Source organism: Brugia malayi, assembly GCF_000002995.4.
Source record: "Brugia malayi strain FR3 genome assembly, contig: Bm_v4_Chr2_contig_001, whole genome shotgun sequence".
In the NCBI taxonomy this organism is placed as follows: Eukaryota; Metazoa; Nematoda; class Chromadorea; order Rhabditida; family Onchocercidae; genus Brugia; species Brugia malayi.
In genome coordinates this window covers 11,118,334-11,645,231 of record NW_025062476.1, presented here as the reverse complement: position 1 = coordinate 11,645,231, position 526,898 = coordinate 11,118,334, and the positions used below count along the sequence as shown (strand labels likewise).

Here is a 526,898-nt window from a genome sequence, read left to right as displayed (position 1 = left end):
AAGGAAAAAATATTTAAAAATTGAAATTTTTTTTTGAAAGTAAGGAAAATATTAACAAAAATATCTCAACAAAAAAAAAAAAAAAAAAAATATTCAAAGGAAAGGAAACGAATAAAAATATATTTCCTTTATCAGTTCATATGCTCTGATAATGGTTAACATTTTATCCAATTTGCAATCTCGAAAACAAAGAAAACAAAGCCGAATCAAATTATCACTTCGATTATCTCTGTCATATATGAAATATAATTTGCATAAACATTTTACACCGATATTTTCCTCCATAACACTATCATATGTATCAATCAAAGAATTATAATGTGAAATTTAAAAAGTTTAAATTTTACAAAGTTGAATATTTTTCTTTTTTGCTGAAAAGTTTAAGTGCTTCATAGCATATAAATGATGTGAAGTGGAAATTAGACGAATAATAAAAAAATTATCATTTCAGTATAATAATAAAATTAACAATAATGTCATATAATAATAAGTGATATAATAAAAATAATGATAATAATGACAGCAATAATTATAATAACCTGATAGCAGCAATAATAATATTAATATAGTAGTATTAAATGCAATAATAATTAATAATAATAATAGCAATAAGTAAACAATAATAACAACAACAATAATAGTAAATATGAAAATAACAATAATAATGATATTAATAATAATCAATGATAAAATAAATCAGACAAGTAAAGATGTGCATATTATAAAAAACAATTAAAGAATATTTTCTACTTTCAACTTTAAAATCAAAAATGAAATACAAATGCTAAAAAGAATTACTTTTTTCTCCTGAAAAAAAAAAAAAAAAAATTAGATTTCGAGAAAATTTTGTAAAGCATTAAAAGATACAGCAATAGATAATTTTTTATTTCACTAACTTTTTAAGTTACACTTCAAATAAAAAAAAAAAAAAAGCAAAAAATAGTCGTTTAATTTGAATTTTGTTGATTTTATTGCACTTTTTGTTGTAAGTTACAACAAAAAAAAAAAAAACGATAAAATTTGAATTCGTTTCTAACAAATATAAAAAAAAATAGTGAAATTGAGAAAACTCGAATTTTTTTTTTTATAACATTAAAGCAGATTTCACTTAAAATAAACAGATGGAATAATTTAAAATGACACAATAATATGTAAAAATTGATTTTATATTTTCTTATTGATCGTTTTAAAATGAAAATGATTGGAAAATGATCGTTGATGAATAATATCACATTATTTTTTTCCTATTTTACGACTTTTATCAGATTATAAGATATAAAATTTTAGGTAAATAATTAAGTCCATTAATCAGTTTGATTAATTTAATAGAATTGAGAAGAACGATGATCATAAGATCTAACGATGATAAAAAAGAGATAAGTGTAGAATTTAAACTTTTAATTTATAATTTCGTTTTTTCTTTTTGTATCAAAATAATATGATATTGCGACCATTTTTAATTCTATAAATTTAATAAGCTAATAAAAGGATTATTTATTATTTTTTATCCAACTTAAATTATTTCAAAATAATCGTCTTTTTTTTTTTTTAAAAATTAATTAATACAATTAAAATGTTCATTCCGGTTTTCTTACCTAATAAATGAGTGGGAGTAAATAAAAAAAGAGCAAAACAAAACAAAAAAAAAAAAAAGAGAAAATTAAGACATAAAAGTAATTTTCGGAAATTTTTTAATTAAATAATCGGAATTAAAAAAGAACACAAAACAAACATCAAATGATAATATCATTATTTCAGTTGAAGTTTAAAGAAATGGTAAACCAAAAATTTGCCATTTTTTTCCTAACAAAGAGATGTAGAAGAAGAAAGGGAGAGAGAGAGAGAGAAGGAGAGAGAGAGAAGGAGAGAGAGAGAAGGAGAGAGAGAATGTCTTTTCAACTAGTTGTTTCTGTAAAAAAAAAAACAAAAAAACGAAAAGCAAAAAACAAAAACAAAAAAAAAAAAAAAAGGTCATATAGGAATATGAAGTAAAGTTGACATATTGTATTAGTATCAGTAACAGAAATTATATCAACAATAAACAGGTAAGTATCTTTCAATTTTATTTATTTAAAAATAAAAAAAAAAAAAGTGTATCAAATTTTTAATATCATTAATGATAATCATTTAGTGATAAATATATTCCACTAAATTCTTCATGAATAATTTTCATAATTTCTTTCCTTTTTTCTTTCGAAATTTTTGTTGTTAATTATTTATTATTCAGATTATTATTATTATTGCAATGAGAAGAAAAAATTTTTTGAAAAAATTAAATTATCAATTTTAGAGCACAAAAAAAAAAAAAAGCATAAAATTTGTAAAAAGTTTTGAGAAAATTTTTTATGAATTTATGATGAAAAAAGGAAAAAAAAAAACATCAAAATTTACAAATCTTTTTTAAAATTTTGTCATTTTTTATAATAATTTCAATTTAAAGTAAATTTATTTTTATTTTTTTGTTAAGTTCTATCAAGTATATTTGAAGTAATATAATTTATGAAAAAGTGAAAAAAAAGAAAAAATGAAAAAAAAAAAAACAAAAAATTATCATTGAAAGAAAATGAGTAAAAGTGCAATGATTAATGTAAGTGTAATTATTTTTATCACAGAAAAAGTAAAAAAAGTTTTACTAACTTTCATTCATTGATTTCAAATTAATTTTTTTTTTTTTTTGTTAATCGATTTTTTGTCATATATACGTATTTTTGATAATTGTAAATTTAAAAAAAAGTATGCTAAAATGATCACTGATACTATTATCATTATTATCACATAGTTATATAAATAAGAGTAACTCTATGAATTTAAGTATAACTCTTGAATTACCACAATAATTTATCTTATTTGTTTTTTTTTTTTTGTTTTAGTTTTTGTCTAAATTCAATGCAAATTTTTAAATTTATTCGAGCAATGACTTTATTTTAAATGAATTAAAATAAGATTTTTATAAAACATTTATCATCATTTTTGATTTTAGTTAAGTCATTTAATTAATTATATCACATTCATAAAAAAAAATATATTTTTATGCAAATCATTAATTTCCTTTTATTACACATTCATTTGTATTTGTTTTGTTTTATTTTAACTTTTTATCCTCATTTTTTTATAAATGTGTGGAAAATACAAACGTTAGCAAAATTTAATTAACACATTTTTGAAATTATTCATTCAAATAACATTCCTCGAACAATAAGTTTCGTTTTTTTTTTTTTTTTTTTTTTTTGCTCTCACAATTAAGTAGAACTTATTGTTAGCTTTAACAATATGAACTTCCATTTATTTTTTAAAATAATTCTCTTTTTTTTCCCATTTCTTTGCTCTATAATTATTTGTATGCTCACTTATGTTTACTTGTTTACATTTTCATTTATATTTATTTATTTATATATTTACTTGTCTATTTCTTTATTTGTGAACTCATTTATTTATACATTCACATTTAGTAATTTGATAAAATTTTAAAAAAACTAAAATTTAAAATTACCAAAAATTCACCTTTTTATCCTTTCATTTCAAATACTTAGAATATCTTTCAAATTCAACATCAAAAAGAATCGTATATCTTATCAAATGATATCAATAACTATTATTAATAACTATTAAAATGGCTATTGTTATCAGATGTTAAGATTAAATACTGATAAAATCTTAGTATCATTAAAATAACTTACCTTGGTATTTTTTTTAAATCCTAAACCCTATAAGATATTACTATTATTATCTGCTAATTAACGGCATGTGAACAATTAGTTTTTGCTTAATGTATTTGTAAATTAAATTCATTATTTGATAATTAAATTTATTATTTGATAATTAATATTAACAATTTCCCTATTTTTTTTTAAATGTTGACATAAGTTATAGTTTTTATTTTGTGGAATCAGTAAATAATGAGGAAATTTATTCAAGAAATCCTAGAGAAATTGCAAAATTTTCAACATTTATTTGTTGCTATCATTTCAACGCGTTATATTTTTGCTCAGATTTAATTTAATTTTAATTTCATTTATTAGATTTTAATTATTAATGCTAACAATTCTAACTGAATGCTAAACTAATGTTTAGCAATAAATATTTGCTACTTTTTTTTTTGTTTATTTAAGAAGTATAATCTTTTAAAAAAAGAAATTTTTTTCTCTAATTACAATTTTATTAAATGTTTGTTTATAGCAATTATTTTTTTTAAAAGAAAAATAATAACTTTTTTTGTTAAATTTTAATGTTTATAAAAAAAAAAAAATCATCAAAATCATTGTAGGCAAAGATTAAATGCATTTGTATCATTTTTTTAAAGCTATAAAAAAACTAATTTTAATTTTCAAAATCATTACAGAAAAAGGTTACTTGCAAATGTCGTCTTTAATTCTTTTTAATAGCTATAAAATTAATTTTTAAATTCAATTTTTAAATGAGTCATAATAAAAGACAAATATATTTGTACCATCTTTTGTCATCCTTTCAAGGATATGATGACCTTGTCATCAATGTGAAAAAATAATAGTATTTACTGGGTTTTTATTTCAATTTGAACACAAGAAGAAAGGAATAAGTCTATTCTGTGTTTTTTTTTTTTTTTTTTAATAATTTGACCTCTAAAACTTTATTCATCTAAATGATTGATGTAGAAAACTGTTTTAATAATTTGACCTTTAAATAAAATGACTAATTAATTTTTCACATTAAAAATTTTCCTTTCATTTATTAACTGTTTTAACACTTAGTAATTGTTGATAAGTAAGCTTTGACATCTGTTAAATAAGTGATAAATTAATTTTGGCATCTGCTGATTAGGTGATAAGCAAGCAAGTTTTACCACCTGTTAAATAGATGATGTGCAAGTTAGAATTTCAAAAATAACATTGCAAAGTATTATTGATAGTGTTGGCAAAATGTTGAAAAAGAAATTAACTTAAAACTTTAAAAAACTCAAAGAAAAGTTTTTTTTTTTTTTTTTTTATTTTGCAATTATCAACAATTTTATCAACAATTTAATACTGAAATCAATTGTATATGTAATTTTTTACAATTAATATTTATAGAAAAAAAGGAAAAAAAGAAGAAAATTAATTGTGTTCAAATATCAATAATTATTATTGGATAAAATTGCTTACAACTTTTAACTTATGTAACTTTCGTCAAATATTTTAACTATTTTTTTTTTTTCATCGCTAAAAATTTTTAACTTTTTATTAGCATTAATTTTTTCTACATTAGTTATATTCAACAAATATAAGTATTCCAGTAAGTACCCACATTTGTTAAACTTTAAAGATAATATAACATTAAGTAACTTTAATTAGGTGAATAGGCGCTTTTGTCCTATAATATAAAGCAAATAAATGTATTTTGTATGTAAAATGAAACAAATTAATAATTAATTAATTTCAAATATTTGAAAAATTGTTTAGGTTTTTTAATGCAGATGCAATAATTATTCATAACTTAAATATATTTTCGGTTGATAATTATATTTTTATTCTCCCTCAATCTAATTATATAATCATTTAAATAAATGGTTTATTTTTTAGCAATAAGAATTTATTTAAATCTTTAGATAGTATTTTTTTTTATGAAATTCAAATGAATAATACATTTGATGAATAATTCTCATTTATAAAATTAAAGAATTTAATATCGAGTAAATGATAAATTTGTTTTTAATATGTCAATATTTGACTTAAATTAAATAAATAGTCAATTTTAATTTTTAGCAACGTCGCTATGAACGTTTGGCTACCACAAGCCAGTTATCCCTGTGGTAACTTTTCTGACACCTCTTGCTAGAAACCTTCTAAAAAATTCAAACGGATCGATAGGCCACGCTTTCGCGGTCTGTATTCGTACTGGAAATCAAGATGAAGCTAGCTTTTGCCCTTTTACTCTACGAGAGGTTTCCGTCCTCTCTGAGCTAGCCTTAGGACACCTGCGTTACGTTTTTGACAGATGTACCGCCCCAGTCAAACTCCCCGCCTGACACTGTCTTCGGTGCGAGTCGTTAAATCACCGAGTGATTTAACTTAAATCAAAAATTTCGAAACACATATAATATTTCAATTCTCGTTTTACCGAATAAGTAAAGAATCGATGAAAGTAGTGGTATTTCACTGTTATGCTACACCTCTCATGACTCTTCACAGGGTCGGACTAGAGTCAAGTCCAACAGGGTCTTCTTTGCCAAGTCCGTTCCCTTGGCTGTGGTTTAGCTAGGTAGTAGATAGGGACAGTGGAAATCTCGTTAATCTTTTACCATATCAATTTAATAATTAATAGAAACTAATGATGAGAGATTAGTTTTTAATTGTTAGTATAAATTACTAATCTATTTGAGATTTTGATAAAAACTTTGTTTTCTTTTTTTTTTTTTTAATATTTTCTTGCTAATAATAATATTTAATATTTTATTAATGAGAAGACAACGAATGTGTTCCATTTAGCTTTCAAAGAATAATTATGAAAATTTTAAAAATTAAAACTTTAACTTTTTTTTGTCAATTATTTTTGATGCATTTGAAAATTTTGAATATTTGTGCTAAAATCATTAATTCGACTGATTTTCGATATGTTTTTTTTTTTCTTTTTTTTTTTCTTTTCATTGTCACAACATATTTTTGTTAATGAATTTGAAAAATTTGGTATAGATGATATAAACTTTCATTGTCAGTAATGTTAAACTAAAATATTCATATTATTTTCTCTTATTTTCTTCTCGTCCCTCTCTCTCTCTCTCTCTCTTTCACCCTTTTCTCATATTTTCATTTTACCTTCTTGTTTTTTTTATTGAAGGAAAATAAAATTGAAAATAACTGTCAACCTTAAATGACTGATTTCCTTTTTCATTCAATGAAAAAGTTAATTCTATAGTGATTTTAAAATGAAGTAAAAATAATTTTTAAATGAAATATGACTTTCATTTCTTAAAAATGGAATATAAAATAATTTGTGGGCGAAATTTTTTTTCCTCTGAATACAAAATACAAATAATCTTTTAATGATAACTCTAAAATTGATTTATAAACTTTTTTTTTTTTTTTTATTTCTCTAAATGAAATATATAAGTAATTTTGCAGTGAATAAAATAATCAAAAATTAAAATGAAGTATGAATAAGTTTTCAATGAAAAATAAATGCATCGTAATAATTAGTGAATTTAAAAAAGTAAAAGCATTCACTAAAAATTTTTCATTCTCATAAAATTTCCTAATTATATTGTTTGATTATATTTGAACAACAAAAAAAAAAAAAACAAATGATAAGATCGCAAACATACAAAGATATCATTTTGATAGAAAAGTAAACAATTTAATTACATAAATAAATCAGAAAATAAAAAGAAGAAAAAAGAAAAACCGAGAAAACTTAAATTTTCCATTCTCATAAAAAAATTAATACTATAAAAGGTAAAAAAAAAAAAAAAAAACAGAGAACTTTTTAAAATCTCTGTATTAACGCTTTGAAAACAAAATATTTGACTATAATTATTAAAAAAAATTAATAAAAAAATTTTAAATTATTGCTTAAAAGCTAAGACAATTTAAATTATTGATAAGAAATTGCTAAGACTATCCAAAATTATTTGGCAAATTTTTGAAATTTTATTACCAAAAAAATATCAAATTTATGACATTTCAAAAATTAATCATATTTTAAAATTATATTACTCGAATACTCAAATATAGCTGTTCAAATTTGTTGCACAAATTTATTGCAATTTTTTTTTTTTTTTGTACAAAAAAAAAATAAACATGTCAACAAAAATGAAATCGAAAAAAGAAATAAAATATACAAATTTCATAATTATATCAATAATTAATATCGCTAACTAATAATTAGTTTATTTTCTTAACTTTTTTAAGTCTCTTCTATTAACGATTAAATAGATTTTAATTTCCATGCAATTAATTTTAATTAATTTTTCTTTTGAAAATTTTTCTTCTCATCAATACCAACAGTTTTTCTTTTTCTTTTTCTTTTTTTTTTTTTTTTTTTTTGAAATTAATTTAGTGTAAATTTTTTAATTAGCATTTCGTGATTATCAAATTTTTTTTTTTCTTTTTTGCGATAAAAATGTAATCAACTTAGGGGCAATTTCATTTGGCGTCTTTCTGGCGCCCTAAAAAGTAAAAACCGATCTTTTTTCTTAAATTTCTTCTATTTTTTCTTTTTCAAATACTAGTAGACATTTTGTTTTTATTATGAGGAATAAATAATTTTATGAAATTGAAAAATGAATTTTAAGAAGAAATTATCTATGAAAAAAAAAAAAATACAAACAAAATTTACTGCAAAGATTTAGAAAACTTGAATTAAAAACAATAATATTTAATTCAAAATTTTTTATTTTCCATATAATTCAATTTTTCAGAAGTATTTTAATTTAGTTTCTCTTTTTTTTTTTTTTTTTTTTTTTTTAGAATTCAGAATCTGAACAAACAGAGATGATAAATGAAAAAGTGAAAAAAAAAAAAAGAAACAAAAACAAAATGATCAAAAATGAAAAAGGATAAACAACTATTTGATATGAACAAATTACTTTTACTTTGTTGAAAAGTAACAATCAAACATCTCCTTATCACTGTAGTAAAATTATTTTTTTCACAAAAAAAAAAATGGTACATTTGTATTTTACTGATTAAGTCATATCATTTTCCAAATAATGCTGTGATAAGTTCTTTTTTCAAAAAATATTTTAATTCAAAAGTTTTGTTTCTGAAATTTCGTAAGAATTTCAAAGTAAAAATGATAAATAAGTCATATTATAACTAAAATATTTCACTTACTTATAACTTTTCGACAAAAGGAAATTATTTGTTTGAGTATATATGTATATTTTATAATAAGAACAAAATTTTTTAAGGTAATAAAAGTACATTTTGTAAATATTTTATAATAAAATCAAAAATTTTAAAATAATAAAAGTATGATTCTTTGATAATTCTCATTGAATGTAACAAAGAACATTGAAAGATATTTAAGTTCTTATCACTTTCTTTAAAATTCTTATCAAACATAAACAACAAAAATGATATATCAAAAAGTTTAATTTATGCAATAAATCATTTATTATCAACTGATAACTATCGTACTGATAAAATAGATAAAATAAGCAACAAACACTATGAATATTAAATAATTATCTCAAAGAAATATTATATTTGTACTTATGAATGATAAAGCAATGGCATACAATGATAAGCAATGATTAGATTAGATGATAAATTGCAATGATAGTATCTTCTTAATTTTTTTTTTTATCACATTGAATTGAAGCTTATTTCAAAATTTTTGTAATTTTAGTTTCTACTGTTATTATTATTATCATTATCAGTATTGTTATAATTATTAACCATTATTTTTATCAATTATTAGTTATTAACACAAGAAAAACTGATAAAAATTTGAAAAAAAAAAGTCACCAGCAGCTAATAAATAGAAATTAAAAGAAGAAAGAAAAGGAAATGAACCGGAAATATATAATAGCAAAACTTGTTAGTAATCAAAAAAATTTTTGAAACAAAAAAAAAAAAGAAAGGAAAAACGGAACTTTTATTATTTTGCAATGTTAAAAGTATGAAATTTTGCTAATTTATCACAAAATTTCGTTTCATATTTTTTACAAAAATATTACAGCAATGTTGCATAATAAGAAAATATTACAATTTTTATTAAGAATAAACAAAAGATAAAAAACTTTAATAATATACATATTGCTTTTTCGTTGCATCTCTTTTTAAATTTTATTTTTTCAGAATTTAAATTTTACTTTTCACAGCACAAAATGGTATAAATCATTTCTTATTGGTATTATTGCTTGCATAACGATTTGATAGATTATTGTAATTATGTTTGTGAAATCTTAACCTATGATTAAGATTAAAAGCAAAAAAAAAAAGACAATAATGTAATGTGAACTTGAATTTTCAGTTAATTTTCTTAAAAAAAGTTTCAGAAAATTTACCTGCTTTAATTTTACAACGTTAATGTTTTGTAGCAAAACGATAAAAATAGCAATCAATCATTTCTATTTATCTTTTTATGAAATTATTAAATATATCGCAGGAAATCGATGAAATGATTAAATTGTATGTGATTAATAATCGAATGGCATGGAATCATTTTTTTTTTTTTTTTCTTTACATCAAATTTCCTCGAAAATAAAATTTATTTAATCATAATAAATACTTAGTAATTAATAATAAATAATAATTTGTGCAATGTAAGCTGTACTCTATTCATTGCATATTTTTGTATTATTTAAAAATTTCTTTTTTTTTTTTCTTTCATTCCTTTCAACTTTATTTTATTATCTTTTTGAATGAATTTATTATTTACTTGAAAAGATATTGAAATGAACGAAGAAATATATACGAATGACCAGAAATGAAATGGTAATTTTGAAAAATAAAGGAAGAAAATGCAATTAATAAAGCTGATTAAGCTTAATTTTTTTTCTAAAAGATGAATTTGTCTCTTTTAATACCAATATTTAAAATTATATTATAAAAAATAAAAAGATTAGAAATGAAAAGAAGCAAACTATTATTTTTAATGAAACATAAAAATGCTATAATAAAAGCAATGATTGAATTAAGCTTGTTGCTGTTGTCATATTAAGAATCAACAGATAAACAGTCTATAGTTTTCTCCAAAATAAACAAAAAAAAAAGAAATGATTTGACCCTTCTCAATTAAAAAACTAATTTATAACTTCTTCCTGTCTTCCAAAATTCTTTGTAATTTTTTTTTTGTTCAATGTGGATAAAGTAAAGAACTGAAATATAAAACTAGAATCGATGGATGAAAGTAAAAAAGTTTCGGTCTTTTTTGCTCATTACAAATTGACTCTTTTTTTTCTTTTCATTTTCAAAGAATTATGAAGATCGTCAGACCTAATTGACAGATTTGCTTTGTAAACCTCGTCATTTTAGTTTTTCCTTTTCTTTTTTTTTTATAGAAACATACAAGTTTTTACTCCGCTACGAGGTATTAAAATTAAAAGCAAGAAATAAAAATTTAACAAACTTAAAGGATATAAAATGAAGGCTCTATCCATTATATCAATTTATGAATTAAGATTGAAGATAACTCTAAGCTTCGAAAAAAATACTTTTTATTATCGTGCAAGTATGAGAACGAAAAAGCTATGATTACTTCTTTGCCGTATATGATTTACAAAAAAAAAAAAAAAAAAAGTTGTATACGGAAATTAATTTTAAAATATTTAAAAGCATAACCATATCATGATCTCTTTTAATCAGTCAGAATCCACACAACGCTCGCTCTATTTCAAATTTTTTCATATGATATTATTACATCAAGTGTTCATATCACTTTATTTCACTCTCATCCTTCTTTCGATACATTTATGCATGAAATGTTTTAATAAAACAAAAATAAAAAGAAAATTAAAGAAAACAGTGAGGCCAAATATTTTCACTTCATATTTGCCAATTATAAACCCATTTCCTAGCTAAATAAAACCTAGTGAATTTGTGTATTATATACTGGAGCGATTAAGTGGAAATATTATGAAATATCAAGAATTTCAAACACATAAAATTAAATTTATATTATCTCACTTCAAAACACTACTTTCTTCCTATTAAAGAGAATCTGTAACAAAAACGTCCAAAAATAATTCCAGGAACTTTGAAGGTTTTCCAAATTTATCTTTCATTTCATATATTAAGTACCGAAATAACCCGTAATACCAACCACACAGTATCAAAGATGAACGGCTATAAATGCTGTATCATCGCTCATAATATTCAACTAAATTTAATATAAAACACTAAGCAACTGAATGGAATCCCCTTTTTAAGTTGATAGCTGCGAAAAACCTATGAAATCAGCTGCTAAATTCATTATATCTACATGCACATATAAAATCAAGAACAAGTTAACACAGCAATGGAACCAAATTTTTTGTACTAGGATTGGTTAGACGAAGAACATGAAAAGATCTAGCTTTGAAAATACCCATTCGATCTACCATAGAAAATCATCGGAATGATGAAGGAGATTAATCACTGAATAAATAAATAAATAAATTCCGAAAACTAAATACACACATCACTTCTAATCACTTTTTAGACTATTTCATACCAATAAATTATTAAATTAAAACAAAAGATAAACTGTACAGCTTCTGTGCATTTTTATAAAACTGAAATATGATTTAGAAATTGGCTGGTGCAGCTACAGGAGCTGGTTTTTTATCGAAACCAGTAAGGAGTTTCTTGATTTCTCCAATTGCTTTTGCTGGATTCAAATGCTGAAATCAAATAAATTTGTAAAATTGCCATATAAATAAAATTTATTTGGACAACGTACATTTATTTGATCCTCTACTCCTCTACGTGATCTACTTCATAGCGTAAGTAAGAAATAAAAAACATAAAATATTTAACAAGCAGTTAGAAAAACGTTAGCATGTAGAAAATGTAAAAAGCCTTGCAACATCTCTAATTAACTTACATCGAATAAAATAGATAATGAAATTCAAAAGCAAATGATTAACACTTCCACTACTAAATTTGGAAATAAAATGTTTTTAATTTTTAAATTAATTTTAAAAGGAACAATCAAAGTATACCTTCGGACAAGTTTTTGTGCAGTTCAGGATAGTGTGACATTTGAAAACACTGAAATGATCGTGTATTTTCGACAGTCGCTCTTCAGCATAATCATCTCTCGAATCAATCATCCATCTAAAAAGTTATGTACTACACAAATAGAAAAAGAGAAGAAATATGATAGTTCTCATCAATCAATATCAAAAAAAAGAATGCTTAATTTTTAGACGCACAAGTGACATTCAGTTATAGATCAAATATCAATATAGCAGTCATTTGTTAAATAACCTTCAAATACATGTCTGAGAAGTATGATCAATCGCTTATAGTCATATTTATAAGCATAATGCTTGTCTATATGCCATTTTTAATCTATTGCTTCCTTCTTATTTACTAATGGTTATTCCATATTTTTGACAAAATATATGATGGTCGAAGATAACAAAATAATATTATCATAAATCTACACTGTACTACAGTTAAGAACAGCAAAACTAATCCAAATTTATTCTAAAACTTGCTTTAAAAAATAACTGAAAATGTTCTTATGACCACTGTTAATTGTTAAAATGTGGACTACGATCGAGCTCGATTGATTTAGAAATCTCCAAAAGAAAAACACTCAAATATTTAGAAAGAAGCGAATCTTGCAGAAAAAGCAGACCTATAAGACTGCAGAAGAATAGCTGGTCCCAGATACTTGTCAGCATTCCACCAATACGACGGACAGCTCGTGCTGCAGCAAGCACAAAGAATGCATTCATATAATCCATTCTAAACAAAGTGGTTGATAAAAGAAAATGAACAACAACATTTCTAATTGCACTACTGATTTAGTAGTAACTAGCAATACGAAGTAACCAAAATTTTAAATTTGCAATTAAATTCTCATCTGCTAACCAGTTTCTCGCGTTCTTTCTCTGTTTGGAACATTTGCTTCTCGCCAAGTACCAATTTGTTTTTCTTCTTCAGCCATGGTTCAATCGAAGCGTACTGTGCGTAAAACAAGTTCATATCCGGGACCAAATCCTGCAAACTGACAAACAACATCATTGACTATTTGACTATTAAAAATATGAATCATAGAATACACCTGAGCTTCACTTGAAGACTATACTTCAACAACTTATGCGGAAAAGTTTATAATATAAATTTACAACATTTACAATAAAAGACATGTCATTAACGAGACACAGTTCAGCTTATCATCAACCAATTTGATCAATATTCCATACCTTATATAAAGAGAAATAGCAATTTTTAATTCTCAAAAACGGTTCTGAAAGATCCGATTGCGTTCTGTAAAGATAGAAATATCGAAACACTACACATATGGGGCCATAAAGTTAAAGATGATGAAGCAAAGTAGTGCCTTTGGTCTTACGTGGAAACATGTCACTTTGCTCCGACATTCGGATCCAACATATTACATCACTAATTTCTACAAATACTCCTCGCTCTGATCAATGATCCATGTTATGATTACAAATTGTTCTTAACAAACAGCTACAAGCTACGTCTAAAACTTACTTTAATGACAAACATATGTGGCAACGGATAGATTTTAGTGCTCTTGCTCGTATTTTCATCAATTTTACAAATGCATGCTAAGGTGTTTTCACCATTGATATTCATAGCACATGAGCCACAAATGCCTAAAAAATTTACAGTTCATTTAAACTCCACCTTTTTTTGAAAATTGTTTCCCTTATTTTGAGAATTACCTCAGTGAACAACGAAATATGAAACCAGCAACATTATCTTATTTTTCATCAATTTTACAAATGCATGCTAAAATTCTATTTTTTTTGAGACGACGAGTTTATTTTTTTTTTTGAGACAGTTTATTCTTAAAAGTACATGCAACATACCTTCACGACAGGAACGACGAAAAGTAAGAGTTGGATCGATTTCATTTTTAATTTTAATCAGTGCATCCAGAATCATCGCACCACAATCATCCAAATCGATATCATATTTCTGAAGTAAAAATTACAAAAATACATGCAAAGTATACAACTGCAATTATGTTATTATCAATTATTACGCAAGTGAAGACCACCTTACCAAATCCTTATATTTGTTAGCGCTAATAAAATTTTGGTTTTAAATTTAGTTAATTCGAATGAGCATTTACCTCTTCTAAAACTTTTGTATGCTGCCGATATAATTTGACACTAATATTTATTTATGATGAAGCCTGGATAATATTTTTTTATATTTTGCAAATATCGAACAGCATATGCTAAATTTATAAACGTTTGCGGATACAACATGATAGAATGGCAGGGCTGACTAATCATTTCGAAGCATCTGCAAAAATGCAGTATCCCACGGAATCTCATCATTTTAGTCACTCTCAAAAGTGCTATCCCCGATTACTTCCGATTTAGTTCAGTAAAACAGTTCAGTCTTACTTGTAACTGCGGTTGTGATCCGGGCTTCTCCGGATTGTAACGATATATTTCGAATGTTTTAACACGTTTCCCTGTTGGTGGTGTTGATGATGCGCAACGTGCAATTTGGTTTACAAGATTTCCAGTACGACAGAAATTGGATGCACACCGAATCATCACTTTTTATAGACTTAAAATAATTTTGTCGTTACATGTACTAGATTAAATGATTGCAATATAATAATGAAGAAATGAAAGAGCGAAACATTCAACTTCATATCTAGCAACTACTGACTGGAATACAGAACACGTAAAACAGCGTATTACATTGTTATGTCGACTGAAGTAAAGTTACAGGCATTTTACAGGAAGCAAAAAACATCTTAAAACATAGGATTTGAACGCATAATTTGGAAGCATCGATGTTTTGCTTCAAGTATACTTTAGAAGACCATGATATTAGGAGGTTCATTAACGAGGAATAATCGAATAACAAGAATCTTTCACTAGCGATAACATGAACAAATCTGTTATAATCTCATATAGCTAAGATTCAGACTATCAGATTTATATATGATTGCATGTAAGGTAATACCTTGATACGTATGACATGCGCAAATGTCTGAACGCATAAAAACAACAAAATGAACCGAAAAACACTGGAATATCATATGAAATATTTTCGAAAACAAAAGATCACTTGAAGTAACTAATTGAAAGAAGTGAAGAGGAGATGTGACAGAGGAAGTGCTCTATGGACGGAAGAGTAGGCACGCTAGCGCGAACAAATATAACGAAAGAGAAGGACAAGTGCACTCAAATGCACGCACGCGCGCAAACAGACGCACAGACATAGAGAATCACTCTCACCTTTTACTCTTCATTACAAGACTGCACTTTAAAGTACATAACGTGCATGCAGATGTGCGTAGACAGACCCACAAACATACATACATGCATGCCTGCAGAAAGCATGCATTATTATGCATATTCTCTTATAATATACAAACCACTATTCAATGCATCCTATATTATGTTTATAAAGGATTTGAGGAATTAACTAGGGGATATAATATAGATTGGCATCAGCGTGTCATTTCAGGTTATGGCGTGTAACGCAACTGGTCCGCTTACAATGTTTCTTTCTTTCCAGCTAAACTGATATTCGTATATATGCATGAGGTACCATTTCAAGATTTCAATCATCTTTCCACCGAAAAATAATTTAATATCAAATGACATGAACTTTTTCATGGACACGTAAATAGCTTAATAACAAATAGAGTGAACTTTTCCGTGGACTAACGAAAGTAATTTAATAGCAAATGAAATGTCATTTTTCCCGTAAACGGAAAAGTCTTTTTTCCGGAAATTATACGTAATGTATTATTACACGAAAGACCGGGAAAATCATATTAATTCGATAGTTAGTACAAACTAATGATTTCATGGAAAAGTTATGATTGTATAGACTGGTTACCAGTCTTCAGTGTATTCCGGGACAAATCCACCGCGGCAACCATTCCCGCGCACATTAACGTAAGTCATCCGGTTACTACCTGACGAAATTTGACGGCTGAGTCTGTTTCGTTATGTGGTGTACGGTTATAATGAATATATCAAATTATGTAATTATCAGTTGTACTGCTTAGAATGCTCAACTTATGAATAGCATTAAATAATGACTATACTTGATTTCCGGAAAATTTTCTGGAAAATTAAACACTACTGAATACAGCTTTCTAAAGATTTGTATTCTCAGTTTAAATTAAGTGAAATGTAGGTGAAATGAGAAAGATTAAAAATTTTGCTAGATTAATTGTTAAATTCTAATTGCAGTGCTGTAGTGCTAGTATGTGTAGTAATGTTAGTAGCGTAAAATGGAATATTTTATTAGCGGAATGTTCCATATAGCTCTTTTAAAAAAAAGCACTGATTTGTTATTTATGAAGTCAGCTTTTTTAAAAAAAACGGTATTTCATCCTCTTCTAGAATATTCGTATGTTTTGTTGGGGTAATATTTAGAGGAAGAAATGTATACGTAAAGAGATGGTATGGTTTTTGAAGAGAGATTATTCATATGATTATGTACTTAATATTTGTTATTTTGTGCAATTAACGTTTGGTTTCATATTTAACCATCAGATATTTTTATAGTTTACGAAATTGCTTCCCTGTTAAGCGCTATAGTTCTCAAATTTATGAACTTTGATTTGTTCATTCTTTTAATTGCTAGATGTTATTCCTAATTGTAACTTCATGCCATTATAGTAATAAATTATACTAACGACAATTTCAGGTACATTGGCCTGTAATTAGTGGTTATTTATATTGATGACATCCCATGATAATTCGGTAATCATTCCGGAAGCTGATAATTTAGACAGAAGTTCAGTGGAACTTGTCACAGCTGATGGAATTGATGATCATCATGAACCAGTACAACAACATCAAGATATTGATGCTTCAGGAATGAGTTATACTGCAGTACGTCCTCTTATTGTAAGCAACAAATTTAAAAAAAAATTATAGTACTTTATTTATGGTAACACATCTCTATATGCGTTATGGAGCGTTGCCTGCGATAATTAATGTACTTTTATTAGTTCTATATATTCTTAAGTCATTCCTTGAAATTCGTAATTAATATGACGTGTCTCAGCAATTCATCTAACAAGCTCTAAGTGAAATTAGAGCTTGTTAGATTCAAAATTTAAATTGAAATTTTTGAGCTTAAGAAAATTTCAGCATATTTCAGGTTCCATTGGAAGTGTTGGAGGTAGCCGGTATAGATATAGAGAATTCAGGTGAATTAACAGAAGATCAAATAAATACAATTATGTCTCTGATTGAACCAAATGGTGCAACTCAACAGAATGAGTTAAAACATGAACATATTGATATACCGCATTCTTCTTATTCTAATGGTATGCCCAGTTCTTCATCCGATGCTGGAGATCGTTTAACATTGTATATTCTGGATGATGGCTCATTGAAACTTACGGATGCTACACTTCAGAAGGAATATTTTGTATGTTCTTCAGTTCCATTATTCATTAAATAATTATTTTTAACTAACTTTACCAAGACTTTAATCCACTTAATTGATTTTGCGTAATGCTTCAATAGTTTAAGATCTAATGATTGAGAAATATCACAAAATTAATGTTTATTTTGAATCTTATCGCTATTATTTATTAACATCTTACGGTACATTTGAAATTTCAGTTTACACCGAGGGACTTAGCGTTGCACAATATTGATGTTGACAATTTAACTGACGAAACTTTGCAACGAATCATTCAGATGGCCATGGAATCGTAAACTTTTATATATCTGTTTGCTGTGTTTTATATCGGTCTGCTGTGATAAACCCTATTGCTTAAGGATTTAAATGTATAATTAAAAAAAAAAAAAACCGAAGTATACAGTTTAAGAAATAAATTCTATTGTGAGGGAAGGGTTTACTATTTTCAAAGGTGCATTTTTGCTTTTTGAATCGGAGATTGAAGTGAAAATATGTCATTTGCAGAAATGAAGTGGTGACAACAAAAAAGCGAAGAATGGAAGATGTTGGCTGTGTGGAATTTTCACCAAATTTTTTACCTGTATTTTTTTATTCTCAAAAAATATTTCCTTAGGATTTGTATTCACATTTAACTAAGAAATTAAATAATCAGTCATTTCAGAATACTTCAGTGGAACCGCCAACATCTAGTGCTTCAAAAACAGTTCTTGTCAGTGGTAAAATTTTAGTATTTTTATTTATTGGATTTTATTGAGTTTACTTTATTGCTGTGTTATCGAAATTGGTTTCACCAATCGTCTGAATTTGTTTTTTCCTGCATTTTAGTTTAAAAAAAAAAAAAAAAAAATTTTGTTTTATTTGAAAAATAAGGGTGCTAATGATAATTGTTTCAGAAGATCACCATGCTGAATCACAACTATCTTTAATAGGCACTGAAGTTGAAATTAAACGAGATGGTAAAATATATTCGGCTACAATTAAGTACTGTAGGCAAAGTGGAGGATATAAAGTGCAGTTCAGTGATGGCCATTTCGAGTGGGTTAGTGAAGATGAAATGCGATTGCTTCATGGTAAGCTTCCATAATTTTAACACAATTCTTATTTTCAATATCTTCTGTTTTATTAAAGTTGGAGATCACCTATGGTAAATTGCTTTTTTAGACGAAGGTCCTGGGAAACGTAATGATCATGAATCATATAGTGAAAGAGCTAGAACTTTATCTTCTGAAGGTGTTGGTGAAGATACTATATCAAAAACTATTAATGGCCGAAGATGCATTTCCCAGATTCCAGGTGTGTATCTTCTATTTGATGCTCATTTTTTTGTCTTTTAAATTTGAAATTGATGGTTAGTTCCAGGTATTAAAGTTACTCCAGCGAATGGTTGTCATAAGCAGGAAGAGCCAAATTTTTGCTGTGTTGTATGCGATCGGAAAGTTTATCAGAAGGTTTTTTTCTTTCCTGATATTATTATCATAATTCTAAAATTCGCTGATTTCTTTAATTCCTAAATGTAATTATGTTAAAGCTATGAAAAGTAACTGTTCGTAATTGAAAAAGTAACTAACTGAACTCCATATAAGTAATAATTCTACATGATGAATAGGCAAATCATAAATGGAGAAAAGTAATCCAAAAACGAAGTGGTATAATTTTGTAAGAGTTGTGGTTACATTGCAGCAGCATAATAAACATCATGCAGATTCTCATCTCTTACTTTAGTTTTTTATGTTTTTTGAACGTTAGATTTCAAACGATTTTTTAAAAATTCATTTACAAACATTCCAGGAACCACAATACATTGTGATACGAATTCCTGCTTGCGATAAATGTGCTGATCAAAAAATGATTTTGCTAGATGGTGCCACAAAAGATTGTGAAACACAGACGTGTATCAATCTTCTAAAAAATGATCGTATTGCTACTGCTACAAATGATGCAGAAAGGAGAAGCTAGTTCAGAATGATCGATTTTGGCAGTTCCTATAAACATTCAGAGAAACGTTCTCGTCAAACATTAGGTGATGTAAGGAACATATTTATTAAGCACAAAATATTTATTGGAACGAGCATTTTTGACGTTGAGTTGCTAAAATTGTTTATGATTATCCTTCCTAATGCATTTCTTTTACAAAACATTCTTTTAGATTATAATATCTGGTAAAAAAATATTACAAAAATTCTGGTAAAAAAAATAAAAAATATTACAAAAAAAAAACGAAAAAAAATTTGATCGAAAGATGGATTCTATTATAAAATCAGATTTTTTTAAAGGAATATACAGAATCTTTTGGAAATTTGAGAAAAACACGGATCGCCTTGTTTTTTGTAAATAATTTACCAGAATAGAGTAGGGAAACTGTTTTATATATTTAGTTGTTTCATTTTTTTTCTTCATTTCTTACATTCGGGAAAGTTATGCCGATGCTTATTCATGTTGAAGTTATGCCGAAGTTTGGCCAGATTTTCTATTTCTGATTCTTTCGTAAGGAACTGTCCCAGAAAAACTGTATTAAATATGCTTGCTTCAGATAAACATTCAAATCCCTTATTTACTTTAATTTTTAAGCTATAAATTTGAAATAAGATTCGTATTCTGAAAAAAAAATCTTAAAAATATCATTTTTTTCTCATCAGAAATTGTTGTATTGCATTCATACATTCCCCACTTTGAAAACGCTGCATAAGAAGAGAAACTTCACGTTCGTTTTGTGCAAGAAGTGCCTCACGATGTATGTTTCGAAGTAATTCTTTGTTACAGATTAGTGATTCAGGTGGCAATTGGGATATCTTTCGCACATAAATTTCTGCCTCTTCTCGAAAGGTGAATGATGGCATCACTTGACATACCAGGTTTCGCTCATATGCTTCTTGGGCGGTTAATTTTTTATCAAAAATTAAAAGTTCTGATGCCTGAAATAATTTGAGGATAAAAAATATGTGGTGAATTTACTTCAATTTATATCATTTATTGTGAGGCAAAAGTTTGTAGTTTTGTCATATAGTTATTTGATAATAATCTTGAGTTATGATATAATTTGAAATGAATTTACTTCAATTTATATCATTTATTGTGAGGCAAAAGTTTGTAGTTTTGTCATATAGTTATTTGATAATATAGTTATTTGATAATAATCTTGAGTTATGATATAATTTGAAATCATTTTTCATTCATGTTTGTTGTAAAATCACTTATTTATTGGCTTATTAACTTATTGTTTATATCATTACCAACCTTACTGTGTCCCATTATCATTGGGAATGTATACGATGAACAACCTTCCGGAGATTGTCCCAAAATTGTGAACGGTGTACTGAATATTGCCTAAAATTTTGATTTATATTCAGGTGAAAATTTCCTTAAATAATAATGGTAGTAATAAAAAAAAAAAAAAAAAAAGAAAGAAAAACAGTTGTTAAAATGAAAAAGAAGGTTAATTTTCAACAAACCTTATCAGAAGCAAGAACTAAGTCAAATAAAGGTAATACAGTAACAGCAATACCAATTGCAGGACCATTTATCAGTGCGACTAAGGCTTTTTTATGGTTAATATAAGCAGCAACGTATGAACTGAGTATTTGACTTGTTTTAGAAATCATACGTGGTATGTCCTCGAGACCAGTGACTTCAGTGAAATTTGATAAATCGTTACCGCTACAAAAATACTGGCCTGATCCTGTCAATTAAAACTTTTAGTTCCTAGAATGCAGCAATTTCTAACAAAATAAAATTGACAAAGATGTTTGAAATTTGAGGAATGCTTGGAGATGAAAATAGTGCTATGTTGAATGCTACATGGCAAAATTACCTACCGATAAATGCAGTCACCATCGTATCAGTTTCATTTGCATAATTCAGGGCATTCGTAATACCATCATACATCTAAATTTTATTTTTTAAATTCGAAATCAAATCATTAATATCAATAATCTTTTTCGATATTTAACTAATTTTTTATGCACTGTTATAATATTTAAAATGCGTTGATTTTACATACATCTTTGCACTATTTATCAACTTTACTTAATTGTTTAAACTTAATTAATTTCATAATCAATTTACCAAATTATTCAAAATATACATAGGATGATTGCTTACCTCTAAAGTTAACGCATTGTGTTTATTTGGTCTGTTAAGTTTTATCCATAAAATTTTATCTTCAATAATGATATCAAGACCAGGTATAGATTTTAGATCATCAAAAACTATTTTAGATGAAGTTTTCGTTGCAATTGTATATAGTTTATTGACTAAATCGATGTACATCTTTTTTGCTTCATCCTAAATATTTACAATTTTATTTATGATAAAAAATTACAAATTTCAAATATATATAGCTTATTCGAAATGCAAAAAAGGAAATAATTGAGAAAGTATAGAATTTAATAAATATTTAAAAAGAAATACCATTGATCTTCCTTTCAGTTCTCTCCAACTATCATATTTTGCTTGTGACGATGATAATAATAGTGGTCGTTTACTGTCAATGTCACCAATTGTTGCCTTTCAAATATGACATTGTTATATGAATATTTGAAATTAAAGAATTAATAAATTTTAATTAAAAAAATAAAAATAATATTTTTATAATGATAAAATATTATTACGAACAGAATTACTTGTTTATAAAGGCCATAAAGTTTCAGTTTCGTTGATACATCTTGTTTTTCCGCTAATTGTTTCACTTTTTCGACGGCTTGTTGAAATTCCGCTTCCCATGATTTCAATCTATATTTCAATTTCAAATTAACAGAAGAAGTTCATGAATTTAATTTAAAGAAATGTCACATTTTAAAATGAAAAAAAAAAAACAAAAGAAATTGGGAAAAAATTATTTAGCAACTTTTCATGAAATATTCTTCCATCAAGAAAAATTAATTATAAATAATCTACAAAAAAAGAGTAAAAAAAGAATAGAAAATAGAAAAAGTTATTGTAAGTTATCAATTCAAATATTCTTAAGAATAACTTAAGAAATCCTTAAGAAAATATATGATTTTATTACTTTTACTACCTAATTAAGATATTTTGTCACTTTCTTGACAATATTGACAACATTTTAAATGAAAGTCAAAATGTCTTTTTTTTAAAAATAAAAAACTCTCAAATATATTTCGAGAATATTTACATGAGACTTAAATCATTTTTTTCCCCTAGCGATTGATAAATTTAATAATTTAATTGATCGCTTATTTATGACATATATCGTAATTTAACAAATAATTTAGCGTAAGAAATATCTCAGAAAAAAGAAAAAAAAAATGAAAAAAAAACTTACCGAAAAAAATTTTTATGTAGTGCAAAGAATTTTGTTGATTGTAAATGCAATGATAATAACGAAGAACAATTCATAAACATAGTAAAATAATTTTTTGTTCGAAGAGAAAAATAAAAGAAAATCTTTTTTAAATGATAGAATTAACCAAAATGTATTATTGATTGCATTGAAAATGTTCATTACGGTACAAAGATCACATTGTTCTGCGATACAATTAAATTTTTTCAAATGAACATTGAACATTGATTGCTGAAAGAATGAACGATTGATAATTACGATGATAATTTCATGAAATAAAATTTCTTCACTGATAAATTATCATTAATGGAGAAAATTTTCTTGCTATAAATTATCATTTTATTAAAAATTTAATTATTGAAATGAAATATCATTAAAATTCATTCCCTTGTCCTAAAGTACTTAAAAATTGGATTTGTTAGTTCGCAAAAGTAATGCACAAATATTTTTTAGATGTCATAAGATTAAAATAGGTTAATTTTAAATTGCACTTTCCGTTTAGTTGGTAAATTTGTAGAAATATGTGACTGTCTGGTTTTTTTAATCTTTTTCTCGTACAGTTAATCTTTCGAAATAATTAATTTCAAATGTTTGAAACTGATAATGCTTGAAAGAGAAGATAACTGATTATGATAGTTCAAAAACTATGTTTGATTATTCAATTCGTATTAGAACTATATCTGATTACTAGATATAAAATAGAAAATATTTGATAAAATTTATTTAACACAATGATTATTTCATTATACACAGCTGAGAATAATGCATTGGATTAATTTGCATATTAGATTAGAAAGAAGAAAACAAATGTGATCATGTATATAATCATGCAATGCATTTTCAGTATGCAAATTCAAATTCAAAGTGCTCAAAAAAGATGACATAGATGGGGAGGGAGAGATCTTAAACAAAATAAAGTTTAACTTTAACAGAAACAAATTTGTTTCATGTACATTATATAGTTGAAAAACTTTATGCACAGAAGTACAGATTAGAAGAGAAAGAAAATTACATAATTATGCAACAAGTTTCTTCCATTAATATCATCGTATATTCACAAAAATACAAAGATTTCTATCTTCTATTAATATAATCATCAAATATTCACAAAGTAACATATGCAATACAATTTAACAAAGGACAATGAAGTATAAAACGGCGAAATATAATTCCATAGTAAAAGAAGGAAAGAACTTAGACATTTATATTTAAATGTTTTTACATAAAGGTATTTTAATATTCTTACAAGGTGACTCTTTTCATTTTTTTTTTTAAAAAAAAGGAATAACAAAGTATTAGAGCACTATTCACAAAATCAAGATAAGCAGCCTTCAGAAGTGAATTTATTGAAGTCGAATGACAATTTCGGCAAAATTTTCCTCCTGTTCGACCTTAACTTTTTGCTTTGCCAACAACTCTAAAATTGTTATTATTTTTTAAAAGAAATAAAAAAATATGAAAGCAAATCTTTTAATCTCTGACGCTATCAGCAAAAACCAACATATAAATAATGTAGACAAAATTCAGGACAATGTTATAATATTATCTTTGAAATGATATTATTAATCATTCAGAATCTTTCAGTTCAATAATTATAATTTGTAAAGCAAAAATTAAATAAATAAAAACACACCCAACAAATTTGTAAAAGCTTTAGCTGCAAATACCGCAGTGTGACCACGAATTAATTCCGAAAAACATAGAGATGAAGCCTCGTGAGAATTGAGAAATTCAGTTATCAATCTGCAAAACATTATATCTAAAATGTAGTTTCAATTTATATTTATTAAAAATAGCTTTGAGTTCAGAAATGAAATCCTAGATAATTGAGAGAATATCTGAGGAATGTTAATGTAATTCATTCTAAAACCGAAATTCATTTTAGCTGATTATCAATGATATTATAATTAACTGAACTAAAAGTATCCTTAAGCCATTATGTATTAACAAATAAAAATAATACCCAAAAAGATCATGAGCGCTCTGTGTTTGATAGTAATTTGGAAGGGAACTATCATCTGTCTCCAACGTACTTTTCCTCTTACTAACTTTCAACTGAAATCGATCCTGCATCACTGAGATCTTTGGAATATTCCGCTCATTTTGATATTCTTCTTGACGTATTTCACATTCAGAATATCTCTCATCTATAATAACTCTTTTCTTTTTAATTCATAAATATGTACATTTAATGCTTTTAAGTCATAATAATCTAGAATAAAACCATAACTAATATAACTAGAATAAATCCATAACTAACACATGTGGTTTACTTCAATTATGAGAAAACATACCAACAAGAATATTTTCAGTGCTACTTTCCAGTTTCGTCCCACGTAATTCAGATTCTAAAAATTATAAATTAAAGTCGAAAAAAAAAAAAAAACTGACTAATTTGTGACTTATTATAAATATGAAGCAGAAAAATCTACTATAATGATCAACATTAAAGATTCTGTTACACTTACCAATCGTCAAATTTGAAAATAAATCTGTCACTCGAGGTTTTTCCGCTAACAAAGTGAAACTGTCATCCATACGCTACAAATTAAAAAGTGATATTATCAATTATAAATTATGCAGATGAGATATCTAGGATAATTCCTACACTTAGATTGAACTTTAGTAAAACTTTTCTTTCCGAAAAGGACTTGCTTTTCCAAAAGTTCTATAATTTATTAGCGATTGCTATCAATTTGAGTAGCATATTGTAATATGAAAGTAGCAATAATTGGATATTAGAATACTACAGAATGCTTATTTTAGAAGATCTAAGCATGCGCAAAAAAAATCGTTGAATATTGACCAGTTCATTGCGGTCAGAATTTAGTGTAATCTTAGGTACGAATAAATTAATCGAAATAGAATAGCCATAAACAGAGAAATATCTAACGTCTAATTATATGATTATCAGATGATATGTTTGAAATAATTGGGTAGTTTTTGAAACATAATAATTGATAGCAATTACTTAGATATTCGCAATTTTTTTTTCTTTCTTCCTTTAATTTTTTGAATTTATACCTCCTCTTCAGCAGTTCTTTCAAAAATGGTAGCCACGGATATTTTCATTTTCTCATCAACTAGTCGATTTTCGCTAGAGGCAACAGGTAATCCACCATCTGATCTAAGCTGTGATGAAGGATCGGTAGTGGTACGCTGAAATGATTCGACATTTGAAACAATTCATATGATAACAGTTGCAATCAACAAATAAGAAATATTTAAAGCAAAATCTTTGGAGGTATTTGGAATATTGTACTAAAAAAATGCTCTTGAAATGTCTAATTCTAACGTATTACAATTTTTTGTTCTTTTTTTTTTCTCAGAAGATACTGTCAAAAAAAAAAAACAGTTCTGGCATAAAATTATTAAATTAATCTGACGGGAAATGTTGAGAACTGATTGTTGAAATAATGCTGATATCCTACATGAGTAATTTAGAAATTATGTAATATAATTAATTATTACTACATACTGTGCTACCAAAAGGTGCCGTGGAAGTGGTATTTCGTCGTCCTTGCTCAATATTCTCCATCACTGGTGTAACAGTTTGTCGTTCCAGATCTTGCAGATTAATTTTTACGGATTCATGTGATGTAGAGTCGGTTAATGTTTCTCTTCCATCTGAAAAATGATGTAACGTTCGCATTGGTGGCGCCTGCATTGGTTCTAACTGCATTGCATCTTTATACTGAAGTGGTGGCTCATCATATTCCGGTGCTGATATCCATGCATCCAAATTTGACATAGGATTTTTCGCAAATTCTGCAACAAATTCTTATGAAATGTTTTTTTCTTTTTTTCAATTTGGAAGATTAAATGAATCGCGTAAATTCTTATTAAAAGATTTTTCAAATTTCATAATTCTACATAAAACCAATGTTTGAACCTTAATTAATTTTTAATTTTTTGCTTATAGCAATGAATATTGTCTAATAATGAGTTCTAAAGTACAATAAGTTATGGCTTCTTTTAGTAAATCATAACATTATAACATTTCATGAATATGTTTTAAGGAATACAATAAATAATTACAAAAACATTATCACTCAAAAAAGAGAAACTGTCAAGTTAAAGAGAATCACATTAAATTAAAACAACAGAATCAGTGACAAAAATTTCACCACGTAATGTCATTGGACGAACATCAAATAAATCTTGAACTGTTACCGCTCCACGTTTTGATATTTGAGGAATCATTTCATCACGTGTATGCAACAGGTCATCAATACAATCAATCTGGGCTTGAAGTTGTGCCTGAAACATTTGAGAAATATTTAATTTGTTAAAGTAATTTTTTCGATTTTATTGGAAAATATAATAAAATCAACCTTATTGAACATTGTTAATTCATCAATAATGATGCCATGCTTGCGGCGTTTCTTTTTTGGAATTATGATTTGTGAATCATGAACATCACTCAATTCAAGTATCTAAAAAAACAAAGTTGAATTAAGGTAACGAATTCTGAAATGATATTTCAAAAATTATCCCTTAAATATTACTACTAAAGAAAATAAACACTTATATGATATTGCAGTAGTCGAAATGAATTGTATCATAATTTAAAGTATATTTTCCTTATTTTTTTTTTCCTTCGTAACTATGTTGAATGAAATTCTTGGCAAGGAAAGCTAAAACTAAAAGATTCATATGTCTATAAATTAAATCGTTAAACAAAAAATGAAGCATAATTATCATATAAATTTACTGATAAGCATGGTGGATGCTTGATTTCTGGTTCTTGTAAAGCTTCATCAGATGTTAAATCGTATTGCCTCTCTTTACGAATCTCGTTTTCGTCGCTTACTTCCATCATTTCAAATGCCTATTTTATAACAAAATTAATAATTTTACATCATAAGCAAATCTTACTTTTTCATCTATAATAAAAAGAGATTTTTACAAGAATAGAACTTTTTTTAATTTTTCTGCATTAGATCATCTCGATCTATTAGCATAGAAAACTTTTACTTCATGTGTCGCTTTATTAATATCTGCCTCATTCGCTAATGTTTCAGGAATTATATTCACAATTTCTTTGGATTCATTTATGCTTTTTGATTTTCTTTCAATATGCTCGCTATCGTCTTTCAAAAGAGCTTCCCTGATAAATAAAATAAAATTTGCAATTAGAAAAAAGCTTACTGAAATATCTTATTAATTAATTAAATATCTTATTAATTAATTTTACTGAAATATCTTATTAATTAATTAAATATCTTATCAATTAATTTTACTGAAATATCTTATTAATTAATTTTACTGAAATATCTTATTAATTAATTATTAATTAATTGATTAAAAATAAAAAAAGAGTTACAATTATAGAAATAAATAAACTGATAGTTTAATTCTTTACAAGATCTGAAAGCTGATAATATTCTTACAATTAATTAAAAATGATCTAATTATGAATGGAATTTTTAGACAGTTAATTACATTTGTTGAGCTTCAGCTTCAGTTAGCGGTCCAAAATCATCATTAAACAGAGTGTCAATTTCTGGAAGTGGTATATCTTCATGTAATGTAATTGCGCTGTAATCGAGTACGATCTTCAAATGTTCACTTTCCTTTAAAATATAAAATCATTTTAAAGTGAAATAAAAAAGTTTATATGTATACATCATATTTTAAATAAAGTTAATGAGATGATATTACTAGAAAAATTAAAAAAAATTTTGCATTATACTTCATAAAGACTAAATTCTTAGAAATGACCAATGACAGAAATAAAATCATAAAAATGGAAGAAGTTCTTACAATAGTCTCAAATGAAGAATCCAAAATAAGAAAATCATTTCGTTTTGGTGCACGTTTCTTCCGATCTTTCTTACCTTTCATAGTAGATCTGCAACAGTTCAAAATTTATATTTCTAAAGAAAAAAAAAAGAAAGAAAAACGCAATATTTAATTTTATTTCCTAAACATTATAACAGAAAATAACGGCCTAAATCAGAACCAAAAAAGATAAGAAAATTATTTAAAATAAAAGAAAAAAAAACACACTCATCTTCATTCTCATATTGATAGCGGCGTATAATTGGAATAAATGTTTCCATATCTCCTGAATTATAAAATATTTTCAAACTAATATTCATTAATCACTTTATGCAAAAAAAAAAAGTGATATTTTCCAAAAATCTAATTGCACAAACTTACTGCATAGAATATCTCCGCGTTTTTGTACAATTAATGCAATGCCATAAGAAAGTTGTGCAAGTAGATAGAGAGAAAATTTAATTTCACCCGGATTACCATTTGGTATTTTTCCAATAAGAAGTTCGCTGAAGAAAAAAAAAAAAACCAATCAATTACTATTCACAAAACCAAACAATAAAAAAAGTTACTGAAATACATTCGTATCTTCCAGCTCTTTGTACCATAAATTCAAATTCATATGATTTTTGATAATATTAATAAACAAGAATAAAATAATAATAATGATTATAACCTAACCAAGCCCTTTCTATATTTATCTCTAAAATAATTTTTCGTGGTGGTCGCCATTTCTCATCAAATACAATTCGCCTGAAAATATGTGAAACTATTGATTTAAATGTGTCACATCTCTTACCAGTTGTAAGAATTCGCTAATAAAGTAAGAATTCATTGAATCATAAATTCATATGATATAATTAAGCTAATATCAATTGAAAAATAAATTCATATGATATAATTAAGCTAATATCAATTGAAAAATAATTCGTTTAAAGATGAAATTAATCATATATAGTTGAAATTTTATGGATTACTAAACCATAAATTCATATTTAACTTTGATAATACAATTAGTATAAAATTTTAACAAATATTATTAATTTGCTTTCATAACAGTATTATCATTCTTATATTACTACTAATTATTGCTTTTCTAAAACTAAACTCTGATCCAAAAATTTTAATGAATTTTAATTTTCAAGTATTATTATCGTTTTGAAATTAAATTCTTCACAAAATATATTTACAAAATTATTGTGAAATCAAAAACCAATTAAGCATTAATTAAAGATCAAGTATTTCAAATTAGTTTTAACTATAACTATAAATGTTATCATTTACAAATAAAAATTCAATAACAGTACAATATACTACAATACGTAACTTTGTTTAGAATAAAATTATTAAATGAACTAACCAAATGACAGATAATGGTTCATTCCTTTTCATCAATATGGAAGGTATAAAGAACATTTTATTTGAAATATCCCGTAGTTCTGTTGATAATTAACTGTAGATTATTAATAATGATAGATTATTAGTAAGAATTATATCTAGAAAGAAATCATTTTTATTATAATTAGTAATTCCTATGACAAATAATTAAAATATGAAGAAATAATACAGTAAAATAATTTAATTTATTGAATATATCTCATATATCTCATCTGATTCATATAATCGATTATTTCATCAGAATTAAATAATAAAACTTATAATTAAACTTAATGTGTAAGTATTAAGTTGAGAGAACATTATAGACTGAAGTAAAAGTAAAGGCAGAGTTAAAAATCAATAATATATATAATAATAATAACAAAGAAATTAAGTGAAGCAATATTTAGTTCAAAAAATTAGTTTAAGTATTTCATTTCAATTTAATCCCAGTCATTTATTTCATCTCAACAGCTAATCAGTAATGAGTTTAATTTATTAAGTTTCAAAGAACCAAATAAAAAAAGAAAAAAAAAAAAAACTCAATTAAGATTGTAATTAACTGTATTAAATTTCAAATAAATTGCATTAAATTTTAATTCAATTAATAATTCAACTAAATCAGTGGTATAAGTAATAAGTAATATTGTAATACAAATAATTAATATGTTACAAAATCTATTATTATTATTATTATTATTAAATTTGTTTCGTTTTTTTTTTTTTTGTTGAAATTGCAAAGAAAAAAGAAAACTACAAATTAATAATTACAGTTCTTTAATTAAATTTCGAATATGTAAGTAAAATATGTTAAAAATTTTAAATTTCAAATCAAACAAAAAGACTCAATGAAGAAACCAATTGCAGTGAATTTGAAAAAAAAAATTGCAACAAATTTTGATTTAATTAATAACTCAATTAATTAATATGAATTAAACTAAAGATTGGAATGTAAAAGATACAAATAAATTAGAAAGGAAAAAAATGGGAATAGTTACCGTCCCTCTCTCTCTCCCTCTCTCTCTCTCTCTCTCTCTCTCGATAAGCAATGAGTATTCATACTTGGTTGTAACCGCCTCCATTATTACTGTATTATTTTTAACACCATCCTTTCGTTTATAATTAAGCAATCAGTATGTGTTTATTATTAGATTATATGGGAAGGGAAATCTTTAACATGATCGAGAATCCTCGAGAATGAGTTGTTACAGTAAGAAATGAGTAAAGGATGAGATGATTACTGTAACCTGTAAAGAATGAAGAAATTATCAGGTGGCAATCATTGATAGTAATAATTTATATGCTATTTACAATACGTAATTAATGAATAGAAGTAAAGGTGATAATAATTACTGTAACCTGCGGAAGGTAAGGAAATTATCATGTAGTAGTAGTGATGGAATAGGTAATAAATAAATGAATGGATGATGATGACTATTGTAACCTGTAAAAGGTAAGGAAATTATCATATAGTAGTAGTGATGGAATAGGTAATAAATAAATGAATGGATGATGATGACTACTGTAACCTGTAAAAGGTAAGGAAATTATCATATAGTAGTAGTGATGGAATAGGTAATAAATAAATGAATGGATGATGATGACTACTGTAACCTGTAAAAGGTAAGGAAATTATCATATAGTAGTAGTGATGGAATAGGTAATAAATAAATGAATGGATGATGATGACTACTGTAACCTGTAAAAGGTAAGGAAATTATCATATAGTAGTAGTGATGGAATAGGTAATAAATAAATGAATGGATGATGATGACTACTGTAACCTGTAAAAGGTAAGGAAATTATCATATAGTAGTAGTGATGGAATAGGTAATAAATAAATGAATGGATGATGATGACTACTGTAACCTGTAAAAGGTAAGGAAATTATCATATAGTAGTAGTGATGGAATAGGTAATAAATAAATGAATGGATGATGATGACTACTGTAACCTGTAAAAGGTAAGGAAATTATCATATAGTAGTAGTGATGGAATAGGTAATAAATAAATGAATGGATGATGATGACTACTGTAACCTGTAAAAGGTAAGGAAATTATCATATAGTAGTAGTGATGGAATAGGTAATAAATAAATGAATGGATGATGATGACTACTGTAACCTGTAAAAGGTAAGGAAATTATCATATAATAATCACTAATAGTAGAATAAGTAATAAATGAACAGATGATAACGATTACTGCAACCTGCAAAAAGTAAGCATGCATTTTTTTTAACAATAATAATAATCCATTAATAAATAGCAACAATAATTTTAATTCTCAATCATATAACACTAATTTTTAAGTCAAAAATTAGTAAAATTAATTGCTTAATTACATTCACCATTAGATCACCATGAATTTCTTTCTGTAAATTGATTTTGCACTTATTTTAGCAAATTAATAAAATTGAAATTAATTTTAAGTAGAAAAAAAATTACCTTCACGTAAATGTATATTGTTGATTTCCTGAGTTGTTGAATTATTACTAAGAATATAACATTAAGTAAATTGTTTCACGGATGCCCGGAATAGTACTGTGATATGATAAGAAAATAGTAACATATCACAATTCAATTCAGGTGATCCGAAAACCAATATTTTAAGTTGTTGAAATTAGAAAATGAAAAATATTTGATAGAAACAAATAATATATAAATAATATTTATACAAATAAAAAAATAATATTTATACAAATAATATAAATAATATTTATATGGGATGAAATATGATGATGATTAGGGCGTAAAAATACAAAGAAATGGCGGTTTATGTCATGATTAAATGGACATTAATATAAAAAGATAGGAATAGAAAGAGAGAGAGAGAGAGAGAGACTCTTTCTCTTTCTGTTCCTTCAAATGCAATCAAATTACTTTTCTTCGATTCTCTCAGCAATGGACTGCTTCTATTGCTATTGAACAATGAGCGGGGCGGTCTAGTCGCACTGCTCGAACGTGCAATTTTTAAAAATGACAATTTTCCGCTTACAGTAACCCAAGGGACTGACATGTATTTTAATAAAATGAACGTATAACCTTTAAGAGGGAACGAGTAAATATGTCAGCAAAAAAATATGTATTAATTTCTTCATCTTGCTTCCGCCAAAATAAGTATTTGCCTGAGCAATATACGATAATGTGACATTAATGTAGTTTTGAGAAAGATTTAAAAAACTTTAATGAAATACTTCATCTCAATAAAGCATATCCGATGTAACTTGATAAGTGATAGCTAATGATTCTGACATCACTTGATAAGGATAGCTAGTGATTCTGATATCATTTGATAAGGATAGCTAATGATAAAAATTAGAATGGGATAGTACTATGAGTAACTGTAATTAAAATAGTTGAAAAAGAATTCTTCCTCAGTATTTAAAATGGTTTATTTCAGATTGATTAATGGTTTTTTTTTTTTTTCAAAAATTTTTTTTTGCTACTTCTAGTAATTATTTCTATTATATTTTTCAAATCAGTCAATTCCGCAAGAATATTTGTAGCATAGATAACATAGTCGGGAAATTTTCCAAGAGTGATAAGTTAGTTAGCAATTAGCTACTGGGATGATACTATTTCACATTAACACAATGGAAGTAGTACAAAAATGATGGAAATTTATTGATAATTTGTTTCAGGGATTGTTTAAGTGATATGTACGACTAGCTGTGGCTTAATTCTTAACTTTTAGTATATACAGTGATAAGTTAGAAGTTACTATGTGATTGTAGCACTTCTTTTTCCAATTTTTTCAAAATGTTAAATAATAAAAAAGAGGATATTTTATGAATGAATATAACATACTTGATAAGATTTATCATCCTGAAATGGATGATATTGAATATCTGAAATTAGTTAATTTTAATTTAAACTAGTCTCTTGATAGGATGACATCATTGGAGAAACAGTTGAATAATCTGCGTACAGCAGTTAGTGGACAACTTGGAGTGGAACGACCACATGTATCATTGCTTTTTGATAAGAAAGAAGCGAGCTCATTATATGTGGAAAATGCATTACAAATCGGTAAGACATTTTTTCTCTGCACATTTTTCAAAATTTTTATTTAAGTTTAAAGTTGACTGTGAACTACAGAAAATTCAAATATTTCTACTGTGGTCAATTTTTTTCATTGACTTCTCAAATTGTACATCTGTATGCCAAATATGTCTTTTAAGTGGCACGGTAAAGGAAGGAAAAAATGAACTTTTATTTGTTTATTTTTATTTTACTGTTCAAAGACTTTGAAAGTAGTCCACTGGTAATGCTACTAGCAGTTTAGAATTTCCTATTATTAGTTGATACGATACGACAAGTTTTTGCATTTCTTTGAAGCTTTGCAGGCTCTATTTTCTTATATTTCAACATTATTCAACTATTAAGACCGGATAGGATATTGTTCTAGTTAGATATGATTTTTTGCAATCAGAATTCCAGTGTTTTTTTTCTAGTTTTTCTTGTTTTTAATCTCTCTCTTTCAATCTCTTTTTTTTTCTGATTAGAGTAAATTGCAGGGCGTGTCGGACTAGCAGGACTACGAAAAGTTGATCCGAAAATTGCCCTCAAAGAAGAGGACCTATTTGACGATGCAGCGGTTAACGTGCAACGTGTACTTCTGACAAAAGAAGAGAATATGGTGCTTGACGAGAAACTTGAAAGAATGATCATACAGCTTTCTGCTTACTTGCATCATCTATCAGCTAAGCAGATCCTGGAGTGGTTGATATTTCAATTTCATGTAAGTGTTATTCCTGATGTTACTTCTCTTTAACGCGTTATTTCGTGAATTCTTGAGCTATGCCATGTTTTCAATCAAAAATTTGAAGAAACTGTAATTGTTAATTTAGTTTATCTTAAGAATAGTTCATATCTTTAAAAGGAACAATACGATCATTTTGGAAGGAAAAAATCGTTCCCATAGAAAGCAATAAATATTATGTGTCACTAATTAATCTTCAAAATTAAAAATTAAAGCGTCTATTTGATGAAAATGCGATCCAAAATGATTTACGATTTGCTTATGTCTCTCTGGAGGTTAAAAGATGAAATTGCTTGCAGAATATTTGATCTTTAAAAAGTACAAAACGTGAAAGTTGTCTCAAAAGATATTAAACGAAACTAGAAAATAAGGATTCTTTGGGAGAAAGTTATGGATTCAGTGTCTTGTTGAAATTCTTAATATTCAGTAATACTTTGTACAAAGGCAATCTTATAAACGTAAACAAAAGTTTCATTTAGTATCTTGAGTGATTCAGCAAATAAAAACTTTTTTTACGATTTGCTTATGTTTCGATTTTCAGCAGTTTGTTTTAGAAAATTCATTTTAAATTTAGGTGCAAAGTTTCAATGCCGAAACATTATTTATTGCTTTCTTACCATATCACAATTCGAATATCTTTGGGCGATTACTCTCAATACTCGATTTAAAAGGATTGGAATATGACTGGGTTAAGGGTTATGCCAGCTCAGAAGCACCTATTCCAATGACAAAATTGGTCGTCATTTGTACTTCAAGAAATCACTCGTTGCTCAGTCTTATACATAACCATATTGAGCGTGTCAGAGAGGCTAGATTTTCATTTATTTTCTTTATAATTTTTATGGTTTATGCAACTCTTTTTTGCTGTGTAAGTGGTTCAGTTAGGTTGATTGAGATTTGATCAATTTTAAAGTATTTCAAATACGAATAAAATTAATTGAGAAATTAATTAAAAAATATCTGTTACAGAAATCTAATTTGATACTGGTGCAGTTAACATAAGGTGGGAGAGATAGATCTACATAATTGAATAATCTCTTTTAGTTTTCTTCCTGTCTGTTACACTGTTAAAAATGATCAGAAGTCTTACCAGCAATGTTTGACGTCCACTGTGGAACTCTTTACATACAGATTAAACGATCTAATTAATGAGAGTTTCAAGAGTTTAATTCTTAAAAATAATTCTTGGAACAGTGTTCTATAAAGGTTATCAGTTTGTTATGGAAAATATAAAGGAATTTAAGGAATCTATTTTATCTGCATTTTACTTCAGCTATTCAATGCGAAGTTTGTTGAAACAAAATTGCCACATTTATTCACTTTTTATGCTTCAATCTGTGTACATCTTTTGGCAAAATCCGATGTAACGGATGCTTTAGTTTCGAAAATGTTGCCTTTCCTAGCCAGAGGCTTAACGTAAGTTCATATATTTTGATTCATTTTTATTGGCAAAATCATGTATGTTTTATAGTAATTGAACCGCTAATTAAAAGTTATTTTTGTGGTTTGAATTATATTCTAAGTTTTTACGATATGGGATTGATCAATAATTTCATTACATTTAGTAGCTTCCCGAATTATATCTATATTTTTAAAAATTTTTTAAGATAAGTTACTTCTAGGTCAGATTTAGTTTCTCTGCGGTTGGCATGTCTTACTGTAATAAGCCAGCTTTGCACAAATGTAAAATTGGTCTCCAACAAGCTCGATCCAATGATTAAACTTATCTTACTAAAAATGGACAATTATACGATGAAGGAATCAATTGACACTTTGGTAGTCATTTATCAGCGTCAAGAAATAACCACTTTTCCACTGACGTGAGTTTCTTTATCTTTTCCGTGTTATTACATTTGAGATAGTTTGGGATTTTAGTGTATTAAGGCAGTTAAATTGGTGTGTTAGAATTCAGCGAACTCTCAGTGTATCTCATAATACTGTCACTTTTTCATGTTTTTCTTATAATAAAAATTTTTTAAACTTTCAGATTGAAGACCGCTTTAAAAATTGCCAGAAAGGATGGATCCCTACATATTTCAGAATACATAAATTCCTTATTTTCTATTACGGATATGCGGAAATTTATTGGAGCATTTGCACATACTTTTATTCCATTGCTTTCAGAATGTGGTAATTTCTTACTGTTTAATTTTTCTTCCATTTTATAGTTCTTATTGACTCACTCAAGCCTGTATTTGCATAGGTATACAATCTTCAGAGTCTGTGTTATTCGAATAAAAGAAAAGTGAAATTTTTTTTTTTCAAGTGAATTTTCTTTTTTGATATTTAGAATGTGAGCTTTGGAGCGTTTTATTATTTATTCATAGATAAGGAAGAAAAAGTGATGGAATTGTGCAATTTCTGCATCAATTGCTTGGATTTAACCGCACTGAACGATTGCATGTCCGAAATAATCCTGAGTTTGGTATTGGAATTACTATCAGAAGTGAATAATACTGAGAAAATTTCGGATACTTTTTACAAGCATATACGTGCTTTGGTATTTAGGTTTGTTTCTTTTGCTTGATTTGGATGAAATATTCTCATTTTTTGTAATGTTTTAAAATCCGATTTTCACTTTTCTCTTTTATCTCTTTTTTCTTTTCTGTATTAATATTAGTTAAAAAGATACATATTAATGCAGTACCGTCATTTAGTGAAAAATAATGGAACCATTATTTTTCGCTTTTAGCCAAAGAATGGTTTTAAGATGATTTGCAGTTAATTTAAAAATATTATTTAAATTGTCAATATGGTGTTATGTATTGTTAGAAGATATATTACTCTAAAATTAATAATCTTTAAATCAAGTTTCAGAATACATAAATACTTTCTGGCATAGATTCCAACTGTTTTAGTTCAATAGTGTTGTGTAGCATAGGCTTGTATAGTGCGTATTATAGTATGATTTTAGATTTCCGAATGCTTTTGCAACAGTCAGCTCGGAGTGGAAAGTGCGCGATCAGAGCGTTTATAATATGTTGCTGAAAGCCTGTAAATTTGAACAGTATGAGGTATTACTGTTAATTTGTAAAGCATTTATGTGTTTAATTTTTCTTATTTCTCCCTGATTTCGTTGTCTTCATTATTTCAAAATTATTGATTAACTAATTCACTTTTTCACCTAACGGGTGAGATTGTAATTTACTTTTTTAGATAAAAGCATTCGAAGTGGTTCCAATAGAAAAAAAAAGGCGACGTCGACGCCGTAGCAGCAATAAAAGTAGTACAGGTGAAGAAAGTAGTCAATCTTCATCTCATATTTCCAAACCTGCATTGAAAAGAAAACGGCCAGAAGAAATTAAGGTAATAATCGGGATTTATACTTGCTTTGATTATTATTTATCGTTAACTAGACACTTGCAGTCTAAAATTTTGTAAGTGACTGCTAAAATATTTTTATTGATAGTGATTTTTAGCAAGAGCAATTGAATTCAGTTCGTGAACCGCCCAAAATCATATTCAAAGGTGATCCAGTAGATAAATTGATTGATATAATTAAAGCTGAAGACTGGCCTCTTGCTGAAGCAGGTCTAGAGGTAGGTATTTTGTTTTCGTTTTATAGTTCATGTGAGCTCTAAAATTTGCTGAAGATAGTGTCGTTGTAGAAGTTCAATATTATTGGATATAGGAATGTAACTTAAAAGCATTTTCTAACACCAAACTAAAAAAAATGAGAGAAATCCATGTTATAATCAGTGAATCGTGAAATCTATCTCAACATCCGAATTGTTACGCTGCTAACAAGTATATGATATGTCTTTTAAGTCCATTGTTCTTTTAGTGGCATTGGAGCAGTTAGATGAGAAATTAAAATTATGACAAAATGATAGCTCTGTATTATTTTTATGCAATTCAGGTTTTTGTTTCAGAAATTAACTACTCCTTCTTACTTGAGAAACCGGATACCGTCTGACTTTGAAATTTTTTTCTCAAAAATGGTCGCTATTGTACTAGCAGAAGGAGCGCGTCTGAAAACTGCAATAAAAAAGGCTTTATCACAAGTAAGTCGAAGAATTTGTCAACAATTTAAAATTAAGGACTGGCTAATTCACGGTTAGGAGAATTAGGATTGTTTTTGAGAGTTCTCATTAATCTTACTCAAATTCTGATAATGTTGTCGAATAATGGCCCTCAAGAAGTGTGAAAATGTTTTCACTTTTCACCAATCTAGAATTTTCGAACTCAGCTGTTTTTGTACTGTTTTCAATTTTTTATAGCTGCCGATGGATTCTGATTTTGCACTTTCTTTACTGAAACCTTATACGGAATCGAAGAATGCTAGGCGAAATCGTGATATATGTCATTGGTCTTGCTTTAAAGACGAAGATACTGAAAAATTTGAAAATAGACGTCTTTTTGTATTGGAGTTATTGCTCATAAATCATAATCTGCAAGCATCGGCTAAACTATTCCATCAACTCTATGAAATTTTGAAGGGGTGAGTCATATTTTCAACATCAAACTTCTTTAAAAATACTCAGTATCGAAAAATACTTTTAAAAGTGATTTTCTGAATTTTCTGAAATGTCATTTGTGCTCAATATTAGGTGACCTTAGTTTCATTTTTGATAACTAGAATGATTTTCTTGGAATAACTATGAGATACATAATGATCGATTATGAAGTAGCGGAAGGCATTATTGGCCCATTTTTTGGTAGGAAAAGAAAGTTGTGCTCAAATTTGATTTATAGAGTTATGCAGAAAACTGACGAAGACAGTCACTATTTGGAGCAGCTTATTATCAATTTCATCGTATCCTTGGTAAAAAATCCTCGTCAGTTTTATTTTATTTTTTTTTTCGTTTTTTATGAATATCTTCACAACATAAGCCGAACAAGTAAAAGCTTGTGGACAATATTATGTAAAAGTAATGTTTTAACTTCAATACGAAATTATATCTGATTTCTGATGATCTTTTCAGCTCTATTTTCATTTATCTTTGTAATATTTCTTATCGTTTCAGCTTAACAAAACATCATTATGCTATTTCATGTAATTTCTGATTATCATTTCTCTTTCTATCAAGTATCAACTTACAACACCGTTTTATTTTTATATAAATCGAATTGTACTTTTAGGTGGTTATAAGGTGTTAGCTGATGATTTACAACTAGATACAATTGTTGATATTGTTCGTCACACTCACAATCATCGAATTCTTCGAGATTGCTTGCAGCTGCTTACATGTGCTGTGACTGTTTCGCCTGTAGGTTTCCAAAGTTTATTATCAAAACTCTCTCTCAAAAAAGAGAAATTTCAAAGGTTAATATTGAAGGGTTAAACCAATAGGGATTTTTGGTGTAATTCTGTTTTGCAGAAAAAAGTGTTGGCACATCTGATGTCTGTTTATACATTTATGGGTGATGGAGTACTAAAGAAGGATAACGATTTAACATTGAGTGTAATTGAGGAGACGCTGAATGTGTTATTTTCGACTGTTATGAACGAAAAGGTTGTGTTCCTGAAGTTTTTATATTATGGGAGAAACCTTCCAACGAGAAACTTGCATAGAAAAAAAATTCCCTAGTAAAAAATTAAGAGTTTGATTCTATATTCATGTATTGAATTTTTTTGAAAATTTCAGGAATCTAATCAGGATTATTTCCAGGATCAGTCATTTCGCGAACAACTAGTAACAATTTCTCGGCTATTTGCAGCATCGATTACTGATATTCCAGCACACCGACGTGATAGAATTTTACGTGCTGTAGCTCGATCTGCAGGAACGCATTATCTTTGGGCAGTGATTGCCGTTCTTTTTGAGCGGTACTGTCTGAATTGGGCTAAAAAACCAGAAGGTTTGTTACAAGTAAAATATATCTTTGATAAAAAAGTGTGAGTTCGTATTTCTTGAATTTATATTGGATGATATTGCAAACATCCAAAGTGGAATATAACATATATCTTTTCATATATTTTATATATAAATATATCTTTATATATGTATCAGTCATTTTAGATTTGTCACTTTAGATTTAAACTGTTCAGTTCAACCTCGTAAATATTAAACGTGTAGTTTGCTCATCAGCTTGTTCCATTTCGCAGTAGATAGCAGATTTCAGGTCGAACTTCAACTGAATTATATGAGGAAATGTCAACTATAATGGTATCGGAATATGATGCTGTGGAACAACTTTCATGCACAGCAAATATGATAAAATATATTATCAAATTAGGAGGTGATTTCTCAGTTTATGAAAGCTCAGCTGCAACCGTTACTCAGAAGGAGAATTTTTTGTTGAAAATCTTCGATCGAACGAAACATTCAGTTCAAAAATTGCGACATTATCGTTTTGCAATATTGGGTTGGATTGCTAGGCTTTTAGAAAGTGATGAATTTAAAACAAAGGTAATACATCTCTTGCTTAAGTAATTTTTTTTTTTTTTTGTTTTATTTTTTTTTTATTTTGAGAATTTCATGAGTTATTTATGCGAAAAAATAAAGCTTTTGCAGGTCACAAAAATCTGTTTTCTTTATTGTTCGGAATGAAATAATTGAAAGTAACTGTTTCTTTTTTTTTCAATTTCAGTTAGTAGCTGTTGGTGATAACTCATATAACAGACTTCTTGAAACTGCTAAAGTTCTTCTGTTTTGTTCCGTTGAACTTGACGATTTCATCACTGTGGAGGCATCAGATGCTGAGAAAGGTAATGCACAAGGAAGTTCAGGCCAGCAGAACGCAAATAATTGCAAATATTGGATTGCTGTTTCATCACGTGCAGATATCGTCATTGAAAAGGTTCATCCAGACATTATGAATTTAATGTATGTGAATAAATGAAAAAAAAAAAACCGATTTTCTAAAGAAATTCTTGTAGTTAGTAATCAAAAATTCCATTTCAGTTTCAAAATTTGCTGCCGAGTAATGTTTGTGGGCATATTGTCGCGGATGTTTTGGAGCAAACTGCAACCATTCCAAAATTAAGGGATCGAGCGTTACAGTTTCTGAACGCTAAACTGCTACAAGATGGTTCATATATACGTACGGTGAAAGTGGATCACTTGAATAGCTTGATTACAAAATTTAACTCTTGGTTAAAACCAATTGAAGAAGGATTTGATGTAAGTTTATTTTGATATTAGAAATTTGATATTGTGTCATTTTCATATCATTGCTTTCTATTCGTTATTATAATAATGATAACTACAGAGAACTGAGTAGGATGGATTCTGTAATTATACTGCTAATTTTATTTCAGGTTGATCTTTGCCAGAAAGCAGCTCATACATTGAAACTGGTGGCACGTAATATGACACCTTCAGCAGGTTTCATGTTGTTATCTGAAACACTAGAATTAACTGTGGAATTGGTAAGTTCCATTTTGTGCTTCGAAAATTTTTCTATGACACAAAATTTTGAAGTTAGAAGACTGCTTAATAGTTTGAATAGAAAATAAGCTCAATCTGGAACTTCTGAGTACCGTAGAATTTAAATTTAGAACTACTTAACTGTTAAATTTTTTTTTTTCATTTGCATTTAAGTCTTTCTGTTTTTAACATATATTTGCAGCTCACTAATCGTGATATGCACGATGAAGCGGTGATAGGTAGCTTACTTTTATTAGCTGGTGAATTAATGCGCTTTCAACGTGTAAAAAATTCCATTCTATATGCAAATGCTCTGACGACAGTCTGCACTGAAATTCTTTTTGCTGTACTTGAAACACAAAATGTGATTAGAGCTAGTAGTCAACAGCAGGCTAATCTGTCAAAAGATGGTATTTTATCCGGGCGAAGACGTCGCATCCAACACTCAATGAGTGGACGCTATGTTTGTAAGTTATAGTTTCAGTTTTGATTAATATTTGCAGACAGTTTCAAATGTAAATTTAGTGATTTGAAGAGAGAAAAGAAACAGATTTTAGTTTTCATTTTTTCTTTCATTATATTTTTTATTATTTTTATTGGATACTTTTTTTTTTTAAATTAATACTTATTTAAAAACTCAATCTTCAAAATGCTGCGCTTTAAATTTTCAGCAAGCACTGACGCACTATTAATTTGTTCACTGGTGTGTTTACAGCGGATTTTAGAAAATTTCGCTCAATTTATTTTCAAGCATTTATCACCCATTCTTATCATTATTTCACGGTTATGTTGCATCTGTGATTACATACCCTTAACGGTAAGCTTGACTGTAAACTTATATAAACTTAACTGTACCGATATATTTATCAGCTAATAATATGGTTTATCAGAATTCTGTACACTACTTAGAAATGAATCGGTTCGTTAAGTTAAATCTCAAGTGTGATCATACAGGTATGACCTGATTCGAGATTTTATGGTTTTTGAAAGTTGTGAGATCACAAAAATACACTTTAATGGATGCTAAAAATTTTGTCTTTTTTGGATGAAATATAATTTACAGCGAGCAGTAGGTCTAATTGGCTTGAAAAATGATTTTGATGTTCATTCTAAGATCATTATCCATGATCATACTAGTTATTTTAGCGATTGAAAAAAGAAAATAGGCAAATTTGTTATTGGTGGATTGGCTTAATTTTCGTTCATTTTAAGGGACAAATACCTTATGTTACAAGATTTATTCAAATTACTTCAAAGCAGGGCAAAAGAATAAAAATGATCTGAAATATAAAAATAGGAATTAGGGAGAGCGAAGTTATTTTACTGAGCATTGTCCTTTATTTGTATTATATCACTTTCGTTTTATTCACCAGTATAATTTTTTTGGAGAAAGAGTTTTTTTTTTTTTTTTCATATGAATTTATGTTTCAGGATTGTTCCACTCAGCCAAATCAACCGGCGAATAAATTTTCAGCTGTGCAACAACGAATTTCCTACATATGTCGCTCATTGTCGAAAATGGAGCTAAGAGTTGTTTTAGATGCTTTTGATGAAGCCTGCAATACTTTGATAGTTGAACCGGCAAGTTTCTGTTTTTATTTCATCTAACATTTTTTTCGTCCTGAAGGCTTATAAAGTCGAATCTGATAAAAAAAAAAATGATATCTTTGAAAAATGTATTATATCAGTATGTATTTTCTATCCTGCTTTGCTTTTTCCAGTTTGCTGCTAATCCATCTTCAATCATGGGATATTTTAATTGAAAATTTTACTATTTCAATAAATGTCTTTCAAACCTTTTAATTCGTTGATGAAATTTTATAGAAGCAATATGGGCAGTAATTTATGTATGGATGGTAAGGTTGAAATTATTATCATGAAATTAAATGAAAAAATTGCTAGACAGAGAACATTCGAAGTTATTTTAGAAATTTACTTCAACTTCGTCTTTTATTTTGTTATATTTCTAGGCAGCTGTGGGTATACTTTTCAAGATATTTTCGTTGCTTAATGATATTAAAAATAGAGAAATATTGCTAAAATTCGTCGTTCATGTGTGCGATATATATTTCCATGGCCTTGATATACGCCCAAATAATGCGAAATTAGGAGTAAGTTATTTGAATTTATGGATGATTTCCAAATAAAGACTTTTTTCATTGCTTGGAACGTTGCAATTTCATACAAATAGGAAGTTAAGCTAGCAGTTTACAAGAGCTTTCATTTTGCAGAAAAGTGATGCCATCGATAGTGCTGAACTAATGATTATCGACAGCTTTTTGGAGGTTATTGATAATTTGTCTGAAAATGAATTCCGGACGGTGACCAAATCCATCCATACGCGTTTACAGGATGCCCTATCACCTAACGCCAAAATAGAAATGCGTTATCGTTCGATCACGACATTTAGATTTTTAAATCGGTAGGTTATTCCTCGAAATATTCCGGAAAAAGAATGCTTTGAAGATGTTTGTGATCATATACTTCTAAACAACTGTATGATGCTATTAGCACTGCATTTCTTATTAAAATTTGAAGTTTGAAGTTTAACATTCTAAATCATTGTTCTCAAGAAGCAGTTGGTATAGTTATTTTACTGATGGAACTTTTTTGCTTCTTACCCTTTATTTTAATTCATATTATTCATTAAATCTTTAATACGCGCAGTTTTGCTTAGCAAAAATTTGTTTTCATATATTAATTCAGCTTCTATGAATCGTATAAGAATTTATCATTACCACATTTTGGCCGATTTTTTGGTTTCTTGCCGGATATCTTTTCGCGATGCAATTCTTATACAACAGGTATCTTTCTCAGATGTATATGTCATTGTGAGTTTCTCAGATTTGAAATTTTAAAACCGTAGAATTCTAATTGGCATGCTTCTTTACAGATTCTCAGTCACTGATATTCTACGATGGCGAAGATTCAGCTAATATTGCTGCTATTTCAGTTGATTATTTGTTGACCGTTGTCATTGATTTTATAACGAATTGTGCTCGTCATCCAGCATTTTTCACTTCGTTAGTTTATACTGAACTTTTCTTTCATCTTACCGAAATATCAATAACTGAGAGCTTTCTTACGGATATCATAAATGACTACTTCCATATTTCCTAGAACTATATTTTCATGAATGAGACAGTAGGTATAGGTTTTGATTTTCTCTAAATCAAATTTCACTATAAATTTTCAGAGAACGTGCAAACATCGTGCTAGATTTATTGGTGAATGAATTAGAAAATAAAGATATACCGGGTCATGAGCTTCGTTGCGTACCACATCTAGCTGAATGCTTCTATAATATTATCGATTGCCAAAATGAAGTTCTTATGGATGTAATTAATAAAATCATGTTGAAAACGCGGAGTCGAAGTTCGAAGGTATTGTTTTTGCAGAAAAAAGAAGTAATAAATCATAAGGGTTTCAAAAATCTGCTGCATTTATTGATCTTCAGGTGCTGAAATGCTAACATTAGCCATTTGAAGGGAGGGTGGGATTTGCTGGACATTTGTTTCTAATGCTTCTGTTTTACTTTGATTCTGATTTACTTTGAAGGTATATAATAGCTTGTAATTTATTTATCGTAGTGTAATTTATTTATCGCCTTATTAATGCTGTTCCAAATCGTTTTGTCTGTAATGAATGAAATACGATTATTTTAGATTCGTTATCGTACGTTATTAGTTTTGGAATGGTTATTCGAGCATATGGGTGATGCGGTTGCACCAACGTTACCATCAGTGCTACCATTCTTAAGTGAACTTCTTGAAGGTATATTTTTTAAAAGACATTTAGTAGTAGTAGTGGTGGTGAAGTGAAATTCCTTTCCATGATTATATTCTCGATAGATGAGTGTTAATCTTGGGCAACAGTTTTCTATTTTTGCTGTTGCTTATTTTTTCCGTTCTCCAAATTGTATGTCATATTTTCAGATGACAATCGAAAAGTTGAAATGCAATGTGATGCAGTAATTAGCGTTTTGCGAAAGAGCTTTGGCGAAGAAATCACGGAGGGATACGCTTAATTCTATGATTTATATGTTGTTATGTTGTTTTTGTTTATATTTCATTGATGAATTTCGTCTGGGAACGACAGTATTGTAAGTTACAGCTTTAGGTTTTATTGTCAAAGCATTCTTTCACATTTAATGAATGAAAAGGCAATAATATTTTATTAGAAAACAAATGATAACAGCACAAAATTTTCCAAAAATAGAATACTTCTAAATGATATCAAGCGAGTTAGTTGCATATATTGCTGTAAATTCAAAGAGAAAAAAATCACTGATTATTCCCTCTCTCACTTTGTTTCATATCATTGTTGATTGTTGTACCATTGTTGATTATGTTGTTTTAAGCTTGAAGTTTTGAAATTACAAAATCATTAAAACTGGTGAACTCTCATTTGAATTTTTGTGTTCCTCTTTTTTCTTTCTTTTTGAACGTAATTCTGTTCATTTCACAATTTTTTGTGGAGAAAAGATTTCGAACATTCATGAAGACTATAGCATATGAAAATTTTGCATATTCATTCATATCTCTAATTGTCAGCCGGTGAGGGCATTTAATAAAAAATGAGATTTTTTTATTGAAAAATAAACAAGTGATAACAACATAAATTTTTCCGAAATAAAAAATACTTCTAAATAATAATATCAAGTGAGCTGCAAATAATACCAAGGTTGCTTTCAAATGATATTAAACGAAGTATTGCGGAAGATCACCTCATGAATTTCTTAAATTTATCAAAACTTTAAACATGTTTGTCAACTTGCAATATAACGTGTAATTGATACAATAATAAGTGGTGCAATTATTATTAGCAAAATTTGCTATTTTCTTCAGTTCGTTGTTACCAAATATTTAGTTGTTTATACGATCGATCCTTCATGATCAGTCAATGTAAAAACTAGAAATTATTAATGGAATATGGTTGATCTTTGACTTACACATAATCTCTAAAATTTTTTGCTAAATGACATGGTCACATTATCTACCAGTACTGACGCAATTCAATTTTTTTTTTTTGGATTGTTAAGTGAAAATGAATTTTGTCCATGTGTCTTTTCACGACATATGGCCTTAGTCCGCATGTGAAAAGACAAAAGCAGATCATTTACTTGAACATTATTCATTACCTGAGCATAATTATTCAACAGGTAAATACCATTTATCCTCCATCTAATTATATTGATCGCTTTTTAGTCCAATTAAAGGGATAATTGCACCATTTTTTTTGTCTCTAGGTATATTTTGTAGACATAACAAATTTATTTAGTAATGAACTAAAAAACATAATTGTCTATTGATATGATATGAAGAGTATCAAATGGATCTCTGTTTCATTATACTGAATTAGTATTCGAGAAAAGAAAAATTTGTTCAACGTGTTAAAGATTAGAGCTGCTTTCTTATGATAAATGAAAAACAACTTTTTGCATATTGAATTTAAGTAAATTAATAATGAACAATTATGATAACTAAGTTAAAAATGCATCATCTCTCTTTCTTATAATAGCATTTCCTTGTCTGAAACCACTTTGTGATGTCAACTTTTGTTATAAATTATTAGGTGAATACTTTTCGCTCACTTAGGATGCTTTTTAATATTAGCTCTTTGCATCACAAATTGTTCATTTCAGTTGTGTACGCATTTTTTACTACTTCATGGGATAATAAATAAAGATAAAATAGGAAAAATTCCAATGATAAAATTAAATTATAAATTCGTCTCTGCATTCTGGTGCTTCGAAAACGTTCGATTGCTACGCTCCTTTTCTTATGTTTCCCGAAGAATGCCCAAATTGTGTCTCATTTTCTGGAATGAGAATTTTTACTTGTTTTGTAACGTCAAAAGAGCAATTCGTCGCAGCCGGCTGAAATGATATGCTTTTCTGCATACTTTCCACTAATTAGAAAAACAAAGCAATTTGGCCAAGAGTGGATGGAGTATTCATTACTTTGCTAATATTTTCAGTGTTTGTTGATGTATATTGAAGCGTCACTGTCACCATTGTCAACACCTTTTTAAGCAGTTGGTTCTTAGGTCATGGACAGTTACTACATGTTGAGTAGGCGATATGGAAAGAAAGACACAGCATCTAATGAGCGCAAATATTGTATTGTAACCCTGTGGTCACAAATGTTTCGCACAAATTTCATACACATTATATTTCAGACTGAGATATCTGTTAAAATTCTGCTAAATATGCAAACTAACGAGATTTTATTTGACAGCTCTTCTTATGATAACGCAGCATCTTCCTGGTATTGAAGAATTTGCCGCAGCACTCGCATTGAGAATGAGGTTGATGCGTCTGCATGTGATCGTAAAATGATGATTTTTGGCCAAATGTTCGCCCACAACCAGGCACTTTGCATTCATAGATGAAGGGTTGACCGTGTGTTTTCCTGTGTGTTACATATTCTTTGTAATTTTTCGTGGTAACAGTACACCCGAGGCAATGACAAGTATAATTTTTCTTATCTGAAAAATTCTTGTCAAAGCATTTCAAACAGTTTTTGATCTGCATTGTGAATAATTAAAGACCAAAGGTGAATAATCCTAGTGCGAGGCATTCTGCATAGAATAACCTTATCATATTCCATTTCAAATAATTTAGACCACAATAAATTGCTTAATTATTTTCGAGTATAGTAACAACAAAAAGCACAATTGTGAATTTTCTGTTGTGTTGTTAATCAGCACTCACAAATGTTTTGTAGCATATTTCACACGCATTTCATTTCAGGTTGATATATGTGTTTGAAATTCTGCTAAATTTACAAACTAACGAGATTTTATTTGGCAGCTCTTCTTATGATAATTCAGTCCATTCTTGGTGGTGAAGAATTGGCCACAGTACCCGCACTGCGGATGAGGTTCATGCGTTTGCTTATGGTTGCGAAATGATGAATCATAGTCGAATGTTCGCCCACAACCAGGCACTTTGCATTCATAGATGAAGGGTTGACCGTGTGTTTTCCTGTGTGTTACATATTCTTTGTAATTTTTCATGGTCACAGTACATCCCGGGTAATGACAAGTATAGTTTTTCTTATCTGAAAAATTCTTATCAAAGCATTTTTTTTTTTTTGCAATCAGTAGTCTATTACACCATTTGGTACCTAAGTAATGTGAGAAATCATAAAAATTTCAGCTCTATAAAATGATATCACATTATATTTTAAATGGCTTAGGTAACTAGTAGTTGTTTACTTATCTTCTCACATATTCGCTGTGATGAAATCATTTTCGATTCGTTATTACTTCTATCTTCAATTTCATGCTGCTGATGAAAATAAAGAACTATAAGAGCAAAGAGCTGTTATGCAATTTGCCATTACCTGTTTTTGCTCCTTTATAGGCATTTCCCCTGTAATCGAGGATGTTCAAGTTATCCGAGAAGTGCTTATTGTCGATGTTGCTCTGTTCAGCAATTGCACTTTGATTGGAAGTGTCATCTGAGGAAAGAGTAAGTTGGTGAAAATAAATCGGAATGGCACTTTGTTGTGAACCAGGTAAGTGCATATATGTGATAATATCATCGCTGTTGAGATTAAGTGAGGAAGAAGTTTCATTCTGAGCATCTAAATAACTCAAATTACAAGAAGTTGTATTTATTTTTTCATATATCTAAAGCAAAAGTCTCACCACTAATGGAAGCATATCGCACATTATCATCACCCGTTTTTAATTCTTCATTAGCATCTCTCCACAAATTCCTATATGAGTCCATATCTGAGTTAAGTGATAACTCCAAATTAGTGTGACCGAAGGGATCATAAATATCGGAGAAGCCAGGATGAGGATCATTTACGATCTGATTAGTTTCAGATTTCCATTCTTCATTGCTTATATCCTCAGTTTCACTCAACTGAGCGAAATCAATAAACTGAGAAGGATCGGATGGAAATTCTGAGCTAGACAATGGCTCAAAATTGTTGTAATCGAGGATATCAAGACCATCTGAGATGCCAGAAGAAGAGTCCAAATTAGGTAGGTGGGAAGTTTCATTATCAGAAGCGATGCAAAGTAGAAGATTTAACCAAATGATGGGTGTCATAAATATATTGAAGAACATAGTGATACACATAATTTTGTGAGATGACAGAAATGCTCAAATGGAAGCTTTTTATTTCAGATTGCTTGGAATTAAAGGCCAAAGGATCAAACAGTTTTTAATCTGCATTGTGAAAAATTAAAAACCAAAGGTGAAACAGTTTTAAATCCGCATTGTAAAGTTTATAAATGTTCTTTTGAAAACCGAAAGAAGGGCTACAGTAGCGTGTTCTACCATTTCAATAATACGTGTAAACTGAGTGACAACGTAAGAAATGGGATTCTGATGCATTTAATAAAATGGTTTGTTATACATACCACTAATAATATCACTGATAGAACATCATCGGATCACTTGAAATTTGATAATTATTGGTTTTTGAGATACATTTCACATACTGTTAAGAGAGAATTTCAACATAAGCTGAAGCGGTGTTTGATGTTTGAAAAGGTGGGACAAATTTCAAAAGTTTGGTTGATAAAATGGAGTAACATTTGCATAAAAGAAATTGGTGAATAGCTGGAATTAAATGTCATTGCATGGTGAAATATTTGATCTGTGCAGTATTTAACAATCCTGTCTACTTTATTTAATATTGTATATTGTGCTAAATGATATCAAGCGAGTTAGTTGCATATATTGCTGTAAATTCAAAGAGAAAAAAACCACTGATTATTCCCTCTCTCACTTTGTTTCATATCATTGTTGATTGTTGTACTATTGTTGATTATGTTGTTTTAAGCTTGAAGTTTTGAAATTACAAAATCATTAAAACTGGTGAACTCTCATTTGAATTTTTGTGTTCCTCTTTTTTCTTTCTTTTTGAACGTAATTCTGTTCATTTCACAATTTTTTGTGGAGAAAAGATTTCGAACATTCATGAAGACTATAGCATATGAAAATTTTGCATATTCATTCATATCTCTAATTGTCAGTCGGTGAGGACATTTAATGAAAAATGAGATTTTTTTATTGAAAAATAGACAAGTGATAACAACATAAATTTTTCCGAAATAAAAAATACTTCTAAATAATAATATCAAGTGAGCTGCAAATAATACCGAGGTTGCTTTCAAATGATATTAAAACCTAGCAGAGATTTTCTGTCATTTGTTACAAAATGGTTAGTCTTACTTATCGAATGAACATAATTTGGTGCAAGATACTTCATGACGATATAAGCTAATGAAATAAAGTGAAATATGGATAAAAAGGGAATATGACAACATGTGTACGTTATTAGTGTTCATTCTTCTGGAGCCGAAAGGATGTAATCAACGCTGAATCCAGGAATTTTTGGTGAAACCAATTTCATATCTAAGCGAATGTGTTGGACATCAGTCTCATCTAGCGAAAGTTTCACCGTAATACGTTGGAAATTCCTCACTTCTACACCTTCCGCCATTAACAAATCATCTGTTACTTGATAATTCGATCCACACGGAAAAACAACGATCGATTCAAAACCATATGCTGGTACAAATACCTATAAAAAAAAAGCCTTTGTGAAAGTAAAACAATTAATTATATTCTTTTCTTCAGTAATAAAATACTTAAAGTGGCTGATATTTAAGAAGATTAGTTTAAGTTGAAAAATACAGGATCTAAAAGAATTTGGGATTATAAAAAATCGATTTTATAAAAACTATTAATTACCTGAATGCCATTTTTGCGGATACCCATCACAAAACCATCATGTAATTCGGTACGACCTTTGAAGTAAAGCAATGTATTGAGCGAAACCGATGCCCTACCCGCATACTGCGCTTGTTTATGTCTGAAAAGAGAAAACTTTACGCATATTAAACAGTAAAAATAAAAAAAGTAAAATTTGGAATAAAAGTTAAAGAAAAACTATTTAAAGAGAAAAGTACAGTTTGATATTTCAAAGTTCTATTTTACACATCATTTTTTTATTATAATTGAAAAACTACAATAACTTTCTTTACTTTGCTCTAACTACGATATATCGAATAACTTCCTAATCAAATGAATTTTAAAACGGATAGATTTTTTTTCACTGCTAACCTGTAATTCAGATTGCTTGCAATTTTGCTGACCAAATCACCTTTTAACATTTCGGGAAAAGTGGAATCAGCACAAATTGAAGCAGAAAGCAATCGATGAACCATTATATCTGCATATCTTCGTATTGGTGATGTAAAATGAGTGTAGATTGGAGCGGCAAGCCCAAAATGAACATATTGCTCGGTTGGCAATGATCCTAGAATAAACTCTATCAGAGCTAATAAAAGTGACAAAAATTTGTGGTGATGTCAGAATTCAGTACATTTAAGATAAAAAAAATTTTTTAAAAAATAAAAATCAAAAAAAAAAAAAACTAAAATAAAGTTTGGACAAAGACAAATGTTACAGGCTCAACATAATAACCTGCATAAGATGCTAAAAATTAAAAAAAATTAAACTAAAAAAATTAAAAACAAAAAAAAAGAACCTGATGAGAAATATACAGCTTGTGTCATACAACGTGTTGTTAACATTCGAAAGAGTGTGTTAAGCATTGCGTTATTCGGATCCACAGCTTCATCTAAGCTTTCCGAAAGAGCTTTTCCACTTTCAACATTCATTTTAAAGCCTTTCGCCTTTGCCATCTAAATTTACAACTCGACATTTTTTCAATATATCTGAACAAAGAGAAGGTAAAGAATGAATATATAAGAAAATCTTTTTACTTACGTCAACCACTGGCTTGTAATTTTCTTCCGGTGGAACTGGATGTCGTCGAAGTAAAGCACAATCAGGAAAATCTGCTGTTATGCGTTCTGCAACTGAGATATTTGCAAGCAGCATAAATTCTTCAACCTATAACAAAAATATAGTTGAAAAAAATAGATGTAAACAAACTAAAAATGCATACATTAAATAGAGAATACTTATATTAATGGACAGACTAATAAGTACATAGTAAATAGATCACTTAATAAACTACGTAATAATAAATCTGACCATACTATTCGTGGCTAGCATCTTCTTCTCTTGTATACTGATCGGATCTTTAGTTTCGGAATCTATGCTAAATCGAATTTCAGAAGATGCTAAGGTTAAAGCACCATTAGCATGCCTTTTTGCTTTTAGCTTCTTTGATAGCTTCAATAATGTTCGCAATCCCATAGTTATAGAATCTGACTGAAAAAAAAAAAAATTAAAATAAAGAAAGAATACTATGTTCACTGATCCATCGAATATTTATGCAAAAATCCAAATGAATCCCTCCGAAATTAGCTTAATCAAATTATTCACAACTTCTTTACAATACAATAAAATTAAGTGATAAAAGAATTATAACATGAACAAACATGATTCACCACATCTCTTATTGCAATATCAGTGTTTATTATTTTGTCTTATTCTCCTTGATTTGATACTTTTAAAGTCTATAGTATGCGACATACACCATCCAATAATACTAAAGACAGTGTATTAATACGTATCTATTGCATTAAGCATTCAGAAATAAAATACAGAACACACTAACCATAGAAGGATCATCGATCCTATTCTGAGCTTGCTCATATGTAAGTGCACCACTGGAACGTATAAGAGATTTATGAAATTTAATATCAATGATATCAGCATCGGATGTCAATGTCCAAATTACTGAAAAAGCCAAACGATCGACATTTTCACGAAGTGAACATAAATCACTTGAAAGTAGTTCTGGCAACATATCGATACGTCTAAAATATATCAAAAAAAAAAAAAATCAGAAAAGATATGGAACATCATTCGAATATATTTATTTGCTAGTTAATTATATAATCTTAATAGCGATTTATCAATTTCTTTTACTTCTAAATGTTATCATTACAAAACAATGTAATCATCAAGAGCTAGGTTAACGATTTAATCGAATCATTCACCTTTTCGAATAATATAATAATTCGTTATTCAAGCTAATAATAACTGGGGTTCAATCTGGAGTAAGCATCTATTCTTTTTTTTTTATTTTTTTTTATTAACATTTTAGAGTAACGAGACACTTACTTATCACAAAGATAAACAGTTGTTCCTCGATGAGCTGCTTCAGCGTCCATTGCTGTATCTGGCCTAACAAAATGTGAAACATCCGCAATATGAACACCAACCGGAAATAATGATTATTAGATAAGTTAAGATCAAAATAAAACTGAGAAATGAAAAATTAAAAAAAAAAAAGATGAAATAATAACCTCATAGCGATCTGATGCAGTTTGAATGCAATGAAAAGCATCATCAATATCGGTACAACCGGGCGGATCAACTGAACAAATTGTCAATGAACGAAGGTCTTTTCGATGACTTTCATTAGGTACATGCCAAGGAACTTCAGGTAAGCATGCGTAAACTGCATCCGAAAATGGTCCATGTGGTACATCATGCTCCAGTAATAATACCTTCAAAATTAAGTCTACTATTGTTTAAAGATCCAAAATAAATGAACCGAAAAGTCAAAATAAACCGGGAGATAAAAGATTAAAAATAAATCTAGAAATATAGTTAAAACTGTAGAGTATAGGGTTTTATCCAAAAATATTTTGAAGTAAAAAATAGTAATAATAATAATAAAAAACAAGTGTTGCTGTCAAAGTCATACTTCATTTTCCGTTTCACGATCACCTGCTATGCCAATACTTCTCACATAATGTCCAATTGGATAGCGTGAATCTCTAGGCCAGCTATCAATCGCAACAATAATCCGTTTTCCTTTCAAATGCTCAGCTTGGCGTGTTTCAATTCGTATACGAGGTATAAGTCGTTCCGCTGCAGCGAATAGTACACGTGTTGAATCTGCAAATGAATTTTGCGAACAGAATAATATGATAGCATTTGCTGTATATAAATGTTTATCCAATAGCTGCACACATGATGATTACACCTAGCAATAATATTATCTTCGCTTATTGTCTTATCCATTCTACAAATATAAAAATAAACACCTCGTCTGTTTTACAAAATAAAGGAAATGTAAATGATTACTTACATCTCAAAAATATTAGATTAAATTCAGTAACTCATTAGTGTACTGATGTTTACCAAAATAAAGAAGAGAAAGAAGAAATGATGTTGAAGAAACAATCTGGAAATGCAATGAGTAATTTGTAGAAATTACAAATGTTGCATCATATCAAAGAAGAGAACTTTCATATTAGGTATTAAATCAATCATATTAAGGAGAACCTTTCACAGCGGGCTGCAAAATCATTCCACAATATTGACGCCAATTTCGCTTAATAACTCCAACTACTCTAGCAGAAGGAATTTTATCCTCCATTCGTGGCTTTTTCCGCTGGATTTCATCCTCATCTTTGTCTTCCTCTTTATCAACTGCATCTTTCATTTCAATTTCTTCCACATCTCGTAACTTAGAAAAAAGAAACTCGCTAATTTTGTTTACATGCAAGTTTTCAATGGGACTGCAATCATCGTATCGACAAAAGGAAGGTTTTCCAAAAATGAAAAAGAAAAGTTAAAAGTTAAATAAAAGCATAACTATATTTACTCGAATAACTTTTTGCGGGCAAGTCCACTCAGATTCTGGCAATAGTTCCACAGCAACTGTATCACCATTAACAGCACGATTCATATTGATACGACCCTGAATAAACCACGTAGTTCCTTCGTCAACATGAACATATGCTTCTGTGTAATTTTCACGAGAGACCTGAAATCAAATATTTGTTAATGCATAATTATATGAATTTTTGCAGAGCTGTAAGATAAATTATTGAATTTGGAGGTCTGTAAGATAAATCTTGAAAAATTTGCGGCCTGAAAGGTAAACTGTTGGAATTTTTGCAGAACAAAATCCCTGAAATTTTTGAGAAAACTAAAATATATTTTCAAAAACTTGAAGATAGTTTTCGTTCAAAACAGTTTCACCAGACCACATGACAAGCTGAGTAAAATTATGTGACAGAGATAGTATATATATATGAAATATGAAGTAACCAATGCAAACCTGAAATGTTGCTTTTTTAAATTTTCCACTTCGAATTCCATTTTGTATCATATCGTGAGCCAAGTACTCTGGGAACAAAATACGTCCTCGAGCATCGCACTCTGCATTGTAGACGGCCAGTTTATCGAGCAAATCAGTATTATCTTCCATGCCTGAAAATTCTTGAAATGTGCTAATGATGAAAGTAACAAATAAATATTCACGGTATTGAACTGTAATAGCTCTCTATATGATAAAAATTAATAATAAAAAATTTAAACCTTCAATGTATTCCTGTAAAGTGAAAACATTTTCAAATTGTTTCTTCAACTGTTCTTTGGTTACATTGGTACCACATACAATAATAGGAATTATAGACAATTGTTTCCAGTGATTTTCATAGAATTTGGCACATGTTATAAGCGATCTAGTTAACCTCAAAAATTAGTCTCTAATCAATGACATAAAAATTACCAATTCAGTATCAAGAAAAATAGTGTATCAACAAGAGAAAATACAAAATCAACCAAAATCTTTAAAGCAAAATGTGATTTTCTTTTTTCCACAGAAAAATTATTGAAAATACCAAAATTGCCTCAAATTCACCTACCTCTCTTCTTCGCTTTCACCTGCAATACGATCAAGATGAGTTTCATAATGAAAATCATCCATGAAAACGTAAATTTTCCTGTCCGGACTGTCATAGCACAATGTATACATTGATTTGTAAGATGGTGGACTTGATCTTTTCACATCTCCCCAAACAGTCTGTGTAATGATGATGTTCCTGAAAAGGAAACGAAAACGTCTGAAAGAGATAATATATCAAAAAATCAAACATTTCGACATCTCATAAAAAAATAAGATACTGACGTGAATTTCAAATTATCGAACAAATGATGAAAACGGATTAATGCCGAAGAATCAAGAATGATAGCATGATTGGTAGGTACTGTAGATGAAATTTGAACAACCAAATTGGTAAGTGAGTGACCCTCAACCGGTTGACAATTTTTACATGAATCCAATCCACAACCGATATCATTTCTTAGATATTGTTCATGTACTCGCTGTAAAAATAAAAATCAATCCACTTAGTGTAATATATCTGCTATCCAATTAAAAATTCTTGATATCAAAAATAAATATTAAGAAACTAACAATATTTTCAGAAAGAAAAATGAAACGAAATCACAGAAAACTAAACCTTACTTTCACAATTTTACCACTTTTTGTCTTCCTGTAGAGTACATTCAGGACGCGTTTACTTATTCCACTTTGCTTTACATTAAGTTCAAGCATATCACTGCAAAATAGAAATTACAAAATGAATTACCATTCATTTCAAAAATGCGACAAATACAATACTACCCTTGTCATTTCTTGCTAAAAAAAAAAAAAAAAAAATTGAATTCACAATGAAGAAAATTTCTTGAAAAAAAAAAAATTCACAATGAAATAAGTGGAGGAAATTTGCTCGAAGATGATTTTGAAAATTTTTCAAAGATAAAAGTAAGTTTATGAAATAAACTGAACAACAGAGAAAAGACAAGCTGATTAACTTCATTTATACAATAAACAAGTTAAACATGAAATATGTTCAATGAGATCACAATATACGTACAAATGACTATTTTTGCTAATGCAAAATATGAATATTAAGACGAATTTCCACCGTCAAAGCACAACACATGATACATTAAGCATTTTTTTTGACCTCGACTGGATAAATAATCATACGCGACTATCCTGAAAAATTTTTTAACCACAAAAACTTTATCTAACTTTTACTGTTTTACTATAATCCAGCAATTTTTGCTACAGTTATAAAATGTTGCACAATACTTTAAAGTGTAGAAACATTGTCATTTTATATGAGTTTTATATAAATATATATAAAATATAAAAGACATTGGGAATTAAATTACCATATATAAATTATATTGGGAAATTACCATATTACACTAAAGTGTAAAAAATATTTACTGTTGCGACTGTCGGATCATCGTCACTTGTTGGTGAAGAGCCAGCTCCTTGAGTGCCAGTTTTAATCGGCAGATACAGCTTGAATTCAGCAGGAAGTTCATCTTCCGAATACAGTCGATCCGCAAAGTAAATTCGTCGAATACGACAGTTCGCATGGATCTAAATTTATCGAAAAAATTATATGAAGAAGTAAGTAAACAAACTGAAAGAAACATCCATATTCAATAAAAATATTTAATAGATGAATCCATATTTCGTATAAAATTAAACCAGTTTATCATAAGCGATGATTATAAATGATAAACAAGATGAACCTGTATACGAAGAGTTTCCACATAAGCTGTACCGTATGCTCGTTTAGTAAAATCAGCCAAATTGAACTGAATCTGATTCCATCCTTCATCTAATCTCATAGGCATTGTACAAATGAATGGTTTAACTCGAGTATTGGATTGAAAATTAGATGCTCGAAAACGTCGCTTCACGCCTTTATCATCAAGTATCTGCAAAATTATACACACTTAAAGGTACTACTGGTTTACATTTCGCTGTTGATATAATAGATGAAAAATTTTTCGTGCTAAAGTTTTACAAGAAGGACAGAATTAGTAGATATCAGGAAAACACATTAACAAATCAAACTAATGAATGAAGAAATCGATTTAATATTTGAAACCTATCATGTTTTTAGCCATTAAAAAAAAAAAAAAAAAACTTGCATACTATGAAAACAAAGAAGAGAAAAGTCTTAAATATTTATTAAACTAAATAAGCTTAGAAATATTACCATTATTACTTTCCTTCTTCGGTAATAATATCAATTAGAATTTGTATCAAGGAAAGAAATTACAATGTATCTGATGACAAAATAAAATCGTTTTCTTTATATGTTTTTATAAATTTGAGAAAAACTATCAAAGAGTTAATAGGTTGTAATTAAAATAAATGAAATGCAAACCTGGACTTCAAATGTGAAATATTTTTTCATATTTTTAACAATCATTACCAAATATGGTAATTTAATTCCCAATGTCTTCTTTGGATCCAATGGGCATGAAATATATGTAGTGCTAAAAAAATTTCAGTTATATAACATACATTTTAAACACATTTATTTGAAAATGGTGCTCAAAGTAATGGTCATTATAAGAATGTTTAGCAGTTTATAATTTATAACATTTCATTATCAAACTTACAAACTTCCAATCATACTATTTCACGTAATCCGTAAATAAGCATTCGGGATTTAAGAAATACATATTTAAATGTCAAATGTAGATTCTCACCTTACATTTGTGCCCAATATTTCGATTATTAGTGATTGTATATCTTCATCGTTAATCCGTTTTATATGCCCATTTCGAACCTAAAATCGGATGAAATATGCCGGAAACCGCTTTTGTTTCTATTTAATTTAAACTAAATCTTGAAAGTATTCTGTTACGGCTTGAAAAAATAAACAGTAATAAGTCTGAAAATTTTGAGAAATTAATATTAACCTTTTTATCCCAAATTTGTAGTGGTTTACTTCCAATACTGTATAATACAGAAAGTAATCCACTTTGGAATGTATTATGAAACATTTGCACTGAAAATACAAAAATTAATTGGACATTTCACACTTATTCAGTTGGAGCTGATAAATATGAAAATACGGAATAAAATTATGTGCAATAAACATTAAAAATTTGTCATTTTGGGTGAATAAAATTAAAAATGAAAATTGACTGAGTGATAAATCAAAAATTTCAGTACAATGCAATATTTCAATTCCATTGAACGAAACTAAAATTGAAAATTGCTTATAGTATTTCAATAACAATTATGAAATTTCACTTTGCGCAAATGTCATCTGATCATTTCAAGTATGCAACTGCAATGCTACATTATGAGCCAACCAGGTTTTCCTTTTATTTTTCTTTCGCTTTCTTTTTTCTTTTTAAGTAAGTTAATTAATTAGATTAGATTAGATTTTTTTTTTTAAAAAAAAAAGAGGAGATGAAAGTGAAGAGTGTAAGTGAGAAAAGAGAAAAGCATTTGAATTTTTAGACAAAACAATTAAAAGTATACAATTAAGAATAGCAAAAGATTCGTAGCTTTTCAGTGATATAAAAATAGTATATGGTAAGAGATTATGAGAAATATATTAATCGATTATAATTTCTCGTAATAGAGAATAAAGAATAATTGAATGTTAATAAATTGTAGTAAATAAATGCTAGAATAGAAATTTTTATGTTAATGATAATTATAATTAGTTTGCATGACATAAATAATTATTGATTAATCATTGATTTATTAGCAACTTTTTTTTCTAGTTTGAATGCTCAATTAAAAGTGATATTATTTTATGCTCGTACACTTCTTAATTTAGCATAATTTATTATAACATTACGATAGTATTAATGGCAATTATCATTTTTAAATATTTAGTAATAAATTTTAAATAATCTATAATGTATTAAGCATAATGAGTGAATGAATAACAGATTAATATTACTGATAGTTTTGACGAATTTTTTTGCTGTTTATTACTTTTATTTTTTTCTCATTTTTAGCTATTATTTATTATTGAAAAATGGATGAGAAGTGATATGGATGTTATAATACCATCAACTTCAACATTACTCTTCCCAGATTTGATGACACGAGATGAACTTCTTACTCTTTTAAAGTATAAATTCAAACGAATTGGTATCAATACGAGTAAGTTAGTTAAACTTACAGATGTTCAATTATTGGAACAGTTCAAAAAATTTGCAATGCCAAAACCACAGCGGAAGGTTTCCTTTTCTTATTATAGCTAACAAACATTTAATTTTTACATTTTACTTATATTCCATATTCAATTTTTCATATATCAAATGAAATATTTGAGCTATTTATATTTATTAAGATATTAGTAGTAAACAAACTTAAGATATTATTTTTCATATATTAAGAAATAATATTTTTAAAACAGAATTGTCATTAACATTAAATTGTGTCATCGAAATATGTATTATTTGCTAATTTTATGCGTTATAGTTTAAGCATGAATTAATTTAGGATGTAGTAAATAATAATAAAAAAATCAGTGATTATTTATTAATTTATAATTTAGGTGTATTGGTTATGCGATTTTTTGACTTTTTTTTTTGACCTGAACTTTTTTTTAAATTTATTTTTTTTTAATTTTTTTAAATTTTGTCTTAAAGTTTTTATTCCAAATAATGAAATTATTCAGTAAATTCTCCATATTTTTTTCTTTTTTTTTTCAATGCTTGAAACGAATGTATTTTTCAGGAATGTATTCCTGAAAATTCTCAGAATAAGATGAGTAATATTAAAGATTCAGATGATTCGAGAAAAATATCAATGAATGAATTAATGGTTCAGTTTTCTTTTGTTTTCTGATATCTTTTATTATCGAATTTATACGAAATAATGCTATAAATACATAAGTTTAGCTACAGTAAAATTTTTACTTTTATTTTATCTCTCTAATGAGTAGTAGTTTAAAATAAAATTACTTACTAGCTTTACTAAGAGTAACTTTACATAATCTTTTTGTTGTTTTCGAAGTAATTTTAGTACCTACATGTTTCTTTTTAATTTTAAATGCAATTTTAATATTTTTTCGGATGAGCAGAAGTAAAATTTTTCATTTTTCCTCATATGAATACTTTGCTAATATTGCAGATTTCGGAATCAGTGTGCAATAGAGCTAAGTCGATTAACGGATGGCGAACAACTGCTTACGGAAAACGATGTAATGATAATAGTAGTAGTAGTAGTATAGAGCATCATAATATGGCGAAAAATGCTCGGAAGCATTCACCTATACGTTTTCCATAAATTAGAAATAATTTGGTAAAAAGTATATTTTGATTATACACTTTGCTAATATTGCAGAATTCAGAATTAATGTCAAATGTAAGTGAGAAATTCTATTGATTTTCTAATGTTTTTTTTTTTGTTTTCTTTTTTTTTTTTTTTCATATTTCTTTGACAGAAGTAATGAAATAGAATGCTTTCATGTCATATTAGATTTGTTTTTATATTTGAAATTGTTACCTTTAAAAAATTTCTATTTTAATTTTTTTTTTCAATTTTGTAATTTTTTATTTTGTATATTTCCAATAAAATAATTGATAGATTTCGCGATGTGACAATCATTTGAAGATTAATGGCATTGTTTATGATATAAGCCTCATTTCATATTTTCATAAATTATGATATAATTCTTAGAAAGTAAGAATTTCTTTTTTTTCTTTTTTATGTGTTGTTATTACAAGCAATGATAAATAAGGCTTGCATTGGAAGTGTTATATATTTTTCGAAATTTTTTTAATTACTACATTATATTTTTGAATTTTTTTTCAAATTTACATTATTTTAACATAAATTAGAAATTTATGCATTATCAGCTTTTCAGTCCAGTTGATGTAATTCTCTAATCTTTTTCTTATATTTTATATCCCAATTTTTTTTCTTCCATCAATTTTTAGTAATATTACTTATTAATTGCTGTTACTAAGAAATAAATAGTAATATCTTTTTAAAATGAAAAAAAAAAATCAATCTGTAGTTTTGTTTTTGTGAAAGTTACAAATTGTTGAATTTTGTTTGGAATTGTTATTCTCTATAAAATTTCAAATGCTAAAACATTCATCATTCGGTTGATTGGCTCTGACAAGAAATCAGTGATCTTATTTGATTAGATATATTGTATTCACAAAGTTTGAAATTTCTTTGTATACATCTCATGACCTCTTATTGTGCTATTGTATTTTTCTCTTCTTCTCTTTTCAGTTTTTTTTTTTTAATTTCTCCTTTTAATATCATCCTGTAAATCTTGCTCTTAGATTTGCGACCCAGTATATTCTGTGGAATTATCTGTGATTTTACATAATTGAATTCTTTAATGAAATAAGACCACCGGAATATTCAAACTGTTAACTTCAACAAGTTCATTAGTTTTTCAGTGGATAAGATTAAGTAATAATGAAAAAGAAAATCATTTGTCCTTAAATTACTATTTACTGTATTCTAATCTAAATACTTTCTTCACTTATCCTATGCATTTATTTGTGTTGTTATCTTATTTGCATTATTTACATATTTCAAATGTCACGCATTCAGCAATATTTCTACGTGTGCGTAAGCTAATTAACAACGTTACGGTTATACGTTTGAGTAAACTCGAATATACAAGTGTTTTGTTTTTTTTTTTTTGTAATGAAATATGATTATCATTAGTTTTATGCACATACCTGTAACAAGAATTTTAAGCCAGTCTCAATTGATCTCGTAATTATAGGATAAGTTATTATTATTTATAAAAATATTTGCTATAATCTATTGTTGAATCTCAATAAACAATTCCAACTTAAATTTAATTTCTGAGGAATTTTTACTGAGAGAAAATTTTTTTTAGAAGTTTCGATTTAGCTTTGCTTATTTATTAAAATGATTTCTGATTTAAAATTTTCTGGCTTTTCCTAAATGTAATAAGTAATTAGATATTTTAAAATAAGATTACAAAAATGATTGAATAAAATACAATTAGATGGTAGTAGAAACAATGAGACAGATGACAAAAAAAAAAAAAGAAAATAGCATATCCCCGTAATTAATGTAGTGAATTGAACGAGTAAGCGAATTAATGAAGCAATAGTATTGAATAAACATTAACTGATGATGGAATTTGCATTAAGTTAATGCGATAATTTCCTAAAATCTTATAGCATCACAATGACATCATTTCATAAAGTTTTAAGGCTAAAACAATTGAATTAGAGCCTAGCATTTATGTTTACATTTTTATAAAAAAAGAAGGAAAATTTTGCTTAATTTTCGAATTTATTTCAATCATTAAAAATTTTCAATCGTTATTAAATTTGTTAATAAATAAATATTTAATTATGTAAAACGGAGTTAATGAATGAAAGATTTATAAATGAAATATGAGATAAATTTCAATGAACCAAAAAAAAAAAAAAAAAAAAAAAAAAAAGAAGAAAAACAATTATCACTTATTTTATCGCTAATTTATTTATTAGATCAAAAGTATTATTCAAAACTAATAGTAATAGTAATAATAATAATAATAATAATAATAATAATAATAGTGATAGTAATAATATTATTCTTAATTACAAGAAGCAATCACCATCCATAAAATGTGTATTAGCAATTGTTATCGAATCATACTGAACATTTTTTGATTCATTTTTCATCCACATTTTTCTCAATGCTCGTCGATATGGTCGCAGTAAAATTAAATTAATTAAAGCATTTGAAAGTGGATGAATGCCAATAATTGCTTCACCAACGGTAAACCATATCATATTAATATCAATTGAACACATCAAAAAAACATCTGAAATGTTATTTAAAATTTCAAAGTTATAATATTATTTGTTAAATAATTATTTCTACTAATTAATTATCAATTATATTAATTTGGCAATTCGCAAATATTCACAATTAGTTCATAATAATTTAACAAAAACAACAAATCTTTCATTAATTCAAATTAGTGTCAACATAAAAATAAAATTGTTATGTGCAAAAATATTTGACACAAATATGTAATAATATTTAATTTAAAATGTTAATTATTTAATTAAAGCTGTATTATATAAATTAATCAATTTCAATTATGAATTCAAATTTCCAGAATAATTTTAATCATTAAGAAGTGATAATTTCTTCATTTTTTTTTTTTCTAGTGAATATCAAATATTAATAAATTCTAATCAATCATTCATTAAATAAATGAATATTAATTAATAATATATATTATATAGCATTCTTAAAAATTGTTTCTTACAGTTTATTAACTTTTTTTTCTTATCATTTTAAAATATTTTAATGATAAAAATTTTTTAATCTTATTAAAAAATTAAAAAAAAAAAAAAACAAAAGACAAACTTGCAATATAATATGGTGTAGCTAAGACAAGTGGCATAAATGCTTGTAAAATATATGTGTAAACAATCGCTTTTTGTTGTTGCAAATGTCTCGGATTTAAACTTCGCCCACTTTGCTTCCTAGCTGCTTTGGACTGTCGTCGAACAATGGATGAAAGCACTAATAGATTGCAAATGAATGAGAAAATGAAAAATGATGGCGATAAGACGAAGAAAACAAACTGAAAAATATTATAATTATTAATTAAACAATTAATTTAGCAATACATTTTGAAAATAAATGATATAAAATATTAATTTTGTCATAGTTTGTTTTAATTTAATGTACTTTTTTGAGCTTACAAATTAGTTAATTAATATATTTTGAACAAAAAAAAAAAAAAAAAAACGTGTTGAGATATTAGGAATGAAAATTTATTATTATCAAATGCGTATATTTTAAAGCTTTTGTGTGAATTTTTGATAAGAATAGTAAATGAAAAAAATAAATTAGCATTTTATAATAGTAAATAACACTAATTAGCTTATTACTTATTAACATTAGTTAGTATTTAATTGGTAATGCACTAATTAACATTTGTTGAAATTAGTTAATTAATGAAGTATTGTTAATAAGTTATCAATTAGCTAATTACTGGAAATAATTCATAATGACACGGTCTTTCAATTGTGCTAATATTAAAAAAAAAATATTTAAATGGATTAAATGTAATATTATTTAACAATCTATCATTTAAAAATAGGAAAAATTTAAGAAATGAAATGCTAATATTATAACTTTATGATTTTAATTCTAAGTATAATTTTAATTTTCAATTCGACAACATTCGAACGATAAAAGAAAAAAAAAAAGATTTTTTGTTTTTAAAGAGTTAACTTTAACATTAATTACTGTTTATTAAAAATTTTAGAAAAAAAATGAGTTAGTTATGATATTTGCATTTTAATGCTTCTCTTATGAATGTAGAATAAATTTTTTTTTTCAATTTAAATGTTAAATCTTTCATGAAATTTTGTTAAATGAACATTTTATAAAAATTTTTTTACTACAATTTTAATTTAAAATAAAGTATTTTTTTTAAAAAAAAAAAAACAACGCTAAAAATTTATAGCTATTTTTTAATTGCAAAATTATCTCGCAAGTCATTATTAGGCTGTTTTCACTAAAATTATTTTTTTTTATGAAGACAAAAAAAAAAAGAAAAAATTAAAAAGTGAAATAAGATGAAATATTTGCAGAAATTTTATTCTACCTTAATGGATCTATTAAAATGATGAAAAAATTGATCGATTATTGGATAAGTGATAATAATAATAATAATAATTATTATTATTATTATATTGTACTGTCTTATTTTTTAGTTTTCATTTTTATTTGCATTTGTTAATTTTATAAAATTACACTAATTTCAACTAATCTATTGAAAATCGCAAATGAGTTATTTAAATATTTCACATTTAATTATTTAGAATTTATTAATTCGTAGCAGTTTTATTTATAAAATTCATTATAAAATTTCATTATTTATTTTGCAAATAAATTAGTAAAATTTTACTTTTTTATTTTCTACATTTTCTCTTTTTTTTTTTTTTTTTTTTTTTAACTTTACTAACATTTTTTTAGCGCTCATATTATTCTTAATATTTAAAAAATAATTCAATTATATAAAATGAAATATACTTTATTCCTTTCTGGAATTTAAAATTTCTTTTCCTCTCATCAATAATTCACAATTAATTCATTTTATCTCATTCATTCATTCCTTCCTTTCTTCTCTTACAGTAATTTCAAGTGTATAAATGTAATTTTGCAATGTTCAGCAATTAATATAATTAATTAATTAATTAATTCTTTTCCACTTTTTATCCATTTTCTTGAAACATTTTCAAAAATTTAAATTTTAATTATTTTAAAAATAAAAAAAAAAAAAAAAGAAAAACTTACAACATTTGTATAGGGTGACATTCGTATATATGCAAATATGTAATCATAGAGGAGCACATCCTGAAGGCAAAGATCGTAGATTGCAATTAACATTGGAATTATAAAACAAGTGAGAATGATTACTGTTAATGTTTTAATACTTAAATCACAGTTATGACATACTAGTAGCCATTGATCGATGGCTAATACAGGAAAGAGGAAATAGATGACGTACGTGGTATTGTAAATAACCGTACGTAAAAAGCTACAGAGGAATAGACTGAGTTTAATATTACCAAAGAGCATAATTAAATAGACTGAATTAAGCATCAAAAATCCAAAAAGACCATACAAATTGGCAATTGTCATGCCTAATGTTGGATATTTGACACGTGCCGAAATTAGACGTTTTTTAAGGCCCATATAAGCTAGTAGAATATTTGGTGGTACAGCTAAGCAATACAGTGTAATATAAATGATTGAATTAGGCAGATATGATTCCAATACAGGCACTTGATCATTTAGGTCTGATGTATTCTCAACTTTTTTGTAAAATGACATCCTGAAAATTTTGAGAATTTTTATCAAATAAATGATTCATTTATGAATTAAACAAATACATTAAGCATATTTACAAAAATTTAGTGCTAATGAAATATGCAAAAAAAAAAAAAAAAAAAAGAAAAATGATTATTTCTACTTTTACTCATTTGCAATAAGCTTAATTAAATTGTTTCAGCGAGTAGCAAAGAAATTGTTAACAAAATGGAAAAAGAAATAATTAATATTACTAATTTAATATAATTGAATTTAAGTTAAGTATATTATATACGTTTCAATTCTTCATGCAATGCAAAAAGGATTAAGCAAATTAGTGAATTAATTAAAGATTCAATTTATGATTATAACTATTAAAGTAACAAAATATAATGAATGAATTAACAAATTAAAAATTCAAAGATTCGTATGAAAGGAGAATGTTTTGTTTAAATGCTAATTATCACAATAATTTAATTATTATTATGCTTAACATTTATGCTTAAATTACTTTCTTAATTAGTTAATTAAAATATAGCAAAATTATTGTTCGAGAATTTTCAAATAATTTATAAAATTACTTAAAATTATAATTTTTATTTCACTATGTTCTTATTGCTTAAATGATAAATTTTTACTTGACAATATTTTTTTCATAGATATATGCAAGTTTTTTATTTTGTGATAAATTTAGAATGATAAATTCTACCATAATTTATCACTAATTATCTGTTTCTAATTAATTATTTAAGTTCATAATTCATAGTTCTGAGCTTTAACAAATAGCTATAATTCATATAAACAATGTCATATTTAAATGGACTGATAACAATAGCAATCAATTAGCAATTAATATTATTGTAATATCGTATAATTACTCTTTCTGCCATAGAGTAATTAATTTTATAAAATTTTATAATGAAAAAATGAAATGGTTGTATACTTGAAGAATGGAATGATAAGCACTGATTGATTGATTGATTGATTGATTAATCAGAAAAATTCAATAATATCTTAATATAATAACTATTCACAGTTTAATAGTATTCTTAGAATAATACTGAGCTATTTTATGATTCCATCACTCTAAATTTACAGAAAAATTCTATGATTATACGATTATGGAAAACTTTCATGATATCACGATTATGATATGATTCCATGATTCTACAGCTTTGCAATTATGGATAATAAGAGAAGATATTATGACTATGAGAAGATACTATTAGCTTATGATTATGGATAGAGTTTATGATACTACAATTGTGAGAAGATTCTACAATTCTACGATTCTAGGATTATGGTTGATGATAAGATTTTACCAGCATGGAAAACTACGATTATATAATACGACGAATTATAAGAATAATACATGATACTATGATTATGAAAAAATTCCATGATACTGCGATTATGAGAAGATTCCATTATAATTATAAAATGATTCAATGATATTACAATTACGAGAAGATTCTATGATATTATGATTGTAAGAACAGAACAATCTATGATATTGCGATTATGATTTGATTGTTACGATTTCATGATTATAAAATGATTATAAAATGAAAGTAAATGACAGTCAGTAAAATATCTATCAATTGCTAATGTTTACCATAAGATTTTTTTTTTTTTTTTGAAGCTTATTGCTTAAAATTTGCTCAGTCATGCAAAAGACTTTATTTTTTTTTTTTACTATGAAATTTAATAAAATCAATGTATTTGTATTCATGGCGCAAATAACATAAATGTGCATTGAACAGGAAATGCAGATAGCGCCCAGCATAAAGCATCATGTTGATAATAGTGAATTTATGACATTAAGCTTAGTTGTTAGCATTATTAGCATTATTTTTTAATCCATAAAAAATCAAATTCATGGTACCAAATAAGCCCATCGTTTGGTTTTATTTGCAAAAGTTCTCTTTTTTTTTTTTACAAATTTTAACAAATATTCAATAATTTATATCTTATAGAAATTTTTTTTAAAAAAAAAACACGAAGTATTTTAATATTTTAAAGAACAAAAAAAAAAAAAAAAAAAACATTTTATCAAAATGTTTTTTAACTCTCTATTGAAAACATTTGATTTAATTTTAATTATTATCACTAACTAATATATTAACAACAAACGCTTTTACTCGTTGTCAAAGAAAGAAGAAAAAAATAGAAATTGAATTTCTTATCAAAAATAGTTAACAAAAACTTAAATATAAAAAAAAAAAAAAAAAAACAAAAAAGGAAACACAAAAAAAGACTTTAAAACTTATTTATTTTTTTTTTTACAATTAATAATTGATATTTCATTCAAATATTCTTATTCTTTCTTCAAATGACAACAATGATAGCATTATATTATCATATTATATAATTATATTTTATAAAAAATTGTAATTTTGATTAATTAAATAGTTTTCATTTTCAATAAGTTCGTGCGTTTTTTTCATTTATTAAATTGAAATAGAAATTTCTTAATGATTTCTTTTAAATTTTTCTTTCGTTTCTTTAATAAAAATAGTCACTGATGTTTGAAAGTGATATCAAATATATTTGGTGACAAATGAAAAATATCATTTGCAATGATGTCAGCATAATCGTATCATTTAAAGTGATTTAAGCTTATTTAATCAAATAACTAGGCTTATTAGACGTCATCATTACTAGGCTAATAAGCTTAGCATACTTAAGCAAATGATTACATATAATACCGATTGATGCATGCAGTTATATTTGATTAAATAAGCTTAAATCAATAAAAAATGCTAGATTTTTGAAAAAATTCAAATTTGAAAAAAAACTCAAAATAAGCCAAAAAAAAAACAAAATAAAAACTAATAATTTAATATTTTTTTAATACAAAATGATGAATCAAATAGATTTACATATCTATTACTTATCTATAAAATGCATAAATAAAATTTTTATAAATAAAATTAATGCTATTTAAGTTGCTAACTAGTTTATTAATTTATCAAAAATACTTTTAAAATTGTGTAACATTTGAATAGCTTCGACAAATTAATTAAGCAATAATTAATTTTATTTTATTTCAACAATTTAATTGACATTTAATTTAAAAAGTAAGCGATTTTTTTTTCTTTCCTTATTTTTTCCTTTTCCTTTCTGTCCATAAATTTTTAAACGATTTTATTTGCTTATTTATTTGTTTGTTTTTTTTTTTTTTTTTTGTTTTTGAAATCTATTTAATAAAGCATTAAAATATTGGCACTTATGAACTAGAATGAGTGCATGGTGAAATTTTTATTACTGAAAGTTTTTATGACTAAAAGTTTTTATTACTAAAAAAACAAAATTTTTATTTTTAACCAATTTTTTGTTTATTATTGAAAAATGTTGAAAATTATAAAATTTTGGCTTATTTTCAGCGTAATTTATGAAAATTCAGGGTGGTAATTTTAGCTTCCAAAGTAAGCAACAAAAAGAAAAAAAAAATATGTGAATGTGCCATATTTAATAGTACAAATATTTTAATAAATAAGCAATAATTAAGAGTTAGAATTATTGGCATTTTTGAAGTGATTAGAATAAAAAAAAAAAAAAAACGATTGAAATGATAATAAAATACTGTTAAATGATTTGATAAATTTCAGAAGTAAAAGTATAATTAGCCAATTAATTTTAGAAATAATTACAATTTGTTGTCAAAAGAAACAGATGCAAAGATAAAGTTAAATTGATATCAAATTATTGAAAGAAATTAATTTAAGGTTAAATGAGGGTTAAATATTTGATTGCAAAAATTTGTTTGATAATAACAAAAAATAAGAAATTTGATGCAAATTAGAACGGTTAAACAAAACAAATGCATTTTATTTGTTCAAAATTTTATTACAAAATTTTATACTTTTAACTTTTGCATAAGAAAATTATTACATTTGAAATTTGATATTAGCATTCTAAATGTTATCAGATGCTAGTCAATAAAATTTTTATTGACTGACCAATGATCAATTTAAATTAATTGATCACAAATTTGGATAAAAAATTAATGGAAAAAGTTTTTCTATTGTTTTAAAATGAAAGGAAAAAGATTTTTACTGAAATATTATTTCAGAAAATTTCATACTGTTCTAATGATTTACAGTCATAACTTTAAGCACTTCAATAAATTGCAGTCATTTTGTTGAAATTCAATAATTTACTTGAAAAATGAAATAATAAAATAAAATTTTTATTATCATTTTTTGAAAATATTAGCAAAAAAAATATTTCTTGCATAGCTTAAATCAATTATTGAATACAAATAAACAACAAAAATTTACATTTTAATGATTTCATCAAAATTTACTTAATTTTAATTGCAAATTTTAATTTTAACTTTGCAAACTTTTAATATAATAGTGATTGTTATTGATAGAACTGATAAATCTTAGATAAGTTTATCAAATATTATCAAAAAAAAAAAAAATACTATTAAATGTTTCTTAATTTATCTGTCTAATAGCACTAATAAATGAAGTTGAAATAACAGTTACCATTTTGAAAAACGATCAAATGGCAAAGTTTGAATTAAATATGGAAAAGTTATATTTCTCTTTCTGTCTCTTTCTTTTTCTGCTTTTAAATTTGAATTTGATCTCTCTCTCTCTCTCTCTCTCTCGAGAGAGAGAGAGAGAGAGAAAGGAAGAAAAAAAAAGATGTTACAATATTTGAATCGATAGCTAATTAAATTTAAACAATACATTTGCTAATTTTCAATCAATTATCATTAATTAAATTTTAACACTACATTTACTTTTTATTTTTTATTTGTTTGATAAAAGTATTTAAAAAAAAAAAAACAAAAAAACAAAAAAAAAAACAAAAAAAAAAGGAAAACGAATGGTTTATGTAAATGTAACAAAAAAAGTAAAACTCAAATGACATTTTAAAACATTTTTGTTAAGCAAAAGGGATTAAATTCAAATGACAGCAATATAAACAGATCAAATTAAAACACAAACAAATTAAATTAAATCTTAAAATATATATATATAAACCAATATATGAATTTCACTTGTTTATATGAAATGAAAAATTTTTGAAAATTTCATATGCTGTTGAAATTTAAATTAATCAAAATTTTTCATTATAATTCCATTATAATGAAATGGTAAAATGGATTAAAAATATAAATTAATTTTTTTATTCTGATTAATTTGAAATAACAAAAAAAAAAAAAAAAAAAAAAACGAAAAAGAATAATAATAATTATCTAATCAAATAATAATTAGTAATAAGAAATTTAATTAATACTTAACATTTCATTACCATAATTTTTCTTTTTCAAACATAAACAATTCTTTTTTAAATAATATATGATAAATTCAATTGCGCAAAATAAAATTATGATTTTATATTTCATTTGAAATTATTTGAAGTATTTATATATGTCATTTAGCAAATTGTTCACTTACAATTTTCGGTTATTATTTAAAATTCTAATTAGGTTTTTTTTTTTTGAAAAAAATGAAGGTTTTTTAATTTTATTAATGATAATTAAGCCTGAAATAACAAAATTCGAGTGAATTCATTTTTTTTTTTCTTTTTTGCTATAATTAAAATTTTCTTACTTTTATTTCAGGTTGTATGCAAAATGTTCAATGAAATTTTTAGAATAAATTATATCAAATTTCTTTTTTTTTATTTCAAATTACTACGCAATTTATTTGCAATGATTTCCCTAATTAGAAATCAAAACAATTATCGTAATTACTTAATTATCGTATAATTTTATTTCAAACTTTTTTTTCCTTTATCTGATTAATTTATCTGATAAGCATAAGATAGATAAGTTTACTAGGCTCTTTATTAGCTTGAAGTGTTATTTTTCTTTTTTTCTCGATCATAAAAATTATCATTGATTATTTTACTGTTCATTATTTAATAATAATTCCATCCAGAAAAAAAAAAAAAGAGCCCAATTAGTTTACTGTCTTTTTAAATATATGAATTTTACTTGGCCAATATGCTTGTGATAGTATTTTTAGTAATTGAAATCGTTATGCAAATTTAAAAATGTACTTAAAAATGTACGTAAGCGTAAAAAAAAAAAAAAAAATTACGTTTCACGTTTACGTATTAAGGTCAAAATATTTTCATTTATTTGAAAAAGAAATTGAAATAAAAGAAGCAAATATTGAAGTGAAATAATCATTGTACAATTGAATATATTAGCTCAAAAAAAAATAAATAAATAAATAAATAGAATAAACAAACAAATTTTAATTAGTAAAATAATTTATTGTTTACAGTGTGACAAGAACGTTTTATTGCAAATTATTTATTATTAAATTTTACAAATAATTTTAATTGTTTAATCAAAATTTATTGGCAAGATGATAGATGAAAATTTGGATTTTAGTAAAAAAAAAATTTTGACTCTATTTGAATGATTAATTATTTGTTTATTTATTTAATTATTTTTTTAACAACGTTATTAGTATGTTATTGAGAAAACAATGAAATTACACTTCAGAAATTGCTAAAGCGTTAAATTATTGCAAAATTTCAAAAAAAAAAAAAAAAAATAAATAAATTGAGTTTTTGTATTAATTTTCAAACTTTACTTTGGATTTTATTGAAGATTTTTAACTTAAAAATTTATACTTTGATTTCCACCTGCAATAATTTACCATTTTACTATTTTGATAGTTTAATAATTTACTACTTTATAATTAAAAAAAAATTTTTTTTTATTGTGTGTGTTGTATAAAAATTTGTTATTCATTCTAGTAAAATATTATTTATTTTGGTCATTCAATTAATAAATTAATCATTAGCAACTTAATAAGTGATAAAACAAATGACAAAATTAATCACTGACGAATTAACAGCTGATAATATTATGATAAGTTAAGTTAGAGAGAAGTGTATATATTATTATAATTTTTTAAAATGAAGTAAAATTTTGAAAAATCTCTTTTTCTTATATTTTTTATTCTAAAAAATTTTCCTCCTTCATCAATTTCCTCAAATCATTTAAGTCAGCTCGATAAATATGAAAAAAAAAAAGTGATAATATTTCAAAGAGTAATAAAAATTGCTTGAAATAAAAAAAAAAATGATAGTTTAAATTTATGATCAAATCGCTTTTTCATTTTTTTTACTAAAGTCATAATGATTATGATTATAATAATAATAATAATAATATCATCAATGATTATTTTAATCAATGACAAAATAATGTAAAATATTATTATCGATTATTTTAATTATAATTATAAATGAAATCAATGATAAAATTCAATGAAATAGATATAATTATCGATGATTGTTTTTAGTATAAATGAATTATTATAATTGGAAATAATATTAATTATAGAATGAAATAAGATGAAACAAAATTTAAATAATTTTATAATCTTAAATTAATTTAAAACATATTTTACTAGTGAATATTAGAAAATAAAAAGTTAGATAAAATATAATTATATGCAAATATACACAAATAAAATGACAATAATGAAAGATAAGAAATGATAGAGTAAATTCAATTCAATCTATGCATTCAGAGAATTTACATTGTAAATAATTTTTTAACTCATTTCCTATCTTAAGCCAATTCAGGCTGAAAGAAATCATTTAGCTTTGGAAATATTACTTTTACCGAGAGAAAACCGGAAAAATGGAATGTTAATTTGTTTACTTCTAAATACACATGAATAAACACATTCATACAAGATGGAGAGAGGGAGTGAGAGAGAAAGGAAGGGAGAAAGAAAGAAAGAAAGAATGAAACTAATTTTCTGATAATTTAGAATTGATATATTCTCATTTTGTAAACAATAGATTAAAAGAGAAGTGAAATAATGCATGAATCATTATTCAGTAAGTAGATTTTTGTAATATTTTTTATTTTTTTCTTTAAAAAATTCGTACTTTTTAACTATAATTAATTAATTTTTAAATTTTAAATTCAGAAAAAAAAAGGAAAAAGAAACTTTTAGAATAATATAATTGTATTGATAAAAACTAATATCTATTAAATTGATTATTTTTTCTTTTTTTTTCTCTTTTTTTTTTGAATTTGTATTTGGAATAATTTTCTTTCCTTAAAATGATATTTCAAATTTTAAATCATATATATATATGTGCTGAAATGAACTTGAAATCATTTTGAAAAACTTTTGAATGTTTCAAAAAGAGTATTTTAACATTTATCAATAAAACAACGTATTTTTAAAACAATTCTTTTTTTCTCGAATGATAAATTAAAGGATAATTTATGTCATTTAAGTGAATTATAAATGTCAATCTTGTATGAAATTCAATATCAAATAGAGTTTTGACTCAGAGCTTTGTATTAAAATGTTGAAAAAAATGTTTAAAATAAAATTTTTAATTATATTAAAAAAAAAATCTTACATTGTAGCACTAATTGAGAATAATATGGTTTAAAATTTAATTCTGTAAATGATTAACATTGTAAAATAATTCTATTTCAAAAAAAAAAAAACAGAAATATTAATGATCAATTCAATCAAATTTCACTAATTTATTGTTAGAATGCTTTTTTTTTTTTTAATGCTCTTTTATAATAAAATGAACTTTCGAAAAAAAAATTTATTTCAATCGATTATTCTCGAAAAAATTATTAAATATTTAATAAAAATTATCAAGAAAAAATTAGATATTGTAAACAAAAAAAAAAAGTTATCGATATAAGGAAATGCATAATTATGCAAATAAATTTGTATTATTTTTTTTTTTTTATTTCAGCAACATTTATGGTAATATTGCAAAAAAAGAAAAAAAAAAAGACAAACTAATAAAAGAAATAAATCAAAATTTTTGTTTGACAAAATTATATAAAATAATTTTTTATACAAATTATATGTACTATAAATTAAACTGTAAAAGAAAAAATATTAAAAAAAAGAAAAAAAAAAACGACAAATTTTATAAAATATTATTTTAATACTAACTGTATGAGTTATAAATTAGATTGTAAAAATATTCCTTTTTTATTTTTTGCAATTATATTTATAATATTTTTAAATTAAATTAAAAAAAAAAATGTCACATATACATAGCATAGAAAAAAAAAAAAAAAAAAAAGAAAGAAAATGAGAGAATTTCGTAAAATAGCATTTTATAATTGACAAATTTCATAAATTAATATCTTATAATTTTTTTAAAATATTATTTTTTGTACAAAAATCCTACAAGTTATGAATTTAAAAATATTTCTTCTTTTTTTTTGTAATTAAATTTATAATATGTTTAAATTAAATTAAAAAGGAAACTATAATATAAAGCATTTCTTGATATTATCAATTGTATGTTTAAAATGAAAAGAAATGATTGTGACAAATTCAATCTTTCTCAAAAAAGGTTTCAATATTAGTAGTGTTTTGGATTATTTATTTCTAAATGAAGAAGAATTCAACCAAAGTTTTACTATCACCAGGGAATTAATAGCAATTTTCAAAAACATAAATATATTCGTTTCTTTTGCAGTTCATTCATCCATCAACTATTAAATTATCCTCAAGGGCAACCGCAACAATCATTTCTTATAAAATATACTGGGAGGAAAAAAAAAAAAAAAAGGAGAAAAAAACGAGAAAAAATAGAAAAAAAAAAAATGATATTTTAATAATTGTAAAAAAATACTTTGAAATTTACAAAGATTATTTTTCAAATTTCTAAAATTTATAAAATTTGTCAAAAAAAAAAATCAATGAATTACTTTTCGTTTTTTTCTTTTCTTTTTTTTAAAATCATCATTTAATGTTTGATTGATTTGTTGAAAAATTAAGAAAAGAAAAATGAATGAAATGAAAGTTATGCATTTGATTATTTTATTGATAAACAATTAACAATAATAAATGAGCAATTATAATTGATAATTAAATTGTTTAAAGTAAATTAGAAGTTTGATAATATATATACAAATATGCAACTCACTGGAATAAAGGCTTTAAAATTTAGCCATAAATTGAAGTCAAAGTTTAATCTGAAGTGTCTTTTAATTGTTGTTGTTCATTGTTAATTATTATTTTTTCGTTGTTTATTTGTTCTTTGCTCGTTGTTGTTTTTGTTGTTCCTTGCTCAATATTGTTTGTTGTTGTTGTTTATTGTTTAATATCAGAAAGTGAATAATTTCAACAATAATAACAGCAACGCTCTAAATTGTAAGATTCCATAATATTTATTGCAATCTAATAAATTGAAATTTTTTGTCGCAAAAATTTTCAATTCTTTTATTTCAAAGATTAATTTCTGCTTTTTTGACTGAATAAAAATTATCACTGAAAAGCTATTACAATTTTGCAGGAGGTTATCATTGAATGGTTATCACTATTTTTTTAACAGTTATCACAACCAAAAATCATTGAATATTTTTTAGAAAAATACAATGATTTGTAATTCCATTTTTTAAATGAATTTTTGTTTAAAATTTCATACAAATATCTATTTTAATTTAAAGGGAATATTTACAAATGTTACATTAATTTAAATCTAAAAAAAAAATTACTAATAATGATAGGTTAAAAATTAAAAAATGCGAAATATTTGAAATGACCAAATTTTTGTCATCTGTTACTTGTCATTATATTTTTTCACTAAAAGAAAAACGAAATTTAACTTTCTTTTTTCAGTTATTTTGTTAATGAAATTTTACTTTATTAAGTTTTAATTATTTCGAAAGTAGTGTAATAAAATAAAAAGCAGAAGATATAAGTTATTTTTATTTCATCAATGATTTTGGTAATGAAAGTTACAGAATTAACTTTTATCATATATTGTTGATTTGTTTACCCTCTAATAATTCTAAAGTAGTATAATCTTTCTAAACAACAAATATACTTTATTTATTTACTAAACAAAAAAAAAGAAATTAGTGTAATAAAAGGAATAACACTCTAAAAATACTCCACATTTTCATCAAAGAAAAAAATTTCATTCTTCAAGAAAATAGTATTTTTCTAAAATAGTATCTTTTTCAATGTAAAAAAGAAAAGGAAAAAAAAAAAAAACTTCAATTTTATTGATTTAAAATACTTTGCTAATATATTTAGCATACCTTTCTTTTCTTTTTTTTTTTTTTTTTTTTTTGCTTAAAATTTCAATTTTATTGATTTGTAAGAATTAAAAGATTTTGATAAATATCTTTTAGCTTACATTTTACTTATACTTATTTTGTATGCAAAAAAAGAAAAAAAAATGCATTAGCTTTTTTTTTTTATTATTTGCTAAGAAATCATAATATTAAGATTTATTTTTTCAAGCAGAAAATAGCTTTTGACCAGTTGCAACTTCTTTTAAGCCTTAGTTTTCTTTTTTTTTTTTTGTTTTGTTTTTTTCTGCTTAGAATAAAAGGAAGAAAAAAAAAAAGATGAATTAGCGATAATGGAAGTACATTACTGCACAATATTGCGCATTTTTTTTTGTTTTTAGCTCATTTATTTTTTATTTTTTCTAAATATTCTCATTATTATCATTATCATTAATCATTATTATTGTTATTATTATTATTATTATTATTATTATTATTATTATTATGAATAAAGGCGTCCAAATAAAATTATTCATTACTAAATTTTTCAAAAAACAAATTTCTCATGTATGTACTTTAAATGGAAAAAAATTAAATGAAATAAAAAAAAAAAAAAATTCGAAATTATTCAAATCAATATTTTAAATGTTTCTAATTATAATATTGATATATATTTTTATTTTTTATTTATTCATTATTTTGACTAATAAATTAGAAAATTAATAAATATAAGCAAATAGCTATTTATTTTATTTTCTTTTTTTTTTTTCTAAGAATGCTTTCATGATAATTAATGAGATACCTCAGGCATATTTACTAAATCTATTATTTATTCTTCTCCTTGTTTCCATCTCAATTTCCATTTGATGATTCGTTGTCACTCAAAATTAAATTATATCGTACTAATAGAGAGAAATAAATGTAACAAAATGTTAATAATTTTGGCAAAAATTTTACTAAGAATAAAAATCTAATAAATAAACAAAAATTTGAATGAAATTTAAAATATGTATTTATTAAATATGTATTAAAAATTTAACTAATTTCTAATTATAATGTAACAATTGAGAATAAACTTTTGCACTTCATTACTGTCAGTTTTTTGTTAGCAATGAAATCAATTCAAGCTTAAATAATTCAACTAATTAAACAAATCTTCAACAATTTTAATAAAACAACTGAAATTTCATTACTAAAGCATCATAAAAAAAATTTTTTTTTGTATAATTATAAAAAATAATTCATCCATTTGAATTATTCGATATCTAATTATATAGCAAATTTTTAATTCCTATTTTGCTATTTAATCTTAGCCCAAATAACAATTACTTAACTTTAAATTACTTACTTAGCTCCAATTACAATCAAATTAATCAATGTGGCATATTTTATCATAAAATATTTGTTCATTAGTTATTGCAAAATATCAAATCAAAAAGTAATTTTATTGAATTTATCGCTTCATCTACGTTAACAACAAATGAATAGAATAATGCTTAAAATGTAAACATGAATGCAATATAAATATTTAAAATGAAATAATAAATGATAATATATTGATTAGAGAAGGAAAAGAAAATGGTTGGAATAATATTTTTGAAATAATATAAAATTTCAATCGAATTTCCTTTTATTTTTAACATAAACTTTAACCATTCCTTTTCATGCTAAAAGTTTTCACTGTTTTTGTTTAATATTTGTTAACAATTTTATTTATTGAAATGATGAACTAGTATCAATAATTATCATGCAGCAATTAAATGATTGCTAATTAAATAAATGTTAAATTGATCAAAAGTTATGATCACAAAAAAAAAAAAAAAAAAAAAAATCATTTAAAAATGTTTAATATTATTTTAATAGAATTAAATAAAAATATGACATTTGAAAAATTTCTCTTTAAATCATTGCATATTTTTATTTTTTCCCCACTAATGTTTAATTTATTAAACTAAAAATTTTTTATAAACGCTTTTTATAAAAGGCTTTCATATTCAATTTTATCAAAATATTTTGATTAATTTAACTAATTGATGCATATTTATATACATATGTGCACACGTGTGTGTGTGTGTGTGGATGTATGTTTGTGTTGCATGCTGCATGCTGCATGTTGCATGTTACATAGTATTTTTCATCTATCTCACTACTTTGGTTATTAAAATTATATGAAATATTATTATCAAATCATTGAAAATTATTAAATGAAAGATTAAGATTTCACTTAAACCTTATTAATTAACAATCAATGGAACATAATATGCATGAATGTAGAGTTAAATGAAAATGTCAACGTATTTTTATATGCATATGACATTTTGATCATTTAGTTTATTTCACTTTTTTAAAATATTACTTTAAAAAAATGATATAAAATTTATAATGTCTGCGTTAATTTTCTAATACCATTAGAAAAACGAAAGAAATAATTGTAAACACTAATTTAAACGTTTTAGTTAAAAATGTAAAAAAATTTTTTTTTTTTTGAACAATAGGATATTTAACTTAGAAAACATTAATTTCTATCATTTTATTTCTAAAATATCATATCGAAAAGATAAAACAATTCTAATTATCTTAAATCCCAGAGATGACTGAATTATCATGGGAGACATTATGATTTTCTTTTTTACTCTTTTAAAATTATTGGTTTTCATTTGAGATATTTTAATGCATCTTTTCTATATTTTATTTTACTTATATTTTTTGAGAAATTTTTATAGTGATAATTTGCAAATAAGCAAAACCATTGAATTATAATCAAATCAATAAATAAGAAATAAAAATATATAAATAAAACCTAAATTATATAAATCTGATTTATTCAAGCAAATAAGCAAAGTTATTGCTCGAATTAGTACATATATGTTGATAATAAGTAATTAAATTCTAAATTAGTGAATAAAATACTTAATTTTAATTATATTTTAAGGTAAAATTAAGTTTGTAAATAAATAAAACGTGGTTAATAACTTTATAAATGATTAATTAAATGAATAGATGAAATACCCATATATAAATATAATTTCAATACAACATTTTTTTGGTATTTTTGTAACACAAAAATAAATGTGTGACAACTGAATGAATAAAATTAGAAAAATAAATGACTGTTATAAAAGGATTATAAATAAATCAGTACAGATTATTACTAATACTACTAATATCATTACAAATGAATTTTTCAAAATAATTACCACTAAAAGTTATACAGTTGAATTTGTCAAAACTTCGATTTATTTATGATAAACTGTAATACACAATTAAACTATACAATTTTATTAAAATACATTTGTTTGTTTCGTCAAAATTACAAATTAAAATTTGCCATGAAGTGAAGCAAAGAGGAAAAAAGATAGATATTAACATTACTTCTAATTTTATTGCACTTAAATAGTTTCATTCCTGTTGCTATTTCAATTATTAATTATCACTTACTTGAATTACTAATGTTATTGATGAATTCATGTTAATGAAAAATTTATATGTTGAAGAGAAGAAATACTTCATTAAAATTACTTACTACTATGAAGTAAACATTTTTCTACAATCATTTTTTTTTTTTTTTTGAATCTGATAAGCTTCTTAAAAAGCAACATTTAATTTTGAATAAAAGTTTTTAAATTTTCTTCAAAAAAAAAATTTTTTTTTTCTTAACTGAAATGTTGATAGAAAACATTAAAAATTTTTTAATTGCATTATCTTTTAATAATTAGTGCCAAAATTAATGCAAAACTAAAAGTTAGTAAAAAAAGTTTTTTTAAAAATTCTATTCCTTCATAAACAAATCAAAAAATGACACTTTTTAAGAGACTATATACGATCGCTTCCTAATATATCTGACACATTTTTTTTTTAATACTTACAAATTTCATCCAGTTTCATTTCTCCCCTCTCTCTCCCTCTCTCTCTCCCTCTCTCTCTCTCTTGATGTGGAGCCTTTTGTTATGTTAACTATTTACAGTTTGGAAGATTAGCTAGGATGTCAGAAGAAAAAGAATTGGTGAAAAAAATTTTGTTTTAAAATTTACAAACAAATCAAAAACATGGAAAATAATATTCCAATTTCTCTACCGTTTTTCATTTTACCACCAAAAGATTGATCATACTTTCCGGTTTAGAATATTTCTGGAAAACAAAGGAAACTATGAAATACAATATGAATATATTAATGTGTGCAAATATTTTGCGCACTCATGTGCTTATGCATACAATTTAATCACATTCTGTTTATAGTATAAATTTACCGGATCAAAGAAGATCATTTTCATTTTTTTCTTCATACTCATTTCGTTTCTTTCAATGGGTATTATTTTATCACTTTTTTTAAAAAAAAAAAAAATATCTTTAAAATTATCTATTTACTATGACTAAAATCTATTGGCATTAGCGATCAAAAGGAAATGAAGTAATATTTAAGAATGAGAAATGTCAATCATTCGTATGATAACAAATGGCGCAATTAAAAGTGTGAAATGATAATGTAAATGTTAAAGTTTTGAAGTAGGCGGAAAAAATGTCAAAGAAATTATTAGCTTAGTATAATAATTACTTAATCAGTTGCTTAATGAATTTGAAGTAAAATGAAAGCTCTCAAAAAAGATGGAATATTTATGCGAAAACAGATGCGGAAGAAAAGCTTTAACAGACTAGTAGTGATATTAAATAACTTCATGGGTGTGTCATTTTTGTTAAAGATTTTTTTTTTTCCTTTTCTTTTTAAGTCTATCTGGAAGTTGTCTTATTTTATTAGCTATTTCGATTTCATTCCTTTCTAAATGACGAACCCACATTTGAGAACGAGAAAATGCGGATCATATGATATTTTTTATCATCAATAGATCTTCCTATCTCGAAAAATAAAATGTTTTTTTATCTTTGCTTTAAAAAAAGAAATAAACTACCTAAAGCCATTGAATACTTTAAAAAAAAAAAAAAAAAAGAAACGAAGTTACTCTAACTGTACTTTGCCTTACAAATGCTGCCAGTAATTTTGTTCGTAATTTAAAATAATTTGAAACAAGGATAGTATTGCTAGTTTTCCATGTAGTTTTCCTTGATTGGTCGCATATGGTAGCTAGCAAGTTTACCTTGAAAGTAACATTCATGAAAAAAAATGAAAAGTCTTATTGTGATCCATGAGAAGTTATGGCTTATTACTGAATTCAGTATTTCTCCATTTATTTCTCAGCATAGGTTATGTTGCGCCAAAAAAAGTTGGAGATTGTAGCTGAAAGGAAACAGTTATCTGTATACAGTAATGGGGAATACAGTAATGCTTACTGTAACAAACTACTTTTGAATTATTGAATACAGTAACAGTTGTTGTAATATTCTCAAGGCCCAAAATATTTGCTACATAGTTAGTTATTGTAATGAGTCTATGACCCTGTCGGATACCGTAACGTTTGACTCAAAATACTGAATACAGTAGTGGTTACTACTGTATCACTCTAACTCAAAATATTGAACACAGCAAGAACTACCGTAATATCTTTACTCAGAATACTGGTTACTGTAATGGCCATGTAACAAATTTAAGGCTTAACATAGTGCAGAAATGCTGTCAGACTATTCAGCTGAGATACTTTAGAAAGTGCTACATTCTTTTTTTTTTTAATTTTTTATGTCGTTGGTAATAGAAAAGTGCAGAAGAAAATTTCAAGTCTGTTCCGCCGTTAAATTTCAACTTAAAATTTTTAGCTGAAAAATTTTTCCAGTCTTCAAAATTTTTTTTTAGTATGACATATGAAAAATAGATATTTTATAGATAAAGTAATTGCTAAATGATATAGATATGGAGAAATATTTCAATCATCTGTCTTAAGAAACCAGATAAGTAAATAGATAAGTAAGCATGCAACTGAAGTTAAAAAAATAATGTACAATTTAATGCAGACAAAAATTTGTATGAAAATAATAATTGGGAAGTACTGGATAAATTTTTAAATATCTCATTCATTTATTCATTCAACATATTGCAATTATTTGGTAAAAAATCCTAAAAATTTTTGTGATTACATGACTTCAATTTATGTAGAAAATTAAACTAACTCAACAAGCTTGCTTATAAAATTATCTGTCTAATTGATTATTTCTTAATAAAAATCACAAAAATTGCTTTAATTTCAAATTCTTCTTTGATGAATTATATCTAGGAACAATATCAGATACAATAAATGGGATAGAATAAATGGCAAAATAATTTGTGATAAATATTATCAAAATTAAAACGAATCAAGTGTTAATATGATAATTACGATCGAAAGTAAGACAGGTAGTAACTGATATTATTATAATTATTATTAAAACTTAGATAATTACTAAATGATAATAAGACAATTGCTATCAAATATAAAACAATTATCAAATGATAATGCGACAGTTATTATGAAAAGTAAAAAAAAAAAAAAAAATTATTTCAGTTAGGAAATATTGAAGATGAGAACGAAGATAGAATAAACAGAGATGAGATATGTTTCAAAATCTTATTGCCATGAATTTCCTCTTTATAATGATGTAAACTAATCAATTGCAGGATTCCCAGTTGCTTTCGTTTTGCTTCTTTACAAATTTCTGAAATGTTACTTTCTCCATAATTGGTTAAAGTAAAAAGATTGTAAACGAAATGATGTAAGAATTAGAAAATAAATATGAAAGGCATATATTCGTGCGTGACGCATGTTTGCGTGTATATGTTTTAGCATAGAATTGCAGATATTTATTTCAAAATGGAATGAAGTTATTTACATCTTTGTGTTGTGGAAGAGTAAACTTATCAAGAGTTGATTTATTTGAAACTCAAAGATCTTTCCTATTTGTCTTTGTATCTTTTTCCTTTTTCCGTGTTCATTGCTTCTTTGTATTCTTTTCCTACAATCGGTAAAGTCTTCAAGAAAAGTGCTCCCAGGAGATCGTCCTCATTATCCTAATTTTATTTATATCCAATGGATAGAAGATATGTCTCTGGCAACAAAGATGTTTTCAATCCATATATATATATCGTAAATTTTTAGTTTTAATAATGGATCGGTTCCGGATCATTCATTCCATACCATCACTCCATTTATCCGTCCATCATTCTTTTATACACATTGTTCCGTCCACACAACCATCCGTCCCATCCGTCCATCCATCCGCTCAGCCATCTATTCATCCATCATCTATCCGATCATCTGTTCATCCATGCATACATCATTCATACACTCGTCATCCGTTCACGTGTCCATTTATCCGTACATCCGTTCATCCATCCGTCATATTTATCTATCTATCCACTCTTCAATACAACCTTCATGTTGATAAAATCATTATTAAAATATTTACATATCACAGAATCATTTTGTACTGTGCAAATTAGCCTGACAAAAAATTTGTTCAAATTTAAAATTTTCCATTTCAATTATCTTATAATTATAAATTAATTTTTATGAAAAAAAAATCATTGATTGAATCAAAGATAAAATGAAAAGAGAAGGAAAAATTAAATTTGAAATGGAAAACGAAAATGGAAGGAAGGAAGGAAGAAGAAAATACTTCTATTAGATATGAAATACAAATGATACAATTCATTTATCACTGCAATATTTAAATGATATAAATGTGCAGAAAATGCGTAATTGATAAAAATAAAATAATTTATTTCATTTTATGTTTTTAATAATACAATAAATGAAAGTTTTTTTTCTCGTTTTTTATCTTTTCAAATTTAACAATATTTGGTTGATAAATGCAAATATGTGAAATTATTGACATTAAAAGAAAAAAAATGCGAATTATTCCTTAAATTAATGAGAAAATTAAAATTGCTAAAATTACATTCAAATATTTCATATAATTTAGCACATTGAAAAGGAAAATTAGCAAATAATTCGTTCTTTAAGATAAAATTATTTTTTTTTATGATATATTTTTCAAATATTTCTCGAATATTTATGCAAATTTATTCGAAAAAATTCACTCTATTAGAAAAAAAAAAAAGAATTTATATAAATATCAAAAGGATTTTCTTTTCATCACTATTATTTTTTGATGCTTTTTTCCATATTAGGCATTTCATAAATGGGACATTTTGCTGTCACATTAAGATAAATCAGTTATTTCAAATGGATTAAGTTATAAGTGACAGAAAGATTTAAAAAACTGAAATAAAATGAAATGAGAAAAGTGGTGGAAAAAAGAAGAGATAAGAAGATAACTTTTTTACTTATTTGCTTACCACAAATGATAAATCAGATATACAATAATAACTTAAACAACAAGAAAGAAAAAAATATGAATTAAAGAAAGTAGTTAAATGTCTAGCAAATAAAAGGAAGCAATTAGATGAATGACAAATTAAAGGAAACAATTAAATGACTAGCAAATTATAGGAAACAACTAGACGGTTGATAAATTGAAAGAAGCTTGCAAAATTAAAGAAAGGAAGCAGTTAAATGACTAGCAAATTAATGGAAAGTATTAAATTAAAGGAAGCCGTTAAACGATCAGCAAATTAAAGGAAATAGTTAGCTGATTGACAAATTTTGAGGAAGCCGCTAAATGACAAGCTAATGCTATGTGTCCTTTTAAAAACTAAAATGAAACAGTCAGAAGGACTATAAACTAAATTATCGCTGATGATTTGTTGTCACATTTTTTTTTAAAGATTAAAAAAAGAAAGCGAAAGTTCTAGAAATGATTTGGCTTATTTGTATGAGAAAAGTGTAATATATAATTTATGAAAATATACAATAGCATAATTTCATATTAAAAATTATAGTTACAAAAAAAGAAATATTTTCTGAGCGAAAATTTTAAATTATTAAGAAACAAATGAATTTCACTTTGTTTTATAAGAAAATAGCTATTTGACAATCAAAATTTGAAAGAAAATATTAACAGTGCAGCAAAATAAAAAAAAAAAAAATTTTCCTACTTTAAATAAAAAAAAAAAAATTTAAATTTCATAAAGTGAAAATCAAACGATGCTAAAATTTCATCATTTCTTTCTTCATTTTAGCTTTTCGAAATTATGAAAACAAAAAAAAAAAAAATTTATTGTAAAATCAATAAAAATTTAGCTACAAAAAGAAAAAGAAAAACAATAAAATAAAATAAAATGAGCTAAAGGAAATAATTTTATTTCATTCACATTATATTTCGTCATAATTTAATAAAATTAAATTTTTCATTTTTGAGAAAAATATCTAATATAATGTTTAAATTGTGATTACTTTAACAATATGATAATAAATTTAAACAATATATGATTTAAATTTAGGTATTATATCATTTCTATGATAACTTGAATTGATGCAATACTGCAATATTATATTATGCGATGAGTAAATTGAAATAAGTTCTAAAATTTTTTATTCAATTTTTTTTTTTTTTTTTTTTTGTACGGAATTTTGAAAATTTCATTGCAGATACCAGCAGATGTGATATAATTTCACAGATGAAATGAAATGAATGCTTACAGAAGCATTTTTTTTTTTTTTTTATTTAATTTTTTTAAATTTGCAATTTGCATGAAACCGTCAAATGGGATATTATTATTCCATACAAAAATAGCTTAGCAATTTAATTTTATAAAAAAAATTCGACAATGAAAATGTCAATATGAAGAACTATGGATTTTATTTGAATAAAAAATATGGTATATTTATTGGTTGAGAATTTTTTCGTTTTTTTTTTTTTTTTTTTTTCTTATTTTTTTGTTAAGAAAAAATAAATTGATAGAATAAAACTAAGAAAATGCAAAAAATAATCTAAAAATTTTGGTATGAATAATTTTGCAGAGAAAAAAATGAATCCTAATTTTTTCTTTGTTTTAATTAAAATAAATTTTTTAATTGGGCATTTATTTTAATTCAAAATATTTTTGTAACTAGAATAAATCCCTTCTAGAATATTTTATTTTTTTTTTTTTGTGTAAATAAGTGCAAAATTTTCACATAGGAATTGCGTATTAAATCTATTAGGCAATTAAAAAACGTAAAAACTTGGCGTGAAAAACGTGAAAATTTAGCATTACAATTAAGCATTGGAATTATGAAGCATTTGAATCTCGAAAAAAAAAAAAGCAAAGAGGAAGGAAAATAAAACTAAATCTTCAGCTATAGTATTTAGCTTTCCTTTTTCTTTTTTTATTTTCACTAATGAAATAAGATGGAAAATGCATTGGATTAGAAAAAGTGCAAGATTAAAATTAATGACGCTAATAAAAACTAAAGCTAGAACAAAAATAAAATAAAACGAAAATTAAAAAAAAAAAAAAAGGCAAAGAAAATGAGATCAATCCAATCATAAAAATGAAAAATTACAAAAAAAAAAAAAAGAAAAAATGAAATCAATGAAATCATAAAAATTCTGTATCATAAAAAAAAAAATATGGAAATTCACTTTTCTTAGATGAAATCAATGAAATCATAAAAATAATAAATCTGTATCATAAAAAAAAAAATATGGAAAATTCACTTTTCTTTTTTTAAGTATAAAGTACAATTTAGTCAAATTCAGTTTTGATTTTTTTTTTCACAGAAAAGTTCATTTTCTGTTTTTTAATACAAAAAAAAAAAAAAAAAAATTTAATTAAAAATGAAATGCATTACATTTTTGCAAAAGTTTGTATTTTTTGCATATTCGTTTTTCTTTTTTTTTTTTTTCAAATTTTCTTTTTTATATTATTAATGTTTTTTAATACAAAAACTTACTAGTAACTATTTACTTTTGTATAATTATTCCAGAATTAAAGTTAACAGTTTCATTTTTTTCTTTTATGTAAATTTTTATGAGATATTTGCGCTTCTAATTTCATTCAAACTATTTCTGCTTCGATTTTTCATCATTTCTAATATCATTTAATGCATTTTCTCAGCATTCTCTTCTTCATACTTTTTTCTGTTTTTGTTGAATGTTAAAATTTTATTCTTATTTTATCAAATCAACAATAAATAATTTTTTAATTGGAAAAAATTTTCAAAAACATTATTAGATTAAGATGAGAATGAAAAAAATTTTCTTTCTTTTTTATCTCACTAACAATCATAAGGAAAAAGAAAAAATTAACAAATAATAAATTAATATTACTATGAGTGTAAGAAAAAAAAAAAGTAATTTTTAATTTTTCAAAAGTTTTTTATAAGTTTTTCCTAAATGATTAATTTTATTTTAGATTAAAGCTAATGATAAATGATAAGTGGCGAAGAGGGAAAGCAAAAAAAAAAAAGAAAACAACAATAGATTGAAAAACACTGATAAGGTTCTCGTCATCATATCATATCATTCATTCACTCATTGCTTTTTTTTTGGTCCCATTAAACATTTATGACATCCGTCAACGACAACTCAAAGCCATTATCATTTATTATCATTGTTGAAGAAAATTTTTTTTTTTAATATGAAATCAAAAAAGTTTAATTAAGAATATATTACTACAAAATGTGAAACAATTATATTTTATAACTTTTTCACATTCTGCAAAAAACATAGTTTCAAATAGTTTATTTTTTGAATTTTTTTAGAAAAAAGTAAAAAAAAAAAAACCAATCAAAAAAGAAATAATTGCAAATCATTTTCTTTATATCGTTTTTTTTTTTTTTGATAATATTAGTTAAATTTTATCAGAAACACTTTTAAATTTTTAGATAAAAATATGAAAGCAAAAGCTAATAAATTATAAGTAATTATTTGCTGTTTTTTTCTATTTTATTGATTAAAAATGGAACATTGATAAAACATATGAATGAAATAATAATGTAATGATGACTCAGTGAATATAATACTTCTCCAATCGCTATACATCGCAATTCTTATCACTCCTCTCTATTCTCCAATCGCTATACATCGCAATTCTTATCACTCCTCTCTATTCTCCAATCGCTATACATCGCAATTCTTATCACTCCTCTCTATTCTCCAATCGCTATACATCGCAATTCTTATCACTCCTCTCTATTCTCCAATCGTTATACATCGCAATTCTTATCACTCCTCTCTATTCTCCAATCGCTATACATCGCAATTCTTATCACTCCTCTCTATTCTCCAATCGCTATACATCGCAATTCTTATCACTCCTCTCTATTCTCCAATCGCTATACATCGCAATTCTTATCACTCCTCTCTATTCTCCAATCGCTATACATCGCAATTCTTATCACTCCTCTCTATTCTCCAATCGTTATACATCGCAATTCTTATCACTCCTCTCTATTCTCCAATCGCTATACATCGCAATTCTTATCACTCCTCTCTATTCTCCAATCGCTATACATCGTAATTCTTATCACTCCCCGCTCCTACTATCAAATCTTTTCAATTATCTCCGCACAAAATCTAATTTCGGATTGTGATAAATAATATAATGAAATAAATACATTCAATAATTTATTCCTCTTATTTATTCATTCATTCATGGAATTTATACATTTTTAATTAAAATATCTGAAAAAAATTTATGCATTTTCTTAAAGAAAACATCGATTATTCAGAAAAAAAGAAGAAATTAAATAATGTAATTGATTATTATCGATTAAAAATACTAAAATACTTATTTTATTATATAGATTTTCTCTTCTTAAAAAAAAAGAATTTATAAATAAGTGTTACTTATTTTAATTTCATTTTACTGGAAGAAAAAAACTTTTTTACTTTTATTTCAATTGTATTTTATGAATTAAATATATTCATTTGTAATTTAATAAATTATAAGTATTTTCAAATTTAATATAAAATCATTTAATCTCCTTTTTTTTTTTTTGTTTTTTGTTTCTTTTTTCCTGCTTCTTTCAAAAAAAAATTTTAATTCATAACTTTGTTTTTTTTTTCCTTTGTTAACTCATAGTTAAAAAATGAGGAAAAAATAACTTCCATTATATAAATATTTGAGATCATTTTTCATAGCTTTAAATTGCATAACATACAAATATTTTTTTTTAAAAAAAAAAGTGAAAAAAATTGGTGAATGAAATGTTATAAGCATCGATGTGCTACATATAATCATATTGTTTACAATATTTTTAGTGCTATCACTCTTTTCTATTTCAATAGTATTTTAAATTTAAAAAAAAAAAAATTGTCCCACTGCCAGAAAAAAAAAAAAAAATTTGACTGATTTTTTATAAGAAATACACTTTTAGTCTCGCCATGAAATATATATTATTTACATTATCTTTTTTAGCTATTGTTGTTTTCTTTCCTTTTTTCTTTTAGTCATTTTGAAAAGTTTTATTAATTTTAATCTTTGCCTCTCTCTCTCTCTCTCTCTCTCTCCCTCTTTTTCATCATTTTGTTTTATTCGATGAAATTTAAATTAAAAAAATGATTGATTTGAAATTTTTATTGTGATACCATTATTTCATATTTAGCAATATGGTCATTATTATCATTAAAATATTAGTATATATTTGTAAATTTTATGCGAAAAATTTTTCTTTAATAAAATTAATTTTTTCTTTCTTTTTTTTTTTTTTTACAAATCAAAGAAAAAATGAGAAAATAAAGAGGAAAAAGCGTTTTAAGAATGCACCTGCAAAAATCAACAAAAATGCATTTTATGTATTTAATTTATAAAACAGCTGCGTAAAAAAATGAAAGGAAAATAAAGAAGAAAAAGCGAAGGAAATCTTTAAAGAATGCTAACAACTACTATTTAAAAAAAAAAACAAAAAAGAAAAGTTAAAAAAGAAAATTGTTCACAGCAAATATAATCATTATTTTCTATTAAATCAAATCATATTATCAATTTTAGGATAGTATTGTAGATAAACATACAATGTATTTATAATGAAAGTTAGCTTCAGTTTTAATTGAAATGGAATACCTAAAAATTAAATTTAACAATGAAGTGTATAAATTAAAAAAAAAAGCATTTAAAGACAAAAATTTAAATTGAATTTAATTTGTTATCATAAATGATTGCACATGAGGCGAATAGCTTCAATATTTCATTTTTTATTTTAAAATCAGACAATTTAATTGCAATAACAATTCATAAAAGTATCCATCAGTTATGGAGGAAATTTTTTTCAAATAATATTAAATAAGTATAATTTTTTTATGGAACGAAAAAAATTCATTTCAATTTATCAAAAAATAAATTTTATTTCAGTTTTCAATTTTTCTTTTTTTCGTTTTTTTTATACTTTTTTTTTTTTTTTGTAGTATAACTTTTTTTTAATATTAAATAACAATATTTCATTCAAAAAATTTTTGCTTATCATTCTTTAATCAACAATTTTTACCAGATTTTGTTATCAGAAATAAAATACGTCACACTAAAATAAATTTTATTTTTTGTGATCACAAATTTTTTGTATGTAAAAGATTAAAATGAAAGAAAAAAAAAATTGTTTTTACAATTGCTTTTAAAGATATTAAGCATATTATACATCATTATATCAAAAAATACTCAAATTATCAGTTTTAATTATCAATTAATACTGTTAATTTCACTGACTAATAAAAAAAAACGATGGCGTGGAAAAAAAAAGAAAAAAAAAAAAAACATACTGATAAAATGCACTGTTAACAAGTGCCCTGTCTTATCAATGGTTCAAAAACAAATAGTTTTTTTTTTCAAAAAAAAAAAAAAAAAACAGAAGAAGAAATTGAAAGTATAAATAAACACATATAATTTCCGAATTTTTTTTTTTTTTAAATTCAACTGATATCAAAATTTCTGAATTACTTTTTTTTTAAAATTCAAATGATATCGGTTGGTTGTTTCATAAGTGAATTATTTATTATTTTGCTCATTTTTTCATTACTCACAAATTGAATAACAAATAAACATTTCCTTTTCATCTAATCAATTTAGCTGAAAAAGGAAAAAAAAATTTTTTTATAAAACTTACAATAAATTTTATAGCAATATAATGAAAGTACTATTGAAAGTAAAAAAAAAAAAAATTAATAAATAAGTAAACTTACTTTTTCAATGATTTTTTTAATAAACTTAAATTAAATTAAAAATATTTATAGCAAATCTAATTAGTAAAAGGCAAAGTTATAAAAAAAAAATTGTAATTATTAAACATTTCAATTTAAAAAATTAAAAAAAAAAAAAAAAAACACAAACACAAACACACATATAAATTACGTAGATGTGTTTACATACAAAAGAAACAACACAATGGGATGTGTCGAAGACATGCAATGATGAGAGGAAAATTTCAATTGAAAATATTAAAATATCAAAGGATGAGAAAGATAAAAAGATAAACTCACGAAAGGTTATATATTATTATTTACTTTTTAAATATTTTAAATAATTATCAATGCAAATGGATTAAAACTATTAATTAGTAAATGAAATTTATCAGAAAGTAATAATCATTCATAGGTAACTTACCACTTAATTTCTTATTTTGCTTTGTAAATAATTATTTACACAAGCAAACTTTATCATTTATCATTTTACAGTACTGATCAGTTAATCATTTAATAAATTAATCAATCATTATTTAACAGTTTATCTATTAGTTGTCATTTGTAAACAAAACATTCTTATTTTGTTAGCCATATACAATAAATTATTCTATACTTTTTTTCATACTACAATTGCTAATTAATTTGAATATATTGCAAATTGAAATACTTAATTGGAAATTATATAATCATTTCATTATCATCAGTCAATCAATCAATCATTCGATCTACTCTTTAATACTTCACCAAGTAGTTGTCGTGTGTAAAATTTGGAAATTATACAACTATTTCATATTACCAATCAGTTAATTTATATTAAATCACTGAACACCTTGAAAACAAGCAGTGAAATTATTTTGCGTAAGTAATCAATCATTGATATTGTAAATAATTGATTACTTATGCAATATAATTTTGAATATCACGAGAATTATTCGTTTTTTTTTTTTTTTTTTTTTTGCAAGCAAGAAATAAACTTCAGTTTTTTATAGAGTTAAAATTGATTTGATATGTACAATTAATTTAAATAATAACATTTAAAAAATAAAATGTCTAAAATTTATTAAAAAAAAAAAAAAAAGCAGAAGATCATTTAATTAAATGATTTAAGCATGATGCTGATGATGATAATGAGATGAAGAAGAGGGAAAAATCCATTACAAAATTAGCAACTAATGGAATGCAAAAAAGTAGATCCAATGAAAAATGTGATAACAATGAACAAAAACTAAAGTGAATTTATTCAATTTTAGATTTATTTTTAATATAACTTTTTTGTTTTGTTTGAAAATTGGAGAAGTAGAAATATCAGCTACAATTTTTTTTTTTTTTTTTGAATATTTTAGGAAAGTGAACCACAACGAAAAGAAAATTCTAAAACAAAACGAAGTAAGAATACAGCAGAATTCCTTTCATTGCAAAGAACGAAAGTTTTTTATTTTAATTTTTTTTTTTTTTTTTGCACTCTATCACATATCAATTTAATGGACTGAACGAAAGCTAGCCATATTGTATAATTGACTAGACATCTTTGTACAACAAACATTTGCAATAATTTTGTAATGACTGCAAATAATTCTAATAGCAGTTAACCTTGGATAAAAAAAAGACCATATGTCCCGTAGTGTAGTCATTATTTAATTTAAAGGAAATAAAAAAGAAAAACGATAACGTACAATCCTCATTAAAATTACCATTTAGGTAAATGACCAGTTAGTGAACTCATTCATTGCGGAATTTACTCAAAAAAGTGTGTCGAAAAGTGGGAAAGAATCATCTACTTCTGTAAAGAAGGAATCAGTGATACGTGACAACACACTTGAAGAAATACCACGTGATATGCCAAAATATAATTCATCATAATTTTATAAATATGTTTTTTCCAGTTCTATTTTCAAGCCACATGTAAATTGAAAATGGAAATATTTCTTCAGCTAATTTTTCGAGTGATAATAATTTGATTGCATTATACGGCACAAATAATTATAAAAATGTACAACTTCTCAATTTTTAATTCAAGAAAAAGTTTACTGCGCTGAATGATTCATTATCATTAAAACAATATATCGTCGAACGGCTTTTTACTTACAACCATCGTAATTTTGCTTATTGGGAAACAGATATAAAACAAAGACATGATGGAGGTGAGCAAGCAATGCAAAAAATCAATTAACGCACAGTAGCACTTGATCCTGAACTATCTTCTAAATGTCGATGAACCATTTCTTCTTTGGAAATCAAATGAGACACCTGAAAACTAGAAAATTTAAAAAAAAAAAAATAGCGTTTAGCACAATTAACACTTAATCTTCAATTCAAATTTAAGCACACAAAGTGAAATATATTTTCTGATGCCAAAAAAATCAATTTTTTTCGTATTTATAAATACGGGAGTTAGGGAAAAAGAAAGAATATTTTGTTTATGACTATTGTAATTATACAAAAAAGAAAGAAAAAAAGAAAAAGAAAAAACTGGAACCTTATTAAGTATATCAGTAAGCTTTCGTACAGAACTAGCCCATTGATCTAATTGCTCAATATTAGCTTTTCGAGCTCGAAGGTTGACAACCTTTGCTGGACGATGAATTTTTGCATCAGGAATTGCACCCGTAACAATGAGATTACATAAAAAACCTTCCATTTCCTTAAATTATAGAAAAAATTTCAAAACACACAAAATTTAATTCGAATTTATTAGCGAAATGCATAACTGTATGCCGAAACTTCTTTATACAATGTCATTTTAAAATTTATAAATTACAGAGCAGTAATATTTTTCAATACCACACCACATATTTTTATATTGTTACAGAATGTTTGGTAGTGAATGAATCAAACAAACTTTTTATTCGCATAATGTACTTACCTCAATAGGATAATCGAGTAATTCAGCCATACGCGCAAATGTTATTTTAGTGTAGTATTTCGCAATCATACGCATATTCTGTAGCAAATGAAAAATTTACATAAAAATAAAAAATATTTTTATAAAATTTGTTTCAAAAGGATTTAGATCAATCTCTTTGCGATCAAGACAAATAACAGATAAAATAATGACGTGTAAATAACAGTGAATATGAAAGTTTCTGCATGATAAGTCCAATAATGAGTCGTAAAACCTAATTTGTAAAAATTTTATTGCAAACATGACTATCCGCAATTATTACCCCTTTATACCGATCTATTTATTATCTATAATAAAAAGGTATTTCAACAAAATAACTGAAGAAAAAAAAAATAAAAAAGTAGAAGACTCTCACATGTTCACCAACACGCGTATGCAAATCGGACCAACGCTTATTTCCATTTTCACTACGATCGAGGACATCAGTCGCTTTGCTTGTCGAAATACCATCACGTAAGAGCTTTTCATATTTGCTTATTGTTTTCTGCAAGCATTTAACACATCGATAATATTTACAGTAACAAAATATAGTACGAAATTCAAACGTTACTACTTATTATTTCGCAAATACTACAAAGAATTCTTAACTAATGAGAAATTTCCTTATCTACAATTACAAATACAGGATCTGGCAAAGAAACCAATATTTTTTCTCAATAAAGTTTCGATAAGTAAAGTATGAAAAAATTATTATCATTATTTTTAGATAGATTTCGCACACACTTTCCATGAAATCAGTTCCTGATTAATGAACAGTTCAAGAAATGAATTGTATTCCGGAATAAGTTCTAACTGTCGTCCTTCATGAATACGATGTAATAAATCCCACTGTTCATTGTTATGAGAAGAAAGCAACACATACAAGACAATACATTTGAGAATCTGAAAAAAAAATACAGTGTTTATCAACTTCAAAAAAAAATGTACATTTCTAATGTTTTAAGGGACCAAAATTGACCTGTTTTGATTTTTCTTGATCAGCTTGCACACAAGGTGAATCTAATACTGCCCGATAATATCGGCATACATCCAGATAAGCGCTTTCGTGCAACCCAATTTTGATCATTAGATCATAGTACTTCAGTTTTAATTCTTGAACCTGAAAATAAAACCTTAAACTTCTTAAACAAGAAGAAACATGTGGTGTGAAAATAAAATATGCACAACTGCGGAAAAGCGATCTGAAAAAGATTTATGCAGAATAGCATTCCAGTTGATTAGATCATTGATAACGATGACTTAAATACGCTCAATGGTTGAAATCTGATAATTTCATGACACAAATGAAACCTCAAAATATTACATTCTGGAAAAGACAGACAATAAAGGTTACCAAAATAGACAAGAAAAGTTAAATGCAATATGTGGTTCTGATAAAAAAATTTACCTTTTCCGATTTGTTTTCGAAAAAACGAGTGGAGATCTTTTTGCATAAAATTGATGCACGAATAAAATCGTTTTTCAACACGCACAGACGCATTTGCTCTAAGATGAATTCCACCTAAAAAAATACAAATAAGATAAGAAAGAACATGCCACAAAAAAGACCAAAATCAAACTTCTAATCTAAGAGAAAGAAACTTGCCTTTTCTTTCAATTCCATAGAACCATAAGTCTCCACTTGCAGTTCTAAAAGCATTGTCGTTGCTTCATCAAGTTTACCTTCTGATTCTAGTTTCTTGACAAGACGACTAGTCAGCCGAGCTCTCTCAACTTCGACATATATCTACAATTAGTTAAAAAAAATTATTGCATAACCGCTATCGCAAAAACGACTTTCATCACAAATTGACCAGTGCTTTATAGAAAATGAAAGTACTGAAGGAAACCTTTCCAGCAGTAACATTCCTTAAAGTTTCGATCAGTTTGTCACGAGTATGGTCATTTGGTGTTTTTTCGATCATTTCACAACAGTCGCGTACCTGAAATAACACAATAAAAAACTGTTAATCTTCTAGATTCTGGACCAAAATAGTGAGAGCCACTTCCAATCTTCTTAATAACCATGCAATTGAAATAACAACTCGAAAATGATAGCTTACTGAAACAGATGAAGATATAAATGCAAACCATTTTAGCTATTGCTTGTTTAATTATGGAACGTTTTTTAGACAACACCAGAATAGTGTCATTTAACAATGTCCAGTCGCCTCCGTCAAAGCAGAGTTTAACCATATGTTGAACAATACGTGTGTTAGATTTCATATCTGATCCAAGTCTTGTTGATTTCTCCAAACCTGATAATGAATCTAGCGCTGCTGGCACATCACCACTCTGTAATTTATTTTTGTTATATTCGTTTCCTCAGCTTTATACGGATCTCACAAATCCTTTTTGATCAACTCTACAACTCAAACCATTTATCAGCAAATTCCGCAATTATTAATAATCCGACTCTCGTATCAACTTAGGAAGTTGCTGCTAGCCTTAATCGCAATAAAATTTTGTGGATACCATTACTATACTTATATTTGATAATCAGCAGATGACCATTAAAAAATGGGACAAGATAACCACTGAGAATGGTCAATAATTTAAATTAACAATTAAAATTACAAACAACCTTCGCAATAGCATCTGCTTTAGCCAAAGCCTCATCGGTTTGTGCACTATAATCCACTTCCATTTTGAAAAGCCGTCCATCTCCTTCCTGCAATCATTTTATTTAATAAATAGTGGAAATCTTTTCAAATAAAATTTCTCTTTAATACAATCTTCACATTTAAATATTTTAATCAAATAATATTAATTTTTAAAACTAAAAAGCAATATTCAATCCCAGAAATTTTGATTTCCTAATTACACAAAAATCTTGCTAAACACAAACATACATCATCTTGCTAAACTTATTAACCTGAACAGCTAAATTAGCGTAATAATTAGTAGATTGGGATGATAACAACTTCGAGTTATCTGAACGTACTGGAGAAACTTTTCGTCCTTCCATACCTACAAAAAAGAAAGCATATTGATTGTTAAGCAGCCACGAATTAATATATGAATTAATACGAGAAATTAATTACGTGACAATAAATATGTCAATTTGCGTAGAAAATTGACGTGTAAGCTTATTCACGAAAATATAAAACATCATTTGCACCGACATGATGTAACATTCAACTGATATAATACTCCTATCTCTCAATCATTTCTCATCCATAAAAATCCAAACGTAAACGACCACGCTATAATTACGCCACCTGAATCTCTCAGACGTGAACGGCCAGACCACAGCTGTGCTACTCCAATCTCTCAAACGTAAACGACCACGCTACAACTATCTTACTTCAATCTCTAATCTCTGATGCAAATAGCAATCTAAAATCTTTTATAACTTTCTAAATCATACACAGAAATATTTCTCTAAAATGTCTTACTAATCCTAACCGAATCTTCAAATCACACACTTCTCTTATATCCTGTTTCTCTGCGAACAGAATTTACTACAATCACTTGTTAATTTTTTCAATGTCTCATTCTAAACTTGTTTTCCTAATCCTTCAACATTCTTACTTTGTCCTGCACTCTCCTAATATACCAAGCTTTATAATAGCCGCATTTCGAATTTTTATCCCACACTCTCTCCAACTGTTACGATTTCTAACTTATCTCTTTTAAACCAATACTTTCTCATTCGTACCACTATATGCTACGATGATACACAGTGGATTGTATGAATTGTGGATGCTATGATTTTTTAATATCTCAGAGCTTAATGTTCCTTCAGTACTTTCATTATTGAACCAAGTTTTATGAGTGGATTCATTTAGCAAATTTTTACTGTTTAGCAATTTTTGATTTTTAATTTAGCAAATTGAAACTATTTAGCATTTTTTAATGCTTGCAATACTTTGTCCAATCTTAACGATTCAAAATATTTATGAAGTTAGTGAATGTTTAACCATTTATTTCATTTGGTTTTTCTTTTGTCTGCATTTAATTGTGCTATATTAGAAATTGCATTTGCGTCATTTTATATATTTTTTTTTTTTAAATTGTCCATAAATTTTGTTTCATGTACGTTTTTTTGATTGAATGTAAACAGTATGTAATTTTTTCCACGTAATTGTAGGTAATGGTACCAAATCCAGGTGATTCATCAACTGAGTCAACATGTCAGTCGAAACGTGGGGGCAGACTTGACGAGAGAATGGATGAAGATGACTGGGTAATTTTTTTTTTTTTTTTGATTGTATTAGAGCAATTAAACATTGGAAAAGATCTTTAATATTCATTTTCCTTTACTTAATGCCATATAATATTGATATGTGGCACATAATTTTGTTATTGAATATTGTTTAAAAACAAGAAAAAGAATAAGGCCTAAGAAAAAGTTTTGGTTAAATAAATGATATGAGCTGAAAGAAATTGTTTAGAATGAGGAAAGAGTTTCGATCCATATTCTTTATAATTTGATAAATATCGTCCACAGATTTCCAGGAGGAAGAAAAAATGAATGAGGCAAAGCATTTGAAATTAATCAGTGATGAACTAAGAGCAAAAGGATGCCCTCTATTCGGTGGCAAATACTGCGATAGATTGCCCAAAGATATTAGGTAAAAAGAGTTTTCTGACACACTTGAGACAAATTCTTGTTCTGACATTTAAGGACAAATGTATTAATTACAGTTGACAGTTTTTACACATTGGTGTGCATTATGATGCACATTTGAAAAAAAAAAAAGTTAAAATTGAAGAAAAAGAATTAAAAATTAAAAGATTAAAAGGATGCACTTTAAATTAAGGGAGAAAGCAGGTGCATTAGAAGCGCGACTCGATAGTCTCATTAGTGGATCAGTTGCTAGCCCGTTCAAGAGTGATACTCGTGATGAACTGCGCTTGTTGATTGCTCAGGGTTTAACAACGGCCGCTTTCAAAGACAAAAGTATGAGCTAGTTTCTATTTTCAGATATAGCATTTGAGAACTGATAGTAAAAAGCGAAACTTTGATGGCTGTTTGGAAAGCATGCAATTTACGAATGGTTTTATTATTTTAAGGAAATCATTAAGCCATGTAATAGAAATTGATCATTCACTTTGGCGTTAAGTTCTACCATAAGGAATTATTTGGCTGTTGTATTTAAGTTCTTCACTTATCATTTCATTATTACACGAAAAGACATGCTACACTGATAGTTGTGCAATCAAGCCCACGAGATGCAATAGGATTTGCTTTAAAAAATGTAGTGGAAGCAAGAGCTGATGAATTTTAGGATACGACAAGATGTATTCGATATTCCCATATTTTATTTTATTTTTTGCAGTGAAAAAATACGACTTCTCCTTGAAATGTAACGCAGTTTGGTCAGCTGATGCTATTGCATATCGATGCAACACATGTGCATTCAGTCCATGTATCATTTGTTTGCTTTTGAAAACTGATTATTGGTTGTGTAATTAAATAGTGAATTTAATAGCTTAGATTCAGGCATGTAACTTGGTGAAATATACTCAGCAATCATTTATTTTTACTACGCATATACTGATTGATCAAATAATTTCGAAAAAAAAAAATTTTTTTCTTTATGTGCTTTCATTGAGTTAGAGTGCAAAAAAAAAGAGTTTAAGAACGGTTTTCAGGCATGTCTTTATGTAGTAGTTGCTTCAAGAATTCAAATCATGATGGGCATGATTTCAATCGTTTCTTTTCACAAGCTGGTGGAGCCTGTGATTGCGGAGATGTGGACGTCTTAAACGAATCTGGGTACTTCTTCAGCTAATTTTCTTCACTTTGAAAATAACTGATTTCAAAGATCTAATTTAATTTATTATAGGTTCTGCTTTCGACATGGACCAAATGCACGCCGTCCACCTGTTCCCTCTCCTGATATTGTTTCACTGGGAGAATTTATTATCCCGAAACTCTTTGTTCGATTATTTCTGTGTTTTCGAGGTTGGGTAGGTTAACTTCTATTTTCTATCCACTTTAATTTATAGGATATCATCAGTGATAATTGATGTAAAATACGAATGTTGAAATTTGAAATGTTGGGCTTTTATCCCTCCTATGGGTATGGAACATTTTTTTCTTTTTCTGAGCCATAATTTTGTTTTTCTTTTATGCGCGCAAAAGTTGGTAAGAAATTTAGCGAAGAAGGAAACAAAAAAGTCTGATATGGGCCAGTTTTTTACAGGTATTTTGTTTTACCTTAATTTTATTTCTAGACGAGGCAGTATAACGCTTGTAAAGATGGTTCTAGCAGAGAAAGTTTCAGTAATCACCTTGTTAATCGAGCACATATTTTGATCGAACTAATTCAGGTTATTCGATTGTTAGAATTCTAAAATCTCTGATTTAATTTCAAATTTCTAAATTCCCTTATTGAAATCATTCATACAATTATTCCTCCAACATCTAGTGTTGTGAAATGAGCAAAATGTAGTCATTAATAGCGAAATCGAGAGTGTGATTTTTTCAAATAGTTTAAAAACGAACTCTTGCAGTGGCAAATAATAAAATTATTTTCTGGCTAACACAAATAATCTTGGTAACCCTTGATAGTCCTATTGGTACTGTTGAACAAACTTGTAAAAAAAATTTGATTTACATTTAGGAGCTGGTTGATTGTGGCGGTCCTATTCGCGACGTCATCATCGGAAACTTGCTAGATCGTCAATTATATCATGATTTGAACAAGCGCAGTTCTGATGATGATATGAGAGGTGGAGATTTGTTATCTTAAAAATGGTTTTGAATTTGAGTTTTTGAAGGAACTTTTAAACTTTGTCGTTACTTCGTTAAATCTCGCTTCATGTCTCGCCAGAAATGCATATTTGCCTGAACTATTTAAGCCACTGATTTGAATTGTCTTCTTATAAAGAAAGGGAAATGCAGCATATATAAAAAATGTGTTTTTCTATCGAGTGGCATTTATTTATAGCATCATTTATTTACAGATCATGATCGGAGCCCCGATTTTTCCTTAGATTGGCGGACACGTGACCTGTTTCTGGAAGATCTGCAGTCCTTGAAGCCGATTGTCGATTCAGATCAGACTAATGCCTGTTATGATCCGGAATGTTTATTAGACGAGTTGATATTTTGGATGGTTCGACTCATTTTTCCACAAATAATAATCAATCTATGTCTGAGTTTGCTATCGGATGTACAATACAGGGTTGGCTAGTTTCTTAGTTTTTTTTAAATGCTTTTTTTTTTTTTTTTTTTTTTTTTTTTTTCGTGAAAAAACGAAATTACGGAATGCAAAACTTCAAATTTTGGAATAATTTTCAAATATTATTTAATTAAAACTTTGCAATCTGTATAGAATTTCAGGATGTTTTTGCGAAACGATTTTTCTCGTTATATCTTTGTATTGCTGATATTTTAGTTGATTTTTCCAAAAGTGAAGGCGATAGTGCTATATATGCCATTGGTAGCCGTATTATACATATTTCTGTACAGGTAGTTGTGCTTTTTTTTTAATTATGAAAAAGTTCAATGCTGTAGCGTGCATTTAAGATTTTACAAAAAAAAAGAAATAAAGTTCAACTTTAGCTCTTCTCTACCAGATTTTAGTATAGTACACTGCAATTTCATTAAACTTTTGTTTTACAGATTCTTTCGAGTGAAGCTCAATGTCTGAAATTGGATGATGAAATTAACCTCAAAGATAAAATAATTTTAAGTGCTTACGGTGTTTTGAAGACGGGTGTTCAAAAATCTACTGTAACGCAAGGTTCAGTTTTATCATGTTTGGCGAATATACATATATTTTGGACGATTTAACTGGGAGATTTAGCTTAGTTTATTTTATTCTTTTATATTTTATAGTGTACGTTTTGAGAGAAACTATCTAAGCATTGCAGTGTTCGATTTAAGTGCTGAATGTCTAAATCAATCGATCACTTATCGAATTTCACATTTTTAGCACTTGAATATTTCTATGAAAATACGCCACCTCCAACAAACGACGATAAGCTCTTCAAATGGTTTGTATATTCCGTGGGTGATGCTAATAATCCGCTACGTAAAGCTTCTTACTGGACGCTCGTTAATGATTTGCAAAATTTGTTAACACATGGAGAAATTGCGCGAAGATTTTTTCGTGACAAGAAAAGCATGGGAAATTATGTGGCTTTAATAGCACCTATGCAAGGTATTCATCTAGAATCATTTTACCTTCATGAAAAATCAGTGAATCTGAACGAAATAAGTGAAAAATATGGACAGGAAAGTGGAAAATATATGGTGGCATTGAAAAATCATCTTGAAAGATAAGTTGGACATGTTTTGACTAATTTTTGTGATGCTGTATTGGTTGTAAAATAATGTGAAAACTGCCTAAATTTAGGGATGAATTTGAATTATCGAGTAATCGCTGGTAATCATCTGGAATATGATGCCGCTCATCCATATCAGGTACTTCTATTATATATGCTTCTCATCTGTAATTATGATTCTAGATAACATTGCTTTGTGAGTTAAGAGTTTTATTTAGATCTTTATCAGGCTTATTCCAGTTAGCATTTCATCTTGAATGGGAAGTATCGGCTGTGAATATGTTCAATACTTTAGCTGCATTAACCGTGGAAACTGAATGCATGAACACTTATCTTCTTCACTGGAAAACCATTTTAGAGGTTTATTAGTTTATTCTTTCTATGGTTATGGTTATCATGGTTTCTATGGTTATCATGCATTAATTATCTTCCGAACTTAAGTGAGCATTAATTTAAACATTTGTTGGATTAAAGGAATGGTTCAATGCTATTGGTTTGACAAAAAACGATGTATGCATTCAACCGTATTGCGTAAGTTATCATATCCCGTTACACAGGCATTTGTCTGCTGGTATTTTGCGTTGCATTGAATTACCTGCATTCATTTCTTGTTTGAATATCCTTATTGAAGATGAAGACTTTCTTCGAAAAGCTGTTTTTCATCCACTGAGAATACATGTTAGTTTTTCGTGTCTTTATTTTTTTGTGATACTAGCATAACTTTCATATCTAAGTTCTATAAATCGGCCTATTAAACTTGAGAAAATTCCTCATAGTTAAAAGATGGAAAAAGTTAGTTTGTCTACTTATTAACATTAGTTTGAATGATAATTTCCAAATGTATATTATTTTTTGTTGAATTTTTTTAGGTATGTCGTGCGGAAGCATCAGCTGGTATGTGGGCAAGAAATGGTAATGCGGTTCGAAATCAGGCATTTTACTATGCACTAACCAATTATAACATTGCTTTTTTGGATTGCGATATAACACTTATCAAGTTAGCATTCTCGATAGAATGGAAGTAGTCTTGATTTTTTCTTTAAAGTAGTCTTGATGTAGATAGCTTTCTTGTATCAAAATTCTTCCTATTTCTTTTTTTTTACTTGTTTTTATTTAGCTCTCTGCAGAGAATGTAATTTGCTCCTTCATTCTCATCAGCTGAAATAAACACTACTGCTTTTTCAATATCATTAACTGGTTTTGGTTAAATCAAGTAGAAAATTAATTTTGCATTAGGCATTTTTTATATTCATTTAATATTCTTATAAGGTCTTATAACATATGTGAGCATGTTCTTGAATATGAAGTAAATTTTGGATATAGGAATGATAAACAGATTCACTGACATCAAATTTGCACCTGTATTTCATATTAAATATTTCAGATTTATAGCGTGCTTTGTGGACACGGAATGGTTTATAGAAATTGTTAGCACAGCTTTTTATGTCGATGACTGCTTAGTACTTTGTGGTTTCCTTTTAGATGACATTGTTCTTCTTCCACAGAAAAGACGAATAGTTACACGAAAAGAATGGGTAGATTTTTTGATCGATGGTATTCTGAGGTTAGTTTCTGCAATTTTTAATTATTTTTTTCTTTTTTTCATTTCAGTATGGTCGGAATTTTAATTCTTCTCTGTTACTGAAAAATTTTTGGGAAAATTGTAAAGTCAACTTTATGTAGCCACTGCAGCAGAAATAAAGTATTCGGGATATCTATATTCAAGATTCTTTCTTCCTCCTATTATTTAAGATTCAATATGTTTAAAATATCAAATCTTCTAATATACTTTTTCTGCAAGATTTCTGCTGGATATTATGGTTATAAAATGGAATATGGATGGGAATGTTTCGAACAGTCTAGAGAACGAAATTGTCGCCGCGCTTGCAGTTAGCGATCTGACACATTCGAAATTGAAAGCAGCAATTCCTGAGAGAGGTAGTCGACCGTTTGTTGATGACAAAGTATTTGACAGTACATTGGAAAAGGTTTGTATTTTTGGTAGGATTTGGGATTTGCTATAGTATTGCTGTGATCTTGTCAGATATTCTCTTTTTTTTGAAAAGTTGTTTCCGTTAGCTAATACTTCAACAAAAATTCGGCAAAATTTCACAAAACCGTTCTTTGCACATTTTCAAGTTTAAAATGTTTCGTTTCTATTTTGTTGCTTTGTAATTTATAATTCATTTTTTTTTTTTTTTTTTTCATGTTAAACGTATGTTTTTCGAAATGTTTCTCTTTTAGAGACATTCTAGATTATGTGTGTTTTTTTAATCGTTTCAGCTGGCAGTATATTGTGAGCCTGATCAGGGGAGTCATATTGAACAGGGGGTTTACATGTTGACAGTAGAGTCATGGCAAACTCTTTTCGATCCTGTATTCTGCAGGATGCGAACATCTACTCCGCGAGAATACAACGATGCATTAATGCGCTCTGAAAATATGTAATTTATATGATTTAGCATCAGAAATTATTGGAAGTTGCTTTAGTAGACAAATTAAAAAATAAAAATAGTTTGACATCAATGTGTTTGACTTCATTTATGAGATTCATCCGACCGCTGCATTTTCCAGATTATGTATAACACTTTAACTTCCAGAGTGAGATTTAAGATGTTGACTGTTACACCTCATTTTTGATTCATTTATTAATAAATTATTAATAAAGCTGTTAAACAATAACTTTTATGCTTGCTAAGAAAATAAATTCTCATTTTTCGGTTTTTTTTTTTTTTTTTTTAATTGCTAATAATATGTGGCAAAACTTTTTTAGCTTTAAATTGAATTGTTTCACTCAACTTAACTGAGATTTGCTTGAAATTTTCTTCAGCGAACGCAATTTACCAAAGCATTCAACAGTTACAACAGTTACTCGTTCTGGTGATCATCTGTGGATTCCTTATCGTCTTTATTCATTTGATAACATCTGGATAGCGCGTAGTGCGAGATTTCTCGTAACACCGTCGTTTTTCAACCTATTGCATAGGATTTTGTATACTGTAAGTTGATTTTTCAGCTTTTCATCTTTATATAGCAGCTAATCATATTAGTGTTTTAAATTGAATACGCAAAAGATAAATGGATACTGTCAGTAGAAGGTTGAAGTTAATGAAGATAAATGATACTGTAGAAGGTTGAAGTTATGATAATACTTTAATGTCTAACAAATACATAATGAAGAGATTAGAAAATAATTCTAGCTATTATGTAGCATATATATTTCAGTATGTTGAGCATCAGCAATTAAACGAAGCAATTTTTCAAACAACTGTTTATTTCTTAACGTTAATGGTCAAATTTGTTACGTCAAAACAATTTTCATGCTTTGCTGAGGAAAAATCAAAATTACCATCGTCTGTGCAAGAAATATTAAGTGGTCAGAGAAATCCTGTTTCTGCTATTCTGTCAGTGTTCACTGATTTTGCAGACTTTGGAGGGAGGTAATTATTATCCAGTTTATTTCAATGGAATGTCATTGGATTCTAGGTTGATTATTACTTAGATGTGTGTATTTACAATGTATCACAAGTAGTAAATTTCATTTCCACTTAGAATCCAGTAATTTTAAAAGTCGAAAATTTTTAATATGAAAGGAGAGACATAAAGTCTGATTCATTTTTTAGTCACTAAATGAGAAAATGCAACGCTTGAAGAATTTTCTATTTTTCGATATATCTTTTATTATTTTCCAGGCAAATGCCATCAGTTATTACACTTCTTTTGGAATATTTGCGCAAAATGAACAACGAAAATGCTATTAGTGCAGAACATGACCATTTCATGGCTCACTGTATTTCTAAACAACTTAGTCTAGTTCCTGTGTCGCTGGATTTCATTTCGGGTTATGCTATTGATTATATCGGGCGTCTTTTCTGTTTACTCCATCACAAGTTCGTCTATTAATTCTTTTGTGTTCACCGTCGCTTTCTTTTCCAGTTCAGTTGACCTTACTTTCTGTGTTTTCATAGTTTCAGAAATATTTTACTAATAATTTGGAAGCTTTACCATAAGTTGAAATCCTACCATAATACTTTTATTTAAAAAAAAAAATGAAGGTTCATGAACATTCTGGCTTTCAAATTTTTACATATTTCAACTTTCATCAATCTTTTCTAGTTGTGAAAAAATACGGGACGTTTTGGATAAATTCATTGCTGAACATCAAGTGGAAATGTTAAAATCAGATAAGCTCGAGAAAAAGCATTGTGGTGATTCTCCTTCAAAATTGGCTCATCGGTCAGCTGCAAAACGTCGTCAAGAGGTTTATTTTAAGTTAATAAGAAAAATAAAAAATTGCTGTTTACATTTAATAGTCCTTATACAGACTTGTATATTTCCATTTTTGATTTTATAGTTCAAAAATTGTTGGAATCAAAAAGAGATTGCTATCGTTGTGATCTTGATAATACGTAATACTTTCACTTCTAGGCCTTAATGATAGCTCATAAGAAGAAAAACGCTATATTAATGAAGAAGTTGATGGCAAAGGAAGGATTGACGCAGACTCAAATGGATGCAATGGATACTACAGAGGTTACTGCTAACTTATTTTACTTTTTGATCAAAGTTTTTAAGATTTTAGGTAAATTAGTTTGTCGAATTATTTGCAGCAAAGTAGCGTACACTGAAAGTAGTTTTTGAAAAAAAATTTTTTTCAGAGTTCTTTAACTTTAAAGATGCTTCTTATTTTTTTTTTTTCCTTTTTTCATAGATTTTAACTTATTTTAACTTATTTTCTTATTGAGTTTTGTATAAAAAGAGATTTTAACTTATTTTCTTAGATTTTAACTTATTTTCTTAAATTTTGAGTTTTGTATAAAAATATCTTTCTTGCATGCTTTTTTTTTTCCTTTTTTCAGAATTCGCCAGTAAGATATTACAGATGCCCTATTTGCAATGATACAACAGCAAGTACTTTGGCTGATCCGATCGGATTGATGTCTCGTATAGTTGTTAATTACGGCTGGTTTTCTTTTAATTGCACAGTAACTTTTTCCCTTAAAGTCGGTTTGTTGTCAGATGGTTTCTGAACTTTAACGTCATTTTAAAATAAGTAATTCTTCAGTTGCTGATCGGTTTTGTTCTTAGGTGTGTAATTCTTCTTTCTTTAAATTTTATGATATCTTTATGATGATATAATTTTATGATAAGGTTTACTTCCTGTCGTGTATAATTTTAATGACATTTCTACATGTACACATTATCTTATTCCTTATCTGAAGCAAATCCAATTCTTCAGCCATAATATTGTTGAAAATTTAAACAAATAATTAATTTGTCTTTTAGCTGTTGAGCACTCTTTACCTGAAGATTGTCCATCGTTGTCACTCATGGAAATAGGAGAAAAAGGTGTACATACGAATCGCATGATGTTGAAGATTTTCAGCGCTTCACGTCGTTCTCTTCTTCAAACGGTGAGTTCTGTTAATTTTATATTCATAAAATTTGAATGTATAACGACAATATGCAGTTAGTTTAATTAGTTCTATGAAAATACATAGGCTTGAGATTGATTTGTATGATATTCTAAATTTCCTTATTCTTTTTCAGCGTTTTCCGAAATATGCAGATCTCATTCAAGCTCCAACTGGTATTGAAGTTCGCACATGTGGTCATTATGCGCATGTTGGATGCTACAAAGCTTATGTTCAAACACTTCTTGTTTGTTTTTATTTCATTCAAATTATCAAATACTGCTTGTTTACTTTCTGTTCATAATTCCATAATTGCAACAACGAAGTGAAATTTTGTTTCAGGAAAGTCCACCACCATCACTTGACCCATTGGAAGCGCGAATGGAAATTTCATGCCCTTTATGCCGTGCACCAGTTCACACTTTACTTCCTTTGGCTCCAGATACCGGTGTTGAAAGAATACGGTTTGTTTAAACTGTGATGTGATTGTTCACTTTATTTCAGTTAAATTTTTTTTTCTTTTTTTGTTATTTTTTTCTAAAATTGTTGTAGACCTGGTGTATCCTATCAAGAAAATAATTATGCTGAGTTAGCGAAGGAAGTGGAAAGGCTTATAAATACTGACAGCTCCCATATGCAGGTGAGTTGATAATATATGATCATTTGGCGTATTATTATATGACTGTATCTCATATGTTTTGGAATAAATTAATAGCTAGCGACAGATTAATACATTAGCGATCTCATTTGGTTAATCGATCGCCTAATATGTGAAGCCTTGTTTCACTTTACTTTTCTGATGCTCTTTTGTATTTGTTTTTTTGTTTTCTTTTTTTTTTCATATTTTGCTTTTTTCCCTCTGAGATGCCTTTCATTCAATAAAAGTACTATTTAGTTTTTTCACAAATCCGACAGATCACTCATTGTTAACTTTCCTTTCATTTTTTAACTATTTTATAATTGGATAATTGGTTTAATATTAAACAGTTTTTTCTTTGCCTATCGAGTCCTAAATTTTGAATTTATAGGGAAATGAAGAGTCGAAATTTTTGGCATATCAGCAATTGTTTTTAAATTTTACCTCGTTATGTCATAAATGGACAATTTACCGTGGTAATTTCAGCGAAAGTACACCAAGGAGAGGGCAAATTTTTGCTTTCGGACTTGCAAAGTGATATTTTGTTTGTTGATTTTTTTTTCTAACTAATTGCTTACGTTGATTTAACGTTATTTTTTCAGTGAAACTAGTCAATTTTTGCATCCGTTTCAGAGGCAATTTGGAACGAAATCTTTTATTATCTGAGTCAAATTTTTCTGATCGCTATTGCCGTGAATTACCGGCAGGTATATTAGTTTGATTACTTTATTTTAAAACACATCTTCATTTAATTTGATATTCATGCTCTTAGTGTTAAAGTTTGGTACAGCATCAAGTTGGGAGTTTCAAATATATGGAGAAAATATTATGGCAAACTGATTGATAAAAAAAAAAAAAAAAAAAAACTAAAAAATGACATAAGTAAAACATCTGGTATAGTTATATTATCCATCTATATGTATAGGTACAAAAATACATTGAGGAATGTACTCTCCAAACGTGATATAGGTTTATATATGCTTGAAAATTCTGTAACATTATTTACAAATGCATAATTTATTATTTCTTAAAAAAGTAAAATGTATTATTTTTGTTATAGAACATATCATATATGGAGCACGTCATCAGGGGATCAAACGTGATATAAGTTTTATAATCTATCAATGGAGGCAACTAGTTTTCGGATTTCACCAGAAACAGCCATCAGTAGAAAATGCTTTAGAAGAACAGTATGCTGAACATTTAACGCCAAATGATTCGGATATTCTGGCATCAGTATGAATTTTCTTTATGTTTTTTCTTTTCGTTTTTCATTTTTTTTATTTAGGAGATAAAGAAATCAAATGAAAAAACGCAAATCTTTGTCAATCAATTAGTGAGAAAATTTAATTTTGAAGTAAGGTATTACTTCTGATACAAACTTCTTTCTTTTTTGTGTTTTGATTTAAACTAATTTCAGTCTACAGTTGAGGCGAAAGTAGCAAAAATGCGTATGAATCAGGAAATAGAACTAGAGACAGGCACTCCAATGGTGATGTTTGATTTGAAAACAACGTTGATTCGGATCAGTAGTTACATCATCACGAGTGATTCTTTGACCAATGAAGATAAGAAAAGTTTGTTATTTCAACAGTTACTGTAAACAAAATAAATATACTGAATATTTAACGCCAAATGATTCGGATATTTTTTCTCTTTTTTCATTTGCATTTTTTTTTTTTTATTGGTCATGTCTAAATTCAACATTTTGAATTGTTCTCTTTCTTAATTTATGACAGAATCTTCCGGTTGATTTTATTCTTCGAAAACTTATTTTTTAATTTATTAAAAAATTGATTTGAGCCTAAAATTAGATTGTAAAATTCTTCCAGACTTCATTTTGTTTCAAGCTTTGTTTATTTTCTGCTTTTCAGGTTTATTGTCATTTGTTTACCAGGTAATTCTGTATGCGGGAATTGTTCGTACAGCGATTGTGGCAGCCTTGCATATGCCGTTATCACAGCTGGGGAGAACAGAAAGTTTGAAATTGAGTAATGAGGTATTAGTTTACATAAAATCCTTGTAACACTCAATTCCATTTATTTCATGCTAATTACAATGATGCATTACTGTCAGCTTGCTTCACTTTTTTTTTCTGATTTTTGAATTCTTAGTTGAATTTTAAGTGTTTAACATCGAAATTATTCTTTCAGGTATTTACACTTGCTGTTAAAAATGTTATAAACAGACTTTTTTCTCGTCATCTGAAAGCAGAAAATATCTTATTAGAAGATGGAGTGAGTTTGATAACAAACTTGGTTGAATTTCATTATAGTGCAAAATTGTGAATGTAGAATTCTTCAGTAATTCCTGATGAAATATTTTTGGAGTAGATAAGCTTCTGAATACTAGAGATTTCTCAGAATAAATTTTTAAAATTAAAAAATTTAAGGATGAAGTGGATTTTGAAAAAGCTTTACATTATACCTGTGCAGATTTATCTCGTCTTACTGCACAATTATGGCATGAATGTGGTATATATAAATGTGATCAGGATTATTGCATTAGTCGTGCAACGTTCATGGAAATTTATAAATTGCTGACAAGTACTCGTTTTATATAAATTTTTATAAGTTGCTGATAATACTAATTATCTTCAATTTTACTATCTTTTAAATCGAAGTAGTTATTTGACAATATTAATTATGCTGACAATACTAATTATTTTTAAACCTTGTATTTTTTAAATAGAAATGGTTATCATCTTGTATATTGCCTATTGATGATCGGTATTTCTTTCATATTACTGCAGCTACCATTTAGCTGATTGTTATAATATTTAAATTTACCATTAAAGTGATAATTGAAAACAGAAGACAAATAATTTAGGAAATATTGTGCTAATTGAGCCATGTTTATTAAATGCATTAAAAGCATACATTGGTAATTGAGCATTACTAGTGATAATTAATTTATTAGATAATCGATCTCGTAATATTCTCAAATATTTTCACTGACTATGAATTAGGAATTCCTGGTTATCACTGAATATTTTCACATTTATCTTTTATTTAATATAATTAATTACAGATAATGACGAACTTTCTCTTAAATTCTTACCTTATGCTCATATTGAAAAATGGGTCGATGCAGTACTGCGATGGATTAGCTGCAAAAATTTCATAGAGGTATGAATTGTTGCATAATTTTATAATCATTGAATGAACCATTGTAGATTTTTCCGTTCTTTTATAACATATATTTTTTTGCAATTTATATTATGTCAAAATGTATTAATTTTTTTTTTTTAAATAAAGGAATTTAATAATTTCAAGTGATAATGTACGCATTTATCAAATTATACTTTTTTACTCCTTCTTTCTACAGTATGTTATAGGATTTACATAAGGAACCACTAGGATGGCGTAGATTCACGCTTCTTACATTGCCAAAAAGTTACGATGACTTATTTGCTCGATTTTTCGGAGTTCCTTGCATAGCATGTGGATTAGTCCCTCGAATGCCATTTATTTGTCTTCTTTGTGGTCAACTCTCATGCTTGGATAGTTGTTGCACAACATCAGCCACTGAAACTATTTCTGCAAATGAAGTGGAACGAGTAATCATTTTACATTTTTAAATGAATAATTTTAAAATCGTAATCTATAGATTGATTTATAAGCAAATTTTAATTATATGAAGAGAGTTTTCTTTGAGAAAAAAGAATGTTGTTTTGCAAAGAAATACTTTATCCGTTGTTGTAAGGAAAAAAAGAAGCACTAATCATTATATATCTTATTATTTTCTTTTTTTATCAAAAGTATATAAATACTATGAATAGGATAATATTTTATGTCATTTATACACTATTAGAAACTTCCAAGAGAAAATCAATTTTTCTGTTGGAAATTAGAATAATATCTGTATAATAATATAAAATATTTGTGGCAGATTTCTTGTTCAACAATAATTTCACTCAATTTTAGCACGCACTAATTTGTAGTAGCGGTGTGGGATGTTTTCTATCATTGAATACCTCACTGATTGTGATAGTTTGTAATCGAAAGGCAGCACTTTGGGGTTCGGTTTATTTGGATGCTCATGGAGAGGAAGACCGTAATTTAAGGTTCTTTTCTATTATGAAACTTTAATATTTTTTTTCATTCTTTTTAAAAAATACAGAAATTCTTATTTTCTCTTTTTTTTTTAGACGAGGTAAACCGCTATTTTTATCGAAACGTCGTATTGAAAAGTTAACTGCAGATTGGATGATGCAGTCATTTGAACATTTAATCGTGAATTTTTTCAATTTTGATGATCTAATATCTTATCTTCGTGATGCTCATTACATGCTTCAATAGAAAGTGATTAGCACTGCATCATTTATGTTCGAGTTAATGATGATTTATCATGAGAATTTTAGGCAGTCTTTGAGATAATCCTTGGAATTCTATTTCTTCAGTATGACCATTTATTCCTCTTGATTGCTTTGTAATTGTGTTATTTTAACTCATAAGTATTAAATAATGTTAGAAAATCCTGAATCGCTTCCTAAAAGATTTTATTTTTTGCTTTTTGAATTAGTTGTTGAAGAAATTTTAAGCGTTTGGAAATGAGAAACGATTGTAAGATTTGCAATCGTATGTTCGTTTTTTGTGTTTCTATTTTAAAAGCTGAATATATTAAATATAAGTCTCACATAAATCATGGAAATAAACATATTGAATAAACTGATATACTTTCAGTTGGAACATAACTTCAATCTTTGGCTTCGGGATTACTATAAAACATTTTGCCTTTCCATATACAAATTGTATTTATTCAACTTTAAATGCATAAAGGTATTAATTTATAAATTAGCGTTCAACCATAATGTTTTGTTTTTTAATTTATTTTCCAAACCATGGCTAGCTGATTTCCTTTTTTCTGCTTAGTATTTGGATTTTATGAGTTTTTATTATTTTGAAATTTTTTTTATCCGGTGTTCCTTGTTCTTTTTATTGGTTAGCTTCATTGAATATTTTTTATCTTTGTGTAGAAAAAGATAAATGTTCTTATAATCTAAATATGTCGCTACGTCGCAATATTTTAAGGAATAGAGAAATTTGCTAAATGTTTTAAGAAGTTTGCTTAATTGATAAACATTTGATTTGCATGGAGTTATGCAATAAATAAATCTCAAGCAAATAAGGAAAAACAATAATTTCATTGCTGAGCTGTATATTACATAAAAACAATCTATAATTTATATATATTATATTTGTTAGTGATAAATTTCCATAGTTCTTACCTGCACGCAAAAAAAAAAAAATTCCTAATTTATACTACAAAAATTCGTTTTTAGAAGGACCAATGTTTACCTGTATATTTTATTAGATTATGATGTAAATTGGTGGAAGAATTTTTATTGAAATTTTTATTTTGCTATGAAAATTTGATTAACGCAGTAGTAATAATGCCTAATACAGAAATATTTTATATTTTCTTTGTAAACTATTATGCTTAAAATGATCTAAAAAATGTTTCATCAGTGATTTTTTTGCACAGTTATTTGATTATAACATAAATATCTTTTAGGTTTAGTTTTAATGCTATTATTTAAACTGTTTATGATGCACTACTTAATTAGATAATTGATTATTTTAACATTTTTTTTTTTAAAAATAATTAGTATTTAAACCTATTTTGACAGTTAGTACCTAAAGAGATATTTTAAATTGTTTTTCTTCTTTACTGCTATTAATTAGCTATAAATTATAATCAATTGACTGATCAATTCATCAGCTAATTAAAATGCTGCATGGGATTAGACTTGTTTAACTCTTCTCCTTCTTGCGGAGCATAAAATAAAAGGTAATTTTGATGTGAGTACCTGTAATGTAACGAGGGTTATTTCAGAAATTTAAGTGTTTTCGAAAATGATTAAATGAAAAATTTAGACAGCATTTTATTTGATGACTGAGATTTCAGCTTAAATTTCTAATTTAGCTGCAAACTTGTTTCGTACTTGAAGAAAATATTCAAGTAAATTATCGTAAATTCCATCATGTACTTTTTTAAAATACAGAATTAGGAGAAAAGCAAACACAGGTAATGGAAACGGAAAATATTAGACTATCTCAATTAGCAAATTTCAAAGTTCATACAAATGTAATTTTAAAATGTTTTCCTTGAAATTGTAATCCAGCATTTTCTATTGTATTATTCTAAAATGAACTATGCAAATGCTATCGCTTTTCTCAAATACTCCAAAAAATAGTCATTTGATGTGGGATATTTAAGCGAATTCATTCTAGAATTTAACCTTTTAACCTTTAGTGCCAGAATTTCAGAGAATTTAACGAAAGCCTTTGAAAAGATTTGTATTGTTATTGCTTCAATTAAATTCTAAAAATTTCTTTGATTGTTTCAAAGTTTTATTTTGATATATTCTGTGGTATACTTTTACTATTTGCATTGTATGTCAGTGGCATTAATAGCTCTGAATAAAAGACAACAAAGTATTTTTGTTTTAATTACAGCCTTATTTACCGAACATTTAAGTGTTTGCTTATTTGTCTAGCATACAGACTTATTTGTGGCAGAAACAGAAATACAAATTGTAAAATAAATATTTGAAGAAATTTGTTTTTGACTGCAAAATTAATTTAATATTTATTCACATTAACAGCCAACGGATGGATGCCTTCAAATTTTGGCCAAGTTCTTTAGTTCGATGTTAACAACTATGCTTGGCTCAAGTGAATATGAGCCTGAAATACGAGCCTAGCTATTGTTCAGTACACAAAATATGTGCTGAACATTAATGCTTCTATTAATTTGCATATCTAATTCTTATTAAACTAGCAATTTTGAGTTTATATTACAAAAATCCATTCATTGTCCATCTTATCAGTAATCAGTAATGATTCGATCAAGCATACAGTAGCGTCGAGCATATCCAAAAATACTTTTTAGAGATCAAAGAATATGGCGGAAAATGAAATGTACGATGCAAATATAGATAATACAAATGTCTTAAATGCATTGTAACAAATACTACGACAATGTCTTAGATGGAAATACCGTTCTTTTCATGTTGAGTGCTTTCAGGTTTTGCAAGCAGTTCAGAGGAAAATTGATTAGTAATGGAATCTGCGGAGGAAATGATAGAATCTACAGAAGAAGCAATGGAATCCGCGGAAGAAATGACAGAATCCACGGAAGAAGCAATGGAGTCTGCGGAAGAAGAATCTGGATCTGTAGAAGGAGCAGGGGGAGGATCTATGGAAATATCAGGATCAGCGGAAGAAGAAGGAGGATCTATGGAAGCATCGCTGCCGGGACCTGCGGAAATAGAATCGAGGTCTGAGGCAAGAATTGGAGTATCTGCGGAAAGGGCATCGAGATCTGAGGTAAGAATGCCAGGATCTGCGGGAAGAAGGTCGAGATCTACACGAAGTGTATCGATATCTGCAAGAGTAGTAAGTATAATTAGACTTATCTTCTATTAGGTAAGACTTAAATTAATTAGATTAATTATCATTGTTATGACAATTGCCAAATTAATTAAGACAATAGTTTCTGAAAAATTTTTAATTAGGCAAATTGATCTGTTTGCTGCTTGTTCATTAAAATGTGTACTTATTCGCATTCAAATTGTCATTACTTTAAACTTATTTTGAAATATCATTTCATTTTTTTAATTTCACCAATATGTATTAGAATTATCAACTCATTTATTATCAAAATTTAACAAAAATTTTGGTTTATAATTAAAAATAATTTTAAGAAATTAGAATTTATCATTGTAAATGTTTTATAAAAATATTTTCTTGTTTTCTTTTTCAGTTGCCATCGATACCATCAGAATATCTCTGTTCAATTTGCAATAATATAACATTGAACTCATCGATGTATCCTATTGGACTTTTGTGTCGCGTAACTGTTAATTATGGTCTGTTCTGTTTGTTTTATTTAACAAATAGTAATTAATGATGAATTTTTCTTTCTCTTCCTTCTATTATCTTTTATCATTGGCTATTTTATCATATTGATAAACATATTGAAAAGTCATTAACCCACAATTTACTTTACACTTTTTGTCAAATTTATCTAAACAAATGAATGCTTTATACAAATGTTTGCTTCATTCTACTCATAAAACTCATGATAATCTTAACTGATCAAATTAATTAATTAATTAATTAACTAATTAATCGTGAATCATATTTCATATTCATGTTTTACTTCACTTTGCTCTATCAAATTATTCATAATAATATTTATCTAATTTATTTATTTTTAATATAAAACAACTAAAAAAGTTTAAAAAATGTTACAATATGTGTTAGATAAATTAGATTAACTTATTTAGCTATTGAACGTAGTTTATCAGCTGATTACTCATTATCACCTAATGATTACTCATCATTAATGGATATGAATGGTAAAGCAGGCATTTGTGTAACTGAGATGATGAAGCAAAAATTTGAATTTGCCCTATGGAGATACCTAACTGTTGTTAGCTTTTTTTTTTTATTTTTATTTATTAATTTCTTCTTTTTTTTTTTTTTTTTTTTTTTTTTGCTAAATTTTGATGCAAAAAAAGAGTATTTTTTTAAAAAAAAAGTGCGAAGATTTAAACTAAAACTGTATTAATTACAAAGAATCTCGATAATAGAAAATTAATAATGAATGATTTTAATTTCATTAAATCCAATATTTTATTAAAATGGATAAATTAAAAAAATGAAAAAAATTAATCAAATCATTTGTTTAACTAATTAGCATAAAGTTTTAATTCCAATATTATTTCATTCGTTCATTTTCTTTTTATTTTACAGGTTTCACCAAAATATGCAAATTTAGTTTATGTTCCTAGTGGTATTGATGTCAAAACATGTGGACATTATGCGCACTTTAAATGTTTTCGAAATTATATTGGACCATTATATGTTCGTAATTTGATTGAAAATTTTTGAATTTTTAGAAATTATTAACGTACTATTATCTGACAAAAAAAAAAAAATGATAAAAAATAATTACTTAAAGAGTAAAAGAAAATAAATTATATTTATCATTTCTATCGCTTTTTATTCTTAAAATATGACCTGATCTGCAATTGGTATATAAGAAATCTATTAATTCTAATTTTGACTTATTATTAATTAATCTGTTGAATAATATTTGAATCATTTTTTTTTTTTTTTTTTTTTAATTTCTTAATATTATTTTAATTATTGGACTAAAATAAACATATATAAATTAGATAGTAATCTTTATGAATAAAAAAGATTTATGCCTTTTTAAAATTATATACTTTTTATATATGTCAAAATTTATTATTTTTAGCACAATAACTTAATTTTAAAATTATAAAAAAACAAATGAAATCAAAAGTAATTTAATGTTAATATTTTGAGATAGAAATAATTTCAAAATTTCTGTAATTTCCTTAATTAATGCCTAATAGCTACAAATATTACACAGGTGTATTTCAAAAGGAAAAAAAAAAAACTTTATTTAAATTATTTAAATGAAATGAAATTATTGTTATTGCATTATATGAAATATCTTTCTTCCTTTTATTTTATTTTCTCAAATAAAAACATTAATTACTTTTACTTTTACTTTTAGCTATTTATATTTTATTACTGATTAGCAAAATTTACATTTTGAAAAAAAAAGTTTTTTTTTTCTTTTTTTTTTTAGCGTGATCCCTATTCACTGACCATTCCACTGTTATGGTCAGTGAAACTTCCATGTCCAGCATGTTATGAAATTGCTCATTGCCTTTTACCTATTATTCCCAAACGTAGATTTCAACGAAAACGGTTATTTTTTATTTATTTTTTTTTTTTAAAGAAAAAATATTTTAATTTAATTTAATCGCTTTTTTTTTTCATTATTTTTACTTATTATAATTTGTGAAGTTATTGTTCATTATTATTTTATCGCCCTATTAATGCAGAAAATTAATTTTCAATAAAAGATGGTTGATTTCTGCTCTTTTTTCCTTCACTTTTTTTTCTTCTGATAAAAAAATTTAATTTAATTTGATTTTGCCTTTTGTTTTTTTTTGTTTTTTTTTAATTTAATTTATTACAATTGTTTAATTTTTAATAATAGTAAAAATATTTACACAGATTGCATATGCTTAATGATGATACAAGTAAAGTATTACTTACTACAACAATCGATAATTTAATATGCTCTGGTGCTGATCAAATAAGTGAAGAGGTATGCAATTAGGTATATCATTTATTTTAAAACAAATTAGATTACAATTACATATAATGCTGATTGCTTGATCGACTGATTGAATGATCGACTGACTGATTGATTGATTAGCTGATTGATTGATTGATTGATTGATTGACCATTTAATGCTTTTTTTTTTATGTTCTTTTTGGACTGATGAAGAGTGTGGAAGTACGATATATGGTGATTTATTTTCAAATTTTATTGCTGTATGTCATAAGTGGACAGATAATTGGCGTGACAGACATTGCGACGATGGTATGAGAATTCAACCTTCTGTAATTGGCATTGTAAAGTAAAAATTTTTTTTTATTTGTAATCATAAAAATAAAAATTGAAGTATTATCATCGTTTATTTGTTCATGTATATCTTCATTTTTTTTAAAAAAAAAATAAATTTTTAAAAATTTTGAGAAAGGTGGTTTATATATTGTCTATTTCTAAAAGTGAAATTTGGAAATTGTACAGGTTGTCGTACAGGTTGATGTACTGTTCTTTTTGAATGTAAAATTTAAAAATTAAAATTGCCAAACAAGTTTATGTAATGTTAACTTTTAAAATTAAGATTTAAGAATCATAATAATAAAGTATTATCATATAATTCTAAATATTGTTCATTTATAATAATAAAATTTTAAAATTGTAATATTAAGGTTGTATTCTTTATTATTTTTATACAATAAGCAATGATCTGAAATGTAATCAATAAACGGAAATTCTATACCGAAATAAGAAAACAGTTAAACTAAATTGAACAATTATTGTTTTTGATTACTTCATAACAATTAAACAAAATAATATATTTATGAATAATTATCATTTGTGATTCCATTTTTGATTATTAAAATTATTTTTAGGATTCTCAAACTATTGTTAGTATTAATTAATTGCTTATTTTGCAGAGGTAAATGTGAGAGGAATATTTTATCGTCAGAATTAAACTTTTCACAATTACCTAATGCTGAACTACCTACGAGTATGCATTTTTTTTTCTCCTATTCATAAAAACAATTTAATTTTTAATGAAATTTTCATTACAAATGTTATTATCACATTATTAAATCAGCATGGCAATATTTATTGGTAGAAATTAAACTATCATTAATGCATAGATAAGTAATAGAAGTGATAACACTAATTATTATCATCACAAATTATCACTTATTATTGTCATAAATTACTAATTGTTATTGAAAAATTACTAATCATATAATATTTCTAATTATTATCATTTGTTATAGCCATTGTTATCATATCTACAATACTAATTGTTATCATATCTATAATTGTTGTCACTTATTATTATCATAAATTACTAAATGTTATCAAATATTACTATTGTAATATCTTTAATTATTATCATTATTGTTATAAATTATTATTATCATGTCTTTAACTATTATCACTTATTACGAGCAATTACTAATTATTATCAAATCGTAATAATTATCGAAAACTATCAATTATTGTAATATCTCCAATTATTATAGTTTATTATCATAAATTAGTAATTATTATCGTATCTTTAATTGTTGACTTATTGTTATTATAAATTAGTAAATAATTATTAAAAAATTATTAACCATTATCACATTATAATTATTATTATTATTATTATCATTATTTTTATTATTATCATTATTATTATTATCATAGTATTAGAATTAGTATTTGATGTAACAAATTATTTGTACATCTATTATATCATTTTTATGTTCAAATTAAAAAGTTTAAAAAAAGATTGCTTATTTCTAGAATTCGTAATTTATGGCGGACGATATTATAGTGATGCGATTGATCTTGAATTTGCAAAATATGAATGGAAAGAGCTAACATTTGGTTTTGATCCTACAGCATCGGATGAATCCATTCAATCTGATTCTAATTTTATGGAATCTCTTGAATCAAATGTATATAATTTTATTTTTCTCCTAAAATTATTTTGTTTATTTGTTTTTGTTTTTTTCAAAGTTTGTTCACAAAATAGTCATTTACTGATTTATTGTATGAATGACAAAAATTTCGATTTTTTTTTTATTGATTGATTAACTATTAAAAGAACATATTAATAGTTTGAAGAATTGATCTCAAATATATCTCAAAATTATACTAAAATATTAATAACAGCATCAAGTTGCTGATATTTTTTGTAATAATTATAAACATCATCGAATAATTATTAATTATTTTAATTAAAGTATTAAGCTCTGCTTAAATTCAATTTCATTTATATTAGTGGAATTAAAAAATAAATGCAATTAGCTTAAACAGTTGCAATTAGCATAAATTTTATTGTAATTAAGATAAAATTTGCTACACTTAGTTGCAATTAGACTTCAATTAGCTCAAATTTTATTAATTGTTCTTGAAAATTACAGAAAAAAGTACTTTAATAGAAAAAGTAGACTCTTATAAATTTTAATTTATTTGTCTTTTTGCAAAAATATTTTATTTTTATTCTTTAAATTTCTTTTTCCTTCTTATATGTACATATTTCTTTTTTGAATATGTTAAAAATATTGAAAAATAAATAGCATAGAAATTAAGAAAAAAAAAAATATCTAAACGTTAAATGATTTATTATTATTACTGATACTATTATTATTCTCATTTGAACTTGAAATTTTTCTTTTTTTAAATTATTGATGTCATTTATTAATTTTTAGCTAATTACTGAAGCAAGCAGAACGGAGCAAGAAAACATGAATATGCCAATGGTATTATTCGATTTGAAAACAACCTTAATTCGTCTTAGCATTTATATTATCACAAGTGATTGTTCAGTGATTAACGAAAAGAGAGGTTTTATTTTAATTATTTAAAAATTTGTAAATAAATTTTTACTCATAAAAATAATTTTCATTTTTAAAAAATTTTAGTTATGCTTCGTTTCATCTATCAAATGATCTTAGCTGCAGTAATGATTCGTACAGCAATTTTATCAGTGATACGTATGCCATTACCACAAGCATTATCAGTATTAAATTTAACATCTAGCGATAATGTAATAATTTATTTAATGTAATTGTAAATTTCATAAAATTTATTTTTTAATTTTTTTCAAAACTTTTGCAAATAGCATTGTCATCATTCTACATTCTGAAATTGTTAATTATTTACAGTTTTGTGATTTTGATTGTTTATTTATAATAAATACATATGTAGTAAAATTGTAAAATTTTATTATTTATTCAAATGCAAACAATTATCTTTCATATTGTAAAAATAAGAGGAAATTTTTTAAAACAATAGTTGATAACATATTGATTATTTTAATAATCAAATTTTGTTATAAGAACTTATTAAAAGTTTTGCTTAATATTTAAATGATTTTTTTGAAAAGCACAGAAAATATGAATTTAATAACGAATATCAATTTAATCAATTTAAATATTTATTTCTTGCATATGTACTGATTAACAATTTTAATATTTTAATTATCCCAAGCATATTTAAAAAATAGTAACAACTAAACGAAAATTTTACTGTTTTAATCTTTTCTTTTTTTTTTTTTTTCTTCAATTATATATCAATCGTTTATTATCTATGTAGATATTTATTTATGTGATGAAAAATGTTGCTAAAAGAATCATTTCAAAAAATTGGATACCACCTGTAGATGTTATCAGGATTTTATCACGTAATTTGGTGTGTTTTCTTTTTTTGAATTTTTTTAATTATTGAAATTTAGGAATAAATTTAAGAATTTATTTGTTTTTTCTTCTTTTATTTCCTTTATTTTTTTGAATAATTTCAAATATATATTGAAAAAAATAAAAAATATTTTTTTGTAATCATTGCATTTTTTTTTTTTTTTTTGCAAAATAACTTTTAGCTTAAAAAGGGTTTAAAAACATTTTTTTTAAATAAAATTGATACCTTTTACATAGTTTTGTATAGTTTCATATGAGTTTTAAACTTGAACAAAATTCAAAATTTGAAAATTAATTTTCTTTTGAAGGTTGAATTTGATTATGAAGAAGCAATGAGATATGCTTGTACAGATTTATCACGTCTTACGGCACAATTATGGCATGAATGTGATATATTAGTTTATAATAATGGTTATCATATTGGCCACGAAACATTTATGAATATTTACAAGCAGCTAACAGGTATACCTTTATTAATTACCTAAGTTTACATATAATTATATTAATTATTGCTAACAATAAATATTTTAACTAATCATACAGGCCAAAAATGAAAAAAAAAAAAGTTTTTTTTTTTTTAAAATTTAATAAGTTGAAAAAATTTTGTTGTAAATTTTTTGTACTCTATTTTAGTAGCAATAATTTCAAATAATCAAAAATCAAAAAAAAAAAATATATATATATATAATGAAAAAAGATAAAAAAGGAGCGAAAATAAACACAAAATTTTATATTTAATTGTAAAATTGGTTAGATTGAATGTAGTATGATTAATGATAATTTTACTATTCTGCTATTTTTGATGACTTTTTAAATCTATCGAAATATTTAAATAAAATTTACAGGTCAAAATGATTTTCATTTTTCACCTCAATTAATACCAGAAGTTCGCATTGATAAATGGACCAAAGAAGTAATGCAATGGATTAATGACGAATATTTTCATATGGTATATTATGATTGTACATATGTGTTTTGTTATTCAAAATTATCTCAATTCTGATACAATTATTTAAATTTTGATTAAAAGTTACAAATGTCATTAAAATTTCATTTTTTATTTTTTCGAATAACTTCTAATTATATATTGAAAAAAATAAAAAATATTTTTTTAATCATTTCATTTTTTTTTTTAGCAAAATAACTTTTAGCTTAAAACGGTTCATTAAAATTTCATCATTTACGTTATTCAAATTTGTTGTATGTGGATGCAAATCATTTATAATTAATTAATTATTTAATTAATCTTTGTAATATGTAATTATAAATAACGCTGCTAATTAACATTTGAAAAAAAAAAACAAAAGCAAATAAACAAAAAAAAACTTTTTCCGAATTGTTCTTCTTATTATTATTATCATTATTATTATTATTATTATTATTATTATTATTACTGCTCTATTTTCATTTGTTAATGATTGTTTCATATTTAAATTTTTAAAGCGTTTATGCATGGAACCATTAATATGGCGTCGATTTACACTTATAAAACCATCACAAAATTACTGTGAAATATTTTTACTATCTTGCTTTCAACAATGTCGTCTATGCGCCAGAAAATCAACACATCAATACTTGTGTCTTCTTTGTGGACGATTGTTAAACCTTGATCGAATCTGCTATGATATATCAAAATGTTTATCTTTTGTTAGTTTTTTTTTTTTTCGTTTATTTTTTTTTTAGTTTTAAAATTATTAATAGTTTTATTCAACTAATAACAATAATTTTATCACACTGTTCAATGATGAAAAAAATGAAATAAAAACTTATCACTTATCACTGTTAACATTTTTCTTCCTTTCAGTAACTATTTTTTATTAAACAAGCTAATTTAATCAAATTTAAGCATGCAAATGAATGTGGCAATAGTGCGGCATGCTTTTTGTCAATTTCAAATAGATTAATTTTAATCGTTTTGGGTCAATTAGGAGCATTTTGGGGTCATTTGTATTTAGATGCAAACGGGCATGAAGTTGATGATTTAACGTTAGTTTTGATTGTGATTAACCTTTTTTTTTTTTTTTTTTTTTTTTTTAAACAGTCATTTTGTGTATTTTAAAACATTTTAAATTTTCAAAAAAAATGCTTAAATATGACCAGAAATGATCTGTATAATTATTAACCATTATTCATTTTGAAAAATAACTGCATTTCAGGTAGTTTTCAAAACTATATAAAATATCTTTGTTGGAAATATTAATTGGCTATTACTGCTGTTACTATTATTAATTTTATAAATAAAAAAGCGAAAAAAAATAAAATATTATGTTAGTTTATAATAGCTCTAAGACATGGCTTATAAATTTATTTTTGTTTAAAATAGAATAAATTTCTTCTCGAATGATGTTAGACTGTTAAAAATTGTATTCTGCTTTTATCTTTTTTTTTTTTTTTTTTTTTTTTTACTTTCTTTTTATTTGTAAACATTTTTAGAAGTTCTGTACCGCTGTATCTATCAGAAGAACAATTCCGCAAATTGATCGAAGATTGGATACTTCAATCATTTCAAATAGTATTCAGAGATCTTACAGAATTGATTGTTGATTGAAGAGGAATAAAAATTTTTTTTCTAATTTATAGTCAAATATTATATTTAAATTCGCTTCTGAATAATGAATTATCACATTGACTTACTGTGATTTTTGATTTTCAATTTTTTGCTTGAAATTTTGCATTTTATATTTGATTTCGGCTCTATGTTTGTTAAATTCTTCAATGATTTGCGACAAAATATTTTAAAATAGAGGACAAAATTGAAGTGAAAAGCAAACACAGGTAATGGAAACGGTAAATATTAGATTATCTCAATTAGCAAATTTCAAAGTTCATACAAATGTAATTTTAAAATGTTTTCCTTGAAATTGTAATCCAGCATTTTCTATTGTATTATTCTAAAATGAACTATGCAAATGCTATCGCTTTTCTCAAATACTCCAAAAAATAGTCATTTGATGTGGGATATTTAAGCGAATTCATTCTAGAATTTAACCTTTTAACCTTTAGTGCCAGAATTTCAGAGAATTTAACGAAAGCAACAAAAATGCCTTTGAAAAGATTTGTATTGTTATTGCTTCAATTAAATTCTAAAAATTTCATTGATTGTTTCAAAGTTTTATTTTGATATATTCTGTGGTATACTTTTACTATTTGCATTGTATGTCAGTGGCATTAATAGCTCTGAATAAAAGACAACAAAGTATTTTTGTTTTAATTACAGCCTTATTTACTGCAAAATTAATTTAATATTTATTCACATTAACAACCAACGGATGGATGCCTTCAAATTTTGGCCAAGCTCTTTAGTTCGATGTTAACAACTATGCTTGGCTCAAATGTATGAATATGAGCTTAGAGAAAATATGTACTGAGCAATAATATTTCTGTTAATTTGCATACTTAATTCTTATTAAACTAGCAATTACAAATATAAATGATTCGGACGCCTTAAATGCGTTATAACAATTGCTAAAACAATGTATTGGATAGATCAAAAAAGATTTAAATCTTACCGACTTAAAATCTCTTATTCCTGCAATGTTTCTCGAAAATAATGCGTCAAACTTTTAGTAAACTTTTTCCTTAGCGTTTCTTCCTAATAATTTACTAAGTAAATATTTAACATTATTTCGTTAGAAATTAAAACTTAAATTAATTGAAAACAAACTTCGATTGTTGCAAGTTTTTGTCTATATTTTTTATAATTATCAATTCCAGTTATCTGTTTGATATTTATTTTGAAAATAGTGTGAAAAATATTTATCATTGAGCATCGTTCACTTTAAAAATACTTACAAATCATGAATTACTGATTGTTATTTAGTATTAATGGAGAATATATTTTTAATATTATTATCTTTGATTTGATTTTTTTTTTTTTTTTTATTTAAATTTTCTGAGGCAGATTTTGAAAAAAGTTTTGAGTTAACAAATTTAAATTTGAAAATTTAAAAAAAAAACTTGAAAAATATTATTTAGAAAAAATTGTGAACAGAATCATATAAATTGAATCAAATTTAAATTTCACAATTGTTAAACATTTATAAAAAGCAATTGAACAATTATAGGAAGTCAACATTATACAATTCAATTAAGATAACAAAAAAAGAAAAAACAATAAACAAAAAAATGATTGAGAAAATGTTGATTACTAGAAACTCATTTAATGTTCAATTCCATTAGTTCTGAAAATTTTTTATTATTTTTTATTTAATCTCTCTAGTATTTTAGATTTTAATAGTTTTTACTAGCTTCAAATATTTCAATTTTACCAATTTTCCTGTTTTCTTTTAAATTCTCTTTCTAATTTGAAACAAATGCGTACAAAATGGGATTCAAAATATTTTTTCAACAAATAATGATAATAATAACAACAACAATAATAAAAATTATTTAATAAAACATAAAATATATTAATGTTTGAAGATTTTTCCATACAAAACAATTTGTTTCTTTGATTTTTTTCTTTTTCTTTTTGGCTTTACATTAACGAAATAACAGAAGAATTGAGAGCAAATTAATCGTAATGGAAATGGCTATTTTATTTGATAGAAAGCTAATTCACATATGCTAATAATATCTGAATTCAAATTAAATATCTAAATCAGATCCAAAAACATGATCAAAGATATGCATCACATTGACGATGTCTTGTCGAGATTAGTTTTGTATATACAAATGATTCTGCATAAATTCAAAATCAAAAAAAAAAAAAATGTTAATTTGAAATTAAAAATTTGTATGAAAAACAGAAATTGATAACAGTTGGTCTTTTGTAGTGAGAAAGAGAATGTAATAAACTTAATGCCTTAACGATCTTGATTAGATTAAATTGCAGATGCGAAAATGTTTGCTGATTGATTGATCAACCATTTGACGAAGTTATCCTTCGTCCAATCCTTCGTCAAATGTTTGATCAAAAACAAACAAACAAAAACATCAAACATGAATATTATGATTGATTGATCAAACATAATTTGTACTCTTTTTTACGACAGACACTTAATTGTCTCACAATAAAAATGAGAAAATTAAGTTACTCTCCTTTTGATTGATTGAGTTTGTCCTTTTGTATTGCTTCTATTTCGCATTGCAATGAGTTCCTGGAGTTCCCTTGTGTTCTGTCCGGTTTTTAGAACTTTCATATTTTCCTTGTTATTAAGTTCAAGATGATTTTCTTCGTCATTAACTTCGATACAGGATATTTATTGGACGATCGAGAAGTTTTCCAGTAGGAGTTTCTACTTGAACGTTCCTAACTTCACCACCTTTATCAGTTTTGATATCCTTGATCCTTAATAATTTCCACATTCTTCTTGGAATGTGCGATTCATTTAGGAGTACAATCTCTCCTTTCCTTGGAGTCCTTCTTTGTGCTCTTTTGAATGAGATAATTTTCCTTCGTGTCGTTCTCGATGGCTTGTTAAATATTCGACTCTCCAGTTTTCTCGAGAATTTTAAGAATGCATTCCCAGTATTTGACGAGGCTTTTCTGGTCTCTAATCTATGAAGGATGAGTTCTTCCTGTTTATCATCATCCTTAATCATGATGACGCAGTCTTCAAAGTTGGCATAAGTTAGTGGTCGGATATTAAATCTGCCCTCAACATCCGCAATTAGTGTTACAAATTCCCTTTCCGTTAGGGATTTCCTGTTAAATGCCCTTTTTCATGCATTCTTCGTTAATTCAGTTAATCTCTCTTAGATTCCTCCTTGCCATTGATTCAATTATTCAAGTTTGAGGCAAAATAAAATATCTGGCAGTCAAATTTCAAAGTCGTTGAAAATTCACTGCAATAAATGCTAACCAAGTGAAACTGTGATTTACATAGAAAATGATTGAACTATAAATTAAAAAACCAGCTCCCCAAGAAATAAATTCTAGGATGTTAATAACATTCAGGCATTAAACAAGTACGTAGCAAAAAAAAAAAAAAATGTTTGGGACAACTAAATCGGTATTTTCAGAAAAAGAAAAAAAAGAACTAAATCTCTGTTGACATTATCAATATATCCTTTAATGACAAGTCTGTCATCTATTTATATATTAGCCATCAAGTACATATCTATTATAAAATTATCCATGATCCGATTATATAAGTCTTCATCAACTATAAAATCTCAAAAATGGTATGCAATTACCATGGTAAATTGTTGTTAGCAAAAATGCTTAACTTTAAGATTTCACGTAGTATTAAAAGGAAAATAATTTGATTTCTGATTGTTGCGCGAGCAAAGTAAATGATTTTTATGATTAAAAAAATTCAGACCACTTGAAAATATAAACAATACAATGCAATTTAAAACAAATGATAAAATATGAAATAGAAATTATCACAGTTCAAATCATTACCAGAATTCTTGGTTTCTTGCTTATAATTTTTCTGAAATTCAAACAAAAGTTATTCAGTACTAAATTAAGCAAAAAGGCTTCAACAATTTTCGTATAATATTTCTCAAAACAAACAAACAAACAAACGAACAAACTTGCATGACTTTTTATAAGCAGAATGAATATTGATTCATAAAATGAATATTGTGCCGCTTTATGTTTCTGATATCTGCTGATTATACTTGTTTTTTCAAGATTTTCCAGATCACTGAAGTATCCGATTCATCTGAAATCGAAGAAAAAAAAAGCTTTAAAAAAAATCTTAATAGCCATTACTGCACTGCAAGGTAGTCCTACTACTTTAAGATGCGCACCTGCAAATCAGAATATCCACTGGTAACCGCAGCACCAGAATTCGGCAAACCATCAACAGGAAACTGTCGTATTGAAACTGATCCAACATCCGCGTCTCTCTCCTGAAACAAGTTGATGGTGTTAAATATAGATAATGACAAAATATAATAAGCATTTCTGATACTTATATTTGCAATAAAAATGAATTCACATTTCTATATCGCTCTATTATCTCAAAAATAAACTGCCGAAGAAATCCAATTATTTCTTCATCCAAACCTTATTCCGAGTTTGTGACTGAATTAAATGACTATAAAAAGCAGTTTGATTCTGAGTCCGATCTTTCGATTTTGCAACTACTTCTTTGAGCTCCGCAAATAGTTTACTTTTTGCTTCATCTAATTCAATTTTCCTTGCATTTAGACATTGAATCTAAAATTAATAATAAAAATCGACAAGTTTAATCATAATACACTTATACTAGTAGTTAAGCTCACAGATGTATGAAAAATTTTTTGATATCTTATAATGGATTTCGGAACATTTCAAATATTAAGTAAAATTTAGCAATTCAATCCGCATCATTTTTCACTAAATGACAAACATGTAGAACTCCAAAGAACTGAAAAATATAGCAGTTAATTTTACTAAATTGACAAATAAAAAGTACGAAGTAACTAGTTTACTTTTTTTTCACATTCGCTTATCTCTTCTTTGTACCAAGCATGTTTCTCTTCCTCATTCTTACGCTCTTCAGCACGTGCTGCACGAGCCGCACGATCTGCAACAACTTGAGTTAATCAAACAAAAAAAAAAAAAAATTAATTGATGATCAGATATTTACCGAAATCATAAGTAGATGAATTACAGATTTAGATTATAAATAACCATATTGCAATATTTATATGGAAAACAACGAATTAATAAGCTGAGTTGGTATATTTGTAACAATAAATTTGCTTTAGCCAATATTTTATTTGGTTATAATTCATGACTGAAAGAAACATTCATGACAATCAGTGAAGCATTAAATATAATCAGTTATCCAAAAAATCACTAAAAAAGCATTCATCAGCATGTCACATCAGTTCTGATTACTTATTGTCGATGTAAGGATGTAAGGCAAATAAATGAAGCAATCAGATAGATAATAAAATTAATTCAAAAACAATTAAATCCAGAATAAACTAGACTATAGTAATTTTTAATCTGATCAAATTAAGCCTTTTCTGAATCTCTAAAAATTTCAATTCAAAAAAACGAAACCTCTTTCCTCTTCTTTACGTCGTGTCATAATTTGATCTAATATTTTCTGACGTACAGCATTCGTAGGTGGTAACAATGGTTTCCAACCAACGGGTAATGTTTTTCCTATTCCACGTCTTCGTGATAAGAATTCTGCGATTCGATTATCAGTAATTGATGTAGAAACTGTTGTTGTAGCTGCTACTGATACAGTTGTTGTTACGTTATCGGGCATTCATATAACAGAAAAATGTATAGTTTAAAAAAAAAAAAAAAAAAAAACGTATTAGGAACGATTAATTAAAATCTAACTATAAATCTTGCAAATATTTTAAAACTATAATCAATTTTAAGTCAAAAAAAAAAAAATGTTAAAGCGTAACCAAATGTACAAGATTCAATTGACTTCATTTATTGTTTATCTTTCCTATATACTTCTCTTTTTTTATTTATCCACTTTACTTTTACTTATCTAATAGTTGGTAAAGAAATTATGAAAAAACGTTAGTCTAAACAGTAGTAAATGGATTTAGGTTTAAACTATAAATTTAAAAGTTAAAAATTCAACATAATTAATTTTGAATGATTCAATTTAAAATGAAAAAATCATTGGTTTAAATTCATAATTTAAAATTTTTTTAATAAATTTGGATGATTTAATAGAGAAATTTAAATTAAATTTAATGTCAATTTAAAATAGTTAAATTAAAAAGTTAAATATTATATCAGTTTCGTGTGATAAAACTGACATTTAGTTCTAAATTTATCAGTGAAATGCTACAAAGGATCAAGGAAAATGTCCTTTTAACGAAACCTAATTCCGAAGAATAAATTAAGCGCCCAAAAATCACAGCTGGGAAAAGACGGCCCAGCTTGTGGCCTCTTTTCTGTGATCGTTGTGACGGGCAAATAGTAGCAGTTGCTTTGTGTTGTGTCAGTTTTGATTGTAAGTAAGTTGTAAAGGATGAGTGATAGTTCAACAGGTACATGTAAAAATGGAACGAAGATCCGGAAATTCGGATACATCTAAGAGCGCAATAACCGGTAAACTTTCCTGAAATTCAAACTTGTCAAATAAGTTTTTATTTCTGTAGGATATGTGATTATATGCATGACATATATCAAATTCTGTCTTTGAATTGATGAACTTATCGAAAACAACAATTAAATTATTCAGACATTTCCAACGATTATTGCTCGGATCATTTCAAAAAGGTAACTTAACTTTTCTTTTATCAGTAGTCGATTTTAGTTATTAGTTAATTGACGCTGTCAGATTCTCTCCATAAGAATGTAGAATTCATCCTTTAAAAGAAAAGAAACGGAACATCGGAAAAACTATATTGTTTGTATGCCAAATTACAAATTTATTTGTTAAATGTGTGTTAGTTGTTCAGATAGTTTGCAAAATTGAGAGTAGTAATAATGAAATCAAAAAAGAAAAATTATAATATTTCAAACAATTCAACTGAATTCAATATATGTGCCTTGTAAAAGTTATAAAACGATTTGATTATAATGATTTTGAATAAATTATAAAATAAATTGTTTTGAATTGTTAGAATGGATTGAGAAATTGAAGCTTGCAAAAGCAAGTAGAAATAACTGTAATTTGCAGATAATTTACCGATCATTCTATCAATGAATTTTCCGTTGTTCGTTCCAACATATGAAATTGATGGTCGCATTTATAGGCGTAATATTCAAAAAACACGAAGGTTGAGAGAAATTTATGTCACCATTCGCTTTATAAATTTTAAATGTATTATTTGGTACTTATTAATATCACTATTTGCATATTTAATTATGTAAATATTACCAGCGTTGCATGCAAGAGATATATAATTAATAAAATATACAGCAGTTTGTTATATTATGTTCTAAATAATTATTGCATGGAATTCGTTCAGTAGGCATGGAAGTTGTAATGAAGCTAAAAATTTAAATATAGAAAGGTATAATTGAATTTGAGATGCTGGGCATATTTATCTCATTAAGCTGACAGATTTGTTGAAATTCGAGTACTCATTGTAATGTTATACAAAGTTCTTACCTATCACTTATATCTGTCATACTTCATAATTATATAAAATAGTCGAATGATAGAATGACAGATTGATTCTGCATTCTTATCCTGATTATGTGCGGTTTTTTTATTTGGATTTTGCTATATGAGGAAAGAAGATAATGTTTATCGTATCCCTTTTAGTTATTCTAATTTTTCCTTCATTTCTTGACTCATTCTTCTTTCCCTTTTTATTTGCTAATTGAAGTATCAATTTATGGATTTCTTTGAACTAAATTATTTAATCGTTCATTCGCATTTTTTACTAATCAATAAAAATTGGATATAGTGTTGAATAACTAAGTTCGCCGTTGTTCTTTTTTTAGAAATGAATATGAGGTAAATTTTGGAACCAGTGATACAGCTGATTTATACGGTGAAAGCGATTCTTGTGGTTCAGCTGGTTTGTTGCACTATGATTGACTTTCTTTCTCTTAAACAGAAACAGTAAATGCGTTGTTAAAATTTTAAGCTCGAAAAATGAGGAAAGAGTTAAAATGATTATTTAATTGTTCTAATAGGGAGGAATTAGAGGTGTAAATATCGGTGATATGAGTTGTTTTAGTACAATGAATATTGGTTATTTTAATTTAATGGGATGATTAATGTCAGCAGTGTGTTGTTTGTTATCATCTGATTATTACTTGTTATTAGATAAAATTTTTGGTGTTTAAAAAATGATGAAATAGTGAATGTGTTTTAGTGCATTCTAGCTAAATTTCGAGTTGTGTCGCTTGAATTCGTTAAACGAAATTTTTTTTTTCTTTTTTTAAAAATTAGAATAAATATAAACAAATATTGCAGTGAATGCGTCAAATAGCTCTGATGAGACCAGAACGATGACTAGTGAATCGAGTGATCTCTTAACAACAGATATGACTGATGAAACAGATGAAGATCAATTAGAACAGAACGAAGAATTTATTGTAAATTACAATAAAAAAACAAAAAAGTGGACAGCCAAGTAATTTTTACTTTTACTGCTACTGCTATTATTCTTATTTTCAAAAATTTAAAATAAAAAAGAAAGACTTTATATTTATACTTTATATCTATATTGTTCAGGCAACATAGGCGATAAAAAGTTGTTAGAGATTACTGAGATTAACTTCTTGGTGTCACTAAGAACAAGCGATAATAATCTTGGTGATTTTTGCTTTGCTTTTTTTTCCTTAGTTTAATGTCATATTTTTATGTCATATTTTGTTTCATTTATTGGATTTTATCTTGTTATTTGATATTATTTTATTGAGCTTCATGCTATTACTGATTAAGAAATTTAACTTGTTTAAGGATTAAAATCCCTGTTCTTCTACGGCGTTTTGTAATTGGACCGAAAGGGTCTATGAAAAGAAAAATTGAAGAAGAGACAAGTTGTCGGTTGAATTTTCCGACAAAGAAAAAAAAGAAACATCCTGTTGGTATGTAACTTTTCCTTAATCTTTTTTTTATTATGTCAATTTTCATGCCAAGAATGTTTGTAAAATCTCACTTTTATGGACTTTTGCTTTTCCTATCTTCTATGCTATCGCAAAAATGGGATCATTGTTGATAGAATATGGCGTAACGTTCTAAATTTATTATTTACTTTTTTTTTTTTTTTTTTGATATTGCATTGTTATAAGCAAAAATCTTTACGCATTCGCTTGCTACACTTGACAAAATTTGTGCATACGCTCTTCTGATTTCAAATAAAGTTTTAACCCAACAAACAAACAAGGAAGTAATCATGTACATATTGCTCAATCATTGTTATCTGTGCTTCCTTATTTATCTTATTTATTTCTTTTCTGCGTGAAAATTTTCATATTTTTACATGTTTTATTATTATTCGTTTTACAGAAATTGTATCAATGACATCAGAAGAAAGTGTGATGCGTTGTCGTGATCGAATTCACTTAATAATTCATGGAGCACGTGATAGAGCCTCATATACACATTTTATCTCAATTCCTATGACGCACGAAACTATTAAAGATAATTTTCTCAAATTTATGAATACAGTTAAAAATGATGAGGAATTATCGGTAAATATTTTGTTTTGCTATTTTCGAACAAGATTCTTTTCGTTGTTATTGTTTCTTTTTTACTTATTAATGATAAATTAGTCTGACTATTTTGAAAATTCTGCCAAAAAAAAAAAAAATATTTTTTAGTGCATTCTGACTGTTATGGAATAATAGCTTATATGATAGGAAGAAATTTGTTAATGTGTGAAAAATTAATAATTTTTTATGTGTATTTCTAAAATTTTTAGTAATTTTTCTTGCAGGATTCATGTAGAGAAGAAACCGTTTTTCAAGAACCAAGAAAGTTACATTTGACGATAACAATGTTGTCATTGTTGGATATTAGCGAAGAAAAGTCTATATCAGATTCATTAGAAAAAATAATCAATACGCGCGTGAGGTACTTATTTCATCGCATTTTACTTACATTTATTTTAAGCAATTTGATAATTGTTACTTTCTATTTTAACTATTATAACCACCAAAAACAGTTTGCAAACAGTACAATTTGTGAAAATCAAACATATGTATGAGTGAAAGTTAAGATGTAAATGTTCTCATAGAGAAGTTATTATTAGAAAGTGTATTAAATACCTCATTTAATTTAAATAGTTTCAGTTAGTTTAATTAGTTAGTTCAACATTCAGTCATGTATAGGTTATTCATTTATTCACATTAATGATGGTTACTAATTCAGTAGAACTTGATGTTTCGGAATATTTTCACTCTGTAAATGTTTAAGTGAAATCTTGAATGGTAAGCCATTGGAAGTGGAAATTAAAGGATTGGAAATCATGAACGATGATCCAACTCGTGTTAATGTATTATACGCATTAACTTCATCAGATAAGTTCGTTTTTTATCCAAATTTCGATTATTATTTGAATTAATTTTTGCTGCTACAAAATTTCATTTTTTTTTCAGATTAGCCAATGTCGTTGATACAATAGCACATGCAATGAGTGATACAGGTTTTGCTCCACAACAGGATTCAGTAAAGATACATCTGACCCTTATGAATACCAGATATATGGTTAGTACTGCAATGTCTAAAGGATTTTTGTCCGTTTCCATGATCTTTATAGGTTCAAATTATTCGTTTTCATCATTTAAGATTATTTCATCAAGAATTAAAATATTGTTTTGCAGTGGGAAAAAAAGAAGAAGAGAGGACGAATGGATGTGGCGAAGTTGTTGGAGAAATATCGAAATTATGATTTTGGGAAAGTAACAGTAACTGAAGTATGTTGATTCATTTTTGAAAAGACTGTCTTTTTTTTTTTTTTAATTTTTAAATGATAATTTTAAGATGCCAATTTGTAAGAGCTATGAAGAAGAAAGTACCGAAAAACTGCACATATTTCTCATCTAAGAATCAGTTGAGCATATTTTCTTGTATTCATATGTATGTACAAAGTAAAGTGCACCTTATACAGCAATCTCTTATGAAATTCATCTAAATATTCTACATAGTTTATACAAATAACTAATCATCAATCCAGAAGACTGTTTAAGTTAGAGATTAGATTGATGAAAATCTTGTTTATCTTGTTTAGAGTATTAGCTTTGAAGTGATATCGACAGCGACAAATCTTATAGAACGGTAAATTCAATAAATCGGTTATACATCAATTTGACAAATAACGTTAATTACCTAGATGATTCACTGGATATCTTCGATATTTATTTATTTTGTTTCTCAGGTCCATATATCGATTTTAAATGGATCAGCAGATGAGCACGGATACTACTCTTCGATTGGAACATTTAAATTGAACGGAATAATTGATGGTACATAGAACATGATACTAACTCCAAAACACTTTAAGAAATTCTTTTTGTACAAAATTCATTTCCACTCATATATTACCTCCAATTCTCTGGTTTGGTTTATCAGAATTTCATACAAAACTGATATCATCACCATTCTTTAAAAATCAAAACAACTTTTTATGATTATAGTGTATGTAGCAAAATCAATTTGGAATAAGATCGATAGGTGTAGTTTTGTTTTTCTTTTTATTTAAAAAAAGGACAAAAGTTATAAATGGTTGATTTTGCAAAGTGTATTGAATGTGGACTTTTGTATGTACTTTTTTGCATAAATTTAAGTTTTTGTTTAAAATAACTTTTTAAAAAAATCTCACTACTTTATTTAGAATTTCTAAACAGTTACTTTGGAATTTTGAATTGGGGTTTTTTCCACAAGCTATTCTATCACTCACATAAATGATTATTTTCAAAAGGTTTTTTATTTCTATCAAATATAATGTGGACGCACTACAAGTTCCATTGATTCATGGAGTAAATTTTTTTAATTGTATTTTTTTTTTCGTTTTTGTTAATTTATATTTGCCTAATTCATCTTATTTTTCTTTCATCGAGCAAAGTTTTTTTTTTTTTTTTTTTGTCATTTCTTTCGTTCAAATCTTAAGAAATTCTATGTTAAGTGAGGAACTTTACCTCCTTTTCACTGAACTACTCATCATTTATTTCTGAAGTGAATACGTCATTCGTCAATTTTTTACTTTTTTTTTTAAAGCCTTCAATAGCACTTTTTGGTTCGTTGACATTTGATGAATTGGTGCTGTAATTTTGTTTTTAGAATATTTTCTTTTTTTACGTTTGAAATTCCCAAAGCTATATTGGTAAGAGAAAGAACGTTACAGAAATATCTTAAGATGCAACTTTTACATTATTTTTATTGAAAACATTAGCAATACAGCTTTTAACTTAAATTTTTGCACTCTGAACATATATATATATATATATATATATATATATATATATCCTCCTAAAAGCATTCAAATGTTTATGAGACATTTACTCATATGTAATCTGTTTTTATTAACTTTTTTTTTACTCTGTCATTACATATTGCTCTGTTTATGTTAAGCCTAAATTAAACAAATGAATGGTTTTGAGCATTTTAGATAGAAGCTACTAACGATAACTTTTATCAGTAAGAACCTTACCATTTTCAATTAGTGCACTACTTTACTATTATAATGAAATTTGTAGTAAAATCATTACTTATTATCTTACCTGTACATATGGGCAAAGTTAGCTAAATAATTGTTCTCTGTCTACTCTCTTTCCCCCATATTCACACATATTCATAATTAAGTTATGTCAATAATTTTCGCTACTACTCAAATCTCCGTGAATAATAAACCTCGATTATCTAGATGATTTATTTTACGTTTATTTTTCTTTCTCTGTATTGCTTAGTTTTAGATTAAAAAGAAAAAAAAATAAAATAAAAACTGTAATTATTCTGTCATAGCATATTGAAATGTAAGAAAAAAAAAAGACTTAATAATTCGAATTCTTTCAAAAATCTTTATAAAGCAAAAGTATATTCAGGCATTATAGATGAATCTTGAATCGTGCAGTGAGTAGTGAATGTTAATCAAGTAAAACACAAACAATGCATCTTAATAATCCATTGAAATAAAAAGTTTTAACCTTTTAAAAATTCTCTTTTTTTTTTTTTTTTTTTTTTTTTTTTTGGCAGCAAAAGTAGGATGAATAAACGAAAGAGAATTTTGAGCTGATAAATTAATTAACTTGTCCATTTAAATTGGTTTACCAGAAATAATTTTTTCATTTTTTGCCAAATTTATTTTTATTCACAAGATATAACTCGTAAAACAGAGACGAAGAAAAACGATAAATAGTAACAAACGAACATAATAAAAGAGAAGAAATGTAGAGGAAAGGGAAAGAAAAGGAAAAAAAAAAAATGCAACCATTTTGGCTGAATATATAGAAATAGAAAAACATCAATTATCACCGCCAATATCACCACCAATCGACTATATCAAAAAAAAAAAAAAAAATGCATTTTTTGGGGAGGAGAAAAAAAAAAAAGAAGTCAGAAGCTATATAAGATTTCGACCATGAGGACAATGACACTTCAGAAAGGATACAGAAAAAGATGATTGTTAAATTTGGAATTATCCAATACCATAATGTTTCTTTAGCAAATCCTGTGTTGCTCTTCCACGCTGCTTATAGAATAGCAAGTAAGCATCATCGTTTTGAACACGTGAAAGTTGGGCACGTGTAACAATCGAATCGTCAAAATTACGCCAATCTATAAAATGTAATATACTCATTCAAAATATGTAAAAATACATCAAAAATTTAATATTCAAAATGAAAAACAAGATTTGTATTTGATTAAATTAATACGAATTGTTTTTTATTATATGTGTATATATTAGAAATTAAAATGAAAAAGTTACCAATTTCAATCGTTTTCCCATCAATACTTAGCAGTCTACCTAACGATATGTAATGTCCAAAATAGCTACTCCCAGAATGACATACTACACCTGTCAAATCATATTTCGTTTCCTGGAAAGAGGAAAAAAAAAGTGAATTACATACTTTTTTATTAACAGTACATCGAATAAAGCTTATTCATACACTATAATATTCTTTTAAAGAAATCAGAACTCAGAAATCTTTCAAATATGTATATATAAATTGTCCTGATGAAGCAATATTAAACAAAAATTGAGCCAAGTCCAGATTATGGCAAGATATTGGACAAGATGATCACATGAAATTAAAATGAAATTAGAAAGAAAAATCAATGTAGCGCATTGATATTACGTAACATGTTATTGAGAATTCTAATTTAAATATATAACCTGTCCTGATGGAGCAGTGTCGGATAAAAACTGAGCCAAATCAAGATTATCAAGTGGATATCGAACAGGACGATCATCCTTGGAACGACGATGTACTGTCATCAGCGATGTTGTATAAATGAAACGTTTCAACTGAATGATCAAAATAGGAGGTAAGCGATACAAAACAAGCTGTTTAGTTGCTTCTACATGTTCTTTACATTTACTGCAGTACCTGAAGTTGGAAAAAGAAAGCATTAAAATGTAGCTTACATTTTATAAGCATAATAATTTCACTATCTATTATTTTATCACTTTAAATAAAACAAATAAGCAAATGGTACTAAAAGTTTCTTCCACGAAGCTCATCCGTTATTAATAAGTCATTATTTTAACATTACATTTAGTGAAAATGATAATTTTCATAGTAATTTCAATTATTGCTCATTTTGAAAGTTCCGAATTCTAATGAAATTAAAAATATATAAAACACACCAGGATTCTTCCGGTTTAAGACGTTCCGTTTCCGAAAACATTGCTAACATATCATACAACGATGGATTTGAAGCAATGCTACTGGAACTTGCCATTGATGATGACATTTTCTGATAGTAAGCGGTTTTTTCGATATCGACATCCTGTAGCAAGACAATTTAATTTTTGTATGAATCTTTTATTTAGAATTCTTTAAAGCTACTGAAATTTAACTGAAAAGATGAAAACAAATAAAACAACGATATGATATTAATATATTTAATAACTTACCACATCTCTTTTTGTTTCAACTGTTAAATATTCTTTACCACATTTCAAATTCCACCAATTAATTGAAAGAAAAGTTCCATTTGGCAAATCCAAAGCTGCTAAAAATTAGATATAAAGTTCCGTTTTTGAAAACATTCTGCATAAATATGTAATCAAACAACATTTTATATAAAATCCAACTTCATCCATTTCAAATTTATTTATACAATCGAAAAAAAAAAAAACATGTCATGCTTTGATAACAATTTGATTGCGTTAACTTTAATTAATGTAATACTAAATCAAAACTAAAGTGATGTATAAAATCAAAAAATTTATATCACTTTTTAACAAACCAGTAATAGCTTTCACTTATACGATAGTTAATATAAAAATATTAAAAAAATGAAACTGTGACTAAATTTTTTGCAAATCCAAGACAGCAAATTATAAAACTGGCTTTCATCTAAGAAACCTTCACCTGCTAGAAATAAAAAAAAAAAAAAAAAAACATCAATTCTTACTATCAGAGCGTGAATCAACCAATGTATCACCAAATACAGCATCCGATTGTTGCAGTTTACGTACTAAGAATAATTTTGATTCCGTTCGTGATTTATTTCGTGGCTCACCAAGAACCATCTGTCTTTTCGCCGCAACAGGAACTACCTTCATTTGAAATGAATGAAAAAAATTTTTTAGTATTTCTTAAACTTCATACTTACAGCCATACTATCAATTTGACCTGCTCATTCATTTTTATCCATAAAATTTTTGGGAAAAGTTTCATTTTTAGTAGCATAGTAACACTAAAATATGCAATCATACCGGTAAATCATCAATATTCCCATTAATAGCAGATGCTGAAAAGCATGAGCTTGAACCCACATATGATTCACGAGAAGATTCTAATGGATCAACCACTGCATCGTTATTGTTTTCAACTGGTGGTTGAAATACATTAACCGAATGTCTAAAAAAAATTATATAACGAGCAAATTTATTTGGAAAAAAAGATTCCTAAGTAAAGAAGAAAAAGAACGCCGTAAAATTCACCATAATAATTATTCATTAATTATATGAGTTTTATCAGATTTATAACGCTATCTTCACTGAATACTGTGTATTTATCGTTACAGGTAAAAAAAAAGTGCTTTCATAAGTATGATTACCATAAGTATAAAAAAAAATCTATCTCTGTAAGAATAAAGACAACAAAATATGCCATAAACCTTTTATATTTTATTTCAACTAAATCAATGTTTATTAAATTTCACTGATAAACAATTCCTCATATGAATGGAAAGATAGAAGAAAGAACTAACTTGCAACGACTTTCCAAATTCCTCATAATATTCGAATAAGTAGCTCGTTTTTTAGGTAACGAAATGATGAACGGTTGCCCAACAGCTTCCGCTTGAGTACGTGATCTACAGCCGATTTTATGATCTGGCCAATTCTTCACTTGACATTCGCTAAAAAAAAATTTCTTCGGATCACTTAACAGTAAAACAAACAAAGTTTTACTACTAAAAATATTTCTTTATAAGTATTAAAATTATATTTTTTATATTCACGTATGTAATATGAAACTTAAATTAATTATAAGTATTTTCATATAATGTTTATATGAAATGTAAAAATAAATCTTTTTGAAAAGGACATCGAAATAATGAATGAATAAAAAATAACTCTCACAAAATTAAGTAAAAACAAACCGATTGCAATAGAAAGCATCGTAACACCGCTCGCACGTTTTTAGTTTTACATCTGTTGCATGACAGAAAGCACAAGCACGACCGATACCCTTACGATAAAGAAGACGCTGAACAACAGCAAATTCAACAATATCATCATTGCAATCATAAGGATCATGTACTTGAAAACTGAAATAAAATTTAAGGTGATTATAATTTGTCTCAATATAATGAGTGAAATAAATTTCAATCAAATAATCTGGAATTTTTTGAAACAAAAATCTTAGGTAATTGTAAAAAATCTCAATTTTCTAAATTCGACACATCGTAATCAGATACATCGTCAAACAATATTTTGTGAACTGACTTATTCATAAGAATTACACTTTTTTAAATGATATCTTTTTAATGTCAACATCCAATTCTCCAAGTAATAAAAGTAATACTGTGGGAATTTCATTATCTATCAACAAATTTATTAAATCAAAAGAATTCAAATTACTGATTACATTTCACTTAGAATAACTTGTAGATACAAATGTTAGACCAAAAAAAAAAAAATCTTACACATAAATAATATCCGTGGTAAGTATGTTGTTAACGCTGTCATCCGGATTATATACGCGAACAATACGATGGTTATTTACTTCAATTATGCGCATCTAAAAATTTTCTATCGTTTATACAAATTTTAATTAAGCCTCTACAAAGAGACAGACCGTCAACAGCATATGTTATATCACTTACTACATTGTTAATTTGTTTTTTGTTAAAACTTACAGATTTTGGATTTACATTAACCAATCGCGATAATGCATCTAGTACCTCTGAAATTTTCCCATCTGCATTATATCGCACTATAATCTGCAAACAGAATTGCAATAATAAATGTAATTCACAGAAAATTCTTAATGGTCAATAAATTTTTAGAGTTTGTGCAACTTGGAATTACGAAACAAATATGAAAATGATTGAAAATTTTTGTTCCATATAATTTTGTTGAAAAAAAACGAAAAACATACACGAACTGGCTTGAGACATGGATCAAGAGGCCAAAAATACACCGTAGAAGAACGTTTCTCTTTTGGAAATGGTACAGCAAGATAAGCAAACGGATCGAAAGTAATTGATATCTAAAAGCTAAGTTAAAGTACTAAACAACAAGGAGGAAGAAATAAAACCAGATATTTGGAAATAAACCGCATGAAAATAAACCTCAAAATGTAAATGATAAGTTTAAATTATCAACATCTGTATTTACAAAAACTTTAGTTGAACTCAGGACAATTTGTTATAAAATGATTCTGTACTGGTTCCAGGTAATTTCACCTGATTACATTTCGGACACTGAAGTCTGGATTTCAATTGGCCATGAAAGAGATCCACAAAAATGGAGTCATTACGCAACAAGTGGTTATGCCATGCTTCACGTGAAACCTTAACGAATAATTATAACGCAAATTTATCAGATATAAATCAACATTTTAAACTTTGAAATAATTTATACCTCAATATCTGGTCGTCCTTCAGCTTCAATCGTATTTGTTGTAGGCTTTACTCGAACTCGATTAAGATCTTCGTGCAATCCATCCAATACGAAACTCAAAAATTCATGGGCATCATGTTGGGCAAAATTTGCAAACTGTGTAGCCTTTTCAGCCACTAGTTCCTGTAAAACAAGTTATACATAATTTTTCGTTATCAATAACTATACAAATTATGAATTGTGATAAACTACTTAGAATTTAATTAATGTATTCTAATTTCAAATCTATATGATTACATGATTAGAGGGATATGAATGATTTGGCTTTAATTTTCTAGTAATCATTAATAATAATGTCAGATAATTACATACCTTTATTTTTGTTGGTTCATAAGCACGATTCATACCATTCCACATCTGCTTCATAAATTCTGCAAAAACTTCTGCCAAACGTCCACCAAAACCAAGTGGATTCATTATATTGATATCTCTCTTGTAGTAACCACCTAAACATTATGAAAGATTTTTAGAATAATAATTATCTATATTCGATAATAGATATCATCAGATTACAATCTCAAATTTTAAAACTAGATTTTTAAAAATACATTAACTGAAATTCCTCATTATTTATTCTACCAATTAAATAGCCGTTTGGTCGTTTGATCGATAATAAATATCTCAAATTTTAAATATCAAGTGAAAAGCAAAGTACATAGTAGTAAATTACATATAATAATATATTCTATAAAAAAGTCAAAAATAACATATGCAATCACAAAAAAAGAACTGTTCAGAAGAAAGAACCAGTAATTACAAATGTAAGGAAGCAGGAAAATAATAATAGAATTAATAAATATTCAAATCAGTATAACATTTATTTACCGCTAAAGTAAACTTGAAGTTCCTTGCAGTTAACAAGCATTTGCAAAGTAGAATTCATGAAACATGTATTTCCAATATTCCTCAGACCAGTAAAACCACAATCGACTACTGTCCCTTGCTCATCATATGGTAATACCTGTAGGTTATGGTTTGAGGTTGATTTTTTAGAACAATTTTCCATAAGAATACCAGAAAAATTTTAATTTGTGGATTTAAAAACGAATAACTTTTGGGTGTATTTTCATTTATTAGTTACAGAATGTTGAAACACCGCTTGACTATTTTCATATAATTACAATGCATTTTAAACTTTTTAATTTAACAATTATATACAATTTTATTTTTCATACAAAAACATAAACCTTTGCTGTTGGACGACTTGTTGGAGATGATGAAGGAGGGATAGTTTGTTTCAATGCACTACCTGTTGAATGTTGCGAATCATTTAGTGAGTTTTGAGCAATATTTGAAGAAGCTGAAGAAGCTGACGAAAATAACGACGATGAGGAAGATCTGAAAAAAAAAACAGGTAATCACTCTATACTGCTCAATTTAAGAATACATATATAATACAAATATAACGATTGCAACCCGAATTAATATTACGAATTCGATTTCATTTAGAAGCAACATAAATGCATTAAGCAAAATTATTTTAGCTAGTATATATTTAATTAATTTATAATGAATATGTTTAAAAAAAAAAATCTTTCTTTTCCTCAACTTGTAAATATAATATTACTTATGAAAAACATAGAAAAGTCGATAGAAATAAACAAAAAAAAAAAAAAAAAACCACAACCTTCGCAAAACTGAACTTGTTGACTGTGATCGTAGCGTTGTTGATGGATAATTTCCATATGTATTAAAATTGAAATTTTGCGCTGAATATGCAATTCGACTAGTAGGATAATAAGAGGTACGCTGATATTTAGAACCATGCGAAGAAATCCAATTTGAAGATTGTCCTGTGGGAGGTAAACCTGATCGATCAGCTGTGGAACCAATATAACGATATGAAATGCTTGGCCGTCTAAAAAATTTAAAACTATCAAAGAAAGAAATTGAAAATTTTCAAATCTAGCAAATTATACAGAGTTTTAATAAATTGTAAAAAATTATATTCTGAACTATAAAAATTTATTTAACATCAATAACATGACAAATCTACCTGTTAAAAAAAAGAACAAAAGAAATTAACTTGGAGGAAAACTAACGATGTATGAGGGGATGTAGTAGTAGATGAGGAACGTAAAGCCGATAAGGCACTAGATGAATTACATTGCAGCAAGCCTGAAGTCCACTGATTTGGATCTCGTTTTTTTAGCACATATTCTCGATCATCAGAACGCATCTGGCACTCTTCTGGTATTATGTCATGTGCAAGCTCTGCATGCCAAATGAGTTGCACTGATTTATCCACTTCATATTTTAATAAAATAGGATCTGAATCCAACCTAGAATAAAAAAAAAAAAAAAACTATTCAATAAGAAGATAAAATAACTGAATAAATTATACGAATATCATTTATCAATTCTTCCACCTTTCTCTTATCTTTAAATAATATTTTCAAGTATTCTATTAAAACTCTATGATTATGAAATTGAATTTTCCATTCATTAGTAATAATAAATTCACTTTTCTCTTTCTTTCTTATTAATAGCAATAAATTTCGCATGTCTTATTTATTAATAAACTTTTGCTCACTTTTCAAATATAATTAAATTGTCACCATTCATCTACTTAACTGTTTCATTGATTTTTATCTACCATATCTATTAAGCATTACAAAGCACAATTTTCCCATTAATGCTCATAAAAATTACAAAAAAAAAAAGTTTATATCTAATCCTATTCCTAAAAAAAAAAAAAAAAAAAACGAAAAAAACGAAAAAAAAAAAAGTAAAACAGCTCATTATCTTCTATTATATTTAAAAAAAAAAAAAAGAAAAAAAGATCATATATTACTAAAATATTTTAAAAACAAATTTATTTTGACAAATGTACTTACAGGCAATGAAAATCAATTTGCAGGGAACGTTCATGAAAAGTGACAGCATCGATAAGAATTTCCTTTTGAGTTACACGAACAACATGTAGATCTGGGGATTGTTTATATTCACCATATTTCAAAGAATCTATAATATTTCTAGTAATTAATTATATTAAATCATAATAATTGAATCAAATATCGTTTTAACCTGTTCGTTGCATTACCTGTTTATCCGCTTCATTTATCTTAACAAGAGAACTTTTCTAACAGTAGCGTATGGGTGATAAGAATAGAAAGATATGATAAGGATAATGCTGAAATCAGAGATAATTGATGAAGAAAATTTTAAAAATAATGTGCAAGAAAATATTTGTTGTATGAAATGAGAAAAAAATTTTTATTAGTATTTCTTCTCAAAGCACTAACAAAGTGTGAAATGTGCATCAAAATGTTAACATCATAATATTAAGATAAATATTAGACAGAAGGTTAAAGATTGATCAGAAAGGATTTTTACGATTTGTCAAAAGTCAATTATAAATTAATCCCCTAAATAAAAACCAAAATAAAGCAACTCAAACTTTGGTCATTTTAGAATCTTCAGCAATAACTGTTTGAAAATCTGAGACAAGCAATCAAATTCTGTTAAAATACACCAAATGAAAGTAAATTTTATTTTCATCGCTATAGTTGCTAGCTTATAAAAGCATTTCACTAATTTTTTTCGTTTTATTTTTATGAAAGAAAGGAAGGAAAAATATTAAAAGATTATAAATTTTGAAGTCTAAAATCAATCTTTTAACAATTCAAAAGAAAAAGCAAAAAAAAAAAATGTGAGGTAACAGATACGCGAATATATGTTATCCTAAATCTTCCCAGGAGATTCATTACAAGTATTCAAAAGCTAAATTAAAGTAACAACTATAACTTTGTTTTCGTAATCACTGATCGCATATATTTAAGCGAAAATAGAAGACAGAGAAGGGAATTTTCAAAAATTACATCTCATTACAGATATAATCTTAATCAAACTTATTCTTCTCATAGTTCTCTTAGTTTGATGTGACAAATTTCAGATATATTTAATGTCACATGTCAATTTCAGTCTTCTTCAAACTACTTTGAAACACACTAAATACAGAAAACAATGTTCAGTGATTTGTTTTCATTTCTATACGTAGCTTTTCCTATCAAATATCCAAATTATTATGCTTGAAAATATCTAGCTACACCTGTGGCAATATTCTTGACTTGTCAAAAGAAAAGAAAAATTAAATCAAACTTAGAAAAATAATCGAAATGAAAGTTTGAGTTTTCCTAGATTTCTAAATGTTCAACTGAGCGAGCTTTTCTTTACCAACTGAAACAGATGTTTATCCTAGAATAAAAAAAATGAACTTTGTATGCTATTATCCATCAGAAGTTATAGAATCAATTCATTTTAGCAAGTGCAAAGTATGCCAATAATTAAAGATATGAAAAGAAAAAAAAAAAAAAAAAGAAAGTAGATGAGAATAATAGAAATTAGTAAACTGTTACCCTATTCAAATAAAAATGATTACCACATAAATTTCAATTAAAATATATGGGAAGTGTGATTTGTTAAACCTATTAAAGTGATTATATAAAAATCAGTAAAAACATGGTTTATTTATTCATTTTTTTCTTCCACATTTCTTCCTTCTTATCATCATAACTCAATGCATATAAATTTACAAAGATTTTTTTTTTTTTGTTGGGAACAACTCCATTTTAATTTCAATTGTTTAAATTAGTTAAGAGCAACAATGCTCAGTACTTGAACTTTCAAATTTGTCATTTTTAATTATTTGAAAGTGCACAAGTGGAAAATAAGACGAAATTAAAGTACTAATATAATGACTTTATAGTGTTATTTTGTTGATCATCAAGGAAAAGTAGTAAAAGAGAAGTGAAGCTGAGTGAGCCACTTATTTTAATAATGTCTTAAATAATTAGCGAAAAGATAGTTATGGAAGAAGATTAAGTATAAAAAGTTCCATGAAATCTATTTCGAAGAACTTAATTTAATCAAACTGATAAACCGTGATACATTCAAGCCAGCAATTTCTTAAAAAAAAAAGCGAACACAACTTTTAATTAAACGTAATTCTATAGTAAAGTTGTATTTACACTTTGCGTGTAATTTGCGTGAAATTTTCATCATCTATAAGTCTAAGAAGTAGATGTATTTTCTTGACAATCTAAACATATAAATCCAAATTACATATAGATCTCGAAAATTGTGGACAAAATAAATTCGCTGGTGATACTCTAAAAATTTCCACGTACTAAACATAAAGACACTAAACTATCCGTATCAGATAACGTAAACTAATTGAGATAAAAAATGCCATAATTTAAGGAGTCGATTTTAATTTTCATTTCAATATACATCAAAAAATAAAGAGACATTTTTACCACTCTGGATTCAAAATGACAAACAAACAATTCGGAAAAGAGAAATATTATACAAAAACAAAAAAGGAAAAAAAAAAGACGAAAGAAAAGAATGAAACCATATGAGTAAATTAGTAAACAGATGTGAAATTGAAATTTTAAACATTACGCGAACAAAACAACTCATTTTTCTATTATACTGAAATCTCTAAAAGATATGAAAACTAGTTAAAATCATATGAGAGTACATTTAAATGAATATAGTGTATAAACGAGGAAGAAAGTAATTAATTGAGAAAAAGTGATCATTTACGCTTGTTTATATATTAACAATTACATCAAAACGAACACATTAAATTATGCAAAGATGAGAAAAGTAAGAAAAAAAAAAAAAAAAAAAAAAAAAAAAAAAAAACCAAAAAGAAAAATTTTGAAGTGATGTTAAAAAGTAAAAATGTTTCTTTTTTGGTGCAAAAAGATGTGAAAAATTATTATGAAAAGCATGAAATGCAGAGAAGTGAAGTAGTGAAAAAATAGAATGCTATGAAGTTATCCCTCTCCCTCTTTTCTCTCTCTCTTTCTTTCTCTCCCCCTCTCTCTCTCTTTCTAAATGAAACAAAAAGAGAAATGAAAAGTGGAAGCAATAAAGATAGCTAAGAAGTGCAACCTTTAAGCCATCCTATATGTTTAATAAGCATAGCTCGAGTTCTAAAAGCTTAGATTTGAGTTTGAGTTGTTTTATAAAGCATCCACCATCCTCTAACATTCTTCCTTTCTTTCAATTATTCCTGTCAACCACTCTTCCAATGCTTCAATAATATCTTCCTCTCAACATTCCCAGTATATTCTCTATTCACTTCCTGTAAACTAAACACAACACTCTCTGTTTTACTCATCTATCTGAAAGTTTAAATGAGCAAACATCTTATTAGTGTGAAAGAACTTCGACCATTCTATCATTAAAATTGCTCACTCATTTATAGCACAAAAAAGGATCAAAACAACACTGAAATTCGTATTTACATAATTGAAAAATTGCATTCCTAAAAGCAAAGATTAATTATTTAAGACCATTAAATGCTTCCAATTTTCTATAAATAATATGAAACAGCTATTCCTATTACATTCCAACGATATCCTAGTGTAAAATTATTATGCAACAGTAACGGAAATTTAATAGCAATAGAAAATAATAGACTGAAATTTTAAATGGGAAAAATATGAACTTGAAAAAGACAAAATGTAACCAAACATGTAAATTAAAAAAATGAAGAAAGACTGATTAAAGTGCAACTATAGTAAATCCCTTCTTTTCTAGCATGTATATATATATACATATATGTGCTATAAAAGTGCAATACTAAATAGATTTGCATCAAACTTTCACTTTAATATACATTAAATAAGTTATGCTAGACTATCACCTCTAATCTATGAAAACATACTTATTCAATATTTAAAATTTCATTACTAATAGAAATACAACAAATGTTCAATTAGACATTAGGGCATTTTCTATTCGCTATGACATTGCGCCTTCACGAGATGATGATGTCTGACCTCTACAGCATTGAAAGATAACTTTTCGTTCAGAGCTAGATAAATTCAGGGAAAGTTATCTGCTCTGATATGGTTAAGATTACTACCTTTGTAATATCTAACTTTTTTTTTACATATATCTAATTTTAAGCAAATAAGCAGCATACAGAAAAAACTTTCTGAAATTTTGAATTATTTCAAATCTGAAAATGTGTCGTCCATGACAAAGATTTCAAGGATTAAAGTGCAAAGAAAGTAAAAATTTAAAAATTACGCCAGTCCAACTCATTCAACCGATAAATTAAGAACAAAACACTAATTCGCAAATATAGTATCCATACCGATCGATATGATACAAACTTCCGGATTTGTATTATATTCGAAATCCATCACACCTAAAATTCCAGTATATAAATTATGGAGAGTTTAGCACAGGCACATAGAGCTGCTGATAAAACAAGAAGGTTAAACAACATACATAGGTTTTTATTGCCTTAGCTACTTCACTTCCAAGTGTTTATTCTAAATTTCTGAGTATTAGAGAGAAAATACTAAATATGTAATAAGTATGAAATTCAAACCATCATCATTTTCATTGCCATTAGAATTTGTTCCCATTCCATCATCTGTTTTAAGTATAGTACTACTAATATTCTTACTAATATTACAATCTTCATCCTCTATCGTTTCTTCCATATCGAGCGGATCATCACACTTCATTGTTTCACTTCACGTCCTTCTTCACAATTCTCCCAAGCAAAACTTCTACAAAAACAGTTTAGCTTAAGTAAATTAATCAAATTTGTGGAATATATATACGATTGTGATGACGATAATCGTTCTTAGAAAATCTCTATAATGTTAATAAACTAATGATAAGGAATCGAGCATGTTAAATCCATGCTTTTTTTATAATTTATTAACCGTATAATCATATAAAACTTGTCATAACAGTTCTATATAATTCCTGGTTAAATAATAAATGTTGTAAATGATCGAATTTTGTTCGCACATATTATATGAAATTTTTTTGAAAGTGTATTTTTGATTGTGAAGACAATAATCGAAAACATCAAAACTTCAAAACTATTATGTAATAATGAGAATTAGCATACATTTTACTTTTTACGCAACTTTCGTTAATTAACTTACATTTTCATTCTATTTAATGACAACCAATCTACGTCATATAAAACTACACTCCTAATTATGCTAAATTATTCAACGCAAATATAAAAGTATCACATCAATCAATAGTAAAATTAGTATGACATTTTTGCAAGCAGAAAATTATCATAAGGCAAGAAATAAATAATCATAATAGGCATGCAAAGATATGGCATGCGACAATGACTACAATTTTAATATTGAAAAAAAAAAAAAAAAAAAAAAAAAACGATGACATCAGTGATATCAACATGAAAAATAACAATTAATTTCATATTGAGAAACTTACAATAACAATGACAATAATATTCACTATTCTTTGATAAATTATCAATTAATTTTTAACCTAAAATTATTAGAATCAAATCTAATGCTTTCTTAGTTCATCCACAACTTTTTTTTCTTAATATTTGAGTAGGTTTTAGGTTAAATCATCATATGATAATAATCTACTCTATATATATAATTAATAAAAAAAAAATCTCCAAGTTCCATTTTAATTAGAATTGGAATAAAATTAAAATAAAAAAAAAATTATATTACACAACACAACAAATGAATACAATCAAAATGTATAATAAAATATTTTATCATTGGCATTGTAAGAGTAAAAAAATAATAATATATGAAAGAATATAAAAATGCATCTATTACTATCCCAACAAAATGGTCAACTTTAACTTTCTTTAATGTTCTACCAGCAATGCTACTATACTTCTTCCTTTCTCGTCTTTTTTTATGCATAATTATTCGTTCAACTTTTTTTTTTTTTGTTCTGTCTTCTCTATTCCAATGGGAAAGTTTGACAAATAAATATGCAAGCATGACAGAAATATATTTACTTATTAAATGATAAGTAAATGAAGGATAAGAAGGATGAAAAACTGAACTTTTCCAATAACTTTAAACTTTAAAAAAGAAAAAAAAATCACTAACATTTTCATATATACTTTTTTTTCCATAAAAATTTCATACATTTTACCATATTTAACCAAAATTCATTAATATTTCATGTGTTTTACCTATTTTCTTACCTTTTCTTTTTTTTTCACTCATACCAACAACACATATGCAACAAAATCCATTAATGGATATTAGCATAGCATGTGAATATGACGACTACAAACAATAACAGCAAACAAGAAAAATTAAGTAATCCACGTCAATCAATATTTATTTTTCAGTTCTTTTCGTTTTTCGCTTTAAATTACATAAAGCTAAAGTAATTCATGATAAAGTAAGGTCAATTTAAGATAAAACAAACAAACACAAGATCTAAATGATACGTAATTAAGACACGTGTAATACGTTTGAATAAGACACGCATTATTCATACCTACATACATACATACATGTACATATATATCAGTCATAAAACACGTACATAGACATACGCGTAACACACATACACACATACACGCACACACATATATATATATATATATATATATATATATATACAAATATACATACAAAGAGGAATCGATTTGTCCGAACTTTTCTAGAAAACATGGTAATGCTTGCTGGGTAGTGATGGTGACGCGAATTTGACTTTTATCATAAGATTAAAATTATCTGTTATGTTCAACGTATGAAATCGGTCAGTATGATAAGAAAGAAAAAGGAGAGGGAGAGAGAGGAAAGGGGGAGAGAGAAAGAGAATAAAATTAACTGATATATCTAATATGCCCGTTTACATTATTGATTCCTTAAAGCTAATTTATTTAAATCTAATTAAATGGAAAATCTTTTTAACGTTCATAATTCTAAATAATCATAACAACTACCACTCTCTTCCCCCTTCTTTTCTTTCAAAGGATTTCAAAATTTACATAATGCTTTATTAGATCAAACCTAACAAAAAATTGATGCCCGAATAGTAATTTGTGGATGGACGGAGACATTTTTTCGTATATTAATTGAAGAATGCTAATTTCAGATTGTGTTTACATTTCTTATCGTAAACATAAATTTCTTCATTAAATTGATATTACCATTGAGGAAACATATTCATTTGATCAAAATTCAATTGATAACTGTATAATATAGTGATGATATATTGATAATTTGGTTTTATATAAGGAAAGTTGAAAAAAAAAAGATATTAAATAAGCAAATAAATATTAATTAAAGATAAACATTATAACAAATATCAAATAAACATTAGATATATTTCAGACATATTTAAAAGTACGTGAAACGCTTATAATGTCATCAAAATTTGGACTTGATTATGCTAAACGAGTTGCCAAATGTAAGAAATGTCAACAACAGCTATTAAAAGGAGTCGGTTATACGTTTGTTTGGATTAATACTAAATGATAAAAACGAATGAAACATGTATTTTTAATCTTAGATTATTATTTTGTAATGTATAGCGGCATATAATAATGAGCAAAATACAATTCTTCTCATTCCAAGTATGACATTTGTATGTTTGTTGTCATATTTGTCATATTCTTTATGGATTTGTTGTCATATTTCTATTTTTTTTCATATCCATACATTCTTCTAATAACACATTTTTTTTTTTTTTTTTTATATGAAAAGCACTAAAATTTGAAGTTCATAACTAAAATTGCTATTTCGACTATTAGTTAGATGATATTATTTTTGATATTTAATGCTAGTGATTATAAATCATTTTTCTCTTTCAGGTTAGAAGGCTTAAAGAAAGGTGCATATGAAATGTTTCAAAATTCACGAAATCTGCAAGGTGTCATTGAAAAATGTCAGTATGCTGATAAAGAAAAGTTATTGGAAAGTGGTATAGTTTTGAATATACCAATTAAGCCTATGCTTGTAAGTTTTTGCGTAACAAACACTACAACTTGAATAACATACATCGTTCTATTACTTAAATTTACTATTAAAAGATCACATAACGATGAATAGACATGAAAAAAGTATAATAAAAAAGTTGAACAAATGAACAAAATTCAGAATTCTTTCACATTCTTCTTTTTTCTGCAAAGTCAAAATGAAGACTCTATTTTAATAATTTTTATACCAAAATCTTTCCTAAAGAATGTTTTTTGGATTAAGTTAGTATTATAAGTTAACTGACCAAATTTATTAAGGCTGAACCATGCCGAAGTATTAAACAAGCAATGGAAAAATGTAACAAAGAAATGTATGCTGAAATCAAATATGACGGAGAAAGATTGCAATTGCATAAAGATGGTAGCAAATTCATGTTTTTCTCACGGTCATTGAAACCAACATTAGACCACAAGGTTTTCCTATGAATTTTGATAAGGATTGCTTTCAGGTTCAACATTTGTATATAAAATTGTAAGAAGGAAGTATTTTATTAGAAAGCAACACTAAATGTTTGTAAATTTTCTCTCATATTTGTACTTTATTAACTTCAATCTTGATCGTTTGAATGTTCGATGTTAAAAATTTCATAATTTTTTCGTTTTTCAGGTGGTCGATCTGAATAAAATAATCTCAGAGGCATTTCCAACAAGTAGAGATTTAATTGTTGATGCAGAAATGCTACTGATTGATACAAATACTGGAAAACCGTTACCTTTTGGAACATTAGGTATCCATAAAAAGAAGCAATTCAAGGATGCAGCAGTTTGTTTATTTGTTTTCGATTGCATATATTACGATAGCAATTCGTTAATAGAAAAGTTAGTGTCAAATACTTTTGTTGGGAATGATATAACTTCAATTGTTAAGCATCATTTTTTAATATACTTCAATATTCAGAACATTGGAAAAATGTTTTCTATGTTAAATGCAAGTTATTAAGATGATGTAGTTATCAGAAAAAAAAGTTGTGATCAAAAAGTTACAAGTCAAATGTTCTTTTTTAGGTCATTAAGGGAAAGGCGAAAATTTTTGGAGGACAATATGAAGGAAATTCCAAATCGTATATTATTATCCAGTTGTCATCTTATTAAAAAAGGAGTAAGCTGTATTTGTTTTTCTTTTGCTAATCATCATCATACTTGACTTTATAACATTTGAATCATGTTTTATATAATTACAGGAAAATGATAAGTTAGAAATTTTGATCTCGAAAACCATTGATGAGGGTCTAGAAGGTTTGGTCTTAAAAGATTTGGATTCAATTTATGAACCTGGAAAAAGGCATTGGTTGAAGGTATATTCTATAATTTTTGAGAGAATATTATGATCTTTTTCCACAATGAGTTTAGTTTTAGAAATTTTGAAGATTTTTTGCAGATAAAGAAAGATTACCTGCAAGGAGGTGATATGGCAGATACAGCTGATCTCATTTTGCTTGGTGCTTTTTATGGGACAGGAAATAAAGGTACTTATTTCTTTCTCCTTTCTTTAACTTTGTTCATCTTAAATGAATACTTATTTTTATCATAAGATTAATTTTTCATAATATAGTGGTAATTACAATACTACTCTTTTATAAATAAATATTTTATATACTAAACAGACTAACATTCATCATATTAATCAATTTTTTGTATTTTACTATTTTTATTTTTTTTGTTGTTTTTAAAGGCGGTACAATGTCAGTGTTTTTAATGGGTGTGTATGATAAGGAGAAGCAGAAATTTTGCACAGTAACCAAATGTGGCAACGGTCATGATGATGCTACACTAGAACGTATCAATAAAGAATTAGAACCAAAAGTAATCAATATTTCATAAATCTTTTTTCTTATATTTATTTACTAATTTTATATGACTTTTTGTTCGATACTAATTTGTTGACATATCATATTTATTTAAAAAATTTTCCATTAATATTTGTGATCAGAATTTTTATTATTTTCCTCTTATTAATCGATATATTTTATTAAGATGAATAAGATATCACGAAAATATGAAAATTTACCGGAATGGATTGAATGCTCTCGATCGCTTGTTCCAGATTTCATTGTTATGGATCCAAAAGAATCACCAGTATGGGAAATTGCAGGTATTTTCAATTGTAACACAAATGAGCTCATTTTTATTTTCATTCAACAGATAAAAAATTTAGCATAGAATTTTCTTTTAGGAGCAGAATTTACACGATCAGATAATCACACAGCATCAGGTATATCGATACGTTTTCCGAGAGTAACAAAAATTCGAGATGATAAAAACTGGGAAACGGCTACTAGCTTACAAGAACTTGAGGTAATTTTGTAAATAACACTCAAGGATTAACTATTACGAAACAAAGAAAACATTTTTTGGTGTGATATTTATTTTGAATCTTAAAATTGCTAAATTTTTACTAAATTTTCGCATCGTATTATCTGACATTGCGAGTTTCATGACTGTAATATTAACGTAGAAACATGCATGCTACATTGTTTTATTTCAGAATTTCTAATGTTAAACTTAGACTTCAATTATTAAGTAAATCCGGACTCGAATTTAGTGAACTTGAACTTTATTTTCTTAATGTATGCAAGCGAGCGACTACTAATATCTTCATTTTCTTATTTTTGGTTATACAATTTTGTCTATCATAATTACATCTAATCATCTTTAATTTAGAAACTTTTGGAACTTTCGAAAACAAAAACCGATATTAAGTCAGAAATTGATAATGCTGAATCTCTTGACACAAACGACAAAATTGATGCAGAAGATGACAGGGAAGCTTCAATAATAAGAAAAAGAAAACGAGAAGCAATTAGCGATAATTCTAAAAATGATGAACAAGCAGCTAGTGATGAGGAAACAAAAACGAAAAGAGCAAAAATACCATGCAAGTAAATATGTTTCACTCATAGCTTCTTCTCCTATGCACGAGTTGATTATTTTATGACAAAAAAATTTTTTTGTCTTTTTTTTTTTAATAATTTTACTTTTTTCAAAATTGTTTATGATTAGTGCACTTTTCATTAATTTTTATCCATTAATTTTCAAATTATTGATATTAAATATATGTATAAATTTTGGATATGGTGCACAATGTTATCGAAAGAATGTGGAACATCGAAAGCAATTTGAACATCCGAAATGAGCTATTACGACTGAAAAATTATGCATGCTTCTCTTCTCTATAATTCTCTTAGTGACTTTATCACTGTGAAATTTTACTTATTGTCAGTTTGTAATTTTCATTATTTTCATACAAAATATGTATAGCAATATTTTTGATTTAAAATCATTTTTTTTTTTTTTTTTTTGCCTCTTTAGCTTAGTCTATTTAAATTACCTTACTATCAGCGGCAATTACGGGAGCTAATTGGACTCTATTTTATTTCACATTCATAGATAACTCTTTCTTATAAATGCAAAGAATTATTTATATGAAAAAAAAGAAAACAAAAAAAGACAAATTCAGAAGTTCTAGAATCATTATTTAATTGAAGTTCTAGTGTTAAAAAAGCGGAAACATATATGCTTTTTTTTTTCTAAGTTCTCATCAATAAACATTCATTAAGGTTGGAAACTTTTAAAGTAACTGAGAAGTGTTGATGTTGCCGGTGATTAGTACTTTTTATAAAATAGCTTTACATTAGTTGCTTTATGCTTCATTATTTGAATACCAGTGCTGTTATGTGCTTTATTTTGATACAGTTTTACTATTGGTTATTACAATAACATCAAATTTATGTTATAATTTCTCGAAATTATACATTCGAAATTTGAATCATAGTAATTTTGATGTTATCTTTAGTTGGGAAACAATTTTTGTTATTTTACGATTATCCCTTCGGTTCGAAAATTGGGATTGGTTTAAAAGAACATTGCAAATCTTGACAAATGGATTTTTGGTTATGATATGAAAGTGAAGAAAGGATGAAATGATAGACTAAAAGATTTTTTTTTTGCTACAATTCATGATAAAAAATAATACTTTAGAGTAAATGCTCGATAAATTTACATCTTAATTTAAAATTTATTAACCTTTGATTTACTTTTAATAGAAAATTAAATGCTTTTATTGTACATAGAAATTTTAATTACTATAAAAATCACAATTTGCAAATTTATTTGAAGAATTTCTTGCAGTTGTTAATGTATGCCATGCTGAAAATGATGTATTTGGTGTGGTAAATATTCGCTTCCAGTGTTGTATACCTGTTGAATTTCCCTGTGGACCAATTACAAAATGACCAATTTCATCGGCTTTTTTCGTATTTTGACAAACCTAAAATGCAATATTTCTGATGCAAGCTGTTAAGTTAAGTTTAACTAGTAGTAATTTATATCACAATGCTTATCACATTGATAATTGTTTTATATTATATACATTAATAAAAACAACGAGAAGTGCTGTGGAAAAAAAAAAGGAAATATAACAAATTTCGTGCAATTTTTCTTTGAATATTATACATAAGTGATAAAATAATTCTTATCATTAGCAATGAGAAAACGATTATTATTATTACTTTGTGATATTACTATTAATTATAGTGATTTTTGATTAAAGTTGCTACTGTTAAATATTTATAGTGATAAGAAATTAATTTGTCATTGATGTACAATTCCAGAAAAAAAATCTGTTATAATTGTTTAACAACTAATATCTGAATTTCTAGTTATAAAGAAATTAATTAATTTCTGATTATTAAAAAGGCGCACTTAATTCCCATTTTTTTTAATTAAATAGCACGTTAATTATTTCTTAGTTTTGAATATTTAACCATTTCAAAATATATAATTTTTTTTTTAATTTAACAGAAAAACCTTAATGAGAAGATTAGCATCGTTAGAATAAAACATTGCAAATGATACATCAAATTCCATCGTTTTTTTGAAATTAATTTTTGATGTTAAACGTTTGCTGGTTGTTTCATATTTTTCCAATATTCTACAACTTTGTAACAGTTGAACAGTAAGGAAAATATCTGCAAAAATAAGATTTCTTATTTTGTTTTCCTTTCTCTCTCTCTCTCTCTCTCTCTCCCTCTCTCTCTCTCCTTATTCTCTCATTTGTTTCGGAAATTTCAGCTTTGAATGAAATTAACGGTCAAGAAAATGATCAAAATTGTAAATTATCCAAAAAGAGAAAAATGAATTATATATAATTAAATTTTATTTTAATTTGTTTACACTATCATAAAATGATTATCAAAAATCATTCTGAAATGTTTTCAAAATTATCAAATCAACAAATATATGCCAAAATTGATTGTATAAAATAAACAAACAAAAAATTTACCGCAATTATGTCTTCCAATAATATCTTTAGCTTGTAAAAGATCAACAATCAATTTATTTTTGATAAAATGATATCGTAATGTTAGCAATACTCTTCCAACAATATTCTACAAATTTTAAATCCTATTAATAAATTATCAAAAAAAAAAAGAAAATAACATTTTTTTTATTTGGTTTATTTTTCTTTCTTTTCTTATTTTATCTTTTCTTTTTTTTTAGAAATGAAAATGATAGATTTCTTACTTTTTTTATTGTTTTTTTTTTTTGAAAATTTAGAAAAAAAAAAGATTTCAATTATACAATTTCAACTATTTTTTAATTAATAGAAATAATAATTATTATTAATTTAAATTATTGCTTAAGTTAACCTTTGAGAATGGTTGAACAGTATGCAATGGTACCACTGTTTGGTGTAAATGTTGAAGTACCATTGGTGTATGATTTGTTGATCTATCCGTATTAGCTATTGTTGGTAGAAATATTGCACAAAACGGATCATTGTCATCATTTTTGTCCAATAAATGCATTAGCATTGCTAATGTATCCGTTGAATCCATCTCTTGTCCTTTATTTTTAATAGAATAGCAATAATAATATTTATTTTTTTTTTTTTCATTTATTATTATTTTATAATTTTTATTTAACATTTTTATTGATAAATATTATTAGCAAAAATAAAATATTTGTTAATGTTTTTTTAATTTCTTATTAATTATATAATATTATTTTATTTTTTGTATATGTTTATATTAATATTATAATTATTAGACAATTGCATATATACATGGATAATTTATTTGGAATAATCTTTATTACTTTAAAATTATTCTAACAATAATATTTATAATAAATGAGTTACTGTTGACAAATTAAATAAATTAGAAAATATATTTGTTATTAATTTCTCTTTTAAAATATGTAAATGTTTCTTCTTTTTTTTTTTTTTTGCTAATTATGTATGTATGAATTAATATTTAATAATTAATAAAAATTTTACAGAAATATGCACAATTATAAAATAATGCTATATTCAAAAGAATTTCTCAAATAATAAATATAAATTTAAAAAAAAAAATTATTGTTAATTTATTAATCATATCTAAGAAAAATAAATAACTTACTTTTATGATGTGGTAATGGTGATATACTACTTTTTCTTGATGGAAATCTTGGAGCAGTAATTAATCCGCGACGATCTAATAATGACATCGATCGAGTACCACGATGAACATGATGATGATGATGATGATGATGATGGTGATGATTGTATTTTGAATTTGAATTTCTTTGTCGATTATGTTGAAAATTTAAAAAACCATGCATCATTGATTCATCTGATACAAAGCTATCCATAATAATCTTAAAAAATAAATTTTTTTTTTTTCACATTTAAATTAATTTTTTAAATTATTTAATAATAATACAATTTCTTAACCATATTTTAATAACATACAAATAAATAACACTAATAATTATTGATGTATAAAAGTAGAAATGAAAATTTATTTTATAATTTTTAAATGCATTTTTTTTTTTTTGAAATGCAAAATTGAAAATATGATCTGCGATTTTTTCACTAAATTATTAAATAAAAAATCATTTTAATTAACTTAATATAATAATAATTTTTAGTTCGGCATAATTATTTTGATTTTAGATATGAATATTTAATGTGCAAATTTTTACTGACCATTATCTTATTTAGTTATTAAATAATTTAATTGATTGGTATATAATTATATAATCATCTACTAATTAGTTTAAAAAAAATTTTTCAAAATTTAATCGAACCTTTAAACAATTTTAGTATTAATGTAAATATGAAAACGAATATCAAAATAAATGTGATATACTGACCAATTGACATATTTTAATTCTTTACAAAAAAAAAAAAAAAGAAAGAAGAAAAAGAAATAAAATAAATATGTTTATAAAATAATTGAAGAATGGTAAGATAAATATGAAATGAATTAGACGGAAATTTTTCACAAAAAAATGATTATTTTTATAAATAACAACGAAAACGGAAATATGCAATAATATTGTGAGTTAGCTTAATAGAAATGCAAAAAGGTGGAAATAATTCACACTCGAATAAATCATATTAATTTGTTTTGAAGTAAAATTTAGCATAACATATTTAAATTATAAACTTATTTAATATTTCTATATTAAATTATCACCACTTTTATATCTTAGCAAAATAATGAAAGTAAGTGATATTAGAATTCTATGACAGTTAAAAGGTATAAAAAAGTAATTAAATTAAATGTCAACTTTGTATAGCAGTTTAAGAGATATGAAGAAAGTAAATGAAGCAAAGAAGAAGTGAATTAAATTAAATTAAATTAAATTAAAAGTTTAAAAATGACTTAAATTGTGGCAAAACAATGAGAAAATGCTATATTATCAGTTAATAAAAGGTAAAATGTAAAAGAAGTAATGGGAAAAAAAATGCTTTTAATCAATTCTAATTAATTAATTTCTAGTAAAATAATAATTTTAATGTAAAATGTGAATGAAAAATGAAATAATTTATTAATAATGTTGCTAATTGGAATTGGTAAAAAATGAATAAAACATTAAAATAAATTTTAATTCATTGGAATTACAAAATGAAATTATGTTTAGATTTTTGAAATAAAACATAGATTTTAATGAAATGTTAACTAGATTTTAATAATTATTAAACTTCTTTACTTTTTCTCCTATTGCATTTTCATTTAAGCATATTCTGATTTGATTTATCAAATAGCAAATAAATTTTGCATAAAATTATCATAAATTTTATAGCTAAATTTGAATAAATAAATTATCATTTCTATCAGTTCAATGATAAATAAATTATTCTAAAATGTTAAAAATCCTGTTTTCTTATTTAATATTTGAAAAAAAAAAGTACTGAAATCATTTCTTTTAATCTAAATTTTAAAAAATGAAAAGAAGTTAATACTTTCAATGATTTACGAATTCTTTTGAAATTAATTCTTTTGATTTAACTTTAAAAATTTTACTTTCAAATTATTATAAAGTAATTTTTTTTTTTTTTTTTTTTTGATTATACTATAATTATTTCTTCTATTCTTGCTATCAGTTAATTCTTTGATTGTATTTGAGAGTTAAAAAAAAAAAAATATTTTTTCTTTCCTTTATTGAATTAAATCATTTCTTCCCAACCCAAATCTCTTCCTGCGGGTAATAATTATTAAAGAAATATTTATTAATCAATTTCGCATTATCATAATTTTGTCAATGTATTAAAAAGAAAAAAATTATAAGACTATACTAATTGATGATTTGTTATAATATTATATTTGTTATCATATCATATCATATCATTATCAGTATCAAACTAAAAATATTATATCATATCAGCTGTTTTCTTTTTTTTACATGCATATTTTGTGTTGAATTTAAATTACCAACAAATTAGTTTACCTAAATTAACTTAACATTTGCTAAATAGAAATGTTGTGGAATTTTTTGAAAAATTGTATATGAGAAAAAATAAATAAAGGAAATAATTTAATAATACAAAATAAAAGCAAAAATATAAAATTACTATTATATTATATTGATAATTCATTTTAATTACTGAATAATAGTAAAATGTGCTGTAATTATTGATTACTAATAAAATATACTGTAATTTTTTGTACTTAAATTAGAATTTGCAGTGTATTTTTAGTAATAAAATATACTGTAAAATTCTGATTTTTTTTTTAAATTATTTTTTTTTACACTTAAAAAGAAAAAGTAAATAAATTTAAGAGTAATTGTCTCATTTTTGTGAACAAAAATGAAAAAAAAGTATGGTTTTACTGTTGACAAATTCAATATGTAATGTTGCATTCATAATAAATAGTAAATATTACTTAAACATTTCAAAGTTTTACATTATTTGGCAAAAAAAAAAAACCAAACAAAAAGTTTTTTTTTGTTTTTTTTTTTTTGAATTAATTGCTGAAATTTTAATTAAAATTAGAATTACTTATTAGACTTAAGTAATTCAACTGACCTTATTCATACCATTCGTAATACTAAAATTACTAAAATAATTAATTATATTTTTGTTAGAGAGGTATTTGTAAATATTTTACATTGCTATAGCATATTTTAACGGTTGAAAAAGAAAAATATTTCAATCTAATTAATTTTATGTTTTAAAATTATATTTTAATAAATTTCATTGTAATAGAATAGTTATTTATTTGCTTATTCTTCCAACTTTTTTATTTTTCTTTTGCTTCGTTTTTTTTTTTTTTTTTAAATTTTTTTCATTTTCTTCCATATATCCCTAGGGTAAACGAGTTGGAAGCAATTTATTCTTTTTTCTTTCTTTTTTTTTTTTTTGTTTTTGTTTTTGGATTTTAAATAAAAAAACGAAAGTATTTTTTCAATTGTTTTAGCTTTAATTTTTTCTTTTTTTCTTTTTTTTTTGCATTCGATAAATATTTTTAGCATATCAAAAAGTACGGATAACATTGAATATTTTCTATAAATGTATGTTTTCTTTTTTCGTTTTGACTTTTTTTTTTTACATTTTTACAATATTTGTTTTATTTAAAAATTTTGTTTGAATTAGCAAAAAACCTTTTTATTTTTTTTTTCTTTATAAAAGTAAGCAGTAAGATTAGTATTTCGTTACTTTCTTATTCAGTTAGATTAATATTTGGTTACTTCCATTCCCATTTAGATTAGACTAAGATAAGTATTTGGATTATTTATTGTCCATTTGGATTAACATTTGAATTTCTTTTTTTGCTACTTGAAAATTAATCAAAAAAAAAAAAAAAAAAGAAAAATGAAATGAAGGATGTCAACTTTGATAGCATTTATTTTATTAAATTCCCTATTAATTATGATATCTGTCACATTTATAGTATTACTTAAAATAAAAGCAATTAAAATTAAACTTTCAAAATATTCTAATGAATAATTTATAATCACAACAAATATATATATCAAATATCCTTTACAATTACATCCAATAACAATCATATCATATCATTATCAAAAGAGTGATAATTTGCCTGAAAATTAAATCATTTAATTTTTCATCGCATACTATATTTGCCGGCATGTAAATTCAAATCCAAATAATTTAAATTTAATTATACCAATTAACTTAATTATAATAAGTAATATATTAATGTTGAAATTCATTTTGCATAACAAATATCACATTTTATGATATAAATTAAATATGATTACTCCAATAAATAATTAATAAAAAGACTATCCTAAAATTTTATTCCAATTTATTACAGCGTTCATATCCCACTCTAATGATATTTGTTTACAGTATTATTATAATATGGAGTGGATAATAAAAAGTCTGAGAAAGCCGATAATAAACAGAGAGAGAGAGAGAAGGAGAGAAAGAGACGACAATAATTAGATATATGATCAAATTTAATTATATTAAATTCATTTTAATTTTAATTTTCATTAAATTATAATTTGAAATGCTGAACAGAAAAAGATTAGAAAAAAAAGCAAAAAAAAAAGAGAAAAAGGATAATAAACTTTTTGGGAAGATTACTTTTTCTTGTTGTTATTATTTTGCATTTGTGCAAAGATTGAATAACATTTAGAAATAACTATTGCCATCTTTCACATCTCTTTCTCTCTCTCTCCCTCTCTCTCTCTCTCTCTCTCTTGCAAAAAATCAACTTATTTATTTGTGGAAGTAAAAAGTTCGGAAAAAAAAAAGTTGTTTTGAGCAATAATAAAATTTACATTAACTTCTTTACTGAAATGATTTTTATTTTTCATAAAAATTCAATTTTTTCATTGAATTTTTTATAAGCAATTTTATTTTCAAAATTATCAAAGAAATATTTTGCTATAAATTAATTATCAATTCAAAAAAAATGTTATTTTATACATTCCATTTTCACTTCCAAATAAAAAAAAACTAAATTTAGAGCTTTCTAAGCTAAAAAAGATGTTAAAAGATCTAAATAATTATTAAAAAATAAGAAAATATATGACAGAGAATTACTTTTCTCTTCGTTTCTCTCTCTCTCTCCCTTTCTGTCTCAAAGATTTAAAATGACATTTATTATTATTTAATTACAAATTTTACTTCTAAAATTTGTCGTTTTTTTTTTTTTTAAAATGAGCCAAAAATGAAAAAAAAAAAAAAAAAACCTTTGAGCTATCTTTTGAAATACTAAAAATTTTTTCATAGAAATCGTATATTAAATGAGAATTCTCGAAATATTTGATTTAAATTAACTGAAAATGAAAGGAAATCATTAGATAGAATGCAGATGAATGATTGAAAAATATTTTTGAAGTTTTTTTTTTTTTGTTTTTGATAGTTTGAAATGTAATTAAATTGCAAGTGGTGAACTTGAAGATAATGACATTTTCCCGTTCTCTTTCATTTCCTTTTTTTTTTTTCCTTTCTTTTTTTCACTAATTGAAATGACATTTGCAGAGCGGAAATCTTTTTAATTTGCAAATTAGATTTCAGATAAAAAAATAAAAAGCCAATTAGAGATTTTAGACGGTAATTGAATAATTTAAAGGAATGAATTAAGACGATATATTATTTCATATCAAAATACGATAACAATGAAATGATAATAAAATTTAAATAGTGTGAAAATTTTTCAAAAAAATATTTATTGAAAATTTTGTAAATATTTCATTTGATTACAAATATCATTAATCAGGAAAAAAAAAAAAGAATGCAAGAAGATAAAGAACAAAAAAGATGAGGAAAAAATGACGGTGATAATGATAATTTGATTATGATTTGATGATAACTAGCAATTGGATAGATGGTTATTGGTGATAACTTTTTTGATTACAAATATTGTGATTAAGAAAAAAGAATAAAAAAAGATAAAGAGATGATAATGCAATAAATTTGAATAAAAAAGATGCTAATAGTGATGATAACGATAGCTGAGATAATGATATGATTATGATAATGTTGATAATTTTTTAAAGTAACAAATTTAAATTTTAGGTAACAAATTTGGAACAAATTCGGATTTTTGGAAGGAATATGCTAGTAACATATGTACGTAGTAGACATTTTGATAAACTATCAGTTTATCATAATTTGTTGTTTTCAAATTATATCTTTTTTGTACGTTTATTTTTGTATATTTAAATTAACCATCAATTTTCATTAACATATAATTAAGGTTAAAATTGATGAAAATCATAATACATTGTAATTTTACCTCAATTTTTAAACAATATTAACTAAAATTTATACTGCGAATGATAAGAAAGATATTTCAAAACTATTTACTCTATATTACTTTTATATAAAAACAATTTCTTGCTGTTCAAATTTTATTTAACTGCGTTGGAATACATTTGGAAATTAATTGCTTGCACTGAGCAAAAAAGTTTACCTCAGAATAATATTGAAAATTTATTTAAATTTAAATAAATGATTAAAATATTGTTTGACTGAGAAAAGAAAAGAGAAGTAATTTAATATTAATTATGATAGTCGTTAAAAAAGAATGAATAAATAAATGTAAAAAATTTCAATTTATTCTTATTTTCTATTTATGATAAAGAAATGACAGGAAAAAATCTCATTAAAATTATCAAAGCACTATAATATGAATTAGTTAAAAAAGTGTTAAAATTGAAAATGTTCATATTTAACAGATATGATATATCCAATAAACTTTCGTTTATTAATCATTAAAGTTTAATTATTCGGACAAAATATTCATAATAAAATCGAAAACAAGAAATCATTTTAAATTAACTTAGCATACTTAGACCAACAACAAAAATAAAAATGATTAAACTTGTATCATAAGTTTGATGATCGTGAAATAACTAAGTTTAGAAATAAACAGTGAAATGTTTGTATAAAATAAGAGGGAAAATATGAATTATATAAAATAACAAAACGTAAACAAATAAAAAAAAAAATTAAAATTTAATGAAACTGAGAGTTGCTTGAAGGAAGATAAAATTTAGAAGAAGCAAATTTATGCTTCAAATAAAGGAAGTGCGCAATTTGAAGTGCTTTATATATGTGAATGGATTGGTGATGATAGGAAGAAAAAATAAGAAAAGTTAAAATGTTGTTTTCATTTGACAATTTGGGAGTGAAATTTGATTTGAAAATGAAATAACAGTTTACAAAAACTTTTAATTGTGGTTGCATTTGCTATAAAAAAACTTGTAATACATTTCTAATTTGTACCAATTTTCAAATTTTCAGCTTTATTTTTTATTTCAAACAGAACAATTGTATTTGCAAATACAGTCATTAAGCTAAAATTGCAGAAGTTTCATGTAAAGCTTAAAAATGAAATAATTTGTAGGACAGTTGAAATTTCACTTACAAAATTTTTATAAAAGTTTTGAGATGCGGCGTTTTATCTGGGCTTCATCAAGCTATCAGGCTACAGTGAAATATTTCACTGATTTTGAAATATTGAACTCAAGAAAACATCATTTTAAAATTGAATTATGCAAATTACTGAAAATCATGCTGAATACGATTAAATGCCAAGGAGAGAGTTTGATTTTAATTTATCAGCAATATTTTTTCATTTCAATACATTAAATTTAAAAACAGATTTTTTTTAAAAATTTGTAGAAAAAATTCTTTTTAACAATATTACAAATTAATTTGATAATTTGTAATATTGTTAAAAAATTTTCAAATAAGCTAAATATAAAACAAATGGAAGAAACAAGCACTAATAATTAATTTATTCAATATTTAAAAAAAATTCGAGTGCTAATCATATTATTATTTTAATAATTTGTAGAATTTTTCCACAAATATTTTAAAAAAATCTGTTTTTTTGCATAATATCCAACAATTTAATTATTTTAATATTTTAATATATTTCAACTGCTATAAATCTGCAATGACATTAACATTTTATAAAAGTTGCTATTATCACATTGTTTTGCTTAGTGAGATTATTAAGCCCCGAGATAACTTTTGTCCTCAAATCAGTTATCACTTTCAGTTCAATGTCACCTTTGTCCCTCTCTCTCTTCCTTTATCTCCTTCTCTCGTCTGTTCCTTTATTCGAAATACAGTAAATATAGTGTGATAAACGTAGCTTAAGTTTTTTTTTAATGATAAGTATAGTTTGAAGCTTAAAAAATGATTTTAACGGATGAAACCAAGAGAAATCAGCCAATCATTTTTCACCCGCAAGAAAAAAGGGAAGAAAAAGACTATTTGTAGTCACTGATAGGCTCAATGGTACTTGAAATTTTCTTAACAGAATAATCAAATGATGAATTGTTGAATTTGACAGATTGGAAAAATTATTGAAAATAAAAAATGAGAAATGAAATGAAATGCGTATAGCTTTTTTGTCACAAATGAATAAATATGATCATAAATGCTTTTCTTTTTTATTGAAGCTATGATATCAGATATTACTGTAGGATTACTGTATCTGCGAAATGTACAGGATTACTGTAAATTGTTAATAATGAAAGTGGCATAGGGGTATCATTACTGTAAGAGTACTGTAAATCAAAAATATTGCATTTTAGATTTTTTTTTTTCTTCATAATATGTAAAATGTTAATTCAAGTTATTAATCCAATCAAAACATTGAAAAAGATTGGAAAATTTTTGATTCAAAGTTTGCATAAATTAAGGAAATAATTTGCTGAGAGCTTTTAAACAGTGAAATTATTTTTTAACTTTCGATGGCTCATTAATACATTTTAGTTGCTTATTATACAGATAATTTTTCTGAGATATTATCTTGGTGGAATGAAGAGATAAATAAATAATGATAAAATTTACATAGCAAATTGTAATTTCATCTTTTAGCCTTTTTTTGCATCAAATATTTTTCGCAAAGCAATTTGAAACGAAGAAAAAGTAGTGAAAACAACTGACATAAATTTTCTTTTTTTTTTTTTTTTGATTAAGTTTTTTCTGAGATATAAATTTAAAAAAAGGAAATACTCAATGTATTAGTCATAGTTTTAAATGTTAAAATTTCCACAATTCATTATCATATGGTTATGAAAATTTTTAATGTAAGAAAAAATAGAAATTTTGATAAATATTTTTCAGATGCGTACATCTTCAAATGTTAATATCATTTTGAGATTTTTTGATCTATTTAGTGAAAATTCAAATACATGTGAAAATCATTAATTTTCTATTAGACAAAAAAACAAAATTGTCTACCATATGTTATTTGTTGTAAAGTAGTATGCCAAACTTAATTATTTCTATCATATCAACTCTTTTATGAAGATTGAAATGATAGCATAAAAATGATATGAATTTATCTTATCAATCTAATAATCTATGTAAAATTATAATTTTTTAAAATAGTAAAAAAAGATAAGTGTAAATACGTTGAAATTCAACAGTACAAAATTTCATTCTTTCAATTTTTCTAAAACAAAAAAACGAAAAAACAAAAACTTTTTTCTTTGATGAAAATAAGCGCAACAACAATACTTTTCAATCTAATTAATGAAGAAAGTTATTAAATTTCATACAGCTATCAAATTTTTCATATCAAAATGAAAATAATTAGATGCAATATGATACTGTTGAAAAACATAGCATTAAAATATCAATACTTAATATTAACTGAGAATAAAAGAAAAAAAAAAAAAAATTTCTTTCCATATTTTTCTGAAAAACTAAATTTCATCAATGTAAATTTTCACTTTTCCAAATTTTTGTAACAAAACAAAGCCCACTTTTTTTTTATTAAATTATTAATAGAATGGGATAAATATATTATTTCATTAATTAGATCCTTGCTCTAAAATAAATATTCCACACAAGAAGAAAAAGTTTGCTTATTATTAATTTAATTTACATTGACATTAAGCAATGTCATTCAGTTATGATGAGTTTTGTCAACATTTCATGAATAAATTTGATGAAATTTTTTTTTTTTCTTCATTATTATTAGTATTATTTAAACTGCTAATGGTTTAAAAATTCATTTACATTAACAATATGAATTTCTATATTTCTTTTTTTGGCAGAATTTTTTATATTAATAAGCAAATAATTACCAAAAAGAAAAGAAATTGAAAATTATATTCATTTTTTATATATTAATGCACAATTTACAACTTAAAATTTCAATTTTTTTTTTTGTAATTATTACAAAATGTTAATATATGATAATATGCCGTTGTGCGGCATTTGCATCACAGTGGATTCTGATGAAAAAGTGATATGCGCAATTTGCACTATTATTGAGATTCTAATTACTTGACAAGTGCGCTTATCTTAATTAACATCTGACATTTAATAAAGGCGATATTTAAGTAATAAATATTATGTTCCATTGTTTATGCAATATTTGTTATCTTACCACATGCAATGAATCAATATATTTGATACGAACAAAAATCTGAATTAATCAAATATTATCATTAATACAATTCAAGTCACCTTTTTCACGTACGTATCCGTTCGTACACGCACGCAATTAGAATAAAATTAATTTTTATGGAAATTTTTGACGTTTCGTTTTCCACGAATTTAATAACATATGCAATAATCGATAATTTCTAATACATAAATTAATAAAATAGATTTAAAGAACGAGCAAAAAGTTGGAATATGAATTAGCTTTAATTAAAATTAAATTATAATACATTGATTATTTCATTTTGAAATGATGAATGTAGAAATAATTTGACATTTACTAAATTATAAATTAAAATGAACACAGAAAATGTAATTTCTTGTGAATTGTAAATCTTTTTGCGAAAATTATAAAGAAAATTTATAATTAAATATTAAATTTATATATGCATAAAATATGTTTGGCATTAATTGCAGTTTGGTTTAATCAAAACTTTCAATGAAATGACTTAGTAATTAAGTTGCAGTAAACCGGCAATGATTATAAAATTCAAATCTGAAAAATTACAAACTTCAAATTTTGCTTTTTTAGATGTATTAATAAAGTGCTATATTTCAATAAAAATTTGATGTTTGATTTGCATATATTTCAAAAATTTTTGCATTATAATTAATTGTGCTAATTAATTAAACATTGTCATTTTTATCATACAAATTACTAAGAGATTTTAAACGATTTGAAAAAAAAAAAAACTTTCTTTTTAATAAGATATAAATTTCAATGTTTTCAGTTTGTAATATATTTTATCGCTTTTTATCATTGATTACATCCTTATCAATAATTTATCAAACGTTGCTAACATTTATTTTGAAAGCATTGTGATACATTTGCTGCTACAACTGTTATTTATAAGTAAACAATCTCACTTCGTGTCTTTTTCTTTCGTACATAATTTTTTTCTTCTTTTTTTGATCAATTAAATATTTTGTTGACTTAACTTAATATAAGAACAAGTATAATTTAAAAGTGAAAATAAATTTAAATTTGTGAATTAAATGTATAATTTTATCAATTAATTATGAAAAAATTTTGACAAGCACTGAAAAATGAAAATTTTTTTTTTGAAAAATTAGAATTTTGTTTAAAATTCTAACTTTGTAATAAACATTAGCATTTGTTGTAAAATAATGATTACAATTTAAAAAGGAAGCAGAAATGAAGTTAAGTAAGTAATTAAGATATTAAAAATAATCTACCAATAAGCATTTGTTTTCCATTTTCATTCTCTTATTTTAATTAAATAACTTTTATATAATATTTCAATTAAGTCAAAAATGAAATCAAAGTTTTGCAATAATTTTAAATGTTGGTTTTTTCTTTTAAAAAAGTGAGTTTACTTTATTTTTTTTCATGATATCATTTTTCAGCATTTCATAAATAAGCTGAATTTATGTAATTTTAAAATTTAGTTAATCCAGAACGTTTCTTGCTAAATTTTATCATTTATTTAAATGATTTATAAATTTTATTATTGGTTGGAAATTTATATGGTTGCATAGGTAATGAGTTTGATAGCATATAACTCCTATAAAATTAATAAACATATAATTGAATAATTCAATAATAAAATTACAAAGAAATTGATTTTTGATAAAAATATAAAAATGATAAAAAAAAATCCAAAAACAATTTTTGCTCAGTTAATTCAACATTTTTTATTTATATAGATTATTTTTTTGCAACAAAAAGTTTCCTCATTTTTAAAATTTAAATTCATTCCTAGTCGAGTAGTTTAAAAAACATTTTTCATCAAACAAACTCATTTTTTTTTCTCTTCCTCAGATTTCAAATTTATCTGCAAATTCATTTCATCTCAAAAATTATAAAGTTTCAAAATTTTCATTGCTCCAAATATTCAAATTTGTTAAGGAAAAGAAAAGAAATTCTAATTTCTCAAATTTGACATAAACTTAAATGTACATTTATATCAATGCTTCAATTCATGATTCATTATTTGTATGGATGAAATAAAATTTGCTTTTGAAATTTGTAAAAAATTCAATTTTACCATTAAAATTTTATCGTTTTTATAAGGCATAAAATGTTTAAAATTTACTTTCAGAATGACATGATGACAGTGATGCTTGACAAAAATATTATCCCAAGCGATTTACAAGGCTAGTTTAATTTGAATTGTTAAAGAAGAAGACAGAGAGAGAGAGAGAGAGAGGGAGAGAGGGAGAGAGAGAGGGAATGAAAAATAGAAAAATTGGTTTTTATAAGCATCAAAGTTTTTTTTTTTTCCATTTATATTTTCAAAAGAAAAGTGAGTGACACACTTACATTTGGTTTATTTTATGCTTTAAATATATGAAATATGAAAAATGACACAAAATGATGACAACAAAAAAAGAAAGAAAAAAAGAAAAAAGAAAGAGAAAAAGCAATGAAGCAATGGTTTTTTTTTTAAGTTTTTCATTTCTGAGCTTTAGAAAGTTTTTTTTATGTAAAATAAATTTTTTGTATTTTACTTTTCTGTCTAGCAAACATTTTTGTTAATTAATTTATTATTTGAATCCTTATGCTATTGAATATGATAGCTTACAAACTTAATAGCAATGTGACTATGCAAGTTGATAGCATCACCAGAAATATTATTTATCAAAATTTTTGAATTTTAATTAGTAGTTTATGAAAATCCGTAAAATCTCTGATAAATTAATTACTTGCCTTTTTTTTTTCTTTTATTTAAACTGTTTCTAAATAATCAGAAAAATGTAAGTTTAAATTTTTAAAATTTAGAAAAAATAATATTTTGATGAAAACAGACAACATTTTGTTTTGTTTTTTTTTTTTTTTTTTGTTTTTTCTTTTTTTAGTGCTATGTAAAATAAATATTTCAAATTTTAAATATTAATCTATTCAATGGCTTAAAATATTAGAGAATATTATTTATTAACTTTAAAAAATTAAAAATGCACTAGGCCAGTGGGCCAATTCGTTTCACATGGGAATATAAGTGGGCCAATTCGTTATGGCCATTGTTTTCTCAATGGTAAAAATCTATTTCCTTCCTTTCTTTCAGTCTCTTTTTTTTTTTGTCATATTTTTACAATTGATCGCTTCCATTGTTAGCTAAAAAAAGAAAAAATATATATTTTTTTTTAAATTTACAATTACTAATTTTTTAAATTTATTAATTGAAACGATTTTTTTAATTTACAATTACTAATTTATAAAATTTATTAATTAAAACGAATTATTTTTTTTTTCAAAATTTTAAAAAAATGTAAATAAAAGCAATTAAAATAGCTATTGTGTTATTTTTTGCTTATCTTTAAGAATAACTAAATTTGGTTTTAACAAATAGCATGAATTAATTTTTCTTTTTTTTTTAAAAATTAAGTTTCTAACTTCATTTTTTTGCTTTACTTTTTTTAAAAAAAAAAAATGAAATAAAGTTAATTTAATATTAGATTATCATATCAGACATTTTATCTATGATTCATTTATGTTTTTACTTTATTTTTCATTTTGCTCTACGATTAGTTTAATGAGTAAAGGAACTGTGAAATTTGGTATGATAATACATTTATCGTCAAATATTCACCTCATAAGTATTAATCCTTTAAAAAAATCCTTATCTCTTTTTTTCTAATTTTAAAATATTTTCAAATTTCATTTCAAAAAGTTTTTGTTGTAATTTCAAATTTTGTTATCATTGATTTTCTGTCACTTAAATTTAAAACAAGAGAAGTGAATCATAACGTCGCATGGTGACAAAATAAATAAGCGCATTTGTTCATTTTTTTAAAATTTAGTTTAAGCCCAGTTTGTAGTTTTTTTTCCGAGAATTAAATTAAAAGTAATTTAAATTATTATACTACAAAAATTGTTTTATAGGTTACAATTATTTTGTGTTTTTTTTTTATTTTGTTTTTATCTTTCTCTAAGAATAAATTGGAAAAATTTTTCATTTGTATTTAAATTAAAATTTTTGCTATTTCAACTAGACTAAATTTAAATTAAATTAATCGATAATTGAATAATTTCAAAAAAAAAAAAATAAATAAATTGAAAGAGTGATAAAAAAGGGAAAATAGGGGCACAGAGAGAGAGAGAGAGAGAGAAAGAAAGAGAAAAAAGAAAATGTTTAAGCAAATGTAAATAATTTATAGTGTTCAAATAATTTCAAAGATTTATCATTTGAATAGTAATATATCAAATCATATCAGTAAAAATAAGATAAATAATTTCCTAGAAACATTGCAACTGAAACATATAAATGTTTTTGAATACAAAAAGAATGAATAAGTTTTATTTAATTTTAAAAGTTTTTATAAAATTTAGTAATATTAATATCGGTTTACTTGAAAAGAACTGAATAAATATCAAATTTAGCATTTAAAAAAAAAAAAAAAATGAAAGGGAAAATTAGCAATGAATACGCGACTTCATGCTGTTATCACACCTGTCGTATGCTTATGAATTTATATTTGCAGGAATTTTTCAACTCAAAAAAATAAAAAGAAAAGAGATTAAATAAATAAAAATTGGTTTAGCGCATTACGTTCTCTCTCCCTCTCTTTCTTTCTTTCTTTCACCCTCTCTCTCTTTCTTCCTCCTTTTAGTTTTTTTACTTATTTATTTAATTTTTTTTTTTTGATAATTGATAAAATTAAATAAAATTTATTTTTTCTTTTTCTATACAAAACATTTATATATGTCACTTTGCAATTTTTCTAAGAGTTAATCACTAAATTAAATTAATTCAAATAATAATAAAAAAGAATTTCAATGTTTTAAAACTTTGCAAACATTGACAGTTTTCACCTGTAAAAAGTAAAATAAATTAATGGATCATAATACGAAAAAACATATAATCATTTGAAATTATTTCTTGATTTTGCATATTTTATTTTAAATTCATACATCAATTGTCAAAAATCGTAAGAAAATTTGGATTTAAAAAAAAAAAAAAATAAAAGAAAATTGAAAAACTTTAAAAAAGATTTAAAAAATAAAAAAGAAAAAATCATTCATAATTTTTAAATAATCATTTATTATCATTGTTTATCACAGCTATCAACGCCTCTGTTTTTTTTTTTTTTAATTGTATAAATTGTTTTGTTTTTTTTTACTTTTTCTACAAAAAAAAAAAATGATTATTTAACTGAAACAAAATTGTAAATTTAGTAGCAAATGGTAACAATTTGATAAAGTAACAAGAAGAAAAATATTTGAAACTTTTTAAAGTTTAAAAAGCTTTTGAAATATAAAAGAAGAATTTTTGAAAAGTTTGTTTGTCTTTTTCATTTAACTTTTGAAAACATTCGTTCCTTCAACATCTTTTTGTTCCTTTTTTCTTTTCTTTTTTGTTATTTCTTTGTAAAATAATAAAGATAAAAAAAGAAAATGAAAAAAAAATTTGTTTTTCATTTTCTTTTTTTTTTTTATATAATTCAAAAGAATTTCCTTCTCATTCAAAATTATAATTTACATAAAATTTGATTAAATTCAATTTAAATTTTTTTTTTCCTCATTAAATCGTATGAATAATTCTTCATGAATTTTGGAAAATTCGCAACTATCAATTGTTTCAAACTGATTAAAATATTTCAAATGATATACTATAATTCAAATCTTAAATAAATAAATTCCACAGTTAGTGAAATTTAAGTGAAATTTAAATTTAGAGTAAGATGAAATCATTCATATTGTAAAATTAAAATATTAAATCTTTCTATCTTTTTTTTTTTTTTTTCGTTCCTTCATTCTTTCAATTCAATATTTTAAACAATTAATACTTGAATAAATATAAGCTTTGATTATTGTTGCTTCAAATATCATTTTTCAAAATCTTTCTGTGACATTTAATATATATTGAAAATGCTTAAATAGACAATATTTTAGGATTAATTAAGCTAACATCAAGCATGCAGCATTTAAATGATACATTTTCAAATTGTCCTTTTCATTAATTTTTATTTTATTAATTATATCACAATTGTCAACAACTTTCTCTCATTTCTTTTACACCAAAAAATGATTTCAAAAAAAAGAAAAATAATTTTAAGTCATTTTCAAACTAACATTTTATATTGAAAATTTATTATTAATTATTAAAATGCAAGTGAAAATTTTTGTTTTTATGTAAAAATTGCATCTTTTCATTTTCTTTTTCAATTTAATTCCTTTTATTTAGTTGTTTTAGAATTTAAATTTTGCACCTATATTACATATATGTGTACAAATATATATCTTATAATTAGTTTAAGTCGTTTAAATTTAATATTAAATTGTTAATTTCTTTTTTTTTTTGATTGATTGTTTTATAAGTTTTATAAAAATTATTTCATTAAAAAATGAAAAAAGGAACTCAAAACACAAACATACATATAGAAAATAAACAAATATATTTTTTGTTGAAAAATAAAAAAAAAAAAATTTGTAACAAAATTATAATTATCACTGAAATTGTTATCACTCAATTATGTTATCACTCAATTTAAAACATATAATTATCACTCAATTTAATTAAAACATAATCGAATTTTAATTATTACATTAAATTTATATTATTTGTCAATTTCATTGATATTAATTTTAATCACTTATAACTTTTTAATTAGTTTATATTTGTTTTTTTTTTTTTATTAGTAATTTAACAATGTTTTGAATTGTTCATTTCTCTTACTTATTATCAAATAATATCTTTTAGCTCATCATTACTTACTTATTTACTTACTTACATTAAATTTTAGTTCTTATTTTCCATTTCATCTCTATATGTGCTCAAATATTTCCGCTTTTTGTCGTGCATCATTTTACATTTTCAATTTTCTATCATTAATTTTCCGCCTCTTTTTTATTTTATTTTATTTACAGCAATTTCATTGTGCTACTTTCTTCCAATATTCGTGTGCAATTACAATTTTTAAATTAACTTTACAAGCTTTCCTTTTCTTTTCTTTTCTTTTTTTTTTCAAAAAAGAAAAAAATACTTTTTTACTGTTTTTTTTTTTTTTTTTTTAAGCTTAAAATATAATTTTAATTTTTAATATTTTCAAATATTTTGTAAAAAAAAATATATATTTATTGAAAATAATTAAAATTAGCAAATTTTTTAATTTCATTCATATTATTGATAATATCGACTCTCTTTCAGAAAATTTCAAACATACGAAGTGCATTTTGTCTAAGTCATTTTACTATAATTGCTTGTTTCAATTGTCATACTAATTCCCTTCTTGTGATTTCGTTTGAAAATTTTTCACTCAACTTTAAACTATTTAGCCTTATTCTAGCAATTTTCAGAATTTTACTTTTGTGTGTTACGAAAGTAGCAGCAGCAGCAGCAGCAGTTAAAGTTATATTTAGAAGTAAAATGGCAAATAATTCTATGCAACTAATTAATAACTTTTCCTCATATTAATTATATCTAACAAAATTGAGGACAAATTAAAATTAAACTTCTAACAACTGTTTAAGTGAGTAATTTCGAAAGTAATTGATAAGTTAACATAACATATTTCATTAATTAAATTTCATTAAGATAATTTAACAAAAGAAAACGATAAGGAAAAGAAATATGACATACTTTAAGTAATTAATTTCACTCATAAGAATGAGTGGATTTCAACAATTGCTCCATTTCTTCTATTCACAAAAAATGAATTTCAAAATTGTTTCATTTCTTCATAATTTGTTATTTATTATATGTGTTGAATTATTTAAAAAAAATTTAATTTTTTTTAAACTAAATTTTTCTTATTTTAGTTAAAAATTATTTGAAATAAATTTTAGGCAATAAAATGATTTTAGAAATTTTAAGCTCATGTAATTTATAATAAATAATGCATTAATCTCCAAGAATTTTTATATATTTTCAATACGGATAAATATATTAATCATTAAATTTCATTCTTTTGTTTTTATTTTTTTTTTTAATTTTTAATATTTCAATAATTTTTATAAAAAATTGCAAAATGTACATTTGTTATACTTATCTTTTTTCTTTCATTTCTTTTTCTCTCTTTTCTCTCTCTCTCTCTCCTTCCCTCTCTTTGTCCATCATTACTGATATCATGTTACATCTTTAAACCATAATTTGCTAAAGTATTCATAAGTAAACAATCCCCAAATCGTTTCAATATTTTTAAGTAATCATTTTAAAATGATAGCAGAAAAAAAATAGAACAATAGAAAATAGAAAATATTTCTTAGTATTAAATGAATCGATAAAGTAAAGTAAGTAACATTTGTTGTTATTAAAAAGTAACCAATAAGTTATTGAAAAGTAACAATTGTTATTACTAATTATTATCAATAGGAGAAGATAAAATATGTGCCATAAATATTTTTTTATTTAATTCCAATTTTTTATTTTTAGTGAATAATATTGTTAAAATTTTTCATTTTAAGTTTAAAAAAAAAAAATAAAATTTGAAATAAAAACAATAAAATTTGACATTTGACAAAGACAAAAAATCAGAAAAAATTGATTTTGTTCAATTAAAAAAAAAACAAAAAAAACAAAAAATTTCTTTATTTTTTGCTTTTTTTTAAAAAAAAATATAAAAAATTTTAGATTATCAAATTTATGAATAATTTTTTTTTTCTTTTTATTTGATTGATTGTTATTTGAGAAAAGCAATGCATAGCTTAGCTAAAAATGCTATTTCTTCCGAATAATTTGTCATTTTTATGGTATATAGCATAGCATTTGGCTGTTATTTTAAAATAATTTGAATGATAGCAAATAATGAATTTCATTTTCATTAATTAATTCTTTACTTTTCCGAGAAAAGACTAAACTTTTACTATGAGAAATATTTGAAATGATAGGAATTGATTAATTGAAAATAGTTTGAAATGATAAGAATTGATTAATTGAAAATAGTTTGAAATGAAAGAGAAAATTGACGCAGCAAAATTTTTGCTAAATTTTACAGATAAAAAGTTTGCAAAAAAAAAAAAAAAAATATTTTTTAATAAATAAAAACTTTTCCTTCGCATAAAATTTTTTTTTTTTTATTTTTCTTAATTTTCAAAATAAACCGTTTTTATTCGTTTTTCTTTTTCATTTTCATTTAATTTTAATGATACACTAGAATAAATTGCTTGTTTCGATGTAAATAATACATTAAATGTTTTTGCCTTTTCTTCTGATAAATTTGAAATTTAAAATTGGAGCTTCAGCATGAATTGATAATAACAAACATTAATGTTCAGTTTACAATTTTTATATTTGAAATTTCTTTTTTTTAAAATTAAATTTATCGATTATTATAAATGAAAAAAAAAAAAATTTTTTGCGCTGGAAATTTTTCATTTTTTCTACAAAATCTTATTTTTTCGAATAAATTTATTAATAAATTTTCGTGTAATAATATTTATTATTTGCTATTAATAAACAATTTTAATTTTATTAATGAAAGCCTTTTTTAGAGTTAAGTTTCTAGGATTTTTTTATGTTAATTTTAAGAAAAGTAATTCAACGACTAGTGGATTCATTATACTTAATTAATTTATTGATGACGAGACGACCTTACTTTTTTTTTTTAATCTTTTAAAAATAGTTTTAAATATTATTTTTTCATTTTTAATTTCTGCTTTTAAAAATTAATTACTGGACAATTCTTGCCTTTTTGACATAGTTTAGAAAAATATTTTTTTTCTGCATTTTCTCTTGACAACTCCATATCACTTTTTAGTCTTTTGAAATTAATTTAAATTTGTATTTTTTTTTTTTTTGATCTTTTAATTCTGAATTTAAAAGCAGATTATTAGATAATTTTTATCTTCTTAGCATAATTTAGAAAAGTATTTTTTTCATTTATTTTATAATAATTTCATTCCTATTTCTTTCTCTGTCTTTTGAAATCTAACAAAATTTTTTTTAATTTTTATAAATAAGACAAATTTCAGATATTTCAAATGAATTTAACATTTTTGACAGCTAAACACCTTCTCATCCTATGCTGCAATGGTGGTTTACCATTTATCGATCTTCAAACACAATCAAATCTTCGAGAAAAGCATAAATCAACCTATGCTGTTGATCCAACTGATTGGATTGCTGTTGACACGTCCGGTTTGTTTATTTGTTTATTTAATCAATTACTTATGTATTTTGTTTACTACTTAGTTTTACTAAGTAATAAGCTAATTAACATTTTGCACAATTGGTGAGATTGTTTATTAAAATTACTACAAACTGATTTTTTTTTTGAATAAAATTATACTTAAACTTTGATTTACTTAAAACAAATGTCCTTTCGTTTTTTTTTTTCTTCAATAATTGTTCCTGTTATCCAACTTTAAAAATTAATAATGGTTTTTTCTTTTTTATTTTAAATGAAAAATTATGCTATACTATTTTGTGCCAGCCAATTATTTTCATTTTAACAATATTTACAACTAGAACTAATTATATTTAAACTTTTAAAATATATGTATATGTAAATATTGACAGATAACTTTTGTTGTTTATCTAAATCAAATTTTTATTGATAATTTATACTTTTTTCTTTTGATTAATATTTAAATGAAATGAAAGAAAAAAGTTAATTTCTTTGTCTTTTTTTTTTTTCAATTATTTATAATTAACTTAATATTTTCATCAAATGAAATAATTCATTTCAGGTTCTGAGCTTAATTTATCACTGATTAATTCATTATCAACACTGCACATACCATCAAGAATGGAATTAAACGTTTGTGATTTATTCAATTTAACATTTTCTGATATTGAAGACGAGGAACTCTTCGAGAGCAGTAAAGGTGAAGTGAAATGCAGGTGCGATACTTTGCTGCAATATACATATTATAGTTGCAGATGAATGCTTAAATGTTGTAAACAAACTTGCAATATCATTATTGATTTCTTGCTAATTAGAAAATTTCAAAACATAACACAATGTTATCAGTGTTATCAGTGTTATCAGTTAAAATTTTTCTTTAAAAAACTCTTTAAAAAAATGCTTAAAAAAAATTATACAATCAATAAAAAAAATTTTGAGAAAGAATAATAAAAGAAAATAGTGCTATATATGTGTTTGAAAATAAAATTACTATAAAAAAATTCAATTTCTCGTCTTACTTATAATAACTAATCAATTATTTGTTTTTTTTGTTTTTATAATTTTTTTAATTATAAAATATACTTATAACTGTATAATTGTTATTATTTTAAAAAGTTTTCAAATATTTTATGTTTATGATCGTTTTGTTAATGACTCAGTGAAAATTTATCACAAATTAACACGAAAGTATAACTGTTTTCCATCTTTTTAAATAGTTATTTTAATAATTTATATATTAATTTCTTTTTTTTTTTTAACTAATACTTTCTTCTGTTTCTGTTTTTCTTTTCAATTTTATTTTTAATTAATTTACTTACTGTATTTGAAAAAAAAAAAATGAAAAAACGTTTTAGTTATTTAATCGAATTATTTATATTTCTTACGCTTTACTTGTTTTGCCTTGATTTTCTTTCTTTTTTTTTTTTCTATTTTTCATTTATTTTCTTTTTTTTTTTTTTTTCAAATTCAATTTTGTTACTAAGTGCAAATAATGATATCAGACAGAAAGTGAAAATTTAATTAACAAAGTATTTGTGAATAAAACTGAAACTTTAACTCAAATTTTAAATGAGATTTTAACTCATAATTTATTATTACTGTTAATCAATTCATTGTTAAAGTTTGACTATGAATTATATTTCATTATTGTTTACTTTTCTTGTTTAATTTTACACTGACAAAAATTTAATGAAAAAATTTATCCTAAATCTACTAATCATCTTTTTCGCACTTTTGTTTATTTTTTAAATGGTTTTTGCATGATTACAAATTATTGTCAAAAAAAATTTTAATATTTTGTTCGTAATAATTTGATAAAGAAAAGAAACTAATTTCATTTTAAACAAAAAATAATTAATTTTTTTTTTTTTTTGAAATTTGCAGATGTCCACTACATTATGCTGGCTTATCATGTGAAATTGATGAAGCATCGAGAAATGTGAAAAGTACAAATCGAAGCTTTTTTAACACAATTTCATCAGTTATACTAATTCTTATATTTGGTGCATTCTTAGTTACGGTATGCATTTTTTGACCTTTGCACTTTGATTATCAAAAAAAAAAAAAAAAAAACGGAATCATTTCTGATTGTTTAGTGTTTACAAAATTTTAATTAATTGAAAATTATTTCCAACAATGATTTTAAGTTTTATATTTATGCATATCAATACCTGTCTGACCTTTTTTTTTTTCATTTTTTCATTTAACTTTTGTTTTAAAATATACATCATATTGAATTATTAAAAAAATAAAATACAAAAAAACATAAAAAATAAAATAACATATCAAGAAATAAAATATAATTCATGTACATATTAAAAAAATATATGCATTATATTAAATTTTCAGGTTCATTTAAATTTTATAATCAATTTTAAAAGCATTAATACATCTAACAAAATTTTATATAATTATTAAATTTGAAATGAATACGAAAAAAAAAAGAAAGAAAGTAATAAGTGTGTAATTATTATTATTATAATGAGAAAGAATGAGTGAAATATAACTGAGTAATACTAATGCTAATATATTATTTCTCGATATTATATAAATGTATGTATGTTTTCAAAGCTTTTTGCTTTCAAAAGTTTATATTTAGGATAAAGTTTATTAGAAAGGCTAACTCTCTGCCAGCTGTTTTCATCCTTCTGTTTCCCTTTTCAGCTTGAATTCTGCAAATGAAAGCAATTTTAAAAATCGATTTCACTTCCTTAGCCTTCGTAACTCAGTATCGGTTGTCTTTTCTGATGTATATGAATAAAAATATATATATATATATATATATATATATATATATATAATACTTTTTGTTAATAAAAATTAAAGCATAGATTAGGTTTAAATTTTTTTTTTTTTTTTTAAGATTTATAAGTATGTTATAAGCATAACTAATATATTTATGTAAGTAGAATAGTAATATGAGTAGAATATATACTTTTACAAATTTATTAAATAATATTTGGATCTCTTTCTCACATATAATGATATATATTATATCACATTCATTAATTGATAAAACTAAACTTTAGCTTAAGTATATATTTTTGTTTTTAACAAAGTACAAATATACAAGTATAAATAGTAAAATCTATTCACATTCCATGTAATTGTATGGAATGTGAAAATATTTGCATAAGCATATAATTATGGAATATTCAGTGATCTTTTCCAATATAAATATATTTATATATTATATAATTTTAATTACTAATAAAACTAATTAACATATTGTTATATATTAGGGATAAGGTTTTTTTTTTTTTTAAATAGCATATAGCTATATATAAGCATAAATATTCTTACATAATTATACGCAATAATACTTACAAATACTTAATAATACTTACATAATCATAAATAAAATATTCACATGCGCATATACTTGTATAAATATATAAATTGTAAATATATAATTTTCATAATATATATTTTTTAATGATATACTAGAATATTCACATGTATATATACTTGTATAAATATATAATTGTAAACTTATATTTTTAATATAAATAATATTATATCTATATTTTTTAATGAGGTATAAGTATAGTTGCATAATGATACGTATATTTGTGTGTTTGTTGTGTGTTTGTGTGTGTGGAATGTAAATAAGTGTAATTTAGTTATCTAAAAAGTAGGCGTTACACTGATAAAAGTATGAAATGCTAGTGGCTTTAGGCTTTAGACCTAACAATCTATGTGCCACATTAAATACACATAGACAACTTGAATAGTCGGAATTTTACATTCCTTTCACTTAGACTTATCCATTCTGAAATGATAAATTCTCGAACATCTGTTCACTTCATTCCATTTCATTCCATTTTATTTCATAGCTTTGCTCTAATTATAATATATCACAAAATTTTTTATCATTTTTAAAAATTACTTTTTCTTTTCTTTGATTGCATTAATAAGTTTATTTTGAAAATGAAAATGAGAAAAAAAAAAAAATTGCAATATTAGTTATTTTTTTCTTTTTATAAATTAAAAGTTTTTTTTTAAAAAAAAAAAAAAAATATAATAATTAATGAATATGGAAAAAAAAACTTTTTTTCTGTAAAAGTTTGTTTAGTAAAAAAAAAAGAGAAATTAAGCAAAAATATTTTTGTTTTTTAAATATTTCATATTGTTATCATTGCAGTGTGAATTTCATAATGTAATATTAGGGATACTGTAGCAAATGTGCGATAGATAAATGATTTCCTAAAAATCAAATAATTTAATTTTAAAGGCAAAAAATGAATTTCTAGGCTTCTTTAATACTTGGCAAAAAAAAAATAGCCAAGAATTGTAATAGTATTTTATTCATGTTTGAATTTTTTTCTATTGACAACTTCATCCATTATATCGCTATTTTAGCAATATTTTGACTTCAGTTTATTTCAAAACAAAAAAACACAAAACAAAAAAAGCAAAAACAAAAACAAAAACAAAGAAAAAACATCAATTATAAAAATTTCTTCTTATTTTTTCAATGTTATTAAATAATTTCTTAAATAATCAACTAATCAAGTTATAAAATTAATTTAATTTTGAACTATTTCAGATTACAGTATCCCTTAGAAAGTTATCGTACCGTTTTTTTTTTCCTTTTATTTTTATTTTTACTTATAAAATATAAATGAAAAAAAAAAAAAAAAAAATGTTATATTATTTTACAGATAATGCGATGTGGTTTTTGTGATTGCTTTGGACCATTTTTATCACATCGTAAAAAAGATAACTTGGATTTACCATTAGATCAAAATACATTAAACAGATGTTTAGAACTTGTTCAAGCACATGAAGCTCGGCAAGATAATCTCTTGAAGGTTAATTTATTTCATTTATACTCTTTTAACAAGAGAGAGGGAGAGAGAGAGAGAGGGAAATGATGGAAAAGAAAGAATGATGATCTATGACAAAAAATTTTTGCAGTACCCAATGAATTTGCTAAATGGACAAATAAAAATTTTGTGATATCCAGTAATAAAATTTAATAATTTTACTAATACTTTTTCCAAATTTTCATTCTTTCATTTTATGGCTTAAAATTAAGTTATTCGATGGTATTACTTATTTATTTAGTATTTTTTTTATTACACTAAATAATGATTAATTCATTACTGCCAATTAATTTCATTTCCATTTCTTATTGCTCAATTTTTTGCATTTATTTTGCATGTTTTGGTCAATAAAACTAGCTTATATTGTTAGATTTCTATGCTTGGCCACAACAAAATATTTTCCTTGGCTTTAAGGAAAAATCAATAGGCTTTTATCAGACTAAGCATAGCTGATGATATTTTGCCATTGGCGCAATGAGACATCAATAACTTTTTGCATTCTTTTTCCTTTTGCCATTTATCTAAGCAAGCCTAGAAGAGGAGATAGCTTTCTTTTTACCTCTCTAAAATATTTCTCATAAATATTTATGAAATTCAACAACTGATAACACTTAGCAACTGTTTAAAGCCAACTGACCATTTTAAAATTTCTTACTTTAAACAAAATCATTAACCTTGTAAATCATTAATTAAAAATGTAATTATCATCAAAAGATGGGGAAAAATTCTGAAAAATTGCATAAAATTAAATATAATTTTTAAATGTTTTTATAGTTCTCAAAATGTCTAAATTAGTTTTCTTAAGCTTCGCAATTTAGTTAAACTTTTATATACATTACACATTTAATTATAAGTATTAAATGCTTCAAAATAGTGCAATACCTGAAGCATTATCGGATATTTGATATGATTTTAGAGTTCGGAACATCAACGACCTCTTATTTCAACAGTTTATGAGACATGTGCTCCTTATCGAAATACCACAGTGTATCCGATTGAGTTATCACATAATAGAAATTATCGACTTGGTACTCCACCACCATCGTACAGGTAAGTTATGAACTGTCACAGGTAATTTCATCCTATAGTGAACTGATACTAAAGTTATTGTTAGGTGTAAGTTCGGAATTATGTTGAATAATTTCAATTATTAAGAAAGTTTCTCCTCAAAGTTTCTTTAAATTGAGAAATCAGATTAATACTAGAGTATACGTTCAGATAAGATAAAGTTAATCAAAGTAATTACAGAACATAATTAGCTTTCTCAGTTATTAATTATTGATATCCATTAATCATTGCTTATTTTTGACTAATATAAACTGAAACGAAATTACAAATGCATTATTAAACTGAAAATAGTATTTATTGTTGATGGGATAAATTTTTGAAAATATATCTATTTTATTTTATTAACTTCCTAATTAAATATTTTATATCCTGTCATTGTTCTGCATGGCTAAACTTGAATAAATCGGCTTCTCATTAAGGTATCTAAATTTTCCGTATGAAATAAATTTTAAAATTAAAACATTTACCATTGAAATTTTGTATTAAAATAATTAAAAATTAATAATAAGGTTGAGCTAAAAAATATCAATTTCAATCATTACCTTGCATATTTATTCATTTCACTAAACTTTGATTTTTTTTCAGGTCAGTAGAAATGCAAAAGAAACAAGATCAAATTCGAAATCTTTTAGGTGGTACAAATAATAATAATAATAATACAAGGATATAGTTGTAGTTATAATTCATTATATTATTCAAAGATTTATTAACTATTCATAAGTCAGAAAATAAAAACAAAATTACTAATGTTTTATCAGTTTTTGAAAAGGAAAAGTTATTTCATTTAAGAAAAAGAAAGTTTACAAAATTTGAAATTTATCTCAAAAAAAAAGTAAAACAGAAAGAAAAAAGAAAACTCATACATATACATATATATACATACATTTTGCAGTTGGGTTAATTTCTTTATATCAATTGCATAATATTCAAATTGTATAAAAATTAAATTTGTGAATGTAAAATTGTAAACTAAATAGTCTTCTGATCTTTCTATCTTTGTATTAAAATGAAAGAGAGAAAATATACGAAATAGATTTAGTTATGTTTCAAAAAAATTAAAATTAAATTTAGCAATTATAAAAAAAAAAAAAAAGTTTGGGTAAATGTTGAAAATGTAATATATGAAAAGAGAAAGATTAGGGATGAATGGAGCGATAATATTTTAATTTGTTCCAAAGTTATATAACAGTTAATCGAGAATTTACTAAATAAAAGTATAAAATTTAGTGGAAATATTGAAATATATTAATCAGAGAAAATGGAAGTAAAAATGGAAAATATTTCAAGAATTAGGAAAAAAAGAAGACAAAAAGGAAAGGAAAATATTAATTTGATTAAGCATTCAAAAATAAAAAATAAAAAAACGAATTGTTAAATTTTAATCTTCATACTGCTATCTTGAATGCTAATTTTTGTTTTAAAAACAATGATAAAATTCAATTAGTTCTTTTCTAAATAACAATCATTTATTACGGTTTCTTTCTTATTTTTACTAAAAAAAATTTATAAAAATTTCTTTTAATTTTATATTATCTTTTAAATTATTCAAAAAAAAGCCCAAAATTTTGTTCGAACTGTTAAGATTTTGATTTAAATGCCATAATGAATATTACTGATCTACTGCTTGTTTACATTTCTTTTTTGTAAAATTTCTTTCAATTTTTTTGAAAAATTTCATGAATTTTTATCTGTACTAAATCACATTTTCTAATGTGAAAAAGTTATCTGAATTGCACTTCCAGTTTTTCACACATTTCAATTATCTCTTTTTCTTCTTATGTCTAAAAATATTAACAATTTTTTCTGCCTTCAAAATTTAAGTCATTTTTATTGTGCTAGTTTACAGGCTTATTTAAGTGATAATAAGCAATTTTCGAATTAAGTGAAAAAAAAAAATAATTTAATTTAATTTAATTTAGGCATAATACAATGTTTCATTTTAAAAAAACAGTTATCATTTAAATGGATTTAATTGTTCAACTATTTATTTTGCTTGTTCAGTTATATTATTTCTATTTTATTTTACTACTTTTATTTCATTTTATGATAATATTTCAATATTTTTCTTTTTTTTTTTTATTTTAAATTATGTTTTATACTTCATGGAATATTTTTATTAATTGCTGATTACTTCTAGTCATTTGTATAGATTTAATTTTGATTTTTTGTCTGTGTTTTTTCCTTCCCTTTTTTTTAATGGCTGTGAATTATCAGTGTTCAAAAACCAAAATAAATAAATATTTGCTTGAATTGCAGCAATCAAATTGTTTTAAAATGAATGAATACATTTTGCACATTAAAAAAAAGCAAATAGTAATAATTTTAATAAGCAAAATTCTTGCACAGCTATGTTTGCTTATTTAAAACATAAATTTTTTATTGCTTCTCTATGGATTTACTTATCATTTTCTTTTATCAAAAATTTCAAATTTTACAAATCCTTTCAAATTTTTACAAATTTTTGCAAAATTTTGCAAAAAAAATAAAAATAGATGTTTTTCTATTACATTATATAATAGATGATTAGATGGCAGCACTGAACTGCGACATGTCAACACCTAAGAAATGAAACTAAATTTTGACACTGACAAAAAAAATTATACCAAAATCATAATAAATCCTATGCTATCAATTAGCTTATAAACAGTGAATGTATCATTTGTAGTTTGATGTATACATAATTTGATATGATAATCACCGGAAACGAACTGCATTATACCATCATTGATTGATCGATATGAATGATTTGAAGCAGAAAAAAAAAAAAAAAGAAAAAAACGACGAAAAATATTTCTAAAAATTCTGATTTTTAGTTTGCTATCTTTGATTTATCAGAGAACGAAAAAGAAAGTTGAACGAAGAGAAAATTTTAAAATTTTATTTTCTTGATGTCTTCTTTTTTACTTTTGCTTTTTCGTCTGAACTGAAATTTCTTTTATTTGTCACTTTGCATTATTCAGAATGATACGATGATCGATATAGTATTTTACAAAGTAACAAATTGAACTTCTATGCAACAAAATTTATTGAATTTCTCTTTTCTTTTTCTTTTTTTTTTTTTTGCTTCCTGTTTATTTAACAAAAAAAAAAAGTGCAATTAAAAAAAAATGTTTGATGCAACAGCTCAATAAGTTAAAATAAATAAGTGCTAAAGAAGGATTGAAAAGTTATTTATTTTTGAAACAAATACACGTTAATGGAAATTTATTAATTAAGAAGTAAACTTCAATAAATAAAAAAAATCCAATAAATGCTATACGGATAATAATTTTATTATCTATCTATATGATGAATAATAAAATTATTGAATGAGGAAGAGACGAAATCAAAAAATTCCATGAATTAAAATTCATAGCATACAAAAACTGAATTTTAATCAAGCATTATGATTCTTTCAATTAATTCTCTTTCAACCAATCATATTTGTACAGTAATCTTTGACCTAGAGTTGAATTCTTTTTTATTGTATTTCGTTCGTCCAATATTATCCTAAAAATTCAATATTTTCATTTTATTTTGACAGACATGATATCTTTATTATATGAAATGAATTTTGAACATTTCATCAAGTGACGCTGAATGAATTGAGATATGCATTTCGAAACTTTAGTATTTTGAAACTTACCGGAATCAATTCTGTGATAAATCATCAAAAGTTTGATTGTAAAATAAAATTTGAGAAAAAAAAAGGATTAAAAGAAATGTCCATCGAAGGACACCCTAATTATTACATACTTTATTTAACATACAGTCAAGTTGTCAGAAAATACACCCACTTAATCGATGAGCAAAAATATGATTCTGAAGCTTTGAATGAGAAAATGAAATAAGAATCACTCACTTTCCAAGCTTGTGATCATCCATTTCTGTTGACGAAAGAGCGCTATGAATAAGCAATTGTGCGAATACATCACGCTTAAATATTGAAATTTTTTTCCTGATTATTTACTCTCTAATTGAAGTGATTTAAATTTAGAGCACTGATCCAGTTGATATCAAACACATCAAATTTTGATATGTGCATGAATTGCATAACAAAAAAAAAAAAAAATGCTTTAAGAAAAAATATTTTTATATTGCCTTTATTTGCAATTTACGAAACTATTTAGGTTTGGAATGAAAGCTTTCGTACTTTTCTCTTTTCACTAATTAAAATGTCAAAATGGCGAAATTTTTATTGCATAAATCAATGATGCTACCGTATGCAGCGACTACAGTATCCAAGATGATACAGTACGCATAATGCATGATGTTGTACCAAAAGCGCTTATTTCGTACAAGCTTCCCTACCCAACAGTCAAACTTAGCGCGGCTTAAACACTAATAGGAGCATCAATCCTATTACCTATGTTACACTACTACTTACTTAAGTAATTGTATTGCATACAGTATCATCACTTATACGGTAATCAGCAATATATATTACAGTATACATTAATACATATATGTACATTGATAGAAACTTTATATTATAAACATATAGCTATGAACTTCTTTGATATCTCTACCTTTTGTGTTGACAAATATTACGATGCATGTATACTACATTAATATATTAGGTATAAATTGCTAAGTTATACTGTAAATATTGCAAACTTACCTGTGCATTACTGCCACCTATATTGTACACATTGTGTCGTATGGGTGCTAATGTCTGAACAACTTTATGATAATCACCGCTGTAATAAAAAGTTATCGCATCACAGATAGATTTTCCGAAATTTCGAGTTCGATCGTTGTTGTCACCACTACTGTCACTGTAATAATATGATATTAATATGAAAACAAAAAAATTCATAATTATATCAAATACGGAATACATTAGCATTTTTAAATTAGTCATTAATTTTTTATATAGTATTGCTATAATAAATTTAATTCAACGCAATTTTCTTTTTTTCTTTAAGAAAAAATGAAGATTTTAATACCAAATCAATTTTTTCTTTAAAGTAATAAAATTTCGCCACAAAAAGGAAAGAAAAAACAAATAAATTTTATGCGAAAAACCTTAATGGTATTCTGACTAATGTAAAGAGATTTACATGCATCATTAATTAATTATATAAAAAAAAAAAAGTTAGCTCTATAAAATTTGCAATGCTGTCACAGTGATCCTTTCTTATTGTCTTATCATCACAACCTTCAATAACCATACGAATATGTGCATCATTGAAAGCTAATATATGATCTAAAATTATTTCAAAAGATGGAATTTAATCAGCTATAAATCTTTACCTTCTTTGTTTTACTTTTTCAATTCTTTTTGCATTTGCAAAGACATTTATTAAAATCAGATGATCATTTAACAATTCTATTTTAAATTGTCTAATCAAATAATATTTCAGATAGCAAAAAATTTTTAATTTTTTTGACATTTCAAGGAAAGAAAAAATTTAAGAATCATCAAAATGTTAACAAAATTTTGATTAATTGGAATTAATTGAACATATGTACAGAGATGTTTTTATATTTCAGGATTTATTCAAAATAATTATAAAAGCTAATTTTTTCTACTTTCTACTCAAATTACTTATAAAAACTATAAAATCTACCGTTCAGATGTGATTTAACAACTGGTAGAAGAGCTTTCCAACGATCACCAACTGATATACCTTCCATTTCGAAGCGAAGAAGAATTGAAGATGCATCAACAATGTCCAGCATTGCATCACTTTTTGTACGATTTCCAATCTCTCTAAATAGACTTATTCCCAAAATATTTCTTCAAAGTTTCTTCCGCTAATAAGAAATCATTAATTAAAGGTATTTCAAAAATTAAAGGTATATTTTTTAATGCTTGCTACACTGTTATACTATCTTTTAAGACATGTAAATAAGTGTAATCATTTAGATGATATATAAGTAAGAGCATAAATTGTCAATTAAATGACTGTAAAAGATTTTAATTAAGATCCTAATTAAATGGTAGTATAAATTTCATTTAATTAAATATAATTAAATAAAATTAGCTGTAATTAAATAAACAATTAAATAAAATTGACTGTATAATACTATAAAAATTAAAATAAATGAGCTTACTTACACTGTAAATCTTTATTCTCATTTGTTTATATTTGAAAAGAAAAAAAAAAATGTAATTTCTTTTTCAAGTATATATAAAATTCATATAAAACATATATTCTTTTTCAATGTTCAAATACAACAATTATTTATAACTATCCAATAAAAAAAAGACATTTCTTTAAGTATTATTTCTGAATTGCTAAAAGGTTTATTTAAAATTTTAATGATGAAAAAATGATGCAATTATTGATAATAAATGCATGCAATGAATGCCTGTCGTAGTATGATAATGCTTCATCATATTTTTGAAGTTCGATGTAATAAAGTGCAGTATGCCAGTAATTATGACATGCAAGTAAGGAACATTTCTGAAATAATAGAAATGTTTAAAAAAAAAATTCAACATTTTTAAAGTATTAAAATTTTTTGAAAAGGTTTTTCAGAAATACTTTTCGTTTTTTAATTTTGTGATTACGAAGAAAAAAAAAAAGCAAATTTTGTAGTTGTTTATGTAGGCTATATGCTCAGCAATGAATTCATTTAGGAGAAAAGAAAATGCGTTTTTCGAAAAGATATATGACTCTGCCTTACTTCTCGTAAATTTCATCCATCAAATTTTATGCAATTTTCAAAATTAAATATGAAAACTGTATTATGAGAAAATATTACATAGAATTTATTTACAGGATGATTAGCTATGATTGAGACTGGAGATCGTTATTATTTGGTTTATTCGAGAAATGATTAAAGTCACTCGAAATTTTCTTATATCTCATCCAGGAAAGGTGAAGCTAACATTTTCCTTTTCCTCTAAAACCAACTTTTCATTTCAATTCATTTTACAAACTAATAATTGTTTAATTTATCAAACCGAAATTCTTGCACAGCTTAGGCTTACATTCCAATCGGTTTCAGTTGATTCCATAAAACGAATACCTTCTTCCACACAACCATTCATTTCCATACAATGTGCTAAAGCATGTGTTGCCCAACCATCATGTCTATTCAATTCAAGTCCCTAAAACCGGAACCGGAATCAACTGGATTTCATTTAGCTAAATGCAACAAAAATGTCACATAGCATGGGAAAACATGTACAGAGAATACAAAAATGGGTGATTAAGGCCATTGTAATAATATTTTATAAATTTTAAATAATTAAATTTAATTTTTTTATTAGTAAAATAAATGAGAACATTTACTTTCTTGACATATTTTTATTACTAGTAAAATAAGTGAGGAGATTTATCTTCTTGGCATATTTTTATAACTAGTAAAATAAGTGAGGAGATTTACCTTCTTGGCATATTTTTATTACTAGTAAAATAAGTGAGGAGATTTACCTTCTTGGCATATTTTTATTACTAGTAAAATAAGTGAGGGCATTTACCTTCTTGGCATATTTCTTAGCTTCATCGTACTGCTCACATTCTTCCAGGCCAAATGCATACATACCATAAAGGTAGCTCAAATAATACTTTTTACTTATTTAAGCACATGGATGACAGTTGATCTATTCAAAAACTTAAGAAAGAATAACTTTGCATAAAATATTTGATAAATTGATTTATGAATAGAAAAATTGATTTGTCAAAAATATTAACTAAAATGTAAATGCGAAACTATCATTGTTTAAAGTAATTTACAAAAAAAAAAAATTTTTTTTCTTTAATAATTTGACAAGTTAGCAAAATTTCAGATTATAAATGTTGATTGCAAAATTATTTCCTTTGTTTTTTTCATAACTAATATATTTTTCTAAATTGTCATTAACTTCAAAAAAGAAAAAAACAAAAACAAAAACAAAAGCAAAAGCAAAAAAAAAGAAATCATCGACTAGACTTATTTTAAAATTACACTTTAGACATATTGCCTAAAATCTAAAAAATCGAGAAAAACAAAAGAAGAGAATTGAAAAACCTATAACACGGTGTTGTTGATTTCCATTTTGGTATTACCCGGGCAATACTATCTCGAATACATTGTTTATTACCCAAATAAAAGTATGCGTCTTGTGCAAATTTTAACGCCAACAAATCATTTGGTATTTCATTCAAAATTTTTTCCCATTCTTCACATGCTGCTAGCATTTTACTGTAAAAAAAAAGAAAAAAAGAGAAAGAAAAATTGCTTCAATTTTTTTGACTAAAAATTACTTTTAATTTAGAATTTTTTTTTTCCTCACTTAATAATCAAAACTTGTAAAATAAAAAAAAAAAAAAACAAGTTAATTTTGATTTGTTGATTTGATCTATCTACTAAAGTATCAGACAATAATCTGCCATACTGACATTCTTGGTAAGATTGAATGAATTTATTGCAATAATAATTTTAAAGTGTATAATGATAATTTCAAACACTATCTATCTCAATTTTAATTGTAATAATAATAATAAAGTTAATTGATTAAATACTAATTAATTAATTAGTGCAATGACTAACTCATTAGCAAACAAATGGATAGCTTTAGCATGATTTCTCTCATATATGGTACCATATTTTGTTGCATCATTTAACAATTGGTTTAATTGATTGCGATAATTTTGATCTAATCGTATCGATCGACCTGTTCCCATCACTTCCAAACCCAATGAGATTACTCGACTCATTACTAAAAACTAAAAAAAATTATTTCAAAAATTTATGTGAATAGCTAATTAAAAAAATGAAAATATTTAAATATGCGAACGATTGAAATCAAAATTTATTATTATATTTATCATTATATCATATCATATCTTTTACGATTATCTTATCAAATATAATTTGATAAGATAAAAAATAATTATAATATAATAGTGCAATATTATAAAGTTATGCATAAAAATGCTTCACAATTATTTTTTAAAGATTAAAAAATAAGATAATAATTGATAAGATAGTTGAAGAGAATGTGATATAATGATAAAATTATCAAATGATATTTACTTAGTCAATCATATCATTCTTATCATCTCATACATCAAGTGTAAATAACACGTAAAAAAAAAAAAACACGTAATACTTTATCTTACTAGCATTTGGCTCTGCTTCAAGCATTATTCGAAGCGTTTGATCCATTCCACCTAATTGTGCACAGTCACTCCACGAAACGTATTGACGTAAAAGAGCGTCAAATAAACGTGCTGCTTCATTGGAAGTGGTTGAAATTTGAATACCTTCCGCTTTCCAAGCCTTTTAATTTTTTTTTTTAAATGCATTTATTTATTTTTTTTGACATTTTATTTACAAAATAAGTAGAATTTAACATTTTTATAATCCTAATTGCATGATAGCAATAAATTGTTTCCAAATAATAAATTTAATTTCATCATTTCAAAATAGAAATAAAAATCAAATAGCATAAAACGAAAAACTAATATTTTTTTTTTCGAACAAAAAACTAAACTTTATAATACAATAAAATTTTCAACCATTTTAATTCAATTATTTGTTTTTTATCTGTACAATAAACATTTTATTAATGAAATTCTTATTTCTGATATAAATTTAGAAATCAAACATCCAAAAAAAAGGAGAGGAAATGAAACATTATCGAATAAACAGTTAAAAATAAAAAGGAAAAAAAAAATTGAACCTGACAGTCGCGTAAATTCTCAGCGCACCATTCAGCCATCTATAATTTATTATTAAATTTTTAATTTCATATTATTGATATTTATCAAATGGTTATTTCCTTGCCACACAATAATATATGATTAAAATTATTGCATACATAAATCATAAATTTAACATATTTGAAAATTAAATAAATAAAAATTGCAATTAATTATTTTTAATATTACTAAAACTCGTTTATTTTATTGGAAATGAAACTTGTTTAATCTATATGAAAAGTGTTATTATCATTGTTATTATCAACAATTATCACTATAATGATTTAAGATTTAATTATCATTATGATTTCAAAGGTACTTGTAGAATTTAAAAATTTCAATATAATAACAATAAAGCTTTCCATAAACAGTCTGATAATTATGTGAAACTGATCTGTTCAGTTGATTTCTATTTACAATTTTTTTTTGCTAATTATGTAATAAATAGAGATTAATTATAAATTAAAATATAACATTGTCTTTCTTTTCATTTTATTCTTAGCAAGATTGAAGATAAAAGTAATATAAAACATAAAAAATGATAAAGTGATTAAAAAAATTAATTTATTTTCAGCTGAAAAAAAAAGTGGAAAAAAAAAATTAAAGCGATATCATTTAAGATTAACAAATAAAAAGCAATTATAAAATGTTATCTGTCCATATTACAGATTTATATATAATTGTTTAAACTTTAATTTTTTTGATCTAACTTAATTTAATGTTGTGAAGTAGATTTAATTGTGGCTTTTGTTAATTAAATCTATTTGTTGATATAACAAAAAAAAAAAAGTGATAATTGCTGTTTTTGCTAAATTTATCATTGTACTACTATTATCAATTATTACTACAATTATTTGTATAAGTGTTATTTCGGCAAATTAATAAATAATATTTTATGTTTTATTAACCAATTTAAAATTATTTTCTCTAAAGTGTTAAATTGAAAATAATATCAAAATAATCTGAAATTTTGTAAGAAAAAAGAAATAATCGTAAATCCTTTAAAATTTATTCGTTTTTCTCATTGTTAACAGCATTATTTTGAATCTTTTGTTTTTTTTTTTTTTTTTTTTTTTTGTAAAAATTGTTAAAAAAAAACGATAAAAGAAAAAAAAAAGAGAAAAGATGGAAAAGAAAAGAAAAAGAAATTAAGAAATTACAGAGTGTAACGTTTCAATCATTAGAAAGGAGTGGTTTAGGAGCATTTAAGAATGAATGAAAATTGATAGGAATGAAATGTCTATCAGCAGAGAGGGTCAAACGCTGTTGAGAGCTTGCTTATTTGGCATGTCATCAAATGTCACCAAATAAACTGACGACGAGTTGTAGCGTCCGAAATTTTTATCGTGATCGATGGTACTGGCAATGTGATAGAGAATGGAGTGATAGTTGTAGTAGTAGTAGTAGTTGCAGTAGTGATAATAACAGTGATAATGATAATAGTAGTATTAGTATTAGTAGGACTTATTGTTCGTTAAATTTAATTAATTTTCGAACTATTCTTATCATTTATTGTATTCTTATCATCATTATCAATGTTGTCACAACAAAAGATATCGCACAGCAAAGGTAAATTCAATCATATTTGTTTACATTTTATTATTTAGCATTATATGATAAAAATTTTTAATCGAAATAATTCCTTCATTGCTATATTTATTTATTTGCCAAATTTTTCTTCTCTCTAAAATTTAAATTGATTAATATAAATAAATTTAAATTTTTAATTAAAATATCATGAGTAAAAAAAAAAAAAAATATTTTTCCTCTACACATAAAAAATAACTTTTTTTTGAAATTTAAAAAAAAAAAATGAATGAAAATGAAATGAAATATTCATTAGACATTTGTTTATTTTATTAATTAATTTAATTAAAATATTCCAATATTTATCATCTTTATAAGGCAATAAATATTGCACTGTTATCGATTTATGCTAATTAATATAATTAGTTCCATTAGAGGTGCTAGTGTAAAATTAATGGTTTTTTCAAAATTTACTACTTCACTTGAAGAAATTGATTTAACTGTTTAAATAGATAGGTAGGTATACGCATCGTTTCATATTATCATAAATTACAACAACCATCTCATCACAGCAAATTGATGATATTAGAAATGGCATTTGATGTTTACAATTACAAATTTGCCTTTTTTTTTTTTAAATGAGTTTGAAAGAAAAAAATTTGGCCAAATTACAAATTACTTTTTCTTTTGAACAGTTTGAAAGAACTTTTTGTGTACATTTGTATATGTATGTGTGATGTAATATAATTGAAAGTGATTCAATAATATTTTATCAAAATAAAAAAGATGTGAAAATTAGGAAAAAAAAAAGGAATGAATAAAATAAATTAAATTTAATAGTTTTCTTTTCTTTTTTTCTAAAAGAATAAATTCAAATGGATGATTATTTATTTAGTAAGAGAAAAAAATAATTTAAAAAATTTGCAAAAATTTCACTAACTTAATGATAATAAGGAAAATAAAAACGAAAATTTTTAAAATTTTATTGATTCAATAGTAAAAAAAATTTACAGAAATTTTATTAATTTAATAATCAAAAGAATAAAAACAAAAATTATGAAAATTTTATTAATTTAAAAATCAAAAGAAAACAAAGAAGAAAAATACAAAAAAAAAAAAAAAAAAAAAAAAAAAACTGATGATAAGAAAATGAATTAATTTTTAAATAATAAATTTTGAACGCAAAAAAAAAAAAAGAAAAAGAAAAAGAAAATTTAGATTTGGATGCAATTTATCAGATCATCAAGCATGCGATGAATTATGTAAACAAGATTCATACTGGTATGGTCATTGTTCCATATGGGATGGATACGATTTCACTTGTTCCTGCTATCATTATAAAATACCGCTCAATGGTAGCATATGTAAACGAATGCAAAAAATATGCAATGAGTATTGCATAAAACGAGTAAGTTAGCATAAAATATTTCTTTTATTTTCATCTTTTTTTTTTGTTTTTTGAAATTTAAAAGATTTTTCATTATTATACAAAATATTACAATTTAAAAAAATAATATATTATAATTAATTTAAGAATAATATAATTTGAAAAAAAAAAAAAATTCTTCTTTAATTAAAAGGTCATAAAATTATGATATATTGTTATAGTGAAATTTTTTTTTTGTCATTTATTTATTGCAAAATATTTTGTAATTTATATATTAACATTTTTTTTTTTTTTGTTGTTGTTCAATATATATTTTTTTTCATTTCATTTATTTTTAGATATGATATAATTTGTTAATATATGGAATATGAATGGCTTTAAATTTGAGTATAATTTTAGCATTTTAATTTTCATCAGCAACGTCATAAATATATCTTATAACTATTTACAATACTTTTCATTTCTATTTAGTAATTAATTTGATGCAGAAATATTTTTGATGTTTTCTTTTTTGTATGAAACATTAAAATAATACCAACAAATATAAATACTTTCAATAATTTCTATCAATCTAATTGAATTTAACAAAGCTTAATTTAAAAGTTAACATTTATTTGTCAGCATATGAATAAATATTTTTTTCATTTTACTTTTTCATGCTATCCGTTCAATTTCATTTTATCTATTTTTCGAAATAAAAAAAAAACTCAAATTCTTATTATATTTTCTAATCTAATCACAATTAGTAATGAAATTTTCTTTCAAAAATAAAAAATTGAAATCAATGTGAAATATAGTGATGGAAAAAATCATCGCTATGCTAATTGATTAATGAAGATTCTTTTATCTGCCTAAAAAGCCATCTTATTCATCCATTAATTTCTCTAATCATCACAATTATCATTGATCATATCATAACATCATTATATGAATTTATCTTTAGTCTTATCACTACACGTATTACTTCCCTTCCTTTGAACACATTTTAGACATAATTCTAATTTTCATACTTCCTATTTTTCCATTTTAAATGGTACTTTCGAGAAGTAAAGCATCCAAGAAAACATTTCGTAATAATAATTAATGTGACATTGAAATTTTAATGTTTTTATTTTTTTTTTTTTTTACTTAAGAAAACACATTCAGCTAATGTTATTCATACCTCATTAATTTCTTCAAAATGAGTCACTGATATTTCTTTTATATAAATTTAGAAGAGAAAAAAAAAAGTAAGGAAATGTTTATTTACCGAATCAAAAAATTTATTCCCATTTCAACAGAAATAACTATTTAGGAATTTTGGAAATTTTTTAGAATTATTCATTCTTTTTCAAATTACACTCTAAAATGATAGAGTAAAAAGTTATCCAATAAATATGTAATTATGGATAAAACATTGAAAAAAAAAATAGGTTTAGTTAAAAAAATCTAAAAACTTTACCTATTCCATGTTATACTATAACAATTTGCATGTATGTACTTCTTAAAATTTCATTGTATCTATCAATTTCTAATCTTTCGGATATATTGTAAAATTTTACTATTACCTATTCATCTATTTAATTTTATCTTTGATCTAATAAATAAAATAAAAACATACAATGCATAAATACATTTGAATTTTAGAGAAACAAAAAGAAAATGAAAAAAAAATTGAACAGGCAAACAACTAGCTATCTGAATTTAATGATGATGATAACAAACAACACTATTACATTCATTTTTCTTTTCCGCTTTTTTTTTTCGCTATTTCTCTCTTTTTCGAAATGTGAAGCACATTTATCATCTTTCAATTAACATCAAAACAATAGAAAAAATTTGTAACGAAGTTAAAGGTGAAAATATTAATAAACATTTCATATTTTATGTCTATCCAAATTAACTGATAATTTATATAAAAACAATAAATAAACTTATTCGCAGTTTCATTAAGTTGTTCTTTTCCAAATTACATTTTTATCTCCTCTTTTATATTCTAAAAGGAATACAATAATATACTATGCTGTTAATAATTTTATCAAAATTAATATTATGTTCAAACACAAAGAAGAAAATAGATAGTGCTGTAAATATATGTGCATTAATTTTATGATATTTTAATATTATGATGCATTGCATAGAATGATATAAGAAAAAAGAAAAATATTCCACATTTCTTCTTGAAATTCCATAGTATCAATTTCAAAGATAAAACATTTATCTAAGCTAATATCTGCAATGAAACAAAATATCTTTTTACTATAAATTTTAAGTGTATCATAAATTTTATGACTGGAATTAATTTCTTTTTCGTTATAATAATAATCATAGCAATGATTTTATAGGGATTAGAAGGTGGCTACTGCTATGTGTATGCTTCTAGAACAGCTCCAAATGGAACAACTGAATGCAAATGTTTTGAAGAACTATTACAACCTGTTCGGTGATAACATTTCATTAATGATATTATGATATTAATACAAATGTTGTTCTATAGCAAGAATATTTTTGTTGCTATCATTCTGAAATGGGAAATTACATATTTTTGTGAGATTTTATTTAAAATTTCATCAAATACATTCTCTGCGTTTCAATTAATTAAAATAACAGACAATTCTTAATGAAATCGAAATGTTAACAAGTATTTCATATGTATAGCATATAAAGTACATTCTCGATGTTGCAGCTCCGGAGAAATTGACGAGCTGGTGCGTCAACCTAGAAAAGAAATAACTTACTTTAAAGGAAACAGCAATTAAATATGAATATTAAAGTGAAGTAAGAGATAGATAAAAAAAAAAAGAGATAAAAACCACAACAAAAGTGGAAAACCAATAAACCGTCTAGTTCAATTCTAAGTTCATGGAACACGTATCTTCATAGATTAAGGAACTATTGACAAAGAACTTGCCGGAAAAGCGAAAGATGAATGAATTCATTCAATAGAAGAATATGCTCTGGTCTGTGCCGTGATCCCGGCTAAAATTCTATGATTTCTTTTACAGCTGCATATTTCGCAGAACTGAAAAAAAAATCACTTACTGACCCCCATAATCACAGAAAAATATGATTAAACACCATTTAAAAAAGAACAATTTGTGATTGGAAAATTTTCAATAAGATTTGCAAAAACTCCGTATAAAACAATAGCAATCACCTCTTTCCCGATATGAAAGCACAGTTTCGTCACATTCTTGCAATAGAATTTTAGCCAGTCGGATATTCCGAATAACTTTCTCTCGTAGTTTGTCTTCAAATTTTGATAAACCATTTTTATGCGTTACTTGTATCGGTGCAAACTCTTTGCCAAGCAATAATTCGATATCCGAAGCATCATACTCCGGTAAAGGCACATTGTGAAGATTGAATTCTTCTTTACTATCCACTTTTACGATTTCTAACTAAAAATGAATCAGATACTTTTTATAATTATATCTAATCATGAAAGTAGATCTCACATGAATGTACTGAGTAAAAAAAAAAAAAAAGAAGCGAAATTAGTCTTACCGTTTTAAAAATGGCTAGCATAGATTCGACACGCAAATACAGTTCATCTAAATTCTCTGCCTTGGGTAATCTAAAAATAATCCATTTATTTCGTAATAAAAAGAAAATAATCCGAAAAAAATAGGACAACGAAAAGGTAGCTACAGAGCTCTTATTCATTTCCTTTAATTCTTCTCAAGTTTACTAACCAACACTGATGCTTACATTGTGCAAGAAATAACTTTAAAAAATTGAAACAATATCTTCATGCAAGTTATCCATAGAAAATTCAGCTATTCTACATCTTTTACAACTACATCATATTAAAATGTTAATACTATATTCTATACAAAAATTACAACATTCTTTAGTTAATATTCCAGTCTGCTATATCAAATAAGAAAATAAGTATTTTACGTAACTTCTACATTCCTTCACAATTGTAAATAACACACATGTGAAAAAAACGTTATAACAAATTATAAATTGAGCATACTTTTTGATAGTATAAAAAGTTTTTCTCAATTTTCTTTCTGCATTAATGAAATCCTTCTTCAATGCAGCATCCATTGGAGTATCACTTTCATATGAGCTATCTATGGAAGATTCAGCTAATTCACGATAATCATGAATAAATTTATCAAACTGAAAAGTATCATTTATTAACTTACAACGCAATATCATATTGTAACATTTCAAGAGTAAGAAAAAAAAAGCAGAGAAAAAATAAGCGCAGTAAAATACTTTCACGGTTCAAAAACTTGCCACAAAAAAAGCAAATTAAGAAAACACAACATTACATTCAAAACAGTGATCAATTTGGGAAGAAAAAAAGAAAAGAAAAGAAACCTGTTCCTTGGAATAACCTAATGAATCCATCTTTTTATCACAATCCATATCTTTACTTCCTTCTAAACTTTCTGCCATAATTTGAACTGTAAAATAAGTTGTAATTTAAATAAATGCAAATATACCATAATTAAAAAATTTATAATTAAATAGAGATAATTATATACGTGCACATAATTTAAAATACAAACTAAATTGTATTGCTGAATTTTTTTTAATTAAAAAAAAATTTTCAAACAGATGAAATATTGCATTGCAAAACATATGTGGGAAACACGTAAACGAAAGTAACAAATAAGAAAGTAAAACGTCTAAGCATTAACGTCGACCTCAAAATTACGTGAATACATGAGGAGGCCATACAATGCAAAATTTATTCCCATCCAAATAAATTAATCATCTTACTTTAGTACATTTATTAATTAATGAAAATTTTTAGAATGATTTATAAAGGATTAAATTAAATTGACGTATGCCATTATAATTTGAATCTTTCTTACTTTCTTTCTTTTTAAACTCAAATGCAACAACATTAACATATATAAATAGTTGAATAGATTTAATGATATAACACATTTGCACAAAAATAATATTCTTTTTATTAATATTATAAAAAACCATAACCAATTATCTCTTTTTATGCTTATATAGTTGAATTAAATCAATCAATAATGTATACAATCATTATTGATATAAATGATAAAACGTAATAAAAACATACATAAAAACAAAATTTAATTACCATATATTATCACTTTCATTGATTGCAGTAATATTCCCAGACATTGACACATTAAATACTGCTATTATTAAAGTCGAAAAAAAAAAATTTTTTTTTTATTTCACAATTAAAATAAGAATAAAACTTTTAATACTTCATAACTGATTGCTTATTATATGATAATAATTATCATATTTAATAATTATTATATCTCATTCTTGTTTTTCTTTTTTCCAAAATATATTCCTCATTACATCATCTAATTATTTTGCTATTTTTGTGTAGGTTATTATAGCCAAAAAAAAAATTTTTTTTTCATAATTAGAACTCTTTACTATTACATGATCTAATTATATGAAGGAAGATTTCATATTTGATTTCGATTAAATTTTAAGTGATATCACGAAAACATTTATTTTTCGATATATATAAAGATAATTAAGATAATGTGATGCTTTGTAATAATTTTAATCATTTACAGTATATGTTTATACAAGTTAAAGAAAAAATTTTTGATCACATTAGTAAAATGATCAAAAAGGAAAAAAAAAAAAAAAAGAAAACAACTAACAAAAAAATTACGATAATTTAAGATAATTAACTTTGGATTGTGATAATCTATTCAAAAGATTATAATAACGAAGTACTCTCTGTAACGCTTTGCAAACGTATTCTGTAACGAATTGTTCTTTCACGTGCGTCGTACGTTTCAACACGCCAATATCAAGCAAAAATTCCACAACAAAATCATAACAGTTCCAATTCCTTTTGTCATAATACTGCAAATAAATCATATTTAACAATAATTTCATTATTATCATTCATTTACTTGTCATAATAGCATGCTTTCCGGTAGTATCAAAACCGGAACCACAATTTTAAATTCAAAATATGATTCTACGAACTCTCTCATTAATATAACTTATTTCATTTTATCATGCTTCAAGTTTCTAATAATATATTTCTTAGTATTTCACCGCAATCGTCAATCTCATTGGAAAATTGGTCAAATAAATTTCACTAATATTTACAATTTCAACTTCATTTCTTCTTAATATCTTTTAAGATATAGATGTTTCGAGAAGAAAAAAAAGAAGAAATAAATGAAAGTGATTTTTTTTTTAAATTTCTTTCAAAATGGATAATAAAACAAACTTGACGGCTAAATTGGCTGTGGTACTTCTTAACAAATGTTTTCATCCTTTTATCATACATTTCGTTATCAGCGAATTGATAAATACATAGAGAATCATTCCATAATGATTCAATTATTATGCCATTAGTGGTATAAGAGAACACGAAACCTTTTGAATTCGATAAACCAATATGAAGATCATCGCCCAGTTTATATCTATATAAATTCCAATATTATATTTAAATTCTTTTACTAGAAAAAAAAAAAAAAAAAACAAATAAAAGATTAAAATGATTACAAGAAAATTTCAAATAATTAATTAACTGTAAATATGTTATGAAACATTAAAAAAAAAAAAACAACAAATCTAATAATGTTAATTTCTTTTTTCATAGCTTATAAAATTTAAAAACAAACATTTCTAAAATTTTGAAAACAAGTAAAAAAGTGAAATTTTCAATTGTAATTAATGAAAAATGGATAGCATTATTAAAAAAAAAAAAAAAAATGAAAACTAACTTGTTGAATGAATTTACAGATGGCTTTAATAAAATACAGCAATGTCCAGTAGTTTTAGAACAAAATGGATTTGGTAGTAAAATAATTTGTGAATTATTAGGAGTAATTTGCATGGCACATTTTGGACATAATTTGCATTCAATAATTGATGATTTTGTTATGCAACACCAATCGCAGATATTATGTATCATAAGTAATGGCTTCATTATCTCTAGAATTATCAGTAATTGATCACTAGAAAAATGAGCATACAATGATGATAATAAGAGATAAAAACTGATAACTTCACCCACTCTCTCTCTCCCTCCCTTTCTCACCTTCTGATTTTTTTCTGATGTAGGCAATAAGTAACTATCAAAACATTTTGTAATATATCCATCAAAATTTTCCAGTTTTCATTAAGGTTTTGTTTCTCAATCACAACAAAATTGTATGTCACACACACACACACACACACACACACACACACACACACACACACACACACACACACACACACACACACACACACACACACACATGCATACAACACACACACACACACACACACACACACACACACACACACACACACACACACACACACACACACACACACATACACACACACACACACACACATGCATACAACACAGTCTCTTCTCATTAATTTAGAATAACATTCATTTTTCTTCAATTATTCATTTTCTATTAAATATCTTCATAATTAAAAGAAATCAGTCAGTTGGAAAATCAAATTAATCAGGAAGATTTTTCATTTATCAGATTCCAAGATTTAGTATCATGCGATAAAGGGAAAAGACGAAATTATTTATCATACTTGACATCTCGATGAATATCTAAACAAAAAAAAAAAAAAAAAAATGAAATCTCACTAACTACAGAATCACAGGTTGGGCACATGAATTCATGCAAAGTTGATTTTATTGATGGATAATAATTCTTAAAATGATTAATTACAATAAACCATAACCCTAAAATGTAATATCAATAAATATAAATCCTTTATCGGTTTGACAAAAGAAAACTTTTCGTTTGGGTGTTTGTTGTTTGGTTGTACTAATTTATGTCTGAATGAGAATGAGTTCAGCATAAAACGCCGTAGATTAATGGATCGTTTAAAGTGTTAACAGAAAGTTCATCGATTCTGCTCAACAAAAGAAAAGAACTTTAACTGATTTATTACCAAAAATAAAAGAAATCAGGAAATATGGTTCCTGCAATAAAACACACAACTATAAAGACAATAAATGAACGTGACGATTGTACTCGATCTATAAAAGTATGCACAAGAATTAGAGATGAGAATTCTGAAGGGTGGTATACTTAAAGAGAGATTGTATATATATGTAACTTAAATAATAAATAAGCTTACATATGTCAAGAATAGAAACAATACGACTAATGACATTTTCATTTTTATCACAAAGTTTTGGAAGATCGAAACTTTTATACATAAGAAAGACTAAAAATATGCAACTGCAAAAAAAAGAAATTAAGCTTAGTGAGCAACTTCACAGATTTTAGTAAACTTTCTATAGCTGGAGGCCACGTCACAAAAGTATTGATCAAATCAAAAAAACAAAAAAACAAAAAAAAAAACGGAATAATGTAAAACACCGACAAATCTAATAAGGCAGTCTCATATAACTGTTATATTAACTTGAATTTGGCTTATAATTTTTCGTTACAATTACAAAAAGGTTAATACACAAGTACATATAAAACATATAAGTAAATATAAAATATATATTTGTTTATTTATTTAAGTAGTCACAAAATGAGTGTTATATTGATTATACCTAATGAATGGGCCATGTGTGATGACAATTTGATTTTTACCTACAAAAGTAGTATGATGATGAAGATTTCAACATTATTCAACGTTATCACTGCATTATTTCTATATATCATATAAATCCTAAATAAAATAAATATCGCAGGAGAACTCAAATGTGCTAATTACAATTACCATAATTCTCGCATTGATACAGAAGACCTTCATAATGTACCATCTTATATCCTTCCGTATCGTAAATAAAAGTAATGATTTCCAAATTTCTTCAAACATAAAGGGATGAAAAAAAAATTATTAGCATCAATATGTTTTGTAAAAATGATCTCTTCATGCTTATTTTACTGTCATATGTTAAACTGAAAAATATTGTACAAAATTTAGATAAAGGAAAAATGTGAAAAAAAAATACGCCAATTTGAAAAAGCAGGAAGTCATGATTAATTCACATGCGGTACTGTCACTAAAGCTATTTCATTCGATGAATCATCATAGTCGTTATCTGGAAGGTTTTCTTTGATATGCTTGGTAAATTCGTGCTTCCTTAAAGCTGAGCTGAAAATTTCCTGAATCAAAAATCTGTTCAACAAAAAAAGAAAAAAATTAAGGCAGCTTTTTAACCTCATAAAATGAGCCGATAACCAATAGTTCAAACAACTTTTGAAATTTCTTGATTTAAATAAAAAAATATTAGAAAAAGTTTTGCACGCAGTAAAATTGATGTGATCAAAAAAAGTATTCCAGAAATTTGCCACAATCCTACATTCCGAATTAGATCCAATCTGTAATTTAATTTTTCTAACCAAATCATCAGAAAAGATTTGTTTCGAGATTCACATATCCATGAAACAAATAATGAGCCAACCGTGCAGCTCAGATTCGAACATGATTTATCAACATGTGCATTCAGCCTCATTATAACAGCATTTCTTTCTAATCTTTCATCACAGCTGCGCGGTTGACAGGAAACAGAGCAATTTACCTGTCCCGAAATTCCTTGCCGCATATTGAACAGCTAAATGGTCTTTCACCGGTATGTGATCTTATATGAATTGTAAGAGCTTGCGATTGCGTAAAACCCTTACTGCAGTAACCACAAGTATACGGGCGCTCACCGGTATGCGTCCTTTCATGGATGTTCTATAAAGTTTCGACAGGGGATGAACATTTGAAATTATTATAGATCATAGGAGGCTAACCATTTCGGCTATTTTATACTTGATGAAATATTAGCACTTAGAATATAATCAGTTTCTATATTTGTCACCGAAATATAAACAAATAATTACTTCTAACTGTATAGAGCATACAGATCTACAAAATATATAATTCTTAACGAAAAAGTAGAATTCCTAACCCCCAACATTTTCCATCTTAATTTCAAAGGAATTCCGAGTAAATTTTAATTCATTTTCTTTAGTATTAATAGAGATATTCAATAAGCAATAATTACCTTGTCCCTCCGATGATGAAACATTTTATCGCAATAATAGCAACGATATCTTAGTGGACGATCAGTTAGCACGGGTAAACCATTCATCAAAGCAAAACATTTTTGCTAAAATTTGATCAAATAAACGTGAAAATGGTAATGAAATGTTTTTCATACTTAACTGGTCTCCCAAAAAATGCATTGCAGTTATCTCTAGGAGTCAGATAAAACTTAGATTGGAAGACAAATCAATTGACATAGTCCCTCTTGCATACCATTAAAATATTTAGACTGAACCCAACATCACTGTTTTTGCAGAGTTTTCAAAGAGTCTTAAAAACTATGAAAGCTTTATCAATAGAACCTTGCCGATCATTTTTAACATCGATACCAACTTAAATATGTAAAATATTTGAATAAAATCTGAAATAACACATACTGCTACAAAAGGAAGAAAATATTTGTTGTTGTGGAACTACTGCAGTAATTTTTGAATCGTAACATTACTTTTGCATAATTATTTATTTGTTACCTGATGTTCAGACATTAACGACTGTGTCCTGAACCATTTACCACATAAAGAGCAAAAATAACGACGGCCACTTGCATGAAGTTTCATATGTATACTGAAGTTCACTTGACGAGCGAAACATTTTGTACATATCGGACACTGATAAGGTCGTCCAGCTATAAAGAATTATCATAATGAAGAATTTTGTACGTAATGTCTGATAAAACTGTTTGGAAACTAAGCGTAATTTATGATATATTGAAATATACACTTACGTTTCTCTGACTGACTGCTTTCATTCTCCGTAGACAAATTTTTTCTCTTGCAAAAAAAATCAAACAGAAACACTAGTACTTACTGGTATGAGTTTTTTCGTGAGCTAATAAGGGTTGTTTGTGAGCATAAGCGCGTCCACATATTTTGCACCGGTAGATAAGTCTATCAAGACCAATGTCATAATCACTCCACAGGGTACTTTCACCAAAAGAATCGTCCATTTCACTCTCATTTTTTTCATATATCACATCATCAACTGCAAAAATACTTTTAGTATAAACCAGTTAGCTGAATTTATGAAAATGATTTAAAAATATGAAAAGCATGAATTCTTTATGTTTCATGTATTACGTTATATTGGTCGAATAAGGCAACCAACTTCTTTTTTTTTTTTTTGCTTTTTTGATCAAATAAAACTAACCTATATGCATTTTAGGAGCATCAGTAACTTTAAATGTTAATTTATTGCTGCCAATCAAAATCGAAAATTTTTGCAAGGGATTTCGTCCTTGCCAACGTTCATTTTCTGTCATCTTTGATGGCCCAAGCTGGTTCACGGAATGCGAATTTTCACTCTGTAAAAACCATGATTCAATGCAAATCTTCTTTTCATAATAGTCATTTAAAACTGTTATTCAATCATTTTAGCTAAATCTAATGGTAAGATTAGTTTAGAATAATATTCGACTATGATTTTACAACAAATAAAACTATGTAGAGGATATTTCATGTTATAAAAATATTTTTTACTTTACCTCAAAAGATTCCTGCAAAGCTTTTTCGTTAATTAATATTGGACATTCATCATCGCTTTCTTCTGATGCTATTTCCTGGAAAACAACAAATATTCGTTTCCAAAGATACGATCTACTGTTACTGAATCCTGGAAATATATGGAGATTCCTAAAGGATACTTGAATATGCTGATTTATTATTTTTTAAAATTCCATTTTGAAATACGCTTATTTGGTGTAAAATTCTACAACTAACAACAAACTTTCAAATTTTCCAAAATCCATACTTCAAATCTCGGAAAGTAAAACCTTTTGTTTAATATCACAAAATAAAAAAAAAAAAAAAAAAAAAAAAAAACCTCTTTTTTCCGAAAAAAAACCTTTTATCTGCTATTAGCATACAAATTCTACCTGATTCATTTCAGTATTGGCAATGACTGATGACGGTTCGCTAGAAACATCACTATCAATTATCACTGAATGTAGTTTTTCCAGACCAGATTTTGACTCTTCTACCATAATTTTGCTGGATTTACTATTCGTTAAATTCGTCTTATCTGAAAATTATTATATTATATATAACACTGTCACATACATGTAGCAGTGAAGTTTTTTTATCACATATATACATATAAGATTATAATAAACATATAAAAAATAGAATTAGTGTCGAGAATTACCATTAACTATAAAACGTGACATCATCGTACGTCAATTTCTAGCAGTAAGCATTACGCATAAATGTGAGAGAAAGAAAAAAAACAAATGGCTAAATCTTAATTCAAAAATCCTAAATAAATTAAACAATGCAAAATCCATTGTTAAGGATCCCCAACTGAAGTCTTCTAGTTCTCTGTCCTTCATCCAACTAATCGTGAACAGCTCTCGTTCTCTCCGTCTCTCACTGCAGCATTCAGTCTCACATTAGATATTGCGTATTGTTCTCTATTCTGCTCCATTATCTTTAACTGTCTCTTTCACCTATCGTGTACTCTTTTGTTATTATATCGATCTCTAGCGCTTCTTCATTTTCATTGTTTCTCTAATTCACCATATAAGTATTTTATTCTTTTCTTCATATATACCAATGGAAAAACGTGAAATGAAATACGTGAACTTTGAACTTTGAACTCTATTAGAGATAAATAATGATATTAATTAGAGTTGCATACATGTAAGACGTTGTTTCTCACATTGTTTGATAACATACAAATAAGACATGCATGGGTAGCATTCAGATAAGATACCCGAACAGTTACTGCAGTGTTTGGGTAGTGAGTAGCTAGTAAGTAACAATCATTTTTCACGTATGTTTCAGATAAAAGGGGAGAAAGCGCTGTCAGAAACGAGGAATTGTGTCATCTGAGCAATTGCTATGACAGGGATAACTTCTATTCTTCATTCAGCAAGCACATCACTTTAGTCTTGAACTCACCAGCACTTAACTTATAAACCAAGTTAAACCCACCACACTATGAATGCATCGTCCGCTCCACCCTGACTGACGTCCAATTTGAAGAGTATGACAAGAGCGCAATTGCAATACGTCTAATGGTTTCTCTCGGATATACACTCAACCTCAACCCAATCTAATCGTGCTTCACGCGAAGACACGTGATTTCTCTCGGATATATGTGAATTCACTCAGCCTCAACCCAATCTAATCGTGCTTCACGCGAAGACACGTGATTTCTCTCGGATATATGTGAATTCACTCAACCTCAACCCAATCTAATCGTGCTTCACGCGAAGACACGTGATTTCTCTCGGATATATGTGAATTCACTCAACCTCAACCCAATCTAATCGTGCTTCACGCGAAGACACGTGATTTCTCTCGGATATATGTGAATTCACTCAACCTCAACCCAATCTAATCGTGCTTCACGCGAAGACACGTGATTTCTCTGGGATATATGTGAATTCACTCAACCTCAACCCAATCTAATCGTGCTTCACGCGAAGACACGTGATTTCTCTCGGATATATGTGAATTCACTCAGCCTCAACCCAATCTAATCGTGCTTCACGCGAAGACACGTGATTTCTCTCGGATACTTCCAGTTTGATTTTATACTGCTTCTTCTTTCCTTCTTCCTTTACTCTTGTCATTGGTTTGTTTTCAGTAGAAATTGCATTCAATTTCATACAATTTCTAGCAGTTCTTTTTTTTTTACCTTTTGAATTCTAACTTTTATTGGAATTTAAAATTTGATTTACATTTTCACATCTAAATTTTAATATTTTTTTTTTGGATTTTTTTCAATTTTTAATATTGTCCACAATTCAAATCAAAGATAGGCAATTTTATTCCCCTCCCAACCAATAACTTAATCATATATGCATGCCAAAAATGCACATGAATTGTAAATTTTTATGCCCAAAATAAAGAATGTAAAAAAAAAAAAAAAAATAGAATTATTGAAGCTTCGATAGGCAATTATTGGTGTGATAAGAGAATCTGAAAATTATTTCACAAATTTTCAATCATATAATTAAAGATTTAAAACTTTAGGATGGAATGCTGACAGAGTTTAATCATTTTTCTATAAGCATTCGTTAAATTTTTATCTCGAAGCAAACTTAGATTCAACAATGAAAGTTAAACTTAAAGAACAAAAAATTTAAGTGCTTTTAGTGCATTTTAGTCGCTTGGTAAATTCAAATCAAGAAAAAAAGATTATGCTTTTTAATATGTTAAAGGGAACGCAAAGAATTAATGAAAATTTGGATCGAAACGAAAAATTTACTAAATTAATTTCATGTTTACATCACTGTACTATAAATGATTGCAATAAATATAAATTGATGACAAAGAACACAATTAAAACATTGTCAAAGTGATGAATTTAAGTTTAAATTGCGATCCAATTAAAATGAAAGTCAAAATGAAAATTTTGCATGCAAATAAAGAAGCTATTTAAATAAGATAAAATTTTCTCGCATTTGTCAATGTAAATTTTCTGTATTTATTATTAATACTATTGTCATTGTCATTATTATTATTATTATTATTATTATTATTATTATTATTATTATTATTATTATTATTATTATTATTATTGTTAAATTATCAATTATTTAACAATTCAATTTATTTATTGCTTAAGATAACAAAATGATATGATTTCGAATCTTAGTTAACTCTTTTTTCTTTTTTTTTTTTTTTTTCAATATGACTTAATAAATGTAACATCAGCAATAATTTTTGAGACTTAATATATATTTGACTAAATATTGCGAAGCGTATAATTCTAAAATATCAAATTGTATGCTTCATTTGCCAAACAAATAGCAATAATAAGTATAATAATAGGCAATGATTACTTGAAGTATTTCACGATAGCAATATAACGTTAATTAGCTAACAACAAGCGATAATGATGATTATACGATGCTTACTCAAATGATACATCTAATCTCGTCATAGCACTTTTTTCTTTTCTTTTTTTTTTGCATATATAATTATAAATTATACCAAAATTTAATTTCAATATGCTACATCTACTAGTATTTGACAATTTATTTTCAAAAAGTTCCAATATTTTTCAATTTAATGTCTAACGTCTAATAGTTGAGTTTATTTCAAAAAGTTGAATGAAATATTTGTAAGGACCATTATAATTTGTCATTAAGAAATTACAATCATCAATTTATTACTTAACTTTCACTATTTAACTCTAATGTTAAAGTCTATTAAAATGTTAATGATAGCCATTAAAATTGAAGTCTTTTTGATTTATGCTATCGCATCTTTAATTAAATAAATGAGTTACTGACAAAAGATAAAGTAATAAAATTTGCAATTACAAAAAAGTGCAGTGTAGTGGTTTTACCATAACTTAAAAAATACTTCGCCATTAATTTTGCAATGAAATGAAAAAGAAAATAGAACAAAATTTATTTTAAAATTTTGCATTAAAATTTATAAATTTATTAAGTATGACAAGATATGTGCTCTGTTTCAGTTTATGTCACTTTTCATTTACTTTACATTTTATCGGGTGGAAAAAGGAAAAAAAAAGAAATAATTAAATTTATCTTGTAATTGACAAAATATCAGATCACAGATGATAGTAATAACAATTTGTAGTAATTAAGAGTAATAACAATTTTATAATTAGTAATAATGCTAATAATAATAATTATTATAAAATATATATATAATAATAATAAATAATGAATAATATAGCATAACTAAGTAACTAGGCTAATTCATGATTATTTTGTGACGTACTATCGAAATGATAATTATTAGTTTTTGATATCATTGATAATAGAAGATAAGTATATGATAATCCCTTTATCATTGAAATGTTGAAAAATGTTGAAATGTTAACTGATGTTGCCCTGTTATCTGAAAACAATGTCACCAACAATTTATCAGTGGTTTGTTGAAATGATAACGACAATTCCTTATCAATTTTAATCATTTCATTTTATTTTCTCCATGCATCAGTTACATTTATTCAAAAATTTTGAACAGAAACATTTTTTGCTGATATATTCATAGAGGTATGCAATGTCTTGTAATCGAATTCTTTTATTTATTTCAATTGTTAGTTAAATATTCCATAAAACATTTGTATTTGTTTTTTTTTTTTTTTTTCAATTTTTTGTAAATTTTAATTTTCGTTGAAATTTCAGAATATTTTTTTTTTTTTTGTTCGAAAATTTTTTCTTTTTTCGAAAAAAAAATCTTTTACCGTTTCAAGCATTCATTTTTACTTGTTTCTTTTCACATTATAATTATAATTAATATTCGCTTAGTTTACCAAAATGAGATTTATTGATAAATCTATTATTTTCAGCAGCTAATAATTAGTTTAATTAAATGTTGGATGAATTAGCATAAAGAAATTAGTCTAAACTAATAATGTAGTAATGACATCATTTAGTCTAGCGCAACAGTAATAGATGAAGCAAATGTCACAAATGGGACATATGCGCCTGAAGATTATGCAAGCTGTTTTCATTCTTATATTGGATATTCTTATCTTTCTGACTATGAAAATTATTAAAATTTATGCATAACAATGAAGATTTAATTACTAATTACATGCATTACTTACAATTAAGTTATAATTATATAAAATTAAATAAAACATTAAAAGCATAAGTTTAATTTTCTGAATATTTTGTAGATAATTTCTAAACATAATAAAATTTTGCTTCTAATTGTGTCATTTGTTTCTCACAATCTCATATAGTTCATATTTCATTAATTAACGCTACAATGAAAAAAAAAAAAAAAAAGAAAAAAGAAGTCATCGTTGTCATTCATTTGAAACCTGATTTTTCTTGTCTTTTTTTCCCTTTCTCTTTCTCTCTCCCTCTCTCTCTCTCTCTCTTTGTTTCCCTCCTTCTGTTCAATATAAATATTTCTCTCTCTTTTTTTTTTTTTTTTTTTACACAATAGCATTTGTCCTTTTACAAATTCATGGTTTTATTATTAGTCATAATGATTACTACTTTTTCAATCATTGATTTTGATATGAAATATGAGAAATTTTAAATATTTTAATTTTATTTATATTTCATTGTTTATTTAATTTCCTATATTTATCACTTATTTATTTATTTATTTTTTATTTTGCCCTGTTATTTACTTGTATTTATTTGTTGTTATTTGTTTGTTTATTTGTTCCTTTAATGTTTATTTCACTCATTATATTATAATAGATTTATCTTGTTATCTTATACAATTTTTATAAATAAATTTAAGCAAAATTTTTTTACAATTTTTTTCAAAAAATAAAATTCAACGTTTATTTATAAATATTGCATGGATAAATATAAAAATATGAAAGCTAAAGCAGTCAATCAGTTTGGGCTGTTTATAAGTATATTAGATGTTTAGCTATTATCAAAGTTACTCTAAGAAAGCTAAGTAATGGAGAAAGAGAGTGAAAGTTATGACAGAGAGAGAGAGAGAGAGGGAGAGAGAGGGAGAGAGGGAGGGAGAGGGAAGGAGGAAGAAGGAAGAAAATAGAAGAAGAAATTAAAGAATTGATATTTTTTTTCTTTTAATTTCAGTACCATATGGTTAGATGAAAAATTTCTCATCCTTTATCATTAATGATTGATTTTTTTGTTTATTTCATATTTTAATATTTTTGAATTTTAATTTAAATACAACATTAACTTTTATTTATTTTGCTACATCAATTCAACATGTTTATTTCAAAATTTTTGTCAAAATTTAATTTATTTATCAAATAAACAATTTTTTCTCTTTTCTTTTTCTTTTTTTTTTTAAAAAAAAAATTCTAAAATGTTAATTTTTCTTTTATATTCGTTATTCTCAGTCTAAAAATAAAACATAAATGATTATTGATTTTTTTTATTCATTTTTTTTTTTTAAAACTTTCTAAAAAATTTTCATAACTTTAAAAAATAAAAATAAAGAAAAGAAATAGAAAACGAGAAATTTGTTTTCTTTTCATCATTTCACTGCGAAACACATTGACAGAAAGCTTTTTCTCGACGGAAGAGCAAGAAATATCAATTTTTTCCAATCTGAAAAAAATTTTTTCACTTTTTCTTTTCAACTTTACGCTTTCTTAGCCAATTAAATAATGATTTTGCTTAACAATGAAGTGAGAAAAAATTTTTTCACTTAAAAAGCAATGCTATTAGCTTCTTTAGATCATTCATTTTACTAAGTAATTCCCATTTTTCTTATAAGCTTATCAAATATTTTATCTAATTATTTATTTATGCATATTAGCCGAATAAATTTCATTTTTTCCTGTCTCGAAAAATGATCAGATAAATAAATTTTTATTTTTTATCTTGCAATTTTTTTTATTGGTATATTTATCCGTTTTTTTTATTGTTATCATATTTATGAATTATTTGAAATGATTATTTTGTTTAACTTTTTAAGGTGTTGTTTCTTTTTAAATTTTAAAATTAAACATTTGCTTTTTTAAAATATATACTTAAACACATTGTTTTTTAAAAAAAAAAATTTTAATATATTTAAAAAGTGTTATATTTTAAATAAATAAATCAATGTTATCAATCAACCAGAAATAAGCATACAATTAGTATGAAATTTTTATTAAATATTATTTAAATGAATAAAATATTATTGATTTGGTAAAGATTTCAATTAAAATTAGCTAATTTTATATTTTGTTTATCCAAACAAAAGAATTATTCTATTGAATAAATTTAACAATCATTTCACTTATTTTTCATGCATTTTTAGCATCAAAATGTTTAAATATGTTTTTCATTGTTACTTCATTATGCAAAATGATGCGCAATTGTGCGATGTTTACTTTTCATCGCTTACATCGCTCTATTTCCGCCTTTCCATTACTCTGCTTGTTATTTCAATTACTTCTTCCTCTTATTTCATTTTATTTTATCTCATTTCATTACTTTATTTTTATCATTTCATCCATATATTTCTTCAAAAATTTTTTTTCCATATTTTTCACATTTTTCTTCTCAACAAACAAAAATAGTTAAAGTTATTTTGACAAGCTATAAAACTTCATAAAAAAAAAAAAAAAAAAAAAAAAAAACATGCTCATAAAATTTCTTCAATTTTTATTTTTCATTTCTCTTTTCGTTTCAGTCTTTTTCATCTTCAAATATACTTCTAATTTCTCTCTCTCTTTCTGTTTTTTTTTTTTTTTTTCATTATTATGAATTATTTTTAAAATATTACTAATAATTCAATTAAAGAGCAAATTTTAAGTGTAATTAATATCATTTAATAACTTTACTGCAATTTATATTATACATACTTTACTATAAGATTTAATTTTTTATGTGTATTTTAATATAACTTTTTATATTATATTATATATATATATATATTAAAGTTTCTTATTTTGTTTATATATATTTTATTGAAATTTTTTATTTTAAATATATACTCTGATAGCAAATTTTTATTGTAGATATAATTTTTAATATATTTTTTTCATTGTTTCCTTGAAATAATCGTTTCTTAATTTGATAAATTATTCTGTACATATTATCCTATTATTTTCTTTCCTTTCCTTTCTTTTTTTTTTTTTTTATTTTTTCAGAAATCAATAAGGAAAAATTGTAAAAATTAATAAAATCAAGTACGAAAAGAAAAATGCCATTGTTTGAAGGATGTTGTTCAAATCCACCCATTGATCGAAAAAAATCAACTGCATATATACCATCTACTTATCAATTAGGCGAGTAATTTTTAAGTTTTAATTAATTCTTTTTTCTTTTTTTTTGGATAAAGAAGTTAGTAAAATAGGATATTTGTCTTGAATTATTTTGCTATAACTGTAATTATTGGTGGTAAATTTAGATGATAAATATGAAATCAAAAAACAACAACAACAACAACAAGAGGAGAATAATTGTCAGCCCATATCACCATCAACATCTGAACATATGGTAAAAGCTATTTGAATTTTATTAAAATATAACTGACTAATTAATTTGATTATACAATTAATGCACAGATTATTTAATTTGTTAATTTTTTTTATAATCAATGATAATTTGTATTTGTAATTATGAGTAAATCTTTTACTTCGATAACAAAATTTGATAATATAATTTGTTATTCTTTCCAATAAAGAAATAACTTGTTTTTCTAATTTGCTCTATAGTTTTTATTTACCTTCCATCTATAAATGATTTTTTTTTTTTACACCTACAATTTTAATTTAGAATGAATAACTTTGTAATTTATCATTTATTGTGTTACAGAGTTTTGAAAATCATTTGAATTTGCGTTGCATAATTTTTTTTATTACTTTTTTCTTTTAATTATTGTTAATGCTAATTTTATAATTATATGATAAACTTAAAAATTATATGATAAACTTTAATTATATGATAACTTTATAATTATACGATAAACTTTTAACTATCTTCCTGCCATTTATCATATAAATGGCAGGAAGATAGTTAAAAGAGGATTAAATTTAAAGGTAAAGAAGAGATTAAAAGTATAAGTTTTCTTTTATAAATATACTATCTTATTATGCATCATTATTATATAGTGATAATATGATAAGGCACTGATATGATATAAAAATTTCTGTGCATCTTATCCAATTACATTTCATCTAATTGTTTATATTTTTTTTTTATACATCTTTCTTTTTTCATATCATAAACAAAAAATTTTTTAAAAACTTTTTTATAATTTTTGATTTACTCTTTCATAACAATAATTTCAATTTTATCGATCATTTAGCTGAAATTATGGGTAAATGTTTTACTTCCAAATATTCTTAAAACAATATTAATAAACAAAAGTTAATAATAATTCATGAATTTATGAAGTAATTTTTACAGCGATTTATGGTTATATTTGTAATTGAAATGGATCTGAAATGAAAGAATATATTTGAAATTGAAGAAAAAGAAATTATTTGAAATAGAAAAAAAGCGATGAAAATTAAGCTTCAAACAAAAAAAAAAAAAAGAAATTATGACTAAATGTTCAATGATCAAACTCAATATGCTAATAAGAATGTAATTTAATCATATTGTATTTAAATATTATGTACAAAAAAAAAATTTTCTTTCATTTTTTTATATAAAAATAATAATAATAATATCATTTAATACTTCAAAATGTTATAGTTTTTTCATTTGTTATCACAAATTTTGTTTCTTTCGTTTTTTCTTTTTTTTTTTTTGCGTTTTTTTATTTTTTTAAAATACATTTTTCTCTTTTTTCCATTTCAAATATATTCTTTTTCTTTCTTTTTTCTATTTCAAAAAAAAAAAAAATAAAATAATAAACGAAAGAAATGAAATATACGTTATTGTCAAAAAAAAATAAATAAATAAAAAAGAGAAAAAAAAAAAAAAAGAAAGAAAGAATTTTAAGAATTGCTTTCATCGTCTTTCAGTTATTTGCTTTATTTTTTAACTTTCTTTTTTTCGTTTATTATTTTTCTTCCATTTCTTAGTTTGTTTTTTCTTTTTTGTTTTCAATCAAGTAAAATTTATTGTTTAACGTCAACATTTACTGAAATTTTTAAAAAATTTTCCGATAATATTTTAATCTTTTTCAGCTACCAAAATCGTTGCATAAGAAGAAGAGCAGTTGTTGTTCACATGGTAATGAAAAAAATTGCACAGTTCGATTTAATGAAGGATTACTAAGTAAGTGAAAAATGATAGAATTTCATTTTTCTTCTTTCTTTTCTTTTTATTTTTTTTTTTTTTTTTTGTTTTTGTTTTCTTTTTTTTTTATTTTTGTTAACTATGACATTAATCAATTTAAAGTGACAATAATTGATTGAAATCGAAAAGATTAATAAATTTAAATGTTTAAATGAATTAAAATTGAATGCATTCATTTTATGGATGGTATTATTGATTAAATTTATTTTAATATTTCTACTTTTTAATTATTATGAGAATGATTAGTGATAAAAGAGAAATAATTAATGCATGATTAATTATGTTTATTGATTAAAATAAATAATATAGAGTTATTCGTTAAGTTTTCTGATTGGAATAATTAATGTTGAATTTTTAATTAATTTTTTTTAATTGATATTTTTAAATTGAAATTTTTGAAGCTGGTTCAACCGAAATGCTTAATGCAACAAAATTTTATCAGAATTGTGCCAATGAAGATACGGAAAGTCATTGGATGGAAATTTATAACGAACAAAAAATTATTGAACAAATATCATCTGGTACCATTTTTTTGGAAAATAATAAATTTATAGTATGAAAAAAGATGAAAAAAAAAAAAAAGAAAGAAAACGATGAACAGTAAATCTTTTTTAGATTATCAATTATAAATTATTTTTTAATTTAATTTGCAAATGTTTTCAAAATTTTCCTTTTTTTTTCCAAAATTACATATTTTTGCATAAATTTTCCTCCTTCAATTTATTCCCTTTTTAGTTTTTTTTTTTTTTTTTTTCTTTTTTAAATTTTTTTTTCTGTCTAATAGGAAATTATGAAGAAAATGAAGTAATTGCTCCAAAATTATCAATACAATCTACAGTGGAAATTGGTACACCAAGGATGGATAACAATAATGCATTTTTAGGTAATTAATGTATTTTATAAAAATTTAAATTTTATAATTTAATTATCATCAAACAAATATTAATTTTTCACTCTATCTTTAGCTATACGAATTTATAATAATTTTATAAACATAACTATTACTTTACTTCTTCTATAACATCATATATTTAATGTATGTATATCTTAAATTTTACTATAGACTTATTTTTTTTTTTATTATATATTTAATTTACTTTTATATAAAATTTTTTTTTTAGCGGCTAAATAAACAGTAGTTTAGAAATGAAATACAATGGAAAGTTATGTAATCAAATAACTTCACAATTAGATGAAATTGAGTTTTTTTTTTTTTGGTATGAAATGAAATCTCAAATATTTTCATTTTATTTATTTATTTTTACTAAAAATATTACCAATCAAAAAATCACACAAATATCAAACTATCCTTATTGCTATGATTAGTTTTGTTTTTTTTTTCTAAAAAAAAAAAAATAACAATAAAATTAAATGTTTAATTTTTAGAAAGGACACATTCAGCTGAATCAAAAATAGATGGAAATTTCAATGGATATTTACAACGTTGTCATGAAATGGAGAATATTGATAAGGTTGCATATAAAGGATAAATGGATGAAAATTTTATGTTATTTTTGTCTAATTTAAAAAAAAAAAAAAAATCATTATAACTATTTTTGATTGTAATTTTTACAATAATTGTAAATTTATAAATTTAAAACATTTCGTGCTATTATAATTAATTCTCATATTACACATCAATCAGAGAAAATTTCAACTTAGAAAATAAATCCTAAAAGTAAATCAATCTCGAAATTATCAGTTTGAAAAAAAAAAAAAAAAACCGTTTATTATTCAATACATATCATTTTACTCAATTATATTTCTTCTCAAATAACATATCTAGAGTTTTAGTTTTCCTTAACATTCGCAAAATATTTGAGTTCGAAAAAAAGTGCATTTGAAATTGTTTTCCAAAACTAATGAAATGGATACAGTAATATTAATAAGCGGTGATACTTTCCGACAATTTATTTCTCTTTTTTGATAACAAATGAGTTGTCTCTCACCTTCTTCACTCACAAACATTACATTATTCGGCTGCTGTTTACAATTAATATTTTATTTCAAAATTAGAATTTCTCTTCAGTTTGAAGCTTTTGTCATATGTCATCCCATGAAGATTGCATTACTAAACAGTCTGTTATAAGGTTTTTTAGTTTATTATAAAGTTTTTTTAGTTCCTTATCAATCAAATACGAGTCATCTTTTACTATAAAGTTAATAAAGATTCTAGTTTACTTAAAGTTCGTTAATTGCTATTTTTAAAACACAATGTTTACTATAGCACCAGGAAGTATGTGTCTTTTACTAAGCTTCACTTTAAGTTTCACTTTTTACTAAGCTTCACTTTTAGCTTCAGCATCTTGCATGATGAAAAAGCTGGAAACCAAAAACACTAGTGTGAAAAAAAAAAACCTAAGCATATAGTGCTATAGTAAACATTATGTTTTTAAAAGTAGCAATTAACGGACTTTAAGTAAACTAGAATATTAACTTTATAATAAAAGGTGACTATTTGATTGATAAGGAACCAAAAAAAATATCGGTATGGCTATTGCTTTCAGTTCAACGCGTTCAAATTTCTCATTGGTAAACTTTATCTTCTTGTTCAATTCATCCACAAAACTTTTAAACGAAAAATGGAAATAACAGCTAGGGTCTTTAGTGAGGGAGAAAAGAATGAAGACAAACTTTATAAATATTTGTTGGGACTTATTTTTCTTTTTAAGCAGAACAACTCCACTTTTTCTTTTCTTATAACGTTTATCGAAAGTGTAACACAATGGAAAACAAAGCATTTGATAAAATGGTTCCTCCTCACTGACAAAACTTCGAAATTTCATTTCTCAATTTTTCAGGAATATGCTTCATTGTTTATTCCAAAATGCATTGATACCAGGGAAAGAGTGAATTAATAGAAACAAAAAACAACAATTTGATATCACCAAGTAAATACGGAGGAGAACACTGATTCATATGTTATTAGCGAACAGCAACCACCTGCAACATAAATTTTGTTAATTAATTTAATAATGCTCTACTTAAATACCACCAATAGCTATTACAGAAAAAAAAAAAGAATGATTCTGCAATAAAATTTTTAGAATATACTTTAGTATGACTTACTTTTTCATTTTCAAAACTAAAACTCATATGTATCGAACAGTACACGAGGATTTGAATGCGAATTACATATTCATAAAATGTCTATAAAAACTATTCGACAAAATAACAAACTTACGATATCATCAATTTTAAGAATAGAGCGAACACATTCAGCAGCTTGCTTGATTGCCGAAGATGATACCAGAAGCGGTTGCAACACATTTTCTTCTCTGATATCAGTAACATAACCCTGAAAAGCGATAAGCTGCTTGGTACAGTTAGTTTATGAGCGATATAGAAAAGAATAAAAATTACTCTAACAAACACATTAGTACCTTGCGAACATTTACTCCGTGATTCTTTTTACCATTTGCATGCTGAGCGCGTAACTCAGTAACCGTCGCTATCGGATTCAAACCAGCATTTTCGGCCAATGTATACGGAACCTGCTCCAGAGCATCCGCAAAAGCCTTAAAAGAAATTAATAAAATATAACAGAAAACTTTATCACTTATTTTGTACGGAAACTATAAAAAATATTTCGCAAATCCAAATTATTGGTATATTTGTAGTGTAGGAAAACTTTCTATAAATTAGAAAATTTTGTGAAAAATAAAGATAGTAAACGAACTTTCCAACAGTATTGCTCAGCACCAGATCTTTCCTGTGCTAACTGGCGCAGCTGCACTGCCACCTCCATTTCAGGTGCGCCACCGCCTAAAGTAGAATAGTTAGAAAAAACCAACGAACATAATCTGTTGTATTATAGTTACGGATTGCATATGTCTACCAGCAGTACATGGACTGTTACAATCGAAACATTTCGCGTTTAGGCAACACAAAAATTACTGGTTAAAAATAAAATTAATGAAAAATGATTTCGAAATATTTTGACAAACCAGGAAGAAGAGCTCTCTTCTTTACCAAACATCGTATAACGCAAAGCGCATCATGAATTGATCGTTCTGCTTCTTCCAATACTAATTTGTTAGAACCACGAATCAAAACTGAAACTGCTTGACCCGGGTTTTGCACACCAGTCACCTAAAAAACGATTTAATTCTTTGCTTCAAATATATAGTTTGTATTTCATTCTTCAAGCAGCAGTGAGCACTGACGAACAAAATGATACATAAAAGGACTTCATCCTGTTGTCATATCCTAAAAATAAGAATTAAATCTAGACATGTTAAGGATTACCAAATATGAAAATACTTTACTTGAATAATTTTTCCATCTCCTCCTGTCGAAATCTGTTCAACAAGGTCTGCAGAACCTAGTGCTTCGGGTACAAAATGATCGATTGATGCAATGGGACGACAACCCAAAATGCGCGAGTAAAACTCGATATCTTCTCTTTCGATATCTTTCACTACCATTATCTTCATTTTCGCCAAAAAATGTAAGGACATCTCATTTACCGCATCTCTTCAATAAGTAGTAAAGGTAACATTCGAGAAAGTAATCAAAGTCAACACATATATATACCATTTAACTTTCTTATAGAACCGTGACTGACATGGACTAGTCAAGAACTCTATTCACACCAACTGTCAAAACTACCTTCACTGTAAGAAACAGACGTAAAAAAGAAAAGCTTTTCAGTCTTTCTGCTATAGAATGCATTTTTTTTTTTTTGACAAGCTATCATAATTTTACCCCATACAAGAAAAAATCTCAAAATACCTGAGAATGCTTTTCTGTATAAGCAAAACATTACATCCTGCTTTTTTAATTTGCTTACATAGATCAAGCAAGTATGTCCGCTCTTCCTTTAAAGCTCGATCCATTTGAGTGTAATCGGACAAGATCACTTGATTTTCCATCTGAAATGATTGTCAGTAATAAATCAACAAATTAAAGAGCAAGCAGTAAGGTGGAAACCACAACAAATTATTTAAATACATGCGAAAGAAAACATACATCAGTTTTCGGTGGACTAAGCTGGAACTGAATTAATCCAATCTGAGCTTTTTCAACACGAGTTGGACCACCACGTCCCATGGAACGCTGATCAATAAGTGCGCCATCTACCAAACGAGATTCTTCAACAGTTTCGCCCACTTTCTTCACGATTTTAATCATTCGTAAATCAACATTATTATCATCGGCACTGACAATCTGAATTTGCAGAATTTTATATATGAATAAACATCAAACAATAATTTTTTCAAAAAAAAAAAACATTATTTTAAACGAATTTCGTCAAATTGAAGAGCAAGTTACTTTTTTAACAGCATTCACTGCCATAGGTGCAAGCAACCATGAGTGTTGAGATACAACCTAAACGATAAGACTATTTTAGAAAATAAAATAACAAGAATTACCAATAAGCAATAAGAAATAAGTTATCTTTTCAAGTATCTTGATAAGAATCACTACATCCTAACCCACTAAACTAAATGAAAACGGAGCTCCACTACATTTCCTAGAAAAAAATGATAAAATCATCTAAAATAGTAATGGCACTCCACAATTATAATTTCCGGCTTTATTCTATTTTGACTTTTTTTTTCTTCACAATCATGGAAACAAAAAATAAGGATTAATGAATACAGGAAATTACTTTAGAATTCAAACTAGTTGTGGCAATTTTTGCCAGTTGATCATCGTTGTCGAGATCGACAGGTGAAGCCATTGATTCCAAGATTTTTTCAGCCAGTACTGAAGCACGTTGGAAACTCTCCGAAATCGTAGTGGGATGGATTCCTAAATTTAATAGCTTAACACTGCCGTTCGTCCTTAACATCACCTCAAGCCTGAGAAAAGAAAAATTTTTTCATCTACCAATTTGCAAACTATTTCCTTGCTTTCGCTTTCTTTGTTTCCAGAACCATATTAGTATACAATTACCTTTGTTTAACAATTTCTCTGCCCCATCAAGCAGTGCGCCAGCAATAACAACTACAGTTGTAGTTCCATCACCAGCTTCAATATCCTGAGCTTTCGATAGTTCGACGAGCTAAAAGCTAGTTTTTTTCTTACTGATTTATCATAATTACATACTAAATTATTTGTGACGACAGTAATTAACAAATAAGCAGAATAGTACCTTATAGTATGTCGACAAGATAACTAGCTGTCAGTCATAATCTTACGAAATTCAAACGAAAAGTCTCGGAATATTTCGATTTTTCAATCAATTTTTACTCGATTAACTCGACTAATTACTTTACCCCCACTGATAATATAAAAAGTAGTTTTGGAAATCCCTAAGGAATAAAAGATGAGACAATTGCATTCTGAAGATTTTCTAATAGTTTATACAAAAGTTTCACCATTTTTGCTGCAGGATGTATAACACTCATTTGTTTTAGAATCGTTGCGCCATCATTTGTGATTGTTACCTCACCTTTTCCCGTTTCAATCATCTTATCCATCCCTGATATAGAGTACAATATGCAGTCATAGGCAGCTATTAACTTTTGACTGCCTAATTTTTCTTAAATTCAAAAGTAGTAACCGGAAATAATGATAACCTGGAAAAAATTTCCAGCTTCATTAAAGAAACTAACTTATCACAACTGAATTTAAAGTGGCAAAATAACCTTTAGGTCCTAGACTTGTTCTAATTGCGTCAGCAACAGCCTTTGCCGCAATAATATTACTGCTTCGTACGCTATCCGGCTTATCCTTGTCCTGTAATTACGATAAGTTTCTAACTGGTAAAATATAAAAAGACTTATTTCAACATAAATACCAGATATAACTGAAATTGCAGTTACACAGTCATAGATCATCAAACATGCTTAACCCTAGCATACCTGATATGACCGTTCTATAGCTAGCATTCTACAGGAATATTTCAAATAGTTTCCATGTCCAATGGTGATAATTACCATTCTAATTAACACTTATACAATTCATTATACAAACCACCTTGTCTTTCACCCTTATTCACTAATATACGGCAATGCTCCCCTATTATGAATCGAACTCAAATGGGATATATTTTCATCTTTTATCTCAAATATACATTACCTACAGCAGCGTTAAATATTCCAAACAGTGTGAAATTACTATATATTAGAGAAGAGAAAATACCTTAAAAGTAAGTGGTGGAATTTTTTCAGATGTATGTGATTGGAGCACCATTGCTTTTGCCATTCTTTCAAGATACTGATAAACGTACAGCGAAACAGAAACAGATTACTGTATCTTAACTATTACTACTATCAATACATCATATACCACTTATACCATTCATTTAACCCAGTCCTCCCCGCGATATACCAAACCCCAGACAACCCAAACACCCTAAACCTAGTCAACCACTACCGACCGACCAGCCACAACTCCACTAACTAACCCAATCCAACAATGCCTAGATTGTTCTCACCCGTAAAACCTGGATCGGCCATGATGCAACATAGATTTAACGGTTCGGGCTTGCACTTATTTACATCCAATTTTTATTGTAATTAGAAAAGCTAATGATGTTTACCGCTGAATTATTTACCATCCAGCGATACAGTTATATTTATAGGTTTTATTATTATTTCAAATAAATTACAATCAGTTTCTATGAGTTATGCTTGGTACGCCATCATTAGGTCCAACATCAATACCTCGAGCACCAGGTAAAAATTTGTTGATATTTAATGATCTTTTCTCAATTTCTCTCTTTTCTTATCATTGCAACAAGAAAAATTGTTTGCGGAACTTTGATGAAACAAAATAAAAATTTTATTTTAGATGTATGATTTTAGATTCTGAGGAAGTAATTCATTTTTTTCATTTATTATTACTTCAGAAGACGAAGATTCTCGAAATGTCATTGATCGTTTGGCAGAATTTGTGGCTAAAAATGGAATGGAATTTGAGGAACGTACAAGAGCTAAACAGTATGGTGATCCACGTTTTGCTTTTTTGTATGGTGGTGAATTTGCGGATTATTATCGTTTCCGGGTGATGCAGGAAATTCAGAAGTGTAAGAAATTTTTCAATATTTTTTAATTTTTGCATTAGGTGTTTTTGCTAAAGAGAAGCTATTAAATAAATTTAGGTGAAATCTTGTGGTGATTGCAAGTTCTGTTAATTTGATTTACGTGTAAACTGGAACTATGACCGTCATAATCAAAGGGCAAATTTATTCATTATATGCCTATGTTATTTAGGGCGCGAAATGCGGAACTATTCTTTAATTACATAGCGTTGCACGTTATGGCGTAAGTTGTAATTTATACAATAGATTCGTTCGTTTGTGATTCAAACGAATATTGTGGATTCAAGTTTTGGAACCTCATTATTTGAATCCCTACTGGAATTATATTTCGACGTATTATCATCGTTTGTAAATCTTAGGATTGTTTTTACTAAATGTTCATCTTTTATGATTTCAGTAAATGATGGAAATCCGACTGCAGGTTTAGTTCCTCCGCCAGCTATACATGTACCACAATTTGACGCAAATGCAGCTTTGGCTCAAATTGCAACTTTCAATCAACAGATTGCAGATAGTGAAGCGAACTTAAGAGCCCAGTTTGACTCCATCGAATTGCAGAAAGAGGTAGTGAAGATAATTTTATTCTTAGAATTGTTATTATAGTAGGATTCAGTGTCGATTTTAGTGTGTAATTTCCGTACACGGATACATTGTTCTTATTGAAATGGAGCTCGTTGCATTTCAAACTGTTACCGGCAGCGTTTTTTTTTTTTTTTTTTTTTTTGATTTTATATTACTGGTTTTCTTCTCGAAAATCTCATTGGAAATTATTGTCTCTGGCTTTAGGCTCAGCTTGCTACAGCAATTGAAAAAGCTGAAGCAGACAAAATAGCATCTATATGTGAGCAGGTTGCTCTTGATGTTGATCCTCTTTCGAAAATGCTCGATCAGCTTAGTGGTCACTGCAGTAAAGATGTCATCTCGGTGTGTTGCATTTTATCACGTGCATCCTTGTTGCAATTAAATCTCAATTGTCATGTATTGGATTGCTTTCTTTTTTCATTTTCAAAATCCAAAATTATGTTTGAGCTTCATCATTTCTTTGAATTTTCCAGAACAGCAAAAAATGGATATTTGAGAAATGTACAACCGATCGGTTGCGTGAGGCTATACTGATGTATCTACTTTATCGAGTGAAGGAGCCACGTGCTACTGAACAATTCAAACTTCACATTTTATATTTAATAAACGATTGGGCCCACCATTGGTTAGAACTATCAGAAACATATTCAACTTTAAATCTATTCAAAAGTTCAATATTTTAACGACTGTTATATTACTGATGCCTTGTATTTTGTAAAGTTAGGAAGGCTATGCATTTATCCCAAGATGTACTATTTGTGAGATTACATGCTTGTTACATTATAGGTGATTTTTCCTTGAAAAGTTTACACTGTTAGACGGGCGAGCTATTCCTAATCATTATAAAATTGCTCTTCCATTTAAAGGCTACTAAAATTATGGATACCTCCAAAACAATTATTGTGATCAGTTTGTTGGTTCTGAACCTGTCAAACTCCTACTACTTTTATCATTTATAAATTTGCATAGTTTTCATCGTTATTTATTAAAAATTTTAAAATTTAGTCAACGTAAAAAGTTGGATGCAATCCGACAAATGCTTTCGCGATATGTGCCACAACTCTATGCTTTCACAGCTCAGGGTGTTAAAGAAGCGATTGTGAATGAAAAGCTTGAAAAATTGGTTGGCGTTTGGGAAGGCCATAAATATTTTGATGATGGTTGTTATAAAGTATGTTTGTATTTGATAGTTGTTTGAAGCTTTGTCTTCTGCTTAAAGTGAACTAATAATAATCATTGTAGTATTTATTGTATTAGTAAAACAGTGAAATGAATCGAAATCGCCTTTATGAATTAGATTGGTATTATAGTCGTCATCACGTAACATTTTACGAAATATGTGTCGTAATTGTGAAAAAAATATTTATATAATTTCCAGCAACTGCGAAATCCACTACTGTTGTATCAAAACTGGAAAAATGCACAACAAGCGGAATATGCCAAGAAAGCGGCAGAAATTCATGCACAATTATTGGCAACTTATAAAGGTTACGAGCAACAGCATCAAGAATTTGCATTACATTGTAGGACGCAGATTGCTTTGCTTCAGCAACAGATTGAAGCCGAAAGGATAAAACAAAGTAAGCCTTGAACCATTAAAATATCTTTAGTCGAGTCTATAAATTTATCACAATCACTTATGATATGATCTGTTTGAAAAATTAGTTCAAAAATTAGATACTTTCTGATCTTTATAAGAACTATAAATCAGTGTGACATGAATCTTTTAGCAAATGCACAATAACCAATTCAGTGATTGTGTGTATATAAAAATTATTATTAGATAAATTTTTTGGAATATCTGGTATGAAACAAATTTTTTCAGGTATGCCTTTATCTGCATCAGGACCCGCAATGCCGCCGTTGCCACCTGCAGCAGCACCTGAAGGACCATCACCATTGAATCGCCGTGAACGTCGGTCACGTTTTGACCAGAAGATTGCAGGACCACCGCCAACACAAAATAATTTTGCCAATATACCACCAGAAAATGATTATGGTCGCTTTTTCACTGCTCCGCCGCCACATACGAACGTTCCATCACCTAAGGGTAAATTTGAAAATGATCGAAGATATTCTTGCTTAGACTTTTTTTTTGTTGCTTACAAATTTAGATTAATCCAAATATCATACGCATAATATCAAAACTGAGTGACAATCTAAGCAGTTATCTACAACAATTTAAAACTTAAATTTAGTGTTGTTAAGCATAATTCGTTTTTATCACAAAGCTGTTGCTGTAAAATCAAATGAGTTTATAATCTGGTATCTTAAAAGCTTATATTGTATCCAGGTGTCTTCAACGATTGTGGTTTTTAGATATATATCATGCTCGACCTGATGAAGATGATCCATCATATGTTATTTATGATGAAGACGAATTCAACAGTGGTTTACAGAATAAAAATCGCAAAAATGAGAATGAAGTTCAAGCAGCTCGCACACCATTTCGTGGACCTTCACAACCTGTCGTTTTTGGACCTCCACCGCAAAATGTAAGTGTGGTGCATTCCATATCAGTTAAAGTGTTGTAACCATATGTCTCCCATCTTTGGTATAATTCAGATTTTTGTGCGATGTTGCATGGAATACCGAGTTATGCATGGAATACCGAATTATAAAGCTTCCTTCATTTTCATTATCAGATTTATCGTTTTAACTGCATTATGGTTTCTTACAGGTGTTTGATGATGCTGCTTTAATTCCAAGCGTTCCTTATTATGAGTTACCTGCAGGCATGATGATGCCACTGATTGAAATGGAAGATGTACTGGTGACGTTTTCAGTTCCCGTCTTTATCAGTATTCGAACTAGCCTAATTTAAGCTCTTAATGTTAAATAATTTATGTGACAGAAAAGTAGAAAGATAATTCAGTTCTTTACACATAAAAGTTTTTGAATACTTTATTTTATATATTCCATTTAATTCACAGTTTTTTTCAGTACAAACCTGTCATAGTATCAAAATTGCGTCTTCCGCCTCCAATTCCACCTACTGAGCGGTTACTGCGTGCCATGGATGCTTTTTATGCTCCACAGAGCTTGGAAAATCAAAGAGACACGTGTGCTTTTCTAACATCCAATATTTATGCATAAGTTTTAAGTAAAACCTCTAAAATATAAAGAATTCCAAAAGTTGTGACATCTTTGGGGCGCACAATGAAAACAAGATGTGACTATTACATTTGCTTTATAAAAAGGGAGACTGATTGATTTGTAGATGCTCTCACTAACTGCATATGGATTGAAATCATTTATTCATTTTTTTTTTTTTTTTTTTTTTTCATCTTGACTTCATTTAGAGATGGCTGGGAACGCAACGGTTTACTCGAATATTATTCGAAGAAAAATGAAATAAAGAAAAAAGTGGAAGAGCAACTGAAAGAAGAGGGAAAAACATTAGAAGATGCAATTGAAAATGTCTATATCGAGGAAACTAATGAGGAAAAAGATGAAAAACGGAATTACAGACGTTCTTCATCAAGGTTGGTATTAATATGACTTACCTACTTCATCCCATTAAAATCTTATACACACTACTAATAAATGTAAATAAAATGTTTTTTAAACTTTGTAAAACATGGTGTTCGTTCGAGTGAATGATGAAATGGAATTAAAGCAGTGGTTTCTGTACATTTTCAAAGATTATTTTTTTATATACTCATTTGTCTTTACTTTATTTTTTTTACTACTTTATATTATCTTTAACATTTAAATCGATGTTTCTAGAAGCCATCATCGATCAAGTTCTTCGGACTCATCATCCAGTCGGTCGAGCACTTATTCAAGTGATAGATCGAGGAGACGATCAAGAAGTAGTCATTCAAGTGCAAGCTTTAGCTCTCGATCTCGATCTCGGTCTCGGTCCTTGTCACGTTCGGACTCAAGGTAGCTACAATAATCACTGTTTTTCTCTTCGGAGTTTATCATTTTTTAAGAAAATTTTAAACTTGCATATGCAATACAGGCGTCGTCGTAGCAGGTCTCGATCAGATTCATCGAGACGACGAAGGCGTTCTGATTCACGAAGTGCTTCTCCTGATATACGACCATCATTTGGAAATCCGAAGCAAAATCACAGTCGAAGTCCTACTCCAAAATTGTAAATGCTTCATTCTGATATTGCTGTATTTCGAAAATCTTCAGGGTTTATTGAGTAGCTTTTTCGGAACTTATTCATGTTCTATGATTACCTAACATTTTGATTGCTTCTCATTATTATTATTATGATTTATAATCACTTACGGTTTCACCGATGATAATTTTCCAGCATTCCACCATCTGGACCTCCACCACGATTAAGTTCTGCGAACAAAGGTGCACAGTTGTTAGCGAAAATGGGTTGGCAAGGTGGTGGTTTAGGTGCCGATAGACAGGTGATCTTATAAAACTTTTTTTCATTTATATATTTTTTTATTTGCGTTGGGAAAATCTACTTTCAGGGCATTGAGGAACCGATATCTGGTGGTGAAATCCGGGATGCTGTGGACCAGTTTCGTGGTGTTGGCTCAAAACCAGATATGTACGAGGAATATCGGAAGCAAATGAGTGGATATCACAAAAGTCGAAATAAGCGGGGTTTTGATTAGATTATGGACTTATTTGTATGCAGATATAGTCTATGTTTAACTTGTACTAGTTTTTTGAAATTTTTAGAGTTTTTAAAATTTTCATGAAACTTATAAGTTTCGAGATTCATTTTTGTTTTTTATGTTTGCTTTTATGTTGAAACACTCATACTTGGGCGAGATTTTAAGGTCTCAATATCAGAATTTTTATTTGGGACCTAAAGTTCAATGAATTTTTTATTGGGCAGTGAGAAAAGAAGTTGAGGACAAATAGTGAGGTATGCCAGAGGATAATAATTATTGGAAGCCAAAGGCTAATTTAATAGTGTATTGTAATTCATTCACTTTTTTTATTGTTACTGTTAATCTTATGTTACTATATTCATAAAATCATATGTCGCAATTACAAATTCAGAGTTTTTATTTCATTTGTTAGCTGACTAGCAAATTTTTATAATTATTTGGCAGAAATACTTAGCTGCTCTAAACTGTTTTATGTGGAACTGCAATACATCTGAAGAATAGTTCAGCAAATTCACCAAGTGTCAAGAAAGACATACCAACATAGAGGCCCAAAGTGCCACCAATGTTTGATAACAGATCCCAGACATCCTGTGATGGTGACTCGACTATTGACTCATAATTTAATTCCTAAAAGTATTCCGAACAGACCGGTTTTAGTTTCTTCTAAGAACTTATTAATGAGAATAAACATGCAGAAGATCAATGAGTAGATGGCGGTACTGTTTTAATGTTCGATTGGTTTTCGTATTCTTATTTGAATACTTAATCATAAGCGAAGTCAGAAATGAAAGATTTGGTTTCATGCTATATTAATTAAATGAGGTAAACAAAGATACTTCGGGTAATTTGAAGCGAGGATCTGGGTAAGATAAACCAAAGTGCTTCATGTATTATTTTCATAAATGTATTCTTAGATTAACAGTATGGAACTTTAAACTTACGAAGATTAGGCTAGGCTTTTATACTTAATAAATTTGTACTTACTTCATAGTAGACTTCAAGTTTTGCTAAATTTGTTCTAGCTTCTCGTGCTTCATGCATTGTTTCCATAGATGGAAACTGTCGTTCCCAAAGATCTTTGACACGATTATAATAGCTTGTACGTGGCCACAATGATGTGGTTACACGTGATACGTATCCTTGTTCGTGACATGGTTGTGGGCATTGTTTCTCGCAAACGCCACTGTTTGTTGAATTTTCCAGTGACTGAAATTTATAAAAATTCCAACATTTCAATTCCTATTTTTTACACATTCTAATCTAATTTGCATTTTTATTTGCTTCACTTCTTTTCATCCAAGTCAATAATTTAATCAAGCTTTATTTGCACTGGAAAAGTCATATTTTCAAAATGTTGCAAGAAAATTTTCACAATATTAACTTTGAAAAACAAATAAATGAAAAAAAAATCTATCTATCAAAACAATTAGATGAGTAAATGTATTTTCTAATTATTCAACAATACATAGTGATAACTATAGCAAGAATTATATGTCAAATTAAAATGATTTATAATATTATTATATCAAAAACAAATTGAATAGAAAAAAAAAAAAAAGATAAAAGGAAATTAACCTTTCTAACACAATCAAATTGCATTTGAAGTGTAATATCACATGCAATTGGTTGATTGTTATTTATACCATAAAATGTACGAATATCATCATGAGTGACAAAACTAGGATCAACACAATGACAATCCTATTTGAAATTATATATGTCTCATTATTATCAGCAAATCTTTTCATTCTATAATTTTTTTTTTTTCTTAATTTGAAAACTATTGCAACATTTCGAAAATTTGAAAAACAAGAAAGAATTTTGTTTTAATTTTTTATTTTGAAATGTTTACCTGAATTAAACGTTTTTGATAACATGATTTCATACAGGCTTGTGTTGTATAATTTATTAGACCAGTATATCCTATAGCTTTTAATGCTGTATGATATCTAAAGAAGAAAAAAAATTAAAAAAGAAAAAAAAACAATAATATAGTTATTAAAGTTTTTCAAAATTTTCCTGCACTGATAAATTTATGGACAATTTATATGCTTCGTCTGCTTGTTTGAACTAATAATTAAAAAAAATGTTAGGATCAAAAAAAATTTTTTTTATTTACAAATATTTAGTTTACCAGTTTAGTTTATCACTTAAAATTTTGCAAGAACTTTTTTAAAATTATTTAGGAATATTACTATATTAACATTTTCACTATTGTTTTTGTTTCAATTTAATTAAACCAAGTTAAAATGATTGAATTATTATTAGAAATACTTATCTTTTGTGATACAATGATGCATTTACCCTGAAAAAAAAAAAAAAACGAAATTATATAATTAATCACAATGTTTGTTTTCGAAAAATATACAGTTTATTTGAGAAGAGTAATAAATATTTGAAATCAATTAAAAGAACAGTATTTGCAAAAATTAATATAACAAATTTCTGATTAATCTTATTATGCTTAAAACCAATCATTATTTTTTTTTTTTTTTTTTTAAAAAATAAATTCTTAATTAATAAAATTATTTGCTAAGGAAATTTCGGTAACAAAATGTTACACAAACCATGGTCCATCAGGTTCAACGTTATTACCGAGATCACCACAATCTGTTCCATCATATGGTAATGGCATCCGTGAAACTCTTATTTGTTTAATCTTCAACAAGTAATTTTTGATGATTTAATAATTTTTCAATTCAAATTTTCAAATTGAATACTTCAACTTAAAATTATTTGATAAAAAGAAAAAAAAAAAAAAAAGATATGGAAAGTTATCTTAAATATCTATCAATCATTCACCCCGACAGATGTCATTACACCTGGTGATATCGTAAAACCTTTATCTTCCGGAAATGGAATGTATTCTGCAGGATGTACTTCAACCTGAAATTCCTACATATTATTGTAATTACAGTTAACAAAATTAGAAAATAAAAAAAGGAAGATTCGACTAAATTATGTTTTAGCATAAAACGGTTTCCGTATGAAATAAGAAGAAAGGAAATCGAACTTTAAAACCGGAACCCTGTGAATGTCTGACAAGATATTCCTTATCAGCAACATATAGTGTTAATGATAAACCATATAATGGTCCTACAAATCCTTGATATTGTTGACCTGTTGCTTGAAATGTATAACAATTACCATATATACCATGCTCCCATCTGAAATTATCAATTAAATTAACTTTTTTTTCTACTATTTAATTTTACTCATAACTTAATGAATTTATTTATAATTATGTTAAATTACTTACGCAAATACGTAATAACCCAAAAAAAAAAAAAAAAAAAAAAAAAAAAAAAAAACGTAAATTGATAAGCAAAGTACATGGTAATATTCATAACTTACTAACAGTTATAAATAAATTGATAACCTGGTGAAATTCTTTGCAGTACATTTGGTTGATTGATAAGTGCAATCAATTAACATATGATTGATATCATGTCCAGCTACTGATAAATTTATCTGAAGCGTTTAGGAATGAATAAATGGAAAATTTTGTAGCAAATATTGTTTTGATAGCTCCATTAATGATTATGCTACAATTTGTAAACAAAAATGCTACATTTAGTAAATTAAAAAAAAAAAAAAAAAAACAAGCAAAAGAAAATTTTGACTAAAATTAAAATCTTGTGAAATTTTTGGTGAAAAAGAAAAAAGAAAATGTTTTTTTGATAATTATAAATAGTAAACATTTTTTTCAAAAATGAGACGAAGATGTTTGTGAATAATGCGCATTTCAGGTGTGATATGTTCTGCCAAACGGTGTTGTTCTTCATAATTTTTCCATTGTTGTTCCGTAAATTTATGAAACTAAATTTTAATTAATCAATTAATAATTAAATTTTTTATTTAACTTGTAAATAGTTATAGTATTCAAAAAAAAAAAACTCATGCTATTTATAAATCTTTGCATCACTTTATAATGCACATACAATAATAATTTCTTTATTGTATCCACATTCCTTAATGTTCACTGTCTTATTGTTATTGCTCATTGCATTATATTTATTTTACACTTACATTATCACTTTTCTCAGTTTCATTATTAGATGTTTGTGAAAAAAATGTTTTCAACCAGCTTGCACGAATCGGATTTAAATTACATATGGTTACTGCAGGAAAAATACTATTTGTCATATGTCGTATTTGAATTGATACAACTGTTTGATATTGATAATACTTATCAATCGATATCCATATTTGATAAGTACAAATAATCCTGTAAATCATTTCATAAAAATTTTTGCTTCTGCTAAATATTTTTGCTATAAAAACATAATTATTAATTACCAACCATGCTGATAGTATTGCAGTAATCCAGAGAATTCGCATGAAAGCATTCTGTGACTTGCTAGCCAGAATGCAACCATGCGCAGATGTCGTTTCCGCAAAATCATCCAAGATGCGCTTTCGTTTACTGCTTACAAGAAGTTCAGAGATATAACTTTGTGGCATAATTAAAAAATGAAGTCGTCCATGCTATCTCATGAAATTATTTACAACTTTATGTAAAATTTACGTTTTATTTTCTCTTGTTTTTTTTTTTTTTTTTTTTTTCACTTTTTTAAATTTGTGAATTGCAACTAAAATTGCTGCTTCAACACAATGTTATGTAAATCATATCGATCTGACAATTAATGAATAACTTAAATAGGACATTGTTTATTTTATATTGTGGAGCAGCTGATAGTGATTAATAAATAATTATTTCTGCTTATGGATGTGCAATCTTGAAATTAAGTATACCATTAATTTTAACTAATCATTAGCATCACTGAAATAAACTGTTAAATTATGATTAATCAATCGCTATCAGAGTTATATCTCAAATAAAAATAAAATGATCAGAACTATATCAGAAATTTTAATAATTATACATCTATTTGCATATTAATATGATCATTTATAGTTATTGCATGCATTTTATCATTTCAAAATTTGTAATTTTAGGTATTGATACTCTTAAATTAATAGCAATGTAGAATAAAGTAAGAAATAAGAATGCTAGTAATAAATCTAGAAGGAATACCATAATTTTTAAAAGTTCAAAAATTTTTTCACCAAAAAAGAAAAAAGTAACTGGAGTGACTATAATTTCAACTAATGCCAAATAATAGCGATTTGCTTTCCATCCTGGAAATTGGAATCGGATGCGTTTTTAAGTGAGAAAAATTTCATTAAACAAATAGCAATTTCTTAATTAGAAAGCAATTGTTGTGATTGCTCAAATTAGATTAATGTCAAATGTAAAAGAAAAAAAAAGGACAATGTACAAGAATTTTCTTTCTACCAATGTTATTATCATAATTACCTCAAAAAATACACTTGAGTAAATTTTCATTAAAAATATCAAATTATTTTGATTAGAAACAAAGAAAAGGATTTTCTACTAAATTGCAACAGTTTAAAAAATGATTAAATAAGACATTAAAATGAACTCATTGAATCAAAAGGAAGAATTTTTAAAATAATGAATTAAAAAAAAAAAAAAGACCAAATATTTTTTTTTTTCAGCTTTTTGCAAAATGTCATTGTTGCTTTAATTTCACAAATTTGTTTATCAGTTATTATTCAAATTAACCAATTCATTTATAAATCACAATATTATGTGGTTTTTTCTCTTAATTTCATAAAAAAGAGCTCATTTTTGTTATTGTTAATATGCTTTTCCTTTAATTCCCGAATTAATATCAAACAAAATTTTATTTCAAACAAAATTTATTGCAATAAAATGAAATAAATCAATGGTTTTCATTACATATCATTTTCAATAACTGATAATTACACCTGATACACTGATAATGCACTTGATTTAATTAGTAAAATGTTTTTAATGAGATATTAGTAAGAAATAAACTTTTGATTGCATTGTAAAACAAAGAAAAAAAACTCAAAAATAAACAATGAATTGTTTAATGTGAAAAAAAAAAAAAAATGCTGCTGGATGATACGGTAGAAATATGTTTGTGAAAAAAAAATTTTTTTCTAACATAAACTTTTTCACCATTTGCTGTTATATTCAAAATTTTTGCAATGATTATCTACTGTATTTTCTTACTGTAATTTTCTACAGTAATGCAGATGTTTAGCAATTCTGTATTTATTTGTTTTTTGGTATACTGTAAGAGATATATTTTAAAAAATATTTTGGAAATGATTACTGAACTAAATTTTGAAATATTAGAAAAAATACAGATTAAAAAAACGAAGAAGAAAAGAAGTAATATTGCTATGTAACAATTTTGTAAAAAGAAAGAAAAAAAACATAATTGAAAAATAGAATAATTAATGTATATCAATTAAAAGATCTCTAAGAGATGAACTTTATCGATAATAATGTCGGTTTTTTTTTTTTGTTTTTCAGTTTTTAGTGCATCTTTTTTCTAAAACTTTTTAAACTTCAAACCTTCTTCAATCTTTCTGTTTATTTTTTTGTGCATCTAATTTAATCTGTTAAAATATTTCAGTATTAACTGTTATCAGTAATATAAACAAATTACATCATAAAAAAATCCGGTTCAAATTTAAACCTTAATTCTGATATATGAAAAAAAAAAGAAAAACATAATGTCTGCGTATTTTAAATTCTCCCACGTATTACTTACGTGTTCGTAATTTATCACGCATTTTATTGTCGTAAATTTTATTAGCAGATGATGTTACCATATTACTTACTTTATTCCTTCTTTCGTTTTCTTTCATTACAATATTATTTTTTTCATTACTAAATTTATAATTGAATAATTTCAAATGACGATGATTATGATTTTTTTTAATATTACTTGTTTTATCAGCAATTGTTTTCCAGTATAATTGCTCATATTTTCCGGCTAATTTCTTACAAACATATGATACTGGGCGATAGTAGCAGCAATCATCAAACCATTTCCAATTTTCTGAGCTAATTTTAACACATTTTCGACTTTTCTTATAAATTGGCTGAGTTCCTGAAAATGCAATCAATCAAAAAAAGAAAATGAAATGTAGTGATATATCATATGATAAATTATATATGATTAATGATAATTATGATTATGATAATAATAAATATAATATTAGGTATACTAATTATGTACTAGTACCATAGATATATACTAATGATTTATTTCTGTCATATAACTTTATATTTTGTCAATAATATGAAATATATCAAATCATGTCAATTTTTTTTTCCTGCAAAAAGGATAAACGAAGAAATTTAGGAAATATTTTATAGCATAAATTTGCTACATTATTTGTATGTTAGAATATTTTCAAAAAAAAATTTATCAATTATTGTACATTCATTTTGGAAAAAAATTCTAATGAAGCAAATCTTTGAGAATAAATTAGTTATCATATAATATCAATAGAATTATTAATTCAATGATAAGATATTTTTGATTTTAAAAAATATATAAATAAAATGACAAATGAAAATGACACAAATCGAATTCATATGCAATGTATTAGTTGTAATTAAGTAGTAAATCATACACACATAGTGTTTGAAATTTTCATTATTGCATTTTTTTTTTTTTTTTTGCTTACATTTAAAAATTGAGCAGTTTAAAGTTTTTTTTTCCTTTTTTTTATTAAATCAAAATTTAAACCATTTTTTAAAACTATTTTCAACTTGTTTGTTTTAAACTTTGATAGAAAAAAGAAACAGAAAATCAAATGTATAAGATCTATGAAATAGAATAAATAAAATTATTGCATAGTACGATACAAGAAATTGATCTTGATTCATTTTTTGATAATTATCTAAAATCATTTTGATCTTCATTTGTTACCTAAACATTGATTTTAATTCATTTCTCGATTTCGATTCATTATCCGAATAAAATAAACAAAAATAAAAGTTAAATTGGCAATAAAAAGAGAAAAAGATTGAAATATGATTGTTTGAATGAATTTACAAATATAATTTAATTCTGTGTAAATTATAAGACTTTAAAAGTTGCAAAAAAAGAAAAGCAACTAATAATCGAATTGAAATTTCATACCATTTTGCCAATTGGTATAATCAAACGGTGTTGAATCAACGTATTCATACTTTCTTGAATTACCAAAAATTGCAGCACCAAGCCATATCGAATGACCATTTTTTGCAAACATAGCTTAAGTATAAAAAGAAATTAAAATTTTTGATATATCTTTTTATAATGATTTAATAAAATATACATTACTTTGTTTTAACAATTTTTTTAAATTTTTAAATTATCAAATTAACTTAATTTGATTATTCAAATTAAAAATCAAAAGGAAAAGAAAAAAAAAAAAGGAAAACAAATGCTATCACAATATTTTCTCTTTTATCAATTAGCTTTCTTATTATGATTTCAGCTTACTTTATCAGCTAATATTAAGCATAAAAATTTTACATTGTTATAAATGAAATATTAAATACTTTATGATATACAATCATAATAAAATAAAATGATTAATGATTGCATTAATAAAGGAAAAGAAAAAATTCATCAAAAATTTTGTATTTCTCCTCAAATAAACAATTAATTCCAACTCATTCAATTTCATTTTTATTTGCTATTATAACATTTCTATTTGCATAAAATACTTTTTACTTGCATAGAAATACTATCTTAAAAAAGGAGAAACTTTTTCAAAATTTTAAAATGTCTCTTCATAGCAATTTGTAGATATTTTAATTTCAATAAATTTTGTTTAATTTCAATATATTTTAGTTTGTAGATATTTTAATTTCAATAAAAAAAATTTAAAATTAATCACATTCTCCAATCTAATATGATATTTAATGAAACATAATAATAATAATAATAATAACCAATAAAAGATCTAATAGTGATAGCATAATAGTTTATTACAAATGATTATCCACTGAGTTCCTGATAATCAGATTTATCAAATTCAATTTTTTTTCTTGTGATTTTAATTCCTTGTTCAATTGTTTAATTTTGTAAATGCTCAAACATTTTCATTATGCTTTTGTCAACTTATCTACATCATCTCTATTTCAAACAATCAGCTAAAACTTCTCGATTTGATTTCTTAAAAAAACTGTTACTTTCTAACTTTGGCAAAAAATTTATGTTTAAATGAATTAAAAAAAAAAAAAAAAAAGAAGAAGAAAAGAAAAAGAAAAACATTAATTAATAGTAAATGAATAAAATAAAATAACACTTATTTGGTAGAATTAATGTATTAGGAAATATATTTATTATTTTAACTATCTAATTGTATTACTGAATTTTAATCATATAAATTTTTTATTAATCAAATTTTTTGTTGTAATAATAAATGAAACTTTTTCACCTTTCATTTTCTTTTCTTCTTTTTTACTAATTTTTATTTTATTAAACCTTTTTTTTTTTTTTTTTTTCAAAATTATTTACCAGAAATAAATCGATTTTCTGCTTCACTATGTATGCTTAGAAGATACGCATTTTGTAGAAGACATGCAAATTGAGCATTATTAAATGTCGTTGGTATTGTCACCAAATGATAGCAATATTTTGTTTGTTTTGAATAGAGCCATCCTTCTGGACATAATCGTCCTATTATTCCTGAAATGAAAGTTTTTTTGATATGATATAATGAATTTGTTTTTTAATTTGTATTTTTTTCCTTTTTCTTAAATAGGAATTATCAATACTTATTATTGTCATTGAATATTTATATAAAAATGAATTATTATTTAGGATAAGATAGATAGATGTTATGAATTAAATTTAACGTTCTTTTAATTTGAATATATAATCATTTATTTATTAATTTTTTTCTTTTTTTTTTTTTTTTTTTTTTGCATCTAATTAACTTGATCTAATAATTAATACTAAATGCTAAATATATCACAAATGATAAAAATTATTAATTATTATTATAAATTTTGATAGATTCTCATTATTATTTCTGGAAATATTCCACGTAAAATATGTTTTCATCATATTTTTTTTTATTAATGTTTTTTGAATGTTAATAAAACAATAAACAGATTTGATTAATGAAGGGCAAAATTTAATATCTTTATGATTTGTGAAATTTCAAAAAGAAAAATTCGCTTAATTTTGTATAACATAATAAGTGAAAAATTGAATAAATGATTAATCGATAAATTTAAAAAAAAGTGAATGTAACCTTTAAAAAGTAGAATAGTGATGAAGCATTTTATTATGCATATCATTATAATTAATATTAGATATTAGAATAAAAGATAAAATAATTAACAAACTGTTTGATCAGTACAAAATTCACAAATGATTATCAAAATTCTTTTTCTTTTTATTTTCAAAAAAAAAGAAAAAAAAAATTGAAGAAATGTCATTGAGTATTTGCACTTACTTCCTCTTTTATTTCTCATTACTACATAATTGATAAATTGAATTCTTTTTTTCTATCATTTTAAAACGAATTTTTTTTTCCTTTTCGTTCATTTTGATAAAAGCAACTGATAATACATTAAAAAAAAAAATGTAATTGAAATAATCGTAAAAGTAATTAGCAAAAGATTTTCTTTGACATTTTGCTACGGAAATCATCAATTAACAATTTTACTTTATTTATCTTTTTTATAAATGATTTTTGAAGAATTTCTTTTACCTTTTTTTTTTTTTTCTCTCTCACTCTCTTATTTCTTTTTACTAAGAGAAAAATGAGAAACGAATAAATTTTTGCTCATTTTTCTCACTAATTAATTTCATTTCAAATAATTTTTTCACCAATATTCATCGTTTTCTTTCAATATTACAATAATTAGCAATTAAAATTTAAGTAAAAAAATTTATTTAAAATTCACTTCTTTTTTTCCAGAAGAAAGAAGAAAAAAAAGAAATGACCAGTGTAAATAATAAAATGTTATAAAAGTGAAGATGTACTTAATTTTTTGAAAAGTAATAAATATTTATAAGAAAATTATTAAATCATAAAATTGATGAAACTATTAATTAGCTAAAAAAAAACAATAATTTAGGAAGGAAAAAGATTAAAGTATAAGAAGATAAGAAGTAATGAAAGTGCATCTGACATTAAGTGACAAAATCGACGACAAAAAAAATTAGCGTAAATAATTGGACATGAAAAAGTAAAAGTATATAGCAGGAAGTGACGTATGTAAAAGAAAGTACACAACGGAGATGTGATAAGAAAACTGATATGATAAATCGGGGATGACAAAAGTTACAATCAAAATTCAACAAAAGTATAAAACAAAATAAATTAATAGGAATAAATGATAAGAAATGGAAGTTATAAAAATATACATACAATGTATTTTAATAATTTACCTATTATCAAATTTTGAAAAGTAACAAAAATTTTTTTTTTTTTTTTGTTTGTTTGTAATAAATATATTTATCAAAAGTATTATAAATGTATTGCTACAAATGCAGTAATCGTTTTATCAGTTGTTAAGATAACTACGGAAATAATTAAATAATAAATTGTAGAAATACAAAACTATCAAAATGACTTTAGTGAAGTTGATAACAAAAATATAATTAATTATAACTAAAATTTTTATTATACATCATTAAAATCTGTTATTTTATAATTCTTATCATTTGCTTTTTAAATTTGTAATTAAAATTTTCAAGTGTCAACCATTGTCATGAAATAATTTCATTAACAAAAAAATATATTATTCATTTAATTTTAATAATAAAATTTTTTAATTTTTTAATAATAGAAATTAATTTATTTAATAATAAAAAAAGATATTTATTTTTTATATTTTATTTCTGAAATAGTGCAAATAACACGATTGAATGAAATTAATACTCATTAAATCTGTATGCTAAAGCAATGTGAAACTGTCATACTAAATTCTTTTTTTCAATTTTACGTCTATTTAAAAAAATTCTCAGTTATTATTAAATTTTATTTAGACTTAAATTTTGCAAAAAAAGTGATGAACGTGATGCAAACGTGAACGTGAAACATTTTATACGTGTTTAATAGCAGAATGCATTAATCTTAATTTTATCGTTACATTGCTTTGTTGTCTTCAAAACTGATAACAACAAATGGCAAAATAAAATTTTTTTTAAATTTGTCCTCAAATGGAGACAGATAACAAAGATAATTTTTTTGTCAACTAAATCAATTTTTTTTTTTTTTTTTGATTTTTTTAAAAATATTTTAATTAGCTTATCTTGTTTCTTGCATACGACTTGAAGATATTCATCATACATTTATGGTTTTCATACAATTTGTAGAATTTTCATTTCAAATATAATTAACTGATATCGATTATATTTATCTTAATTGAAACTAATATATTAATAAAACTGTTTGAATTTTGAATAATAATGTAAAAATTTTTAATAAATACAAATCTATAATTCCAATTTTTTTATCAAATATTAATTTAGAATTGAAAAAAAATTTTATCTAAACTATTCTAATAAAGTTTTGATAATTAATTAGATTTAATACTTAATGGTAAAACATAATTTATACATTTCGAAATGTTTCATTCATTTGATTAAAAAAATTATTCATTTGTGTTAGTGAATTAAATTGCTATCATTTTTTCTGTGTATTTTTTTTTTTTTTCATTTTTCTAACCATTCACAAGTTCTAATGAAAAAATTAATTAAAAAAAAATTTTAAAAAAAAATAAAATTAAAAAATAGAAAAAAATAAAAATAATCTATTAAACAAAAAAAAAAAAGTGCAAAGGTAGAGACAAAAAAGGCGATTAAACCATAATTAAATTATTTTTGTAAAAATAAGTGAAATTAGAAAACCAAGTAATTCGTTCCTTATTAATGATTTCAAACGCAAAATTCTCTGCAGCTAACAAAAAAAAAAAAAAAAAAAATTGAAATTTAAAAAGAAAACTTCATTTTCTTTAAAAAAAAACGAAACAAAACAAAATAGAATTTTGAAAATTGTATTTAAATTTTTGAATGAAATTAATAACTTGATTATAGTGTGAATTTTTTTTTAACATTTTTCTATTTCTTCTTTTAAAAATTCTACTGAAATTCTATTGAAATTAAAAATACAATAAATTTTGGAATTTGTATTCAATTTTTTAAACGGATTAATAATTTATTATTTTTACAAAGATTATTATCATTTGTGTTTTTTTTTTTTTTTTTTTAAAAAAAAAGACTGACAGTGATAAAAAATGAAAATATATCAAATAATCATCTCATTGTATCAATCATTTGTAATTATTAAATGATAATGGAAGTAAATAAAGAAATTTTTGTTTTTGAATTTTAATCTAAAATTTTTTTATTTTTGTAATAATTTTCCATTATGATAGAAGTAAAATTTATTTTTGAAATTTTACTTTGTTAATTTTTGAAAGTTTGATACTCTGTGGGATATGTAAATGCTTAATATTTTGCAAGATATATAAATGCATAAATAATCATTGATTTATTTGTTTACTCAAATAAGTCAAATTTTAAAAACATTTCAAATTTTTAAACAAACAGCTTTTCAAGTTATATCAACTGAGCAAACATTCATAATCCATCGTGTATTTCAAAAATAAAACACTAATTTTTTTTTTTTTTTAAGGTAATTTCCTTAGATTTTACCTTTGAATATAAACCAAAGTTTGTACTTTTCTTCTAAATAAACTAAATGTTCACAGATTTTTTTTTTGTTTTATCTTTTGTTTTTCTATTTTTTCGATTGAAAATTGATTTCACATTTTTTTTTTTTTTTTTTTTTTTTTGTTGCTTACTTTTCTCTGAAATTTATTGGTTATTCTGAAGTCTATAAATTGGATTAAATCTTAAATTCAATTTGAGTAACTTTAAAATGCAATAGTGATTGCAGTTCGACTAATTTGCCATGGATGTGTATACTTTGTTGAAAAATTTTGACATTATTCATCAATGAAATATCTCAATTTCTTACTTTTAATTATTACCTAAATTATTGGCTACTTTTTGAATAATTAAATTAAAATATAAAATTCTCATTGCTATAAAAAATTTTATATTTTTATTATAAATTATTACTTTTGTCTCTTTATTATACAATATATTATGCTATATTTGCAAACTTTTCATCTTTTGCCATTTTTAAAATTTAATTTTTTCAAAATTATTTTAGCTGTATAAAAATTTTAGAGAAAATGAAATGTTTTTTGTTTGCTTTTGTAATGATTTAATGATAAGCTATTGATTATAAGTGATGAATAAACTTGAAATTATCCAACATTTATTGAATGAAATATGTGTGAATTTATTATCACTGATAAGATATGGAAAAAAATTTGATAAGCATTTTTCATTTTTATAGGCTATTAGTGTATTCAGTTAAAGTAAAGAAGCATTAAAAGACTATCTTTTTACTTCTATTTTATTTAACTTTAACAATAAAAGGAAGAAACTAATTGAGAAATTTTCTTTTATTTCCATTTTTTTTTTATTTTTAATTTAATTTTTTTCATTGCAACTTTTTTTTTTTTTATTTAACAAAAGTATTTAATCAGTCTTTTCATCTATTTAAACTTTTTTCATTTATTTATTTATCATTATTCGACATATCTAACATTTTTGCACACACTTAGTTTTATTTATTTATTATTTGTTCGTTTATTTTTTTTACAGTATGAAAAAAAAAAAAAAACGAAAATGTTTTATTCAAGATGAAAAGAAGAAAAAAACGAATGCTTTAAAAGAAAAGAGTGGAAGGAAAAAAAAGTAAAATTCCATTTTGTCTTTTTTTTTGCTTTTTTTTTTTTATTTGAATGTTTATTTGAATATTTTCGTTGAAATATGTAAATAAACGCCGGAGACATAATGAAAATTTAAATAAATTACGGATATTTCACATAATGCAACAATATTTTATTGTTTATTTGACATTAAATTAGTTTAAGCATCAAACTTTTATTTAGAATATTTGAACTTTTGTTATTGACATCTTATATGATTTGTTGGCAAAATGATTTAAAAATAAACAAATGTTGATAAAATATTGAAAGAAAAAAAAGCTCCAATAAAATAAAATTGAATTAATGAATAAACATTGCAGAATGTTTTTATTGTTTATACATACACTTATATTCTAATATTAATTTTTGTAATTTTATTATTAAAAAAAAATAAATAAATTTAATATTTTTAATTTTTTTATAAATCTTAGTTTTTGTAATTTTATTAAATATTTACGAATTTTTTTTTCCATTCACTCATCAGAATAGTTTTATTTTTTCATTCTAATCTATACTTATTAATTAAAATATTATTTGCGATATAAGTAATAATTAGTTATTGATTTAGTTTATATTTGTTTTAGTTCACAAAATTTAAGTTTCTATTTAATTAGAATATTAGTAGTAAACATTTCTCTAATATTTGATTTTTCATAAATATTTATGAAATAAAATATCTTTCGTTTTTTTTTTTTTTTTTTTTTTTTTTTATTTCAACGTTGTTTACATTCAGTAAATGTTTATTTGATTGATAAATTAAAATGCAATAAAATAAGCTGTATTTGACGTGAAAAATTATTGCGAAAAATTTTTCATTTTAAAATGATTAAATAAGATGAAATGATAGGAAAATATGGGAAGAATTTTGAGAGAGAGAGAGAGAGAGAGAGAGAGAGAGAGAGAGCATTTATTATTATTTGACGAAAATTTTTGAGTATTTGAAGAAGTGAAAAAGAAATGACAGTAAAGTAAAGATGCTTGTTTTCTATTTAAAAACTATAAATAAGCATTTGCAATGAGAAATCAATTCAGAGTAATCTTAGCGTAATCATTAATCTCTTTAAGTTCTTTTTTAATTTGAAAAAAAAAAAAAAAGAAAGAAAGAGAGGGAGAAAAAATTGACTTTTAAGTATCATTAACACAACGATTTAGAATCGTAATAAAATTTGATTTTTTTAAATTAATTTATGATGAGTTTTAAATTGCAATAATATGGTTGTAAACACAATCAACTTGAGTAATATTAAATAATTTCTATAAAATAGCATAAAATTTTAATTCAAATTAAATTCATTCACATAATTCTTGTAATATGTATATAAAATATTATATTAAAATTTCATTTCGATAATCAATTCGCTGTATGAAAATAATTAACTTTTATCTAATTTTGTGAAGAAATTTGAGAAGCTTATACGTGATATTTGAAGCATAGCTATTAAATTAGCTTGTTAAAAGTAAGCAAATTGCATTGAAATTTTATATGTATTTAACAAATTTTATTTTATTTCAATTTTTTTTTTATTTCATTTTTTTTTTTTTTGTTTGTTAAAAATGAAAGAACAAGAATAGCTTTCTTATAAAAAAAATTTCAAAAATTTGTGTACATATAATTGCAAAATTTTTAATATGAATGAAAATAAAAGTAATAATTAGAAAATTGTAACTAAGTCAAAGAAAAAAACTTGCTTTTATGATTTAAAATTTTAATTTTAATTACAGCTATAAAATTCTTTAATTTTGTTTTAATTTAAAAAAACACACACACAAGATTCTTGTTAATGTGCAATTATTGCATGTTACTACTGCATGCAACATGCAGTATGCTTGCCAATATTATAATAATAGCTAAAATTATCAATTATCTTTCATCTTTTATTATTATCATTTGAATTTATTCATTTCTGTACTATTGCAGTTGTTAAACTTTTATAATAAGCAAACTTTTTTTTTTAAATTTAACTTTGATTTTAATAAAAAAAAAAGCAACAAAAACATTGCTGATAATTGCAAAATATTTTTTAAATTCATTTTACATTTCGTCATCATACTGCAATTTAAGTACTATAAATTTTGAACGTTAATTAAATGTTTAATTTAAAACACTCCAAAAAAAAAAGAGCGAAAAGGAGAAAAAAAAAGCAATTAAAAATATTTTTTTTTTGGAGATAATTAAAAGAGTCTTTTATAATGTTTCTTTTATATTATTGTATTATTCTCGAAAAAATTATTTTGAAAATGAGAAAAAGAAAAAAAAAAGATTTAAAAAGAGAAGAACTAAACTTCTCTTATGAAATTTTAATTAACTTTTAATGCTAATACTAAATTAGCAACAATTCTATTCCATACGTTTATAGGAAAGAGTACAAAGAGATCAAGAAAGAAAAATAAAAAATTCATTTGGTACAAAAAAAAATAAAATCAACCAAATAAGGTAAAAGAATTATCAATGACGTAAATTACGTGAATTCTCTTTTTTTGCTCCGTAATCAATAAATTTAATTATTTTAAAAATTATCATTCATTGCTTTTTATTCCTTTTCCCTTTCCCTCTCTCTCTCTCTCTCTCTTTTTCCCATTGCTCTTCCCTTTCTACCTCTTCTACTTCTTCTCTCTCTCTCTCTTTAAAAGAAAAGAAAAACACACAAAGTTTTACTAACTAATAACAATCATTTCATTTTTGTTTATTATTTTTATTCATAAAATATCTTGAATTGCAGTTTTTTTTATTCATTTTTCTTTCTTTTTTTTTTATTGAAAAAATAATTTTAATTTAATTTTTGTTCACTTTAATTACGTAATGATTCAATAATTATTTAAAAATTTTCAATCATTTTTAATATATATTTTATGGTATTTAATTATAATTCATTATTACACCATTTTTTTTTTTATTAATTATATCTGATGTTTACTTTATTGTTTATTAATTTATGCATGTTATTCGATTGATTATTAACTGAAAAAAATATTACCAGAAGTTTACTGTAATCAATAAAAAAGTTTTTTTCATAATATAATAATATTAGCTTAGAATATTAATGTTATATCTCATACTTTGTAATAAAAAATTAAGCAATGCAGAAAAACTGTAAAAACAAAAGAAAACAAAAGAAAAAAAAAAAAAAAAAAAACAGAATCAATGAAATTGAAAAGATAAGTAAATAATTAAATTTTGTTAAAAATATAAAACTAAAACAAATAGGAAGGAGCAGATATTACTTTATAGTTAGTATTATTTCAGTTTCAAATATTGAAATGTTGAAAAATTCAATCTCATTTTGATTAAGAAAGATGCTTTCGACTAATCAGAGCTTTTCAAATTTCCTTAATTTCCTGCACTTTGTATTTATTTTTATTTATATGAATAAGAATAAATGTAAACAACAAAATATAAGTATGAATAAGCCTAGGCTAGCAAAATGTGACTAAGAATAAGCCTAAAGTAGTAAAGTTTGAATAAAAGCAAGCCTAAGGTAGCAAAATAAAATAAGTAATAAGCCTAAAGTAGCATAATGTAAATAACAATAAGCCGAAGGTAGCAAAACACTAATAATAATAAGCCTAAAGAAGCAAAATATGAATAGAAATAAGCTTAAAGCAATATAACATAAATTCTTTTAATAAATTTTACTCTATAGTTTATCAAAAATTTTTATTTTAAAATGCAATCATAACATTACGTACAATTAAAATTTATATTTTTCAAATTCACATTTCTCAAATTTATTAGCTTAGCATGTATACACATAGTATTTGCAAGATTCTTCCTTATGAACAAACATTTGCTAAGCTAACTTTTAACTTGTCAACATTTCAATCTCATGACTAAGCATTTTGTTGTTATCAATAATCAAATCGTATAGATAATAAACAGAAAGTTTTTTTTTTTTTTTTATTATTGTTTACTCATATAGAATAATTTTGATAATTCTCCAGTTATATTATAAATTAATAAATATATTTTTGTTTGGCAGAATTTAAGTAGTCATCAAAAATAATATTCAATTGTTAATATTTTATTATTATTATTATTATCAATCTTATTTATAGTTTTGTTTAAATGATTAAACAATTTTGTCATTGTTGTCAAAAATTTTTTTTGTTGTTTTGGTAGATAGTGAATTTAAATAATAATAATATTTTTGTTAGATATTAAATTTAATTCATTTTCATTTTCCTTCATTACCATTTCGAAGTATGCGTCATTTTTCAAAATTTGAAATCAGATTCCTAATGTTTGATAAGTAAATAATATCGTTTGTATAATTTCTTTTATCAAATAAAAAATGAAAACTTTAATATTTTTGATCACTAATTCTGCTAAAACAAACATTTCTATTGAATATGTTATTCTGAAATTATTTAATAAATTATAGATTTTAAACATTTAAAATAGTATCAATGTTAGCTGTTTTTTTTTTTAAAAAAAAAAGAAAAAAGAAAACTCATTTTTTTCATATATTTAAAAAAAAATTTAACCTTTAATAAATTGAATTGCAAACTTTTGTTCTGTAACTACTAATCGTTTTTTTTTTTTTTATTCAATTTTTAAATTAGAATTAGATAAAAGTATTTTTTTTCAAATGAATAAGATCATATATAAGTTTAATGAAGAACTTACACATTTCATCTATTTCAATTTTATATTGATCGTTTTGCGAGAAAAACAATTATATTTTCTTTTCATTTCTTCGTTTTTTCTTTTTTTTTTTTAATATATAATCATTTTAATATTTTCATAAATTTATTACTGCAACAAATTCTTAAAATTTCATTTCATTCTCAACAATCAAATTTATGAAACTTTTCATTTTTCATTATTACTTCTCTATGATTTCTTAAAGTTTTACTTCATTTTTAGTATACAATTTTATAAAACTTTCTAATCATTTCTTTTTCCTTTTTTTTTCTTGAATGTTTATCGAATTGTTAGCGATTTGTTGTTTGGATAGATTGAAAATTTTGTCAAGCAATAATGATATGATATATAAATTATATCAATGTTATCACTTTTTTCATTTTTTTAAAAGTTTAATTTTGGTATAACAGCAACAAATTACTTTTTTTATCATTTTGACGATTGAATAAATTTGTTAATGAATTTTTCGCTTATTGATTAATAATGATAAAGCAATTCTAATTTTTATCAGTACTTACTATAAAATTTTTTTGCTAATATTATCAAATGAAATTACTTTATTTATTTATTTTTTGCTTATCCTCATAATTCTTTTTTACAAACATTTAACAATGCTACAAATAATTTAAAAAAAAAAAAAAAAACAATGTAATTTTTATTTAAAAAAAAAAAATTTTATATTTAAACAGAATTTTTTTTCGCTTATTAATGATGATAAAACTTTTTTTAGAGATAAGACATCAAGTTATGATATTTATTTTATAAAATTTTTGTTTTTAACTGATCAATTATAAAAATTCTAAAATATTATTATAATAAATATTAAATTAGAAATTTTAAATTGATATATGCAAATTGACATTAATGCTTAATTAGCATAAGCAATGAAAAAAAAAGAGCACAAAGATTTACAATGAAATTTTGTAAATTATTTGATAGTATTGTTATAAATAACTGTTATTATTAGTTTTTTTTTTTTTTTTTTTGGTAAAAAAAGATTTTGGAAAAGTGCAAAATGATTTTATAGTTTCTTTCAAAAGCTAAATGAGATTTAGGGATAAATTTCTTAGTGTTGTGTTATTGAAAGTATAAATAAATAGTTTCAAAATAAATTTTTCAAGAATATTTAGTAAACAAGTCTATGTTTATGAGAATATTTATATCACAATGAAAAATTTCATTGCAATAACTTATTCTTATTTTTATTAATACTAAAGATGAATACTGCAATCTAAAAAAAGTTATAATTTAATTAAAATTTTTAGCATCCTTTATCTCAAATTAAAATTTTCAATTAACTACTTACATTTAATTTTTTTTTAATTAGCTTTATAGTTTGGCTTTAATTTTTGTCTCACTTAATGCTTCAAGTAATTTCCAAATTTATCTATTAAATTCCATTCATTCATTGAAATACCATTGTTAACTCTATAATCACTAACTGATTGTTAATTTTTATCAAAACTGATAAGTGATAGATATTTTTAATTACTTTTACAATGAAATTTTGTAAATTATTTGGTGGTAAGGTTATAAACAACTGTTGCTATTACTTTTTTGGCAAAAAAAAAAAAGATTTTGAAAAATCATTTTAATTATTTTGAATTATTTGGAATTAATAAATTAGAATCCAGTTAAAATTTATATTACATGTATTTTCTATATTTAGTATTAATTCACATATTAGTATGATAAAATTTAGTATGATAAACATTTAACTTTAGAATAATAAGAATTTAATTTTGTCACTCTAATATTAATTTTATGATAACAAAATTTGATAGTGATAAAAACGACACATATAGTCATTTGTTAAATTTATATAGAGAAAAAGGGAGGGAATAAAGTTTATTAGTTTTATCATTTAATTGTTTATGATCTTATTTGATGTTATTTAGTTGCAATTTCTTTAGTTGTTTGATGCATTCCTGATTAAGCATTATTTATTATTATCAGTGAAATTATCAATATTATCGTGTAATGAAGTTATCAATATTATCATATCACATATATTGCATTTACCAATTCATTTTGATAACTTCAGGAATTTTCTGAAATGATAGCTAAAAATTTTATACATAAATTAAACTTTTTTTAATACCTGATTAAGTGATGTGATTGAATGTGATATGTGATAAGGATAACAACTGGATGAAGTAATAAAACTATTTTTATATTCTATCTATTACAGGAAAACTTTAACAAGTAAATATTGAAAGAATAAACAGAATGAAAGATGATAAAAGTAATTTAAAAAACTAATCATGCAAGAGTATATTATCATATCTGATAAGTTAATCATAGATGCATAAATTAATTATTATCAAACTTTTCTATTTTGGAATTATCACTAAAATGAAATCATTGCCATCACAATGATTAATTAAGTATAAATGTTAATATGCATGGATTAAACACGAATTTCATATACATAATTGTTAATTAACATTGAGTAAGTGTAGTTAATATGCATGAGGTAAGTACGAATTTCTGATAATCATTACTTTATATAATTGCATGACTTTATAACTTTATATCTTTGTAATCGTTACTTTATATAATTGATATTTATCATAATTGAGTAAGTATATTAATATGTGTAAGCTTAATAATTAATTAATTATACAAAATCAATAATATCAGTTTATAAGAACAATATGAAGAGCTTTAATATCTTTTGTAAATTTAGAGATAAGTTAAACAATTAAAATTTTGATTTATATTGTATTATATAAAAAATATTTGAGAAGAGAAAATGAGAATTTTTCATTTTCAATTGGAGTATTCAATAAATTTGAGCATTTAACTTATAATTTTTTGCCTTTAAAGCTAACATAAGCAATGAGATAGTACAATCATAATTTTATTAAATTAAAAGCTAAGTTCATTAATTGGCGAGAAAAAAAAATTGATGACAATGATATTTGGTTTTGCTGAAATTATTGAATAGCTAATAAAAATTGTTAATTTTTTCAATAGAAGCAAAAAATTTTAAATTCTAGATGAAAAGTAAATCGTAAACAAAATACGAGTGAAGTCGCTCTTTTAAATGCATTTTTTTTAATCGATAAAATTTTATCTTCTCGTTGAAATTACAAAAATGAATTTAAAATTGATAAATTCTTTAGTTTTATATAACTGTATTTTTTTGCATTTAATCATGTTAAAAACATTTGTTAACGTTTGATATAAATTATATTTGTAGTATGTTTGATTGATTATTTTTTATAAATGAGATAGGTGATTGAGTTAATTTTAAAATGCTCACAATATGATTAGGTACTCTTAGCTATTATAATGATAATGATAATAGGAAATAAACATTAAATTAGTTTGTTAATTGAAATGAATAGTTTTTAAAAATAAACAAAAATAATTGCAATCGTAATAATTGCAATTATTAAACAAAAAAATGTCTGTTTGATGTTTTAATGTTTGTTTGATAATAATAATAATAATAATAATAATAATAATAATAATAATAATAATAATAATAATAATAATGTATATATGAGCATTTAATATTTTCTTATGTGAGAGATAAATATTATACGTCTTGTCAATATGATTTTTTATTTAACCAATTTAAAATCCAATTTTTCGTTAATCATTTGTTTAGATTAAATTATTTTCACTGATAGATACTATTTCTTTATCTCATAAATTAAATGTTTTTTAAAGAAATACTAAATACTTGTGCACTTGCACACATATATAAATGCATTAGTTATAAGTTTATCAGATGTAAACAATTAAAATAAGAATTATGTTTATTCTTTTTCGTTTCTTAGAAACTCAAATTTAAAGATATCACACAAACTTGCATGCACACATACACACAGAGAAATGCACAGACACGTATAAGTGATAAAATAATTTTGCATGTTTACGTTTTGATATTGATAGATTAAAATTAGCAACGAATTGATTTAGCAGAAATTAATTAATTAATTTCAGCTTTAAAATGAACAAATTTTTTTTCAGGAATTGAAAAAAGTTTTAGCAAATTGATTAAATGGATGTTGCGTTCTTGTGTCTGTGAGGACAAAAACGAATATTATTATAAGTATGATTTTAAATATGACTTTGTGATAAACTGATAGTAATTTCTATTTTTTTTTTTTTTTTTTTATGGAAATTTCACATCACAAAATTTATTATACAATAATTATTGCTAACATTTTATGCTTACTAGTTGGTTCAGTGCATATAGAATAACTATTATTTTAGATGATAAAATTTTGGGTTTACTTATGAAATTATCATAAAAGAGATAAATTATCACAGATAATAGAAAAGATGATAGCAGACATTTTACATTTGTTATATAATTTTTGAAAATTTTCCAATCATTCATATGTATATGAATTTTAATAATGATAATTTTGATTTATATGATTTTAAATATAATTTGATAAGCAATTTTGATTGCAATACGATGAAGTAATGCTTGTACTAATGCTAATGCAATGATTATGAGAATAATTTCAAATTTAACTTTTAATTTAATTACTATTACTGCTACATAAGTAAGTCAACACACTATTAATTGTAATTTTATTTGTTACTTATGAGTTTAGTTTAGTGTTCTTCATTATTACTTTGGCTGATAAGTAACTTTGCTTTTAATTAAAATACTGGCAAGTTAAATCTTTGCAAACTTTTCATGTAACAATATAAAAGTTATTCTGTTATTTTAAAAATTGGTTATAAAATTTTACGGTATGAGGTGACAAAAAGAAAGAAAATAAAAGATAAGTAAATGGAATAGTTAAGCTAACTAATTGCAGGTAGTAAAATTGAATATGAATTACCTGAAATATTTGATGCTTTTAAAAAATTAGCTCAAATAGTTAAGGGTTGATTTCTGTAAGTTATCATAACAGAACGAGTGATAAAATAATACATTACCCATAAATAGAAATAGGAACTATTAAGGAAACTTATAGTGTAATTAATTTAAAAGTTTGAATATAATTGATCTGAAATATTTGTGCTTTTAAAAGTTAGCTAAAATATAATAACAACAAAGAGTTGGTTTTTTTTTTTTTAATTATTGCTATTTCAAGTGATAAATTTTTAAAACTTTGTAAATCCCATATCTCTTTCATTTTTTTTTCTTTTTTTTTGCTTTTGGAAATGTTTTTTTTCTCGCAATTAATAAATCTGAAATTTTTCCGACTTTAAATTCCCAAGTTGTAATTTTTTTTTTTTTTAAACATTCAAAAAATAACAAAAATTCTTTTTTTTTTCTTTTATGTGGATGATACATCTCGAAATGATAAATGCATTGAGAGAGATGTTATCAATATCGATTCCACTTCACCATTCAGTTTTGGATTAAATTTTTAATATGTTTATAGATGTATGTAACTAATTGAAAGATATTTATAAGTTCAAATTGACCAGTATTTTCTTTTTTTATCATTTTTATCAGCAAGTTTGATTGATTAGAGAATAGAGAAAAAAATTTTAATCAACAGATGAAAGTTAATGAATTCTTTTATTCCAAAGAAAGAAAAAAAATTGGCTTATTTGATAGAGTTAATTCTTAATTAATTTAAAAATCTTTAAAATTAGCAATTAAAAATTATTATTATTTTTATTATTTTCTTTTTAAAGTTTACAAAGTACTCTTTTTACAATTCTTTTAGCGCTAATTTTTTTTTTTTAAATTTTGTTAAATACTGATATTTCAGCTAGAAAAATGATTATTTGATTCAATCCTACCGTATTCTTTATTAAGTACCTATTATTAGCATATTAAATCCAATGTCATTCAAATTGTCATTTAATATTACTTCCTAAATATGTTAGCACATTTAAGCCTAAATGTTATAGAATTACTCATTAACATAGTTTTAGTCTCAAATTAATTAACATCGATCAAAAATAAAATCCCATTCTTCCCAATAATTTTTAAGTTACTCTCATAAAAGTTTGTTATCTAACCTAACCTAAAATTATAATTAGGGTTAGATCAACTCTCATGCCAGTGTCATTTTGGTGACAGTTGCATCAATTCTCATGTTAGCATCATTTTGAAGTGTGACTATTACATTATTTGTCACGTTAGTGTCATTTTGAAGCGTGACATTAGAATTAAACCTTTTTTCTTTTGATTTATAATATTGTCATCTACTCTAGTTGAATGACAAAAAAAAAAAAAAGATGCATTATTAAAATAGAAAAAATGATAGCAATGATCCCAATTCAGACTAAAATTGCTATTATTTTCTTTAATTTTAACAAATTTATAAAATGATTTTGTGATTATCTTTTGCAAATGTAATTAATTATTTAATTTAATTGCAAAGAAACTAACAAATCTGATGCTATTAACATTTGGCTAATACATTTATTAATTTAGTCACTGCACATTGCTTATTTTGAAATTTGTAATTAGAGTTATGAAAGATTTAATTCTAATTTCATCGTTATTAATTTCAAATATACACTTCATTTTAAATATTTTGTATTTAATATTTAATGTTAAAAAAGTTTACTTCTTTCTTATTTAATCCATTTTTATTGTAATAAGATATCTTATAAAATTTTATAAAAGTTTAATTTTAAAATATTTATTGTAATAAGATATTTTAAAAAACACAACCCTAATAAATGTAAGTTTTATTCTCTGCTTTATTGAACTATTGTGGTAAATAAATTTTTTTTTTTTTCATCTCTATCTAATATTTACTTGAATAAGTAGTTAGATAATAATATTACAATTAACTTATTGAACTTTAATTGCTTTACTAGTAACTATATTTGAAGCTAAAAAAAGCGAAAAGAAATGGAAATTTTAGGGTATCATAAAATGTTGCATTCGATTAGTTGAAATCAAATTTGACATTTGAAAGTAATAATCAAAATGAATTTGTAATTCCATTCAATCAATCTTTTTACTAATTCGAACTTTTTCATTTCTTCCTTTTCTCATTCTTTCTTCCTTTTTTTTTCTTTGTTTTCCTATAAAATAAGGAAATTTTTTTTTTCTTTTTTTTTTTTTTAAATGAAATAAGAAAGTACAGGCAATTATATAAGCAAAAAAGTTTCATATTTCAAGTTAATCCTCGGAATGAAACAAAAAATGCAAAATAGCTAGGATTTCTGTTTTTTTTTTTTTTTTTTTTAACTCATTTTTCAAATTTTCCAAATGATTTCCTGATTTCATAATGATTCCTTTCATATATTAAAAATTTAATAAACGTTTACAACAAAAAATTTTTTCTCATTTATCTACTATACATTCATCACTTTGAAAATTTTTTCAAAAAATTAATTTTTTAATTTCTTTTCGATCATTTTAAAATTACTTTCAGTTCTTTTGTTTCAAATTTCTTCTTTTCAAATTTAAAAGTTTTTACATAAAACACAAATTTTTTTAATGCAAATATGACTTTTTTATTATTTTAATAAAAATTAATATCTATTCCTTTTAATTTAATTTAAACCAGCTAAAACAATAGGTGTTAATTTGTTTTTAACTTCATTTAGAATTTTCCATCACAAACATCACTCATCCTTTGCGAAAATTTTAACATTGTCATTATAAATCAAGCTAGTGTCAAATTTGATTACTCTAAAGAAAAATTACAATAACTTTTTAGCTTTATATAATTTATGAAAGAAGTAAAAAAAAAAGAAAAGAAAGAAAGAAAGAATGGAAAAAAGAAATGGTAAAATAATTTTGTTTTTAAATATAATTTCCAAGCTATACCATTTAACTATTCTAATTTTTAATTAATTAATGATCTTTTTTTAATTGATTCATTCTTCCTCTCTTCTTTTTTCTTTTTTTTTTTTTTTTTGTTTTCTAAAAATTAATTTATTTTTTCTATTTCCTAAAGTTTAGATCTTCTGTCCCAAAAAAAAAAAAAAAAAAAAGAAATTAAGTAGTACTATCATTGCATATATTTTGCTTATTTTGAACCTAAATTTTGTTATTTTTTTTTCTCGTTTCATTTTGAGTTTAAAATTTTACTTTTCAACAATATTTATTTATGGAATACCTTTTTCAATTCAAAAATTTTCTACTCTAACTATGATAGCAATACATTAGCTAATGAAAAATACTCATTACTAAATCTAATTTGCATATATATTCATATATATATAAGCTTTAATGCATTTCAACAAATTTTAGTTTTCTCCATTTGTTTCTCTCTTTCTCTCTCTCTCCTTCCTCTCTTTTATTTTTACCTCATTTTCATTGATTACTTGTTAAAAGTTGAATAATTTTTAAAATCTAATTGAAAATGCTCATATTTTACGTACGTGTTATGCGCAAAATTAAATTATTCTTTTAGTAGTTTTGAAATGAAATTTTTCTTAAAATTGAATGATGAAAATAATATTTCATTCTTTTTAACATTCCATTTATCTAATTAGTAATTAATTTCTAGTTTCCTTTTCATTTCTCTATCTGTCTTTTTCCCTATCTCTCATAATTTGTGATATTTGATTGAAGTATGTTAGTAATAGTTTAATTAAAATAAATTTAAATAATTTTTTTCGACGTACCTATTTTGATCTCGGAGGTATACGTAAATGTACAATTGAATATAAGCGATGTTTATTTTTTATTCTGAAAATAATTCGAAAAAAAATAATTAGTTATAAAATTCTATTAAATAAAAAAAATTGCTATGTCTAATTTTTGTCGTTGTTGTTTAAGCTTTTTATAAAATTATAATTTTGTCCTTTTGTTTAAATTAAAATAGTTAAATTAATAAGTAAAATTTTATCATTAAGTCTTACTTTTTATTTTTCATTTTCCTTTTACAATTTGTTACTATGATTTTTAGTTAATATTATGATACTATGAGTTAATATATTATAATATTATGATAATTTTATCAATAATTTTACATATTTATATTTGAAATTATATTTGTGTGAAAATAAGTATTCTTAAAGTGATAAGCAATCATTCATTAAATTTTCAGCCATTCATTTCAATTTTTCTAAAACCGATTTAAAAATATATGGAAATATTACCAATGATAGGACTAATAATATAAATACTCGCAATGTGTTTAATTTAAAAACAAAAAACAAAAAAAAAAAAAAAAGGAAATCGATTCAGATAATTTCATTAGAAATCATTAATTAGCTGCTAGTTTAATCTCATTAATTTCAGGTTAAAGGAATAAATTCAAAATATGATTCATTTCCAAAATTTTGATTATTTTATCATTCGGTATCAATTCACATTTAATTATTTCATTGATCTTAATATTAATACCTAAAATTTCAACTGAAAGTGTGATTTAGCACTGCTAATTTTGCTGTTATCATATTGTGATATTTATTTGATAAGCGGATTTGATAGCTTAAATGAAAATGTCAGAATATTAAAGCAAATAATACTTCAATGAATAACGATCAAAGATCATTGTTAGTCTTCTCGTTTTATTCATTTTTAATCTACAAACAAAAATAAAATAAATCATTCCTGTATGAATTTATCAGTAAACTTAGGAATAAACTTTTTCAATAATTTGAAAGACAAAAGTTTTTTTACGAAGTAATATAAATTGTCACAGATTTTACTTAGTTACACAATTCAGACTATTCTGGCTTACTATTATTATTACTTACTATCTATTTTAAACTATAAAGAAATTTTTTTTCTGAGCTTTTTGAACATTTCAAAATAATTTTATTGCAATATTATCAGAGTATCAGGACTCGATTTATCACTATTTGTTATATTAGAATTGCTTGGTTTAACAGCAATATTTGGTAATGCATCACTGATTGCTGTTTTGGTGAAATTTAATTATTTGAATAAACCAAGGTTAGTATTACTAATGTAATGCATAAAAGTATCATAATTATCTAAGCATAAGTAATTATTAAGCATTCATTACTTACAATCATTCTTTAATTGTAATCATAAAGCAGTTAATAGCTATACGGAATAATAATCAGAATTTATTTACATCATAATCCAATTCACATTATGCTTAATAGTATTATAATTAATTAAGCATTCAATATGACATGATATTTCTGGCTAGAATTGTTAAAATTATTAGAAAAAATTTATAACAGATTAGAAAAATATCTAAAAAAAATTCTCATTAAACAAATCATTCATTACTGTTAAAAAAAAAAAATTTTTAAGCTAGAACTATTATTGAAAAATTATAAAAATATCTAGAATTATTATTAAAAAAAAATATTAAAATTACCTAAAAAATAAAAAATTATTTATTATCAAAAAAAAAAAATGTATTTATAAGGAATAAAAAAATAGAAATTTTTTAAATATTTTATGAATAAGCTAATAATAAAAAAGAAAAATTAATTTTTACCAGTATTTTCTCTTCATTTAAATTTTTAATTTGTCATTTTTTTAATTTTTAAAATATTTAATTTGCTTTAAGAAAAAAAATAATTAAAGGAAATTTAAAAAGAAATTGTTAATTAACTTTCTTTCATTTTCTTTTCAGTTTTATTCTTCTTCTTAGCTTAGCATTTGCTGATATATTGCATGGCATTGTGACAATTTTTTACTTTTATCCACCAATTATACTCAAAGGACATTATTTATCATTGCAATGGATGAAAATTTTTAATACAATCGATTGGATTGCGTGGGCGATTACACTTACGTAAACATTCGTTCCTTTTTAAAATAAAAGTTTTTTTTTGTTTAAATTTGAAAATTAAAATATTGAAATATTTAAAAAAAAGAGGGTTAATTCTGCTTAAGTAAGTTTCATTTGATTTAATATTAAAAAGGAAAATTAATTTATATAATAAATAAGCTTCGTATAATAAGTATATGCAGAAGATGGAAAAATTATTTAATAAATTTTCAAAGTATAAATTTAAAGATGGATTAATTTTATTTGCTCTCCAGAAATGAATTTGACTGAAATGATATTACTAATTAAAAACGGTTGATTTTACTAATTTTATAAATGTAATTTATACAATTTCAACTTTAATATTCATCAATTATGCCATTTAGTAGGAATTTTTTTAATTTGGAATATTTTAAAAAATGCTATTTTCTCTAAAATTTTTTATGATAACAAATATTTTTTATGTTCAGTTATTTTATATAAATTTAGTAACAATTAGTTTTATGAGTAAATATTTACAATTTTTTTCAAATATAAATTAAATTTTTCCGGTGCAATCTAATATTTTATTGCTATCAAAATTTATTCTACCACAACTTTTATATGCATTTTAAATTTTTATACAATTCAAATTTTAAATTAGACATATAAGTGCTGTTTGTTTGGATCGACTGGCTGCAATAATATTTTATGGCCGTTATACGCTGTTAGTTTCGTTGACAAAAATACGTTATTACAGGTAAATTGCATTTTTTTTTCTTATTAATAAAATTTTTATTTTAATAAATTCTTTTAATTTAATTGAATTATTTTAATAAAAAACCATAAATAACAATTGTATCTAAAAAGAGAAATTTTTTCTATTTTAAATGAAATTTAAAAAGAATTTAAATTTTAAATGAATCTTTCTTAAATTAAAGAAATTTTTCAATAAAAAATCACAATTAAAATATTTCTTTCACACTTTAAAATTCCTGTTTAACTATGTCGTAAGTTTACCTTTCCTTTTCGTTTAATAATAATGCGTTACAAGTAATACTAAATTATATTTGATTTATTATGTTATATTTTTATGACAAAAATTTGTTATAAATTATTTTGCTAAATAATTTATTAAAAAAAAAAAAAAAAAAAAAAAAACTGAAAAAATTCTACAAAAAAGATTTGTTTATTAAAAAAAAAAAAGCTTCATTTTATAATTTTAGCATATTTTGTTGGATTTTTTTTATTGGTCAAAATATAATTTTATTATTATCGAATGTATGTTGTATGATTATTCCATTACAAAACAAAGAATATTACACATTTGGTTATCAACGTGATAATAGTATGTATTTTTATCACATTTCATTTCATTTTTATCACTAATTTGTAAATTAGTATTTAAAATACGTTTTTCTATATAATTAATAGAGAAAAAAAAAATTTTTTTTTTTCTTAAATTATTAGATTTGATAGCAAAACAATCTTTCTTCTTTTTTTCCAATTTAATAGATTGTAAATTAATCGAAACAGAAATTTAGATTTTTTAAATCAAACTAACATCTATATTTATACATATACACCACTTGAATTAAGTACAATTATAATAATATCTATATCAAATCCAATTATATTAATACAATTATACAAACGTTGGAAAAGGAAATGTGCTCTTCAACAGTTAGTTTTTTCGTTTTTTTGTTTTTCAAATTTATTATGAAAAGAATTTTTTTTTTAAGTTTGAAAAATTTACAAATAAATATATTTCTATGATGTTTATTATTCAAATATTTTGCTGCTTTATTATTTTTTGATGCTAATAAAAGAAACTAAGCTAATTAATTACTACAATATAATTAATCAACAACTATTTAATGAATAATCAATTATTTCATATTTTGCTAATAATAATCTCATAATTCTCATTTCACATTCTTTAATCAAATACTTGTATAAATATTCTAGTACTACATATAAAGTAGAAGAATGCTATTGAAATTATTGATTGATCAGAAAAATATTTAGAATAGAAATCATTGATAGAATTACTCATCGATGACGAAAGTGTTATTACTATTGGTATTATAGAAGTAAAGTGAAATTAAATCATTTTATAAATTTCACCCTAATATTCTATCAATCTCATTTAATTAGCAACAAGTAAATTTGAATAGTTTTTTTAAAAAAAAAAAAAATTTTGAAGAATAAAATGTGGATTTAATTAGCATTCCTAAAAGTCATCTAATAATGACAGAATGAAAAAATTGAAAAGGAAAAATAAGGCTCATTAGCTGTTATAGCTTATCCATAATTTTTTTTAATACAATTTCCTTTCTTTTTTTTTTGCTTTATTTTTTAATTTATTAATTTTAAGTTATATTTCACATTTTTCACAATTTTAAATACAAAATAAATATTTAAGCAAAAAAAAAAAAAATAATAATAATCAGATAATTCTACTTTTTCTAATTTTTGTAATTGGAAAATGTAGGAAAATTTTTTTTTAATTCTTTTCGTGTTTTAGTTTTTAATGTTTGCTTCACTAAACAAATATTTTTAAAGAAAAAAAATTCATTTATGCAAGAGATATCATTTCAAAAATGAGTTTTGAAAAAAATTTCACTAAAATTTTAAAATAAAATACTGTAGAAATAAGTGAGGGAAGAAATAAATTCGAAAATAAATTATTTGAACACAATATTAATTAAGTAATTAATTTGCTACTTTAAATCAAATAATGTTTTATTTTTTTTTTCACTTATGCTGTTATTCATGAAATTAAATGCAAAGTTGGTAATTAATAATGGACTGTTAATGAATTGAAATTGTTAAATGAGTTTTTTTTTTTCTCTGATCATTCATTTATTAATTAAAAATTCAATTTATTAATAAGCTAATTGATTACTTTTTATCATTTTCTTAATATGGCATAGTATTGTAATGATTATATGAGACAATGCTAATATTCAAAGAATAATTTAAATTTACTCAAAATAATTTGTTTATTACCTTAACTTTAATGATACTTTTTTTCTTGCTTATTACTTTAACTTTAATAAAACTTTTTCTTATTGTAGTGCCAGCGTTTTACTATTAGAAATGTCAATGAAATTGGGAGCGCAACAATCTCATATCGAATTAACAAGAAAATCTATGCAAAAAGCAAGCCGACAACAACAAAGGATTGTCCTACAGGTCATGCGACATTTATTTTCCCATAGCTTTCATTGAAATATATTTGTTTTGTAAATGAGAATGCATATTTCAACAATCACGGAAAAATGCAAATTTACAAATGTCACACACGGCAAAAAAAGAAAACGATCACGTGAGTGACGTTTAAATAATACACTCGGTTCACGTAAAAAAAGTGATGAGAAATACTAATGAAAAAAAGTTTGGAAGTTTGAAATGCCATAAAAATACAAAAATTTAATTTTACATCCAAAAGATAATTTCATTTAAATAAAAAAAAAAATACTTTTCATAATTTCAAAAAAAAAAAAAATTACCTTTTCAATAATAATGCATTAGAATTACCATTGAAAGAATTTTTGATTCTCTAATTTTTTATTTATTTTGCTGCAAAATATTTTTTATGCTTGAAAAGTTTTAGTTTTAAAATTTACTAATTTAATAAATTTAAATTTTCATCTTTTAAATGAGTGAGTTAATGAAATGCTTGCTGAAATATTTTGTCAAATTATTTACTGTAATTTGACATCAATTAATAAAACATCAAATATCTTTTTTGTAATATATCAAATAAGTTTGATACGTTAAAAATTATACATAATTTCAAATTTAATTTTTAGATCGTTACGGTGGTAGCAATGTTTTCTAGCTATATGCTTATATATTATTTATCATATTATATTTTTCCATTTAACTATAAATGGGTTGCCGTATTGCATTCCGTTTCTTATTCCATTACGCACATTTCAAATCCGGTATTTTATTTATAACCACATATAAGTTAATTAATTAATTAATAAATAGATGACAAAAATTTTTTACTCCATTTTTCTAAGCTACGCATATTAAAAATTAATTTACAATGAAGTTAAAAAAAAATTGAATAATTAGTTTAAGACTGAATAATTATTTAATCAATTGTTAATTAATTTCTATAATTCCAAAACTATTTTTTTTTTTTTTTAGAAAATTTTAATATTTTTTTCAGGTAATTTATTTTACATGTAATAAAGAAATAAGAAAGCAATTATTTACTTTATGTATTGAATTATGGCAGTATTTTTTGTCATGTAATCGTGGTTTACTATTTGAACGATATCAATTTCCGCTGCATACAATAGAACGTACACAACAAATAAGGTTAATTCATTTCTATTTAAATAAACTATCCTAATTATTTGTTATTTGCATAATTGATTAAGTTTAATTAGAATAAAACTTTTACTGAATTTATATTCAAAATAATCAAAGCAATTGTAGTTATTTGTTATATTTTACAAACAATATCATTTAATTAATTTTAATTTCATTTTATTAATTCAAAAAAGAAAAAAAAAAGAAAAAATCTTCAAATATGCTAGTAAATTTTTATTCTATCATACTATTTTTGAAGTAATACTAATAATATATATTGAAAATTATAATTAATTTATAATTTATCTTATCGATAAGCATTTTCATACTAATTTCCTCCTTTCTCTTATATGTTTCTTTTTCAGACGTCTATCAAGTGTTGAGTCTCAAAAAAGAATGCAACAATCTAAAACAACAACAACAACAGCAACAACAACAACAACAACAGTTGATATAATGATAAAATTATCAACAAATATTATTACAGAAATGGATACATTAATTAATTTTGACGAATATGAAAAACAACAAATTGAAGAAAAACAAAACGAGCAAGAGTATTAATTTTAATTATTATCATAGGTGTTGTCAATTACTTGCTATCATTTTAATCATTTGTAGTTTATTCAAACATTTATAGTTTATACAGAAATTAGTAATATAAGTTGTTAAAATTGAATTTTGTTATTTATTACATGGTATGAGTTTGATGAATTTTATAGTTTGAATGAGTTTTTCTTTTTATTTTTTCTTTTTTCAATGATATTTGAATATGTTAGAAATATTGCAATTTGAAATGGATAAATATTTTCGAATTCAAGAAAATATTTTTCTTTTATTTTTATTTACTTGCTTATTTACATATCAAAATTTTCATTATTTGTTCATTTCTTTCACTGTTTTTTTTTAAAGTTTCTTTTTCATTTTCTCATTGCTCATAACAAATTCCTTTTGAAAAAAACATTCAATGAAACAAGAAAAAAAGAAGCGATAATTGAGTAAAATATTATTTTAATTTCAAATTTAATTCAATTATGAAACAAATTTCTTTTTATATCGCAACTTACTCAGTGCTCTTTTTTTTTATTTAAATGTGTCTTGTCCAGTAGAAAAAAAACTGTAAATTAACTTTTTTTATTTTTTATTTTTTGCAATTATTTCATTAACTTTTGAAAATCTTTCAGCTCTCTACAGAGTTATAAATGCAATTTATTTGCAACGATCAGTTCAAAAATTAAACTTTTTTCCACCTTCCCTTAGTCATCCAGCATTATTCAATATGCATTGTGTAATCAATGACAATTTGACTGATAAATAATTATACAAGAATAAATAATTGATTAGCGGCAAGCTTTGTCTGAACTATTGATCATTTCATTTTGCTAAGGTACAATTGCAAAGCTCGTTTAAAAATTTCAAATTTTTATTTTTTTTAATTTTACTACTATTATTTATTATTGTATGAGATGAAGAAGTATTGGTAGTATTTTGTATGAGATGAAGAAGTATTGGTAGTATAATATTAAATTATTATTTATGTGACAATTATCATTAGGTCCCAATTATAAGCGTCCCAAAATGGCAAATAATTTTTATTCGATATCATTAATTGACCGTTTTAATCTTTCAGCTTTGATAAGTGACATTTCTGGATGAATTTGATTATTTGATGCATGCATAGATATGCTTTCAGTTATACTTTATGCAAGAAAATTATCAGATTAGATATCAAAGAGTTGAGAAGTGATAACACTTAGCAAATACTTATAATTACTAAAAGTATTACTTAATTTTAAAACTTCTTTAATAATTTATTGATATGCTAGAATCCAAATATTTATGCAAAAATTTTTTTTTACAAAATTTGTTTTGATATTATTATTGTCATATTTTCATATCTGATAAGTATCATACAAATGAAATATCTACTGTTGAAAAAAAAAAAAAAATTTTTTTTTTGAGAAAAATTAGCGAAAATTATAGGATAATGATTGACAATTACTGTGATATTTTACTATTAATATATCAATTTATCAACTGAAATAAATAATTTCATTAAGTTCAAATTATCAGAGAAAAAAAAAACAAACAAATGCTTTCCTGCAACATTTTTTTTTTTTTTTTTTTTTCTATGAATTTATATTGCAATCATAAAAGTTCCATTTTTTTGCCGATTTCTTTTTTACCCTTTTTCACAGCCTTTTTGAGCTCTTTTTTGAATCCTTTCATCAACACTGTGCTAAAATCATTCTTCGAAAGGTAAACAGGAGGTTCACATTCACATTTGACCTTTGCTGATTGTATCTATAAATAAAATAAAATTTGAAATGTCTTGTTATATTCACAATCATATCATTTTATCAGTTTCTGTTTCTCTTTTTTTCTGGGCTTTTCATCATTCAGTTAATTTTATTGGATGTAGTTAATCTTATTTTAAATTAAATATTCATAATTGTTTTAAGAAAGTTTATTTTAAGAAAAAATAATATGCCATATTGTGGAATAAAAAAAAAAAAAACATACAGTTTTCAACTTAAATAGAGTATCGAGAATAAAATGTCTAGTAGTATCACATTCAGCATCCACTGCAAATTTTAATTTCAGCTTATCACCACCTCTGAAATTCAATTTTTCATTATTTATATAAATTTTTTTTTTTGGTAAATTTTTTCATTACTAAACTTTTTAGCTTCTTTTAATTGATTTCATCTTCATTTTTAAGAATTAAGAAAAGAAATTCTATGTCAACAATTAGTCAAACTTAACACCTGTTCTATTTCAGTGACATAACATTTAAAAAATTTGTAATCATATATTATTAATAAAAATTGATGATAAAAAATATTAAATAATGCTTATTTACTGCAATAATTTACTATCAAATTAACTAAAAAAAGAAATGAGCAAATCGTTAAATTAATAATTTTCATTTATTCCATTGATAAAAAAAGAAATTGAATATTAAATTTTTTTTATTTTTTTTTTAAACTAAAATTCCTCAAAAAGGAAGTTGCCTGAATCACAGAATTTAATTAATTGGAAAAGAAGAGAACTGAAACTAATAAGACAGACCCTGATGTTTTAAGTTTTATGCGGCGAATTGTTTTAGCAAATTTATCTTGTACAGATTTAATCTAAAAAAAATTTGTGTTATGATTATTTTTGTAATTTTCTTATTTTGTTCAAAAATTAAATCTTAAATATGCAATTAATGAGAATAAGAAAAAAACAACAGAATCATAATAATTTGCGCTCTTAATTTTTTAAGTTAAAATGAAAGAAATCATAACAATTTGCACATTTAATTTAATCATTCCAAAAAAGTTACTTTAAATTCTTATCGTCTACCAAACTTTTATTCATTTCATAAATTAATTTTAAAAAATATAATTATATAGAAGAGTGAATGATTGATCAATCTGAAATTTTTAAACAGTTTAAGCATAATTTTGCAGACTCATTCAATTATGCAAAATTCAAGCTATCATCATTAATTCATTTTTTAATAAATTACCACCTCTGCTTCCAATTTCTTGACAGTTTCCAATGCTCCATCTGGTGATTCAGTCTCATCCGTTGTTATTATTACTTCAGCACTTTTGCATTTTTGCTCTTCTTCTTCTGCTTCTATTTCTCGCTTTTTCCTATCTGAATTATTCCTCAGTATTAGAATCATTTCAACTTCACTCCTGTAATTTCATTTCAATTCCAAAATGTCACACCAGACTCTTCTGCTGTCGTAGACTCAACTTCATCTGCTGCCTCAGTAGCACCACCAGCTGCATCAGTGACAACACCAGGTACATCAGTAACAACTACACGACGCTCATCACCCTTACCACCATCACCACCAGAAGGTTTTGCACCGCCATCAGGTTTGAGACCACCATTCGGTGATGGTCCACAAGCCTTTGAATTAATGCATAAAATTAATTAATGATATTATTGCTGCAATTATGAGAAATTGTATTTGACAAAATTAGTAAAATAAAAATGAACATTTGCATGATAAACAGAAATACTAACATAAGCAAATGTCGCAATTAGCGCAAATAGAAATATGCAAATGTCAATCTTTATCATTACAAACCTGTAATTTAACACAATCATTGTCATAAAAATGATACTGTAACATCGCTCTATTGTAAACATTTTTTTTTACATCTCACAGTAAGGTTAACTTTTAAGTATACTGTGATAGTAATTACTGTATGTGTAATTATATCTAAATTAATAAAGAAAAAAATCAATTTTGTGTAGACTATTTGATCTAATCATTGAAATGACATTAAATGAAGATGAAAGAGATTAGAAAAAAGCTAACTTAAACATATTGTGTTACTTTTTAGTAAATTCAGAATTATCCTAAAACTTAGAGAATTATATTAAAACTTCTATTGTATGCTATATTAAAACTTCTATTGTATGCTACTTTAAAGTAACCGCCTTAAAAATAAATCTGCAAAAAAAGATTTAAATTTCAAATTATTCATATATAAATTTAAGCAGTAAATGTTATAGTTGTCAAGTTTATAAGATAATTGTTATTTCGTACAAATTTATGATCGAATTTGATGATTTCAAATTTCATCCACTTTGATAGATGAATGTGTCACTGTTGACCTCAAATAATGTATGTTGATTTGGATCATAAAAATATTTAGATGTAAATATTTTCAGTTTATAACCAATGCTTGCAAGTGAAATATTATCGAAAAATGCAATAAAAATTGAAACGAAAACATATGTATAATAAGAAATTTAAATTTGAAATTTGCTTGCTTACTTGGCGAAAAATATTTGTGATGTTATGTTTGGAATATAATTGAAAATTTTTAAGCGATTGAAATTTTCTTTTTTTTTTTTTTTTTTTGAAGTGAGCAAAATACTTTGAAAAGAATGAAAAAATTTTTTAATAAACTTATTAAGTTTGACTTGATTTAGATGAAATAAAGTTTTTGCAAAAGCAGAGAGTTTTTTCCAAGTTTCTAGTACTTTCTTGTTTTTATTTTCTTTCCTTTTATCAGTTGCAAAATTATAATAATATGAAATAAATTGTAGGAAATCGCAAAGTGAGTGTAATTTTTTGATCAAAACTACAATCTCTCAAATCTTTTTGAACACTGTATAAAATAACTAGTGTTTTTTTTAAAATTTTCATTATATTTTACTCTAGCTTAAAGTCTTTCTTGTACAGAGTAAAATAAGCATATCACTATCATTCGGTTTAAAAAGGAGAAAAAAAACAAACAAAAAATTAAAAAGAAATGAAATTTCAAAAAAGTTTTTTTTTCTATTTTAGCAATGAGAAACTGATCAGAATAAAATTCAAGTATTAAAATTTACTAAAATTTATTAAAATTTATCTGAAAGATAAATAAATGCAATGTGCAGTTATGGGTCTTATTAATATAAAACGCTTGCAAATTGAATACCATCATAGCAAAATTGTTTATAGATAAAACTTAAAGAAAAAAAATGTTTGTAAAATATTCAACTGATAAACAATTTCAAGATTAAAGTTGTTCGGTGTCATAAAAATTTCTTAAATTTCTCAATAATTTGATTGTTAATACTATTGAAATATTTTTCATTTATACTGTTGAATAAAGTTTGATAGATTAAATTATAATTGCCAGAATCTTCCCTAAATATATTTAGAATCTCATGAAGAATGTAATATAAAATGAAATTTCAATATTGCCGTAATCCAATTACTCATTCTAAGAGTTTTTTGCATGATTATTTGCAATAATACCTAACATAAAGTTTTGGATCACAATCATTGTTTATTGCGACATTTCATTATCAGAAATAATCATTAGAAAATCTACGACCATTATTATTAATTATCAAATAGCACGCATTAACTATTAATGAAAAGCGAGATAATTCATTATTTTCGAGAGATTTTTGAAATAAGCTGAATTCATTATATATTATTAGTAGCACTAAATAATACAACTAAATAAGACGGTTAAATGTTATCAAATATACGAGCAAAAATTAATTGTTTCAATAAGAAATATTATATTTGTTGATGAAGAGATTATTTTTTATTACTAAATACTCTGTGGTATTAAAAATTTCTATGAAAATTCGTTCTCTTTCATTTGTGATGACATTCGTATGATATTTCATGAGTTATTTGCTATTGTTGATTATTGCTTATATTCTTAATAATAATTAATAACTTCGATTGAGAAATGTTGCGTGAAGTATTTCAAATTTTTCCTTACATTTTTTATTATTTTATTATAATTAATTATTAATGAAAACTTCGAGAAAAATTTTTTTCTCATAATCATAACGATGTTAGGAAGCATTTATCATTTGTTGATTATTGCTCACATTTTCGTTAATGTAATTCTGGTCGAGAAATGTCGCAGTCGAATGAAATAGCCGAAATTCTGCTTTGCATTTCTGTTATTCAATCATCATATATTTATGATTTCATTAAATTAACGACAATTTTCTTATTATTAAATAGCAATGTTAATTTTAAGTTGTAGGATGAATAAAGTTTTTTTGAAACGAAAGATGAAATGGATTAATTATTTTGTTTTTTAACGCTAGATATGATACCAATTCCTCTTCTTATTTTTAGTTTTTGAAAGTTTTTTAATAATTTTCAAACGATTATTAATTTATTTATTAGATTTGTAAAAAGATTTCTCAAAATGTGACGTATTGTTTTTCAAATGCATGAAACATATAAAGTTTACTTCATGATTCATTCAAACATAAAACTATTTACTGCACATTAAAAAAAAAAAAATAATAATTCGAAAAATAAATTTTATATTCAAAAATAATTTGCTTTTGTTCAGATATATAACAGAATAAGTCATTTATCATACAAATTATGCTTTATTTAGAAAGAAAAAAAACAAAATTCTGATGCAACAAATTACAATGTTTACAAATAATTGGAATTGAATGCTTTGTAATTTAACAAGCACTTTTCTAATTTAAGTATTTCTGCTTTAAACAAATATATTTGAAATTTAAAATTTATTTTCAAAAATTTTACCCGAAGCAATGATACTACATGAATTATTTAATAGATGTCATTTTGTTATTGTTAGAAGTGATACGATTTACAGGTGTACGAATTGTTAAACGATAGCATATTAAACTGAAAATCTTTTCACGGACATCGTCTTGACGATAAAGAAATAGCATCGGCATATTAAAAGAATTCAAATATGATAATAAATTACAATACAAACCAATGTGAAGGCAAATTTGATAATCCATTTTGCTGCATATCGTTTGAATCAGTGATGGTGTAACATGCAAAACTGTAATTTTTGTATTTATTTGAAAAGCAAACAGAAAATCGTTTGTTTCTCAGTCTAAGTTTCAATTTATTGCTACACTTTATGCTTTTATCTGATATCTTTTGAATAAAATTCGCATTGCTACCATTTGAAATGCTAGGAGACAAAAATTGTTGTCTTAATTACAATTCAGCACATCAGAATTTCGATAAAATTATTTGTATACTCTTATAAATTAACTTTTATGTTTTCATTTCTACTATTATCAAAATTTATCAGTAAATAATTGTTATGAAAGTAAAATATATATTAATGTTTGCAATAAAATCGTAGTTGACGCAATTTTGCCATTCAATAAATAAATTAAAATTAGCTCAAATTATAAAAAAAAAAAAAAACGATTTAAAAAATGAACAAAGCATAATAATTAAAAACTCTTACATAGTGTAATTATACAGGAAATGAGTGCTGTCAATGTGAATTCCTTTTGCTTCTTCAAAAAATTTTGCAAGTCTCGTCCTACACTTTGTGTATTATTTGCAATTCTATTAAAATGCCTAAAATTATTGGTAAAATTTTGTAAAAAATAATAAATCACTAACAACAAGAAAATATATTATTTATCGATGCTATTTTTAATGAATTCATTGAAAATGGAATTTTTTTTCATATGATGAAACAGCGGTAATATTGATACGTACGACAAATATCCAATCCAATAATTTTCTGTTCAATTGGTTTTTTTTTTTTTTAATTTTCTTTAATGTAAAAATGATTTTTTTGTTTTCAATCAGTTTGGTTGTTTAGCTTAATTCCTGAACTAGAAAATTGAGATTAAAAAGACTTCTGAGATTTTTGATCATTAGAAACTATTGAAAGAGCAGTACCGATTATACAGTAATTCTTAATGATTAAATAAACTATTTTGCATGTTTCATCACATTTTATTTTGCTCATTCATTTGCTCTATGACTTTTAATTAGCGATAAAAGCAAAAGTGAAGAGAAGAAAATGAGAAAAGATGGAAAAAATTTATTGAATTATATGGATTCATCACTTATTACTTTATTGTCTTTTATATTATAGGTAAATTTCATGGACTAAATTTTTTTTGTGTCTGAAATTTGATTCATTTGACATATTGTTGTTATCTTGACACCTGAACATCTACTATTATAATGATTTCTTAATTAGACACATGAGTTTAATTATAATTTTTTTTTACTTTTTATTTTGAAAATATTCATTTTTTTTTTTTTTAATATTGAAAAATAATAAGCCAACCGTTTGTTACAGTGCACGACACACATCATTACAATAACACTCATTAAAGCGCTTGATGTGCTGAATAATTGCACCAAAAATAATGCCTTTGGATCAAGTGCTTTTTGATGACTGAAAATTAAGTTCTAATTTAATTAAATTCTAATTTACAATAACAGTCGATCGTCGATAAATGTTTTCTTTTTTATTTTGATATTAATAATAGCAAAATACAAAATTCTTTGTGGTAGTTGTAACAAATATCATAATTAAATATGCATGAAAGTAAAATTTTTAGTTATTTAACATATGATTCATTAGATTTGTGTTTAATAGGTGATACTATTAATTAGTGTATGATATTACTTATAGCTAAATTCTTCATGACAATTTAAATTATATTATTCTAAAAAGTCTCAATTTAATATGAACACTTACGCGCAATTGCTTCCAGTCATTTTATCTGGGCTTAATTGAGTGATAATAATACTTAACAGTGCAATAGAAAGTGATATAATATACAAGCCAATCAATAAAACTGTGTTTAATTTTCGAATAGATCGAAAATAATAAATCGGATAAGCTACGACAAGTAATCGGTCAATGCTATTTGCCAGTAAGCCAAATGCATTTAATAATTTCATTTGCATAAGGCCTGTGCTAATCTGTAATTATAGTATGATTGAATTAATAACAAAATTTGAATTCATTTTATCTTTAATTGGTTAAGCAACAGAAAAAAAACTACTGCTAAAATTAGCTGGATGAAAATCTGGATGAAATATGAATAGTCTTTTTTTATATTAACGATAAAATTTTTATGTACTATTTCATTAAGATATTTTTACTAATTAAAAAATTTAATTATAAATTTTTGGTTCAGTTTGATTTTTGCAATTATCTAAGATGTATCAACTTATGAATTAATTAGTGCTGTTGTTGGCTAAAAGAGAAATTTTGCCTATTATAATTAGATAAAGCTCTAAATATCACTTTCTTCCAACGCCTGTTGCTTCTTACAAGGTTAAAATTAAGAAATAATTTATAATAAATTTAACAGTTAAATTTTAATTATAGCTGCGAGAATAAAGTGGTGCTATTCAACTAATTTGATGGTTATAATATAGTAAAAAGTTGAAATTATGCTTCATTAATTCAATTTTTTTTTTTTTTTTTTATAAATGCAATTTACTGAAAAAAAAGGTAAGGAAATAATCAGTTATTGTTGCCTTGCATAAAAAGAAAGCTATAATTTTCAGCGAGAGAATCAAGTTCTATGCATTTATTATTTTTAGTGAATAAACAGAAGAATAAGTAAAATATAAATTAAAACTTTTATTAAACAAAATCAAAATTAATGGAAAATTCCATGTCGAAAAAGGAAGTGAATGAAGTGGCATTTAGCAACATTCCTATTTTATTGGATTCAAAAAATTTTACCTTTTTTTATTATTATTTCATAAATTCTCTATTATGTGACAAAAAACAAGCAAACAAACGTTAGCTTTATTTTGCTGCAATTATAGCTCTTTTTCAAGTGTATTCCAATAAATAATTAAAAAACAAAATGTTGACTTTTGAAATTTTAAATATTCTGAAAGTGTTTTCAAAAAAAAATTATCGCAGCCAACCTGAAATACGCAATCCTTATTCGAAACTGCTACATTTTGCAAATAAGGTTTATTGAAGATGAGAATTGCATAACTCAGACTTAAGAGACCAGTGATACCGCCATGAATAAATACAAATGAAAGTATAAAATAATAACAACTGAAATTATCACTTTACAATGATATAATGTAATGCGTTAAAAATTATGGCATTGAGTGTTTTCTTAAAATTTTATTATCACTAATAAAAGACTAATAAAAAAAAAAAATTTTCCTTTTTCCATTCTGCTTATTTCTCTCTAGTTATCTATCAAATTTGTTCGAAATATAACCAAACTCATATCACACAAATTGATTTGTCTAAATGCAAAATATAATCTCGGAAAAAAAATTTATTCTTTAAATGTCAATTTTCAAACAAAAACTTTATTTCGGATAGATCTACCGGAAGTTTTTGTTAATGATTATTGCCATAAATAGCGGTATATTTATTACTGATAGCAGTAGACCAGTTGTTGCATAAACATAAGTTCGAATATAAAAAGAAATTTTATTCAAAAGATCAATTTCTCCGTATGTTGATGTGTTCATTTTGTTAATCCTGAAGATATTATAATGAAATACATGAAGTTTACATACAAGAATACATCAGATATTGCTTTATCAGTGGGATATTGTTAAATTGTTGATTACTTTTTATACAAAGAAAAATATAATTCGAGATTAGTCATTCATCACAAATCAACCAATGGTTTTTGCTTGTCACTAATAATTTTATAAAATTGCTGTTGGTTATGTTAGGTTACGATGGGTATATTCTATAACACAGCGGTACATATATATTACTGTGTCATCAATTACGGTAAGTAGTACAAAGAAATGAGTGAGGTTATCTGATTAATGATATAACCGCAAAATTCACCAAAACAGTTAAAATGAATTTAATAAAACTTATTTTATTTAAAAAAGCTACTTTTTCAAAGGACTGATAACATTAGAAAAATGAACGTCAATTTGAGGAATGAAATTTGTTCAGCACTTTTAAATTAGCTAAAAATAAAAGAATTAGGCATTTTCGCGAATTAACTAATAAAAAATATTAAGGAGAAATCATTGAATATTTAGTGCTAGCTACAATGTCTTTTTGATGGTCTATCCAAAATACTTTTGTATGTGATAAAGATAATATGAACGAAAATAAATGCTTTAGTAATATTTTAAAAAAAAAAAAACAAAGGTTTATAATAATTCTTAACTTAAACCACAACAAAAGTCATCAAACTTGAAATATTAAAAAAAAAAGAAAACAGTGAAATTCTATTTCTCTATTTATTTATTTGTTTTTTTTTTGCTAACATATATCACTAAAAATTAATTATTAAAAGAAATTAAATTCCTTACATAGCGCCATTTTCCAACAATTCTGCTCTTATCTATTTATTTATAATCCTTCACTTCTAATCCTCTACATTTTTATTTCTTCTAGACAGCATAGAATAGACGGATAAAATTATCTGCAAATAATTAAATCATTTTTGAGACAAAGTTTCAAAGAACTGTTAAATTTACTTCATTTGTAATTATGAATTTATCAAACAGAAAATTCATTCCACTAACAAGCTATTTTTTATTCGCAAAAATGAAGTAAAATAGAGAAGAAAAATCTTGAAGAATAAACAGAAAATCGAAAAATGCAGAAATATATATATTTGCATTTAATAAGAACTGAGCAGGCATAATTCTGAAATGCACTACTGATTTTAGTGATGTTTGAAACAGTTTGAATTAATTTCTTTTATTTCATTAGTTTTAGTTCATATCAATGCATGAAAATCCTTTTTTTTTTAGAGAAAATGAATGAATTCTTATACAAATTGCAATTTATATAATAACAAAAAATCACGCAATATTATTATTTTATTTGAATTGAGAACAATGAGTGGAGAGAAAAAACTTTTGAAATGTTTACTGTTGTAAACTCAACAAAATAGAATATAAATGCGATGATTTGTTAGTGCTCTTCTTTGAGTACGGGATAATTCATAGTAATTCATAAACAATCATTGAACAGTGAAATCTATTCAACTACCAATGTTTCAAAGCACTGTCATATTTATTTCAGTCTGTAATTATTCATTAATTTCAGAATATGAAAGAAAGAAAGGAACTGTTTATCATAATTCTACTTCATTATGTTTTGATATTAATTTGAAAAAATTTATTCACTATCGATTGTTTATAAAATTAAAAGTAATTTTTTGAGAGGAATGGTAAAACCGTACCATATTTTGAACAATATATGCAAAAAAATGCAAAGCAAAGAAAAGTGCAAAAATGCAATTAGTTATTCTGAAATCGGTAATAAGCAGTATTCTTTTCTAAGTATTATTTGTTAGCTGAGTGATTTATGAACTACGCATTTTGATGATAAAAGTGAAGAAAAATTCAATTATTCTGCTCAATCATTTAATTTTGTCAGTTTAAATTATATCACTGTTTTTGTAGCCAAAAATGTACAATTAAATTTCAGTCAAATATTAGATTTTTTCCAGCTTCTTGAAAAACTCTAAAAATTACTGCTTATTTTACTTCATATGTAATAATTATAACTTCTTGTAAATTATGCATTTTTCCGTGTGTAATCTGAAGGCTGTTTTTTTCTACTAAATTAGAGGTAGTTTAAATCAATAATGATTCAGATGAAGCAGTGCAAAAGAATTTTATGATATTTTAGTTTAACTTATTTTAACTTATGCTGGCATAATTTAATCTGCTACAATTGAGTTTTTCAAACATTCATAAATAATAAAATATTTGTATAAATAAAAAATATTTTCGCACTTTGTTTCAAATATGGTGATATTTAATACGAATTGATGCTGTATAAGATAACTATTATCTGTATGCAAACTTTATATGTCATCAAACTTTGTAATTTATAAATGTCACCAAATTATTAATTTTGTTACATATATCACACATTGTAGATTTAAAATTTTCATTAAGAAATTTATTTCTTTCTTGTGAAAATGTTCATTTATTTATTTTCAATTCAAATACAAATACAATTTAAGTATGAATGAATATTTGGCTTTAAGAATGATTCAAATAAATTACATTCAATCAATAATGATATCATCATACATGTTAGATTTATTTCAATACATTTATACCGTTGGCTGATATAAAATTGCTTTCAAATGCCTTAACAATAATTGTTCACTTTTAAAGTTTTTAATTATTTAATCTAAATTAATTTCTTAAATTCAGTTTTTTTTTTCAGAAAAATCTCATGCTCAATCAAAAATTTGATCTTTTCTTTCTAAAAAATGAAACTTTTACTAAATCAGATATTTGATCTATTTTATGAGGAATATTTTGCATGAATGGATTTCAACGTTCCTTACTTTACAAACATTGAACATTATCATCATTATCATTGGTACTATTGCTATCGCCTATAAAACACCTGATATATTATAAACTAGAAAAACAAGTGTTAGTGTAAATGAGTGTAATAAATTACAAAAGTTTATTTCATAAAAGCTTAAGTAAAAATGTTTATATGAATTAATTTAAATTAGTCATTGGAAAAACCGAATTTTGAGAAAATCTTGGTGCTTGCTCGGTGCAGTATTTGTTTAATTTTAGCATTACAAAGATTCGACGTCGAATAAGACTATGTGCCATTCCAAAAATGAATGCATGTGACAGTCCACTAATTGATGCGCATAATTGAATATAAAATGCTAATGTTTTAATAAACTGAAATGATTAAGAAATATTTGGAAGACATTTTTTAATATGTAATATCACATTTTACTAAAAGATGATTAAAATATACCATTATTACTTTTCCTTTCTTTTTTCTTTTTATTGACCATTATACTTATATATATATATGATGGAATATTTAATGAAAATTTAATGAAAACAATAAATTTACATTTGATTGAATTCTTTGTGCGCAACCATTTATTCCACCTGGAACAACACCAAATACTGCTGATACAATGATAACATAAAATGATGCACGGCTTGCCTGTATTATTTGATTATTTTATTAGGTATTAGAGTTAAAAAAATATTTAAAATACATAAATGATCACTGGTTTAAAAATGCTCAAAATTTCTGCTAACCATTATTCATGCAGCAAGTTCATTACTTTCTTTTCTCTTTACATTAGCATGTTATATATAATCTATGTTGTGATTTTCAATGACATAAAAAGTTCTCAATAAGTACATATTATTTGAATCCTATTTGAAATTATTTGTCGAAAAGTATACTGTACAGCAATTTCTGATGCAGTAACTACTATACTGTACAGCAATTTCTGATGCAGTAACTACGATATATTAAATAACATTTCTAAATAAAACTTTTTAAAAACAGGCGTCAGAGAAATATTAAAACTTGTAAAACTATTTATTTCAATGTAATGGAAAGGTTTTGAAAATGATAAGAGATCAAGCATTGTATGACAATTTCTAGTGCACAGTAGTATTGCATAATATACGATAATACAACTTATCATTTGGCAAGAGAAACAAGAAGGATTGTATTTTCGTTAGCCAAAAGTTGATTATCAGAAAATGAGAAGAAATATGTTGCTAGCAAGTTCGGTGTTATGATCCATTTATTTAAATGAAATTTCTGAAAATAATTTTTGATTGTTCATTTAAACTTTTACTACTAATGAAAAAAATAAAAAAGATACCTGACAAGAAATGATCTGTTATCACTTCGTAAAAAATGAGTGAAAAGAATGAATATGGTAGAAGAATTGGGATGAAATGTTAACTTATCGGTATATGAAACTTAAGTAATCATTGAAAAGAAAACGTAAAGTAGAATGCAAACTTTTCATATCTTTTTAAGCAGATATTAAAATAAAATGTAATTGTTCATTCTTTTTAATTGTTGGTTCATTTTCTACATGAAAAAAATCACCGCTTCGTAACTCATAGCAACACAATTAAATTTATCATTTCAGACATAATTTTTTAATTATAACAACAATAAATTAGAATGAAAATTATTTATTTAATTAGCATAAAAGCATAAAGGAACTAAGTAAAGGACAAAAAATAAGTAAATAACTAAAAGTAAACAACATTCTCAATAATTATTACGACTGATTTTTAGAAAAGATGGAAAAAAACGAAAATAAACAAAAAAGGAAAAAGACAAGAAACAACGCTAAATACTAATGGATGGTATAGTAATCGAGTTCATTTCACTAATTGATGATAAATGATTATTTTGCTGAATAATTAATTGAGAACAAAATTTTACTTCAAATGTCATATAAATTTGAAAAATTTTCGAAAGCAAATCATTGCTACATAGAATAAATATCCGTTTGCATCCATATATATTGCATTTATTGGTTGCGTCATTTTGCAATAAAATCATATAAATGTTAATGTAATTGAATAAATTATTTGTTATAAAAGTCTAATTTTTGCATTGAAACATTATTTTGCACATTTCAATACAATTTCTAATTGTGAATTACACTTTGAATGTGGAAAATTGTACTCAAATGTAGTTAGATAATGCATTATATTTTCAATTACAAATTACTCTAAATGTACTTGTTTATTTTTGCATTTCTTGTTAGACTTATTTAAAGGAAATATCTATTTCCTAGTTTAAGTTTTGATTCACCTGCTCTTTATGATTGATCATTTCATTTAAAAAGTAATAAAGTCTGCAATTTTTTTCTCCTAGCAACGCATGAATGTATGCACCAATTTTCAGACATAATTTTTGTTTTTCATCAAACGCTAATTAAAACTATAAGTGATAATTAGAAAAAAAGAAAAGCGCACACCTTTGTTTTTTCTTTTCACACTTTACTGTATAAAAACCATTTAAATTGCTTTTTGCTTTAAAAAAAAAGATTTCATTCAAAAAAATATATTAATATTGCATTATAAGAATTTGCTTTTTTGTTTTAAAAAAATGAGAAAATAAATTAAATTACAGTGAAAATAAGCAAATTCTGAGCAGCAACTTTTATAAAAATATTTGTGTACTAAGCGACTAAATGCTGAAGTGATAATTACCTCAGACTTTACAAAATGATGTTAATAAAAAGCATTGAGAATAGTTTAACAGATCGACTGAGATCGCAAATTACTTGATTGAATAACTGAATTTTTAAACAGCTTTATAAATGAAATCTAGATAAAGGTAAACCTTGAACTTATTTTTTTAACAAATAGAAATTAGTTGTGAAAACAACAAATAAATATACGGATAAATTTACTAATTGCTTAAACCAATTACACAAACAGTTAATAAGAAATAGTTATTACAGGAGAATAAACCAAAACAAAATTTAGACAGTAAATATGTTTCACATATTTGATAGACAAATAACAGATGATTTTGTTATTGCACGAATTTTAAACAATTATGTATATGTTTTGTTGCGTAAATCTTCAAATTCTGCATTGTTCTAACCTTATTGGAAGCATTGCTGTTAATTATCTGATGATTAAAATTAAAAAAAAAAACTTAGTATTAAAAAATCGCCTGCCAATTGCATTTATATTTTTTGATAAATCCGGAAATGATAAACTTAAAAAATGCATAGCTCAGTACTGATGAAAGTACACTGATGTTACTCTTTTGGTTTTCATATCTTTTCGAAGAAAAACAATAGCACTGATTCAAGATTTTATGGATAATTGTTGAAATCAATTTTATTATCAAGTTAATTTGAGACAAGGAGCTAACTCATATCGCATGCAGTCGAGATTTTCTGAAACAGTAATGCAAATTTAATTTTTATGCTTAGAAAGAATCAGTATGAGGGCATTAACAAAATGTAAATGTAATAAGATTTTCTGAGAATAAAGTTAAAAATTATATTAGAAAAAAAGTCTCGAGAAATACAAAGTATTTATTAATGCATCTATTAAATGTAGATTTAGAGAGTGATTTATTTAACAGGTAATGAAAATTTATAAGCCAATGGAAAGCACCAAGATTTTCCAGACTTCATTTTATATTTATGAAAAATTTCGGATCAAGTTTTAGCGAAGTGGTACGAGATGCAACGAAATGAAATGAAAAGAGACAAAATTAAACAAACAAACGCGGAACTCATTCAGATTTTATATTTGCGAATTTTGAATATCCATATCATTGAATATTCATATCATTTATCAGGGGATTTTCTTGTTTTAATTATCATTGATTCAATCATCTCTTCCATTCATCATCACCAAATAATTCCTTATCAAACAAATAAAATTATTCGCACAAAAAATTTTGCTTGAATGAAAATTACTTGATAATACAAACAAAATTAATAAAACAATTATTACTTTTAATTGGTTTATTTTCATTACTATCGACGGTTAGGCGACAATTTGGATAAAGTATAGACACCAACGAATATCACACCGTTTATTCATGTTATTGTTATTATTACTATTTACTACCATACTAAAATTATTCATCAATCTGTTCTATTACTGCATACATAAATGCATGCATAGCAAAATCAAATGGTAGCAATAATAAATAATTAAATCAATCGTTGCTGTGTTGATCAAAAATCCTTCATAAATATAAAATATGAGTGCAAATCCAATTAAGGAATAAAAAATGTCATGGAAAAATCTAGAATTAAAATTCCCTTGGAAACATTTAGATACAAAATTGCTTTTGAAAAAAAAAATTTTTGCCTTAATAATATATAATACTATTGACTGAAAGAAGAGAAGAAGCATTTAGAAATTGTCTAAAAATTAAATCTGTTTTAAATGAAATAACCTTTTAAAAAAGATCAAGCAAAAGAAATCAAATTATGCAAATTTTTTGGAACTAACTGGTATCATAATGGGAACGTCATTCAATTAATATTAAATTCATGATAAATTGTGAGCTCTCAGTACAATCCGCTAAAATTTCTCGTTTCTACAATGAAAAAATTTAAATTATTTCTTCAAAACATATGAAAAAAGAATATCTCTTCGGATCAGACTATAAGTGAATAAAATGGAAGATTATGAAAAAGGTTCATATTCAGATTTCATTTTGTATTCGTGAAAAACTGGGATGAAATGAGACGGAATGAAATGAACCATTCAAAAAACATTATAAAAATAAGAATAATAAAATTACAGCCTAAATTGAAATAGAAAAATCATGATAAAAAAAAACAAAAATTTTTAAAAATTCATTAAATAATGATTGTACAATGATAAAATTTAAATCATTCCTTCAAAACATACGAAAGGCCACAATTAAAAGACCAGTAAAAGACAAATATACAAAGAAGAAAAATGTTACGTATAGATTAGCGAGCACCGAAACGTGCAAAACATCAAAATCCCTGCCGAAAGTTCTGTCACTCAGTGATACTGTCTGTGAGTGATTTTACAATAAGTAGAACAAAGGAATTTTCCAGAAATGTTTGGAACATTTTTGGTGCTTTCGTAGTCTTTCTGATTGTTTTTATTATTATTAGAATTGTATTATTATAATTTTTTTTGCTTTTTATTTTCTTTGATTATGTTTGTTTTTCTTAATTTCAATTATAATTTTTTAAGTATTTGTTATGGTTATAATTTTTACAATGTTTTTTGACTGGTATATTGTTTTTTTTTTCTTTTTTTCCTTTCTCTTATTAAGTTTGATTAGTATTAATTTAAGATGTGGAAGCTTTATACGGGGATTATAAATATTAGATAGATCATACTTTTAACTTGAATTTAGTTTAATTAAAATTTCTTTTTTTGGATTAGAAGATGTCTTCCAAAATTTGTTTGGTTTTTTTAGTTTTTCTTCCTGCTAGTTTTACTTTGAATTATGTATGAAATTTTGGTAGTATATTAGGTATTATATTAATATCTCAGATTGTTACTGGTTTTTTTATAAAACATTTTATAATTTCTCATAGCTCGTGTTTTTTTCTTTTATTATTTCTGTTTAATGTACGTTTTTGGTCGTCAGTCATTTCGATTCTGCATTCCGGTTTTCTTTACAAATGATTTATTTACATTGTCTACATATACAATGTGTTGTTAAGATCATAGAAAAAGTCATAAAATTTATGAAAAAAAGAAAAGAAAAAAAGGAATGCACTTCAGTTACAAAAATAAAGGAATGATCATTGGCGATCACTCGAAATATTACGGCAACTTTAATGTTATCAAACACTTCTAGAAAAATTCCTTTGTTCTACTTATTGTGAAATCACTCCCTAGATGGTATTACTGAGTAAAAGAGTTTCTGGCGGCGATTTTGATGTTTTGCACGTTCTCTAACTTGTGCATAGTTATTTGATGTTCTTTCAGTCTAGCTGGTTGTTTTTATTATTATAATTATTTTTTTTTTTTTGATTTTTATAATTCTTTGTTTTTTGTTTTATCTTATTTTTTTGAAATTTAGGTTATGATTTTTTAAAGTACTTTTGTTATAATTTTAGTTTTTATCATGTCTTTTTTTTTTTTTTTTTAGTGATTATACTGTTATTTTTTCTGTTAAATTTCATAAGTATTAAGCTTTGTACGGAGATTATAAAATATTAAATGGATTTTACTTTATCTGATTTAATAAAAAAATTTTTTTTGGATTTAAACTAAGTTCATTAAATACATCAAAATGACAGTGATTTTAAATTAAAAACGAAAGTAGTTAAATTGCAACTGAATTAAATTTATAAATTAATAATTAAAAAATTAAAAATGGGGAAAGAAATAAAAACAGTTGTCATGGAAAAATTTAAAACCAAATAAAATTTATAAATACCATTTAAATTTAATTTTGATTTAAAAAAAATTTTTTTAATTAGAAATGAAGTAGTTAGTTTTATCTTTATAAATATTGTAAAATGAATGTACACAAGCCTTGCATTTTGAAGAGGATAAGAAAGCTATTCTCGTCTTCTCCATTCTCATTATAACAGGCTCATCTATTTTCATAGTAATCTTACTGTCTATCTCTATTTTAATATTCATGAATATTTTCTTCTGTCATTGCACAGTGATATAGTAGACAAAGCCTTGTTCACCCACAGTCTTCATTAACATTACCGGCACTTTTTTTACTAATATTCAAAGCTCGTAAATATAAAATAAAATCCGAATGCGTTTCACAGTTTGTTTCATTTTATCTCATTTTATTGTATCTTGTACCACTTCGCTTAAGCTTGATCCGAAATTTTTCATAAATATAAAATGAAATTTGAATGTAAATTTAATTAAGAAATTTTGTCATGGAAATATTTAGTCATGGAAATACACTAATAACATCTGTCTTGTACAAAATTAACATTTAGCATACATCTCTTAACCAATGTGAATTTTTTTTTCCCAAATATTTCTAGTAAATTTTTTTATTTTGTATGAATGTATAAGAGAGATGACAGATTAGGAGAAAACACTGATAAAATCTATCTTATACAATTAATATTTAGCATATATCTCTTAACCAATGTGAATTTTTTTTGAAATATTTCTAATAAATTTCTTCATTTTGTATGCATTTCAAATGCTAAAAGCTGTGCAAAAAACTGTGGTTGTACAATGAAGATTTGCTTACATAAGATAAATGCTACTATTATATTGTCATATTTTCAAAAAAAAAAAAAAAAACTGAAAATAAATAATTGAACATACTCTCGCTGAATCAACTTTATCTGCATATTCCCATGTTTTTTCCTATTATGGTCACGTAGAAATTGATACTATACTTGCGTAAAATATCAGTGGAAAAAAAAATGAATTGGCATCAATCAGTATTCATTTCTCTGATAATTATCAAAAACATATCGTGAAGATGAATGTCAATCAGATTTCATTACTTCAGCGATTTCACCGAAATCTATTTTACTAATAGTAAATGAAGAAATAAAATAAAAACTTCCTTAATAAGGATCATTTATTGAACGCATAAAAATAACAACTTATATTCGTTACAAAACATAAAAATATGCTCAGTTGATCATTTGGCTATTCTCAGTTAATCATTTGGCTTGAAATCTTATTGAAGATTTAAAAATTTTCCTCAGATATATTATATACAATGCGTAAATGTGGGATGAAATTTTACGTCATTTGAAATTCTACTATTTGTCAAACAATAGTAAACAAATGTCGCATTGAAACAGACACAATATGATGTTTGTACTAGAATTTCCAGGACAATTAATCGCAATGCATTCAATTTGTGAGGATTAATTCATGGATTATTTTATGTACATTTGCACATATTATTGATGACTAATATCATTTATACGAACCAGAAGAGAATTATTTTGTGTAGATAGTTTATCATGGCCATGACAAATATGACTAACTGGTTGAAATATTGGCTCTAAATTATGACATTTGTTTGTCACTTCTTCGTGCTTGAATTTCTATCCAGTGTTGTGATTACTTTTCTACTGTTGTTAAACATATCATACATATCACTTAGTGTTGCCCACTAACCCACGTGGGTCCCACGAACTTCACTTCACGTAATCATCGATTCCGTTCAGCATCTGTTTATTTCGTCAAAATTTGTTCCTATTCTAGACTGATCGATATTTGTGTGGTTATGTTCTTCTACCTGCAAAGCGGGAAGTAGGTCATAGAAAGTTCGGGATTTTTGATCTGATCAGTTTCTGATATCGGTTACTGTTTGCTGCCAGTATCGCAAACATGCTCCCCTGGAGAACGGTGAGTTGAATTTTCCGCTCCCCTCTCCTCCTCCCCTTCCCTCCCCTTCTCCTCTCCCTCTTCTCCCTCCTCTTCTTTCACTCCCTCCCCTTCCTCTTCCCCTTTCTCTTCCCTCTTCTCCTCTCTCTCCTGTCTTCTCTATCCTTCCCCTCCTGCTCTCCCTCTTCTCCTCTTCCTGCCTCCTGTCCTCCCTCCGTCCTACGTCATCTTCCTCTCTTCCCTCTCTCCTGTCCCCTCTATCTCCCCCTTTCCTCTTCTTTTTCCCTCTTTCCCTTCTCTCCCTCCTCTTTTCTTCACTCTCTCTCCTGGAGGTGCTGATGAAAACAACGACGAGCAAATAATTTCAACTTTAAATATAGATGCTGAAGATGATGGGTATCTTTTATACCTTGAAGCTTAGTATTCCTTTTTTTTTTTGAGTTGTAATGAATTTTTGTAACTTTATTCTTGAGCTAATAGTTCCCTTCTCAATAAATCATAAGCAGATATATTACAATGGTCTTTTCGTTCGATCAACTATGTTGGCTTCTTTTCATGTTTTTGTGCTATTCGTGATCATATAGAATCCCTAGAAAAAACTCTTCAAGGTTATTTATTTCAGAAACAGTGTAGCAAATGGTGATAAAAGACAGCAGAAATCAGGAAATCTGGATCGTTTGGATGCTTTATATCACCACTGGAAAAGTTTAAGTTTAAATTTTGAAAAACAAGCAGAAAATTTCGAAAAACGGTTGAAAGAGGAAAGAGATCGAACAGATGCCGAAATGCAAAATGCGGTAGTTACGTAAGTATTACTCTTTCAAATCATTCATACTGAAATTTCTATTTCTCTCTCTCTCTCTTTCTCTCTCTCTCCCCTAGTAATCCATAGTTCAAAAATTTCTTTTAAATAATTCATGCATATTTATTAATGCTCCGCTGCGATCAGTTACTGAAAATGATTATTATGATTAATTATTTCAATAAATTGAAGATGAACGGGTTGCGAGCTCGCTTTTTTCAATTTTTTTTTTTTTTTTTTTTCACATCGAAGCATTAAATTTTTGAACCAATTAACTGATGAAATGGTTCTCACTGCATGCTACAGAATAGTGGAATCACTTATTGCTGATTTTAATTTTTTTATTTGCAAAATTATCAAGATATATGTTAATTTTGTTAGCTGTTTCTTCAACATTTTTTTCGCCAAGTACCTAAATAATCAAATTGAATTGCTCTTTGTAATATTTAAATAATAATTTAATCTTTTTTTTTTTTTGCTTAAATAATAATATTAATTTCATATGATAAATTTGTAAGTGAAAAAATTTCATCCATTGATTTATCAATAGTTTATTTACAATTTGAATTTACTTAAACTTATTAAATTTATTTACAATTTTTGTTGAGAATGAATAATTCAACATTAAAATAAAATTAAATAACTCGAAATATACCAAAATGGGTGTGAATGGATCAATTTAAACCACATGAATTGCCAATACTTTGTGCTGTTTCTAATTTATCACCTGTTAAAATTCCAAACTATAATACCACCTCCAATCAAATGTTCGACTGTTTTCTTGACACCTTGCAATTGTCTTCCTGATATTTTCTAAATTTAATCATTTTAGATTTCTAATTACTTCATTAAAATTACATCACCAATATACTATCATTTTTCTTTCTTCTTTTTTTAAAACCAGTGCATTTGATGCTAATTCTTTTCATCAAAATATACAAATGTAAATATGTAAATAAATTGTTAATCAATTTATACAAAATTACGCCATAAAAAAAAAATAATTAATAAGTTTTTCTTCTGACATTCTTCGCCTCTTGTAGAATTTACAAAAATGATTTATAAATTTAATTTTAATTATAGCTGTTGTCAAAAAAAAAAGAATTGTTTATAAATGAATTTATCACTATACCTTCTGTAACAACTTATCTTCAATTAGCTGATGCACCAAGTAATTCAAGATTCTGCAATTTATAAAGTTATTGCAAGCAAAAATGAAAATTGTTTCAATTTGAGCAAATTTTTTTCAATTTTATTATCATATAAATTCACAATTGGTTAAATTAGCTAATTAGTTATTCAAAATAACTAATTAGCTAAATTAAATTCTTCGAAATTTAGACTTATTGCATTGTAACTTTTTCAATTTTTTCCGCTTCCTCTTCAATCAATCAATCAGCAATAAGTGATTCCACTATTCTGTAGCATGCAGTGAGAACCATTTCATCAGTTAATTGGTTCAAAAATTTAATGCTTCGATGTGAAAAAAAAAAAAAAAGAATTGAAAAAAGCGAGCTCGCAACCCGTTCATCTTCAATTTATTGAAATAATTAATCATAATAATCATTTTCAGTAACTGATCGCAGCGGAGCATTAATAAATATGCATGAATTATTTAAAAGAAATTTTTGAACTATTAATTTCGAAAAACGGTTGAAAGAGGAAAGAGATCGAACAGATGCCGAAATGCTGTTAATGAACTTAAATCAGCATGACAACATTTTCGCTTGCTTTTTGAACGGATAATATAAGGTAATTAGTTCAATTAGAGATGTTTGCTGAAAATATATTTAAATTAAATTTTTAAAAAAAATTTAAAAAAATATATATTTAAATTAGAGATGAAAATATATTAAAATTAAATTACCATATATCTAAGTCGTAACAGAAAAAAGCAACAACAGAGTGCATTCAAATTTCTGCTATAAAATATAAATTTGCAATATAGAGATCTTCCAATCTGATGATCACTTTTGTAGACAAATGACGTAATGTTAAAAACCGACTCTCACTTTATAAAAGATAAAAAAACACCCAACAATGATTTTTTATTCACTGTAGTCATGCGCCTATTATATAAGGAATTTAAAAAAGGATTTTGTTTGGCTAATGATAAAATCCTTGTAAATGGTTAAATAATGCAAACGAATCGTCGAATACTCTATTACTCGATGTTATATGCATTATTAAATAGTATTAAATTATATTACAGATAGTTCATAACAGAGAATTTGGTTGGGAGTAACCGCAGGTGAAAAATTATTTCAATGGAGCGTGGACTGAGACAAGTCGGATCGAAGCTTGCTGTCGCTAAAACTGACCCTAGCGACTGTCATGAAACTTGGAATGAGTCTCGCAAACTTCCAAATAAGTTACAAAATATATGAAATAAAATTGCGTCAGTTCATAATACTAAAACGTCTTAATTGAACATTCTTTAAAGAAATATAAAACTGTTTCAAATTGCATGATGTAAACAAACATTATTCCAACACTCATCTCCCGCTGTAGTTGAGCTTATTTGCTTGTCTAGAATTTTTCAACCATTAACAAAAGGCATGTGCGTTATTCAATATTTTAAAAATTTCCCCTTTGTTCCAAACCAAACTTGTTTGTGGTTTTCTAGTCCAGTGGTCATTCTTATCAGAAACTAACAATGTTTAAGCCTTAAAGAGGTCCATCTCTTACTAGATAGAGCAATGATCATCACAGCTCTTTGCTCAATGTAATGCAAGTCAGTGCCCACTGTATCTAAGGATTTAAATCCTCTGTCCTGTCAGATTTTTGTATCAGCAAATTATGGTTCGGCTGCTTTCTATCACTCATTTAATTCAGTTTATTTAAATCCTTTAAGTTTTCGTCAATTTATTCGTTTCCTGTCGTGAAATATGGGAGTTCAGTCTGTATATAACTTGTGAGTTAGAGTCGAATTGAACTTCTGTATGCTCATAAACCTTCCTTGTTTGTTATTGTAGTTGGTATAGACGAATGCGTTGAGTGATAGGTCTGTTATAACGATTTTATTTGCTAGCAACTATAACTATAGCAACAATATTGATAATTACGAATGAGATAAAATGGATAAATGAGAAGGAAAATGAGTTGAATTGTGCGTGAGGGAGAGTAGCCGAATTGTAGCTTACTGATAAAGAAAAAACTGGTAAAAACTGATTGAGACAAAGGATTTGAATCCTTATATAATGGATATTGACTTGCAAAAAGAGCATGATTATTGAGTAAGAAGCTATCAGTTGATCTCTTAATATAGTAAGAGATGGGTTTTAATATTGTAGCTTCCTCCCAAAGGATGACTATCAGTTTAGAAGACCTATACAATCTTTCGACATTGTAAGCAAATTTGATTTGGAACAAAGAAGTAAGTTTTACATGTTAAACAATGCACATACCCTTTGTTATCAGTTGAAAACGTATAGACAAGCAGATAAGCTCAACTACAATGGAAGGTGAGTGTTGAAATAATAACTGCTTACGTGATGTATAATTTGGAACAGTTTTACATTTCTAACGTTCAATTACAACGAATTTTAGTATTATGGATTAATACAATTTTATTTGATATAATTTGGAAGTTATTTGGAGGTTCGCGGGATTAGAATTTCGCGACATTTCCTTTGTCGTATTTGTAGATACTCTACAAAATTATCAGTGCACTGTTGTTATGTATTATGGTTGTTAGCGAATAAAATTGTTATAAAAAAAGTTTAAATGAGCGCATTCGTACCAACTACAAAAACAATCAAGGAAAGCACTTGGAACATATGTAAGTCCAATTCGACTCCAAGCTACAAGTTTCACCATAATTGGTTGAAATAAAGACTTTTGCCTTTTTGATCGCTATATGTTTAAATCATAACAGAAAAAAGCAACAGACTGCATTGAAATTTCTGCTATGAAATATAAACACACTGGTTTACGCCTTTTGTAGTCTATAGATCATTTACCTCAAAATTGGTTTGCATAGTTGGTTAACATTGATGAAAGCTAAATGCTAATACTTTATTTCGATAGTGAGAACATTGTTCCTTTCGGTTATATTTTCTATCTACAGTGATTAGTTATATAACTGATTATATAATTGACTTGCTGAGGTTTTATGTACTAAATTTGATAACTTTATAATAATTCAAATAAAACATTCGAAATTGTCATCAGAGTTATAACATGCAGTTTTAAAGGTCAATTATCAATCAAAATTTTTTTTCATTAAGAAATTAGAAACATTTATAAAATAAAAATTGCCGTAGAAACAAAAAGCGATTAGGTCAAAAAATAATCCCAATCAACTATTGAAAAAAATGGCCTAATTTCTTCATTCTCAAAACTCCACAACAGTGGTCGGTTGAATCTGATGCTTCCGTCCACAGAATAGCCATTTCAAACTGTAAATTGTTGCACGCCGAAAATCGCCTTGACGCCATATGAATAAGGTTATCATGTTGAAGGAATTCAGAAATGGTAAATATACGCAAGCGATCACAATGGTGCGTGATCTTGACGTAGGATCCAATATGTAAATATATTGCACCATTGATGGTACCACAGCAAGGACTGCAATAAGATAAAAATTCGAATTACAGAATTAAAAATACATATAAACAACAATCGTCCGTAAGTCTCATTATCAAACAAATACTGCTTAAGCATAGTTTAACCACAGAGAACCACAACGAAAACTTATTTCTGTTTCATTATTATTGAAGAAACTTAGCTTTCATCAGAATCGTTTGCAGAGAAAGAACATACAAAATGTGAAACAGCAAGAGATCAATGCTGTTTGAGTGTATCGTTTTTGATTTTTGAGAAACTGCGATAAATCGCGGTTATGCGAATGACTTGAAAGGAATTTTGCGCCAAACTTCCTAAAAGTAATAACGTTGTGATTAAAATTTCTGTCACATTTTGAATTTTTTTTCTGTTGAAAAAACGATAACTTACAGAAATAATTATAGAAGTCTGTGCTATGTTTTGTCTTACATATTCTCATAAATTTTATGCTCATCTAAGTGAAGACTTAGTGTGACAAATTTTTAAAGCCATACCTTTTCAGGATGACAACTATGGTGACCATAAAAGCAATACTCAGCAATGAAGTAGTAGAGGTCATTAGTATCAATGCTTTATAAAAAATGGGCGAATATACACTTTGTAATCTGCAAGAGTTAGTTATGTTGTTAATTTTGAAAATTAAAAAAATCATAACTTATTTTGCAAAATATCTCATTATGATAGCTAGTAATCGGTAAAAAAAAACATATATTTAGTAACAGAATGTCCATTTGTTCAAAGTAATTTACTTGTCGTCACTTACAAACAAAAATTAGATATACGTCGAGCTGGTTCAATGAAACTTGCTACAGTGGTAGTAGTTATTGCAATGATAGTAATCGTATATTGGGCAGCAATTACTGAATAACATATTCGTGTACTGTGAGTATAGTAATATATTGGAAATGCTACAACAGAAAACCTTTCCATACTGTTCATTAACAAACTTAATCCATTTAAAGAATAAGCTGTGAGAAGAAGAAGAGGCACCTGAAATTTTGTTCCTTAATTAATTATTGATTAAAGTACTAAATAGTTGCTTGCATTTATTATTTATCCAGATAATAGAAACAAAAATTAACGAACATTCAACACACAGTGGTGATGATCAATACTCCGTTCTCCACTAGCAGTATCAATTAATCGTTTCATTCCCAGTAATATCGAACTGATTCCGGTAAATCCATTATTGAGGAATACAAATGCAAGAACTAAATAGGTGTTCCTAAATATTTCAACTCTTTCATATTATTTCCGAGTGATTTAACCATAGTTGAAGTAATAATTTGTTTGTTTTTTTTTTTCTTATTGCAAAAATTTTCCAATAAAACTGTTTATTAAACTATGTTCGATGCTATTTTCTTAAATTTCTATTAAGAAATAAATCGGTTAACCTTAGTGTTTTACGAGTTACCACAAGGAAAAAGATGGGTATATTGACCAGTGCGAGTACTGTACCAATAACCAAATAAGCATAAGTGCGCAAAACATAGCTTATTAATGATAGCAATGCTCCTTCCTTATATACAATATGTTTTGCACTTTGAGTTGTTACTTCGCTAACAAGATCCATTGATATAAAAGGATGAGATAAATTTTCTGATCAATTTTATAAAATAAATATTTCTTGTTAGTTTTTTTAAGCGATTTGTGGTGTGAAGTTTTAGAATATATGAGACCACCATATAACTACTATATTAAAAAGATGAAAACATAAAGTATAACATCCTCAATTACAATTAAGTCAATTAAGTAAAGAAATATATAGTTGAGCTATTAGACATCAAAAGCATTCACTCGTTTTCACAAAATTACAAAATATCTGAATTTGAAGTAATACAAACAGTAAATTCTACGATTTAAAATAATTTTGAATAATATTGCACTCAGTTAAAGATTTGTAATAAAACATTCAATAAAACTTGTAGTTCAAAAATTTTTATTTTTTTGATAATTTACGGTTATTTCATTAATCAACGACAAATATTTTCAATTGGGCTCTTAACTAATCATGGCTATATTATTTGTTTTCCAAAGAAGTGTAAATGCTGTATCGTTGTCGGTGATCCGTTAGCAATTCATTCATCTTTAAGTTCCATTCAAATCTTAACATATCTCATCTAAATTATTATAACAGCATTAGAACATGCAAAGCTGGTTTATTGGAAATTTAAGTTCAATAAAAATATTTACTCATATTTATGCGGCACGAATTGTTTTCGTGAGTAAATTATTGAAGGAAAACAAAATTATTCTCATTTAAACAAAAGTTTTCGTGTTTTTTCTTAGTATTTACTAAAAAAAAATAATTAAAGAATCAGCAAAATACATTTCATTTATCAATTTTTTTGCCATAATTTACTGAAATGATAAGAAATCTTTACAAGAAATATTATTTTCATGGTTGATTTTATTGATAAATATCCAATGTGTAACACCATATTCTCGGAAACGAACTGTAATAGTTACCTTAAATACAATGGTATGATAAATGTAAAGGACTTAAGATGAACTAATTTCTGAAATATTTTGAAATTTAATTGTGTGGACAGATCTGTGAGAATATTTGATGACTTTTATGTGATATTTGTAAGACTCCTTATAAATATCACAACTAGAAATCACTGCCATATCAAATTTACTTTTCTTTATCTTATTGTAGCTGAGTTGCATAATATGAGTGTATTCATTTAATTGCATTCCAAGTCAGATGCGCAAGCAAATATATACGAGCTAAGAATTAACTTTCTTCTTTGTTGACTAAACTTCGGTGATAGTTGTTCTGGAAGTTTGAGACTGAAATGGTTCACAAAGTGCTGTTGCAATTGCTTCTGTTTGAAGGGATTGATGAATTAGTATTGAAATTATCATTGAAAATATTTCCTAGATATTAGTTTAAAATTAATGCCCGTCTGCATTTGGATATTTATCAATCTTTGTTGACTAAACTTCGTAGTCAAATTTCGGTGATAGTCGTTCCGGAAGTTTGAGACTGAAATGGTGCTGTTGCAATTACTTCTGTTTGAAGGGATTGATGAATTATTAACTTTAAAATTAACGAAGAGTGCTATTTTACTTTTGCCTATAATAAGAAGCTCGAAATTAATTTAGATTGCTTATATTCATATTTGCGTAGTTGAAATTAAGCAATTAAGCATTTTTTTTCTAATGTTTTTACTGGAGATGCTCATTTTGAATGATGATTTCTATATTCCATTACATTTTTTTGACAATAATTTCAAAACTTTGGTAAATTATTTTCATGTCTACTTAGTATTTCAATGCGGTCCTCACTCATTTGTTATAATTATTATCGTTATTGTTATTATTATTATTTTAACCATTATTATCATTATTAATAATATTGTCTTATTCATTACTATCATTATTATTATTATTATTTTTGTACTATTATTATTGTCGTTATTATTTTATTGCTATTGTAGAAAAAGTTGTTGCATGATGGATGCGCTGTAAGGAGTTTTCAAAATCAATGAAATGAATAAGCAAAATTCGCAAAAAGCAAAAAGCTAGAGTTTCAAATGCAAATTTATTCGATAACTTCTTCAGATCATTCCTTGATGGCTTCCTACTTAGCAAAAAGAACAATAAACTATTAACAGAACTGGATCGAAATCGAATAGAATTAAATCGGAATCAGAAGGACGGAATCACCGAACCAAAACTGAATTGAACCTGGGTTAGGAGCGGCTTCTGACTAGAATGTAATTGGTTTATAATTGACCAGAAACTAAATCGACAGCCGGATGAGGTCCAAATAAAAGTGAAGGCTGGCTGAAATTGGATCAGGTACTGGATCAGGTACTGGGTCCGAACCATGTGGGAAACTATTGGATTTAGTCAAAACCAAAATCGGATTGAAACAAACAGAATTGAATCAGACCGGGATTAATGTCGAAGCAAAATCGGGTCAGAAACAGTTCAGAACTGGGTTTAGTCCAGAAAAAACATATTAGAACCTGATCAAAATAGGGTCAGATTCGGAATATGATCAGAGATCCGTCAGATTGGAATGTCGCCAGGACCGGATTAAGTGAATCAGGACCAGACTAAGACGAACAAAATCCAGTCAAATCAAAACCGGGATCGGGGTGGATTAAATCTGGGACAGTACATAGAATCGGTTTTCAGAACTAGTTTCATGGCCGGTTCAAATCAGATCAAAATCGAAGTGATGGAAAATCATGTCCAGGAAAAAATGTAATGTTGCTCAAAAGGTCAAATTTGAAAATAATTTTGAATTATGGATAATGATATCGTCCATAATGAACAATTTGAAGTATTAAATAACATTCATATGCGAATGAACAGTTTTAAGTATTTCATTTTTTAGATATTTCATTTTTGTCTTTTCAGCTTTAAACATGTCATGTAAAGCAAAAAAAAAAAAGAAGGAAAAAAGACGACAAAAGAATGAACTTTTAATAAATATTTTGGAGAATTAATAGATTTCAAAGAAAGGAATATCTAACACATAGAATTTTGTGTTGAAAACAGATAGTCCAATTCTGCATTAAAGAGACAATCCGGAAACTTAAAAACTATCTAGAATTCTACACCAGAAAGAGATGGTCCAGAATTTTGGAGGTAGTCCAGAATTCTACATTGGAAACAAGATGAAATATTCTATAATTAAAAAAAAAGCTGGGAATTCAAAATTCTGAAGATGGCCTAGAGTCACGCATTAATCTTTTCAATACAAAGTTTTGAATTATTAAAGAATTTTCTTTCTCTTATAACATGAAATTCTGGACCTTCTCTTTTTAATATAAGATTTGGACTATCTCTTTTCAATGTAAAATTCTGGATTAGCTCTGGAATCTCGCACTTTCTCGTATAATATAGAATTTTGAATCATCAGCTTTTAATGCAGAATTCTTAGCTTCAAAATGAAAATGAAGTGCAAAAAATAAGCAAATACCAATCCTTTTATCAAATTTAACATTTGGGTGACTATCACTTTTTCAGAAATTTTCGTTAAATGATTAAAAGTGAAGCATAACAAGTAAAATAAATTTATTTCTTCGCCGAATCTATTTAGAATCACTTGACGAATATAATTTAAACAGAAATTTTAATATTACCGTAATCCAAATCAGTCATTGTTTATTGCGACATTTCATTATCAGAAATAATCATTAGAAAATCTACGACCATTATTATTAATTATCAAATAGCACGCATTAACTATTAATGAAAAGCGAGATAATTCATTATTTTCGAGAGATTTTTGAAATAAGCTGAAGTCATTATATATTATTAGTAGCACTAAATAATACAACTAAATAAGACGGTTAAATGTTATCAAATATACGAGCAAAAATTAATTGTTTCAATAAGAAATATTATATTTGTTGATGAAGAGATTATTTTTTATTACTAAATACTCTGTGGTATTAAAAATTTCTATGAAAATTCGTTCTCTTCCATTTGTGATGACATTCGTATGATATTTCATGAGTTATTTGCTATTGTTGATTATTGCTTATATTCTTAATAATAATTAATAACTTCGATTGAGAAATGTTGCGTGAAGTATTTCAAATTTTTCCTTACATTTTTTATTATTTTATTATAATTAATTATTAATGAAAACTTCGAGAAAAATTTTTTTCTCATAATCATAACGATGTTAGGAAGCATTTATCATTTGTTGATTATTGCTCACATTCTCGTTAATGTAATTCTGGTCGAGAAATGTCGCAGTCGAATGAAATAGCTGAAATTCTGCTTTGCATTTCTGTTATTCAATCATCATATATTTATGATTTCATTAAATTAACGACAATTTTCTTATTATTAAATAGCAATGTTAATTTTAAGTTGTAGAATGAATAAAGTTTTTTTGAAACGAAAGATGAAATGGATTAATTATTTTGTTTTTTAACGCTAGATATGATACCAATTTCTCTTCTTATTTTTAGTTTTTGAAAGTTTTTTAATAATTTTCAAACGATTATTAATTTATTTATTAGATTTGTAAAAAGATTTCTCAAAATGTGACGTATTGTTTTTCAAATGCATGAAACATGTAAAGTTTACTTCATGATTCATTCAAACATAAAACTATTTACTGCACATTAAAAAAAAAAAAAAATAATTCGAAAAATAAATTTTATATTCAAAAATAATTTGCTTTTGTTCAGATATATAACAGAATAAGTCATTTATCATACAAATTATGCTTTATTTAGAAAGAAAAAAAACAAAATTCTGATGCAACAAATTACAATGTTTACAAATAATTGGAATTGAATGCTTTGTAATTTAACAAGCACTTTTCTAATTTAAGTATTTCTGCTTTAAACAAATATATTTGAAATTTAAAATTTATTTTCAAAAATTTTACCCGAAGCAATGATACTACATGAATTATTTAATAGATGTCATTTTGTTATTGTTAGAAGTGATACGATTTACAGGTGTACGAATTGTTAAACGATAGCATATTAAACTGAAAATCTTTTCACGGACATCGTCTTGACGATAAAGAAATAGCATCGGCATATTAAAAGAATTCAAATATGATAATAAATTACAATACAAACCAATGTGAAGGCAAATTTGATAATCCATTTTGCTGCATATCGTTTGAATCAGTGATGGTGTAACATGCAAAACTGTAATTTTTGTATTTATTTGAAAAGCAAACAGAAAATCGTTTGTTTCTCAGTCTAAGTTTCAATTTATTGCTACACTTTATGCTTTTATCTGATATCTTTTGAATAAAATTCGCATTGCTACCATTTGAAATGCTAGGAGACAAAAATTGTTGTCTTAATTACAATTCAGCACATCAGAATTTCGATAAAATTATTTGTATACTCTTATAAATTAACTTTTATGTTTTCATTTCTACTATTATCAAAATTTATCAGTAAATAATTGTTATGAAAGTAAAATATATATTAATGTTTGTGAACGCATCTCTACCAACTTAATAAACAAAGCAAAATTCGCTCAAATTTAAAAAAAGAAATAATTTTTAAAGTACTATAACTAATGAATTTTTGAAAAGAATGAATTCTAAAATGGAATAAAAATATTACAAAATGTAAATATACAGGAAATGAGTGCTGTTGATGTGAATTCTTTTTGCTTCTTCAAAAAATTTTGCAAATTTCGTCCTACACTCTGTGCGTTATTTGCAATTCTATTGAAGTGCCTAAAATTATTGGTAAAATTTTGTGAAAATATAATAAAATAAGAGAATTTGTTTATTGAAACCATTTTTAATTTATTAATTAAAATTATTTTAATTTGACGAAATAGTAGCATTATTATGTTTCCACGAAAAATTTCAAATTATCTAAGTATTTCTTTGATCAATTGGTATTTTTTTAATTTTTTTATGGGAAGACAATTTTTTTAAAACCGTTTGGTTGCTTAGACAAATTTCTCGATCAGGAAATTCAATATTACTGTCTCAGCTCCTAAATTACTACTGTTATGATGATTTTCTAATTAGGTAGATGAGTTCAACAATAAATTTCTTTTTTGCACTTAATTTCACTTTAAAAATATTCACTTTTTTAAGTCTTGAGAATTAATAAGCTAACCGTTTGTTACAGTGCACAATACATATCATTATAACAATACTCATTAAAGAACCTGATGTGCTAAATGATTGCACCAAAAATAATGCCTTTGGATCAAGTGCTTTTTGATGACTGAAAATTAAGTGTTAATTTACGATAACGGACTGATCATCGATCAGTGTTTTCGTTTTTATTTTGATGTTGATAATAGCAAAATAAAAATTTATTATGGTAATTGCAACATATATCACAATTAAATATGCATAAAAATAAAGTCTTTAGTTACTTAGTGTATGATCTATAAGATTTGTATTTAACACGCTAATTAGTGTATGATATTACTTATAGCTAAATTCTTCATGACAATTTAAATTATATTATTCTAAAAAGTCTCAATTTAATATGAACACTTACGCGCAATTGCTTCCAGTCATTTTATCTGGGCTTAATTGAGTGATAATAATACTTAACAGTGCAATAGAAAGTGATATAATATACAAGCCAATCAATAAAATTGTGTTTAATTTTCGAATAGATCGAAAATAATAAATCGGATAAGCTACGACAAGTAATCGGTCAATGCTATTTGCTAGTAAGCCAAATGCATTTAATAATTTCATTTGCATAAGGCCTGTGCTAATCTGTAATTATAGTATGATTGAATTAATAACAAAATTTGAATTCATTTTATCTTTAATTGGTTAAGCAACAGAAAAAAAAAAAAAACTATTGCTAAAAAAAAAAAAACCGACAGAAAATTTGAATGAATCGAAGAATCAGTAAAATATAAATAAAACTTTTATTAAACAAAATTAAAATTAGTGAAAAATTTCATAGACGAAAAAGAAAAGTAAATGAAATAATATTTATGAACATTTCTACATTACTGGATTCAAAAAATTTTACCTTTTTTCTTTTTAATATTACTTCTTAAATTCTGTTGTCACAACTTATGTGACAAAACAAAAAAAACAAGTAAACAAATGTTAGCTTTATTTCTGTGCTGCAATTATAACTTCTTTCAAGTGTAACTTCAATATAACATTAAATTATTAAAAAAAAAATATTGCATTTTAATTTTCAAATATTCCGAAAGCCTTTCAAAAAAAATTATTGTGATTTACCTGAAATATGCAATTCTTATTCGAAATCGCTACATTTAGCAAATACGGTTTAGAGAAAATGCGAATCGCATAAGACAGAATTAAAAGACCAGTGATACCGCCATGAATAAACACGAATGAAAGAATAAAATAGTAAATACTGAAATTATCATTTTACAATGATATAATGTCAACTATAGCATTGAATGTCTTCTTGAAATTTCATTATTACTACCAATTTCCATTCCACTTAACTCCCTTCTAATTTTCTGCCAAATTTACTCAAAATATATTCAATTTATTTTATTTTAAAAAATTTATCATTAACTCATATCAAATAAATTTATTTTTCAAAATGCGAACTATAACACAACATATTGACTGTCTATCATTGAAAAAAGTTTAATTTACTTTCTAAATTTTAATTTCTAAACAAAAATTTTATTTCGGATAGATCTACCGGAAGTTTCTGTTAATGATTATTGCCATAAATAGCGGTATATTTATTACTGATAGCAGTAGACCAGTTGTTGCATAAACATAAGTTCGAATATAAAAAGAAATTTTATTCAAAAGATCAATTTCTCCGTATGTTGATGTGTTCATTTTGTTAATCCTGAAGATATTATAATGAAATACATGAAGTTTACATACAAGAATACATCAGATATTGCTTTATCAGTGGGATATTGTTAAATTGTTGATTACTTTTTATACAAAGAAAAATATAATTCGAGATTAGTCATTCATCACAAATCAACCAATGGTTTTTGCTTGTCACTAATAATTTTAAAAATAAAATCTGATGAAGCTGCTGGTGCTAAATAAACTTCCAATTTTTAAAATGCAGGGAATATATTATATTATAGTAGTATCAATTACGGTAGATAGCATAAAATGATGAATGAGTTTTTTTTTTATTAATGACATAACCGTAAAATTCACCAAAATAAACTTTATAAAGCTTATTTCATTTAAAAACGCTCCTTTCTCAATAAGTGTTAAAATTAAAAAAATTGATATCAATTTGGGAGTAAAATTTTCTTCACTACTTTTAAATTAAGCAAAAAATTAAAATTGTATATTTTTGGGAATTTCTTAATTAACAACATAATTTTCTTAATCAAAAGAAGTATTAATGATAGGCTAATCGAAATATTTTGCGATATCATATAGAGAAAATGAACGAAAAAAAATGTTTCAAAGTAATACAATTATTAATAATATATGAAAAACGAAACTCAAAGTATATGACGTTTTTCAACTTAAATCACAACAAAATTTATCAAAAAAATATTCAAAGAATCAGTATAATTCTATTTCTATATTTACTTATTCCTTTTTTTGCCAACATATATTACCAAAAATTAATTATTAGAGCTAATTATTTATGAGGCCAAGATTCAACGAGCTATTATTCTTACTTCAGTCTCTAATTACGAAGTAATTACTAAAGCGAAATTTCATATCTTAATGAGTAGCACAGATATCAGTGATAATTTCATTTTCAGTTCTATTTTTCAGTTTCAAATTTTTCCTTCTAGTTATTTTTAATGGCAAAAAGGAGATAAAATAGAAAAGAAAAATCTAGAAAATCAGCAAAAAATCGAAGAATGCAGAAATATATGTATATTTAAATTTGTGTTTAGCAAGAACTGAGCAGATATAATTGTGAAATGCACTACTGATTTTAGTTGTGTTTGGAACAGTTTGAATTAATTTTTTTTTTCACTTCAATTCTTTTAGCTCTTATCAATGTATGAAAACTTTTTTCTCTTTTTAGAAAATGAATGAATTCTTATACAAATTGCAATTTATATAATAACAAAAAATCACGCAATATTATTATTTTATTTGAATTGAGAACAATGAGTGGGGAGAAAAAACTTTTGAAATGTTTACTGTTGTAAACTCAACAAAATAGAATATAAATGCGATGATTTGTTAGTGCTCTTCTTTGAGTACGGGATAATTCATAGTAATTCATAAACAATCATTGAACAGTGAAATCTATTCAACTACCAATGTTTCAAAGCACTGTCATATTTATTTCAGTCTGTAATTATTCATTAATTTCAGAATATGAAAGAAAGAAAGGAACTGTTTATCATAATTCTACTTCATTATGTTTTGATATTAATTTGAAAAAATTTATTCACTATCGATTGTTTATAAAATTAAAAGTAATTTTTTGAGAGGAATGGTAAAACCGTACCATATTTTGAACAATATATGCAAAAAAATGCAAAGCAAAGAAAAGTGCAAAAATGCAATTAGTTATTCTGAAATCGGTAATAAGCAGTATTCTTTTCTAAGTATTATTTGTTAGCTGAGTGATTTATGAACTACGCATTTTGATGATAAAAGTGAAGAAAAATTCAATTATTCTGCTCAATCATTTAATTTTGTCAGTTTAAATTATATCACTGTTTTTGTAGCCAAAAATGTACAATTAAATTTCAGTCAAATATTAGATTTTTTCCAGCTTCTTGAAAAACTCTAAAAATTACTGCTTATTTTACTTCATATGTAATAATTATAACTTCTTGTAAATTATGCATTTTTCCGTGTGTAATCTGAAGGCTGTTTTTTTCTACTAAATTAGAGGTAGTTTAAATCAATAATGATTCAGATGAAGCAGTGCAAAAGAATTTTATGATATTTTAGTTTAACTTATTTTAACTTATGCTGGCATAATTTAATCTGCTACAGTTGAGTTTTTCAAACATTCATAAATAATAAAATATTTGTATAAATAAAAAATATTTTCGCACTTTGTTTCAAATATGGTGATATTTAATACGAATTGATGCTGTATAAGATAACTATTATCTGTATGCAAACTTTATATGTCATCAAACTTTGTAATTTATAAATGTCACCAAATTATTAATTTTGTTACATATATCACACATTGTAGATTTAAAATTTTCATTAAGAAATTTATTTCTTTCTTGTGAAAATGTTCATTTATTTATTTTCAATTCAAATACAAATACAATTTAAGTATGAATGAATATTTGGCTTTAAGAATGATTCAAATAAATTACATTCAATCAATAATGATATCATCATACATGTTAGATTTATTTCAATACATTTATACCGTTGGCTGATATAAAATTGCTTTCAAATGCCTTAACAATAATTGTTCACTTTTAAAGTTTTTAATTATTTAATCTAAATTAATTTCTTAAATTCAGTTTTTTTTTTCAGAAAAATCTCATGCTCAATCAAAAATTTGATCTTTTCTTTCTAAAAAATGAAACTTTTACTAAATCAGATATTTGATCTATTTTATGAGGAATATTTTGCATGAATGGATTTCAACGTTCCTTACTTTACAAACATTGAACATTATCATCATTATCATTGGTACTATTGCTATCGCCTATAAAACACCTGATATATTATAAACTAGAAAAACAAGTGTTAGTGTAAATGAGTGTAATAAATTACAAAAGTTTATTTCATAAAAGCTTAAGTAAAAATGTTTATATGAATTAATTTAAATTAGTCATTGGAAAAACCGAATTTTGAGAAAATCTTGGTGCTTGCTCGGTGCAGTATTTGTTTAATTTTAGCATTACAAAGATTCGACGTCGAATAAGACTATGTGCCATTCCAAAAATGAATGCATGTGACAGTCCACTAATTGATGCGCATAATTGAATATAAAATGCTAATGTTTTAATAAACTGAAATGATTAAGAAATATTTGGAAGACATTTTTTAATATGTAATATCACATTTTACTAAAAGATGATTAAAATATACCATTATTACTTTTCCTTTCTTTTTTCTTTTTATTGACCATTATACTTATTTTATATATATATATATATATATATATATATATATTCGATATTTAATGAAAATTAATTGATTAGCTAGTCGGACAATAAATTTACATTTGATTGAATTCTTTGTGCGCAACCATTTATTCCACCTGGAACAACACCAAATATTGCTGATACGATGAGAACATAAAATGATGCACGGCTTGCCTGTAATATTTGATGTATTATTTTGTTAAGTATTAGTTTTTAAAGAAAAAATTTCAAATTTGAATAGATTTAAAAAATGTATGCATATATTTTTATTAAAATATTTCTAATTTTTTTGAAAAATTCTTTTACCCATTTGTCTTCTTTTTTTCGAACTAACGAATTATTTCCAGCACCATGAACTTTTTGTTTTTTTCTTGTTTTCAATAACATTGCAACAACAATCGTTAATAAACATGATAGTAAATTAACAACCATATTAGATAATCCCCAATAGGTACGAAATGTCTAAAATGAAATTACAATAGCAAATAGTTTTGTTAATATTACTTACAATAATATTGTCGGAAAGTTGCTTGAAATCTCCTCTTTTAAACATTTTCAAAATGATAATATGATATATAGTTTCATATTAATATTACAATTACTATTGGAAGTTTATCACATACCTCAGAAGTAAAGCAAGCAAAAGCGCTACAAGTGGATGTCGGTTTAAAACCGTTTGATAAAATAAATATTAATGAAAAATCAAATCCTGCCATTAAAAGTGAAAATATAAAGCCGCCACATAATAAGCTGGAAATTTAAGAAATTTTTGAAATAACAATAGTGAATGTTAATTGATAAATATGTTAATATTTTAAATGAATGATTACTGCTTTAGGATTACTCAAAATTTTTACCTAATCGTTTTGCATTATCACTTTTTTTTTTTGAAATAAGATAATATAAAATGCTAATGAAATTTTGAATGAATTGAAATGATTAAGAAATACTACGAACTTATCGAATATATATATATATATATATTATCCTATATATTATATCAATATAGAATTATTATCATAGATTTACGGTTTCTTATTCATAGCATAATATTTCATTGGAGTCCATAATGCCCAAATTCGATCTATCGCGATTAAAGTAGTTATTGTGCAACCACTTTTCATGAGTGCAGCCGGACTGGAACCAAAACCCAGTACGATATACTGATTGTAATGATATTCTGTGCCTGAATAATTTTTCTTAATATAATTAATTAACACTAATTTCTGTAATTCATTTCTTCACATAAACTATTACATTGGAAAAAAGAAAAGAATTCCAATATTTTTGTTATAATTTTCAGAAACAATTAATTATTAGCATAATATATATAATCAATGTTTTTTTCCATTGTCTATAAATCAAAGATAACTGGCAAATATTTCATAACGTATTCTCAAGTAAGTACATATTATTTGAATCCTATTTGAAATTATTTGTCAAAAGATGTACCGTATACCAATTTCTGATACAGCAATCACAGTATCAGAAATTGACATACAGTACACTTTTACAGTATGCTAAATAACATTTCTATAAAACTTTTTAAAAACAAGCATCAGAAAAATATTAAAACTTGTAAAACTGTTTATTTCAATGTATTGGAAAAGTTTGAAAATGATAAGATATCAAGCATTGTACGACAATTTCTAGTGCACAGTATTGCATAATATACGACAATACAACTTACCATTTGGTACCCATCCACTAATTAATACTGTTAAATACGGTATTGATAATGTGGAATAGAAAAGGTCGATAGCAGCAAGAGAAACAAGAAGGATGATATTTTCATTAGCCAAAAGTTGATTATCAGTGAAATAGGCTAGCAGCACAATTAAGTTTGCAAAGATTTGTAAAATGTTTAAAATGAGAAGAAATATGTTGCTAGCAAGTTCGGTGTTATGATCCATTTATTTAAATGAAATTTCTGAAAATAATTTTTGATTGTTCATTTAAACTTTTACTACTAATGAAAAAAATAAAAAAGATACCTGACAAGAAATGATCTGTTATCACTTCGTAAAAAATGAGTGAAAAGAATGAATATGGTAGAAGAATTGGGATGAAATGTTAACTTATCGGTATATGAAACTTAAGTAATCATTGAAAAGAAAACGTAAAGTAGAATGCAAACTTTTCATATCTTTTTAAGCAGATATTAAAATAAAATGTAATTGTTCATTCTTTTTAATTGTTGGTTCATTTTCTACATGAAAAAAATCACCGCTTCGTAACTCATAGCAACACAATTAAATTTATCATTTCAGACATAATTTTTTAATTATAACAACAATAAATTAGAATGAAAATTATTTATTTAATTAGCATAAAAGCATAAAGGAACTAAGTAAAGGACAAAAAATAAGTAAATAACTAAAAGTAAACAACATTCTCAATAATTATTACGACTGATTTTTAGAAAAGATGGAAAAAAACGAAAATAAACAAAAAAGGAAAAAGACAAGAAACAACGCTAAATACTAATGGATGGTATAGTAATCGAGTTCATTTCACTAATTGATGATAAATGATTATTTTGCTGAATAATTAATTGAGAACAAAATTTTACTTCAAATGTCATATAAATTTGAAAAATTTTCGAAAGCAAATCATTGCTACATAGAATAAATATCCGTTTGCATCCATATATATTGCATTTATTGGTTGCGTCATTTTGCAATAAAATCATATAAATGTTAATGTAATTGAATAAATTATTTGTTATAAAAGTCTAATTTTTGCATTGAAACATTATTTTGCACATTTCAATACAATTTCTAATTGTGAATTACACTTTGAATGTGGAAAATTGTACTCAAATGTAGTTAGATAATGCATTATATTTTCAATTACAAATTACTCTAAATGTACTTGTTTATTTTTGCATTTCTTGTTAGACTTATTTAAAGGAAATATCTATTTCCTAGTTTAAGTTTTGATTCACCTGCTCTTTATGATTGATCATTTCATTTAAAAAGTAATAAAGTCTGCAATTTTTTTCTCCTAGCAACGCATGAATGTATGCACCAATTTTCAGACATAATTTTTGTTTTTCATCAAACGCTAATTAAAACTATAAGTGATAATTAGAAAAAAAGAAAAGCGCACACCTTTGTTTTTTCTTTTCACACTTTACTGTATAAAAACCATTTAAATTGCTTTTTGCTTTAAAAAAAAAGATTTCATTCAAAAAAATATATTAATATTGCATTATAAGAATTTGCTTTTTTGTTTTAAAAAAATGAGAAAATAAATTAAATTACAGTGAAAATAAGCAAATTCTGAGCAGCAACTTTTATAAAAATATTTGTGTACTAAGCGACTAAATGCTGAAGTGATAATTACCTCAGACTTTACAAAATGATGTTAATAAAAAGCATTGAGAATAGTTTAACAGATCGACTGAGATCGCAAATTACTTGATTGAATAACTGAATTTTTAAACAGCTTTATAAATGAAATCTAGATAAAGGTAAACCTTGAACTTATTTTTTTAACAAATAGAAATTGTTGATTAGTTGTGAAAACAATAAATAAATATACGGATAAATTTACTAATTGCTTAAACCAATTACACAAACAGTTAATAAGAAATAGTTATTACAGGAGAATAAACCAAAACAAAATTTAGACAGTAAATATGTTTCACATATTTGATAGACAAATAACAGATGATCTTGTTATTGCACGAATTTTAAACAATTATGTATATGTTTTGTTGCGTAAATCTTCAAATTCTGCATTGTTCTAACCTTATTGGAAGCATTGCTGTTAATTATCTGTTGATTAAAATTAAAAAAAACTTAATATTAAAAAATCGCCTGCCAATTGCATTTATATTTTTTGATAAATCCGGAAATGATAAACTTAAAAAATGCATAGCTCAGTACTGATCAAAGTACACTGATGTTACTCTTTTGGTTGGCATATCTTTTCGAAGAAAAACAATAGCACTGATTCAAGATTTTATGGATAATTGTTGAAATCAATTTTATTATCAAGTTAATTTGAGACAAAGAGCTAACTCATATCGCATGCATCTGATTTTCTGAAACAATAATGCAAATTTAATTTTTATGCTTAGAAAGAATCAGTATGAGGGCATTAACAAAACATAAATGTAATAACAGATTTTCTGAGAAAAAAGTTGTAAATTAAATTAGTTCAAGGAAAAATTATATTAGAAAAAAAGTGTCGAGAAATATAAAGTATTTATTAATGCATCTATTAAATGTAGATTTAGAGAGTGATTTATTTAACAGGTAATGAACATTTATGAGCCAATGGAAAGCACCAAGATTTTCCAGACTTAAATTACAATTTCTCTTTTAAGATCTTAATTCAAATTAAAAAAAATACTCAACAACTGACGTAATGATGCCATAATAATTAAACCGCATGTATTCAAGTTTGAATTCAGTGTCATAATCATTTAATTGAAATTGAGTATAAATTAGATATTATACAAAAGGAAACTCAATTCACTATTTAATTTTAGATGGCAAGCAATTTTCTTTGCAGTGATCTCTTTTCGAAAATTCAATTTCAAGTATGTGAAATTATCCGACAAAATTCGAAATTATTATCACTCATTAAAATTCGATTCAAAAATGCAGAAAAGTTTTATGACTGTAAAAAATCATTTTCAAATTAGAAGAAAATATTTTAAAAAAACCCTACCATAAGTAATTTTTTGGATATTTTTGCACTTGAACAACATATAGAAAGCATAACTATCTTAATTAACTATTTTATGGTAATGCTTTATTCAGATTGCAAACTTTTCATTTTTTCATAAGTTAAATCATTCATTCTTTTCCTAACTACCTATTCCGTTTAATGTATTAAAGTAATCGAGGCAATAATCTTCTGAAAAATGATATACTTTTTTTTTATTTCATTAAGCTGTTTTGTTATATCTGTTTTGAATATGAGCATATTATAAGGCCTTCGCATGATTTATTTTCATTAATACCAATTTGTTCATTTTATATTTGGTGCATCAGTGAGGAAAACCGATTGCTAGTTAAATTAGGAAAATTTTTTTCATTTATAATCATTTAATATGATTAATTCTTTGATGCCAAATGAGAAAAATCTAAGAGAGCAGAAAAAGCAACATGGGAAACTTTAGTGAAAAACTTTTTACGAATATGTTTATTCAAAAGAAAATGACGAAAAGTGAGGAAATTAATAGCTCTTAGATAATTTATACAAATTCTGTTTGTAATAATACTTATAATTATTTTAATAGTGAAACTTTTAGAAATTTAAGTTGTAGATGCTAATAGCTCCGATAAGTTGATTAATTCTGAACTATTATTATTCTGCGTTGAGTAAGATATCAAATTATTTTACATAACATCAAAGGGCGTTGTTACATTATTAACGTTGTATTATCTAATCATAATTGCTGGAAATTTTTTTATACTTTTTTTTTCATTCCCAAATTATAGGTTATGATTGTTACAACTTCATAGGAATGACTCATTTGGTGGTCAAGATTGCAATACTAAATTTAGAGATTCATTAACAATAATTAATGTTTGTTAGTTAAGAAAAGTAAAGTTTTTAAAAATTTTGATCTGATTAAAAATTTCAAAAAAAAAAGTATAGTTTACTACTAAAGTTTATATGAATTTCTATTTTATGATAGCTAAAAGATGTCAAGTTTTAGAAAAGCACCTGAAACGCTCAACTTTTGCATACTTTATATCGTGGAAAGTGCAAATTTTCTGAGAATGATTGTCCAGAGATATGGAAATTTTATGGAATTTTGTAAGAAATTGCTAGTTAGAAAAAAAGATTTAAAAGTTAGTTTAACTTAAAAATGCTTTAAAACTCTTTCCTGACCTTGAGCTTTTCTTTTTCTTTTATTAAGAAGCAAAATACTTGTAAGATTTTTCAATTTCACATTTTTCTTCATAGGTATTGCAAACAAATATTCAATGGAAGCAAATTTCTCAATGCAGAATAATCAGAGAGAACAAAAAAATCGAAATAAAAATTTTTTTTTCATAGTTCAAAAATGGTAATATTATTTCTATAAGTGAATTATTATAATATATACAAAAGAGGTACAATCCACTTATTATAATATATATACAAAAGAGGTACAAGTGTGTGTATAAAGCTAATTAATACGATGTGGAAAGTACAGTAAATTTTTTTTAATGATAAAGCAAATAGTATTTGAAAATATCTAATTGTATCAATGACAGCATATCAGTGCACACTCTAAAAAATGATTTAATGAAAACAATATTTAATCAATATTAAGTTTAATCTATCATAACTTCTTATAATTTCTTTTCATCTTCTTTAAGCCTGATTTCTACCTTATAATTTTATTAAATTCGTTTAGCGTATCCGATTGATCAATAAAGTCTTACTATGGTAGAATTTTTTATTCGTACTTATTTTTACTTTAGCTAAAAAAAATTAAAACTAGTAGCTGAAACTATTATTTTAAAATTAAAAAGAGCAGATGGAAAAGTCTTCTGATTTTCTGGCAGGCTAATATTTAAATTTGGTTAATACATATTTAAATATTAAGCTAAGAAAAATTTTGGAGTTTTGAAAAATCTCACAAGCATTTTGTTTCACTTATAAAATAAAATAGAGGAAAAGCTAATGACTTCTTGTAATTCAATATTATTTACATTTTCGATCAAATATTATAATATCAAAAATGCGGTTTATTACCGTAATTGTGTTTCATTTATAAGAATAACATAAAATCCTTGAAAAATATTCATTTTCAAAATGTATCGAAACAGAAAAAAAAAAAAAAAAAAAAAACGCAAAGAAAACAAAATAAAATTTATTGTACTAGAATTAAAAGTATATATCCATACGAATAATGTATTTTTGCACATTAATACACGGATAATATATTTTTGTACGAATGACCTATTTTGTATGGGTATGTAGTTTTTCACTTATAAATGTGCTTTTGCAGGAATATATTTCTGCATGGATAATTTTTTTCTTTTTTTTGCATAGATGACGCATTTTTGTAGAGCTTCTGGATGGATAATGTATTTTTGCATGAATGATGTTTTTCTGCATGGATAATATATTTCTTCACACACGCATGGATGATGTCGTTTCAAATGTACTTTGTTTAGGCACGAAATAGGAGGAAGGAGGATCTTTTTGATTGTTAGAATTTTATTTGAATCATTTCTGAATCATTTTTTTTTTTTTTTTTTGAATCGTACCCAATACATTCAGGAGTAAAGACTGTTAATAGATGCTAATATGTATAATTTGTAGCTTCTATTAGCTACTATTATTTCGAAAATTTCAGAAATCTAGCTAAATAAACAACAGCAACAAGACTTTTATTTTACTACAGTAAGACAGTACGTAAATAGTACTAGCAGAAGAAGACACTGATTATTTTTTTATACACTTCAAAACTAAAAAATCTGAATTTGAATTTAGATGTGTAAGTATTGATAAAAAGTGAACATGAATAGGATTATCGACAACTCGTTTCCGCAAATATTTTGCACTTGAAATTAAAGAATTAATATTTCCTGACGACTTCGGATTGCCTTTATAAGGGAGAAGATGAATGTGTTGTGGTCGCCATCAGAGTTTTTGATTGAATTAGATTTTTTGGAGAAATTTGCATAACCAACTTTTAAGAGTCTGTTCAATGGCACTTTAACTTAAATAGCATCTAACTTATAATAGTGTTATGAAGATGCTCAAGATACCCAATTCATTTTGTGACACAATTTCTTTCGAAAATAAACTTTAATATTTCATATAAAGCGAATGCGTATTTAATAATATGAAATAATTGGTAGATTTCAGAAATGATGTAGGCTGCTGTGAGACTACTCAAATAGCCGAATATACCTGAAAATAAAACTATGCAACAATTTTTATAAACTATAAAGCCATTTTTATTCAGTGTAAATATTTCCTCATCACAGCAACGTTACTTCAATGATACACAAACATGAATAACTCTGTTAACGAACTTAAATCAAGCATGACAACATTTTCACTTGTTTTTTGAACGGATAATATGTGGTAATTAGTTCAATTAGAGATGTTTGCTGAAAATATATTTAAATTAAATTTTTAAAAAAAATTTAAAAAAATATATATTTAAATTAGAGATGAAAATATATTAAAATTAAATTACCATATATCTAAGTCGTAACAGAAAAAAGCAACAACAGAGTGCATTCAAATTTCTGCTATAAAATATAAATTTGCAATATAGAGATCTTCCAATCTGATGATCACTTTTGTAGACAAATGACGTAATGTTAAAAACCGACTCTCACTTTATAAAAGATAAAAAACACCCAACAATGATTTTTTATTCACTGTAGTCATGCGCCTATTATATAAGGAATTTAAAAAAGGATTTTGTTTGGCTAATGATAAAATCCTTGTAAATGGTTAAATAATGCAAACGAATCGTCGAATACTCTATTACTCGATGTTATATGCATTATTAAATAGTATTAAATTATATTACAGATAGTTCATAACAGAGAATTTGGTTGGGAGTAACCGCAGGTGAAAAATTATTTCAATGGAGCGTGGACTGAGACAAGTCGGATCGAAGCTTGCTGTCGCTAAAACTGACCCTAGCGACTGTCATGAAACTTGGAATGAGTCTCGCAAACTTCCAAATAAGTTACAAAATATATGAAATAAAATTGCGTCAGTTCATAATACTAAAACGTCTTAATTGAACATTCTTTAAAGAAATATAAAACTGTTTCAAATTGCATGATGTAAACAAACATTATTCCAACACTCATCTCCCGCTGTAGTTGAGCTTATTTGCTTGTCTAGAATTTTTCAACCATTAACAAAAAGCATGTGCGTTATTCAATATTTTAAAAATTTCCCCTTTGTTCCAAACCAAACTTGTTTGTGGTTTTCTAGTCCAGTGGTCATTCTTATCAGAAACTAACAATGTTTAAGCCTTAAAGAGGTCCATCTCTTACTAGATAGAGCAATGATCATCACAGCTCTTTGCTCAATGTAATGCAAGTCAGTGCCCACTGTATCTAAGGATTTAAATCCTCTGTCCTGTCAGATTTTTGTATCAGCAAATTATGGTTCGGCTGCTTTCTATCACTCATTTAATTCAGTTTATTTAAATCCTTTAAGTTTTCGTCAATTTATTCGTTTCCTGTCGTGAAATATGGGAGTTCAGTCTGTATATAACTTGTGAGTTAGAGTCGAATTGAACTTCTGTATGCTCATAAACCTTCCTTGTTTGTTATTGTAGTTGGTATAGACGAATGCGTTGAGTGATAGGTCTGTTATAACTTTATTTGCATTTTATTTGCAAGCAACTATAACTATAGCAACAATATTGATAATTACGAATGAGATAAAATGGATAAATGAGAAGGAAAATGAGTTGAATTGTGCGTGAGGGAGAGTAGCCGAATTGTAGCTTACTGATAAAGAAAAAACTGGTAAAAACTGATTGAGACAAAGGATTTGAATCCTTATATAATGGATATTGACTTGCAAAAAGAGCATGATTATTGAGTAAGAAGCTATCAGCTGATCTCTTAATATAGTAAGAGATGGGTTTTAATATTGTAGCTTCCTCCCAAAGGATGACTATCAGTTTAGAAGACCTATACAATCTTTCGACATTGTAAGCAAATTTGATTTGGAACAAAGAAGTAAGTTTTACATGTTAAACAATGCACATACCCTTTGTTATCAGTTGAAAACGTATAGACAAGCAGATAAGCTCAACTACAATGGAAGGTGAGTGTTGAAATAATAACTGCTTACGTGATGTATAATTTGGAACAGTTTTACATTTCTAACGTTCAATTACAACGAATTTTAGTATTATGGATTAATACAATTTTATTTGATATAATTTGGAAGTTATTTGGAGGTTCGCGGGATTAGAATTTCGCGACATTTCCTTTGTCGTATTTGTAGATACTCTACAAAATTATCAGTGCACTGTTGTTATGTATTATGGTTGTTAGCGAATAAAATTGTTATAAAAAAAGTTTAAATGAGCGCATTCGTACCAACTACAAAAACAATCAAGGAAAGCACTTGGAACATATGTAAGTCCAATTCGACTCCAAGCTACAAGTTTCACCATAATTGGTTGAAATAAAGACTTTTGCCTTTTTGATCGCTATATGTTTAAATCGTAACAGAAAAAAGCAACAGACTGCATTGAAATTTCTGCTATGAAATATAAACACACTGGTTTACGCCTTTTGTAGTCTATAGATCATTTACCTCAAAATTGGTTTGCATAGTTGGTTAACATTGATGAAAGCTAAATGCTAATACTTTATTTCGATAGTGAGAACATTGTTCCTTTCGGTTATATTTTCTATCTACAGTGATTAGTTATATAACTGATTATATAATTGACTTGCTGAGGTTTTATGTACTAAATTTGATAACTTTATAATAATTCAAATAAAACATTCGAAATTGTCATCAGAGTTATAACATGCAGTTTTAAAGGTCAATTATCAATCAAAATTTTTTTTCATTAAGAAATTAGAAACATTTATAAAATAAAAATTGCCGTAGAAACAAAAAGCGATTAGGTCAAAAAATAATCCCAATCAACTATTGAAAAAAATGGCCTAATTTCTTCATTCTCAAAACTCCACAACAGTGGTCGGTTGAATCTGATGCTTCCGTCCACAGAATAGCCATTTCAAACTGTAAATTGTTGCACGCCGAAAATCGCCTTGACGCCATATGAATAAGGTTATCATGTTGAAGGAATTCAGGAATGGTAAATATACGCAAGCGATCACAATGGTGCGTGATCTTGACGTAGGATCCAATATGTAAATATATTGCACCATTGATGGTACCACAGCAAGGACTGCAATAAGATAAAAATTCGAATTACAGAATTAAAAATACATATAAAAAACAATCGTCCGTAAGTCTCATTATCAAACAAATACTGCTTAAGCATAGTTTAACCACAAAGTTACACCACAACGAAAACTTATTTCTGTTTCATTATTATTGAAGAAACTTAGCTTTCATCAGAATCGTTTGCAGAGAAAGAACATACAAAATGTGAAACAGCAAGAGATCAATGCTGTTTGAGTGTATCGTTTTTGATTTTTGAGAAACTGCGATAAATCGCGGTTATGCGAATGACTTGAAAGGAATTTTGCGCCAAACTTCCTAAAAGTAATAACGTTGTGATTAAAATTTCTGTCACATTTTGAATTTTTTTTCTGTTGAAAAAACGATAACTTACAGAAATAATTATAGAAGTCTGTGCTATGTTTTGTCTTACATATTCTCATAAATTTTATGCTCATCTAAGTGAAGACTTAGTGTGACAAATTTTTAAAGCCATACCTTTTCAGGATGACAACTATGGTGACCATAAAAGCAATACTCAGCAATGAAGTAGTAGAGGTCATTAGTATCAATGCTTTATAAAAAATGGGCGAATATACACTTTGTAATCTGCAAGAGTTAGTTATGTTGTTAATTTTGAAAATTAAAAAAATCATAACTTATTTTGCAAAATATCTCATTATGATAGCTAGTAATCGGTAAAAAAAAACATATATTTAGTAACAGAATGTCCATTTGTTCAAAGTAATTTACTTGTCGTCACTTACAAACAAAAATTAGATATACGTCGAGCTGGTTCAATGAAACTTGCTACAGTGGTAGTAGTTATTGCAATGATAGTAATCGTATATTGGACAGCAATTACTGAATAACATATTCGTGTACTGTGAGTATAGTAATATATTGGAAATGCTACAACAGAAAACCTTTCCATACTGTTCATTAACAAACTTAATCCATTTAAAGAATAAGCTGTGAGAAGAAGAAGAGGCACCTGAAATTTTGTTCCTTAATTAATTATTGATTAAAGTACTAAATAGTTGCTTGCATTTATTATTTATCCAGATAATAGAAACAAAAATTAACGAACATTCAACACACAGTGGTGATGATCAATACTCCGTTCTCCACTAGCAGTATCAATTAATCGTTTCATTCCCAGTAATATCGAACTGATTCCGGTAAATCCATTATTGAGGAATACAAATGCAAGAACTAAATAGGTGTTCCTAAATATTTCAACTCTTTCATATTATTTCCGAGTGATTTAACCATAGTTGAAGTAATAATTTGTTTGTTTTTTTTTTTTTTTTTTCTTATTGCAAAAATTTTCCAATAAAACTGTTTATTAAACTATGTTCGATGCTATTTTCTTAAATTTCTATTAAGAAATAAATCGGTTAACCTTAGTGTTTTACGAGTTACCACAAGGAAAAAGATGGGTATATTGACCAGTGCGAGTACTGTACCAATAACCAAATAAGCATAAGTGCGCAAAACATAGCTTATTAATGATAGCAATGCTCCTTCCTTATATACAATATGTTTTGCACTTTGAGTTGTTACTTCGCTAACAAGATCCATTGATATAAAAGGATGAGATAAATTTTCTGATCAATTTTATAAAATAAATATTTCTTGTTAGTTTTTTTAAGCGATTTGTGGTGTGAAGTTTTAGAATATATGAGACCACCATATAACTACTATATTAAAAAGATGAAAACATAAAGTATAACATCCTCAATTACAATTAAGTCAATTAAGTAAAGAAATATATAGTTGAGCTATTAGACATCAAAAGCATTCACTCGTTTTCACAAAATTACAAAATATCTGAATTTGAAGTAATACAAACAGTAAATTCTACGATTTAAAATAATTTTGAATAATATTGCACTCAGTTAAAGATTTGTAATAAAACATTCAATAAAACTTGTAGTTCAAAAATTTTTATTTTTTTGATAATTTACGGTTATTTCATTAATCAACGACAAATATTTTCAATTGGGCTCTTAACTAATCATGGCTATATTATTTGTTTTCCAAAGAAGTGTAAATGCTGTATCGTTGTCGGTGATCCGTTAGCAATTCATTCATCTTTAAGTTCCATTCAAATCTTAACATATCTCATCTAAATTATTATAACAGCATTAGAACATGCAAAGCTGGTTTATTGGAAATTTAAGTTCAATAAAAATATTTACTCATATTTATGCGGCACGAATTGTTTTCGTGAGTAAATTATTGAAGGAAAACAAAATTATTCTCATTTAAACAAAAGTTTTCGTGTTTTTTCTTAGTATTTACTAAAAAAAAATAATTAAAGAATCAGCAAAATACATTTCATTTATCAATTTTTTTGCCATAATTTACTGAAATGATAAGAAATCTTTACAAGAAATATTATTTTCATGGTTGATTTTATTGATAAATATCCAATGTGTAACACCATATTCTCGGAAACGAACTGTAATAGTTACCTTAAATACAATGGTATGATAAATGTAAAGGACTTAAGATGAACTAATTTCTGAAATATTTTGAAATTTAATTGTGTGGACAGATCTGTGAGAATATTTGATGACTTTTATGTGATATTTGTAAGACTCCTTATAAATATCACAACTAGAAATCACTGCCATATCAAATTTACTTTTCTTTATCTTATTGTAGCTGAGTTGCATAATATGAGTGTATTCATTTAATTGCATTCCAAGTCAGATGCGCAAGCAAATATATACGAGCTAAGAATTAACTTTCTTCTTTGTTGACTAAACTTCGGTGATAGTTGTTCTGGAAGTTTGAGACTGAAATGGTTCACAAAGTGCTGTTGCAATTGCTTCTGTTTGAAGGGATTGATGAATTAGTATTGAAATTATCATTGAAAATATTTCCTAGATATTAGTTTAAAATTAATGCCCGTCTGCATTCTGACAGAGTATATCTGCAAAAGGAGGAACAAGAAATACTGTCATTAGCTAAGCTATGACAATTTCTAGCAAAACTAAATTCAAAGAAAAGAAGGAGTTACAAGAAGCCATTGACACCATAAAAAGCAAAAAGTATCTAAAAGTAAAATTGGTCTACGAATTAATGAACGATATTTCACAGTACGAAACTTCGGTTCTAATTATAACGACACCGCAAACACATAGAAAGGATAATACGAAGATTAGCAAAATCCAAAGACCTTGTGCTTTTTGCAATAAGAACCACTTGGATAATGAATGTCAAACCTATCCTAATCTAGAACGAAGAATGCAACGACTGAAAGAAAACAACGCCTATTTAAACTGTCTTCAACCAGGACATACGACAATCAATTGCAAGACAAGTAAATGTGTATGCTTCTATTCAAAACGTCACCATAATATCGCTAGGCCTTATGATTGGTGGAAGCGGATGTTAGACATAGTAATCACCAGTGTAGTAAGAGTTTCAACAAAATAGTAACACGTAGCACATGTCGTTCCGTTCAGAATGAAGATCAAATTACCGTTACACCTAATAATATTGATACTCGAGAGATTGGTCGATTCTGGAAGTTGGAATTTATAGAAATACAAAAACAACTTAATCTACATGGTGAAGAATAAGTTTTAGAAAGGTTCAAAGAAAATATCACAAAAAAACAATGGCAAATACCAAGTTGCTTGGTGATGGATGGAAAGAATCCAGAATCAGGTTGAACGACAATTTCGGATTGTGTTTTGATCGTCTAAGATCTTTAATTAAACGATTTCAGAAAGATGATCGTTTACTTCTCAAACATGACGAAACGATTGGCGATCAGTTACATGTCACATACATTATCGAGAAGATATGAAAGTATATACAGAGGTGGACCAGGTTGGTATTATTCATTACCTATCTCAACATGAAGTTATAATTCAAAACAATGCTACAATCAAACTTAGAGTCGTCTATAATGCAACTACACCAAAAGGAAGAAATGTTCTGAATGATAATAGAAAGAATATTTCGAGGATCCATAACTCTTGCCGATTTAGTAGCAGTACTGCTTCGTTCCCGAATAATGGAAACTGTAATAGTAGCAGACAATGACAAAGCTTTTTACAATTTGAGTTATTGCAGACGATTCCTTTGGTTAAATGACACAAAGGGACAAAAGTAACAGAACATAATATTGAACATTATCGATTTAAATGAGTCCATTTGGAGTAATCACCTAATTACGTCAACGAGATTAGAAAAATCTTTATGTTGATAACATTACAGTATCAACTAAGTGTACCGACAAAGCTCTACTCAAATATCAAGAAACGAAAACCATCTTTAGTAATGCCTCAATGACCGTTAGGGAATTCTTATCAAACGACAAACCACATCGAAATATACTATAAATGAAACTGATGAACAAGAGGTAGCTCAACGAACTAGTAATTGCAAGATTAAAACAACAACAAAATGCGAATAATTCAAGTCCTCCCATCCGAAATCTACTGTTCTCGTTGGGGGATGGAGAGGGAGTGTAGCGGATTTTTAATGTCGCGAAATTCTAAAAATAAAAGTATGAGAATAGAAAATAACGGTAGAAACATGTTCCTTTACAAGTAATACTTAAGCATTAAAATCTTTGTCACAACCCTAGGTTCATATTGTAACCCTTTATACATGGTTTCCTTATGTTTCTACCGTTATTTTTTTCGTCACTACCGTAAACTCTCTCTCTCTCTCTATATATATATATATATTGAGACCTTAAATTACCTCCCCCTTTGTTTAGATTATGACTGTGATTATTCTTAAAGTCTAACAAAGAATTCATCACCACTACTCCGCTTCAATAACATATACATATGTTGCGGAAAAAAGGTACAACGACGACCAAAAAGGATCTCCTCGACTTGTACTGTTGCTTTTGTTAACAAAGGAAATATATTATATTCCCCATTTACATCTACATCCAATAAATTTTCCCGAGATCAATAAACCGCATCCAAAGTAATATTTTTTTCAACTGCAATACACATAAGAGTATATTTCTTTCTTGGTCTGAAATATTTTCCAGTTCCCGATATTCATTTTGCTGATTTCTTAAATAATATTCTACATGAATTAACAATTTTAAATATTCATTTTCAACTTTTTCTTCTTTTTCAAATATTTCATTTTTGGCTTTACATAAGAAATTTTCTGCCTTTAAACATGTCATGTAAAACATTGCAACATAAAACATTCTTGCATTTCTTATAAAAATTATTTTCAACTGTGCTACATTGGATCCCTATTACTTACCAACCGGCATTTGCTTCGCTGTTAATTGTTGGTGTTATTTTTATTATTTTTAATGAATTTATTTTATCGCATAATTTCATCTTTTATTTTCAAAAATTTCTTAAAGATTATTTAATATAATTTCGTTTTCTTGAACAAATCTGCAGTATTCAATTCTTTTTTCTTCTCTTTTATACACAAAAAATTATTTTATAAAGAAATATTTGAAAACAATATCATATGTTGTCATCAGTTTATGATAAATATACAGAAGGCGAAAAAAACTTTTTTTTTTTCACATTTTTGCAATTATTCAAATACCTAACAGGGATACTTTATTGTTGTCGCAATTACTGTCGCAATAGTGCAACATTATCGTTATTCAGATGATATTGTCTAAGGAAACTATCAGTTCTGGGAAAATTTTATTTTCATTGAATTGGTTTAAAACAAATGCATGCCATAATGTTTTTCCATCAACATTTATTGAATGTATCTTATTACTTATACTATTTCTTAATAAACAGAACAAAATTGTTGTATAATCAAAAATTTGGCTAAAATATGAATATTTTCAGACTCGAAAATGACTCACTAGCGATTTAACCAGTGTTTGTATGGGTATTTATTTCTTATAATTTTTTCATACTCATTATAACAATAGTGCTATCTTGTCACCCATACCAGCATGCCACAATCTGATTTTGTTTGTTTTTTTTTTGCATATAAAAGATATAATTGAATATAAAATATTTTTAATTTTAATGGATTAATGGATTATTGCGCAGAAATTAGTTGTGACATATTTGATGCTTAAATATTATTTGTATTTCATGCGCTAATGTCAATTATTTTAATTTTTGCTTTTGCATTCAATGACTTAACGTTCGAGCGCAATATATTCATAAATTATAATGAATTGTTGTCCCTGTGCAATTTTTCTTCTGGTTCTTTGTATAGAAACATTAAAAGCTTATTTAATTTCATAGTAATATTTTTCATCACAATTTAAATTTATTTAAAATTTGCTTAGTTGCTATCTTTGGAATTTGCAAATGTGTTTCCTTTTTCAAAGCAAAAAAAAAAGGATAAAAGAGCGGAATTTTAATGAGTACATTTTAATGAATTAATAGCTTTTAAAGAAAGAAATATTTAACACACACACACACAAAATTCTATGTTGAAAAGAGCCTAGAATTTTGCATTAAGCAGATAATTCAGAATGTTAGAGACTATCTAGAATTCTACATTAAAAACAGAATGCAATGGTCTATATTTAAAAAAGAAAGGTGAGAATTCGAAATTTTAAAGAGGCTTTTTATTAATCTTTTTAAAATAAAATTTCGGACAATCTATAGAATCCTCTTCCTCTTTTTATACACAGTTCTGGACTTTCTTTTTTTTAATGCAAAATTCTGGACTATCTGTCTTCAATGTAAAATATTGGACTATTTCTAATGCAGAATTCTCTATGTCTAGCATTTGAACTGCCTCCTTCTAATACAAAAACTTTAGACGATCGGTTTTAACACAGAATTCTTAGTTTCAAAAATAAAGGTCAAAATGGAAATGAAGTGCAATACCAATCTTTTTATCAAATTTATCAGTTTTCAAAATTTTTTGTTAAATGATTAAAAATGAAGCATAATAAAAAGGAATTTATGAGATTTTTCACTGGTAAGAATTAGCACCAGAAATACAATCAATTTTTCTTCACATTACATTGTTGAAAGGCTACAATATTTTTGAAGATCACCGGTCTCGCATTTATGCGAGTATTCCTGTATGATAGACAGTAAAAATATTGAATTATATAATCCTGCAATACAAATTGTGCCTAACAAATTGAGGTTCCGTAACTACAAATGTCTTATAATAACTGATCACAATTGATTTTTTAACAATCAACATATAATATTTCCACATAATAAATCACTGATTTAAAATGTCTTCTACCATAAGTATCTATTGAGATATCTGAAAATTAAAAAGCTACGGGCAAAATTGATTAGCTAGCATCAGCAGCTCATGATTAAGGTAATTATCATTAGTAAACGTGTGCTTCCTTGATTTACAGTATCATTACCATTCTCATACTATACAATGAGCTGCTGAAGTCGGATTTTGAGATAATCAGCTGTACCTTAAATTATGGAATAATAAACCAAACATACATGGAACAAATGCACTACTGGTCAATGAAACTTATATTCGCGTCATTAAAAATCTCTGAATTATTCTGACGTTTCATATATTTGACACATTCTTCTGCAATTTATTACCAATTGAGCATTCTCATAAAGTATTTAAATCAAAATTTACCTGCAAAACATAACTACAGGAACCAGAACTATAATTTTCACACATAAAAGCCTTTGTCGAAACCCATTCGATCATATTCCATACCAGTTTTAATTTTAATATGAACATACTATTTTTTTTCAGACTTAAATTTAAATGAAATAAACGAATACTTTTTAAGGAGGTATTAGAAGATGGAGGTTTAGTATCCACGCATATGGCCGATTCATTTGGAGCATCCGGTGGAAAATTTGAAGGAAAATTCAACAACAGCATTTTTTTATCACTTGCCTTCAATTCATCAAATGCTTCATTATCAAACTGACTCCTCATCATTACTTCTGAGAAACTTCTCTGCAAATATATCTTTATTGATAATGGTTTTAAGATGATATAAAAAAAAAATACACAAAGAATGCGTGCAAATTACATATATTTTTTATGCAAATAAAAAAAAGTTGCCAACTTTTCCTGCGTATTTTGCAAGTTGCATGCGAAATCCGAAATTTGGATTAGCACAGGGTCGTTTATTAACGATATATGCCAAAGCAGCAGCATAACTCATATCGCAAACTGTAATAAGATAAGCTGCAATAGTACATACACTACGGCTAACTCCAGCAATACAGTGCACGAGAACTGATTCTGAAAACTAGCTTAACTTTTTGCCACCAAAAAGAAATCATTAGAAATGTCAAACCATTACAACCAAAAAGACATTAAAATATCAATGAATATTTGCAAAAAATATAAATAAAAACAACAGCATAAAACAATTTTGCTCCTGTTTTTTTAAAAAAAAAATTGATGAAAAATGACTGACATAACTTCTAATTTTAATTTACTTACTTTTTGCTAAGCGAGCACGATGGATAAACGTAGTAGTTTCCATAAAATATTCGCTAATATTTGCTTCAGGCACATCCGCTATATGTATACGTAAAATATTTCGATCATCTATAGTGCTACCAATACGCCCGCTCAACTCATGTATGGACACAATGTAATCGATCTAATCATAAGCAAATAACATTAAGTAAATCTATGCTCAAAATAGCATAAACACAATTATATTATGTTACATATATACAAATATTTTTTTAATGTAGGTAAGACAAAAATTAACTTCTCTTTAGTCTACAACAAATCCTATAATGTTTTTCTATTTGTACATTTGATGCAATACAACTAAGAATATCATCTAATCTAATTTACATTATCTATATATCAATTAAAATAGTAAAAGATATGAAATTAAAATTCATGTAAAGCATTAATCGAAGTAACAGTGTATAAAAAATATAACAAAAACAAGGAAAAAAAAACTTGCACTAAATCAACAAGTAAACCTAATTAAAGTGCATGTAGTTGCATAACAGATTAAATAAATATCATGCATAACTAGAAGTAAGAAATAGTAAACCTGTTTTTCTCGCAATTGTTCCACATCATTAGCATCACGTAAACCACCCAAATATAAATATGGGAGAATTTTCGTCATTCCATACCAATTTCGACCTTTCCATTCCAATAATTTTTTCACACTTTGTTGTTTTTGTTGACTTATTTGTCCAGCATTTTGCATCGAATCTATTCTATCACTTAAATGTATGTTAATTAATAATATGAAAGAAACCAGCAACAACACAATACACCTTATACATTTGATCTTGAAAATGAACTGCAACTACCGTACGTTTAATCCTGAAAAATTTTCGAAAAATAAACCTGAATCTATTCCACTACTTGATGATTAATAAATGAATCCTAAACAACTGATCAGATTGCTTTTCATTAATTGAAGTGCAAATAAGTAATTTCATTCTGTTTATCCTATTTGATAATCAATTTTGCATCATTCAAAAATAAAATCAATTATTCAATTTCATTCCTACGTTGTCTTATCATTATCACCATTATCATTATCATTCGAAAGATTACAAATTAATCAAAATATTATTTTTCCGTCAAGGTTCGAGGAAAAAAAATCGAATTTAAAAAAGATATAAAAAATCAGACAAATAACTTTTCATATTAACGTTTAATCGAGAATTGATAATCACCAGTGAGGTATTTATTGTTGCTTTTTGACTGAAACTAAAATGATTTTCAAACTGCAAATATTATGATTTCAATTTGTCCGGAATAAAGGTATGGTCAGCTATCAAAGATTTATCATTTAAGGAAGCGATCTCCGGCATCAGAAAATTTTTCGACTTCCTTATCACCATCACTCTCCTGAATTCCCTCCGAATTTCATATTAACGACATCAACTCCAATCATAAGCAAATTATTCTAGCAAAATAACATAAGTGTTTAGTGGATTTACATAAAATTTCACGGATTTTTGTGATCAGTAATTTGCATTGCATCTTTATATATATATTCTCATTCCATAACAAACTGAATAAAATATATGCATGAAAAATTCTGGTAGTGATCTATTTGTAAAAATTTTTTCTCCCAAATATTTTCAAATAATCTTAACCAGTTATTTATCTTAATAGTAAAAAAAAAAAAAAAAGCACAAATATTTTAATAATTAAAAAGCAATAAGCCAAAAAAGAAATAAAAAAAAAAAAAAAAAAATCGGTAAAAATGATCGAAGTGAATCGATTAAAATTGCAACAAATAAATATAAATGAGAAATTATAAATAAGCAACAATTTTTCAATATATTTTTATTTAGGTGTAAAATCTGGCATACGACAACGTTTTGCTGAGATTAATTCGCTTATGTCCACAACAACACCGCGATAACGAACCTGAAAGAATTTTTAAACAATAATACTACAAAATATCAATTTTGTTTTTTTTGTTTTTTTTTGAAATTTTATCATGATTAAAAGATTAGTAATTAAATGAAAAGTTGATTTAGTTAATTATAATATAATAATGCTTAGTTAATTAGAATATAGTACAATAAAATTTCTACAATGAAACAAAAACCTTATATTTATTTGAATGAATAATTACATTTAATTAATATGTATTATTTTTTTATTAGATTATATAAAGTAATGTGAAATATATACTTATAAGTATTCTTACATCTGTAAGGTAAGGTAAAGCAATCTGGTGTATATGCTTATAAATACTAAAATGAAATGTGCTAAGTTAACCTCCATGAATACTGAATCAGGTGAGTCTTCACAGTCAAGTCGTGTTGCAATTGGTTCACCTTGTAGGACATGTTGTGATCCTAATAGTCCATCTCGATAACGAACATTATATAGTACAACTTCATAATCTGATATAAAAAGATTTTGTAAATTAATAAAAACAAGGACAAAAAAAAAAACAAAGAACAAAAAACAATTGAATGGGTATAAAAAATTTTTTAATAAAAAAAATATTCAGTGAAAAATTTACGAACCAGTCCAATCACCAGTACCAATCAATACTACACCATTATTATCACAACCAGTATAAACACCCTGAATAGCATATAAGCGACTTCGTCCAATAATTTTAGCATCAATTGGTGAATAAATATCTGGAACACGCATTTCCTGCAAAAAAAAGTGTTAAGGTTTTTTTTTTTAAAAAAAAGGAAAAAGGAGTGAAATATGAATGTGAAATAATCAATCATTAAATAATTTATTTTTATCTAATTGATTAAATTTTCTAATTAAAATAATACAAAAAAAATTTTTGTTTAAATTGCAATAATTTTTTTAAAATTCATTCCGATGAACATATACTAAATAACTTCAATAATTCGCATGTAATGCTATTTTTTAACACACACAATCGAATAGTTTTAGAATGATACAAAAAAAATTTTTTTTGATTAAATTTACTTTTTAAAAAAAAAATTAAATTTATTTTTTACATATTTTCTAATTTATTACAATAGTGATCAAATATTTTAATTTGATTGATTAAATTTTAATTAGAATAATGTGAAAAAAAAATTACCTCATCATCATCGCCCCGTATTTTTGGACATTTAATATCCCAACCACGTACTGCATTATATCGACTAAAGAAAAAATAATGATAAAATTTAACATTGCAAAGATAATCTGATAATAATTCTAATTAATATATATATATATATATATAACTAATATATATATATATATATATATATATATATATATATATTTAATTTTCAAACAATAACAAATACGATCTCTTGAAAATTAAAAAAAAAAAAATGTTTGGAAGAAATATACTGATAGAACAAACCTGTCATATTTGAACGGCAAACCTAATAATTCATTTTTAGGATTTGATTCACAAATTTGACCAGTACACATACCTGTTAAAATAGTTTTTTTTTTTAATTTAAATTTATCCATGCATCAGTTTTAATCCAATCTGTATGATATCTTTTTTTTTTTCTTTCAACTTATGTTAAGTATTGCCCGTATTGCTCATATATCATTCGATTGATAACAATTTAAATTTTCATCTTAGTTAAAATATTAGGCATTTAAATATGTACAATCACTTTTATAACTAAATTTTGCTAACTTTGTTAAATTTTATTAAGCTATATTTTTATATTTTATTTGCAACAGATAAAACAAAAAAAAAAAACCAAAAAATATAATATTGTCCATCTATCAATTTCTTGTAATAATCCAATTGAAATAATTGAAAAAGTTACAATTCCAAAGATGAAATGTTGGATCAATTGGTCGTCCTTGTTTAAACAATTGTAATCTAACAAATGGATCACCGTCATCATCCGCATATATGCATCGATGATCTTTTGCAATTCCAATTCGTTCACCTTTTTTAACTCTTCCACCAAAAACATCTAATGTTATCGATGCGATCAATACATGATAGCCTTAATTGAAATATTTCAAAATTAATAACTAATTGTAATGAATTTGTTCAATAGCTATTATGCAACAACTGCAATTTTCATTCAATCATTTTTTTTTTCCTCATCTCTTAATTAATTAAATTTGATTTTAATAATTCGACTAAATATTGATTGAAAAATATCAAATTAATCAACACTAATTGTTCATATTTGTTAATCATTAATTTATTTCAAAGCTTATAATGATAACCAATGCTATAACATATTTATCGATTTAAAAGTTATAGACATTATTAAGGGAATACAGAGCTATCTTGTTTTCAAGTATTTTTTCTGAAAAAAAAAAAAAAGAATTAAAATATTAATAATTAAACTATAAGTAATGTAATTTAATTTTAACTTTACATTGTAATTTAATTTTTACATAAGTTATTTGCAAATATTTTGATTCATAAAATTACTCGTTTAGATCAAATTTAATTTTAATTTCAAAATATTTGTAAATATTTTGATTTATGAAACTGCATATTTAAAAAAAAAAAAAAAACAATTAGCACACCTTGCCATTGACCTATTCCTTCAATTCGTACACCTTCATCAGCGCATTCGTAATTTACGTGGTTACCAAATGGTTTCCAGAAGTAAAGATCACCATCAAATGGCGCATAAACTTCACTTTGTGGTGAACATTCTATATCAACCGCTTCAAGTAATAATCCATCACGTCTAAAATTACTATATCATTTTAAATTATAATAATAATATAAAAAGCTATTTGAGAATTTGCTAGTTTTGCAGTTGATTAATCGGAAACCTTCAATGATTAATATATTTGAGAAAAAAGTATACAAAGTAAAAAAGTATGTATATATTTCATAGATAAATAAATTTTAATTATAAATTTTTTTCTTTTTTGTTTTGCGTGTACAATATTGTATAATAATTATCATACTATTAATAATAATAGTAATAATAATAACCAAAATCTTAATGTTATTGTAAATAATCTTTCTTCACACGTTTGAAAATAGGGTAAAAGTAATGTTATATTACAGATTAGTCACTGCAAATTTGTTTGGTAAATTGATTCATATTTTATAAAATAAAAATAATTTTCATTCTGCATAATTTCTCATTAATCCATCCTTAAGCAATTTTATACCTTTTACTTTTGTAATGACCACAAAATTCGCCATCGCATTTAATCAGTTTGTTTGTTTCATCACTTTGACATATTCTTCCCATACATCCCAGACCATACGCTGAAAAATTACAAATATTTTTTACCAAATATAAATTTATTCATCTTATTTGAATAGAACTTAATTAAAATTTCAATCAGTAATTAAAATAAATCCTTTTTTTGTATGATTATTATTTATTAATTTTTCAAATTATTTAATTTTGATCATTTGGTTATAAAAATAATTAGTAGGAGAAAGTAGTAGAAGAAAAGTAAAGCTTCATTTAAATTAAATTATTACATTTTAGAATGCAAACTTTTTTAAACAATAAATTAATAAATTTTTTAAAAAAAATGATAAATAAATTAAAAGTAATAATTTAGTTTTACATGCTACTAATAATAATTGAGTTTGAATTATGTTACAACTTATGACACCACAACTGATTGATTACTTATATATTTCTAATCATTAAAAGAAAGAAACTCAAGTGCTACTTACTAATTAACTATTTGATTATTGATTAAATAACTAACCTTTTGAAAAAAAAGCGAACAATAAATAAATGTATAATAGTGATGAGGTAGACATCATGATTATTTGGAGATGGCTGAATGAAGATGCTAAGATGCCTGTCTAACCAAAGGTGCAGGTTAATGATCAAATGATTAATTAGCGCCTTATCACTTCAATCTCTATGCGTCTATGATAAATCGTTGCTGATTATCTTCTACTGACAAACACCTGCGGTTGGCTAATCAATGTATGTGTATGTGTGTGTGTGTGTGTGTGTGTGTGTGTGTGTATGTGTATGTGTGTATGCCTTATGCATCAGTATATAACTCTCATCTTCATATCATTATATATCATTTCTATAAAAAATATCAATATGTAAACAAAAAAAGTGGAAATTTTGCAATTATCATTAAATTTTTTATCACAGATTATAAAAGTTTAAGCATTTCAATATGTTATATGCCGAAATATATACGATCGATCAAATAATCAATCAATCAATCAATCAATCAATTAATAATCAGCTAATCAATTACCATATATGTAATAGAAATATTATTATTTGAAACATTTTTACAAAATTATTTCAATACTAAGCGTTTATTAAAAACACTTTTCAAATAATTGAGTGGGAATTCTCGGTAAGTTAATAAAATAAAAATTACAAAAAAAAAAAAAAAAAAAAAAAGGAAAAAAAACATTAAATTGTACACTTATTAATTGATTAAGCTGTAATGATATAATTGAAATTCAAATAAATAAGAAAAAATAACTACCTGGAAGTTAGATAAGAGATAATAATGTTTTTAAAATATTAAAATATTATCCAATGGAGTAAAAGTTTTTTAAAGACAAGAAGTTATCGTAAAATGACTAATTTTATTTTCAAAATAATTTCTTTTTTTGATTAATAGTTTATCAACGAAATGATAATGTTACCTTATTTTTTTTATTTTATATTTTGAATTATAAAATTTCAGCACATAATTCACCGCAACTATCATCACAAATTATCTGCATATCATATTATTATCTTTTTTATTTATAAATCTTAAATGCAAATTTATGAATACGCCAGTAGGATCATATCAGTGTATTTGCTATTAATGCATAATATTTTATTAGGTAAAAATTTTAATTGAATAGACTGATGAGAAAATGAAAATTCTAATTAAATTACCAATTATAAAATTATTTAGATATAAAATTATTATCCCAAAGTATTTGCAATCACATTGAATTTAAGATGAATGAATAGTGTCAGATTCTTGTGTGATATGTTTTAGCTTTAATTTATGAGCTTTATCATGCAACATCAAATGAAGTAATCCTTTCGTCTTGTCAATTGCTTTGTAACCACATTTAGAACAATTATATGATAACTGTTGCTCCATCTCATTAGTATGATGATTAAATGATGACCTATAAAAGATTATTATTATCATTACTTACTATTATTATTATTATTAGTAGTAGTAGTGTAATAGTTATTATCACTATATTGTCTATGCAAAAAAAAAAAACGAGAATGAAATCTATAACTAAAATTTATTTATAGCACTGTAAAATATGTATTAAGATAATTTAAGAAAAAAGTATAGTGATTAATTTTTAAAATATTATTTTTCAAAACAAAATTTTTTTCAAAACATTATTTAGTGATTAATATACCCAATTACAGCATTGGTTGTTTCATTGGTGCAATCAATAAATTTCAATGGTTTCTTCATTTGTTGCTCATATTTTCTTCCATTTATAATTGTTTCAGATGAAATTGAATGTGAAAATGCTAGCCATTCGTTGCAATATTTCATTGTTTGCTTTCTTTTAGCATTTAAAAAATATTTTAAATTTGATGAACTAAGAAATAATGCATAGTGCTTTTGAAAATGGCGCAAAAAGCGATCAGCATGGCTAAATCCTTGTTGGCAAAAATTGCAGTGATAATGGAGACGTTTTTTTAATTTACAAAATGGTCGACTGCAAAATGCAATAAACATTTTTGTTGGTAAAATTGATTCCATAGTTGATGTTATCATTGGTATATGCTGAAAATATTATAAATGGCAAATTTTTTTTTATAAAAAAAAAAAATGCAATAATTTTCTTACATTATTCCTTTTTTCAAATTTGACTGAAATTAAACGAACAAATTAATAATTAATATTTTTACCAAGCATTTTTAGAAATGCTCGAAGAAAAGTGCATAAACAAACAGCATACATATATATTTATATCTTTATGTTATTACCAATAAATATTTCAAATATTAAATGGTATGTGAATGTAATTTTTTATAGTGTTTAAAAAAATCTTTAATAAACTTAATAAAGGATAATAATCACAAAAGAAGATAATCGTAATTTTTTCCAACAAAAATTAAAAAAAAAAAAAAATTCATTCATTCAATTTTGACCGTAAAAAAAGAAAATAAGCATAAAATGTAAAAATCAAATAGTTTATTGTAAATAATAGAATTATAAGAAGAAAATAAAACAAATTACTTACTTTTGGAATGGTTAAGTATGCTTGAGTTGCATCACGATCGTGATTTTCGAGATTAGCATTGGATATGCTATAAATTAGCATATGAACAAAATTTCGAATGTAATAAAAATGCACAGCTTAAAATAATCATACTTTATTAGCCATTATTTTTTAAAAAAAAAAATGAAAACTTACAAAGGATTTGTCATATTGCAATTATTCATATTTTTGATAGTAGTTTCAATTTTTGGTAATTTTACTGAAGCATTTCGATTTATTGAATCATTTTTATAAGCCTAAAAAAAGCATGTTTCCACTTCCTTCAATTTCTCCAACAATTCATACTCTTTTGCTTTTTTACTAAAAAGAAAGTTAGAGTTTAAATTATTTCTTCTACTAATAAAATTTTAATGATGAGATCTACCAATTCATTAGTAGTAGCATCATCTTGTAAATATTGGTAAAATTCTTGTGACAAAAATGACATTTGAAAATCATTTTCATTACATTCATTAATTTTTCACTTGATTGATCGATCATACCTTGTGAAACTGATCAGCGAATTAATTTGCTCATAGAAATGTTTCAAAAATATTTCATCAATTTGTGCAAATGAAAGATAATAATAAAACAAGAAAAAAAGAATGAGAAAAATGAAGAGCATCACTTGAAATAAAATTACTAAAAATAATATTTAATAACAAATAGAAACAAAATAAAAAATAAACTTTACTTTTTTATTTTACATATTTAATTTTTTAAATCAAAACAATGGAATTTGATTAAATTCATTGATTAAATAATCAAATAGTTATTCTTCCATGTAGAATAAATTTATTACTGCACTCATATTTCTTTAGTAAAAATCACAAAAAAACCCTTTTCTTTCAAATTTCATTCCTGTTGAAGAAATTTGATATAGCAATAAATTTGTTTCACATGAATGAGTATTCAGCCATTTCTATATCAGTAATAAATATGTAAAATAATAAACTGACAAAATTTACCAATCAAAAATTTATCAATTTTTAATTACAAGCAAATCATATGCTTATAAAAACATTATGCGTAATAATTTTTAAAATCAATTTATAATAGAAATAATTAACCTTTAATGTTGTTATTTCTCCAATTGATAAATTATCTTTTATGCGTCTTTTTTGACGTAACATGCTGCTAAATTGTTGTTGTTGTTGCTGTTGTTGTTGTTGTTGTTTTTGTTGTTGTTGTTCCTGCTGTTGTTGTTGTTGTTGTTTTTGTTTTTCATGAAGTCGAGAACAAATTTCATCCAATTTTTTCATATTTCTGAAATTGTTAAGCTAGAAGTAAAGATAATTTTAATGGTTAGTAACAGAATAAGCACTTATTATCATTTCTTGGTTTCCAAGACATCCTTCCCGTTTCTTTCCTTCTCTCTCTCTCTCATTCAATAGTATTAAATAAATCATTTTTATTTTAACAACTAACCATTTTTTTTTTTTTGAAAAGCGAAAAAAGTAAGGAAAGCTGTGCCATATAAAATATATTTGTCTAATTTATTTATTCAATTAATTAATTATTTCTAAATTTGTTTATTTTTATATACTGCTTTAATAAAAAAAAAAAGTGGATGACACTACTACTATCAAAATATTAGCACTGTTTACTATCATTTTGATCATTTTGTCATTCTGTGACGAAATACATCATCTGATACTATCACTATATCATTATATCATCACTGTTCTTATCATTTATTATATTATATTATCACATATCATTATCATTATTGCTATAATTTTGATAATTCAGCTATTACTTATATCATACTTGATAACTGCAGCACTAATGCTGCAGTTTCTATTTATCAATACAGTAAAAATTAAAACAAAAAAAAAAAATCGAGAAATTATGGTTTGTTATCAAATAATCATTCGTTCCTATTATTTCTTTTTTTTTAAACAAAATTATTCAGTTCTCAATAGAAAAAAAAAATTAAAATATATGCGTAAATATTTCGTGAAAGAAATATATTTTAAACTATTATTTTACATTTCGTTTCTTTTTCACTCGCCTTATTAATTTTTTTTTTTTCTTATAACTTTTAAATTAACAGATCGTAAATTTGATAACGGGACGAAAAAAAAAAAAATAATTGCTACTGGTTGATTATTATATTTCATGCATAATATATTATAAAAATATCAATCTATATTACTGATCATTTAATTAACAAATCATTACATTCAATATGAATCAATTTGAAGGAAAAAAAAAATTGCACTATTTTTCTTACTTTTGTTAACATATTTATATACTTTTTTTTTCTCATTAATTTAAAAGTTATAAATAATTCCAAAATAGAAATTAATTTGAATTATAAAGTATGACAGGAACTATGATTCATTTGCAAGATGTATAAAACGATCTTTTATTAATCATAATTTATTCATTATTCATTCAATGCTAGCATAAGCTAAAATTTTTATTTATTGAGTAAAGATTACAATTTATCGAGAAAAAAAATTACGATTGTTAAAAATTAGCAATTATTTAGCCTATAACAAATATTTCATTTTTTTTTTTAATTCAAACAAAAATTTTTTACTATGTATTTTCTTTTCTTTTTTTTTTTTATAGTGAAAAGAAAACATTGATCAATAATTCGACTATTTCTTAAATATTAAAGAAAAAAATAGCAAACATTAGATGGCAAAAATAAATAGAGGAAAGTAAAAAATGAATAAAAATTTGATATATGCAAAAAAATTCTTTAAATTTTTCATTCATTCCACTCCTTTCTCTTTTTTCTTCTACCATAAACTAAAGTACAATTATTTATTAAAAATTAAATAATAAAAAATATTTAATTTATTATTTTCAAATGTTTTTTTAACATAACATATTACTTCATGGAAGGCAAATATTTCATATACAATAAAATAAAATATTTATTTGTATGAAAAATTACAAGAATTGAAAAAAAAAAAAAAAAGAATGAATAAATTTTTTAAATATCATTAATTATAATAATATTTTTAACTGAATTAAATGATTTAATTTATAGTACATATAAAAAGAATTAATGTTTTCAACTTTTCTTTTCTTTTTTATAATATTTCATCGCATTCACTTCTCTTTCTCATCATTAATTATTTTGCGAAAAGACTTTTTTTTTTTTGTCTAATAAAATATATTATAAATTTAAGAAATAAAACCAACGATAAAAAATCTTTGAATAATTTTACCAATTAATTAATTCATAATTTTAATATTTTTTATAATGCATAAACAATCACATTTATCTAATTCATTATTGCAAAATAATAAATAAAAAGCAGTACTAAAGTAAGTTATTATTTATTAAATTCAATGTAAATAATTTCTTTTTTTTTCATATTATAAATAAATTATAAAATTTCAATAATTGTTAATTATTAGAATGATTTAATAATAAAGCAAATGAAATGGTAGTAAATTTAAAAAATAAAAAAAAAAATAGTGAAAAAAAATTCTATCAATAATTTGTAATAATGATTTAATTAATTAATTATTGAAATTTTTATTAATTATAAAGAAATTAAAAAATTATAATGGTTTAAATAAAAAAAAATGAAGTGAGAGGAAATTTCTATACTTCTACTGTTTAAAAAGAGACAATTAATGTGAAGAAGCATTAGGGATAAACTTTTATGCTTTTTAAAATCAAATAACATTTACAATTTCAATATAGCTAATATATTAAAAGATATATATATATATATATGTATGTGTGAGAAAGAGAGAGAGGGAGAGAGGGAGAGAGAGGGTGAGAGAGAGGTAGAGAAAAAGAAGGGATGAAAATGTTAAATAATGCTCGATTTGCTTTTCGGCTTTTTCAAACTTCCTCTTACATTAAACGAACTATTATTAGCAGCAGATTAATGGGATTGTGTAATATGTAATCAATGAGCAGACAATAAATTTTGTTACTTTGATATAAATTGCATTTTTATCTTATCAATTTTTATTGTAAATATTTTGTTATCATTTTTTCTTTTTCTCTTTTGCTTTTCTTTCAATTGGCTACAAATAAATAATGTTAAAAAGAATAATTAATACTAAATAATATGAAAAAATTTTTGAAAGAAAAAAAGTAATTGATATTAAATAATGTGAAAATGAATAATTTTATTATTAAATAATATTATAAAGGATATGTTATAAATGATTGAAGATTATCATTCCTATTTTATAAATTATTCTAACCAAAAAAAAATTCTAACTAAAATTAAAAATTAATCTATGGTGGAGCAAAAACGAAAAAAAAAAAAACAGAATTTTAACGATAAATGATAGATATCTAAATGAACGAGATGATAATTATATTTTGTTTGATAATTTTAAGATTAATAAATAGTTGAATGAAATGAAAATAGTTGATTATGCTCAATCAAATAAAGATGAAATATCTATTAATCATAAATAATATTAAAAACAATAATTGTCACTAAACAAGGATAATTATAAACGATAATGAGAAATGATTTTATAAATTTAAAGCAATATAAATGAAATGATTTGAGTGAAAGGATAAAATTTAATTTAATCATTACTGAAAAAAAAAATGAAAATTATTTGAACGGACAATGTGAAATATTTCCCAAATAATTTTATTCCAATTTCAATTCAATATTTTTTTTTGCATTTTTTTTTTTAATTATTAGATATTTTTAAATTACTCGTTTGAAAATTATTCGTTAATTAATGACAGTTTGGACAAATTATCCTTTATATCATATTCGGCTGTCAAACGACAATTTATTTTGTTGTGTATTTGAAACGCACGACACCAATCAATTTAATAATGGTAATTAAAAAATATAGCGAATCTGAATATGACGTGAATCATAGAAGGTAATTTATAAAATTTATTTTACAAGAATACATATCAAATATAGCAAAATTTCTAAGACATTTATAAAATGCCAAATTTAATGCTAATGGGTATGATTGAGGAAAAGGTTGTCATAAGGAATTTGATAATAATACAATAATGCTTTCACTGAATTTTAAAGTGTTCATTTTCAAATTCTAATTTATTATCGAATTTATTAGCTAATGTTCACCATTTTATAATAACACTGATTCAATAACAACAAGATATTATTACAGTAAATTACAAATTCTATCATATGTCTATTAAGAATTGAATAACACATATCAAAGTGGTAAAAAAAAATAAGATAAATGATATTTATCACTGTGTTGTATCACCGGAAATATATTTTATTCCATAAAAAGGAAAACAAGTTAATAAAACTCAACAAATTAAAGAAGTAAGCATAAAATATACCTGTTAGTAGGAAGTGAATAGTTTAGATTATACTCTTGTCAGGCGGAATTATCATTAAGCTCATTTTAAACTTCATTTTTAAAATCATTTTAAACGATTATCTCAACAATTTCCACATATTTGTCAACTTATATCACACTTTTCTTTCATCTTTACTTTCGCTTCATGACTTTTCCCTATAACATATATTTCTTCTTCGCCTAATTACTTCCAAAAATTGAACCAGAAACATTTTCAGTGTTCAATCTCGGTAATTTTCCTTGAAAAAGAAAAAAAGAACATATATATTCGTCTATTTCTTGCAAAACATTATACATCAAAAATGCTAATTATTATATCATTCATTCATTTCTCATAAAAAATCCTACTGATTAAAAAATGTGACAAAAATTCAATAATGCAAGGCAAATTTTTGAAGAAAAATAATATTCTAGCAATCGAATTGTTATTATTTAAAACTAATTATTATACAGGGTTAAATTTTTTGCTGCAAAACTAACAGTTGATAAAAAAATGATGAATAGTTGGAGGAAAAAAGTAGTCATGATTGAATTTGGAAAAGTATGTGTTGAATCATAATTCATCGATGAATACAAGTAACAATTTAAATTTTAGGCTGATAAAATTTTGGGAATAAATTGAGCAATGCAAGATGAAGCATTTCGGCAGTTAAACCCCAAATGCGATATTCATTCTGCGGTGTTACGTTTGTAGCAAGAATATAATGACGTGAAGTGAAAAAAACCGGTAATTTGTATTCCATATTACCTGCAATACAACAAATCATGTCATTTATGATAATAAACATTAACATACTTTTATTTCAATTATATAAACATGATAATTTATTTGTAACAAATAAATTCATACCATTCTCTTATTAAGTACAAATTAAATCACTTAAAACCCAAAATTACATTCAATTCTATCAAAAATTATAAAAGCAATGCATTAAATTAACCTACCAACTTTTTGAACATATTCAACTAGTCCTTCTTATAACTAAGTCAATTTTGGTTTGAAAAAAAAAAGAAAAAATCAATAATAAGCATTATTCTGATTCAAAAAGTCAATTTGATAAGTTTTTATGCAAATAATTTATGAATAACCTTTTCTGAAGTGTGTATAACGATGTTTCATACAAAGTTCATCAATTGGTGCAGCGAAAACAGTTTGAACTTCATCATATTTTGCTTTAATTTTACTGAAATCAATACTGTCATGTACTAAACCAACAACTGGCGTTATAGTACTCATAAAACGTGTCGTTATATATTTTAAACAACCCCAAACTTCAACTTCATAGGAATATAAGCCAATCTCTTCAGCACTTTCGCGTAATGCTGCCTGAAATTATCCTCATATAAATGGCATTATTTTAATATTTACATGTATATTATGATATAAAAATTATTATTTCAAATGTAGCAAATCTTAAATCAGCAAATATTAGCTTAATTTGTCTAGACTATAAAATATCTCCGAAATTTTACACTTTTACATTCGTAAGTAAATAATTGATGTCTTAAAACATTTGCCATTTATTTTTTTTTTTATCATTTCAGACGATATAAGTATAGAATTATTAATAATATTTGATCTATTTGTATTGGAAAATAATTAAAAGAATAATACTTTACAAAACATACCTGTTCATAAGTTTCATCTTGCTCTAAACGTCCGCCTGGAAAGCTTATCTCACCTCGATGACCAGCTAATAGCAATGATCGATGAGTGAATATTATTGATGGTGATTTATCAATATATGCTAATGGTATTAATACAGCACTATCTCGTTTCTTACTAGATAATCGTTTAATCGGATAAGATGAACGAATAGGATTTATTGATTGTTGCTTAAGACGTTCACAGAAACGTTCACGTAATTGTTCATCAAGTACAATTTGATATATTGTTGTTGATGATAATCGTTTTGATATTTTATACATTCTTTCGTCTTTTCTTTTTTTTTCTTAGATGTTCTCCAAATTTTATTAAATTATTGTAGACAGTAATAAAAAATATCTTCCCCAGCTACTACATTATAAATTTCTCAATTTACGTTTTTAATCCTTCATCGAACTAAAATAAATTGATTGAAAAATATGTACAAACAACACTGATATTGAACGTGAAAGAAATTATCCTATATAATTGGAATGTTAATATGAATCGTAAAAACAACCATTACGCAATTAATATTACGAATCATTATTGATCATCAATGATCATACCAAGAATATTACTTTTATGAAATATGATACTCCAGTTATGATCTTTCTAAATATCCATCATTTGAAAAAATTTCAATAAAACGAAGTGTACTTCCGGCAGTAAAATTTCCAAATAAACTAATAAGTAAGCTTATAAATAACCTATTATACTTTGCCTCATATATTAACCTGTGAATTCATTTCTACCTGGATATCATTCCTTCCGACACATGTAAGCATATCATCTAAACATATTACCTGTTAAACTATTACTTCTTATTCTTCTATTACTTCTCCATCCTGATTCTTATGTATTCTTATGAATACTGTCGAACTTTTTCTATGGAAAGAACGAAACGTCAGCTAATTAGATCCATCTTTTGAAAGTTAGAGTATGAAGAGTAGAAATGTATTTCATAGACAAAATGAAGTCTGTGGTACTTATATTCCAGTTAATTGATGCAATAATACATATGAAACTAGGTTTTATTGATATCAGAACATGATAACGCGTAGCTATTCAAGAAAAAGATAAGATATAAGACGATAAAACAACGACGAACAATTTCAAAAATAAAAAGAAATGGTAGTAAGCTCATTTCATCCTGAAGATGTCACGCAGCTTCTTTCGAATCTCTGTTAACAGAATTAATTTCACTTCCGTTACACGTTATCAACACAACGGAAAAAGTAAAAATAAAAAAGCACAGGGAATATGAGGAAAGCAAATGCAGAATGCGAAGCCAAACATAAAACAACAAAACACAAGAAAAACAGAATTAAAGGAAGTTAAACGCAAAAAACTCGTTAGAAATATTCACAGGAAATACAGTTACTGATCCTAAATGGACATCAAAACTATAATTATTCATACTCTATTCACTAAATAATTAGCTTTTCTGACCCTGAAGTAAGAGCAATTTTACATATTGTATCATCATCTAAGATATTCAATTCCAATGGAATCCTCCGAACTCCGTTACAACTTTTAAAGCCGTTTGAACAGTGATCTGAGATCAGCGAAAGGTGACAGAAAATAAAAAAATGACATAAAATTTACAAGCCGCATGTTACTTTTCAACTCGTTTTTTTTTTCCTTTTTTTAAGGAAGAAGAAAATAATATGATATTAAAAGGGTTAGTAAAGGAAGTGTTTCAAGTAGGCGGTACACCGGTGAACGAAACTTCACTATAAAGTGACGGAGAATTCCTCGAAAAGAAGGTTAAAGCAAGCATCAAGCATAAACCTGCAGCCAGCAAACTGAAAACAAGTATCGTAAGCTTGGTAAAATAAATATTAAAGAAAAAATTTCTTTATCTCATCCTCCAATTATACTTTTGATTCCTTAAACATGTTCTTGAAAATCAATAGAGAGAAAGTAAATTGATAGAAATGAAAAATACAAAAAATCCCTGCGAGCATCCAGGGCGGAGGAAACGGTCAAAACAAAGGTAAGCTGATATTTGATGATTAAAGTTAATATATATCTAATTAACGGTTAACATGAAAATTTTTATCTATAATTAGAATGTCCACGAGAACCAGTTAGCATATTCTTGTTGTCGAAGCTATTTGATATCATTCAAAAGTTTGGCACATAAAAAGGAAAATTATAGTTCAAAGGACAGTTTTTTTAGCAAATAGTATGACTGAAAAATATCCAATTTATCAAATTATTTATTTTCACTGCTTCATTTGATCGATAGACTTTACCCTTCTTGTTTGGAAAGGAATTTTCAAAACCAGCAAAAAATTAGAAATACTTGCCCAATATTCGCTATCAATAAAGCTGACAACGAATCATGAACAAATGGTCAAGAAGATATGAAGGAATGCCAGATAATAGTTTGTAGCGAATAGTCTAATATGCCAGTTACTCTTCATAATCCACTGTAACAGCTCGGAATAGTTACGAAAAAAGGAAAGAGCGGATAGGATATCACCTCATAATATTGAAGTTACTACATTGTCGTTGTCGTGTTAAGAAGCTTTTTTCATCGGAATGTTCTTTAAATGAAGAATTTTGTTGCTGCAATTGCATCATCTGAAAAATCATTTTTTATTACATTCATAATTTTGCAAAAAAAAAGAAAAAAAAAAAAAAGGAAAGTGTGGGAAAAAATCTAAGCTAAGTAGATGGAAACTATGACATGACAACTAAATTAGTTCAATCAACTTTTTACACTTTCCGATTAATATAAATTAATTTCCTTATCAATAAAATTCAACAGTGTTTTATAGCACAGTAATACATCAGTTTATTCAAGACCACTTTTCTGATCCATTATATTATGAAAATTTTTGGACTGTTTAACATGCTACATTAAGCATAATTTAAAGCTACCTTTAATAGCTGACAAATTTTAGGATTAGTTTCTGATTTAAACAAAAAGTACCATACATTATTAAAACTATTACCGTTAATGCTAAATCATACAAAACTAGAAAGAAAATCAACGCTTATCATCAAATGCATAGAATACCATGTAATAGGCATGAGTTGTAAACAATCGCTGTTCCTCTTCTTGCATTGTACGGCTACGTTCATGACTTTCTTTCAATGCTTCAATCTGCAAAATTGTATCGAAATTTTCATAAAAACCACCATTTTAATTTGCAATAATTAGGGATACAGAATAAATAAATAGCAAATAGTCACAATATTTAATAATCTACACATAAGCCATTTTTTTTTTTTTTTTTTTTTCATTATTACCACTTTTTATGCAAAATCTGAATTCAGCCTATTTCTTTCATGAAAGCATTTAACAAGAAAAAGAAATACATTTTGTTTGTATGTATCCCTTTCACGACGAATTGAATCAAATTCATGCCTACTCAGTGCACCACCTTCAACAGCTCGATTCTGCTCCTCCAAATCTTCAATCATACGGCGTGCTTTTTCCATATAATGTGTCAACCTGTCTTTTTCATTCTTTACTTGTTGTTTTGACAACGTTAGCTCTTCTAGAACAGAAAAATAAGATAGACAAATCTATTTTTCTCATAAATTTCAACTTTAAATATTAGACAGATAACTAGAGGCAGTAAACTTTAAGCAATCTCAACAATATTCTCCATATCCACACCATTTAATGCTTTCTTTTCAGCGATCTGCTGTTCCAGATCACGAGTTGCTTGCTCGAGTCTTGCTTCAAGCTGTGCTATTTGAATAATCATTCGTTCCCTTGCTGTCTGCTCCTCTGTTAACCGATCACTGTTCACAAAGTTACCAGATTCAATTATGGCATTCAGTTCTTTCAATCTTGAAAACATACACACTTTTATTGAGGAATAAGTAAGTTAAAATGTTAAAATAAATGAATATCAACGACAAGTAGTGACTATCATTTCCAGTTGAAATACACTGATCTGCGGAATTTATTTCTAAACTTTATTGATGCAAGATGGAAATTCAATAAAATGCCATAAAAATTGTGCCTGAGAAGAAAAAAGGAAAACCAAGGAAATTTTCAATTTTAGTCATGATTGCTTACCGTTTTCTCAAGTCATCTGATTTGTTATGTGCCAATTTAAGTTCTGTTTCCAAATTTCTCTTCTGAACAGTTAGCGAATTAAGTTCTTCCTTTAAACCCAACTTTTCGTCGTCCGCCATATTTCCAGCTAACAAACACTCGTTTTCTGCTTGCAATCGAATGACTCGTTCTCTGGAATAAAGTTCGAATTTAAGAGAAGCAAAACAGAACTGAAGAAACTTTGTAAGCCTTCCCGAGAAAAAAAAAAAAAATCTATTAAATGTAATTTTAACACCATATACGCCTACATACAGAGCTATAAGTCTTAGACATTAACAACTAATAATTGATAATTAGATAGTAATTAGACAATTGATGATATTCTATTTTTTCGTCTGAAAGTAACCTCAAAATAGCGGCTGAATTTGCGTTAGTTGTTTCATCGTATAATGATGGAGCACCGTTGCTATTATCTGAAAGTATTTTATGAAAAAGTTCCGACACTGGCTGTTATTTTCAGGTGAATAAGAAAACTTCACTATGCACTCACCATGCAAAAGCAGTTGTTCACTTAATTCACGTCGTTCTTGTCGAAGATGCTCTTTTTCCTTTTCAATCTCATCAATTCGTTCATTCAGTTGTTTGCAATCAAATTCAGCCTGAAATAATAAGATATAAAAGATATTTAGGATCTTTAACAACAAAGTGTAAAGGAATCAAATTTGTTACAGTTAATAAAGAGTCATTATACAGCAATCAGTTTCATATCAAAAACAGTACAAACCATTTAATTCCAAATAGTAAATTAACCTTATCAGATCGTCTAATTTCATCGTTCAATTTTGCTCCCAACTCCGAATTTTCCAATTCCAGAGATTCAATTTGAGTTTTAAGCGCAACATTCTTACGCTGCTCATCCTCGAGAGCTATGATACTTTCCATGTATGTGGCCACTTTATCTTCCAGTACTTTCATTTCAATCTTTTGTGCCTTATACCCTTCTAGAAAAGAAATCACTTTGTATTTTCCTTCTTATTATTGAGATATGTAACTATCTCTACTGTATAACAAATTCTTCATAAATTCAGAAAGTAAATTCCCGAAAATTTCAAATAGGATCTCACAATAACCTTAGAAAATTTCAAAATATAGGGCAACCACACCATCAAAACAAACAGACAAAATACAATTCACTTGGCATAAATGATAACCCAATATTTTCTGCATAGTTTAACTCTAATCCACTACAGATTTTTCTCTTAAAAAATAAAAATTTACTCAGTTTAGCTTTGTAAGTGGTGATCTGCGACTCAAGCGTTTTACAGTTTTGAGCAATAAGTCGATGCTCCTCGAGTTCATCCTTCAACCGCTTGAATTCCTCCTCTAATGGCGCCATATCTTGGATCTGACAATAAAATCACATCAAGATAAAAATAAATAAATAAAAACGAAAATTTAACAAAATATGATTTAAAACTTATCAATAACTATTCTAATCGATCAAAACAAACCTTGGCCCGCAATTCTGTATTTTCATCTAGTAACTGAAGATTAACATTTTTTAAATGGTCTCGTTCAGCTTCAATCCTGTAAATGAGACTAACTTTTTAAGTTATAAAATTGTTAATCGTTTAAATTATAATATCATTAACAAGTGCCTCATACGTTTAAAGTTTTTGCAAAACAAAAAAAAAAAAAAAAAAAACATCACTTGTAAAGCGCATCCTGTGTGCTTTCACGAACGGAACGCAATGACCGAATTTGTTTCCGCAACGACTCTATTTCAATAGATCCTTCGCTTAATTCATCAACGCGTAGACGCAAACTCTCATTATCGCTAGAAAGTGCCTCCTTTTCGGTGCATGCTTCTTTTAACTAAAAAAGTGATCAGTTAAGTATTATTTGGTAACATTCTTTCTTTAAAGTTGTAAATATTTTCAAATAATACCAAGATTTTATTTAAGTATCCAAGCAAAGCATTTTATACTAGAATCAAAGTCTTAATTTGATTCATGAAAAAAAGAAAAGGGAAACATCTCGAATAAACATATATATATATATATATTCCTACAATTAGATAGAGATAGAACCTTTTCGTTCAGATGTGTGCATTCTTGCTCCAAGCTTTCAACCTTACTCTTCAAATCCACCACCTGTTCCTTCGATTCCACCGGTTCAGGGGTCTAAAAGCATAGTTTAAGAATTTGTTTATTTCATAGCAATCTCTGTTACATATTCTCACGAGCATATGTCAGAAAAAAGTATGTGATACTTTGTCATAAGATTTAAAAAATTACCGATGTCTCAGATGTTTTCATTTTTTCTTTTGATCGTTCCGGCAGTATTTTTTTGATTTCATTCATAACATTCATCGCCGTCCATCGTACAGATTCGCTTTGATCTAGTAAAGGACGTATAAATTCTGAAATAAAATTATGAATTTTAGCAATCGAACGATCGAAATGGCATATAAAACATTTTTAAAGAATGTAACATAAAAAAAAGAAAAAGTGTCATATAAAATATTACTTTCACTGTTTGCACAAAACATAGCAACTCCAAGGACAAGTTGCAACAATCGACATAGCAGTTCTGAATCATCGCATTCAGCTGTAATATTTTTAAGTAATTACAAATAATTGTAACGCTTCTAATTGTTCATTATGAATTCTTAAAGTCCAATTTCCTCCAAAAAACGCAAATCCCTACTTTCGATTACCAGAAGTTATATTAATAGATTAATAAATGTCACCAAGACTTTAGCATAGTTTCTTGAATTACAATTAACAGAATGAAAAGAACTACCAATGTGAACAAATTAAGACAAACTAACAAGCTAAGAAATAGCCTATAAACAAGTCTTCTGACCTTACCTATCTGTGATGTGTCAATATGCCATTCCTGTGTCATTTCAGCTCCCAACTGATCTGTGTAATATTCCCAAAGCCGACGGTAAATTTTACGTAAATTATTTGCTTTCAATCTCCAGTTAGTCATTTGATCGTAACATGATATTGTGTTTAGCCAATTATCATTAAAAAATAACGGATCACTGAAAAATTAACTCCATGATTATTGTAAAAATATCTTTCAAAAAGCACTACGATGTTATTTTTCGATTTGAAATGAAGAACTAGCTTAAAAAAAAGCCCAGAGAAAAGAAAAAAGTGAACCAATCGTACTTATAAGATCATTTTTTTGTTCTCTTACAGATCCATGAAAAGTTCAGTTGTGATGACCTTGAACTTGTAATATTACCACTGCAAATCTCATTAATTTGTTGGAATATTTTTCAATGTATAACAAAAAGCACCAGAAAAAAGTTATGAGATCTCATAACGGATGATCAAGACAGAATAAACACATAAACCCACAGTATAAAGAAATTAGAGATGAGAATTCTATCATGATATTCCAAAACCATCACTACCAATTATATTCTCAAAAGAAAATATGAAGTTTAATTTTGCAAAAGCAAAAAAACCATCCGACGTATTTAAATTTAAGATAATTCAGAATGTGCTCGAGAAAGATTTGATAAAAACGAACATTTTATATAAAGCCTCCGCAATAGTTCGACCCGGAAAAATATCAACCAACGTTATTTCCTTCTCATTATTCAATGAATTCATCTAAAAAGAAGTTTGAACTACAGGACTGGATAGATTATGTTCAATGAATAGAATAACAATAAGCATTTTTTGCTCAAAAAGAAATCTAACCATATAATGGTTGGATAAAAACTTACTCAAAAGTAATTTGAAAGTACTGCACAGAAATATGGAATTTTTAACGAATCTTATCGATTTAAATGTTATGTTTAATCTTCATTTTTAAATAATATAAGTGTCTAGTCGTTTTTCTGCTAGAAAATTTTGAAACTCCGATCATAAAGCTTCATGTGTTGACTTGATTTCCAGCAGTATTTTTCAAGAGTCTTCAAAGACATGGAAAGTTGCAAGAATACTACTGCAGAATGATTATATCAAATTTCTTGAAAATGTATTTTGGTTTTATTTCAGCTAGATTTTAATTATAACAAAATTCCATTAGTAAAACGTTTCATACCCATTTGATGAGATCATCCAAATCATTTCTTTTTTCCTCTATCATCAGTATACTACCTGGAAATTGAACAATAAAAGATTTAACTGCATCGATTAGAAAAACGATCATTAACCTGTCAATATTTCACATATCATATTTACATCTATCTAATTAAACAGTACACTTTCAGATATGATCCTTTTTTTTTTTGCACGTGGAAGACGCACCTGCATGAGGTTTACAAGTTGAAACATGAAAAAAAAAGAACAGAAATCACCGGCAACCGTCCCTCCACAGTTTCGACTACACAACAAAAACATTAGATGTTTTATTCGCGGCAAATCATTTCTTTTCTTTTTCATTTAAAGTCTTCGACTTCCTTTCAATCTCTGCTTCTGTTATACACCAACAATCTCTACATCACTTTCTCAATCCCTAATGTAAGTCTCTATCAAAGCTGTGTAACTACTATGATAAATGAAGGTTCCATTTCACGCGGATACACTATGAATCAGTTGTATCCTGTCGCAGAATAACTGAATTTGCAATTGTATATTTGTATATCATTTAGAAGAAATTCGTTATAAAATGAATATTAAATTAAATGCTTTTCTTTTAAAATAGAAATATTAAAATACTATTGTCTATAAATTCTTTAGTAAAATTTCTAAAATAAAGATAAACATTTTGAAAAAAACAAATCAGATTGTAAGATAAAAATAGGAAGTCATTATGGGAAAAGGAATTAATAGCATAATAATAGAAATAAAAGATATTAAATATGTGGTCATTGAGTTACGTAAACTTTGAAGAATACTCAATCACTCATAAGCTCAATTGATTTCATCTCATCCAAATACATCTTTTATTTATTACCCCAATTGCTAACAACAATGATTAGGAAGAATTTTCAGCTCAAAAATGAGGTACAAAAGAAAAATATTAAATATTAAATATTAGTCAAATATCCTCAAAGCCTTTTGGCAAACATTTTGGGACATATAGAGAAATAAATATTTAATCATTCTTTGAGAGAGAACTAAAAGAGAACACTCTTTTCCAAGAAATGTCTTAATAAGAACATTCGGTGAGAAAGAAATTATATTAGTCAACGAAGCAGAAGAACTCCGCGGTGTATGAAAATAAGCCGAGATAGAATAAATTTAAAAAAAAAAAAAAAGAAAATAACAAGTATCATAATAAAATTACCACACGGAAGATTCTTAAAGCAATCCTTAAAGTGAATATTCTTGTACTCTTTGGAAGTATCACAATGAAAGAAATTCAACAAATCAAGTAAGGAAATTCAATAAATTAATTTGTGAAATCAATGCACATAAAGAATGAACCAATCGTTCTGTGAATTAAAAGAGGAAAAAAAATGATAAATTTATACCAATGTGATCAAATTCGTCCTTTTCACGGTTTTTTTCTTCTTCTTAAGCATTAATTTATAACAAGGTATATTATTTTACAATAAGGAAGAGTGAATATGCCGTAAAGTAGGTCAGCTAAACAAAGAACTGCTAACCTTGTTCAAATTTCAATACATTTTACAGCTAGTAAGAAATGGACAAACAACAGAAGATGTCAATTAAATAAGGAGCTGATAATTGTAAACAATCTAATTGGGGACAAATTCTTACACATATTCTTTGTCAACAAACAATAAATTCAGTTACAAGGAAAATGAATATTAGATAAATGATTTCTTACATTATTTGTTCAAAGGAATATTTAAACTATGCAATCCTTAATTGGTTACATTCAAAAATTTGTATCGTTAATTTTATGGATTATATATAATTTTATTTCCACATATTATAATTCATTATAATTTAGTTTTTTTCCGCCAATCAATAATAATCATAAATTTATTAATTTTATTAGTTCAAATTGATTACATCCAAAAAAAAAAAAAAAAAAAATTTTACAGATTGTTATCAATAAATGATTGATACATACATACAAATACAAATACACTGTAACAGTAGTAAATGAATTATTTGAAAATATGGTTATGGTTAAATTTTCTTCCTTTTTTCTTTGGCCAAAAATACTAATTGTTCATTTTATAAACAAAGCGAAGAAAGTGTAAAAGAAGAGAGTAACAGATTGACAAAAGAATGAAACGAACAAAGGTCATTTAACAGTGAAGGGATGTAAGGGTGATAAATAGAAAAACAAAATCGGAATATTTTGATATTCCGCGTATCTATACGAAAGACGATACTTTAACTACTTCTCTACCATTAGACTAAACATGCTAAAGTATTTGTTTATTGTAGATGAAATTAAATTGGACTAAATTTTCTATTATAATCGAAATAAAGTTGTACTCTGTGGTAATCGGTATAAAGTTAGATTATTTCTCTATTATAATTCGAAATATCGGTCTTTTTTTCTGTAATAGATGGAATAATCTGAATTGATTTTCCATTTTAGACGGAATAAGTTGGACTAATTTTATTATTAATTATTCTGTTTGTAGTACGAACTTTACAACAAGTTTATATTGAAACGAATAATGATAGCAAAATTAGAAAGTATCAATAATGAGTATGTCTTTTTTTTTTTTTAATTTTTTTCCCTTTTTATTCAATTTTTTTTTTTTACATTTTCATTTTTAGTATCGTTTTTTTCTGTATTTCTATTCTTTATTCATTTATTGCAGTAAATAAATAAATGATAAAATGATAATCTATCGATTAATGAATATTAGCATCTTAAAGCACACATTGTATTATTCAATTAAGAATAAAATGAAAAAAAAAATTAATCTTATTTGTTTATTCATTTTCTTTTTTAATGTAAATATTATCAATAATATCATTTCAGTGATATACCTATGATAATTTCAACTCAATTAGAACATTTATGTCATTTAAATATATCACAACAACCAACATTGCATCGCAAAACTTCGATCATTTGCACGATTGGTTTGCTTATGATAATTTAGTAACTTATATAAAAAATATATATAATTTAATATCTTATGATAATTTAGTAACTTATATAAAAAATATATAATTTAATATCTTATGATAATTTAGTAACTAATTTTATAAAACTAAAATTTAATGAAAAAAAAAAAAAAAATAAGCAAACAGATTTTAGTTTAACAATTTATATGTTATGATAATATATTTTGTAAATATTTGATCACTTTTAGGTCCAGCATGTGATACAGTAGAGAAATTAAAAGCAATGATTGCTAATGGAATGAATATTGCTCGTCTTAATTTCAGTCATGGTAGTCATGAGGTTTTTATAAAAATTTATTATATTTCTGTTTATTTAATATTTGTTATTTGAAAAAATTTTAAGCTCAATACTGATTAATTGTTCAATTGATTAGTTTGTTTGTCTTTTTTTTTCTCTTCTTTTAAAAAATTTTCTTAGGTATTTGTTGCTATTAATTGCACTTAACCACAACAGCTGCTCATATCAAATTTAGCAAATGAAGTTTTAAATGAAATTTAAAACGTTCAAATACATAAAAATGACACAGTGCTATCGAAATTATCATTTTATTATTAATACAATAAATTTAATAATCATAAAATACAAAAGCTTAATTAATGTTCAATTTTTAGTCTAAAAAATATTTCAAGAAGTTTTTAATCTTCAAGCTTATCTTATATTTAGAAAATGAAAATTTATTTGGGATTCAGATATAGTCAATCATATAGCCTAGAAAATTTTTAATTCTCTAGTTTGAATCTCTATATTTGAGTGTGAAAATTTTTCCTTCAACAAATGGAATAAAACTAAGATTATATGACTCCTCTATCTGATTTAAATTAAAGATTAAAAAAAAAAGAATACACAAATATAGAGAAATATGATAAGTTGATAAGCTAAATTGATAATTTTTTATTATTTTAGTTCCATGCTCAAACAATTCAAAATATTAGAGAAGCATTAAGAAGCAAAGATGATATGACGAATGTTGCAATCGCTTTAGATACCAAAGGACCAGAAATTAGAACCGGAATTATCGAAACGGTAAATTTGAATTACCTTATCATAATTTTTGTTTTAACACAAAAAATTGCAATACAACTTTCTTTTCAGTCAAATAATCATGCATTGTTAAATTTGCAAATAATTCAAGCATTTTCAAGTTTAAAACTTAAATATTTGTTAAGTTTTGAATTTGATACATTTTATTATAGAATTTAGGAAATAAATGCATATGAAAAAATCACAAAATAATATTGTTCAATTGAAATTATTTGATGTTATTTAACATGATTAATGATAGTTTGTTTATAGTTTATATTTGTTAAACCAATTACTTTAATTGTTTAAAGAAATTAATTACGCATTTGGACCGGAAAATTTCAGATTATTATAATTAAGACTGAAAAAATCGTTAGTTAAAATAGAAACAATAACAATTAAAGATTTTTTACTAATATAGAACTGTTTATTTTAGTAGCTTTGAAAAACTAATTGTAAAATTAATCAATCTTTTAATGTTTAATTATTTTCTAAAAAGAAATTTTTTATATTTTTCTACTGTTCTGCTAACCATTGAGATATTTTTCATACAAAATATTTTTGTTGAAGAATTGGTGGTATTTGACTGCGGAGAAATCAAATAATATTTGATATTAGGTGCAGATCTTGTTTCAATTATATATAGGATTGGGCATTATTGTGAAGAAGACCTGGACCTGATATTAAATGCTGATATGAAAAGGACCTGGTCCTAATATCAACTACTGACATTATTATGAAAAGGGCCTAGTTGAAACACAATAGTTGAGGGTAGATTTGCTGATCATACTTGTTAAGTGTAATCATATCATAAATAATCATTCAGAAAGCTTCAGTGCATATCTGTCCAAGAAGAATGTCGCAATTTGTCACATACAACAAACTTTTCGTCACATGACACAGTATATAGAATGCAAGAGAATAACATTTGAAACATAATTTTTTTGATTATCGATTATTTCATAGGGATTTTTTATCAAAATTTTTCAACATTTTTAATTTGTTTTCTTCAATGCGAAGTGATTGTAAAATTATAGGATTAATTTTCACTTATAATTACGGAAATTCAATCGAAGATCAACCTGCATAATAATGAAAATAATAACAATAATTATTATTATATAACAATAACAATAATTACATTATTATTATTATTACTGTTATTATCCATTATTATTATTGTTATTATTATCCATTATTATTATTATTATTATTATTATTATTATTATTATTATTATTATTATTATTATTATTATTATTATTATTATTATTATTATTATTATTATCCATTATTATTATTATGAATATTTGCTGATGTTTGTTAACAAAATATATTTGATATTGAAAGGTATCATATTAATTAGTGCTATATATTTGAATATCTTTTGTGAAAAAAAAAAAAAGAAGAAATGAACAAAACACAGGGAGAAGAGGACGAAGTGTTACTGCGAAGTGGTGATGATGTGATTGTAACAATGAATGATACATTTATGTCAAAATGTTCCTCAAAAATAATTTATATCGATTACAAAAATATTATCAACGTGATAAAAACTGGTTCTATCATTTACATTGATGATGGACTCATAATGCTTCTTGTCGGAGGAATTGGTAAATTTTATTGTTTTATTGGTTTGAAAAAAATATCATTTGATTTCTTTTCTACCGTAACAATAAAAGTTGTTTTTTCAATTTATTTGTCAATAATTAGCATAAATTTTGCTATTACTCTTTTAGGAAAATGTAGCGAAACTTTTGAGGAATGTATGCTTATTTAAGAAAAATTATTTAAATTTTTTTTAGAAATATTTAAAATCATTATTTATTGATTAAAATTAAGCGCAGAATCATACAAAATATATGTGTTTCACCTTTCATAACATGAAAACAAGTAAAAAAACAATGATATTTGATAAACAACAATCAATAAAATCCAATAAAGTAATCTTTATTGTTATTGAATTACATATAACAATAATTGAGGATCAACCTGCATAATAATGAAAATAATAATAATTATTATTATTAGTGTATTAAATTCATTTAAATATTTAATAAATTTAATTAATCAGCTGTTTTTATGATATGGAAAAAAATTTTTTTTCTTCATTACTGTTATCAAATACTTAATATACTTAAAATATACTTAAAAATATTAATGAAACAACTGATAACTATTACTAAAATATTAAATTCATTAAAATAATTTTTGAATATTGTTGAATTAGTTAGATGATGAATATCATTACACTATCAAATTTCATCAAAACATTTATTAAATTTATTCGAATTAAAGTCGCAATAGATAATCTTATATCTTTTAAAAAACGAAGAAAAAATAAACATTAAATTAAAAATAGCAAAGTATTTTATTTTAATGAAACACTTTTTGTTCGAATATTTGACTCGCGATATTTTTGCAGATAATGAATTGATTCATTGTAAAATCGAGAATGGCGGATTACTTGGTAGCAAAAAAGGTGTAAATTTACCGGGTGCATTAGTTGATTTTCCGGCTGTTAGCGAAAGAGATTGTAAAGATTTACGATTTGCTATTGAAATGGTTTGTTGGAAGTTTATAAAATAGCTATGGCAAATAATTGATGATGAAAAAAATGAATTTATATTATAAATCAGGTCAAAAGGGATTTGCTAATAATAATAGTAATAAAGTTAGGAATAATAAAACAATGATAATAACAATAAAGTAATAAAATAATAATAATAGCAATAATAATAAATTTTAACATAGAATTTACCTGAACCAAATTAGAATATTGAAAATTTGATATTTTCATTCTTAGATTTTAAAAAACATTTTGAAATAGTTTGAAATTTAATACAAATAGAATTTTTAATGAATTATTAATATTAAGTATTTTTTATTGTGTAATATTTTCTTCAATTTTATAGTTTGATTGATTTTTTCTCTTTTTTTCTTCAAGGATATTGATATTATTTTTGCGTCTTTCATTCGAAATGCTAATGGAATTCGCGAAATGCGTAAAATTCTCGGTGAAAAAGGAAAGCAAATTAAAATTATTGCAAAAATTGAAAATCAACAAGGAGTTGACAAGTAAAAAAATTTTAATTTAATTCAACTTCTTATCAATAACTTTCTGTATAAATTAATTAAATTTAAATTATGAGAATTGTTTAGTTACACTTGACATACAATTAGTTTTTCCATTGAATCAATCACACAATGTATTTAATATTGCAATTTTTTTTTTTAATTTTATTATTTTTTGAAAAATAATTGCAACATTCTATCCTAATTTCCATTTCATAATTTGTATTTATACCAATTTAATTCTAATTTAATTAATGAAGTATTAGTATTCTTTGAATTATTTCCATAGTTTATTATTTTGTATTAATTTTTCTGTTTCTGTTTCTCTTTTTATTTGATATAGCAATATTAATAAATTTCACAAAATTTCAACTTAAAATATTGCAATTAAACTTTGTTAAATCAAAAAAATAAATGAAGTAATAGTTGAATAACATAAATCTTTCGAATTTTGGTTGTAAAATTTCAAACTTTTTTTTAGCGCTGATGAAATTATTCGTGAAGCAGATGGAATAATGGTAGCACGCGGTGATTTAGGTATTGAAATACCACCTGAGAAAGTATTTCTTGTGCAAAAAATGCTTACCGCTAAATGTAATATAGCTGGTAAACCGGTCATTTGCGCTACACAAATGCTTGAATCAATGATTTATAAGCCACGACCTACTCGAGCTGAAGGTATGTATTTTTTGATATGAAACTTTTTTTTTTTTTTTGAATAGCTATTTAAATTTTAATTGCCAATTGTTTTTTTTTTTTTTTTTTTTTAATTCATTTTATTGAATATCTTCTCTTTTTCTATACAATTTCATTATGTTAGGTATAAAATTAATAACAAGTATTATTAATTATCACCACTGATAAGTTCTGTATATAAAATTGGATGATATGATATGGTGATAAAATATAAAGTTTATTTTTAGGCAGTGATGTAGCAAATGCTGTTTTGGATGGTGCTGATTGTGTAATGTTAAGCGGTGAAACAGCTAAAGGAAAATATCCAATTGAAGCATTACGAACAATGCATCAGGTTTTTTTTTTTTTTTTATTTTTAATTCTTTTCAGTTTTCTTTTTGAAATTTTCATTTTCAAATTTATATAATTGAATTTTGCATTAAATATATATGTGTGTAAATTATTACTGCACATATCACTATTACACATATCATATCATATCATATCATATCATATCACATATGTCACTAATGCTAATAATAATTAATCAAATTTTTAAATTATAGCTTTGTAAACAAGCAGAAATGGCAATTTTTTATACGAAAACATCAGAGGAGCTAATACGTTTAACGCCAAAACCAACTGATCACGCTCATACTATTGCAATTGCTGCAAATTCAGCAGTGCAATCATGTCAAGCTGTAGCTGTCATTTGTATTACTGTTAGCGGAAGGTTAAGTAATAGTTTGATTATGTGATTAGAAATAATGATTTAATCAGTTAATTATAATATTGCTTATTTTAATTCAATCAATCATTTAACGAATCAATTTTTTGACTGACTTGAGCAAATCACTTAAGAATATAATGCATATTAATTATTTATGAATTTGCATAATTATCTGCAATACTTTTTTTTTTTTTGCTTAAAAAATAATTTTATCAAAAAAAAAAAAAGTGAAAAATAAAATAATTTTAATTGTAGTTGAAATTAAAATTTGTTAAAATTTAAAAGAAAAAAAAATGAAATAAACTATTTCATAATAAATAATAAATAAATTATTATTAATTTAGTAATGCTTCATTTCAGAGCAGCAACTCTAGTTTCACGATATCGACCACCTGTACCGATTTATGCTGTATGTACAAATCGTGCTATCACACGACAACTTCATTTATGGCGTAGCATTTATCCATTATATTTTAAAGGTTCATTTCAAAATTATTAAAATCAAATTTTTTTTTTTCAAATCATAAAAATTTCCTTTTCACTTTTAATGTTTTCAAAAAATTCAAATTTTTAAACAAAAATTTTGAAATTTTAAAAAATAATGAAATTAATCATAGATGATAAGCTTATTATACTATTGTTATGTTAAAATAAAAAAACTAAACACAAGTTCTATTTTTTATCAAATCAAAATTTAAAAAATAAAAGAACAAACAAGTTTTAATTTAATAAAACTTAATGTGAAATAATCAACAAATTTAGCAATAAATATGGATTGGAGAGAAGATTTATATGATCGTATTCATTATGCTGTAAAATGCGGTAAAGAGCAAGATATTATACATGATGGTGATTTGTTGGTTGTTGTTAGTGGTACAACTCATGGTATGTAATTATTATTCATATGTAATTTTAATTAAATCATTATGAAAATATATATTTTAATTAAATTATTGCATAAATATTGGCAATAAGTATACATGTTTGAAAATATTACTAGATAATATATACTCCTTAATAGATAGATATAGTTATCACATTGGGAATATATTTAATAAATATAACAAAAAAAAAAAGAAAGCGATAAAAATTTTTGACAAAAATATAAGAAAAGGAAATTAGAAAAAAAAAAAAAAGAAAAAAGAAAGCAAAATGATGATAATAACCATTCATTTTCATCTATAAATTATATTTGTTTCATTTCTTCTTTCTCCTTTTTTTCATTATTTTACAAGTGTAAATAAAATATTTAGTAGTAATTAATGAATTAATTAATTGAATAAACAAATAAATTATATTAATAATTAACAATGAATAATAAATAAAAATAATAGCTTTTATTTCTGCTTTATATTTGAATTAATAAATACAAATGGATAGAATATTTTCAGGATATGGTGCTACATATGGACTACGTATTGTTAAAGCTTAATAATTTGAATAAATATTATTTTTGCTTTTTACTAATAGATTTGAATAAATATTGTTTTTACTTTTTATTGATAGATTTCAATAAATATTATTTTTACATTTCTGTTTTTTTTTTTTTTTTTTTTTCTTAATTTTACCATTAAAAAAATGAAAAATAAAATTTTGCTAACTATACATCCATACATTTATGAATGCATTAATGTTTAAATGTTAATGAAATTTTCTGAATAAATTCAATTTATTCGTTTTTTCTTTTCTTTTTTCCCTTTTACTCTATCATTTTATCATTTATGCAATAATTTAAAATATTCGCTGAAATCGTCGTTTGCTTCATTTTTTGCTGATAATTGAATTTATTCACAATATATGGTTGATTAACAGATAAACGAGGGAGAGAGAGAGAGAGAGAGAGAGAGAGAGGGAAGGAAAGAGGAAAACAATGACGGAAAGAAAATGGAAATTGCAACTTTTTCATTTTTCTTGTTTCATTCTACTTCCATTCAATTTTTTATTTCTTTAACACTATTTCCATTCAATAAATTATGCAACAAATTAGAGTCCATTAATTGCACCATTTCATTTCTGTTCAAATTTTAATGTGAAAGTTGAAATAAAATTGGAAGTTAGCCATAACATTTCATCTCTTAACTTATCACTCATCTTTAACGTTACCAAATTTTTAAAATTTTAACGAATAGAGCAAAACTATAGCCAAAAATGCGAAACATTCCTTAATTAACATTGAATATTGATTGAGAGACATTGGTCATACTTGCTCTTCACTTTTTCAAATGCTACTGATTGTGAAAGTGAAAGGATTAAAATTGAACAAAATATTGTCAAGTAATTAATTAATTGATTAAATGTGAAGAAATATCTGATTTTAACTACAAGCTAAAAACTCATAATTACTTCTTCCTTTGATTGCAAGTAAAGTAATTTCCATCAAATATGACTGCTAGTATTTCAATAACAATTTTCGTTTTCTTATTATAGTTTTACTAAATTGATAAATTATATGTAGGCAACCAATATAAATTTATACATCTAAAGCAAAAAAAAAAAAACGATGAAATCGAGATGGATAGATATATTCTTTTATCATATATATCAAATACAGACACAATATTCAGATTATATCGATGTTCGTTTTAAATGAAAGCCTATAATTTAAACTTTTTAATTTAAATTACGGATACAACGGAAGAAAAAAAAATCTATGAAAGAACCGTTTGAAAGGAAAGGCGAAATATAACATGCGTGATGTTCATCATTGCCACCAGTATTATTTTCGTCAACATTCATCAAATATACAAATTAAATTAATATGTCGAATTATTAGTATTGTTATTCTTACTATTATTATTGCAGAATAATGAATGAAAATGAATAGTTTGGTATCATTTAGAAATGCAACCTTCTAAATGACTAATTGAAAGTTGGGAGTGATTATCGAATGAATGACAAGGATAGATGGAATAAATATAATAATTAAAAATAAAAGGAAATAAAGAACTGAGAATGTTGTTAAATCTGATTTCACTTTAGAAACATTAATGATGGTTTTGAGAATTACTCCAAACAAGAAATTTAAACATTTCAAACATAACAACATTCAGATTATAAACGATTCGCGTAATGATAATTTTTCAAAATTATTTCAATTCTAATAAATCCTATTTATAAGTCTATTGAAAAAGACTATATGCTAAGCAATTAGGATGCGCCATATTAAAGCACCATACGTATGGCAAATATATGTTCTTAATAAAAAGACAATCATTACAATACAAAATAAATAATTCAAAATTATCAAAAGCTAAATTTTTTGTTTTCTAGTAATGAGACCGTAAAAATGTCCACGCCTAATTCATCTCATTTCACAATAATAGATACAAAATTAACTGAAAGAATCATAAGATGATAAATATAAATATATAAGAATATAAAGGTATTAAAATATACGAGTATACAAAAACCCATATTCAAACATATGTGAACATACTTGGAACCTAAAGATACACTAAATATATTGCTGACACAACAAAACAAACAATCATAAAATATTGAACATATGCAATAATACATTCAAATATTTAATGGATATACACCCAATAGTTTTTAACCTACTACATATATAATAATGATAAATTCAAACATTCAACATGTATACAAATGTATATAATGATATAATAAATATGGAGACATATAGGAAGTACCAAAAATATGATAATACAATATCAATTGTGAAAACAATAAGAATAAATAAAAAACGCAAAAAAGATAACTGAATATCTAAGCATCTAAGCAAATGTAAGTTGCGTCTGCTGACGGCATAAACAATCCGGACAAATCCATTCTGCACATGGTTCTGCAATGATAGCACGGAATGCATCCAATAATAATCCGCTACATTCCTAAAGCGAAAAAAAAGCAATATTTGATAAACTAAATAACAACAAATTCTTTGCATTATTTCTAATAAGGTAACTGAATGAAGAGAGATGAAAATGGATAAAATAGAGCGAAAGATAGAACAGATTTTACAGTTAAAAAAAATATATATAGATTGGAAAACTGACTTTGACAAAAACCTTACCTGATGAAAGAAACGCCGACAACCTTCACCATTTGCTGTGCATTGAATACTGAGCTGATCACTCTATAAAATTATTAGAAATCGTAATGACAATTTAGTAGAACAGAAATTGAAGATATTTTAAAAAATTTTTGAATCATCCATTTTTCAGCATATACCCCAATAAAACAATATAATTGAATTTGAGAAAAAAAGTTAAGACTAATAATAAACAATACTAAAATTTACCCGTAGTTCTTCTGTACAGCTTACACAACGTTGTCTGTTACCGGTACTTGTGTTCTGACCACTCGAAGAACCATTTAGTACAGTAAACGAATCACCGCTAGCACTGGTTGTGATAGCACTATTGGTTGTCATATTATTGCAAATAGTATCACTACCGTTACTATTGTTCCGTTGAGACTGAAAATAACGTTATTTCAAGTAGAATGTGATCAGAGAAAATTTTCAACCTTGATATGATAAGTTATCACTTTTGTTAATAAAAATAAAGACACATTAAAATATCACACATTCAGTAGTTTCTTATACCATACACAGATGAGCCTTACGGACAGTTACTGTTACACAAACATTGTTAAGTCGGATGTTGCTGCTACTGGACCAGAATCCGGATTTCCTTCCATAAATATTAGCTCAAAATTTCTAATTGAAAACAAAATTGCAATTCATCCAAATCTGTAGCTTTAAGCATCTTTATTAACCCACCCTCTTAAAAATCCTGAACATCTAGAAGTCCCGAAACAATGATTCTGGTTGATCCAATAAGAAAAGAGAAACCTAGCTGAATGGGGCATTTCCACTGAAGACTTTCGTTATCAAATTTGAATTACGTGAACAAATTAGAACAGAATATTTTCAGAAAAAAAAAGTGCTTGTTAGGCTACCTTGTAATGCTACTTTATCGCTGTTATCACGCTAATTTAAAAATCAAAATTTGCTCCGAACTCGATAAATTTTTGAATAAAACAAACAAAAAATGTGACTACTAATAGACCTGGAAGCCATCAACAAAACCGTTTTGTTCGAAACCACCATAACTTCTTGTCATCATCATCGAATTTGCGATCATTTGAGAAGTTGATTGCTGTTGAGGTGGAGTATCTAGAAATGGTGAGGCAAATGCATTTAAGTTTAAACATAATAATTAGTTCAGACTGATAGGAATGTAAAATCAGTTAATAATTCACCTGTTACACTTGGTGCTGATGCCATTGGAGAGCAGTACGACATTGATGTACAACTCATACTTGTTGAAGGTCGAACTACAAATAGTTAACTCTTAAACCGGATAGTAACCCGAATTTTTGGGCATTTTCATCATTACTTAAATATATGATTCATATTTCGCAGACATTCAAATGGTTAGATCATTTGGCTGGAATCAGTGATATTTTACAAGAGGTGTAACATCTCGAATATTAAATAATTGTGATCTTACTAATAACTTTAAAGATCAGACAGAAAAACTTGACGAACCATCAAAATGATCAAACTGTCCTAATCCAACTCCTCCAGCAGTTCCATTAGCAGGTGTCAATGGTACCATTGCTTGCTGCTGTGGTAGTGGTGGCATGCCACCACGATTACCACAAATATTCTGCAACAAATAAAAATCCTGTGATGGAACTGACATGGGTAACATCATTCCAGGCACTACTGGTTGCTGTTGTTGCTGTCCAGATGCTAACAACGATTGCTGTTTCCGCCTTGCGGCTAAATGCTGTTCATCTGTGATGGCAAGATTTGGTATTGATGCAGCTGCTTTGTTAGCTTTGGATCTGCAAATAGAGTCAATAAGTCATTTCGTTAAGGCTTACCAGAAAAGGGAAAAAAAAGAAAATCATGTGAATGGTGCAAAATATTCAAAAATACTTATTTAGTTGTTTCTCTTTGACTTAAAAAACAACAAACTAATATACCTTTTATTATTTCCTTTCTTTCCTACTGTGGCACCAACATTTTGTTGCTGATTCATACCAATAACACCCATAACAGGTCCCATTCTTTCACCATTCATGTTCACCATTCCCATGGGATTCATTTGTGCACCAGTATTCAAAGGCATCATACTAGAAGTTCCAGGTTCAGGTCTTGCAACTGGTTGTCCCCCAAAATAAGGTTGACCAGGAGCACCTCCCGGTATGCAGTATGGACCTGATACAGCTGGTAGGTATTCAGGACGCTGCATACAACCTGCAAAATAATGATAAAATCGATTGGTTATATGTACATATCACTTCTTTAATTACTGATCAATTAATTGTAAATGTTACAATAATTGATACGAGTAATAAACACCGAATTTGTTGCAAATATTACAAAGCTTATATTTTTGAGGAATAACCATCGTTAAAAAATATTTAAATTAAAAATATTCAAAGTTTATTTTCATCTCTAATATATATATATAACCAAATTTACGAATCATTTAGAATTACAAAACTCTTATGCCTTGGTTTAATTTTTCATATAGCACGTTACTTTAATTAGGAGGATTAAAGACAAAACTAAAGTAGAAAAACATGAAAGGATTTGACCCGAATATAGTGAAGCTTGAAACATGTGATTTCTCCCAAGTGGCTGCACGAAATATTTTTCACATATAATTAATGATCATAAGGAAATATTTTAGAATGCTTTTGATTTCTTGCATATGCATGTTTTTGAAGTAGCACTTGCAATTTTGTTCACATATGATTGGACATATATGTTTAAAATCCATGCTTAAAGCGATATAAGATGAATAAAAAAAGTTTCATAAACGGCTTCAGAAATGACGTTATATAGAAGAAGTATAAATACTTTTTATAAATGCTGTATAGTATTCCCTAATTTTTGAAGGAAAACAAACAGGTTTGAAATATTGAAACTAAATGAAATATGAGAATATTACGCCCGATCTTTTTCTTATAATCAAAAAAGGTATCGGTACTTGTAATATCGGGAATGACGAAAACTAGATTTCAAAAGTTTTAGAAGAGAAATTTTTAAAGACCCTGTGCAAGAGTAAAATTTCATTACATATATATATATATATAATTCAGTAATTGCAGAACAAAATAATCCACCATATGTAAGCAATCTATCAATTTTCTATGTTAGGAATATAATGATTACCCGGTGGTCCTAACATTTGTTGCGTTGGTGGTCCTTGAATACAATATGGATTTCCAAAACCTTGGGTTGGAATTGGTGCATTACCCATTGACAACGGTGGACAACCTGAAAATACCAATTAATGCCAAAACTAGATGAATGGTCATCAAATTATATTCTTATTGGGAATAAAAGCCATAAAGAGATGATGGAATTATGTCAATAATTTTTATAAATAAAGGGATACGAATATACCTGGTGAAGCATTTCCTTGAACTCTATTATTTCGTAACATCCCAAAAGCTGCACCATTTCCAGGAATTTGTTGTTGCTGCTGCTGTCTTTGCTGTTGTGGATTCCCATAAACCACCGAATTTTCCATTGCAACAACATTGGGAGCAAAAACGGAACCAGATCTTGGTCCAGAAAGCGCTGGATAAGGTGGCATGAATGATGGTAACGGTGCTCCGTTACGATAGGTGGCCAAATTCTTATTCGCTGCAATACATGCTCGATATGCTGATTCAGGATACGGGACACGAAGATGCCTGTAAAAAAATATTTAAACACAAATATGCTTTAGCAAACTTTCAAACCATTAAAATCACTCTAAAAGGTTTCTATTTATTCACAAAATATTCTTTTCTCTTTCTATCTCCGCTGACATGTTAAGAAAGGTAAGAATGAATAATGCAAAAAATTAATCCACGAATAGTTCTGACCGAGGTAACTCTAGCTGTCCTCCAGAATCTAACGGGTTTCCAGTGTTGATATACTGCGGTGGTCGTTGATTGAACATCATTTGGGTAGTTGTGGTATTACAGCGTGTACTGCATAATTCTTCCTCTTCGAATGGATCACGGATTACTAAGATATCTAGAAAAAATTTTTTCCTAATCACCTACATTTTATCACTGTTTCAGTTGTTATAAAGCCTTTCTTGATAAGTTAATTGTCTACTAAAATCTCACTGAATCCGGCATATATCCAATTGTGCTACCATTCATGCAGTTCATTCTTATCTTTCGTTCAAAAAAGTGATGTGAAAAACAATTTAGCATATATAAATTTATGACAATCTAATCCGATAAATAAACAGAAAACTAACCAGCATTTTTAGAGGCACAAACAGATGTAGCGGTATTGTTTGTAACTAAACCATTCATATTTGTAGTAACAGATCCAGCAGCACTTGTAACAGTAACTGTAGTGCTTGTAATCGGTATTTGTATATTCGTAGCAGAGGAGGATGACGATGATGGTCGACTCCGACTACTACAACTAGAAGGTCGTCGAACTGATAATGATTGAGAACCTTCAAAACAATAACATGCTTAATTAACAACATGAATTAAGCTTTCAGCAGTATATAACACAAGCACAAAATGCAATTTATATTTTTAGTAAGAAATTCAACAGCACTCGCAATATTAATTGTAGTAATGTTAATCAACCAGGACGGTAGTGGCTAACCCCTCCAATTCGTATATAAAAAAAAATAGGAAAATCTAATATGGACTATATTCGAATTTAAATATCAATAAGTGATTAATGATAAATATCGTTACAAAGGATCAATTCTCTATCATAAAAACGAGAAAGTTCCCTTAGGAAATATGTAGCATTGTCAATATATTATGAAAATTAACTTTATCATGCAATACACCTGCTTTAGTAAATCAGCAAAATTGAGGAAAACAGATGTACCATATCCTTACCCAAATCAGTTAAAACTGATGCTGTCAAGCTGTCATTAGACATTGTTACTGATGGTATCGAACCAATAGCTTCACAATTCATATTTTGAGGCATAATGTTATTATTTGTTGTTGATGGTGGTTCCGGTGTTAAATTTTGATAAAATGACCGTTGTAATGTATAGCTTTGTTGTGGTTGTTGGGGAAAGAAATTTGCAGATGTTGCATCTATAATTTAGTAAAAAAGTACGGCTAGCAAAATTGAGGAACAAATACATAAAATACAGAAAACATAATAAACTCCTAAACGTATTCACAAATCTGCCTCAAAATTTAGAGTCATGTCATGGTTTTTCAGAACATTTTTAATAGTGCTGACATAACTAATAAAGTAAAACGAAGAAAAATTACCACAGGAATTATTCGAAAGTAAACGGTTGTTAGTAGATGACACTCCAATGGCAACTTGTGATGGATAAGTTGAATATGCACTTTGTTGAGATGGATACAATGATACTTGCGATGGCTGGACTGTACAACCCTATAAAATTAACAAAATTTTAACAAAATTTGGAATAAAAAAATGTTAATTTACAACTCTTTCAATGTTGATTGTGATCTCATTCAGGCTTACTAGATTTTCCAGTTCCAGATATTACAATAAAAGAAAGAAATGACAATTGTCACATTTATCCTCTTAACATCCACTAAATAAGTCTACAAATATTTTCATATAAGAAAAGTGCCAATAGATATGAATAGATTCTAATTGATAAGTGTTATTGTTTTATCTTATTTTTTTTTTCTCAAAAAAAAAAGAAGAAAAACATCCAAATATCATTTCATTATGACGTTAAACTAATTGTGCTAAAGCCTATAAAAATTATAAATGGTGGTAATAACTGGTCAAATAATAATGTTATTAAATGGTTCGGACAACATAAATTAAAAGATAATGAATGGTAAACGAAAAGTGCGCCAACTCTATAAAAACTCTATAAAAAAAAAAGCTAACGTTAGTTCAAATATGTGCTTTCAAATAAAATATAGATATATATATGCACAAAAATAAACTTCGTTCGCTTGGTTGCTATAGTAATAGAGCCATTTTTCCATTCATCCAGACGTTTTACTCTTATTTGAAATACATCTTCTTTATCAACTTCTAATTTTTAATAGGTTAAAATGAGCTAAAATAACTTCTTATATTCCTTTACAAATATATTATCCTTAATTTCCTGCTATCATAAGCATAAATCAAAAATTGATCACCAACTAAAAGGTTAACACTGAACATATTTAGCAACTTTCACTTTTCCGAAATGTTTTCCTAACTAAAATCCATAATTGTAAATGTCAATTTAATCACGTATCTTACTAGTTCTCATTCTCTTCTTACTGATCAATAGAATCAATAAAATTTGAAGCATGAAAATTGATCAGTTGTTAAGTTAATCATTAAACAGCAGCAACAACAGCAACAAGCTATCCGCAAATTGCACTTGCCAGGACTCATCTTCTTCCTCCTTAGTGCAACCTAATTAACCAACGAAGTGAATTTTTAAGATAGCTTACATTAACGTTATCATAATTATACACCATATGTTTGACGTCATTTCAGTTCATACGTCATTTGGGAATTTACGTTTAATAATTTTCAATATATCGTATTACAATGCATCCTTTCATAATATCGCATTGGTAATATTCGTAATGTAACAAAAAGAACGGTGAAACTTGTCTCTTTTATCCCTTTCTCAAAAGAAATAATTATAGCATCAGCTGTTAGATAATCATCCCATTTTTAATCTATCCAAATTGGCTAAAATGTTCGTCGATGATTTTGCAATTAGCACAATAGATAAGAGATTGCGATATCAACATAGGAAGAAAAAAAAGAGAGAGAGAGAGAGAGAAAACGCGACAGAAAAAAAGAAAGATAAACCTATGAAAAAGTTTAAATTGTGATTACGATAATTTAACAGTTGTTTGGATCTTCTTGGAATTTATTGAAATTTCAAAAATTTGAAGAAAGAAATTATAAATAAACAATTTACTAACCATAGCAATAGCAGTACCCGTTGGCATCATCATCATTGCACCACCAGTATTACCCGTTGCACGTACCAATGCTGTTGTAGCGGTGGCCATTAGTTTTAAATGCCAATATATAATTTAATTTTCAAATAATTTATGAACGAATACGTTTCATTAGCAAAATAAATTAGGCGTGCCGTATTTAAGGGTTAGATTTTAGCACAATTTGAAACTGAAAAAAAAAAAATTGGAGTAAAAAAAAAAAAAAAAAAAAAAAAAAAACAGGAAAAAAAAAAAACAAAAAATTAAGTTATTTTGGAAATAATAATCTATATTAATTACTAAATGATGTGAATCAATAGATGATGAAAAGTTACACATTTAACTGAAAATGTCGCTTACTAAACGCAATAGTTTATTTATGTGTAATAATTACATTAGATTGTTTGCATATTTCCTTTCTTTATTTATATTAAAAACTTTTAACGTACAATTTATTAGACATTTATAATTTAGATTTCGAAAAAAAAAATCCTTGCATTCGCGTGCAATTTTTTTTTTTCTTGGGACTTAAATTATTTTAGTTTCCGGAGAAAAAAAAAACATACATATATATTTACTTTTCTATTTACAACATTATGTAACAAACAGTACTTCTCTTATTTACATTATAATTATTTCCTTATCGTAAGAAACTATTTCTACCTCACTTATGCACGGATATGAATTTCAGTACGCACGTACGTATAATAAAAAGTCTTCAATTTATATAAATATAATTACTACTAAAAACCATTAGCAATTTTACCACAATTATGAGTTAATATTGTTAACTCAAGAAAGAAAAAACAAAACAAAACAAAACCAAAGAAAAAAAGAGACATAATTATTATGTAATAGTTGACATTTAATAATGAAACGTTACAGTTGAAAGTGACAACTAAAAAAAAACCCAAAAATTAAGAAAATTGAATATTTAAAAAAAAAAAAAGGAACAATTCCCAATATGAATGAGATCAGATTTAACAGCGTGTATCAATGCGAAACGTTCATCGTCTCAGAACATCTTGAAATTCTGAAGAGATGATAAATTCGTGGTTGCATCCATTTTAATAAGTATTCTTTCTGTTTTTTTCTTCTTATTTTCATCAAAATTAATTGAATTTAATAAAGAAATGAAATTTTCGTACAGAAATAATAGTATAATAATTCCCGCGAATTCTTGAATTGTATAATTAAAAATGCTAAAAAAGAAAAAAAAAAAAAAAAAAACCTTTCTCTCTTTTTAGCTTACACCCTTTCACTTTATTTTGAAAAATTTATTGCCATATCATTTCTTTTTTCTTTCTTCTTTTTTCGGTTTGCTATTTTCTTTAAGCTATCAATATATGGAACAGAAAAAAAGTGGAAGAAGAGAAAATCAAAAGAAAAAAGAACAAAAAGGGAATGAGGGAAAAGAAGAGAAGAAAATAGCAATATAATAATAATTTTTAGAAAAAGAAGAAAAATTTTTTCTTCCTTTTATGCTTATATTACAAAATACATAAATACTGAATAAAATTAAATGTCATATATATTATTTGTTGCTGCAAAAAAATGTTAGAAAAATTATATGTAAATTAAAATTTATAGTAGGTTAAATTAAATTAAATCATTACACTTTTTTTTTGTCTGTATAGAATATTTTTCCATTTACTATGTGAAAATCAGAAAGAAAAAAGCAAAACAGAGAACTGCGTTCGTCTTTATTTATAACTAATTATGCTAATTTTAGGGATTATTTCAATTGATTATATCCATTGCAATAATTTAAAACCAAATATTTGAGATAATTCTATTTACTAATAAAAAAAGGACAATGAGATGTGATAGCACATTCTGATAATGATAACAATGATAATATTATCAGTGCAGTAACAGCGATGATAACAATATTAGGAATAACAAAGTAATATTAACAAAAGAATAGCAGTTCATAATAATATTAATAATAATAATAATAATAACAATAGTAGTGACACTTATAATAATAATAAAATAACAATAATAATAATTAATAAAAATAATAATAATTAATAAAAATAATAACAATAGCTAATAATAATAATAGTAATAATGAAAATAATAAAAACAAAGATAAAAATAATAATAGTTATAACAATAACGACGGTAATTAATGAGAGCTGTATTAACCCCACCAAATTGAGTAAATCGAAACAGAATGAGAAATTGTGCATCAATGTATGCGTGTGTGTGTGTGTGTGTGTGTGCACATATGTATGTATGTATGTGTGTGTGTGTGTGTGTGCACATATGTATGTATATGTGTGTGTGTGTGTGTATATGCGTGTGTATGCGTGTGTGTGCGTGCTACGTTTGCAACTGCATTGCAAACGCAATTTCTCCCTCCTTTTTCTTTTCCTGTCCCTCTCTCTCTCTCTCTCTCTCTTTTCATCCTTTCATATACATTTGTATCGAAAGAAAGCTAACAACCATATGGAGTGGAAGAGTGTTCAAGGAGACGATAAATGAATAAGAGATGGGATGGATGAATGTCCCAAAGTGAAGATGTCCACAAGTTGATTTATTAAATCACCAACCATTACCTCCCTCCCTCCCTCCCTCTCCCTCTCTCTCTCTCTCTCTCTCCCTCTCTCTCTCTCTCTCTAAAATATATTATATGCATTGCAGATAATAAATATGGATGGATGTGAATATGTCAATGTCTCTCTTCCATCTCTGATCGAGCATTTCTAATTATACTACTGCTGTTGTTACCATTGTTGATACTAATTATAATTATCTTATCTGTTTACTATTTACTATCATTATTATTACCATTACTATTTATTATCATTGTTGTTGTTGTTGTTTGTTGTTTGTTGTTGTTGTTGTTGTTTGTTGACTATTCTACTCACGAAGTAATTATAGTAAAAAAGGAAGCAAATAAACAGTTCTTTGTTTCAGCTTTGTAATTTCTATTTTTTATTTTAAAAGATTACTTACATAATAATAATAATAAAGTGAAGTGATTATAATAGTAATTAATTATTTAATAATAGTAAATTAATAATAATGAAGTTAAAAAAAAAAGGTTATAAGAATGTTTTGATCAGTAATTCAGGAATAATCTGCAAATGTTGTTGTGCGAGATTATCGCCACTGCTTTTATTAAGTATTAAATTATTTCGAAACAAAAACAGAATTAAGAATAAATTATTAATTTATTAATAAAAATGATAGTAATGTGATCAATCAGACGAATGAATTATATTGATAAATAGTTGGTTGATAGATTAGAAAATATGTAAATATTAAGCTGATTAATTAAATCATACATTAACTTTGGGCATATTCAATATAAATTGCACCAGTAAATGCATGGAATATCATTTATTTTTCTTTTCTTTCTTTTTTTATTTTAATAAAATTATAAAATATTAGAGTGATTAATTAATTAATTAATTGATGGTGCACAACAATTCATGCTACAAGTTTTTTTTTTTTTTTTCTTTTATTCTTTTGCCATCAACCAAATTACCCATTTTTAAAATTGTTCCATTTTATTGTGAACTTTTATTTGAATGTTTTATTTTCGTTATTAGATTTTACTTTTTTTATTTTTTTCATTACTTAATCTAACAGTAACATATAATTGTATCACAGATTGCAAACATTTTTTGCTATGCATGCAAGTAAAATTATAAATAAAGATAGAAAAAGAAATATATATTAAAATATGGGTAAAAATAATTAGACAAACAATATTGTTCACTTTTTCATATTTTAAAAGAAATGTGAAAAAGGAAAAATATGAGTGGAAAAGGGAATAAAAAAAGTTTCTTCATTCTATCACATAATTTCAAACAATTAAACTTCATTAAAAAAAAGAGTCAAATTTCCTTATTCATAAAATTTATACACACATGTATAAATTTGCAGCATTTCATAGATGTATATGTAAAATTAATAAATTAAAAATGAAAAAATGCTTTCCCAAAAAAAAAAAAAAAAAAAAAAAAAACACTGAGCTTAAAATGTCAATTAATACAAAAAAAAAAGAAAAAAACGTAATATTATAGAAAGTTATACAAAATAAAAATAAAAAAGATAAGAGAAAAAAACTACTAGCAATAAGTGATATAAAATTAATTTGCAACAAGGAATTTTAAACAATTTAAATTCATTTATCAATTTATATTTTTATATCAGTCAATAATAGATATGTTACCATTGTGCATTTTCATATGAAATTAATTAATTATATCAGTTATGTGCTTAAAAAATATGATTTAACAAAAATGATTTAACATGATTTAACAAAAAAAAAAAAAAAAAAAAAGATTCTCTTAAAATAATTCACAAAAGGTAATAAGGAGAGAAAAATAAAAATAATTAGTCACAAGTCAATTTCGTTTGCTCGATACCTGTGATAAATGCACGATTTTCACTGTCCACATAAATGTATTGTCCCAAAAGACGTGAAATTTCAATACCCTGAAATAAAATTTAAAAAAATTTTTTGTAATACATCTTTCAAATTCATTTATAAGATTTTGATACAAAAGAAAAATAATATTGAATTGGTAGGAGATTTTTAAAAATTACTCAAATAAATTGAATGAAAACAAAGAGAAAAAGACAGTGAATTTGGAACGTAAATTTTGAAATTTAGATAGGCTAATTGAACAATATTTATGCCTAATTCCTACTTAATTATAAATATAAACTTATTAAAATGTCATATATAAATTTGTAATACTTCAATAATTTAATATATATATTTGTATTTAATATATTTACCTGTTCAGTATGTATAGTTATATTTTTATTCCTATATTGATTACCGATTTTAATATCCAAAATTATTCCATGCTCTGTTGAATAACGATTTGTTGATATAATCTGGAAAAAAATTTTCTTTTTGCTTTTAAAAACATTTAAAAACAAAATAAAAAAAAAACAAAATAATATTACACAACAATCATAATGAAATTTTCAAAATGAAAGAAAGAAGAGGAAAAAAGAAAACAATAAAAAAAAGACGTAAATTTGTAAAAAAAAAAAAGATTAATTTGAATAAATTACCTCAGTTAATGCAATTTTTAGTATTTCTTCACGATTTTTAATATTAATCACATTAATGCCATATTTATTAATTGCAAGTAAACATTCGCCTGTTTGTTCATTTTCATCAACAATATTATGCACAACAAAAAATGTTGTCCCAAAATAAGGCCATTTTTCAAGTATTTCTGTAATGAAAAAAAAGTTTTTTTTTTTTTTTTTTTTTCTTTTATTTCTTCCTTTTCTCAAAAGAAACAAAAATAAAAATAAACATAGAAACAATTACTTAAAAAATTAGACAAAAATAATAATTAAAATTAATTTCAAATGTTAAAAAATAAATGAATAATGAAAAAAAGAAATTTTTAAAAATTAAAAATTGAAAAAAAAAAAATTAACCCAAAAAATTTGCTCGTGCATCAATTTGATTTATATTATGTTGTTTCATTGTTTGCAATTTTGCATTGATTCGTTCAACCCATTGATCAATTGTTCGAATTGGATAGACTGTTTTTGGAATTAATTCAGCAACATTTTTTCTGAAAAAAAAAAAAAAAGAGGAAAAAAAATGTAAAAGGAAAAAAGAAATGAGTGAGTATTTAATCAAATATTATTACATTTTTAAACTTTTACTTTTCTCTCTCTTAGAAGTTTAACTTAGATATCAAATATAAAAAGGTAGTCAGATCGATAAAATTTGAGCGATAAAATTTGGCATATTTATCATGTCATCGAAATACTTGAAAACATTGAAAAGATATTACTGCTTTAAATTTTAATAATTAATAAGCGAAATTAAATTGTTTAATTGGTTAGTACAGTAGTATATTTTATCCGTTATGAACATATATATATATATATATATATATATATTCCTTGAACATTCAACTTAAGTATGAAATATAAATATGACAAAATTAATTTCATATATATATCATTGAACAATCGGTTAATCCCGGAAATAATTCGATAAGAGGATTAATAAGGATAGGTCAAAAGAGTGAGTAATAATATTTTTAATATGAATGAAATTGTATTTTATTATTGTTGTTACAATAATACATAATGCGACAAATAGAATGCAAACAAATAAGGTAATGAAATAGAATAAGTTAATTACTTACGCTGTAACACGTTCGGATCGTTCCGTATCCGCTAAGTGTAAATATGCGCCCAAACGTGCAATGTCATCCTGTAATAAATATATTTATTATTGTGATATATTCATTAATAGAACTTATTGAATTTTTAATATACATACAAATTAAGTGCTAATAGAATATAATTATGTGAAATTTCAAAAAAAAAAATCTTTTTTAACAAATTATTACTAACCAAAATATCGGCGCTAATTTTACCATTCTTTGGTGCAATAATTAAACCCTCAATATAATCTGGCACAATCTGTTAAATAAAATATGAAATGAAAAAATTAATAATAGGCTGATAGATTGCTAAAATAAGTCGTTCATACGATAATATTATAAATTTGTCTCTTTAAACAATTAATTCGTATTATTTCTTCGAAATCGTCTTATCTTCAATTCAGAAATTGGGATTTACTAATATATGAAAATTCAATATTCTGATAATTTTAATTTTCTGACATATGAAAGATTGAATATTCTGGTAATTCGATTATACTCATTTAAAAAAAAAAAAAAGAAAAGGAAATGAAGAAATATGATTAAGGAAGAAATTTTAATCATTTTAAAACTAATACATTGATTATTTTGCATATATGTATAAAATTACATTTTCAAATCCTATACAATTTTATTTATCACTCACTGATAAGCCGTAGTCATTTAATAAACTCACGAAATGAACCAGAGCAAAACAATGATTTGTAACAGTAAATAATTTATCAATAATTAAAATGATATTGTAAAATTTATGATTATAACAATAAATCTTTAATGTCGAATTATAAAATTGTTGATGAAAAATCGTTATTTTTTATGATTCATTTAATCTACCTGAATTTATATCACTTAATGATTAGAATTATCAATTAATTTATACAGAGAAAGAGAAAGAGGGGAAAAAAAAAGGTAAATAACCTGGAAAAACATTGCATCGATATATCGAGCATTATCCAATCGTAACGGATGTATCCATACTGTTCGTTTAAGTAATAAGAAGTATTGTTTTTGATTATGCTCAAGTTCAGTACATACATCCATTACATATTCATCGTTAGCTAACATTTTAATTTTATCTTCTACAATTTAAGCTTATTATTTAATTTGAATTCTGTTAGAATAATTATATTAGCAAATTTGATTTTAAAAGATTGCAAAAAATTCATTTATATTAATTTATCAATTAAAATTATCATTTCCTTTCGTTTTTTTTTTTTTTTTTTTTTTTCAAAATCTGTTTTAAAAATAATATAGTATCACGTATTTGATTAAATTAATGAATGTAATTCTTTAATATTGGTTACAATTTTATTATACAAATATGTTTCAGTTTATATTTAGTAATTATGAATGTGAAATTTAGCAATTACAAATGTTATATTTATTAATGAAAAATGTTAAAATTAACCTGATTCCAAAATATAGCATAAACAAAATTCTTGTTGTTCTGCCGCACTTCGTATATTAAGTTCTTGACAAAGTTGTTGGATAATCTCCTCTACAACTGTTACAGAACGAGTATTAATTACCTTTCGATGTCCACCAGGTAAATGATATAATTGTCGTTTTAAAGTTTTACCCATCTGTAATCAAATTATATTCTAAGTAATCGTCAAATTTTTTGTTCATATTAACCAAAAATAAATTAATGAATATTCATGTGTCAATTACGAATATATTTATAAAAAGGGCTATTAAAAAAAAAAAGATTAAACCATATTTATTTACCGTTATTGCTTCAATTTCACTTCCACTAAGTAAAAATTGACGACCACCATATTTGAATGTTTTTACCAAATTTTGTAAACAAATAAGTGCAGTACCTAAATATATATATATATATATATATATATATATATATATAGCAAAAATATTGATTAATTAAAAAAAGAATTTATTGAAAAATAAAAGAAATAATAGTAATAGTGATAGTAGCAGCAATGAATAAATAATAAACAATAAATAAATAAATAGTTTTTTAAAAATATACACACCATGATAAGCTCTTCGTGGATCACTTGCCATATCAGCTAGATATTTGAATAAATATGGCCTTAACACCGGCGAACAATCAAAATATGCGGTTAATATAGAAAATAGACGCCAACCACGAATTGAAGTGCTTGCCCTGCATGATAATTTTATTAAATCCATTATTGAAACAGTAAAACAATGTGAAAAGGAAAAAAGAAAAGAATGAAATTAATTACATATATATTATAAATAATAAATAAAAAATTAAAAAATTAGCAACTAATAAATAATAAACAAAGGTTAATTAAATAAATAAATAAATACAAAGAAATGAATAGGCAGACAAATAAAGCACAAAATAAATAAACCAATTAATTAATACAATAAATAAATAAACAGATAAAGCAAGATAAACAATCACAATAAATACGAGAATTAAATAAATAATATCAGAACTATCACTTTTTTTTCATCAATATTTGTTGAAGTAATGCTTCATTTACCTTATTTTATTGATAACATTCTCACCTGGAACTTTTATTATTTGTTGTTTGACGAATGATTTGACAATACACTTCATCCCGAAGTGGCTGATATTGATGACATATCATTAAAAGTTCATAAATGCAATCAGTGAGAGTTTGACCACGTTTCAAATTTTCATCACCCATATAACGCATAATACCTAAATGTAAAGAAAATAAAACAAAAAAAAAAAAACTTAGTATTTATTTCTGCGACTTTTTATTAAATAAATATTTTCTAAAATATGTACAATAATTTACCGCAATACTGCAATTTATCATAGTTTACCAATCTAAGCATAATCCACCATTGAATGAATGCATAAAAAGATGAAAGTGTATTCTGTTACAACATTTTTATATTACTTTTTATTAAACAAATGTATGCCTGCATATACTGTAATCTAGCGTGATACGTGATACGTGACACTTGATATTGTAATTCTGCGATATAATCCATCATTTAATGAATGCGTAAAAATGATGGAAATATATACTGTTAAAACCAACTTATCTTACTTTTTACTAAGTAAATGTATTCCAACACATATACTGTAATCTAGCATAGTACTGTATACTGTAATCTAGCATAGTACTGTGATTACTTTTAGTTGTCACTTAGGCATAATCCATCATTTGATGAATGCATAAAAGAGAGAAAGCTTTACAACAACTTTATACTTTTACTAAATGAATGTTTCCTGCATATATCTGCATACACAGTAATCTAGAGTGATACTGTAATTTACACAATATCCTGAATTTTATCACCTCGATGAGGAATTTTTCACCTTATGAATTTGTAAAAAAAGAGTGTATGTACGATTAAAATAATTATATTTTATTTTCTTTCCCTACTTTTTTAATCAATTAGAACCAATTAAAATTATTGAATTATTTTAATTTTAATTTCTACTTATCATATAACATCTTGACTTTTTTCGACAAAATTTTAATTGTCACTAAATTCAATACTTTAATCTAATTACTTCCATTGATTCATATAATTAATGAAGAATGCTTTGCGTCAAAAATTGCTTTATTTATCAAACAGCAAAATGAAAAAAAAAATTTAATAGTTCAAAAAATTTTACTAACACATAAAAGCATCTTGAGCTAATTTATCCGCTTCGTTGTTATCTAATCGAAGAAGTGAATGACTAATTGGTTTATTTGTATGTTTTACTTTTTCAGCGATTTCTTTCCATGTCCATTTCTTTCCTTCAATTTTTAGAATTTTAAACAATATTATAAATAAATTATTAAGCCACGAATATTTCATCTATATTAATAATTATTTGTAGAAAGGCCTTAATTTATTATTTTTAATGTTTTTCTTTTCTTTTTTTCTGTACTATTGACACACTTATAATCGATTAACACTTACTTTTTCGTTGCGCACTATTTGAATTGAAATTTATGTTACTGATAATACCAGATGAAACGCCTTTAGGTCGTCGAAAATAGAGTATTGCAAATTGCATCATTGTATACTTGTTATCGGGATCTGATGGATCAAAGAAGAAATTTCCAACGTTATCCTATAAATTAAATTTTTAAATTAAGGTTCCGAAAGTGTAAAATTTCAAAAATTTTTAATTTAATCCAATTTTTTTTTTTTTTTTTTTTTTTTGAATTATCTTATTAGCGATTCTAATTATCTTACTAACAAGTGGTAGTTGAGTAAAGAAACTATGATAGATACCTTAAATATGTGATTAAAAAAATAAATTACTAAATTATTTTTTTTGTTAATTTCACGGTGAAAATTGACAATTTATAATACTCCAACATTTATGATCACAGTTTGTAAATAAGAAATAAATCTTGAAATAATTTTCGAATTATTCACATTTGCTCAAACTGTTGACATATTCATACTTTTTATACTTTTATATCATAATAAAGTTTTAAAAAATCAACAAGCAGTATTAATTGTGTAACTTTCATTTTGACTCTTTCCTTTAAGTCATATTAATTTCAAATGAATTTAATCGCCATTATTTTGTTCTTCCGTCTTCCTGTTGCTGTTACAATATACATTTTTAATTATTTACTTGTTTACAAATATAATTGATTATTATAGTTTTGAAACAAATTAATATTTAAAAGAATTCTATGCATATGCATTATTATCTAAAATTAATGCATATTATTAATACACAATTTCACCCATATTTCATCTTTTTTTGCTCCTTTTCTTTTTCATTTTACTTTTATGAGATATTTTTTTTATAATGATTTTAATATTAATGTCCAATTTATGAGAAAAAGATTAAATTAAATTATTTAAGCAACATTATTAAAATCTATTCCATAAAGCTTACAATAATAATTCATTTAATCAATATCAAATGTATGTTTGTATATAAATTAAATGAAACATATTATATATCAAATTAAATTATTTTTTCATTACCTTGTTTATACACTTACCAATCGTTTCCTTTTTTTTTTCTCTCCTATCCCATTCCTATACATTCCATTAAATTATTCAAGTAATTGAATATAATTCATTTCGGATCCCTTTGATACATATATGTATATTATATGCCAAATGCCCCTTTGACCTTATGAAAATTGCATTATTATTGTGCACATTATACTCTCTTTGAATTCATTTCTATTCCAAATTTACCAATTAGTTATTAAAATTTTTTTATTATCCAAAACAACAATAATTTATTGATACAATGCAAAATAATGAAAGCACTTCTTGTCAATAAATAGTTCCTAAAACGTAGTAAAAAGAAAAAAAAAAAAATTCCCCAAAATTTAATCAAAACAAAAAAATGAAAAAAGAAAGAAAAAAGATAAAGGATGAAAGAAATATATGTTTCATTAATTTAAAGAAATTTAAATCATTTCTTTTCGTTATTAATTTCACTTTTCTCTTCTTCCCTTCTCCTCTCTATTTTTTTATATTTTTACTTATTATTTAATTTTTATTATTTATTTAAAATTACATGAATTATAGTTTTTTCAGTATTATTTTTGTTTCGGAAAAATTTTTTTCTTTTTTTTTTTTAAACAAGAGAAAATTTCTTTATTGCTGATAGAAATTTTTAAATTAATAACATAAATTTGAATGAAGATGTATTTTATCTCAAATGAAATATTTGCTAATTTAATGATTGAAATTTTATATCTCAACTTTGGTATCTTATGGCATTGTTACAAAGGTGATAACCCGTTAATAATAATATCAATGGGATATCACTGGAATGTTTAACTGACGAAGTTTTAGTTTAATCAAGGAAGAAAAAAAAAGTTCCATAACGTTATCAGTTGATATGAAAAATGATGACAAAAGGCTTTAAAATTATGAAAAATAAAATTAAACAAATAATTTAATTTCAGGAAATGGATAGGTATATTATTGTTTCATTGAAAAATGTCAAATAATTAACTCTATTTGATGTATGATTTCTATCAGCAACACAGAGTGATGTAAGAATGTTGAAAATTGTACATTTTGTAAAATATTTTGTTAGACTAAGCGCGACACAATTTTTCCTTTTTCCTTTTTTTTTTTTTTCTTAAATTCAAAATGAAAAAAGAAAAGATTGATTATAGTGAAAAAAAAAATGGTAGTACCAGCCGCTACTTTTCGTTGTGCAATTGCGAAAAAATGTCAAATTAGATCAGCAATTTGAAATGTTAACAAATGAAAAAAAGAAGAAAAACCACAGTTAATACCCTGAACTTTTTGTTTCTAACCACAAATATTTGAATGTTTTCTTTTTTTTTTTTCACTTCTTTCTATTATTGTTAATTAATTATAAATGAAGTTTATGTCCATTAAAAGCTATAATTAGATTGAAAATTTCATTCATATTTTAAAATGATTAAACATATTATTTAAATTTTAATATGTGATAGATTGTTTGTTTGTTTGTTTTTTCTACTTTTTATAATAAATTTGTAATTTTTATAAGCTAACTGACAAATTTCATATAATTCCCTACATATCAATTTTTTTTTTCTTTTTTTAAATGTTTCAATGCAAAAATATCTTTCTCTTTTCTCAAGGAAAAAAATTTTAAATCGATAAATATTACAAAATAACAAAATAAACCACAGTCATAACAAAAATAATTCATATTCATAATGATTATAATTTTATCATTACTTATTCATCATTTTATCAAATAATACTTTAAAAAAAAAAGAAAAAAAAACTTTGAGGTTAATAAGTTGATAATTAATTATAATATGCTTATTTCTAATGATTTTTTTCTTTCTATTCTTTCTTTTTCTTTTTCTTTTTTCTATTACAGTTAATCATTCTCATAAAAAGCAATGAAGCAAGTGGTTTTATCAAATAAAAAGATTGAAGAGTTATTAATTAAGATGAAGAGAAAAAAAGTTATAAAATAATCATTATTCAGCTACTGAAATAGAGATATAACGATGATAATGGAAATAGAGATATAACGATGATAATGATAATGATAAAGAATAGAACAGAAGAAGAAACCTGAATAAATTTAAATGTATCTTATCATTCTTATATTATTTCTCTTTTCTTTTCCTTTTTTTAATTTAATTATCAAATGATAATGATAATGATAATTTGAAATTTGTTATAAATCAATTGAAAATATGATTAAAATCTGTGAAAATTGAGCAATAATACAAATTTGATATGCTTTAGGAAGAGTTTAACACGAAAAAAAAGTTACAATTTAACTAAAATAAAATATTGAAATTTGTTTTCAATCAAACAAATATAATAATTTCTTATGAACAGAAATTTTAAAGAAAAAAAATGAAAGAGAGAAAATAAATTATATCATCATTTTGATATCTACAATTATAGATTATCCTTATCATAGGGAAAAGTAAAATTAATCTTTAGCACCGTGGTACCATGATGATAAGAAAAAAAATGGCATCAGAATTAATTGATAAGTAAACGAAAAGAAAAAAGAAACCAATGGTACAGTATGTGATATTGTAACTAAATAAATGGAATAGGACTATGAATGATAAAATTTAGATTTTATAAATCATTGTAAGATTAAGAGAAAAAAAAAATTAATCAATATTTGAAATATTTTCGATATAATTTTACTTTCAGTATTATTTATAATAGCAAAATGAGAGTTGCATAGGTTGTAAAGAACAAATAAATAGATATTGGTAGCATTAAGATTGAAGGATGAAAAAAAAAAAGGTAAAAAGTCTAATAAAAGTAATATTACTAGTAGTAATAGTAATGTAATTTATTTCTACTGGTAGTAATATATGTATTTTCAATCAAGTACGACGATATATTGGTTGCGGTGGTTCCACTTCTTCAAAAGCCCAAGGTGGCCAACGAAAACTTAAACAGCAACAATGAAGCTTGTAATATTTTTGCGCTCCAAAACCATCACGTGTGGTACCTGTAGTAGTACCACGAATCATTGTTTGACCTCGCATTGTATTTGCAACATTTAGAGATCCAGCTCCCGGTCTATAATGTTCAGATTGTTGATGATTAGAATTACTACCTCGGTAGTAATTTGTCATACCACGGTCAGTACCAAATTCCATTTCATCCTGTAATGCTGAACCACTGAAAAAATCGTTTCGGGTATGTCGAATTGATTCATTTCTATTAACAGAAATACCACTTTGTGGTCCTACAAAGCAACCACCAGTACCAGAGTGTCGATAAAAGTATGATGGTAAATTGCGCCGTCTCGGTTTGGTGCCACTTGAAGCACCACCAATACCACCAAAAACACCACTGGGACGAACTGGAGATAAACTTTGAGCCTTGGAACGTCGCATGGTTACATTTGGTTGCTCACCACCAGGATCTTCACGATAATTTCGAATTGAACGGTCGAGAGCATCCCAGTCAGATTCAGTAGGATTGGATTGTAGGGTTACGACATTGTCAAAGTAATTATCGTTACCACGTCGTCCATCGTAGGTAGCGCGATATCCGGTAGTAGGACCGGTACTAGCACTAAAATAAGGCTGATAATTATAGTTTCGTTTTTGCTGATGAGACTGGTACCTCTTCGTGGCACCATTATATCTCTCGTCTGTTCCTACTGCTGGAAATCCATAATCATCGCTGAACAACCAGTCTTTTCGATTGTCCAATGACTGCGATCGTCGTGGTTGTTTTTCAGCTTCAAAATTACAGGGTCCTGAGGTGCTGAAATAATTCCCGCCTCCACCTCCACCTCCGCCTCCTGCTCCAATACCAGAAATAGAATAGTCCAATTCAGAGGACCTATAAAGTGGATTGGATTCCTGTGGTGTACGTGGGTGCGGACGAAAATGCCGTTGTCGATAACTGTAATGGGAATCCATAACAGGTAGTCGACCGATATAGTTATAGTAATCAGGATACCTGATAGGTATCTTAAAATTTCAAATTTATCATTCAGTGGTAAATTTTTTAATTGATAATAAGTTAATTAGAAAATTAGCACGTTGAATATAGCGACTGATGATTTTACCGCTTTCTTCCGAATCAGTTTAAACGAGAGCCAAAAAAAGTAAAATTGAAGAAGTAAAAAGCAGAGAATATTTTAATATAGAAAAAGAAATCAATGCAAATATGAATATTTCAGAATTTTAGAGTAAATTAGTATTTAATCGTATTGATTGTTGCAACATCAAAAAATATGAATTAATGACAGTGCTAAAATTAATTCATTTGTCCAATAAAAATTGTCCTAAATAATTGAAAATAATCAATGATAGTTCATTATTTTTTATTTTTATTTTGAATAACAATAAGAATAACAGCTTTTCCAAATAATACCAAATTTTGGAAAACTTTTATCAAATAATATTTAATAGGAAAGATTTAATAAATTATTAATTAATAATAATTAATTATATATAACATATCGGAAACAAAGAATGAATTAAGCGAATGTAGTCAGTAAAAAGAGAGAGAGAGAAAAATGGTCGCGCAATACTTCGACAATTGTAATGAATTTGAAGGAAAAATCATTCTTTTCCTCTGAAGCAATTCACCGCTCCTTGTCATCTATCTAAACCGGAACAAACCGGTTAATTGTTCACATACACATGCATATATAGGCAAACAGACAGACACATACACACATATATATATATTTATATATACTTACACATATAGATGGAACATATGTATACAAACAATTATTTATATACATTAAGGTAAGAAGCGTTCGGGCGGTATTTGTATCTGATGAAGGAAAGGAAAAGAAGAAGAAGAAAGAAATTGGTAAGTAAATGTTAATGTGTAATGAAATAGAATGCGAAAAACAGGTTCTTAGTACCTTTTTCTCTCAATTCTATTTAATTTGGCTCAATAAAAGAAAGACACTAAGCTAATGATATATGAATCATTCAGTTCAAAAAGATATGGTAATTATTGTCATAAAGACTGTAATGGTTTAATGGCGATTGTAATTTGTTGTAAAATATTTAATGTAATTATTTAATGCTTCGCTATTTTGTTTTAGTATAATTTAGAAAGAAAAGAAAAAATGAAAAAATAGAAAGAAAAAAAAGTGATGTAAATTAGGTAATGAAATTATCATGATTATTGATCAATAATAATAATAAAATAATAAACAGTGGCAATAAATGACAAGTAGATTTCTGAGTATCGATAGATAATGAGTCCTCCTCACCTGTCGATAGGAGAGGATTAATAAGGACTGATATATTGATAAAGAAGAATTATCGATGAAGAAGAACACCCAACATATCGATAGAGAAAGATTCTTGACCATATCAGTGGAGAAGATTCCTGACTTATCGATAAAGAGGGATTCTTGAAGTATTGAAAAAAATAAAATACTGATTCTGGTCATAGTAAGACATAAAAATATAAATTTGTAAAGATCGTTTTTCTTTTTTTTTCCTTCAGTAAATAATAAATAACTAAAATGATTAGTGGATTTTCAGTAAATAATAAATAAAACGATTAGTAAATAAATATGAAATAGATAAATGCAACAAGCATTAAAATATATGAGATTTAAAGTGGAAGAAAATTTTTTATATATATATATATATATATTTCTTTTTTTTGACTACTTGAACGGACAGCATTTTTTAAATGTTAATGATAGCATAGATTGAAAAAGTTTAGATAAGAGAAAGGGAAAGAGAGAGATATCATTAAAATGATAAAATATCAAATATACCAAATATTTTTGAAAGATTTAAGTAAACTATGAAATACTTTCAAAAATATTTAAGTACACGATCAAATAAGATGGGGAAGTTCATTAAATGTATGAATTATTAGCATTAATTTAACTCCATGATAAGTTTCCTTTCCCAAGAACTATCATTTTGATCTCAGTTAATGGTGTTTTTAATAATAAATTAATTTTTAAATTTATAATGAAAAATTAATTTTTGGAATGCAACAATTCTTTTAATGAACATTTTTATAAGAAGCCAGTTTATATTAAAATATTCATTTTTATCGAATATCTTTCTGTTTTAATTCTTGAATATATGTAAAAATTATTTATCAACCAAAATATTTTAATAGTTTATTTATTTAATTACTGCTTTTCCTAAGCTCTTATCAAATCTTTTGATTATAAAATCATTATTTCACAAATATGATTGAAGAATTTGATTTATGTGCTTTTTTAATTATCGCAAACAAAAAAAAAAAACTAATGATACTAACCAAATCATCGAAATGAATCCCACCAGCAGTGGATGAATTCATCGTTAGTTGTGAATCAATCATCTGAAAATTGTAATAATTTAATTAATTTCAAAAAAAAAAAAAATTAAAAAAGCAATATTCCTTTCTCAATACAATAGATTCATTTAGAAAAAGAAAAAATTGAATGCGAAATGAACGAATAAACAAATAAAATCACATAATTATAAGTAATAATAAAGTAATTAGTGGGAGTATAAATACTTATTAATATAATTAATTATGAAAATGTACTCTATGATAAAGATATAATAAATATATATTATAATCAGGAAAGATATAAAAAGATATTCACATTTTAATATTAAAAATTATTATAATTAAACTTAATGAAAGATAAAAACTAACGATGTCACCGGTAATAATGATTGTAGTAATAACGATAATAATAATTTGTAATTCATGATTAAAATTTTTATCATTTCTTTTTACAATACTACGACTAACTTATTGCTAGGAAAGAAATATTTTTTAATATATCTTATAAATTTTTCACATACCATAGCAATTTGTGTTTTTATAAAAATATTGAAAAAGAAAAAAAATGTTGATTATTATCGCGTTATTTTTTCAAAATGTTAATAATTTCAGGTATAATTTCACATTATGAATGTTAAAATTTGAATTCTTAATGTTACATAACTCCTAAAATTTTAATAAAGAAAGGTAGAAAAAAGATTTAATAATTTAATATAATTAATTACCTGCCCAAAAGAATCCAATGGTTCAACATAATTTGCTGGTAAATTACCAAAATGATTACCAATTCTACCATATAACCATTGCTCACTATTTTGTTCCATTGGTAATGTTCCATCATTACGATTTATAATCTTAAAAAAAAAAAAAAATCAAATTAATAAAATTAATGGGTAAAATATAATCTGATTAAGAATTTATAATAATAATTACACTAACAATAATCATGATTATATTATCGTTTACATTTAATAAATTATCATGATTATCATCGCCAATAATAATTATTGTAATATCAATGATAATTTAAATTATACTTATCATAATTCTGAATTATGAATAAACAAACAAATAATGTATTGCTTACTTACTTGTATAATATCACCTTTGGAAAAACTTAGTAAATTTGGTTCATTTGTAATATAATCTGCTACTGCACGCATATATATTCGTACCTAAAATTATGCAATTTTCTTTTTAATTTAATGATTTGATAAACAAAATTTTTATTAAATAACAAAAATAATAATTAAATTTATTTGCAAAAATAAGAAAAGATTAAATTTCAAAATTCTTTATAGCTTATTAATTAGCTTCATATAGCCGTCAATAATCTACTAAAATATAAGTTGAATATGTTTTTCAAAAATAGCTTATATGATTACAATCTAAAAAAAATTAAATAATATAGTTTACATTTAATTCTTATTCTTATATTAATAATTTTCATTTAAAATTACTTTAAAAAAATCAATAAAAAACAAAATGTATTGCTTATTATAATTATAAGTAATAATAAATTTATCCACAAAAAATCAGTGAAATTTGAATAATTTATGAGATTTATTTCTTTACTAAATAATGAAAATAAAAAGAATAAAGTGAAATTATTACAATTCGAAATATAAAACTTTATGTATCATTGAAAATAGATTAGATATTATAAAAGATTATAAATAAAATGATAAAATGACTTACTTTTCCACCATCAACTGACATCATTTTGTCAATTAATGTATGAATTTCTTCAGCATGAACAGATCGTAGTATTAATTGTGAGTCTTGGCGTATTTGTAAGCGCAATTGTCCACTTGTACAGTCCACTTGCATGTCAATAATATCACCATAACTGTCATTAAATAAAACATTTTTTTAAAAAAAAAATCAGTTATATTTCTTATAAATCAATTATTATTTCAATAAGTTTAAACAGCAGTAATAATACTAATTAACAATAAAAATAATAGCAACAACAATAATAGTATAACAGTAATAGCAATTAAACAATAATATTTCCATAATTTTATTCACTTACTTGAAATGGTCTAAAATATTTAATTCCATATTATTATTGCTCTCATCTTGATTTAGCAATCTAAAAAAAATTTTAATGTAAATTTGAATTCAGTTCTGCAAATAATTATGATGAACGATGAAATAATTTGCTTATTAATTTATTGACTAATATAATTTCTTTAAAATTACTTATATACTTATATATATCAAGAAACTTTTAAAATTCATTAATTGAAAGAAGTGGAAATTTTTACATTTCCAAATAGATAGATTATCAATGCTTCAATAATAATTTTTTAATTAAAAGAATTTATGAAAAAGAGTTGGAAATATCACTCCCAATTTCTTTCATATCATTTTTTAAAGCAGCGAAACATTTTTTATAAATAATTTTAAAGAAATTATATAAACGATTAACTACTAGGAAATAAAATTTATTCCAATATTAGACCACATCTTCAGTCATTTTTCTTTCTGACTAAATTTACCAAATATTTGTTTAAAAGGAATGAAATTTTTTTCTATTTTATTTAATGGATTTAAATATGGATGTGAACATTGCATTGTGTATTTTATTATTATTTATAGCTTTAATTAATGAAGTTGAAATTTCTATTCCAAATGACATAATAGAAAGATTATAAAACTAAATAGGAATTATATTCCTAAATAAGAATTAACCGAAACAGTTTAATGCAAAAATTTCAGGCAATTTCAGCTTTTCATTGTTTAATTTCAATGGACTAAAATTCTAATAACTTCCTTATCAATAATATATGATTTACATATTAATGCTAATGACATACAAACTATTTAACATATGATCTTTCGTCTTTTCTCAAAACTTTAATTATAATTTTTTTAAATTTTAACATTTAGCTTTTATCGTTCATTTTTTTATTTTTCTCTTTTTTTGGAAATAATCATTTTGTTGTTTAAATAAGGTTAAAATTTTAAGCAAAATTTTGTTTGTAGCCTAGTTACTTTGAAATTATACGTTGCTTAGTTATATTTATTGCTATAATCTAAACAATAATTACTTAAAAAATTTACATCGTTTTCCATAAAATATTTTGTAAATTTCTTTCATTTACCTAATAAATTCATTATTTGCGTTAGAAAAGATTTCACTTATTTTTATTTTGTATGAAAAGTTAGGAAAGTTTTATTCTTCTTTTTGATTGCTAATTTTCTTTTTTCTTTTCTTTTTTTTTTTTTTTACTCAAACAATAAAAAAAGAAATAGGAAGAACTAGTAAATAGATCAATGTTAAATAGAAAAAAGAATGTTTGAATGTTTAAAATTGATATTAATTGCATGAAAAAGTAATAAATTAAATATTAAATAAATTATTTAAGTCATATTAAAATTTAATATTTTCTTCGATTAAAAGAAAAAAAAAAGTGACAAAGAATTATACATTAAAAGAGAGAAAAGGGAAATAAACATTTAATAAAGATTAAAAAAAAAAAAAAATAAAACATACGTAAGCCCTGATTCATGAATAGCTAATATTCGACGTGCATTTACTATTTCATTAGTAACTCTGTTAATGAATTGATCCATAACTGGAAATTGAACACTAAAATATAATGGCCAACGTCGTGCACATTGGATGACAGCTACTTTAACATCGATCAGAAGCAATTGAGGATTGTCGAGCATAGCAGGTGGAATTCGATAGTTACCTAAAAGTAATTTAATTTAGTCAATTTAATTCATACTTCAATAAAGCAATGGTAATTTTTTTTTTTTATTTCAAAATTATAAAATTGATTTTTTTTTTTGTTTCATTTCTTTCATTTTTTTTTCCAAATAAATCAAACTAATTACTCTTTTTCTTTTATTTATTTTTTTAATAATTTGAACTTATTTAAAAAAAGATCTTTTTTTCTCAAAAATTGTTCGATGTTTTTTATTTGTTACTAAATTTTTTTTTTTTTCAAATTATTAAATTTAATAAATCTTTTAGTATTAGATTTATTATTCAAATGATTTATCTATGAATAAAATTTAGCACAGATATCAATTATATAATTTTGCAATGAAAAAAATCAAATCAAAAACTTATCAAATATTTTATTTATAATTTTTATCCATGAAAAAAAAATTTTTTTGCGAAACATACGTAAGATTTGACTTATAGCATCACGTTCATTGTTATGAATTCGATAACTTTTAGGTTTACGACAGTCGGTAATAATTTGAGTAAAAATTAAATCAATTTCTTGCTCTTCTCCAAGTTGTTCATTAGGATGAAATATCTATAAATAAAAGTTCGTTTTTTTTTTTTGAAACAAGATTAAATTTCTAAAAGTAAATAAATAGTTACAAAGAAGTAAAAGAAAGTTCGGTTTATTGAAATATATGAAATGATTTACTCAAAAAAGTTTAAATTATTGATAAAAATTTGTTAAACAAAAGAAAATTTGCCAAGAAAAAAGATATTTCAATTAAGCACTAAATTTAAATAAAATTGAAATAAATGAAATTTAAAAAATTTTCATTTCCTACTTGTTTGCGTATCATTAATTCCCATGGTTGCTGAATATATTGCACAGCTGGACGTTCACGTTGCTGCTCATTTTGTTGACCTAATTAATTAATTAAAGAAACGATTACATTATGATAATTTTATAATATAAATTTCATAATTTAAAATAAAAATTACAAATAATTATGATCAGAAAATAATGTCTCAAATTAGAAGAATTCAGAAAGAAAAAAAAAAACGAAATTTATAGAAAAATCATAGAAATAAATGGATTATTATTAATTTATTTCTAAATGAAATTATTGTCAAATGTTATAATTGATATGATAGCAGTAATGATAAATAGAATTTTTACCAATAATTACGATAAAATTATTTTAAAAACACACCATCATGCATAAAATACGTTTTATCAATTTGTTGTTGTCGGTGTTTTTGTTGTTGTTGTTGTTGAACATTGTCATTGTAGTATTGCTTATTGTAATCATCATCTTGCATATAATATTGTTGTTGTTGTTGTAATTTTGATAAATGAGCCTGATGAATTGCAACTTCCGCCATTATTTGAGCATGATTTTGCGCATTATTTTTCGTTATATCTACTTCATCTATCCATTCTCCAAATGTTTCTCGTTTTCCTTCTAACTGTAAAAGCAAAAAAAGATTTTTGAAATGAAGAAAAGAAAAATAAATTGTTGTTTAATTTCAAAAAGAAGAAAAGAAATTAGAGGAAATTCCGAAAAGATTTTCAAATTCTTATGCGTTCAATTTATTATTATAAATCAAAACGTTGCTCACATTTTCATAAACAAATTGTTTGATTTTGAAATGCTTAATAAAATAAAATATATGAGTTATTCAGAATTTTCCTCTCTCTAGCTTTTTTTGTTTTTCAATAATTTTAAAAAAAAATATAATCTCAAGACAATCAATTAATTGCTTAATGCGTATCATTTTTATTCATATTATAGCTAAAAAATTGATTTCAGAAAACTAAATATTTGATAATAAATAACAAAATAAATAAAAATAAATCACTGTTTGCATGCAATGCTAGTTTTAGTGATAGTTTAATTTAATTTATTATGTTTTACTGATAAGATATTTACTTCCTTTAATGTATCATTATGACGTCGAGAACTTGGCCTTGATGTTTCGTTATCAAATTCGGAACGATGATGTAATATTTGTTGTTGCTCCAAATCTTGTTGTTGTTGCTTCAAATTATTCATCATTGAGTTTGCTTTATCATAAGAAGTACTATTTTTTAGGATTATCACAAATAGTCAATAAAAAAGGTAAATAAGATTGAATGGATAACATTTGAGAATTTAACATCTTTCAATTGATAATCAAATTGAAAATAAAGAAAATTAATTGATTAATAAGTATGTAAAAAAACAAAAAAATTAATTAATTAATTTTCTAGTAAATAAAATATTTGATAAATTTACTAATATTTAATAAACTTACTTTTGCTCTTCCACCAGTTCTTCTCAATGCATCATTTTCAAATTCAACAACAGCTCTCAATGATTTTTTCTCCCTTACGATATTATCCGAATCTCTCGTATTTGTATTTCGTATTGCTGGACTACCATAAATGTTCTACAAATTGATACATTCAAATATTCTATTTTAATTAATCATAGACACTTTTAAAAATTCTTTTTCTTCAAAATGTTCAAATAAATATTTTGTACCTTTCTCTCTCTCTTTTTTTTTTATTAAAAGCATTTCATTCATGATTTAAATATCTCAAAATTACACTTCGGAAAAACAAAAAAATGAAGGAATGAAAAAAGGAAATACCAATTTTGAAAGATTGTTGCCATAAATGATTTCATTGCTATCAGTAATTCTTGTACCGAATCCTGTTTCCGGTTTAGTAACCAATCGTGGTGATGGTGATAACGATGATTGCGGTCGAAAGCATTGCTGTGTTCGTCGTAATGTTTGATTTGGATGTGATGATAATGATGATGATATGATATTATCTTGTGATGATATTGCAGATCTTCCTAAAAATTATTGATTTTTAGAAATATAAATTTATTAAGAATAATTAAGAGATAAGCATGCTATTGCTAGTTTTTATCACAATAAATCAAAACTTGAAGTAAGTTAAAAAATGAATTTTAACAAATTTAACTGCTAAATTTAATGAAGCAATTTAAGTGATAAATGAAAAATCAATAAAATAACAACACTGATAAGCAAATGTATACAGCATTTTATGAAGAAACAGGAATGATGAGGTATTATCATTGATAATTGTATGAAAAGGATTTTTTTTATTAACAAATATATAGCAAGAATGATAATTTTAATTCAAAAAATTTACAATTTAGCTTTTTTTCGACTTGAAATTAATATTATTAAATCGCATTTTTCTTCTTTGAGTTAATATGACAAATACCAAATATCAATTATTAATATATAAAAGTCGAAAAACAAGTAAATTAGTTTTTTTGAAAAAAAAAAAAAAAAATGATTGACAAAAAATGATGATGTTGACTTTAAAAATTTACAATTTAGCTTTTTTTTTTCGCTCTAGAATTAATATTATTTTCACAATCTTTCTTTCCTTTTTTTTTTCTTTTTTTTTTGGAATTAATATATAAATTAGTAATACATAAAAGTTTTAAAAGAACATAAATTAGATTTTTTCAATGAAAAAGTGATACACAAAGAATGACAATATTAATTTGAAAAATTCATAATTTATCCTTTCTGACCTATTTTCAAAAGTTTACATTATCCTGTAATATTAACCTGAATATATTTGTTCACGTTTAGCTGTACCATAATAATAATTCTCGTCTGCTTCAGTAGGACTAAATTGATTTCTAATATAGTCCAATTGCTGATGTTGAGAGTGATTTTGTTCCTATAATTTAAAATGATCATTTATTAGCCTATTTCTTGGCACATTTGTGCTATGATAGAAACAAAATATTTTATAGCTATAATCATAATTCTTGATTAGTTATTATTTAAGCCTATAATTATTAATTAATGGTAATCTTTTAATAAGTATTTTATTAATTTGAAAGAAAATGGATTAATAAATTAGAAAAAATTACTTCACCTTTTGTCTACACTGCGAATTTTTTGTTGCTAATGTTGGACTCTTCAAGCATTCATTTGTTTGTGGATGCACTGGTCCAATATATCTATAATTAATTAATTCACATTTTACAGAAGTAATGAAAGTTTTATTAATTATGATTGCATTTGTTATATTAACTTTGATGAGTTTTTAATTGAGGAATTAAAATTTCGTATCTAAAAATATTATTTTGACACACTATTTTGTCATATAAATTCCTTCAAAAATTTTCTTTTTTTTATTCTCTCAGTGTTTCTCGAAGAAAAAAAAAAACACTTAAAAAATTGATTTCAATTTAATTTGTCTTGAAAATTCATTGGACGGACATCCATTCATTATCATATTTTATTTTGTTTTTTTTTTTTTCTTTATTCTTAAATCTTTTTTACTTTTTTCGCAATTCTTCCCTTTCTTTCAAAAAAAGTGCAAAAATTCTAGAAATTAATAATTGGGACATTTTTTCTTATTAAATATTTTATAGACGTACTATTTATTAAAAATTGATAAATATTTTGCAAACATGCTATTATAAATAAGCATATTATTAAAAATAAATAAATATTTCACAGACATATTATTATCGATAAATATTTCACAAGCATATTATTATAAATAAAAATTTTATGAACATATTATTATAAATAAATATTTTATAAACATATTATTATAAATAAATATTTTATAGGTATATTATTATAAATAAATAAATATTTTATAAGTATATTATTATAAATAAATAAATATATTATAAGCATATTATAAATAAATATTTTATGATCATATTATTATAAATAAATATAAGCATATTATTATAAAGAAATAAATATTTTGTAAATAAGCTGTTGTAAATAAATAAACATTTTATAAACATATCATTAATAAATAAACATGTAAGCATATAAAGAAATATATATTTATATATTGATAATAATAAATCTATTGATAACATCACGACTGTCTACCGTGCTTTGGTTGACGTTGGTTGTATTTGACCCACGCGACCTTTCTCGTCTAAATTTGTTGGTGATTGTGCTATTTCGGGCAGTGGTGAAGAGCGCTGAAAAAAAAAATAATAATTTAAATTTAAGGAACAGAAGGAAAAGAGAGAGAGAGAGAGAGATAAAGAAAAAGATAATATTATTGATCTAAAATCATTGTAAATGTTATTTTTCTCACTTGATTAAAAGTATTCTTTTAGCTTAATTGTAAAATTAGGTAAATCATGTAAAGTTAATTAATTAATTAATTTGAATAATTAATACAGTATTAAAATGAAATTATAGAATTTCTAAGCAAACTTGCAATTATCATTGTAGTTGATGAGCCTGATAATTCGCCATTATTACGCTATAAAAAAAAATCAAAATTATAGAAATTATGAATTGAATCAAAGATTTATTAAGGCATAGTGATAATAAGTTTGATAATAAGAATAAAATTTGATGATAAAAAAAAAAACAAAAACGAATAAAGTTTGATGGTACGAATATAATTTATATAATAGTAATCAAAGGATTAAGCGATATGAAATTAAAAATAAAAAAATTATTAATAAAATAAATATGCTAATATGTAAGTTAAAATATTTGATCAAAATTTTTTCATCTTTTTTTTTTTTATTTTATGTTTTATCGTCCTGTTATATTTAGCAATTTTTTTTAAAAAATATTTTGAGAAAAATTATTTAAATTAATAGTCCGATCGATTGATCTGATGGATATTGATTAAAGTTATTGAAGCGATCATAGACAATCATAAATAAAATGAAATTTCTTGAAGCATTTTCTGTTTTCAAAAGAAAAAAACCGAACCTCGCTATGGTTAGTGCCATTTATATGCGCTTTAGACGTCATAGTACCATTTGCGTACGTGTTAGACGTCAAAATACCATTGCTACACGGAGTAGATGTTGCATTATAATTGTAACAAACCGATATTGGTGATAATGTTCGTTCAATTGGTTGTGAAACACTATCATTGGCTATTGAATTTCTCAAATTGATAGATTGGTTAGAAAAATGATTGATCTTATGAAAATCTAAAAATTAGATTAACAAAAAAATTTTAATTTATTCTTCAAGAAAGGAAAAATCAACAGTCGTTCCAGTGAGTAAATATAATAGAACTGATCAAGCAACAATTTATTGACTGATAAAGTAATTAATTCATTATTTAAAATAAGATAGAAAAGTGAATATTCTCTTTTTAAAGCATAAATTGTTCTAATAACCTAATTTAAAACCATAACATAACACTTCGAGATATAGTACAAAAAAATATAATATTAAAAATAATGGTTAAAATAATATGCCAGGAAGAAATCAATTTTATGAAAATGCATAAAGTCTCCATTATAAAGTAGTTTTCATTTCGTTTTCATCTATAAATTAAATCTGAACTCGCATAAATTAGTTATGATCCCAGTAGCCATTTATGATACTTAAAAAAATCAGAGTTATTTTCTCCTCTTTTTTTCCTTTATTCAAATTTGCTAGCATTAGCAAGCAAAACTTTTCTATTTTTTTCCTTATAAATATGAATGAAACTTTATATATTTTCATTAGAAAAAATTTATCATATCATAGAATAGTGATAATGAAATTTATTTAAATAAACATACTTAAACGGTACTGGTGATAAACATGCTGTAACAGTTGTGGTTGGTGTCGGTGACATACACATCATCTAAAAATGCTTATCAATCAAAACTTAGTGTAAGAAAGAGAAAAAATAATAAAATTTAACAAAAATACAAAAAAAAAAAACGATCAATATGATCTATCTAATTATATAGTACTAAATGTTAAACTAAAATTGAAATATTTTTTTTTACAATAATTAATCTATTTGAATTTATTTTCATTCAAATCATTAAATATTCATCATTCAGCTAGAATTCTGTTTTTTTTTTTTCTTCTTTTTGTTTTCAGTAACAAATTAAAAATTATCATTCAATTACCATAATTAAAATAATTTTATCAATGCTGATATAAATTATATGATAAGTGTAAATTCAAATTGAAATCAATTATGATGAATAGAAGAGGTGAGAGAGAGAGAGAGAGGGAGGGAAAGAAAAAAAGGGAAACTAACCGGTACCATAATTGGCATTACTGGTGATAACGGTGTATTAGTGATAGTACCATTAGTTATGGTATTATTAGCATAAACTTGTTCTTGATTTTGTTGTTGTTGTTGTTGACTTGAAGTAAGCATACGACCTAAAAAATTTTCATTATTATTTGTTACTTTAAAAGAAAATTTATAAAAAAAAAAACAAACAAAAGAAATGAAATCAATACTTTCTACAGGTAGCATTAACATCATTGGTTGTGCTGCATAATTTATCGTTGTTGTCATACATTGTTGTGATGTCTAAAATATGAAATATGCAAGAAAAAAAAATTGGAATAATTAGAATATTAATTTAATTAATTAAAAATAATGTAATTTTTTTATAGCCATAAAATTGATAGAAAAAGGTAAAATTAACCGATTGTAAAGTGTCGTTGGCATCAGTAGAAAGAGTTCCTTTAATTGTATTAGTTATCATTGCAGCATTGAAATGATTATCATCGGTTTGTTCTAGATCATTTGCTGGCAAAACCTGAGAATATGTTCCTAAGTTTAAAATATTAAAATTTTTGGAATTAAAATTCTGTAATCTAAATTTGAAGTATTAATTTTTTCTTTCAAAATTGCAATATTTAATTTAAATTTAAGTTATCAAATTTAGTTCATCTTATTATCATTTAACAGTAGTAATTCAGTAAATTATATTTAAGAATAAGTTCAAAAAAATAATAATTTAAACTTAGTTAATTGATACCTGTTCAAAGATAGCATCCAAGAATTGATCGACATCACTTGCTTTCGTTGGAATTTGCATACGTCTGATGCGTGTTGAGACGGATGATTGCTCTGATGGAGCGCTAATTAGCGATTCTTCTGAAAATAAAAAGAATCAGAAATTCTTTTAATTTATAAAACAATATTTTATGAATTATTTTGGTAATAGTTATGATAGTTGTTAAAAATAATTAAATAACTTTATAGTCTACTAATTTATTATTTTCAATTAATCCATTTTAGCAGATTGATTAACCTATTATTGGTTGATTTATTTTATTAAATCGAGTAGCTTTAAAATTTATTTATCACAAAAACTTTTATGTAACTTCGAAGAAAAAGAAAAAGTGAATTCAAAGAAATGAAAAATAAAATTTCTAAATTAATTTTTCACCAGCTAGTTGATTTAATTGTTGTGGTGTTGAACAGCACAAGGCATGTGTTTCTAATTCTCCATGTTGCTGTAATATGATTATTAAATTTGTAAGATTGCTTATAACTTTAATGTTACTGAATTCATAATTTCATTCAAGTTTATATGACTTAAATTTCTATTTGAAGATTTGTACACTTCAATCTTTGATTTATGGTTTAAACTTTATTATAAATTGAAATTTTTGTACCGTAAAAATATCAGAATGATGTTGTTGCATATTATTGCTATCAATGGTATTCATAAGAACAGTTGTTGATGATGATGACACATTTGTCGCATTTAGCTGTTGATTAATTAATTGCTGTCCTAAATAAAATTATGGTAAAGATAGAGGAAGAAGACAAAAATTTTGGCAAAATAATTAAAGCAATAACTTATTCCACTGTTTTTTATACACTTCAATTTATTATTGTTTGTTTAATTTCTTCTATTTTTTCTTTTTGACTTTTCTAATTCTATGTTTTGAAGAACTAGAAAATTCAAAAAGGAAAAGTATATTAGTTTTAAAATCCTAAAAATATAAAACTATATAAATTTCCAAAGTTTTAGAACTAAAAAGAGTACGACAGAATACACAAATGTAATATACAGCTAATGGTAGTAACAGCTACTATCAATTAACACATTTAATTGATTGTATGATAAATATAAAATAATTAAATTGAAATTATTTACCATTTGTATTTTCCACAGCAGTTATCATTGTTTGTTGATGTGATAGCTGTGGCGGTAATTGTTGTGGCGGTAAGAATGATGTAGTTGGAAGCATTACAGGCATAAATTGTACCTGAGTTGGTACAAAAGGCTGAAAAAAATCGACGAAAAAAACCAAATTAAATTGAAAAAAATAATAAAAAATTATTAATTATTGTTTAAAATATATCAGTGATTATCGTTTAAAAAAAAAAAAAAAAAAAATTTGTTAATCATTTTATGCTTCTTTTTTTATAATTATTGACTATTATTTTATATAATTGTCGTAAAGATTTTAATTAATGCAAATTTTTATTTTTTCAAAAACTATGTATTTGTATATAATTGGAAAATTTAAATTATCTTAATGATAACATATCTAATTAATATAGCTATGAATGCTTTGTATGGATAGTTTTCCTCGATAAATTATTAAGAATTATTATTCTATTATAATAAAATGTGCAAGAAAAAATAAATGCATCAATTAACAATTAGCATTTCTTACAATAGTAGCCATCGCAGTAAATTGTTGTGGTATATAAGCAAAATTGCGTTGCTGATCATATTGCTGTTGTTGTTGTTGTTGTCGAAGTTCAACAAATTGCTGTTGTTGACGTCGATAACGTTGCAATGTACTATCACGTTGTTGATGCTTTTGCTGTTATTGTTTTAGCTATTATTACAGATAAATAATGAGCGATTGTAAAATTAAAGTAATTATTAATATGAAAATAAAATTTAAAAAAAAAGGAAAGAAAAACGAACATATAAATTATCATCATCTATCATATTGCGACCATCATAGTTAACATTACCGTAGATGTTATCATCACAACGTTTACGATCCATTACCGTATCATAATAATAATTATTGTTGAAATTATTTGTAGGATCTAAAAAAAAATATATAAATTTAATTAAATAAATATTAATAAATATAATAAATTTGAAATAAACAAAGAATTATTGATAAACATACCAGGATTTTGATTAATTTTATATCGATTGTTTAAAGTACTTGCTGATAATTCTGGTAATGCTTGCTGTTGTTGACCATATAAACATTCACTGAAAATATTCTCTACATATTTATCTTTCAAGATTTTATCAAACTTTAAATGAGATACACCAAGATTTTAAATTTGATAATAAATTAGGTAAAAATAAAATTGAAAATAAAACAAATAGTATTATTATTATTATTCAACAACAAAAAGAAAAAATTATACTTAAAAATTATACTCATTTTTTAATTTATTTTTGTAAGTTTGACAAAATGACTACATCTATTTCCTCAAGAAATATTTCCTAAAGAAAAAAGTAATAATAATTTAAAAAAAAAAAAAAATTTCAGTTTTAAAACAAACTCATACCCATCTTTTTGATAAATTCCATTTTAAAAACAGCTAACTCATACCCATCTTTTCCTTCCTCTTCTTCAATTTTGTACTGTTGTTGTTGACGATATGATTGGTGCTCATTTAAATTTGAATCCCAATGTGGCGGTGGTATTGGAGGTGTTTTTGTTGTATTTCCTTCATAAATAGATGTATCTGTATCAAATGTTCGATAATTTGATTCTTTTAGCCTAGATTCAGCATATAAATCATTTTGTATTGCTTCTGGTACAAATTGCACCGATCGTTGTGGTACCATTGGTTGTTGTTCTTGTCGTGATTGTCGTTTGGTGTTTGTTGCAAAACGATTTGGTAAAATATCATTCTGAAAAATGTCACAACTGTACTTTTTTTTTTTATTTTTTAATTTTCAATTATTTATCGAATATATTTCTCTATATATTTTCATTTTATTTTAAAGAAAGTAAAATAATTTTGTCATTTGGTTGTTGTTTCAGCACTCAATATTGAAAAGAAAATTTGAAGCAAACATTGAAATTATAAGAAAATAAAAAATCAAAGAGTAAAAAAATATTATTTCAGCAATTATTTGTATTTTTTGTTGGGTAATTATTGGTACTCAACAAAAATATGGATGTAACAAAAAAAAAAAAAAAAAAAAGGAAAATAAACTCCTAAAGATAAACAAAAAGGAATATTTCCTAAAGAAATAATAATTTAAAATAGCATTTAATTTACCTGCAAATATTTATAATAATATGCATTTTACCTGTTTTGCAGTATTATTATCAGTTTCATTTTGTTGCAATATTTCTCTTCCCATAACTTTTCCATTATTTCGTGAAACTTTCCAATTAATGCTATTATCATACATGATAAAAATTCCATTATTACTTTCTACAATTATGCAAACATTATCAAAAAGAAAAGTAAATTAACATGAAGCAAAGCAAATTAAATAAATAAATAAAATAAATTATGAATTATAAAAATTAATTCATGACTTAATTTATTAATAAATTAATAGAAATTTACTCAATTTACTTAATGAACAAAAAATAAACAACCAATTGATTGTTGCTCCATTTGTGCTAATATATCATAAACATAACAATTTCCTGGTGCAAATATAGCAAAACGTTCATCTTCCACACTTAATGTCCAACCATCTGGATCACCAATACCACTATAAAAAATGTTTAAATTAAAATTAATCAAATTAAAGTTACAAAATGATAATACTAACGTAATGGAAATTATTCAGTATCCAATTAATGATTAATTAATTAGCTAATTACTAGAATTAAATTATCAAAAAACTCACCGAATTTGCAAACATCTTTGTGCTAATTCATCAGCAGTCATCCAAGAATGCACTTCAAATAATGCTTCATGTTGATCAGCACATTTAATTCGTAATACAGCAGCTTGTTGTTGTTTAAAACTAGCCTTAAAAAAAAAAACGAAAAAATAAAGAAAGAAAATCTATGTTAATGATTTACTGAAATGGAACTAATCAATATAAATAATACATAATTTAACAAATTCAAATTTAATAAATGTATAATTTAACAAACTCAAATTGAAAAAAATTATGCTAATTTGATAGAAATAAATTTGATTCAGGTTAATTTTAATGATTCAGACTAATTCATATTATTGTTATATATAGAAAAATAAAGAAAATAAAGGAGAAAACCATTTGCATAGGACACATTCTATAAACAAAAAGTTAAAATGCATAATTTGTCGATAAATTTTTAAATAATCAAAATTAGAAAATGTTTTCCAATTCAGAATTGATTAATATACTAATTTAATTACTTGAGAGTGGATTGTGTTTTTATGTGGAAAAAATTAATCTACATAATATAACAATATTACCATCACTTATTTTATAATCCTCTTATTTTTTAGAATGCATTCGTTTTTATTTTCAAATGTTATTGAATATTGTCACAGCAAAACGTCACCTCGTATAATAATAATAATTAGTGATTAATGATGAAAAGAATAATAATTAATTAAGGTAGTAAAAAAAAGAGAAAATTCACCTGTTCAAGGAATGTTGGTGCAAAATAACGAAATTTTGGTAAATCTTTATTACCAATACATTGTCGTAGTAAGCTATCGATTAATTGTCGTGATAAATTTGGTGTTTGTTGTTCGAAATAACTATGAATTTAAATTTAAAATAAAAAGAAAGAAAAAATAAATGTTAAAAAGATATTCTTTTGCTTTATACTATATAATGACATTTAATATCTAATATTACTTATTTTTTCCTAAAATTTGTTAATTTCTTCGTATCAATCGATATATTTTTCATTGATATTTTGCAAAATTACGAACAATTTAAATTTTTTATCCCGCAGTAATTTAATTATTGAAATTAAAAAGGTTCCACTTGTATTTTTCATTAAAAAACTTATTTCATAGCAAAAGGATAGAGCTATAGTATAGGTATGAAATTTACTTAGGAGAGAGTTAAATTACTTAGGAGAGAAATTTACTTCATAAGAGCAGGAAATAGTTGTGGTGAAGGTGTGAAGCTATTAATTGCACCAAGAAGTAATGTCCAAGCTTTATCAGCATTATTTTTCACTCCGTTACGATATGTTTGAGTACAAAGTTGCACCAAAAGTTCATCCCTTTGTGTCGGATTATTTAATGCCTAAAATTTATTTCTAAAATTCATTTATAATTAAAATTTACTTTTTCTGTTTAAAATATTAAAATTTTTTAGGACGAAGTTCCTTAATTAATTCAAAATAAAAATTTCAACTTTTGAATTTACTTTTTTTTCCTTAAACTCAAAAAAACAGGATGGTATTTTTTTCAATTCATTTTTTTTTAACTAGTATAATTAAGAATAGTTAAGAAAAATGTTAACAAAATACAACATAAAAAAATAAGAATAAAACTAGCATAATCAAGAATATTTATTGATTTTACTAATATTGTCGCCAACTATTAAACAAAATGATTTACAGGTGAGATAAACAATGACTGACAGATTGTCGATGAATAAGGAATAGTTATCAGATTTATTTTATCACTTATTTAATATCAATAATGATAGTAAGGTTTTAAGTCATTAAATCATGAATATGATCAGATTATTTCAATTTTTATATATCTTATAAAAAATGAATCATAGTTGAAAATATTTTGTTAAGTAATATTCAGTGAATAAATCACTGGAACAAAATAAGAAACTGCAAAATAAATTGGATCATTTGGATGAGTTAGAGAACAGATTATAAATTATACAATATTTCAAATATCTGATGAATGAACTCAGATTATTTTAAATTTTAGTTTATAAAAGTGAATCATTGATTAGTTATATGAATTTAATTGCAATAATACTTACTGTTTGAATTATTGCTTTGCCAAGAATTGCTAATTGTTCACTATTCATTTGTGTATTATTCATATATCGTAATATCATTGCAAACATTTCCAACGATTGATTAAATTCCATTTCAGTTTCTTTATGTAAAAATGGTGTAGCAATTGGTTCACGTCGCATTTGTAGCAAATGGCCCTATAAATAAGTTAATTATAATTGACTAATTGATTTTCAATTGATAAAACAATTGATAAATAAATAAATTATAATTGACCAATTGATTTTTTTTTTTTACATTTACCATCTTTTAAAATAACGAATTGATTAGGAAAAAAGAAAATTGCATGCTTTATTAATGAATAATTCAAGTTTAAAAATAAATTTTAGTGTCTTTTTTATATATTTCAAATTTAAAGTAAATATATGATTAGTTGGAAGTTTAAAAATTTTGCTATGAACTTCGACAATTTTCGTTTTTGTTAATTATTCATTTATTCGCGGTCTTTTCAAAGAATTTAAAATATTATTTGCAGGCCAAAATTTGATAGTTTTAATATTTTAATCTATTTATTGATCATTTATGATTACATAGCAATCGTAGAGAAAAGTTCACGTAATTTGTTATCATAGCTTACGTCAAATTAATACATACTTTAAAATTATTTTCTGCAAACTGTTCAATGGTTTCCATAGGAAGTTCTAACGATTTACCGATACGCTTGTTATATGGAATATAATGATATACAGTTCGAATATCAGACATCCTGCAAATTGGTTCATTACTTAGCAAATTCATTTTTATTTTAAATATTCTTCTAATTACTCATTAGTTAAGTAATTTTTATAACTTAAGTAAATTAAATCACACCTCTATAAATTCACTGATCATATGATGATTAAAATAACTGATAATACCTACCTGTTAGAAAATAATCCTTTCTTCAAATCGTTCTCAACGCTTTTTGGTAAATCTAAATACTGTACATCAGCTACAGATGATGAATCCATTGTTTGATTATATTCCGTTGCTAATACGGTATTGTTTTCACATCCTTCCTCCGTTTCTGCGTATAAATTCAGGCGACGTATCTTTCGAGTTTCCATATCAATAGCTTTACGAATTTCTTTTCGGCGACGTTCAACTTCACGTCTTCAATATATAACTTACAAATTTTGTTACTTTTTAATGGAATTTGCTATTTTTTTTTTTTTTCTGGCTAATTAATAGTATAAATAGGAATTATTGATTTCCCTTCCATTTACCTTGCACGCCATCCTCGTAAACCCGATTGTAAGACTATAGCAGCATGTCGTTTCTTCGCAAATTTCCGTTCTGCTAACCATTTCCGTAAATTTTTTTGTATTACAATAGCGGAGCTATTAAGTAGTACATTACGACGAGTTTCCAAATGTTCACGTAATGGTTCACGCATAAATACTTGCGTTTTACCTAATAAAAAATAAGAGAAGTAATCATGAATTAAATTTAGTGAATTAAAGATGATATATTTTGATGTATTATTATAATATATAACTTGAAGAATTTTTAAATGATTTTTGAAATTTAGAAAATATTATATTAATGAGCTGCTTACCTAATCGGTAATGTTGATGGAATTTATTACCCTGTTGTTCAAGGATATCTTTAGATAATTCGTATACCGTTTGATAATGAACTATATCTAATGGTAGTAAACATCGATATCTGAATTTTTATAATTATTTCATTTTATCAAAAAGTTGCTTTTATTCCTTCCTCTCTTATCGATTTTTTTATATCTGCTGATTCGTAGTTGTGAGTAACTGTAATGTTTTTTTCTTAATAGCTATGAAATTTTGCAATAAAAATTTGTTAAGTCATATGGAATCACAAATTCGAAAAATGTGAATAATTTAATAACAATAAGGAATTGAATTCTGGTTGAAATTATCGGACCTTACGGCGAATCGATCAAATGGTTCTCGATATGGAAATCCAAAACGATAATTATTGGTGGTAGCAAGCAATGAAAGTGATCTTAGCTGTCGTGCCACTGTTTGAGGACAAAATTTCAGCGTTTCACGTTCCTGATTACTACGCATGCAACGTACAAATTGTACAGTACCTCTACAACATGCATACATTCCGCGTATATATTGATTGATAATGATTAATCATTGAGAATTAAAACAATAAATCGGATCTGTAAGTTAAAAAATATCATTTTAAGTTTATCTAGATTAATAGATGCATACAATATTCTTACCGTAGCCTTTTAAAGGTTTGTGGATGGATACGATACCTTCACAGTAATCTTTTTACAGTAATCTTTCTATAAGATATGATTGAAAAAATAATGGTAAATGAAATTTTACTTATTCATTTTATCAATAAGTGCTTTTGCTGCTCGATTATATCGTTGTGCAACGTAAATTGTTCCATCCGATAACTGTTGCGGTGTTGATTTCGTACTGTTTGTTGTGAAACATTGAAACATTTGAGCAATTGACTATAAAAATATTTATTGTACTTTGTTTAATTCAAAATTTATTGAGCAATTAAATCAACCAATCAATCAATCAATTTTTATCAGTTGCTCTTGAATTTTCAAAATACATTTATGAAAAATAATCCAAGAAATCGGATATAATTTATTACAAATTACTGATAATTAAATTTACATCATTCTGGTATAATCTCATTTACAATTCAAAATATGATGCCTGTTAATTATGACAAAAAAAGACATATTAAATCTGTTTTTACCGAATTTTGACTATTAGCAAGTAGCTTTATTGTTTCCGATCTAATTTGCAAGCGATTCTTCTCCACAAATTGAGCGCAATCATACCAAATTTGACCAGCATAATGGCGAATAGCAAATTCATGTCTATCCATTGAGCCAGAAACAATTGTTGTTGCAGTTGTAGCAGTTGTTGTTGATACAGTTTTAGTAGTAAATAACTGTCGAGGAGATTGTTGATGATTGAGAATACATTGTTGCAAGTAACGAGCAGCAGATGCCTTGAAATGGTAAAATTTTATTTGGATACGGTATTTTCACAGATTTTTAAACATTTTTTATTTCATAGGATTGCTAATTAATTTCTACTATTTGATGGACAAGATACCTTCTTTAATGCAGAACTGGAAAAAGAGATAGTATCATGAATTCCCTCAGTTAAAAAATAATTATCTGTGGCTTCCGGATCCGAAAAAAATAGAAAACAATAAGAAGGATTAGGAAATAAAGCAAACTTTAGGAAATTTCGTTTCATCATCTAATGCTGGAAGTAAACCATTTGGACGTTGAAGGAGTAACTCAATAACTGGTTCATTATTAAACCATTGAATGGACTATAAAAATGAAAATTTTTTTCATTGGATTAAATTATTTATATCTATTTTTCAAATTTTAATTTCAAAAGTCTTTTTAAATCTATTATTGTTTAATATGCTAAATCGACTATATTACATATTTTTAGCAATTGAAATTCACTAAACGTTTACTTTTAAACTTTACTTCTTTATCAATTTTGCTTGAAAAGTTTACTTGCATATCAACTCCTGAAATGTTATCTTTTTGATATTCCCATTGCAATTCTCTCAGCACTTTTTGCTGATAGTACCATTCCAATCGCTCATTATACAAATTAATGCAAAACTGTTCGAATCCATTCATACCTGTGGAACGCTGCAAATAAACCACTTATTAATCAATGATAATAATAAATTTTATTTGATTGACATCGAAATTTTATTAAAATGAAACATTTAATATATTCAACCAATTCTATTCATTTTGTTGACACATTTTCAGAAAACAACCCAAAAATATACCATATAATATCAAATAAAACAAATTTCTAGTCTAAATGAAAGAAATATTTATGGGATATTTCTAACTAAATCAATTTCAGTATAATAATTCTCTATTGTTTATCGTACTTTTATTTCTTCTTTCAATTTTAAATTTCGATATATTACTGATATGATAGAATATAAATATTTCACCAAAATTAAATGCTTTAAAACAATAAACAATTTAATTTAAATTAAACAGAGCAATTTTAAATTGCAGGCTACTGGAATCAATTTTCAGAAAAAAGAAGCAATAGCACTGATATGTAATTAAATTATCAAATCATAAACAGTATCAAAAAAGAAATATTACATACCTCAAAACCATAACAATCAGTAAGTACAATTGTAGCCATATCATTACTGTTAATAAAGTTACATCCATTCATTGTTGTTCCATTGATACGTTGTAAAATCCAATCAACTAATTGCTCATACAATAATTGAGCAAGTGAATCTCTGTAATATGTTATATCAAAATACATCTGTGATTTCTTTTTTTTTTTTTCATTATTTTGAAAATTTTGAAAATAATGATTATGAAGAGGAAGAAAGCAATCCAGCAAATAATTTGTTTCAAAAACTAAACAATAGATAATTTCTGCAGGTAAACAAACAAATGATTTTTAAAAACTTTTAATTTTTGAAAGTTAAAAGTTACCTGACATCTAATGCTTGTTCAATGCTTAATGGCACTAGTGCTATTTCACTTTCCTCACTGGTCTTCTGAAATAGCAGTTTCAAATTTTTAGCAGCTAATAAATTATGTTTATGTTAAATTATGTTAATTATGTTATGTTAAATTATGCTAATTATGTTATGTCAAATCATGCCAATTATGTTAATTATGTTATGTTATAATTCTGTTACAATTAAAATTTGCCACATTTATGTTTTCATTGCAATATGCATATGGATAATTTTGTTTTATACTTCAATTCTTATTTATATCAATTAATTCTATATTTCAGTTCTTTTTGAATGATCTCAAATTCAACTGTGATTATTGTAATATTTAAAATTAACCAAAATTCGCATTCATATTATTCCAAAGTATTAGCTTAACAATATTAACTTATAGCGACATTTCAACCTACCTTGACAATTTCAAATTCTTGCAGCTTATTAAATTTCACATATATTAGAAAACCTATCAATTCTAAACTAATTTTTTTTTCTGTAAAACTTTTAACTTAACTAACCACTTCTTTCTGTGTTAATAATTGACTTAACGATTCCAAATCAACCTCCAACAAATAAGCACACCATTTTAGCTCCTGTTCATTGCCTATTTCAACAACAGTCACAATATCATTAGACTGATCATTTGTTTCATTTATAGCACCATTTCTCTGCTAAAATTTTTTAGCTTTTAATTTTTTTAATTTTCTAATTCTTCAAAATTTCTTAAAAAAGAGATTTTGCTAATAATAAGCAAAACAATGATTACCTTAGTAACCTTAAAGAACAAATTGCCAATATGCAAAATAGCAGCCAGAATATGTTGAATGAAATCCTGTTGATGTTCACTAATATCTAATAACTCAAATGAATTGCAAAGGTTTTCGTATTTTTTACATAGCAGCAGCGGATCCATTGAAACTTTACCCTAAATTATCACAGTTAATGTTATAGTTGAATAGAAATTGATAAATTTTATTATTTATTATCATTAAAACTAATAAAGTATTATCAAAATTGATAGTAGTTAAGCCTCTTCGAACATTTTAAGTGGATCGGTTACAACAGTGTAATATAAAATTGATATATTTACAAATTATGTTAAAAATTGGTTATAAAATTTTTCAAATTGTTTTTTAAATCCTGAAAATCATATCTAACGGCTTTTAATATGATTATTTTGCATATTTCTTATTATGTAATAATATCTTGTTACTTACCTGATTTAAGTAAAAATATTGTTGTTCATTTTTTAGACCCAATTTATGTTTCTCATTAATATCCATACTTGAACAAAGCTCATAGAATACATTATAATTGCATTCACCAAGTCGTTGACTAACAATTCGACTAAGTTCCACGTGTATTTGAAGTTGTTGCAATTGTTGTTGTTGTTGTTGTTGTTGTTGTTGCTGTGAAATCGTATGAACAGAAAAACCAATAAGTGTTGCGCTAGAAAACTTTGTAAAAAAATCATCAAATTAAATATTAAAAAACTTATTTAATAATTTAATGTAAATTTTGATGTGTAAAATCTTGCATAAAAAAAATAATTACACTACTTTCGATAAATCATTTCCATAAAATAACTCATTCGTGTCCCTTGCGTATTCTTTAACGTACGAGCACTTCCAAATGCATCGAGTATACGTACCACTGCATCCAACTATAATTCATTAATAATTAACTTATCTTTTCTCTTTATTATTATCATAGTATAACAAATTATGATTAATGAAATATGTATATGACAAATTTTTAAGCTAAATATTAAAAAGCTTATTCAATAATTGAAGGAAATTTTTGGAATGAGTTAAAATATTACGTAATAAAAAATTTCTAATAAAATTTTAATTTTATTTGTTAAAAGTTTAAAATCTTATTAAATTTCATTTGGTAAATTTTAATTATTTCTTCATTGATATCATTTATTCAAAAAATTTATTCAACAATTTTTCAAAATAATGCAAGAAAAAAGAAAATATAATTTATACCTGTTGCACAGTAACTGTTTGTCTTAATGTATACTGCGTAGAAGTGTTGATTAAATAATTAGCACATTGTATTAAATTGTATGTTTTACCGGAACCTGATTCACCACTATAAATATTGAAATAAAAAAGAAATGAAAATTTAGGAAATTAAATATAGTGTAGTAATAATAATACTTGATAGTAATACAATGAATTTTTATTATTTAAATTTTTGTTTTTGTTTCATCCAATAACTTTTGCAACAGTCTAAGTTAATTTGTTTTAATTTAGAAGTTATATACCAAAAACAAATGCATTCATGCTTTGATTGCTCGTTTTCAATACGTGCCAAAGCTTTCTGAGTTATGGAAAATATATGCCTGTAAAAAAAATAAAAAATAGAAACTAATTTTTGATTAATAAGTTAATTGACTTTTTAACTCATTTTTTTTTTTTTTTAAATTAAGCTTACATTTAATCAACCATATCAAATTCCTTTATTAACATAATTTTTGAGACATTACCATAGTAATAAATTTTTAGAAACATGAAATTTTTTTTTTTTTTTTTTTTTTTTAGAAAAAAATAAAACCATTAATAATGGTGATGAATTAAATAAAGAAAACAGATCAATGAATATTTAGCTAATTGTAATTATGGAATATTAATCAGACTTAAGCAAATTATGTACCAGGAATTGTCATATCCATGTAATTAGCATTCAAATAAATCAAATATTATTTTAATTGAAATTTAGAAAATGCAAAATATGATAGAATCATACAATTGATCTAGTTTTCAGATAAATATAATTGCATTAATTGTTTCACAAATAAATAACAATCATCATCAAAAATTTATTTATAGTAAATAAAATTATAAAATAGCTAACGCTGGTAAACTATTGAGATTATTGCTTTGTCGATATAATTGTTGTACTGTATTATCAAAAATTGTTGATAATGTATCATATGGGTTTAATACGATTAGTACATCACCAGCAAATGTCTACAAAATTTTTCAAATTTATATAATAATTTAATTAAATTTTTTTTTTTATTCCACAAAAACATATTGAAATATTATCTGGAATTATTTGCAAAGTCATTATCATTATGATCAAACGCAATAACTGGAAATGGAAATTGTTAAAAATATTATCATAAGCTTTTTCTTGATCATTTTGTTATGTCCTAAGTTATTAAAAAATTAAAAAATGACAAGCCTCTTTAGATAAGCCAAAAAAGCATACCATGTTATTACCATCGTATTTCTTAATTATCAAATTATTAAATTTATTGTGAAATATAATCATTATATTGGATACACATAATAATATGATATGCTTAATTAAGTAAAGATGATATAAAACTTACGTAAAAACGTTTTGCATCGAAACGTTTACGCAAAGCAAATAAGAGCGCTGATTCTGATTCATCTCTATAACATATTTCTTTAAATTTTTTAATTAAGAATAAAATTTTATACTTAAAATTTTTATTGATTTTTTACTGTGATCAAAAAAAGAAAGCATACGGAATAGTAGCTAAATTTTCAGTATTTGGATCGAATAATTTCCGTTCGGTAAGTCTAACTGTATTCTCTAACGGAATTGTTTGACCCTGTAATTAATTCCTTTAATTAATGATTGAAAAATAAATTATACATTGATAATTAGAGAATTTGTTTATAATCAAAATGATCATTCCTTATATCAGAGTTAGCATACAATTAATATAACTAGCTACTTGATTTATATTTCACATTCACATTCAATTTAAAATTAAATTGAAAATTTAGGAAAATAATGAAATATTCAAATAGATAGAAGATGAAATAATAGAAACATTTTGAATGAATTGCACAGTTAGAGGATCAGTTTCAACTATTAGTGCTGGTTCCCAAAGAGCCTTTCCACTGTTCACAAAAAGCCATACCGGTTGACCCTAAAATAAATTTTGAAATTAAATCTCAAAAGTTTGATAATTATTTTATAAAATTTCTAAACTGTAATTTTTAGATATGATTGTTGCTCATTTTAATGACTGTTTTTTCTAGTTTCTTATTGCTAAATGCATTTCATTAAGTTTTAGCTATGGTTTAGCAATTATCAATGACCAAAAATTAATCAATTAGAATTTTTAGCATACAATAATTTCTGAAAAACCATCATTAATTGATAAATGTTGATAAATTGAAGACCTTTTTTACTTATTAATTTAACGATGAAATATAAAATTATATTTTTTATCCATAAAATTATCAAATTATCAATTTATCATCTTAATATATTATCATTTCTTTCTTCCTCCATGAAATTTTTTTTACTATAATATTCTTTTATTATGTTACAACATATTCGATAAGAATTTTTCAAATTATCTATCGTAAATCAATTTTTAGTAATATTTTCATCAATCTTACAAATTGACAAATTTAATTTTTATCAAATTGCTATTGAAATTATCTACGAAATTTTAAATGGTTGTATGGTTGCAAAAATTTTTTCATTCGCATTATTCTGTTATTCGATTATTTTTTGGGGTCACTGTGCCATGTTAATTGCATAAGGGTGTTAAATTTGACTCTCATTTGGTTATGTGTTGATTGGCCCGATAAAAAAAAAAAGAAAAAAAAAACGAAGCAAAAAGTAAAAAGAAAAAAATTCATCCATCTATCGTTTTCCCAAATTTAAATTCCACTTCCCCCTCCTCCTTTCCCACTTTTTGTCATTTAATTTCATTTAAAAGATTTGATAATAAGGTAAATGTATTTTGAAAATTTTAATCAAAAATAATTTTTCCCTTATGAACAAAGCTACTGTTTTTTTCTTCTTTTGTTCCATTTTTTCTTTGTTTTTAGATTCTTATCTACAACAACAAAAAAAAAAAAAAAATGTGAGAAAAAAAGAAAATTCTGATTTATATTATATTTTGCTTAATGAATAAAAAAAAATTTTTTCTTCCAACAGAATTTTGTAGTTTTTAACGTATGAATTTGCCATTTTTAAATTATCGTTAATTTTTAATTAGAATTTTAAAGGTTTGTAATTGAAATTATTAAATTAAAAGTGAGAAAAGCACTAAGCTTTCTGTTACATTTAATTGTACTGAATTTATTTTAAAAATATCAATGAATTTTACAGTTATGCCAGTTTGAAATATTAATAACTATATAGTTATGCAATGGCAAATTTTTTAAAATTTGCCATTTAAAATTATTTTTCTATTAATTCTAAAGTTCACAATCGTAATTAATATTCAATGAAAAAAATATATATATAATAATAGACAGCTGATAGCATGAATACCTTGCAAATAGTGGTTAACATATTGTCCCATATACGCAGAGTTTGCTAAAAAAATAATTAACAAATTATTTTTATTAATTCAGGATTTAATGATTAATTAATTTAACGATAAGCTTTCATAATAAGATTTGATGACATTTTCACATGATAAAAAATATATATTACTTAAATAAAAAAGATTTTGTTTTCTTTTCTTTTTTAAATTTTTACTTCAATCATTTTCTTTTCCTCATTAATTCAAACCTATTGATGAATAGAATTTGATTACTTAATTCTTTTTTCTTTTTATTTAATTTTCCAACACATGAAAAAGCATTAAAAGAGAAGAAATATTTGGATCAAAAGAAAGCAATGATTAATAAAGTAATGAATACAGGATGTAACATAAAAGCGAAATACTTTAATCTGTAATCATAAAAGAAATTAATTAAATGTTATAATTAGATTATAGATCATTTTATTATATTCAAATATGAATCAACATATTAACTATATATACATATAATTAAAACAAAAAAATATCCAAAGAAAAAAAAAAAACGAAATATTTGAATAGCATAATTTTTATTTTAATTTAACTTCAAATTTGTTAATTTATCATATATTTTTAGATTTATATAACTCATCATACAAAAATCAAAAAACAATTTAATTTAAAAAAGATATTGCAACTTAAGTATATATATATATATATATATATATATAACAGTAATATTTTTTCTTTTTTGTGTGAAAATTAATCAATTTTATTATAAAATTTTTTTTTAAATAAAAATATATTTACTAATATAAAATAATAGCAAATGAATAGTTTCCTCTAAGATAATCACCTAAAATGAATAGTTTTGAGAACGTTTTGGGGGGGCAAAATTGGAGAGAATTAACAGGGTTGAACGGTACACTTCAAACGGGGTTCATGGCCGTTTTCGGTTCACGCAACCCTTTTCATATTCATTACTACCAATATATTCACCATCATCAACCTTTTGCACCTTCCACTCGTAACAACGCCTGCCTACTTCCATCTGAAATGTATGAAATGCAGTATGTATGTGTGTGCATGTGTATGTATGTATGTGTGTGTATTTGTCAGTATCGTTTTCGTATGTTTCTATCATTTAACTGATATGATTTGCCGATATCATTTGATATTGTCCGGAATGTACAAAATTTGTCTTTCAACTATAAATTTAACTTAAATTATAAAGAAAAAATGAAAAAAAAAAGGCTGTAAATTTAAATTTCTCATAAAATTTATGTTAATCATTAATTTTACCAATAAATTATCAGAAATACCCAATAAATGAATGTAAGGTGAAGAAAAAAAAAATTTACACATTCTTTTTTTTTTTTTTTTTTTTAAATTAATGAAAAATTGCAATGAACGGAAGTACGAAGAAATGAATGTTATTTAACAAAATAAATCAAAACATCAATATTTTATTTTTAGTATTTATATTGGAATTTGCTTCAAATTAAAAAGTAACAATTAGATGAAATTGTGAGAAAAGAAAAAAAAACAGTTTCATTACCCAAAATTTTTTTGTCATCTAAAAACCAAATCAGAACAATCAGTTATTTATCAGATTTTAGCTAAAGAAAAATTATTTATTGGATTTCAGCTGAAGAAAACTTCTACTTTAATGACAATTTATTATCAACATTATTTCAGTTCAATTGAAATATTTTTTTTTCAATTGGAAATTTCATCAATAGTAATTGATGCTATCAATAATTTCAATTCAAAGCGAAAACAAAATTTTGATAAATCTTAATTCAAAAAAAAAAAAAAAAATTAAAAGTTAAAGCAAAATTTTGATATAATAAGAATAAAAGTCATTAATTTATGTCTTAATTTTTTTACCAATTTTTTTTTTATCTCAACTTTTGTTTCCTTTTTTTTTTTCAGTTGTAAACTCTACATCAAATTTATGTTACCTTCATAAAATTTATATTATTTCAATTAAAATTTGCAAAATTTATGTTAACTTCATATAATTAATCTTGCCTGTATTTTGATATCAGTCATCAATCAGAAATTTATAATTCAATTAGAAATCAGAAATGTGGAAAACAACAATATGCACTGCATCACACAGTCGTTATATGTATCATTCATTATTAGTGATCATCGTTGTTGACCTGAATCCATCTCCACATGTCAAAATATTAATTATAACGATAAAAATTCATTAAAAATCATCCGACGACGATTTAATGGCATCCGTGAATGCGTCTGTGTGCATTTTGTTTAAATGAAAGTAATCGTAAATTTTATTCCAAATTACCCAAACAAATTCGTATTATATCTTGCAGCTTTTTTTTTATTGCTTTTTTGTTCAAATTTAGCTTAGTTTATTACTATAAATAGAAAAGTTTTTAAAGAATGAAAGAGAAAAAGTTTAAGTGATATAAAATCTTTTAGCAATTTTTTTCTTTTTTTTTAAAAAAAATTCTTTCATTTCATTGAAAGAATTGTTTAATAGTAATGTCAGCATTTGCAGAAATTATGTAATTATATATATAGAAAATAAAGAAAATATGTAAAAATATGTTGTGCTAATATGTAATATTTATTTATTATCAAGAAGTAAATTTACATTATCAGAAAGTGTAATATTAGAAATTAATAATTTTATTGTTTCAGTAACGGAATAACATGAAATCTATTATAGTAAAAAATAAAAAAAAAAAAAAAAGAAATGTCAAAAAGAAAACAAAGTATTCAAAATTTCTTTACAATACGTTTTCCAAAAAAAATAATTTAGAAAACAAAAGGAAGAAAAATTTTTTTCATCATAATGAACTTCATAAGACAGTAACAATAAATTAACTTTTATCTCTTACGATGAATTTTTATAATAAAAGAGAGGAATTTGCTTCATTGCTCTTAATTATTTGCAGTTAAAAATTTTGTTTGTTAGTTAATGTTATTTTATTGCTTATTATTTAATCAAAATTTTACATATTATTTCTTCTTATCATATTTGATTTATTCAAAGAATTTTATTTAATACTTTTGATCTGTTTAGAAATAAATAAATCCAATTTCAATGTTACTGAATGTATTATATTGCTTCCTCCCACAACTGATTATATTAATATTATTCATTAATGAAACTAATGGCAATACTATCGATGCTAATACTGCTATAAGTAATGATGACGATGCATTCTTTCGTCATATTTTCAAATTCTTATATGAAAATGAACATTTATGTAAGTTTGCATTTCATATAATACCTTATGATATTCATTAATGGCTACATTGTGGTATTAGTAAGCGATTTAATTAATTAGTAATAACAGTTAATAATATTTATAATAATAATAGCAGCAACAATAATAATATCAGTAATAAATAGAAAAATAATAATGACAAAATAGTTACAATAACAAATATATTCTAATTAATAGATTGCTAGTAAAATCATATCGTTTTTTTTTTTTGATCCAAATCCATGTTAATTAATTTGTGTTCTAATTATGCTCAAATTATTTAGGAACATCTTAATATTAGTAATTAGTGATATATTATTCAGTTACAATTATTAATGAGGTTATGTGGAATTAATTTATCTTCTACCACTTTCTTATTTCATTATTCTTTATTTTCAATCATATATGCCAATTAAACAAATTTAAATGAAATTGCAATATTTGGATTAAATCAAAAATGCAACTTATGCTGGATAATTTTATAATCATGTTTTATAGTATGCAAATTATTTTGATAATAGTGTTACTAGAAATTATACATCCTTGGTATCGTTTTAGTTGTATCCAGAAACCAAAACATAAAAACATTCAATTTTATTCTTTTAAAGGTCATCAATTTATTTTATTTATAAGTTTTACTTCCTACATTCTACTTATTTATACTAAGAATTTGACTATCAAAATTTATTTCTTATCGTTGGGAAGCCTACTTATGTCCTTGCATATCTCTTAGAAATGAAAATTTTAGTCATTTAAGTCTGCAAACAAAATACTAAATTATATGAAAAGATTATAAATAACTGAAATCACTCTCTAAAACTGATGTTTTTTGTGAGAAATTTATAATTTATGATTATCTAATTTATTTTAATATATTTTTCTGGTTAAATGGCAGTGATTTTTTAGGTGGTGACGTATTTGCTGAACCACAATGGCTTCCGGCACAAAATGATTGTCAAATTTTATGTCCGGTTGTTTCATTTTTTTAATATAAAAAAATTAGTGTGACAAAGAAATGAATATTCACGAGAATAGTTTGAATAACTCAAGAAAAAAGTGGATAGGTTTTTCTAATGGAACTATGAACTTCATCGAAAATTTACTTTAGGTGACAAAAGGCTTATGTCTAATACATGTTAATTTGAGCAATAATGGGGCCCGAATACATAAACAGAAATGTCGTCATTGTAAGCTTTCATTTATTACTTTTTTTTTCTAATTGTCAACATCATCAAAACTGATTCTTGCTGAATGAGTTGTTGATAGTGCAATATTACGCCATTTACTTATCAATCCGTAAATCGCCATTCCATGCATATTTTGTTCTATTTGTTATAATATCATGAAATATTTTAGTTAGATCACGATGATTTTTAGTTCAATCAAACTGCACCAGTGAATTGCAACGATTGTTAACAACTTCTGTATTCACCAATACAACTCCTATTGCAATTGCTGATATTACTCTAACCAACATTACCAATACCACAATAAATAACACAAATAATGCTATCAAATATCATAAGAAGGAAGTATGGAATAAACTACATGGAAGAATTCATGCAGATCGTTCGGATAGTAGCAGTAGTAGTAGCACAACCGATGCGACATTTCAGCCAACATCTGAAATATGGAATAGACGTAGTGGAAAACGGAAAGAAACTCAGTTTAAAAGAAATTTTCATGGTAAGATCATTAACAATCAAAAATCTACCCGTAGTTATAGAGTGAATGAATAAAAGATAATAAGTTATCAAATTAATTATCCTAAATGCATTCAAAAGTGTACAAATGAATAAATTTGAGTCAATATTCCACCTAATAATATAACTTATTTCATGGTAAATTCTTGTTAAGAAAATAGTTGACAAGCAAATATTAATTTAAATAAAACAATGAACTTAGCCAAATAATCAAAAATCATTGGTAAAATGTGAGCATTTCTAGAAAACAATATAGATAATCATCATGAAATAATAATTAATTTTATATATTTTGAAATTTCTTACACTACTATTTGCTACTAAATCATGAAATTGGCCAAATACGGAACTTGTTAAAGTGCTTTAAAGTATGTATCAATTAAACTATATTATAATCAGAAAAAAAAAAGAATTTTGTTCTATGACAAACAGAGTAGAATTATCATACGTTTCGTCACCATTACAAAAAATCGGCAGAACAAGTCAGAATACTTAAGTTACAAATGATACAGAATATTTCAAGTAGAAGTTTTTCTAAGAAACTTCGAAGATGATTGATTAACTTTATATGATGCGAAGTTCGTTTTGGTGCAGTGCGCTTCTCGACAAACGCCTTTCCGTTATTATTTAAAGTATGCAGATAAGGGACGAATAAAGATGAAGAACAGTTATTTGATTTCCGGATGAATTCACTGATTTACAGATCGAATTTGTGGATCAATTTTTGGATTATAGCTCAGATCGCTATAATTGACAATTGTTAAGATGAAAATTGACGAATTATTTGAAAATGTAGCTTTTTTTGGCGTTTTTGCATAATAAGAATGCGCAATACAAACAAATACGAATAATTAAACAAGCTGTATATTAATTAAACATCACAACAAATCATATGTAATTAGTTTTGAAAATACTACAATTAATCTTGATTTTGTGACTGCCATAATAATCTTGAATATATTGCATGCTAATTTCAAAGTATAAAAATTATAATTTACAAGGATAAAAATAATACGATTTAAATGTACTACAAAATTTTTTACTGAAATATGAAATTTCAGTTGAGCTGAATGGATAAGTTTGTATGGCTTTTCGAATATGAAAAAAAAAATCAACGTGTGACAATATATCTGCCTTTGTTGGATCTAGTTTTATTCATGAATAAAAATTATTACTGTAATGTAAATTATCATGAAACCTGGGGCATCTGACTTCCGTAGCTTAGAGTCGAGTTGGACTTTCATATGTTCAAGAGCCTTCCTTGTTTGTTATTGCAGTTTGTATAGACGAATACGTTGAGTGAAAGATCTGTTGTAACGATTTTATTCGCTAGTAACAATAATATACAAGTATTAATCGATAGCGAGAATATGCTATTTGCAGGCAAATGTGAGATGAAGGAAATGAATAAATTGATGGGAACTTGAAAGACTGAAATAAACTGAATTAAATGAGTGATAGAGAGCAGTCGAACCGTCGAAACTTGTTGGTACAAAAAAATGACTAAGACAAAAGGTTTGGATGTAGTGGGCATTGACTCCTACTATCTAGTAGATCGCAGATTTACTTCTATTATTCAGTAGAGATCGGTCATCTGAATATTATAGACAACTGGATTCATTTAGTTTATATTTATTTAAAAAATATTTTAATATCATTGAAGTTATCACTCAATTAATGATTGTCAAAAATTTTATTATATTGAATGCCTTATCAGACAGATGTTAAAGCGTTACCAATTAAAACCATAAACATTTTAAGTATATGAGACAAGTAGTGTGAGGCAATGTTAGGTCTTATTAACGCTTCAGTCTGTTTTAATTATAAAAATATAAACTTGGCATAAATGCTAGCCACATTTAAATCCTGAACATTTAAATGGCTATTTGCCTTATTTATATTTCGAGCGAATGTTAATACGAAAGATACATTGTAATGATTTTTTATAAAATCAGTAGAAAGATGTTTCATTTATTTTGATTTACATCACAACAATAATTTTTCACAATAATTTTTGAAGAATCATACAAAAATAGTTAAAAAATTGAATTTAGTCAGACTTGAAGTTGAAAAAATCATAATTTTTATTTCCTCTGTCTGATAATTATTTATGAAGAGAATGAAAATGGTGATAATTTAATGATGTTGATGACTTTATTAACAATTTCCACATTAGTTGAGCAAAAAATTATAACTTAATTATAGTGAAAATTTCATATCAAAAAGATCTACATTGTCGGCATATTTTTATTTCGAGTATTAAAAGTTTTTCCTGTTAAAATTTCTGTCATTAAAAATGAAATAAAATTATTTGAAAAAGATTTTTAAATAATAGCTCATATTATCTTTAATGAAATAAGAAATAAGTCAAATTGGTAACTTTATGTATGAATGCTGATTAAACTATTTTTCAGTGTAAATTTTATTATTTTACAGTATACCTTACGAACTGTAGACCATTTCGGATCAGTGCAAATAAACGACATATTGCACTGCTTTTGCTTCATAAGTCAAGAAAATAATAGAAATTATCTTTTTAAGATATTGAATGAATTTTTAGAATTTAACAAATTATTTGCAGTATCTTCCATTTTTCTTTCATCTATTTCTCAATTGAAACGATTAAGTCTTGCCGCTTCAAGAATATTTGAAATTAGAAAATTATTGTAACAATTGGTAAGCATAACCAATGTCTCTTAATTGAAGAAACAATGGTTTGTTGTAGAATAGAGATTCACGTTATCCGTTTCCACTTTTTACGGAAATTTGTAAGGAAGTAGAAGACAAGGAAGTGGAAACATCAATTAACTGTTACACCTTTCTCAGTAATACCTCATTGTCTAACGCTAAATTTAATTTTCGTTGAAAAATTTCGTCGCGACATTAAACGAGTAATTCTAGATTTGTTATACAAAATTATAAATAAAGAAAACATGAATACTTCAATATTTTTGACTAAAATTGGAGTGATTTCTCGTGTAGTTAACTATTAATGCTCAGTTTTTAATATATAACTCAAATTGACATTCAAAGTGACATTCGGCTTCAATCATCAGAAGGATCTTCTAATGATTTTGGGCTAATATCGGAACTCATTGATAAATACATCGCTATAGTACTGATAAGTACAATATTTTAGAGTTTAGAAATGATTGAGATTCGTTTATGTAATATGGCACGGCAACCAACGTTGTTTGTTAATACCTTGAGATCTGCTTTTAAAATTCAATTATAAATTCATTTCTGCTGTGTAATAATTTGTCCCTCAATTTAAGAAACTTTGAATGATTTATTTATTTTAATGGCTAAGTGAAAAATTTTGTTTGCAGTAAAAAGTGTTTAACAAAAATTGCTAAAGAAAAGAAAAATAATCCGAGTTGAAACCGAAAAAACCACATTTTTGTATATCTATACATATTAATAATAAAATTCCAGAATAGAAGTTAAATGTTTAACTTATTATTCCAGTGCTGAATGCATAACCTTCAGAATTTAAATTTCGAAAGTGACTTTAAAATAGAATTAAGTAATGTTTCATGATAGCAATTATAATTGCAAAGAAACGTTGTGATTACATTGTGCTGCTATGTTAGTAGCTTTAGATTACTATTTACCTTAGCGTTTTTTTTTTTTTTTTTTTATTATGTTTGCACTATTTCATATTATTCTAGCTTTTTGCTTCCACAAACTTTATTTTTTTTCGTATTAATTAATAGTCTCTTTAGTTCTTGATGGTATGCATTTAAATAATTAGTAAGACCCATATCTTACCAATTGTTTGGAAATTATTACATTAACTCATTACTAAGTTTCCCATTCAGCTTAAATTTTCAGTAATTCAAACTTCTTCCGAAACTTAACACCAAAAATACAAGTTATGCCTCGGTTGCCGTTAGCAATTTTGGCAGAGAAGACAATGAAAAAACATTTGGTTATTAGTTAAATTTTTATTTTTCATCGAAATATGATTATATTTTCACAATGACCAAAATTTCGGCCTTACAATCTGAACTAAAAATCACTTTTTAGTATGAAACCTTTAGTATAAAACTTCCAATTAATACTCACCTGACCTGACATAGTTACTAACCCAAAAAAAAATTAGTAAACCGATGGCTCATTCTTACTGTATTATTGCGTTATTCCTGAATGCAATACAGTAGAAAATAAGTGGCGGTTGTACTGTCCTCGCTTCTTTTGTTATACGGTATTGTTAGCAGTGTACCGTTGATGGTCGTTTGCTGTGGCTATGACAATCTTTACAGTCATTCATTTGTTCTTATTGTATCACAAATTATTGTTTATAGCTTCTTGAATTTATCCAACTTTATCTGATAAGTGTATTTTCTTATTTCGTGCAGTCTTGCAATAGCACAAATTAAGTTTGTTTGTGACAAATATTTTTTTGAAGCCGTTTTCAAAAATTTTCAGAATTTGCAGTCATTTCAATCTTTTTATTTAATTTATAAATAAAATATTTAAATTTACTATTATAAGAATTTTTGTAGGATATGAGCAAAAGAGTATGGTTGCCACAAACAAATATGAACGAACAATGTTGATTCAAGCAGTATTTGTTTGTGATAAGAATGAATGTGATAGAATCTTTCAGTAAAAAATCTAGAATTACTCGTTTAATGTCGCGACGAAATTTTTCAACGAAAATTAAATTTAGCGTTAGACAATGAGGTATTACTGAGAAAGGTGTAACAGTTAATTGATGTTTATACTTCCTTGTCCTCTACTTCCTTACAAATTTCCGTAAAAAGTGGAAACGATGACGTGAATCTCTATTTGTTGCTTTAATTGAGAGACATCGGTTATATGTTTTATATATTAATTGTTACAGTAGTACACTGTTAAAATAAATTTAACAATTTTGTGTTGAGAAATGGCGGAAATGAAAAAAATGAAAGCGAATATAAAAAATATTCAAATTATTTCTAGAAATGATTTGAAGTTTGTCAGAATTATTTTTTTCGTAGTTATAAATAATAAAAAGCAGCAAATGAACATTTAGAAATTAAGATTTAAAAAAATAAATGAGATGTGAAGTTATTAATTATAAATTATTAATTACATGCACTTTTCTTATCCATCTTTGCAATTTTCCTAACATATTATTTATTATTGTTTCTATTGTTCATGAGAAATACAATATTATTATTCATAAATAAATAACTGATACATTGTGAATAAAAATTAATTATCATTTTAGAAGTTTTTTAAAAGATAAAAATATCATTTATAGTTTAATTTCTCACTCAAAGTTTTCGAAAATACTTTTACCTGTGCTTTTTAATTTTACTTTTATCATCATGGTAAAAGGATGCAGGATGTTTAAGCAATACAATTCAACTTTTTCTTCTTGTCTTTTTCAAGAACATTTTATTCATTTGTTTTGCTGTTTATTTTAGTGACCAAATATTTGCAATTTAAATTTAAAGATTAGTGGAACTAATTTTGAAATAAACAGGATAAAAACTCTATGAATTGCTTTATGTTGGATATAAAATGGAAAAGTCTAAGTTTTTTTTTTTGTTACCCAAATTTGCTTATAAGCAAAAATTTTCTGAACCTTGATATTCAAGACATTGCAAAGATTTCAAACAGATTAAGCATAGTTTTCATGAAAATTGCATGAAAAACATAAAAAGCTGTGTGTGTGTGTGTGTTTTTATTGAAAATTAAAATTCAATTTAAAATAAATTGCAGAATATCAGGAAAAAGCAATTGTATTAACATTATACTATCACATCTCTAAATGTTATTATGGACACATTCAAATAATATCATTTAATGAAGTACAAGCGAATATTCCAGACATTTTCCACTTACTCCATTAGCCTACAAATATTTTGTAAATGAACAAATCAATTATTTAAAATGAGATTAAATTAAAATTTACAGTAACACTTTAAAATGAAAGAACTCACCAAACAACACTGTGTATGATCATAATTCGATGATGCACAAGAAAATATATTACCAACAACAATGCTATCGCAATGTTTCAAAAATACAAGTACCTGAATGTGATAGAATCTTTCAGTTGTTATACGGTATTGTTAGCAATGTACCGTTGATGGCCGTTTGCTGTGGCTATGACAATCTTTACAGTCATTCATTTGTTCTTATTGTATCACAAATTATTGTTTATAGCTTCTAGAACTTTATCCAACTTTATCTGATAAGAGTTGCAATTTATTGTTGTTCACCCGCAAATGTAATATCTGTCAGCACAGTATTAATTTTCTTATTTCATTCTTGCAGTCTTGCAATAGCATAAATTAAGTTTGTTTATGACAAATTTTCTTTTAAAGCCATTTTCAGACATTTTGAAATTGTCATAAGGCGGAAGTCATATTCGCATTGTCAGAAAGTTATTTGCTATTAAAATATCTTTATGGCATTATTTGTAGTGAAATTATACTTTAATTTGATATGTTATTCAGTCTTTGATATTAGTTTTTGAGTCTTTTTTTCTTTGATATAAAATAAAAATCCATTAACAAATGAGTTTATTGTTAAGAAACCCAAGGAAAAATCAAAGTGCAGCATGAAAAACAGTGAGCACATTTCTTTCTTATATTAATAACTTCAAGTTAGCAATACTCGCGGGTGGAGTCACAAAATAAACTCATTTTAAACTTCCTATTCAATTTAAATTTCTAATAAATTTAACGTTTCTTAGTGCGATTTTCAATACTGAGAATGGCAGTTAAGCACAAAATTACTTTCAGCAACTTTAAACAGATAGTCAGAGAAGTAAGAAGTTAATTTCGCGATTAAATTTGTAATTCATATTAAATTGAACAGGAACAGGAACAGAAAGTTTAATTATCACATTCGTCACAATGATTGCAATCGCATTATGGAATTTCAGTTGAAGGCATTTTTCATAATTTAATATTTGATATTAAAAAATTTAGTAATAAAATCTAATAACTAACAGTCATTTTAGCACAATAATCGCAGTTTCCGGAAAAGATTGTCAATGAGCAAACCGATTACTCATTCTTACTGTATTACTGCATTATTCCTGATATTACCGTTAAACTGTCACGCAGAGAATGCGACAAATGTGTTCGATATAAGGAATGAATGTAATACGGTAGAAAGATACGTGGCGGTTGTACTGTTTTCACTGCTTTTGTTATACGGTATTGTTAGCAATGTACTGTTAATGGTGGTATTCTGTAGTCGTGACAATCTTAACAGTCGAGCGTTCACTCATATAACATACCAAATTATTATTTGTAGCTTCTTGAACTTTATCCCACAAGCGGTCATTGTTTTAGGTGGAATACTAAGGAACAAAAGTTTTGGCAGTAAGTTCTTCTCTCTTACATTACTTTTATTGTTATTATTACTGTTCTTAAATTTATTATTAATATTATTATACTATTGATATTATATTATTTTTACATTGTTACATTGTTATTATCAATGGAGAAAGCACATATAATTTAGAATAGCAAATAATGATTTGTTTGTTGTAACATGCATTATTAATAAATTAAGCAAATATGTCATTATTTAAGCAAATATATCAGCAACGATTCACGGAATATTCACTGCTACGAATACGTTTTCGTTTTTCGCCACGTTGCATTTTACATTTCTATTAGCAATTAATCGCTTTATGGTCATATGCTTTCCGAAATTTAATGCTTTCTTCGAATCAATAAAATTTTATTTTCTCCTCAGCTTCATATGGTTGTTAAGTTTTGGTATAATTCATTAACTTTTTTGTGCAATTCAAAAGAAAAAAAAGATTGATTCCAAATAGCTTACAAAAGGCTATGCTAAATATATTTTTTAAACGATTCTCTCAATGTTTTCATCGGTATTTTAGTTTAATCGCTAAAAATCATTATCTGACAGATACAAACACATAGCAAACAACTTGGCTAAAATTATCAAAACTTGATTACTTCGTTTTCTTCATCGTAGAGTTAACTTTATCCAATGTATAGATGCACCATTAGTATCATTTAATCTCATTATTTATAATATATTATTAATGTTTTAAACTTCTCAGATGGCTTTTCAGTAATACCAGTGATAGAATTTCATTATTGCATTAAAACATTTCATGTATCCAACTTGCAATGGTCGCTTAATTGTACCAAAAGGACGGCAGAAAGTGGAGCTGTTTTTGAAGTTCGTTTTTTTTTTTCTGCATTGAAAGTTTTATTATTCAAAAGAGTAGAATATTATTTAACATTACTATTTTCTATAAATTTAAAATCAATTTCGTTCATCTGAGATATACTCTTCAATTACTTTTTTCCATAATTCGTCATGCATGGACACTTTCTTTACCTATGATGATGTTCGCAATGCATATTTTAATGTTTTGCAACATGCGACGTTTGTTGAAGAGAGCTTTGGAATTAAATAAAACAAGCGGTAACAGTGGTTTTGCTTTCCATGACTTTTTTAAAGTTTTTCTGAAAACTTTAAAAAGTTTTGCAGTTCTTTATAGGTTCCTTTTTACTTCATATTTCATTCAACCCTCAAATATGGTAATAAATTTAATCATTTTTAATTAAAGAATATTTGAAGGATGTGAAACAAAGAGTGCAGTAAGAAGTAATGGTAAACATGAGCGATCGATGCTAATTCAGGCTGCCGTAGTTTGTGGAGTAATGGAAATTGAAATTATTTGTTTCCATTTCCTTTTGAAGTTTGCAGTTAAATTAGCTGGCAAGAAAGCTGAAATTCCTGTCAATATTTTTATCAATTGTTACGCTATTTTCAACAATGTTGTATTGCCAACTGTTAATTTAATTTTTGTCAAACGATTTCGTACCTTCATCAAACATATCTTTAAGAAACTACTATTTAATATGACTAAAACAGAGAGAATTAGAACTGCGATATCAATTCATTAGCTTTGACTAAAATTCGTCCAGTTATTTGCGATTAAGTAAAAATATGTCCGTTTTTTTTAAACAAATTCAAACTTGAAACTGACTTTTCCAAATTATTTAATTAATTTGATATCTTAAAATTTTTTGGACCTTCAAAAGAATATTCTGTTATTTCTCATTCAGTGTTTTTATGTGTTGCAGTGTATGTGATTCTGTTTCTATAAGATATTATCGATAATTGAAATGCAGAAAAACCGTTCAATGTTTTATACTTCATAAAATATGCTTCAATGAATGAGGAGTAAATCATTTAATGTCAATCAATGAATGGCTAGCTCGAGAATTAATCTAATCTGATTGGAAAGAATAACAATTCACATTTTTAATACTTAATCACTGAATTATTCACTCTCAATAACAACCAAGTATATATTCAAATGAATTAGATTAACAATAATATCCCAATGAATGAGATAAAGTAAGCAGAGAAGCATATAATATGGTACGGCAAAAAGACACAATTAAAATATGAACAGTAAATATTAATTAATTAATAATTTGGGGTGCAATAAAATTTACTTACCTGTTGTTTCAATTTTCTGTTAAAATTTATCACCAAATTCGCAGATAAACAAATCAAAATTCTCATTTCCTAGGTAATTTTCGATCATATTGCAACACTACTGGCCAATTTAATTTAATTAAAAAAACTCTTGGGTAGCTCTTTTGTGGAATATTTGTTTTTGTATTATGTTTAAAAAGCTAACACTCGATAGCTGAAGATAAAAAACATAGTTTGGGATATATTTTTTATTGCGAATATTTTTTTAATGCAATAAAAGTAAAGGTAATGAATAAATAAGCAAATAAACGGCTGGCAGGCTGCATGACCAAATATATTAAAGTGGTAACAACGATAATATTAAGTAGTTTGAAGGAAAGGTCAATCCGACAGCTTTAAGGTGAACTGATTAAAGTGATCACAAAGATCAGTGAAATGTATTTTTGTTCCAATAAATTCCTTTCATTTATCTAAATCTTGTTTATATTTTCTAAGTGATATTTTTCATTCACATTTTCTTGTATTTTATTCATAAAAATTATTAAATGTTGAAAACTTTTATAAATGAAATTTGCTCCATTAATATTTCAATGGTAATCTAAACATTCTATTATGTTTATGAAAATTCAATATAAACGACTGCATTTATTAATTTAGTTAATAATTTAAGAGATTCGATAGCAAATTAAACAATTCATTTTAATTTGCATTAGCAAATTAAAATTCCCAATAAAAATCAATTAAGCCTATATCATTTAAGCATGATATCATGTAAGTCATGTAAGCATTGGTAAAAACTGAGTAATATTCATTTTATTCAAATCATTAAAAAATACAAATACCGGTTTTAATATATAAACTTTTATATATATGTATAAATTTAATTTTCATGATATTTCTTGAACTGAAACATAGCTATGGTAAGTAATTCATTTAAACTTTTGAATGTGTCACATAATGTCACATTCGGATTAATTATCCCCTGTCATACAACACTGAAAACTATCACATTATTGTTTTGCTAATGAGCTAATGAATCTTTTAATTGTTAATCTTTGTTCATTTTCTATTGGCAACAAAATTTTTTGAAATAAAATTGGTGCTAGAACACTTTCTAAATGATTCATATAGTTACCTGTATTCCAAAATTTAATATCGATTAGAAATATAAGATTCGAAAAAAAAAGGAATACGAAAAAATATACAATTGAAAATATACGATTATATTCCGATAAATTCCAAAATAGAATTTTAAGCCATTGACATAACTGTAGCATTCATTAGATGTAAGAAAAACTGATAAAAGTTTATTATCAAATATGCAATATTTGAATAAGTTAAAATAGTACTCATTAATTTCCTTGTAAATGAGATAATTTATTTTATAAACAGCAAATATAGAAATTTAAGGAGAAAAAGCTATCACTTTGGTCAATTAATGATTCTTCAAAGAATAATATTGAATTTTTAATTTATTTTTTTTTGAAACAGAAAATGTTATTCTTTTAAAAAAATGCTGGGAAAAGTATGGAAGTGTTAAAGTTAGTCTGTAATTTGTATTAATTGAAGAAAAACAAAACGATTTTTTGACATCGCAACATTTGCATATATGAATTTGCAGAAATGTGAAAAAGTTTATGCCAAATTAAAAAAAAGTTGGGTAAGGATTTTTGTTTGTCGAAGTTTCAGTTCCATTGCTTTTGTACTTTTGCTTTTAATATTTGTGATTGTTTTTTTTTTTTTTTTTATCAAATTCTTATTTTGAAAATATTTAAAATTTTACTTTTACTTTTCATTGAAGAACTTAGCAAAATTCTTTTCTTTACAAAAAAATGCACTGAAAATTTTGAGTTGTATAAAAATCGTAGATTTACTTACATTTACTAGTTTAATTCAATCACAAAATTGAAAGCGGTTGAATTTTAGGTTGTATTAAATTGTGTTTTTTTAGAAAATATTTATAAATTTGGCAAAAAATTAAATTGAATCAAAAATGTGCTACTTAATTATTATGTTAATATTTGCATTAAAAAATCAGTTATTATTTATCGTAAAAATAATATTTGAATGTTATAAAGTTTAATTTAATTTTTTTTTAAAAAGCGATTAATAAATGAAATAATTATTAAACCAAATAAATAAATAAATTATTTCATTTTGATCCTTTAGTTGAATTATCGGAAAGATTTGTATGTAATTGAAGTGATTCTTTATTGTAGAAAATAGTGAAAACTTGTATGCTTACACTATTTCATTTAATTTTACAATTATTAAGGAAATCTTTCAAATGGATGATTCATATTGTGCTGATCACAACACTCATTCCGATGATCAATCATCTACTGGCGATGTGCACTTTCAATCATTCTTCAATTATTAAATTCAAAATTTTTGTAAAATATTATTTTATAGAAATTTAAATTTTTGAAATTGTATACTCGAATAAATTTTGATATCCGTAATTGCATAAGAAAAAAACAACTGAATTGTTTTTGCTTTGCAAGCTTAAAAAGATTTGATTTATTCGTAAATTGATTTGCTATCATTGATATCAGAGAAATATCAAACTGAAATTTAATCATATTAAATGTTAAGCAGTAAGAATGCTTGAAGAACCTAATTAATCATTGCAGGATAGTCTTTCGAGTCATCATGATGAAGAACAAACTCAATCAAAGATTAGCGAATATAAATTAGATGATCATTTCAGCCCTTGGAGTTTTTATCTGCAATTTATGTGTTGCCGTAAAAGAAAACCATGTGGTGAACTTTTTAAACTTTTTCTTTTCTTTCGCTTACCACAAAGCTATAATTTAATAAATAAGGCAAATTTAATTAAGCAATTAACATTTAAATAAATTAATCATTTTAAAAATACTTTCATTGCTAATGCTTAATTAATTTGGATCGATTAGAAATACTGCCATAAGCATTGAAATTTTTCCACTTTAATTTTACAGTAATCGATATAAAAGCATTTAATTTACTTAAGTGAATAAGAAAAAAAAATGTGATTTTTTATTTGAATAATTATCAATGCTTCAATGATAAAACTATCTGAAAATACTATTTTAAGATCCATCAATGGGTGCTTTACCTCGAGAATGGTTAGATCCGAGTAGAATAAATTTTCACACACAGAAATTAGCAGGTTGTAGTGAGTGTTTATGACATAATCAGTGCTATTTACGCTTTATTTTACCATTTCATTTCATTAATATCGCTTGAATTTTTTTTTTCTTTTTTTGAACTTACGAATTGAAATATATCACAGCTAGTGCATTTTCCATTTGTTTGCTTTACAGGTTTTGACAACCATAGCCGGCCGGATGACATTTATTCCGAAGTTGGCTTTTCTCCGACGGAATCTAATAGCGTGGAAAATTGTAGCGGATAATCAAGCTATTTCCGGATAACAGAGATTTATTATTGGAAATATTACAGCGAACACTTAACATTTTCCTTATCAGTTGAGTCATACGGATGTGATAAATCCTTTTTTCTTATAATTTATTATTTCGGATACATTATTTCTTGCAACTTTTATGCATAAAAATTCGGAAAAGAATTATTCACAGATATTTATATTTATATGATGCCATAAAGTCATAAATATTTATTTATAAGTTATAAAGAAATGAGAACGCAACGCTATTGAACTTTTCTCCTTTATTGAAATTATCTTAACGTTATTTTTATTCGAAAAAATTGTGTTATATATCTTAAAAATGTTGTATATCTTTTATTAAATGTTATGTATCTTAAAAAAATAGTTTTTAAACTTTTCAAATAAATTCATTTCCAATTTTTCTTTTTCATTTATCCTTCAAAAAAACTTTTTTAATAATTATCAGTAATCCATGTAATTGAGGTATTGTTTTCTGTTATTGTTCCAGTTATTGTTTTTTAATTTGTTTGCATATTCGTCGTTTGATCTCAATACTCGTTCATTATAAAATGAAAATTAATCAAAAAATGGCAATTGTATATTCTTCTGTTTGGTAGCTTTTCAAAAATTGTAACAAAAAAATAACAGAAAATTTTTTGTCGACTTTAGCTATGTAAATGTAAGTTTTGTCTTTCAACTCATTTGACCTATAAGATCAAATTTTTTCGGCGAATAGTTAAAGCAGAACAGATAACGAAACGGCAGCGTTCATGATAAGATACAGCTACTGATAAAACCGATTTCGTGAGATTTGATGCTCCGATTATATTACGGTAATCTTAAGTAAATAAATAGTTTAAAATAATAATAAAAAATAATGCATATAAGTTTTTTTTTCTTAATGGAATCTTTGCTTCCATTAATTAAGAGCGATTAATTTTGCAATGAGTGCTAATATTAAATAATTTGATATTAATCAAAAAGTAATGAAAGTTCTAAAAAAGACTTGAAGTCCATTTGAGTTATATATTAAAAACTGAGCATTAATAGTTAACTACACGAGAAATCACTCCAATTTTAGTCAAAAATATTGAAGTATTCATGTTTTCTTTATTTATAATTTTGTATAACAAATCTAGAATTACTCGTTTAATGTCGCGACGAAATTTTTCAACGAAAATTAAATTTAGCGTTAGACAATGAGGTATTACTGAGAAAGGTGTAACAGTTAATTGATGTTTATACTTCCTTGTCCTCTACTTCCTTACAAATTTCCGTAAAAAGTGGAAACGATGACGTGAATCTCTATTTGTTGCTTTAATTGAGAGACATCGGTTATATGTTTTATATATTAATTGTTACAGTAGTACACTGTTAAAATAAATTTAACAATTTTGTTTTGAGAAATGGCTGAAATGAAAAAAATGAAAGCGAATATAAAAAATATTCAAATTATTTCTAGAAATGATTTGAAGTTTGTCAGAATTATTTTTTTCGTAGTTATAAATAATAAAAAGCAGCAAATGAACATTTAGAAATTAAGATTTAAAAAAATAAATGAGATGTGAAGTTATTAATTATAAATTATTAATTACATGCACTTTTCTTATCCATCTTTGCAATTTTCCTAACATATTATTTATTATTGTTTCTATTGTTCATGAGAAATACAATATTATTATTCATAAATAAATAACTGATACATTGTGAATAAAAATTAATTATCATTTTAGAAGTTTTTTAAAAGATAAAAATATCATTTATAGTTTAATTTCTCACTCAAAGTTTTTGAAAATACTTTTACCTGTGCTTTTTAATTTTACTTTTATCATCATGGTAAAAGGATGCAGGATGTTTAAGCAATACAATTCAACTTTTTCTTCTTGTCTTTTTCAAGAACATTTTATTCATTTGTTTTGCTGTTTATTTTAGTGACCAAATATTTGCAATTTAAATTTAAAGATTAGTGGAACTAATTTTGAAATAAACAGGATAAAAACTCTATGAATTGCTTTATGTTGGATATAAAATGGAAAAGTCTAAGTTTTTTTTTTTTGTTACCCAAATTTGCTTATAAGCAAAAATTTTCTGAACCTTGATATTCAAGACATTGCAAAGATTTCAAACAGATTAAGCATAGTTTTCATGAAAATTGCATGAAAAACGTAAAAAGCTGTGTGTGTGTGTTTATTGAAAATTAAAATTCAATTTAAAATAAATTGCAGAATATCAGGAAAAAGCAATTGTATTAACATTATACTATCACATCTCTAAATGTTATTATGGACACATTCAAATAATATCATTTAATGAAGTACAAGCGAATAGCCATTGAAGTGTTGTTAAATAAAATTATCAGACTTTTTGAGAACAACAAATAATTGATTCCACCTTGCACTTTTAAGTTTCAGGTAAATTATAAATGTAAATTGATTCATATATGACACATCAATTGATTTATTTAAGTGAAAACAGTTTACATTTATGTCAGGTAAGTAATTTTCTGCGACCGATTGTATTGAAATATATGAAATGGAATTCAAATTTTTTGAAGTTTTAATTTTTCTTTTAAAAAATTCAAATTTCCAGATTAAAATCAAAATATTGTAAGAGAAGTGGCAAAGACAAAAGGCATTTAGAATGTTTTGGATATCACTGCTTTGGGATAACAGTAATGCTATCGTTTCTGATTTCTGAATAGAATGGATTTTTCTTTTTGTTTTTTTGTTTATGAATATTTATAAATTATTTTTTATGAAAAAAATTTATACAGAATAAGCATTTTCTGCTTGATAGTTTTGATTAGTTTTATTTGTCTGCAAACTTCAACTAATTTTTAAAAATGAATTATTTTTGTATTTAATTATTGTTGCTCTGATTTTTGAATATTGCACAATTTTATATTATAAAAACAATTATATCTAAGGCTTAATAGCAGGATTTTTTTCCAGATAATTTTTAAAGCATTGTTTGATAGTATCAAAGTATTCTAGGCATGCTAAATAATCCAAATAATTTGGAGGTACACCATCATGAGCTGAGCAATATTCCAGACATTTTCCACTTACTCCATTAGCCTATAAATATTTTGTAAATGAACAAATCAATTATTTAAAATGAGATTAAATTAAAATTTACAGTAACACTTTAAAATGAAAGAACTCACCAAACAACACTGTGTATGATCATAATTCGATGATGCACAAGAAAATATACTACCAACAACAATGCTATCGCAATGTTTCAAAAATACAAGTACCTGAATGTGATAGAATCATTCAATAAACAATACAACATAATCTCTAAACTTATTTTTTCATTTTCACCAAAGAAAGAAGAAATAATTAATATTTAAAAGAAATAGTAAATAAACTTCTCGTACATTTTAAATCAAAAACTTATAAAGTTTTAAAGAAATACTGTAATATGATTTAATAAAAGCAACCAAAAGAAAAAAAAAAAAAAAAAGAAAAACATAAATTGTATCTGAATCATATTTCAAAATAATAGAAAAAAGAAGAGTTTTTTCTTTTTTTTTTCAAAAAAATAAATCTTTTTAAATACTCTATTTAAGAGTATTTAAATAAATTTTATTTAAAGAATGAATTAATCCAACTTTGTTTTAATCCTCATAATGTCACTTCCTCTCTCTCTGAAAGGTATGATTAATTAGAAACAATAATTTGAGTATCTAAATTTTATTATAAATGCATTTGGCAAAAGAAGTTGTTACATTTGTTTGTGAGATGGTATCGAAATCACAGTACTTATTGAGACATTCATTCACGGCCGTTTCATTATGCAGCAAAGGTTCGTATGTTTTGCAGCATTTCTTCAATTTAGAATTTGCATCTTCTGCAATAATAGCAATATGCAACGTCGATAATATGCAAATGAAGCACCAAAGATAGTTGTTCATTTCCTTAAATATTTAAAAATTAGTTTCATTTAAAGGAAGTTGAAATAAATTAATTACATTCGTTAATTGGTTATTGAAAAAAGAGAAATAAAATTTAGTGATTATTATTTTCAGTGTCAAATTTTTTTTTTTAAATAAAAATTTTAATACCTCGAAGTTTTTTTAAAAAAAAAATAGTAGAAGAGAGAAAAGTAAATAAATATTAGATAAGAAGAAATAAATAAAAAGATGAACAAATATTGATAGAAAATTTGAAAAGTATGATGTAATAGACAAAAAGAAATAAATAATTGACAGAAAAATTTGAGAAATATGTTTCATTATAAACATAAATGTGTTTTACTAAAACTAAATGTTAACTAATTTTACTTTATTTTGAATTTACTACCATTTATATTTTACTATATATGCTTACAAGATCAGATCAGATCATCATTTGTTGATTAAAATCATTGAAATATTTTAAGAAATTATTTATTTCATGAATCTTTTGACGATAATGTTGTTGTTGTTGTTGATCATAGTTATTGTTCATATCATAACTGATACAGCTACAACCTTTGATCATAGCTTCTTGAGCTAAGCTAACTTTTGTTGATTTGATAATTCTCTTAACTATCATAACCAAATTTTGATGGGAACTACATACTCTAATTTAAATCAAAATATGGGAAATTTCTGATAAATGCTGCAAAAATAATAAAAGAAAAATAAAGCCATCGTGATCATTCGATAATGATTTATTTGGCATTAATGCATGGAAATATTTTTTATCACATCATAAAGAATACCGTAATTTTTTTTAAAAATGCTTCAAATTAGTTTATGTAATGCTTAACTTAATTATAACTTTTTATAATGTTAGAATAACAAAGATAACGAATGATTCCAACAATTCGGTAGTTCCAAGATTTCAAGTATTCAGCAAACTATTATATTTCATTTCTTGAAATTGAAATAGAAATTTGAAAGCTTCAAACTTTTTCTCTTCTCATACCACCAACAAACAAAGAAGCTGTCGAAAATTAAGTCAAAGTTAAATGAAAACGATTAAACAAACATAAATTTGCTGTTAAATAGCAGAATCTCAATGATTTTACATACTTTATAAGAAATAGTAATGGATGTTTGCATGCATAATCTAATAATGGTATAAAAGAAGCTTTGAAATCAAAGATTGTAAACAATATTAGCTAAATAAAATGGCGCAAAATACGTACAATCAACAATGTGAAGAATTATAATAGCTATAAATCTAATCTTTTTTTTCTTTTTCAAAACATAAATTACAATATATCGTTGCATGAGAATTTGATGATTTCAAGAAAATCTTTGTAGTAATGCTTGATTTTGCAAATGTCGAATTTAAGAATGGTCATAGTTTACTGGAAAACACCATGTTCCAATTCGAGAATTTTCTTTTGCGCATTTTGAACACTTTCCTTTCAAAGATGATAAAACCAAATGTAGGACTTGTGCCTTTTAAAGAATTACATTGTGATTTTACACCACTCCATTGTTATTATCAGTGCACAATTATTTGACAATTGATAAAAATGGATGTCATCACTTGAGGCATTGTCTTCATAATCATATTTCATCGTTTCAAATATAACAATTTAAAAACATATGAAGGGATTTAAAAAAAAAAAAAAGTGTTTGAAATTAAATCTTACTGTATTTAAAAAATGATTTAACAATTCATTATTGTCAAATTGTGCTTTCTTATTTTTATGTTATGATCTTCGAAATTTTAGTTCCAATTGTTTTAATATTAGCAGTTCCAATTTTTTTAATCATTCAAAATCTAGTGATAGCTAACAAGATTAAGTAGATTTTCCACTAGAGATTCTAATGATATAAGCTTTGCAGAAATTGATGATCATAAGAAATCCAAGACTAATTCCTATCAATGATGATGGACGATCACAGATCAGAGATCACAGATTGGAAGCTGAAAATAATAAATTGGAATGTGATAATGATAAGAATAGACGCTTAACTGCAAACATTGTTTTATCTGCAACAGAATACAAACAGCCATTAACAATTTTATCATATTTTCTTCGTGACAGATTCGTGTTAAATAATCTATCCTTAAAACTTAGAATACGGTAGTATAATGAATATTTCCAAAACTCGACTTTGACACTTTATGTCTAGCATAAAAAAATTTTTGCACATTTTTAATATCAGCAAACTTCAATTCTATTGATCTTAGACACTTATTCATTTCATTTATTTCTTTTTCCTCTTTTGTTTATTTCATCTGCTTCATTTCATTTATTTCTTCCAGTATATTTATTACTCGTAGTACCTGTACAAAATTATTATTAGATTATTAATTAATACTTTATTAGTGAACAAAATTTATCACCACAGTCTGTACAAACTCTGCACCAATAACCAAGGAAATTTCACTAATAAATCCCTACAAGCTATCGATAAAGCTTCTTCTGCTACAGTCGAATCAAGAACAAAGGTATGTTTAAGTTGATTATGGATCACCCCAAAAAACTTGACACTACGGGTGGTGTACCCGCTATCATTGCCCATTAACTAACCTGTTACAACTCAATAACGATTGCTACTCTCAGTGAAATTCAAGAGAATGCAATCTTAAAGAAATTGTTGTCCACTGTACATCTTCTGATCAGTTAAATCGAAAAACAAAACATTCTCACTCAGTAGTTGGCTTTATGACTGAGAACTTAATAGCTTCCAAAACTGTTAACTTACCGACAGGTCATCTTAATCACATTATCATCTCACACATTCCACTGCAAAGTAAATAACATTCTGTGCTTTTCAGCATAAACTCTCGAACTCACTCAGAAAAAGTCACTCAGAAAAAGGGAAATTTCTAGACTGATCTTCGTCACTTCATCCAAAAGGTTCTTGTAAATAATAAAATTGTTTGTTGCAATCATACTCTTTTGTTCATATCCTACAAAAATTCTTATAATAGTAAATTTAACTGCTTTATTTCAAAATTAAATAAAAAGACTGAAATGATTGCAAATTCTGAAAATTTTTGAAAACGGCTTCAAAAAAATATTTGTTATAAACAAACTTAATTTGTGCTATTGCAAGACTGCACGAATTAAGAAAATACACTTATCAGATAAAGTTGGATAAATTCAAGAAGCTATAAACAATAATTTGTGATACAATAAGAACAAATGAATGACTGTAAAGATTGTCATAGCCACAGCAAACGACCATCAACGGTACACTGCTAACAATACCGTATAACAAAAGAAGCGAGGACAGTACAACCGCCACTTATTTTCTACCGTATTACATTCAGGAATAACGCAATAATACAGTAAGAATGAGTCATCGGTTTGCTCATTGACAATCTTTTACGGAAACATCCTACTTCATCTTATTTAAGTTTATGCACACGTGAATGTCAATGACTAGAAATTTAAAAATTCAAAATTCGAAAAAAAAATTCAAAAAAAAAAATTGTCTGAAATGTTTTTTTGAAGAATGCTTTTGGCTTAAACTACATGTGTAAAAGCAAATTTAGAATTTCTTTATTACTGCCCTATTTCTTTGTGATACAAAGTAGCTTCCTTTCTTGATGGTTCAGATCGCTGACCTCTTTGTGCTCGATACTGGTAGATTCTCGAATTTGTACTGGTTCCGTTTTGACTTCTTTGTCCTCGATACTGGTAGATTCTCCAATCTGTACTAGTTCCGTTCTATGTACGTGTGCTGTGGGAGTCTTCGTGAAATACTTTATTATTCAAACCTCAAACTTGGGTAAATAAACCACAGATTAACACTAAATATTATACAACATTACAATAATGAATTGATACATAACACACAAATGTAACTTAATTACAAAACATTTAAAGATATAAGCAAGCTAGACACCTCGCAACTATATAACACTTTATTATTTTAATCTGCACAGATTGAAGGTAACTTAACACCTCCAGTATCGGGATAAGGGAGCTAGCGAGGTTTGTCAAGTAGTTTTTTCGGCTTACATAAATGATGGTCAGGCAAAAATTATATGGTTTGCAAGAAGTTTAATCTAAACTTGGTTTGTAATGCTGTATTTACACACCAATTTCTTTACAATAAGCTCCATACACAGGGCTTTCAGCTATAACAAACTGATGGATTTTAATTTTTTTAATAATTGTACACTAATAATTATATAAGTTCCCATTTGCAAAGAGAGTAGAAGATGATTTCTAAGAATTTAGAGGCAAGTTTAAATAGAGTATTATTGATTGCCTCTAATTTTAATCTTAAATATGCAAAAGTAGAGCATTTATTACTTGCATTAACTAAAGATGTGGATGTAAACTACGTTTTATCAAGGTGTAATATTAGGGCTGATAAAATCATCAATATAGATAGCATTCATGGCTATAGTAGTGATATAAAAGTTTTTTTACAAGATAATTCTGAATTGACTATCAATGGAGTTGAGCCATACCAAACAAGGAACTATAATCAGTGGATTTGTAAGGAAGAAAATTGGGAGGGATTTTATGGGTGTTAAGGTTACGAAGTGGATTAAAATCATTTAAAACAATAGCCTTTGTTTATTAGGTTATAGCTTCGCCATTGTGGCGACAACATGTGATATGAAGAATGTTTTAGCTTAAACTACATGTAGATTTCATATCCATTTGGGTGAGAATAATTAATCAGAAATAAAAATTTAATTGAAAAAATAAGTTGTATTTTTTTCATCCATCAAAATTGTTAAAAGCAATTTGACGTGGTTCGTCATGCAAAATCTTAAACTGTACAAACAGAAGGATTTATTGAAAACTTAAATTGAATAGAAAGTTTAAAATGAATTCAAGTTGCAGCCCCACCCACAAGTATTGTGAACCTAAATTATTGATATAAGGAAAAAAAAGCTCAAAGCTTCCCAACATGCACTTTGATCTCCATGTCTGCTCATTATTAGTACAAGTAAGCTAACTAGGTTTCATTTGATAGCATACAATTCTGCTTTACCTAAATCATAACAAACAAATGAATAATATATTAAATGTTAAGATACAACTTTATTTGATTTATGAAGATGTGCTCAAATAATGCTAAATGTGTCTGGTGGTAAGCAGAAGTCTTTATTAATGCTTCTGGAAGCGTTTTAGTCAAGCTGGTTTATAATTATTTAAGAAGCTTCTTTAATAAGAACCTTCTACGCATACTGCAGTTTATTATGCTAACTATAAATTGTTAACTATCTGTAATTAAACCAATTTATTTGGCAAACCCAAGTTATTTTGCTATAGAATTAAACATAATCTCTTTTTTTGGTTCTATTATTTCCCTTTTCTAATCATAAAATTGAAATGTTTCCATCAATAATTACAGTATTTGCTCATTAGGTGATTCATAATGAAATGAGCACAACAGACTTATTATTTGGTTGAAAATTGTACCACAATCAAACATTAGATTTGAAATATTTATAATTTGAATGACTTCGACGCAAATTCGTTTTATTTTAATTCAAAAAGAAGAAAAAAATCGTTCAGATAAAATTTGCTTATGAAATTTGTTGTTTTTTCGCAGAAGTTACAATTAGCTTAAACTATTCAATCTGCTCCTCTTACTGTGAGAAGTAAAAAGAATAGCAAAGTATTAGTACGTCATTTGTTTATTTTTCACGTCATTTATCTATTTAAATAGTCTCTTTCCATTTTTTTTAAAAAAATTTCTGAATATTTTATTTGTTTTTTCATAAGTCTTATTCCATTTAATTGTGAATTCATTTCATAAATATAAAAATTCCCTATACGTATTGATTAATCATTTCATTATCCAATTATTGTTGTGATTTGTAAAAAAAATTTGATTGGAATTAGTTGAGATTGTTGTTTGGTAAATATTTTATGAGTGTGCATATTGTGACATTGCAATTTCATACTAATCCGATTGTATCGGAATGTTTCTTATATTGTTATTTCAGAAGCAAAAAGTTGCAATCCTTTGATTATGACATGAAATTTGGAAAATGTTTGCAGTGATATACTGGAAAACATTGACAACATTTCTGAGATTTACTTATCCATCGTCAATAAATTGGGACATTCAATATGCAAATCTGAATTGATAGTTAGATAAATGGTTAATTTAAGCGAGAAATGATGAAGCAATCTTCATAGTCCTTTTGTTTTCTATGAACACTGATTGAAAATTGTTTTGAAATTGTGATAAGACGGAAGTTATATTCGCATTATCAGAAAGTCATTTGCTGTTGAAATATCTTTATAGTATTATTCATAATGAAATTGTGCTTTTTTGTGGTATTATTTGTAATGAAATTGTGTATTAACATTATACATTATTCAAACCACTGGTATTACCAAATAAAAATTTTATTAGTTTGCTTTAGCAATAAGCCAAGAAAAAAATTAAAGTACATGCATGGGAATCACTGAGCTCATTTCCTTCATATATCAATAAGTTCAGGCTCACATTTCCCTCATCCCCATTCCCGTTCAGAGAGCACAGCTACGAAATAAACCCATTTTGAACTTCCTATTCAGTTTAAATTTTCAATGAATTTTTAAAAAAGTTAAATTTAACATTAAAAAAAGTTATTTAACACTGAAAATGGCAATCAAACTACTTTCAGCAACTTTAAACAAATAGGCAGAGCAGTATGAAGTTAATTTCGCGATTGAATTTATAATTCTCATTAAATATTATCGCATTCGCCATAATGATTGCAATTACTATTATAAAATTTTAGCTAAAGGCATTTTTCATTATTTAATATTTATATATTAAAAATTCTAGATACTGACAGTCATTTTAGCAAAATAATCGCAGTTTCCGGAAAAGATTGTCAATGATTAAAGTGATGACTCATTCTTACTGTATTATTGCATTATTCCTGATATTACCGTTAAACTGTCACGCAGAGAATGCGACAAATGTGTTCGATATAAGGAATGAATGTAATACGGTAGAAAGATACGTGGCGGTTGTACTGTTTTCACTGCTTTTGTTATACGGTATTGTTAGCAATGTACTGTTAATGGTGGTATTCTGTAGTCGTGACAATCTTTACAGTCGAGCGTTCATTATTATCGCATCACAAATTACTATTTGTAGTTTCTTGAACTTTATCCCACAAATGGCCATTGTCTTAGGTGGAATACTAAAGAATAAAAGTTGTGCCGGTTGGTTCCTTCTATCACACATATCATTTACTTATTTGTCTTATTTACTTGTCATTTATTGGGATTTAGGTGTTTTAAAACAGTAAGTAATAGTCTAATTTGGTTATGACACAGTCTGCTAATAAATGAGGTTGAATTAACAAAGTGCGGCAGGCAATTATTTTTTGTATGAATTTAAATTGAATTTATTCATATTGGTATAGGTAAATAACAGTTAATAATTGAGCTGATTATGTTTCTATAAATAAATGACGTTGATTTGAAAAACGACCAATACAGCAATTCTACATTAATCATTTAATTCATTAATACTTTAGAGTACAAGCCAACATGGGTTAGCGTTATACTCGCAACTATAGACACATTTTCCTTCATTGCGATATTACATTTTACATTTCTGTTGGCAGTAAATCGCCTTGTTGCGATAAGTTTACCGAAATTCAGTTCTATTTTCGAGTCAACAAAAATTTATTTTCTTCTCTTCTTGGCATGGACATCAAGTTTCGGTATAATCCAGCTTTTTTTTCGTTTTATTTAAATTATTGAAAGAATTACTAATTGAAACAGTTTTATGTTCAAGCAATATACAAACAATGCCTACCGTGTCTGTGCCTGTAAGCTTTTAAATTAATCTCTTAATATGAATTTTAAAATCATTCTTAACTGCTACTTCCTTCCCTTCTTTATCACAAGCTGCTTGATAAAAACGTGCATCACCTTTCCAACATGCCAATGTATCACTTTAATCATAGTAAACCACCAGTCTTTTGAATTTCTTAAATAACTTTTCAGTAATACCATTAATGGAATTTTGTTATTGCATCAAAACTTTTAATGCGTTAAATTTTCAATGGTCTATTAATTGCAACAAAAGAACACCAGAAAGTGGAGCTGTGTTTTTGAAGTTTGTGTTTTTTATTTTTTTATTTTTACTTTTTGAATTTAAAGAATGTATTATTTTAAATTAATTTCACTGTGTTGTGAGAATTTAGAATCAATTTCGGTTACGAGAAGTCTAATTTTCTTTTTGTTGAAATAATTACTTTTCATTGGCCAATCAATTATTTCAATTCAGAATTCGTTATATATGGACACTTGCATTACCCATAGCAATGTTTATAGTATATATTCCGATATTCTACAGTATGCGTAACAAACGGACGAATATTGCGGATAGATGCAACAATAACAGTAGCACTGCATTAGTTTTTTTTTTTTTTTTTTCGAATTTCGCGCAGCATTTGTGCTTATTTATGACAAACATTCCTCTGAAGTCTTTTCCAAACAGTTCGAGAAACCTTGGAAATCCAAACTCATTTCAACTTTTTTTTTTTTTTCTTTTACTCTACTCTTTCAATTTTTATAGAATATGACGAGAGGAATATGATTGCAACAAACAAACATGAACGGATGATGTTGATTCAAGCGATATTTGTTTGTGGTGCGATAGAAATTCAAATTATCTGTTTCAGTTTTCTGCCGAAGCTTGTCTTCAAACTGGTAGACAAAGAAGTTGAAATTCTCGTCAATATTTTCATCAACTGTTATATGATTTTAAGTGTTACTGTGCTACCTACCACCAACTTAATTTTCGTCAAACGATTTCGTGAAAGCTTGAAACTGAAATTTCTAAAATTATTATCGAAAATTAAAATCGTGAAAAGAACATCAACTGTGGCACAGTCTACTTCAATAGCTGTGAGAAAAGTTCATCCAATTTCTCATATGAGCTGAGATAAATCAATTTATGAGCAATTAATCTTGAATTGAGCACTTTCTGTAATTGCTATATTTCAAATATTTAATTGTGCATTTGCTATACAGAATTAAGAACTTTTTCATCTGCTTTAACTCTGACTAGATATCTTCATTTCCCATGTATAATAATAGTGTCATTTTCTATTTCTTTGAAATATGCGACTTGACATTCTCAAAATCATTCAATTAACATTTCCTCATCTGATGAGCAAAAAGAATGATCATCGCTTTCAAATGACCTACTTTTGCTTGTCCTTCCTTCAATTCAATGTTAATAGTTATAGGAATTTTTAGCAAAATAAGCTATAAAGTCATTAGCCTTAATTCAGCTTAGAAAAAAAAAAAACTTTTTTGGTTTGAAATTCTATCCTTTGCACTGTGAATTAAATATTATCATGTCGTATGTTGTGCAGAAATAACATTTGTATTGTATAATGATGTGTTCTCGTCATCAATCATCAGTAATTTTTACTTGAAAAATTTCTGAAAGTCTAACATCCATTTCGTTCGCTTTATCGAACAGTCTGAATTCTTTTAATAACTTAAAAAATCTTCTTAATGAATTTAAAAGGAAAAAAAAGCGCATCAAATAAGAGAAATTAATGCTACCTGCACAATTACCGTTCCATCAGCTTTAAATCGTATTGTTTCATTTCTATCCAAAATTGAACGCATGCGCTTTGGCATACTATAAGAAGCTATAAAATTAAACCCTGTTCGTTTTGGTTCAACCAATCGCATTGTGAATCTTAAAAAAAAGAAGCCATAAATTTAATTTTTCTTTAGAAATATTGGTGAAAATAAATATAATAATAAAGTTAGAAGGGAGAATTTCGGCAGAAGAGTCAAATTATTTAATAAAATACATGAAAATGTGACAAATTTTCCTTTTATTGGTGAGCTTTAGATGCTGTAAATAAACAAAGGTTGAATTTCAGAAATTTGATCAAAGTATTACTTCTAGAAAGCAATACAGTGTATAATAATTTAATTCTGCTTAAAAATAGTGATAATTAAGAAGTTCAACTAACGTTGAACCAGTAGGTAATGCACGTAAACACCGAGCAACATCAAAATGTTTTCGTCCAACCATACTTTCGTTGTTTATTTTTTCAATGAAATCACCCACCTAAAAATTATAACTTTTCATTCACAATCTTTTTCCAACATTAATGCATTTGAAGTTGAAGTTCTAATCTAGTTTTTGATGTGTACTAATTTCAGGTAAGATTTGTAGATTCGAATTTTTGCCTATAACAATAATTTATTATGGAAAGCATAAGGTAACACTGTTCAAATTTTTTGCCTTTCAATACAAAAAAATGAATGTCATTTCTGTTGGCTGATTCAATTCGAAGGTTTAATGATAATTTCAGAGAGAAATAAATGCTGAATGATTGACTATACTAAAAGAGTGAATGAATAAAAGGTTGTTATAAAACAATTTCTCCCTTTGTCACCTTATTCTCTCAAACTGCAATGCCAATAATTACCTGAAGTGCTGGTTTTGCTTTTGAAGTTATGGTATTAGGGAAGATCCGTTTGATAAATGCTTTTCCTGCTCCATTATCTGTTATTGTCAGACCTAACGCTCTGAAAATCGGTTCTGCTACATGTGATATCTCTCAGATAAATAAACACTTAGTTTATATTAATGCTAACAAGTGATGGGTAGTCATTTAAATTTGAATGTATAAAATTCTTTCAAAGCACTCTCGAAAATTTTTCAAATATTATTGAACCAAATAATGATATCATTTCGCTAAATATAATTTTTTTGTTAATTACATTGAATGTTCGATGCGCTATTTTGCTTCTATTTTCCTTTCTTACAAAACCACACACACTTATATGATAAATGTTAAGAGGTGATAAGTAATGCTTAAATGGAGTAAAAGTGAAAAATTTTACTTAAAGAAATAAATTGAAGACTGAGAGAGAGAGAGAGAAAAAAAATTGCCTCCATGCAAGAAATCAATCAAAAGTTTGAAGATATAGAGAGAGGGAAAGAGAGGGGAATTGCCTCCATGCAAAAAATCAATCAAGACTAAAACTTTCCCTAATTGGTCAGTTAATATCAACAAAAAATTTTAAATATTTAATATACAAAAAAGATAGTACACTTTTGACAGTTTTGCTTTTTGTTGCCAAATATGAATGTTCCATTCAATGTGAAAAAATAATTGATCAAATTATGCGACTGGAAGGTGTTACTTTTCACGAATTGTGCTTGCCCAAGACAAAACAGATTGAGATTTCTATAGAACTAAGCAATCAAAGTCCGAGAAAATTGCTGGTGCTTAACGGATTAGCAGTATTTTTATGTGTTTCTAAAAACGAAAGTATTAATTATAAAGATATTCTGAAATTGTTATGGAGGTGCAACTTGTATTCGCATGATCTAAAAGTTATTTGCAGTTATGCCTTAATTACTTGGAAAATATTTTCATGATACATATTATTGATAATGAAATTATGTTTTAATTTGATGCATTATTCAATTATTGGTATTATGTAAGTAAAGCAAAATTGTGTGTCGTCTGATGACGACTTTATTAGTTATGCACAAGAATGATCAAGGAAATAGATCGAACGGTATAGTTTGAAAATGCTGTGCTCATTTCTTTCTTATGTCAATAAATTCAAGTTCATTATACCTGAGGGTGTAGTGGAAGCAAAAAAAATGTTTTTGGAAACAAACCTTTATGATTTGGTTAAATTGTTATTCGGGGGAGAAGTTTGATGTCAGGGAGATGTGTTGGATGCCAGCTAAATATTTGGGCAACAATTGAATAAAACTGATTCGGAGGATTGGATGATTTAAAAAACTGATCTAATTGACAATAGTATGGTTATAAAATCTACATTGATGTTAGACAATGATCCAAACAAAGGAGAGGAGGTGCTTGCATGGGCACCAGTTGCTAATAAAGAGCTTATTAGATAACCGCATGATTATGATAGCTAACAAAGAACAATGTAGATATCCTCATGATTGTAAGGATTGCTAACAAAGAACGATGTAAATTGTTTCAATATGTAGAAGCATAAATTTGGAAACAAAGAGTCCGAAGTATAAGCATTATTTGCGGAAATTACGTAGATATCTTTACTACAATTTGCAACTCATATTTTTAGATCGCGATATTAAAATCCGCGACACTCCCGACCGAAGGAGCTAAATGCTTTAGTTCGTTGGACAGCTTTGGTTGATTGCTTCGCCTTATAGCGCTTCTAGTTCGTAGAGCAATTGGTTCTTGTTCATTGACATTTTGCACTGATTTGTTAAACATTGTTGGTTGAGGGTCAATTTCCTCACCTTTGACTTCCAGTGGGTATAACATATTCACCGGTCTGTTGAGTATTTTTCCTTTCGGTAATTCTATCGAGACACTTCTCACTTCTCCATCCTTTCCTGTTTTGATTTCTCTTATTCTGGCTAGTTTCCACATGCCACGGGGAATTTCTGGTTCATTTAGTAACACAATCTCTCCCTCGTGGGGAGTTCTTTTTACTACATCTCTCGGAGAAGAGTGTTCCCTTTGTGCTCTTTCTTTAAGAGTATTTAAATATTCCTCTTTCCATATTTCCCAGAAGGCATCGAGGGCCTTTAGTGTATTTGACCAGTATTGAATGAGTTTTTCTCTCGAATCCAATTTATGAGGGATAAAATCATCCATTTCATTCTTGTTTTTAGCAGGCATGATTAGATGCGCATTCGGTAGTATAAAGTCAATTGGACGCAATATGATACAATCATCAAAATTTACGTAAGTTAGTGGTCGAGTATTCAAAATACTTTCCACTTCCGCTACTAGCGTAATCAATTCCCGTTCCCATAATAACTTTCTGCCGATGGCTCTTTTCATTGCCCTTTTTGTTAACCCAATAAGTCGCTCATATACTCCTCCGTTCCAAGGCGCCTTTGGTATTATATTTTTCCAGATCATTTTCCTTTCCGCTAGGAATTCATTTAATTGTTGTTTCACAATGATTTTAAAAATTAACTGGAATTGACCAGCGTTGTCGCTTAAGATTAATTCTGGAAAGCCTCGTCTTGCTGTAAATCTTCTGAAAACATGTAAAAAGCTTTCGGCTGAAAGAGTTTCTACTACTTCTAGATGTACAGCTCTTGTTGTGAAACATGTGAATAGTGCTACCCATCTTTTTGTTAGCCCATTATCACTCCTGATATTCACAGGACCTAAATAGTCTAGTCCTACTCGCGCAAAGGGTCTTGATCTTGTGGTCCGAGATGCTGGAAGATCAGCCATAGTTGGTAATTTGAATGGTTTAGTTGTCCAGCGTCTGCACTTCATGCACTTATTCAAGATTCGTTTGACTTCCGTTCTACCTTTTGGGATCCATATCGTCGATCTCAGATTTGAGAGTGTATGAGCAATTCCAGCATGATACAGTTGTTCATGTCGTTGCTGAATAAAGAGTTCAGTTATGGTGTTGTGTCTCGGGAGATATATTGGGTGTAAGTTACTCTCTTTCATTTCAGAGTTAACTACGCGGCTTTTGTATCTCCATAGTTCGTTATCATAGAACAAATTCCATTTGATTATTTCATCTTTGGTAACTCCTTCTGACTGTGCTTGTTTGAATAGCACAATTTCTGACAACTCGTAATCCTGTGTTGTCAATATATTCTTTTCTTTCGTTGCCATCTTTAGCCAAGGAATTTCCCTTTTCATTGTTAATCTTATGAATTTCAGAACCCAACCAGTTGTTCTTATTAATCTTGACCATTTGCTAAAACGACTAGCATCTAAGATTCCGAAATGTTTGTTTATGATAATTGGTTCTGTGATGTGGGCCACAATTTCTTCATCCTGGTAATCCTCATTGTAATTGTATTTCCACTGTGGCCATTTTGATTCGTTTTCTGTTAACCACTTTGGTCCTTTCCACCAAAGATCATATCCTTTTAGTTTATTCGGAGAGATTCCTTTTGTAGCTATATCAGCTGGGTTTTGTTCACTTGGGATATATCTAAAATGGATTTTCGCCTTTCGTATTTCTTCTACCCTATTTTGTATGAACGTTGGTAGTAAACGGGAACTATTGTGAACCCAATGAAGCGCACATTGAGAATCGGACCATAAAATTGTTATCACGTCCTCAAGCTCTTTTTGTTTTAATACGAATTGTACCATTCTCACTCCGATGAGTATTGCCAGTAATTCTAATCGAGGTATTGACATTCCTTTAATTGGCGCAATTCGGGATTTAGCAAACACTAAGAATACTTCTCTTTCTTGAGTTCGAATGTATAAAGCTGCTGAGTATGCAGCAGTTGATGCGTCAGTAAAAACATGAAATTGTACTTGCTTGGAACAATTTGTTGTGAATCTTGGTAGATCCTTTAGTTTCTTTGGCCATTCGTTCGTGAGTAATTTCCACGTGGTTTCATCTTCCTCACTTATAGTTTGATCCCATGAAAGGTTCTTTTTCCACAAAGTTTGGAGAAACAATTTGAATCTTATCAGTATAGGAACTATGAATCCTAGTGGGTCATATTGTGAGGCTACGAATTGCAATATAATTCTTTTAGTTAATTTCTTACCAAACCATGGTTTTAACGTTACTTGAATGATATCTTGTTTGTGGTACCAATTGAGACCTAGAATTTTTTTAATTGAACTTACCTCTGCTCGATCTTGTACCGGAAGTTTTTCATTGACTTCTTGGTCGTTAGAGAGAAATTCCCGTACATTCATTGATGCTTCATTGAATATAATTTTAATTTCCTTATAATTGGAAAGAGCTTCGTTGGTTCCTTTGGTTGGTATTATAATGTTATCGACATAGAGATTTTTCCTTAACTCGAGTGCGATTTTGCTTTTACAAGTTTCCAAATGATAATTGAGTGTAGCGGACAATAAAAATGGAGATGATACAATTCCAAATGGAACTCGTTGGAAACGGTAACAACTTACGTTTTCTTCGTTAACTGGACTTCGAATGTCTTTCAACCAAAGAAATCGAGTGCAGTTTCTATCTGTTGGATGCAATTCTATTTGCAAGAACGCCTTTTCTACGTCTGCTATTATTACATTTTTCATTGTACGGAAACGTAGCAAAACTCCAACCAAATCAGGGAGTGTTATTGGTCCCCGATATAAAACATCATTTAAACTTTTCATTCCTTTACAATGAGCTGATGCATCATAAACTATCCTCAGATTTGTCGTGGTTTTATTTGGTGTTATTACTTCGTGATGAGGCAGATAATGAATAATACCAACTTCATTCATTTCCGATGACACTTTCTCAATTATATTGGAATTGAGTTGTTCTTCAATAGTTTGATTGTATCGACTTAGTAATTGAGGTTTCATTTGAAGCCTCCTAATTAACGACTTTAATCTTCCAAGGCAAAGTCCGAAATTATCGCTTAGTTTGTTCTTTGAATCTTTCCAAGGCCAACAAACTTGATATCTTCCCTTGTCCCTAGTGATAGTTTGTTTAAATTGCTGCAATGCTTTTTCATCATTGTCAGAGTTTATTTTGTCTTGTATACCCATTAATTCCAGTTTCCAAAAGTGATCTAAGTCTGGAATATTGACGGCATTGACTTGAGAAATCGGACTTACTGATGTGGTTTCTGAAATACTGTCGTGTATTTCATTTATATACCCACTTCCAGCTATTATAGGTCCAACCTTTGTATGGATCAATGAAAATCCTGATTTTAAGTTCTCTGCTTGGTCAAACTGGATAAACTTGAAGAAGTGATCCGCACCTATGAGTATGTCCGGTTGTTTCCATTTGTTTTTGAAATTACTAAACTGATTTCGTTTGTCTATCATCAACAATTCCTTTTTGTTTAGATTAACTACTTGCAATTCATTCGTCAAGTGGTTAACTGTTATTACATCTAATCGGATTATTTCTTTATTTCCAATTTTTACTCCGATTTCAGTTTTAGTAGTGATACACGTTTTTGGCGTCTTATCACCAAATGAAGCAATTTTTATTTCCATCTCGTTAGTTTCTTGTAGATTCAATCGATAAGCCAAATCCTTTGATATGAACGATAATTGAGAACCAATATCGAATAGAATTAAAGCCTTTTGTTGGATTTTTGGGCGATTTGGATTGGTTACATTTATTTCCTTACATAACAGTAAGGTTCGCTTTTTCCATTGATTTCCTTTTTCGGTAATGGAGTTAGCGATTGTGACTGAACCCAACCTTTCTTTGTTGGAATCCACTGCTTGCGTGAGTTCCTTGTAGTTGTTGGGACACAGTGCTGTATTGTGTGGACTTTTACAATGGAAACACAAAGGTTTCCATTTTTTACAATCACTTGTTGCATGTCCTTTTCGTAAACATTTGAAACATGCAGTGATTTCTCTCAAACGTTCCATCCGGAGTTTGAGAGTGGGATAGATGTTACATTCATTGTTCCAGTGGTCCTTATTGCAAAATACGCATGGTTTCCTTTTCCCATTTATAGAAATTTTTCCTGGAACCTTTTTTGATTTGATTGTATTATCTCCCTTTGTTTGGTTGATTGTGGCGAAAGCTGACGTTTCGCCTCTATGGTTATTTTTGTTTGTTTTCTTCTCCCTTGTGTCTGCTTGACTTCTAGCAACTTCTTCATTTCTTAGAACTAGTTTTGTCAGGTACTGCCGGATATCCTTAACTGACCAACTCGTCGAATCCTCTTTCAATTGGTATAATTTATCAATTATCCACGCTGGTAGTTTATTTTCAATTGTAATTTCGATGCTTGAATGCTCTAAATTTTCACCTATAGCTTCCAGTTGTCGAAATGTTCTCTCCATGGCTTCTATGGTTGCTTTCCACTCTCGGTCATTTTTTTTGATGGTATTCAACTCGTTGTAGAGTGATTTCTTTATAAGGAAAGGTTTACCATATTTCTCTTTTAGTAAACCTATTATAACATCGTAGTTTTCTGGCGCTATATCATAACCTCTTACAGATAACAAAGCATCTCCTTTAAGACATGATATCAGATAGTTTAACTTTTGAATATCTGGGATGCTTTGCTCATGGACTGCTGCCTTGAAACTACACCAAAATTGCCTCCACAATTTTGGATCCCCACTAAACGTTATTAGTGGTAATTGAGGAAGTTTTATTTCTGCTTGATTTGTGTGAATCATACTATTCTTTGGAAATGATTCTTTGACCTCTTCTTGTTTTAAATGTTGTAGTACCGAGCAATATTCATCAGTATGTATTTTAAGGGTAATAATAGTTTCTCTTGTTCTAGTGATTAAACTTAAAATACCTTGTGGATCGTCAACCATATTGGCGTATTTCGTCTCCTCTTCCTTTCTCCTCGTTGCTATTGTCAAGCTCTGAATATTATCCAGCCAATTTTGATTAGCTGTTTCGAGTAACCCAGCATAATATTCGAGATGTGCGATCTTCTCCTTGACGATTCGCAATTTAATTTCGTATTGATGCTGAAGTTCCCCTCGTGATAGTGTTTGAGACGGGGAGGTCAGATCGAGTTCACTTGCTTCTTTAAGAAGTTCTAGAGTTCTCGACTTCGATAATTCGCTTCCTTTTCTTATACTGTCGGACATGTCCCGGCTCGTGGCACCAAAATTGTAGTGGAAGCAAAAAAAATGTTTTTGGAAACAAACCTTTATGATTTGGTTAAATTGTTATTCGGGGGAGAAGTTTGATGTCAGGGAGATGTGTTGGATGCCAGCTAAATATTTGGGCAACAATTGAATAAAACTGATTCGGAGGATTGGATGATTTAAAAAACTGATCTAATTGACAATAGTATGGTTATAAAATCTACATTGATGTTAGACAATGATCCAAACAAAGGAGAGGAGGTGCTTGCATGGGCACCAGTTGCTAATAAAGAGCTTATTAGATAACCGCATGATTATGATAGCTAACAAAGAACAATGTAGATATCCTCATGATTGTAAGGATTGCTAACAAAGAACGATGTAAATTGTTTCAATATGTAGAAGCATAAATTTGGAAACAAAGAGTCCGAAGTATAAGCATTATTTGCGGAAATTACGTAGATATCTTTACTACAATTTGCAACTCATATTTTTAGATCGCGATATTAAAATCCGCGACAGAGGGTAAAGCTCAAAATTAATTATTTAAATTTTTTCCCAATTTAATTTCATAGTAAATCTAACTTTTAATAATACGATTTAATACTGAAGAATATATATTGAAGAATTAAACCAGTTTCAGCAAATTTGATAAATAGTAATCAAAAAACCAAAGACTTAATTTAACGATTAAATTTATACTTTTCATTAAAAACTAACATATATTTTATAAATATTTTAAACACTAAAAATCTTACAGTTTCCAGAAAACATTATCGATGGATAAAACGATTGTTCATTCTTACTGTATTATTGCATTATTGCTGATATTACCGTTAAACTGTCACGCAGAGAATGCGACAAATGTGTTCGATATAAGGAATGAACGTAATACGGTAGAAAGATACGTGGCGGTTGTACTGTTTTCATTGCTTTTGTTATACGGTATTGTTAGCAATGTACTGTTAATGGTGGTATTCTGTAGTCGTGACAATCTTAACAGTCGAGCGTTCACTCATATAACATACCAAATTATTATTTGTAGCTTCTTGAACTTTATCCCACAAGCGACCATTGTCGTGCTTAAAATACTAAGGAACAAAATTTTTGAGCGTAAGTTCTTTATGTTCGCTCATATATCACTAACTTATCATTTATATGATTTGAAATATTCATAGTTAAATTGATTATAGCATAGTATGTTAATAAATAAAGTTGAATTACATTTATTTCATGTAATGTCACAAATGATTAAACAATTTTGTTTTAATTATCTATTCCATCAGTATTTAAGTACAAATTTCAGCATGGATTTACCGAATATTTTCTGTTTTGAGTACATTCTCGTTTTTCGTCTCGTTGCACTTGACATTTTTATTGGCAATGAATCGCCTTATAGCCATATGTTTTCCAAAATTTAACGCTTTTTTCAAATCGATGAAATTCTATTTTCTGCTCATCTTCCTATGGTTATCAGGTTTCGGTAGGTTACACTAATCATTTTATGCAATATTTTATAAAAAATAATTGGTTAAAAAGAGACTGCGAATGGCATCTTAATCTAAGTCGTAACTAAATTTAGAAATTATCATTCGGTGGTTGTTCAGTGCATAGCAGTCAGTCTAACTGGATTTATCAGAACTTAATTATTTTGCAACCTCAGTGATAAATTTATGCCTGACCTTGTCAAAATGTAAGCAACATTACGAGCTTATCATACTAATTTCACTTTTATGATGAACTATCAGTGTCTAAAATTTCGCAAATGATTTTTCAGTAATATCGCTAGTAGAATTTCATTATTGCATCAAAATTTTCAATGTGTCAAACTTCCAATGGTCATTTAATTGTACCAAAAGAGCGCCAGAAAGTGGAGCTGTGTTTATGAAGTTCGTTTTCCCTTGAATTTCATTTTTTTTTTCCTTTTAAAAAAAGAAGAATATGCATAAAAAACGGAAGAATTTTAAGTATATTTACAGTTTTGATGATTATAAGTTCAATTTTCTTTTTGCTAAAGCAATTATTGTCCATCGGCTAACATTTTTACTTCCGCATACATATTTGTACAAATATGTATTCAGAATTCGTTATGCATGGACTCTTGCGATACCCATTGCGATGTTCGCAATTTATATTCTAATATTCTGCAGTATGCGTAACAAACGGAAGAATATTTCGAATTTATGCATTGAGAACGGTAATTTATATATCATTGCACTACTTTTTTTATTGCCGTTACCTTGAAAAAACATAAATTATGTTCATTTATCATAAATATTCCTTTGAATTCGTTCCCAAACACTTTCAGAAATCTTTAGGATTTCAATATCATTTCAGTTTTTTTTTTTTTTTTTTTTTCATTTTCTTATTTCACTTAATTTTTAAATGAAGTAATTAAATTTAGCTGTTATAAGAATTTTTATAGGACGTGAGCAGAAGAATGCGAATGCAACAAGCAAATATGAACGAATGATGTTGATTCAGGCAGTGTTTGTTTGTGGTGCAATGGAAATTCAAATTTTCTGTTTCAACTTTCTGTCGAAGCTTGCCATCAAACTGGTAGGCAAAGAAGTTGAAATTTCCGTCAATATTCTGATCAACTGTTTTGTAATTTTCAGTGCTGCTATATTGCCTACCGCCAATTTAATTTTCGTCAAACGATTTCGAGAAAGCGTGAAACAAACACTCGTAAAATTATTTTCTAAAATTAAGGTCATGAAAAGAATGTTTACTGTATACCACTTAAACTAACTATAAATAAAATTCATTGAATTTCTCATCTGCACTAATATAATATAATATAACCATGTTTGATTTCTGCTCAATAGCACAAGCTTATATTCTATAGCTATTTTATGCTGAACTGTAACGCTTTCTGTTATCTCATGCTCTTATGTTTTATTTTAGTATATTGAGCTATCTTATCATCCCTTTTCTATATGGTTCATTCATCTTGACTAAAAATTTATTTCATAGTTGCAAAGATTTCTGATGGCCATTGATATTAATGATAAAGCCAATATTGATTCTGTAGTCATTTGACTATCATCTCAATTCATCCAATTCATTTTTAGCTAAGTTTTGAGTAAATATGCGCAACTGATATAATTCATATATGATCTATTGCTTTTCATAAACTATTGAAAAATAGAAGCTATCATTAGACAAAAGTTACGTTTGGTATTACACATTTGTAAAAGTTACAGTAAGCCACATTTGGTATTACACATTTGTAAAAGTTACAGTAAGTCACATTTTCATTATCTGAAAGTATCATTATGATATTATCCCTAATATGTTTGTACCTTTACGTATTATTCAATTATTGGTATTATGTAAAAGCAAATTACATAATGCCTCATGAAGACTTTGCTAGCTTATTTATATTAGCAATATAGAAAATGAATCAAAGCACATAATTGGAAAATGCCAACTTCTTTTCTTTCTTATATCAGTAATTTCAATCTTATAATATCTGAGGAGAAAGCTACAAAATGAACTTACTTTATGCTTTCTATTCACTTTAAATGTTCAATAAATTTAACTTTTATTAATATGATTTAATATTAAAAATGGTAGATTACATCAAATTCCTTTCAGCAACTTTGATTGATACGCACAAGAGCAAGAACCTCATTTCGCTTTATTAAATTTACTTCCTTCATTTGAATATTAACACATTTTTACAATGACAAAGATTTCTTACAACGCTGAGTTGAAATCATTTTCTAGTATTAATATTTCAAGCATTTAAACTTTTATTAATACTTATTTCGTAGCTGAAGTGAGGTGAAATAAAGCGGAAAAGACTGTCAATAAGCAAAATGGTGGCTTATTATTACTGTATTACTGTATTACTTTCGATATTACCGTTAAATTGTCACGCAGAGAATACGACAAATGTATTCGATATAAGGGATGAACGTAATACGGTAGAAAGATACGTGGCGGTTGTACTGTTTTCATTGCTTTTGTTATACAGTATTGTTAGCAATGTATTATTGATATTTGAATTTTGTCGTCGAGATAATCTTTACAATCACTCATTTGTTCTTATCACATCACAACTTATCGTTTGCAACCTTTCAATCTCTCTTCTTCAAGTTTTATTTATTTTGCCTGAAATATTGCAAAATAAAGATAATTCAAATGGTAAGTTATTTTATTTATCCATTCTCCATTCACATCTGTGTTATATAATGATCCCTTTATTTTGAATGATTATATCATATTTTTTTTTTTTTTTGAAAATGATATTCAAAGGAATAAACATTAATGCCACATTTCATACTATCATTCGAAATCCAGAGGAATGAATGTTAATACTACTAAAGATGCTAACAATAACTCGCTATATGAGAAACTTTAGTACATACAATTTAAAACTATACGACATTAAAACTCAACAAGAAGTTCAATTTTTACGAACTTCTAATTACACAAAGTGCAAAAATTTGAGTTTTTTTTTTCTTCATCAATAATTATTTAGGCTTCTATCTGATCAAGTATCTTTCTTTTTATGATTAACGATGTAGTTTTTATTGTACGATTGTGCCTTTAAATATTATGAAGCATATATTCTTTATGTATTCATTATTAATAGTAAATGGTTTTATTCATATCCAACATTTTAAAAACTACCGTTAATGTTAATTTGTGCATATTTTAGTAAGTAATACAATATGGACTGGTGGCATATTCTCTCATATGGATACATTTCTATTTATTGCTACATTGCAATTTGCATTTTTGTTATCTGTGAATCGTTTTGTAATCATAAATTTACCCAAATTTCATGGCATTTTCGAGTCTAAGAAATTGATATTTCTGCTATGTTGCGTATGGCTGTTAGCTTTTGGTAAGATTCCATTGATAATCCTCATGTCAAAAGTCAAAAAATGTCAAAAACAATCGTAAACAGCTCATGGTTAAATCGACCATCTAAATAAATGTTTAAGTAACTTTTTTGACATGTTTTAAGTAATGGAAAGTTTCTGAACATTATTTTTGAAATATATGAAATAAGTATTGGAAATATATATTGATACAAATAAATATAAATTCATGTTTAAATTCTTCATTCCTGTATTTTTTTCTTGCTTTATCATTTATGCAGAACAAAGCTGAAATTTCAGCTATCACAGCAGCCAATTTTAATTATTGTACTGCAATGTATTGTATTTCGGACTTACGCTGGTATAGAAATTGTACAGTAGGGTCAAAGGATGGTGGAGAATTGTTCATCAAGTAATAATTTCGAACTGTTTTGCACTTTCAAAAGTAGTAAAATTCAAACTTTAAATTTAGTAGGCTGTAACTTACAATGATTATAGTTAAAGTAATGAAAGAAATAAATGAGAACAAATTGCTCATTCAAATAATAAATGACTCATTTTGAAGCGCTTTAATTTGTTTTATAATAAGAAATTGTTTTGTTTCAATTTGAAATTACGCCTAATTTATTTTGCATTCAGTTCAAAAATTATACGCTCTTTCAAAATTGATGTGAACTTTTCTTACCGTATACTATTAGTTGAGAGCAAAAAATATGAAGACAATGATAAATTACTATGTAAAATATCAACTACTATCCACTTAAATATGATTTAAATTTTCGTCTCTTTATAAATTGCTTACCAACCAATAACAGTTGTTAGTGTACTAAGGCTAGGCTAATTTTGTGGAAGGTACAGGAAATTCCTATTTTAGACATTTGGCTAAGTGACATCTAAGCATGAATCCAGGTTAAAGCATCAAAATAATTAACATACGATTTCCTATTTATATTTCGAATGAACAATACCAGACTGGAAAGTTTCAATATAAGCTATTATATTGCACTGACCTCAAAAGATTCTTACAGTCATCTCGAAATAATGCTATAGTACTAGTACTTTTCAATTTTTCACAGTTATATTAAGCATTAGTTAAATGTCATTTTATAGTATTGCACTACTTTTCAGATTTTATCACTTTTGGACAGCATCACTACCTATTGCTGTGTTCGTTATATATATTGCAATATTCTGCGGTATCCGACATAATCGGAGTTTCTCGTTACATAATCAAAACAAAAGTTAGAATATGTTATTTTTTGCTTAATGAGATTGAACTAATATATAAATCATTAAATTTTTATGTTACGCTGCAAGACGATTTTCAAAATCAATTTTGAATGAGTTTTTTTTTTTTTTTTTTTGAATCTGATAAATTTTTCTGGATTTCGTACACATTTATTAATTTAATGGAGTAACAGAGAATTGAATTTAGGAATTTCAAGGATATTTACTAGAATCGAAATGAGAACTAGAAAAATTAATAGTTACGAGTGGTCGACATTAATTCAAGCAGCATTAACTTGTTTCTTTATGGAAATTGAAATTATTATTTTCAACTTTCTGCCAACATTCGCAGTCAAAATATTCGGTGAAAAAGCTAATATTCCATCGAGGATTTTTGTTAATTGTTGTATTATTTTCAACTGTACCGTACTTCCTACCATTCATTTCATTTGCAACAAACAAGCTCGTAATATCTGGAAGCAAAAATGTTTATTTTTGAAAAATCGACTTGAGAAAAGATGGAATCACTGTTTTGAATGGTTTAGTGCATAATGGTCTAAAGTTCAAACAATCTAAAATACAATCTATAGCAAAAGATGACTAATAATGATTCCAAAAACTGAAAATCTTCTTAGCATAAACCTAATTTCGAATATGCCAAGCTTTCCAAAGCAATAAAATGTATTTTTTCCACAATTGCGCAATTGTCTTACTTAAAATGAAGTGATGTATATACTGATTTCTTTTTTATTTTTTGTATAACTTACTTTGGTTCATTTCATTCTTTTACAATTAACACAAAGATAGATCGGATTCAACGAAGAAATATCATACTACCATTAGCTGATTGCTCTATCAAATATGTTTGGTACATTCGTCAGTGAGTTTCAAATACCAATGATTCCGATCAATTTTCTTTTTCTTTTTCTTGCAAATAATTTGTATGGTTTCAAAAAATTAACTAGATCGAATCAAAACGAATATTTCGGTAAATTTTATCGCCTTATTTAAAATTTTTATTAAAGAGACAAAATTTTATCCCTTTATTTAAAAGGATTTTGTTTATCATTGTTTTTATTGTCATTATTATTTTTATGATTATTATTATCATGATATTGTTATTACTATTAATTATTATTGCTATTATTATTTTTGGATTTTGACTGAATTTTTCCTGCTGTGTATTTTACATTTTTGCATTCAATTTAAATGTCGAATTGAATGTACCAATTGAATATTAGCTAAATTAACAAAGGATTTAAAAATAACGTTTGGAGTTCGATTTGGCAAATGTTATTCTAAATTTCTCCAGTTCAAAATGGATTGTCATCTTATTATGGATGTTGACATTGCAGAAATTATTCCTTGGCTTCACAGCGAAAATTTCTAAAGGCACAATTTTATTAGAAATAATATAATAATGATATTTCCAGAAATGAAAAATATAACTCATTGTAAATAAGTTTTACGTAATGCAACGCCTACGGATCACATCAATTATTAAATGGTGCACACATAGAGAATATCAATTCGTAAGCACTTGAAATTTTACTTGACTTTAATTATTTAATTCTGCCAAAAAAAAAGTGTTTTATCTTGGATAAAAGCAATCTGTTTTGTTGCACAATATCTCACCGTAGTATTAATTATTATTTCAGTTTGAATAAGGTATTTGGTAAGTAATAAAAAGTGAAATCATTCTAAACTGAAAGGTATTTTGTGTTCACTTTGAGCACTGAAAATTGAATCGCATGCTATTTGTGATTAAATTTTTTAAATTTGACACTGACTTTTACATCACAACATGAATTTTATCACAGCATGCAATTTTTAATTCCAAACTTCCAATGATTTTTACAATTATCTTGTGGCTGTCAATTTATTCTCTTCGATTTATACACTATTAAAATATAATTATACGATTTTTAAATTGCAATAGGTTTTCGGATGTCATCACTATTAGTAATTATTATGAGCGTGATTTTTGAAGAAGTGGTGGATAAAATTACCGATCATTCTTTTCAATTTAATTAATCCTCAATATTTAGAAAAATTTTACTTGGTTAATGATGATGTGCTTTGTAGTTAGTTGATTGGTTGACATAAACAAATTTTCAGAAAAAAAACTTATTTGCTTAACGTTATAAGGATTATCAAATAGTATCAACTTATATCACGACATTTTATAGCAGAGAAATTTGGTTGCGGTTGGATGTAGATAATTACTTTGTATAGTATAATGGGAGTACTATGACTATAATTGAACCGATTTTTCATTATAACTTTATTTCATTGTATTCGATGAGTAATTATATGACTAATTAAACTAATTAAGAACTCTTCTGTTAGTTTTTTTTTAGTTAGATTGAAAGAAAAGTGCCATGTTTATAAGATAGATGTAACAAAGTTTGGCATATTTCAATACTACTTTTTTGAATTTAATTGCTTGATTAATTGACAATGACGTCGAAATTGAGGGAAAACTGAGATAGTTGAGATATTTATTAATAAATATTAAGGAATTCAATTGTAAATTTGTTTATTGAATTTTCGTAGCGGTAGTGAAAATTATTGAATGATCAAATATAGGATGAAGTTGAACTTCCTCCAATTAAATTGATGTAATCAATCACAAAACTAAGCATTCCATTAACTGATGGAAAACTGCTAATTTTCTTATCACCGTATTGCTTTAAATTAATTTCTTTTAACTTTGAATTATCATCACTTTCACCATAATTGACAAAAATGCGACATTTATGAAGGCTTTGTCTAAAATATCATTTTTAAATTTTAATTCAAAACTTGAACAGCTGATAAAACAAAGGATGAAAAGTAATAATTTTGAATTCTTGAAATTTATAATACTAAACATCAATAGCAGTGTAATTAGTTTATCGTGAATATTAAATATTTGTCTAGATAATTTGTGAAAGCATAGTCATAATTTTAAATAATCGTAATTTAAAAATTAATTAATTAATTAGTTAATACAATTAGTGTGGAAAACGATTTAATGAAATAAAATAAAATATAAACCCATAGCCAGCAATCCACTGCAATGTGCTACGTAGCGATTCGGTAGAGCCAATTTCATTGATAGAACAACGACGAGAAATTGTTCCTATTGGACCTTTCTCGAGAATGAGCACTTTAACTGATATTAACTCTTTCAAATCTCGTTTCGCTCCCATCCGTTTGTTTACTGGTGAAGTTTGAGTTGTAGATGATAACTTCTTCAGACAAAAATGATAAATGATTATTTCATCTTCCATATTATAAAAAAAAAAAAATGGTGGTATTCCTGAATTATCTAACTAAGATATCAGAAATTCTTAAAATTTTAATGTTCACTGGATATTACATTTTAAATATTCTTTAAGTTTAATTCGATAATATCAAAATCAAAAGATAAATGTTTTTTTCTCTCTTTTTTTTTATCGTTTTGATACAATATTCTATAAAAATTGAAAAATTTCAATATAATACCATAGCTTCCTGCAATCGTTTTCTATTGTTACTATTATTTCTGTGACCTGTTGCAATGATTTCGTCAATTTTACGTTTATTAATAATATTTTGAAAATATTTATGACGTTGAATTGGATCTGGACAAAGTGCTGCTAAATCACTTGCAAAACATTCTCGATTACAACATCCTGGAGTACCTGAAAACTTTTCAAAAATTTCTTTACCTCAATTATTTTTATTCCTTTTTTTTTTTTTTTTTTTTTGAAAATTGTTGTTTCAATTAATTAATACTGCTGCATTCATCGTTTCTGTTTTTGTTTTTGTTTTTTTTTTTTCTCAATTTTAGGAATATATATAAGGCACATTACAATTCAAATTTATCATAGTTATCATTTGCAACTTATATAGTGAAATATTTCAAAATTAGTAAAAAAAAAAAAAAAAAAACCAAAATTAATTGAAATATTCCAAAATTAATAATAATATTCTTATCTCAACTATTCATCAAAATTTTACCATCAATATTTTTAACCATTGGTGCATTAATGGTACAAAAACGACAGATTGCGTGTTCACAACGTCCATGCACCCAAAGTTCTTTTACGGATCGCATTTTTCCACACGGTCCATCACAGGAACGGATTTCTTCACCTGTTGATGTTGTTGTTGGAGCTATAATAATTGAAAATATATTTAATTTCGTCATTGTCATTTAATATTTTTTTAAAGATAAATAAAAAGAGCACAAATTTTGATGATAAAAATAGATAAAATGATTGATACATACCTATTTCAACGCTTGTTTCTAAACTTTGCAACGGTCGTTCTTGTTTTAATTCATTTTGTTGTATTACTATAATTAGATTCACATATATACTATTTATAAAATTATTAAATTTGAGTTATGCAAATTTTGATAAATGACAAATGGGATATTACTGTTAGTTGGGAAGAAATGCTTAATGTTTTAACAGTTTACAGTTAACGCTGACAAAAGGAAAGATACAAAAAAAGGATCATTATGGATCACATTGTTATTGATTGATGAATAATATTTTTAAAAAGAAGACAATCTTTTTCGTTTTAGAATTTATTTTTAAAAAGTAATATGAAAGTGAATCAAAATTAAATCAAGATATAATTGGATCAATGCAATATGATCGATTTATATTCTAAAGCAACCACTTTTTACTAAAGAGAGCTATTATCAATTTTCTTTCCAATTAATCGATAATTTAATACTTATTCGGCCTACTCATTAACAGATTTAGCAGTAGGAATATCTAAGTAACAAGAGTATATCTAACAACGAAAGGATAAATCAATGCAAATACATTATTGATCTTAATTTTGCATACCATTTATCGGTGACTTTTCTGATTTGGAAATTACCATATCACTACTGTCAGTGTCGATATGCGTTTTATCTTTATACCAATTCAATTGAAATGTATAAAATAGCTGTCTGAATAGATTTTTGGTTAAAATGCATATTTCTACAAATTATAATATAAAAAATTTCTTAGATGATTAGGAAAAAAAAAATGGAATTAATGTCGGAAATCTTAAAATTAAAAAGTTATAAAATAATTAAAATTATGAAATTCAAAATTTTCTACGCAACAAACTACTTACTCCTTCTTTTCAGCTTTACAAGTTACTTTAATTGTACACAAATTTGGCTCAATTGGTTCATGAAATTTCTCACGTATATATTCTGGTATAAAATGTTGTATATCATTTGTTAGCACTGAAAAAAGAAGATTTTTTAAAAGTATAAATTAGTAATTTGAGTAAATTTTTTGAGTAATTTGAATTATTACCAAATTGTTTCGAGTATACTGGACGTGCTCCTTCATCTAAATGTTCCGATGATAATGCATCTTTTGCTGATGATCTATGCAAATGATTTCAAATTATTCATCAAGACAAAAATTCTTTTCCAACTATTTATTTTTAGGCTATGTGTGCTTGGCCATTTGCTTATTATTTATTTATTTATTTTTTTTTTTGAAAAATTAATTTTCAACAGTTTTTTTTATCGTAATTACTTCAATGTTTTCACGATATTTTTTTGAATTAATTTACAATTCTTCCTTCCTCTTATCAAAACAAAAAAAATGAAAGAAAAGATTAAATTTCGAATGCATCAATACTTAATAAATTAGCTTATCTATTTCTAATTTATTCGTACTTCCAGCAAAAATCGGATGATTGTAATGTAGAATATGATCCCATTGTAGCCATTGATATATTAGTTGAAATAAATTTTGACAAATTTGTTTTCTAAGAAATGCCTTAAAATATGCAATAAAATGAAACGAACTCTGAATTTTTTAATGATGTCAAATTAATTAATTTTAATTAAATCAAAGTAAGTGAGAAATAATTGATTCTTTTTTTTTTTTTTTGATAAAGAAATATTCCGAATGACTTGAAGAACAAAGAACAACTAAGGCTTATATTACCAGCACTACTTTTGAGACAATTTCAACTGGAAGGAAAGAGCTAAAAATTAAAAGCAACCAACAAGCAACCGACTGTATGCAATAAATTATAAAAAATGTAGCAAAATCATTTAATTTATAGCGCAAAATTAACTAATAAAACAGAAAATTCTCACCTGATAATAACTGTGCCATTATTGATTATACTTACTTCCCATCAATCCATTTCAAATTTATGATATCAGATTGAAAATTGTGTCTAATTTCTGAATATTCATAACAATTTGTGAAATATAAAAAGCAACACTTACAGCTACAGCCGTATATAGAAATAGAAATTATATAGAAATCGTTCGATTAGTTCGAAATTTTGCATGAAGCCATATTTTCATCGGATATCACTTTTCCCCATGATGGTAACATAGTTTAGACAATCATGATAGAAAATTTTATAAAAATATTACGCTAAATGGTTATTAAGTGATAGAAGAATAAGTGATACGATTTACCCTTTTTCAATTCAATTTTTACAAAAATTACGAAAACTAATTTTACTCTTTGACTTGCGCAACGAAGCGATGAATTTTCCAGCATCACTTTTTAAAAATTGAGCAAAAAAGTTTATAAAAATATGCATTTCATCAGCATTATGTCAGCTATGTCAATCTTCTAGATAAAATATTACCTTAAAATGTTGCCAGTATATCACACCTGCAAAAAATCAGTTAATAAGTACATTGAAAAGGATTGAAAATTGAAATCATCCAGCTACTTTTTACAATTAATAATAAACATCACCAAAATTTTATTTAAATTAAAAAAAGAATTAAAATTATTAATCCGTTGACCTAAAATTATAAACAGAAATTACTAACCATGTTGACATTATGCCTTCATCGAATATGAACCCCCTTCATCTGATTAATATGGTTTCTTAATCATGCAAATATTATGAAAATATTATCTTCAAATGCTTCTCAAACGATAAAACGACCTACAGGTGACATCAATTAATCATGTCGTGATTTTTCAATACAAAAAATGAATTTCACCAACTGATTAATACACATTGGCGCGATTTAAAGATTCAATTCCCATCATTTCATTACATCATAACAAAGCAAAATGTAATATATAATATAAAATGATGCAATAAAGACAATATAAAAATAATATAAAATATAATACAATAATATAATTATATAAATAGTAATAATATAATATATGATATAGTAATATTATTATATAAATGTGGTACCATTACTACATATATTATATAATATAATGATATTATTATATATAATTGTATAAATAACAATAATATATAATTTAGTAATATTAATATACAATAATATAGAATACTCAAAACAATACAGTATAATATATAATATTATATAATAAAATAATAACAGAATAATATAAGAATGATAACATAAGAAATAAAATTATAATATAATACAATGTAATATAATCATTAGAAAATGTTATAATATAATAATTATAATATATAATATAATATTAATAAAAAAATACAATAATACAGTAATATTATTATAGTAATAACACAATTACAATATAAAATATAGCGAACTATAATAATATAATATTAAAAATATAATGTTAAATTATAACATAATATAAAATAATAATATAACAATAATACAATATAATATATGATAATAATGTGATATGATATTACATATTATAATACTGTATGATATAAAATAATATAAAATAATGCATAACAATAATAAATAAATACGATACAATAACATTATAAAATAATACAGAATGATGTAATAATATAACAAAATTTATTATAATAATATATAATACAATATAACAATAATAATATAATCTACAGCATTATAATGTATCTAATATAATACAATATAATAAATTGATATAATAATAATTGTTGTATTAATAATATATAATATAGAAATAATAACAATAATAGCAATAAAAATTATTTAATACAACAATATAATACAATATATTAATATAATATGAGTATTTCATATAGAATATAATAATAAAAAAGATATATAATATAATAATAATAATTTATTATAATAACACGATAATAATATAATAATATTATAACATAATACATAATATAATGAAATATAATAATATAATATTAATAAAATAATACAATATAAACAATAAAAACTGATAATAAAATATATAACATATACACGACATTATAGTATAACATATATAATATAGTAGTGATAAATGATATAACATAATATGATTATAGCATGACATATAATATAATATAACAAAGAAATATATTAATACATAATATTAGTACAATATGATATATTATAACATAATGTAACTAAATATGTATTAATAGTATAAGATTATATAATAATATAAAATACATTATATGTAATATAATACAATAAAATAATAGTATAGTAAATAATATAAAATAATACAATAATATATATATAAAATAATGTGATATAACATAATAGAATATAATAATATAAATATAATAAAACATGATACTCCAATATTATTATATAATAAAATGTAAATTAGAATATTATATATATTATTATAATAATAGAGAATAATATATAACATAATAATATAAAATATATGATACAATATAATAATAACTCAATATATAACATAATATATTATACTACATAATGCAATATAATAGATATAATAATTTCATTATAATACTTATATAACAATGGTACATAATATATAAAATATATAATATAATAATAATAATAATAATAATGATAATAATAATATAATAATAATAATAATAATAATATAATGGAATATATATTACCATATAATGAAATAATACAATTGTAAAATAATAAGAAATATAATAGATATAATAATTTGATTATAATACTTATATAACAATGGTACATATTAATATTAATATTAATAATATAATAATATTAATATATTATTAATAATAACATTATAATAATATTAATAAAAGTAATGCTAATAATATGCAGTAATATTAAAAATAAAAATAATATAATAAAATATAATATTATGCGATATAATTAATATCACAAATAATATAAAGCAATATAATGAATATTAATATAATATAACACATAGTGATAGTGTTATACAACATAATGTATAATCTAATATCATAAAGTATACAACATAATACAATTTAATATTAATATATTAAGATATATATTATAATAATATATAACACAATATAAAATGATATAATTTAATGATAATACAATATTATAATACGATAAAATATAATATAAATTATAATACAATGTATAATAATAATAATATAGTAAATGTAATATAACATTATAATGTAATGCATATGATATAATAATACTATGATAATATATAATATGACACATATAATAGTATTTTAATATATAATAAAATATTAGTATAATATAACGTAATGTAATATAATATAGCAATATATAATATTACTAATATATTATATAGCATAATGTATAACAAATATATATATATATATATATATATATAAGTAAAATACAACAAAAATAAAGTGCTAAAGAGACATAGAAAAATAAAAAGCATGCAATTAGTAGAATTACAATAAAGGTATGCAAAAACAAATTAAAAAAAAAGTGACTTAATATATAAATTTTAACACTATGTGGTTACTAGAGAAAGCAACCGAAAGTGGCATGCGAAAACAAAACTGAAAAAATGGTTGGGAACTACAATTAATATATTATCCAATAATAATGATAAGTTAAATTCATAAGCATGCGGTGAGCAAAATTACAGGAAGAACATGCAGTTATTAGAACTGCAAAAAGACCATGCAGTCAGTGAAATTACAAGAAAGGCATGCATTAACAGTAAGTAAAGTTGTTGTTATTAGTGTGAGCAAAGTTAACGAAATATAAAAGCAGTAATTAAAAGTAACCCAAAATGCATACAAAAACGAAATTAAAAAAAGCACATATTATATATAACAATAAGTTAGTTTAGCAATAAATTATATAAAGGGCATGCAGTCAGGAAAGCTATAAAAAATGCATGCAACTAAACAAATAAGAAGTGGGAATCAAAATTACAATTAATCCAAAATATAACGCAAGAATAAGAATTGAATTATCAAAAAAGCATGCAATTATTGGCACTACATTGAATGCATGAAAAAAGAAATTAACAAAAAAGATTAAGAACTCTAATAAAAAACTGCTATCCAATAATAGCATTAGGTTAAATTGACAAAAAAGCATGCAGTCAGTAGAATCATAAAAAGTCATGCAGAAAGAAAATTTTGGAAAAGACTCAAAAATACAACTAATCTGAAATATTATGAAATAAATAAAAATTAAATCGACGAAAAAGCATGCGATAAATAATATTGTGAAAAAGAAATAACACCAAGCATAAAGTATCTGATTTAAAATTAACAGGCATGCAAAAATAAAAAATAGAAATAAATATTAAAAAAGTTAAGGAAAAATAAGTTAATAAAAAATATGGAAAACAATGAAAGACAAACATTTAAAAATTGCAATAAAATTAAATGTGAGCAAAAAATAATTTGAAGTTAAAAATAAAAAATTTAAATAAAAAAATAATAAAAAAAGAAAAAAAGATGGACTATAAAACTAAAAGATCCATACAAATCAAAATTAATGCCAAAAATTTTTCAAGTAATTCAGAAAAATTAAAAAATCAGAAATTCAAGGCCAGGGCATACAAAATAAAATTTACGTTTAAAAGAAAAAAAAAAATAGTTAAAAATCTCAAAGGGAATCCGCAAATTTTTCGAGGCTTGCAAACTACGGAAAATACGGAAAGAAAAAAAAAGATTTCCAAAAATTCACATAATTTCACCATTTGGAAAAATATTCCAGAAATTAAAAAATGGGTTATAAGTTCAAAAATTTGTTTCGGAAGTAAAAGAACTTCAGGAATAAATCAAAAATTGGGGAAGATTTTCTTCTAAATTTCTCCGTGTTTTTATCTCACTCTAGTTTATAAGTTTTATTGGAGGTAGATATGCATTATCTACATCCTTAATTATTTACCCTACCACAAAAAAAGTTACAATATAGATAAGAACTGATTCAATTCAAAAAAATGAAAACAAGATACTGATAATTCGATGATATCATTATTTCTCAAGTTGATAATTTAGTAGCCACAATGAGAACACCAGATTAAATGCAGAGCAAAGATTTTAAAAATTGCCCAAGCTCCGTTAAAAACAAATTAAAAAAAATGCTCTATTTAACTATCTATATCGAATCATCCTAAACCATTACAAAGCACTAACAAACAGAACAAGTAGAACAAAAAAACTTATTACAATTTAAATAATACAAAATTAAATGCATTAAAAGTTGCCAAAATATGGCCTAAATTCAAGCATTATCAACCAAAAAAAAAAAGAACTTTTAAATATTAAATAAACATAAACTTCAAACAGTAAACAATAGTTATTAGATGTTTTAAGAAAACAGAAAACTAGAAATTACTAGTAATAGCACAAAACAATTAAAAACATTAAGTTAAAAAAATGAAGAAAATAAAACAAAAAGAAAAAGAAAATATTTATAATACTGACCAAATGCAAAATAAATATACAACAACAACAAGTTTTCAATACCAAAAAAAAAAAGAAAAAGAAGAAAACAAAAAACTGAAAAGAACATAATCGAATTCAAAGTATGTTGCTACCGAATTTAGTGGCAATCAAAAAAAATCCCTTTGCAAGTTTCTTGATTTTTATCTATCATTACCAATGGCTCATTGGGATTGGTTTGTTCCTCTTTCCGAACTTTGAATTCGATTGTTTTTGTAGTCAAATTAATTTAAAAGAACAAAAAAAAAATTTTTTTTGATTTTTTTTTTAATTTTTCGTTTTTTTTTGTTTTTTGTTTTTTTTTACTTTTACTTTTTTTTATTTTTCTTTATTTTTCTTTTTTTTATTTTTTACTATTTTTTTCTCTTTTGTTTTTTTTCTTTTTATTTTTTATTTCTTATTTTTTAATTTTTTTGGTATTTTTTTTTTTTGTTTTTCAAAATTTACTAACCCGCTTGACCGCCTTCGTTGGATAGAGGGTGAAGCATTGGAATAGGCAGCGACAGGCTGGCCGCGTGGGGAGTGCCGAATGGTATTACCGGCCTGCAAAAAAAATTCACTGATTGAAAAAGCTGCGAAGTCAACTTTACAAATCTTTCTGTTCCATTCTGGTCCTTTTATTTTTAAACTTCACTCCATGACTTTTCTCACCTGGAACGAAGAGGTATTGAGCATCCTCTTCTCTCCCCACAAGATTGAGCCGGCGGCGTTTAACCTGCCTTTCGTCCATTACGGCTGCACATGCCCTCGGACACCAATCGAGGGCATGGAGTTCTATCGCTGCTGTTCTCTGTGCAGCCGTAAATTCGGGTGGCAACAGGAGGTTATGGCCACAGCGTGCACAAAAACCTGAAATATATGTAATTGATGAGTCTCCCAAATTTTAAACGAATTAAATGAGCCAGAAATGATTGAAAATTCCATTTTAAAGCACTTACCGTCCTGTTTATGCTTCTTGGAGGCGTAAATGCGCCACCCCTTTAACGTTTCAAATTGCCTATCGCAGATACCGCACACTGAAATCAAAAATGTTATATGTAAAGAATGTTTATTATAGCTTGGTTGATTTTTTTGATTAAAGTAAAAGCAAGCTAAGATCATTTCACTGGTTTCAATTCTACATATGAATTACCGATAGTAATATTTCCTTCCTCTCGAACCACCGTGTACGGTTCTGCCTGTGGCACTTCCAATTCTCTTCGGAATTGGTCCGGAAGATCCCCGAGATCTGCGGGGTGAAACACTTCCGGTACTGCCACAGCCACCGTTGCATGCGTGACTGGAACCGGTATTGTGATCGTCCTTGATCTTCTGAAACAGATTCTTGTGTAATAAATGAAATTTAATACTTCCTTAAAGTTTCTTGCCTATACATTAAAATAAGGCTTACAGGACGATTTCTCGGATTGCTTCTTCCGGTTCGTCAACGCTGCTTATTTCCATTGGTGCCACCGGCACCTCAGGGCTCTCCTCGCTATCATCTGGCAGAGGGGCCAACTCTGCTTCCGCCAGCCATTGTTCTTCTGCATCGTAACTGTCAGGCAGAGGAGCCCACTCTGCCTCTTCTATGTTAAATTCCGGCTCCTGAGGTGCCGGTCCCTCTTCCATATTTTGTTGGGCATTTCGCCCTTCGTAAGCCGCCAAGCGGGTGAGCAGCATGTCTTCATACTGAAAAGTTTATAATGCTTACTTATCATTCCTTTTTTCAATCTCAGTTTATTCCATTAAAACTTCAAAGCTTAATTACTATTCGGTATTCTTAACACAGATATAGCAATTAAGCAACAATACCAAAGATAAATAAAAATCATGAAATAATTACCTGCTGTTTGGCGGAAATGAATTCCTGTAATGCGCGGAGCATTACAGGTGCATTCTCCAAATACCGGAGAACATCAGATATGTCTGGATGTTCCGGACTTTCTTCAGCCGCAGCAAACATTTTGCAGAATAATCCGAAACACATAATGAAATAATCTGAAATACACGCCAAAGTTCACTTAAAATAAGCCATACATCTGTCAAATTAAAGAAATACATAATATTCTATAATATAACTTTTTTTTTCTACAATATAAGAATATTCTACAATATGTGCAAACAATATTTCCTAAGCAATATCCTAAATAGAACTGTTACATGCAAATGTACAAATGTAACAATGGTGCACTGTCTTAACCATTATTAGAGAATCGTGACTTTTATGTGCTACGAAAGTGATACGTATAGATGAGATAATCTATGTGATCAAGCAACTTATGTCAGTACTCTTTAGTGCGAAAAAAAAAACCTTTTTTTTCTTTATCTCCTTTTTGAGCATCTTCTTAGTGGTAGTGCACGAATAGAACTACTCAATCTTTGGATCATTTCTAATCTTTTCTTTTAATTAATGTTGATTTCTTCTTGATTTCTGTTCTAATGTATATAAACTAGTAATTTGAAATATCATTAAATTTGAAATTGCATAATATGCAACAATATAAGCGATTATTTGCTTTTGTAAAGCTCCCGACAATTTCAGAAATAAACTTCATCCACTTTATCATTGTCATCATAGATATTAGCATTTCTTATTTAGGTATCTAAATGATATATATTAGCAAGTGAGTTGCTTCTTAATCTCATAATAATTATGAACAAACAATTTGTCATTTCCCTAGTCGGCCATCATTTATTGTGCATGCATTACATTACTATATTTCTGTTGGATTTTACTTAAAAGAGCAAGAAATTTTAAATATATAAATAACTTTCGCTTCTCTCATGTTTTATTGCTATTTTTTTTGGTACTTGTATCATTTTTTAACTTTATTATTATAGTTATTTTCATGCTATTAATGACAACAGTATTATTTAATCATTATGATTATTATTACTATTTAGAATATATTCTGCGCATTCATATTTCTCTTGGTTATGTCAATTTATTGAGCTTGATATTTCACATAACGTCATAAATTGTCGTCCTTTCTTCATGTATGATTTCACGATTATAAAATAATAGCAGGAGTTTGTGTTTTTGAATGCATTTATTCCGTTTCTTTTCATCACTTGAAAAAATTACTTTTTATTTACCTTTTCATATATTTTATTTAAGATATCTCATCATTCGTAACGATAAGAACAATATGATAAATCAATTGATAATGTTTAATTATCATTTCATCTCATTTGTATTTTTGAAAATTTTTTTTATTTCTGTTCATCAATTTTAGGAAGTAACATATGTGTTGCTTGATATTTTACTTATAATAACTAGTTTAAATTCTTTTCGTACTAATTCTATGCACCCATGTTTCATTTATTCAATATTCCACAGTAAATCACATTGCGACCACATAGCTGGAAAAATGAAAGAAATCGATTAGGCTGTCAACTGTTACCATGGTCATGATCAACCAATCATATGCTTACACATCGCTGGGCAATTCCTTTCTAGAGTTTCTCTTTTTCTTTCTTTTTTTCTAAATGAATAAATAAAAATATTATATTGAAGACTTCGTGATTAACTTCAGGTTAACATATCAATCAAATATTTTATTTTTCAATACATAACGAAGAATTTAGCATATTATAGAAGCAATAATTCTTAGCTTCTAATTAATAGTAAATTTCAAAATTTAGAAATATAATAGTTTCAAGTTGAAGAAAAAAAGCTATCAAAGATATTGAATTAATGTGTTTAAACTTCGAATGAATGCCTTTAAATGATGTTTTAACATATTTTTCAAATCCCTCATTGGCAAGTTCAAAGCTGTTGTTATGACAATATCAGTAGAAAGAAATCACATTTGTTGCACTATCATTAAAAGTGAGAAAATCCGGGGTGTACCGGAAGTATTCATATTGACTTCCAGCACTAACCTATCAGTGCGGAACGATTGGAGGGATGGTGATATTCCGGTCTCATTGAACAAATAACATATACCTTTAAAAAATATCATTTTAAAATGCTACCACTTACACAAAATTAGCCCACACATTCCGCATATGTCTCCCACATATTTAGACTCCAAATCACACTTCCAATCTTCTCCTAATCCTTCCCGCATTTCCGCAATCATGCTCCTCTCTCTCTCTCTCGTCTTCATCTTCCGTCTTCATATTCCTATTGCTCTATTGCATCCAATTTATCCTTCTAATTCTCTCGAGAAATACTTTTCCTCCATGTCTTTATTTCTTCATCTATCAATTTAATTTACTATTTTCCAGCACCTGACAATTTGACATTATTACACACCGCCCGATTCCCGCCAATTTATAGTATCAATGTTGCATCCTCTCAGCATGCTTCGCCTTGTGAAACAGCATGGGAAGAAATGATTTTCATTCGATGTATGCAATGATCAAGTATTTTAAAAGTGGTGAAATGAGCTAAGAAGGATATAAGCTTAGCACTTTGCTGCATTGTGTCCATTGCAAAAGCAAAAGGAAACTGTCTGTAAATCCATTTGTGGAGAAAATTTTAAATGTCTGTCCTTGTTGTTATCGTAAGTTCACAACAAATAACTTTATTGTTCTTTTACAATATTAATTTTTAACTTTCATTTTTCTTTCGCTCTATCACTGTTATTGTTGTTGCTATATCAACATTTATTGAAAGTGAATTGAGAGATGAGGTAAACCGAATTGAAGCTGGAAATATTCAAAAACTGTCGAGCCAGTTTTTTTTTTTTTTTTTTAATCTATGAAATAGAAATCTATAGGCTAAAGATTGTCTTACTGATTGCTCTCAACATAAACGATTGTCTCGCGTGCATTGTTGAAATACTGTAAGAATATCATGTCTAATAATTTATCCACCGATTTAAAGGTCTCTATTGGAATCACAGATTTTGTCGGTATAGTGAAAGTTGACGTTGAATCTGAATATAACTTGTGGTTTAGAGTCGAGTTGGACTTTCATATGTTCAAGAGCCTTCCTTGTTTGTTATTGCAGTTTGTATAGACGAATACGTTGAGTGAAAGATCTGTTGTAACGATTTTATTCGCTAGTAACAATAATATACAAGTATTAATCGATAGCGAGAATATGCTATTTGCAGGCAAATGTGAGATGAAGGAAATGAATAAATTGATGGGAACTTGAAAAACTTAAATAAACTGAATTAAATGAGTGATAGAGAGCAGTCGAACCGTAGAAACTTGTTGGTACAAAAAAATGACTATTAGATTAGATTAGAAAACCTTGCAGTATTTCTACATAACAAGCAAATTTGGTTTGGAACAGAGAAGTATTTTTTAACACATTAAACAACCTATATACCTTTTGTTAATAGTTGGGAAATTCTAGACAAACAGATAAGCTCAGTTACAATGGGAGGATGAGCGCTAGATAAATGCAATTTGAAACAGTATTACATTTCTTTAAGAAATGTTTAAGTAAATCAAATTTTAGTATTATAGATTAATACAGTTTTATTTGATATGTTCTATAAATTATTTGGAGGTTTACGAAATTTATTTCGAGTTTCATGACAGTCGCTAGGGTCAGTTTTAGCGACAGCAAGCTTCGATCCGACTTGTCTCAGTCCACGCTCCATTGAAATAATTTTTCACCTGCGGTTACTCCCAACCAAATTCTCTGTTATGAACTATCTGTAATATAATTTAATACTATTTAATAATGCATATAACATCGAGTAATAGAGTATTCGACGATTCGTTTGCATTATTTAACCATTTACAAGGATTTTATCATTAGCCAAACAAAATCCTTTTTTAAATTCCTTATATAATAGGCGCATGACTACAGTGAATTAAAAATCATTGTTGGGTGTTTTTTATCTTTTATAAAGTGAGAGTCGGTTTTTAACATTACGTCATTTGTCTACAAAAGTGATCATCAGATTGGAAGATCTCTACATTACAAATCGCAATGGTTAAAAAAGAAAGTTAATTGAACAATTAAACAACCGAGCTCATGACCTTTTAATCATTGAATAAAGTACGAAAAAAAATCTTAACACAAAATTGCACATATGTTAATAGACACAATTGAAAGGCGAGATAGTGTTGGATAAATGATTTCTCACTTAAGGTGTAAAATTGAAACCGTTTTATACTTATCTAAGAAATATTCAAATAGAGTATAATTCATATCTTATGAATTTAAAATTATTTCAGATATTTTAAAATAATTCGGTTTTTTGGACATCGTCTACAAATCCTTGTTCTCGAAGTCAAGCCATGATTTGGATAGTATCAACATGCAGAATGAGATCAAGGTAACAAGTCATTTTAAAGAGAAGAAATTTGGAATATCTTAGTCAAATTAAACTTCAAATGCAATTATTAAATGATTTAAAAGCTTACCTTACTTTTAGTTAATATATATTCAATTCCATATTAAAAGTAAATATAACAATGTAAAATGTGCGGCACAAAAAAGCCCTTAATCAAAATTGATTGGTCAATAATAATGATAGTAATAATAATAATAAATAATGACAATAAAAATAATAATAAATGATTCTTTTAAATAAAAAGATAAAATTTTATATCCGAACATTTGATTTGACTGGATCTAATGATTTTTTGAAACCATACAAATTATTTGCAAGAAAAAGAAAAAGAAAATTGACCGGAATCATTGGTATTTGAAACTCACTGACGAATGTACCAAACATATTTGATAGAGCAATCAGCTAATGGTAGTATGATATTTCTTCGTTGAATCCGATCTATCTTTGTGTTAATTGTAAAAGAATGAAATGAACCAAAGTAAGTTATACAAAAAATAAAAAAGAAATCAGTATATACATCACTTCATTTTAAGTAAGACAATTGCGCAATTGTGGAAAAAATACATTTTATTGCTTTGGAAAGCTTGGCATATTCGAAATTAGGTTTATGCTAAGAAGATTTTCAGTTTTTGGAATCATTATTAGTCATCTTTTGCTATAGATTGTATTTTAGATTGTTTGAACTTTAGACCATTATGCACTAAACCATTCAAAACAGTGATTCCATCTTTTCTCAAGTCGATTTTTCAAAAATAAACATTTTTGCTTCCAGATATTACGAGCTTGTTTGTTGCAAATGAAATGAATGGTAGGAAGTACGGTACAGTTGAAAATAATACAGCAATTAACAAAAATCCTCGATGGAATATTAGCTTTTTCACCGAATATTTTGACTGCGAATGTTGGCAGAAAGTTGAAAATAATAATTTCAATTTCCATAAAGAAACAAGTTAATGCTTTTCAATTAATTTCAGCTATTCGTTAGCTATTATTTTAATGGCTTTTGTTTTGAGCTAGCAAATATCTTTGAAATACTTTGTTTCTTAAAATGACTGTGTTACATCATTAGACTAATAGATCGAATTAACAAAAAGTTGGTAAATTCAGAAAATTTTGACAGATTCAGGAGAGAAAAAACGACAAGATGGTTTGCGCGATATAAGATAAAGTATACCAGCAAGAGATCTATTATCTATTCGAGACTAAATAAGTTAGATAATATAAAATTATGACATTTTACAGAAATCGGACATAGCGTTCCTAAAAAATTCGATGAGTTTTCTTAACTGTTATTGAAGTAATTGGCACAACAGTGGACCTGCTTTGCGCTGCCTTAATTTTGAATAGTAATTCTATAAATGTCTTTTTCACTCTCTCACGAAATCGTTTGACGAAAATTAAATTAGCTGTAGGCAATACAGCAGCATTGAAAATTACAAAACAGTTGATCAGAATATTGACGGAAATTTCAACTTCTTTGCCTACCAGTTTGATGGCAAGCTTCGACAGAAAGTTGAAACAGAAAATTTGAATTTCCATTGCACCACAAACAAACACTGCCTGAATCAACATCATTCGTTCATATTTGCTTGTTGCATTCGCATTCTTCTGCTCACGTCCTATAAAAATTCTTATAACAGCTAAATTTAATTACTTCATTTAAAAATTAAGTGAAATAAGAAAATGAAAAAAAAAAAAAAAAAAAAACTGAAATGATATTGAAATCCTAAAGATTTCTGAAAGTGTTTGGGAACGAATTCAAAGGAATATTTATGATAAATGAACATAATTTATGTTTTTTCAAGGTAACGGCAATAAAAAAAGTAGTGCAATGATATATAAATTACCGTTCTCAATGCATAAATTCGAAATATTCTTCCGTTTGTTACGCATACTGCAGAATATTAGAATATAAATTGCGAACATCGCAATGGGTATCGCAAGAGTCCATGCATAACGAATTCTGAATACATATTTGTACAAATATGTATGCGGAAGTAAAAATGTTAGCCGATGGACAATAATTGCTTTAGCAAAAAGAAAATTGAACTTATAATCATCAAAACTGTAAATATACTTAAAATTCTTCCGTTTTTTATGCATATTCTTCTTTTTTTAAAAGGAAAAAAAAAATGAAATTCAAGGGAAAACGAACTTCATAAACACAGCTCCACTTTCTGGCGCTCTTTTGGTACAATTAAATGACCATTGGAAGTTTGACACATTGAAAATTTTGATGCAATAATGAAATTCTACTAGCGATATTACTGAAAAATCATTTGCGAAATTTTAGACACTGATAGTTCATCATAAAAGTGAAATTAGTATGATAAGCTCGTAATGTTGCTTACATTTTGACAAGGTCAGGCATAAATTTATCACTGAGGTTGCAAAATAATTAAGTTCTGATAAATCCAGTTAGACTGACTGCTATGCACTGAACAACCACCGAATGATAATTTCTAAATTTAGTTACGACTTAGATTAAGATGCCATTCGCAGTCTCTTTTTAACCAATTATTTTTTATAAAATATTGCATAAAATGATTAGTGTAACCTACCGAAACCTGATAACCATAGGAAGATGAGCAGAAAATAGAATTTCATCGATTTGAAAAAAGCGTTAAATTTTGGAAAACATATGGCTATAAGGCGATTCATTGCCAATAAAAATGTCAAGTGCAACGAGACGAAAAACGAGAATGTACTCAAAACAGAAAATATTCGGTAAATCCATGCTGAAATTTGTACTTAAATACTGATGGAATAGATAATTAAAACAAAATTGTTTAATCATTTGTGACATTACATGAAATAAATGTAATTCAACTTTATTTATTAACATACTATGCTATAATCAATTTAATTATGAATATTTCAAATCATATAAATGATAAGTTAGTGATATATGAGCGAACATAAAGAACTTACGCTCAAAAATTTTGTTCCTTAGTATTTTAAGCACGACAATGGTCGCTTGTGGGATAAAGTTCAAGAAGCTACAAATAATAATTTGGTATGTTATATGAGTGAACGCTCGACTGTAAAGATTGTCACGACTACAGATTACGATCATTAACAGTACATTGCTAACAAAACCGTATAACAAAAGCAGTGAAAACAGTACAACCGCCACGTATCTTTCTACCGTATTACGTTCATCCCTTATATCGAACACATTTGTCGCATTCTCTGCGTGACAGTTTAACGGTAATATCAGGAATAATGCAGTAATACAGTAAGAATGAGTAATCGGTTTGCTCATTGACAATCTTTTCCGGATACTGCGATTATTGTGCCAAAATGACTGTTAGTTATTAGATTTTTTAATGCCTAAAATAATAAATTACGAAGAATGCTTTTAACTCAAATTTCACACAGCAATTGCAATCATTATGGCGAATGCGATAATATTTAATGAGAATTATAAATTTAATCGTGAAATTAACTTCTTATTTTTCTGCCCATCTGTCAAAGCTGCTGAAAGCAGTTTGATGCTTTATTGCCATTTTCAATATCAAATCACTTAAGAAAAGCTAAATTCATTAAAAAAAAAGCTAAATTCATTGAAAATTTAAACTGAATATGAGATTTAAAATGGGTTAATTTGGCGTCTCTATCTTCGGGTATTGTGAATTTGAAATTATTGATCTAAGAAAGAAATGAGCTCAGTGTTTCTCATGATTGCACTTTGATTTTTTCCTTGGCTTTCTTAAAAAATAAACTAATGTTTTCATTTGATTAATGGATCTTTATTTTACCTATGTAATATCAAAAACTGAATAATATGTCAAATTAAAGCACAATTTCATTATGAATAATACAATAAAGATATTTCAACAGCAAATGACTTTCTGATAATGCGAATATAACTTCCGCCTTATCACAATTTCAAAACAATTTTCAATCAGTGTTCATAGAAAACAAAAGGACTATGAAGATTGCTTCATCATTTCTCGCTTAAATTAACCATTTATCTAGCTATCAATTTAGATTCGCATATTGAATGTCCCAATTTATTGACGACGGATAAGTAAATCTCAGAAATGTTGTCCATATTTTCCAGTATATCACTGCAAACATTTTCCAAATTTCATGTCATAATCAAAGGATTGCAACTTTTTGCTTCTGAAATAGCAATATAAGAAACGTTCCGATACAACCGGATTAGTATGAACTTGCAATGTCACAATCTGCACACTCATAAAATATTTACCAAACAACAATCTCAACTAATTCCAATCAAATTTTTTTTACAAATCACAACAATAATTGGATAATGAAATGATTAATCAATACGTATAGGGAATTTTTATATTTATGAAATGGATTCACAATTAAATGGAATAAGACTTATGAAAAAACAAATAAAATATTCAGAAATTTTTTTAAAAAAAATGGAAAGAGACTATTTAAATAAATAAATGACGTGAAAAATAAACAAATGACGTACTAATACTTTGCTATTCTTTTTACTTCTCACAGTAAGAGGAGCAGATTGAATAGTTTAAGCTAATTGTAACTTCTGCGAAAAAACAACAAATTTCATAAGCAAATTTTATCTGAACGATTTTTTTCTTCTTTTTGAATTAAAATAAAACGAATTTGCGTCGAAGTCATTCAAATTATAAATATTTCAAATCTAATGTTTGATTGTGGTACAATTTTCAACCAAATAATAAGTCTGTTGTGCTCATTTCATTATGAATCACCTAATGAGCAAATACTGTAATTATTGATGGAAACATTTCAATTTTATGATTAGAAAAGGGAAATAATAGAACCAAAAAAAGAGATTATGTTTAATTCTATAGCAAAATAACTTGGGTTTGCCAAATAAATTGGTTTAATTACAGATAGTTAACAATTTATAGTTAGCATAATAAACTGCAGTATGCGTAGAAGGTTCTTATTAAAGAAGCTTCTTAAATAATTATAAACCAGCTTGACTAAAACGCTTCAAGAAGCATTAATAAAGACTTCTGCTTACCACCAGACACATTTAGCATTATTTGAGCACATCTTCATAAATCAAATAAAGTTGTATCTTAACATTTAATATATTATTCATTTGTTTGTTATGATTTAGGTAAAGCAGAATTGTATGCTATCAAATGAAACCTAGTTAGCTTACTTGTACTAATAATGAGCAGACATGGAGATCAAAGTGCATGTTGGGAAGCTTTGAGCTTTTTTTTCCTTATATCAATAATTTAGGTTCACAATACTTGTGGGTGGGGCTGCAACTTGAATTCATTTTAAACTTTCTATTCAATTTAAGTTTTCAATAAATCCTTCTGTTTGTACAGTTTAAGATTTTGCATGACGAACCACGTCAAATTGCTTTTAACAATTTTGATGGATGAAAAAAATACAACTTATTTTTTCAATTAAATTTTTATTTCTGATTAATTATTCTCACCCAAATGGATATGAAATCTACATGTAGTTTAAGCTAAAACATTCTTCATATCACATGTTGTCGCCACAATGGCGAAGCTATAACCTAATAAACAAAGGCTATTGTTTTAAATGATTTTAATCCACTTCGTAACCTTAACACCCATAAAATCCCTCCCAATTTTCTTCCTTACAAATCCACTGATTATAGTTCCTTGTTTGGTATGGCTCAACTCCATTGATAGTCAATTCAGAATTATCTTGTAAAAAAACTTTTATATCACTACTATAGCCATGAATGCTATCTATATTGATGATTTTATCAGCCCTAATATTACACCTTGATAAAACGTAGTTTACATCCACATCTTTAGTTAATGCAAGTAATAAATGCTCTACTTTTGCATATTTAAGATTAAAATTAGAGGCAATCAATAATACTCTATTTAAACTTGCCTCTAAATTCTTAGAAATCATCTTCTACTCTCTTTGCAAATGGGAACTTATATAATTATTAGTGTACAATTATTAAAAAAATTAAAATCCATCAGTTTGTTATAGCTGAAAGCCCTGTGTATGGAGCTTATTGTAAAGAAATTGGTGTGTAAATACAGCATTACAAACCAAGTTTAGATTAAACTTCTTGCAAACCATATAATTTTTGCCTGACCATCATTTATGTAAGCCGAAAAAACTACTTGACAAACCTCGCTAGCTCCCTTATCCCGATACTGGAGGTGTTAAGTTACCTTCAATCTGTGCAGATTAAAATAATAAAGTGTTATATAGTTGCGAGGTGTCTAGCTTGCTTATATCTTTAAATGTTTTGTAATTAAGTTACATTTGTGTGTTATGTATCAATTCATTATTGTAATGTTGTATAATATTTAGTGTTAATCTGTGGTTTATTTACCCAAGTTTGAGGTTTGAATAATAAAGTATTTCACGAAGACTCCCACAGCACACGTACACAGAACGGAACCAGTACAAATTCGAGAATCTACCAGTATCGAGCACAAAGAAGTCAAAACGGAACCAGTACAAATTCGAGAATCTACCAGTATCGAGCACAAAGAAGTCAAAACGGAACCAGTACAAATTCGAGAATCTACCAGTATCGAGCACAAAGAAGTCAAAACGGAACCAGTACAAATTCGAGATCTACCAGTATCGAGCACAAAGAAGTCAAAACGGAACCAGTACAAATTCGAGATCTACCAGTATCGAGCACAAAGAGGTCAGCGATCTGAACCATCAAGAAAGGAAGCTACTTTGTATCACAAAGAAATAGGGCAGTAATAAAGAAATTCTAAATTTGCTTTTACACATGTAGTTTAAGCTAAAAGCATTCTTCAAAAAAACATTTCAGACAATTTTTTTTTTTGAATTTTTTTTTCGAATTTTGAATTTTTAAATTTCTAGTCATTGACATTCACGTGTGCATAAACTTAAATAAGATGAAGTAGGATGTTTACGTAAAAGATTGTCAATGAGCAAACCGATGACTCATTTACTGTATTATTGCGTTATTCCTGAATGTAATACGGTAGAAAATAAGTGGCGGTTGTACTGTCCTCGCTTCTTTTTTATACGGTATTGTTAGCAGTGTACCGTTGATGGTCGTTTGCTGTGGCTATGACAATCTTTACAGTCATTCATTTGTTCTTATTGTATCACAAATTATTGTTTATAGCTTCTTGAATTTATCCAACTTTATCTGATAAGTGTATTTTCTTATTTCGTGCAGTCTTGCAATAGCACAAATTAAGTTTGTTTGTGACAAATATTTTTTTGAAGCCGTTTTCAAACATTTTCAGAATTTGCAGTCATTTCAGTCTTTTTATTTAATTTTTAAATAAAGCGGTTAAATTTACTATTATAAGAATTTTTGTAGGATATGAGCAAAAGAGTATGGTTGCAACAAACAAATATGAACGGACAATGTTGATTCAAGCAGTGTTTGTTTGTGATGAGATAGAAATTCAAATTATCTGTTTCAGTTTCCTGTCTCTTGTCAATATTTCAACAATTATGTGATTTTCAGTGCTGCTTTGTTGCATCAGTTTAAAAAAAATTGAAATCGTGAAAGGAATATCTACTGTAGTACTAACTACTTCAATAGCTATGAAGAAAATTCATTCAATTTCTCATATGCGTTAAGATAGTTACGTTTGATCTGTGCAAAGTACAAATTCATATTATTCATTCTTGAATTGTTGCACTTCCTGCAATTTTGCAATACTTCTGAGTGAATGTATATTATGTCACATTGTGAAATGATACAGCGGGCGTTATAATGACATCAAATATGCATTAAGAATTATTTTATTTACTTCAAATAGCTCTGATATGCGCCGCAGTTGTGTCATTTTTTGATTTCTTTGCAATATTTGAATTTGACATTCATCAAATCATTTAATCAACACTTCCTTCATCTGATGAATACAAAAAATTATCAATTTTAAACTGCTTACCTTCTTTCAATTCAATGTCAATATTGTTGAACTTTTACATAAAATAAAATACAAATTCATTAGCCTTAATTTAGCTAAGAAAAGAAAAAAATTCCCTTTTTGCTTTAAATTTTTGCCTTTTTTGCTCTGAATAAATCTTTTACAAATCATAGGGATACTGTACAAATCATAGGGATACTGATATGTTATTTAATTAATTACATAACGATGTATCACACTAATTAGTCAACCTTTTTCCTTTAGAACTGCAAAGTATTTTATTCAGCAATTCAAATCTTTAACGATAAAATTTCACAACTTGTTCTAAAAAAGAGATGAAATGTTGCTTTCATCAATAATCGCAGGATTAGAACTACAATTAGGTGTAGAATAAGCATTTTTCAATTGTATGAAATAGTGTATGTTATGTTATTAGTAAACACTATCAGAAATTTTTAATTTGGTCCAGATATTCTAAAGACAATTAATTAGTCAAGTAATTCTAATACAATATCATATTTGTGCTAAAAATCATAAATTTATTTTGGATGTTAATTATAAATGTTTATTGATAACAGATAATTCAACATGCCAATGCTGCTAATTATAATAAACGGATGTGTTATTTTTTCTTTTTGACTTATAAATTATGCAAATCAGTTCAGTCCATTCCGCAAAAATATTATTTAAATGCAATCAAAATTTATCTATGATATATCTTTAATAAAACTCAACTTTTTAAGATTTATAGCATAAAATTTTCTTGTGTAATTTGCATAATTTTTGCATAAAAAATTTTTTGGAAACATTTTATTCGAATTAATAATTCAATCAAATTTATTTGATTACCATTGAGTTCAGCATTTATCAAATCGCTTCCAAAGATTACTATAAAGTTAAGTTACATAAATAAATCTTTTTTTCTAACATTTTTTCTATCACCCATATATTACTAAATAAATAAATACATGCATAAGTTCATTACACTTGATTTGTAGTATTAATATATATATATATATATACGTTTATTTGTTGATGATACCATTTGATCTCATTATAATTTCTATCTGTCATATTATTTTATTAGTCATATTATTCCATAATAAATATTTTTTGTTTCCCATATAATATTCATAATTCATTTGATTTGTAATTAAATTAATATTTCAAAGTTTTTGTTCCGTTAATAATTTTTTATCAGCAGCAGTTTTCCCCATAGGCATCTCAATTTTTCCCAGGCGACCATTTCGGTAATCATCCACTGAACCCCACAGATCAAAATATAGTTCTGTTGGAAAATTGAAATCTTTTATCTCTGACTGAAAAAAAATATTTCTACTTGCAATAGTCTGAGAGTGGTAATTTGATGTAGTGGGAGTTTCGAAATTAAAATCGACTTTAATTTTCTTCAAAAGCTCAATAGGTACGCTTAAAAAAAAAAAAGAGAAAGAAGATTAATGAAAAATTTTAAACCTTCATAATCAAATTCAGTTCTACCCTTGCAGAGAGGAAAAATCTCAACTACTTCGGAAGTGAAATTAATCGTCATAATATTTAATATATAAGGAAAATATGAGGAAAATCAGCTTCCTATTAATTAAAAAGGAAGTAATATTAAGCTTTTGCTATTATTCTATGCAATAATAAACATCATAAATTAGTGAGATGGTATGCCTCATTAAAGAAGGAATCTTTAATGAGGCATAAATCAGTGAAATTTATTTTACCTCCATTAAAATATTTTTAAGGTCATCAAAATTTTTGCAAGATGAAATCATTTCCCATATTGTTTGTGCTAATTCATTGTCGTGGAAACCGAAATATGAATCGAATATATCATTTATCTTATTAATTATCAATGCATTCGGCATCTCCTATATAAATAAATAAAATAAAATTTTGAATAAATAGACTACCTGAACTTTCAAAACAATTGTTCCTAAATTACTAATACAAAAAAAATATCTAGAAGTACTAATAATAAGAAATACTAATATAAAAAATTAAAAGCTTGTTGATGCAAAGTTCTTGTTGATGAATTTAAAAGGAAAAAAAAGCGCATCAAATAAGAGAAATTAATGCTACCTGCACAATTACCGTTCCATCAGCTTTAAATCGTATTGTTTCATTTCTATCCAAAATTGAACGCATGCGCTTTGGCATACTATAAGAAGCTATAAAATTAAACCCTGTTCGTTTTGGTTCAACCAATCGCATTGTGAATCTTAAAAAAAAGAAGCCATAAATTTAATTTTTCTTTAGAAATATTGGTGAAAATAAATATAATAATAAAGTTAGAAGGGAGAATTTCGGCAGAAGAGTCAAATTATTTAATAAAATACATGAAAATGTGACAAATTTTCCTTTTATTGGTGAGCTTTAGATGCTATAAATAAACAAAGGTTGAATTTCAGAAATTTGATCAAAGTATTACTTCTAGAAAGCAATACAGTGTATAATAATTTAATTCTGCTTAAAAATAGTGATAATTAAGAAGTTCAACTAACGTTGAACCAGTAGGTAATGCACGTAAACACCGAGCAACATCAAAATGTTTTCGTCCAACCATACTTTCGTTGTTTATTTTTTCAATGAAATCACCCACCTAAAAATTATAACTTTTCATTCACAATCTTTTTCCAACATTAATGCATTTGAAGTTGAAGTTCTAATCTAGTTTTTGATGTGTACTAATTTCAGGTAAGATTTGTAGATTCGAATTTTTGCCTATAACAATAATTTATTATGGAAAGCATAAGGTAACACTATTCAAATTTTTTGCCTTTCAATACAAAAAAATGAATGTCATTTCTGTTGGCTGATTCAATTCGAAGGTTTAATGATAATTTCAGAGAGAAATAAATGCTGAATGATTAACTATACTAAAAGAGTGAATGAACAAAAGGTTGTTATAAAACAATTTCTCCCTTTGTCACCTTATTCTCTCAAACTGCAATGCCAATAATTACCTGAAGTGCTGGTTTTGCTTTTGAAGTTATGGTATCAGGGAAGATCCGTTTGATAAATGCTTTTCCTGCTCCATTATCTGTTATTGTCAGACCTAACGCTCTGAAAATCGGTTCTGTTACATGTGATATCTCTCAGATAAATAAACACTTAGTTTATATTAATGATCACTGTTAATAACTGATTTGGTAAAATTCCTTTCGAAAGAATTTTTTCGGAGATTTTTCAAGTTTTGACTCAAATAATGGCATCGTTTTACTGAATATAATTAATGTATAACAATTTTGAAGTGTTATGTGTAAATTAAATTGAAAGATTGATCCACAATTTTGTTGTCATTTTCTCTTCTTACAAAATCATGCTTATTATAAATGTTAAGAATGGTGATATTTAAAAATATATTGTAACTGAAAAATTATATCATAATTATATTTTAAGTAGAATAAAAATAAATTTGTGAAGGAAATAAACTGAAGGCTATGAGAGAGATCGTATCGAGAACTTGAGACTGGAATTTCATACTATAGTAATGCCCTCCCTAAATCAGTCAATGTTAAAAAAATTCTTAATTTTAATCATCACAAATACCATGCAGTTCAGTTTTCATCAACATAATTTCTAAGCTTCAATTAATATAGACATTATACTTTTCAGTTTTGATCAATGTTACTTCTTTCTTCTGTCCCGCAATATGTGCAAAAATGAAATCGTTGATATTAATAGTTGAGGAAAGCAAAGCATCCATTGAAATTCGATGCGTATTAATTGTGCAAAATAAAATATCATCCACACTGACCTCATCATAACAATTTGCTATCGCCTGAAGATATGATTTTTTTTTTTTTTTTTTTTGTTGGATAAATTCATTTCAGTTCTAAACGATTAATGGTTAAAAATTCTTACGTTGTTGCTTTTCTTCTTTTCTAACAAAAATTATCGAATTTAAATAATTGATTCATTCATCTAATTAAATTAGTAAAAAATAATGACTGTATCTGTGGATCGCAGTATCTTTCTTTTTCAATGCAAAAAAAAAAAAAAAAACTGACATATATCATTAATAATGATGACAATTATCATATATGCTACTAAAAACTTTAAGCTTAAATACATTTAAATTTTTAAAGTTCTAATTAAATTTAAAATCTTCATGTAAAAAGTGATGCAGTAAGCTGTAATCTGGTTAACTTATAAAATTCTATTACTAGAGTGTGATACTGCAACCATATGAAGTTAGATGATGCTATAAAAATCTAATGCAATAATTATAATTTAACAAATTTTATGAATGATAATGATATGATTATAGCACCTGATAAAGTTGAGCAATGCTGTTAAAGTCACTAATGATACCAGTTGGACTACCATGAGCTAATTGTACTTGAAAGGTTAATTTAATATTAGCATTAGTGACGCATGTTTTGACTATACTATCAGATTTTATTTCATTAAGTGATCCATCAGTATTCCGGTCGTGTTGCTTCTGTTGCTGCTGTTGAAGTTTTTCGCCTGTTAGCTCTAGAATTATGAATAACTTTAAAATAAATATGCGATAAACCAATATGACTGTTGTGTTATCAGCAAAAATCAAGCACTGATACTGATTTTGACTCTTGTTAGTAATTCAAATACATTTTAGACTAACCAAATTTTTCCTTCAACTCCTTACCACTTGTTGAGATAGGTTTTGAATTCCATCGTTGTTGTTGTTGTTGATGATGAGGCAAATTTACATTAGTATTAAGATTACTCTTAGTGGATGTATTAGCTGGAGTAGTTGGTGGTGCATTGCTAGTACTATTCAGACGACCTTGCTTTTGTATTAATCGACGACGCCATCGCCTTCCGCGATATACCGGTGGTAAATTTTGCTGAAGTCTTGGTCGTTCTAATTGTTGCTTATGACGTTGCCACGAACGTGAACGACGACGATCATAAGGAACATTTACGGGATTTCGTTTGAAAAATTTCCTTTTATTTATTGATCATAAATTGAAAAGAAAAAAAAAAAAAATCAGTGGAAACTTATTTTCTGCTTCATATCATAAAGTTCATAATTAATCCAAAGTTATTTACTACTAATTATGCTAATATTGTTTATTCTACTAGAGAATAATTTAATGATAATTAACGTTTAATCGAATTTTGTCGCAAACAAATGTTACATAGATAATTTTATTTATGATTAACATAATCAAAAAAAAAAAAGAGAAGGAAACCGCGAATATAATACTTACTGTGTATCCTCAGAACTTCCTTCATAACCACTACTAGAAATTTGCCCAACTTTACTAATATTATCATTTTTGCTACCAAAATTAGCGCTAGTACTACGGTTATGGTTACATAAGAGATTCTGTGATGCAACACGACCGCTTGCTTCCATAATTTCTGTTAGTAATAATTAGACTATGCTTAATATTAATCTTTTAAATTCAATTCCAGTTATCTTATTCATTTTAAACAATTCTTATATTAAAGAAAATCAAATATAATATTAGTTTTCATCAGAAACTGATGATTTCAGCCATTTTGCTAATTCTATTCTATATTTTAATCAATTTCTTATTCAGAATAATTTATAATATTGAAAATTTCATCATTATTTCTGTCCTGCTTTAGCGTTTCCTTTTTTCTTACATCAAATTAGCTTTATCTTTTAATTTTTTAGTCGATTTTATGATCATACAATTCAAATAACTAATAACTCATAGTCTTATTTTTAACAATATCCGAATTGAATTCTCTCAAACTTGAAACAATAATTATTAAGCGAGAAGAAAATGCTAGTAAAAACATTTGCTGAAAATTTCAGCAAGGATTCATTAAGGATTAATGGTAGTAATAACTTGAAGAATATTTGAATTAATAATAATATTACGATATGGTACATCGGTATGTAATTGGGAAAATTGGTAATTAAAAGTTGATAATAATGTAATTGATAAGAAGAAATAAGAGAGATTATAAAATCCATAAGAATGATAGAGAATGATAAGAGTTATGATAAAGCATATAGTAATGACTTAAAGAAATGAGCCAAAAATGATCGTAATTCCAAGATATTTGAATTAATAATGTTACGATATGGTCTATCAGATTGTACAACGGGACGGCGTACATTTTCATAGACCGCGTTAATTCAAGAGAAAACAGTCCGAAATTTTCCGGAGATGTAAAATTAGGGAAGGTTATAAATGATGTTGTGGATATTGTAGGCATAGTATTGATAAGGTCTTTTATTCTACTACAAGATTCGATAAACGCTTGAGAATTAATTATATGCTATAGATTACCGTATAACTCGTGTTATCACGCCATTTCACTTCACGTTGTTCGTTACTGAAAAATTGGCGATGAAAATTGCTAATTTCATTTTAGCTCGATTAGTACAATTATCTGAATTATTATATGATATTATCTGTTGATTCTTTGTAATAATATTTGTCGTTAAAATATTAATTATAGGACAAATTATTGTTGCAGGTAGTTATTTCGTACATATGCCGAAATATACAGAATATTATGATGGAGAAGTGTTCAGTACGTGTACCGTTAGCTCAAAATATAATAGTTTTACGGGAATGCGATACGCTGCATATTGGAAATTGCTTCTGCGAGATATATTTATGCCTCGAGGCTATCCACAGAGTGTTTCTCCAGATTATATGAACTATCAAATGTGGGATACTATTCAAGCTTTTGCTAGTTCTATGAGTTCAGCGTTGTCTACCGAAGCAATATTGCGGGGTGTAGGCGTAGGAAATAAGGTAATTATCAGGTTTTTATTTTGTTATTGTTGTAAGAATTTGATGTGTAGGCGTCGGAAATAATCTGATTATCAGGTTATCAGTTTTTCATTGTTGTAAAGAACTGTGGCAAAAGTTTTTTTTGATTAAGAATTATTGAAACTGTTTCGCTTAATATTGATATTCTAAAGTCAGTTTGAATTTTTTTATTGAAGAATTATTAGAAGTTATATAGCGATGCAGTAAAACTCTATTTGGACCAAAAAATGGATTTGCATTAGGTCGGGGAATTGGAGGGATATATTCATTGAATGCTCTATCTTAATTTTATAAATTTTTAGCAGACATATAAATGAGAACTAGTACGAATGATGGAATGGTGATGGTATTAAGTAATGGTGGCTACAAATACTTGCAGGCTGCATCAACAATGGCAGCAGCAGTTGCATGGTTACTAAAAGATGGTATTGGAATGCTTGCACGGATTTTGTTTGCATGGCTTTATAGTCCATATTTAGATGCCGATTGTAAGCAGTGGCGATTAATTGCTGATTGTTTTAACGATTTAGCATTCTGTTTAGACTTAATTACGCCAATTTTTCCCAGTCTTTTTATGCCTATTATATGCTTATCATCAATGATACGTGCTGTTGTTGGTGTAGCGGGTAGTGCCACACGCACTACAGTTACCAATCATCAAGTACATATCTGTTTATTTCCTGATTTCAGTTTTTTTTTTTTTTTTTTTTTCCTCAATATTATCCAAGGCCCAATATTTGATATATTATCAAGGTCTGGAAAATGGCGTTCTTATTAGTTCTAAAACTCGTGATTAAATGGAAGATTTAAACAAATACACTGTGACATGTTGGCTAGTGAAGGAAAATATAGTATTATTTACTACTACAAATTAGTCTGATAGATGGATGATTGTTTCTTATTTAAAAGGGAAATAAGAAATTTGACTGGCACATGATGGTGATTCTTGCAGGCTATATTGGATAATGTGGGAGACGTTGCGGCGAAAGATGGTTCGCAGGAGACACTAATCAATGTTTTCGCTCTTCTTTGTAGCCTGCTATTGCTTCCTGTTGTTAGCAGAAATATCGTTTCTGTTTGGTTGTTATTCTCTCTTTTTACCTTTATTCATTTGTATGGCAATTATCGTGCAGTTAAATCACTGCAATTCAGGACGCTGAATCAGTCGCTGCTTCGAATTGTTGTAAAGTTTGTCTTTAAAAAAAAGAAAAAAAAAAAAAAAACGAGAAAATCTTGACTGTTTGGTATATTGTTCGTCATTTTGCTGTATGACATGCTATGCAATTATGGAATGAAATTTTTGACTGTCAGTTGATAGGGTAAATTACAATTATTATATTTGAAAAATTATTAGTCATTTATGTCTGTAATTTGTCTACCTAAAAATTTTGATTGTTTTGTTACAAAATATTATTCTTAATGAGTCATTGCATTGAACTCGAGACAAATCCTTTAATTTTTTCTCGCTGTTCGAATTTTGTTTATTTTTTCTTCAGAGATTATATCGAGACAAGAAAGATTAGTACTGTTAGCGAAATGAATAGTAAGGAACCGATACTATTACATTGGAGTTCATCACGGCACTACTATGGATGTCGTTTATCTGATGTGTCAGCTTCGTCTAATAAACTTTCATTTGTGTGTTCGAAATTTACTGTTATCTGTGATTTGAGGAGTAACTACGGTTATGTATCAATGGCTAGTATATCCAATATATCTGATCAACTTCGAGCTGCACTCTGCTTGGAATTAATGTTAAATATGAGAGCGTAAGTTTATCTTACTATTTCACTCCATTTAGCAACAGTTGTGAAAGAAAGTTCCTAGTATAGTCATTTCTTCTTTATATTTTATGCTGTAGGCCTGTTATTATAAACATAATATATTGGCTTTCCTTGGGAAAAGATCTTATTGTATGGAATATTTTTTTCCCTTAGGTATCTTTTTTCGGCATTGTGTCAGATTTTACAGGAGCACTTTTATTTTGTATTTGTCAAGATTTTTCATCCTTATATGAAGAATTATAAGTTTCACAAAGTTCGATATAAATCGTTTTCCAGACCTCCATCACCACTAGAATTGGACGAATTTGTTGAGAATTTGAAGTCAGGAGGTTGGCTAATCAATAAGCATCGGCTTGTATTCGATCGGTGGACCTATTCTGAAAAATAATTCAGCTCAATATGTGTGTTTGTTTTTTCCTAATTTATATTCATCATTATTTTATTTGTTATTTGTAATGCTTTATGGTGAAAAAAAAAAAAAAAAAAAAATGCCTTGATGAGCCTCTGTAATTTAATTTCATATGATAAAAGTCATTCTAAAGTAATTTTGATTCAGAGCAGCCTTTTAGCTTCCTTGCCTATAGCTAGATAATTTTAGATAGTAGAAAAATACAAAGAATATTTCATTGTTATTTGATTACAAGCAAAACATAATTTCCTACTAGTATTTTCTTCATAATTAACCGACTTTTGATCTCATCTTTCAGCGATGAAGCAGTATCTTAATAAATTTTCTTAGATTTACTGAGATACATCTTCATGGTTTTAGAATGAGAAACAATGTGCAAAGGTGAAATTATTCAAATAAAAGGATTTTGTTTTATAGAATGTTAATCTAGAAAAAAACCGTACATTGTTCTCTTCGGCTGTATCCTTAATTTTGAATCTTGACATGGACTGTGCAGGAAGAGAGGAAAAGAGTATGAATGAGTAGTGTTAATTGGTCAAACAATTTCGAATTAGTTGAAATTTCCTAGAGTTAATCGTTCGAAAGTCTATATATGTAGTAGCGAATTGTAGCAAAAGAAGAAACGGAAATGAAAAAATTTTTAACTGATTGAAAAGGTACGGATAGTTCATGGATATATAACCATTGGATAGTATTTCTGAATGTTCATATAATATTTTTAAAGCATCAATGATTGGAATAATCGAAAATTTATTTATATTAAAGCATTGATTCAGCTACGTAAGTTGACATAAAAAAAAAAAAAAAAAAAAAAAAAACATCAGCATGATGAAAGCAAATATCACAAAACAGGTGGTAATTATACAAAATAGATTAATCATTAAAAAGAGTGCCCGTAACAGTCGGTTTACCTGTTTTGGTATTATTTTTTTGGTTAGATGATTCATTTATTATTAATGCCCGTAATCAGTATTATAAATGGAGGAAGATTTTTTAAAAAATGATTTTAATCCATGTGAATCTCTATTCAAAACATTAAATTAACATTGATAGTAGGAAATATTGTTGGTATCTAAGAAAAGGAAATTTTTTACATTATTTTTTTATCAACAATTGTTTGGGATTTTTAAGATTAAAAAAGATCGAAATTCATAGGTGTGGAGAAAATACCAAAGATTTCTTACTTCACAGCTTATCCGTCTTCTTCTGATTTTTACCGAATAATCTAGGGCAAGAAATAATTTCAATTCTTTAGAAAAAGAGAATTAAAAAAGGGAAAAAAAAATGCAAATTGATAAACAAACACTAATACATATTTTAGCTTAATGGAAGCATTAAACAATTTTTAGTGACAAGAATTAATCATTCAATTTCTTTTATTAATTTTTGTAAATTTTTTTATTCTGTCAGCATTTATTTCACAAAAATGAAAAACAAAATTGCAATTCCAAAAAGCCGTATAAAACTTTGCAGAAATATTATTAGATATTATTATTAAATATCTTTAACATTGGAAGATTCATAGAATATTAAAGCTATCTTTGTCTTCCAAAGGAATTTGAAGTTTTAATTTTCTTTTACAAATGCTTGCAATATTCATTCTTATAGTTTTCTATCGTTATCATTCTTTCGTTTCCTAAAACATAAAAGATTAGTTTTATCAAAGTTGAAAAAAAAAAGGAAAAACTAAATGAGTATCGAAAAAAGTATCGAAAAAAAAAAAAAAAAAAAGAGTATCGAAAAAAAAAAATAAATTAGCTAAGACTAATCTAGATGATGCAAATGTTAGCAATTAAAAAATGATCACTTAAAAAAAAAAAAATTAAGAATTAAATTACTTTGGTGGAATCAAATTGCTTCAAATTGCTGATTTCATTTGGAGAAGATTGCTGCTGTGATGACTGAAAAATTGTCGTACTTTCAACATTTGCATCATTTTCCTCGATCATTATTACATCATGCTTCTCTTGCTCTTCCGGTATACGAGTTTGATACCTGAAATATAAAATGATTAATTTCAATTTTCACAATACTTTTACTCTATTGCCTAATTTGCAACCTTAATTTACAATTCCACTTCATCAATAATACTTATTAGTGATTCAATGTTGCTCCTATTATATTTTTAAATGGAGAAAAAAAAAAAGAAGCATTTATGGTTCTTTTGTTCTGTTAATTTATTCAATTCGAAATAAAATCCAATTTGAAAAAGCTTAAAATATAATTTTTTTTTTTCTTTGATATGTATATATATGATGAAAAAGTGATACCATTCACGATTAAATTCAAGTTGATCAAGTATATATTGTGCATGTGGATTCACCAAATCTGCCCATGTTTCAAATAATGGATGCACGATAAAATCAATGAAGCCAACCTGAAAATAATAATTTTACATTTAGTTTATTAAATAAATGCTAAATACTTATTTGCTGCTATTATCATTTATTATTTATTATTATAATTTACTATTAAGTATTCTTTTTTTCTTATTATTATTTCATTATGATTTATTACTATAAATTATTATTATTTATAATTATTATTATATATACTATAAATTGTTATTATTAATATTATCAATCATTACTATTAATTAATTAATTTTTTCATCTCACACTTATATGCTAACAGAAATTATATACTGATAGCTATTTTCTGCATAAAATTACATATTTAAAAAAGATGTTCTCTTCATTATTGCCGACTTTCCAATGAATTTGATGAATTTAGAAAGAACGAAGAATTACTGATATCATAAGAACAATCCACTTAAATGATAGTGCTTCTTATGTTAAGCTGTGATAGCATAGTTAATCATGATATTACTTTATGATAATTTTCATATAAGATACTTTTGATAATCGCTATTAAATTATGCTCAATAAAATTCAATCACTGATAAATATATAATAATTTTTTGTAACTACCTGAGATTTTGCGATCGTTATATTATTTCGATCACACATCGGTGAAATATCAATACCTAAATCTCGTTCCCTATCACCTTGTCTCCAGTATTCTTCCATTATATTTTTTACCCAAATACTATATAAATCGATTGGTTTTGTTGGATTTGATAAATCTGCCAGATGAATCATTGTTTGCATAACCTAAAAAATATTTATAGGAAATAATAATTTACTTATAAAAAAATATATAAATGACAGATATGCAAATTTCAATTATTGATTTAATGGGAAAAACCTGTATGCGATCAGTTTTATCCAATGTTAAAACTGATGAACCAGCGACTTTTTTTGCTTCAACCATAGTTTTTAAATCAGCTAATATACTCATATGCTTTGACATATCTGTCGCTAATACCTGTAAGTAAGAAAAAAAAGGTATAATTAGATAATATATACACCTACAATTGGTTATACCGGTTAGAAAATACAAATTATTGATTGAATCTAATAATGAGCAAAAGTAAGAAATTTTAAAGTAACAATTTTTAGAATAGTTCAATTCTTACATTCTTTTATTTTAATATTTTTTAAATTTACAACATTTTCTTCAAATTATATTTCATTGAAACAAGGAAGAGAAAAATTTTTATAATGTTTGCTTAATGAGTAAGTGATATCAAAGAATGTAAAAGTTACCAAATAAAGAAAAAGTTTAGAAATTTGTTTTATTTTAATAACATCGTTTTTTGCTCTCTTTTTTTTAAACAAATTAGAAAATATCATTAATTCAGGAACATTTGCAAGTATTATTATCCATGATAAATGATAATTAATAATGAGAGAGTTTACATTATGTGAATTATTACATTAGGAATAATTAAAATTTAACGTATAATTTTAACATATATAAAAAAAATCACTTCGATAAATTATAATATAGTGATAACAATTAAAATATAATCCATTCAAATGAATGAAATATATCATAAGCTTACTTATGAATTTCTTATTAGATGAAAAATTTTAGTTATTATTATGTTAAAAAAAATTATATTATATTATAAATTAGAATATTATTGAGGAAAATAATGAAAAATTGTAACATAAATGAAATATAAGAATTAAAAAAAAAGTGAATAAAATATAATATTTATTAGATAATATAATATGATAAAATAATTGTATAATTAAAATATTTGCGTATATTTGAAATGAATTTTAAAAAAAGAAACAAACCATTTCAATTGTAAGCTTTCGGAATAATTGACGTTGTTTTTTATTAAGTGAAACGATAAAATTACAGTTAGAATCTTGCAATAATTTGAATGCAACTGCTAAATGATGTTGTTCAAGCACTGATTCATCGTTATACATTATAGCTAATTCCGAATCTATAAAAAAAAAAAAAAAAAAAAAAAGAAATAATTTAAAAAAAAATAAATAAGAAAAAAAAGAAATCAATTTATTTGAAAATTTACAAATTTACTTATTTCATAATGAAAGAAAAAAAAGAAGGATGAAAATAAATTTAAATATAGAAATGAAAAAGTTATATTTAATAAGAAAATAAAATTTTAACATACATTATGAACATACAATGATAAATTTTTGAATTTTTCTTTTCTTTTTGAGTTAAAATGAACTAATCAGGAAAGTTACAAGTATTAATGAGATAATAATTAGATTGGAAAAATAAAAATGAAATTTTGAACTTAAAAAAAGTTAATATAATGATGCAATGATAAGCATTTCTTTTCTTCTTTTATAACCGACAAAAAAAAAATCTTCTTTTGACTTTTTTAAATTTTATTTTAATATGAAGAAAAAAAGTTACTAGTATTAATGAGGTAATGATTAGTAAAACCGGGATGATCAACATCATGTATAGCACCAGCAAATATCGATGCTAATACTTCTAATTCCGAGAAAACATTCTGAAATTTTCAACAAAAAAAAAAAAAAAAATAATTTTTTTCTGTTAATATTTCTCTTCGTGCAAAAATTATAACAAAAAAGGAAAATCCAAATATAAATTTTTAATACTATTTCTCTCCTTCGAATTTTCATGAGAAAAAAATTTATAAATGTCATTTGAAATATATATATTTTATCTTAAATTATATAGTGGTAAAAGAAAGAGAAATGATTAATTGATAAAATAAATTTGTTGCAAGGTAGTAATGATAAATATAAAAAATAATTGTAATAATTAATGATAATAATAATGACGGTAACGACAATGTTAATAATAATTATTATAATAATAACATTGGAAATAAATGATAAAACCTGAAGAGCTGGTGATGAGATGAGAACGTTGACAGATTGAGTGACATCAGCAGCATGAACTTGATTATGATAAGGATTATCCCTGTAGTGATGCTCCAAATGTAGCAAATAATTTAACAAAATACTTGATGGAATTTCAAATGTTTTCAATAAACCACGTTTCTGAAAATATCTATCAAATAATTTAACTAAAAAATAATAAAAAGAAAAAAAAAATTTTTTTAAGGATAATTAATATATCTGTAAAGATCATAAATTTTTGCTAATTATTATTTGAATCGTATATTATAGCATAGATAAATTGTAGAGTGTTATCTTTGCTACAAAATGTTAAGCTATCAGTTACAGTAATGATTAATGATATTTTCAAAAATAAAAAATAAAAAGGAGAAGTTAATATTAATTGCCTTCTTTTAATAAAATTTTTAGATGGTTAATTAAAATATTAATAAACTCGAATTGACAATAATGTTTAACCATAAATTTTGTATAATTGGCAAAGTTGTCGTTTGATTTTTTCCTTTTTTTTTTACCAATAATGAATAATCCATGCAATTATCATAAAAATTTTAACTTAATTCAAATACTCAAATACAAAACAAAAAATTGCATTTCAATTTTCATCTATCTTTTTTTAAATTTTTAGAGCATCCCTATCACAATCGATAATTTAATTTCTGATTGGTATAAAATGAAATTAAATTGTAGGAGTTCATTTCTTTCATTTTTTTTTTTTTTTTGATGTGAAAACAAAACTATTATTTCGGCATTTATCAAAAAAAAAAAAAAAAGGTTCCGGAACTTTTATTGGATTTTTTCATTTTTGCTTCATTCTCGAATTATTTCCTTTTTTCTTTTTACAAAAAAAGCGTTCAGTTAAATGGTTAATGATGCAAAGGAGAATTAATCATCGGCGCATGAAGTGCAATAATACTTTAGCAATTTGAAATATTTTCCATCCAATTAAATTAACTTTGATGCATTAGCAATTGTCATTAATTTAATATATTTTAAACTTTAAATCGTATTTAAATAAGTAATAGTTGAAATTTTAAATAATAATTTATTATTGCTCTTTTTTATTCTGTTTTTTTTTTTTGTCATTTACGCTAAATAACTTTGCTTGAGATATAAAGTGCTAATAGTATTGTATGAAATAAATGTATTTGAATTAAAAAAAAAAGTATATAAAATCGATGAAATAAATTATGAATAAATAATTTTATACATAAAAAAAAATCGAATTATAAATAATTTCCTATTGCAAAAAAAAAAAAAAAAAAGTACGCAATTAAAAATGAATCATTGATTGTTTATATAAATCATTCTGCTATTATTCAATTTTTTTAATTATTTAAGCTATAAATTTTAAATAATCGAAAATGAAAAAGTATTAAAAAGGCTTGTAAAAATAGCATTAATTACATGTAGGATTTAATTTGTTGCACGATATCATTATTAATAATATAATTTAAATGAAGGAAAAAATTTTAAAATATTTTCTAAGAAATAAAATTTGAATAAAAAAAAAAAAAAAGAGAATTTAAACTGACTTCCATAATAGTGAAAGTAATAGAAGTAAGCGAATGTCCTTTACTGAATTCTTGTATTTTGAATACATTTGGGCCCCATTCATCAAGCTTAAATAAAAGTTTTTTAAAAATGAAATTATTTGAAAAGAAAAATCGAAGAAAAAAAAAACAAACAAACAAAAGAGTAAGTGTGACAAATGTGTTAGTTCTTTAGAATATATTTTAAAAAAATCATACAATTTTTCAGCTTATAATTTATAATCAAAGTATCATTTAAGAATATTTATTTTTATTGCTTTCGTTCATACTTTTACCATAGCAATTAATTCATTAACTAATCTAATTAATATCTAAAATTCTTGTTTTTTTTTTTTTTTGATTTTTCCTTATATTTTCTAATGTAATAATACATTTGTTTAAATGATATGATCAAATTTTTTTCTAAAAAAAAAAAAGTTAAAATTCAATATTTTAAAATTATATTGGGTGATATGGATTATAATTTTTTTTTTAGATATACCTTTTGCATATAAACTTCTAATTCTTTGTGACCATCAACGCCATATTCTGGTATATGACCACCGCGGGGTGATTTTAGCTTACGTATGCCAATAATTCGTGACATTGCCGCCGTCTTAGCTTTACCCAACAATGATATTGAAACATTATCTAAGGAAGAAGTAGATGCTGTTTCATCCGGTACCTGCATTTGTAATTATTGTTTATTTTACAATCTTTTTTTTTTTTTTTTTTTTTTTTTTTGTTAATATGTAATTCAAAAATTTCAATAATATGTGCAAAAAAATATTTTGAATTTTAAAAGAATTAAATAAATAAATAAACGTTTATGAAATTTAACGATTGCAAAAATTTCAACTGCAATTCATGAATTAATGAATTGGAAATCGATTGTAATTTATTTAATTTTTTTATTTTTTTTTTTGGAAAATTATATTATACAAAATCATAATCAAATTTTATTAATTTCAAAATTTTAATGTCAACTTTTTTCTATGAAAAAAAAATTTTTTTTTTATGCTAATTTTTTATTATTTGAATAAATGAATTGAATTGAAGCAAATTTTAGTATGTATTATGGAATTGGGGAGCAAAATGACAAAATATTTTTAAAAAAAAATTTTGAAAGAGAAAGGAGGAAAAAGTTCATGTAAACAAAGAAATGAAATTGTAAACAAATGATGTTGTATTTACTACAACAGCTATGATTACTCTTCGAATAGTAATTAAGAGGAAAATTAAACAGTAATACAAAATGTTATTGTTATTAATCATTCTTATTATATTCATTTGTTACTTCTCTTTTCTTTTTTAAAGAAATTTAAATAATTTCCAAAATAATTTAATTTAAGAAAATAAATGGAGTAAAAAATTAATTTAAAAAAAAACAACAAAAAAAACAAATAAAAAACTAGATTTGCAAAAATTACATTAATATTTAAAATTTATTAGGAAAAAAAAAAAAAAAAGCGAAATAAGTGATTTAAAAATTACCCTTAAATTTTGTGATACATCGTCATCATCCTTATCCATATAAGTATTGATAAGAAATTGTGATATTTGTGTACCCGATTTAGATGATTCCGCAAAGTGTACAAGCTCTTTGTTGAGCATTTTACGAAACTGCAAAGAGAAAAAAAACAAAGGAAAGGAAATTAAATGTGATAATCTAAAAGTCATTTATTTTTCTCTCTTAACTTTTTTCTTTTTTTTTTGTTAATTTTATCAATCATTATGAAAGATAAGAAATTGTATGATAGATGGAAAAAAGTGAATGAATGAAATGATTAAATAGGATAAGAAAGTTTGTTCAATCTTTTTTTAAATTTCATTTCCGTTGAAGAAAGAATTAGCAAAATGAATAAGATACGGAATATATTTAAAAAAAAAAAAAATGGAAAAGGAAGAAAAGGGAAGGAAAAAAAATTTTTAAATCACTGATAATTGAAATATTAAGGAAGAAAAAAAAAATTGAAAGAATGAAATGAATTTGTTGCAAACATAGTACATTCATTGAATTTAATTTTGACGGTCAAATAAATATTTTAAATAATTTATTCATTCATTCCACTTTTTTTTTTTTTTGTTAATAAATGAATGAATGAATAAATAGTTAAAGTTAATACTACCTTGTCTTCTTTCTTTTTTTTTTTTTGTGATATTTGATGATCAATTAAATCTATAACTGACAAAAATTTTTTTTATTTTTTTTGCATAAATCAATAATTTTAGTTTAATTAACTATTATATTTGATATAAACTGCGAAAGAAGGAATTAAAGGCAGACCAATTTATCATTATTATCATAAAAAAGAAGCAAATTAACTACAAATTTATCTGATAAACTAAAATTGCAAAGCTATGTTACACTTATGAAATAATATTTCTTAAAAAAATTCACTTACATTAAATTGTATACAAATGTGTTTAAGGAATGAACGTTAGACATTATTCAAATTAAGCTTACCTTGTATGTCAAATGCGCATAATAGTGTCAAATGCGCAAAAGAGAGCAGAAGAAGAGAAGGAGAAAAGAAAAAGACAAAGAGAATGAATGAAAAATTAGTCCTTGAAATTAGCATTCACAATGAATTAAGCAAAAATATCAATAAATGTCACATATTATTTATCATTAAAATACATATAATTTAATTTGATGTAATTTTTTTATTAAATTTTAGTAAAATCCATTGAAGCATATTCAAATTTGTGTACATATGAATGGAAAATTTAAATATTTAATGTTTAGTAATGGAAAATTAAATTGGTTTTCTTCTTTTGCTATTTAAAAAATTTTTAAATTTATTAGTTTTTTTTTCTTTTATTTCTGATATTATCACAGGAAGAATTTAAAAAATTTGCAAAAAAAAAATTTTTTTTTCACTGTATATAGATTAAATAAATAATTTAAAACTTTAAAATTTAAAATGAGATATGAATAAGCCGTGGTGAGAGAAATTTCATTACTAGTAATAATTACTATGTGTACTAGTAATTAATTGTCAATCGATATCAAGAGATTAGTCAATAATTTTTGCTAGCAATCATTTCCTACAACTTTTTTAATTCACTTTTAGAAGAGATATCGTTTTATCAAAATAAATGTTTAGTAATGGAAAATTAAATTTATTTTCTCCTTTCATTAATTTTCAAAATTTCCAAATTTATTAATCTCTTCTGAAATTATCAAAGAAAGAGGTCAAGTTTTTTTTTTCTTTTTTGATTAAATATAATATTAAAAATTATTGATTAAGGATTATTTTTCATGTTCTCTTCAAAAAAATTCCTCATCTTATAATATTAGAAAAAAAAAAACATGTTATAATATTATGATACCTATCAAATAATCAGTCATTCATGAATTGACATTTATGAAATGGATGAATTTTATTTATTTTTGAAAAATTCCAGTTAACTATTTAATTTAAATCATTTAATTAAAATCTTCAGTATATCATTACATATATTTTGCTTTTCAAATTTTCATCAAAAAGCGATAAGTGTATAATATTTAGTCGAGAAAATATTAATCATTTAGAAAACTATATTTTTTTAAAGATATTTTAATTTTAAACAAATGAATAATCAGAAAAGAATGAAACCCAAAACTAACATTTTCTTCCTTTTTTAAGAAAAGAAAAACTTAATAATATAGTATTGTAATGATTTACTTTACTAGATGCCATATCTGATACAGATCGATGGGTTTGGATAGTTTCCAATTGATCCAAACACCAATCCAATTCATCGAGAGTATCTTGGCCACACTGAATAACATCAGCCGGTAACGGTGTGCTATGAAGTGGCGGTCGTTTTGGAATTGGTCTTGGACGACTCTCATCCGCTGGGACATTTGCAATTAAAATCAAATTATTCCGTACATTTCGTAAACTGGCTAAAATTTGTGCAAATGGTGTAACGATCAAATCTTCGCCATACCTAAAAATGTGATAAAATTTTATTTTCATCTGCTCAATTTTATAATTTATAAGTGAAATTATTTTCTTCTTTGTTCTTAATTACTCCAAATTAATTTTAGGTTATTTCATTTGAACTTATTTCTTTTTAATTAAAAAAAAAAAAAAAGAAAAACAAAAGATAGCAGTCAATAAAGTATATATTTGTAACTGGGATTAAATTACTACACACAAATAAAATGGTATAATCTTGAAATCTTCTTTTTATTCTTAATTCAAAATAAAAGAAATTATAAATTATACTAATCCTATAATTTCCATTTCATAAATTGTCGTTAAACTTTCTAAATTATTCGCTTTAAAAAATTAGTTTTGAAATCATTTTACTATGTAATAACAATTAACAGCAATAATAGTAATTGTAAGAAATAACAAACAGTAATGGCATTAACAATAATGATAAATAATGATGATAAGCCATAATAATAAACAATAATAGTATATTAAAATGATAATAATAAACAGTGATAACAATAATAATAATAATAATAACATAAATAATAAACGTCGCAGTAAGTAACTTCGATCATTTTCTATTTATCTAAACCACATTGCAGCTAATTATTCAAAGACTGTACTTCAATTCTTTCAAACAATTACTTAATCATTTCACTTCCACAGCAACTAACTATGCTTTAATTCTCGAACAATTATTTAATTATTCAATCTTCAACGATTTGTTTATCAATTGATTTTCTTTTCATTCTTCTTTCCGAAAGATAATTTAGCAAATTGATGTAAAAAGTTCGGAAAGCATCCTATAATGTTAAAGTTTATTTCCATGGGAAAATGGTAATAAAATTTGCATTTACTGCTAGAATGTGGCTTAGAGTAATAATATGATAATAATGATAACGATAGCAGTTAATTCTATCAAAGAAATATAGCACAAAATAAAGTCAAAGAATGATGAGCTTATATTCTGCTTTTTTTATTATTTAAAAAAAAAAAAAAAAAAAAAAACTTAATTGGATTTTTCTTTTTTCTTTCAATTCACATAATCTATTACAACAGTTAGTTGTGATTTGCATTCTGAAATTTATTTCTAAAACTATCTGCAACATCACATTATTTCATCTTTTTATCATTTTTCAGATAATTTAGTTTCATTTCAGTTTGTGTTTTCTGATAATTCATTTCATTTTCTTTTCTTCTACTTAAATGCAAATATATAGTTGCATTAGGCTAAATCCACCAAAATAAAAAATACAATGTGAAAATTTTTTTTCTTTTTCTTTTCTATTTACAATGAAAAAAAAAAAAGTTAAAAGTTAGAACAAAAATTTTTTTCACTTTTTAAAATAAAAATATCCAATTTTGACATATTTCAATGATACAATTTTTCATTTTTCGTAAAGAACAATATTTCATTTAAAGCTTTTTAGCTCTTTCAATAGCTTTTTTTTTTCTTTTTTTTTCTCGAATATTTTAATAGTACCATTGATTCTTTCAAAAAAAAAAAATTGGCTGTTGAAAAGGAATTTTCGTTTTTTTTTTTTTTTTTGTTTCTTTGAGAGATTAAAATGATGAAAAAGGGTGATAAAAGAGAAAGATGGAGAGAGAGAGGGAGGCAGAGGGAGGGAGAGAGAGAGGGAGGGAGGGAAGTGATCTTATGTGATGCAATTTAGTTTCTTTTAGAAAACAACGAAAACTGATAGCAATGGATATTTTGCATTTGCAGTGAAGATTCCGATAAGATTTCTCTTGAGAAATGAGCCGAATTATCAAAATAGACATACACATACACGCATACATGCGTGCACACGTGCATATATGCATGCATTCGTATACGCACACATACACACATGCATGCATTCATGTACATACACATCAGTAAATATGTATACATACATGCACACACACACACACACACACACACACACACACACACACACACACACACACACACACACACACACACACACAGACACACACACACACACACACACGTACATACACAGAAACATGCATACATGCACGTACGCACGTATACATACACAGACACAGGCATACACACATACAAAAAAATGATAGATTTATGGCTTAGTCGAAAGAATTTCAAATTGAAAATCTCGTTAAATATATCTTTCCCATTCATCTCCATTCTAAGAATATATTCTGTGAGAAAAGCAAATTTATTATTTCAAATTAAATTTGTAGTTTTTTAAATTTACTTCATTTTTGCATGCTATTAGATGAATTTAATTCGATTTATCATCTTAAATTGCCAGTTATAATTGCATTGCTGTGTTTTAATTCAAAAATTAAGCATATGAAACATTTGTGACAATGATATATTATTATAGAGGTTGAATTGAATTTCTCAAACAATAAAAGAGAAAATAAATAAGAAAAATTAGTCAAATTTTACATTTAACAAAAGTTAAGTAAACGAATGTGAATCACAATCTGAAATGAATATAATATCATTTTGGTAAATTAATTATCTCAATTTTCATTTACTTTTTCTCATTTATACAATATAATAATTTCTATTTTATCCGTCGTATTATTTCAGTTTTTCAATCCATTAAAAATATTAATTATTGTCCTACTCTTTTACTTGTCATTTTAATGTTTTATCCAATAAATTAACAAAATTAAACGGATGATATGCTCAGATTGTTGTTTAGGAAAAATCAATGCTTAAGAATGGTTTGTCCAATATTTTGAATAAAATTTCAGTGATACATAACTGAAATCCAGGAACTAACAACACAACTGATAACCCATCGAGTAATTAAATAAAAAAATTAACTAAGAATTAATTAAAAATAATCATATTAATCAATTAAAACTAAACTAAACATCGAGACTCTATTTTTCGGAAAAACTTCTTTGAATATAGAAAAAAAATCAAATATTTCAAGAATAAGATAAATTTCATTTATCAGAAAAAAACTGTATTGGAAATTAATGAATAAATTCAAAAGAAAAAAAATGTTAAATTTTTGCTATTAATTCTCATACACCATTTTACTTTGTATTCTTTAATTTTGCTTTCATTTCTATACTTTTTAAACAGATTTTATCAGAGCAATTGCTGCGTAATAGCTTTATGAGAATTCATTTAAAATTTAGAGATGCAAGAAAAACAAAACTGAATATATTTATTTAGAATGCTATGCAACTAATTCTAGAGACGTATAAAATTTGATTGACAAAATTTGACGGATAAATTTAAAGAAACATTGCTACTTGACGATTTGTAGCATTTAGATTGTTGCTAAGTAAACAAAATCATTTTCAGAATAAAATGAAATGAAATTATTATTTGTTTATCCCTCCCATACATTCAAGGTTTTGATAAAGATGCGGTAAACGCAGTAATAATTTTACAGCGAGTAATTCATGTGATGATATTAATGATAACAATTTGGTAATTTAATAAGAAAAAACAAAAATTTAATAATGAGTGAAATACTGACAATTTTAAAAGAATCAATACAACTGGTTAGAAAGAAGAAAAAAAAAAAAAATGAAATATATATCGAATTATTAAAAACGAGTTTCACTTTGGATTTGAAATTATCAATATGTCCATTCAGCTTACCTTTTCATTTCCATTCAAATGTACATTTTAAATTTTATTTGTGTATTATTACAAAACTGAAGATATGCTTCAAAATGTAAATTAACCAGTTGAAGTAATCATTAAGAATTTGATAGAAAGGTGTAAAGATAATATGTGATATGAAAGTTTAAATAATATATCATGTAATCAAATGTTATTAATAGCTGTACTATTAACGAATTATCATTATCTCTGAGTGTAATCAATCACCCAATGACGTTTATCACCGGACTGTGTTACAGGAAATAATCAAAATACAACAGAGAGTAAAATGAATAAAGAGCATCTGTTAAGGTAATTGATCTAAATTTGTTCATTAATTATGTTAATCTATTCAACCAAATCATCTTGACTAATTCTTTAAAATCAATATTTCTTTTTTAAAAAAAGACATTTCTGCAGCATACCTTGCAAACCTTTAAAAAAAATCATTGCTGCAAATTTCATTTCGATTATCAATGCTTAATATCCTTATATAGATAGCCTAAGCAAAAACCATAAATGAGTAATTAAAGCAAAAAAAAAAAAAGAATTGAAATCTAAAATAGGTGGCTACACAGCTTCGTCAGGTAGTCATCGAATTCCTTCAGAAAAGGAAGAAATTTTGTAGACCAAAAAAAGACGGAAAAATAAAAAAATTAAAATAAAAGAGATGAAATATTTCAATTAAAATATCTCAAATGCTAAGCAAACAATACACAAGGATGTAGTAAAATTAAATTGCCAACCAAACAATATAAATATCTAATACGTATATTGTTTCGTTAACTTTATACTTTGTATTTTATTTATTCGAATACACTTTTCTGCCTTTTTTTTTTTTTATTTCTGGAAAGAAGAACTTTGCTATGTATATTAAGTCTCACATGCAGATACAAATTTAAATCAGGAAAAAAAGATTTTTAAATTAGAAAAGAAAAAAAAAGATTTACTACAAGCAGAAAGATTGAAAATGAAGAAAACAAAAAAACAAAAAAAAAAAAAAAAAAAAAGAAAAAAAAGGAAAAGGGTGAAGAGTAAAGGAAAAAAAATTTACAATAATCAAAAAGTGCTTACTGTGCTGCAATAGAGGTGATCGATGAAGTACGTGAAGCGGAACGATTGAGTTCACGTTCGTCGATTGATGGCCGATAAAGAAAGGATTCACGTCTAGGTTGGCCACTGCTTGGGCCTACCTTTAGATTGCTTGTGTTAGTAACGTCCACAGCAACAGTTGTAGCTGGGGAACTGAAATCGGTCGAATTGGGCCTGAGAAATTGATGAAAATTCAGATCACGTTTCTGGGTGGTAAATGAGGTACGCCTCGTATGAGGTTGCTGTGCTGCCATTGTTGTTTTTATTATTATTATATTAACATTACTAATATTATTAGAATAATAATAATTTTATTTTTATTGTTGCTATGATTAATATTTTTGCTATTGTCGTTGTAGTCGTTTTCTTCCTCCTTTTATAATTACTATTGCTGTTTATTATTGATTTATGAATAAGACTGTTTAAAATATCAGTTAAATTAAAATGATTTGTACCAAGTACTTTTATTTCTCATAACAATAAGAAAGGTAATGTAGCAGTAATAACAATATCAAATAGATATAACAAAAGAAATGAGTACAGTAGTAATAATTATTGTTTATTGTTGTTGCTGTTGTTGTCCGCAATAATGATAGTAATAGTAGTATGAGTATAGAAAGGTATGCTATTATAAAATTTATCATACATTATTATCAGTTAATAGCCATAAATAGAAGAAATAATAAAACAGGAGGAATAATAATGCTTCTTCCTTTCTTTTTTTTTTCCTTTTGATTTAAATCGATCGATAGCACTAGTTGATATAATTAGAAGGAGTAAGAAAAATAAGAAATGATGGAAAATAATTGATAGAAGAGAAGTTGTAGTCCACAAGAGAAAAATATGATAATTCTGGAATATATTTTAAATATAGAATTTTTCTTTTTTTTTTTTGTTTTTGCAAAATATTATCAAATATTTTTTATCACTCGATGAAAACTGATAAATCACAAAAAAAAGAAAAAAGTAAGAAAAAGCTTCTGCACAGATCTCCAGCACCAAAAGCTCCCTAACAGTTTAGGCTCAACGTCCTTCTTCTCCTCCTCTCACTCCATTCAACTGAAAGATGTTGCGATGTCAATTGCTTCATAAATGTTTCCCTCTCTATGTATGTAAGCGTGTGTACGCGTCTGTCACTGTGTGTGTATGTGTGTATTTGTATTTGTATAGATACTAGTGAAAAAATATATAAAATGCTACTGAACAAAAAAAAAGAGAGAAAAATTCTTTAAAATTATGAATAATTGGTCTAATTAATGAACTTATACTTATCCCAAATGTTATATCTCAAAAAAAAATATATATATGTTTAAAATATTGTGTCCTAAAAAGCTATACCTAAATACTATATTTAAACTTAAAAATTATTCTCTACCATAAATTTTAAAAGTGATATTCTAAATGAAAAAAAAAAAGTTAAGAAAGAAAAAAAAGAGGAAAGAAAAATATAAAAAAATAGGGAAGATAGAAGAGGGAAATAAAAGTTAGTAAACAAAAGTGGTAGCAATAATTAAGTCTGAGAATAATGTATAAGGAAAAAAATGGAAGACAGGGATAGAGAGAGAGAGAGAAAGAGAGTAGAAAAGAGGAAAAGAAGTAATACAAAAGAGAGAAAGAATGAGCGAATGAAAAGTAGTATTAGAATTTAAACAAAACTTGTAGAAAAGGAAATTGAAAGAGATTGTTTGATTGTAAAATGAAAGTCGATAGGAAAATAAGAAAAGAAAAAGTAAATGATATTAAAAGTACGAAGGATTTTTTTTTTTGTTCTTTTGTAAAATGAATTTGAAATGAAATAACATCAAGATGAAACCTACGATTAAGATTAAATATCTACTAATAAATTAAACTTTTTTTTTTTTATTATCATCACTTAACATTATAGACAGTTTTTGCTATCTTTTCCTTCTCTCTCTCTCTTTAATATGATCGTTTTGCATTGTTTTATCTTATTGCTATCATTTACGTCTATTTTCTCTTTGTATTTCTTTTCCCTCATCTTTTCTTTCTTTCTTTTTTTTTTTTTACTTTTTTCAAAAAGATAAAGCGGAATAAATAGGTGGGATTAAATGAAATATTCAGTAACAAAAACAAAAAGTATCTCTTTTCTTTTTTTTTTAAAATTATCAATCCTTTTTTCCCATTCCATATTTCTTTCTTTTCATTTTTCCATCATTTTTTTTTCGCTAATTATTTTCCTCTTTTTTTTAGCATTATTTTCTTAAATGAAATTAAAAAGTCAAAAAGGAATACAATAAAAGCACGAGTTTTCTTGTAATTTTGTTTTTTTTTCGATTGATGAATTTATAAATAAATGGTAATGAATGAAAAGAAAACAATAAATTAATAAGTAATAAAATAAATTTGGTATAAATAAATAAACTGATTAATTGATTAATTCAGTGAATAAATAAGCTGATTAATTAGTTACATTAATAATTAAACAAGTAAAACAAACAAAGCTCATATATGTATATTCTATTGCTGCATGCATAATACAGTAATAGCTGAATTATCAGTTATCAAAATAGACGTAGCATTAAAAAAAAAAAATCAAAAGACAGTTAAAACGTGGATAGTTAGCACAGAATTATAAAAATGTCCTTTCATAACAGTATTCCATCAACTCTCAATTAATACCACCATTTATACTAATTAATTGAAAGTGCTATGTCTTATTTCTTGACTGAGAATTAAATGAGTGCTGTAACTACATACAACTTATATTACCTCAAAGAAAAGCAAAAAAAAAAGCATGAACAGGTATATTACTGTCCCCGAAATTTTATAGAATAATCTGCAAGCTTAGCAAGTTTTATTGTAAATGATAAATAAGCCTATTTTATTGTCATTTTTCTCATTATTTATGATCTATATATTTAAATCAATCAATCACTTTTTTTTCTTATTTCCATTCCGTTGATTGTTGTACTTTCTCCTTCTCTCCTTCTAAGGTTTTCTTTAAATTCTCATTTTTATTTTTCTTTGTTTTTCGTTTTTCGTTTATAGTTTATATCAGCTTTTTTTTTCGTATAGCTATGCCAATAAAACAATTAAAGATTAGATATTATATCCAAACTATTTTAAGCTATTAGTAATAGTTATTAGTGATTATTATTAATTGTGTATAATAATAACTTGGATACAGTAATTAATAATATCAGTAATAGTAAAAGTGATAACTAACTAATTCATAGATAACTATTAATAATAATAATGAGTGATTGAGAGAAAGTTTAAAATTTAACTTTTTCGCACCAATTTCTCTTCATATAATCTTTCACTATATCATTATTTCATTGATTTCTCGAGTGACAAGTGGTAATATTGATACCTACTTGCAAGTTTAATCCGTTGAAGATACCTGCTACTTGCATTTTAGTCTTTCACTGTTCACTATTTACTTTTAACAAAAAACAGGGAAGGAGAAGACGAAAGTAATGAAAAAGAGGAAAAGAAAGAAAAACTGAACTAATTCCATGGAAAAAAAATAAAATTCACAATTCCATTCTCTTCCATGCATTCAAAAATTATAAATTATGAGTAATTTAATCAATCAATAAAACTTAATAAGCATAATTAATAATGATAACAATAATATTATTATTATTATTGATCATTACTATTCTACTGTTATTACTAATAATAAGCATTATTACCAGTATATTCGGCTGCCATCATTATAATCAGTAGGCATAGTAAGTAAGATTTTGTCAAATCCATCAGAAAATGACATCAGAGAGAGTGAGAAGCTGCAGATTTGACAAAATTGAAATGATTCAATCCAAATTATTCCTTAAAATTTGCATTCGCACAAATTATACTATTTTCATTTGAATAGATATAATTTGTCGTAAAATATGTCAAGAAAAAATGTGATATTTATCTATGAAATCTAAATATTTTTAAGCAAATTCAAGGGATACATTTCAAATCTTCGGAATAATCCAAGAAAAATGTGGTTGTGTGAAAAATATTCTCAAATTTCAAAAAACAGAACTATTAGAAAAGTTATTAATTAAATCATTCAAAATCATTCCACTAAAAAAAATCCAATCAATAATCATTTCAATAATACTAATACCACAAGAAAAAAAGAAAGAAAGCAAAGAAATTAGAGTGAAAGAAGAATGAAAAATCAAACTGAGAAAAATAAAAAAAATACTTTTTCCAAAAATAAGTTTATCAATTTAAATTGAAAATTGAAAATTTATTACGGTTCTTTTTCACTCCTTATGAAAATAAAATTTCAATGGAAGAACTATTAATTGGAAATCATTCCAAGTTATATTCCTTACTATACCTACACATAAATATACTTATACATATATCCTTAAATTTTAGAATTAAGAATTTATCTTCTAAGGTAGATAATTTACTGACATACCTGCTAAAATCATAAGAAGGATACTGGATAATTGAAATAGGATGATAAATCGTATCTTCCATTTGAAAAAATAAATAAATATTGAAAAAATGAGTGTAAAAAATTTTTTATTTATAAAAATGAAAACGGATGAAAAGGAAAAAAAAAAAAAAAAACTGAAAAATTTAAAAAATGAATCTGATAACGGCACCAATGTGATTCATTTTATAATTTTTATCCTTAACAAAAGAGGAAAATAATTTTTCCTTTTCAGTGCATTAAAATTGAGTTAAAAGAAGAAGAATAATTTCATCAGCAGTTATTGGCTATTGGGATTAAGAATATTTTGAATGAAGAAAAAATGATAAAATTAACTATCAGAAATATTTTGAAAACACTTCAAAATACATCCATTCCACTTATTTTCGTAAAATTTTCCACATGCAATAATAAAGAAAAGAAACGAAAGGAAAAAAACGAAGAAGGAAAAAAGAAGTTTATTCGTTTATTATTTTGAAGTACAAACATTTCAACAAGTTTCGCTATAAGCCAAAAAAAAAAAATGAAAAATGAAAAATGGAAAACGGAAAAAAAGAAACCATACGTTGACAAATTCATACTAAAAAGGAAAATGAACAAGAAAAAAAAAATTTTATGTTTTTTTTCTGTTTTTTTTTTTTAAAATCATTCTTAGAAGATGAAAGAGAAAGAAGGAAGAAAAAAGAACAGAAACAAAAATTCATTCGAAATAATTGAATTATTTGAATCTATTCTTTCATAAAAAAAAAGAAGAAAAAATGATGGCCAACGAAAAGGAAAAAAAAACTTTCACTTTTTTTTCTTTTCTTTTCTTTTCTCATTCAACATCATTTACTTTATTCTTTTTTCGCTTTCCTCTAATTTCGTTATTTCAAAGAAAAAAAAGTTTGAAAAAAAAGAAAAAAAACTAAAAAACGAAAGAAAAACAAATTAAGGCATATGTTATTCAATTGTTCCCAAGCAAGAAAAAAACAAAACAAAGCAAGGACAGATGGGTCAGAATTAAAATATTCGAAAATGTGGCTTCCTTCATCAATGTTTTCTCTTTTTTTTGTTTGTTTGTTTGTTCCTTTTTCCATTTGATTGATTAGCCATTATGTTAACGATGTATTTCATTTGTATAAAACAAAAAAAAAAGAAATTAATTTACTAAAAAAAAAGTTTTTTTTTTCAAATATTAGTTTGGAAAAAAAAGAGGAAAGAAATGATTTTTGAAACATAAAGAATGTTAATATTAGTACATTAAAAATATAAATCTTTTTCTCTTTATAGTTTTTTATAAAAAAAAAAAAGAAAAGAAAAAAACTCATAAATTTATTTTACCGTAAATGCATTGATTTTTATATATATTAATATTTATGAGTAGTTTAATAAAAATTTTCATCGCAAAGATTATAATATAAAAAAATTATAAAATTTTAAGTTTACTTTCCTTTTTTTCTAATTTTTTCCTTTTTTTTTTCATCAAATATTTCCGTTGTAATGAATAATGATAAAAATATTGGTTAGATGAGAAATTTAATTGTACTAACTGATTCATCACTCTCTCATACTTATTTATTTATATTCTGAAGCAGCAAATATTGATATATCGATAATCGAAAAGCATTCTCAGATATACATTAGTACTAATACGAACGAATAGTAAAACTTACGTAAAACATTTACGTGTGGATAATATCTACACTATTATATATGTATAATTTATTACGTCTATACTATTAGCATATTTAGAAATGTTCGAAAGAGTTGTGCATTTAATCAAACAAATATATTATTGATGCGTTGCTAAAAAGAATTATAATTATAATATTTTACTTACTTTTTAAGTGAAATGAAGAGTTAATTAGAAGTGATCAAGAAAAAATAAACGAGATGAGAAGGTATAAGAGATTTTGAAGTCTTAAAGTAAAATTACTTTCATCGAGCTTAATTATTTAAGTTCTTGATGAAATTTTTGCATATTGAAAAGTTGCTGAAATAATAATTTTCGATTATCATAATGCTTAGAGAAGAGATTGAGAAATGTTGAAAAATACCACTAGTAATTCGTATACTAAAAAATTGTATTATTATTACCACTATTATTGTTGCTATCATTGTTAACTTTTATTATTATCACCATTATTATTAATGGTAATAATTATTGCCAATTATTGTTGTTATCATTAATTATTATTACTGGGTTATTATTATTCTATTATTACTACTACTAATATTATTTTTTAAAGAATAACGATGCTATGGTGTTATTATCATTGATCTCACCACTAATATTTGTTTTCTTAAATTTAATCCATTAAACTTGTAGGAATAATCAAAAATAACAAAATAAAATGAAACCAACAAAAACAGAAAAGCATAGTTGAAATTTTTCAACAAATTTAGTACTGTTAAACTGACAACATTTCAGTTCATGTATAATTCATATCAAATAGAAACTATAAGGTCAAACTTAGTTCTCAACATTACAAGAAAAAGCTGCATAAATATATATTTTTTATTTCTTAATCTCTTGTTAACTAATAACTTTGTAAACCATTTTTGAATTTTGGAAACATTGATGGCCCTTTTTTAATCAACTTTAAAACTTGATCAATGAAGCATAGTGTAGAAGTCGTTTGAATAAAAGAATAAAAATAAATAAATGGAGGCATAATATAAAAATTTTAGATACTAAAGTTGATATTCACATAAAAATTATAATTTCTTGTTTATTAGCAATGACATAAAGAAAAAAGAAGAATTAACTGATTCTTTTATAAATTACAAAAAAAAAATTTGCTATGTGAATAATAATTTTTTTTTTTTAAACTAAACAATTACAAATTATATTTAGTGAAATATTATCAACGAACAATGATTATTAGTACATTAACAATAATAGCTATTCAAAAACTATGAATTCTATACGTAATTAGGAATGACTTATCAAAGAAATATAATTTAAATTGTTTTTATTCACATTGGGAAATGTATAGAAGATAAACAGAAATGATAAATAACTTTTGATAAAAGGAAGGGGACAATAACATAGTAATAGTTTGTATTATCAATGTAACATGCAAGCAATATTATTTGTGGTTGCAAATTATTGGCAAAATTTTATTTAAAATTTCATTTTTTTTATTTTATCTGTCGCATCAGCTCTGTTTCGAATGATTTAACATGTAAGCATTTTGAATTGTTAGAATGGAAAGTATGCTTAGCAGAATAAGCCATCATTCATTCAGCTTAATTGGTCAGAATAATGCATCAAATGCTCGAAGAATTGAATTTAAAAAAAAAAAAAAAAAAAAAGAAAAGGGAGGAATATCATGGAAGCAATGCTTACCATATTCAATTCAAGCGGAACAAATTTATGAAATCTCAAAATCGTTATAATTTCTTGCTAATGTTAGCAAAACTATTCATCGATTTTTATTCAGTTGGATTCAGTGATTCATTATGCTAAATCAGTGCTAATTAATAGAGTAAAAATTAAATTTAAAAATGGTAAATATTATTGATTGTAATCTATTCGTCAATAACTGCATGCAATTTTTTTTGCTAAAATAAGATCACAAATGGAAGTGATTAATAATATATTAGAAATATTAGTAATAATATTTATGATATTATAATTATTCATTTTGAATGAAAAAATCAAACAAAAAAAAAAGGGGAATTTTTTATTAATGAATATTACTTTTTGTTTTTTCTTTTTTTTTTGGGATAATAGTTTAGAAAGAAATTAATTTTTGAGTTAAATAAGTGTAATTAACGCTGCTTATACTAATTGATGTATTTTTCATTTCAATTCATATTTTAATATTATTAGTTTTTAATATAATTTTTGTTTTCAACGAAAAGAAGTAAAAATCAAAGATAAAATCTTCATATTAATGCACGAAATCATTCAATTTTTTTCCTTTTTTCACATGAAATAATTAATGAAATTATTTCATAAAATCATAGAATCAATAAAAATATTATTTTGCATTACAACAAAAATATTACAACTTTAAACATTTTACAAGAGTTCATTTCCTTCTTTTTTTTTCTTTCTAAAAAAATAAGCATTCTTTTAATAAACAAAGCAAAAAAAGAAAAAGTAATAATAAGATAGCATACCTTCGACATTCGGGTCCAAACCATACCGTATGTCGTCGTCTCATCATTCAAATATTTGTATTGTTTGTTTATTTATTTATTTGTTCTTTTTTTTTTTTCTTTTATAGTGGATGAGTAGTTTAAAATATTAAAATATGCCAAATAAATAATAGCTTTTAGAGTAAAAAAGACTCGAATGAAAAAAAAAAAGGAATTCTAAAGTGAAAAATTCCAGCAGATATTTACATGCATCATAAATTTTCCACCGGAATAGCAGCAATTAGCATAAATTACTAACAGCATAAATGATTCGAAATAATATAGTAAATTGTTCCCAATTGTATATTCCATCAATATAGCTAATTAATAGTAGTGTCAAATAGTAGAAATGTCCAATTTTTTTTTTCCCTTTTTAAACACTAAAAAAAAAAAATTAAAAAATACTAAACAAATATGAAAAAACAAACAAAAAAACAAAAAAAGAAACAAAAATTTTGCAGCGATAACATTAAAAAATAGAAACAAAGAAAAAAAAATTGGAATTAAGAGGAAAATTCTTTCCTTTACAATTTATTAATTTATAATTTCAATTTTTTTCCAAAAAAGAAATTCAAATATCACATTTCTGTTATTACTATTGAAAAAAAAAAAAAAGAGTAAATGAAAAAGAAAAAAGAAGGGGAAGAAGAAGAGAAAGGAAGTTGGAGAAAAAAAATTTTCATTTTTGATATTTTTAATTGAATGTTTAAAGTTATACCTCAAAAATATCAATGAAATTATACCTCAAATAAAACGCAAAAAGTGAAAATGCGATAGAGCGACAAGCAATTGCTGTTGTCCCTCGTTTGCTTGATTATAAATTAAAAACCCTTTGTGATGGGTTGGATACATTAACAATTTTCTAACAATTCAATTGGCATCCTGTTATTTTTTCATTTTTTTTTTTTTTCTCTTTTTCATTCTATTTTTCTTTTTTTATTGATTTCTTTTTTGTATGTGTATGTTTTTTTGTTTTGTTTGCTTAGTTTAGCATTGCTATTGTGTAGCAAAATGGTATTATTATTGTTGCTTATCAAACAATTATGATAAGTTGCATTGTTGATTTTGTTTGTCAAATATATTTTTATTGTTGAAATTACTATTGTTGTTATTGTTATCATCATTATTGCTGTTTTTATTGTTATCATAGCAATTACTATCTTAATGTAATAATATCTAATAATGATAAGCAATACTGTTTATTTTGTTGCTAACCATTTTCCATATTATGACCGTTATTATTACTGTTGTTGTTGCTGTTATTATTATTTATTATTATTCTTTTTCCTATCATTACATTATTATTATCATTTATTACCGTTATTATTCTTACTGTTAATACTATTTATTATTATTATTGTTGTTATTTATTACAGCTATTATTATTTATTATTATCATCATCATTGCCATTATTATTATTGTTATTTTAACAACTACTGTTACAAAATAAAAGTATTAGTAATGGTTGTTGTAAACAGATAAAAATGGATATTTCCTTATGAATCAAAAAAAAAAAAATTCTAGTTCCACATTTTAGCTATTAATTTTAATATTATATTTATTTATCATATACATTCTTCATCTTAATTATTGTTTTCATATCAGCAATTTATCACTTTCTTATTTTATCAATTATTTGTTTATCCCCAACTTTTTTTCATTTCCTTTTGATTGATAAGGGTAAAAATTGTTTTGCAATGTACCATATATTATTAATATAATGCAATGAAAGTTTCGTATATTAGCAAATTCTCACCTCAATTATTTTATTTCAATTATGATAGAGGGAGTGAAGTGGAAAAAAAAAATGAGGAAAGGAAATAAAACTTCATAACTTCATTACGATCGAAACAGAAATAGTCAAAGGGAATGAATTTAATGGAGAATTTAAAAAGCATTTGGGAATTGCTCGATGTGAAGCAGCAAAAATTGTTAGCAAAAAGAGAAACAAAAAAAAAAAAAGTGAAAAGAAAGAGAAAAAAAATAAAAATAAAAATAAAGCCTTCTTAGAATAACTATTCGTATTTGGAAATTTTGCTAAGTCTTTCGAAAATTTTTTTTTTTTGCTTCTCTTTTTTTTCTTTTTCTATTTGCTTTGGTAAATTCCTTTAATTTATGTTTTGATCGATACGAAATTTTTTTTTTTTTTGTTTCCTTTTTCGTTCAAAAAAAAAAAGAAAATATTATTTCATTTCGTATTTAATGCTTTCTTTCCTTTTCCTTTTCCTTTTTTTTTTTTTTTTTTTGCAACGACTGATAAAATTTTGCAAGAAAAAAAGAAAGAAAGGAAAGAAAAAATGAATTCTTATTAAGAATTCAAAAATTTTTGGTGCAATTTAATAAGAATTGTTGATTATGAACAATATATTACAAAAATAAAATATTTTAAGGAAATTTGCTCAATACAAATTTACAGATCGATATAATATTTAGCTGATGGTTTAGTTTGATAATTTGAAATCTTTCTTACTTGGCTCATTTCCTATTATTTTCCTTAAATGTTAATTAGTCAGTACTTTAATCATTCATTTATTCTTAAATGAGAATCGAATTTCATTTTTTTTTTTGCATATATATTAAATATACATAATCAATATTTTTTTTATGTAATTGAATAATTATTAAAAATTATTGGAGAAAAAGTGATCAATTATTTTTGATTCTTTAATACACTATATTGATATTTAATTAGAATTATTCCATATTTTTGAAATTTCTGCTATATTTTTGGCAAAACAATTTTGATTTGAAAATTTTGATTTCCATTTAAATTTATTTAATTTTGCTACTAAGAAAAATGTGGTAATCAAAGACATTAAATAAAATGATCTATTTTTGTTTACCTTTGAAGAATTCATTATCTTCTCAATTAGTAATAATTTAAGTGAAGTATTAAATTGAGAATTAGTAATTCGAATTTATTGAATAACTTATTCTGAGATAATTTGAAATTTTGTATAAAATGAAATTAAGAATGAAAGATTAAAGCTATTAAATTTGTTTAAGAAATTAAACATTAGCAATGATTAATGAAATGATTTTTGAAACTTTAACAAGCCAACATGCTATTTCTATTGAATAATCAGTGTTTTAGAAGAATATTTGATAATAATGATAAAAACATAGAAAAAATAATGTAGTAGTAATAATAATGATAATAATAACAAGCAGTCATAGTGAAGAAAAAGATGATGATTATTATCATAGTGATAATAACGGTTATATCATTTTTGTAATTTAGTTGGTGTTTTAGATTAAAGTTTTGCTAATTTATATTGTTTATTTTTTAATTTTAATATTAAATGATGAGAAGACAACATATTTTTATATATATTATGAATAAAATAGAAAGCAAAAAGCTGAGGAAGATTTTTTGAATTAAATAAAAATTAAAAGGAAATTTTATTGTCATATTATTCCTCATGATATAACCACCCTATATTTTAAATTAATTTTTTTTTCCTTCTTTTTCCGTCTTACTCTTCTACAGCTGAATGTTGACCAAAAAAATGATAAATTAATAAAATTATACCTTTTTCTTCGTTCTTCCTCAAATAAAATGCAATGGTAATGGTAGTAAAAATAATAATTCTGATAATTAATTCTAAAATATTTGCAAAACAACGTGTTAGCAATAAGACAACCGATAATTAATAGTAAAAATAATAATATCGTTAATGATGATTAGCTAATAATAAAAATGATAATGATAATATTTGTAGTAATAATAAGTTTGGAGAGATAATAATAATAATAGAAGGATAATATAAATTAATAATAGACTTTTAGAAGGATAATAATAAGTTGATTAAATCAAAAGATTTAAGAACATTTGTTAATAAAACTATTAACAAACAAAAATAATATAAATAATAATATTATTAGCAAATGTGAATAATAATTAATGATAACAATTAATAATGATAATGATAATGATACTAATAATAATATTATAGTAGTAATAATAATTCTTTTTAATTAATAGTAATGAAAAGAATAGTAGTAAATCAAAAGATGTTAAAAATGATAGGTTTTATTATAAAATTTATAAAAGCTGTATTGAAGGAACGACATAAGTTATTATCTTACTTCATTTAATGTGTTAAAGAAAGAAAAAATCATAGGCATTTCTTGCATACTTTATCGAATATCACATACCATATGCATACCAAATGTCATTTTTTAAATTTTCGACAAAAAAAAAAAAAAAAATAAATAAAATGAAAGGAACGGAAAGAATGAGCAAATTAATAAATAAATAGAAATACATAAATATTGAATTGGTATGGCATTCCTTCAATAATTTCAACAATAACTTAAGAAGAAATTCTTAACATAATAAAATTTAAAATGAGGAAGAGTTAATATACAAACATAAAAAAAAACTAAAGTGTAAAAAAAAAGAAAAGATGTTCTTTTCTTTTTTAAATTTCCCACTAATCTATAGCAAATGTAATCCATCAATTGTTAATTTAACAAATGCTAAAGTGTTATAGTACAAAAAATGTGTTATGTATTAGGCGATTATAAATCAAAAAAATTTCATACTTATAATTTAAAAAAATTAAATAGTGAAATCTTTATTATGAAAGTTAGTTATTGTGAATAAGAGATATTAATTAATGATAGTGATAATTAATCAGTAATATTGATTTCTTTTTTTTTTTTTGGTTGCAGTAATTATTAACATTAATTTAATTTTAAAAATCGATTCCACTTTTGTTTTTTATTTTATTTCAATTTTTGTCTTAATTATTATTTTTTCTATTTTATTTTGTTTTAATTTATATTTTGTAAAAAAAAAAAAAACAAAACAAAACTAATTTATATTATTTGCATATATATCAAACAATGAACACTTCAACTAAGTGCATTTTCTTTACATTAATATTTAAATTTTCATTAAATTTTTTTCGACAATAACTTTTTTTTATTGTTGGCTTTTTTTCTTTTTTGATTGCATTGCATATCAGCGAATCATCTTTTTTCAAATCTTATTTAAATAATTTTGAAAAATTTTTTTTTTAAAGCTTTGCTTAAAACTCTAATTCAATTATTGATCATTTTAAAAAGTACCAAATGTTTATATAACATTCATCCTTTCGTTATCAATGTCTTTTATTTCCTTAATAAAAGCACAAAAAATAAAATAAATAAAAAGTTTAAAGAAATTTTTTTTTTTTTTTAAAGAGAATTTGAGGAAATATCATTCGAAAAAGTTAATGAAATTAAATCGAATTTACAAAAAAGCAATCTTTAGATGGATCAATTTTATACACTTTCATACTTATTGCAACTTTATTTATATTTTTGTAAGACATCACGCAAAAGAATTGTAATTGTTTACGTAAAAGACGTCAAATGATAAATCGCGTATGATTATCACACACTAATATATGCATAAATTACCTTTGTACTTATGATAAAGTCAAGAAAAAATAGGATATATGCCATTCAAAACCTATATTATAATTTAGTTTAATATTAAAATTATCGACGTGAAGTTGAATAAACAATTACAAGTTAAAAGCTTAAGTTTTTCATTTTTCGTTTTTAAATATTCTAATCGCCAACTGAAATAATAGATGGATAATCAATCAAACTGTGGTAAATATCATAAATTAATGACCCATGTGATCAATCATTAATTACAACAGCAAATTGCTTCCTCTCAATTTAGTTGTTATTTTAAAGAGTAATAGGATAAGTAGTAAAAGATTTAAGATTCCCATTTAACATCAATTCATTAAAATTTCAATTTTTTAGCCTGGCCATTTATATTTTGTCATTTTGCTCTTTTTTTTTTAAGAAAAAAAAGAAAAAAAGATATTTGTTGCAAAAATTAAACAAAAATTTAAAAATCTGTTGATAATTTAACAAATTAATTTCAATCATTTTAGTCATTTGTTATACCATCAAATTACTAATTCGCACTTTTTACATATTTCATTTTACATGTTTGAAAATTTTTTGCAATATTTTCAATTTATCAAATAACTCACTCATTTACCACCACAATTACAATTTAAATAATTAGAAATTTGAAAGAAAAAAAAAAAAAAACTGAAACATTTAAATTTAAAATGAATAAGAAAAGCTTGCCATCCTGTACGCCATGGTGGAAGGGTTGTACTTGCCCAATTGCGCTGCCGCCATTGCTTTCGGCGTTGTTGAAGAAGACTGTTTAATTCACTTCGTTCCTATAATTAAATATTTAATTTCATACTCAGTGAATTTCCACAGAGAAAAAAAAAATAAATAAAAGCGATTATTTCTGACAAAAAAAAAAAAAAGAAAAAAAGAAAAAAAGATCGTAAAACTAACAATTTTACTTCAATAGACAACAAATAAAATAAAATAAGACGAAAAAATTTGACAATTTTTATGTTGAAATTATTTATTTAAATGTTTTTTTTTTTTATCTTTTGATCTGAAAAGTATGCTATTTTTATAAATTTCAATATTTTTCTCTTTAACTTTTCCAATTTTTTTTTTTTTTTTTTTTAAATTAAGAAAATAAAAGGCAAAAGAAAATATTAGTAATATATGGAATTAAATAATTTTTGTATAAATAAATTTAAAATTATTAAATTTTTACAAAAATCTAAAAAAAAAATTTTTTTTCATCTCTTTTAAACAATGTTTTTACAAAACTTTGCAAAAGAAAAAAGAAATTTGTCGTAAGTAATTCATTATTTTACGTCATTTATAGATTAGAGAATTTTGTTTTTCCTCAAAAAAAAATTTTTTTTCTTCCTTTTTTTTTTTGAAAGTAGCTATTAAAATCAAAAGGATAAGTGCATTCGCTTAAAGCTTTTTAGATTGTAATAAATGTTTAATGGCTTTTGACTTTCTGAAACTGTTATTTGCTATGAAGGAACTAAAATCAAAATCGAAGCAAAA

General features: G+C 25.4%; 63 protein-coding genes and 1 non-coding gene across 79 annotated transcripts; 22 read left to right on the top strand and 42 right to left on the bottom strand.

The window, feature by feature from the left end:
• Positions 1 to 12,181: 12,181 nt before the first annotated feature.
• Bma-sdhb-1 (succinate dehydrogenase [ubiquinone] iron-sulfur protein, mitochondrial, putative) lies at positions 12,182 to 15,151 on the bottom strand (the record flags this gene model as incomplete). Its single annotated transcript, XM_001894960.2, has 7 exons — positions 12,182 to 12,277; positions 12,599 to 12,713; positions 13,243 to 13,352; positions 13,479 to 13,607; positions 14,109 to 14,233; positions 14,450 to 14,558; positions 14,996 to 15,151. 7 exons carry the CDS (start codon positions 15,149 to 15,151, stop codon positions 12,182 to 12,184), a joined length of 840 nt encoding a protein of 279 aa, XP_001894995.1.
• Positions 15,152 to 17,308: 2,157 nt separating this feature from the next.
• On the top strand, positions 17,309 to 19,958 carry Bm5259 (Uncharacterized protein; the record flags this gene model as incomplete). Of its 2 annotated transcripts, none has more annotated exons than XM_001894959.2 (9): positions 17,309 to 17,461; positions 17,733 to 18,005; positions 18,203 to 18,294; positions 18,507 to 18,582; positions 18,664 to 18,718; positions 18,896 to 19,072; positions 19,164 to 19,295; positions 19,362 to 19,450; positions 19,791 to 19,958. In XM_001894959.2, 9 exons carry the CDS (start codon positions 17,309 to 17,311, stop codon positions 19,956 to 19,958), a joined length of 1,215 nt encoding a protein of 404 aa, XP_001894994.2. The 2 variants fall into 2 exon arrangements, with proteins under 2 accessions (XP_001894994.2, XP_042935228.1); XM_043079294.1 differs by having other exon boundaries at positions 17,309 to 17,476.
• A 662-nt stretch (positions 19,959 to 20,620) lies between these two features.
• On the bottom strand, positions 20,621 to 23,360 carry Bm5258 (enoyl-CoA hydratase/isomerase family protein; the record flags this gene model as incomplete). Its single annotated transcript, XM_043079293.1, has 8 exons — positions 20,621 to 20,914; positions 21,237 to 21,326; positions 21,452 to 21,678; positions 21,815 to 21,884; positions 22,101 to 22,283; positions 22,410 to 22,505; positions 22,622 to 22,730; positions 23,281 to 23,360. 8 exons carry the CDS (start codon positions 23,358 to 23,360, stop codon positions 20,621 to 20,623), a joined length of 1,149 nt encoding a protein of 382 aa, XP_042935227.1.
• Positions 23,361 to 24,641: 1,281 nt separating this feature from the next.
• Bm8880 (Uncharacterized protein) lies at positions 24,642 to 30,495 on the bottom strand (the record flags this gene model as incomplete). Its single annotated transcript, XM_043079292.1, has 17 exons — positions 24,642 to 24,715; positions 24,932 to 25,041; positions 25,262 to 25,445; positions 25,593 to 25,646; positions 25,767 to 25,839; positions 26,323 to 26,457; positions 26,777 to 27,066; positions 27,426 to 27,558; positions 27,633 to 27,734; positions 28,013 to 28,129; positions 28,276 to 28,408; positions 28,744 to 28,874; positions 29,065 to 29,152; positions 29,311 to 29,368; positions 29,464 to 29,588; positions 29,761 to 29,832; positions 30,440 to 30,495. 17 exons carry the CDS (start codon positions 30,493 to 30,495, stop codon positions 24,642 to 24,644), a joined length of 1,935 nt encoding a protein of 644 aa, XP_042935226.1.
• A 2,464-nt stretch (positions 30,496 to 32,959) lies between these two features.
• Positions 32,960 to 33,067, bottom strand: Bma-mir-5870. Its single transcript, XR_006228171.1, has one exon. It is a non-coding gene; the product is annotated as a pre-microRNA Bma-mir-5870 (primary transcript).
• A 1,279-nt stretch (positions 33,068 to 34,346) lies between these two features.
• Bma-toe-1 (putative 185.2 kDa protein ZK430.1 in chromosome II, putative) lies at positions 34,347 to 46,558 on the top strand (the record flags this gene model as incomplete). The annotated part of the gene is made up of 30 exons (XM_043079291.1): positions 34,347 to 34,485; positions 34,974 to 35,197; positions 35,793 to 36,026; positions 36,492 to 36,634; positions 36,841 to 37,038; positions 37,206 to 37,348; positions 37,546 to 37,726; positions 38,133 to 38,232; positions 38,375 to 38,524; positions 38,638 to 38,757; positions 39,091 to 39,222; positions 39,439 to 39,659; positions 39,914 to 39,996; positions 40,301 to 40,428; positions 40,540 to 40,674; positions 40,831 to 41,020; positions 41,285 to 41,571; positions 41,753 to 41,962; positions 42,067 to 42,285; positions 42,423 to 42,533; positions 42,734 to 42,998; positions 43,203 to 43,348; positions 43,963 to 44,116; positions 44,506 to 44,642; positions 44,763 to 44,953; positions 45,238 to 45,335; positions 45,425 to 45,554; positions 45,728 to 45,914; positions 46,197 to 46,305; positions 46,467 to 46,558. 30 exons carry the CDS (start codon positions 34,347 to 34,349, stop codon positions 46,556 to 46,558), a joined length of 4,857 nt encoding a protein of 1,618 aa, XP_042935225.1.
• Positions 46,559 to 49,323: 2,765 nt separating this feature from the next.
• On the bottom strand, positions 49,324 to 50,599 carry Bm17547 (Uncharacterized protein; the record flags this gene model as incomplete). 2 transcript variants are annotated; one of them, XM_001894954.2, is made up of 3 exons in its annotated part: positions 49,324 to 49,595; positions 49,881 to 50,123; positions 50,188 to 50,599. In XM_001894954.2, the coding sequence occupies 3 exons, from the start codon at positions 50,597 to 50,599 to the stop codon at positions 49,324 to 49,326; spliced, it is 927 nt and encodes a 308-aa protein (XP_001894989.2). The 2 variants fall into 2 exon arrangements, with proteins under 2 accessions (XP_001894989.2, XP_042935224.1); XM_043079290.1 differs by having other exon boundaries at positions 49,881 to 49,997.
• Positions 50,600 to 51,842: 1,243 nt separating this feature from the next.
• Bma-dis-3 (RNB-like protein) lies at positions 51,843 to 57,836 on the bottom strand (the record flags this gene model as incomplete). The annotated part of the gene is made up of 17 exons (XM_043079289.1): positions 51,843 to 52,082; positions 52,253 to 52,373; positions 52,625 to 52,820; positions 53,052 to 53,208; positions 53,294 to 53,419; positions 53,564 to 53,743; positions 54,093 to 54,294; positions 54,602 to 54,703; positions 54,788 to 54,990; positions 55,191 to 55,384; positions 55,775 to 55,958; positions 56,097 to 56,258; positions 56,556 to 56,707; positions 56,816 to 56,970; positions 57,145 to 57,321; positions 57,408 to 57,604; positions 57,747 to 57,836. 17 exons carry the CDS (start codon positions 57,834 to 57,836, stop codon positions 51,843 to 51,845), a joined length of 2,838 nt encoding a protein of 945 aa, XP_042935223.1.
• Positions 57,837 to 58,268: 432 nt separating this feature from the next.
• Bm2921 (RE32166p, putative) lies at positions 58,269 to 60,103 on the bottom strand (the record flags this gene model as incomplete). The annotated part of the gene is made up of 6 exons (XM_001894952.2): positions 58,269 to 58,283; positions 58,521 to 58,679; positions 58,835 to 59,023; positions 59,479 to 59,590; positions 59,807 to 59,886; positions 60,020 to 60,103. 6 exons carry the CDS (start codon positions 60,101 to 60,103, stop codon positions 58,269 to 58,271), a joined length of 639 nt encoding a protein of 212 aa, XP_001894987.2.
• A 1,011-nt stretch (positions 60,104 to 61,114) lies between these two features.
• Positions 61,115 to 62,357, top strand: Bm8881 (Uncharacterized protein; the record flags this gene model as incomplete). Its single annotated transcript, XM_043079288.1, has 3 exons — positions 61,115 to 61,303; positions 61,806 to 61,892; positions 62,202 to 62,357. The coding sequence occupies 3 exons, from the start codon at positions 61,115 to 61,117 to the stop codon at positions 62,355 to 62,357; spliced, it is 432 nt and encodes a 143-aa protein (XP_042935222.1).
• A 2,300-nt stretch (positions 62,358 to 64,657) lies between these two features.
• Bm17546 (Uncharacterized protein) lies at positions 64,658 to 67,922 on the bottom strand (the record flags this gene model as incomplete). Its single annotated transcript, XM_043079287.1, has 4 exons — positions 64,658 to 64,884; positions 65,439 to 65,658; positions 67,383 to 67,442; positions 67,680 to 67,922. The coding sequence occupies 4 exons, from the start codon at positions 67,920 to 67,922 to the stop codon at positions 64,658 to 64,660; spliced, it is 750 nt and encodes a 249-aa protein (XP_042935221.1).
• A 26,070-nt stretch (positions 67,923 to 93,992) lies between these two features.
• Bm1181 (Uncharacterized protein) lies at positions 93,993 to 95,679 on the top strand (the record flags this gene model as incomplete). Its single annotated transcript, XM_043079286.1, has 4 exons — positions 93,993 to 94,121; positions 94,928 to 95,049; positions 95,163 to 95,205; positions 95,518 to 95,679. The coding sequence occupies 4 exons, from the start codon at positions 93,993 to 93,995 to the stop codon at positions 95,677 to 95,679; spliced, it is 456 nt and encodes a 151-aa protein (XP_042935220.1).
• A 306-nt stretch (positions 95,680 to 95,985) lies between these two features.
• Bma-rpn-5 (PCI domain containing protein) lies at positions 95,986 to 99,668 on the bottom strand (the record flags this gene model as incomplete). The annotated part of the gene is made up of 12 exons (XM_001893966.2): positions 95,986 to 96,066; positions 96,296 to 96,460; positions 96,683 to 96,760; positions 97,077 to 97,205; positions 97,445 to 97,603; positions 97,680 to 97,820; positions 98,109 to 98,222; positions 98,343 to 98,447; positions 98,551 to 98,643; positions 98,792 to 98,995; positions 99,285 to 99,371; positions 99,576 to 99,668. The coding sequence occupies 12 exons, from the start codon at positions 99,666 to 99,668 to the stop codon at positions 95,986 to 95,988; spliced, it is 1,449 nt and encodes a 482-aa protein (XP_001894001.1).
• A 1,128-nt stretch (positions 99,669 to 100,796) lies between these two features.
• Positions 100,797 to 115,296, top strand: Bm3285 (Zinc finger in N-recognin family protein; the record flags this gene model as incomplete). Its single annotated transcript, XM_043079285.1, has 40 exons — positions 100,797 to 100,889; positions 101,162 to 101,277; positions 101,467 to 101,606; positions 101,986 to 102,075; positions 102,302 to 102,425; positions 102,496 to 102,619; positions 102,887 to 102,982; positions 103,276 to 103,384; positions 103,619 to 103,839; positions 103,998 to 104,126; positions 104,280 to 104,400; positions 104,593 to 104,820; positions 105,016 to 105,083; positions 105,185 to 105,304; positions 105,419 to 105,622; positions 105,814 to 105,941; positions 106,329 to 106,508; positions 106,746 to 106,932; positions 107,228 to 107,388; positions 107,775 to 107,943; positions 108,170 to 108,384; positions 108,637 to 108,834; positions 109,061 to 109,205; positions 109,373 to 109,477; positions 109,804 to 109,906; positions 110,231 to 110,358; positions 110,495 to 110,605; positions 110,701 to 110,822; positions 110,911 to 110,998; positions 111,387 to 111,529; positions 111,629 to 111,702; positions 112,056 to 112,231; positions 112,416 to 112,572; positions 112,870 to 112,994; positions 113,149 to 113,232; positions 113,388 to 113,541; positions 114,026 to 114,123; positions 114,333 to 114,554; positions 114,922 to 115,061; positions 115,146 to 115,296. 40 exons carry the CDS (start codon positions 100,797 to 100,799, stop codon positions 115,294 to 115,296), a joined length of 5,547 nt encoding a protein of 1,848 aa, XP_042935219.1.
• A 2,766-nt stretch (positions 115,297 to 118,062) lies between these two features.
• Bm818 (Uncharacterized protein) lies at positions 118,063 to 127,378 on the top strand (the record flags this gene model as incomplete). 2 transcript variants are annotated; one of them, XM_043079283.1, is made up of 16 exons in its annotated part: positions 118,063 to 118,398; positions 118,766 to 118,871; positions 119,292 to 119,437; positions 119,761 to 119,871; positions 120,629 to 120,750; positions 121,063 to 121,156; positions 121,399 to 121,472; positions 122,080 to 122,153; positions 122,933 to 123,087; positions 123,844 to 123,979; positions 124,057 to 124,181; positions 125,139 to 125,292; positions 125,676 to 125,779; positions 126,274 to 126,477; positions 126,677 to 126,816; positions 127,264 to 127,378. In XM_043079283.1, 16 exons carry the CDS (start codon positions 118,063 to 118,065, stop codon positions 127,376 to 127,378), a joined length of 2,196 nt encoding a protein of 731 aa, XP_042935217.1. The 2 variants fall into 2 exon arrangements, with proteins under 2 accessions (XP_042935217.1, XP_042935218.1); XM_043079284.1 differs by lacking the exons at positions 118,063 to 118,398; positions 118,766 to 118,871; positions 119,292 to 119,437; ... (6 more) ...; positions 123,844 to 123,979; positions 124,057 to 124,181 and having other exon boundaries at positions 125,163 to 125,292.
• A 4,045-nt stretch (positions 127,379 to 131,423) lies between these two features.
• On the bottom strand, positions 131,424 to 132,992 carry Bm8904 (Uncharacterized protein; the record flags this gene model as incomplete). The annotated part of the gene is made up of 5 exons (XM_001895993.2): positions 131,424 to 131,444; positions 131,533 to 131,634; positions 131,792 to 131,944; positions 132,199 to 132,293; positions 132,779 to 132,992. The coding sequence occupies 5 exons, from the start codon at positions 132,990 to 132,992 to the stop codon at positions 131,424 to 131,426; spliced, it is 585 nt and encodes a 194-aa protein (XP_001896028.2).
• A 907-nt stretch (positions 132,993 to 133,899) lies between these two features.
• On the top strand, positions 133,900 to 138,630 carry Bma-ascc-1 (the record flags this gene model as incomplete). Of its 2 annotated transcripts, XM_001895992.2 has the most annotated exons (11): positions 133,900 to 133,972; positions 134,376 to 134,475; positions 135,149 to 135,225; positions 135,627 to 135,786; positions 136,116 to 136,243; positions 136,665 to 136,849; positions 137,095 to 137,231; positions 137,574 to 137,681; positions 137,756 to 137,864; positions 137,981 to 138,073; positions 138,535 to 138,630. In XM_001895992.2, 11 exons carry the CDS (start codon positions 133,900 to 133,902, stop codon positions 138,628 to 138,630), a joined length of 1,266 nt encoding a protein of 421 aa, XP_001896027.2. The 2 variants fall into 2 exon arrangements, with proteins under 2 accessions (XP_001896027.2, XP_042935216.1); XM_043079282.1 differs by lacking the exons at positions 133,900 to 133,972; positions 134,376 to 134,475; positions 135,149 to 135,225 and having other exon boundaries at positions 135,662 to 135,786.
• Positions 138,631 to 140,790: 2,160 nt separating this feature from the next.
• Bm3163 lies at positions 140,791 to 152,954 on the bottom strand (the record flags this gene model as incomplete). 2 transcript variants are annotated; one of them, XM_043079281.1, is made up of 22 exons in its annotated part: positions 140,791 to 140,930; positions 141,082 to 141,193; positions 141,493 to 141,706; positions 141,967 to 142,109; positions 142,237 to 142,334; positions 142,740 to 142,884; positions 143,044 to 143,188; positions 143,541 to 143,690; positions 143,934 to 144,101; positions 144,480 to 144,574; positions 144,693 to 144,776; positions 144,935 to 145,045; positions 145,242 to 145,349; positions 145,420 to 145,581; positions 145,771 to 145,904; positions 146,284 to 146,419; positions 146,646 to 146,796; positions 147,086 to 147,316; positions 147,501 to 147,740; positions 148,296 to 148,422; positions 152,576 to 152,629; positions 152,816 to 152,954. In XM_043079281.1, 22 exons carry the CDS (start codon positions 152,952 to 152,954, stop codon positions 140,791 to 140,793), a joined length of 3,087 nt encoding a protein of 1,028 aa, XP_042935215.1. The 2 variants fall into 2 exon arrangements, with proteins under 2 accessions (XP_042935215.1, XP_001896026.2); XM_001895991.2 differs by lacking the exons at positions 148,296 to 148,422; positions 152,576 to 152,629; positions 152,816 to 152,954 and having other exon boundaries at positions 147,501 to 147,637.
• Positions 152,955 to 155,609: 2,655 nt separating this feature from the next.
• Bm4868 lies at positions 155,610 to 159,106 on the top strand (the record flags this gene model as incomplete). Of its 2 annotated transcripts, XM_043079279.1 has the most annotated exons (11): positions 155,610 to 155,698; positions 156,059 to 156,203; positions 156,482 to 156,637; positions 156,831 to 157,042; positions 157,229 to 157,322; positions 157,405 to 157,518; positions 157,602 to 157,689; positions 157,896 to 158,026; positions 158,198 to 158,315; positions 158,397 to 158,518; positions 158,885 to 159,106. In XM_043079279.1, 11 exons carry the CDS (start codon positions 155,610 to 155,612, stop codon positions 159,104 to 159,106), a joined length of 1,491 nt encoding a protein of 496 aa, XP_042935213.1. The 2 variants fall into 2 exon arrangements, with proteins under 2 accessions (XP_042935213.1, XP_042935214.1); XM_043079280.1 differs by lacking the exon at positions 155,610 to 155,698 and having other exon boundaries at positions 156,003 to 156,203.
• A 1,192-nt stretch (positions 159,107 to 160,298) lies between these two features.
• Positions 160,299 to 162,856, bottom strand: Bm8906 (Uncharacterized protein; the record flags this gene model as incomplete). Of its 2 annotated transcripts, XM_043079277.1 has the most annotated exons (5): positions 160,299 to 160,490; positions 161,030 to 161,190; positions 161,505 to 161,610; positions 161,872 to 162,068; positions 162,625 to 162,856. In XM_043079277.1, the coding sequence occupies 5 exons, from the start codon at positions 162,854 to 162,856 to the stop codon at positions 160,299 to 160,301; spliced, it is 888 nt and encodes a 295-aa protein (XP_042935211.1). The 2 variants fall into 2 exon arrangements, with proteins under 2 accessions (XP_042935211.1, XP_042935212.1); XM_043079278.1 differs by lacking the exon at positions 162,625 to 162,856 and having other exon boundaries at positions 161,872 to 162,150.
• Positions 162,857 to 182,766: 19,910 nt separating this feature from the next.
• Positions 182,767 to 189,479, top strand: Bm2079 (Uncharacterized protein; the record flags this gene model as incomplete). Its single annotated transcript, XM_043079276.1, has 6 exons — positions 182,767 to 182,923; positions 183,475 to 183,628; positions 184,797 to 184,932; positions 187,577 to 187,726; positions 188,658 to 188,791; positions 189,395 to 189,479. The coding sequence occupies 6 exons, from the start codon at positions 182,767 to 182,769 to the stop codon at positions 189,477 to 189,479; spliced, it is 816 nt and encodes a 271-aa protein (XP_042935210.1).
• A 2,728-nt stretch (positions 189,480 to 192,207) lies between these two features.
• Positions 192,208 to 198,449, bottom strand: Bm6829 (Uncharacterized protein; the record flags this gene model as incomplete). Its single annotated transcript, XM_043079275.1, has 12 exons — positions 192,208 to 192,298; positions 192,651 to 192,724; positions 193,410 to 193,566; positions 193,892 to 193,997; positions 194,362 to 194,504; positions 195,107 to 195,201; positions 195,732 to 195,851; positions 196,224 to 196,299; positions 196,754 to 196,927; positions 197,276 to 197,444; positions 197,848 to 198,007; positions 198,411 to 198,449. The coding sequence occupies 12 exons, from the start codon at positions 198,447 to 198,449 to the stop codon at positions 192,208 to 192,210; spliced, it is 1,404 nt and encodes a 467-aa protein (XP_042935209.1).
• Positions 198,450 to 199,726: 1,277 nt separating this feature from the next.
• On the top strand, positions 199,727 to 204,081 carry Bm3823 (Uncharacterized protein; the record flags this gene model as incomplete). 3 transcript variants are annotated; one of them, XM_043079272.1, is made up of 4 exons in its annotated part: positions 199,727 to 199,998; positions 201,175 to 201,364; positions 203,668 to 203,765; positions 204,009 to 204,081. In XM_043079272.1, 4 exons carry the CDS (start codon positions 199,727 to 199,729, stop codon positions 204,079 to 204,081), a joined length of 633 nt encoding a protein of 210 aa, XP_042935206.1. The 3 variants fall into 3 exon arrangements, with proteins under 3 accessions (XP_042935206.1, XP_042935208.1, XP_042935207.1); XM_043079274.1 differs by lacking the exon at positions 204,009 to 204,081 and having other exon boundaries at positions 203,668 to 203,769; XM_043079273.1 differs by lacking the exon at positions 199,727 to 199,998 and having other exon boundaries at positions 201,329 to 201,364.
• Positions 204,036 to 205,735, bottom strand: Bm6273 (protein W10D9.3, putative; the record flags this gene model as incomplete). 2 transcript variants are annotated; one of them, XM_043079270.1, is made up of 5 exons in its annotated part: positions 204,036 to 204,040; positions 204,480 to 204,723; positions 204,830 to 204,899; positions 205,305 to 205,453; positions 205,658 to 205,735. In XM_043079270.1, 5 exons carry the CDS (start codon positions 205,733 to 205,735, stop codon positions 204,036 to 204,038), a joined length of 546 nt encoding a protein of 181 aa, XP_042935204.1. The 2 variants fall into 2 exon arrangements, with proteins under 2 accessions (XP_042935204.1, XP_042935205.1); XM_043079271.1 differs by lacking the exon at positions 204,036 to 204,040 and adding an exon at positions 204,322 to 204,344.
• A 1,221-nt stretch (positions 205,736 to 206,956) lies between these two features.
• Bm14700 (protein W10D9.3, putative) lies at positions 206,957 to 208,238 on the bottom strand (the record flags this gene model as incomplete). The annotated part of the gene is made up of 3 exons (XM_001900925.2): positions 206,957 to 207,157; positions 207,534 to 207,729; positions 208,033 to 208,238. The coding sequence occupies 3 exons, from the start codon at positions 208,236 to 208,238 to the stop codon at positions 206,957 to 206,959; spliced, it is 603 nt and encodes a 200-aa protein (XP_001900960.2).
• A 2,029-nt stretch (positions 208,239 to 210,267) lies between these two features.
• Positions 210,268 to 213,485, bottom strand: Bm10628 (Zinc finger, C2H2 type family protein; the record flags this gene model as incomplete). The annotated part of the gene is made up of 9 exons (XM_001900926.2): positions 210,268 to 210,382; positions 210,810 to 210,967; positions 211,281 to 211,385; positions 211,792 to 211,946; positions 212,129 to 212,302; positions 212,468 to 212,621; positions 212,802 to 212,876; positions 213,192 to 213,337; positions 213,461 to 213,485. The coding sequence occupies 9 exons, from the start codon at positions 213,483 to 213,485 to the stop codon at positions 210,268 to 210,270; spliced, it is 1,107 nt and encodes a 368-aa protein (XP_001900961.2).
• Positions 213,486 to 220,884: 7,399 nt separating this feature from the next.
• Positions 220,885 to 224,422, top strand: Bm629 (Uncharacterized protein; the record flags this gene model as incomplete). Of its 2 annotated transcripts, XM_043079268.1 has the most annotated exons (6): positions 220,885 to 220,969; positions 221,092 to 221,180; positions 222,821 to 222,911; positions 223,334 to 223,453; positions 223,717 to 223,815; positions 224,319 to 224,422. In XM_043079268.1, the coding sequence occupies 6 exons, from the start codon at positions 220,885 to 220,887 to the stop codon at positions 224,420 to 224,422; spliced, it is 588 nt and encodes a 195-aa protein (XP_042935202.1). The 2 variants fall into 2 exon arrangements, with proteins under 2 accessions (XP_042935202.1, XP_042935203.1); XM_043079269.1 differs by lacking the exons at positions 220,885 to 220,969; positions 221,092 to 221,180; positions 222,821 to 222,911 and having other exon boundaries at positions 223,348 to 223,453.
• Positions 224,423 to 225,857: 1,435 nt separating this feature from the next.
• On the bottom strand, positions 225,858 to 230,087 carry Bma-cct-4 (T-complex protein 1, delta subunit, putative; the record flags this gene model as incomplete). Of its 2 annotated transcripts, XM_043079267.1 has the most annotated exons (14): positions 225,858 to 225,875; positions 226,117 to 226,230; positions 226,316 to 226,450; positions 226,612 to 226,697; positions 226,880 to 227,024; positions 227,201 to 227,408; positions 227,667 to 227,806; positions 227,904 to 228,101; positions 228,207 to 228,263; positions 228,547 to 228,689; positions 228,834 to 228,942; positions 229,259 to 229,362; positions 229,529 to 229,619; positions 230,025 to 230,087. In XM_043079267.1, 14 exons carry the CDS (start codon positions 230,085 to 230,087, stop codon positions 225,858 to 225,860), a joined length of 1,611 nt encoding a protein of 536 aa, XP_042935201.1. The 2 variants fall into 2 exon arrangements, with proteins under 2 accessions (XP_042935201.1, XP_001895036.2); XM_001895001.2 differs by lacking the exons at positions 229,529 to 229,619; positions 230,025 to 230,087 and having other exon boundaries at positions 229,259 to 229,360.
• A 424-nt stretch (positions 230,088 to 230,511) lies between these two features.
• On the top strand, positions 230,512 to 236,096 carry Bm4565 (G-patch domain containing protein; the record flags this gene model as incomplete). The annotated part of the gene is made up of 16 exons (XM_043079266.1): positions 230,512 to 230,560; positions 230,734 to 230,910; positions 231,323 to 231,489; positions 231,712 to 231,849; positions 231,981 to 232,132; positions 232,513 to 232,678; positions 232,886 to 233,087; positions 233,333 to 233,557; positions 233,827 to 234,002; positions 234,188 to 234,280; positions 234,451 to 234,569; positions 234,810 to 234,992; positions 235,237 to 235,395; positions 235,475 to 235,609; positions 235,778 to 235,883; positions 235,950 to 236,096. 16 exons carry the CDS (start codon positions 230,512 to 230,514, stop codon positions 236,094 to 236,096), a joined length of 2,394 nt encoding a protein of 797 aa, XP_042935200.1.
• A 462-nt stretch (positions 236,097 to 236,558) lies between these two features.
• Positions 236,559 to 237,984, bottom strand: Bm14259 (Degenerin-like protein ZK770.1 in chromosome I, putative; the record flags this gene model as incomplete). The annotated part of the gene is made up of 4 exons (XM_043079265.1): positions 236,559 to 236,726; positions 237,084 to 237,305; positions 237,675 to 237,800; positions 237,952 to 237,984. 4 exons carry the CDS (start codon positions 237,982 to 237,984, stop codon positions 236,559 to 236,561), a joined length of 549 nt encoding a protein of 182 aa, XP_042935199.1.
• Positions 237,985 to 238,373: 389 nt separating this feature from the next.
• On the bottom strand, positions 238,374 to 240,563 carry Bm6918 (amiloride-sensitive sodium channel alpha-subunit, putative; the record flags this gene model as incomplete). The annotated part of the gene is made up of 8 exons (XM_043079264.1): positions 238,374 to 238,404; positions 238,667 to 238,758; positions 238,902 to 238,985; positions 239,113 to 239,266; positions 239,479 to 239,570; positions 239,799 to 239,918; positions 240,129 to 240,327; positions 240,403 to 240,563. 8 exons carry the CDS (start codon positions 240,561 to 240,563, stop codon positions 238,374 to 238,376), a joined length of 933 nt encoding a protein of 310 aa, XP_042935198.1.
• Positions 240,564 to 242,705: 2,142 nt separating this feature from the next.
• On the bottom strand, positions 242,706 to 246,252 carry Bm13532 (Uncharacterized protein; the record flags this gene model as incomplete). The annotated part of the gene is made up of 4 exons (XM_043079263.1): positions 242,706 to 243,055; positions 244,097 to 244,210; positions 245,465 to 245,635; positions 246,207 to 246,252. The coding sequence occupies 4 exons, from the start codon at positions 246,250 to 246,252 to the stop codon at positions 242,706 to 242,708; spliced, it is 681 nt and encodes a 226-aa protein (XP_042935197.1).
• An 18,521-nt stretch (positions 246,253 to 264,773) lies between these two features.
• On the top strand, positions 264,774 to 270,870 carry Bm14323 (Uncharacterized protein; the record flags this gene model as incomplete). The annotated part of the gene is made up of 10 exons (XM_043079262.1): positions 264,774 to 264,796; positions 265,080 to 265,199; positions 265,858 to 266,019; positions 266,639 to 266,734; positions 267,201 to 267,322; positions 267,519 to 267,657; positions 269,055 to 269,172; positions 269,793 to 269,927; positions 270,161 to 270,312; positions 270,672 to 270,870. 10 exons carry the CDS (start codon positions 264,774 to 264,776, stop codon positions 270,868 to 270,870), a joined length of 1,266 nt encoding a protein of 421 aa, XP_042935196.1.
• A 1,584-nt stretch (positions 270,871 to 272,454) lies between these two features.
• On the bottom strand, positions 272,455 to 274,416 carry Bm7779 (Uncharacterized protein; the record flags this gene model as incomplete). Its single annotated transcript, XM_043079261.1, has 6 exons — positions 272,455 to 272,610; positions 272,830 to 272,923; positions 273,379 to 273,440; positions 273,824 to 273,954; positions 274,029 to 274,215; positions 274,333 to 274,416. The coding sequence occupies 6 exons, from the start codon at positions 274,414 to 274,416 to the stop codon at positions 272,455 to 272,457; spliced, it is 714 nt and encodes a 237-aa protein (XP_042935195.1).
• A 2,946-nt stretch (positions 274,417 to 277,362) lies between these two features.
• Positions 277,363 to 281,053, bottom strand: Bm18561 (Uncharacterized protein; the record flags this gene model as incomplete). Its single annotated transcript, XM_043079260.1, has 6 exons — positions 277,363 to 277,610; positions 278,031 to 278,146; positions 278,874 to 278,984; positions 279,291 to 279,517; positions 280,484 to 280,622; positions 280,908 to 281,053. 6 exons carry the CDS (start codon positions 281,051 to 281,053, stop codon positions 277,363 to 277,365), a joined length of 987 nt encoding a protein of 328 aa, XP_042935194.1.
• A 10,975-nt stretch (positions 281,054 to 292,028) lies between these two features.
• Positions 292,029 to 295,147, top strand: Bm278 (Uncharacterized protein; the record flags this gene model as incomplete). The annotated part of the gene is made up of 3 exons (XM_043079259.1): positions 292,029 to 292,054; positions 292,752 to 292,934; positions 295,144 to 295,147. The coding sequence occupies 3 exons, from the start codon at positions 292,029 to 292,031 to the stop codon at positions 295,145 to 295,147; spliced, it is 213 nt and encodes a 70-aa protein (XP_042935193.1).
• Positions 295,148 to 297,267: 2,120 nt separating this feature from the next.
• On the bottom strand, positions 297,268 to 299,070 carry Bm9002 (Uncharacterized protein; the record flags this gene model as incomplete). The annotated part of the gene is made up of 6 exons (XM_043079258.1): positions 297,268 to 297,500; positions 297,696 to 297,811; positions 297,992 to 298,102; positions 298,261 to 298,487; positions 298,584 to 298,722; positions 298,892 to 299,070. The coding sequence occupies 6 exons, from the start codon at positions 299,068 to 299,070 to the stop codon at positions 297,268 to 297,270; spliced, it is 1,005 nt and encodes a 334-aa protein (XP_042935192.1).
• Positions 299,071 to 305,064: 5,994 nt separating this feature from the next.
• Positions 305,065 to 305,682, bottom strand: Bm17545 (Uncharacterized protein; the record flags this gene model as incomplete). Its single annotated transcript, XM_043079257.1, has 2 exons — positions 305,065 to 305,188; positions 305,471 to 305,682. The coding sequence occupies 2 exons, from the start codon at positions 305,680 to 305,682 to the stop codon at positions 305,065 to 305,067; spliced, it is 336 nt and encodes a 111-aa protein (XP_042935191.1).
• Positions 305,683 to 309,662: 3,980 nt separating this feature from the next.
• Bm9001 (Uncharacterized protein) lies at positions 309,663 to 311,905 on the bottom strand (the record flags this gene model as incomplete). The annotated part of the gene is made up of 6 exons (XM_043079256.1): positions 309,663 to 309,857; positions 310,071 to 310,166; positions 310,299 to 310,454; positions 310,616 to 310,742; positions 311,022 to 311,178; positions 311,683 to 311,905. The coding sequence occupies 6 exons, from the start codon at positions 311,903 to 311,905 to the stop codon at positions 309,663 to 309,665; spliced, it is 954 nt and encodes a 317-aa protein (XP_042935190.1).
• Positions 311,906 to 320,635: 8,730 nt separating this feature from the next.
• Positions 320,636 to 322,448, bottom strand: Bm9770 (Uncharacterized protein; the record flags this gene model as incomplete). The annotated part of the gene is made up of 6 exons (XM_043079255.1): positions 320,636 to 320,868; positions 321,067 to 321,182; positions 321,363 to 321,473; positions 321,632 to 321,858; positions 321,955 to 322,093; positions 322,270 to 322,448. The coding sequence occupies 6 exons, from the start codon at positions 322,446 to 322,448 to the stop codon at positions 320,636 to 320,638; spliced, it is 1,005 nt and encodes a 334-aa protein (XP_042935189.1).
• A 5,842-nt stretch (positions 322,449 to 328,290) lies between these two features.
• On the bottom strand, positions 328,291 to 329,988 carry Bm2235 (Dual specificity phosphatase, catalytic domain containing protein; the record flags this gene model as incomplete). Its single annotated transcript, XM_043079254.1, has 5 exons — positions 328,291 to 328,370; positions 328,577 to 328,757; positions 328,870 to 329,048; positions 329,253 to 329,415; positions 329,827 to 329,988. The coding sequence occupies 5 exons, from the start codon at positions 329,986 to 329,988 to the stop codon at positions 328,291 to 328,293; spliced, it is 765 nt and encodes a 254-aa protein (XP_042935188.1).
• Positions 329,989 to 331,085: 1,097 nt separating this feature from the next.
• Bma-lect-2 (Uncharacterized protein) lies at positions 331,086 to 334,965 on the bottom strand (the record flags this gene model as incomplete). Its single annotated transcript, XM_043079253.1, has 9 exons — positions 331,086 to 331,169; positions 331,527 to 331,654; positions 331,781 to 331,916; positions 332,326 to 332,389; positions 332,599 to 332,671; positions 333,023 to 333,208; positions 333,747 to 333,913; positions 334,350 to 334,449; positions 334,908 to 334,965. 9 exons carry the CDS (start codon positions 334,963 to 334,965, stop codon positions 331,086 to 331,088), a joined length of 996 nt encoding a protein of 331 aa, XP_042935187.1.
• Positions 334,966 to 336,128: 1,163 nt separating this feature from the next.
• On the bottom strand, positions 336,129 to 338,675 carry Bm4830 (leukocyte cell-derived chemotaxin 2 precursor, putative; the record flags this gene model as incomplete). The annotated part of the gene is made up of 5 exons (XM_043079252.1): positions 336,129 to 336,309; positions 336,559 to 336,935; positions 337,396 to 337,462; positions 337,570 to 337,670; positions 338,484 to 338,675. 5 exons carry the CDS (start codon positions 338,673 to 338,675, stop codon positions 336,129 to 336,131), a joined length of 918 nt encoding a protein of 305 aa, XP_042935186.1.
• Positions 338,676 to 343,292: 4,617 nt separating this feature from the next.
• Bma-ndx-3 (hydrolase, NUDIX family protein) lies at positions 343,293 to 344,637 on the bottom strand (the record flags this gene model as incomplete). The annotated part of the gene is made up of 3 exons (XM_001896800.1): positions 343,293 to 343,456; positions 343,798 to 344,035; positions 344,338 to 344,637. 3 exons carry the CDS (start codon positions 344,635 to 344,637, stop codon positions 343,293 to 343,295), a joined length of 702 nt encoding a protein of 233 aa, XP_001896835.1.
• Positions 344,638 to 346,055: 1,418 nt separating this feature from the next.
• On the bottom strand, positions 346,056 to 352,490 carry Bma-zyg-12 (Uncharacterized protein; the record flags this gene model as incomplete). The annotated part of the gene is made up of 18 exons (XM_001896799.2): positions 346,056 to 346,161; positions 346,845 to 346,945; positions 347,385 to 347,471; positions 347,687 to 347,868; positions 347,991 to 348,166; positions 348,399 to 348,569; positions 348,784 to 348,850; positions 348,928 to 349,036; positions 349,188 to 349,378; positions 349,656 to 349,782; positions 349,889 to 349,964; positions 350,089 to 350,252; positions 350,468 to 350,560; positions 350,675 to 350,799; positions 350,907 to 350,987; positions 351,251 to 351,429; positions 351,927 to 352,009; positions 352,446 to 352,490. The coding sequence occupies 18 exons, from the start codon at positions 352,488 to 352,490 to the stop codon at positions 346,056 to 346,058; spliced, it is 2,163 nt and encodes a 720-aa protein (XP_001896834.2).
• Positions 352,491 to 354,951: 2,461 nt separating this feature from the next.
• Positions 354,952 to 362,342, top strand: Bma-pyk-2.1 (pyruvate kinase, muscle isozyme, putative; the record flags this gene model as incomplete). Its single annotated transcript, XM_043079251.1, has 13 exons — positions 354,952 to 354,983; positions 355,263 to 355,366; positions 355,600 to 355,691; positions 356,316 to 356,435; positions 357,857 to 358,043; positions 358,856 to 358,995; positions 359,378 to 359,508; positions 359,987 to 360,183; positions 360,429 to 360,535; positions 360,747 to 360,913; positions 361,271 to 361,389; positions 361,673 to 361,795; positions 362,302 to 362,342. 13 exons carry the CDS (start codon positions 354,952 to 354,954, stop codon positions 362,340 to 362,342), a joined length of 1,560 nt encoding a protein of 519 aa, XP_042935185.1.
• A 2,302-nt stretch (positions 362,343 to 364,644) lies between these two features.
• Bm8033 (Pygopus homolog 1, putative) lies at positions 364,645 to 371,890 on the bottom strand (the record flags this gene model as incomplete). The annotated part of the gene is made up of 14 exons (XM_043079250.1): positions 364,645 to 364,758; positions 364,941 to 365,003; positions 365,169 to 365,345; positions 365,941 to 366,047; positions 366,134 to 366,208; positions 366,423 to 366,724; positions 366,866 to 367,139; positions 368,064 to 368,168; positions 368,298 to 368,590; positions 368,765 to 368,918; positions 369,151 to 369,357; positions 369,761 to 369,967; positions 370,151 to 370,280; positions 371,801 to 371,890. The coding sequence occupies 14 exons, from the start codon at positions 371,888 to 371,890 to the stop codon at positions 364,645 to 364,647; spliced, it is 2,298 nt and encodes a 765-aa protein (XP_042935184.1).
• A 4,281-nt stretch (positions 371,891 to 376,171) lies between these two features.
• Bma-hum-4.1 (Uncharacterized protein) lies at positions 376,172 to 381,973 on the bottom strand (the record flags this gene model as incomplete). The annotated part of the gene is made up of 13 exons (XM_043079249.1): positions 376,172 to 376,273; positions 376,580 to 376,681; positions 376,865 to 377,031; positions 377,243 to 377,382; positions 377,968 to 378,035; positions 378,179 to 378,247; positions 378,907 to 379,067; positions 379,397 to 379,571; positions 379,717 to 379,811; positions 379,983 to 380,116; positions 380,491 to 380,647; positions 381,585 to 381,707; positions 381,874 to 381,973. The coding sequence occupies 13 exons, from the start codon at positions 381,971 to 381,973 to the stop codon at positions 376,172 to 376,174; spliced, it is 1,593 nt and encodes a 530-aa protein (XP_042935183.1).
• Positions 381,974 to 385,748: 3,775 nt separating this feature from the next.
• Bma-hum-4.2 (IQ calmodulin-binding motif family protein) lies at positions 385,749 to 416,299 on the bottom strand (the record flags this gene model as incomplete). Its single annotated transcript, XM_043079248.1, has 58 exons — positions 385,749 to 386,852; positions 389,140 to 389,202; positions 389,883 to 390,011; positions 390,249 to 390,332; positions 390,856 to 391,006; positions 391,193 to 391,252; positions 392,660 to 392,861; positions 393,302 to 393,437; positions 393,688 to 393,767; positions 394,057 to 394,312; positions 394,777 to 394,884; positions 395,141 to 395,275; positions 395,480 to 395,688; positions 396,443 to 396,557; positions 396,759 to 396,843; positions 397,742 to 397,836; positions 398,082 to 398,126; positions 398,591 to 398,771; positions 399,400 to 399,464; positions 399,873 to 400,000; positions 400,082 to 400,154; positions 400,273 to 400,386; positions 400,609 to 400,727; positions 401,023 to 401,089; positions 401,252 to 401,370; positions 401,740 to 401,869; positions 402,266 to 402,418; positions 402,526 to 402,653; positions 402,740 to 402,828; positions 403,178 to 403,482; positions 403,888 to 404,015; positions 404,186 to 404,304; positions 404,443 to 404,567; positions 405,173 to 405,293; positions 405,632 to 405,792; positions 406,495 to 406,668; positions 407,126 to 407,237; positions 407,393 to 407,623; positions 407,737 to 407,923; positions 408,069 to 408,178; positions 408,410 to 408,580; positions 408,829 to 408,962; positions 409,220 to 409,477; positions 409,712 to 409,810; positions 410,007 to 410,147; positions 410,632 to 410,773; positions 410,976 to 411,040; positions 411,517 to 411,669; positions 411,765 to 411,923; positions 412,216 to 412,447; positions 412,558 to 412,661; positions 412,990 to 413,095; positions 413,271 to 413,348; positions 413,861 to 413,976; positions 414,345 to 414,408; positions 414,505 to 414,590; positions 414,816 to 414,914; positions 416,279 to 416,299. The coding sequence occupies 58 exons, from the start codon at positions 416,297 to 416,299 to the stop codon at positions 385,749 to 385,751; spliced, it is 8,424 nt and encodes a 2,807-aa protein (XP_042935182.1).
• Positions 416,300 to 417,192: 893 nt separating this feature from the next.
• Positions 417,193 to 417,303, bottom strand: Bm8886 (Uncharacterized protein; the record flags this gene model as incomplete). The annotated part of the gene is made up of 1 exon (XM_043079247.1): positions 417,193 to 417,303. The coding sequence occupies one exon, from the start codon at positions 417,301 to 417,303 to the stop codon at positions 417,193 to 417,195; it is 111 nt and encodes a 36-aa protein (XP_042935181.1).
• A 2,028-nt stretch (positions 417,304 to 419,331) lies between these two features.
• Bm253 (Uncharacterized protein) lies at positions 419,332 to 421,236 on the top strand (the record flags this gene model as incomplete). Its single annotated transcript, XM_043079246.1, has 4 exons — positions 419,332 to 419,497; positions 420,404 to 420,468; positions 420,606 to 420,684; positions 420,875 to 421,236. The coding sequence occupies 4 exons, from the start codon at positions 419,332 to 419,334 to the stop codon at positions 421,234 to 421,236; spliced, it is 672 nt and encodes a 223-aa protein (XP_042935180.1).
• Positions 421,237 to 429,569: 8,333 nt separating this feature from the next.
• On the top strand, positions 429,570 to 430,100 carry Bm14138 (Uncharacterized protein; the record flags this gene model as incomplete). The annotated part of the gene is made up of 2 exons (XM_043079245.1): positions 429,570 to 429,615; positions 429,772 to 430,100. The coding sequence occupies 2 exons, from the start codon at positions 429,570 to 429,572 to the stop codon at positions 430,098 to 430,100; spliced, it is 375 nt and encodes a 124-aa protein (XP_042935179.1).
• Positions 430,101 to 432,928: 2,828 nt separating this feature from the next.
• Bm1176 (Uncharacterized protein) lies at positions 432,929 to 434,038 on the top strand (the record flags this gene model as incomplete). 3 transcript variants are annotated; one of them, XM_043079243.1, is made up of 4 exons in its annotated part: positions 432,929 to 432,991; positions 433,275 to 433,404; positions 433,718 to 433,792; positions 433,947 to 434,038. In XM_043079243.1, 4 exons carry the CDS (start codon positions 432,929 to 432,931, stop codon positions 434,036 to 434,038), a joined length of 360 nt encoding a protein of 119 aa, XP_042935177.1. The 3 variants fall into 3 exon arrangements, with proteins under 3 accessions (XP_042935177.1, XP_042935176.1, XP_042935178.1); XM_043079242.1 differs by having other exon boundaries at positions 433,718 to 433,798; XM_043079244.1 differs by lacking the exon at positions 433,718 to 433,792.
• A 2,912-nt stretch (positions 434,039 to 436,950) lies between these two features.
• On the bottom strand, positions 436,951 to 437,948 carry Bma-dao-2 (DB module family protein; the record flags this gene model as incomplete). The annotated part of the gene is made up of 3 exons (XM_001895951.1): positions 436,951 to 437,106; positions 437,196 to 437,288; positions 437,763 to 437,948. The coding sequence occupies 3 exons, from the start codon at positions 437,946 to 437,948 to the stop codon at positions 436,951 to 436,953; spliced, it is 435 nt and encodes a 144-aa protein (XP_001895986.1).
• Positions 437,949 to 444,978: 7,030 nt separating this feature from the next.
• Bm14117 (Uncharacterized protein) lies at positions 444,979 to 445,661 on the top strand (the record flags this gene model as incomplete). The annotated part of the gene is made up of 2 exons (XM_043079241.1): positions 444,979 to 445,123; positions 445,441 to 445,661. 2 exons carry the CDS (start codon positions 444,979 to 444,981, stop codon positions 445,659 to 445,661), a joined length of 366 nt encoding a protein of 121 aa, XP_042935175.1.
• A 16,143-nt stretch (positions 445,662 to 461,804) lies between these two features.
• On the bottom strand, positions 461,805 to 462,290 carry Bm17544 (Uncharacterized protein; the record flags this gene model as incomplete). Its single annotated transcript, XM_043079240.1, has 2 exons — positions 461,805 to 461,986; positions 462,281 to 462,290. The coding sequence occupies 2 exons, from the start codon at positions 462,288 to 462,290 to the stop codon at positions 461,805 to 461,807; spliced, it is 192 nt and encodes a 63-aa protein (XP_042935174.1).
• A 1,802-nt stretch (positions 462,291 to 464,092) lies between these two features.
• On the bottom strand, positions 464,093 to 467,231 carry Bm8990 (Uncharacterized protein; the record flags this gene model as incomplete). Its single annotated transcript, XM_043079239.1, has 9 exons — positions 464,093 to 464,285; positions 464,553 to 464,749; positions 465,003 to 465,181; positions 465,501 to 465,656; positions 465,772 to 465,837; positions 466,343 to 466,449; positions 466,620 to 466,734; positions 466,808 to 466,881; positions 467,179 to 467,231. The coding sequence occupies 9 exons, from the start codon at positions 467,229 to 467,231 to the stop codon at positions 464,093 to 464,095; spliced, it is 1,140 nt and encodes a 379-aa protein (XP_042935173.1).
• A 6,251-nt stretch (positions 467,232 to 473,482) lies between these two features.
• On the bottom strand, positions 473,483 to 474,978 carry Bm17543 (Uncharacterized protein; the record flags this gene model as incomplete). The annotated part of the gene is made up of 6 exons (XM_043079238.1): positions 473,483 to 473,579; positions 473,666 to 473,885; positions 473,975 to 474,052; positions 474,169 to 474,347; positions 474,427 to 474,704; positions 474,859 to 474,978. The coding sequence occupies 6 exons, from the start codon at positions 474,976 to 474,978 to the stop codon at positions 473,483 to 473,485; spliced, it is 972 nt and encodes a 323-aa protein (XP_042935172.1).
• Positions 474,979 to 480,052: 5,074 nt separating this feature from the next.
• Positions 480,053 to 480,235, top strand: Bm1184 (Uncharacterized protein; the record flags this gene model as incomplete). Its single annotated transcript, XM_043079237.1, has 1 exon — positions 480,053 to 480,235. A coding segment is annotated over one exon (183 nt), but the record flags the coding sequence as incomplete, so codon positions are not given.
• Positions 480,236 to 480,541: 306 nt separating this feature from the next.
• On the bottom strand, positions 480,542 to 481,174 carry Bm8941 (Uncharacterized protein; the record flags this gene model as incomplete). The annotated part of the gene is made up of 2 exons (XM_043079236.1): positions 480,542 to 480,900; positions 481,129 to 481,174. 2 exons carry the CDS (start codon positions 481,172 to 481,174, stop codon positions 480,542 to 480,544), a joined length of 405 nt encoding a protein of 134 aa, XP_042935170.1.
• Positions 481,175 to 485,257: 4,083 nt separating this feature from the next.
• Bm17542 (Uncharacterized protein) lies at positions 485,258 to 485,980 on the top strand (the record flags this gene model as incomplete). Its single annotated transcript, XM_043079235.1, has 2 exons — positions 485,258 to 485,281; positions 485,621 to 485,980. 2 exons carry the CDS (start codon positions 485,258 to 485,260, stop codon positions 485,978 to 485,980), a joined length of 384 nt encoding a protein of 127 aa, XP_042935169.1.
• A 2,320-nt stretch (positions 485,981 to 488,300) lies between these two features.
• Bm2615 (conserved hypothetical protein,hypothetical protein) lies at positions 488,301 to 492,487 on the bottom strand (the record flags this gene model as incomplete). Its single annotated transcript, XM_043079234.1, has 9 exons — positions 488,301 to 488,453; positions 488,862 to 489,008; positions 489,220 to 489,358; positions 489,642 to 489,739; positions 490,104 to 490,203; positions 490,749 to 490,921; positions 491,414 to 491,619; positions 491,747 to 492,072; positions 492,339 to 492,487. 9 exons carry the CDS (start codon positions 492,485 to 492,487, stop codon positions 488,301 to 488,303), a joined length of 1,491 nt encoding a protein of 496 aa, XP_042935168.1.
• Positions 492,488 to 493,604: 1,117 nt separating this feature from the next.
• On the top strand, positions 493,605 to 496,061 carry Bm8940 (cDNA sequence BC017158, putative; the record flags this gene model as incomplete). Of its 2 annotated transcripts, XM_001896192.2 has the most annotated exons (5): positions 493,605 to 493,871; positions 494,269 to 494,550; positions 494,842 to 495,077; positions 495,386 to 495,658; positions 495,950 to 496,061. In XM_001896192.2, the coding sequence occupies 5 exons, from the start codon at positions 493,605 to 493,607 to the stop codon at positions 496,059 to 496,061; spliced, it is 1,170 nt and encodes a 389-aa protein (XP_001896227.2). The 2 variants fall into 2 exon arrangements, with proteins under 2 accessions (XP_001896227.2, XP_042935167.1); XM_043079233.1 differs by lacking the exons at positions 495,386 to 495,658; positions 495,950 to 496,061 and having other exon boundaries at positions 494,269 to 494,377; positions 494,842 to 494,855.
• Positions 496,062 to 497,703: 1,642 nt separating this feature from the next.
• Positions 497,704 to 511,712, bottom strand: Bma-pde-4 (putative 3,5-cyclic phosphodiesterase R153.1, putative; the record flags this gene model as incomplete). Its single annotated transcript, XM_043079232.1, has 13 exons — positions 497,704 to 497,718; positions 497,921 to 498,077; positions 498,353 to 498,459; positions 499,013 to 499,195; positions 499,290 to 499,409; positions 500,231 to 500,385; positions 500,829 to 500,928; positions 501,284 to 501,445; positions 502,837 to 502,923; positions 503,336 to 503,518; positions 504,328 to 504,456; positions 506,505 to 506,772; positions 511,441 to 511,712. 13 exons carry the CDS (start codon positions 511,710 to 511,712, stop codon positions 497,704 to 497,706), a joined length of 1,938 nt encoding a protein of 645 aa, XP_042935166.1.
• Between the last annotated feature and the right edge of the window lie 15,186 nt (positions 511,713 to 526,898).